The 576716-nt window shown below is 46.6% G+C and overlaps 1 protein-coding gene, 1 long non-coding RNA gene and 3 pseudogenes across 8 annotated transcripts; 1 reads left to right on the forward strand and 4 right to left on the reverse strand.

Moving 5' to 3' along the window:
• Window positions 1-37214: 37214 nt before the first annotated feature.
• LOC135003426 (WD repeat-containing protein 82-like) lies at window positions 37215-38169 on the reverse strand (annotated as a pseudogene).
• A 30595-nt stretch (window positions 38170-68764) lies between these two features.
• RPS6KA1 (ribosomal protein S6 kinase A1) lies at window positions 68765-393564 on the reverse strand. Of its 7 annotated transcripts, none has more exons than XM_063954716.1 (23): window positions 393399-393564; window positions 373423-373530; window positions 327508-327555; window positions 158169-158288; window positions 148486-148567; window positions 128343-128423; window positions 127736-127815; window positions 119398-119504; window positions 118959-118996; window positions 118677-118819; window positions 117660-117730; window positions 116252-116340; window positions 116073-116137; window positions 115326-115428; window positions 110893-111017; window positions 104975-105097; window positions 103008-103097; window positions 102736-102894; window positions 102484-102645; window positions 100369-100445; window positions 98750-98867; window positions 84783-84920; window positions 68765-72997 (listed from the first exon to the last, which is right to left on the reverse strand). In XM_063954716.1, exons 1-23 carry the CDS (start codon window positions 393459-393461, stop codon window positions 72875-72877), a joined length of 2313 nt encoding a protein of 770 aa, XP_063810786.1. In that variant the 5' UTR covers window positions 393462-393564; the 3' UTR covers window positions 68765-72874. The 7 variants fall into 7 exon arrangements, with proteins under 7 accessions (XP_063810786.1, XP_063810791.1, XP_063810789.1 ...); XM_063954721.1 differs by lacking the exon at window positions 373423-373530 and adding an exon at window positions 267400-267520 and having other exon boundaries at window positions 393399-393508; XM_063954719.1 differs by lacking the exon at window positions 373423-373530 and adding an exon at window positions 267400-267523 and having other exon boundaries at window positions 393399-393508.
• LOC135039303 (uncharacterized) lies at window positions 112665-145693 on the forward strand. The gene is made up of 2 exons (XR_010233399.1): window positions 112665-112805; window positions 142375-145693. It is a non-coding gene; the product is annotated as an uncharacterized LOC135039303 (long non-coding RNA).
• A 139095-nt stretch (window positions 393565-532659) lies between the features above and the next one.
• LOC135052156 (5S ribosomal RNA) lies at window positions 532660-532772 on the reverse strand (annotated as a pseudogene).
• Window positions 532773-534428: 1656 nt separating this feature from the next.
• LOC135052157 (5S ribosomal RNA) lies at window positions 534429-534541 on the reverse strand (annotated as a pseudogene).
• Window positions 534542-576716: the final 42175 nt, after the last annotated feature.

Here is a 576716-nt window from a genome sequence, read left to right on the forward strand (position 1 = left end):
CCTTAATTGGGGTGTGAGCAGGGGTTAAAGTGAGCCGGAACTGGCGGAACTGCGTTCCGACAGTTCCACTTGGAGACGGAACGCAGTTCCGCCTTCTCCGGCTCACCTAACCCGATGTGTGCCGGCGCCGCACAGGAAGATGATGGGCGCCCGCTGAGATTGTGTTACCAGCGGGCGCCCGTCTCCCTCTCTACACCGAAAGCCAGAGGCAGGAGCTCAGTACTGAGCTCCGGCTTCCAGCGCTGTCACTGTGCGGCGTGCGCTATGGGAGAAACGTCTCTCTCATAGTGCTGAGGAGCGGACGCCAAGGGAGGAGGACTGCAGTGGTCTGGAAGCAGGAGCGGGGCTCGGTGAGTATGGTGTGTTTTTTGTTTTCTTCCTTAGTGCTGCGGCGCATCTACTGGGGGGGCATTACTACTGAGGGGGCGTCTACTGGGGGCAAACTACGGGGGGATATTACTACTGCGGGGGCATCTACAAGGGGCATTACTACTGAGGGGGCATTACTACTGGGGGCAATACTACTGGGGGCATCAACTGGGGGACATTATTACTGGGGGCAAACTACTGGGGGACATTATTACTGGGGGGCATCTACTGGGGGCAAACTACTGGGGGAACTGGGGGCAAACTACAAGGGGGCAAGCTACTGGGGGCAAACTACAAAGGGGGGCTAACTACTGGGGGCAAACTACAAAGGGGGGCTAACTACTGGGGGCAAACTACAGGAGGGCATTACTACTGGTGGCGTAACTACAGCGGGGCTAAACTACTGGGGGCATAACTACAGTGGCCAAACTACTGGGGGCATTACTACTGGGGGCTAAACTACAAGGGGGGCATAACTACAGGGGCTAAACTACTGGAGGCATAACTACAGGGGCTAAACTACTGGAGGCATAACTACAGGGGTTAAACTACAGGGGGGCATTACTACTGGCGGCTAAACTACAAGCAGGCAAACTACTGGGGGCATTACCACTGGGAGGCTAAACTAAAGGGGGGGGGGGGTAAACTACTGGGGTCATAACTGCAGGGGCATTACCACTGGGGGCATAACTACTAGGGCTAAACTACAGGGGACTAAACGACTGGGGGCATTACTACAGGCAACATTACTACTGGGGACAATACTACACAAGGGCATTACCATTAAGGGCATTACTACTGGTGGCCCTACTAATGAGGGCATTGTAAAGGGGGCACTTCATAAGGGCATCATTCCTGGGGACATGAGGGGCACTACTATTGCGGGCATTGCATAAGGGGCACCACTACTATGGGGTCTATATAAGGGGCACTACCACTGTGGGCACTACGAGTACAGTGGACAGTGCATAATGAGCACTACTACTGTGGTCATTGTATAAGAAGCGCTACTATGGTGGGCATTATGTGTATTACGGGGTGCTACTACTGTGGGCATTATTACTATTGTGTGACCACGCCCCTTTCTTTTGGAGACCATGCCCCTTTTTTGTGGCACGCGCGCACGCAATACCTTTATTACTTGGGCGCCTTGGGGAGGGGGTGGGGGTGAGTTCCACCACCTCTCTAGGACCACTTTAAGCACTGGGTGTGAGCTACTCAAGAAAAATTAAACCTCCTGGGGAGCTACTAATGTTTTTGAAAAAAAATAAAATGCTGTACTTGAATGGTTGCTGGCGCGCTCTCAGTGTTGAGACTGAACTCGTGGGCAGTGGCGTAGCTATACATTTTGCACCCTCCTGCCAAAAAAGTTTGACGCCCCTCCCATTGCTATATTAAAAGCAAAGAATTAGCGCGCGCTGTGGGTGCGTGTGCTCCAAAAAGAGGGTGTGGCCTCACTGCATGGTATTGCAGGAAAAGACTACCTTATACCCCAGTTATGCAACCTGCATGCTAAGACACAGGCCACCAAATTGAAAAAATAATCCTGATTCATGCCCCTTACATTATTTGTCATTTTTCCTCCTAATAGTAATGCCCATTACACATTATGCCACACACCATAATGCCAGTGACACATACCATACAGAGTAATGTCACTTACACATTTTTCCACACACCATAATGCCCCTGACACATTATGCCACACACCGCAATGCCCGTGATACATTATGCCCCACACTGAAATGCCTGACACATTATGCCATCTATTGCAATGCCCGTGATACAGTATGCCACACACCATAATGCCCATTACACATTATGCCCCACAGTAAGGCTTCTGATTAATTTTAAATTACCTGCTCGTTATGAGGGGTCTCATGCTCATTGCCAGGGGTTTCATATAAGTTACCAGGGGTTTCATGCTCTGGGTGTCCTGCTTGTTGCCCAGGCTGTAATGCTTGGTGTCAAGCAAGGGTAATGGACGTTGCCAGGGGTTTCATGCTCTGGGTTCCATGCTTGTTGCCAGGGGTGTCATGCTCTGCATGTCATGCTCGTTGTCCATGGTCTTGTTGCCAGGGGTGTAATGCTCTGCATGTCATGCCCATTGCCAGGGGTCTTGTTGCCAAGGGTGTAATGCTATGCGTGTCATGCTCGTTTTAAGGGATCTAGTTGCATGGGGTGTAATGCTCTGCATGTCATGCTCGTTGCCAGGGGTCTTGTGGCCAAGGGTGTAATGCTATGCATGTCATGCTCGTTTTAAGGGATCTAGTTGCCAGGGGTGTAATGCTCTGCATGTCATGCTCGTTGCCAGGGGTCTTGTGGCCAAGGGTGTAATGCTATGCATGTCATGCTCGTTTTAAGGGATCTAGTTGCCTGGGGTGTAATGCTATGCGTGTCATGCTCGTTGTCAGGGGTCTAGTTGCCAGGGGTGTAATGCTCGTTACCAGGGAGGGGCATACTGTACAAGGTGCACACATGACTGCAAAAGACAGCATGGTATAAAGCAGCTCTCCCCCAGCCCCTGCATTCACCCACACTCCCAGACTGTCTGACACCAGAAATTGTCCTAGCTCAGCCGCCATCTCCCTGGCTTCTCCTGCACCCAGCCGCCTTCTACCTCCACCAGGCTGCCCACCTCTGTCTCCCCCCAGCTCCTGATTGACACTGAGGAGGCTGAGGCATAGCAGCAGCAAGCCGCTCAGACCGGTGTACGTCTGCAGGAAGTGCAGAGGCATCTCTGGGAGATGCATCTCAGGCAAGCTGGGCGGGATGGCAGGCTCTGCAGCAGGACAGGACATTACTCTCTCCGGGTGCCGCCAGCACTTCCAGGTAGCTACAGCACTGTGCTGCCTGACAGACACTAGAGGTAAAGTATGACCTCTAGCTCTTGTCTCCTCCGCGGCAGAGGAGTGCTAGGGATCGGCCGGGGGGGGGGGGGAGTCAATTGCGGACTCCCCCCCCAAAGTTGGCAAGTTGGCCAGTGGTAACAGCCAGCATGGGTCCAGAGACCCGGATTGTGACTGCGATCTACCTGTCGCTCACGAGTGACGGGTTGGCGACCGCTGTCCTGGAACATATCTAAGATATAAAACTATAGGCGTTTGGTATCTCTGCAATAGTGATCCCACAATGAAGGATCGACTCTCTTCTCAACCTCCTACTCCACTACCTCTCCTCTTGATCACATAGTCAGTAAAACTCTGTGTCCTGTGCTTATCACAATTTTAACAAAAATCTGTGATCTCTCTCTCTCTCTCTCTACTGGTATCTTTCTTTCTCTGTTCAAGCATGCAAAGATTACTCCAATTCTGAAAAAAAACAAAAACAAAATTCTGACCCAAACTATCTTTCTAACTACCATCCCATCTCTCCGCTCCCATGCCCCTACAAGCTACTTGAGAAACTTGCCTCACACACTTTCTTAACTCCCACAACTTATTGGACCCACTTCAGTCAGTCAGGCTTTCGTTCCCAACACTCCACAGAGACAGCACTGAGTGAATGAGCTGGTCACTGCTAGATCTATAGGACATTACTCACTTCTTATTCTTCTAGATCTTTCTGCTGCTTTTGACACTGTTGACCACTGTCTTCTAATACAAACACTACAATCCCTAGGTCTTCAGGATACAGCAATTTCTTGGTTCTCATCCTTCTTATCTAATCTCTCTTTTAGAGTTCACTTCTCTGATTCCACCTCCTCTTCGATACCTCTATCAGTTGGAGTATCGCAAGGCTCAGTTTTAGGCCCTCTGCTTTTTTCAATCTATACCTCATCTTTTGTCAAACTGTTTAGCTCTTTTGTATTTCAGTATCATTTGTACGCTGAAGATACTCAAATCTGTCTATCCTCCCCAGAGTTGTCACCATTGGTTTTGGTCCGTGTCTCTGAATGTCTTTCTGCTGTTTCATCTTGGATGTCATCTCACCACTTCAAACTCAACATTTCCAAAACAGAATTAATTATATTCCCATCAGCCAAGAGTAGTTACCAACCTAATATTGCCATAACTGTTGACAACTCGACAATACCCTACCCCACAAGCTCACTGAACAGATGCCATCCTTTACTCTGAACTGTCCTTTGTTCCACACATTCAATCTGTCTCTAAATCATGTTACATGCATCCAAAAACATATCCAAAATACAACCAAACCTTACTCAAGACACTGCAAAAACTGTAATACATGCTCTCATTATGTCTTGCATTGATTATTGCAATAGTCTCGTTACTGGTCTTCCCAAGAAAAGACTCACCACTACAATCCATTTTGAATGCAGCTGCGAGGCTAATCTTCCTAGCAAGAGGTTTGTGTACTGATCCCCTTTATCATTCCTTCCACTGGCTGCCAGTATTATATCGTATTCAACATAAAATACTTCTACTGACATAAAAAACTAGTATCCAAACTACACCAACATACATCTATTCACTTATCTCAAAATATCTCCCAACTTTCCACTCTGCACAAAATCTGTGTCTCTCATCTGTATGGACTGCTCCCACACATTCACAATTGCAGGACTTTCTTCGGCCCGCACCCACCCTATGAAATGCTTTCCCACGCACAATAAGACTCTCCTCTAGCTTTTAAACTTTCAAGCATTCCATGAAAACTCACCTCTTCAGGCAAGCCTATCAAATTCCAGAATTGCCCACATAACTGTCAGAAGCATTCATATCTATTTACATCCCATCAGGACAGTCTCTGCAATCTGGTGAGACCACTATGCTATAGATAGCGCCAGGGCCGGACTGGGACTAAAAATAGGCCCTGGCATTTTTGAAGCACACAGGCCCACCTCTGTGACTCCTCCCCTTACTATTCCTGACTCCTCCCACTTATTAGTCTATGTTCTTACAAATATAATTAATATTCTAACAACATACAGGCGTACATCATTCTCTATTAAAATATACACAACCAGTGGTTGAAGTGGAAATTTTTAAGTGGGGGTATGGAAATGTGAGGTATGTAATCGCGCGCGCTCCGGAAAAGGGGGGCGTGGCCACTCAAAGGGGGCGTGGCCTTCAGTGTAGTTTACCACACCATACACCCCTTATACGCATTATGCACCACAATAGTAGGACCCCTTATACTAGCTAGTACTGCTGCCCCTTTCACATTATACCACACAGTATGAGCCAAAATTCACATTACAGCACCCGGTATGAGCCGAAATTTACATTATATGCCCCCGATAGTGCAGTGCCAGGTATACAAATGCCCCCACAGTGCCAGGTATACAAATGCCCCCACAGTGCCAGGTATACAAATGCCCCCACAGTGCCAGGTATACAGATGCCCCCACAGTGCCAGGTATACAAATGCCCCCACAGTGCCAGGTAAACAATTGCCCCCACAGTGACAGGTAAACAATTGCCCTCACAGTGCCAGGTATACAAATGCCCCCACAGTGCCAGATCCACAAATGCCCCCACAGTGCCAGGTATACAAATGCCCCCACAGTGCATGGTATACAGATGCCCCCGCAGTGCCATGTATACAGATGCCCCCACAGTGCCAGGTAAACAATTGCCCCCACAGTGCAAGGTATACAAATGCCCCACAGTGCCATCCAATTGCCCCCACAGTGCAAGGTATACAAATGCCCCCACAGTGCCAGGTATACAGATGCCCCCACAGTGCCATGTATACAGATGCCCCCACAGTGCCATGTATACAGATGCCCCCACAGTGCCATGTATACAGATGCCCCCACAGTGCCATGTATACAGATGCCCCCACAGTGCCAGGTAAACAATTGCCCCCACAGTGCCAGGTATACAAATGCCCCCACAGTGCCATGTATACAGATGCCCCCACAGTGCCAGGTATACAAATGCCCCACAGTGCCAGGTATACAAATGCCTCACAGTGCCAGCCAATTGCCCCCACAGTGCCAGGTATACAATTGCCCCCACAGCAGCCAGTGCTGCAGCTGCTTACCGCTGCTGCACTGCTGCTGCTGCTGCTCCTCCTCCTCCTCCGGGCTGTGAGGGACGGGGGTGAGAGTGCCGGGCGCCCGCCAGCACGGCTGTGTCTGGCGCTGCAGCGTATAGCGTTCAAACCAGCCGCCGGTTCGTGAGCCAATCAGAGCTCGCGGACCGGCGGCTTCTGATTGGCTGTCGGTCCGCGAGCTCTGATTGGCTCACGAACGGGCGGCTGCTTTGAAGTCCGCTATACGCGCCGCGCCAGACACAGCCGTGCTGGCGGGCGCCCGGCGCTCTCACCACTGTCCCTCACAGCTCTCCAATCCTGACAGCTGAGATGCGCTGCCGCCGGACTGAGCGGCAGCGCGTCTCAGTGACCGCTGGACCGGCCCACGTGGCCATCGGCCCTTCTGGCATTTGCCAGAAGTGCCAGATGGCCAGTCCGGCCCTGGATAGCGCCTATCCTTGTGTATCCTTCCTACAGTATTTCCGTATAGATTGTAAACTTGCAAGCAGGGCCTTCCTACCTCTATGTCTGTCTGATATTACCCAGTTTGTCTTAGCACTGTTGTTTCCAATTGTAAAGTGCAACGGAATATGCAGCGCTGTATAAGAAACTGTAAATAAATAATAGTGCGACAGTGGGGGCCAGATTACGGGAAATAGACAGATATGATATATAAGATTATCTATCTCCTTCCAAAAGGGGAGGATAACTGTGCAGTTCCAGAATATGTGATTTGATATCCTTTAGTTGGCCACATCCCCACCAGCAACATTTTGAGTGCGAACGCCATATTTTATGTAACCTGTCCGGAGCCAGATAAACGCTACCAGTTTGACATACATTTCTGTATGGTTTAGACATTTAGACATTTTTAAGCAATTAATAAAAAGCCTCATCCACTCACCATTCTGCAACTGCTAACCCAGGTCTGCCTCCCACTTAAGTTGCACGGGTAGTTTCTCAGGAAGATTTGTTGAGAGAAGGAGATTATACCAAAATGTAATACTGCCTCTATGAGTAGGAGAGGTGGGGTGACTTAAGGGGCATACACACGGTGCAATTAGAACTACAGATATAGACTATATAGGGGGGTATTCAGCTGAATTCGGAAACTGCCGTCTTGTCGGAAAGATGGCAGTTTCTGACTGTTTTAGGTCGGAAGGGGTTCCGACCTATTCAATGGGTCTTGTTTTTTTCCGACAAGTTGGGAATTCCCGACTTGTCGGAAAACACGTGGATTGTCGGAATCCACGTGTATTGTCGGAAATGCGGCCAAACAACAGGTTTTAGCCCCGTTTCTGACAATGTCAATTGACGAGTTTGGCCCGTTCCCAACATGAATTGAATATTCGGCATGAACTGGATATACCCCATAGTCCATATTGGTAGAAAACATAGTACTTATCGCACCGTGTATATACAGCTTGTGATGCCGATGCGCGCTCCCGCAGGGTCGGTATCGCAAGAAAAAATAGACTGTGCAGGCAAGTCAATTTTGACTAAAATCTGTGCTATCTAGTACATAGTATAGCCAAATTGTCAATAGCAAAAATCGCCCAGAGCCAAAATCGCACCATGTGTATAGTCAATATCGGTGGTTTTAGGCTTCGAGGAGTTCAAGTGAAATCACATAGTGCAAATCGGCCACATAGGCAGAATCACACTGTGTGTATTCTCCTTTAGAATGTGCAATGGTTGTGTCAGCTGTAGTATAGCAAGATAGGGTGTGTAATTGAAACTGTCTAATTGCCACTTTTTGGACTTTTATAAATATTTGGAAATGTACACAAAGTTGAATAAACAACATGAGATTGTTATTAGTTGTTATGAGCCACGGCTGTGGCTCATTCCTGTTTTGCATGTCGGTTAGGTATTTTATGTTATACTTCTGTTTATGTTCCCCGTGGGTGTCATGGGGTGCTTGGAGCTCTCCCTTAAGGAGAGGATACTGTTATGAACCACAGGTAGTGGTTCATTCCTATTTTATGTTTATAGTTCTCTTGCAGGCCAGGATTTCCCGTTGCTCTGTTTAAGAATACTCTTGTTTGCTGCCGGTGGTGAGTCTGTGTAATTGCAGCTTGTTCCCATGTGTTCAGCCTCACCTGGCTGCTAATTGCATCTTGTCAGTTTGGAGTCATGCAACAGGGCAGCTGCATGACATTATTAATTAGGCCTCTGTTATATGCTGGCTGAGTGCAATTCACAGACGCTGGTGATATTTCTAGGTTTCCAGTCTGCTTGAGTTCTGAGCTTGTTCCTGCCAGTTCCTGAGCTCCAGTCTAGCAGTGTCTGTCTAGCTGCTTCCTGTGTCGATTCCTGTGTCAGTCCCTGTGTCGATTCCTGTGTCTGATCCCGTGTCCTGCCGTGAAGCGTTCCTGTCCAGAAGTCCTGTGGCTTTGCCTATGCCTGGTCGAGTTTCTGGCTTCTTGGTGTCCACCGGTCTGTCGTTTGGGATTCTGCCTGTCCTCCAGTTCTGAGAGTCTGTGTCGGCAGCGTTGGGGGTTCCTGTCCGTTTGCCAGTATTTGTACCGGTTCCGTGAGTAGCGCCTCTGCCGCGTCCGTCGGCCTAGGCCGCTGTATTCCTTGGTTATATCTGTCACTGGTGTTTTGCAGAGGGTTCTGCTTATGCTGTCACCGCCGATACACAAAAGTATTGTGTCGGCGTGTAGACAGCATTTCCTTTGTTGTTCTTTTCCCTGGCGGAAATCCGCGCATACTTTAGTTTCAGCTTTGTTAGTAGCCCCTGGCTTTGTTGTTCAGTTATCACCCTGTCTCGGTTCACTCTTTGTCTCTCATTAAGACCTGAGGGGGCATCGGAGTTGGGCAGACGTAATCCGCCCTTCAAACGCGGCTGCCATGGGCCCAAGCAACCATAGTCTCGCAAGAGTGTACTGACAGCACGGGCGAGACAACGGAGATAGGGTGCCAGGGGCTATTCCCTTTCCATTCCCCTTTCCCAGCATTACGTTCTGGTATTCAGGTCCTACCGTATAAGATCACCCCTGACCTGAGTATCAGAATCATAACATTATCACCAGCCATACCACAAAAAAGAAATAAAACTTTTTTCTTTTTTGGCCCAGTCCAGTGTCTAGTCTAGAATCCAGTCCGGTGTTTAGAATACAGTCCTGTCTAGAATTCAGTGTTTAGAATCCAGTCCGGTGTTTAGAATCCAGTCCGGTGTTTAGAATCCAGTCCGGTTTAAAAAAAAAAAAAATCCAGTTTTGTTTTGTCTAGTTTCAAAATTCAGTCTTGCCTTGTCTAGTCTTGCCTTGTCTAGTTTTAAATCCTCCTATGTCTACTATGCAAGCCCTGCAGGCATCTCTCTCAGCCCTGAACTCTGCTTTCAGTGCTTTGAAACCTGAGCGACTAGAAGTTTTGCAGCAATCATTAAAGCAACTGCAAAACCTTCTGACTAAAATCTTGCTCATCTTGCCAGAAGTCGTTGAGAGTACATCTATCTCTAAAGAGACTCTTGTTCACAGTATGGTGACAAGAGAATCCTCTGGTTTAATTGAAGAGAAAGGGTTTAAAAGTTTTCTACGGCCCAGGCTCTCAGAAGAGGAGCGTCTGCGTCGCAGAGACTTAAACTTATGCCTATATTGTGGGGGTTTAGGCCACTATCTGCAGACCTGTGAGTTGCGCAAGCCAAAGTGTGGTGACAAGTCTTGCCCTCTGGCCAAGTTGAGTCAGGATACAAGACCTACTCCTGTCTCTACTGGGGCAGAGGTACTTGTCACACAACCCACACTAAAAAGCTCTCTGTCCTATAATTGGGGTCCTTGGGCAAGGGAGCCCCATTATAGATTCAGGAATCAAAAGAGAATGTTTCTCTCCTCTCTTGAGGTTCCTGTTGAAGCAGAGTTGCAAGCCCCTGGAGTGGTGCCCGATGCCCAGGTTCCTGGAGTGGTGCTCGATGCCCAGGGTCCTGGAGTGGTGCTCGATGCCCAGGGTCCTGGAGTGGTGCCCGTTGCCCAGGGTCCTGGAGTGGTGCCCGTTGCCCAGGGTCCTGGAGTGGTGCCCGTTGCCCAGGGTCCTGGAGTGGTGCCCGTTGCCCAGGGTCCTGTAGTGGTGCCTGTTGCCCAGGGTCCTGGAGTGGTGCCCGTTGCCCAGGGTCCTGGAGTGGTGCCCGTTGCCCAGGGTCCTGGAGAGGTGCCTGATGCTCAGGATCTTGGTGCGGTACCCAATGCCCAGAGTGCTGGAGCGGTGCCCGATGCCCAGAGTGCTGGAGCGGAGCCCGATGCCCAGAGTGCTGGAGCGGTGCCCGATGCCCAGAGTGCTGGAGCGGTACCCGATGCCCAGAGTGCTGGAACGGTACCCGATGCCCAGAGCGCTATAATTGGGGTCCTTGGGCAAGGGAGCCCCATTATAGATTCAGGAATCAAAAGAGAATGTTTCTCTCCTCTCTTGAGGTTCCTGTTGAAGCAGAGTTGCAAGCCCCTGGAGTGGTGCCCGATGCCCAGGTTCCTGGAGTGGTGCTCGATGCCCAGGGTCCTGGAGTGGTGCTCGATGCCCAGGGTCCTGGAGTGGTGCCCGTTGCCCAGGGTCCTGGAGTGGTGCCCGTTGCCCAGGGTCCTGTAGTGGTGCCTGTTGCCCAGGGTCCTGGAGTGGTGCCCGTTGCCCAGGGTCCTGGAGTGGTGCCCGTTGCCCAGGGTCCTGGAGAGGTGCCTGATGCTCAGGATCTTGGTGCGGTACCCAATGCCCAGAGTGCTGGAGCGGTGCCCGATGCCCAGAGTGCTGGAGCGGAGCCCGATGCCCAGAGTGCTGGAGCGGTGCCCGATGCCCAGAGTGCTGGAGCGGTACCCGATGCCCAGAGTGCTGGAACGGTACCCGATGCCCAGAGCGCTGGAGCGGTACCCGATGCTCTAGCTTATAGAGGGACATCAAATATTATAGCTCAGGTTTCCATACCAGAAGGGGTCTCAGAAGCTGTTACCCCAGGTAGGGACTTGAAAAGCGCAACCCCAGAAAGGGTATCTAAAACCATAGTTCTAGAAGGGAACTCGAGAAGCAAAACCCCAGAAGGGATCTTTGAAGTAATATCCCCAAGTGGGGTCTCGAGAGACGCAGCCTCAAAGAAGGGTCTAGAGGTCGCTTCCCCAGGAAAGAACTTAAGAGGCATAGCATTTGTGGAGGTTCTGAAGGTTATAGCTTCAGCAAAAGTCCCGGAAGTCATAGTCCCGGGAGAAGTTTCGATAATTATCGACTCAGAGAGGGAGGCCAATGGCTCAGTCCCAGTGAGGGAAGCCGATGGCTCGGTCCCAGTGAGGGAGGCCGATGGCTCAGTCCCAGTGGGGGAGGCCGACGGCTCGGTCCCAGTAAAAGAATCCGAGGTTCTGACCCCAGCGGGGTTCCCGGAGGCCACTGTCCCAGCGGGGTTCCCGGAGGCCACTGTCCCAGCGGGGTTCCCGGAGGCCACTGTCTCAGCGGGGTTCCCGGAGGCCACTGCCCCAGCGAGGTTCCCGAAGGCCACTGCCCCGGGTGGGGTTCAGAAAGTCACTGTCCCGGGTGGGGTTCAGAAAGTCACTGCCCTGGGTGGGGTTCAGAAAGTCACTGCCCCGGGTGGGGTTCAGAAAGTCACTACCCCGGGTGGGGTTCAGAAAGTCACTGCCCCAGGTGGGGTTCAGAAAGTCTCAGCCTCGAGTAAGGTCAATAGTGACCAGGTCCTAGCAAAGCACTCTAGTCAGTCAGATGGGAATGAAGCAGATCCTGACTCTGTTGATATCTCAACATCTATAATCTTTGATGGGGACTTAGTCCAATTTCTGGCGCTTTACAAACACTATTACATCATTATGTTGTCTAGTCCATTTCTGGGCATCACTTCAGAGAACCTTGTGCTCTATCTGATTTATTCCTTTAGAGGAGAGCCTTTTGAGTGGGCGACCAGCCTAATGAAAGCTGAAGATCCCATTCTTCAGGATCCCCCAGCATTCAGTGATGCAATTATTAAAAGATATGGTTCCAAAGAAATTGGTTCAGGTTCCTCTAAGTCACCCGTCTTGTCTGCTGAGAGTCCACCAAATACTGTAAACTCGGCAAAAGAGTCTCAGCCCGTTGTTTTGACTGCAGGATGTGCTTTTCTGTCTTCTTCTAATAGGAGTACTTTGCCTGAAAGTTCAGCTCCCAAGGGTAAGAAACCTATCTCTGATTTGAACGCAGCCTTGCTGGGTGGTACCATCAGTTCAGACAATGTTTGGGGAATTACCTTGGTCAGACGTAAAGAGCTTTGTAAAAAGAAGAAGAAGAAAAATAAATAATTTTTGACTCTTGCCTTGATAAAAAAAAAAAGGATTTTTTTCCCTTGTCTTGTGTCCAGTGGCCACCGTCAAGGGGAGGGCACTGTTACAAGCTGTTGTTACAGCTTGTTTCTGTTTTCTTGTCTGTTAGACCAGTGTGTCAGTTTTTTTTTTTTTTATCCCTTGTTTTGGATAGTCTGTATTTTGGGGTCCTTTGACCCCTCCTCAAGGGGGGGGTACTGTTATGAGCCACGGCTGTGGCTCATTCCTGTTTTGCATGTCGGTTAGGTATTTTATGTTATACTTCTGTTTATGTTCCCCGTGGGTGTCATGGGGTGCTTGGAGCTCTCCCTTAAGGAGAGGATACTGTTATGAACCACAGGTAGTGGTTCATTCCTATTTTATGTTCATAGTTCTCTTGCAGGCCAGGATTTCCCGTTGCTCTGTTTAAGAATACTCTTGTTTGCTGCCAGTGGTGAGTCTGTGTAATTGCAGCTTGTTCCCATGTGTTCAGCCTCACCTGGCTGCTAATTGCATCTTGTCAGTTTGGAGTCATGCAACAGGGCAGCTGCATGACATTATTAATTAGGCCTCTCTGTTATATGCTGGCTGAGTGCAATTCACAGACGCTGGTGATATTTCTAGGTTTCCAGTCTGCTTGAGTTCTGAGCTTGTTCCTGCCAGTTCCTGAGCTCCAGTCTAGCAGTGTCTGTCTAGCTGCTTCCTGTGTCGATTCCTGTGTCAGTCCCTGTGTCGATTCCTGTGTCTGATCCCGTGTCCTGCCGTGAAGCGTTCCTGTCCAGAAGTCCTGTGGCTTTGCCTATGCCTGGTCGAGTTTCTGGCTTCTTGGTGTCCACCGGTCTGTCGTTTGGGATTCTGCCTGTCCTCCAGTTCTGAGAGTCTGTGTCGGCAGCGTTGGAGGTTCCTGTCCGTTTGCCAGTATTTGTACCGGTTCCGTGAGTAGCGGCTCTGCCGCGTCCGTCGGCCTAGGCCGCTGTATTCCTTGGTTATATCTGTCACTGGTGTTTTGCAGAGGGTTCTGCTTATGCTGTCACCGCCGATACACAAAAGTATTGTGTCGGCGTGTAGACAGCATTTCCTTTGTTGTTCTTTTCCCTGGCGGAAATCCGCGCATACTTTAGTTTCAGCTTTGTTAGTAGCCCCTGGCTTTGTTGTTCAGTTAGAGGGCCCCTTGTTATCACCCTGTCTCGGTTCACTCTTTGTCTCTCATTAAGACCTGAGGGGGCATCGGAGTTGGGCAGACGTAATCCGCCCTTCAAACGCGGCTGCCATGGGCCCAAGCAACCATAGTCTCGCAAGAGTGTACTGACAGCACGGGCGAGACAACGGAGATAGGGTGCCAGGGGCTATTCCCTTTCCATTCCCCTTTCCCAGCATTACGTTCTGGTATTCAGGTCCTACCGTATAAGATCACCCCTGACCTGAGTATCAGAATCATAACATTAGTAAACTAGCTGTTCTACCCGTTCTTCACACAGGAGTTTCTGATTTTTACGGTTGTAAATATAAATGAGTGTTTGAAATTTGGTAACTCTATAGAGCTGTAAATTTGAGACGTCCTTAATCTAAGTAAATATTAATCCACGGTTCTTGGCAGCACCCATAGCAGATACGGTAAAAAGTGACAGGACCATTTTTGTAGTTTATTAAATGCTACAAACTGGAGGTGCAATCTTTTGATCCAGTTGTCCATTTCGGCATTATCATTCATGCAACACAAAGTTTTCCTATTTCCCACCTGCAGAATACCTATGTTAAATTTCATCTTCCTAACATATCGGGAAGTAAGAGAATTAGTGAGGCAGTCAGTGAGTGAGTGAGGGCTTTCGCATTATTGTAGTTTATTAAATTCTACACACTGGAGATGCAATCCAAATTTTGATCCGTTTGTCCGTTCTCGCAATGCAAGCCACGCATCGGTTAATGATGTCATTATTTCAACTCCCTTTTCATCCTCTTAGGGGAGGTGTTTTAATATTTTAATTATGTAGTTTTCCTACATAAAAAAGGTCCTCTCCGCGAAGGGAAACTAGATGCGTAGCGTCTAGTTCCCTTCGTGGAGAGGACCTTTGCTGTGCGGTGCGTGATGACGTCATCGCGCACCGCACAGCAAAGGTCCTCTCCATGAAGGTTAACTAGACGCTACACGTCTAGTTCCCTTCACAGGGGGACACAGCCGGGGGACACAGCGGGCAGCGGAGGGCACAGCAGTAGTGGATCTTGCCATGGTGCGGCGCCCTCCGGAAGGCGCCAGCGCCCTCCGGAAGGCGGCGCCGCGGGCAAAAGTACTGCTTGCCCGTGGCAAGATCCGCTACTGCAGGTGGTACACATACATTTGAAGCATCCTGTACGATGCCTCCCAAACAAGGTGGGATTGGTATTACCAAAAGCAGACATATCCGTTTTGACCAAGATATCTTTTAGATTGCGTCCCCTAGTATAACATGACATAACCTCATGGCCACCCAAATTTAATTTTACATCACTTTTAACAATGGGCCATAACTGTTTAATTGTTTTGTTAATTATAGGAGAATCCACATTATAATTATTAACCCACCTTAATCTATTGCTAGGTACATCAAATGTAGGTAATGTTTTAATTAAAGAAGTTCTGTCAATAGACAGAACTTTACTTTTACAGGCTTCCTGCAAATCCTCACTATAACCGCGTTCCAAAAACTTTTTTATTAATGAATTAATCTGGACTTCAGACAATCCTTTGTCACTATTAATACGGTGGATACGTAACATTTGTGAGTAAGGTAGGCCATTAATCAACGGCTGCAGATGGCAACTTTGGGCTTTTAATAACATTCCTATCTAGGTTTTGTAAAAAGACTGGTGTGTATCTGCTGGTGAATGAGAGAGATCTTTACATCAAGGAAGTGTGTTACATCCCTACTCACTGTATAAGTGAACTTGATAGGATGCTCGGTACTATTATGATCATCAATCAATTTACTAAGAATCTCAATATCACCACACCAAAGCAACAGTAAATCATCTATATATCGTGAGAATAACAAAATTTTTGATGAAATAATTTCTTCAGAAAAAAATAGCAAATGCTCCACAAAAAAACATAACAATATTGGCGTATGCCGGGGCCATAGAACTGCCCATGGCACAGCCTTTTACTTGCAAATAAATCTTGCCTTTATATAAAAAGAAATTGTTATGTAAAATGAGTTCACACAAGTGGAGCATAATACCAATCTTATCTGAAGAAAAATCACTTTTGTTTTCCAAAAATAGTTTTAACGACTGTAAAAATAGAGGTATAGATAGGGGGATAGAGGTATAAAGATTAATTACATCGATGATAACTAGCCAATAATTAGCTGGTAAAGAAGTCAAGTCATGCAGTTTTCGTAACAATGTAGAAGTATCCAGCAGAAAGGAAGGTTCAATCTGAATCAATGGTTGCAGGAGGGAATCAAGGTACGCCGCCTCAGGCTGAAATAAGGACCCCCGTGCTGACACAATGGGGCGTCCAGGGGGAGGGTCTAACCCCTTATGGATTTTCGGTATGGTGTAAAAAATTGGAGTTATTGGAGATTGAAGAAGTAACACAGCCTTCATTTTCTCCGTAATTAGACCCATATCTACTGCCTTCAGTAACGCCTGAGATAATTACCTCCTGCAAACTCTAGTAGGGTCACCAGGTAGAAGACGATATACCAAGGGATATAATAACTGGCGCATGACCTCACGGTCATAGTCCACAAGTCCTGCAGGTCAGTTGCTCCCCCTTTGTCTGCCTGCCGTATTATTAAATTACGATTGCCAGCCAAATTCCTCAAAGCCTGGCGCTCCGTAGGTGTCAAGTTAGGATGTTGAGCCTTCTTATCTTTGCTGAGGATCTCTGCGTGTACGTCTTGGTCCTGTAGTCTCATAACAGTCCTGATAGTAGGGTTATTACAAGGAGTGTCAAAATTAGAGCAGGGAACACATTTATTCAGAGACATTGGCATTTGGTCAGAACGTATTTCATTACTTGACCCAAACCATTCTTTTGAACGCAGAGAACGAGCCAGTTCATATTTCTCCAAGCCCCATTCTAATTCATCAAAGCGTACTGTGGGGACAAAGGACAAGCCCTTTGACAGCAGACTAAGTTCCCCAACAGACAATTCATGGGATGATAAGTTAAAAATGAAGTCCTTTGTACAGAGGGGGACGTCCTACCCTTCCCCTGCCTCTTTGCTTGTTGTCCCCTTCTCGTGAATTTCCTTTGTTTCCTTCCGTTACGGTGGATATTGCCACTCTGGAGCGTGTACTCAAAGGGGCCCGTGAAGACTTAGATTTCTCGACCTCACTATTAGAACTGGTATTATCATGCGACGATTCGGTATCAAACTGAGATGCTGGGCGATTGAACTGCCGTCTATTTCTTCTGAAAAACAGTTGTTTCCGTTCAGTAGAGGAGTTACCCGAAAGCCACCTATAAACGGTATGCTTCTACTTTCACCAGTTTTTCTTTCTTGAACTGAAGCAGGTCTTTTTTATAAGTGGCAAGTTGCTGTCTTAAACGATCTAGCCAGTCGGTACTTTGGTCGGTAATTAGGGTCGGTAAATTAATTTGCTCAAACTGCACTATTTTCTCTTTAATAACTTGGAGCTCTTTGGTCGACTGCTTGATAACCAAGATCATCAGATCAAACGAGCAACGGTTAAGAATCCTAACCCAACGTCTGCTAAACTGCGGATCGAATCTGCCGATCATGGGGCAGTTGCGGACCCTAAATCCCTGAGCGATCTTTTTGGATTTGTAATAGTCACTGAGTGACAAGCCATGCAGGTAGAAATCCGTCTCTTTTTTCTTTAGTCTTAATAGATCCCTGCAGATGATCTCAGGTGCAGTCGCCTCCGCTTCATCCTTCATACCAGTACCATATAAAATGGCCTCCACTTCTGACTCAGAAAAAGTGTGGATATCACCAGGAGGAAACTGGAATTGTGCAATCATGCCTTCCACATCTTCAATACCTTCAGCCATTTTGACGCCAGGTAAGAAAAGAAACCCAAGTATAAAGTGACTGTGCAAAAAAGTGCTGCTGCTGAAAAAAGTGTGCAAACGTAGCATAAAAAGTGCTCAAAAGTGCTTGGTATTATCCATAATTGTGCACTAGTGAGTGCAGAGTATCGCTGTTAGTGCAATACAGCCGACAAATATCCTGTTTGATGAGACAAACAATATTGCTGGGTGCCTTGACTAAATAAACATTCCGCTTTGTTTACTTCATATAGTTACTTCCAAGGTCCGGCACTCCCAACGTAAAGAATCAACTTGAGCCGGTGCCCTCACGATGAAAAATGTAGGAAAAGCGCTGGTGCGGCACTCAAGCATTAAGCAGCATGAATAACAGACGGACGCTGTATAGTTTCAATCAACGTTTCAATATATAGAATATTGTCATCAGGATTACAATACATAATAAAACACATGTACATGTACCTAGCAATAGATTAAGGTGGGTTAATAATTATAATGTGGATTCCCCTATAATTAACAAAACAATTAAACAGTTATGGCCCATTGTTAAAAGTGATGTAAAATTAAATTTGGGTGGCCATGAGGTTATGTCATGTTATACTAGGGGACGCAATCTAAAAGATATCTTGGTCAAAACGGATATGTCTGCTTTTGGTAATGCCAATCCCACCTTGTTTGGGAGGCATCGTACAGGATGCTTCAAATGTACGTGTACCACCTGCCAGTTTCTTCTTACGGGTGACACCTTCCAACACCCCCATTCGGTTAAAACATACAAGGTTCTTCATCATTTTACCTGTAACTCCTCATACATTGTTTACCAAATCATTTGCCCCTGTGTAATGAGTTATAGCGGTAAAACCGAGAGTAAATTTACAGTATAGGTAACCACAGGAGTGCAATACGGGCCGCTTTAAATACCGGTTCAAGTAAACAACCGGTGGCTCTGCAATTTGCCGAATTCCACCATCCTTTGTCTAGTTTTAGATATAGCATGATTGATACTATCCCTGAGTCTGCTAGAGGGGGTGATCGTTCCTCGCGTCTTTTGAAATGCGAGGCACGATGGATTTATAGATTAAATGTAATTTCTCCATATGGGTTAAATGAAAGTATATCTTTTGCTAGTTTACGCTGAAGTATTCATTTTTGTACATTTGCTTCATGTTTTCATTATTGTTTTGTGTGGCCTTGATTATTTTAGTTAGGGCTATTTAATAGTTGTTCTGAAATGTTATTTCTGTGTATTGATACTACGTTTTGTGTCATAGCATTCTTCTGCCTACTTCCGTTTACATGTTGCCATGGTAAAGACACGTAGCGGTATGCGTCTCTTCTATGACGTCAGCACAGTGCGGCGACGGGGCGGGTGCTCAGTCCCAGCCCAGGAGCTGCAAGTTTCTTGTTTGGTGAGCACTATAAAGGTATGTGTTTTATTATGTATTGTAATCCTGATGACAATATTCTATATATTGAAACGTTGATTGAAACTATACAGCGTCCGTCTGTTATTCATGCTGCTTAATGCTTGAGTGCCGCACCAGCGCTTTTCCTACATTTTTCATCGTGAGGGCACCGGCTCAAATTGATTTTTACGTTGGGAGTGCCGGACCTTGGAAGTTACTATATGAAGTAAACAAGGCGGAATATTTATTTAGTCAAGGCACCCAGCAATATTGTTTGTCTTATCAAACAGGATATTTTTCGGCTGTATTGCACTAACAGCGATACTCTGCACTCACTAGTGCACAATTATGGATAATACCAAACACTTTTGAGCACTTTTTATGCTACGTTTGCACACTTTTTTCAGCAGCAGCACTTTTTTGCACAGTCACTTTATACTTGGGTTTCTTTTCTTACCTGGCATCAAAATGGCTGAAGGTATTGAAGATGTGGAAGGCATGATTGCACAATTCCAGTTTCCTCCTGGTGATATCCACACTTTTTCTGAGTCAGAAGTGGAGGCCATTTTATATGGCACTGGTATGAAGGATGAAGCGGAGGCGACTGCACCTGAGATCATCTACAGGGATCTATTAAGACTAAAGAAAAAAGAGACGGATTTCTACCTGCATGGCTTGTCACTCAGTGACTATTACAAATCCAAAAAGATCCCTCAGGGATTTAGGGTCCGCAACTGCCCCACGATCGGCAGATTCGATCCGCAGTTTAGCAGACGTTGGGTTGGGATTCTTAACCGTTGCTCATTTGTTCTGATGATCTTGGTTATCGAGCAGTCGACCAAAGAGCTCTAAGTTAGTAAAGAGAAAATAGTGCAGTTTGAGCAAATTAATTTACCGACCCTAATTGCCGACCAAAGTACCGACTGGCTAGATTGTTTAAGACAGCAACTTGCCACTTATAAAAAAGACCTGCTTCAGTTCAAGAAAGAAAAACTGGTGAAAGTAGAAGGGGACTATGAAAAGCATACCGTTTATAGGTGGCTTTCGGGTAACTCCTCTACTGAACGGAAACAACCGTTTTTCAGAAGAAAAAGACGGCAGTTCAATCGCCCAGCATCTCAGTTTGATACCGAATCGTCGCATGATAATACCAGTTCTAATAGTGAGGTTGAGAAATCTAAGTCTTCAAGGGCCCCTTTGGGTACACGCTCCAAAGTGGCAATATCCACCGTAACGGAAGGAAACAAAGGAAATTCACGAGAAGGGGACAACAAGCAAAGAGGCAGGGGAAGGGTAGGACGTCCCCCTCTGTACAAAAGGACTTAATTTTTAACTTATCATCCCATGAATTGTCTGTTGGGGAACTTAGTCTGCTGTCAAAGGCTTGTCCTTTGTCCCCACAGTACGCTTTGATGAATTAGAATGGGGCTTGGAGAAATATGAACTGGCTTGTTCTCTGCGTTCAAAAGAATGGTTTGGGTCAAGTAATGAAATACGTTCTGACCAAATGCCAATGTCTCTGGATAAATTTGTTCCCCGCTCTAATTTTGACCCCCCCTTCTAATAACCCTACTATTAGGACTGTTAAGAGACTACTGGACCAAGACGTACACGCAGAGATCCTCAGCAAAGATATGAAGGCTCAACATCCTAACTTGACACCTACGGAGTGCCAGGCTTTGAGGAATTTGGCTGGCAATCGTAATTTAATAATACGGCAGGCAGACAAAGAGGGAGCAATTGTCCTGCAGGACTTTGTGGACTATGACTGTGAGGTCATGCGCCAGTTATTAGATCCCTTGGTATATCGTCTTCTACCTGGTGACCCTACTAGAGTTTGCAGGAGGGAATTATCTCAGGCGTTACTACAGGCAGTAGATATGGGTCTAATTACGGAGAAAATGAAGGATGTGTTACTTCCTCAATCGCCAATAACTCCAATTTTTTACACCATACCGAAAATCCATAAGGGGTTAGACCCTCCCCCTGGACGCCCCATTGTGTCAGCACGGGGGTCCTTATTTCAGCCTGTGGCGGCGTACCTTGATTCCCTCCTGCAACCATTGATTCAGATTGAACCTACCTTTCTGCTGGATACTTCTACATTGTTACGAAAACTGCATGACTTGACTTCTTTACCAGCTAATTGTTGGCTAGTTACCATCGATGTAATTAATCTTTATACCTCTATCCCCCATAGTTTGGGGTTACAGTCGTTAAAACTATTTTTGGAAAACAAAAGTGATTTTTCTTCAGATAAGATTGGTATTATGCTCCACTTGTGTGAACTCATTTTACATAACAATTTCTTTTTATATAAAGGCAAGATTTATTTGCAAGTAAAAGGCTGTGCCATGGGCAGTTCTATGGCCCCGGCATACGCCAATATTGTTATGTTTTTTTGTGGAGCATTTGCTATTTTTTTCTGAAGAAATGATTTCATCAAAAATGTTATTCTCACGATATATAGATGATTTACTGTTGCTTTGGCATGGTGATATTGAGATTCTTAGTAAATTGATGATCATAATAGTACCGAGCATCCTATCAAGTTCACTTATACAATGAGTAGGGATGTAACACACTTCCTTGATGTAAAGATCTTTATCATTGACCATCAGATACACACCAGTCTTTTTACAAAACCTACAGATAGGAATATGTTATTAAAAGCCCAAAGTTGCCATCCGAAGCCGTTGATTAATGGCCTACCTTACTCACAAATGCTACGTATCCACCGTATTAATAGTGACAAAGGATTGTCTAAAGTCCAGATTAATTCATTAATAAAAAAGTTTTTGGAACGCGGTTATAGTGAGGATTTGCTGGAAGCCTGTAAAAGTAAAGTTCTGTCTATTGACAGAACTTCTTTAATTAAAACATTACCTACATTCGATGTACCTAGCAATAGATTAAGGTGGGTTAATAATTATAATGTGGATTCCCCTATAATTAACAAAACAATTAAACAGTTATGGCCTATTGTTAAAAGTGATGTAAAATTAAATTTGGGTGGACATGAGGTTATGTCATGTTATACTAGGGGACACAATCTAAAAGATATCTTGGTCAAAACGGATATGTCTGCTTTTGGTAATGCCAATCCCACCTTGTTTGGGAGGCATCGTACAGGATGCTTCAAATGTACGTGTACCACCTGCCAGTTTCTTCTTACGGGTGACACCTTCCAACACCCCCATTCGGTTAAAACATACAAGGTTCTTCATCATTTTACCTGTAACTCCTCATACATTGTTTACCAAATCATTTGCCCCTGTGGCATGAGTTATAGCGGTAAAACCGAGAGTAAATTTACAGTATAGGTAACCACAGGAGTGCAATACGGGCCGCTTTAAATACCGGTTCAAGTAAACAACAGGTGGCTCTGTAATTTGCCGAATTCCACCATCCTTTGCCTAGTCTTAGATATAGGATGATTGATACTATCCCTGTGTCTGCTAGAGGGGGTGATCGTTCCTCGCGTCTTTTGAAATGCGAGGCACGATGGATTTATAGATTAAATGTAATTTCTCCATATGGGTTAAATGAAAGTATATCTTTTGCTAGTTTACGCTGAAGTATTCATTTTTGTACATTTGCTTCATGCTTTTCATTATTGTTTTGTGTGGCCTTGATTATTTTAGTTAGGGCTATTTAATAGTTGTTCTGAAATGTTATTTCTGTGTATTGATACTACGTTATGTGTCATAGCATTCTTCTGCTTACTTCCGTTTACACATTGCCATGGCAACGACACACGTAGCGGTATGCGTCTCTTCTATGACGTCAGCACAGTGCGGCGACGGGGCGGGTGCTCAGTCCCAGCCCGGGAACCGCAAGTTTTTTGTTTGGTGAGCACTATAAAGGTTTGTGTTTTAATATGTATTGTAATCCTGATGACAATATTCTATATATTGAAACGATGATTGAAACTATACAGCGTCCGTCTGTTATTCATGCTGCTTAATGCTTGAGTGCCGCACCAGCGTTTTTCGTATAGATATATATATATATATATATATATATATACAGTTGCAAGAAAAAGTATGTGAACCCTTTGGCATTTTCTGGATTTGTGTATAAATTGGTCATAAAATGTGTTCTGATCTTCATCTAAGTCACAACAATAGACAAACAGTCTGCTAAAACTAATACCACACAAACAATTATATGTTCTCATGTTTTTATTGAACACACCATGTAAACATTCACAGTGAAGGGTGGACAAAGTATGTGAATCCTTGGATTTAATAACTGGTTGACCCTCCTTTGGCAGCAATAACCTCAACCAAACGTTTCCTATATTTGCATATCAGACCTGCACATCAGTCAGGGGGAATTTTGGACCATTACTCTTTACAAAACTGTTTCAGTTCAGCAATATTCTTGGGTTATCTGGTGTGAATCGCTCTCTTGAGGTCATGCGCAGAATCTCAATCGGGTTGAGGTCAGGACTCTGACTGGGCCGCTCCAGAAGGCGTATTTTCTTCTGTTGAAGCCATTCTGTTGTTGATCTACTTCTGTGCTTTGGGTCGTTGTCCTGTTGCATCACTCATCTTCTGTTGAGCTTCAATTGGTGGACAGATGGCCTTAAGTTTGCCTGCAAAATGTCTTGAAAAACTTGGGAATTCATTATTCTGTTGATGATAGCAATCTGTCCAGGCCCTGAGGCAGCAAAGCAGCCCCAAACCATTATGACCCCTCCACCATACTTCACAGTTGGGATGAGGTATTGATGTTGGTGTGCTGTGCCTTTTTTATCTCCACACATAGTGTTGTGTGTTCCTTCCAAACAACTCAACTTTGGTTTCATCTGTCCACAGAATATTTTGCCTGTAGTGCTGTGGAACATTCATGTGCTCTTTTGCAAGCATCAAACGTGTCCACAGAATATGCAAACTTCAAACGTGCAGCAATGTTTTTTGTTGGACAGCAGTGGCTTCCTTCGTGGTATCCTCCCATGAACTCAATTCTTGTTCAGTGTTTTACGTATGGTAGATTCATCAACAGAGATGTTAGCATGTGCTAGAGATTTCTGTAAGTCTGTAGCTGACACTCCAGGATTCTTCTTCACCTCATTGAGCATTCTGCGCTGTGCTCTTGCAGTCATCTTTACAGGATGCCCACTCCTAGGGAGAGTAGCAACAGTGCTGAACATTCTCCATTTATAGACCATTTGTCTTACCGTGGACTGATGAACATCAAGGCTTTTAGAGATACTTTTGTAAACCTTTCCAGCTTTATGCAAGTCAACAATTCTTAATCGTAGGTCTTCTGAGAGCTCTTTTATGCGAGGCATGGTTCACATCAGGCAATGCTTCTTGAGAATTGCAAACTCAAAACTGGTGTGTGTGTGTGTGTGTGTGTGTGTGTGTGTGTGTGTGTGTGTGTGTGTTTTATAGGGCAGGGCAGCTTTAACCAAAACCTCCAATCTCGTCTCATTGATTGGACTTCAGGTTAGCTGACTCCTGACTCAAATTAGCTATTGGAGAAGTCATTAGCCTAGGGCAGGGGTGGGGAACCTCAGGCCCGAGGGACGTATAAGGCCCTCAAAGCCACTTGATCCGGCCCGGGTAGGCTCACCTAAATGAGAGGAGATGCCGAGCGCCTGCTGAGATTTTACCACCAGCGGGCGCCCGGAACCTCAGCAGCAGCTCACTCCTGAGCTGCAGCTTCTGGCTCAGGCAGTGTACATGTGTGGCTGTGCGGCACTATGGGAGAGACGTCATGACATCTCTCCCATAGTTTCGAGGAGAGGGAGGGCAGCGGTCTAGAAGCAGGAGCAGGGCTGGTGAGCATTGAGGTTTTTTTCTTTCTTTTAATGTGTGTGTGTGTAAGCGGCACTACTAGGGTGCATATTTAATGGGGCATAACTACAGGGGGAATATCTAATGGGGCATAACTACAGGTGGCATATTTAATGGGGCATAACAACTGACAGGGCATATATAATGGGCCAAAACAACTGACAGTGGGCATATCTAATGGGGCATAACAACTGACTAGGGGCAAATCTAATCGGGCATAACAAGTGACTGGGGGCATAACTACTGACTGGGGGCAGGCTAATTTTTAAGTTGATAATTTTTGATCCAAATGGCCCTTGGTAGAAAAAAGATTCCCCACCCCTGGCCTAGGGGTTCACATACTTTGTCCACCCTGCACTGTGAATGTTTACATTGTGTGTTCAATAAAAACATGAGAACATATAATTGTTTGTGTGGTATTAGTTTCAGCAGACTTTGTTTGTCTATTGTTGTGATTTAGATGAAGATCAGAACACATTTTATGACCAATCTATGCACAAATCCAGGAAATTCCAAAGGGTTCACATACTTTTCTTGCAACTGTGTATATTATATATGTATAGTTGTCTAAATTGAAAATGGCCCTTTGATGCCAAATAGTTAAGCTTAGGTTTGAAATCCGGTGAGCCAAAGTAGTGAGTGGCTGGTTGGCTGAGGATAGGGGAAACGGACCCAGGACATCAGGATTTCTCCCATGCATTAAGGGAAACAACCATTGATTTGGAGGTATTTGAATAGGTCAACCTGCATTGATTAGTGAGCCATAACAAGTAAACAAGAATATTTTGAATAATTTAATTGTCTATTGCCTTCCATGTTACTCACTTTTTAAAGTTTTTTTTTTTTTTTAATTAATGGAATCAAATTCTATTACCAAAGAGGGTGGTGAGGACTGCAGAAAAGATCGTTGGAGCCGTTCTCCCCTCTGTCCAGGACCTCTACCTGTCCAGAGTCGAGAAGCGTGCAGGGAAAATTGTGGCAGACAAGCTGCACCCTGGTCACGTCCTGTTTGAAACACTTCCATCAGGCAGGCGTTACAGGTCCATTCTCGCCAAGTTGACAAGAACCAAGAAAAGCTTCTTTCCACTAGCTGTCCACTTACTAAATTATGCCTAACAAGTCTGGTACAATGAACTGCCATGTAATTTTAAACAGTGTTTTATGCTAATGTATTATTTGTGAATATGTGTTTTGTTATGCCTTTTCCTTTTATGTTATTTATGTTAGCATTGTAAACTGAAAACAATTCCTAGTATACGTGAGTATACATGGCCAATAAAGTGGATTCTGATTGTGATATAAAGGTTAGGCAAAACCATTGTTTCATGGGTTACAATGTATATGCTGCAGGCATAAGACGGAGATACAGAGTATACACCGGGTGTCACCAGAACAGGTGACACCTCTGTATGGAGGTTAGGCCAGTCCCATGTGCTCAGGAGATGCTGGTCTGCTCTTGGAAACTAGTGCCTGCACTGTTGACTCCCCTTCTGTGACAGGAGCTGAGTGCCGCAGGAGAATGTCCTACTGCAACACCTGTCCCTGTGGAGGAGCCGGTATTTGTCACACCATCTGAGGGCAACACCCAGGTGCGGCCGGCATCCCCATAGTGATGCCACTGCCTCCTTACATCATATCCTGTCCCTTAGGGTCAGTGGCTTGCTCTAATCCCTACTGTATTTGAAATGGCCCTCGTCAGGACTTCTCCCTGTCCCCATTAATATTGATCTGTGTATGGAGGCTCTCACTATATCCATTGGATTGAATAAAATTAAATCCTACTTCCCTGTCCTGGATAAACAGCATAAACCATCTTTTTTTGAGGATGACCTTTTAGCCATTATCACAAATCCCGTGAACTCTCTGCCCAATTTATTAGAGTTTAAGCTGTTCAGAGACTTATCTAATAATAGGGTTAATTATACTAATTCTGTTGCACTTAATATATGGTAACACCTGAGACAGTTGAGGTTCAAAAAAACATGCCTTCTATTTTGTATGGCATCCTTCCCGTCTGAAATACCTAGGAATCTACCTAACTAAAGATCCTACCCAACTCTTCCAGGCTAATTTTGTTCATCAACTTTTTTGGCTGAGAAATGACTTACAGTTCTGGCGATCTAAATCATTCTCTTGGTTTGGTCAACTTGGTGTCCTTAAAAAGCAAATCCCTTCCTAAAGCCCCATACATACGGTGAGATTCGGGCTATGCCCGATTCTCACTATGCGACAGGGGCTAGGTCGGCACATAGTCAGTATCGCAAGCACACTTAGGGCAGGATTTACTAAAGGGAAAATGCGATAAAACCTCAGTTTTACCGCATTTTCATATGTACTAACCCCCGACCGCCGTGTTTTCGCCCCATAGGGTATCACCATCTTTTTATGGCGATACCCTATAGAAGCCTATGGGATTCTTACCGCCGCCCCGTGCCGCTCACGACGACCCCCCTCCCCACGCATACCTGTGTGCTGCTGCTGGTGCAGCCCCCCCTCCTCCTTCTCCCCGGCAGCACAGCCTTGTCTCCTTCCGGCTGCAGGGGGAGGAGGAGGAGCCCAGGGACGCCTTGCACACGTCACCTCCTGGGTCTGGGAGGTGACGGAGACCCCCGCCGACCCCTGAAGACATCATCGCGGGGGCCTCCTATACCGCATTGCGATACTAATCGCATATGTTAGTACATATGCAATTAGTATCGCTGCGGTAGGTGGCGAGGGGCGGCAATGTCTTATAGTACATCCTGCCCTCATTATGTGCTTGCGATACTGACTATGTGCGATTTTGGCTAAGTGTCAATTTTGACTATCTCTTCTATAGAGATAGTCAAAATTGACTTGCCTGCGCAGTTTATCTAGTCTTGTGATGCCAATCGCGCATCGAATCGGGATCGCAAGGTGACTTTCACCTTGCGATCTGCACTAACTTTTCTTACGATTTTGACTGTATAGTCAAAATCGTAAGAAAATATCTCACCGTGTGTACACACCATTAGATTTTAGATATTATACAGACTCTGGGCCTGATTCTGATTTGGAAGTAAAGCAAAAAAAAAAAAAGCAAAAACAACAAACCAGGAACTTTGGGGGAATTTCAGTTACATATGAAGGGGGTGAATCAGCTGTTGCCATGGCATTTCAATGCTGGCAAAGGCAGCCTGATCCGCCACCTTCACCCTGCCGGCCGAATGCCAGAAATGCCTAAAAGTGCTCACTGCCTATGAGACAGTGAGCAATTTTGGACGAGAGTTCCGCCACCGTAATATGCGGCAATGTTGCATGGATTCCCCGGGGCGAATCTGCCATCACTTAATTAAATTCCCTCTGTATCTGGAACAAACCATGTTGCAATGCAAGGGAAAAATTTATATTTTTTCTGTGCATGGGTAAATACTGTCTGCTTTTGCATGTAGCCCACAAATGAGGGGTTCAGTGGATAAGAGGCAAATGCCACCAAGTGACATGGGCCCATTTTCAACTAGATATGTCTTGCAATATAATACCAGGAATGTGTATTTTGCTGCTGGTGAGAAATAGGCACATGAAACTATGTTAGAAGTTAGTGGAGTAGACACTAGGGCCTAAATGTAATAGAGTGAGAGTTTTAAAAAGTGAGAGAGAGGTTTTGCAGGGTTTTTTTAAGTGGCAATCATTTAAACAGCAAGATCAACCTGGTTTTGCAGTGCAAATGATTGGCACTTTAAAAAAAACTGAAAAACCTTACCAAATCTCTCACTTTCTGAAATTGTCACTCTATTACATTTGGCCCTAGATGCGACTTGATAGCAGAAAAAAATCTAAGTCCATTCAAGTGTTAGACATCTTTATTTTTACACTGCAATTTAGATTTCATTTTGGACACACCCCTCCCAAATCTAAATCTCTCTGCACATGTTACATCTGTCCCACCTACAGTATAACATGGTTTTTCAAAGGTGCATAGTTACTTGCTTTTTATTTTGCTTTGCTTCCAAATCGGAATCAGACCTCCTGACAAATTTTATACCGCCCAGCTGGTTTGCGGCGTGCAGTCTCTGATCAGGGAGTCTGTTTGATGAGGTTGACAGCTTCGTCTGATATAAGAATTTAACTAAGGGAGAAAATGCCAGGGAGGCCTACAGGTGCCCAATATGCAGACCTACTACCAGGGGGTATATTTACTAAAATTCGTATTTATGTCGATTTGGTGGGAGATGAATCACGATTGGCATCGAATGTGTGAATTTGCAACTTTTTGTTTTTTTTACGCCTCATTTACTATGCTGTCGTATTTTGATTATTTTAATTTTTCGATGTCGATGTCATTCGTGTTTTTCAAAGGTAGAATGCGGCCGATTTTTTGTTTTTGCGGCCGTGTTGTGTGTTTTTTTTACGAATGCGTCATTTGAATGTTACGGCAGTGTTTTTCCGTTCCTGGCCGCAATTTTTTTCTAACTTTCGTTTTTGTCACTCGTCCGTGATTGGTTTGTTTCCTGATGGAGGAGTGTCTGTGCTCATTACTATAAAACCGCCCCAAACCGACCGAACCTCGTGGGTTTAGCTAGTGGAGAGGTGAGAGGAAGTGGTGTTTGGTGTTGGAGAGTTGTTTGGCGTTTTTGGAGGATTTGAGGTGTTTTTTTTGCGATTGCTGAGTGCTGTACTGTGTGTGTAAGTAGTCTTGTCATACTTGTTGTGTAGTTATTTAAAAGTCTGTTTAGTTTTTTGTCTTTGTATTTTTTTTCAGTCTATTATCATTGTGTGTGTGTGTGTGTGTGTGTGTGTGTGTGTGTGTGTGTGTGTGTGTGTGTGTGTGTGTGTTTGGTGTGTGGTGTGTAGTGGTAGTGGAGGAGTGTGTTTTGTGTTTTATTTTTATCAGTGTTATTTGTTGTTTGTCTGGAATATGTCCCAGTCAGAGGTGAGTGAGAGGGAGGAGGTGAGTGAGGTGGAGGAGGTTAGTGAGGGGGAGGAGGAGGGGGAGGTTGGTGCTGCGGCCTTGAGTGAGAGTGACAGTGATGGTGCTGTGGCTCCGCAGCCACGCACCACTACAAAGACTGGGCACAATGTGAAGTTCAGCTATGCAGAGAATGTATCATTGGTGCGGGAGCTGATGAGACATCATCGTCAGCTGTTTGGGCCTGATGCTGCCAAGGTTCCTTCACGCAGGAAGAGTGTTCTGTGAGGGAAGGTAGTAGCGGCAGTTAATAGTGAGGGTGTGGTGAGGAGGACCAAGGACACGTGTCGTAAGCGATTCTACGACATCAAGCGCCGTGTCAAGGCTAAGATGGCGAAGGAGGCTAAGTCAGCCAGACAAACAGGGGGTGGCCATCCCTTCAGAGCGTCATATCGGGATTGGGAGGAGCCTGTGCGTTCTCTTATTCCGCCAGAAGTGGTTGGTGCAACTAATGTCCGGGATTCGGATCGTCCAAGGCAGGATGGTGACTTTGTGGTACAATAATTCTATTTTTTTAACATATGTGCTTTGTCCTTAGTTGTCTGAAATGTATTCTAGCTAATTGTGATTGTAAGTTGGTTCATTGTTCTAATGTGTTGGTGATGTAGTTTTATACATAAATAGTTATGTTTTTTCCCTTTGTATTGTGAAGTTAGCAGTTGTCCTGGCCCTTTTTTTATTTTTATTTTTATTTTTGGGGATGACTTTAAATGAAGTGTGACTCATGTGTTTTCCTGAATGTTTAGTCAATTTAGTTGAATGTAGTTATGGTTATTGTATGTTGTTCTGGGTAGGCCTTTGTGTGCATGATGTGATTTTTACCGCAGCTTATATATATTTTTTAAACATTTTTTATAATATATTTGGTTGTTGTGAGTTATTTTTGTCACAAATCAATTTTTAATTACAGACTAATATTCTTGTTGTGTTAAACATCCACGGTTGGTTTTGTAGTTGTATAATATTGTGAATTCTGCACCTTAGGGTATGGATTGGTTGGTGTAATTGGTTCATAATTAAATTATACACACCCAATGAAGTCAGCCAGAAAAGCATAACCAAAGTTTTGTTTACTTCTCATAATGTTCTTCATATGTCCACATCACAATAAGGTTTTTTATTAAATATATAATCACAATATAATGCTCATAAGGACAATCTTCATATTTCGACAGTACGAAAGAGAGCCAGCACAGCCAGGACACAAACCACACTGCCAAGAGATGCGGATGCTGGCGATGCAGGTAAGAATTTTGTGTATACACATATTCTGCAAACACATAGAAAGACAGAATTATAATGTTTATATTATCCCATAGGAACTTGATCATCGCACCACCCTCCACTAAGACGACCTTCACAGGGGTCTGCCAGTCTCCAGAAGATGGTTAGCAAGAGACGGCGCCTTGAGGCGGCATCTACACCTGCATCCTCACCACCACAACGGCGCATCTCCACTGTGTTGGCTCAGCCACCAGAAGCCATTTTGGCCAGTCCACAAAACGAGGAACCACAATCCCCTCAGCTGTCTGGTGAGTAAACATAAAAATACAAAATCAAAAAAAATACACAGTGTTTTTGCACACCAAAAAAACATAACCAAAAACACACACTCATCCTTGTATTAATCCCCACCAGCAAACACATGGGAGTAACGTTACTAAGATGGGAGTTCTTTTTAAGATGTGATGTTGACCATAGCAACCAATCTTATTCTACGTAACATTAATACAGCACCTTCTCGAATATAATCCCTGCAATGTGATTGGTTGCTATGGACAACATCCCATCTTAAATCTAACTTCCATTTTAGTAATTTGACCCCATGGTGGGGGTCATTCCGAGTTGTTCGCTCGGTAAATTTCTTCGCAACGCAGCGATTTTCCGCTTAGTGCGCATGCGCAATGTTCGCACTGCGACTGCGCCAAGTAAATTTGCTAAGTAGTTAGGAATTTTACTCACGGTTTTTTCCTCGTTCTGGTGATCGAAATGTGATTGACAGGAAGTGGGTGTTTCTGGGCGGAAACTGGCCGTTTTATGTGTGTGTGTGAAAAAACGCTACCGTTTCTGGGAAAAACGCGGGAGTGGCTGGAGAAACGGAGGAGTGTCTGGGCGAACGCTGGGTGTGTTTGTGACGTCAAACCAGGAACGACAAGCACTGAACTGATCGCAGATGCCGAGTAAGTCTCGAGTTACTCAGAAACTGCACAGAGATGTCTTATCGCAATATTGCGAATCTTTCGTTCGCAATTTTAATAAGCTAAGATTCACTCCCAGTAGGCGGCGGCTTAGCGTGTGCAAAGCTGCTAAAAGCAGCTTGTGAGCGAACAACTCGGAATGACCCCCGGTAAGCATTATTTCGTTGTTCACATCTCAACTTAACAATATGCGCAAAATAGGTGTGCCCACTCCTGCCAACCATGGGGAAAAATTACTACGGTGGTAGAATTTTAGAACTGGTGATGTTGCCCATAGCAACCAATCTGATTATATCTATTATTTGCTAGAAGCAGCTACATAAATGGTAAGTAGAATCAGATTGGTTGCCATGGTCAACATCACCAGTTCTAAAAATCTACTACCTTAGTAAATTTACCCCCATATTTAAAACATTTTTTATTTCCACTATATTTTAAAAAGTTTCCTGGGCAACACTGACAGCCTTTAACAATGTATGAGTGTATTGTTCAACACATTTAATGTATTGTGTTTGTTTGCCAAAAGGAAGCTACAAACAGAATATGTAAATGGTGGAATTTTTATTTGTTATAGTTCTACGTGTTAGCACATTAAGTATGGCTCATAGTCCAACAGTTACCTAAATAATTGATGAAATGAGTAGGGTACCTAAGAAGCCACATGTTTCTAAAATAATGTACAGTAATATTTTAAGTTTAGCCCACACTCTATTTATAATTTACAACATGCATATTAAGAAGTAATGCATGTTGACGTAAAGCTGAAACCAACCAGAAGCACAACAGTAACTAAATTGTGGCTGTCTTCAACCCCATACAGATCCAGACATCATGCTCCAGGATACCCAGCAGGAAACTGACTTGCAGCAAACGTTCACACTCCACCTGCAAGCGATTGATAATAACCAGCCAACCACGCCGGCTGACATAACTCAACCATCCCAAACAACCCACACCCCCCAATTGAGCCCAACACCACCCCAGCCACAAATGGGACCAGAGTTTTGGTCCAGTTGCGCCACACAACAGGCACAAAACTATGCCTGTCTCAACACACACAGCCAATATCTTGCCAGTCTGCCCCATCATCTACCTAGACTCAGTAGAAACTCAGGCAGACTGATTGTGCAACTTGGCAGAGTGGCCAATACCATGGAGCAGATGAGAGCTGACAACAGCCAACTGATAGCAAGTTTTCAGCGAATAATGGACGAACAACACCGCCATCAACAAGCCCTCATTCAAATTATCCAAAACAATCAATTAATTACAGAAAGCCTGTCCCGAATCATCACCAACAACACTGCCGCAACCACACAACTCACAGCAAGCCTCAACAACCTGAGCCAAAACATAAATGTGTTGGCATCCCAGCAACAAAGCTCAAGCTCAGGGACAACCACACCTAGCCAGACCCCAGTTACCTCCCCAGTTAGAAGATCCAGCAGAACCCGGCCCAATGTGCCATCACAATCCTCTGCACCCAGCAAAAAAACACCTAGGAAATGAGCAAGCCTGCATCAAAATATACAGTATTTTCAAATATATTTAAAGATTATCGATTTGTGACAAACCAAATTCAAGTGTTTAAGGTAATAAATTACTCAAACGCAATATGTGTAATGTTTAATTTGTTATTGACTGACAGTGTAAGACGAAAATGTTATTGACTAACTGTAAACAACATGACTAATATCAAACAATAACGCATCACAAACAGAATTCATAACTACATATATTTTAGGATTGGGGTTAGCCAATGTTGATTATGAAAAATTAAGACTTACCGGTAAAATAATGCAGAATCAGTTCTTGCCTTACCTGCCTCCCTACATCTGTACTCACACTGTCGCCAGATGTTTCTAACTCCTCTACTTGCTGACTGTTTTCTTCATCACCAACATCAGCCTCCTCCTCCTCAACATGTGGCAGATGTTGGCACAAACACATGTTATGAAGAAAACAGCACAGAACACAATCCTAGTCACCTTTGAGGGACTATACAACAAAAGCCCTGCAGACTTATCCAGACACCGAAACCTAGATTTCAGCACCACAAAGCATCTTTCTATCACATTCCGCGTGGACTTATGTGCATTATTGTAATTGTGTTCAGCAGGGGAATCGGGTTGGGACAATGGAGTAAGAAGCCAAGAGAAGCAGCCATATCCCCCATCACCTGAAAGACAGATATAGCCAACATTAGGACATGTGGTTTAGGCAAAAAATAGCTTACATAATGACGATGTTGAGGTTAACACACATACACACAACAAACTTGGAACATACCCAGCAGCCATCCATCAGGCATTTGTCCGGCCTCAAATTTATCAAAGAGGGATGACTGACGATGAAGGAGTCACGGCAGCCGCCAGGGTAACCCGCAACAACACTCATAATTTTTAGATTTGCATCACAAACCACCTGGACATTAGTGGAGTGGGCCAGATGTCTATTGGTATAAATGTATTGCCTGCCCCTAGGTGGTCTCAGCTCAACGTGTGTGCAATCTATGGCACCCAGCACATTGGGCATGCCAGCAAGCTCATAGAAAGCTACCCTGACTGCAATGCACTGCGACTCCTGGGTAGGGAAGCAGATAGAGGCATCTATGTGTGTATCCAAAGCATCCAAAACCTGAGTGGACATTACAAAATATAAGGTGAGTGTCATGACCTGTAATAAATACAATACTGTGTTTTATTACATAACAGAAGCACCACTTAGACATAGAAGCGTATTTATGTTTGTTTTAACTCACCTGATTTAAATATTTAGAAAAGGTGGGCTGGGAGATACCAATTACATCCCCAGACACAGCCTGAAAGCTGCCAGTAGCCATAAAGTGCAACACAGCCAGGAGTTTGTGCAGGCCTGAGACAGAGCGAGAGCGTGCTGTCTCAGGGTCTAGGTCCAGTTTGACAAGGTCATACAGACGGAAAATGTTGTTTCTATTGAGCCGGAACATCTGTATGACCTGGTCATCGGCCTATGCGTTTAAATTTAAACGCCCCCTAAAAAAACGAGGCCTGCGCAGCCTCCGCGGCACCTGGACAACCTGCTGACCATGTTCAGTTTTTTGGCCCTGGTTTATTGTAGCCTCATGGAGCAGTCTCAGGTATCCCCCAGCAAACAAGAAATCAGTACTACACACGGCAGCAGTCATTTCAGAGTGAGAGATTTGAAAAATGTGCTTAGGTCCCTTTTAAAGGGCCAAAAATGCAGGTGGGATTAATGTAGAATTGGAAACACATGTAAACACGCTTCTCAAAAGCAGGTCTATTTATTTCCAGACTTTTTTTACGATTCGCTTTTTTTCACGTCCGCCAATGTACTTTCACGGTAGAGATTTCAAATACGAATGTATAGTAAATTACCGAGTTGGATACCTAAACAGCCGCGTTTGACCAATGGTGTATTCATTCGTATTTTTTTTCTTTGACTTCCCAAAAAAATACGAATGACCTCATCACTGCCGTGATTTGAGTTTAGTAAATTCCCGAGATGACACTTTGAAGAAAAAACAACAAATCGGTCAAAATCGGGAGCTTAGTAAATATACCCCCAGGTGTCCATGCTTAACAGAATCCTCAAGTGGCCTTGGGACGATAGCGCAAAAAAAAAAGGATTTAAATAGAAGAACATGCACTGTGCCTTCCAATATGTTGATGATTCATCATCCAACCATATCTCCCAACATGGCCTGCTGGAAATAAACGTAGAAGTTGGCTCTTTGTCTCATTGATCGCTTCTCCCCTTCTCTCATTTCTGACCAACACTCAAGTTCCCCGGGTTTATACTGTACCTGAAGGCATTTAGGTGCTGGTTTGAGGATATTGTTTCATTGGACAGCTAGTGAATAGCGTGAAACTGAGACATTTTAGATATTAGCTTAGTGTGGAGCCTCCCTCCAGCTGAAGGGGTTCACTACGATATGCCGGCGGTCGGGCTCCCGGCGACCAGCATACCGGCGCCGGGAGTCCGACCGCCGACTTACCGAAAGTGTGGCGAGTGCAAATGAGCCCCTTGCGGGCTCGCTGCGCTCGCCACGCTATGGGCACGGTGGCGCACTACGTGCGCCACGCTATTTTATTCTCCCTCCAGGGGGGTCGTGGACCCCCACGAGGGAGAATAAGTGTCGGTATGCCGGCTGTCTGGATCCCGGCGCCGGTATACTGTGCGTCGGGATCCCGTCAGTCGGCATACTGAAGACCACCCAGCTGAAGAGTAGAAATACCTACAAGTAGGCCACTTCATCTATGCCACAAAAGGTTCCAGGCATGCTTCGTCGGTACTACACCACTTTTGAACAACTGTGTTTCGCTCCCAAAAAAGTGACTCATTCAACATCTCAATTATATAATTTGATCCTGATAGATTCTTCCCCTAGACTTCCTTATTTCACTGCTGCTTAGGAACATAAATAATGCTGCCAAAACAGTCACACAGCCTGCTGGTGCTCTGCTTCTCCTCCAACCATGCTGGATTGGTTCACCAAGGTTTACACTTTCATGGATATAGAAGACGTTTTTTCCTCTGGTGTGAACACAACTGAATTCTTTCGGGATACATGTTTGCGCCGGCTGGATTTAAATGATTGGCCTACAAATCCCATTTCACTTAATCTCCTTGATGATCGTCTGTTTGCAAATATGGTACACCCTCTTGCCCCGTTTTACATCTATTATAAAGTTGTCTCTGTGACCAAGCACTTCCTCTTTATAATGGTACTTTGCCATGGCATCGAGGAGTGTATCTTTTTAGGTTCTCGCCAGGGGCGTCAGAACGTTTTTGGTTGGGGGGGGTCAAGATAAAATCACAGTTTGGCGCCCCTAGCTCCTGGCCACTTTAGACAGGTCTCTTGCACCTGTATGGAACTCTATGGAGCAGCTGGGAGTGGCCCCCTTGTATACATTACACCTGGTAGAGCCCCTTATACACATTATGCCAGGTAGAGCCCATTACACACATTATGCTAAGTGGAGCTCATTATACACATTATGCCTGATAGAGCCGCTTGTACACATTACACCTGGTAGAGCCTCTATACACATTATTCCAGGTAGAGCCCATTATACATATTACACCAGATATAGCCCATTATACACATCATGCCTGGTAGAGCCCATTACACATGTTACACATTATTCCTGGTAGAGCCCATTACACATGTTACACATTACACCTGTAATTACATATGTTACACATTACACCCGGTAGAGCCCATTATACACATTATGCCTGGTAGAGTCCATTACACATGTTACACATTACGCCAGATAGAGCCCATTATACACATCTACTAGTTAAGTGCCTCCTCCTCCTCCTCCTCATTGCTCATCTCCCTACTGCTTCCCCAAGGCAATGCAAAGGTCATGAATTTGGGATTGAACTGTAAGCAGGTGATGGGTCCGGTGTGCTTGCCATCCAGTATGGCCACTTTCATGCCGCTCTCTCCATTCCATACATGGATCTTGCCATCTTCCGACCCGATCATAATGAACCGAGAATCCGGGGTGAAAGAAGCTTCTAGTGTAACCGTTTTACTGCTGTTATAACCCCCAAAGGTGTGTAGCACGGCCCCTTTAAATGCATCAACCAGCCTCAGGAAGCCGCCATTGGTAGAGAGAATAATTAATTTTCCATCGTTGCTAAATTTGAGTGACGTCCATTCGCAGGTGCGGTAATAGTTCATCATGAAGGTGGCAAACAGACCTTTATCAAAAGAGCAAAGATCATACAGATTCACCATCTCGGAATTAACTCCTGCAGCAAAAATAAGACTCTTTGGATCAAATGAGCACACTAGCTCCCCTGTAAGTGCATCAGACCCTGACAGTTGGGAGACTGGAGGTCCCACAGGCGGATAGTTTTATCCAAGGACCCAGAAATAAGCGCATCGTCCACCGGAGACATAGATAACGCAACAGCCCTTTTATTGTGGCCTGGGAAATGTCGGCTATAGTTATTATCATGAAGAGAGAGGTACCGGGTGGCATCATTAATTTTGTTGGAGCTATAACCATGGTATTTTCTGCATGTGTGTATCGGATGAGATCCACACAGTACTTCTTGCTGTACAGCGTCCTCTTGGGTTTGCCCTCTTGGCAGTCATACAACATGATGGAGTCATTGTCGCAGCTGGAAATGACTGTCTCCCTGCCAGGACTGAAGTCAAAGCAGTTGTTCTTATAGGAGTTCTCACGGAAAACCTTTGCCACCCGGAAGCTGTGCAGCACGTTGTCGGTCAGCTTCATGGCTGCCCCGATGCAGAAGGACCACAGAATATGGAGGTGCAGGCAGGGGCATATTGGGATCGAAAACCTGCTCGGGAAATTTATGGAAGCAGCCCTAATAGGGGTGGGGTCGGGGGGGGGGGGGTGAAGTCTGTCAAGTGGGTGGGATTACTGCTCATAAGGCACGAGTATAGGTATGTATGTAAAGTGTGCGCAGCAGGCGCGCTGCGAAATTTTAGGGGCGTGGCCACATAATAGTGCCAATTCACATTACACCACACAGTAGTGCCGCTTATACACATTGCACCGGGTAGAACCTCCAATACACACTGCGCAAGGTAGAGCACATTCTACACTTTGCGCCAGGTAGAGCACGTTCTACACTTTGCGCCAGGTAGAGCACGTTCTACACTTTGCGCCGGGTAGAGCACGTTCTACACTTTGCGCCGGGTAGAGCACGGTATACACTTTGCGCCAGGCGGACCACATTATTACACACTGCACCAGGTAAAGTACATTATACACATTGCACCAGAAAGAGCACGTTGTACACTTTGTGCCAGGCAGAGCACATTATACACATTGCACCAGGCAGAGCACATTATACACATTTCACCAGGTAAAGTACATTATACACTTTGCGCCAGGCAGAGCACGTTATACACTTTGCGCCAGGCAGAGCACATTATTACACATTGCACCAGGTAAAATACATTATACACATTGCACCAGAAAGAGCACATTGTACACTTTGTGCCAGGCAGAGCACATTATACACATTGCTCCAGGTAGAGCACATTCTACACTTTGCGCCAGGTAGAGCACGTTCTACACTTTGCGCCAGGTAGAGCACGTTCTACACTTTGCGCCAGGTAGAGCACGTTCTACACTTTGCGCCGGGTAGAGCACGGTATACACTTTGCGCCAGGCGGACCACATTATTACACACTGCACCAGGTAAAGTACATTATACACATTGCACCAGAAAGAGCACTTTGTACACTTTGTGCCAGGCAGAGCACATTATACACATTGCACCAGGCAGAGCACATTATACACATTTCACCAGGTAAAGTACATTATACACTTTGCGTCAGGCAGAGCACGTTATACACTTTGCGCCAGGCAGAGCACATTATTACACACTGCACCAGGTAAAGTACATTATACACATTGCACCAGAAAGAGCACATTGTACACTTTGTGCCAGGCAGAGCACATTATACACATTGCACCAGGCAGAGCACATTATTACACATTTCACCAGGTAAAGTACATTATACACTTTGCACCAGGCAGAGCACATTATTACACACTGCACCAGGTAAAATACATTATACACATTGCACCAGGAAGAGCACGTTGTACACTTTGCGCCAGGCAGAGCACATTATACACATTGCACCAGGTAAAGCACATTATACACATTGCACCAGGCAGAGCACGTTCTACATATTGCACCAGGTAGAGCACGTTATAGACATTGCACCAGGTAGAGCACATTATACATATTGTACCAGTTAGTTGTACAGCACTTACTGACTGTCACACAACTGGTGTGTGACGCAGTCAGAATTTGCTGGTTGCTAGCTCCTGCTATGCATGCTAGCTGCAGCAGCCACAAGTCCATTGTGCAGTGTGCTTGCTGTGACGGCCCGGGCTGGAGGGGAGGCGGAACGCGTGATGCGGCTGGAAGGGAGGTGGAGTCGTCAGTAGTGACTGACGGCTCAGAGTACTATGCATTATGGAGAGGAGGGGTTGCTGCGCATGTGCAGAAGCTAAGACGGTGGCAATTTTCAAAGTGCTTCACTGAGCTTCTGTGCATGCGCAGAAGCTTTCAGTGAACGGTGCCCCAATCGTGGCTGGCGGCCTGCATGGGGGTAGCGGGCAGCCAATGAGGGGATGACCGGACCGGCCAAATAGAATCCGGTCCGGTGTCCCGGCATGCCAATCCGCCGCTGGGAATAACTTTCCTGATACTGCAGCTCTCCCTGGCACCCAGTTCACACTGTACGGTCAAGGTGCATACAATCGGTGAGATTCGGGCTAACCCCGATTCTCACTGTGTGATAGGGACTAGGTTGGTATCGCAAGCACATAATGGCTGTGCTTGTGATACTGACTATGTGCGATTTTGGCTAAGTGTAAATTTTGGCTACGGCTTTAATTCCGTGGCTCCGGCAGCACGCTTCATTGCTGTGAATCGGGCTTGCGTGGCTCCAGCAGCACGCTTCATTGCCAAGGCTTCCTGCTTGCATGAGCTGCACATGCGCAGAAGCTCTAATCATGGCAGCAGCAGCAGCCGCATATATATGAACCGGCCAAAGCGTGGGGGGAGCACGGCCGCTGGAGTTAGCAGGGGGTGGGGGGGGGGCGGGGCGGCCGACCAGTGGACTGTCCCAGCATTCTGGTGACCTAATCCGTCGCTGGGTGCAGAAATACAGGGTATAGGGGGGTGCACCTGAGGTAATGGAAGGGGGGGGGCTGAGGATGGGGAGTTATTGGGGCATGGGGGGGAGGTGATGGGGCACAGTGGGGGCAGGATATGGGGGCACAAGGAGAGAGGGGAGGTGTTGGGGCACAGAGAGTTGGGGGAGCTGTTGGGTCACAGGAAGAGGGGAAGTGTTGGGGCACAGAGAAAGGTGGAGGTTTTGGGGCACAAAGAGAGGGGGATGTTGGGGTACAGATATGGGGGCGCAGGGAATGGCCTGAGCAGTAATAAGAATCCTCACCCTGTCCCTCCCCTAGCTTTCAGGCACTGTGTGGTGATTGGTACGCACCCCTGGGGCCGATGGCTGGGAGTGACTGAGCTCGGGTTCCCGGAGGTCGGCACATGGGGATGGCAGTGACCAGCGGCTCAGAGTTGGCGCCTCCCGCCCGTGCTCAGACACTGCAGGAAACGAGGTGGGGGGTGGAGTGCACGGGGAATGTAGCTTCAGTGCTGCCCGCTGTGTAAATTTATAGTAGCAGTGCAGGACTCACCGCTGCTAATACAGCGCGGGCAGCGCTGAAGCTGGTGGCTGAGGCTGCACAGGCGTGCGGGTCCGGGTGGACTGGTTGGCGCCTCTCTCATGTTTTGGGGGGGGGGGGGGGGCGAGCTGCCCCCTTGCCCCCCCCCCCCCCCCCCATTCCAATGCCCCTGGTTCTCGCCCCATTTGTTATGGACTGTTTGTGCTTTACTTATTACCTCCCTCCCCAACCTTCTTTGTTACCCCCTTCCCCCTTTTAAGTATTTTTCATACACTATACTGTTGTCACATTTGTTTATCTGTTACTGTACTGGCATAAGTAATTTGTTTTATACTGCTAGCCCTGCTGTATGCCTTGTCTGCAACTCTTCATTAAAGAAAGTTTGTTCTAAAGAGAGAATTAGATATAACAGTAGACCACTCCTGAGGCAGCAGTGGGTGGGGTGGATACAGGATATGTGCAATGCTGGTCTGCCCCACCCCCTCTCCCTCCATGGCCGCATAATCAAAAAAGTCCCCCAGTCTGCACTTTTTAAATAGAAGTGGAATCGCCAGGCGCACTAAAATTTTGCTGTGGTGTCCGGCAATGCATTTTCCTGCCTGACGCCAGGGCCGGGCTGCGCATCTGGCACTTCTAGCATATGCCAGGAGTGTGCATCTCCAAGAAATTGGGAGTGTGCCGCGAGTCCATGCCCCCTGACTCACGGTGCGCCGTGTCCGTGCTGTCCCCTGTGATGTGCACGCACTGAATGCAGGGGTGGGGGGGTGTTCACAAATGCCAGGGCCGATTAGGAGCCCCAGTCCGTCCTTGAGTGACGCAGTTGGTTTCTCAGATATTTCATACAACTGTAGGCTGCAAAATACATAATCAGAAACTGTATTTTAGATTATCTGTGATGGGAGAAGGAGAATATCAACTACTTTAAGTGACAACTAACAGTATCCAAAAAACTACCATAGTAGCATACCTCCCAACATGACCCTCTCCAGAATGTTCTGCTCCTGGACTTCCCTCTTAATTTCTGATTGCCATCACCTGTGCTGAAACACTTTTCTTATCCATTAACCTGTTCTACACAGGTGCTGGCAATCATAGATTAAGAAAAAAAGTCCAGAAGCAGAGCATTTTGTCCCTTCATGAGAGGGTTATGTTGGGAGATATGTACTGTAGAGATGTGCGGCGGGCACTTTTCGTGTTTTGGTTTTGGTTCTGGTTCCATGCTCGTGTTTTGGATCTGGATTGGTTTTGCCAAAACCACCCTTTCGTGTTTTGGTTTTGGTATAAGATCTGGATGATTTTTGAAAAAAACATAAAAACAGCTAAAATCACAGAATTTGGGGGTAATTTTGATCCTACGGTATTATTAACTTCAATAACATTCATTTCCACTCATTTCCAGTCTATTCTGAACACTGAACACCTCACAATATTATTTTTAGGCCAAAAGGTTGCACCGAGGTGACTGTATGACTAAGCTAAGCAACACAAGTATGCGGCACAAACATCTGGCCCATCTAGGAGTGGCACTGCAGTGTCAGACAGGATGGCACTTTTAAAAGATAGGCCCTAAACAGCACATCATGCAAAGAAGAAAAAGAGGTGCAATGAGGTAGCTGTATGACTAAGCTAAGCGAAAGTGTGTGGCACAAACAACATGGGACGTGCTGGAATTTGCCCAGATGTAATACACGCACAATATTGGTGGCACAGGAGAGCGTACCCCTAAACCACACACACACACCAAAGCCTGTAAAATTAATTTGGATAATAATAACCCTTTTATTAGGAGCTTTTATAATAATATGCAGCACAGGCGAGCGTACCCCTACACCACACAGGGCAAACCCTGTAAAAATTATTTGGATAATAATATAAGTGATGTATATAACCCTTTTATTTGGAGTAAATAATATACAGCACAAGACACCACCACTGGACTGATGCAGCACAAGACAGCACCACTGGACTGGACTTATACTGCAGTACCCCTGGATTTGTACAGCAGTGTCAGACAGGATGGCACTTTAAAAAACTAGTCCCCAAACATCACATCATGCAAAGAAGAAAAAGATATGCAATGAGGTAGCTGTTTGACTAAGGTAAGCGAGACAAGTGTACGGCACAAACACCTGGTCCATCTAGGAGTGGCACTGCAATGGCAGACAGGATGGCACTTAAAAAAAATGGTCCCCAAACAGCACATCATGCGAAGAAGTAAAAGAGGTGCAATGAGGTAGCTGTATGACTAAGCTAAGCGACACAAGTGTGCGCCACAAACACCTGGCCCATCTAGGGTTGGCACTGCAGTCCCACTGCACTAATGGTGGATACCAGACGCACTTCTAACACCAGCATAGTTGTTATGGCCTCAGTAATCCGCTTTGCAACAGGATGACTGCTGTCATATTTCATCTTCCTCGCAAAGGACTGTTGGGCAGTTAGTTGCTTAGTTGAAGTAGTACAAGTGGTCTTCCGACTTCCCCTCTGGGATGACGATCGACTCCCAGCAGCAATAACAGCAGCAGCAGTAGAAGGAAGTGGTTCTTGATCTTTCCCTATTTTATCCTCCAAATTTTTGTTCTCTATTTTTCTGGAGTTATATAACAAAATGCAGCACAGGAGAGCGTACCTCTACACCACACAAGGCAAACCCTGTAAAAATTATTTGGATTAAATATTAATAATCCCTTTATTTGGATTAAATAATATACAGCACAGGACAGCACTACTGAATTTATATGGCAGCACCACTGGACTGGATTTATACAGCAGTACCACTGGATTTATACGGCAGTATCACTGGACTGGATTTACACGCCAGTACCACTGGATTTATACGCCAGTGTCACTTGATTTATACTCCAGTATCACTGTATTTTTACGCCAGTACCACTGGACTTATACACCAGTATCACTGGACTTATAAGGCAATATCACTGGACTTGACTTATACGGCAGTACCACTGGAATTATACACCAGTACCACTGGACTGGATTTATACGGCAGTATCACTGGACTTATACGGCAGTATCACCGGACTTATACGGCAGCACAGGGACACCACCACTGGACTGATGCAAGACAACACAGCACCACTGCAATGGACTGCACTTATACAGCAGCACTGGACATATGGCAGCAGAGGACACCACCACTGTGACTGGACTGATGCAGCACAAGACACCACCACTTGACTAATGCAGCACAACACAGCACCACTGGACTGGACTTATACAGCTATACTGTACATATGGCAGCAGAGGACACCATCACTGTGACTGGACTGATGCAGCATAAGACACTACACTGGACTGAGAAGCACAAGACAGCACTGGAATTGCCACCCCACTTTCCCTCCCGCACTGACACTGAGGACGGAGACACGTCCTCGTGTTACACTCTCCGGGACTGGAATGAAAATGGCGGCGACGCGCGGCTCCTTATATGGAATCCAAACCCCGCAAGAATCCGACAGCGGGATGATGACGTTTTGCCTCATTCTGGTTTCCGAGTCAGGCGGGAAAACCCGAGCCGGGCTCAGATCCATGCTCGGGTAGTGAAATCCGGTAGGGTTCGGTTCTCAGGGAACCGAACCCGTTCATCTCTAGTATGTAGTAGTGTCATGAACCCCTTGGGTGAAGTAGCACAAGTGCAAAACACAGAAACAAAACACAGCTGCTAGGCTGTTAACCAACCAGCCCCGCTCTAGCCACATAATACCTATCCTCTACTCCCTTCATTGGCTGCCTATAAGATGGCGAATCATCTTCAAGATTGGCTTACTGAGTTTCAAAGCACTACATGACCAGGGCCCAAGGTATCTGAAGCAGCTTCTGATCCCATACTGCCCCACTCGATTTCTGCAATCTGTAGATGAAGGACTTTTAGCAGTACCTAGAATCACCCGTAATTCATCTGGGGGTCGAGCTTTTAGTTATGCGGCTCCGACTCTATGGAACTCACTTCCCCGCACGGTGTGAGAGGCCCCAACTATGTATCCTTCAAAAGTAGACTCAAGACTTTCCTGTTTACTCAAGCATTTCCATAATGTCCCTTTAGTATCTACATGCTTCTGTATTTTATGAAAAGCTGTTCTGTACTTCATTATTTTCTGTATTATATTATGCTATGTACAGTATCTGTTAAGCGCCTTGAGTCCTATTGGAGAAAGAGTGCTATATATATATATATATATATATATATATATATATATAAAATTGTTATTATTATTATTATTATTATTATTATTATTAAGTAGTCACATGGGATGGTAATATAAAAACATGATATTTATTATTAGAATTGGTAAAAAGACATGAAGGAAGTCCAGAATAAACACAAAATAAAGATAACTGTAGCAACTAAAGTCCCGGAACAATAAATAATAAACAAGCAGTTACTCAGAGTCCAAGATGTTGATGATGGCAGAAACAAACTAAAAGTTCCAGATATATAAACAAAGGATGAAACCTGGTAGGGAGAGGATCCAGTGCTTGCAGACACAAAGTCACAGGGCTCTCAGCAGCACTAGAGTCTGTAGACAATTGATGATCCAGCACTGAGGGGAGAAGTATGAAGCAGTAAAGAGTGGAGAAGTGAGCCAGTGGATAAGTTGCCCATGGCAATCAATCAGCTGCTACTTATAATTTTATAGAATGCACTTGATAAATGTTTCCTCAATGCTGATTGGTTGCCATGGACAACTTACCCACTGGCTCACTTCTCCACTCTTTACTGCTTCATTCTTCTCCCCTTAGTGCTGGATCATCAATTGTCTACAGACTCTAGTGCTGCTGGGAGCCCTGTGTCTTTGTGTATGCAAGCATTGGATCCGACAGCCCTAAATAGTCAGGAGTCAGGTGTAACCATTCTGGTGATTGGGCAATTAACTAAGAGGGGATGCAGTTAAAATAGCGGTCAGAAGACCGACGCCGGAATCCCAACTGCCTGTGAAATGCCGACAGATGGAATCCCGACAGCAGCCTGGTATTCCCACCCAGGTGGTGGGTCCACGCCAACACCCGCATGAGAATAGATCCTGTGGCAAGTGCAGCGAAGCAGGGATTCCGCAAGGCAGGATGCCACAGCTGAGATTACATATGTATTCCTTTAAGACCATTGAACAGAGTCAGATTGCACAAGGAAGCTGGTGACCCCTGGTGGCTGGGAATGGATACTGCCAGGAATCATGACAAGTAGATTTATGAAATGTCTGAGTTTCAGTATACCTGAACAATTCTAAACGGCTCTCAAGATGTAAAATAGAAAATGACACATGTAGAGTTGACACAAACATAATTTGCACTTTTTTATCCAACAAATTGTGGGCCTAAATCAGACTCTGAAGGTAGTGTGCAAAGATCACTATGAAGCAAATTTTTTCACAAGTGTGCATGCGTGTACGCCGTTACACACATGTGCAAGGTCTTAAACTGTTCTCTTCAGAACTCAGTTTAAGACCTAGAGGGGAGTGAGAACGGGGCGTCAATGCACTATTTAAGGTACGCAGTGCGGACAACACAGGCATGTGCAGACCGTTGCTGGGGTGGGTCACGGCAGCTGCATGACATCACACACAGCCGATGTGACCCAAAACATAGCGAGTAGCCATCTGCCATCGTAGCTAGGATGCGTAGGCAGAGGGCTACTCAAACCATTTGCCTAATTCAAACCTGATCGCTGTTGTGCAAAATCGCAAAGAGGACGATTATCGAACGACTGCGCATGCGTACGAATCGTAATGTGCACACGCGAGGTGAAACTGCGAAAAAAATCTTGCGTCTTTTTTGATCGCTAGGCATCCACAGATTGACAGGATGCAAATGTTTGGGGGTGGTAACTAGCCATTTTCTGGGAGTGTCAGGAAAAACGCAGGCATTCCCAATCATTTTCAGGGAGGCCGGGACGGAGCTGGGACGGAGCTGTGACGTTAGCTCCGGCCTGATCAGCCGGGTTTTTTCGCACTGTAGGAGTAAGTCCTGGGCTAGACAGACTGCACAGACTGGAAAAATCATTCGATTGTCAGTGAGTTGCGAACGGATTTGCAGCTGACCGGCGTTTGCAAAGCTTTTCGCACGCAGATTTGACGGGGAGGATTTTCACTCTGACTGGGCAGCGTATATCCAATTGCAAACCTCTTCAAATTCACAGAGGTGCAATCAGGTCTGGATTAGGCCCCTTACATAAGCATAGCCAGAGCCTGCACTGAGCGCGTCCTTCACGGCTCTCTGTGGGACCGGACCACCAGACCATCAGCCCTTTGGGCTGTCCAGCCCTGTACCATTGTTATTATACATCTGCTGGCACTAACCAATCGCATAAACTCCACCCCAAGGATAAACCAGGCGCATATGCTGTTGCGGAGCTGCATATATCCTGCAATATGGCAGTCTCTGCAAGTTATGCACATTACAAGATTTATTTTTCCGGGGCACTTGTGTTTCAAAATCAAATTCTGGCCAGTGACTATAAGGCAGAAATCAATAGGGAGCTGAAAGAGGACCAGATATAAAAGGCTTAAGTAGATACAAGTAGCATTTTGAAAAAAAAGCATGATAACATTCTGTCAGGCAGTGCAATCAGACAGTGTTTCCAAAGAAATCATGGAGACGTTAATCCAAATTCATCTCAAGACTGTTCTATACACAGTTACCAAACAAGATGCTGTAAATCCTTCATATTGGGGGTCATTCCGAGATTATCGTAGCTATGCTAAATTTAGCCCAGCTACGATCATTCACACTGACATGCGGGGTGACACCCAGCACAGGGCTAGTCCGCCCCGCATGTCAGTGCCGGCCCCCCCCGCAGAAGTGCAAAGGCGTCGCACAGCGGCAATGCCTTTGCACTTCAAGAGTAGCTCCCGGCCAGCGCAGCTTTAGCGTGCTGGCCGGGAGCTACTCGTCGCTCCCCGGCCCGCAGCAGCTGCGTGTGACGTCACGCAGCCACCGCGGACCCCCCCCCCCCCCACGGTCCGGCCACGCCAGCGTTGGCTGAACCGCGCCCCCTAAACGGCGGCTTAACGCCGCCGTCCAGCCCCCTCCCGCCCAGCAACCGCCTGTCTCAGAGGCGATCGCGAGGCAACGACGGCCATCTATCTGTATTCAATTTTGCCATCAGCAGTACAGCTACTGCCAACTTTTCTGTAGGACACAACCTACTTTTTTATTATTTATTATTTATTTTTATTAAAACTCCAATTACCATGATCTAACTCTCTCTGCACATGTTATATCTGCCCCATCTGCAGTTCACATGGTTTTGCCCAACTGCTAACAAATTTGCTGCTGCGATCAACTCTGAATTACCCCCATAGTGCCAAAAGGTGTGTCCTGGATGGATGAGACGTGCTATGCTCTCTGTGTATTGCAGGCTAAGAGGGAAGGGGGTGACTGTGCCTCGCCAGCTGCTGTGCCTCAAGTCACTACTGGCAGCAGTGCCCCTGGGATTATCAGCGCTGCTCTGTATCCAGCCTATGGCCGTCAGTCAGGGAAGACAGCACAGTCTCCCCTGTCTGCAAGACCCCCCCAGAACAGCAGTATTATACTGTGCTGTGCTTCCTATCTCTGCGCCCTAACCTCACCCACCTCCTCCTGGCCTCTCTATGTCTGCACCCTAACCTCACCCACCTCCTCCTGGCCTCTCTATCTCTGCACCCTAACCTCACCTACCTCCTCCTGGCCTCTCTATGTCTGCACCCTAACCTCACCCACCTCCTCCTGGCCTCTCTATCTCTGCACCCTAACCTCACCTACCTCCTCCTGGCCTCTCTATGTCTGCACCCTAACCTCACCTACCTCCTCCTGGCCTCTCTATCTCTGCACCCTAACCTCACCTACCTCCTCCTGGCCTCTCTATCTCTGCACCCTAACCTCACCCACCTCCTCCTGGCCTCTCTATCTCTGCACCCTAACCTCACCCACCTCCTCCTGGCCTCTCTATCTCTGCACCCTAACCTCACCCACCTCCTCCTGGCCTCTCTATGTCTGCACCCTAACCTCACCCACCTCCTCCTGGCCTCTCTATCTCTGCACCCTAACCTCACCTACCTCCTCCTGGCCTCTCTATGTCTGCACCCTAACCTCACCCACCTCCTCCTGGCCTCTCTATCTCTGCACCCTAACCTCACCTACCTCCTCCTGGCCTCTCTATGTCTGCACCCTAACCTCACCCACCTCCTCCTGGCCTCTCTATCTCTGCACCCTTACCTCACCCACCTCCTCCTGGCCTCTCTATCTCTGCACTCTAACCTCACCCACCTCCTCCTGGCCTCTCTATCTCTGCACCCTAACCTCACCTACCTCCTCCTGGCCTCTCTATGTCTGCACCCTAACCTCACCCACCTCCTCCTGGCCTCTCTATCTCTGCACCCTAACCTCACCCACCTCCTCCTGACCTCTCTATCTCTGCACCCTTACCTCACCCACCTCCTCCTGGCCTCTCTATCTCTGCACCCTAACCTCACCTACCTCCTCCTGACGCCCTGCATCCTAACCTTACCGTGCCCAGCCAGCTCGGTACACAGCCAGGTAGGTACCAGTGACAAGATAGTAACAAGTACAACACAGGAACAACATTACTGATTCTTAATACACTTAGGAATTTCACAACACATTAGTCTTAAGGTGGGTACACACTAATAGATATATCTGCAGATCAATTGATCTGCAGATATATCTATGTACGGATCGAGCACTGTGTTCAGCATACACACTGCCCGATCCGTCGGGGACTGAGGTCATGAACTGGGCGGGCGTGTATACAGTTCAGCTGTCAATCACCGCCGGCCACCGCAGCATGTGTACGGGCGGTCGGCCGACCGCCCCGTACACACACAGCGACGCACCAATATATCGGTAGATATATTGGCCGTCTGCTGTGCTGCGGGGCTGACGCGATACGTCTGTGAACGACGGAGTTCACAGACGTATCGGCCGTACACACTGGCCGACGGTCCCGCGATATATCGGCCGTTCAAGAGAACGGCCGATATATCGACCAATGTGTACGGGCCTTTCGTTACACGCTGGTTACAATAATTTGAAATGCATAATAGTTGAGCGCAGGAATCCTGCACCCTACCCAGTATTTTTCACAATGTGCATTTTTTTTAATGTGGATGTGATAATTATTTTTTGCGTAAATTCGCAAATGAAAGAGGTGGAAGCTTATGCTATCACACCGCTTCCTGGTTTGGCTCCTCGGCTCACACTGCGTATGCGATACTTTAAACTTACATTTATTTCATACTTACATGGTCCCGCTGTCCAGAAATAGTCCAAAAGGCACATTTTAACATAATAAATAGACATGCAAACGTTTCATTTAATAAAAATAAAAAATTATTAACTGAAAACATCGGTCGGCCTGACCCTGCGAATGCCAAATACCGGTGCCCAGCGGCACTGAATCCCAGGCGAGATCTGCCGTGGCTCTGTGTTCTGTATGCACAGTGCTTAATGGACTCAGGAGTCGATCTGTACTGTATACACTATTCATACAGAACACAGAGCCAGAAGGATTGAACATGAAGAGTAGCCAGCAGCAGTAGGCGAGCACTCAGGGGCACCAGGGAAGATACTGTTATAAGTGGGCACTGTGGCGCATATAGTGGTGACGGGTCATAAATTTTATCGGAGGGGGCCACACTAGCCTTAATCCGGGCCTGCACAGCAGTGATCTCGATTTTGACCGCATTCAATAGTTACATGATTTTTCTTCTTCTACTGCCATCTACTGGCTTCTTGAAGCAATATCTAATTTCTCAATTTTATTTGTTTTCCTGCAATTCATGCTTATCTTAACGGGCAGTGGTGTATCTATAATGGGTGCAGAGTGCGGGTTCAGGGGGGCCCACACTGCATACCCTGCACCCATTTTTTCGATACCTGTCTGGAGTCATGCGTTGGTGGCATGAACGGTATACAAGTCATCAGGAAAATGGCACAGTGCCCATTTTCCCTGCATTTTGCAAATATTCAATACGGAAATTGTCAGGAAAATGACAGCAGTGCCATTTTCCCATAGACCTGCGCCTCTAGTAGTGAAAGTCTACTGCGCTGCCACCTCCTCTCTTAATATGCCCCTGTGAATGGTATATTCACTTTTATCTTTACCATTACTTTTCCCCTTGACTACACTAGTCTATAGTCAAAATGCTTTCAAAGCTATATATATATTTATTTATTTTTGTAAGTTTTTTTTACAAATTCTGAGTCACTGATAATGATAGATAAAATTGTTGATTAGCTCTACTTTTCAAGGTACTGTAATGGGGATAGTGAGCCATCAATTCCATTGGGTTATGCAGCCCACATTAAAGAAACTTATGATAACATAAAGCAGTTGTTGAGGTGCGTTAACTATGAACAACATCAGTGGCAGCTCTGTGGCGACTTGAAGGTTGTTGCTTTTGTTATGGGTTTGCAGGGTGGATATACAAGCTACTGCTGTTTTCTATGTGAATGAGACGGGTGTGCAATAAATTCCCACTACATCAACAGAGACTGGCCATCACTGGAGCCTAGGAAGAAAAACGTTTAGCATCCACCACTTGTTAAATCCTTTGCCTTTAAAACAGCATCTATTCTAGGTACACTTGCACACAGTTTTTGAAGGAACTTGGCAGGGAGGTTGTTCCAAACATCTTGGTGAACCAATCACAGATCTTCTGTGGATGTAGGCTTGCTCAAATCCTTCTCTCTCACAATGTAATCCCAGACAGACTCGATGTTGAGATCAGGGCTCTGTGGGGCCCATATCATCACTTCCAGGACTCCTTGTTCTTCTTTACACTGAAGATAGTTCTTCAGTTGTTGTATGTTTGAGGTCGTTGTCCTGCTGCAGAATAAATTTGGAATCAATGAGACACCTCCCTGATGGTATTGCATGACAACAACCCCAAACATGGAGAGATGCTCATTCTGCTGCCCTGCAAAGTCCCGTCAACAAGGCCTCAGCCCTCTTTGCCAAAAAAGTTGTCACTATATGAGTAGAATCTTAGAAACTATGGGAGAGATGTAGCAAAGCTTGGAGAGAAATAAAGTACCAATCAATCAGCTCCTAACTGCATTATTTCACAGCATGTAAAAATAGGATTTTAATACCTACCGGTAAATCCTTTTCTCGTTATGCATAAGGGATATTGGGGAAAACTAGTACGATGGGGTATAGACGGGTCCAATGCAGCCAGTGCACTTTAAATTTCTTCACTGGGCGTGCTGGCTCCTCCCCTCTATGCCCGCTCCCACAGGCAGTTATAGGTAAAAACGTGCCCGAAGGAGAAAGGACATATATGAGAGAAAGAACATGATAACAAAGGGTGGTGAGATTTACACACCAGCACACCACTAACATATAACAACCGGCAACGGCTAGTAACAACAACAGCAAACAGCTGAACAGGTAACTATAGAACAAGAACCTGCAGAAAAGTCAACGCACGGAGGTGGGCGCCCAATATCCCTTATGGACTATGAGAAAAGGATTTACTGGTAGGTATTAAAATCCTATTTTCTCTAGTATCCATAAGGGATATTGGGGAAAACTAGACGTCCCAAAGCTTCCAGAACGGGCGGGAATGTGTGGAGACTGCTGCAGCACCGCCTGCCTAAACTGGGTATCCTCTTTGGCCAGGGTATCAAATTTGTGGAACTTCACAAAAGTGTTTTTCCACGATTAGGTAGCAACTCGGCATAGTTGCAAGGCCGAGACTCCACTGGCAGCCGCCCAGGAAGAGCCCACTGACCTAGTCGAGTGGGCCTTTAGAGACTTAGGAACAGGTAAGGCTACCAACACATAGGCCTGTTGGATAGTAAGCCTAATCCAACGAGCAATGTTCTGCTTTGATGCAGGGCAACCCTTCTTCTGCGCATCATAGAGCACGAACAAGGAATCAGTTTTTCTGACCCGAGCTGTACGCTTGACATATATCTTCAAGGCACGCACAGCATCCAATGCCTCCGGAGGAGCAGAAGCGTCAGAACTAGATGGAACTACAATAGGTTGATTCAAATGGAACGCAGAGACAACCTTCGGCAGGAACTGCTGTCTAGTCCGGAGCTCTGCTCTGTCCTCGTAAAAGACCAAGTACGGACTTTTACACGATAAGGCCCCCTATTCTGAAACACATCGAGCAGAAGCCAGGGCCAGTAACATCATCTTCTACCATTATCAGAGGTTCAAACCAGGAGGACTGTAGAAATTTCAATACTACATCCAAATCCCAAGGTGCCGTAGGCAGCACAAAGGGAGGTTGTATGTGGAGTATTCCTTGCAAGAAGGTCTGAACTTCTGGCAACACTGCCAATTTCTTCTGAAAGAAAATGGAGAGAGCTGAAATCTGGACCTTAATGGAACCCAGACGTAAGCCCTTATCCACACCAGCCTGCTGGAAACTTCCCAAGTGAAACACTGCAGGCGGATACGTGCGTTCCTCGCACCAAGAGACATATCTCCTCCAGATATGATGATAGTGTTTTGACATCACAGGTTTCCTGCCCTGAACCATGGTTGCAATAACCTTCTTGGAAAGTCCCTTGTGAGCTAGGATGTTCCGCTCAACCTCCATGCCGTCAAACGAAGATGCCATAAGTCCGGGTAGACAAATGGTCCTTGTTGAAGAAGATCTCTTCTGAGTGGTAGAGGCCAAGGGTCTTAGACGGACATGTCCAGAAGATCCGTGTACCACTCCCTCCGAGGCCAATCCGGGGCAATTAGAATTGTCTGGACACCTGGATTCCTTATTCGCTTTAGCACTCTTGGGAGCAGTAGTATCAGAGGAAACAGGTAGACCAGTCGGAACAGCCAAGGCGTCGCCTGAGGGTCCCTGGTCCGCTAACAATACCAGGGAAGTTTCTTGTTAAGACGAGAAGCCATTATGTCTATTTGTGAGCAACCCCACCGGTCGATGATCTGCTGGAACACCAGATGGTGGAGCCCCCCACTCCCCCGGGTGGAGATTGTGACGACTCAGGAAGTCCGCATCCCAGTTGTCCACACCCGGAATAAGGATTGCTGACATGGCTCTTGCATTTCTTTCCGCCCAGAGGAGTATCTTTGACACCTCTCGCATGCAGGCTCTGCATTTTGTCCCTCCTTGTCGCTTGATATATGCCACCGCCGTGGCGTTGTCCGACTGTACCTGGATCGCGTGATCCTTGAGCAGAGGAGAGACTTGAAGTAGAGCATTGTAGATCGCCCAAAGTTCCAGAATGTTGATTGGAAGGAGACTTTCGTAGGCTGACCACCTGCCCTGGAACTGCGCCCCTTGGGTGACAGCTCCCCATCCTTTCAGACCGCATCCATCGTGAGGAAGGTCCAATCCTTAATCCCGAAACTCCTGCCCTCCAGGAGATTGGAGAACTGTAGCCACCACAGGAGGGAAATCCTGGCCTGAGGTGACAGCTGAATCATCTGGAGATGCGATCCGGACCACTTGCTCAGGAGATCCAACTGAAACGTTCTGGCATGGAACCTCCCATACTGGATTGCTTTGTATGAGGCAACCATCTTTCCCAACAATCTTATGCAGAGATTTACGGACACTCGAGTAGGTCGGAGCACCAACCGGACCATCTCCTGAAGTGTTTTCACCTTGACCTCTGGTAGAAACACCTTCTGGGCCACAGTATCCAGCAACATCCCCAGGAACAGGAGCCTCTGAGTTGGCTCCAGGTGGGACTTCCATAAGTTGAGGATCCACTCATGGCCGGACAGAAGATGGATGGTGCGTTTGATATAGAGCAACAAAAGCTCCCTGGATCTTGCCTTTATCAGAAGATCGTCCACATTGATCCCCTGGACCCGGAGTTGAAGCATCATCTCCGCCATCACCTTCGTGAATACCCTCGGGGCTGTTGACAGGCTGAAGGGCAGTGCCTGGAATTGGAAGTGATCGTCCAGCAGGTCAAACCGCAGGTATGCCTGATGAGGAGGCCAAATCGGAATATGGAGATAGGCGTCCTTGACATCCATACCATAAATTTCCTGTTCTTCCAGGCCTGCAATCACTGCTCGCAGGGATTCCATTTTGAATTTGAACACCCTCAAATAAGGATTCAAAGATTTCAGATTCAGAATGGGTCTGACTGAATCATCCAGCTTCGGCACCACAAACAGGTTTGAGTAAAACCCCTTGCCGCATTGTGGCAGTGGTACTGGAACAATGACGTGGGACTGGACCAACATTCGAATAGCCTGTTGCAACGTAACTTGCATATCCTCCAAAGCTGGTAAGCTTGATTTGAAAAATCATTTGGGTGGGGGAAGGGGGGAGAGTACTGTTGAACTCCAGCTTGTAGCCTTGAGAAATGAGCTCCCGGACCCAGGTATCCTGGCAGGAGGTCTCCCAGACACTGCTGAAGTGACGCAGTCGAGCTCCCACCTCGAGTTCCCCATGGGGTGGGTGGGCACCGTCATGCTGAGGCTTTAGTGGAAGCAGAACTGGTGGACTGTTCCTGAGGACTGGTACTCGCAGGTTTTCTGGACTTACCTCTGGTGCCTGTAGCCGCATTGGAGGCACCTCTGGCCTTTGAGCGAAATGTGCGAGACCGACAGGACTGGACAGATGGTCCCGTATATGAACATCTCGCCGGCGGGGCCCCAGAGGGGAGAAACGTCGATTTCCCGGCAGTAACCTTGGAAATCCAGGCATCCAACTCAACCCCAAAAAGCAATTCCCCAGAAAAGGGAAGGGACTCCACATTACATTTGGATTCTGCATCCGCAATCCACTGAAGCAACCACAAGGCCCTGCACGCTGACACCGCCATGGCCGACGTCCAAGCATTTATGTTCCCCATCTCCTTGAGGGAATCACAGAGGACACGGGCAGTGTCCTGAATGTGTTTCAGGAGGGTAACCATGGTAACTAATGGCATATCCCCCGAGAGGCACCCCTGAATTTGCGAGGCCCAAGAATGAATGGCATGGGTCATCCAGGAACCTGCAATGACCGGTCTTTGTGAAAGGCTGGCTGCAGTGTATATAGATTTTAGAGTAGTCTCTATCTTTCTATCCCCAGGGCCCTTCATAGTAAAGGAGCCAGGGGCAGGCATCACCACCTTTTTAAACAGGTGAGAGACTGAGACATCCACCCCAGGGGGTTCCTCCCAAAATTATCTACTTTGAGGTGCAAATGGGAAAGTGCGAAAACTTTTTGGACGCTTGGAATTTTTTGTCTGGATTTTTCAAGGCCTGTTTGAATAAGTCATCTAACTCTGGAGATTCAGGGAAAGTGACATTGGGCTTGTTTTGTACAAAGAAAAACAACTGTTGTGAAGAGCATCCTCTAGAGGGAGCTGCAACACATCCCTTATAGCCAGAATGAGGGGTTCAATACCCTGAGTAGAATCGGGATACCCACTAACGGGATCCAGGTCATCCCCATCATCTTGTATATTATCATCTGTATCAGATAGCAGTGCAGGGTAACCACGCTTCTGGGGACCTGCATGAGAGAGGGGGTGGGGGGAAGGGGGGCTGTGCATCAGCCCTAGCAGCTAAATCTGCAACAGCTTGTTGCAGCACTTGAGTTTTTTTGCATATTAGCAGTGAGCAGAGGTGACACATCTGATATCATAGTCTTAAGAGACCCTAACCAGTGGGGCTCTGGACCCTCTCCCCCAGCCTCTTCACTAATCTGTGAAGATTGACTACATTGCTCACAGGAAACAGAGTCAATAGATCAGTCATTCCCAACCACGGTCCTCAAGGCACACCAACAGTGCAGGTTTTAGTGATATCCAGGCTGCAGCACAGATGGTTAAATCATAATAACTGAGCTACTAATTCAGTCACCTGTGTTCAAGCCTGGAGATCACTAAAACCAGGACTGTTAGTGTGCCTTGAGGACCGCGGTTGGGAATGCCCGCAATAGATAATGGAGAGAATCTGGTATGACAGATACTGCACAGCTTGTGCTTACCCATATTTCACAGTAAGTACAAAAACATACACAAACACACAGACAGTTATAATGCAAGCCTGCCCTACTGTATGTGAGAGGAGACACAGAGAGAGAGATGATACCAGCACACCCTGAGCTGCACAGCCCCAGTGAGACTGTCAGCTCTGTGATCACAGTAACACTAATAAATGCAGTCCTAAATAGGCACAGAATAGTGTACACAAGCGGCTCTCCCCCTTAGCTACGGAATCCGGTCTGAAGATCGACAGTGTCCAGGTCGACAATGTTTGGGTCGACCACTATTGGTCGACAGTCACTAGGTTGACATGTTTTCAAGGTCGTCAGGGTTTCTAGGTCAAAAGGTCGACATGAGTTTTTTTTTTTTAAATTCTTTTTTGGAACTTTTTCATACTTAACGATCCACGCAGACTATGATTGGGAATGCACCTTGACCGAAGCTCGCGAGCCATGCGAGGGGACACGGTGCACTATTTGTGCTTCCCGATCACTGTACGGAGAAAACGACACCAAAAAACCATGAAAAAACCATGTCGACATTTTGACCTGTCGACCTAGAACATGTCGAACTAGAAACCCTGTCGACCTTCAAACACCGTCAACCTAGAGACTGTCGACCTATAGTGGTCGACCCAAACATTGTCGATCCAATGATCCACACCCCTTAGCTACACCCTGTACCAGTTTTCAGCGTGTTTGTGAGGCAGGAAGCGCTGAGTGTGTGCTATTGATGGCTGCTGTAAGCAGAGGAAGACGCCAAAATGCCGCTGGCCCGCTCTGAGGAAGCTCCGCCCTCTCCAATGGCGCCAGAGCTGTACATATTATTTATACCGGTAAAGTCTCCAAATAATCTTAAAACCTCACACAAGTGCTTAGTTAAGCAGTTTGTGCCAATTTACACGTGGGGGATCCTAGCCGGACCCTCCCAGGCTGGTTCCCATACGCCGCGCCCATGGTCAGATGCACTTTGAACCGGGTACCCCGGTGTGTACTCACCATCGATGTCACCTTCAGGCAGCGTTAGGGGTGTGCGCTGTGCTGCGGCTGTGACAGCCAAGGCGCAGTGCCCCATTGAAAAAGCAGCCCCTCGGGGAAGCAGCTCTGCACCTCGCAAGGCTGGTGACCAAACATACCCCCCCCCCCCCCCCCCCGGAAAAAAAATAACAGATTTAAATGAAATTGAAGAAAACTCTCTGGAGCTGCAGAGATGTGCATCCTCTCCTGAGGGCACTTTTTTCTAAACTGCCTGTGGGAGGGGGCATAGAGGGGAGGAGCCAGCACACCCAGTTAAATAAATTTAAAGTGCACTGGCTCCTTTGGACCCCGACTATACCCCAGCGTACCAGTTTTCCCCAATATCCCTTATGCATGCTAGAGAAATTAATGTTAGAAACTGATTGGTTGGTACTTTACTTGACATCATCTCCAAGCGCCGAGTAATCCACCTATCAGGACCCCCGTGTGCCTATGTCATGCTGGGGACAAGCCCAGCACACTGGCAGCTGCTGGGATGCCCCCAGCCTCAGTCTTTGTGCAGTTAATAGACGCCGCACTCATGCATGCGGCATCCATTCTTCTTCACCCCAACACCACTGCTGTCTGAATAGCAGTGCAAACAGCAGTGGAGACTGCGTGTGCCCTGTCCCCCAACCTCCTGATTTGCCCCCAGGATGCTGCGGTTGTGAGGTAAACGGGTCCCGAGTCGGATGGCCCAAGTTACCCGTTTACACTACTCCTCAACACAGGTCAGCCCTGCTTGTTTCCTGGATCAAGGGACCCGGGTTGTTTTTTTGGGGGGGGCTGTTTCTAATGAGGCCCGACCCAGCAATAATCCAGGATGTCAAGTCAGTGTAAAAGGGCATCTATGTTTCCCAACTTCAGCCCTCAAGGCACAGATAGGTGAATCAAAATAAGTGCGGCACTAATTAAGTCATCTGTGCTCAAGGGTCCATGCTTAAGCACAGATAGGTAAATCAAAATAACTAAGGTACTAATTAACTAATTCTGTTTTCAAGTATGGCTACCCTTAAAACCTGAACTATTAGTGTGCGTCGATTACAAAATTTATCAAAAGCTGCAAGTGGTAGGGAGGTAGTGAAAAAACTCCCTAATACTTGTATTAGGAGGAAAAATTTAACCACTGAGCTAGTATTAGTGTGCGTTAAGGAGTCTGGTTGGGAAGCACTGGGGTAAGGGATCCAGCCTGTCGGGGAAACTTTTTTTTACAAGAGGCACCACCATTTTAAGGAGGAGCATTTTGGGTGAAAATTACATTCATAAAGGTATAAAATGGGTTGGCCGAAGTTTGGGATCCCACCGGTCACTATACTGTCACTGTGATTCCAGGGTTTAGAATGCCGGCAGGGGGGGGGGGGGGGAGCGAGTGCAACAAAGCAAGTCGCGGGCTCGGTGGCGTGGTGTGGGCACTGTTAGTTGGCATGTTGACTGTTGAGATAGTGAGGGTTCTGGATGCAGGCGTTGATATTGTGACCAACGGTATCCTGAGCGCCGGTCACATAACTACATCCCATACAAAACAGTATTTAAAATTAAGTCAGTAAAGAACTTAAATATGGCCTGCTTTAGAAAATGGACTGAGCAGACTCCAATGTGGGCACATAGATGCGTGCACCTCTGCTTGTGGGGGAAGATCTGGCTGCTCTTGCATGCAACTTAGAATTTCAGACAGCACTGCATCATTTTCATTTCAGAATGGATTTACCAAGCATTTGGGATGGTCCACGCAAACTACAAAAGGTTATTTATTACACGTTACAGTAAGGGCCATCTCTTCTGTACAGAGCATTATATATTTTTTTTCATTTCCTCCTTTTTTCTTTCTTGCTCAGTTAGAGCATATGTTCTCAAATGCGGTCGTCAAGGCACCCCACAGTCCAGGTTTTAAGTGTATTCATGCTTGACCACAGGTGACTTTATTAGTACCTCAGTCAATTTGGTTAAACCATCTGTGCTGAACTATGGATATACTTAAAACTGGACCATTGGGGTGCCTTGAGGACCGCGTTTGATAACCTCTGAGTTAGAGACATACTGTATAACTTCTTCCAGAGTAGGGTAAAGTAACCTTACAAGTGTAAAGGGCCCCATACACTACAACGATATGTCTGAGGCTGAAGTCGAAGGCGATTTCCCTTGAACTCTCCCGGGAGTGGTTCCATACGATTTGGTACATTTTGCATGCGATATATCGTATGCGATCCCAGCCAGACATATCATGAGTGCAGCACTAACGATCAAGGAGAGCCAATCCGACCCTCACGGGAACACGGATCGGAAACACATTCAAAATGCCCGATTTCACCCAATATATCGGTCCGAATGCCCTAAGTTGGATGAAATCGGACATTATTGTTCTAGTGTATGGGGCTCTTAAGTATCCCCCTCAAGTAGGTAAGCCTAATTCACTTTACTTTTTTTCTTCTTTCTTTTTGGGGCTTCATTCACATGCTGACAATATGTGGACTGTATACATAACATATGCTGTATGTTACACTTTTGTATCCTGTATTTTGTTAAAGGGTCTTCTCTCTATTGACTACCATTCAATTTGGAAGCAGTGCAGGAGAGGTGGGAAACATTAAAATGTGCAATATTAAAGGCAACAGACCTTTGTATCAAAAGTGTTAGGAAAAACACAAGGAAAAGGAAGCCAGTGTGGTTTGCGAAAGAAGTAGCAAATATTGTGAAAGCAAAAAAGATGGTTTTTAGGAAATATAAGCAGACACAAAATAATGAAGACAAAGAGATACATCTTGCTAGACAAAAGGAGACTAAGAAGGTAATCAGATGTGCAAAGGCACAAGCTTAGGAGAAAATGGCCCAGTCAGTGGGTAAAGGAGGCAAAACTTTTTTTTAGGTATATAAGTGAAAGGAGAAAAACAAAAGGCGGAATAATAAAACTAAAGACAGAGACTGTGAGTCTTGTTTAGAGAGACAATGTAATAGCAGATCATCTTAATAATTATTTTTGCTCAGTATTTACTACTGAAAGAGAGGGGAAGGGGACACAGTTAAGTTGCAGGGATATTCAGGAAAATGAAACAAGTACATTTACAGAGGAGAAGGTCCTAACAGAACTCTCAAAGCTGAAAGTGGACAAATCTATGGGGCCAGATGGGATACATCCAAGGATACTAAAAGAACTTAAAGAGGTGCTGGTAGCACCATTGACAGAATTATTCAACCAGTCATTAGCTACAGGAGTAATTTCAGAGGACTGGAAAAGAGCAAACATAGTCCCACTGCACAAAAGTGGAAGCAAGGAAGAGGCAAACAACTACAGACCAGTGAGTCTTACATCAGTAGTAGGGAAATTTATGGAAACAATCTTAAAAGAAAGAGTTGGAGATTATCTCAAATCCGGCAATTTACAGGATCCCAAACAGCATGGATTCACTGGGGGGGGAGATCATGTCAAACAAATCTTATTGACTTTTTTGACTGTGTGACTTAAGTGATGGATAAAGGTGGAGCCATGGATATAGCTTATCTAGACTTTAGTAAGGCTTTTGACACTGTTTCACATCACAGACTGCTAAATAAACTTGCAAGTTTGGGATTGGATATTAGGATTATTGAATGGATAAGATCTTGGTTGAAGGATAGAAAACAGAGTTGTGGTAAATGGTGTGCATTCACAGGAGGAAAATGTTACCAGTGGAGTACCCCAGGGATCTGTACTTGGACCAGTGCTTTTTAATATCTTCATTGGTGACATTGCAAATGGCATTAAAGGGAAAGTATGCCTTTTTGCAGATGACACAAAGGTATGCAACAGGGTAGACACACCAGGTGGGGTAAAACAAATGATTGAGGATCTAGGTATACTAGAGGAATGGTCAAGAGTGTGGCAACTACAGTTGAATGCCAAAAAATGCAAAATCATGCATCTGGGTCTCAAAAATCCAAAGTCTAAATATAGTATTAATGGCACTATACTGGAAACTACTGAGGAGGAAAGGGATCTAGGAGTCACTATTTCAGGTGACTTAAAGGCAGGTAAGCAATGTAACAAAGCAATGAGGAAGGCTAGTCAGATGCTTGGCTGCATTGGGAGAGGAATCAGCAGCAGAAAGAAGTAATAATGCCATTGTATAGGTCATTTGTATGGCCTCATCTAGAATACTGTGTTCAATTCTGGAGGCCATATCTACAAAAGGATATTAATACATTAGATACTGTACAAAGAAGGGCAACTAAAATGGTGCATGGCCTACATCACAAAACATACCCAGAAAGACTAATAAATCTCAATATGTATAGTTTGGAGCAGAGAAGAGAAAGGGGAGACATGATAAATCCCTTGATATATTTGAAAGTTTCTAACAAAGTCCAGGAGGGAAACATTCTCCAAATGAAGAGAAGCAATAGGACACGAGGACATGCACTGAGACTAGAGGGAGGGGGGGGGGGGGGGGGGGGGGAGGTTCAGGGGAAATTTGAGGAAAAATTACTTCACAGAAAGGGTAGTGGACAAGTGGATTAGCCTCTCATCAGAGGTGGTAGAGGCTAAGACAGTAGACATAAGGATATCCTTACAAAGAAATAAGGATCAAACAAGGTTAGAGAAAAAAATAGTGTAAAAAAAAAAAAAAAAAAAAAGGGGGCAGACTAGATGGGCCAAGTGGTTCTTATCTGCCGTCCAATTCTATGTTTCTATTCATGCATTTTGTATGTGTTCTCACCCATGACAATGACCTCATTGTCTAGAGCAGAGGTTCTCCACTCCAGTCCAAGTATCCCAACAGGACATGTTTTGTGGAACTCTATAATCATGTACAGGTCAGTTGCTCTATATCAGGGCTGGCCAAACCGGTCCTCGAGATCTACCAACGGTTCACATTTTCCAGACCACCTAGCTGGTGACAGGTGTAGTCATTACTAATTAAGATGTGCTGCATTCATTCCTAACTGACAATTCTGCAGATCTCCAGGAGGCCTGGAAAACATGAACTGTTGGTAGATCTCGAGGACCGGTTTGGCCAGCCCTGCTCTATATCACAGGTTCTCAAACTCGGTCCTCAGGACCCCACACAGTGCATGTTTTGCACGTCTCCTCACAGAATCACAAGTGACATAATTAGCTCCACCTGTGCACCTTTTAAAATGTGTCAGTGAGTAATGAGTACACCAGTGCACCTGCTGGGTTACGTGTAAAACATGCACTGTGTGGGGTCCTGAGGACAGAGATTGAGAACCATAGAGTCTATATTGCTGGGTCAGTTCACTCATCACTCCATCTGCTTCCACAGACAGACATTCTCAATACATGGGGGAGATGTACTAAGCAGTGAAAAGAGTGGAGAAATTGGCAATGGCAACCTATCAGCATTGAAGTAACATTTATAATTTGAATACTATAAAATTATACAGATCAGCTGATTGGTTGCCATGGGCAACTTCTCCACTGGCTCGCTTCTTTACTCTTTTCACTGCTTAGTACATCTCCCATGACCTGTTGGGGAAACTTGAGGGTTGAGGTGGAGAACCACTGATCTAGAAAAATGGGTGACAATTTTGTCACCCATTTAGAAAGACCTCAAGTTAGTAACTTATATTTTGGGGTAGCAGGAGGGACCTGGTTCATACCCTAACTACATTGATGCAGCAATAGTTCTAATGCAGGCTGACATGTCAGCTACCAATAGATCGCTATTATCAGTGAGTGATTATTGCAAAGATGTTTCATTCATAAAAATGTTACCAGTGTTCCAGGTAGACACACTGGGCGGGATTCAATTCTTTTCACCCCTTTCTACACCCGTTCTGTTTCTGTCCTTGGGGGCATGGTATCATTATTTCAGCTTGCTGCCTTTGGAGTAGCGAGGTACCCAACCCTTTACACGGCTAAACCTGATTACTATGGGTGCGATATGCATGATAACGGGGATCATTTTAGACAGGAGATTGGGCGTGATATATAATTTGAATTCCACCCTATAGGCTCATTTATCATGATAAATTTCACTGTGATAAATTGCACTACCCAATCAGCTCCTAACTGACATTTTTCAAACACATAGGTCTATTCATAAGGCAGAGAAAAGCCCTGTTTCATGCAATTCATGGAGCAGGTAACCGGGAGAAGTCTTTGATTTCCCCATCAGCCCCCCTGCTCCACTGCTGAATTGCAGCACCATACTTTAGTACGGCGAGAGCGATTCATGAAGGAATGGAAAGCTCAGCTTTCTGCTTCTCCATGGTGTTTGGGTTCGCCATCTCAGGATGGTGCAATCTGCACCATGGTGCGGTAACTGCTGTTCTCTGTCCGCACCCGGCGCTGGCTCCGCCCCGACACCCTCTCCCCCCATATCAGTCTCTGCGGCCTACCAGGAGGTCAGCTGGCGGCGCATGCACAGAATGACCCGCCGACTGACTCCAAGCACCGCCAGAGAAGAGAGCGTCACTGGAGCCCGGGACACCGCATTGCTTTGCCGGAAGGGTGAGTGTACATGAATTGCTACTTATAACAGCTATATATTGCATCGAAGCGATGCGATGTATAGTGATAAGTATCAGTTCATTTTTTTTTTATGAATAGACCCCACAGTCTGTAACATGGCAGTTAGGAGCTGATTGGCTGGTGAATTGATCACTCACAGTGAAGTTTATTATTCATTGATAAAAAAGCCCATATTTCTACATTGGGATGCTAAACATTATGTAAATAGTGAGCAGGTGCAATGGATGCTAAACAAGTGCCTCAGACAACACTGGAATCAGAAAATCATCACAGAGTGTATGAATCGCGACAATCTTACAACACAGATTATAAACATTTGTTCTGTGTTCATTGATGTCCGAGCTGCTGCTTATACACAATAGGTGGTTGTTAATACGGGAAGCTGTTACCATACCGCTAGTCAGGATCCCGGCGCCACAGGCTTTCCTTCCTCTATGGGTGTCCATGACACTCATAGAGGGAGAATAAATCCTGCACAGCGAACCTGCAAGGGGCTTCGTTATGCTCGCCCTGCTGCCAGCATACGGCTGGCTGAGATCCCGCTGTCGGTATACTGACGGCCGGAATCCCGGCCGCCAGTTTTACATATTGATCCCGTTAATACCCCTTTACCACTGCCGCAATAACTTGGGTTCTTGCCTGGTCAACCCAGGTCGTGGCTCAGTGGAAAAGGGTACTTGAAAAACAACCCAGGTTCAGTGACCGGGGAATCAGACCTATGTAGCTAGTGGAATAGGGGATTTAGTGTTTAGCAAACACCTGCATACACAGAGTTGAGGCAGAATCTTTGGGCTAAACCAATGTTCATAACAATGGGGGTAATTCAGCCTGGATCGCTGCAGCGGCAGTGATCGCAGTCAGAATCCCTTTGTGGAGTGCACCCCGGGAGGCCCAGTGAGATGCTAACAGCATCTCAGTGCTGCGATCGCCTCTGCCTGATTGACAGGCAGAGGCGGTCACGGGGCGAGAGGAAGCGCGACGTCGTCATTGGTGGGGCGCGTTCCGGACAACGCAGAAGTGTCCAGACCATTGCAGGGGCAGGCAGCAGCGACTATGTGACAGGACGTGGCAGGTAGCCGCCTGCCAGCACAGCTAGCTACTCGGCAGGTGCAAAAGCATCGCTGCCGTGTGATGGTTTTGCACCATTGCAGGGGAGGGGGGTAGGGTCTGACATGCAGGGCGGACTAGCCCTGTGCTGGGTGTCCCCCGCATGACAGAGAAACTGATTGCAGATGTGCTAAATTTAGTACATTAACGATCAGATCTGAATCGCCTCCAATGTTCCCTATCAGTTCAGAAAACCAGTTCATGAAAATTGGTCATGTAGTTCCTCAGCGATGTCACTGATTAATAAGAACTATTCTCATGAATACTAGTTTAGTCCAGAAAATGGCACCAATACTGCATGATTATTATTTCAAGTCATACAGGTAACTATGTAAACCTGAAATGTGGACCATTACAATGGCTTTAATACACTGTACTTAACAGGTTACAATACCCCTATCCCATTTTAAGGTGCTGTGTATGGCATACCTTCATGTGGATAAGGGCTACCTGTAACAAACCAAAGTAGTGTGGAAGTAATTACAGTCTATTGGGCTGTAAAACAAGACTAAAGCTGGGCATACACTATACAATTATTTGTCAGGTAACCTGTAGTGGGAATGAAAACTTGGTAATGGATGAGAGCAACTGACAATCGACCATTTGCTACCAAACGCTGGAAAATGTCCGTGGTTTAACCAATTTGTATAAACGACAAGTTTTGTCCATTTTCCAATGTTTGATAGCAAATGGTCGATTGTCATTTGCTCTCATCCATTACTAGGTTTTCATTTCAACTACAGATTATCTGACAGATAATTGTATAGTGTATGTCCATCTTAAGGAAACAGACTCCTGGGGGTAAATTTAGTAAAAGGTCGATTTAAACTTGATCAAAATTGATGTTGTGTTCCAGGGACTAAAACGCAGGTTTACTAACATTGAAAAAAAACAATTTTTAAAAAGTAAAAAACTAACTGTATTAATGTGCGTTTTAGCCCACGGGATCAGTATGTATTACCGATGGTTGGGATGCCGGCTGTCAGTATACAGACACCGGCATCCCGGCCGGCAGTGAGGCACACACAGAGTCCCCTTGTGTGCTCGCTGCGCCTGCCACAGGGTCTAATCCCACTCTATGGGTGTCGTGGACACCCATGATTGGGAATAGCCCCTGTGAGTCGGAATTCCGGCTGGCGGCATTGTCAGCAGTAGGGATCCCGGCGGTCAGGATATCGATTGCTGGCAGTTTAACTGCATCCCCATGAAATACAACATCGATTTAGATTGACCCTGAAATGAGTAAAATCGACCTTTAGAAAATGTACCCCCTGATTTGTATTGACTGGATAAAGGAGTGTTGAACTTTCTATGTGACTTTCTGGATTGCACGTGGAATGTTTGGACATTTAAAGGAGACTGAGCACAATCTCTAGAGACTGTGTAACGTACTATGTAACAGCATTAGGACACTATACATTGAACGAGGAGAGTCACAGTATTACAAGTGCAGAATTTACAGAACTGTGTCCAATAAGTGCAAATACATTTCTCTTGTTTCCACAGTGTGTGTAAATGTGCACCGAGAACTTTCATATATTCAAAAATAAAAAAAGAATATATATTTTAAGTATGGTTTTAGGTTCATATGATAGCAGTGCTCGAACAATAAGACCACTATAAGCAAGCAAATTTATAACGTCAGGTATTCAGAGTATGAGCCTACAGAATGTGGCGGACCTACATTTTTGAGGCCCTGAAACTTGAACTGTTATGGGGCCCCTTTGCAACCAGCATGAATAGGACAACATCCAACCAGGTCCAAAGGGCCTTGCTGACCTTGGAAGGACCTCAAGTCACAAATTGCAGAGAATGGAGTGATGGTGTGGAGTCCTGGAAAATGGGCCGTACAATAAGCCCCTTCCCACCAGTCTGTGTCTGCAGGGGGCAGGTCAGGTATTTGGCGCAGTGAGAGAGTCTCCAGGGGCAGATGTGGTGGGTGACAGGGTGAGAGTATTTGAGCAGGTCTGGTTACAGCACCACCCCCAGCCTCTTTAATATCTACCCCTCACAACACTCTCTTCAGTAAACACCTGACAGCACACACCACTCAGCGCCAGCAAAATGACCTTATTAGACTTTGTTCTTTGTTCCGGCTCCTCCTCACCTTTCATTGCTCGCAGCATCCTTCCTATGACGGGCCATCTCCGGCTCTGCCATTCCTGGGAATGTCACTAAGAAGTTCTGCAGGCTGTCAGGAATTGCAGTTTAAGATGGATACATATTTCATACTATTTACAGAGCGCAAATCACAGAGCTAGACTACAACTCCCAGTAATTCTCATGGTACCAAGCGATGCGCATCCAAGCTGTAACTGCAGCTATGCTGTATAGAAGCCTGGTTGTCATGGTGTTATTGGTGACGAGCTATAAACATATATTACATAAAAACAAGAGGTTAAAATGGTATCCTCCGGGATTAGGGACCTTGAAGCATAAGCTTCATTAGTTTCATAGTAGTTTCTATCCTGGCTGTCCGTATAGTAAATTTCAGCACAAGAGGACTATGGTCCTAATTCAGATCTGATCTCAGTAGCAAGTTTGTTAGCTAATGGACAAAACCATGTGCACTGCAGGGGGGGCAGATATAACATGTGCAGAGAGAGTTAGATTTGGGTGGGTTATTTTGTTTCTGTGCAGGGTAAATACTGGCTGCTTTATTTTTACACTGCAATTTAGATTTCAGTTTGAACACACCCCACCCAAATCTAACTCTCTCTGCACAAGTTATATCTGCCCCACCTACACTGCACATGGTTTTGCCCATTAGCTAACAAATTTGCTGCTGCGATCAGATCTGAATTAGGCCCTGTGTCAAATACTAGAAAATAGAACATATGCCTCCAAACTGATAATTTTATACTACATATTTTAGTGGTAAAGTGTAAAAAATAAAATAAAAAAGGGACTCTTATTTGCAAAATGCGTCATCTGACACAGTACCAAATAGTTGGCTGACAAGCCACTGTATATTAACAAAACTCAGTTATAATGTTAATATAAGATCAAATCCACTTGTGTGATGAGGATAACATTGGTCATATCTGAAAATTGTACCTTTTCTTGTAGATTAACAAGTGAATGACCACTAAGACTAGAGTTTACATAATTGTATCATCACTACACAATCCAGGCTTTAAAAACATTTTATTACATGAATTTGAGATATAAATTACACGAGTTCGGTGTTTAAAGGAGTATACCTTGGCACTTTACTGGACTTGCCTGTAAGGGTATGTTTAACTAGTTTGCATTAAGCAAACATGCAAATTTAAATTTCAATCCATGAATTAAGTGCAATTCTGTCGTAAGTGCAAATTTGGCCAAAATCAGCCCACCTACACCAAATGCCAAGGCATCAATTCAAAACACACTATGTAGACAAGTGATTGGACACCCCAGCGCAAGCGAAATGGTGCGCTCCTGCAGCAGACACATGTTCATGAAGGTGTAAAATGGGTAGATGGGCACTGATTAGATCATTTGCTAACGAACTTGCTTGCTGGAAGGGGCTAAAAGGGTTTGAAAAGGGTATCCTTGTAGGCTGCTCGATCGGAGGTATGAGTGTGAGAAGCATTACAGATGTTAGGAAGGTTCCTAAATCCACTATGTCTCTTGTATTTATGCGTGGAAGAAGAACGGTCATTGCAGGAATGCACCTCGCTATGGAAGACCCCCACAACTGGAACCCAGAGACCGGAGAATGCTAACCAGGGAGATGCGAAAAAGAATAGGGGTCTTCCCATACATACCACTGCACACGAGTTCCAAATGGCCATTAATGTGCTGGTTTCAAAAAGAACACTTCATAAACCTCTAAACATAAAGAAGAATGCAGCCTGATGGTGTAAAGAGCGCAAAAATGGAATTAAGGAATAATTGCGGTGAGTGTTATGGAGTGATGAATCAAGATTACTAGATCAGATTGATGTGTTTAGATTTGGTGATTGCAAGGAGAACGTCTGATACCAGAGTGTACAGTACCTACAGTAAAGCATGGAGGTGGTGGCGTTATACTCTGGGGCTGTTTCAGCTGGTTTGGCATGGGTTCACTAACTGTAAAGCATGGTTACATTAACTCTGAGACGTATAGAGATGTTCTCGATAACTCTGTGATCCCTATATTGTGGCAGTTCTATGGAAATTACAAATGTTTTTATCAGGACGACAATGCCACTTGTCGTGTTTCCAGGTAGATGTTGGACTGGTATATATAAAATTCTGTAACCCGGATGGACTGGTCAGCTCAGAGTCCAGATCTTAACCCCACTGAGAACCTCAGGGATGAATTGGAGCGACAGGTGTGTTCTAGACCATCTCAGCCTTCAGTGTCGCAGTTGGTCACTGTACTTAAGGCGGAAGAGTTAAACATACCGCCTTCCGTTGTCCTGGAACTTGTGGACAGTTTGCCAAGAAATACGGGGCAGTACGGATAGTGTAATGCATGCATTCCCAACCTCGATCCTCAAGGCACACTAACAGTCCTGGTTTTAGTGATATCCAGGCTTGAACACCTCAGTTATTTTGATTTAACCATCTGTGCTAAAGTCTGGATATCACTAAAATCTGCACTGTTGGTGTGCCTTGAGGACCGTGGTTGGGAATGCCTGGTGTAATGGTTAGCATTACTGCCTCACAGCACTGAGGACATGGGTTCGATTCCCACCATGGCCTAACTGTGTTGAGTTTGTATATTTTCACCGTACTTGCGTGGGTTTCCTCTGGGTGCTACGGTTTCCTCCCACAATCCAAAAATATACTGGTAGGTTTACTGGCTCTAAACAAAATGTAACCCTATTATGAATGTGTGTGCATGTACATGCGGTAGGGAATAGACTGTAAGCTCCAAAGGGGCAGGGAAAGATGTGAATGGCCAAACATTCTCTGTAAAGCGCTGCGTAATATGTGTGCGCTATATAACTGGTAATAAATAATAAGAGTAATCACTGTTCATGATGGCTCTAAAAAGTACTGACGCTGATAAAATCTCATCAATCTATTTGCTGTCAGTGTCCAATCACTTTTGTCTGCATAGTATAGCCACCAATGGAGAATATGGAGTAAATGGTAGGTACATTTTGCAGCAGGGTCAACCTTTAATAGACCTACAGTAGCACAGGCGCTGCCTCTGTAGACAGTAGTGTGGGTATGGGTGTATGCGTACACTTCAACAGCAGTTTTATCTCACTGATTTTTTATTTTTTATCCTTTGGTGAACGGAGCTTAGCGGAATATAGACAAAATTCACAGTAGCCCCAATATGCAAGCCATTGTATTCTATTCTTTCAACAAAATTTGGGAGATTTATTGAGAGAGAACTGTACAGAGGAGAGCGGAACATACACAAACATAGACCATAGAAGGACTAATAATGAAAAGAGTATATAGGCCCTTTCTGGAGAACCCATCAAATGAAAAGCTTGTAGTGCGCCATGAAACGTTGCTTCCCACTTACAGATAATAGTCACTACATGGATGTTAGAACACTCGCAGACAGAAGAACTGAAATGATGCAACACCAGCCTTAATGGCACTTCTCAGCTGACATAGCTCATTACTTGCTGCAAGAACAACTGTCAGATTATCATTTTATTAGTAATAGTTCTGCTTTCAATGTGTCTTGCACAAAGATTCTGAAGTTATTTTAGATATACTGTTTAGATATACTGTAGTTCATTCTAAAAAATCATGCAAGGGGTGAAAAAACGACCAAAACTCTGCAAAATGATGTCTGTCTGCTGTTCTCTTTCAGTTGCTGCCTATATATTCATGTACATACACATTAGCTTTCAACATGCTCTTGTCCTCAAGCTAGATCTAGCTGCAATATGGACACAGTTTAATTGCTGCAAACATGAGTTAAATGATCAGTATACACTGACAGTTTTACCAGCACTGAATGTAGACTTACTACTCATATGTAAATGTAAGGTCTGACCAGCACTTGAAAATATGTCCTAGAGTATACTGGAAGCACGTTACAGTATGTGCAAACAGCCTGTTGTGCAGCTGGACCCAGCCTTTGGACAAGCACCTGGGGGTTGTACATCCCCTACAATTTATTACTGAAGCAAAAAAAATAAAAAATGAAAATGAAATAAAAAGGACAGTAGCTACAGTACAAAACCTGCTCATATAATGTAGAATTATACAAAGGAGTCATTTGCTAGAGAGGTTTCCCTTTAAAGAAACAGAATCAGTAGTATATAATGGACATATTCTTGTAAAAGAAACAGAGAGTACGCCATATTCATCAATGTTCATAATAGTGGATACAGATGGGAGAGTAGAAGAGAATAGCCTTATGGACAGAAAAACCCGGTAAGTAAAGGGGTCTGGTATCTTTAGTATATGTAGGTATTACTTTTTAACCTATTACATTTTGCACCAATTCCAATTGGCACCTTCTAAACCTTGCTTTGCTCATGTTTTCCTTGATAGAACTCTTGTAAATTGGTGTTACTTTGTATTACCATTTGCTTTCATGCACAAAAACATCCATTCGAGTATCCTATAGATGGATATATTTCTGTGGTGTCGAAGATTGAAGTTCCATGTTTGTCTTGTAAAAGTAGAGCGTCTCTCTACACTTTTCCAGGTGAACAAGATGCAGCAAGGGTGGTCTCCTGGTGCCTGACCAGAAAAGTCTCCTGCATAACACAAAGGTACAGGGGTGTCTTTTGATCTGAAGCGCAGTGAGCCCTTAAGTGTACAAATACACCAAATCTGCATTGAATATGCATATGTAATGTACTTGAAAGTATGTGTGATTGTATTGGTAAATGTAGCATAAAGCAAAAAAGGTAAGAACATGTATTAAAACTCAAAACTCTCCTATTTCACAAGTAAAATAGCAGTATGTCTCTACTGTCACAGACAGCAGGAGTATAAACAGCCCTGAGATAGTGCTGTAGGGAAATGAGGAGAGGTGGATAATGGTTTACAGAATGGGGGTGGTCACTTCCAATTAGAAGAACACAGCCATGTATGTCTTTTCTCAATAATCTACAGTTTATACTTGGGCAATCAGCCACGGTCCCCGTGTCTTCCTGCATCTGAGCTAGGAAAAGCAGCACATCAAGCATGTGCCATACGGAATCCACATTTGCAGGAAGGAACACAGCTTTATACGGTCATGGTAAAAGACGGTGTTACACCGTTGTTGAAAGTTCGTTAACAGTTCAAATCACCATCACAACATGATTATAGGAGAATCATCCTGATAGAAGATATACACCAGCTAAAGAGTGGTAGAGGGCAGTTTCTTGACACGGCGCTGCGCGAGGATGGAGGATTTGATTGGTTGCAGCTGAGGAGTCGGCTTAGAGCTGTTTAAGGCAGAATAGGTTGCAGCCATTGCTCCCTGTAACACAGAATCACACAAAATTACTCTTGGATAATAAAGCAGAGTACGGTTTTGTTTTAACAACAAAAAAATCAGTCACAAAAATTGTACAATTTAAACTCATCTTTGTACAGTCAAACTGTACAGATGGTATGATTTACTAAATGTAACAATCATCCTTTCTCTAACGTCCTAGAGGATGCTGGGGACTCCGTAAGGACCATGGGGATAGACGGGCTCCGCAGGAGACATGGGCACTTTAAGAAAGTCTTTAGACCTGGGTGTGCACTGGCTCCTCCCTCTATGCCCCTCCTCCAGACCTCAGTTTGATACTGTGCCCAGTGGAGCTGGGTGCTTTTCAGTGAGCTCTCCTGAGTTTGCTGATAGAAAGTATTTTGTTAGGTTTTTTATTTTCAGGGAGCTCTGCTGGCAACAGACTCCCTGCATCGAGGGACAGAGGGGAGAGAAGCAGCCCTACTCTCTGAGTGCAGGTCCTGCTTCTTAGGCTACTGGACACCATTAGCTCCAGAGGGATTGGTACGCAGGATCTCACCCTAGCCGTCCGTCCCAGAGCTCTCGCCGCCGTCCCCCTTGCAGAGCCGGAAGATAAAAGCCGGGTGAGTATGAGAAGAAAAGAAGACTTCAGAGGCGGCAGAAGACTTCATGATCTTAACTGAGGTAATGCACAGCACTGCAGCTGTGCGCCATTGCTCCCACACACCTCACATACTCCGGTCACTGTAAGGGTGCAGGGCGCAGGGGGGGGGGGGGGGCGCCCTGGGCAGCAATATAAACCTCTTATTTGGCAAAAGGAGCATATATACAGCTGGGCACTGTATATATGCATGAGCCCCCGCTTTATTTGCCTTTGTCAAGCAGCATAACCATGGATGGTTATGCTGCTTGACAAAGGCAAATAAAGTGCCGAAACGTTGCAAAGCTTATGCTGCCTACATTGTGATTTACTTTGGATGATTAAGACCGCTGAGTGCCGTACGTTGGACTGACTATCATATATATATATATATATATATATATATATATATATATATATATATATATATATATAGGTTCTAGAGTCAACGCTATGTCGATTTCTGGTAGACGTGTCCTGTGGAACATGCAATGGACAGGTGATGCCGACTAAAATAGGCATATGGAAGGTTTACCTTACAAGGCTGAGGAATTGTGTGGAGAAGGGCTCTCGGACCTGGTCTCCACAGCTATAGCTGGTAATTCTGATCTTTTGCCTTATATTCCCTCACAGCCTAAGAAAGCACGACATTATCAAATGCAGTCTTTTCGGTCGCAGAATAACAAGAAAGTACGAGGAGCGTCCTTTCTTACCAGAGGTAAGGGCACAGGGCACAGCTAGTTCCCAGGAACAGAAGTCCTCCCCGGCCTCTACTACATCCACCGCATGACGCTGGGGCTCCGCTAAGGGAGTCCGTCCCAGTGGAAGCACGTCTTCGACTCTTCAGCCACATCTGAGTTCACTCACAGGTGGATCCCGGGGCAATAAAAATTGTTTCTCAGGGTTACAAGCTGGATTTCGAAAGGTGCCTCCTCGACGGTTTTTCCTTATCGGACCTACCGGCTTCTCCCCCAGAAAGGGAGATAATATTAAATACAATTCACACATTGTATCTCCAACAGGTGGTGCTCAAGGTTCCCCTCCTGCAACAAGGAAGGCGATATGACTCAACCTTGGCTGTAGTCCCGAAACCGTACGGTTCGGTCAGACCTATTTTAAAATTAAAATCTCTGAACCTATACGGGAAAAGGTTCAAATTTAAAGTGGAATCGCCCAGAACGATCATCGCCAGCCTGGAAGGGGGGGATTTGATGGTGTATCTAGACATAAAGGCTGCATACCTTCATGTTCCCATTTATCCACCCTATCAGGCGTACCTGACAATTGCGGTACAGGATTGTCATTACCAATTTCAGGGTAATTGGCGGAAATAATGGTGCTCCTACGCAAGCAAGGAGTCACAGTTATCCCATACTTGGACGATCTCCTAATAAGGGCGAGACCAAAAGAGCAGTTGTTAAACAGCGTGTCACTTTCGCTGAAGGTGTCACAGCAACACGGCTGGATTCTCAATTTCCCGAGGTCACAGTTGGTTCCTATAACTCATCTGCCCTTCTTGGGTATGATTCTGGATACAGACCAGAAATGGGTTTACCTTCAGATAGAGAAGGCCCAGGAACTCATGACTCTAGTCAGGGACCTATTGAAACCAAGACAGGTGTCAGTGCATCACTGCACTCGAGTCCTGGGAAAAACATTCCCTTCGGCAGGTTCCATGCGAGGACTTCAAATGGGACCTACTGGACAAGTGGTCCGGGTCACATCTACAGATTCATCAGTTGATCACCCTATCCCCCAGGGCCAGGGTATCTCTCCTGTGGAGGCTGCAGAGTGCTCACCTTCTAGAGAGCCGCAGATTCGGCATTCAGGACTGGATCCTGGTGACCACGGACGCGAGCCTCCGAGGCTGGGGAGCAGTCACACAGGGAAGAAATTTCCAAGGTCTTTGGTCAAGTCAAGAGACTTGTCTTCACATCAACATATTGGAACTAAGGGCCATATACAACGCCCTACGTCAAGCGGAGACCTTTCTTCGCGACCAACCGGTTCTAATCCAGTCAGACAACGTCCCCGCAGTAGCTCATGTAAACCACCAAGGCGGCACAAGGAGCAGAGTGGCGATGGCGGAAGCCACCAGAATTCTTCGTTGGGCGGAGAATCATGCAAGAGCACTGTCAACAGTGTTCATTCCGGAAGTGAACAACTGGGAAGCAGACTTCCTCACCAGACATACGTCCTGGAGAGTGGAGACTTCATCAGGAAGTCTTCGCACAGATTGCAGTTCGGTGGGGACTGCCACAGATAGACATGATGGCGTCCCGCCTCAACAAAAAGCTGAAGAGTTATTGCGCCTGGTCAAGAGACCCTCAGGCAGTAGCGGTAGACGCCCTAGTGACACCGTGGGTGTTCCAGTCAGTCTATGTATTTCCTTCTCTTCCTCTCATACCCAAGGGTTGAGAATAATAAGAAAAAGGAGGAGTGAGAACAATCCTCATTGTTCCAGATTGGCCACAATGGATCTGGTATCCGGATCTGCAGGAAATGCTTACAGAAGATCCGTGGCCTCTTCCTCTAAGGCAGGACCTGTCGCAACAGGGCCCATGTCTGTTCCAAGACTTACCGCGGATGCGTTTGAAGGCATGGCGGTTGAACGCCGGATCCTAGCGGAAAAAGGCATTCCGGATGAGGTCATTCCTGCGCTGATAAAGGCTAGGAAGGACGTGACATGTAAACATTATCACCGTATATGGCGAAAATATGTTTCTTGGTGTGAGGCCAGGAATGCTCCTACGGAAGAATTCCATCTGGGCCGTTTCCTTCACTTCCTACAAACTGGAGTGAATTTGGGCCTAAAACTTAGGCTCCATTAAGGTTCAGATTTCGGCCCTATCCATTTTCTTTCAAAAAGAATTGGCTTCTCTCCCAGAAGTTCAGACTTTTGTAAAGGGAGTGCTGCATTTTCAGCCTCCTTTTGTACCTCTGGTGGAGCCCTGGGACCTTAACGTGGTGTTAAGTTTCCTTAAGTCACACTGGTTTGAACCACCTAAAACGGTAGAGTTAAAATATCTCACTTGGAAGGTGGTCATGTTATTAGCCTTGGCTTCGGCTAGGCAAGTGTCGGAATTGGCGGCTTTGTCTCATAAAAGCCCCTATCTGGTTTTCCATGTCGATAGAGCGGAGTTGCGGACACGTCCTCAATTCCTGCCTAAGGTGGTATCATCCTTTCATATGTACCAGCCTATTGTGGTGCCTGTGGCTACGCGTGACTTGGAGGACTCCAAGTCCCTGGATGTGGTCAGGGCTTTGAAAATTTACGTAGCCAGAACGGCTAGAGTCAGGAAAACAGAATCACTGTTTGTCCTGTATGCTGCCAACAAGCTTGGCGCTCCTGCTTCAAAGCAGACTATTGCCCGCTGGATTTGTAACACTATTCAGCAGGCTCATTCTACGGCTGGATTGCCGTTGCCTAAATCGGTTAGGGCCCATTCCACTAGGAAGGTGGGCTCTTCTTGGGCGGCTGCCCGAGGGGTCTCGGCATTACAGTTGTGCCGAGCTGCTACTTGGTCAGGTTCAAACACTTTTGCTAAGTTCTACAAGTTTGATACCTTGGCTGAGGAGGACCCCTTGTTTGCTCAATCGGTGCTGCAGAGTCATCCGCACTCTCCCGCCCATTTGGGAGCTTTGGTATAATCCCCATGGTCCTTACGGAGTCCCCAGCATCCTCTAGGACGTTAGAGAAAATAAGAATTTACTCACCGGTAATTCTATTTCTCGTAGTCCGTAGTGGATGCTGGGGACTCCGTAAGGACCATGGGGAATAGACGGGCTCCGCAGGAGACTGGGCACTCTATAGAAAGATTTAGGACTATCTGGTGTGCACTGGCTCCTCCCCCTATAACCCTCCTCCAAGCCTCAGTTAGGAACTGTGCCCGGAAGAGCTGACACAATAAGGAAGGATTTTTGAATCCCGGGTAAGACTCATACCAGCCACACCAATCACACCATGTAACACGTGATAGGAACCCCGGTTAACAGTATGATAACAAATGGAGCCTCTGAAGAGATGGCTCACAACAAAACCCGATATTTGTAACAATAACTATGTACAGGTATTGCAAACAATCCGCACTTGGGATGGGCGCCCAGCATCCACTACGGACTACGAGAAATAGAATTACCGGTGAGTAAATTCTTATTTTCTCTGACGTCCTAGTGGATGCTGGGGACTCCGTAAGGACCATGGGGATTATACCAAAGCTCCCAAACGGGCGGGAGAGTGCGGATGACTCTGCAGCACCGAATGAGAGAATTCCAGGTCCTCCTCAGCCAGGGTATCAAATTTGTAGAATTTTGCAAACGTGTTTGCCCCCGACCAAGTAGCTGCTCGGCAAAGTTGTAAAGCCGAGACCCCTCGGGCAGCCGCCCAAGATGAGCCCACCTTCCGTGTGGAATGGGCTTTTACAGATTTAGGCTGCGGTAAGCCTACCGCAGAATGCGCCAGCTGAATAGTGCTACAAATCCAGTGCGCAATAGACTGCTTAGAAGCAGGAGCACCCAGCTTGGTGGGTGCATACAGGATAAACAGCGAGTCAGTCTTTCTGACTCCAGCCGTCCTGGAAATATAAATTTTTAGGGCCCTGACTACGTCCAGCAACTTGGAATCCTCCAAGTCCCTAGTAGCCGCAGGCACCACAATAGGTTGGTTCAAGTGAAAAGCTGAGACCACCTTTGGGAGAAACTGAGGACGAGTCCTCAATTCTGCCCTATCCATATGGAAAATCAGATAAGGGCTTTTACAAGACAAAGCCGCCAATTCTGAAACCCGCCTGGCCGACGCCAGGGCCAACAGCATGACCACTTTCCACGTGAGATATTTTAAATCCACAGTCTTAAGTGGTTCGAACCAATGTGATTTCAGGAATGCCAAAACCACATTGAGATCCCAAGGTGCCACTGGGGGCACAAAAGGAGGCTGAATATGCAGTACTCCTTTGACAAAAGTCTGAACTTCGGGCAGTGAAGCCAGTTCTTTTTGGAAGAAAATCGACAGAGCCGAAATCTGGACCTTTATGGACCCCAATTTGAGGCCCAACGTCACCCCTGCTTGCAGGAAGTGCAGGAATCGACCCAGTTGAAATTCCTCCGTCGGGGCCTTCATGGCCTCACACCAAGCAACATATTTTCGCCAAATGCGGTGATAATGTCTTGCGGTGACATCCTTCCTGGCTTTGATCAGGGTAGGGATGACTTCCTCCGGAATACCCTTTTCCTTCAGGATCCGGTGTTCAACCGCCATGCCGTTAAACGCAGCCGCGGTAAGTCTTGGAACAGACAGGGTCCCTGCTGCAGCAGGTCTTGTCTGAGCGGCAGAGGCCAAGGGTCCTCTGTAAGCATCTCTTGAAGTTCCGGGTACCAAGCTCTTCTTGGCCAATCCGGAACCACGAGTATGGTTTTCACTCCTCGCCTTCTTATTATTCTCAGTACCTTGGGTATGAGAGGTAGAGGAGGAAACACATAAACCGACTGGTACACCCATGGTGTCACTAGAGCGTCCACCGCTATCGCCTGAGGGTCTCTTGACCGGGCGCAATATCTTTTCAACTTCTTGTTGAGGCGGGACGCCATCATGTCTACCTGTGGTTTTTCCCACCGGTTGACCAGCATTTGGAAGACTTCTGGATGAAGACCCCATTCTCCCGGGTGGAGGTCGTGCCTGCTGAGGAAGTCTGCTTCCCAGTTGTCCACTCCCGGAATGAACACTGCCGTCAGTGCTAACACATGATTCTCTGCCCATCTGAGAATCCTTGTGGCTTCTGCCATCGCCATCCTGCTTCTCGTGCCGCCCTGTCTGTTTACATGGGCGACCGCCGTGATGTTGTCTGACTGGATCAGTACCGGCTGGTTTTGAAGCAGGGGTCTTGCCTGGCTTAGGGCATTGTAAATGGCCCTTAGCTCCAGGATATTTATGTGAAGAGAAATCTCCTGATTTGACCACAGTCCTTGGAAATTTCTTCCCTTTGTGACTGCCCCCCCAGCCCCGAAGGCTGGCATCCGTGGTCACCAGGACCCAGTCCTGTATTCCGAATCTGCGGCCCTCTAGTAGATGAGCCCTCTGCAGCCACCACAGCAGCGACACCCTGGTTCTGGCCGATAGGGTTATCCGCTGTTGCATCTGGAGATGGGACCCGGACCATTTGTCCAACAGGTCCCACTGGAACGTCCTTGCGTGGAACCTTCAGAATGGAATTGCTTCGTATGAAGCTACCATTTTTCCCAGGACTCGTGTGCATTGATGTACCGACACTTTTCCTGGTTTTAGGATGTCTCTGACCAGAGATGACAATTCCTCGGCTTTTTCCAGTGGAAGAAACACTCTTTTCTGGTCTGTGTCCAGAATCATTCCCAGGAACAGAAGACGTGTCGTCGGGACCAGCTGTGACTTTGGAATGTTTAGAATCCAGCCGTGCTGTTGTAGCACTTCCTGAGAAAGTGCCACCCCCACTATCAACTGTTCTTTGGACCTCGCCTTTATCAGGAGATCGTCCAAGTATGGGATAATTAAAACTCCCTTCTTGCGAAGGAGTATCATCATTTCGGCCATTACCTTGGTAAAGACCCTCGGTGCCGTGGATAACCCAAACGGCAGCGTCTGGAACTGATAGTGACAGTCCTGTACCACAAATCTGAGGTACTCCTGGTGCGGAGGGTAAATGGGGACATGCAGGTACGCATCCTTGATGTCCAGGGATACCATGTAATCCCCCTCCTCCAGGCTCGCAATAACCGCCCTGAGCGATTCCATCTTGAACTTGAACCTTTTGATATAAGTGTTCAAGGCTTTTAAATTTAAGATGGGTCTCACCGAACCGTCCGGTTTCGGTACCACAAACATTGTGGAGTAGTAACCCTTTCCTTGCTGAAGGAGGGGTACCTTGACAATCACTTTCTGTGAATACAGTTTTTGAATAGCCACCAACACTGCCTCCCTGGCAGAGGGAGTTGCCGGCAAGGCAGATTTTAGGAAACGGCGGGGGGGAGACGTCTCGAATTCCAGCCTGTACCCCTGAGATACTACTTGAAGGACCCAGGGATCCACTTGTGAGAGAGCCCACTGTGTGCTGAAAAACCTGAGATGTGCCCCCACCGTTCCCGGTTCCGCCTGAGCAGCCCCAGCGTCATGCTGTGGACTTACCGGACGCAGGGGAGGACTTCTGCTCCTGGGAACTAGCTGTGTGCTGCAGCTTTTTCCCACTTCCTCTGCCCCTCGGCAGAAAGGATGAGCCTCTAGCCCGCTTATTTTTCTGGGGCCGAAAGGACTGTACTTGATAATACGGTGCCTTCTTTTGCTGTGGGGTAGCCTGTGGAAAAAAGGTCGATTTCCCAGCAGTAGCTGTGGAAACGAGGTCTGAAAGACCTTCCCCAAAAAGTTCCACCCCTTTATAGGGTAAAACTTCCATGTGCCGCTTGGAGTCGGCATCACCTGACCATTGCCTAGTCCATAACCCCCGTCTGGCGGCAATGGACATAGCGCTTATTTTTGATGCCAGCCGGCAAATATCCCTCTGTGCATCACGCATGTATAAGACCGCGTCTTTTATATGGTCAATCGTTAGCAAAATATTGTCCCTATCCATGGTATCAATGTTTTCCGACAGGGAGTCTGACCACGCAGCAGCAGCACTGCACATCCAAGCTGATGCAATAGCGGGTCTCAATATAATGCCAGTGTGTGTATATAGCTTTTAGGGTACTTTCCTGCTTTCTATCAGCAGGTTCTTTTAGGGCGGCCGTATCCGGAGATGGTAGTGCCACCTTCTTTGATAAGCGTGTAAGCGCTTTATCTACCCTAGGGGGTGTTTCCCAGCGTGACCTATCCTCTCGCGGGAAAGGGTACGCAGCCATTAACCGTTTAGAAATGATCAATTTCTTATCTGGGGAAGTCCACGCTTCCTCACACACCTCATTTAATTCCTCAGATGCAGGAAAAACTACTGGTAGTTTTTTCTCACCAAACATAATACCCTTTTTTGTGGTACCTGGGGTATCATCAGAAATGTGTAATAAATTTTTCATAGCCTCAATCATATAACGAAAGCAATTTAGAGTGATAGTGTGACAAATTGCGCAGAATAGGCAGCTCAATAAACAGATACCCAAAATCAGTGTCTCCCCAGTACACTTATAGCATCAAAAGAATAAAGAGTAGATGGTATCAGTTACCCAGAGCGCCACATAAAGGAAACAAATCCAAAAAAGGGGTGTTAAATATGAAGAATACTTAAGTACACATCCCTTTTTCATACGAAGGGTAGTTCTTTCCAGTATTTTTCCTCAGAAATTGTTGAGAACCGGTGGAAAACAGTTCTCGAATGAGTTCTTTATTTATCACCAGTACGCTCCTCCCGGGTAGGTAGTCTGGGATAGGTTCCTGGCAATGATTAGGTCCTCCACTTCCCTCCAGCAAAACTCCAGGATGTGCTGTTCCAAACTCTACTCTTTATTCAATCATATAACGGGTGGATCTATTGGAGGGTACACTCGTCTCATCATCGTCGACACTGGAGTCGGTATCCGTGTCGACATCTGTATCCGTAATCTGAGGTAGCGGGCGTTTTACAGCCCCTGATGACATTTGAGACGCTTGGACAGGCACAAGCTGAGTAGCCGGCTGTCCTATGTCGTCAAACCTTTTATGTAAGGAGCTGACACTGTCACGTAATTCCTTCCATAAGTCCATCCACACTGGTGTCGACCCCGCAGGGGGTGACATCACATTCACAGGCATTTGCTCCGCCTCCACATCATTATCCTCATCATACATGTCGACACAGCAGTACCGACACACAGCAGACACACAGGGAATGCTCTTACAGAGGACAGGACCCCACAAAGCCCTTTGGGGAGACAGAGGGAGAGTATGCCAGCACACACCAGGGCGCTATATAACACAGGGATATCACTATACAGAGTGTTTTCCCCTATAGCTGCCTATATATATACTGCGCCTAAATTGTGCCCCCCCCTCTCTTTTTTACCCTTTCTGTAGTGCAGGACTGCAGGGGAGAGCCAGGGAGCTTCCTTCCAGCGGAACTGTGAGGGAATAATGGCGCCAGTGTGCTGAGGGAGTTGGCTCCGCCCCTTATTCGGCGGGCTTTCTCCCGCTATTTTATCATTTCTAGCAGGGGTTAATATACACCTATATAGCCTCTGGGGCTATATATGGTGTTAGTTTTGCCAGCCAAGGTGTTATTATTGCTGCTCAGGGCCCCCCCCCCCAGCACCCTGCACCCATCAGCGACCGCAGTGTGTGGTGTGCATGAGGAGCAATGGCGCACAGCTGCAGTGCTGTGCGCTACCTTGGAGAAGACAGAAGTCTTCAGCCGCCGATTTTCCGGACCACCTTCTTGTTTCTGGCTCTGTAAGGGGGACGGCGGCGTGGCTCCGGGAACGGACGACGAGGTCGGGTCCTGTGTTCGATCCCTCTGGAGCTAATGGTGTCCAGTAGCCTAAGAAGCCCAAGCTACCACCACTTAGGTAGGTTCGCTTCTTCTCCCCTTAGTCCCTCGTTGCAGTGAGCCTGTTGCCAGCAGGTCTCACTGAAAATAAAAAACCTAAACTATACTTTCTGCTAGGAGCTCAGGAGAACCCCTAGTGTGCATCCAGCTCAGCCGGGCACAGAAATCTAACTGGGGCTTGGAGGAGGGTCATAGGGGTAGGAGCCAGTGCACACCAGATAGTCCTAAATCTTTCTATAGAGTGCCCGGTCTCCTGCGGAGCCAGTCTATTCCCCATGGTCCTTACGGAGTCCCCAGCATCCACTAGGACGTCAGAGAAAATAAGATTTTAAACCTACCGGTAAATCTTTTTCTCGTAGTCCGTAGAGGATGCTGGGCGCTCGTCCCAAGTGCGGACTACTTCTGCAATACTTGTATATAGTTATTGCTTCAATAAGGGTTATGTTATAGTTGCATCGGTCCTGAAGTGAGGATATGTTGGTTTCATACTGTTAACTGGGTAGTTATCACAAGTTATACGGTGTGATTGGTGTGGCTGGTATGAAGCTTGCCCTTGGATTAACAAAATCCTTTTCTCGTACTGTCCGTCTACTCTGGGCACAGTTTCTCTAACTGAGGTCTGGAGGAGGGGCATAGAGGGAGGAGCCAGTGCACACCCAGGTCTAAAGACTTTCTTAAAGGGCCCATGTCTCCTGCGGAGCCCGTCTATCCCCATGGTCCTTACGGAGTCCCCAGCATCCTCTACGGACTACGAGAAAAAGATTTACCGGTAGGTTTAAAATCTTATTTTTAGTAAATTACTATGTGAAAAACAACAAAACACTAAATTAATTAATTGACTCCTTGGGGGAGTTGTACCAAGCCTTTGAGAGTACTAAAGTGTCCAAGCAACCAAAAAGCCTCTGTCATTTTGAAGACTGTGCTGTATAAATGTTAACAATGCTGGGTCCACACTTGTCCAATCCTCCAGGGATCCAACTCCAGACCAGACTGTTGACACAATCCCACAATCTATGCATACACACCTGTTTAGGTTTGCTGCAGATCTCCAATCTGCATCTTCAGAAACAATTTGTTGAAAGGATTGTGTCACCATACAACTCTTCCAATCTTTTGCAGACCGGCTGCAACTCACAGGGATGAATTGGAAGAAGAACTGGACAAACCAATCTCAGAAGTTTACACATTTCTAAATTAGGTTGGTGATTGGTGATCTGGTCTTCTGATTTTTCAGCAGGTTCAAATATCTTTTGAAAATACCAGACGATCAGGATTGGATGACACCAGAAGTCTATTGAGCGCATACACTCTGCCAATGGCTAACTAACTGGTTGGTCAGATGTTGGATTGGACGAGACTTGGACAGGTGTGTACACAGCTTAGTAAGTAGATAAGATTGCTTTGGGCAAATTCATTTTATCACTCTCCTTGGTTTGAAACATCTCCCCCTTTATCCCAAACTGTACCAAGCTCTGCATGTTGTCAATATACTTTACTTCACTTTAAGTAGTACTAGATTGTGTGTTGTACAACAGAAGAGATGCATACAGTATGCATGTCTTAATACATTTCTAACATTTATCACAAAACACACACACACTTATTTTTGAAGAAATTATATTTCTCATTTAATAAATTAGTTTGTTTTAACTAACCTAGATGGGAAATGATAAGCGCAACAAAACTCCCTTACCTTAACCAACTGTGCATCTTGTCGGTTAAGCTGACTCTGAGGTAGTAAGTCCCTTTTTGTGATCCATTCATGTTGCAGCACTTGACGTGCCGTTAGTCGGCGGTGGGGATCGACGTGTAACATGCGGGAGACTAAGTCCTGTGAGAGGATAGAACAAACCTGGTGACACAGGAACTCTTCAAGGAAAGTGGTTTGGGTGATCTGGTATCAAATACATAAATCCCACCTAGATGTTGTTGTTAAAGCGCTCATCACTTTTCTCTATTTGTTTCTTCATTAATAGTTATTGAAATATACATTTGTTGGGTGCTTTTCTGGGGAACAGACAGCAGGAAGAAGAAGGGTTAATCCATCAAGGAAGCATTACAAGATCTCTGGTGGGAACCATCAGAGCAGTTGGAGTGTCTCTATATTTGGAAAAACCTTTTTCTTCCTGTTGTGACTCCTGGCATCAGGAAAACACAAACGTAGCACTGTCTGGCTGGAGAATCAGCTGCACAGAAAGCATATTACCAGTGAAGAATTTCTATACGTTAAATGTGACAGTAAACTACTTTTTGGCATAAACCTAGTTAGTAAAAGTGCCCATAGGACCTCAGCAGTCAGAACGTAGTCCTGATGGATATTTTATACTTTTGATTACCTGCACTACACAACAAGGTGCACGCAGAATTTTAAATTGAGACAGAAGTAATTAAAAAACAATTATCTTTATTTCAGGATGTCTCCCGTCAACAGAAATTAGGAATGCATCTTTGACAAAGTGCTCTAGAAATAGGACGTCTCAAAAATAATAAATAAAAAAAAATCAGATTAACGGCCCATACACACTTGCCGATAAAATGAGCGACGTTGCTCATTTTCCCCCTCCCTGAGCGACGTCACTTATTTTATCCGCAAGTGTGTATGCCGCCAACGATGACCGATGCGCGGCCTCGCGGATCAGCAACTATCGTCTCTGTCGGCAGTGCATGCATGCTCTATCTGGACGGTCGTCCAGGAGCTGCATGCACGGCAGGCGGAGGTGTGACGTTACTGAGCGATATGAGCGGTCATATCGCTCAGCGCGTACAGGCGGCCGCCCCGGGGTGGGGAAACTCTAGACGACGACGCTCACAGAAGGGTAAATTGACCAATTGACTTTTTCAAGTGTAAACATGAACATATTTAACCCTTAGTATACCAAGGGGGGTCTTTTGAGGACCCCAGAATGTTATTTTTTGTGATCTTGCTGTAACAACTATTTTACCGATTTTTCTATGTGTCACGCATCGGATTAAGATAAATACTGTGTAATTAGGCTTATAAAATGTTCTTTCAAAAAAACGTAAATAATAAAAAACACTATACTACGTTACAAATGCAGAACGTTTTATATGTGAGGAACACAGGAAAACAACCACCACTGACATGTGCTTAGGACTGTAGCGATGGCAACACATTAATAGTGATGTATTGTTACCATAGTAAAATGATATAACTATATATATGTACAGTATCCAATCGGATGTAAAAGTGTACACACTGTAATGAAGAAAAATATACTGTATGGCTTTTATTGGCTAACTACTCTTGAAATAAATAAACAAAATATTTCATGCTGTCGTACCCTTACTAGACGTATCCCTTCAGAAACCCAAAAAACATAATTTTAGTAATTTACCGCATCAAACGGTTGAGAATTTAGACAAAAAAAACCATGGGGTCCTCTGAAGACCCCAGCTTGGTAAAGTACGTTGATGAGGTACGCTTGGTATATTAAGGGTTAAACAAAATATTTAATAACTAGTTACCAGGCCGTCAAAAGGAGGGAACATCATAACAGTAATGTCAGCGCTGGCGGCTGTGTGCGCCCGAATGGATCAACACTTGAATTGCTCCATCGTGCGCTATCTAGTGCAAAACACTTGAATTCCCCCCATAGAAGTGAGGAGCAGCATTATTCTTTTATTTTATAGAATGGCTTTTTTCTTTTCCAAATAGTCTTATTTCTTAAAGGTAACAAAATCAAGTTTACCATTCAACAATGAAACAATTTCCAAACATCATCTGGTTCAGCATTTCAATTATTTAACATTCCAACCATCAACGTTGCAGGGATATATAAATTGTTGCTCCTTTCTTACCATTCCTCTGGCCTTTTTAGGTTGCAGTAACTTCTTCAACAAATCCCTTTGGAGGATAATTATCAAAACTTGGAGAGAGATAACATACTAACCAATCAGCTTCTAACTCTCAATTTACAGGTTGTTTTGAAAAACGACAGGAGCTGATTGGTTGGCACTTTATCTATCTCCAGTCACTGAAAAATCTCACCCTTTGTGATAAAAAAAAGGCCACAACATTTCCCTTGAATGAAAAATTGGATTTCTCTTAGCCAGTGCTCTCCCCCAATTCTTTTGAGAAATTCCGCGCTCACTTTGTCGCCCTCATTTTCAAACTGGCTCAATTTGCCCCACAGCCTCCATTTTGGAAAAAACTACTACATAGTTTAGTAATCCAGGGTAATCTTTAGCTAAATGATTACCATTGTTTTATAAAATCACCAACATGTATATTTTCAGACCTGGATAAAGTTGACTTGACATAACAGTCATTATACTAGACAAGCAAAAATCAGTTTCTTGTGGAAACAAATCCCCCCCCCCCCCCCCCCCCCATACTTACCCCTTTACCATGCCAGACAGATGGGTGTTTCTTAAATTTATGGTTGCAGGACTACAAAAGTGTATAGTTGCCTACATACAGGGGGTGGGTCAACTTACCAACTGGCTCACCTTACCCCATGTTCTCTTTCTATATAGGTGAGGATAAACGGTTAGTATCAGAGCCAGATTTATACACACATGTATGAATCCGAGGGTGTATGTGGGCAGTATACACAGGTGCAGCAGTATATACTGCTGGCGATTTGCAGAGTTTTTAACAGACGTGCAGACAAGGTACGCAGGGGAGTCAGTACCTCACCTGCCACAGACCAGTATACTCCTATAAACATGGAAAAATGATTAAAATAATAAAATTTATAATATCTTCTTTGTATTTTTCTTATAATTTTTACAGTCAAAACTCTGGAGTATGACAGGAAAGGCTCCGACTCACCTGACCGCACGTCACTGATGTCTTTAGCTATCCTGACTAAGGTTAATATAACCAAAATATTAATTGAGGGGTGCTCCCGTGTCCATTTATTTACCTGCTTGACAGTCCCGTGAGTGCTACCCTCCTTTATCCTGATTGAGGGCCGAGTGCTGGTACCTACAATAAATATATATACGGGATCGATATGGGATCCCGGCGCACGGGATGCTGGCTGTCACTATAGCAACAGCGGCATCCCGTCTGCTAGAATGCCGGAAGTGGGGTGAGCGCATCGAGGGCCCTTGCGGGCGCGCTGCGATCGACACGCTGCGCGCGTGGTGGCTTGCTTCGCTCGCCACGGGTTCTATTCTCCCTCTATGGGTGTCGTCTATGGGTGTTATTGTACCCATGTTGGGATTCAGATGTCGGTATTGCGACGGCCGGACCGTATGTTAAACGCATACCACATATATAAAGAGAGAGAGAGAGAGAGAGATTGTATTGCATCCGGAAAGTATTCACAGTGCTTCACTTTTTCCACATTTTGTTATGTTACAGCCTAATTCCAAAATGGAATAAATTAATTTTTTCCCTCATAATTCTACACACAATACCCCATAATGACCATGTGAAAAAAAAATTTTTTTTTAATTTTTTGCAAAATTATTGAATATATAAAAACTAAGAAATCACATGTACATAAGTATTCACAGCCTTTGCTCAATACTTTGTTGATGCACCTTTGGCAGCAATTACAGCCTCAAGTCTTTTTGAATATGATGCCACAAGCTTGGCACACCTAACTTTGGGCAGTTTCGCCCATTCCTCTTTGCAGCACCTCTCAAGCTCCATCAGGTTGGATGGGAAGCGTCGGTGCACAGCCAGTTTCAGATCTCCCAGAGATGTTCAATCGGATTATTCAAGTCTGGGCTCTGGCTGGGCCACTCAAGGACATTCACAGAGTTGTCCTGAAGCCACTCCTTTGATATCTTGGCTGTGTGCTTAGGGTCGTTGTCTTGCTGAAAGATGAACAGTTACCCCAGTCTGAGGTCGAGAGCGCTCTGGAGCAGGTTTTCATCCAGGATGTCTCTGTACATTGCTGCATTCATCTTTCCCTCTATCCTGACTAGTCTCCCAGTTCCTGCCGCAGAAAAACATCTCCACAGCATGATGCTGCCACCACCATGCTTCACTGTAGGGATGGCATTGGTCTGGTGAAGAGCGGTGCCTGGTTTCCTCCAAACATGACGCCTAGTATTCATGCCAAAGAGTTCAATCTTTGTCTCATCAGACCAGAGAATTTTGTTTCTCATGGTCTGAGAGTCCTTCAAGTGCATTTTGGCAAACTCCAGGTGAGCTGCCATGTGCTTTTTACTAAGAAGTAGCTTCCGTCTGGCCACTATACCATACAGGCCTGATTGGTGGATTGCTGCAGAGATGGTAGTCCTTTCTGGAAGGTTCTCCTCTCTCCACTGAGGAATGCTGTAGCTTTGACAGAGTGACCATCGGGTTCTTGGTCTCCTCCCTGACTAGGGCCCTTCTCCCCACGATAGCTCAGTTTAGATGGCCGGCCAGCTCTAGGAAGAGTCCTGGTGGTTCCGAACTTCTTCCATTTACGGAGGATGGAGGCCACTGTGCTCATTTGGACCTTCAAAGCAGCAGATATTTTTCTGTACCCTTCCCCAGATTTGTGCCTTGAGACAATCCTGTCTTGGAGGTCTACAGACAATTCCACGCTTGGTTTGTGCTCAGACATGCACTGTAAAGTGTGGGACCTTATATGGACAGATGTGTGCCTTTCCAAATCATGTCCACTCAACCGAATTTACCACAGGTGGACTCCAATTAAGCTGTAGGAACATCAAGGATGATCAGTGGAAACAGGATGCACCTGGGCTCAATTTTGAGCTTTATGGCAAAGACTGGGAATACTTAAGTACATGTGATTTTTTTAGTTTTATAATATATATATATATATATATACACACACACACAGATAGATATACATACACACACTTGTTGAATGTGTATATGGATTTAAAAATAAGATTTTAAACCTACCGGTAAATCTTTTTCTCCTAGTCCGTAGAGGATGCTGGGGACTCCGTAAGGACCATGGGGTATAGACGGGCTCCGCAGGAGACATGGGCACTCTAAAGACTTTAGAATGGGTGTGCACTGGCTCCTCCCTCTATGCCCCTCCTCCAGACCTCAGTTAGAGAAGCTGTGCCCAGAGGAGACGGACAGTACGAGGAAAGGATTTTTGTTAATCTAAGGGCAAGATTCATACCAGCCCACACCATCCACACCGTATAACCTGGAATATACGCAACCAGTTAACAGCATGAACAAAAACAGCATCAGCCAAAGACTGATCTTAACTGTAACATAACCCTTATGTAAGCAACAACTATATACAAGTCTTGCAGAAATAAGCCCGCACTGGGACGGGCGCCCAGCATCCTCTACAGACTAGGAGAAAAAGATTTACCGGTAGGTTTAATATCTTATTTTCTCTTACGTCCTAGAGGATGCTGGGGATTCCGTAAAGACCATGGGGATTATACCAAAGCTCCAAACCGGGCGGGAGAGTGCGGATGACTCGACAGCACCGATTGAGCAAACATGAGGTCCTCATCAGCCAGGGTATCAAACTTGTAGAATTTTGCAAAGGTGTTTGAACCCGACCAAGTAGCTGCTCGGCAAAGCTGTAAAGCTGAGACGCCTCGGCAGCCGCCCAAGAAGAGCCCACCTTCCTAGTGGGATGGGCCTTTACCGAATTTGGTAACGGCAATCCAGCCGTAGAATGAGCCTGCTGAATCGTGTTACAGATCCAGCGAGCAATAGTCTGCCTAGAAGCAGGAGCGCCAACCTTGGTGGCTGCATACAGGACAAACAGTGCCTCTGTTTTCCCAACCCGAGCCGTCCTGGCTACGTAAATTTTTAAGGCCCTGACTACATCAAGGGACTTGGAATCCTCCAAGTCTCCCGTAGCCACCGGCACCACCATAGGTTGGTTCATATGAAACGATGAAACCACCTTAGGCAAAAACTGAGGACGAGTCCTCAACTCTGCTCTATCGACATGGAAATTCAGATATGGGCTTTTGTGAGACAAAGCCGCCAATTCGGACACCCGCCTTGCAGATGCCAAGGCCAACAACATGACCACCTTTCAAGTGAGAAATTTTAATTCAACTGTTTGAAGAGGCTCAAACCAGTGAGATCTTAGGAACTGTAACACCACGTTAAGGTCCCATGGTACCACTGGAGGCACAAAAAGGAGGCTGGATGTGCAGCACTTCCTTTACAAAAGTCTGGACTTCTGAAAGAATATAGATAGGCTCCATTAAGGTACAGATTTCGGCCCTAACTTCAGGCCCATATCCACTCCTGTCTGTAGAAAGTGGAGAAAACGGTCCAAGTGGAAATCTTCCGTAGGAGCATTCTTGGTTTCACACCAAGATACATACTTTCTCCAGATACGGTGATTATGTTTCGCCGTCACATCCTTTCTAGCCTTCATCAGAGTAGGGATGACTTCCTTCGGAATACCTTTCCCAGCTAGGATTCGGCGTTCAACCGCCATGCCGTCAAACATAACCGCGGCAAGTCTTGGAACACGCAGGGCCTCTGCTGCAACAGGCCCTCCCTGAGAGGAAGAGGCCATGGATCTTCTGTGAGCATCTCCTAAAGATCTGAATATCAGGCCCTTCGAGGCCAATCTGGAACAATGAGTATAGTTTGCACTCCTTTTTGTCTCATGATTCTCAATTTTTTTGAGATGAGAGGAAGAGGAGGGAACACAGAGACACGAGGGCGTCGACCGCTACTGCCTGAGGGTCCCTTGACCTGGCACAATACCTCCGAAGCTTCTTGTTGAGGCGTGACGCCATCATGTCTATTTGAGGAAGTCCCCAAAGACTTGTTATCTCTGCAAAAACTTCTTGATGAAGTCCCCACTCTCCTGGATGGAGATCGTGTCTGCTGAGGAAGTCAGCTTCCCAGTTGTCCACTCCCGGAATGAAGACTGCTGACAGACGGCTTACGTGATTTTCCGCTCAACGAAGAATCCTGGTGGCCTCCGCCATTGCCACTCAGCTCCTTGTCCCGCCTTGGCGGTTTACATGAGCCACGGCTGTGACGTTGTCTGATTGAATCAGAACCGGTAGGTCGCGAAGAAGATTCCCCGCTTGTCGTAGGCCGTTGTATATGGCCCTTAATTCTAGAATGTTGATGTGTAGACAAGCCTCCTGGCTTGACCATAGTCCCTGAAAATTTCTTCCATGCGTGACTGCTCCCCATCCTCGGAGGCTCGCGTCCGTGGTCACCAGAACCCAGTCTTGAATGCCGAACCTGCGACCCTCTAGAAGGTGATCACTCTGCAGCCACCACAGGAGAGACACCCTGGCCCTGGGGGACAGGCTTATTTTCTGATGACTTTGAAGATGGGACCCGGACCACCTGTCCAGAAGGCCCCACTAAAATGTCCTCGCATAAAAACCTGCCGAAGGGGATGGCCTCGTAGGTCGCCACCATTATTCCCAGCACTCGAGTGCATCGATGGACTGACACTCTTTTAGGCTTTAACAGGTCTTTGATCATGTTCTGGAGTTCCTGGGCTCTTTACTACCGGGAGAAAAAAACCCTCTGTTTTTCCGTATCCAGAATCATGCCCAAAAAAATACAACCGAGTTGTCGGAACCCACTGGGACTTTGGCAGACTTAGAATCCAGTTGTGCTGTTGTAGTACTCTCAGGGAGAGAGACACTGTTTTTAATAACTGCTCCCCTGAACTCACTTTTATCAGGAGATCGTCCAAGTATGCGATACTTGTGACCCCTTGTTAGCGCAGGAGAACCATTATTTCCGCCATTACCTTGGTGAAATTCTCGGGCCATAGAAAGCCCAGACGGCAACATCTGAAACTGGTAATGAAAATCCTGTACAGCGAATCTTAGGTACGCCCGATGAGGAGGATATATGGGGACATGAAGGTATGCCTCCTTTATGTCTAGTGACACCCTAAAATCCCCCCCTTTCCAGGCTGGATATCCTTGCCTTGAGAGATTCCATCTTGAATCTGAACCTCTTTAAATGTAGGTTTAGGAATTTTAGATTCAGAATCGGTCTGACCGAGCCATCCGGCTCCGGGACCACAATAGGGCTGAATAAAACCCTTTTCCCTGTTGCTCCAGGGGAACCATGATAAACACTTGCTGTTGACCAGCTTTAGTATGGCAGCCAAAATAATTTTCCTCTCCGGGGAAGTAGCTGGCAAGGCCGATTTGAAAATCTGTGTGGAAGCCCCTTTGATGGATGTGGTAGAGGCCGGGGAGGACACTTTTCCTGTGAACTGGCCGTAGCCGGTGATCTTTTCCCTCTACCTCTACCTCAGGCGAGGAACTAAAGCCACGCCCCCTTTCTGAACTTGCGCGACCGTAAGGACTGCATCTGTTATTAGGGTGTTTCCTTTTGCTGCGGGGGAACATAAGGCAAAAAAGACGACTTACCCGCGGTAGCTGTGAAAACCAGGTCCGCGAGGCCCTCCCCAAATAAAACTGCACCCTTGCAAGGTAAAGCTGCTATATGACTCTCCGAGTCAGCATCACCTGTCCATTGACGGGTCCGCAGGGACCTACTAGCAGAACCTGCCAGGGCCTTAGCCCTTGAACCCAAACACCCAATATCTCTCGCAGCCTCCCTCATATATAGTGCTGCGTCCTTGATGTGACCTAAGGCCAACACCATACTATCTTTTTCTAGGGTGTCAATATTAGACGACAAGTCATCAGCCCAAGCTGTAATTGCGCTACCTACCCACGCCGACGCTACTGCAGGTCTAAATAGGGCTCTGGCAGTCGCATAAAATTTATTTTAAGGTAGATTCCTGCCTACTATCCGCAGGATCCTATAGGGCCGCCGTATCAGGGGACGGTAATGCTACCTTCTTGGACCAGGGCGTTAAGGCCTTGTCCAGCGTGGGCGAGGATTCCCACCGTAACCTGTCCTTCAGGGGGGAAAGGATACGCCATAATAATACTCTTGGGAACTTGCAGTCTAATGTCAGGAGTCTCCCAAGCTTTTTTTTTTTTAAACGGTCAGCTCATGAGATGAGTTAGGTTATTTTTCTTTAAATATGCAGACCCTCATGTCAGGGACAGAGGAGTCCTCTGAGATATGCAAAACAAAGTTTATTACAATAAACCTAAATTGAATACTGTCGCGACTCATGGGTGCAACCTTGCATCATCCTAGTCGACACTGGAGTCGGAATCCGTCGGTATCAGTGTCTGCTAACTGGGTAAAGGGACATTTATGGGACCCCGGTGGGTCCTGGGACACAGTAAAAGCCATGGGTTTATTCCCTGCTTGTCTTTGGACTCTGCTTTGTCCAATCTGTAATAAAGCCACATTATCATTCAAAACATTCCACACGTCCACCCAATCAGGTGTCGGCTGTGCCGACGGAGACACCACCACCATCTGCTCTGCTACCTCCCAAGACGAGCCTTCCGCTTCAGACATGTCGACACATGCGTACTGACACCCCCCACACACACTGGGATAAATAAATATGGGGACTGACCCACAATAAGGCCCTTTGGAGAGTCAGAGAGAGAGAATGCCAGCACACACCCAGCGCCACAATATGCTGAAACCACGGTGCCAGCCTACATAGCGCTTTATATATAAATATATGTACAAACTGCACCAAATAAATGTGCCCCCCCCCCCCTCGTTTTTGTCCTCTGTAACTGTTCAGCAGGGGAGAGTCAGGGAGCACTTCACTGCAGCATGCTGTGGAGAAAAATGGCGCTGGTTAGTGCTGGAGGATCAAGCCCCGCCCCCTCGACGGCGGGCTTCGGTCTTGCTCAATTTCTTTATACTGGCGGGGGTTTTATATTATATTGCCTCAGCAGTATCTAATATCTGTGCCAGTGCTGTTTATGAGGTAAAAATTGCTGCCCAGGGTGCCCCCCCCTGCGCCCTGCACCCGTACAGTGCCGTGTGTGTGTGTGTGTGTGTGTGTGTGTCGGGAGCAATGGCGCGCAGCGTTACTGCTGCGCTGTACCTCAGTGAAGATCTGAAGTCTTCTGCCGCCTTTGAAGTCTTCTTTCTTCTCATACTCACCCGGCTTCTATCTTCTGGCTCTGTGAGGGGGACGGCGGCGCGGCTCCGGGACGAACGACGAGGATGAGACCTGTGTTCCGACCCTCTGGAGCTAATGGTTAATGGTGTCCAGTAGCCTAAGAAGCAGAGCCTATCACTTAAGTAGGTCTGCTTCTCTCCCCTCAGTCCCACGATGCAGGGAGCCTGTTGCCAGCAGTGCTCCCTGAAAATAAAAACTTAAAATTATTTTTTCCACAGAAAACTCAGGAGAGCTCTCTGCAGTGCACCCTTCTCCTCTGGGCACAGGATCTAACTGAGGTCTGGAGGAGGGGCATAGAGGGAGGAGCCAGTGCACACCCATTCTAAAGTCTTTAGAGTGCCCATGTCTCCTGCCGAGCCCGTCTATACCCCATGGTCCTTACGGAGTCCCCAGCATCCTCTAGGACGTAAGAGAAAAGGTTTTATATCTACGATGGCACTGTTTCTAAAGAGATGTTTCCTCATATTTGAATACATATTTCCATATGAAAGAAAAGCAATACAATATAGTGTAGTATTTTATAAGTAACGATTAATGGGCCTGATTCAGGTGCATCTGTTCTTGCTGCTGTTGCTATCTTTGCGTACGCAATTGCGATTATATGCTAATATGTGCAGAAGATAACCCGAGCATAGGGACGCTCTCAGCAGTTGCATTATTTCTGTCTAACAGCGTATAATTGCTGATATATTGGTACCATTGTTGCAAATCGGAACATGTTGCAGACTCTGAGTGCCTCTGAGCTGCTCTCCAGTAGCAACTGCTAAGTTATGCACGCCCACAAAACGCCATCTGAATGGCCATGGCATGCCTGCATTTACCCGACCACGCCCCGTTCCCACCCCCTAATGCTGTCTTCCTGTCACTCACTTTGTGACTAGGGGTCTATTTACTCAGCCTTGAGTGGAGATAAAGTGGACAAAGATAAAGTACCAGCCAACCAGCTCCTAACTGTAATTGTTCAAACCTAGGCTGTGGCATGGCAGTTAGGAGCTGATTGGCTGGTACTTTATCTCCATCCAAAGTTATAGACCCCTAATTCCTCAGTGCGAAAACAATCGCAATTCACTCACTGCACATGCGCACTGTGGCTCAGTCATATGCAAAAAACAAAACATCGACAGATTTGTACAAAAGCCTCTTTGCGACCGGATCTGAATCAGGCCCAATACCCACACCATCCTAGTTGGAAGAGGAAAATAAGATTGTGTATGGATCCCTTCAACCAGAAGCAATAGTAAAGTTGGTCACCAACACTCCCTCTATAGACCAATCCTTAGTCTAAAAACCAGAAATAGGAGAATAAAGAACCTGTCATCATACAAAATTGAATCTCTTGCTTCTTCTTTGGATTGATTGTCACAGGGATGTAGTCAAATTGTCGACAATGACAAGGTCGACAGTTATGTTGACAATGCTAAAACATCGACAGGCAACATGTCGACATTATCAGAATAGGTCAGGGGAGAAATACTTACTGGAATGTCACAGGATCAGAGGTCTGACCCAGAAGCGGCAATCACATGATCGACGGGACCCGTAAGATGCCGCAGCAGCCATCTGGAGGAAAGACTGCTTATCCACCAGGGACAATGGCCCAAATGTATTAAGCCTTAACAAGAGATAACGGCGAGACAGATAAAGAGTGATGAATGACCAGCCAATCACCTTCCTGTCATTTTTCAAACACAGCCTGTAACACGGCAGTTAGGAAACTGATTGGCTAGTCATTCATCACTCTTTATCTGTCTCACCTTTATCTCTTGTTAAGGCTTAAAACATTTGGGCCAATATGTCTTAACATGTCAACATCATGACTGTCAATATATCATCTCACGCCCAATGTCACATACGGAATACATACGATATGCCGACAGTCGGGATGCCGGTAGTCACATGGCCGACCGCGACTTCCCCACACTGAATACGTAGAAATCGGCAAGTTCAGTATTTCTAGCCCCCCACCACCCCCACCCTAACCCTTTGGGGGTGGCGGCTAGGGCTAACCCTCCTGGGGTGTTGACTACAGCTAACAAGCCCCCCCCCCCCCCACTAGTGCCTAACCCTAACCGCAACTATTGCCTAAACCTTAGTTCTTGTTCTTGCACTTTAACCCTAAGGGAGAACCCAGATACTCACCTTCAGCATCCCATCTGTCGGTGATCCGGTGCCGGTCTTCTTAGTGCAGTCGGGATTCTGGCAGCGGTCACATGACTGCCGGCATCCCGACAGATGGGATGCTGAAAGCATCCCTCACATACAGACTAGATTATCTTTAATACTCTGTTGCGTCTTCTCGTATCAATGACCATTGCCATGGAACAGAGGGCACACAACAGTCTGTCACAAGCTTTACTGTAGCTTCTGAAAGAAGGGATCTATACACAATCTTGGTTTCCCATTGTAATACAGATGGTATGGACATTTTAATAACTAGTTGAAAAATACCACACTATGTGCCCCATTCATTATCTTTATTTTGCTGCTGTTAATTAATGCTATCGCTCGCTGCAGCTTAATTATGTCGCCAGCTGTGGCGTTAAAACACCTGGTAAAACTGATTGTCATGTCCAAACAACGCTGATGAATGAAGCTGTTTTTTCCCCATGAAATCGGCACATGTACCGTGTCTAAGAACCTGCACTGGGTGGAAGAGGAAGCACTGCTTACCATGTCCACTAGACCTTAGCTCTCTCTACCTGCTATAAAGAGTCTGCAGCTGCTGGCACGGGTTCCCTTGGCCCCTTCTTCCCGCTCAATGTAATTGTCAGCAGCAGTGCTATAGTAAGGGAGAAGTGTTTGGGAGGGTTGTGGCAAAACCCATTTTCAAATCCAGCCAGTGCTGGCAAAGCGGAGAGCGATATTGGTGGTGCCAGTCACTGTGAGCGCACACAGTGATCAAACCTGAGCACCGGGGAGGATAACTGCCTTGTGTGTGACTTAGGATAGTGCTGCTGGGTGCTGTGTGTGGTGGGAGAGAGGCGGTGAGCAGGAGAGAGACAGTAGACAGCATGGTGACCCAGTAGCATCGCCTATCAACATCATTAGCAACCGGGTGCTGTGTGTGTGGTGGGAGAGAGGCGGTGAGCAGGAGAGACAGCAGACAGCATAGTCACCCAGTAGCATCGCCTAACAACATCATTAGCAACCGGATTCATAGCTGCAGAGAGAACTACAGCCGGCTAATGCTGCCAGAGTGCTGGGTCATCCTTCCTTCCCCTCCCATCTGAGATCTCCCGGCTCCAATACCTACACGGCCCCTGCTGATTCAGGACCACAGCGCTAGTGATCGCTGTTTAACAGAAGCAGGAAGCTGGTGAGCTGGAATTATGATGAGGTGTAAGTGGCAAATACTGCTTGTTATTAAATAGCATCCCCATGGTATTTGATATGCAGGTCTGAAATTAAAACAGTGCCGCCTTAAGACAGCAAATCATACCTGATAATTAACAAGCACAACAAGTTTGTCATGGGACAAACTTGTTGATAAATGGACCTAAGTTGTGTTTGTAATCATCTTCATTCATATGGAAAATGTATTCTAATATGTGGAAACCTCTCTTCAGGAACAATGTTACTGTAGATATAAAACAGTTTTATAGTCATATTATCACATACAGACACACAGTAAAAGATCCCTAGGTGTAACTACATTAGCTGCTGCAATTAGGACACACTCTTGGGTGGCACAGTTGCTACTTGCCAAATGCTAGTATGATAGAACAACACTTACCTTTGCCGAATCTGATACAGTGTTCCAGTTTCCCCCTCTCAGTGTAAACTTTCCACCCCCAATCCGTGCTAATATCTCCTCTGGCGTGTCTTCTGGGCCGTTAGCAAAGGGTGTGTATCTGTAAGCATGCCGGTAAAAACATAAAAGTATTCCTGAGGATCAGCAATCCCATTTGATCATGAAATTGAACAATTGCTGTCCATTTAGAATTATTGCCACATAGGATCATTTAAAATAATTATATTAAAGCAAAATGCATTAACGTTAACTAAATTTGATAGTATTTAATTGTTTGTGTTAATCTGCCTTTTAGTATGGTCATATAAGGAAACAGTCCAGTCTCAACCTAAATGTAACATAATCAGCGACAGCAATAGCAACCATTGGAAATCTGCTAATGGCAGTAAAGTTATTCTGTGGCAAACGTTGTAATTGCACAGTCAAAGAATATTCAAATACACCTCATTTCGGTCTGTCTATTGTCATGTCTTCATTTTTAATGATGATCTGTTAAACAAATATGCAATACATTTTGGGGGAGATGTATCATACGGGAGGAAATTCAATTGCGGGTGAAAACAGCTGCACTTCATGGCTACCCAGACTCACCCAAAACTGCTCGTTGCCCTATGGGTAACGAGCACTTTTGTGCAAATTCGAGATTCGCCCAGGTGGGCGAGGAGTGAGAGATGCGGTGCCGTTACTAGTGTCTAAACGCAGCAGCAACGGCTTTCCACCTCCATCGCAAAACTGTACAAACAGTCCAAGTATAAGTGTATATATGTATGTATTTTTTATATATATATATATATATATATATATATATATGTGTGTTCACTTCTGCTCTCTTTTCACTGAATGATATAGTACATCAACTTATCACTAGTAATCCTCTTGTCACTACTAAGGGTGGTGTCAGGTGGGAGCATTCTTGATCATGCTGAAATCTCTACATGTCCATGCTGATGCACTGCAGAGAATGGTGACTGTTCCCTCGGAAACAGTTACATACAGCATCTCCAGAGCTTTATTTCAGGGTGACGTGAATGGGAAACATTCCCCCATGAAAATGTTAGAGGTGGTTTGAAGAATATAGAGAGTAGCACTCTTCTAGCTAGACATGCATTAGTCTTAGAAGCCCCCACCTGACACCATCCTCCAGGATATATCTGGAGTAAGATCTACATGTAGTTCTACTTAGGCATCTAATCCAAGTATAGTAGAATTCTACAAGCTAATATACTGCCCAGACAGTAGGCGCTACACAGTTGATGGTATTTAGGGCCTCAGTTACAGCTGGGAATCGCCTAAACAGCATCATTATAAGCATTTAATCATATTTTTAAACTCTGGGCCCAATGTCAATGTCCACTGCCTAATAAAGGTGTCATTAGAACTTAGTCTGTGGCCAGACCTTCTATATACCACAGAACATCAACAGAAAAGGTGAAACTGGACACCCCTGTTCCACACTGGGGGGGAAATGGGGCAGGTAAGAGAACACTGGTTGCATAACTTAAATGCTCTAATAATTTGGTATTTGTTCTGGTTGTTATAGGCATATATCATTTTTTTAATCATCTACCATAAATGTACACTATACCTTTATATGCACTTACCCTGCCAACATTGTATAGAGGAGGATGCCAAGGCTCCAGATGTCACACCCTTCGTCATACCCCTGCCGCTTCAAGACCTATTGAAATGTCTTAGTTAGTGGTATCATCTCTAAATCCTGCCACCTAAATGTATGAATGCCTTGTGGGAATTAGAACTGTTGTTTAGCATCAACATGTGGGCTGTCTTGTCATATTTACTTTTATTAAATCCTCCACTGGCACTCACAGGACTTGCAGTTCCATAACTAAGCTGGTGATGTCCGCCTAAACCTCAATCAGTCAATGTTTCAGTTTTGTATTGAAAAAACTTTCATCACGTTGACTGACTGAGGTTTAGGGGGACATCACCAGCTTTAGGGTAATGGCTGCTGTATATACACATATAGTATATGGCACTCACTAGGGGTGGTGGTTGAGAGGGGGCACCAGCCTGTTAACCCCTAAGGGGCCCATCTGCTATTCAGATGACCTAAACCTTTGTTATTATACATTACATTGAGCTTCATTTGCTCTGTTCAGCAGTGTCCGGTTACTTCACAATCAGGGGGAGGAAAGCAGGTCTACTGCCAGGCTGCAGTCTCTGCATCTTAGTGGGCAGCTGGCTGTACTCAAACAGCACATTGCTGGGAGGTCAGGCTCTGTCCATGATGATGGAAGTTACACAGGCACTGAAGGTTTAGAAGTGAGATGCCAACAGCTGGCTATCTGGGACCTTATCAGTGCGAGAACTGGACACCAGGAGCTGCGCTGTCCATTACTGACCATATTGCACTGGTATTGTTAGCATAGAGAAAGCTCATATTCAGTGGCGGCTCCAGAGGCGGGGCAGCAGCGCAGTCCAAGATTCAAATAGGGGAGCCATACCAACTGCCAGTGAGTCCCAGCCAGTGAAGTTTGGCAGCATTTGGGGTGGCAGTTGGTGTCGCTCCCCTGTTTGAATCTTGGACTGTGAGCCTCAACTATGGAGCCGCCACTGATCATATTTTGTTCCGACTATGGGGGTCATTCCAAGTTGATCGTAGCTGTGCTAAATTTAGCACAGCTACGATCAGGCACACAGACACGCGCGGGGGGGGGGGGGGGGGGATTATGCCCAGCACAGGGCTAGTCTGCCCCGCATGTCAGTGCCAGCCCCCCCGGCAGACATGCAAAAGCATCGCACATCGGCGATGCATTTGCATTTGAGGAATAACTCCCGGCCAGCGCAGCCCCCAACGTTCCAGCCACGTCTTCGTGGGTGGCCGGACCGCGCCCCCTAAACGGAGCCCTCTCCCGCCCATATTCTTTAGAGGATTCCATCTCCATCCAAAGCAACACTGTATATAGAAGTGCTGGGTGCGACTCTGCCTTCATGTTGCAAAGAGCTAATGGACTCTCTTTACACCGGGGTGGCCAATGAGCGGCCTTCCAGCTGCTGTTGAACTACACATCCTGGCAAGCCTTGCTACTGTTTTAATATGGCCAAACAGCAAAACTGTGGCACAGCATGCTTGAATGTGTAGTTCTATAGCAGATGGAGGGTCATTTATTGCCTACCCGTGCATTACACTGTAACTCAGGGCATGCCCTCCTTGCATTCTCTATACTTTGCACCATGTCATAATACGTCCTACAAGGGCCGTTGGACCCCTTCTTAATCTCCCCTTTTCTACTACTCCTTTCCTGTCTTTCCCATCTTACCTGCCCAACAGCCAACCCTCCTGTCCCACCTCCCCCTAATGTTAGCCCTCCTTCTATATTTTTATGGGCATGGTCAAGGTTATAAGCAAAAAAATATTTTATGTATGATAAGGTACAGCCCTGTTACACACACACACACACACACACACACACACACACACACACACACACACACACACACACACACACACACACACACACACTTTCTAAGGTGGCTACTCCATAGACAAACTTCTGCTCAGTGGTAGCAGTCTCCTCTCTCGCACTGTCCGATGCGGCTGCGCTGCTATACAGATGCATCCGCATAGATAGTGGGAAGACAGGAGAAGTTTTATGGGAGCAATAACCTGGGCTCCTCCAACCAGCCTGCCCTCCTGAGTGCCACTTACTTTATTGCCCTCTGCAGCCATTCACAGATAACAAGTGCCCCATTACCTCTGGGGCCACAAAATTGGCTGTGTAACAGGGGGTCATTAGTAATCCGTTCTCTGCTCGCAGCTGTTTAGCAAATCCAAAATCACAAATCCTAATGGACTCAGGGTTTCCAGATTCATCAACGTACAGGATGTTGCTGGGTTTCAGGTCTCTGTGAACAACCTAGAATGCAGGAGGGAAAATAATAGTGTGAATATGACTCGAATTAAAATACTGGGGAGCGATGAGTGCAGATTAGTGTGTAATGTTCACCCCTTGCGAGTGAAGATATTCCACAGTCTTGCAGATCGTCAGGAGAACAGCCGAGGCCTCCCTCTCAGAGAAAAATTTCTGGCGTAAAATCCTGTCAAGTAGCTCTCCTCCTCTCATAAGCTCAGTAACAAGGTAGACACTATTCCCCTCTCCATATACCTGTTATGGGTTGTATAAGGGAAGATTTATCAGCACTTGTTCTTGACATTAGTTTCCATAATGCACTACTATGCTCTAATAGCAGTTTTACACTATTTTAGAAGATAACCTACATCCTTTAGTGTAATTATGTTGGGATGTTGACCATATCTGCGTAAAATCTCTATTTCCTCTGATGGGTCCCTCTTGGTTTTGTCTATCACCTACAGCACAGAAAAACAAGGACAAGAAACTTTACAAAAGATGATGAAAGGTTAATTGGTTCCATACAGTACACAATGATGTTCATAGTTGTATCTAGAAAATAAAATGCAAACAAAAATGTTAGGCCTTGTGTAGGGCCTTCTTCACCTTGCAGTATTCCCTACCACCAGCGATTCTGACACTTTCTGCTTGCCTATATAATGAGCCACCCTTCTCCCTGTATTTCTCACTCCCTGTTCATGGTTTTATCGCAATTGGAGTTTCAAAAAAGTAAATTAGGGAAAGACAACAAGGATTGTGAGTAATGCGCACTGAACAATAGGGAGAGGATGTGTAGTGCGTAGCCCTGCACACCTTGGCAATGTAGTGCTATCCAGGTGCCATCATAGCAAGATGCTACACCTCCTAGTTTCCAGCACAGCATGCAATGATAGCAAGGGCATAGCTACCATAGGTGCTGGGAGTGCAGCTGCTCTGGGGCCCACCTTCCATGTCACAGTTACGTGTGTTATATACATTTTTCACCATTGAGTGGTATATAGGTGCCCTAACAAACTTTGATGTTGGGGTCTACAATATATCTAACTGTGCCCCTGGACATGCATACTGTAATATAGTACACTGAACTGGAGGGCATTGCAATGTTACAGAATATGAACTGGGGCACTGTAATGTAGCACAATATGAAGTGGCAGCAGTATAGCACTGCATAATATAAACTGGGACACTGTCATATATGGGCTAGATCAGTGGTTCTCAAACTCGATCCTCAGGACCCTACACGGTTCACGTTTTCCATGTCACCCAGCAGCTGCACTGTGTATCACCAACTGTCACATTTTAAAAATCTACAGGTGACCTGCAAAACATGAACCGCGTGGGGTCCTGAGGACCGAGTTTGAGAACCTGTGGTCTAGATGCATCATTGCTTAGAGAGTGATAAATTGGAGAGAGAAAAAGCACCAGCCAATCATCTCCTAACTGCCATGTCACAGGCCCTGTTTGAAAAATGTCAGTTAGGAAGTGATTGGCTGGTAGTTTATCACTTTCCGTTTTCTCACTCTCTAAGCGATCATGCATCTAGCCCATAATGTAAATTGGGGCTTCTGTGTTGCATAGTGTGTACTGGCAGCCCTACAATGTGACACTACTATGGTACAGAAAATGCACTAGGACACTATTATGGGACATAAAACTTACAACTGCTGCAGAGACGTCTCTCTAGAAGCATTGAGACCCTTTCAAAATGTTTCTGTGGGGTCCATAAAGATGTGGCTATGCCCCTAAATAATAGGTAGAATGCAGAAGCACACAAGAATAATTTTCATACTCTGTATTGAAGTTTACTGATGTTTCAGTGCAAAACCACCTTCATCAGGGCAAATGTATTCTACAGTCTATTGTAAGTTGTACTGTACTTAGGGGGTTATTCAGAGTCCGTAGCAGTTTTTGCTAAAATAGCAAAAACTGCTACGGATAAAATCGCATGCTGGCAAGGGCACTCCGCATGTGCAGCGCCGCCCAGCGATGCGAAATAGAGGATGACCCCTGTATACGCAGTCAGGCTGCTTATACTGGAGCACTGCCACCATGTTTTCTGTTGCAGGAAACGCAGACAACGCCATCCTGCCACTCCGAGAACGACCATGACACGTCTGCATTTTCTGCACCACTTCCAACACCGCCTTGCACCTGTCAATCACTACGCGATTGCATCCTTCCAGGATACAATCGCATAGTGAAATCCCGTGCATGCTCGATGCGGCCACAACGAATGCGCAGACGGCTGCTACGTGGCCGCTTGCAATTTTTTTTTATGTTGTGTCCAGCTCTGTCAACAGAAAACACAACTTCACATAGATTAGGCTTTTCTTACCTTCACAGCATATTCCATGTTAGTTCCCTTGTGAACACAGCGCTTGCACGAAGAGTACGAGCCAACGCCAATAGTCTCCCGTACTGTGTACACATCATTGAATGCAGTATTTTTACTGTGCATCTTTATGAAAACAAGAGAATGAGGAGACAGTCACCACTTATATTAGAAAAAAATAAGATTTTAAACCTACCGGTAAATCTATTTCTCCTAGTCCGTAGAGGATGCTGGGGGCTCCGTAAGGACCATGGGGTATAGACGGGCTCCGCAGAAGACATGGGCACCTATAAAGAACTTTTAGTATGGGTGTGCACTGGCTCCTCCCTCTATGCCCCTCCTCCAGACCTCAGCTAGAGAACTGTGCCCAGAGGAGATGGACAATACGAGGAAAGGATTTTGTAAATCTAAGGGCAAGATTCATACCAGCCCACACCAATCATACCATATAACCTGGAATACACATAACCAGTTAACAGTATGAACAAACAACAGCAACGGTCCAAGACCGATTCCAACTGTAACATAACCCTTATGTAAGCAATAACCATATACAAGTCTTGCAGATTTTCCACACTGGGACGGGCGCACAGCATCCTCTACGGACTAGGAGAAAAAGATTTACCGGTAGGTTTAAAATCTTATTTTCTCTAACGTCATAGAGGATGCTGGGGACTCCGTAAGGACCATGGGGTTCATACCAAAGCTCCCAATCGGGCGGGAGAGTGCGGATGACTCTGCAACACCGACTGAGCAAATGCTAGGTCCTCATAAGCCAGGGTATCAAACTTGTAGAATTTAGCAAAAGTGTTTGACCCCGACCAAGTCGCTGCTCGGCAAAGCTGTAATGCCGAGACGCCTCGGGCAGCCGCCCAAGAAGAGCCCACCTTCCTAGTGGATGGGCCTTTACTGAATGTGGTAACGGCGATCGTGTTACAGATCCAGCGAGCAATAGTCTGCTTCAATCTTGTTGGCTGCATACAGGACAAACAGAGCCTCTGTTTTCCTAATTCTAGCCGTCCTGGCTACATAAATCTTTAAGGCCCTGACTACATCCAGGGACCTGGAATCCTCCAAGTCACTCGTAGCCACAGGCACCACAATAGGTTGGTTTATATGGAATGAAGAAACTACCTTAGGTAAAAATGGAGGACGAGTCCTCAATTCCGCTCTATCAACATGAAAAATCAAGTAGGGGCTCTTGTGAGACAAGGCCGCTAATTCTGACACCCGCCTTGCAGATGCCAAGGCCAATAACATGACCACCTTCCAGGTGAGAAATTTCAATTCAACCGTGTTAAGGGGTTCAAACCAGTGTGATTTTAGGAACTGCAACACCACGTTCAGGTCCCATGGTGCCACTGGGGGCACAAAAGGAGGCTGGATGTGTAGCACTCCCTTTACAAAAGTCTGGACTTCTGGAAGAGAAGCCAATTCCTTCTGAAAGAATATCGACAGAGCCGAAATCTGTACCTTAACAGAGCCTAATTTTAGGCCCATATCCACTCCTGTCTGTAGGAAGTGGAGAAAACGACCCAAATGGAAATCTTCCGTAGTAGCATTCTTGGTTTCACACCAAGAGACATATTTCCGCCAGATACGGTGATAATGTTTTGCCGTCACCTCCTTCCTAGCCTTTATTAGAGTAGGTATGACCTCTTCCGGAATACCCTTCTCAGCTAGGGTCCGGCGTTCAACCGCCATGCCGTCAAACGTAACCGCGGTAAGTCTTGGAACATGCAGGGCCCCTGCTGCAACAGGTCCTCCCTTAGTGGAAGAGGCCAAGGATCTTCTGTGAGCATCTCCTGAAGATCTGAGTACCAGGCCCTTCGAGGCCAGTCTGGAAAAATGAGTATTGTCTGTACTCTTTTTCGCCTTATGATCCTCAACACCTTTGTGATGAGAGGAAGAGGAGGAAACACGTAGACCGATTGGAACACCCATGGCGTTACCAGAGCGTCTACTGCTATTGCCTGAGGGTCCCGGGACCTGGCACAATACCTCCGAAGCTTCTTGTTGAGGCGTGACGCCATCATGTCTATTTGAGGAACTCCCCAAAGACCCGTTATCTCTGCAAAGACTTCTTGATGGAAGTCCCCACTCTCCTGGATGGAGATAGTGTCTGCTGAGGAAGTCTGCCTCCCAGTTGTCCACACCCGGAATGAAGACAGCTGACAGAGCGCTTACGTGATTTTCCGCCCAGCGAAGAATCCTGGTGGCTTCTGCCATCGCGACTCTGCTCCTTGTCCCACCTTGGCGGTTCACATGAGCCACTGCTGTGACATTGTCCGATTGAATCAGCACAGATAGGTTTCGAAGAAGACTCTCCGCTTGTCGAAGGCTGTGGTATATGGCCCTTAATTCCAACACGTTGATGTGCAGGCAGGACTCCTGGCTTGTCCATAGTCCTTGAAAATTTCTTCCTTGGGTGACGGAGGCCCGCGTCCGTGGTTACCAGAACCCAGTCCTGAATGCCGAATCTGCGACCCTCTAGGAGGTGAGCACTTTGCAGCCACCATAGAAGAGACACCCTGGCCCTGGGGGACAGTGTTATCTTTTGATGTAATTGTAGATGGGACCCGGACCATTTGTCCAGAAGGTCCCATTGAAACGTCCTCGCATGGAACCTGCCGAAGGGGATGGCCTCGTAGGTTGCCACCATATTCCCCAGAACACGAGTGCATTGATGAACTGACACTCTTTTTGGCTTTAGCAGGTCTCTGACCATGTTCTGGAGGTCCTGGGCTTTTTCCAACGGGAGAAAAACCTTCTTTTGTTCCGTGTCCAGTATCATACCTAGGAACGCTAGTCGAGTTGTTGGAACCAACTGTGACTTCGGTAGATTGAGAATCCAACTGTGTTGCTGGAGTACTCTCAGAGAGAGTGACACGTTTCTCAGCAATTGCTCTTTTGATCTCGCCTTTATCAGGAGATCGTCAAAGTATGGGATAATTGTGACTCCTTGCTTGCGCAGGACCATCATCATTTCCGCCATTATCTTGGTGAAAATCCTCTGGGCCGTGGAAAGCCCAAACGGCAACGTCTGAAACTGGTAATGACAATCCTGTACAGCGAATCTCAGGTACTCCTGATGAGAGGGATATATGGGGACATGAAGGTAAGCATCCTTTATGTCCAGTGACACCATAAAATCCCCCCCTCCAGGCTAGCTATTACCGCTCGGAGCGATTCCATCTTGAATTTGAATCTATTCAAGTACAGGTTTAGGGATTTTAGATTTAAAATGGGTCTGACCAAACCATCCGGCTTCGGGACCACAAAGAGGGTCGAATAGTACCCTTTTCCCTGTTGGTTCAGGGGAACCCTGATAATTACTTGCTGTTGACACAGCGTTTGAATTGCAGCTAACACTACATCCCGCTCTGGGGTAGAAGTTGGTAAGGCCAACTTGAAAAATCGGCATGGGGGCACCTCTTCGAATTCCAGTTTGTAGCCTTGGGAAACTATTTCCAACGCCCAAGGATTCACGTCTGATCTGACCCAGACCTGGCTGAAGAGTCAAAGGCGTGCCCCCACTAGTGCGGACTCCCGCAGGGGAGCCCCAGCGTCATGCAGTGGGTTTTGTAGAAGCCGGGGAGGACTTCTGTTCCTGGGCACCAGCCGAAGCAGGTGTTCTCTTTCCTCTACCCTTACCTCTGGCAAGGAAGGAGGATCCCCGACCTCTTCTGGACTTTTGCGACCGAAGGACTGCATGTGATATTGTGGAGTTTTCTTTTGCTGTTGGGGAATAAAAGGTAAAAAGGTAGATTTACCCGCGGTAGCCGTGGAAACCAGGTCCGCGAGCCCATCCCCAAACAACACGTCACCCTTATAGGGTAAAACCTCCACATGCTTTTTCGAATCCGCATCACCCGTCCATTGACGGGTCCATACGGATCGTCTCGCTGAAATAGCCATGGCATTGGCTCTGGAACCCAGCAACCCAATGTCCCTTTGAGCGTCTCTCATATACAAGACTGCGTCTTTAATATGGGCTAGAGTTAACAAATTAGCATCCCTATCTAGGGTATCAAGGTCAGCCGACAGGGTATCTGTCCAAGCTGCAACTGCGCTACATACCCATGCCGATGCAATTGCCGGTCTGAGCAAAGCACCAGTATGTGAATAAATAGACTTTAATGTAGTCTCCTGCCTGCGGTCCGCAGGGTCCTTGTGGACCGCTGTGTCTGGAGACGGCAGTGCCACTTTCTTGGACAGGCGTGTTAAAGCCTTGTCCACAGTGGGAGAGGATTCCCAATGTACCCTGTCCTGTGTAGGGAAAGGGTATGCCATATTAATTCTTTTGGGAATCTGCAGCCTCTTATCTGGAGTCTCCCAAGCTTTTTCAAATAACTCGTTAAGTTCATGAGATGGGGGAAAGTTTATTATCTGTTTCTTTCCCTTAAACATGTGTACCCTCGTGTCTGAAACAGAGGGTTCATCAGCAATATGCAACACATCTCTTATTGCAATAATCATACACTGAATACTCTTTGTCACCTTAGGGTGCAATCTAGCTTCATCATAGTCGACACTGGAATCAGAGTCCGTGTCAGTATCTGTGTCCACAATTAGTGACAAGGGACGCTTTTGAGACCCCGACGGGCCCTGTGAGTCGGTCCAATCCGAGGATTGACCCCCTGATGCCTCCCTGGATTCAGCTTTATCTAGCCTCTTATGTAAAGATGCCACACTTGTATTCAACATATGCCACATGTCCATCCATTCCTGAGTCGGCACTACCGACGGGGACACACCACTCATCTGCTCCCCCTCCTCCTTGGAGAAGCCTTCCGCTTCAGACATGCCGACACGCACGTACCGACACCCCACATACACAGGGATATACCTATAAGTGGACAAATCCCCAACCAGGCCCTTAGGAGAGACAGAGAGAGAGTATGCCAGCACACCCAAACTGACACTGGAAAATCCAGACAACGTTTTTATATTATTATATAATGCCAATCTTCCCACTCACTGCGCTCCAATGTGCCCCCCACCTCTTTTTCAGCCCTCTGAAGTGTTCAGCAGGGGAGAGTCCGGGGAGCCAGTGTTCTCTGCAGCCTCTGTGGAGAAAATGGCGCTGGTAAGTGATGAGGGATCAAGCTCTGCCCCCTCCAGCGTCAGGCTTTGGTCCCTCTTCAATTTTAATAAAATGGCGGGGATCATCTATTTGCTGCCTCCGCAGTCTAATGTGACCTTTTTTTGCCCAAAAACGAGGTTTATTGCTGCCCAGGGCGCCCCCCCTGCGCCCTGCACCCATCAGTGCTTTCTGTGTGTCTGTGTGTGGGAGCAATGGCGCGCAGCTTACCGCTGCGCGCTTTACCTCATGAAGATCTGAAATCTTCTGCCGCCTTTGACGTCTTCTTGCTTCTCATACTCACCCGGCTTCTATCTTCCGGCTCTGTGAGGAGGATGGCGGCGCGGCTCCGGGACGAACCCCAGGGTGAGACCTGTGTTCCGACTCCCTCTGGAGCTAATGGTGTCCAGTAGCCTAAGAAGCAGAGCCTATCATTTAAGTAGGTCTGCTCCTCACCCCCTCAGTCCCACGATGCAGGGAGCCTGTTGCCAGCAGTGCTCCCTGAAAATAAAAACTTAAAATTATTTTTTCCACAGAAAACTCAGGAGAGCTCTCTGCAGTGCACCCTTCTCCTCTGGGCACAGGATCTAACTGAGGTCTGGAGGAGGGGCATAGAGGGAGGAGCCAGTGCACACCCATACTAAAAGTTCTTTATAGGTGCCCATGTCTCCTGCGGAGCCCGTCTATACCTCATGGTCCTTACGGTGTCCCCAGCATCCTCTAGGACGTAAGAGAAATAAAGGAATTGTGTACAGGTTGGTAGAAACAGGCATTACATAAGAGGAGAGTAATAAAGTACAGTATATTTGTAGACCAGATGTGTGCTATAAAATGTCACCTTTGGTACAGATAGTACTGGAGACTTAGAGGTCTTTCCATCTTCCTCATTTAATGTAGGTGCTACAAAACTAAAGCCCCGGAACAGCTGGTGAGCTCCTGCACTGGGGGGTATTCCAGGGGAATCTGAAGGACAGAGAATACATCTATAGTTAATTAGAAGCATGATCAACCCACTTTAAATCAAGGACTTTTAACTTAAAATTATTTGGATATCGAATATGTTACATTTGTTACCAGTTTGCATAGGCTATAACTTAAACATAATAAAATAGATGTGTAAATGTTTGTGATTATTTGACTTTTTTGATGAATGTTTCTTTTTTTCCACCAAAGAAATCAATAATTTATTAAATAGACATATAAGAGGTATTAAGGCCCAAATGTTTTAAGCCTTAAAAAGTGATAATGTGGAGACGGAAGGCACTCGATATCCCGGCTGTCAGGATCCCGGCGCCGGGATACAGACAACTACTCTCCCTCTTGGGGTGTCCACGACACCCCTGGAGGGAGAATAAATAGCGTGGCGCGCATAGCGCGCCACCATGCCAAGGGGATCTTTTGCGCTCGCCCCGCTGCTGGCATTCCAGGAGTCGGGATCCCGGCACCGGTACGCTGGGTGCCGGGATAACGTTGTACATCCTGTGGAGACGGATAAAGGGGTCTATTCATGAAGCAGTTAAAAGTGTGGAGAAGTGAGCCAGTGGAGAAGTTGCTCATGGCAACCAATCAGCATTGAAGTTACATTCATAATTTGCATACTATACAATTGTACGGAGCAGTTGATTGGTTGCCATGGTCAACGTCACCACAGGCTCACCTCTCCACTTTTTTCACTGCTTGATGAATAGACCCTAAAGAGTGATAAAGTACCAGCCAACCAGCTCCTAACTGTCATTTTTCAAACACAGCCTATGACATAGCAGTTAGGAAGCCGATTGGCTGGTCATTTATCACTCTTTATCCATCTCCACTTTATCTCTTGTAAAGCTTAATACATTTGGGCCTATGTGCTAACTTAGGCCCTCATTCCGAGTTGATCACTAGCTGCCGTTGTTTGCTGCGTAGCGATCATTTAAAAAAACAGCTAAACTGCGCATGCGTATGCACCGCAATGCGCATGCGCGGCGTACAAGTACAAAAAGCATTGTGGTTTTGTACAGGTTCTAGCTACGCTTTCAGTCGCACTGGCGGTCGCAAGGAGATTGACTGGAAGTGGGTGTTTCTGGGTGGCAACTGACCGTTTTCTGGGAGTGTTTGGGAAAACGCAGGCGTGGCTGGGCGGGTATCTGACGTCATTACTGTGTCATTCATCGCACAGAATAAGTAACTACAAGGCTGGTCTTGTTCTGCACAAAATGTGTTTGCAGCCGCTCTGCTGCACAGGCGTTCGCACTCCTGCAAAATGAAAATTCACTCCACCGTGGGTGGCGACCAGAGCCGGTGGAACCCGCTCAGCAAAGGGATGCAGTGCAGGGAGGCGCATGCCTGGAGAGGCGCTCTCACTGCTCTGCATTCCTTTGATGTGTGCAGTTGCTGCCGGCTCTTCAAGTTCCCACTCCCACGACGCTGATGTAATCTCCTCCCACGGCGCTGATATAATCTCCTCCCACGGCACTGATATAATCTCCTCCCGTCCTGATGTAATCTCCTCCCACGGCGCTGATGTAATCTCCTCCCACGGCGCTGATGTAATCTCCTCCTGCCTTGGCGCTAGCAGTGGGAGGTGTGTGGGCGGGACTGATGACAAAGGACGGCTTGGGGAGCAGAGAGCTGCAGTGACTACTGTACTTGACTGCAGTACTGCCAGGAGCCACTAGATGCCCCCATATCCATGGAGCCATCTCATCACCTACCAGGACTGAGGAACAATAGAGAGACTGCCCGGGAGGTTGTGTCTATCAGAGGAACTAAGTGAGTATTTTGTATGTTTGATCTATCTATCTATCTATCTATCTATCTATCTATCTATCTATCTATCTATCTATCTATCTATCTATCTGGCTGTCTGTCTATCTATCTATCTATCTATGTGTCTGTCTGGATTTTTTCACTCTGTCTCTCTTTGTTGAAGGGGTCTCTGCCTGCTATAATGTGTAAAATGGGGACACCTGCCTGCTATAATGTGTAAAATGGGGACACCTGCCTGCTATAATGTGTAAAATGGGGACTCTTGCCTACCGTAATGTGTAAAATGGGGACACCTGCCTGCCGTAATGCGTAATATGGGGACACCTGCCAGCCGTAATGCGTAATATGGGGACACCTGCCTGCCGTAATGCGTAATATGGGGACACCTGCCTGCCGTAATGCGTAATATGGGGACACCTGCCTGTCGTTATGTGTAAAATGGGGACACCTGCTTGTCGTTATGTGTAAAATGGGGACACCTGTCTGCCGTAATGTGTAAAATGGGGACACCTGCCTGCCGTAATGCGTAATATGGGGACACCTGCCTGCCGTAATGTGTAAAATGGGGACTCTGACTGCCGTAATGCGTAAAATGGGGACACCTGCCTGCCGTAATGTATAAAATGGGGACACCTGCCTGCTATAATGTGTAAAATGGGGACTCTTGACTGCCGTAATGTGTAAAATGGGGACACGTGCCTGCCGTAATGTGTAAAATGGGGACTCGTGCCTGCCGTAATGTGTAAAATGGGGACACTTGCCTGCCGTAATGTGTAAAGTGGGGACTCTTGCCTGCCGTAATGTGTAAAGTGGGGACTCCTGCATGCCGTAATGTGTAAAATGGGGACTCTCGCCTGCCGTAATGTGTAAAATGGGGACTCTCGCCTGCCGTAATGTGTAAAGTGGGGACTCTTGCATGCCGTAATGTGTAAAATGGGGACTCTTACCTGCCGTAAAGTGTAAAATGACAGTCAGAGTACCGACAGCGGTGAATCGAGTTCCCTCTGTGCGCTTTGCGCGGTGTAAATGTGAACAAGATTGTACTACTGTATGGAGTAATTTGAATTGGTACTATTGTGTTACCACGCCCCACCTGTTTTTTTGCGGCGTGAGACTTCATACTGCATTGTCTCTTTATTAAGTATGGGAGAGAGGGCGCAAATTTATAGTTTGCAGGAGGGCGCCGAACACCCTTGCACCGGCCCTGGTGGCGACTATGCGTTTGCACGGCTGCTAAAAACAGCTAGCGAGCGATCAACTCGGAATGAGGGCCTTAGACCGAAGCCCATGCTAGAGCACATGCTCTAACATAGGGAGTGCAGATCTAGAAATTACTATACAATGCAAGGGCTTTTGTAAACCTTACATGAGAATCCCCCACAATAATGTCACCAACATTCCGACACGATGGCTTCATTAAGCTGTGTATTTGTGATTTCTAGTTTAATCTATTATTACCAAACACATATATTCTAGACAGCAGCCAAACAAAAAGTAGGTACGAGTGTCTCAGTAATAGGTTCTTTTTTCTCTCTTCAGAATATAGGAGGGAAGATAACAGCACATATAGTGTCTGGGAGGCGATTACCACTATTCACAACCTGTTGGCCAAACTGGTAGCACAGCATAATGTGTATATTCAGTGTGTTGGCAGGAAAAGGCTGTAGGAATGCTGATTTCTTAATTGCTGACGTATGTATGTTATAATGACATAATACCAATGAGAAGGGTACATGCAATCCATTAAAAATAGAATATATGTTCAGATTATATGAAATGGCAGGGCCAGGGTGTGACGTTTACAGATACACAAAACATAAAAAGGAGGACTTGCTGAAGTGGTAAAGTACCTGTGATCTTATAGCAATGATATCTAGATATTTTAGGCAATTATACAGCTTAACAGTGGATTACAAAGTCAGATAGCATTTTACAGTGCCTAGTAGGCATTCTATGCTTCTCACACATGCTGGTAAGAAGCAATACAATGTTCATGTTTATAGTTTGATTATTTTTTTTTAGCTACTCGGGCATCTGTATTAGGTCATCCCTTAAGGGGGGTACACACGGAGCGATGATCAGCTAATATCTAAGCAATCTGACTGCTTAGAAATTAGCTGATCATCGATCCGTGTGTAGTGGCGCCGGCGATAGCGATGCGTGGTCCCGCATATCACTATCACCGGTGCTAGATTGGCCTGCACGCAGGCACAATCTAGCACATCGCTCATTTCACAGCTGGGTGAAATAAGAGTCCCCCGGTGTCCATCCCCCCCTCGCTCTGCACACATCGCGCTGTGCTCAGCGCTGGGGAGAGATGTGTGCTGAGCGGTCTGTGCTAGATCGCTCAGCACACATCTCTGGGGAAATTTCCCCGCCAGTACGGCCCTTTACATTTTTATGTATTACATCATCGCACTACTGTGGGTTTTGGTGTCCCCACTCTTCATCAGACAGCACAAACATACTGCCGCTTGGATTATATGTAGTACAGGTTAATATTTACTAATGCCAAACACCAACCTTTTGGAGTGCGCGAAGTAAACTCTGTGTCAAAGTAATATGTATCATCTGGCTGTTTAACTGCAGGTTTGAACGGAGGACTGATCTCTCTACGGAACAGCTTCTGTAAGAATACAAAAAAACAGAAGTCTAAAGATGGCGGTGGTAGCAGTTTGTTCAGCCAGGAATGTCTAAGTTCAGGTGTTCTTATTAACAGGTCCCTGAGCTGTACAGCTTTTCATGCCGCATGAAGCAACGGTACTCCTAACTGCACAAAGCTCTCAGCATTGTAACTCCATGACATTTTCCAAGAATCATTTGCAGTTTAGTCACTAGGAGGCACTGTTGCAATCTACAGGTGACAGTACTATTCTATCATATCTACACAAGCCATTTACTTACTTATACATCAAAATATTATTTCTGTGCAAAATTCTTAAACATTTATTGGCAAATTTAAAATATACCTTCCATACAAAGCTTTGGAGAGAGATGCAGTGAAGAAGTTGCCCAAACCAATCAGCTTCTAAATGTCATTTATCTAGCAGATTTTGACATGACAATAACAAGCTGATTGGTTGCTTTAGGAAACTACTCCACTTTATCTCTCTCCAAGGCTTGATACATTCCACCCAATGAGATAGCATTTCCCCTGTTTTAATCATACTTTAACAGAAAATCTAAACACTATCCACCCCTTTTAATCCCCTTGCAAAACATTTAATATTTGACTTATTCTGGGTCTTGTGCCTTGGACCAGAGACTCACATTCCAATCAATGGTGGAGAAAAATGGGTGGCGCTTAATCTCTTCTGCTCCGTCAGTGCCAGACCCTGGAAAAGCACAGCACAGAAAGCATATCACCCATAGGCAGTTAGCAAGATGGTACAGCAAGCAGGTGTGTGGTTCTCTAGTGTGGAAGACAACACGTTCAGACAATCACTCACCTAGCCTGTTAACTGGATTTCTTTTAAAGAGACAGCGTAACAAACCCTGTGCTTCACTGCTGAGGAACTGGGGCATCCCAAGCTTAGCTCTAAAAGAGATGTGACATCTTAGTAAATAAGAGAATGTATACAGCAGAAGGATGGGGAAAAGCAGCTGAATATCTTCAAGTACTGTACTATAGCTTTAAATGTCAGATTAGAAGACTTAATGGTACTGGAACAAGTGAGAGAAGTTGCCCATAGCAACCAATCAGATTTGATGTAGCATTTATCAAGTATATTGTATAAAATGATAGGTAAAAGCTGAATGATTGCTTTGGGCACCTTCTCCACTATTTTCACTGCTTGATACATCAGCCCATTGATATGGTCTTTGACCAGTATCAAATGTTATCAAAATGATTGAAACAACAATGTATTTGTCTTCATGTCGGTTTCTGTACAAGGATGTGATTCTAATAATAATAATAATAATAATAATAATGTGTAAGTGTTGCAGTTTGCCGCTGCCACGTGTCTGTATATATACACATAAATGCATACAGGCTGCCGTGCAGCTACTGGAACTGAGGTGCCAACATATGGACCCCATCTGCTGTGGCCTCCCTCATCTCATAAATATGAGTGGCAATCCTCAGCTTGTGTGTGGTCAGCTTCTAGATGCACTCTTTGTAAAACTACCCGGATGAAATGCTGCAGAATACAAGATCCAGTCATTCAGTTCTAAAAACATATCCGTCCACCACTTAACAATATGACCACATATTCAACCTCACCCTAATGTTCAAATGCACTGGAAGAAAAGCTTGTGCTAGCCTTGTAGGGTCTAATTCTGAGTTGATCGCAGTAGCAAATTTGTTAGCAGTTGGGCAAAACCATGTGCACTGCAGGGAGGCAGATGTAACATGTGTAGAGAGAGTTAGATTTGGGTGGGTTGTGTTCAAACTGAAATCTAAATTGCAAAGTAAAAATAAAGTAGCCAGTATTTACCCTGCACAGAAACAAAATAACCCACCCAAATCTAACTCTCTCTGCACATGTTATATCTCCCCCCCATGCAGTGCACATGGTTTTGGCCATCAGCTAACAAACTTGCTGCTGCGATTAACTCTGAATTACCCCCATAGTGACTTATATTCTGGTATGTCTGAACAGTGAGGGAAGGGGTAGCTACAGGAGGGTGTACATGTTAAGGCTAGGTGCAGTCAGGTTTTAGCGTCCGTAGAATGTGTGTACATCTGGAACTGTGAAATGTGTGTTGCGTTTCAGTGTAAGTAGTGTTAGAGATATGTGAATGACTGTCCACTGCTCTGCTAGTGTGTCCAAGACAAGAGATCCCTGTTCCTACAATGTTTTAGTTTGATAAAATACATGAACAAGTACAGCGTCTTTCAGGTCAGTAACCTACTTTAGGATTAGTGTCATGGTTTCTTTGCGGTCTTTGCCTTGGAATGGCAGGGATCCTGTAAGCATCTCAAACTGGACAAATGTAAAGAAAATGTGTTACAAGGAGTGGACATGAAACCAAACATTTCAATGCTCAACTCTCTTAACCCTTTCATTGCTAGGCTCCTGTGCAGGACATACACCTGAAGTGCTGGGCTGAATTTCGCTTATGCTGGAAATATTAACTGCTTACAATAAGTATACCTCAACTCATTTTATATTTACATGACTTTATTTTGGTAGAACATTGAAATAAAGTATAGTTTTCTTTACGATACATAGAATAAAATAAACAGAAATTAAAAGCTAAGTGTACCTAATGATTCCACGCTGGATACCATATATAGATATAATTGCTTCTGGTTCCATGATATGGCCACAAACCATTTGCTTTCTAATCACACTGCATACAGCTAAATAAGAATGCTTGTGTGAGAGGGAACCTGTAACAGCCCATCCCTCACACCCCTCTAAAACCCTTAGGTTAGGGTAAAAGACACCCCACCCATTAAACAGGCAGTTAGCATTCAGCAATAATTTGAAGCTCTGTGGCAACATCATGCCTTACATTATGTACACATACTGTATACTGCACCTACTGTATCTATACACAGGAAGACTCTAGATAGACCCCTCACCTGTATGGTTGCTTCCTTGAGTTGCACTAATTGGAAAATAACTACGGGAAGGATCATGCAAATTTATTTGGACCTCTCCTATGTATAATGCACTTAAAATATATATATTTATTTCAGTAAACTACTGACGGAATGTCCTATATGTTGATTCCCATGCCTGCCCATCAAATATATTATGTATATGATCACCATGATCGTAAAGGGGTTAAAGATAGCTGATTACTGCGTTAGCGTGCATCTATAGATTGGGTTGTTTATTTATAGGGACTTTTGATTGAATATTTAATACTCAGCCACTCCGTTATTGCTTGCCCTTTGTGCAGTCCTGTGAGGTCACTTACCATGAGTACACCGTAAGACCACCAATCGGCACTGTGTGTGTGGCCCTGCCGGTTCACCACCTCGGGTGCCATGTACTCCACTGTACCACAGAAAGAGTATGCCTTCTTCTCATGGTCTATCGCCTCTTTACTGAGGCCAAAATCTGGAGAACAAAGAAAACAAAAAAGAGTGACAGCATGATCAGCATGTGTCATGTGACAGAGACAGGCGTTCTCCCATAAGAGCATGGAGAGTCACTAGGGAGGTGGAGGGTGCAGAAAGAATATAAAAGGATGTCTTACCAGTCAATTTAATGTGGCCCTCCTCATCCAGCAAAATGCTGCAAGATTGAACAGATACAAAAAGTCATACTGTATATCAAACACTGCACACCCTAGCAGTATAAGCAATATGTACTGTCCCCTAGTATGAGATTAGAAGAAAGAACTGTGCTGACCATGCGGGAAGGGATGCACCCTGCATAAAGCAGACGTACCAAGGTTGGCGGCATGTAGTGCATGAAATCATTTGCTGACACTCATATCGATTCTGGATGCGTATAGTAATCACCAATGTTAGGTGCAAGGTAATAGGTAGTGGTGGGATGGACAGAATTAGATAGATTGTGGAGACAGCAGCAGCTCACACCCTCAGACATTATTATACTCAAAACTACAGCACTTTATTATAGATTCCAGAGGAAGTGGTATAAAGTGAATTAAAGAGCCCAGTGGCACTTACTTCTCAGGTTTGAGATCACGGTAAATGATTCCCAGACTGTGCAAATGATCTAATCCCAGAGCCAACTCAGCCAGGTAAAACTTTACATCCTCCTCAGTAAACATTACCTAAAAAAGAGGAAATCAATGGAATAAGGGGGAGACAGGATAAAAGGTTTAGCAATATTACGTATTTCTATTGAGTACATAAAATAAGAATATACTCACCGGTAATTCTATTTCTCGTAGTCCGTAGTGGATGCTGGGACTCCGTAAGGACCATGGGGAATAGCGGCTCCGCAGGAGACTGGGCACAACTAAAAGAAAGCTTTAGACTAGCTGGTGTGCACTGGCTCCTCCCACTATGACCCTCCTCCAGACTTCAGTTAGGATCCTGTGACTGGAAGAGCTGACACAATAAGGAAGGATTTTGAATCCCGGGTAAGACTCATACCAGCCACACCAATCACACCGTATAACTCGTGATACAATACCCAGTTAACAGTATGATAACAACTGAGCCTCTCAACAGATGGCTCAACAATAACCCTTTAGTTAAACAATAACTATATACAAGTATTGCAGACAATCCGCACTTGGGATGGGCGCCCAGCATCCACTACGGACTACGAGAAATAGAATTACCGGTGAGTAAATTCTTATTTTCTCTGACGTCCAAAGTGGATGCTGGGACTCCGTAAGGACCATGGGGATTATACCAAAGCTCCCAAACGGGCGGGGGAGTGCGGATGACTCTGCAGCACCGAATGGGCAAACTCTAGGTCCTCCTCAGCCAGGGTGTCAAACTTGTAGAATTTAGCAAACGTGTTTGACCCCGACCAAGTAGCTGCTCGGCAAAGTTGAAGAGCCGAGACCCCTCGGGCAGCCGCCCAAGAAGAGCCCACCTTCCTCGTGGAATGGGCTTTTACCAATTTAGGATGCGGCAGTCCAGACGCAGAATGTGCAAGCTGAATCGTACTACAGATCCAGCGAGCAATAGTCTGCTTTGAAGCAGGTGCACCCACCTTGTGGGGCGCATACAGGATAAATAGCGAGTCAGTCTTTCTGACTCCAGCTGTCCTGGAAACATAAATTTTCAGGGCCCTGACTACGTCCAACAACTTGGAAGCCTCCAAGTCTTTAGTAGCCGCAGGCACCACGATAGGCTGGTTCAGATGAAAAGCTGATACCACCTTAGGGAGAAATTGGGGACGAGTCCTCAATTCTGCCTTATCCATATGGAAAATCAGATAAGGGCTTTTACATGACAAAGCCGCCAATTCTGATACACGCCTGGCCGAAGCCAAGGCCAACAACATGACCACTTTCCACGTGAGATACTTCAATTCCACGGTTTTAAGTGGCTCAAACCAATGTGACTTTAGGAAATCCAACACCACGTTGAGATCCCAAGGTGCCACTGGAGGCACAAAAGGGGGCTGAATATGCAGCACTCCCTTAACAAAAGTCTGAACTTCAGGTAGTGAAGCCAGTTCTCTCTGGAAGAAAATCGATAGAGCCGAAATCTGGACCTTAATGGAACCCAATTTTAGGCCCATAGTCACCCCTGACTGTAGGAAGTGCAGGAAACGACCCAGCTGAAATTCCTCCGTTGGGGCCTTCCTGGCCTCACACCACGCAACATATTTTCGCCATATGCGGTGATAATGGTTTGCGGTTACTTCCTTCCTAGCTTTAATCAGCGTAGGAATGACTTCCTCCGGAATACCCTTTAACTTCAGGATCCGGTGTTCAACTGCCATGCCGTCAAACGCAGCCGCGGTAAGTCTTGGAACAGACAGGGCCCCTGCAGCAGCAGGTCCTGTCTGAGCGGCAGAGGCCATGGGTCCTCTGAGATCATTTCTTGAAGTTCCGGGTACCAAGCTCTTCTTGGCCAATCCGGAACAATGAGTATAGTTCTTACTCCTCTTCTCCTTATTATCCTCAGTACCTTTGGTATAAGAGGAAGAGGAGGGAACACATAAACCGACCGGTACACCCACGGTGTCACTAGAGCGTCCACAGCTATCGCCTGCGGGTCTCTTGACCTGGCGCAATATCTTTCTAGCTTTTTGTTTAGGCGGGACGCCATCATGTCCACCTGTGGCCTTTCCCAACGGTTTACAATCAGTTGGAAGACTTCTGGATGAAGTCCCCACTCTCCCGGGTGGAGGTCGTGCCTGCTGAGGAAGTCTGCTTGCCAGTTGTCCACTCCCGGAATGAACACTGCTGACAGTGCTAACACGTGATTTTCCGCCCATTGGAGAATCCTTGTGGCTTCTGCCATCGCCGTCCTGCTTCTCGTGCCGCCCTGTCGGTTTACATGGGCGACTGCCGTGATGTTGTCTGACTGGATCAGTACCGGCTGGTTTTGAAGCAGGGGTTTTGCCTGACTTAGGGCATTGTAAATGGCCCTCAGTTCCAGAATATTTATGTGTAGGGAAGTCTCCTGACTTGACCATAGTCCTTGGAAGTTTCTTCCCTGTGTGACTGCCCCCCAGCCTCGAAGGCTGGCATCCGTGGTCACCAGGACCCAGTCCTGTATGCCGAATCTGCGGCCCTCCTGAAGATGAGCACTTTGCAGCCACCACAGCAGAGACCCCCTGGTCCTTGGAGACAGGGTTATCAGCCGATGCATCTGAAGATGCGATCCGGACCACTTGCCCAACAGGTCCCACTGAAAGGTTCTTGCATGGAACCTGCTGAATGGAATTGCTTCGTAGGAAGCTACCATCTTTCCCAGGATCCGCGTGCAGTGATGCACCGACACCTGTTTTGGTTTTAGGAGGCCTCTGACTAGAGATGACAACTCCTTGGCCTTCTCCTCCGGGAGAAACACTTTTTTCTGTTCTGTGTCCAGAACCATCCCCAGGAACAGTAGACGTGTCGTAGGGACCAGCTGTGACTTTGGAATATTTAGAATCCAGCCGTGCTGTTGTAGCACCTCCCGAGATAGTGCTACCCCGACTAACAACTGCTCCCTAAACCTCGCCTTTATCAGGAGATCGTCCAAGTACGGGATAATTAAAACTCCCTTGTTTCGAAGGAGTATTATCATTTCGGCCATTACCTTGGTAAAGACCCTCGAAGCCGTGCATAGACCGAACGGCAACGTCTGGAATTGGTAATGACAATCCTGTACCACAAATCTGAGGTACTCCTGGTGAGGATGGTAAATGGGGACATGCAGGTAAGCATCCTTGATGTCCAGTGATACCATGTAATCCCCCTCGTCCAGACTTGCAATAACCGCCCTGAGCGATTCCATCTTGAACTTGAATTTTTTTATATATGTGTTCAAGGATTTCAAATTTAAAATGGGTCTCACCGAACCGTCCGGTTTCGGTACCACAAACATTGTGGAATAGTAACCCCGTCCTTGTTGAAGTAGGGGCACCTTTACTATCACCTGCTGGGAATACAGCTTGTGAATTGCCTCTATCACTGCCTCCCTGCCTGAGGGAGTTGTTGGCAAGGCAGATTTGAGGAAACGGCGGGGGGGAGACGTCTCGAATTCCAGCTTGTACCCCTGAGATACTACTTGAAAGATCCAGGGATCCACCCGTGAGCGAGCTCACTGATCGCTGAAATTTTTGAGACGGGCCCCCACCGTACCTGGCTCCGCCTGTGGAGCCCCAGCGTCATGCTGTGGACTTAGAGGAAGCAGGGGAGGACTTTTGCTCCTGGGAACTGGCTGTATGCTGCAGCTTTTTCCCTCTACCTCTGCCTCTGGGCAGAAAGGACATGCCTCTAACCCGCTTGCCCTTATGGGGCCGAAAGGACTGTACCTGATAATACGGTGCTTTCTTTGGCTGTGAGGGAACATGGGGTAAAAATGCAGACTTCCCAGCTGTTGCTGTGGAAACTAGGTCCGAGAGACCATCCCCGAACAACTCCTCACCTTTATAAGGCAAAACTTCCATGTGCCTTTTAGAGTCTGCATCACCTGTCCACTGCCGAGTCCATAACCCTCTCCTGGCAGAAATGGACATTGCACTTATTTTAGATGCCAGCCGGCAAATATCCCTCTGTGCATCTCTCATGTATAAGACTGCGTCTTTAATATGCTCTACGGTTAGCAATATAGTGTCCCTGTCTAGGGTATCAATATTTTCCGACAGGGAATCTGACCACGCAGCTGCAGCACTGCACATCCATGCTGAAGCAATAGCTGGTCTCAGTATAATACCTGTGTGTGTATATACAGACTTCAGGATAGCCTCCTGCTTTCTATCAGCAGGTTCCTTTAGGGCGGCCGTATCCGGAGACGGTAGTGCCACCTTCTTTGACAAGCGTGTGAGCGCTTTATCCACCCTAGGGGATGTTTCCCAACGTGACCTATCCTCTGGCGGGAAAGGGTACGTCATTAGTAACCTTTTAGAAATTACTAGTTTCTTATCGGGGGAAGCCCACGCTTCTTCACACACTTCATTTAACTCCTCAGATGGAGGAAAAACTACTGGTAGTTTTTTCTCCCCAAACATAATACCCTTTTTTGTGGTACCTGGGGTAACATCAGAAATGTGCAACACATTTTTCATAGCCTCAATCATGTAACGTGTGGCCCTATTGGAAGTTACATTAGTCTCATCGTCGTCGACACTGGAGTCAGTATCCGTGTCGACATCTGTGTCTGCCATCTGAGGTAACGGGCGTTTTAGAGCCCCTGATGGCTTTTGAGACACCTGGGCAGGCACAGGCTGAGAAGTCGGCTGTCCCATATTCGGTATGTCGTCAAACCTTTTATGCAAGGAGTCAACACTATCACGTAATTCCTTCCACATAACCATCCACTCAGGTGTCGGCCCCGCAGGGGGTGACATCACATTTATAGGCATCTGCTCCGCCTCCACATAAGCCTCCTCATCAAACATGTCGACACAGCCGTACCGACACACCGCACACACACAGGGAATGCTCTGACAGAGGACAGGACCCCACAAAGCCCTTTGGGGAGACAGAGAGAGAGTATGCCAGCACACACCAGAGCGCTATAATAATACAGGGATTAACTGAATTATTTCCCCTTATAGCTGCTATATAAGTTATACTGCGCCTAAATTTAGTGCCCCCCCTCTCTTTTTTACCCTTTGTAGCTTGATACTGCAGGGGAGAGCCAGGGAGCGATCCTTCCAGCGGAGCTGTGAGGGAAAAATGGCGCCAGTGTGCTGAGGGAGTTAGCCCCGCCCCTTTTTCGGCTGACTTTTCTCCCGCTTTTTTCAGGAATTCTGGCAGGGGTAATTTATCACATATATAGCCCTGGGACTATATATTGTGATGATTTGCCAGCCAGGGTGTTTATATTGCTGCTCAGGGCGCCCCCCCCCCCCAGCGCCCTGCACCCATCAGTGACCGGAGTGTGAGGTGTGCATGAGGAGCAATGGCGCACAGCTGCAGTGCTGTGCGCTACCTTGTTGAAGACCGAGGTCTTCTGCCGCCGATTTTCCGGACCACTTCTTGCTTCTGGCTCTGTAAGGGGAACGGCGGCACGGCTCCGGGACCGAACGATCGAGGTCGGGTCCTGTGTTCGATCCCTCTGGAGCTAATGGTGTCCAGTAGCCTAAGAAGCCCAAACTATCTCCAGTCAGGTAGGTTCTCTTCTCCCCTTAGTCCCTCGCTGCAGTGAGTCTGTTGCCAGCAGATCTCACTGTAAAATAAAAAACCTAAAATATACTTTCTTTCTAGGAGCTCAGGAGAGCCCCTAGTGTGCATCCAGCTCAGCCGGGCACAAGATTCTAACTGAAGCCTGGAGGAGGGTCATAGTGGGAGGAGCCAGTGCACACCAGCTAGTCTAAAGCTTTCTTTTAGTTGTGCCCAGTCTCCTGCGGAGCCGCTATTCCCCATGGTCCTTACGGAGTCCCAGCATCCACTTAGGACGTCAGAGAAAAATGAGTGATCGGAGGTCATAAGCACGTGTTCTGCAGACTTGTATCTGATTACCCTGTGTGGTGCTGTACTTCCCTCTCCCCATAAACTCAGCTGCAGCAAGACACTCAATACTGCTAGAATCCCACCTTGGTTTAATTTAGGGGTGGGCAACATGCGGGCCGCGAACCAATCCTACCTGGCCCGCTGTCCCCCACCAGTGAGCAATGACAAGCAGCCCGACTGGCTGAGCCGCTTGTCATTGCACTACAGCAGCTCCAAGGCGCGGCGCCGATGAGGAAATCCCGATCACGTCACAGGGGCTGCTGACTGGGATTTCCTTTCCGATGTCAGGTGCAGGGGGTGTAGCCAAAGCAGACACAGCGGGTAGCAGCGGATGCAGCCAGCGGTTCATCTGGGCAGCTGGCCGCCCGGCTGTCTCCTGCTCCCTGTCTAACCATCTCGGCCAGCTCCGCCTCCTGCCCCTGCTGCAGGTGGAGCATCATGGAGGAACAGCGGTATCATCCCCCCCCACCCTCCCTCCTCCAGGAAGGAGAAAGCAGACCCTGGCCTCCCGGACACAGTTCCGCCTCACACCCGAAATTACTGGTGGCGCTGCTCCATGGGCTGCACAGCACTTGTTGAGTGACCAGCCTGGATCCCCCTGGCCTGTACCTGGGTCCCGCATGTGACGCCCTGCAGCTTAGTGAATTGGTGCAGAGAGAGGTGAGCACCCTGGGAGCCCTGTACCCACCTACCCCCCCCCCCCCCCCCCCGTGTGACCCACTGTACCTCATACCTCTGTGAGTGACCCCCACTACCACCCTCACCCCTGGTGTGTGTCCCAATACCCTCCTACCCCTGTGTGTGTGTTATACACCTTGTACTCCCCCCTCCCCCTGTGTTTGATACCCAGTATGTGTATATGGCACCCTATACCCCTACCTCTGTATATGGCACCCTGTACCCCTACCTCAGTGTATATGGCACCCTGTACCCCTACCTCAGGCTATATGGCACCCTTTACCCCTACCTCAGTCTATATGGCTCCCTGTACCCTTACCTCAGTGTATATGGCTCCCTGTACCCCTACCTCAGTCTATATGGCACCCTTTACCCATACCTCAGGCCATATGGCACCCTGTACCCCTACCTTCCTGACGTTTTTGACAGTGAACACCCCATGATGCTTTGTGTGACATCCTGTACCCACCTACACCTGTGTGTATGTTTTTGTTATGCCTTGTACCTGTGTGTGCTCAGGGAGAGAGGGGAGCTGGCAACGGTGCCCAGGGATGGAGGGGATATTTTGTGTACGGCCCTCGAATATTCGCTGGAATGTGTTAAGTGGCCCCCCCAGCTGAAATAATTGCCCATCCCTGGTGTAACTGGTCTTCTATTCAATCTTTTTCAGCATTACTGTGACCAGCATGCAGCCACAATTAGCATTAAAGAAAAAACATTGCAGAGAGGGAAGGGGAGCAGCATGGTGTGGGCACAGCCAATATAGACAGATTGCGGAATTAGGAGACCCCCTGGATTTTTCCGTGCATAGTCTTCAGCATTGAGCTCATGTCCCAACTGGAGGTTGGCCCCGCCTCACCCAATTAATCAAATCGAACAACATTCTTAAGAAAAACTGTACACCCTGCAGTAGCAAAACGTCTGTCTCTCAATAAAGTGAATCCAAATAACAAGCCTAAACATAAGGGCAGATACAGAGCGAATACAAAGCCAGTTTCTGTAACTTGTGTTTAATTGCTTAACTCATGCCCAGAAAGTGGATGCACGCATATGCACATATGTAGATTGGTGGGAATCTGGCACTTACCACTACCTAAAAGGCGTGACTAAGGGTGTGGGCGTTCTAATGTAACCAGAGTACAGTTAGGCATGTCTGCACAATTGCAAATGTGTGCACATCATGACATAGATATATATATATACGCCTAAGAAAGTAGTTTAACTTACAGATGGTCTGGGGCAGATAGGATCTCCAGAAGATTATTGTCGCAAGACCAGCAAACTGCCTGTGACTGGCTGATTGTGACTGCATTACTGACAGGTGCTCGCATGTAGTTTGGGCATACGTATATCCTGGCGGATGAGATCCAAACGGTCAGAATGCAGACAGTGGCATTCTTACTGTCAGTATCCAGGCGGTAAGTAAAGAAGCGATGGTGGTGAGGGGAGAGATTAGGATTAGTCTGCGGAAGGGGTGGGTTACGATTAAATAAACACCGGAACCTGATGGGATTTTGAACATCGGGATGCCGCTGTTGGCATTCTGACTGTTGGGATTTAAACCGGACACATACGCTACTGGTGCTGATTTGCAAGGATCATGTGCTGCGTCAACACGTGATTGCATATATGCTATTTTTATGTGCAGATTTTTGAGCATAATTGCACCACTGCATCAGGCTCAGAATGTAAGGTGTGTGGGTACAGATAATGGTCAGATGTTATGAACAGCTATTAGACCTCACACTGACCTCCTTGGAAAGACGAGTAAAGAGGTCTCCACCACGCAGGAAGTCTAAAATCAGGTAAAGTTTTCCCTCTGTCTGGAAAGCTATAATAAAGGTGAAACAACAATATCAGTCATAGCAATACATTAACACCTGGATAAAATCACCTATGTTCTAGATCACAGGTTCTCAAACTCGGTCCTCAGGACCCCACACGGTGCATGTTTTGCAGGTCTCCTCACAGAATCACAAGTGACATAATTAGCTCCACCTGTGGACCTTTTAAAATGTGTCAGTGAGTAATTAATACACCTGTGCACTTGCTGGGTTACCTGCAAAACATGCACTGTGTGGGGTCCTGAGGACCGAGTTTGAGAACCACTGTTCTAGATCACAGGTAAAGTGCTTGTTTTCCAGGTCTCCTCACCGATACACAAGTGAAATAATTGGCTCCACCTGTGGATCTTTTAAAACGTGTCAGTGAGTAATGAGTACACCAGTGCATCTGCTGGGTTACCTGGAAAACGTTAATTATATGGGGTCCTGAGGACCAAGTTTGAGAACCTATGTTCTAGATTTAACAAATTGTAGAGCACTTTTTTTTCTGTGTAAAGCACAAAGACACACTTACCGTAGTGAAGCCTAACTACAAATGGATGGTTAACTTCAGCCAGGATATCACGTTCCATTTTTGTTCTAACACGGTCTCTCACTATGGGAACACAGGGGAAAGAAATACATTCATGAAATGTTTACAACTTCTGACTCATTCAGTCACCAATAACAATGACTGGTAACAATAATCTGTTATCAAGTGTGACAATGTACATCTGTAGCCATCCAATAGCATTATTTTACTACTGTACATTTCTAAATAGAAACATTTTCATATGAATAAAAATAAATATATATCATGATATGAATGCCAAGCCTCTTCCCCCACCCAGTTGAGATGGGCAGTGTGGCTCCTGTACAGATGGAATAGTTGGTGTGTGTGTGTGTGTAATGGCAGAGGTGTAGCTAGGCACCATGGTTCCCGGAGCATGGGTATGTCTTAGCACTCCCCCCCCCCCAAACACTCTACTGAATTGTGGGCTTAGTCAACATGTGGTGGTATGTTACATTTAAAAAGAAAATAAGATTTTACTCACCGGTAAATCTATTTCTCGTAGTCCGTAGTGGATGCTGGGAACTCCGTAAGGACCATGGGGAATAGCGGCACCGCAGGAGACTGGGCACAACTAAAAGAAAGCTTTTAGACTACCTGGTGTGCACTGGCTCCTCCCACTATGACCCTCCTCCAAGCCTCAGTTAGGATACTGTGCCCGGAAGAGCTAACACAATAAGGAAGGATTTTGAATCCCGGGTAAGACTCATACCAGCCACACCAATCACACCGTATAACTTGTGATACTATACCCAGTTAACAGTATGAAATATAACTGAGCCTCTCAACAGATGGCTCAACAATAACCCTTAGTTAGGCAATAACTACATACAAGTAATGCAGACAATCCGCACTTGGGATGGGCGCCCAGCATCCACTACGGACTACGAGAAATAGATTTACCGGTGAGTAAAATCTTATTTTCTCTGACGTCCTAGTGGATGCTGGGAACTCCGTAAGGACCATGGGGATTATACCAAAGCTCCCAAACGGGCGGGAGAGTGCGGATGACTCTGCAGCACCGAATGAGAGAACTCAAGGTCCTCCTCAGCCAGGGTATCAAATTTGTAGAATTTTGCAAACGTGTTTGCCCCTGACCAAGTTGCAGCTCGGCAAAGTTGTAAAGCCGAGACCCCTCGGGCAGCCGCCCAAGATGAGCCCACTTTCCTCGTGGAATGGGCTTTTACTGATTTAGGATGCGGCAATCCAGCCGCAGAATGCTCCAGCTGAATTGTGCTACAAATTGAGCGAGCAATAGTCTGCTTAGAAGCAGGAGCACCTAATTTTGTTGGGTGCCTACAGGATAAAAAGCGAGTCAGTTTTCCTGACTCCAGCCGTCCTGGAAATATAAATTTTTAAGGCCCTGACTACGTCCAGTAACTTGGAATCTTCCAAGTCCCTAGTAGCCGCAGGCACTATAATAGGTTGGTTCAAGTGAAAAGCTGATACCACCTTAGGGAGAAACTGGGGACGAGTCCTCAATTCTGCCCTATCCATATGGAAAATCAGATAAGGGCTTTTACATGACAAAGCCGCCAATTCTGACACACGCCTGGCCGAAGCCAAGGCCAATAACATGACCACTTTCCACGTGAGATATTGCAAATCCACAGTTTTAAGTGGCTCAAACCAATGTGATTTTAGGAAACTCAACACCACGTTGAGATCCCAAGGTGCCACAGGAGGCACAAAAGGGGGCTGAATATGTAGCACTCCCTTTACAAATGTCTGAACTCCAGGCAGTGAAGCCAGTTCTTTCTGGAAGAAAATCGACAGAGCCGAAATCTGGACCTTAATGGAACCCAAGTTTAGGCCCATAGTCACTCCTGACTGTAGGAAGTGCAGAAAACGACCCAGCTGAAATTCCTCTGTTGGGGCCTTCCTGGCCTCACACCACGCAACATATTTTCGCCAAATACGGTGATAATGGTTTGCGGTTACTTCTTTCCTGGCTTTTATCAGCATAGGAATGACTTCCTCCGGAATGCCCTTTTCCTTTAGGATCCGGAATTCAACCGCCATGCCGTCAAACGCAGCCGCGGTAAGTCTTGGAACAGACAGGGCCCCTGCTGTAGCAGATCCTGTCTGAGCGGTAGAGGTCATGGGTCCTCAGATATCATTTCTTGAAGTTCTGGGTACCAAGCTCTTCTTGGCCCATCCTGAACCACGAGTATCGTTCTTACTCCTCGTTTTCTTATTATTCTCAGTACCTTTGGTATGAGAGGCAGAGGAGGGAATACATAAACCGACTGGTACACCCACGGTGTCACTAGAGCGTCCACAGCTATTGCCTGAGGGTCCCTTGACCTGGCGCAATATCTAGTTTTTTGTTTAGGCGGGACGCCATCATGTCCACCTGTGGCCTTTCCCAACAGTTTACCAACAGTTGGAAGACTTCTGGATGAAGTCCCCACTCTCCCGGGTGTAGGTCGTGTCTGCTGAGGAAGTCTGCTTCCCAGTTGTCCACTCCCGGAATGAACACTGCTGACAGTGCTAAGACGTGATTTTCCGCCCATCGGAGAATCCTTGTGGCTTCTGCCATCGCCATCCTGCTTCTTGTGCCGCCCTGTCGGTTTACATGGGCGACCGCCGTGATGTTGTCTGATCGGATCAGTACCGGCTGGTTTTGAAGCAGAGGCCTTGCCAGACTTAGGGCATTATAAATGGCCCTTAGTCCCAGAACATTTATGTGTAGGGACGACTCCTGACTTGACCAAAGTCCTTGGAAATTTCTTCCCTGTGTGACTGCCCCCCAGCCTCGAAGGCTGGCATCCGTGGTTACCAGGACCCAGTCCTGTATGCCGAATCTGCGGCCCTCTTGAAGATGAGCATTCTGCAGCCACCACAGTAGAGATACCCTGGTCCTTGGAGACAGGGTTATCAGCCGATGCATCTGAAGATGCGATCCCGACCACTTGTCCAAGAGGTCCCACTGAAAGGTTCTTGCATGGAACCTGCCGAATGGAATTCTGCTTCGTAAGAAGCTATCATTTTTCCCAGGACTCGTGTGCAGTGATGCACCGATACCTGTTTTGGTTTCAGGAGGTCTCTGACTAGAGATGACAGCTCCTTGGCTTTCTCCTGCGGGAGAAATACTTTTTTCTGTTCGGTGTCCAGAACCATCCCCAGGAACAGTAGGCGTGTGGTAGGAACTAGGGAGGCCAATCCCGGGGCATTTTTTCAATCCCGGGATTCGGGATTGAAAAATGCTCAATCCCGGGATTCCCGGGATCGCAGTAGGGATCAGTGTAGGGAGCAGTGTAAGGAGCAGGGAAAGTATATGTGGAGGGCAGCAAGGCAGGGTGGATGTAGGGAGCAAAGGAGGGTGGGTGTAGGGAGCATATAAGGAACTGGAAGGGAGGGTGGGTGTAGGGAGCAGCGGGAGAGTGAGAGTACGGAGCAGCGGGAGAGTGGGAGTATGGAGCAGCGGGAGTATGGAGCAGCGGGAGAGTGGGAGTATGGAGCAGCGGGAGAGTGGGAGTATGGAGCAGCGGGAAAGTGCGAGTATGGAGCAGTGGGAGAGTGGGTGTAGCGAGCAGAGGGAGGATGTCAGGAGCAGAGAGTGTGGGTGTAGGTAGTGATAGTACTTACTACTTGCGGGCACCAGCTAAGGACACACGTACTACTACTGTCCGCGCTGGCGGCATTTCAAACGTAGCGCCGGCCGCCAGCCAGTCAGAACTGGCAGTCCGGCAGCCAATCAGGGGCCGCGGCTGCTGCCGCTTCCCTGATTGGCTGCCGGTGTCTGCCAGCTCTGATTGGCTGGCGGCCGGCGCTACGTTTGAAATGCCGCCAGCGCGGTCAGTAGTAGTACGTGTGTCCTTAGCTGGTGCCCGCAAGTAGTAAGTACTATCACTACCTTAGCTGACAGCCGGGCAGCGCTGAGCTATAGCGCTCAGCGCTGTCCGGCAAAACTGCGCATGCGCACTGTAATCCCGTGAATCCCGGGATTGGAGGCTCCAATCCCGGGATTCAAATCCCGGCATTTTTGGGCCCAAATCCCGGGATCCCGCCGATCCCGAGATTGGCCTCCCTAGTAGGAACCAGCTGTGACTTTGGAATGTATAGAATCCATCCGTGCTGTTGTAGCACTTCCCGAGATAGTGCTACTCCGACCAACAACTGCTCCTTGGACCTCGCCTTTATAAGGAGATCGTCCAAGTACGGGATAATTAAAACTCCCTTTTTTCGAAGGAGTATCATCATTTCTGCCATAACCTTGGTAAAGACCCTCGGTGCCGTGGACAGTCCAAACGGCAGTGTTTGGAATTGGTAATGGCAATCCTGTACCACAAATCTGAGGTACTCCTGGTGAGGATGGTAAATGGGGACATGTAGGTAAGCATCCTTGATGTCCAGGGATACCATGTAATCCCCCTCCTCCAGGCTTGCAATAACCGCCCTGAGCGATTCCATCTTGAACTTGAATTTTTTTATGTATGTGTTCAAGGATTTCAAATTTAACATGGGTCTCACCGAACCGTCCGGTTTCGGTACCACAAACAGTGTGGAATAGTAACCCCGTCCTTGTTGAAGTAGGGGCACCTTGACTATCACCTGCTGGGAATACAGCTTGTGAATTGCCTCTAGCACAGCCTCCCTGCCTGAGGGAGTTGTCGGCAAGGCAGATTTGAGGAAACGGCGGGGGGGAGACGCCTCGAATTCCAGCTTGTACCCCTGAGATACTACTTGAAGGATCCAGGGATCCACCTGTGAGCGAGCCCACTGATCGCTGAAATTTTTGAGGCGGCCCCCCACCGTAACTGGCTACGCCTGTGGAGCCCCCGCGTTATGCGGTGGACTCAGAGGAAACGGGGGAAGAATTTTGATTCTGGGAACTGGCTGACTGGTGCAGCTTTTTCCCTCTTCCCTCGTCTCTGTGCAGAAAAGAAGCGCCTTTGACCCGCTTGCTTTTCTGAAGCCGAAAGGACTGTACCTTTAATACAGTGCTTTCTTAGGCTGTGAGGAAACCTGAGGTAAAACATTTTCTTCCCAGCTGTTGCTGTGGATACGAGGTCCCAGAGACCATCCCCAAACAATTCCTCACCCTTATAAGGCTCTATGTGCCTTTTAAAGTCAGCATCACCTGTCCAGTGTCGGGTCTCTAATACCCTCCTGACAGAATGGACATTGCATTAATTCTGGATGCCAGCCGGCAAAATATCCCTCTGTGCATCCCTCATATATAAGACGACGTCTTTAATATGTTCGCAAAATAGTATCCCTGTTTGACAGGGTCACAGACCACGCTGCAGCAGCACTATCTGCAGGTCTCAGTCTAGTACCTGAGTGTGTAAATACAGACTTCAGGATAGCCTCCTGCTTTTTATCAGCAGGTACCTTCAAAGTGGCCGTATCCTAAGACGGCAGTGCCACCTTTTTTGACAAACGTGTGAGCGCCTTATCCACCCTAGGGGATATCTCCCAGCGTAACTTATCCTCTGGCGGGAAAGGGTACGCCATCAGTAACTTTTTAGAAATTACCAGTTTCTTATCGGGGGAACCCACGCTTTTTCACACTTCATTCCCTCATTTGATGGGGGAACAAAACACTGCCTGCTTTTTCTCCCCACACATAAAACCCTTTTTTAGTGGTACTTGGGTTAATGTCAGAAATGTGTAACACATTTTTTAATGCCGGGATCATGTAACGGATGTTCCTAGTGGATTGTGTATATGTCTCAACCTCGTCGACACTGGAGTCAGACTCCGTGTCGACATCTGTGTCTGCCATCTGAGGGAGCGGGCGTTTTTGAGCCCCTGATGGCCTTTGAGACGCCTGGGCAGGCGCGGCTGAGAAGCCGGCTGTCCCACAGCTGTTACGTCATCCCGCCTTTTATGTAAGGAGTTGACACTGTCGGTTTATACCTTCCACCTATCCATCCACTCTGGTGTCGGCCCCACAGGGGGCGACATCACATTTATCGGCATCTGCTCTGCCACCACATAAGCCTCCTCATCAAACGTGTCGACACAGCCGTACCGACACCCGCACAAACACAGGGAATGCTCTGACTGAGGACAGGACCCCACACAGCCCTTTGGGGAGACAGAGAGAGAGTATGCCAGCACACACCAGAGCGCTACATAATTTAGGGATTAACACTATATTGAGTGAATTTTTCCCAATAGCTGCTTGTATATACAATATTGCGCCTAAATTTAGTGCCCCCCCCCCTCTCTTTTTAACCCTTTGAGCCTGCAAACTACAGGGGAGAGCCTGGGGAGCTGTCTTCCAGCTGCACTGTGAAGAGAAAATGGCGCCAGTGTGCTGAGGGAGATAGCTCCGCCCCTTTTTCGTGGACTTTTCTCCCGCTTTTTTATGGATTCTGGCAGGGGTATTTATCACATATATAGCCTCTGGGGCTATATATTGTGATATATTTGCCAGCCAAGGTGTTTTTATTGCTGCTCAGGGCGCCCCCCCCCCAGCGCCCTGCACCCTCAGTGACCGGAGTGTGAAGTGTGTATGAGGAGCAATGGCGCACAGCTGCAGTGCTGTGCGCTACCTTGGTGAAGACTGATGTCTTCTGCCGCCGATTTTCCGGACCTCTTCTTGCTTCTGGCTCTGTAAGGGGGACGGCGGCGCGGCTCCGGGAACGAACACCAAGGCCAGTTCCATGCGGTCGATCCCTCTGGAGCTAATGGTGTCCAGTAGCCTAAGAAGCCCAAGCTAGCTGCAAGCAGGTAGGTTCGCTTCTTCTCCCCTTAGTCCCTCGATGCAGTGAGCCTGTTGCCAGCAGGTCTCACTGTAAAATAAAAAACCTAAAATAAACTTTCTTTCTAGGAGCTCAGGAGAGCCCCTAGTGTGCATCCAGCTCGGCCGGGCACAGAAATCTAACTGAGGCTTGGAGGAGGGTCATAGTGGGAGGAGCCAGTGCACACCAGCTAGTCTAAAAGCTTTCTTTTAGTTGTGCAGTCTCCTGCGGAGCCGCTATTCCCCATGGTCCTTACGGAGTTCCCAGCATCCACTAGGACGTCAGAGAAAATAAGATTTTACTTACCGATAAATCTATTTCTCGGAGTCCGTAGTGGATGCTGGGGTTCCTGAAAGGACCATGGGGAATAGCGGCTCCGCAGGAGACAGGGCACAAAAAGTAAAGCTTTTCCAGATCAGGTGGTGTGCACTGGCTCCTCCCCCTATGACCCTCCTCCAGACTCCAGTTAGGTACTGTGCCCGGACGAGCGTACACAATAAGGGAGGATTTTGAATCCCGGGTAAGACTCATACCAGCCACACCAATCACACCGTACAACTTGTGATCTAAACCCAGTTAACAGTATGATAACAGCGGAGCCTCTGAAAGATGGCTTCCTTCAACAATAACCCGAATTAGTTAACAATAACTATGTACAATTATTGCAGATAATCCGCACTTGGGATGGGCGCCCAGCATCCACTACGGACTCCGAGAAATAGATTTATCGGTAAGTAAAATCTTATTTTCTCTATCGTCCTAGTGGATGCTGGGGTTCCTGAAAGGACCATGGGGATTATACCAAAGCTCCCAAACGGGCGGGAGAGTGCGGATGACTCTGCAGCACCGAATGAGAGAACTCCAGGTCCTCCTTAGCCAGAGTATCAAATTTGTAAAATTTTACAAACGTGTTCTCCCCTGACCACGTAGCTGCTCGGCAAAGTTGTAATGCCGAGACCCCTCGGGCAGCCGCCCAAGATGAGCCCACCTTCCTTGTGGAGTGGGCCTTTACAGATTTAGGCTGTGGCAGGCCTGCCACAGAATGTGCACGTTGGATTGTGCTACAGATCCAACGAGCAATCGTCTGCTTAGACGCAGGAGCACCCATCTTGTTGGGTGCATACAATATAAACAACGAGTCAGATTTTCTGACTCCAGCTGTCCTTGCAATATATATTTTTAATGCTCTGACAACGTCCAGTAACTTGGAGTCCTCCAAGTCACTTGTAGCCGCAGGCACTACAATAGGCTGGTTCAGATGAAATGCTGACACCACCTTAGGGAGAAAATGCGGACGAGTCCGCAGTTCTGCCCTGTCCGAATGGAAAATCAGATATGGGCTTTTGTAAGATAAAGCTGCCAGTTCTGACACTCTCCTGGCCGAAGCCAGGGCTAGAAGCATGGTCACTTTCCATGTGAGATATTTCAAATCCACCTTCTTTAGTGGTTCAAACCAATGAGATTTTAGAAAGTCCAAAACCACATTGAGATCCCACGGTGCCACTGGAGGCACCACAGGAGGCTGTATATGTAGCACTCCCTTAACAAAGGTCTGGACTTCAGGGACTGAAGCCAATTCTTTTTGAAAGAAAATCGACAGGGCCGAAATTTGAACCTTAATAGATCCCAATTTGAGACCCATAGACAATCCTGATTGCAGGAAATGTAGGAATCGACCCAGTTGAAATTCCTCCGTCGGAGCACTCCGATCTTCGCACCACGCAACATATTTTCGCCAAATTCGGTGATAATGTTGCACGGTTACTTCCTTCCTTGCTTTAATCAAAGTAGGAATGACTTCTTCCGGCATGCCTTTTTCCTTTAGGATCCGGCGTTCAACCGCCATGCCGTCAAACGCAGCCGCGGTAAGTCTTGAAACAGACAGGGACCCTGCTGAAGCAAGTCCCTCCTTAGAGGTAGAGGCCACGGATCTTCCGTGATCATCTCTTGAAGTTCCGGGTACCAAGTCCTTCTTGGCCAATCCGGAACCACTAGTATCGTCCTTACGCCTCTTTGCCGTATAATTCTCAATACTTTTGGTATGAGAGGCAGAGGAGGAAACACATACACCGACTGGTACACCCAAGGCGTTACCAGCGCGTCCACAGCTATTGCCTGCGGATCTCTTGACCTGGCGCAATACCTGTCCAGTTTTTTGTTGAGGCGAGACGCCATCATGTCCACCATTGGTCTTTCCCAACGGGTTACCAGCAAGTGGAAGACTTCTGGATGAAGTCCCCACTCTCCCGGGTGAAGATCGTGTCTGCTGAGGAAGTCTGCTTCCCAGTTGTCCACTCCCGGGATGAACACTGCTGACAGTGCTATCACATGATTCTCTGCCCAGCGAAGAATCCTTGCAGCTTCTGCCATTGCACTCCTGCTTCTTGTGCCGCCCTGTCTGTTCACATGGGCGACTGCCGTGATGTTGTCCGACTGGATCAACACCGGTTTTCCCTGAAGCAGAGGTTCTGCCTGGCTTAGAGCATTGTATATTGCTCTTAGTTCCAGAATGTTTATGTGAAGAGACGTTTCCAGGCTCGTCCATACTCCCTGGAAGTTTCTTCCTTGTGTGACTGCTCCCCAGCCTCTCAGGCTGGCGTCCGTGGTCACCAGGATCCAATCCTGTATGCCGAATCTGCGGCCCTCCAATAGATGAGCACTCTGCAACCACCACAGAAGAGACACCCTTGTCCTTGGAGACAGGGTTATCCGCAGGTGCATCTGAAGATGCGACCCTGACCATTTGTCCAACAGATCCCTTTGGAAAATTCTTGCGTGGAATCTGCCGAATGGAATTGCTTCGTAAGAAGCCACCATTTTTCCCAGGACTCTTGTGCATTGATGTACAGACACCTTTCCTGGTTTTAGGAGGTTCCTGACAAGCTCGGATAACTCCTTGGCTTTTTCCTCCGGGAGAAAAACCTTTTTCTGAACCGTGTCCAGAATCATCCCTAGGAACAGCAGACGAGTTGTCGGCATTAACTGGGATTTTGGAATATTCAGAATCCACCCGTGCTGTTTTAGCACTTCTTGAGACAGTGCTAATCCCATCTCTAGCTGTTCTCTGGACCTTGCCCTTATTAGGAGATCGTCCAAGTATGGGATAATTAATATGCCTTTTCTTCGAAGAAGAATCATCATCTCGGCCATTACCTTTGTAAAGACCCGAGGTGCCGTGGACAATCCGAACGGCAGCGTCTGAAACTGATAGTGACAGTTTTGTACAACGAACCTGAGGTACCCCTGGTGTGAGGGGTAAATTGGAACGTGGAGATACGCATCCTTGATGTCCAAGGATACCATAAAGTCCCCCTCTTCCAGGTTCGCTATCACTGCTCTGAGTGACTCCATCTTGAACTTGAACTTCTTTATGTACAGGTTCAAGGACTTCAGATTTAGAATAGGCCTTACCGAGCCATCCGGCTTCGGTACCACAAAAAGAGTGGAATAATACCCCTTCCCTTGTTGTAGAAGAGGTACCTTGACTATCACCTGCTGAGAGTACAGCTTGTGAATGGCTTCCAAAACCGTCTCCCTTTCGGAGGGGGACGTTGGTAAAGCAGACTTCAGGAAACGGCGAGGTGGATCTGTCTCTAATTCCAACCTGTACCCCTGAGATATTATCTGCAGGATCCAGGGATCTACCTGCGAGTGAGCCCACTGCGCGCTGTAATTTTTGAGACGACCACCCACCGTCCCCGAGTCCGCTTGAGAAGCCCCAGCGTCATGCTGAGGCTTTTGTAGAAGCCGGGGAAGGCTTCTGTTCCTGGGAAGGAGCTGCCTGTTGCTGTCTCTTCCCTCGACCTCTGCCTCGTGGCAGATATGAATAGCCCTTTGCTCTCTTATTTTTAAAGGAACGAAAGGGCTGCGGTTGAAAAGTCGGTGCCTTTTTCTGTTGGGGAGTGACTTGAGGTAGAAAGGTGGATTTCCCGGCTGTAGCCGTGGCCACCAAATCTGATAGACCGACTCCAAATAACTCCTCCCCTTTATACGGCAAAACTTCCATATGTCGTTTTGAATCCGCATCGCCTGTCCACTGTCGCGTCCATAAAGCTCTTCTGGCCGAAATGGACATAGCACTTACCCGTGATGCCAGTGTGCAGATATCCCTCTGTGCATCACGCATATAAAGAAATGCATCCTTTATTTGTTCTAACGACAGTAAAATATTGTCCCTGTCCAGGGTATCAATATTTTCAATCAGGGACTCTGACCAAACTACCCCAGCACTGCACATCCAGGCAGTCGCTATAGCTGGTCGTAGTATAACACCTGCATGTGTGTATATACTTTTTTGGATATTTTCCATCCTCCTATCTGATGGATCTTTAAGTGCGGCCGTCTCAGGAGAGGGTAACGCCACTTGTTTTGATAAGCGTGTTAGCGCCTTGTCCACCCTAGGAGGTGTTTCCCAGCGCTCCCTAACCTCTGGCGGGAAAGGGTATAATGCCAATAATTTCTTTGAAATTATCAGCTTTTTATCAGGGGCAACCCACGCTTCATTACACACGTCATTTAATTCTTCTGATTCAGGAAAAACTATAGGTAGTTTTTTCACACCCCACATAATACCCTGTTTAGTGGTACCTGTAGTATCAGCTAAATGTAACGCCTCCTTCATTGCCAAAATCATATAACGTGTGGCCCTACTGGAAAATACGGTTGATTCGTCACCGTCACCACTGGAGTCAGTGCCTGTGTCTGGGTCTGTGTCGACCGACTGAGGCAAAGGGCGTTTCACAGCCCCTGACGGTGTTTGAGTCGCCTGGACAGGCACTAATTGATTGTCCGGCCGTCTCATGTCGTCAAACGACTGCTTTAGCGTGTTGACACTATCCCGTAGTTCCATAAATAAAGGCATCCATTCTGGTGTCGACTCCCTAGGGGGTGACATCCTCATATTTGGCAATTTGCTCCGCCTCCACACCAATATCGTCCTCATACATGTCGACACACACGTACCGACACACAGCAGACACACAGGGAATGCTCCTAACGAAGACAGGACCCACTAGCCCTTTGGGGAGACAGAGGGAGAGTTTGCCAGCACACACCAAAAGCGCTATATATAACAGGGATAGCCTTATAATAAGTGCTCCCTTATAGCTGCTTTATATATATCAAAATATCGCCATAAATTTGCCCCCCCTCTCTGTTTTACCCTGTTTCTGTAGTGCAGTGCAGGGGAGAGACCTGGGAGCCGTCCTGACCAGCGGAGCTGTGAGAGGAAATGGCGCCGTGTGCTGAGGAGATAGGCCCCGCCCCTTTTCCGGCGGGCTCGTCTCCCGCTATTTAGTGAATCCAGGCAGGGGTTAAATATCTCCATATAGCCTCTGGGGGCTATATGTGAGGTATTTTTAGCCTTTATATAGGTTACATTTGCCTCCCAGGGCGCCCCCCCCCAGCGCCCTGCACCCTCAGTGACTGCGTGTGAAGTGTGCTGAGAGGAAAATGGCGCACAGCTGCAGTGCTGTGCGCTACCTTTAGAAGACTGCAGGAGTCTTCAGCCGCCGATTCTGGACCTCTTCTGACTTCAGCATCTGCAAGGGGGCTGGCGGCGCGGCTCCGGTGACCATCCAGGCTGTACCTGTGATCGTCCCTCTGGAGCTGATGTCCAGTAGCCAAGAAGCCAATCCATCCTGCACGCAGGTGAGTTCACTTCTTCTCCCCTCAGTCCCTCGTTGCAGTGATCCTGTTGCCAGCAGGACTCACTGTAAAATAAAAAACCTAAGCTAAACTTTTTCTAAGCAGCTCTTTAGGAGAGCCACCTAGATTGCACCCTTCTCGGCCGGGCACAAAAATCTAACTGGAGTCTGGAGGAGGGTCATAGGGGGAGGAGCCAGTGCACACCACCTGATCTGGAAAAGCTTTACTTTTTGTGCCCTGTCTCCTGCGGAGCCGCTATTCCCCATGGTCCTTTCAGGAACCCCAGCATCCACTAGGACGATAGAAAAACTTTATTTAAAAATCCTAAATTGGTGACAGGTCCTGTTCTAGACCTTGTGGAGCTCAGGTTGCCCCCCATGTTTAAAATAGGATCAGTGCATGCCAAATGGCTTGCAACAACAATATAGGGGCATGGCAGTGCGGATGGTGTAATGGTTAGCATTACTGCCTCACATCACTGAGGTCATGGGTTCCATTTCCACCATGGCCATAACTGTGCGAAGTTTGTATATTTTCCCTATTTTCCCTGTGCTTGCGTTGGTTTCCTCCAGGTACTCCAGTTTCCTCCCACAATCCAAAAATATACAGGTAGGTTAATTGGGTCCCAACAACAAGTTATAGAGAACTGAATTCCCTCTAATTAGTGTTACAGATTGGCATCCCCACATTACTGCAAGTTTATTCTCAGGGGTTCAGTATATTTTGTCGACATTTAAGTCAACGTGGTGGTTGACAATAACATGATGGTTGCACATCTATACATTAATATTTGTAGTATTGCACAATACTTTGTAGTTCTCTTTATCTCTCGATTGACCTCTCAATTTTTTTTGTGCCCAAATGGGGATGTGGGATATTAGAATATTTCGAAAGAAAAGGAATTATTATTAATTAGAATTCACTGTTTTCACTACTCCATGGCATGTCATAACAATGAGATGTACCCGTGCAATAAAACAGGGAGGGCTACAAAGAAACCAGTCAGGTATGCTGCACAAACAAATGTTTATGTAAGTGGTAATGTACATTATAGTGAACGTCTCCCAGAGACAGTAATTTATAATATATCCAGATAATTACAACTGAAAAGGCGTGGATGACCAGCCTGCAACCCTACAAACAGGTAGGTTCAGGGAAAATGTAAGGAAAAATTATTTCACAGAAATGGTAGTGGATTGGTAAAACAGCCTCCCATCCGAGGTGGTAGAAGCTAAGATAGTAGAGCAATGTAAAGATGATTGGGATAGGCTTAAGAATATCCTTACAAAGAACTAAGGATGAAACAGGGTTGAGGTTATCTAAAGCTTAAAAAAAAGGGGCAGACTAGATGGGCCAAGTGGGTTTTATCTGCCGTCAAATTTTGTGTTTCTATATAAAGTTCCGCCTGAGGCCTATTTGTCCAAAACGTTGCTTGCAGTATTTCTGGTTCCTTATGCTGATCTTTCTTGTAAGCCTATATGAGTACTTCCAATACATCAGAAAATGGTTTGCTTGGAAGAGGCATAACCTTTCCAATGTCTTGTTTAAATCAAACAATAGCTCTGTGTTCTTGTCTTGCGTCCTGGTTAAATATACAGCGACTGTTCTCACTAGCTCTACTGAAGTCATTTTCTTTTCTTTTCATTCACAAGGTGTGGATAAAAATGTGTACACAATAATGGCAACACAACCTCCTGGTTGAGGTCTCCAGGGAGCTCCATAGCTGCCAAGCACAGCAATCCGACAGTGGCATCACAGTTCAAGGGACCTGACTGCGTAAAGATGAGGAGCCGGAGAATGCAAGTAGAAGATAATAGTAGTCCCTTGCAGTGTCCAGAAGATGCCATACACCACCTCTGTGGCACTCTAATCCAAGATGGGGACTTCATTTGCATCGGTGGGAAACAGACCATGTCAGGTTAAACAGAGCACACACAGAGAGCAGCATCCATAAAATCACTCATGCTGCTGCTACTCCAACAGGAACAGAAAAGATGTTACCAGGCCACAGGAATCCATGCAAAAGAACCTGGCAATGGAGCAGCAGACTCTACTTGTCTATGTCCAAAGCTCTTCTACACACTACTGTCATAGACAGACCTAGCTGAAGTATCAAATGTATCTAAAGCAGCACCACACAGAAAGTCTATTCCTCTTTATACGATTTCCAGACTTTTTCAGCAATGGCCATATTGAGTGTATCTCCTGGGAATCGGAGTACCTTGGCCACTGGAGCCATACTTATACGTGGTTTCCATGTAGTTCCTGAATAAATATGAACCGCGGGATGTAATGCAGTGCGAGTTTGCAGAAATGTGCAAGTTTACCGCTAAACTCACACATTTTGCAAACTTGACCAATGTAATAGGGTGCGAGAACATGCAAACTCACATGTTCCCTGTAATCCCAAAACTTGCAATGTTTTGCCACTGCAATCATACAACTCGGGCAATGTAATAGGATGCAAGTTTACAACTCGCACCTAAAACATTACCAAAAACTTCCCAAAAAATAAATCAGCTTCCGGCTGGAGAGTTTGACAGAAACATGCACAGATCAGTGAGATCTGTGCATGCTTCCGTCTGTAAAAGTAAAGAAATAGTTAAAAGCCGGTACTTGTTGCTTTTTTACTATTTATTTACCTACTCACTGATCTGTGCATGCTTCTGTCAAACTCGCACAAAGTAATGAAACACCACATTACACTGTGCGAGTTTTCAATCGCACAAGGTAATAGCCTTGGCAGGCTACTACATTGGGTGAGTTTGGGGACAAATTTGCACCTTCTTATGTGCGAGAAGAAGGTGCGGTTTTGTCCTGCAAAAAAAACCTTGCAATACATTACATCGTAGCCGGAAGTTTTTGTATAAATAATTATTTATTTATGAGGACTCTTAAGGGGGGTACACATGGGAGATTTCTCCCAGAGATGTTTGCTGGGCGATCTATCACAGACCGCTCAGCACACATCTCCCCTTCCCGCTCAATACAGCGTGATGTGTGCTGAGCAAAGGGGGAGGAGGGAGAGGGGGGGGACACACCGCTCATTTCACCCAGCAGTGAAATTAGTGATCTCAATAGATTGGGCATGCATGCATGCCCAATCTAGAGTTGCGACGATAGCGACGTGCAGGGTTGCGCATCGCTGTCGCCGGCACCCCTACGCACGGAGCGATGTGTTCTTAATTTCTAAGCAATCTAGTCAGATTGCTTAGAAATTAAGTGAGCACTGCTCCGTGTGTACCCCCCTTTAGAGAAGCCCTGTCTTCAATAGGACTTGTAGTTCTATCAGTAATGCTTGCAATAGCTCCATCTACTTTATGGACCAGGCCTCATTTCAGTAATATTTCATCATTAAAGGACACATATATTCAAGTGTTTTAACATTAGACTGATGCTTTTCCACTTATACCCATTACTTATGGATTAACCCCTTCAGTGGTGACTATTTTTACTATGTCACACCTCTCAGGGTTGGTTTTTAAATGAACTACCTGCTCGTTGCCAGGGGTTTCATGCGCTGGGCGTCATGCTCGTTGCTAGGGGTTCCATGCTCTGGGAGCCATGCTCGCTGCTAAGGGTAATGCTCGTTGCCAAGGTTAATGCTCTTTGCCAAGGTGGTGTACTTTTGCTGGCGGGCACTAGCCCACCAGCACTTAAATCATCTCCCCCTCGTACTCCGATCGGGTGGCGGAGTGTTGCAGAATGACGCAGTTGCATCTTGACGTCACAATGCAACTGCGTCATTCAGAACTCCGCCCCCCAAGCGGAGTACGAGGGAGGAGGAGCAGTGGCATGCCTCGGATATCTTCCGGGATAGCCAGTCTCCCCAGTGCAGCTGGCCCTGGAGATTTTCCAGGCATGTCACTTAAGGGGTCAAATCTTTTACATCTTGATGTGTCAGGCATGGCTGTAACTAGGGTGGTGCAGACGGTGCTCGCACACAGCGCATTTGCCCTGCGGTTGCAACCGGCTGTATCCACCCACAATTGACCTTTGTAAGTGAAACCTGCCATGTACTGCCCGCTGAGTACTGTTGCGCCCGGTTCGCTCTCTGCTGGGTGCACCACTACCATTACAGTACTGCAGCCCCCTGCCCATGTGCTCTGCCCCCTCCCTCGTCTGCTGCACTGTCTCTTGAGACTGGGACAGACATCATGATTTCTCTCCCAGTCCATTCCTACAGTGTCCTGTGCTGATACGCCACACAGTAAGCAGCCAACAGGCCTCAAGAGAAGAGGCCACAACTGTCAGAGGAAGAGGAATGAGGTTAGCAGCACTACAGCTCCACGGGTGGGAGGGGATGAAGATGAGGAGATGGAGGAAATGATGATAAATGAGGAGGAATGATGATGATGATGAGGAGGAATGAAGAGGAGGGGCTTTACTGTAGCATAGTGTTTATAAGGGGCTCTACTGTTACGCAATGTGTATAAAAGAGACTCTGGTGTGTGGTGTAATGTGAATAAACACAATTGTGTGGTCAGGTGTAAAGTGTATAAGGGGCTCTATTGTGTGGTGTAATGAGAATAATGGACACTACTATGCTGTGTAATGTGAATTGGTACTATTCTTGGCCATGCCCCTTTCCCACAAAGTGACAGGCCTATATTCTTGGTGATATCCCTTTTCAAATATGGGGGGAATATGGGGGGAGGGACCAATTTTCTTTCTGGCACAGGGCACCAAAATGTCTACTTACAGCACTGGTGCCAGGCCGATATGGAGGATGTTCTTGTTTCATCCATCCCTAAGGACTTATTTATGTTCTTCAGCAAGTTTATCTTCTAGTTCTTCTGCAAATTCCTTAGATTAATTATTAGAGGATCTTCTAATGTTTCCGAAGAACCCCACTGTGATTGGTTTCCAATCTTACACTGTACATTCACACTAGTCTCCTCCGTTGACGCCTTGCTTTGTACAATTGTTCTCATTACTGTTTCATCCAATTTATAAATGCTTTACACTGTTCTGAAGGCTTACCTTTTACTTTAGTAAGATAATTACATCTACTAAAAAGGAATAAATACAACAAAAAAATCAAAGGTCGCATAAACCTTGTTTTGTGACTTACTGTCACAGAATACACCAAACTACTAATAAAACAAAATAGGCTATCACAAGCATAAGTAAAAAGTGGATAGCCGGATCATTTGAAAGCACCTCTAATTTATGGGTTTACAGTACATCAAGTGGGTGTCTTTCAGCTGTTTGGGATTAGGCTCCTGCTCCATTTTTCTTCTGGTTGCAGTTTCATCCATGTTCATGTCACAGTAATGTTTTTATATTTTGTTTTATGGCTAATGAACGCTCAGAGCTGGTCTAAATGACTCCCAGCCTCCCTAATCTGTACGTGAAGCTTGAAATGTGATGTAGCTCTCACATATTGCTCAGAACATCAAAGATCATCCAGGTGTTATTTTTCAGAAGGCTAACAACCAGATCTGCTCCTGGAAAGAACAGACTGGTATCCCCTGAGCAGGGTAGCCAACCCATTGTCAGCTTGCAGCATAAAATAGCGCCTCAACACGACTGAGGTGACCACCGTACTACTTAAAGAAATCAAAGTACTACCTGCCCTACCTATGACAGGAAAAATACAGAGGACGAAAAGAAGCTCAATTATGTAACATATGGGGGAGGGGGAGTTGGGGGATGACTACACATAGCTACCTAATTTAAGAGGAGAATTACCTATTGTAATGGCTACTAATGAGTTTCGAAGGCAGAATTATGTGGCAACCAATATTCTAAAATGTAGTACTTTTGCAAATACTTGGCTCTTGATACCTTGTAGTCTATATAAAGTGATAGTGTTTGTGTTGGCTAGGTCTAATATGGGCAGTACGGATGGTGTAATGATTAGCATTACTGCCTCCCTGCACCAAGGTCAGGAGTTTATTTCCCTGCAGGGCCCTGACTGTGTGGAGTTTGTATATTCTGGTTTCCTCTAGGTCAGGGGTGGGCAATTACTTCAGCTCGGGGGCCACATAACACATTCCAGCGAATATTCGAGGGCCGCACACAAAATATCCCCTCCCTCCGTGGGTACAGTTGCCAGCTCCCCTCTGTCCTTGAGCACACACAGGTACAAGGCATCACAAACACACACACAGTTGTAGGTGGGTACAGAGTGTCACACAAAGCGTCAGAGGGTGTACACTGTCAAAAACGTTGGGAAGGTAGGGGTACAGGGTGCCATATACACAGAGGTAGGGGTATAGGGTGCCAAACACAGAGGTAGGGGGTTCTGGGTATCAAACACGGGGGGGGGGAGAGTACAAGGTGTGTAACACACACACACACACACACACACACACACACACACACACACACACACAGGGGTAGGAGGGTACTAGGACACACACCAGGGGTGAGGGGGGTAGTGGGGGTCACACATAGAGGTATGAGGTACAGTGATTCACACAGGGTGGGGGTTGGTGGGTACAGGGCTCCCAGAGTGCTCACCTCTCACTGCCCCAATCCACTGAGCTGCAGGGCGTGATATGCGGGACCCAGATACAGGTCAGGGGGATCCAGGCTGGTCACTCAACTGGTCAGTGGTCAGTGTTGTGCAGCCCATGGAGCTGCGCCGCCAGTCATTTCGGGTGTGAGGCCGGAACTGTGACCGGGAGGCCAAGGTTTGCTTCCTCCTCCCTGGAGGAGGGAGGGAGGGTGCGGGAGATGCTGCCGCTGTTCCTCCATGGTGCTGCAGCAGGGAGCAGGAGGTGGAGCTGGCCGAGGTGATTAGCAAAGGGTCAGGAGACAGCCGGCGTCCAGTTGCCCAGATGATCCGCTGGCCCCATCCGCTGCTGCCCCTGCTTTGGCTCCCCCCGCACCGCCAAGCGCTATATGTTGGAAAGGAAATCTCGGTCAGCAGCCACTGTGACGTGACTGGGATTTCCTCAGCGGCGCCGCGTCTTGAAGCTGCTGTAGTGCAATGACAAGCGGCTCAGCCAGTCGGGCCGCTTGTCATTGGGCACTGGTGGGGGACAGCGGGCCAGGCAGGATCGGTTTGCGGGCCGCATGTTGCCCACCCCTGCTCTAGACCCTTCCGATTTCCTCCCACACTCCAAAAATATACTGACAGGTTAATTGGGTCCCAACACATATTAACTCTAGTGTGTTAGTGCGTGCGTGTACATGGGCAGACTAGATGGGCCAAGTGGTTCATATCTGTTTCTATGTTTATTACAAATTCAGTTATACATTTAAATAAACAGTGTTATGTATTAATTTACATACTAGCTGCTACACATATGGATGCTTAGTTTTATAAAGGATTGCCTTTTGGCATTTACTTGTTTATTGGTACACAGGGATAGGGTCAGTCACTGATGAAGTTCAGAGAACCAGAATACATTTGTACTATTTTGAGATAGTCATGTACACAGATGTGATTACCAAGCACCTCCTTCCAGTCAGTACAGTGAGGAGCATTGCTAAAGATTTTTATGAGGAGGTAAGTGACAGGGGCAGCGTGGAAAAAGATAGCGTTAATAAATAGATGTCATTTATTACTACCCATACTCGACCCAGTGCTCCAAATTACAGAAGAAACCACTTATGCCCTATACATATATGCCTCGAGCACTCTTAAGAATAAGATCCAGTTATGAATAATTTCACTGGAAGATATACATCATCATAAACAATTACTTATGTAGTATACTGCATGGCGCTTAACAATGGCTATGTACTAGCATTGCCAAACCTTTCTGCTACGGAAAAAGATGATAAAGTGGTCACAGCAGCATGCTCACCTTTAAGTGTGGCTTTTTTGAGCACTTTCATTGCATAAAGCTGATTGTCGTCGGGTGGAGTGATTTTGCGAACTAGAAACACCTGCAAAAAATAAGAAAAAAGATAAAATAAATTAATACAAATAAGAAAACAAAACTGTAAAGAGCAAAGATAGACCCATTAGTAGTGGTATAGTCAACAAAATAACACTTGCAAAGAGATTTGCAGTAGGACAGACATTAAGATAAGTTAGACGAGGGGTGCTTCAAATGATATTGGTTGTCTAAGTTCCTTAGTGTTTGGAGTAGGTTATACTGTAGGAGTGTAGTTGTAAGGTGGTCTGTTATCTAGGTGGGTGATTCTTCAGGGTAACAGTGTGTCAGATGTAATTAGCAAGATAGAAATTATCTTATTGGGTATCCTTTGCTGGTGTATACCCCCCACGCATCCAAAAGAATTACCCATCAAGGAACCAGGCATCCTCACAAGGTTAGTCTTTCCACAGAAACCACAACCTACTCCATATAACAGGGAACTTAGACAACCGCCACTGAGAGACACCTTGGTTGCATCTCCAAGAGTCCAATGTTAGATGGAAGACCACGGTCACTAGAAGACCTGGGCCCGGTGTGAACGGCGATGATCCAGGTCCATCCGCTGTTATGAAAAGCTTGAGCAACCTAAAACCTGGCTCCAACCACATGTTATGTCCCAGGTTGGAGCTGAGTTTTAAGTGTCAAAGTGGTATTATTGAATGAAGTTACTACACCAGGATAATTGCTCCACGAACACGTCGTCATGTCACAGAAGAGGAAACTGAGGGCCTAATTCTGAGTTGATCGCAGCAGCAAATTTGTTAGCGGTTGGGCAAAACCATGTGCACTGCAGGTGGGGGGGGGGGGGGGGGGCTGATATAACATGTGCAGAGAGAGCTAGATTTGGGTGGGGTGTGTTCAAATGGAAATCTAAATTGCAGTGTAAAAATAAAGCAGCCAGTATTTACCCTGCACAGAAACAAAATAACCCACCCAAATCTAACTCTCTCTGCAAATGTTATATTTCACATACCTGCAGTGCACATGGTTTTAACCAACTGCTAACAAATTTGCTGCTGCGATCAACTCTGAATTACCCAGAGAGCAGGAAAATGTGCACAATGCGTTACTTAATGATTTGCCCGATGCCTCTCCAGTCACCAGTTGGAGACAGATTCCATGTGGGCGGCAACTGTAGACTGAAATCGGTGCTTGTATGGTACTGCCTAAAACCACCTAAATAGATGGGCCACTTTTCATTCACTATCTGCTATATAACTTTTTTAATCATCATACCATTTGTAGAAAAATATGATTAAGAATTAAATGAGTTGAGAAGAGCAAAGACATGCAATATGATATAATTGTAAATGTGTGGAAGGGCGCCAAACAGAAAACATATGGAGTTTAGGCAAATAAGACATGTTGAAATGAAATGCAAACATTAAAGTTAGAAGGAAAGCAACTCTGTAAAATGTGTTTTATTGATTCTGAAGCATTTTTAACAAGGAATCAAACGGTATACAATGTCATATTGATACAATTGTGAAAAGATAAAGCTAACACCCTCCCCCCAGCATATAACATATGAATCACAATGGTAATATAGCTATGAAACTTTCCCAAACAGTAAAAAAAATTTTGATGACTGTAGATTCTTTAGCCAAAGAAGCCTCCAGCCAATCCGTTCTAAACAAATAAAATGAGTTTTCCTTGAAGAGTAAGCAAGGAGGCATTCCCCGCTGAATCCATACCTGCAGACCAAAAACAGTGATAAAGATCTGCATTATTGTCCCCACAGTGAGGACATCTATTAGAAGAAGAACTAATCAAAAATCCACAATGTGGGCTAATACATGTTCTTTGATAAAGTTCAAAAATAGCTCCCTTTTGGAGTTTGCGGAGAGGTGGCGACAGGAGTCATCAAGGGCTATAAGCAACTTGTAATTGTAAAATTCGGGAAAAATTGCAACCACTGAGGCAGGACTGACCGTATTTTGGTATAGTCTAATCTAGTCTAGTCTAGTCTGGTATATCACGTAGGAAAGTATAATGGTGGGAAATAGCTTTATACCTTGGGTTTGTTCCTCGGGAATCATCCCATTCCAACTCAAAGAAATTACAAATAACTTGACCAATGTAATGTTGAACCTGATAGTATACAAAGGGATAAGGGGCTAAAAACTATATTTGTAAACAGCCTGATGTAATGGGAGGGGCTGTTTATTGCGTAAGAGAGGGAGACAAAGTATTATAAACATTCAATCCAGTTTTGTGTCTCGGTATATGCCACACACTGCATGTAATCCAGAGGAGAGGTTCTCCTTTAAATGTGAGGGGACTTCTGCATCCCGGAGGTGAAGAAAAGAAGACTAGAACCCTGCAGCCAATTGTGGGCGATATTATGAAAAATTGATTTCCCCAAGTATACGTTTGTTGTAGACGAATAAGGCCAATTTTACGCCGTTATTCCAAATAAAATTACTGAAGGCAGAGTTGCTTTTTTTGTATTTCTTACAGTAACAGAGGGAGAAATTGCAGTAGGTACATGAATTTGGGAAAAGAGACCATTTTAATCAAGCTGGCACTTCCCAAATAGGAGAGCTGGACACAACGCCACCTACCAAGATCCTGAACCAAAGATGTCAAGACATTAGAGATCGTAAAATGGTATAGAGAAGAGGGGTTTTTAATGATTTGCACTTCCAAATAAGTAAAACTCTTCTTCCCACTCAAGCCAACAGGGGCGTATAGAGCCTAGTTTCAAATAGACAGCAAGTGATTATTCTGGGTTAATCTGCAGGCCAGATATCACTCCAAAATCCTGGAGCAGGGATATAGAATGCAGCAAGGAAGATGGGAAATTAGAAAGATAAAGCAAAAGATCATTGGCAAATGCCATAATTTTAATCTCTCTGCGGCCTATTCGAATACCGTGAATTACCTGGTATTGTTAAATACATACATTAAAAAACAAAGGTGACAAGGGGCATCCCAGGCGAGTGCCTCTACTCATGGTTATGTCACCTCCCCTCAGTCCATTCAGTAAGAGAGTAGTGATGTATAAATACGTAGTTATAATAGACTTACCGTCGATAACTCTATTTCTCCTAAATCCACAGTATCCACAGGATAAACATTGGGATATGAGGCAGCGCCAGCGGATTGGCACCAACGATCAAAGCTTTCGGCCTCCCAGAATGCAACGGGCCAGTCCCCTATATCCCCACCTCCTGGCTCAGGCAAATCAGTTGTTTTCCAAAGCTCAAGGCAGAAGCATCATACAAAACTCTAATCAGGCGAGAAGAACACACATGAACACCCTTCCGTACAAGAAGGAAGAGGTTAGTAGGTGAAAGGATCCTCAAATCAGGTGCGTCAGGGTGGGATCCCTGTGGATACTGTGGACTTAGGAGAAATAAAGTAATCGACGGTATGTCTACCATAACTACGCATTTCTCCTGCAGGGTACATAGATTATACATAGGATAAACAGTGGGATGTCCCAGAGCAATTTAGTGGTGGGGACGCTCCTCATTGGACAGGAGAATCCTTCCCGAATTCAGCGTCCTGAGAGGCAAAGGTATCAAAGGCATAATGTCTAATGAATGTGTTAATGGAAGATCATGTGGCTACCTTACATATCTGTTCTGCTGAAGCACCCTGTTGTGCTGCCCATGACGGACCTACCTTAGGAGTAGAGTGAGCAGAGACATTAGCTGGAATAGGGAGCTCAGCTTGAGAGTATGCTTCTGAAATAGACATTCGAAGCCACCTCGCCCAGTGTCTGCTTGTCAGCAGGCCATCCTCTCTTGTGAAACAAAGTGAGTGCCTTTCTGATGGCACTGGTACGATCCACATAGATCCTTAAGGCATGGACTACGTCCAATGATGCATCTCCCACAGAAAGGTCCGGCCCTTGGAAGGCCGGGACTACAATTTTTGTTAAGGTAGAATTTAGACACCACCTTAGGAAGATACCCAGATTTGGTTCTGAGAACCACTCTATCTGAATGAAAAATCAGAAAAGGAGGGTGATATAACAAAGCCCCTAAATCTGAAACTCTTCTAGCTGAAGCAATAGCCAGTTCAAACAGAACTTTAGCTGTCAGCCGTTTAAGATCCACTTGCTTTAGTGGTTCAAATGGAGCAATTTAAAGCGCCTTTAGGACTATACTTAAATCCCAAGGCACTGTAGGAGGAACAAAAGGAGGTTGAATATGAAGCATTCCCTGGAAAAAAAGTGTGAACATTCTGTAGGTTAGCAATTTTCTTTTGGAACCATACAGTCAATGCGGATACCTGCACTCTCAAGGAAGCCACCCGTAGACCTTTGTCCATTCCTGCCTGAAGGAATGCTAGGACTCTGGAAACTTTGAAAGACCTAGGGTCAAGATCCCGGTCACTGCATATAGGCTTGCCATATTTGGTGAAAAATGCGAACGGAGGATGGTTTCCTTGCTCAGGGCATTGTTTGAAATGACCTGATGTGAGAATCCTCTTGCTTTCAGGATGGAAGTCTCAAGAGCCACGCCGTCAAAGACAGTCAATCCAGGTGCTTGTAATAGCAAGGATCCTGAGACAGTAGATCTGGATGTTGAGGGTGAAGGAATGGAGCATCCATCGACAACCTCTGCAGATCTGTGTACCAATGTCTTCTGGGCCAAGCCGGAGCAATTAGTATCACGGTGCCCTTTCCTTGTTCTACCTTTCGCATCACCCTGAGCAACAGGGCGATCAGTGGAAACACATAGGCCAGACGAAAGTCCCATCTTACTGACAGGGCATCCACAAAGGTCGCTCTGGGGTCCTTTGTTCTTGATCCGTATGCGGGAACTTTGTTGTTCTGACGGGAAGCCATGAGATCTATCTCCGGTAACCCCCACTTGTCTACCAGAGTCTGGAAGACCTCGGGGTGTAAAGTCCATTCGTTTGCATGAATGGCGTGTCTACTTAGAAAATCTGCTTCCCAGTTTAGGACTCCCCGGAATGAACACTGCAGACAAGTCTGGATGATGAAGTCCTGCCCACCTTAACGTGCGTCTAACCTCCTTTATTGCTTTTTGGCTGCGAGTTCCTCCTTGATGATTAAGGTACGCTACTGCCGTTGCAGTGTCTGAGCAAATTTGAAGTGGTTTCCCCTGAAGAATATCCTTTGCCTGAATGAGTGCCATATATATGGCCCGAAGTTCCAATATATTTATTGGCAGGCAACTTTCTTCCTTGTTCCACTATCCTTGGAAGCAACTTCTTCCCGACACTGCTCCCCAGCCCTGAAGACTGGCATCCGTTGTCAGAACCTCCCAATCTGACATCCAAACGGGTCTCCTTTTGTCCAGATGGGATGTCTGTAGCCACCAGGCTAATGACCTCCTTACTTCCAGAGGAAAGACAGAGTTTTATTGTCTGATGTAACCCATTCCATTTGGAAAGGATCAGATATTGCAGAGGCCTCGAGTGGAACTGAGCATACTCCACCATATCGAATGTTGACACCATAGATCTCAACACACGCAGTGCTGCGTGAATGGATACCCTTTGACTGTGTAGAAGCTCCTGGATCCCCTACTGAATTTTGGATATTGTGTTCAGGAGGTAAAATTACTCTCTGAAGACCTGAATCCAACACAGCCCCAAAGTGAGTCATCCGTTGTGACGGAACCAGGGACTACTTTGCCCAATTTATGAGACAACCGTGTCCTTGCAAACAAGCTATTGTCTGTTGCAGATGACACTGAAGCAATTCCTGAGATTGTGCCAGGATTAATAAATCGTCGAGGTATGGAAAAATTCTTATCCCCTGCCGACGGAGATAAGCCACCATTACCACCATAATTTTGGTAAACGCTCTGGGAGCTGTGGCCAGTCTAAATGGTAGGGCCTGAAACTGAAAATGTTGCTAGAAGATAGCGAACCTGAGATAGCACTGATGGGACAGTGCTATAGGAACATGTAGCTAAGCATCCTGGATATCCAGGGATACCATAAAATCCTCCGGCTCCATGGCCAAAATAATGAAACGTAAAGTCTCCATATTAAACTGAGGCACCCAAATGTACTTGTTCAGCACTTTGAGATTGAGTATGAGCGGACCAACTAATTTGGCTTCTGGACTAGACACAGGTTGGAATAAAAACCTTGTACTCGTTGCGCAGGAGGAACTGGAATGATCACTCCTGACTGAAGCATCTTCTGAACTGCCTCATGCAAAGCCCTGGCCTTCGTTTCCACTGCAGACAGGCTGGTACAAAGAAACATTTGAGGAAGGTGTTTCTTGAAGGCAATCGCATAACCGTGGGATACCGCTTCTTGCACCCAAGCATCTATGGTGGACTGCTGCCAGATCTGTACAAAATGAAGAAGTCGGCCTCCCACCCTGGGATCCCCCAGGTGGAGGCCTCCACCATCAGGCTGATGGCTTATCTTCTGGCTTGGAAGCCGGCCCTCTGGTAGCCCAATGCTTTTTAGTCTTACCTTTTTGCTTTGCCTAGTCTTGCTTTTTGTCAGATTGAGACTGTTTGCATCACCCTTTCCTTTTGCTTTTCCTTGAGTCCGAATGTGTCAAAAAGCTGGAAATCTAGGCTTGGATTTGTGTGTGGAAGGAAACTTCACTTTCTTGGAGTCTGCTTCTGACTCCAAAATACTGTTTAATTCTTTACCAAAAAGAATATCTCCAGTAAAAAGGCAAAGACTCCAGAACCTTCTTGGATTCTGAGTCAGCTTTCCATGTACGTAGCCACACACCTCTGCGAGCTGCTACTGCTGATGCTTGAGAGGCAATTGAACCCATATCCATGGCTGCTTCTTCTATAAAAATAGCAGCCTGTTTAATATGTGCAATATGGGATTTTTGCTCTCTAGATGCCAATGAATGTTCATCCTCCAATGCTTCAGCCCAGGCTGCCACTGCTTTTGCCATCCAGGCTGAAGCCATGGCTGGTCTTACTATTGCCCCAGAGAAGAGAAAATGTTTTTTAAAAAAACATCTATTTTCCTACTCGTGACATCATTTAATGATGTTGAAGGCAGAGGTAATGTAGCTTTTAGCACCAATCGAATGACATGCGTATCTACTTTGGGAGCCACCTCCCTTTTTAAAACAGTTCCCAGCTGGAAGAGGATAATGGGAGTTCCATTTTTTTGGAATTCTAAACTTCTTACTGGGTGTTACCCAAGCCTCTTGCATAATTTCCGTCAGCTGTTCTGACCCAGGAAATTCAGTCCTGACTGTTTTGGGATGTTTAACACAGGTGCCTTAGATTTTAACAAAGGCTCTGCTGCTTTCTCTAAGGATAGAATGGCTTTCATTGCACTAACTAGCTCAGGAATGTCCACTGAGCTGAGACCTTCATCCTCGTCTCTGTATGCACACCTGGAGTGTGATGAGTGCTTATTCTCTGACGAGTCCCCATCTGAAACCTGTGTAGATTGTGAAGATGTTGTTTCATGTCTATGTGATTTACTTTCCACCGGCCTTTCAGCCTGTTTTTGTTGAAAGGCTGCAGATTCCTGGACTGGATGTGATAAACCCCAGGGGGGAGTGTTGCATGCAAGGGTTAGTAGGGTAACCTATCCCAGTTATAGGAGCTGGCATTATCCGCTCAGCTATACTGGATAATGTCTGTGCAAAAGTAGCCCAGGGGATTCAACTTGAACCTGTGCCTGCTTTGGGTTATTCAGGAGATTTTGGTGAAAGATAAAACTGTTTGCTCATAATCCATTTTGAACCAGATCCTGAGAGGTTAACCCAGATTTGCAAGACAAACATGAAATGAGTGTTGGTGCTGCAGTGGAATGTGTATCCTCTTCACCCTTGCCTCTCTTAGACATGATAAACAAATCCCACACCTGTACAGTGTTAACTACACAATTTGTGATGTAAATCATTTTAAAACTTGTTAAAGTGACATACAATCCGATCCCTCCCTGTTTTGCACTAGCATTGAGGATCGGAATACACAGAAAGAAATAGTAAATAGTCAGAAATAGTAAAGTCAGCAATCACACTAGCAATCAGTCACAGGTTATACATTAGTATAATAAGCAATATGAACACATATTCAACTACAGATACATTTCAAGTATGTAGGAGAAACATATTACTGCATTACCTTATATAGGACTTTAAACGTATTCAGTCGCACAGCAAAAGGAACAGCAGCAATAGTTTACAGACTCATATGCATCAGGCACTTATCCAACTACTCGTACTTAATGGTAGGTAGAGACTTAGTGCTGTATCACCCAGCTCAGGAGAGTGGGATACAGGGAGACTTCATCCCACTACCAGAATTGATCAATACGTTAGTGAACGCTGAGTGAATCCAGGCGCTAAGTGTACACCAACGCACAAGTCACACAGCCGCCTATGCTGCGACTGGGTCCTTTTAGATACACAGTGTCTCAGACGGAAGCAGGAAATCAGTTCATGGCAGGAAACTCAGAGAAAACTGGTCATGAACCGGGGGAGGGTCGACCAGGGGAGCGTCTTACTCCCTCGCTGCTGACATCAACCCCAGGGATCGCGGCCTCACACTAGTCCCTGGAGCCTATGATCCCTGGTGCCTAGCGCCGGTGAACCCGAGGCGGCAGCCACGTCAGCTGACGAAAACAGTGCGGCTGTGTCTCACGCCTCCCTCCCTAAGCGGAACCGATGCCTTATCTTCTGCTCAGGCCACAGCCCGGTAACGTCCACTGGATTTGCTAGTACATCCAACACAGACGCCCGCCAAAACAGCACTGTACACGTGGGTAAGTGTTGTCGCGACCCGGCAGAGAGCTGTTGGAGCGACTCTTTCTAAGGTGCGTGTAAGACGCTTTTTAGAAAACTCGCTCAAAAAACGTAAGACTATACAAATAAATTAAATAACAAGCTTATGGCTGCAAAAATCAGCAGCCCAAAGATTGTTGTCCGGCTCGAATTGCCTGAGCCAGAAGGCGGAGATATAGGGACTGGCCGTTTGCATTCTGGGAGGCCGAAAGCTTTGATCGTTGGTGCCAATCCGCTGACGCTACCTCATATCCCAATGTTTATCCTGTGGATAACCTGTGGATCCTGCAGGAGAAAATTGCGTATTAAACTATGAAACGCTGCTCAAAAGCATAGCATGACAGAACTTTATACAGGTGTAATCAAAGGATAGTGTCAAAGGCTTTCTAGTAATCAAGGCCAAGTAGCATTTTGGAAAAGGCGGAATCCTGAGAATAATTTCTTTGTTGGGAGCAAATTAACCTGCCAGTATATTTTTGGATTTTGGGAATGAAACCGGAGTACCAGGAGGAAACACATGCAAGCACGGGGAGACTATACAAACTCTACACAGATAGGGCCACAGCGGGAATTAAACCCACAACCTCAGTGCTGTGAGGCAATACTGCTAACCATTACACCATCTGTGCTGTCCTGATCTACTCTTATAATGGTGATTAAATTACATTACATTAATGTAATTCAATAATGCTGGATTGGTGATTACATCTTTAATCCAGCATTCATCAAGAACACTTAAATATTTTAAGGAATAATGCCCCATACATTATGTTGCTTTAAGATTGTACCTGTAACAATAAATCCTGAAGTGATTTGGGATTGTTTTTTCATTATTTACATAGTCATGTAATTCCTAAAATAAATTTAAATAATATCATAAGATAAATTACACACTCACCTTCCCGAAGGACCCCTGTCCCAGCACCTTCATCAGGACAAAGTGGGATGGATCAGCCTTCTCAGAACCTTCCTTGACATGAAGCGTAATGGGGAATTCCTTCACTACCATTTCATCCTGCTACAGAGAACAAACACCCTCTCAGACATATGTTTGTGGTCAGGTATGGGAACAATTTCTACTTCTGTCATTATGGGTGGTCTTCAGTATGCCGGCTGTCGGGATCCCGGCGCACAGTATACCGGCGCCGGAATCCCGACAGCCGGCATACCAACACTTATTCTCCCTCATGGGGGTCCACGACCCCCCTGGAGGGAGAATAAAATAGCGTGGCACGGTGGGCGCAGCGAGCCCGCAAGGGGCTCGTTTGCGCTCGCCACACTGTCGGTATGCCGGCGGTCGGGCTCCCGGCGCCGGTATGCTGGTCGCCGGGAGCCCGACCGCCGGCATACCATACTACACCCGTCATTATAAGACTTCTGCCAAGTAATTCTATTTTCACCATATATTTGGTTTTTCTATGGTTATTTATGCCCTGACACTGCTCAGAAAATTGGCACAGGAATAGGAATATTTGTAGACATTAATTAGGTGCTTATGAATTAGAATAAACATTTAGTGATGCAGAAACAAAAATATTTCCAACGGAAATAACAAATGTACAATTTTCAGCAGCACACACCCCTACTGAAAACACAGGAAGTGGTAAAGACATCTAACATAGATAATATATATGCATTTTAAGCATTTATTGAGAATTCTATCTATCTGATGCGCTTTCCCCAAATGATCTTCTTAATCTCCAACAAGTACCTGTGGTACGGTTCTATAACTAGTGGCTAGTACTGACCACGCTGCACAGGTGTGCTTTGTCTGGAAGAGGAGGACATCGAGATTTATCCCTCTGTTTTTTCTGTATCCAAAGAGAAAAGAGAGTTCGAAATCCGGGAATCCTAACCTCCTTCTCCATAGGGCTTAATGCCCACATAGAGAAGGATGAAGGGGAGTACCTCAGAAAGATGAACTGGACCACCAATCCCCAAACCTTCTCTGCTCTCCGTTACGCTTCTATTTCCAGAAACTGAAAGCAGTTTGTGACAGCTAATGTGTGTACTTAAACTTCCCCTACCTTAACCTCATTACCAAACTACAACATAAACCAATGGTGATGACACACTGCACTAAGCACCCTCCCCTGTTACCAACATGAAGTAGGTAAATCTATTTCAATAATGCTACATCAAATTTCACACAACAATAGTCTACACCTGTGCAAAAGACAGTATTATAATAGCATGGAGCTGTATTATATTTCTCTATCGTCCTAAGTGGATGCTGGGGTTCCTGAAAGGACCATGGGGAATAGCGGCTCCGCAGGAGACAGGGCACAAAAAAGTAAAGCTTTTACCAGATCAGGTGGTGTGCACTGGCTCCTCCCCCTATGACCCTCCTCCAGACTCCAGTTAGATTTTGTGCCCGAACGAGAAGGGTGCAATCTAGGTGGCTCTCCTAAAGAGCTGCTTAGAGAAAGTTTAGCTTAGGTTTTTTACTTTACAGTGAGTCCTGCTGGCAACAGGATCACTGCAACGAGGGACTTAGGGGAGAAGTAGTGAACTCACCTGCGTGCAGAGTGGATTTGCTGCTTGGCTACTGGACACTAGCTCCAGAGGGACGATCACAGGTACAGCCTGGATGGTCACCGGAGCCGCGCCGCCGGCCCCCTTGCAGACGCTGAAGAGAGAAGAGGTCCAAAATCGGCGGCTGAAGACTCCTGAGTCTTCATAAAGGTAGCGCACAGCACTGCAGCTGTGCGCCATTTTCCTCTCAGCACACTTCACACAACAGTCACTGAGGGTGCAGAGCGCTGGGGGGGGCGCTCTGAGAGGCAAATAAAAACCTTATTAGAGGCAAAAAATACCTCACATATAGCCCACAGAGGCTATATGGAGATATTTAACCCCTGCCTAACTTCAAAAATAGCGGGAGACGAGCCCGCCGAAAAAGGGGCGGGGCCTATCTCCTCAGCACACAGCGCCATTTTCTCTCACAGAAAAGCTGGAGAGAAGGCTCCCAGGCTCTCCCCTGCACTGCACTACAGAAACAGGGTTAAAACAGAGAGGGGGGGCACTGATTTTGGCGATATTGTATATATATAAAAGATGCTATAAGGGAGAAACACTTATACAAGGTTGTCCCTATATAATTATAGCGTTTTTGGTGTGTGCTGGCAGACTCTCCCTCTGTCTCCCCAAAGGGCTAGTGGGTCCTGTCCTCTGTCAGAGCATTCCCGGTGTGTGTGCTGTGTGTCGGTACGTGTGTGTCGACATGTATGAGGACGATGTTGGTGAGGAGGCGGAGAAATTGCCTGTAATGGTGATGTCACTCTCTAGGGAGTCGACACCGGAATGGATGGCTTATTTAGAGAATTACGTGAGAATGTCAACACGCTGCAAGGTCGGTTGACGACATGAGACGGCCGACAATCTATTAGGACCGGTCCAGGCGTCTCAGAAACACCGTCAGGGGTTTTAAAAACGCCCATTTACCTCAGTCGGTCGACACAGACACAGACACGGACACTGAATACAGTGTCGACGGTGAATAAACAAACGTATTTCTCATTAGGGCCACACGTTAAGGGCAATGAAGGAGGTGTTACGTGTTTCTGATACTACAAGTACCACAAGAAAGGGTATTATGTGGGAGTGAAAAAACTACCTGTAGTTTTTCCTGAATCAGATAAAATAAAATGAAGTGTGTGATGATGCGTAGGGTTACCCCGATAGCAAATATTGGCGTTATACCCTTTCCCGCCAGAAATTAGGGTACGTTGGGAAACACCCCTTAGGGTGATAAGGCGCTCACACGCTTATCAAGTGGCGTTACCGTCTCCAGATACGGCCGCCCTCAAGGAGCCAGCTGATAGGAAGCTGGAAAAATATCCTAAAAAGTATATACACACATACGGTGGTTATACTGCGACCAGCGATCGCCATCAGCCTGGAGATGCAGTGCTGGGTTGGCTTGGTCGGATTCCCTGACTGAAAATATTTTATTCATGTAGAGCATTTAATAGGATGCATTCTATATATATGTATGTGAGATGCACAGAGGGATATTTGCTCTCTGGCATCAAGATAAGTGCGTTGTCCATATCTCCCAGAAGATGTCAGGGACACGACAGTGGTCAGGTGATACAGATCCCATACGGCAGATGGAAGTATTGCTGTATAAAGGGAAGGAGTTATTTGGGGGTCGGTCCATCGGACCTGGGGACCACAGCAACAGCTGGGAAATCCAACCTTTTTTACCCCAAGTTACATCTCAGCTAAAAAAGACACCGTCTTTTCAGCCTCAATCTTTCCTTTCCCATGAGGGCATGCAGGCAAAAGGCCAGTCATATCTGCCCAGACATAGAGGTAAGGGAAGTAGACTGCAGCAGGCAGCCCTTTCCCAGGAAAAGAAGCCCTCCACCGCGTCTGCCAAGTCCTCAGCATGACGCTGGGGCCGTGCAAGCGGACTCAAGGTGGGGGGGTAGTCTCAAGAGTCTCAGGGCGCAGTGGGATCACTCGCAAGTTGACCCCTAGATCGTACGAGTATTATCCCAGGGGTAAAGATTGGAGAGTCGAGACATCTTCTCCTCGCAGGTTCCTGAAGTCTGCTTTACCAACGGCTCCCTCCGACAGGGAGGCAGCATTGGAAACAATTCACAAGCTGTATATCCAGCAGGTGATAATCAAAGTACCCCTCCTACGACAAGGAAAAGGGTATTATTTTTCCACACTATATTGTGGTACTGAAGCCAGACGGCTTGGTGACACATAGTCTAAATCTAAAATGTTTTGAACACTTACATAAAAGGTTCAAATCGAGATAAAGTCACTCAGAGCAGTGATAGCGAACCGGAAAAAAGGGGACTATATGGTGTCCCTGGACATCAAGGATTACCTCCATGTCCAAATTTTGTCCTTCTCATCAAGGGTACCTCTGGATCGTGGTACAGAACTGTCAATATCAGTTTCAGACGATGCCGTTTGAATTATCCACGGCACCCCGGGCCTTTTTACCAAGGTAATGGCCGAAAAGATGTTTCTTCAAAGAAAAAAGGCATCTAAATTATCCCTTACTTGCACGACCTAAAAAGGGCAAGTTCCAGAGAACAGTTGGAGGTCGGAAGAGCACTATCTAAAGTAGTTCTTCGACGGCACGACTGGATTCTAAATATTCCAAGAATCGCAGCTGTTTTCCGACGATACGTCTGCTGTTCCTAGGGATGATTCTGGACACGGTTCAGAAAAAGGTTTTTCTTCCCGAGGAAAAAGCCAAGGAGTTATCCGACCTGTCAGGAACCTCCTAAAACCAGGAAAGGTGTCTGTACATCAATGCACAAGAGTCCTGGGAAAAATGGTGGCTTTTTACGAAGCAATTCCATTCGGCAGATTCCATGCAAGAATTTTCCAAAGGGATCTGTTGGACAAATGGTCAGGGTCGCATCCTCAGATGCACCTGCGAATAACCCTGTCGCCAAGGACAAGGGTATATCTTCTGTGGTGGTTGCAAAAGGCTCATCTATTGGAGGGCCGCAGATTCGGCATACAGGATTTGATCCTGGTGACCACGGACGCCAGCCTGAGAGGTTGGGGAGCAGTCACACAAGGAAGAAACTTCCAGGGGGTATGGACGAACCTGGAAAAGTCTCTTCACATAAACATTCTGGTACTAAGAGCAATCTAAAATGCTCTAAGCCAGGCGGAACCACTCCTGCAAGGAAAACCGGTGTTGATTCAGTCGGACAACATCACGGCGGTCGCCCATGTAAACAGACAGGGCGGCACAAGAAGCAGGAGTGCAATGGCAGAAGCTGCCAAGATTCTTCGCTGGGCGGAGAATCACGTAATAGCACTGTCAGCAGTGTTCTTCCCGGGCGTGGACAACTGGGAAGCAGACTTCCTCAGCAGACACGATATTCACCCGGGAGAGGGGGGTCTTCATCCAGAAGTCTTCCACATGCTAATAAACTGTTGGGAAAGACCAATGGTAGACATGATGGCGTCTCGCCTCAACAAGAAACTGGACAAGTATTGCGCCAGGTCAAGAGATCCACAGGCAATAGCTGTGGACGCACTGGTAACACCTTGGGTGTACAAATCAGTATATGTGTTTCCTCCTCTGCCTCTCATACCAAAGGTATTGAAGATTATACGGTGAGGAGGAGTAAGAACAATACTAGTGGCTCCGGATTGGCCAAGAAGGACTTGGTACCCGGAACTTCAAGAGTTGGTCACGGACGACCCGTGCCCTCTACTTCTGAGAAGGGACCTGCTACAACAGGGTCCCTGTCTCTTTCAAGACTTACCGCGGCTGCGTTTGACGGCATGGCGGTTGAACGCCAGATCCTAAAAGGGAAAGGCATTCCAGAAGAAGTCATTCCTACCTTGATTAAGGCAAGGAAGGAAGTCACCGCGAAACATTATCACCGCATTTGGCGAAAATATGTCGCGTGGTGCGAGGATCGGAGTGTTCCGACGGAGGAATTTCAACTGGGTCGTTTCCTACATTTCCTACAATCAGGATTGTCTATGGGTCTCAAATTGAGATCTATTAAGGTTCAAATTTCGGCCCTGTCAATATTCTTCCAAAAAGAATTGGCCTCAGTTCCTGAGGTACAGACTTTTGTTAAAGGAGTACTGCATATACAGCCTCCTGTGGTGCCTCCGGTGGCACCGTGGGATCTAAATGTAGTTTTAGATTTCCTCAAATCCCATTGGTTTGAACCATTGAAAAAGGTGGATTTTAAATATCTCACATGGAAAGTGACTATGTTACTGGCCCTGGCTTCCGCCAGGAGAGTATCTGAATTGGCGGCTTTATCTTATAAAAGCCCTTATCTAATCTTCCATTCGGATAGGGCAGAACTGAGGACTCGTCCGCATTTTCTCCCTAAGGTGGTATCAGCGTTTCACCTGAACCAACCTATTGTGGTGCCTGCGGCCACTGGCGACTTGGAGGACTCCAAGTTGTTGGACGTTGTCAGAGCCTTAAAAATATACATTTCAAGGACGGCTGAAGTCAGAAAATCTGACTCGCTGTTGATACTATATGCACCCAACAAGTTGGGTGCCCCTGCTTCTAAGCAGACGATTGCTCGTTGGATTTGTAACACAATTCAACTTGCTCATTCTGTGGCAGGCCTGCCACAGCCTAAATCTGTTAAGGCCCATTCCACAAGGAAGGTGGGCTCATCTTGGGCGGCTGCCCGAGGGGTCTCGGCATTACAATTCTGCCGAGCAGCTACGTGGTCGGGGGAAAACACGTTTGTAAAATTCTACAAATTTGATACCCTGGCAAAAGAGGACTTGGAATTCTCTCATTCGGTGCTGCAGAGTCATCCGCACTCTCCCGCCCGTTTGGGAGCTTTGGTATAATCCCCATGGTCCTTTCAGGAACCCCAGCATCCACTTAGGACGATAGAGAAAATAAGAATTTACTTACCGATAATTCTATTTCTCGGAGTCCGTAGTGGATGCTGGGCGCCCATCCCAAGTGCGGATTATCTGCAATACTGTACATAGTTATTGTTAACAAATTCGGGTTATATTGTTAAGGAGCCATCTTTAAGAGGCTCTTTCTGTTATCATACTGTTAACTGGGTTTAGATCACAAGTTGTACGGTGTGATTGGTGTGGCTGGTATGAGTCTTACCCGGGATTCAAATTGCCTCCCTTATTGTGTACGCTCGTCCGGGCACAGTACCTAACTGGAGTCTGGAGGAGGGTCATAGGGGGAGGAGCCAGTGCACACCACCTGATCTGGTAAAAGCTTTACTTTTTTGTGCCCTGTCTCCTGCGGAGCCGCTATTCCCCATGGTCCTTTCAGGAACCCCAGCATCCACTACGGACTCCGAGAAATAGAATTATCGGTAAGTAAATTCTTATTTTAGCATACTTGCCTACTTTTGAAAACTAAAATCAGGGAGATTACAGTAGCATGTGCCGTGCAAAGCGCGGCGTGCCGCCATGGGGGCGTGTCAAACTCTACCCAAAGGGCATGTCTAGTTCCACAAATAGGCGTGCCTATGCTTAAATGCTTGTTGTTGCAAGATTTTTCTATATAACATTAGTAACAATATATTTTGGGAAGTTTTGCAAGTATTGATACTAACATTACTGCCTTGCCTGAAATACAGGGTTTCTTATTTGCAATATGTTTTCGTTGTGATATTTCTTTTCTTCTCACTCAGCACAATATGCATGGGAAATGTGATGCCTACTGTATGCAATAGATTCCAAATGCAAGTTTACCGTGTGTGAATTCATCCCTAAACATAGAAGTAAATGATTATTTTGGTGTTGTAGATGTTGCTTTTATTGGGAACACTGGATTGTCTGCATCTTGTAGGCACGACCTATATTTATTGGATGTGCTATTTTCCATTCCATTGCAGCATTAACCAAATCATTACAGATACCAGCTGCTCTAATTAAACAAATGTGTTTAACTACAGAAAGATTACTAACAACAATTCTTACACCAGCAGCAGCAGCAGCAGAGGCATGCTATGGGTCAGTGCACAGATAAGAGGAGTGTGTGATCAGGTACTGCTCTCTCTCTCTCTCTCAGGGGATACACAAGGGGGGTAATGAGAGCCGTCAGCAGTGATTCCTGAGCAACTACAGCAACTCACTGTTCTTGCAAAGAAACTCCTTAGTGTCACCCCTGACAGAATCTGAAGAATCCGGGAGAATTGACCTATAAAGCAGGGGATCAGGAGATTTATGGCTGAAACGGGAGGCTCCCGCAGGATGCGGGAGGGTAGGCAACTATGATATTTAGACACGTGGAATTGTTTAATTTTGTCAAATATTATACTAAAGAGATTATCCTTCTGGTATAAGGCCAGTCTTTAAATACAAATAAACTCCCTAATTACAAGACATCAGGCTCACAGCCCTGGGTAATGTCCCACATACATCACAGAAGTATTGGGGCAATGTCCTGATCCTCCGATGGCTGGGTCGGAGATCAGGAATATTGAATATGCTGAAAAATCCTATTTTCGGTCGGCATCGGGAGAACACAGGCATTTTTAAAATGTAATTCCCGGACGGATCGCAGAAGATTGCAGGTTGGGGAACTGGGAAATAGCGACAGCTGATGTATGGAAGTCTTAGCTTGGTCTAAACTAAGCAAATAATTGGTTATTCACATTTTAAAACACACACAGAAAAAGGCAGGGCCGTAACTACGTGTGTGCCAAGTGGGCTTGGCACACAGCGCAGTTGCCCTGAGGGCGCACGGCCAGCGGCATGTAATGAGTCAAATTGACTCATTACATGCCGCCTCTGCTGTGTGCGCCGTGCGCCGCAGCCGCGCTGTGCAGGGAGGAGAGCTACAGCGCCGGGCAGGTGAGAAGGAGGAGGAGGGAGGGGGACTGGAGCCGCAGCAGCGCTATGTCATTGGTAGTAAGCGCCGCTGCAGCATCCCCCTCTCCTTCCGTATTGGCTGCCTGGCGCTGCTGTGGATGCTGGGATGCGGTTCCTCCATCCCAGAATCCACAGCAGCGCCGGGCAGCCAATACGGAAGGAGAGGGGGATGCTGCAGCGGCGCTTACTACCAATGACATAGCGCTGCTGCGGCTGCACTCCCCCTCCCTCCTCCTCCGTCTCACCTGCCTGCACTGAGGGACTCGGAGATGCCAGCACGAGGAGCCTGTCAGCGGGGAGAAGGTAAGTATATCCCTCTCTCTCTCTTTCTCTCTGGGGGACACCGTCTGCCGCAATGTGTAAAAAGGGGGCCTGGCTGCCGCAATGTGTAAAAAGGGGGCCTGGCTGCCGCAATGTGTAAAAAGGGGGCCTGGCTGCCGCAATGTGTAAAAAGGGGGCCTGGCTGCCGCAATGTGTAAAAAGGGTGCCTGGCTGCCGCAATGTGTAAAAAGGGGGCCTGGCTGCCGCAATGTGTAAAAAGGGGGACTGTCTGCTGTAATGTATAAAAAGGGGGACGCTGTCTGCTGTAATGTATAAAAGGGGCTCTACCTGGTGTAGTGGCGCTACTGTGCAGCGTCTTTTGAATAATGGAGACTACTGTGCACCGTAGTATGAATTGCTATTATTTTGTGGCCACGCCCCTTCCCCGTGAAGCCACGCCCCTAAATATTTTTCGTGACTGACCCTATCTTGTATGGGGGGGGGGGGGGGGGGGGGGCGCCAATGTCATTTCTTGCACACAGCACTAAAATGCCTAGTTACGGCACTGGAAAAAGGCAATACTTAAAAGCTGGCAAGCTACACTAATACCCCTATCACACCGCCGCTTTGACCCAGTTTAATGTCGCGTTAACCCTGTCACATCTCGGTGTCAAAGTATCCCCCCAAAAAAAAACTTGGACGAATGGGTAACCTGGGTCATCTAATTCCGGTCCTGTTCAGACAGTATGGAGAGCTGGCTCGGCGGCACTTGGAGATGATGTAATCTCCAAGTGATGGCAGAGGAGATGTCCTGGCAATAACCTGGCATGAAATCGGTGTTCAGTACTTTGGACTGGACCCAGGATTTCAGTGTGAAAGCGGTAATAGCTGCATCAAGAGAATGCTACAAGTTAACTTAACTGTCTACTTTGTCTAGGCCCAACAATTGTTTAGGAACTAGAAATAATTTAAATCCATGTTTTAGGATTTTATAGGTTTTAAAACAAAACATATTATGTTTGAAACACTGTGCCTCTATTACAAGTGTCCTGCTGCTTCCTTGCAGCGTTTGCTCTCGTTAAGCGCTATGCCACGGAAGGTTGCAATCCATTTGCAGCCGCGGCTTTCTCATAGAAGCGATTAGATTGTGGGTGCGTGCACAAGCTTGCGCCCATGAATCTCAGGAGCCGTCAGTCGCGCTGCGTATGCTACGCAGCAAGGCTGTAACAGGACACATCTGTTTATATGAATTACATATGAAAACTACTCATTCCACACATTTCCATCGCAAATTTATATAGTTTTCATTTAAGAAACAGAATTAGGTTCTAACAGTCAAAATAGGAAATTTTAGGTACTAACATCCAGATTAGGTCCTGTAGAAATGAAGTATGTTATTCCCTGGTATATTAAACATAAAAGAAAACGGAGTATAATGGGAAAGGATTAGAATAGGTTAGAAACCTAAAAAAATAAGATTTTACTCACCGGTAATTCTATTTCTCGTAGTCCGTAGTGGATGCTGGGTACTCCGTAAGGACCATGGGGAATAGACGGGCTCCGCAGGAGACTGGGCACTCTTAAAAGAAAGATTAGGTACTACATCTGGTGTGCACTGGCTCCTCCCTCTATGCCCCTCCTCCAGACCTCAGTTAGGGAAACTGTGCCCGGAAGAGCTGACATTACTAGGAAAGTATTTGGAATCCAGGGTAAGACTCATACCAGCCACACCAATCACACCGTACAACTTGTGATAACTATACCCAGTTAACAGTATGAACAACAACTGAGCCTCATTCAACAGATGGCTCAGAACAATAACCCTATAGTTAAGCAATAACTATATACAAGTATTGCAGAAAGTCAGCACTTGGGACGGGCTCCCAGCATCCACTACGGACTACGAGAAATAGAATTACCGGTGAGTAAATTCTTATTTTCTCTGACGTCCTAGTGGATGCTGGGTACTCCGTAAGGACCATGGGGATTATACCAAAGCTCCCAAACGGGCAGGAGAGTGCGGATGACTCTGCAGCACCGAATGAGCAAACTCAAGGTCCTCCTCAGCCAGGGTATCAAACTTGTAGAATTTTGCAAAAGTGTTTGATCCCGACCAAGTAGCAGCTCGGCAAAGTTGTAAAGCTGAGACCCCTCGGGCAGCCGCCCAAGAAGAGCCCACCTTCCTCGTGGAATGGGCTTTTACTGATTTAGGATGCGGCAGTCCAGCCGCAGAATGTGCAAGTTGAATCGTGCTACAGATCCAGCGAGCAATAGTCTGCTTAGAAGCAGGAGCACCCAGCTTGTTGGGTGCATGCAGGATAAACAGCGAGTCAGTTTTTCTGACTCTAGCCGTCCTGGAAACATAGATTTTCAGGGCCCGGACTACGTCCAGCAACTTGGAATCCTCCAAGTCCCGAGTAGCCGCAGGCACCACAATAGGTTGGTTCAAATGAAACGCTGATACCACCTTTGGGAGAAATTGGGGACGAGTCCTCAATTCTGCCCTGTCCATATGGAAAATCAGATATGGTCTTTTACAGGACAAAGCCGCCAATTCTGACACACGCCTAGCTGAGGCCAAGGCCAACAGCATGACTACCTTCCACGTGAGAGACTTCAACTCCACGGTCTGAAGTGGCTCAAACCAATGTGATTTTAGGAAATCCAACACTACGTTGAGATCCCAAGGTGCCACTGGAGGCACAAAAGGGGGCTGAATATGCAGCACTCCCTTAACAAACGTCTGAACTTCAGGCAGTGAAGCCAGTTCTTTTTGAAAGGAAATAGACAGGGCCGAAATCTGGACTTTAATGGATCCCAATTTTAGGCCCATAGTCACTCCTGACTGTAGGAAGTGCAGAAATCGACCCAGCTGAAATTCCTCTGTCGGGGCCTTCATGGCCTCACACCAAGCAACATATTTTCGCCATATGCGGTGATAATGTTTTGCTGTCACATCCTTCCTAGCTTTTATCAGCGTAGGAATGACTTCAACCGGAATGCCCTTTTCCATTAGGATCCGGCGTTCAACCGCCATGCCGTCAAACGCAGCCGCGGTAAGTCTTGGAACAGACAGGGCCCCTGCTGTAGCAGGTCCTGTCGGAGCGGCAGAGGCCAAGGGTCCTCTGAGATCATTTCTTGTAGCTCCGGGTACCAAGTTCTTCTTGGCCAATCCGGAACGATGAGTATAGTTCTTACTCCTCTCTTCTTATTATCCTCAGTACCTTTGGTATGAGAGGAAGAGGAGGGAACACATAAACCGACTGGTACACCCACGGTGTCACTAGAGCGTCCACAGCTATCGCCTGTGGGTCCCTTGACCTGGCGTAGTGCCTGCTGAGGAAGTCTGCTTCCCAGTTGTCCACTCCCGGAATTAACACTGCTGACAGTGCTAGCACGTGATTCTCCGCCCATCGGAATATCCTTGTGGCTTCTGCCATCGCCATCCTGCTTCTTGTGCCGCCCTGTCGGTTTACATGGGCGACAGCCGTGATGTTGTCTGACTGAATCAGCACCGGCTGGTTTTGAAGCAGGGGTTCTGCTTGACTTAGGGCATTGTAAATGGCCCTTAGTTCCAGAATATTTATGTGTAGGGAAGTCTCCTGACTCGACCATTGTCCTTGGAAGTTTCTTCCCTGAGTGACTGCCCCCCAACCTCGGAGGCTTGCATCCGTGGTCACCAGGACCCAGTCCTGAATGCCGAATCTGCGGCCCTCGAGAAGATGAGCACTCTGCAGCCACCACAGCAGAGACACCCTGGCCCTCGGGGACAGGGTGATCAGCCGATGCATCTGAAGATGCGATCCGGACCACTTGTCTAACAGATCCCACTGAAAGATCCTTGCATGGAACCTGCCGAAGGGAATTGCTTCGTAAGAAGCTACCATCTTTCCCAGGACTCGCGTGCAGTGATGCACCGACACCTGTTTTGGTTTCAGGAAGTCTCTGACCAGAGATGACAACTTCTTGGCCTTCTCCTCCGGGAGAAACACCTTCTTCTGTTCTGTGTCCAGAATCATGCCCAAGAACAGCAGACGCGTCGTAGGAACCAGCTGCGACTTTGGGATATTCAGAATCCAGCCGTGCTGTTGTAGCACTTCCTGAGATAGTGCTACTCCGACCAACAACTGCTCCTTGGACCTTGCCTTTATAAGGAGATCGTCCAAGTACGGGATAATTATAACTCCCTTCTTTCGAAGGAGTATCATCATTTCGGCCATTACCTTGGTAAATACCCTCGGTGCCGTGGACAGACCAAACGGCAACGTCTGGAATTGGTAATGGCAGTCCTGTACCACAAACCTGAGGTACTCCTGGTGAGGTGGGTAAATGGGGACATGTAGGTAAGCATCCTTGATGTCCAGTGACACCATAAAATCCCCCTCTTCCAGGCTTGCAATAACCGCCCTGAGCGATTCCATTTTGAACTTGAACTTCCTTATATAAGTGTTCAAGGATTTCAAATTTAGAATGGGCCTCACTGAACCGTCTGGTTTCGGTACCACAAACATTGTGGAATTGTTGAAGGAGGGGAACTTTGATTATCACCTGCTGGAGGTACAGCTTGTGAATTGCCGCCAGTACTACCTCCCTTTCCTTGGGAGTAGCTGGCAAGGCTGATTTGAGGTAACGGCGAGGGGGAGACGTCTCGAACTCCAGCTTGTATCCCTGAGATACCACTTGTAGAACCCAGAGATCCACCTGTGAGCGAACCCACTGGTCGCTGAAGTTCCGGAGACGGGCCCCCCACCGCACCTGGCTCCACCTGTGGAGCCCCAGTGTCATGCGGTGGACTTAGTGGAAGCAGGGGAGGATTTTTGTTCCTGGGAACTGGCTGTCTGGTGAAGCTTTTTCCCTCTACCCCTGCCTCTGGGCAGAAAGGACGCGCCTCTGACCCGCTTGCCTTTCTGAGGCCGAAAGGACTGTACTTGATAATACGGTGCTTTCTTAGGCTGTGAGGGAACCTAAGGTAAAAAAGTCGACTTCCAGCTGTTGCTGTGGATACGAGGTCCGAGAGACCGTCCCCAAACAATTCCTCACCCTTATAAGGCAAAACTTCCATGTGCCTTTTAGAATCAGCATCACCTGTCCACTGCCGAGTCCATAATACTCTCCTGGCAGAAATGGACATTGCATTAATTCTAGATGCCAGCCGGCAAATGTCCCTCTGTGCATCCCTCATATATAAGACTACGTCTTTAATATGCTCTATGGTTAGCAAAATAGTATCCCTGTCAAGGGAATCAAGGTTATCTGACAGGGAATCAGACCATGCTGCTGCAGCACTACACATCCATGCTGAAGCAATAGCAGGTCTCAGTATAGTACCTGAGTGTGTATACACAGACTTCAGGATAGCCTCCTGCTTTCTATCTGCAGGCTCCTTTAAGGCGGCCGTATCCTGAGACGGCAGTGCCACCTTTTTTGATAAGCGTGTGAGCGCCTTGTCCACCCTAGGGGATGTTTCCCAACGCAACCTGTCCGTTGGCGGGAAAGGGTACGCCATTAGTAACCTCTTAGAAATCACTAATTTCTTATCTGGGGAACACCACGCTTCTTCACACAATTCATTTAATTCATCAGATGGGGGAAAAGTCACTGGCTGCTCTTTCTCCCCAAACATAATACCCTTTTTAGTGGTAACCGGGTTAATGTCAGAAATGTGCAATACATTTTTCATTGCCGTAATCATGCATCGGATGGCCCTTGTGGATTGTACATTTGTCTCATCCTCGTCGACACTGGAGTCAGACTCCGTGTCGACATCTGAGTCTGCCATCTGAGGTAGCGGGCGTTTTTGAGCCCCTGATGGCCTCTGAGACGCTTGGGCAGGCGCGGGCTGAGATGCCGGCTGTCCCAAAGCTGTTACGTCATCGAACCTTTTATGTAAGGAGTTGACACTGTCGGTTAATACCTTCCACATATCCATCCACTCTGGTGTCGGCCCCGCAGGGGGCGACATCACACTTATCGGCTCCTGCTCCGCCTCCACGTAAGCGTCCTCATCAAACATGTCGACACAGCCGTACCGACACACCGCACACACACACACACACACACACACACACACACACACACACACAGGGAATGCTCTGACTGAGGACAGGACCCCACAAAGTCCTTTGGGGAGACAGAGAGAGAGTATGCCAGCACACACCAGAGCGCTATATAACAGAGGGATTTACACTAATACAAAGTGAATTTCCCCCCAATAGCTGCTTATATCACCTTTTGCGCCTAAATTTATGTGCCCCCCCCTCTCTTTTTTACCCTTTCCGTAGTGTATACTGCAGGAGAGAGCCTGGGGAGCGTCCTTCCAGCGGAGCTGTGAAGAGAAAATGGCGCTGGCTGTGCTGAGGAAGATAGCCCCGCCCCTTCAGCGGCGGGCTTCTCCCGCTTTTTTAATAATATTTATGGCGGGGGATTAGGCACATATACAGTTTAAAACTGTATTATGTGCATTTTGCCAACAAAGGTATACATATTGCAGCCCAGGGCGCCCCCCCCCCCCCCCAGCACCCACCAGTGACCGGAGCGTGTGGTGTGCTGTGGGAGCAACGGTGCACAGCTGCAGTGCTGTGCGCTACCTTATTGAAGACCGGAGTCTTCAGCCGCCGATTTTCTCCTGGAATCTTCCGTCTTCTGGCTCTGCAAGGGGGACGGCGGCGCGGCTCCGGGAACGGACGATCGAGGTCGGGCCCTGTGTTCGATCCCTCTGGAGCTAATGGTGTCCAGTAGCCTTAGAAGCACAAGCTAGCTGCAAGCTGGTAGGTTTGCTTCTCTCCCCTCAGTCCCTCGTAGCAGTGAGTCTGTTGCCAGCAGATCTCACTGAAAATAAAAAAAAATAACAACTACTTTCTTTTCTAGTAAGCTCAGGAGTGCCCACTAGGTGCATCCAGCTCTGGCCGGGCACAGATTCTAACTGAGGTCTGGAGGAGGGGCATAGAGGGAGGAGCCAGTGCACACCAGATAGTACCTAATCTTTCTTTTAGAGTGCCCAGTCTCCTGCGGAGCCCGTCTATTCCCCATGGTCCTTACGGAGTACCCAGCATCCACTAGGACGTCAGAGAAAGATCTATTCACGAAGCTGTGAAAGAAGTGGAGAAGTGAGTCAGAGGAGAAGTTGCCTATGGCAACCAATCAGCTTTGAGGTAACATTTACCAAGAGTATTCTATAACATTATATATAGAAGCTTATTGGTTGCCATGGGCAACTTCTCCACTGGTTTACTTCTCCACTCTTTTCACTGCTTCATGAATAAACCACACTGAATCCAGGGCTTAGTGATAACATTACAAGTAAACATCTTATAAATGATTCATTAAAATAGATCATCCCGTCGGCACAGTGAGAGATAAATCCTAAAAAGCATAGAAGGTACTCTAGGAGGAAGGCTCTCAGCACTATTCCTCAGATATGCTCCGAATAACAGAATAAAAGCATCAACTTATTGTTTTCTACTGTAATGTTTTCACACATCAGCATTGTTTCTACCTACTGTAACGTATTCCACCTCAGCATTGTTTCTACTGTAATTTATTCCACTACAGCAGGGGTGGCCAACTACTCATCGACAAAGAGCGAAGGAAAATCTTTAAGTATGTCAAAGAGCCAACACCATGTGCAAAATTGGGGCGTGGCCTTGCACCTGCTAGGCCAAGCTCCTGGTAAAAAATACATTGGAAAAGCCAGATCCAACATAAAATAAATTTTTAAAAGTCAGATCCACATAAAATACATTGAAAGGGCCAGATCCACATAAAATACATTGAAAGGGCCAGATCCACATTAAACACATTTTAAAATCCACATCCACACAAAATACATTTTAAAAGCCACGTCCACATAAAATACAATGAAAAGCCAGATCCACATAAAATACAATGAAAAGCCAGATCCACATAAAATACAATGAAAAGCCAGATCCACATAAAATACAATGAAAAGCCAGATCCACATAAAATACAATGAAAAGCCAGATCCACATAAAATACAACGAAAAGCCAGATCCACATAAAATACAACGAAAAGCCAGATCCACATGAAATAAATTTAAAAAGCCACATTCACACAAAACACATTTTAAAAGCCAGATCTACATAAAATACATTGAAAAAGGCAGAGTAATACACTTCAGTTCCCCCAATGTGTCACTCCAGCCCCCACATGATACTGTAGCAGCCTCCCATGTTGTCACTGCAGCCCTTCATGTGTCACTCCAGCGCCCCTGTGCGATTGCAGCAGCCACTGTCACATCCGTAAAGCAGCCCTTGCTCCAAACCCGCGGTGGTCCATGCCAAGGTACCTGTATTATTGTCCTTTATTTATATGGCGATACCTGGGATCTGCAGCACCCAGTTACAGATGACATAAACAAATAGGTGCCGGTGGGTGTCTCACATAGTATCCGGCTCCATCAGTCCCCGTTGTGCCACTGGCGCGGTAATGCTCGGATGGAGCGCAGTGGAAATAGAAAGAAATAGCCGCATGCGGTTCGAGACCCGCGGGTTAGCTACCGCTGCACTACAGCATTGTTTCTACCTACTGCAAGGTATTTCACTACAGGATTGTTTCTACCGGTATACATTCTATACCCTGGAAGGGATGCCGGCAGTTATATGACCGACACCGGCATCTCGAATCAGAGAATACAGACAGGGGTCAGGAAGAGTATGTTAACATACCTCCCAACATGACGCTTTCCACGAGGGACAAACTGCTCTGCTCCTGGACTTCCCTCTTAATATGTGATTACCATCACCTGTACTCAAACACCTTTCTTATCCATTATATACATAAATTGTTTAAAAGTCATACAATGTGATTTCCTAGTTTTTTTTTTCAGATTTTGTCTCTCACAGTTGAAGTGTACCTATGATGGAAATTACAGACCTCTCTCATCTTTTTAAGTGGGTCAAATTGCACAATCGGTGGCTGTCCAAATACTTTTTTGCCCTACTTTACCTAACCACCCTACCACTCCCCGCTGAAGCCTAACCCTAACCCTCCTCGGTGGTGCAAGGAGAAAAAATATCTTAGTGGTACTGTGTGCGCGCGCCGAAGGCACGTGCTCCAACAAATGGGCGTGGTCAATGAAAATGGGGGCACCATACACATATGGGGGGCCAGATACACATATGCCCCCAGTGGGGCCAGGTACACATATGCCCCCAATAGTGCCAGATACACATATGCCCCCAGTAATGCAGTGCCAGATACACATATGGCCCCACAGTGCCAGGTACACATATGCCCCCACTAGTGCCAGATACACATATGCCCCCAGTAATGCAGTGCCAGATACACATATGGCCCCACAGTGCCAGGTACACATATGGCCCCACAGTACCCGGTACACATATGGCCCCACAGGTACCCGGTACACAAATGCCCCGACAGGCACCCAGTACACAAATGCCCCCCACAGGTACCCGGTACACAAATGCCCCCCACAGGTACCCGGTACACAAATGCCCCCCACAGGTACCCGGTACACAAATGCCCCCCACAGGTACCCGGTACACAAATGCCCCCCACAGGTACCCGGTACACAAATGCCCCCCACAGGTACCCGGTACACAAATGCCCCCCACAGGTACCCCCCCTCTTCCCCCTCCTCCCAGTGCTGCTCAGCGCTGCTGCTACTGGGCACTGCATGTGAGGTGAGGAGAGCGCAGCACGCACCTCTCCTGCCCCTCAGGCCGGTCTCCAGCAGCGTGTATCGCCAATCAGGCGCCGGTTTGTGAGTCAATCAAAGCTTGCGGTCCGGCAGCCAATCAGGAGCCTCAGCTGCCGGTCCGCGAGCTCTGACTGGCTAATGAACCGGCAACTCATTAGAGATACACGCCACAGCCGGAGACCGGACTGAACACTGAGGGGCAGGAGAGGCACGCACTGCGCTCTCCTCCCCTCACACACAGCAGAGCTCACATACAGGCTGCAAGCATGGCGGTTGGGCTGGCGGTACTGCGTACCAGCTCACAATTTCTTACCGGTATGCAGTACCGCCATACTTGCAGCACTGGTGGTGCCTAAACCTTTCCCCCCCTTTCTCGCAGATTAAACCTAACCCTCCCCCTCTGCAGCCTAACCCTAACCTTACTCTGTAGTGCCTAAACCTAACCCAGCCTCCCAGCAGCCTAACCCTAACCCCCCAACTTTAACCCTCAGCCTAAACCTGCCCCCTCCCACACCATCCCCCACCCCACCCCTCCCCTCCGTGGCTTACCGGCACAGATCGATCGGGATTTCAGCATTGGTATTCCACAGCAGCCACTGTCTCTACTGTAAGGTATTCCACTATAGCAGCCAGTGGGTGGGATGTATAAAAATACATTGCCGCCCCTAGCAGCGATGCTAATTGCATATGTACAAACATATGCGATTAAAATCGCAATGCGGTGACAGACACCCTGCGATACCTGTTAGAAGGATTGCGTGGGGTGTCTGTTGGGTCTGTCAGCTCCCAGCCCCGGGAGGTGATGTTTGCTGGGAGTCCCCGGACAACTCCTTCTCCCCCTCTGCAGCCAAAGGAAAAATGCCTGTGCTGCGGAGGAGAAGGAAGCGGGGGATCGTGCTGCTGCACCAGGAGCCTGCCAGGAGAGAGGTGTCGGCAGGTGCGAAAACCCGGCGGCCGGGTCTTAGTACATATGAAAATGCGGTAAAACTCCTGAAAACAGGGGTTTTACCGCATTTTCCCTTTGGTACATCCCGCCGACCGTCTCTACTGTAAGGTATTCCACTACAGCAACCACTGTCTCTACTGTAAGGTATTCCACTACAGCAACCACTGTCTCTACTGTAAGGTATTCCACTACAGCAACCACTGTCTCTACTGTAAGGTATTCCACTACAGCAACCACTGTCTCTACTGTAAGGTATTCCACTACAGCAACCACTGTCTCTACTGTAAGGTATTCCACTACAGCAACCACTGTCTCTACTGTAAGGTATTCCACTACAGCAACCACTGTCTCTACTGTAAGGTATTCCACTACAGCAACCACTGTCTCTACTGTAAGGTATTCCACTACAGCAACCACTGTCTCTACTGTAAGGTATTCCACTACAGCAACCACTGTCTCTACTGTAAGGTATTCCACTACAGCAACCACTGTCTCTACTGTAAGGTATTCCACTACAGCAACCACTGTCTCTACTGTAAGGTATTCCACTACAGCAACCACTGTCTCTACTGTAAGGTATTCCACTACAGCAACCACTGTCTCTACTGTAAGGTATTCCACTACAGCAACCACTGTCTCTACTGTAAGGTATTCCACTACAGCAACCACTGTCTCTACTGTAAGGTATTCCACTACAGCAACCACTGTCTCTACTGCAAGGTATTCCACTACAGCAACCACTGTCTCTACTGTAAGGTATTCCACTACAGCTACCACTGTCTCTACTGTAAGGTATTCCACTACAGCAACCACTGTCTCTACTGTAAGGTATTCCACTACAGCAACCACTGTCTCTACTGTAAGGTATTCCACTACAGCAACCACTGTCTCTACTGTAAGGTATTCCACTACAGCAACCACTGTCTCTACTGCAAGGTATTCCACTACAGCAACCACTGTCTCTACTGTAAGGTATTCCACTACAGCAACCACTGTCTCTACTGTAAGGTATTCCACTACAGCACCCACTGTCTCTACTGTAAGGTATTCCACTACAGCACTGTCTCTACTGTAAGGTATTCCACTATAACATTGATATTACATTTGCTTTACTGGCATAGCAACATTCACTATAGACTAAATTCAGAAATGAACACTTTCTACGTTAAAAGCATGACAAACAATCACACCTAAAGACATAAATCTTAACAGTGCAGTTTTCATCCATATTTGACCAATGGGTTCAAAAACGTGGTGGTATATTGGCAACATCCACATAATACCATTTCCACATGCACTACCCCCGAACTTGCCTGTTTCATCTTGGTTTTGGGTCGGAAAATCTGCCTCAACATCTCTGGACAAAGCTGTGTAGCATCACTGTTCTGTCTGTTCTATCACTCTACATGCAAGGTACAAGGCAGGGTCACAGGGCATGATACAGTGAGTGGTGAATGGAAAAAGTAGTAACTGGAAGCTTCTGCAGTTGAAGGAAGAACATAAATGAAGAAAAAAAGAGGAAATATTGCAATTTCCTCCACAAAAGCAGAAACTGCAAAAAGGGGCCATAAGTCAGGTGGGTGTGATACAGACATAATAAGGGACGAAAGCAGGAGAGCATGGGAGGTAAGGGTGTCAAAGACAAAAGTAAATGACAGAGAGATAATAAAATATAGCTACAACCTCCACTGTTCACATCCGCCTTGTGTGCTAATACCAGTTCATTTCACCTAAACCCATCTGCATCAATGATATGTAATGACACAACCAGGTTTAGTCGAAACTGTAATAAAGGGAAAAGATAAACACACACACACACACACACACACACACCAGCTAAACTTTATAAAGTCACCATTTTCTGCTAGGGCCTGCAGAGGATGTAACATTCCTACCTAGAGTCTGCTCACTGTCACCCAGACACGAGGGGGAAGAATCTGTAGGAGCTAAATCCTAGGTAATCCCGCTGAGGAAGCATGACGTAGGCACATGACAGATGCATAGAAAGACACTTTGCGAACATATAGACACCAACATAATCACAGTCCAATGTTATTAATTTAATGTTTCTTCTGTTTTGTCCTTTTATATACTATTCTGAAATATTAGATTTTGTTTAATAATATTACTCAAAGTATTTCCCCACAGCCTTCTGGTCTGAATTGTGAACAAATATTTATTTATTAACAGTTTCTTACATAGCAAATTCCGCTGGGCTTTACAAATGGAAACAGTGATAACAAAAAAATTGGAAACAATGAAAACCCCCCCACAGGACTAGGTAATAACAGATAGTAAGATTAAAAAGTCCCTGCTCGCAAGCTTACAATCTATAGGGAAGTAGGCATTGATACACAAGGATAGGTGTTATCTATTGCATAAAAGTCAACCAGATCGCATAGGTTATTTGGTGGGCTGCATGATATGGTCACAATTATCTGTCCAAACATTTCCTCATACACATGTATGCTTCATTCCCTCAAATAACAAGACTTTCAGCTAACCTGTATTATTATTAACAACAGACAGACCAAATCCTGATGTTATAGTGAGTGACATTTTGGGTAAGTATAATACACTATAATGATTATGCTTGTCCACCAAAGCAAATTGTTCCTTTAAAAACACAGGTTCTCAAACTCGGTCCTCAGGACCCCTAACAGTTAACGTTTTGCAGGTGTCCTCACAGAATCACAAGTGAACTAATGAGCTCCACCTGTTGATCTTTTAAATGTATCAGTGAGTAATGAGTACACCTGTGCACCTGCAGCCTGCTGGTGACTTGGAAAATGTGAACAGCTGGGGGTCCTGAGGACCACTACTTTTTTTTTTGTAAAACTGTTTTTATTTTCTCATTTTTATAATTTAAAAGGAGGGCGCTGGGAGAGAAGGGGGCAAACAGTTCCTCCTCCAATGTATAATTGGTAAAACAAGAACGCTGCCATAACCAGTCTGTGACATAGCGGAACATCACAGCTCTACTAAACGCTTCCAAGTCTGGAATCCCCAGCCCCCCCTCTGCCCTTGGCATCTGAAGTTTAGCATAAGAAATCCTTGGTTTCAACCCCCCCATAAGAATTTAGAGAACATGGAATTTACAGACCTACAGTCTTTTTTTGTAAGGCGTAATGGCAGCATCTGCAAAATATATGAGAGTTTCGGGAACACTACACTTTTAAAGGACCGTGGCCCTTCCCAGCAAGGACAAGGGCAAATTTACCCACCCGTCTAGGAGAGCATTTCTCCTAGACGGGGTTCTCCTAGGAGAACTGTATACAGCATTTCCAGTGATGTGGGTATCATTATCCCCAAATACTTAAGAGCCCTCTGGGTCCTAGGGAACTGGGACAATATCGGGTGCCTATTAAAGAAGGACGCATCTCCCGATAGAGGCATGAGTTCTGATTTGGAAAGATTAACCTTGTAACCCGCAAAGGATTCAAAGCTATCAATGATGGAGACTATAGGTCCTATCGACCTGCTGGGGTCAGCGATAAATAGCAACATATCGTCAGCAAACAACGCTATCTTAACCTCCAGCCTGCCCACCAAAATGCCTCTAAAGGAAGACGCGCCACGGAGGGATATCGCCAGTGGCTCCAGGGCCAGGGCGAATAGTAGAGGGGATAGAGGAGAGCCCTGACGGGTGCCTCTCTGGATGTAGAAGGGGGAAGAAATATAGCCATTGCCTAATACTTGCGTGGCCGGGTCTGTGTATAGGCGGACCAACATTCCTACAAAGGCTGACGGGGCCCCGGACCTATGTAGGGTATCAAATAAATGGTCCCAAGTCACCATATCAAATGCCTTTTCGGCGTCAAGTGATAAAATTACATTAGTGCCCGTATCTGAGGAAGACTGTAACCTCTGCATTACTGTTAAGACTTTTCTTATATTAACCACCGCCTGGCGGCCCCAAATGAATCCCGACTGATCTGGGTGGACAATGGAGGGCAACACAAGTTTTAACCGGTCAGCCAATATCTTGGTAAACAGCTTATAGTCCGTATTAAGCAGGGAAATAGGCCTATAAGATTCCGGGAGTTCCGGATCCCTGCCAGGCTTCGGCAAAACCCTGAGGAACGCTGAGTTAAAGAAACCAGGCAGGGCCCGACCGGAGAGTAATTAATTAAAAGATATCTGCAATGTGTCCCGGATATGGGGCATTAGGATTTTATAATAATCATTGGTCCCGGTGCCTTTCCAGTCTTCAGTGCCTTAATCACCCTCTCCACCTCCTCCCCCGAGATGGGTGTTATAAGGGATGAGGCCTGGCTGTCAGACATCTGAGGTAAACTCATATTAGCCCAAAAGGCCTCTTTATTGGGCAGATTACTAGGAGGCTGAGAATACAGTTGGGCATAAAAAGAACTCAGCACCTCCGTTATTTTGGCATTAGACCTGACCCTAGTACCGTCACTAGTGCGGAGGGATATAATTACTGAGGAAGAATGGCGCCCTTTCAATAAGAAGGACATTAATTTCCCCGGTTTATTACCATATCTGTGAAAAGAAGCAAACCTATAGAAAGTGTGCTTGGCTTCTAAGTGATTCAGAATATTATCAAAAACGGCCTTTTTGTTATTATAATCAGCTCTATTAGTTGGAGTAGGTGAATGCTTAAACCTCTGAAAGGAAGTCGTTAAGTTTGCCTGGGCTTCCAAGTATGAGCCGTCTAATTGCCTATCCCTGTGTGCGCAGTAAGACATAATTACCCCTCTCATGACGGGTTTAGACGCCTGCCAGAACGTCAGAGGCTTCTCGGACTCATAACTTGTGTTATTACTTTTATAATCTAGCCACGCCGCCTCCAACATGTTACAAAATTTTAATGAATTAGCCAGATGTGCCGGGAACCGCCACTGCCGCACTGGACCCTTATCCACCTGCACCGCCAGTTTAATCCAACATAAGGCATGATCCGAGATACTTATAGCTTCGATCCAGGCATCCATAACCTTAGGGAACATATGTTCTGACAACAGCAAGTAATCAATGCGGGAAAGCGTACCATACGCAGCTGACAGGCAAGTATAATCCCGTTCTAGCGGATAGCACGCCCTCCACACATCCACCACCCGCAGCCGGCGGGTCATATAGTTAACACCCACTTTAGGGTCACTAAGCCCTCGACTGGAAGCCACATTCCTAGCCATAACATGAGACGAAACCTCATTGAAATCCCCCCCTAACACAATGTTGGAATCTATATGACCATACAGTTTGTTCAGCATTTCTAGAAAAAACCCTTTGACGTCTGCAATAATATACCGACTCTGCGGGTCCACCTTTACAGAATGAACAGTATAAGAAAGAGACTGTCTAATCAATATGGCTACCCCCCGTGCCTTAGAGGAGTATGGGGCCGAGGCCAACACCGACCACCGAAGTGTGTTAAGTTTGGCCATCTCTAGAGGAAGGAGATGCGTTTCCTGCAGGAAAGCTATATACATACGGAGCTTGTTCATATACATAAGAATTTTTTTCCTCTTAGCCAGGGAGTTAATACCCCCCACGTTCCATATGCTAATCGTTAAAGACGACATGCAGCCAATCTAAATAGACCCAGTGAAGTAATGACGAGCACATAAATGCAATGGCGGTCCAGCCACCGCTGCTCCACCCACCACGCTACTTGAGTAAACATACAGGGGGGACTAGACAAGACACAGAGAGGGTAACAACATATAGAAACAAAAAAGCAGAACAGGACAGGAGGCTGCAACTCGCCTCCATCATCCAAGAAATAAGGACTTCCAGCCATTTAGAAATCCGTAATGTTAACTTCAAACATGGCGTGCTTACCCCTAGCACACCCCGGTCAATAGCTACCTTCAATGAAAAAATTAAACTCCCAGCTTCCCCCCAGCCCAACTGAGCAAACTAAACTGAGATTAAGGAGAAGAGGGTGTTTAGTACTTGTAAACTGGATGAGTATCACTTAAGCAATTTTTTCCCCGCATATGGATACCATACAAATAGCAGGCATGCAAGCAGTCCCATCCGAAACCTCCAGGCCTTTCATCAAGTGACGCGTGAATCTCTCAGCACAGGGCCTATGATACGGAACGTGGAGAAGCAGGAGAGGATGAGTGTCCCGACTTTCTTCCTTCAGACAGGTAGCCAGCTGCGTCAGCCGCATTAGAAAAGTCACGAAATGATTCCCCTTCAAAGAGCCGTAATCGTGCAGGGTACAGCAGTGCAAATTTCTTGCCCTCCTGGACCAGGCGGGAACAAATCTGGGAGAAATCCTTGCGGGCTCGGGAGACTTCTGCGGAGTAATCCTGAAAGAGACGAATGTCCCTACCATCCCATGCCAGAGCTCTGTGTCTCCTGGAAGCAGACCAAATAGCTTCTTTATGCAGAAAGTTTAAACAACAAAAAATTACCACGCGTGGCCTCGCGTTCTGACCCGTCCTGGGCGGTCCGAGACGATGGGCCGTCTCCACTACCATGTCTGCACATGTATCCTTAATGTCCAGCAACTCCGGAAGAGACTCCTGTAGAAAACGGTATAGGTCTGTACCTTTAAGAGATTCTGCTAGGCCCATGACCCCGAGGTTATTCTCGATCTATTCTCCAGGTCGTCTAATTTATTCATAACTTGGTAATAAGATTTCTGCATAGTGTCAGCGTTCGTTTTCAATTCTGCTACATCTTGGAACACTTCCCCCAATCTCTGCTCCGTGACTAAAACCCTCTGGGACAGCTGTTTCATCTGAGACTTAATGTCCTGTGCCACCTGCGTTAACTTAGCAGCGTGTGTGTCCATGAGGGGCCCCATCGTTACCTTGATAGCTTTCACGACATCCTCATATGAGACTGGGGCTGCAGGGTCGGGAGAGGCAGGCCGAGACCCATCATCCAGCTGCGGACCATCCTGTGTGTCCGGTGCGGCGGCCATATTGGATTCTGCCCGGCGCCGCTCAGAGCGGGATCTTTGCTGCTTTGCCGGCATGGAAGAGGTGAGAAACTTCTCCATATGGTGGAGGAGACCTTCCCCTCACTGAGGCTGCGGGAACCGCCGGGTTTGTGTCCGCGAGCGCGGCTCTGCTTGCTGTGCTGGCCGGGGTAGCAACGGAGCTCTCACACCAGGCTCCCGATCACATGGGAGCCGTAACCGGAAGTCTCTGACGACCACTACTTTAATAGGCCCTACACAGTGGGCGATATCGCTCAAAGATATGAACGATCTCATTCATTTATGAACGAGATACCGTTCATATCTTTGAGTGTGGAGGCACCAGCGATGAACGATGCGCGGCCCCGCGCTCATTCATCGCTGGTGCCCCATCGGCTGTGCATGCAGGCCAATATGGACGATTTCGTCCATAATTGCCTGCACTTCTGTTGAGCCGTGTGATGGGGGGAGTGAAGTAACTTCCCTCCACCCGTCACTGCCCCCCCCCGCCGCCGGGTCGCCCGTCGGCCGTATCCGCCGCCGGGCAGCTCGGCGGCGGATCGGTCAATGCGTAGGGCCCTTAAGTGTTTGGCAATAGTTTGTATCACAGATATTCCTCTGGAAGGACCCACACTGCAAGCAAGCTGTTCACAAAAGCAATGTTAAATCCACAGTTTCAATGGATCATTTGGAGCAGTGAACTTCATACAGTATCTACAACACATGGGGGGAAAAAAAGACACATAGGATTTAGGTAGGGTTACCACCTCATCCCTATAATTGTGGACATATTAATTACACAGGTTCTGTGGCGGATTAAAACCTGGTGAAATGGAGTCTTGAAGTCAGCCAGCCACAGAACCTGTGTAATTAATATGTGTCCAAAATTAAAGGGATGGTTTGGTAACCCTACATTTAGGTTGTATGAGATCACATGTCTGGTAGCAGAAATATGCCTAGGAAGTCATTGTGTTGTGCAGCACAGGTATGTGGACTGGTCCTGGTACATTATGCGGAGTATGAGGCTGTCAACTTTAAATATGTTAACGTGTTCATACTGAGGACAGTAACCACTCATGCAACATTCATACAATGTTGAAATTGCTGAAAAGTCGACAATGTATTTAGTTTTATTTTATCCCTAACTAACCTTAATCGTAACTCTAATGAAAATGTCAACATTCTGTCAATGTCAACATTATGCAGATGTCGACATCGATATCAGCCTTCTGCTGTCGACATTTTGTATGTCAAACATTCTGACCATTGACTTTATGAGTGCACATGGGATGCGGTCATGTGCGGTCACCATGCTGACGCCGTGATCCCGAGAAATCAAAATGTCGACAGACAGAATGCCGACCCACAAGACACCCATGGAGTGGGAATAGAACTTGTGGCGAGCGCAGTGAGCCCGCAAGGGACTTTGTTGCGCTCACCCCCACGCTGGCATTCTGCTGCCGGTATCCCGTGCACAGGTCTACCAGCCCCAACCCATGCATACCATGCGTCCTGTAAAAAGAAAATAAATCTTATTCAATTATTAAGAGCTACAAAAACCATTCATACATATTTTATATTCATACATCTTTAGCACATTATGGGAATACATAAGTGACTTTAAACATTGCTTCCACAGAGCAGGGCCCGGTGTCATTGCTATGTCACTAGGCGATGCCATAGCTGCAGGGGCTAAACACCAAATAGATGCTTGGAAAATGGAAAACCTTGTTCATGTCTAGCCTGCAACTCATACCTAGACTGTAAGCTCACTGAATAGCGCCATATTCACTTGTTATATCACTGTATTTATTTTTATTGTGATTCCCTCAATGTCCACAGCTACATATAAGTCTATGTACTAAGCTTTGGAGAGAGGTAAAACAACAACAGGAACACAGTCCTGCTAGATTGCATGGGTATAGTGATCTAATATAAGCAGATAGATCATACACACAAGCAAAAAGTAAACCTACAACAAACTATACACTTCTATTACACTCACGGTGAGAAGCAGTGCAAAATCTGACTGCTTGTCAGGTCTGTAACTAGGCACCGCTAGACAGGGTGCGCTATTCTGCAGCACCTGTCAATCTTCTGCATCACACTCCCCTTTAATATCAGGCATCACCTGGACACCCCCATCTCCACCGCACGTTCATCTTGTGAGCCAACGTTTCGGGGCCAACATGCCCCTTTATCAAGGTGAATCACCTTGATAAAGGGCATGTTAGCCCTGAAACGTTGGCTCACAAGATGAATTAAATAACACATTTGTTTATTATCGACTTCTGTATTGAATCTCAGAGTGCCGCTGCCTGTTTGAACTTGTTGGTATAATATATAACTGTTTATTGGTTAGAGTGCACCGTGTATTGGAGACGTTTGGTCTCCTAGGCAACATGACGTCATTTCCGCTTCTGGTTTGATGGGTTTCCATGGTTTCCCCGAGTCAGTCGCTGACACTATATGCTGTATATTGGAGACGCTGTTGGTCTCCTAGGTGATGTGATGTCAGTTCCGCTGATAGACTTCCGGGTTTGAGGTTTCCATGGTGCCCAATGGTCTTAATGAGGGGCAATATCTTAGTTGCTTTTTGTAAATATGTATTCATTCCTGTGTCTCACTGGATTGTATCGTATCTAATGTCTTGTTGGATAATTCAGTTTTTTATGGGTTTTTTGTGTTGGTGTTTGAACATGGTCAACTTGGTACCTGTGTTACTCACTCAGTGAATCACCGTTCTATGTAATATGTATATATGTAACCTGTATGCCTTATATTTATTCATCTTTATGGTGTTATTTGAAACTGTTCATTGATTAGAGCGCACCGTGTATTGGAGACGTTTGGTCTCCTAGGCAACATGACGTCATTTCCACTTCTGGTTTGACGGGTTTCCATGGTTTTTGCGGGTCCAGCACTGACACTATACGCCGTATAATAGACATGCTTTTGGTCTCCTAGGTGATGTGATGTCAGTTCCGCTGATGGACTTCTGGGTATGAGGTTTCCATGGTTACGCGGGTCCCAGCTCCCGGGAAAGCCTGTGATTGCCAGTAGCGGCACGCGGACAGGTGAGAACACCGATTGGGATTTGTGCAGGTACAAAAGTGATTATGTGTGTGTCTGTCTGTGTCCATGAAGAAGGTGCACAGCATGCACCGAAACAGCTGTCGACCAGGGCTGACATTTACTTGGGAAATGAATGCACTCTGCCATTGAAGCCATGATGAGTATCCGCAGTTTGTTCATCCCTAGCTGGTCTACGCACTTGCACTTTAGGTCTGTCTATCTGCTGTTGAAAATCATATAAAGATTCTATCTTTTACATTTAAAATTGGATGTGCTGGTTCTATATTTTTTTCTGCTTGATGCATTTATGTGCCTTGCACTCCAGACAATTGAGATTTTTATGTGTGTAGCTGGGATTGTAATATATATATATATATATATATAAATAAAACATCATACTCCTGGCCTGTTTGGTGATAAAATGTCTCTGATGTTTGTCTTGAAAAAGACCTGTGCGTGGGTCGAAACGTCAACTTACACTATGATCTGATGACCTAATAAGACTACATTGGACTTTTTCAAACATTGGTGAATGCCCTCCCTCTGGGCAAATTGACCATTTTGGAACTTCTGTTTGTGGAACATATTACTAAGACCTTAGTGCTGGTGCGCGGACAATATTGGTGAAAACAATATTGTGAGCTGTGAGGTAGTCAAAATTGACTGGAAATAACTGGAAATTAATGTTATCGAGCTTAATACTCTAGGAACCAAAAATTTCAGCTTTTTTTCTGCAAATTTTTTTGGGAAAAAATGCAAATCCAAATCCGGATGATGAATCAGAGCCAAATCCAAATCCAGCAAAAATGGTCCGGCACACATCTCTCTCTATATATAATCATAACAATATTCATGCGCAAATCTTAGTCCATTTTAAAAAGTCAAACTTGCTGCAGCTGTCGTTGCTCCTTTACACACCCTTCCTCAAGGGTAATTAATTAACCTAAAAAACCAACCTAAACACACAAGGGGCACAGATAGTGCAGTATCTTTTAAAACACATATAGCTTTACTTCCCATTTGCATGGACACATAAAAAGTAAAAATGGGCTTATCACAATGGAGATAGGTCATCCAGGGCACAGCGGGTTAGCCTAGGTCATTAGTTGCAGTGGCATCGGGCTTCTCCCGAAACACATCCAGGTTTTTGCACAGCCTGCATCTCGTATTTTAGAATACACTGGAAATATTACTAAGAAAGTAAAACATCATAGTGTCCCTAGGCATTTTGAAGAATGTCAACAGTTTCCTTAATTAATATCTCCTTTGAAGCAATTGAACAGGTGTGTTCAGATGAAAGGAGAGATGATTTAGCAAGAAAACCAGCTTGTAGGGAAATATATTGGATTTGGGTGTGGTTCGTTTTATCGACAGTATCTAGGTCGACAATGTTTAGGTCGACCACTATAGGTCGACAGTCACTAGGTCGACATGGATGGAATGTCGACAGGGTTTCTAGGTCGACATGTGCTAGGTCGACAGGTCTAAAGGTCGACATGAGGATTTTATTTATTTTTTTGTGTCGTTTTCTTCGTAAAGTGACCGGGATCCCAAATTAGTGCACCGCGTCCCCTCGCATGGCTCGCTTCGCTCGCCATGCTTCGGGCATGGTGCCTTCGCTCCGCTGCCGCTTCGCTCGGCACACTTTACCGTTCCAATCGTAGTCCACGTGGATCGTTAAGTATGAAAAAATCCCCCCCAAAATTTTTTAAAAAAAAAACTCATGTCGACCTTTAGACCTGTCGACCTAGTGATAGTCGACCTATAGTGGTCGACCTAAACATTGTCGACCTAGACACTGTCGATCTTCAGACCGGATCCCATTGGATCTATACCCTGAAAACCCTAGCATAATTTGGTTTGAATGAAAATTGTGACATTGTACCACTTCTGAAATAATTTAATTCTTTGGTTTAAAAATAATAAATAAATATATATATATATATATATATATATATATACACACACACACACACACACACACACATATATATACACACATACTCTATATACACACACAGTACATACAAAGCTTAGATATATTTATTTATGTCTAGCGTTCGCTACCACAATACGTTTGCTTCACATTTGATGAGTTGGAATCTTTACTACAGCTGTGCATCATACATAATGTGTTTTGCAAGCATATGCCAAAATTATCATAAACAAACCCATGACTGGTAATAATCTTCAGCTGTGGTACATTCAAAAGTTTACTGCTTTTACATGAAAACTATTACTTCCAAACTAACTACAAGACTTAAGACTGCAATAGACTTAAGTCTGAGTGGTTTAAAACCTTTCGGTCACAGAATCTGACGGAGTATAAGCATCAGATACACTTTATAGGACAGTTTTTTTTCCGTTGTTGAATAGATTCCAAAAACCTGCTGACCTGAGGCATGTAATAGCAGAGTGAGCCAGAGTGCACCCTCAGGCATGTAACAGCAGAGAATACCAGTGTGCAGCTTCTGTGGAATGAGAGAAATGGCTGACACAATTCAGTCCTTCTTAAAAGGCCAGCTTTCTTAGAATACAAAACTGACTCCGTGTAGATTTTAAAAGTCATACAACCAGCAGCACAAGCACAGCTATTAATGTTGTACACAGGAGAGTAATACTTATGCAACCCATAAAAAGTATAACGAGATAAATGATTATTATTATTAAAAAGGGTAATCAATAGTTCAGGTGGGTGAATGCTCTTTTGGTACTAAAGTAACTCGCGCAGCCACCCCGAAAACGGTCTGGCCACGTCTATGGATCCTTCAGGGATGTGATCACACTGACTACATGCGCTGTGCAGTCACAGCGTATGCACAGTGTACTGAAAATCACTCTATTGCGATTTTCGGTACACTGCGTACAGAGTTGAATAACCCCCTAAGACACAAATCAAAATTGCACACAGATGCATGCAATTTCAGTGGGTGCTTCTGGGTGGTAACTGGAGCGATAGCTAGCTAGATGTGTGCATCTCACATTCAGCGACTGCATCTTAGGAATTTCTGCTGAAAAGGGCGTCCCTGTTCAAGCAGAGACTCTGCACCTCTAGGGCTGGTGCGATCTCCAAAAATTGGACAGATGGGGCCTCTTAATATGCACAGCGTGGATTAGCACCACAGCCGGCGATTGTGTAAGTAGGAAGCAAATTGGCAGCAGCATCACAGAAGTAGCAGAAAAAGCAGCAGTCGCGGCTGCAATTGCATCCACCTCTGAGGCAGGCCCTCCGTTTATTACTTTTGCTTAAATTAAAAAAAAGCATGCTCTCTTATTCAGCACAAACATACATTTTATTTTCTGCAAACTTATGTAGAAAACACATGCTTAACATTTCATAGTTTACTAAAAATATTAGTTTTACAATAAGAACGCTGATTAAGAAACTTAATTGACTTGATCATTTGTCGACTTGAAGGCTTATGTAATATTTGTATGTCATGTGTTTTAATGTGTTACTAATAAATTGTGATCTTTTTAATGCCTAGACATACCTCAGTGTACTAATGAATAATCCATTTAGAGCGCAGTCACCATTTTGCTGAATGACTCTAGCACAATTCATTTTCAATATGTTCTTAATGATAGATACTGGTTAATAATATCAATGCAATACTACTAATTAGTCCTTGTGGCCGCTTATGTTAAATTACCATTTCCACAGTTCTAGAGGTAAACAAGGTGATGTATCAATTAATATTTTCCCTTGCTGAGACATGGCTTATTGGATGTTTCTATATACATTTAAAAAGTAAAAACTGGTAAGAAAACAACTATTCTATTACAATCCCACCTCTTCAGTACACAGCTTTCAACAACTCCTGAAAGAGAAAAGTTACATGACAAGACAAAGAAAAAATAAGATTTCACTCACTGGTAAATCTATTTCTCGTAGTCCGTAGTGGATGCTGGGGACTCCGTAAGGACCATGGGGATTAGCGGCTCCGCAGGAGACTGGGCACAACTAAAGAAAGCTTTAGGACTACCTGGTGTGCACTGGCTCCTCCCACTAAGACCCTCCTCGAGACCTCAGTTAGGATACTGTGCCCGGAAGAGCTGACACAATAAGGAAGGATTTTTGAATCCCGGGTAAGACTCATACCAGCCACACCAATCAGTCACACCGTATAACTCGTGATACTATACCCAGTCAACAGTATGATAACAACTGAGCCTCTCAACAGATGGCTCAACAATAACCCTTTAGTTAGGCAATAACTATATACAAGTATTGCAGACAATCCGCACTTGGGATGGGCGCCCAGCATCCACTACGGACTACGAGAAATAGATTTACCGGTGAGTAAAATCTTATTTTCTCTAACGTCCTAAGTGGATGCTGGGGACTCCGTAAGGACCATGGGGATTATACCAAAGCTCCCAAACGGGCGGGAGAGTGCGGATGACTCTGCAGCCCCGAATGAGCAAACTCTAGGTCCTCCTCAGCCAGGGTATCAAACTTGTAGACTCTTGCAAGAGTGTTTGAACCCGACCAAGTAACAGCTCGGCAAATTTGTAAAGCCGAGACCCCCGGGCAGCCGCCCAAGAAGAGCCCACTTTCCTCGTGGAATGGGCTTTCACAGATTTAGGGTGCGGCAGTCCAGCCGCAGAATGTGCAAGTTGAATCGTGCTACAGATCCAGCGAGCAATAGTCTGCTTAGAAGCAGGAGCACCCAGCTTGTTGGGTGCATACAGGATAAATAGCGAGTCAGTTTTCCTGACTCCAGCCGTCCTGGAAACATATACTTTTCAGGGCCCTGACTACGTCCAGAAACTTGGAATCCTCCAAGTCCCAAGTAGCCGCAGGCACCACAATAGGTTGGTTCACATGAAAAACTGCTACCACCTTAGGAAGGAATTGGGAACGAGTCCTCAATTCCGCCTTATCCATATAAAATACAGATAAGGGCTTTTGCATGACAAAACCGCCAATTCTGATACACGCCTGGCCGACGCCAAGGCCCACAGCATGACCACTTTCCACGTGAGGTATTGTAGCTCCACGGATGTAAGTGGCTCAACTCAATGCGACTTCAGGAAATCCAACACTACGTTGAGATCCCACGGTGCCACTGGAGGCACAAACGGGGGCTGACTATGCAGCACTCCCTTAACAAAAGTCTGAACTTCAGGCAGTGAAGCCAGTACTATTTTGGAAGAAAATCGATAGAGCCGAAATCTGGACCTTAATGGAACCCAATTTTAGGCCCATAGTCACCTCTGACTTGTAGGAAGTGCAGAAATCGACCTAGCTGAAATTCCTCCTTTGGGGCCTTACTGGCCTCACAGCACGCAACATATTTCCGCCATATGCGGTGATAATGGTTTGCGTTCACTTCTTTCCTAGCTTTAAATAGCGTAGGGATAACTTCCTCCGGAATGCCCTTTTCCTTCAGGATCCGGCGTTCAACCGCCATGCCGTCAAACGCAGCCGCGGTACGTCTTGGAACAGACAGGCCCCCTGCTGCAGCAGGTCCTGTCTGAGCGGCAGAGGCCATGGGTCCTCTGAGATCATTTCTTGGAGTTCTGGGTACCAAGGTCTTCTTGGCCACCCGGAACAATGAGTATAGTTCTTACTCCTCTCCTTCTTATTATTCTCATTACCCTGGGTATGAGAGGCAGAGAAGGGAACACATACACCGACTGGTACACCCACGGTGTTACCAGAGCGTCCACAGCTATCGCCTGAGGGTCCCTTGACCTGGCGCAATATCTTTGTAGCTTTTTGTTGAGGCGGGACGCCATCCTGTCCACCCGTGGCCTTTCCCAACGGTGTACAATCATTTGGAAGACTTCTGGATGAAGCCCCCACTCTCCCGGGTGGAGGTCGTGTCTGCTGAGAAAGTCTGCTTCTCAGTTGTCCACTCCGGGAATGAACATTGCTGACAGTGCTAACACATGATTTTCCGCCCATCGGAGAATCCTTGTGGCTTCTGCCATCGCCATCCTACTTCTTGTGCCGCCCTGTCGGTTTACATGAGCGACCGCCGTGATGTTGTCTGACTGGATCAGCACCGGCCGGTGTTGAAGCAGGGATCTAGCCTGACTTAGGGCATTGTAAATGGCCCATAGTTCCAGAACATTTATGTGTAGGGAAGTCTCCTGACTTTTCCATAGGCCTTGGAAGTTTCTTCCCTGTGTGACTGCCCCCCAGCCTTGAAGGCTGGCATCCGTGGTCACCAGGACCCAGTCCTGTATGCCGAATCTGCGGCCCCCTAGAAGATGAGCACTCTGCAGTCACCAACACAGCGACACCCTGGCCCTTGGAGACAGGGTTATCCGCCGATGCATCTGAGGATGCGACCCGGACAACTTGTCCAACAGATCCCACTGGAAGATCCTTGCATGGGACCTGGCGAATGGAAATTCTTCGTAAGAAGCTACCATCTTTCCCAAGGCTCGCGTGCATTGATGCACCGACACCTGTATTTGTATTAGGAGGTCTCCGTCTAGAGACGCCAACTCCTTGGACTTCTCCTCCGGGAGAAAACCTTTTTTTATCCTGTTCTGTGTCCAGAACCATACCCAGGAACAGTAGACGCGTCGTAGGAACCAGCTGCGACTTTGGAATATTCAGAATCCAGCCGTGCTGTTGTAGCACTTCCCAAGATAGTGCTACTCCGACGAACAACTGCTCCCTGGACCTCGCCTTTATAAGGAGATCGTCCAAGTACGGGATAAGTACTTCGGCCATTACCTTGGTAAATACCCTCGGTGCCGGGGACAGAACAACGGCAACGTCTGGAATTGGTAATGACAATCCTGTACCACAATTTTGAGGTACACCTGGTGAAGAGGGTAAATAGGGACATGCAGGTAAGCATCCTTGATGTCCAGTGATACCCTGAAATTTTCCAGGCTTGCAATAATCGCCCTGAGCGATTCCATTTTGAACTTGAACCTTCGTATATAAGTGTTCAAGGATTTCCATTTTAGAATGGGTCTCACCGAACCGTCTGGTTTCGGTACCACAACAATTTGTAAAAGTAACCCCGGCCTTGTTGAAGGAGGGGTACCTTGATTTCACCTGCTGGAAGTACAGCTTGTGAATTGCCGCCAGTACTACCTTTCTCTGAGGGCAGCAGGCAAGGCTGATGTGAGGCAACGGCGAGGGGGAGTCGCCTCGAACTACTACTTGCAGAACCTAGGGATCCACCTGTGGGCAAGCCCACTGTTCCCTGCAGTTCCCGAGACGCGCCCCCACCGCACCTGTCTCCACCTGTGGAGCCCCAGCGTCATGCGGTGGACTCAGAGGAAGCGAGGGAAGATATTTGATCCTGGGAACTGGCTGACTGGTGCAGCTTTTTCTTTCTTCCCTGGTCTCTGTGCAGAAAGGAAGCGCCTTTGACCCGCTTGCTTTTCTGAAGCCGAAAGGACTGTACCTGAAAATACGGTGCTTTCTTAGGCTTTTGTGAGGAAACCTGAGGTAAAAATCTTTCCTTCCCAGCTGTTGCTGTGGATACGAGGTCCCAGAGACCATCCCCAAACAATTCCTCACCCTTATAAGGCAGAATCTCCATGTGCCTTTTAAAGGCAGCATCACCTGTCCACTGCCGGGTTTCTAATACCCTCCTGGCAGAATGAACATTGCATTAATTCTGGATGCCAGCCGGCAAATATCCCTCTGTGCATCCTTTATATATAAGACAACGTCTTAAATATGCTCAATGTTAGCAAAATATTATCCCTGTCTTAGCGTCTTAATATTATCTGACAGGGTATCAGACCACGCTGCAGCAGCACTATTTATGCTGAGGCAATTGCAGGTTTCAGTATATAACCTGAGTGTGTAAATACAGACTTCAGGATCGCCTCCTGCTTTTTATCAGCAGGTTCCTTCAAGGTGGCCGTATCCTAAGACGGCAGTGCCACCTTTTGACAAACGTGTGAGCGCCTTATCCACCCTAAGGGATATCTCCCAACGTGACCTATCCTCTGGCGGGAAAGGGTACGCCATCAGTAACTTTTTAGAAATTACCAGTTTCTTATCGGGGGAAACCACGCTTCTTTACACACTTCATTCATTCATCTGATGGGGGAACAAAACACTGGCTGCTTTTTCTCCCCAAAAATAAAACCCCTTTTATGTGGTACTTGGGTTCATGTCAGAAAATGCGTAACACATTTTTCATTGCCGAGATCATGTAACGGATGTTCCTAGTGGATTGTGTATATGTCTCAACCTCGTCGACACTGGAGTCAGACTCCGTGTCGACATCTGTGTCTGCCATCTGAGGTAACGGGCGTTTTTGAGCCCCTGATGGCCTCTGAGACGCCTGGGCAGGCGCGGGCTGAGAAGCCGGCTGTCCCACAGCTGTTAAGTCATCCAGCCTTTTATGTAAGGAGTTGACACTGTCGGTTAATACCTTCCACCTATCCATCCACTCTGGTGTCGGCCCCACAGGGGGCGACATCCCATTTATCGGCCTCTGCTCCGCCTCCACGTAACCTTCCTCATCCAACATGTCAACACAGCCGTACCGACACACCGCACACACACAGGGAATGCTCTGACTGAGGACAGGACCCCACAAAGTCCTTTGGGGAGACCGAGAGAGAGTATGCCAGCACACACCAGAGCGCTATATAATGCAGGGATTAACACTGTAACTGAGTGATTTTTCCCCAAATAGCTGCTTGTATACATATATTGCGCCTAAATTTAGTGCCCCCCCTCTCTTTTTAACCCTTTGAGCCTGAAAACTACAGGGGAGAGCCTGGGGAGCTGTCTTCCAGCTGCACTGTGAAGAGAAAATGGCGCCAGTGTGCTGAGGGAGAAGCCCCGCCCCTTTTTCGGCGGACTTTCTCCCGCTTTTTCTGGAATACTGGCAGGGGTAATTTTACATCTATATAGCCTCTAGGACTATATATGATGTAGATTTGCCAGCTAAGGTGTCATATATTGCCCTCAGGGCGCCCCCCCCAGCGCCCTGCACCCATCAGTGACCGGAGTGTGAGGTGTACATGAGGAGCAATGGCGCACAGCTGCAGTGCTGTGCGCTACCTTGGTGAAGACCGAAGTCTTCTGCCGCCGATTTTCCGGACTCTTCATGCTTCTGGCTCTGTAAGGGGGACGGCGGCGCGGCTCCGGGAACGAACACCAAGGTCGGGTCCTGCGGTCGATCCCTCTGGAGCTAATGGTGTCCAGTAGCCTAAGAAGCCCAAACTACCACCTGTTAGGTAGGTTCGCTTCTTCTCCCCTTAGTCCCTCGCTGCAGTGAGTCTGTTGCCAGCAGATCTCACTGTAAAATAAAAAACCTAAATATACTTTCTTTCTAGGAGCTCAGGAGAGCCCCTAGTGCGCATCCAGCTCAGCCGGGCACAAGAATCTAACTGAGGTCTGGAGGAGGGTCTTAGTGGGAGGAGCCAGTGCACACCAGGTAGTCCTAAAGCTTTCTGTAGTTGTGCCCAGTCTCCTGCGGAGCCGCTAATCCCCATGGTCCTTACGGAGTCCCCAGCATCCACTTAGGACGTTAGAGAAAGAATGGAAATAAAACAGTTTCTGGTATCTGGAAAACATCCTGCAATGCTAATTCTATTCGTGTCAGAAAGAAAAGCTGGAAGGACATTTTAGAACAGAAATTATCATGCTGGAAATTCCTTCTTAGCAAATGATGCATACCTGCTGGATAAATCAGACTTGCCGTAATTGCATGATTAGCTGTAACCTTAAAATACAACCTGTTCTGAGAAATCCTAGTCTAAATTATGCAATTTATGGGGGAGGGGGCATATAATGGCAACCAATGATTGCAGATGTGTGACCCTGCTATTCTGAACACCTAATTTGACAGTTCTGCTCTCTCCTCCGGTCCCGCTACACCCTTTGCCTCTGCAGCTGTTGGACCTCCTACTGTGATACTCCAGCCTCTTCTGCACACTCTTGGACTCCACAATCCTACCGCTAACCTACATTATCACTGCCACCTCACCTGTCCTCTAGTGGTTCTTTGAAGGCTCCTCCCAGACCGCAGCCCCGCAACTCAGCTACCACCAACTATGGCATCCCACTGCCTCTATGAAGAAAAGCTTTCTGGTTGACTGTCCCGCTCCGTTCCCGTGGCACCCAAAGAAAGGTCCTTCAGTCTCTGTCAGATCAGTCTCCTGCTGGCTCTCTAAGGGAAACTCTCAGAACCTGCACTCCATAAGCCTCCCAGACTCGCCTCATTTTGCTCTGTCTCCCCTCCAGCAGCTTATGATACTGCCTGCTTTCTAGCTACATTACAACTTTGCACAGCCACAGTTTATGCTGCTCCCCTCAACTCCATTAGCACAGCCACCTATCTCATCAGCCCTTCATAAATTTCACTTGGTGGCCATACAGTTTATTTCTATTTCGTCCTAGAGGATGTTGGGCACTCTCAAAAGACCATGGGGTATAGACAGGATCTGCAGGAGACATGGGCACTTTAAGACTTTCAAAGGGGCGTGACCTGGCTCCTCCCTCTATATCCCTCCCCAGACTCAGTTTTAGAAATGTGCCTGGACGAGACACAGGGCACTCGGGGAGCTCTTAGAGTTTCTCTGAAAATACTTAATGTTAGGTTTTTTTATTTTGGGAAGATCTGCTGGCTACAGACCCCCTGCTTCGTGGGAAAGAGGGGAGAGCAGTCTAGACCCCCTTCTAATGAGTTTCAGGGCTCTGCTGCTGCTGACAGGATGCCTTCAGCTCCTGAGGGGAGATGAACGCCGGGCTCTCCTGGATGCTCCCTCCCACAGCTTGCCGTCCCCCCTCTTAAGCCAGAAGACAGGCGAGTATTGAGGAAAAGACATTTTCTTCAAAAAGACGGCATATAAGAGGTACCGCACAGCGGCTTGCTCAGTGCGCGCCAGGCTCCCGTTCAGTTCACACCGCTGCGTGCAGGGCGCCGTGGGGGGGCGCCCTGGGGAGCTTGTTACCTCTATAAACTGGCTGGAAATGATATTCAGTGCCCAGGCACTGTCCGCAATACCCCCGCCAGGATAAATATATAAAATTAAGCGGGACGAAGTGCACCATGTTGGGGGCGGGGCTTCTTCCTCACTGCTCACTGGCGCCATTTTCCTCCTCCTCAGTGAAGTCGCTGGTTCTTCCTCACCCGCAGCAAGTACCAGGGGGCTCAAAACAGAAGGGGGGGGGGCATATTTATTTATTATAAGTAAAGCGCAGCAGCTCTGGGACATTTATTAGTGTGGTCAGACCTGCTTAATTGGCGCTGGGGTGTGAGCTGGCTATTTCCCTTTGTGTTCCCTCACAGGCTTGGTGTGTGTGCTGTCTCTGGGTAGTCGACATGTCGGAGGCAGATTATCCTTCTTCGGGGGATAATGTATCAGGGACACCGAATGTTTTGGGGGTGGCCCTGTCGGCACCGCCGACTGCAGATTGGTTAACTACATTGAATGCCTTGCATGCTAGTGTCACGTCATTAAATTAAAAATTTGATAAGTCTGAATCTCAATCCCAGGTTTGGAAAAGATCAGTGGAGGACGCTTTATTACAAATGCAAGACCCTGCGGGGTCGCACAAGCGTAGTTTTGACCAGTTAGTTGACACGGGTACCGACACGGACTCGGAGGCCGATGTCGATTATGCTGATTCTAGGTTGGACCCTAAATTGGCTAAGAGTATTCAGTATATGATTGTTGCTGTCAAAGATATCTTGAATATTAATGAGGACCCTATTACACCTGAAACCAGGGTCCTTATTTACAAGGAAAAGAAGCGATTGGTTACCTTTCCTCCTTGTTTCGAACTGAACACTCTCTTTGATTGCATTAGGAACAGCCCTGATAAAAAATTTCTGATTCCTAAAAGGATCAGGGTGGCAAACCCCTTCCCCGAGTCTGATAGGGATACGTGGGAAAATCCCCCCACAGTAGACAAAGCCCTGGCGCGTTTGTCAAAACAGGTAGCCCTCCCTGCAGCCCAATCGACGGCCCTTAAGGAGCCGGCGGACCGTAAGCAGGAGGCTACCCTAAAGGCTATTTTCACTACTACAGGGACGCTGCTCAGGCCTCTTATTGCATCTGCGTGGGTCAGTAGTGCTATTGAAAAGTGGGCAGACACCTTGTCTTCTGATTGGGATACTCTGGATAGAGATAACATCCAGGTAACGCTTGGTTATATCAGAGATGCAGCTGCATACTTGAAAGAGGCTGCAAGGGATGCTGGCCTGCTAGGTGCGAAGGCGAATGCTATGTCCGTTGCGGCTAGGCGAGCGCTCTGGACTCACCAGTGGAATGCTGATGCTGATTCCAAGAGAAATATGGAGTCTCTTCCTTTTAAGGGAGGTTACCTTTTTGGGGACGGTCTTACTGATTTAGTATCAGCAGCTACCGCGGGTGAATCTACCTTTTTACCTTCTGTTCCTACACAACAGAAGAAACCGCCACATTATCAAATGCAGCCCTTTCGGCCCAACAAGTATAGAAGAGGCCGAGGAAACTTCTTCCTGGCTACCAGAGGTAGAGGAAGAGGCAAGAGGGTACCCGCATCCTCGGGTTCCCAGGAGCAGAAGTCCTCCCCGGCTTCTGCCAAATCCTCCGCATGACGCCAGGTCTCCCTTACAGGGGCCCGCACCGGTGGGGGCACGCCTAAAGCTTTTCAGTCAGGTCTGGGTTTGCTCGGGTCTAGACCCTTGGGTATTGAGTATTGTGTCCCAAGGGTACAAACTGGAGTTTCAAGACCGTTCCCCCTCACCGTTTTTTCAGATCAGCCTTACCAGCTTCGCTTCCGGAAAGGGCTCTGGTCTGCGGTGCAGTACAAAACTTGGTTGTGGTCCCGGTACCCCTGGCACAGCAGGGGCAGGGTTTTTCTTCAAGCCTGCTTGTGGTGCCGAAGCCGGATGGCTCGGTAAGACCAATCCTCAACCTGAAATCTCTCAATTTCTTCCTGGTGAAATTCAAATTCAAGATGGAGTCTCTCAGAGCGGTGATCTCCAGTCTGGAGGAGGGGGAATTCATGGTCTCATTGGACACCAAGGACGCTTACCTTCATGTCCCCATTTATCCTCCTCATCAAAGTTTCCTGAGGTTTGCTATCCTGGATAAGCACTACCAGTTTCAGACGTTGCCGTTTGGTCTATCCACGGCTCCGAGGATTTTCACCAAAGTAATGGTAGAAATTATGGTTCTCCTGCGCAAGCAAGGGGTTACAATTATCCCGTACTTGGACGATCTCCTGATAAAGGCGAGGTCCAAGGACAAATTGTTGCAGGACATTGCACTATCCCTGTTGATTCTACAACAGCACGGCTGGCTCCTGAACTTGCCGAAATCACAGTTAATCCCGACAACCCAGTTGGCGTTTTTGGGCATGATACTGGACACGGTCCAACAGAGAGTGTTCATCCCCATGGAGAAAGCTCGGGAAATTCAGAGTCTGGTAAAACTCTTGCTAAAACCGAAAATGGTCTCCATTCATCAATGCATTCAATTGCTGGGAAAAATGGTGGCGGCATACGAGGCCCTCCAGTTTGGGAGGTTCCATGTCAGAGTGTTCCAGTGGGACCTGTTGGACAAATGGTCCAGATCCCACCTTCATATGCACCGGAGGATAATTCTATCTCCCAACACCAGAGTCTCACTTCTGTGGTGGCTCCACAGCTCTCACCTCCTTGCGAGACGCCGGTTTGGGATCCAGGACTGGATCCTGGTAATGACGGATGCAAGTCGCCGAGGTTGGGGGGCAGTCACTCTGGGGGTGAGCTTCCAAGGAAGATGGTCAAGTCTGGAAACGCATCTTCACATAAACGTTCTGGAACTGAAAGCCATTTACAACAGCCTCCTACAAGCGGAACATCATCTTCGGAACCTGCCGGTTCTGATCCAATCGGACAATGTCACGACAGTGGCTTACATCAACCGCTAAGGCGGTACGAGAAGCAGAGCAACAATGACAGAAGCCACGAAAATTCTTAGTTTGGCGGAAAAACATACAGTACAAACGCTCTGTCAGCAATATTCATTCCGGGAGTGGACAACTGGGAAGCAGACTTCCTCAGCAGACACGACCTTCATCCAGGGGAGTGGAGCCTCCATCAGGAGGTCTTCGCACTGATAACAGTTCAATGGGGGGTTCCCCATATAGACATGATGGCGTCTCGCCTCAACAGAAAACCAGAAAACTTCTGAGGTATTGTTCCAGGTCCAGGGACCCTCAGGCGGAGGCAGTGGATGCGCTGACAACACCCTGGGTGTTTCCGTCGGTGTACATTTTCCCTCCGCTTCCTCTCATCCCAAAGGTGTTGAGACTTCTAAAAAGAACAAACATTTCAGCGCTCCTTGTAGCCCCAGATTGGCCAAGGAGAACGTGGTACCCGGATCTTCAGACGTTACTAGTCGACGATCCCTGGCCTCTTCCTCTTCGCAAGGACCTGCTGCGGCAGGGGCCGTTCGTCCACCAAGACTTACAGCGGCTACGTTTGACGGCATGGTGGTTGAACGCCAGATTTTAGCCCGGAAGGGTATTCCCAGTGAAGTTATACCTACTCTTATTCTTGCCAGGAAGGCTGTGACGTCAAAGCACTATCACCGTATTTGGAGGATATATATTTCCTGGTGCGAGTCCAAGAGAGCTCCAGTGGAGAAATTTGACCTTGGACGTTTTCTCCATTTTCTACAGAATGGAGTGGATGCGGGCCTTAAATTAGGCTCCATTAAAGTGCAGATTTCTGCCTTGTCCATTTTCTTTCAGAAACAATTGGCCTCACTTCCTGAAGTGCAGACCTTTGTGAAAGGGGTGTCGCACATCCAACCTCCTTTTGTGCCCCCTGTGGCACCTTGGGACCTTAACGTCGTATTATCGTTCCTTCAGTCACATTGGTTAGAACCTTTGCGTAAAGTGGAGTTAAAATTCCTCACTTGGAAAGTTGTCATTTTGTTGGTGTTGGCATCCGCAAGGCGGGTGTCGGAGTTGGCGGCCTTGTCTCACATGAGCCCTTATTTAATTTTCCATGAAGATAGAGCAGAGTTGCGAACTCGGCAACAATTTCTGCCAAAGGTGGTTTCCTCTTTTCATATCAACCAACCTATTGTGGTGCCAGTGGCTACTGGCGCTTTGGCTGAGAATAAGTCTCTGGATGTGGTCAGAGCTTTAAAGATTTATGTAGCCAGGACGGAGGAAAACAGAGTCTCTGTTAATTTTGTATGCTCCCAATAAGATTGGGGTTCCTGCTTCCAAGCAGACCATTGCCCACTGGATATGTCAGACGATTCAGCAGGCTCATTCAACGGCAGGCTTGCCGTTGCCGAAATCAGTGAAGGCCCATTCCACTAGGAAGGTGGGTTCGTCCTTGGCGGCTGCCCGGGGTGTCTCGGCATTGCAACTTTGCCGAGCTGCTACTTGGTCGGGGTCGAACACGTTTGCTAAATTCTACAAGTTTGATACCTTGGCCGATGAAGACCTTAAATTTGGTCAATCGGTGCTGCAAAGTCATCCGCACTCTCCCGCCCGCTATTGAGCTTTGGTATAAACCCCATGGTCTTTTGAGAGTGCCCAACATCCTCTAGGACGAAATAGAAAATAGGATTTTAAATACCTACCGGTAAATCCTTTTCTATGAGTCCGTAGAGGATGTTGGGCGCCCGTCCCAGTGCGTACTGTATCTGCAGTTTAGTTCTGGTTACACACAGGTTGTGTTTTTGTTTTTTTCTTCAGCTTGTTGCTGAGGTTTTGTCCATGTCCGTTGACATGTGTTCAGTTATCTGCCATGTTATACGGCATGCTTATGGCGTGAGCTGGTGTTGGCTCACCTTGTTTGTTAAGTCCTTTCCTCGTAATGTCAGTCTCGCCGGGCACAGTTCCAAACTGAGTCTGGGGAGGGATATAGAGGGAGGAGCCAGGTCACGCCCCTTTGAAAGTCTTAAAGTGCCCATGTCTCCTGCGGATCCCGTCTATACCCCATGGTCTTTTGAGAGTGCCCAACATCCTCTACGGACTCATAGAAAATAAGATTTTAAACCTACCGGTAAATCTTTTTCTCGTAGTCTGTAGAGGATGCTGGGGACTCCGTAAGGACCATGGGGGATAGACGGGCTCCGCAGGAGACATGGGCACTTTAAGAAAGACTTTAGGTATGGGTGTGCACTGGCTTCTCCATCTATGCCCTTCCTCCAGACCTCAGTTAGAGAAACTGTGCCCAGAGGAGACGGACAGTACGAGGAAAGGATTTTTGTTAAACCAAGGGCAAGATTCATACCAGCCCATACCATTCACACCGTATAACTTATGTATAAACTAACCAGTTAACAGTATGAAAAAACAACATAGCATCAGTCGGAGACCGATGAAAACTATAACATAACCCTTATGTAAGCAAAACTATATACAAGTCTTGCAGAAGTAGTCCGCACTTGGGACGGGCGCCCAGCATCCTCTACGGACTACGAGAAAAAGATTTACCGGTAGGTGTAAAATCTTATTTTCTCTTACGTCCTAGAGGATGCTGGGGACTCCGTAAGGACCATGGGGATTATACCAAAGCTCCCAAACGGGCGGGAGAGTGTGGATGACTCTGCAGCACCGATTGAGCAAACAGGAGGTCCTCCTCAGCCAGGGTATCAAACTTATAGAACTTTGCAAATGTGTTTGAACCCGAACAAGTAGCAGCTCGGCACAGCTGTAGTGCCGAGACCCCTCGGGCAGCCGCCCATGACGAGCCCACCTTCCTAGTGTAATGGACCTTGACCGATTTTGGTAACGGCACTCCAGCCGTCGCATGTGCCTGCTGAATCGTGTTGCAGATCCAGCGAGCAATAGTCTGCTTTGAAGCAGGAGCGCCAACCTTGTTGGCTGCATACAGGACAAACAGTGCTTCTGTTTTTCTGACTCTAGCCGTTCTGGCCACGTAAATTTTCTAAGCCCTGACCACATCAAGGGACTCGGAATCCTCCAAGTCTCGTGTAGCCACAGGCACCACAATAGGTTGGTTCATATGAAAAGACGACACCACCTTAGGCAAAAATTGAGGACGGGTCCGCAATTCCGCTGTATCCATATGGAAAACTAGATAGGGGCTTTTATGAGATAAAAAGCCAATTCTGACACTCGCCTAGCCGAAGCCAAGGCTAACAACATGACCACTTTCCAAGTGAGATATTTTAATTCCACTGTTTTAAGTGGTTCAAACCAGTGCGACTTAAGGAAACTCAACACCACGTTAAGGTCCCAAGGCGCCACCGGAGGTACAAAAAGGAGGCTGAATATGCAGCACTCCCTTCACAAAAGTCTGTACTTCTGGGAGAGAAGCCAATTCTTTTTGAAAGGAAATGGATAAGGCCGAAATCTGAAACTTAATGGAGCCTAATTTTAGGCCCAAATTCACTCCAGTTTGTAGAAAGTGAAGGAAACGGCCCAGATGGAATTCTTCCATAGGAGCATTCCTGGCCTCACACCAAGAAACATATTTTCGCCATATACGGTGATAATGTTTAGCCGTCACGTCCTTCCTAGCCTTTATCAGAGTAGGAATGACCTCATCCGGAATGCCCTTTTCCGCTAGGATCCGGCGTTCAACCGCCATGCCGTCAAACGCAGCCGCGGTAAGTCTTGGAACAGACAGAGCCCCTGTTGCAACAGGTCCTGTCTTAGAGGAAGATCCACGGATCTTCTGTGAGCTTTTCCTGCAGATCCGGATACCAGGCCCTTCGTGTCCAATCTGGAACAATGAGAATTGTCTGTACTCCTCTTTTTCTTATTATTCTCAACATCTTTGGGATGAGAGGAAGAGGAGGAAACACATAGACCGACTGGAACACCCACGGTATCACTAGGGCTTCCCCAGCTACCGCCTGAGGGTCTCTTGACCTGGCGCAATACCTCTACTGCTTTTTGTTGAGACGGGACGCCATCATGTCTATCTGAGCAGTCCCCACTGACTTGCAATCTGTGCGAAGACATCCTGATGAAGTCCCCACTCTCCTGGATGCAGGTCGTGTCTGCTGAGGAAATCTGCTTCCCAGTTGTCACTCCCGGAATGAACACTGCTGACAGTGCGCTTACATGATTTTCCACCCAGCAAAGAATCCTGGTGGCTTCCGCCATTGCCATTCTGCTCCTTGTGCCGCCCCGGCGGTTTACATGAGCCACTGCGGTGATGTTGTCTGACTGGATCAGAACTGGTAAGTCGCGAAGCAAGGTCTCCGCTTGACGAAGGGCGTTTTATATGGCCCTCAGCTCCAGGACGTTGATGTGAAGACAAGTCTCTTGACTTGACCAAAGACCCTGGAAGTTTCTTCCTTGTGTGACTGCTCCCCAACCTCGGAGGCTCGCGTCCGTGGTCACCAGAACCCAGTCCTGAATGCCGAACCTGCGGCCCTCTAGAAGGTGAGCACTCTGCAGCCACCACAGGAGAGATACCCTGGCCCTGGGGGACAGTGTGATCAACTGATGCATCTGTAGATGTGACCCGGACCACTTGTCCAGTAGGTCCCATCGGAAGGTCCTCGCATGGAACCTGACGAACGGAATGGCCTCGTAAGATGCCACCATCTTTCCCAGGACTCGAGTGCAGTGATGCACTGACACCTGTTTTGGTTTCAATAGGTTCCTGAGCCTTTTCCGTTGGAAGATAAACCCTTTTCTGGTCCGTATCCAGAATCATGCCCAAGAAGGTCAGACGAGTCGTAGGAACCAACTGCGACTTCGGGATATTGAGAATCCAGCCGTGTTGCTGTAACACCTTCAGTGAAAGTGAGACGCTGTTCAGCAATTGCTCTCTTGATCTCGCTTTTATGAGGAGATCGTCTAAGTACGGTATAATTGTGACACCTTGCTTGCGCAGGAGCACCATCATTTCCGCCATCACCTTGGTGAAAATCCTCGGGGCCGTGGAAAGCCCAAATGGCAACGTCTGAAATTGGTAATGACAATCCTGTACCGCAAATCTCAGGTACGCCTGATGAGGTGGATAAATGGGAACATGAAGGTATGCATCCTTTATGTCTAGAGATACCATAACATCCCCCCCTTCCAGGCTGGCGATGACCGCTCTTAGCGATTCCATCTTGAACTTGAACCTTTTCAAGTATAGGTTCAGGGATTTTAAATTTAAAATGGGTCTGACCGAACCGTCCGGTTTCTGGACTACAAACAGGGTTGAGTAATATCCCCTTCCTTGTTGAAGCAGGGTAACCTTGACCACCACCTATTGAAGATACAATTTGTGAATTGCATTTAACACTATCTCCCTTTCCGGTGGAGAAGCTGGTAGGGCCGATTTGAAAAACCGGCGAGGAGGCACCTCTTCGAATTCCAGCTTGTAACCCTGGGAAACCATTTCTATTGCCCAGGGATCCACCTGTGAGTGAACCCAGATGTGGCTGAAAACTCGAAGACGTGCCCCAACTGGGGCGGACTCCTGTAGCGGAGCCCCAGCGTCATGCAGTGGATTTTGTAGAGGCCGGGGAGGACTTCTGTTCCTGGGAACCAGCTGTGTTGTGCAGCTTTTTTCCTCTGCCCCTACCTCTGGCAAGAAAGGACGCACCTCAGACTTTCTTGTTTCTTTGTGATCGAAAGGACTGCATTTGATAATGTGGCGCTTTCTTAGGCTGTGAGGGAATATAAGGCGAAAAAAATGTGATTTACCAGCTGTAGATGTGGAGACCAGGTCCGAGAGACCTTCCCCAAACAATTCCTCGCCCTTGTAATGTAAAACCTCCATATGCCTCTTTGAGTCGGCATCACCTGTCCATTGCCGGGTCCATAGGACTCGTCTAGCAGAAATCGACATAGCGTTGATTCTAGAACCCAGTAGACTAATGTCCCTTTGAGCATCTCTCATATATAAGACAGCATCTTTTATATGCCCTAGGGTCAATAAAATGGTATCCTTATCTAGGGTCTCAAGTTCCGCTGATAATGTATCTGTCCATGCTGCCACAGCGCTACAAACCCAGGCCGACGCAATCGCCGGTCTGTGTAAGGTACCAGAATGTGTGTAAATGGACTTCAAGGTAACCTCCTGCTTGCGGTCAGCAGGATCCCTGAGGGTAGCCGTATCTTGGGATGGCAGCGCTACCTTTTTGGATAAGCGTGTCAATGCTTTGTCCACCCTAGGGGAGGATTCCCACCGTATCCTGTCCGTTGGCGGGAAAGGATACGCCATAAGAATCCTTTTGGGAATCTGCAGTTTTTTGTCTGGAGATTCCCAAGCTTTTTCACATAATTCGTTCAACTCATGTGAGGGGGGAAAGGTTACCTCAGGTTTCTTTCCCTTATACATGTGTACCCTCGTGTCAGGGACAGGGGGTTCCTCTGCGATATGCAAAACATCTTTTATTGCAATAATCATATATTGAATACATTTAGCAATTTTGGCTGTAACTTTGCATCATCGTAGTCGACACTGGAGTCAGAATCCGTGTCGGTATCTGTGTCTACTATTTGGGATAGTGGGCGCTTTTGAGACCCCGAAGGTCCCTGCGACATAGGGACAGACATGGGTTGACTCCCTGGCTGTTCCCTAGCTTCAGCTTTGTCTAATCTTTTGTGCAATAAATTTACATTAGCACTTAAAACATTCCACATATCCATCCAGTCAGGTGTCGGCGTTGTTGACGGAGACACCACATTAATTTTCCCCTCCTCCTCCCCCTGAAAGCCTTCTACCTCAGACATGTCGACACACGTGTACCGACACACCACACACTCAGGGAATCCTCTTATCTGAAGACAGTTCCCCCACAAGGCCCTTTGGAGAGACAGAGAGAAAGTATGCCAGCACACACCCAGCGTTATGTGACCCAGGAATAAACACTATATAAATATATGTTTACCCAGTAGCGCTGTTTTTACATATATATATGCGCCAAATTATGTGCCCCCCTTCTTCAAAACCCTCTATCACCATGGAATAAGCATGGGAGAGTCCGGGGAGCTTCCTCTCAGCGCTGTGCTGTGGAGAAAATGGCGCTGGTGAGTGCTGAGGGAGAAGCCCCGCCCCCTCGGCGGCGGGCTTCTGTCCCGCTCAAATATACTAAAAACTGGCGGGGGCTCTTTATATATACAGTGTCCAGCTGTATATATATATATATATATATATATATATATATATATCTTTTTGCCAGAGAGAGGTTTATATGCTGCCCAGGGCGCCCCCCCTGCGCCCTGCACCCTTACAGTGACTGCCGTGTGTGAGGTGTATGGGAGCAATGGCGCACAGCTTCACCGCTGTGCGTTACCTCAGTGAAGATCATGAAGTCTTCTGCCGCCTCTGAAGTCTTCTTTTCTTCTCATACTCACCCGGCTTCTACCTTCCGGCTCTGTGAGGAGGACGGCGGCGCGGCTCTGGGACGGACGGCGAGGGTGAGACCTGCGTACCGATCCCTCTGGAGCTAATGGTGTCCAGTAGCTTAAGAAGCAGAGCCTTGAAACTCACAGAAGTAGGTCTGCTTCTCTCTTCTCAGTCCCTCGATGCAGGGAGTCTGTTGCCAGCAGGCTCCCTGAAAATAAAAAACCTAACAAATATACTTTCTGACAGGAAACTCAGGAGAGCTCCATGTAATGCACCCAGTCTCCACTGGGCACAGTAGTAAACTGAGGTCTGGAGGAGGGGCATAGAGGGAAGAGCTAGTGCACACCCATACCTAAAGTCTTTCTTAAAGTGCCCATGTCTCCTGCGGAGCCCGTCTATCCCCCATGGTCCTTACGGAGTCCCCAGCATCCTCTAGGACGTAAGAGAAAAGGATTTACCGGTAGGTATTTAAAATCCTATTTTCTTATTTATAGCTTTTTGTTTTCTGAAGGCAGCTGCCCCTTCTTCTTCTGAAGCCACCACTTGACTTAGCCCTTGGAGCACGCTTCATGCTTGCAGTGACTGCATCCTCATGTTTAAACCAACTTCCGGATTGCACGCGGTGCACCCATATTCTGCATATCATCTAATACTGCTACCCCAGTATATATTTTTATAATCTGCCCTCTAAAACCTTGCCATGTCTCGGCATCTGAAGAAGTCTGATAACTTGAATGCTTCAAATGTTTTCAAAAGTAGAGATAAACACAGCCAACCCTCCTCCTCAGACTCTGTGGGGACTCTGCCAGACACTGAGCCAGAAACACAAGTGCAACTGGCCCATCTAAAACCTCTCCTCACCATCCTTAACATTCGCAATATACAGCCTGAAACACGTTCAATCATCACTGAATTTAAAAAAGATCGCTAATCTGGGCAACTGCACGGACACACTTGAAACACAAAGTCTACAAAATGTTCTAATCCTCTAGGGAGCAGGGGCTAGCTGATGTCCATTCTGAGCTGGTTGCACTAAAGGAGCAGATGGAGAACCACGAAAAACATGTCCAAGTACAGCTTTGAAACATTCCAGAAGTCTTCCTGTGCTCATCGTTTATGGACGTCCGCATGCTTTCTCAATTCTGTTGTTACTGTCCACCTTGGCACCCTCATCTGTTTTCAAGTAACCCCTAGTTCTCCATGAACTCATACTATATGTCCACACTCTGTTATTTTATGCTGTTCCTTTATATATGTTTTGGACAATATTACACCCTCACCTTTGAGCTTTTCTTTACCTCTATTCTGTTGTGCTTTCTATTTTCTTGTTTCCTTGTTTCCACTTTACAATTATATTGTGTATAAACTTTTTCTACTCACAATTAGATAAATGGTGGTAGCCACCTACCATTTAGCTGCTACTCATTGATGGTATCCCTTACACTTCGTTTGTTCTATGGGACTGGAGAATTACCAAAAGTAACCAGAACTACACCATAGTATCTCATCTCAGATATACACTGGTTGGGCAGTCAGTGTCAGTGTATAACCTGGATTCAGATGACAGCCTAGGCATGGCAAACATCAGCATCTCTGTGTACGCTAAAAATTCTTCAGACCTGGATAAACCACAGAGAAGCTGCACCAGGCAAATTGCTGGACATCCATCGCAAAAACAAACATTCCACTAGCTACAAGTAAAGTTTAGTGATACCTTGCCTACTATTATGGAGTGATACTGTATAACTGGTTGCTTAGAGTACAAGACAATGCTCTACAGCATGGGTATTCAACATGCAGTCCTCCAGCTGCTATAGAACTACACACCCCAGCACACAGTTGCCTACCCTCCCTCATTCTGCAGGAGACTCCCTGAAATAGTAGCAATCTCCCTCACTCCCTGAATGGTCCCTCAATCTCCCTGGAAAAAAAAAAAAATCATAGATGCATACATTTAAATGGTCTCATCAGTGCCATTTCCCTATATTGGTTATAAGATACAGTGATCCATATGGCTACATGCATTTTAAAGGTTTCTTGTGGCTACTTACAGTATATGGAACATCTTGTAAAACACATTACACAAACAAATCCTGCAAAATATAAGAGTCTTTTCTTCAACAAGTAGATCTTACTAACTTTGGGGCTCATTTACATTTGGATGTAAGTAATTTTCATGACACGCCTCTCAGGTGTAGCAGTAAACGTCCGCACTGATAGGTGTTACTTTCACATCTCCCTGAAATGCTTTTTCAAAAGTAGGCAAGTATGCCCCAGCATGCCCTGCCACAGTTTTGCTATTTAGGTATTCTAAAACTGTGGCAATGTATGCTGGGATGTGTAATTCCACAGCAGCCGGAGGACCTCCTGCTGAACACCCCTGGTCTACAGTCTTGGGACTGTCAGGCAGCATTCTCCAACTTAAAAGCTCTATTTTGTCTTACCTTCTCTACTGCTGTTGGTGTTGTGTGGTCTATTTAATGAAGCCATAAACTGCTTTTCTCCAGCATTTCAGCTGGAGAAAGCAATATTCGTTTACTGCTCCACATTTAGCAGAGGAAAGTAAAAAAATAAAAAATCAGATTTCTTCGCCTTTTCGTTTCTCCTGTCAGATTCCTGCAGTCCCCATAGGAAGCAATGGGGGATTTGCAGTTACCATGTTTATAAAGAGCAAAGAAGCTTCTGTCTGCCTTTCTTGCTCCTAGGAGTTGCAGAAGCACTGTACACCTGGGCAGTGTGCACGGGTCAGATGGTATGAGATGCCCATGCAGCGAATTGAAGGAGAGACAGCCAGACACACTCAGACAGTGCAGAAGCTAAGTGAGGAACAGATCTCACAGATCCATTTCTCCCATTGCTAAGAGCGTCGGGGCCTAATTCAGACTGGATCGCTGCAGCAATCGCAGTCTGAAGCCCTCACGTGCACACACGCATGCCCGTGAGATGCTAAAAGCATCTCAGAGCTGTGATTGCCTCTGCCTGGAGGGGGCATGCCAACGGCGTTAGAGCGCCGTTGGTGGGGCGTGGTCTGGATAACGCAGGCGTGTCTGGACAGCCGCGTGACGTCCCATGCGACCCGGGACGAGGCGGGTAACCGCCTACCAGCACAGCTAGGCTGCGCAGGCAGGGAGCTACTCGGCGGGTGCAAAAGCATCGCCGCCGTGCAATGCTTTTGCACCCGTGCGAGGGGGGGGGGGGGGCGGTGCCTGACATGTGGGGTGGACTAGCCCTGTGCTGGGCGTCCCTCCACATGTCAGAGTAACTGATCGTAGTGTCAAAGTCAGAAAAATATCTCTATGCACACTACCATATTTGCACCTAATACATGTCCGCTCTGCGCATGCGTACGCTCTCCCGTGCGTGCGCATACCCGCTGTTACGTGCACCCGCAGGCGCACGGTATGCGCATTTACGGTAGAGTTTATGTGTGCGTAGCGAGCGACTCAATCGTTACATATTTTAACTATATAATGTATTTTGTAGATCATGGTCCCCTTGATAGATTCTGAAAGTTTAGTTAATATAGCATGTTCATGGACAGAGAGATCCCTCTTTGTTTGATACGAAGGGTCAGACATGGGTCATACAGTGGTGTTTAGTATCCATCGGAAGAGTATTTAATTAGCAATATTCCGGTGTTGGTTTGAAGCGGATTAATCGCTCGTGCGAATAGTTATGGACATAAGAAGTTTATGTCCATTTACTATTATTTGCACTTACTTATCCATGCGGCGGGAAACCTAGTTTCCCACCCACCTGAGCAGTTGGAAGTAGACACAGCCCACCTGTATGAATCAACCTATGACCTTTTGTTATAATACGAAGACGAATTCCTGTGTCCAATGAACAATGAGATTGTAGGGACCATTGAATTGTATTGTGTGTGGGGCATAAATAGACAAGCCGATCGTATCCAGCTCACTCTCTTCAACGATTCTCATCACTGATAATCGGGAGCTGGATATTCAGAAAGGCGCATGCGATCGTTACCTTTGTGCGTAAGTTTTCTCCGCAATCATATTGTCTTTATTGTTATTGTGAGCCATATCTCTCTCTCTCTCTCTCTTCCTCTTTCTCTCCCATTTTCCCTTAAACATAATTGTATTGCATTGTATTTTCTGTGTAGTTATCTGGTTAGTTAGTCTATGTTATATTGGTAGTGTATGACTTGTATTGTATTGTTCTTTTGCAAGTATAATATTCATATAAGGCGTTAGACCCTAAGCCCGGTATTTGTGTATTTCTTATAGTGTTAAGTATTCTCAGAGCGTCGGAGACGCTCGAACAGCTTTTAAGTTAATAAGGTTACACTGTGTTGCATCTACACCCTACCACTACACTAAGGTTTTCCTGTATAATACATTGTTCATGGTTTACATATAAAGGTTTAACATTGTGAGCGTCAGCGCCGCTGGTGATCTCCTCGTGGTCCCGAGCGTCCGCTACGCTATAGCGAACCATTACGTTAGTCGGCAGCCAATAGCGTGCCTGCCTGTGATCTCTTGGCCGTGAGCGAACGTGACGCTTGAGCGTCTCGACTACGGCTAAGCGATTGTTACGCAACGTGCGTACCCTTACGGTACTCCGGACGTCAATAGCGTACAGTGTTCTTAGACCTCATAAACGGTTTTAAGTAAGATAAATATTTTAGCTTTATCAATTGGCGGCTCGTCCGTCCTTCACATATCTATACTAGGTAATTTCAGCAGACATTATCCATCAGCAAAGGGCGGGAGATCATATTCCTCGTAGTGCTGTCTGGATAAGCGTCTGCTTCGCTTAGTAAAGGGTGCTGAGGGAATCCGGAACCGGAGGTAAGAACAACACGCTAGTGTCTTTTAAAACTGTTTATTTCTGTCTTGCGTACGCACACACGCATATCTGCATTTCTTTTTATTCGTGTATTTTCATATATCACTCTCCTGTTTGCCATTTTATAATTGATAAACGTGCTAAGAGAGATTTGTCGCTATTTCATAGTTAAAGTGTAAAAGTAATACATTAAGGGATAAATTGCAAAGCACGCACGCAGCTCTACCTAAAGATACAAGGAGAGATTGGTGTGGTGTTCGGTAGATGATCGAGGATCATCTACATTGATAAACATGTAAATTGTGTTGCGGTGGATATTTGCTTTGTGTACACGTGTCTCTAACAAAGGGCTGAGACTCGCGTACGCAACTCAAAGGCCGACGCACGCAGCGTATATTACGCAACGGAGCGTCCGGGTACGCCCACGTAACTCAAATCACGCGCTAGTGTTATTTTAACAGGCGAAAAGGTGGCAACGCGATAAATAGCACAAGTCTATTTTAGTGTCCGAAATTTAGACTAACAGATCCTTCTCCAAATTTACAACACATCTGGTCTAAAGGAAAGAAAATTTCTGCGCAGAAATAGAAATAGAAACAAAAGTGTACATGTGGTGAGTGAGTGTTTTGCATATATAAGTTTATACAATTTTTGAGGTTGAACCACAAAGAAGTCGAGTTCTCGTGAGGTACATGCATGTAAGTGACGTACATGGTGGCTAGGGAGGCATCCCTTGTTAAACATAAAATTTGAGCATTAGAGTGTAGCAGACCAGGAGGTCACACTGTAGTAGCAGACCAGGAGGTCTTATAACAAGACCAGGAGGTCCAGTTACAGCAGACTAAGAAGTCCGCTATAGAGACAAGTAGCACAACACCAGGAAGGGTTGGTGCGGAACCCATATAGGCCATAAAGCTCTGGCTGAAGGAATTCGCAGCCGTAATTTTCGATTCCGTTGGTTGCTTATGTACTGAACGATTGTACCGCACGTAATTGTGTGCATTAGTTAGTCTGACCAGTACCATTTGTGTACGAAACGGGTCATAAACACTATTTGTACATTCTAACGTGATTTGTGTAATTTTTTTTATTTTAAGGGAAGTTCGCTGGTCACTAAGGAACTATCCAGCAACCAATAGTTACTGGAAAGAGTAAGTGCTCTGCGGATCACCCTCGCATGTTCCAGTAAATAGAGGTTCAGGTCGCAGGGGCCCTGGGTCGAGTACGCCAGCACTAGAGCAGTGTGTAGGTCGTATTGGTCGGCGTGGGCGAGTGAGTGGGGTACTCGGTAAACCGCCACCGTCAGCCTATCTTGAACATTTTGGTTTTTGTAAGGGTTGGCTGAAGAAAGCAACACCTGCAGGTATGGGGGCCAATTGTTCAGGTAGGGGGCGATCAACCTCGGTTCGGGTTGATTCAGTAAACCGACCAATCGGGTCGGCAAGGTATGTAATGTGTGAAAAATACGGTTCACACACAGAGGTTTTAGGTGATGAATGGGAGAGAATGACGGTACATGACGGGGAGAAGTTCCCAAGAGTAGGCAGCTTTAGCCCAGAAGTGTTACAAAATCTAAGGAGGAGGATATGTCTCATTAAATCAGCAAAGAGACGAATCAAACATTATGATTATTTGCAGTTATGGCAACAGGAGGGTGAAATACAGAGAGGATTGGCTCAGGCGGCGGGATCTAATCCTATCAGGAAACGGATAGCCACGGCCCCGCCACCACCATACATATCAGGAGAGAAATTGGTTGCGGAGAATGACGCACTAGGGTGTAACAAACAAACACTTAGCAACTGTGTAAATGTTAATTAGTTAACCAATGCAAGTATTAACCCGTGCAAGTTGTACCCTGTTTTGAACTTTCCCCAGGAGTGTGATCAAGAGGACGAATCGGCAACAATATCGGCGCTCTCTCTAGCAGCCACCATATCAGAAACAACAGTAGGCACGGCCCAACCCTTAAGATTAGTAACAAAGGCCCCTAGCGGAGGGACAGGTGAGGTCGTATCAACGGGTAAGTACGGCACCATACACTATGCTGAAACCATTTCACCACAGGCTGTAGAATCTACACAGAATGATGTTGCTAGACTTAATCCTGTTAGGGTAATAGCAGTGCCAAATGGGAAAACTGACACTTCAGGAGTCACTCCTGTTAGGAACATTGCCATGTACAGCCCATTTTCCCGAATGGAATTAAGAACCATAGTGTCTGAATTCCCTGACCCTAGGAAAGACTTAGTTGCTAGCCAGAAATACATCAGAGACCTAGGGAACACTTTAGAGCCCAATAACAAAGACTGGCAGGTATTGCTGAGGGCTTGTTTACCCTCCAATGTCGACTCGGCTCAATTTTTAGCTGACTGTGGATTGGATCAGGATGTACCTCTTACAGATGTGTACAACCAAGACAATGTAAAAAGGATAAGTTTACAGTTAAAGGAGTATTTTCCAGCTGTAGTTAAATGGAACAAGATTTTCTCCATTAAACAAAAGGAGTCAGAAACAGCTGCAGAGTATTTTCACAGGGCATTACTAGAAATGGCAAAATACACAGGCATAGAGGACATTAAAACCAACATAAACCATAGAGAAGTAGCAGTATCTGTGCTAATGGATGGTTTGAAAGAAGCATTAAAGACAAGGGTACAGACCACGCAACCATGTTGGCGAGGTCTGTCGGTGGCTACTTTGAGAGAGGCAGCTATTGATCACGATCGGAATATCACCAGACACAGGGAATTACAAGGTGATAAATTAATGGCCGTAAGTATACAGGCCCTGACCACAAGGCAGCCTTTGTATAAATCACCAAACCCTGTGGGTAAGTCAAATGTGGTAACTTGTTATTCTTGTCATAGACAGGGACACATGGCACGAGACTGTAGAGTGAAAAATTCACAAAACTCATACCAACCCCCTAGACAACGACACGACACACGACATTGGGATCAGGGTCCGCAGAAACGGAGTTATGAGCCACATGCAGGGGAAACAAAAAGATACCCCCCGAACAGAGACTGGCAAGCCTCTGGCAGTTCCCAGTTAACTCCCTCTCAAGTAGTTGCTGCCAGCGGGATTCAGGGAGGTCACCATACCCAATAGGGGTGTGGCCATACCTGTAATCTGCAGCCAGTAAAATTGATTGCAAGTCTTGGAAGTGAACCCAAAATTGCAATTAATGTAGCTGGTAAATCATTAAACTTTCTTGTAGATACGGGGGCGGCCAAATCAGTGATAAATTCGACAGTGGGCATGAGAACCACTGGTAAGACAATTCCAGCCATGGGAGTAACGGGAGTAGTCCAGCATTACCCTGTTAGCAAACCAGCCGAGATTACAATAGGGCCTTTACATACCAAGCATTCCTTTTTGCTGGCTGCATCGGCACCGACTAATCTCCTGGGAAGAGACTTATTGTGTAAAATGGGGTGCGTCATTTATTGTACTCCTGAAGGTGTATTCTTGGACATACCTGAGAATCACGCTCAGGAAGTACGAGACATGTTAGACTCCCCATCAAAATTAATGACACATACCATTATGACAAATAGGACTCCATCCCAAGTAGAAGAAATGACATCCCAGATACCAGAGTCACTTTGGACTAAAGATGGACAGGACACTGGATTAATGGCAAACGTAGCTCCGGTAGTTGTACAAGTAAAAGATGGTAGGATAGCTCCAAAAATCCCACAGTACCCTCTGAAGCCAGAGGTGGAGTTAGGAGTTTACCCAGTAATAGAGCGCTTGCTACAACAGGGCATTCTGGTAAGAACATCCAGCACAGCCAATAGTCCCATCTTCCCTGTTAAAAAGAGTGGGGGGAGGGGTTACAGGCTAGTGCAGGATCTAAGGGGGATTAACAAAATAGTTGAGAGTCAGTTCCCCGTAGTGCCAAATCCAGCTGTCATCCTTATGCAAATCCCTCCCACTGCGAAATTTTTCACTGTTATTGACCTCTGCTCCGCTTTCTTTTCGGTACCTCTGCACCCTGACAGCCAATATTTGTTTGCATTTACATACAGAGGAGTCCAATACACATGGACTCGATTACCACAAGGTTTCATAGACAGTCCAAGTATATTTTCCCAGGCTTTGCATGATTGTTTACAGTCTTTCCAACCAGAGAGTGGATCAGTATTGATACAGTATGTGGATGATTTACTGCTGTGTTCAGATTCATTGGAAGCGTCCCTGAAGGATACGAAACAGCTCCTGTTTCATCTTTCAGACACAGGACACAAGGTTTCCAAAGACAAGTTACAATTATGCCAAACTAAAGTAAAGTATTTGGGACACTGTCTAACACAAGGACTGAGACACCTGACCGCTGATAGAATTCAAGCAATTAGAGACATGACTCTGCCTCAAACCCAGCAACAGATCAGAACATTTTTAGGAATGTGTGGGTATTGCCGTAACTGGATCCCAGGATTTTCCATTCTAGCGTTACCTTTGCAGGAGATGGTCTCCTCAAACAAACCTGATCGGATTTCGCATACAGACGAGTCCGAAATGGCATTTGAGAGACTTAAACAGTGCCTAACGCAGGCACCAGCATTAGGTATGCCAGACTATGGGAAACCCTTTGAGCTATACGGAACAGAAAGTGCTGGTTGCGCGGCAGGCGTCCTAACCCAAAAGCACAGTGATGCCAGTAGGCCGGTAGCATACTACAGCGCTCAGCTAGACACGGTAGCGCGATCCCTCCCCACATGTTTGCGAAGCGTTGCTGCGATAGCATTGCTAGTAACGAAAAGCGAAGATGTAGTGCTAGGTCACAACCTCACAATTCATACACCACATGCAGTGTCAGCCTTGCTAAATTCTGCCCAAACCAGGCACGTCTCATCAGCGCGGTTTACAAGATGGGAATTGGCACTAATGGCCCCCGTAAACATCACCATAAGGAGATGCAGTGCATTAAATCCTGCAACATATCTCCCAGGTGTGCCTGGACAGGCACAAAGGGTGGAGGATGAGAGTGGTGGGGAAGGAGGATTTAATACAAAGGAGGACACACATGATTGTATGGAATATTTGACCCAAAATTTTACCGCAAGGCCTGACATCAGTGACAACCCACTGGAAGATGTAGATCTTACCTTCTACACGGATGGTAGTTGTCACAGACAGTCGGACTCGGGAGACTTGTGTACTGGATACGCAGTCGTAGATGACCAAGGCACCATAGAAGCAGAACCGCTAGGCCCACCTCACTCAGCCCAGGTTGCTGAACTGGTCGCCCTAACCAGAGCATGTGAATTGGCTAAGGGCAAATCAGCCAATCTTTACGCATTCCATCTTTACGCATTCGGGGTAGTCCATGATTTCGGAGCCCTATGGCGCCTCAGAAATTTCATGACGGCAGCTGGTACACCGGTAGCGCATGCAGCTCACATCAAAAGGCTTCTAACAGCGATACAGGAACCCGACAGAGTGGCTGTTATCAAGTGAAAAGCACACACATATAGCCAGGACCCAGTATCACTTGGTAACAGCCGAGCAGACGAAGCTGCTAAGTTAGCAGCTGGTACCCCCAGACAGACAGACACCACACAACTGATGGTATTTAATACCATCAACACACAGAAGCTGTGTGAAATGCAAAATTTGTGTTCCACACAGGAAAAGGCAGTCTGGAAGGCAAAGGGATATGGCCAGGAGTCATCAGGATTCTGGACGGATGGACAAGGTAAACCAGTGGCCCCCAGAGCATATCTTCCATGTTTAGCTGAGGCAGCACACGGGCTGACTCATCTGGGCAAGGAGGGAATGTGCAAGTTGGTAAGAGCATATTGGTGCGCCCCAGGATTTTCATCTCATGCGAGTAAGAGAGCAATGTCATGCCTTACCTGCTTGAGAAAGAATATCGGAAAGGCAATACCAACAGAACCATCTCATATCCCACCTACAGGCGGCCCTTTTCAGGTAATACAGATTGACTTTATTCAATTACCCCCTTGTCGAAATTTGAAATATGTACTTGTTTGTATAGATGTATTCTCAAATTGGGTCGAAGCATTTCCTGCGGCCACAAATACCGCTATGTTTACTGCTAAGAAAATTGTGCAGGAATTTGTATGTAGATATGGTATCCCTAGAATAATCGAAAGTGATAGGGGTACCCATTTTACAGGAGATGTCTTTCAAGGAATGTGTAAGTTGATGGGAATTGATAGCAAGCTGCACACTCCATACCGTCCACAGGCGAGTGCGAAGGTGGAAAGAGTGAACAGCACTATTAAAAATAAACTGAGCAAAGTTATGGCAGAAACAGGATTGACATGGCCAGAAGCTTTACCCATTGTACTATACAGCATCAGAACCACTCCCAGGTCCCCTCTTAATCTGTCTCCCTTTGAAATCTTGTTTGGTCGACAACCGCATGTTATGATTAACCCTCAGGATGATTTGAAGTGTAACAATGAAGTGACTGTAAAGTACCTGGTTAACATGAGTAAACAGCTAAGGAATCAAAATGATAATTTGAAGTTAGTGATTCCTGATTTACCAGATAGTAATTGTCATGACATTGAACCTGGGGATTATGTAATGATACGGAATTTTCTACGCTCAGGTTGCCTTAATGACAGATGGGAAGGACCATACCAAGTCTTATTGACTAGCACTACAGCATTGAAAGTTGCCGAGAGAGAGACTTGGGTTCATTCGTCCCATTGTAAGAAGGTTGCTGATCCAGAGAGGTCCCGTGATAAGGAACAGACGGTAGAGGAAGTTGTATCACTGGAGTGTCTGTTCCAGGAGGACTGAGGCGGCACCTGAGCATTGAAGATCACAAGATCAAAAGCAGTTGTCGATTCCCTGTTCCCTTTTATTGTTTTTCTCCACTTCCCATCCCCTCTCCCTCAACTATTTTTTTTCCCCCTTCTCATTCTTCTCCGTTTCCTCCTATAAGATGGACTTGCCCCAAGAGACTGTGATCCGGATTTTCCTGTTGACCATGATGTTGACCAGAGCAGTCTGTTCCGGCGAGAGTACCATGGAGGTCGAGAGAGGTTCTGGAATGGGTTATGATGATAAAGATGGAGGCGTAGTTTTCCAAGAACAACTTAACCAACAAGTAAAGGCGAGTATCAGAAAACGATCCGATAGCATTGACAATAGAAGGAATTGTGAAGGATTGTTAGCTGAAGAAAACTGTATCTGTAGGCTCTGTGACAATGTAGTTGAGGATGGGTGCATTAAGAAATGCCAATACAGTTTTAATATCCATATGGACCGGCATCCATTGAGTGACTATCACTCCTTAGTGGGTAGTGTGTTAAATCAGACAGAATGTTGGGTATGCTCTCAAGTACCTCAAGGTCATAGCAAATCAGGGCTAGTACCATTTCCTTTAACGGTAGGGGAGGTACTTGAGCTAAAGGGTGGGAGACCGGTGGACAGGAGGTTTAATATCTCCAGTCCTCCTAGTTTGAAGCTCCACCAATATCATGTGGATAAGTCCCTAATATGTTTTAACATTTCCAATCCCCGAAAGCCGGGAAATTGGGAAGTGTCATGGAGTAACCAAACCATGACCTTTTCATATAGGGCAGATAGAATGCCTACAAATACAGAGCTTATACGCCACATAGCCAGTAGAGAAAAATCTTTCCGATATAGGTATACCCTAGGAAGTAGGATTACGAGAGTTGGAGAGGTATCACCAGGATACTGTGCACATATCGTACAAACTGATACGTGTACTAGACAGATGTGAGAATTAGGGTTAGGAGATTTCACATGGAAGATGTGTAATATGGTTATGTCCTACTCCGTCCCATATGTTCTCCCCAATGATGCATATTTCATATGCGGGAGGAAGGCGTATAAGTGGCTTGCCCCAAACTCTGAAGGATTGTGTTATATTGGAAAAGTACTGCCTGAGGTAATGACTGTATCACATGCCAAAATGAAAGATATACACCGTGGTGCCCAAGCTCCTTATACTCACACCCACTACGAGCACGTAGTTAAAAGGCAACTGACAGAAAGGACAGAGCATTCGGCCTCTGACATGATCCATGAATCCACCGGGATTCAGGTCCTACTTGCGTTAGATTTCACTCGCACCGCTAGAGGAGTGCTGAACTATAGATATATCTCTGCGCTTGCAAATTTGTTAGACAATATCACAGAAATGTATGATGACACGTTTAGGTATACTGGAAGAGAACTTCAAGCTTATAAAACAGAACTGGTTCAGCATAGAATGGTTCTTAATTATCTCACAGCAGTAACAGGTGGATATTGTGTCACACTGGCAATGCAGTACGGCGTGAAATGCTGCACATATATTACGAATAGTACCGAGGATCCGGTCGAGGTCATAGACCAAAAGATGGACGATATTCTCCAATTAAAGTGGGAATTTCGCAGGAGACACAATCTCACCCTTGCTGCTGTGGGTAATGAGCTGACTGGTTGGGTGTCATGGTTGAACCCGCGAAATTGGTTCTCTGGTTTAGGAGAATGGGCTCAAGGAGTCATAATGGATGTAGGGAAGTTTCTCCTATGTATCTTAGGTGTTGTCATATCGATTGGCTTGATATTTAGATGCGGTCAGGCTTTAATGAAGTGCAAACGTAGTACCAGGGTAATGAGTCTAAGGAGTGAGGAAATTGTAATTCCAATGGATTTGATTTATGACCCAACTGTAGAAACAATGGCCCTCATTCCGAGTTGATCGCTCGCAAGGCGAATTTAGCAGAGTTGCTCAGGCTAAGCCTACGCCTACTGGGAGTGTATCTTAGCTTCTTAAAATTGCGACCGATGTATTCGCAATATTGCGATTACAAACTACTTAGCAGTTTCAGAGTAGCTTCAGACTTACTCGGCATCTGCGATCAGTTCAGTGCTTGTCGTTCCTGGTTTGACGTCATAAACACACCCAGCGTTCGCCCAGACACTCCCCCGTTTCTCCGGCCACTCCTGCGTTTTTTCCGGAAACGGTAGCGTTTTTATCCACACGCCCCGAAAACGCTGTGTTTCCGCCCAGTAACACCCATTTCCTGTCAATCACACTACGATCGCCGGAGCGAAGAAAAAGCCGTGAGTAAAAATACTATCTTCATTGTAAAATTACTTGGCGCAGTCGCAGTGCGATTATTGCGCATGCGTACTAAGCGGAATTTCACTGCGATGCGATGAAAATTACAGAGCGAACGACTCGGAATGAGGGCCACTGATGTGATGAAAATGCGATTATACGGTCCGTTTTTCACCTGTTTTTTCCGGTTTCTCCAAGGTAAAAAGACCCATTTTTGACGAGGAATTTGATGATCCTGTATACAGACAACTGATGGATTAAAGAAGAAGTTTTGACAACCTTATACACAGATATTTGATGAACTATGCCATAGACCCCCAGTTCCCCTAGAAATTTTAAAATTACGCTAGCCCAACACTTTTGTAAGTCTATGGACATTGACAAAGCTTTTTGCCCACAGTTTTTGGCAAAAGCCCAAAGAAGACTGCATTCAACAGACACCGAACAAGACCTCAACCGACAAATGTTCATTAACCTGACATAGAATACCACTGCATTTACCATAAGTGTTCTTTATCTTCATCTCTACAACCTTCAGGTAATGACACACATAGTCGATAGGGAATACAGGCACAGATATCAGCAATCACATATTCCCCCATTCATGTATCAACTAAAATGTGCTTCCCCATTTTGTTACAACCACAGCCGAAAAGAGCTCGGTAGAGTTTGACAGCCCATCCACAGACCCTTAATACGGGATAAGAAGGAATTCAAATGTATACTTCGCAATACCTCGAAGCTTGATTTAAAACACGTACGGCACGATGATACATGACCCCCCAAACATGGATTCATACACACATGCTTCTGCTATCTCACTAGGTCATACCCTTTTCACACCTTCCTCTCTCCTCCCTTACCCAACCATGGAAATGTATTTACACCTGACATATATTTTTCTCGTTTTGAAATGTTTTAGGAAGTGGCAGTTATTGTTGACTGCCAAAGGGTGGACTGTCAAAGTCAGAAAAATATCACGATGCACACTACCATATTTGCACCTCATACATGTCCGCTCTGCGCATGCGTACGCTCTCCCGTGCATGCGCATACCCGCTGTTACGTGCACCCGCAGGCGCACGGTATGCGCATTTACGGTAGAGTTTATGTGTGCGTAGCGAGCGACTCAATCGTTACATATTTTAACTATATAATGTATTTTGTAGATCATGGTCCCCTTGATAGATTCTGAAAGTTTAGTTAATATAGCATGTTCATGGACAGAGAGATCCCTCTTTGTTTGATACGAAGGGTCAGACATGGGTCATACAGTGGTGTTTAGTATCCATCGGAAGAGTAATTAGCAATATTCCGGTGTTGGTTTGAAGCGGATTAATCGCTCGTGCGAATAGTTATGGACATAAGTTTATGTCCATTTACTATTATTTGCACTTACTTATCCATGCGGCGGGAAACCTAGTTTCCCACCCACCTGAGCAGTTGGAAGTAGACACAGCCCACCTGTATGAATCAACCTATGACCTTTTGTTATAATACGAAGACGAATTCCTGTGTCCAATGAACAATGAGATTGTAGGGACCATTGAATTGTATTGTGTGTGGGGCATAAATAGACAAGCCGATCGTATCCAGCTCACTCTCTTCAACGATTCTCATCACTGATAATCGGGAGCTGGATATTCAGAAAGGCGCATGCGATCGTTCCCTTTGTGCGTAAGTTTTCTCCGCAATCATATTGTCTTTATTGTTATTGTGAGCCATATCTCTCTCTCTCTCTCTCTCTCTCTCTCTCTCTTCCTCTTTCTCTCCCATTTTCCCTTAAACATAATTGTATTGCATTGTATTTTCTGTGTAGTTATCTGGTTAGTTAGTCTATGTTATATTGGTAGTGTATGACTTGTATTGTATTGTTCTTTTGCAAGTATAATATTCATATAAGGCGTTAGACCCTAAGCCCGGTATTTGTGTATTTCTTATAGTGTTAAGTATTCTCAGAGCGTCGGAGACGCTCGAACAGCTTTTAAGTTAATAAGGTTACACTGTGTTGCATCTACACCCTACCACTACACTAAGGTTTTCCTGTATAATACATTGTTCATGGTTTGCATATAAAGGTTTAACATTGTGAGCGTCAGCGCCGCTGGTGATCTCCTCGTGGTCCCGAGCGTCCGCTACGCTATAGCGAACCATTACGTTAGTCGGCAGCCAATAGCGTGCCTGCCTGTGATCTCTTGGCCGTGAGCGAACGTGACGCTTGAGCGTCTCGACTACGGCTAAGCGATTGTTACGCAACGTGCGTACCCTTACGGTACTCCGGACGTCAATAGCGTACAGTGTTCTTAGACCTCATAAAGGGTTTTAAGTAAGATAATAAGATTTTACTTACCGATAAATCTATTTCTCGTAGTCCGTAGTGGATGCTGGGGACTCCGTAAGGACCATGGGGATATAGCGGCTCCGCAGGAGACAGGGCACAATAATAAAAGCTTAGGATCAGGTGGTGTGCACTGGCTCCTCCCCCTATGACCCTCCTCCAAGCCTCAGTTAGGATACTGTGCCCGGACGAGCGTGCATAATAAGGAAGGATATTGAATCCCGGGTAAGACTCATACCAGCCACACCAATTACACCGTACAACCTGTGATCTGAACCCAGTTAACAGTATGATAACAACGAAGGAGCCTCTGACAAGATGGCTCACAACAAGAATAACCCGATTTTTTAACAATAACTATGTACAAGTATTGCAGACAATCCGCACTTGGGATGGGCGCCCAGCATCCACTACGGACTACGAGAAATAGATTTATCGGTAAGTAAAATCTTATTTTCTCTGACGTCCTAGTGGATGCTGGGGACTCCGTAAGGACCATGGGGATTATACCAAAGCTCCCAAACGGGCGGGAGAGTGCGGATGACCCTGCAGCACCGAATGAGAGACTCCATGTCCTCCTCAGCCAGGGTATCAAATTTGTAGAATTTAGCAAACGTGTTTGCCCCTGACCAAGTAACTGCTCGGCAAAGTTGTAAAGCCGAGACCCCTCGGGCAGTCGCCCAAGATGAGCCCCCTTCCTTTTGGAATGGGCTTTTACAGATTTTGGCTGTGGCAGGCCTGCCACAGAATGTGTAAACTGAATTGTATTACAAATCCAGCGAGCAATCGTCTGCTTAGAAGCAGGAGCACCCATCTTGTTGGGTGCATACAGGCTAAACAGCGAGTCAGATTTTCTGACTCCAGCCGTCCTGGAAACATATTTTTCAGGGCCCTGACAACGTCAAGTAACTTGGAGTCCTCCAAGTCCCTAGTACCCGCAGGTACCACAATAGGTTGGTTCATGTGAAAAACAGAAAACACCTTAAGGAGAAATTGAGGACGAGTCCTCAATTCTGCCCTGTCAGAATGAAAAATTAAGTAAGGGCTTTATATATGATAAAGCCGCCAATTCTGACACACGCCTGGCTGAAGCCAGGGCTAATAGCATCGTCACCTTCCATGTGAGATATTTTAAGTCCACAGTGGTGAGTGGTTCAAACCAATGTGACTTTAGGAAACTCAAAACAACATTGAGATCCCAAGGTGCCACTGGGGCACAAAATGAGGCTGTATATGCAGTACCCCTTTTACAAACATCTGAACGTCAGGCACTAAAGCCAGTTCTTTCTGGAAGAAATTCGACAGGGCCGAAATTTGAACCTTAATGGACCCTAATTTTAGGCCCATAGACAGTCCTGTTTTCAGGAAATGTAGGAAACGACCCAGTTGGAATTCCTCTGTAGGGGCCTTCTTGGCCTCACACCACGCAACATATCTTCACCAAATGCGGTGAAAATGTTTTGCGGTTACATCCTTCCTGTCTTCGACCAGGGTAGGGATGACTTCATCTGGAATGCCCTTTCAGGATCCGGCGTTCAACCGCCATGCCGTCAAACGCGGCCGCGGTAAGTCTTGGAACAGACAAGGCCCCTGCTGGAGCAGGTCCTTTCTTAAAGGTAGAGGCCACGGGTCTTCCGTGAACATCTCTTGAAGTTTCGGGTACCAAGTCCTTCTTGGCCAATCCGGAACCACGAGTATCGTTCTTACTCATCTCCCTCTTATGATTCTCAGTACTTTTGGTATGAGAGGCATAGGAGGGAACACATACTCTGACTGGTACACCCACAGTGTTACCAGAGCGTCCACCGCTATTGCCTGAGGGTCCCTTGACCTGGCGCAATATCTGTCTAGTTTTTTGTTCAGGCGGGACGCCATCATGTCCACCTTTGGTTTTTCCCAACGGTTTACAATCATGTGGAAGACTTCCCGATGAAGTCCCCACTCTCCCGGGTAGAGGTCATGCCTGCTGAGGAAGTCTGCTTCCCAGTTTTCCACTCCCGGAATGAACACTGCTGAGAGTGTTATCACATGATTTTTCGCCCAGCGAAGAATCCTTGTAGTTTCTGCCATTTCCCTCCTGCTTCTTGTGCCGCCCTGTTTACGTGGGCGACTGCCGTGATGTTGTCCCACTGGATCAATACCGGCTGACCTTGAAGCAGAGGTCTTGCTAAGCTTAGAGCATTGTAAATTGCCCTTAGCTCCAGTATATTTATGTGGAGAGAAGTCTCCAGACTTGATCACACTCTCTGGAAATTTTTTCCTTGTGTGACTGCTCCCCAGCCACTCAGGCTGGCATCCGTGGTCACCAGGACCCAGTCCTGAATGCCGAATCTGCGGCCCTTTCATAGATGAGCACTCTGCAGCCACCGCAGAAGAAACACCCTTGTCCTTGGAGACAGGGTTATCCGCTGATGCATCTGAAGATGCGATCCGGACCATTTTTCCAGCAGATCCCACGGAAAGGTTCTTGCGTGAAATCTACCGAATGGGATCGCTTTGTAAGAAACCACCATTTTTCACAGGATCCTTGTGCAATGATGCACTGATACTTTTCCTGGTTTTAGGAGGTTCCTGACTAGCTCGGATAACTCCCTGGCTTTCTTCTCCGGGAGAAAACATCCTTTTCTGGACTGTGTCCAGAATCATCCCTAGGAACAGTAGACGTGTCGTCGGAAAAAACTGCGATTTTGGAATATTTAGAATCCACTCGTGCTGTCGTAGAACTACTTAAGATAGTGCTACTCCGACCTCCAACTGTTCTCTGGACCTTGCCTTTATCAGGAAAGCGTCCATATTTCTTTTAAGAAGAATCATCATTTCGGCCATTACCTTGGTAAAGACCCGGGGTGCCGTGGACAATCCAAACGGCAGCGTCTGAACTGATAGTGACAGTTCTGTACCACGAACCTGAGGTACCCTTGGTGAGAAGGCAAATTTGGACATGTAGGTAAGCGTCCCTGATATCCAGTGACACCATATCGTCCCCTTCTTCCTGGTTCGCTATCACTACTCTGAGTGACTCCATCTTGATTTGAACGCTTGTATGTAAGTGTTCAAATATTTCAGATCTCACCGAGCCGTCTGGCTTCAGTACCACAATATAGTGTGGAATAATACCCCTTCCCTTGTTGTAGAAGGGGTACTTTGATTATCACCTGCTGGGAATACAGCCTGTGAATTGTTCCCAATACTGCCTCCCTGTCGGAGGGAGACGTTGGTAAAGCAGACTTCAGGAACTTGTGAGGGGGAGACGTCTCGAATTTCCAATGTACACCTGGGATACTACGTGTAGGATCCAGGAGTCCACTTGTGAGTGAGCCCCCTGCGTGCTGAAACTCTTGAGATGACCCCCTACCGCACCTGAGTCCGCTTGTACTGCCCCAGCGTCATGCTGCGGACTTGGCAGAAGCTGTGGAGGGCTTCTGTTCCTGGGAATGGGCTGCCTGCTGCAGTCTTCTTCCCTTTCCTCTACCCCTGGGCAGATATGACTGGCCCTTTTGCCCGCCTGCCCTTATGGGGACGAAAGGACTGAGACTGAAAAGACTGTGTCCTTTTCTGCTGAGATGTGACTTGGGGTAACAAAAGGTGGATTTTTCAGCTGTTGCCATGGCCACCAGGTCCGATGGACCGCCCCTTTATACGGCAATACTTCCATGTGCCGTCTGGAATCTGCATCACCTGACCACTGTCGTGTCTTCGTCTGGCAGATATGGACATCACATTTACTCTTGATGCCAGAATGCAAATATCCCTCTGCGCATCTCGCATATATAGAAATGCATCTATAGTCAATAAAATCTTGTCCCTGTCAAGGGTATCAATATTTTCAGTCAGGAAATCCGACCAAGCCCCCTCAGCGCTGCACATCCAGGCTGAGGCGATTGCTGGTCGTAGTATAACACCAGTATGTGTGTATATACTTTTAGGATATTTTTCAGCTTCCTATCAGCTGGCTCCTTGAGGGCTGCCGTATCTGGAGACGGTAACGCCCCTTGTTTTTATAAGCGTGTGAGCGCCTTATCCACCCTAAGGTGTGTTTCCCAACTCGCCCTAACTTCTGGCGGGAAAGGGTATACCGCCAATAATTTTCTATCGGAGGAAACCCACGTATCATCACACACTTCATTTAATTTATCCGATTCAGGAAAAACTACAAGTAGTTTATTCACACCCTACATAATACCCTTATTTGTGGTACTTGTAGTATCAGAAATATGTAACACCTCCTTCATTGCCCTTAACATGAAACGTGTGGCCCTAAAGGAAAATACGTTTGTTTATTCACGGTCGACACTGGAGTCAGTGTCCGTGTCTGTGTCAACCGACTGAGGTAAATGGGCGTTTTTACAAGCCCCTGACGGTGTCTGAGACGCCTGGACAGGTACTAATTTGTTTGCCGGCCGTCTCATGTCGTCAACCGACCTTGCAGCGTGTTGACATTATCACGTAATTCCTAAATAAGCCATCCATTCCAGTGTCGACTCCCTAGAGAGTGACATCACCAATACAGGCAATTTGCTCCGCCTCCTCACCAACATCGTCCTCCTACATGTCGACACACACGTACCGACACACAGCACACACACAGGGAATGCTCTGATAGAGGACAGGACCCCACTAGCCCTTTGGGGAGACAGAGGGAGAGTTTGCCAGCACACACCAAAAACGCTATAATTATACAGGGACAACCCCTTATACAAGTGTTTTCCCTTATAGCATTTTTATATATGTAATCATATCGCCAAATAAGTGCCCCCCCTCTCTGTTTTAACCCTGTTTCTGTAGTGCAGTGCAGGGGAGAGCCTGGGAGCCTTCCTCACAGCAGAGCTGAGCAGGAAAATGGCGCCGTGTGCTGAGGAGAATAGGCCCCGCCCCCTTTTCGGCGGGCTCTTCTCCCGGAGTTTGTGAGATCTGGCAGGGGTTAAATACATCCATATAGCCTCAAGGGCTATATGTGATGTATTTTAGCCATAAAAAGGTATTATACATTGCTGCCCAGGGCGCCCCCCCCCCAGCGCCCTGCACCCTCAGTGACAGTTGGTGACTGTTGGTGAAGTGTGCTGACAACAATGGCGCACAGCTGCAGTGCTGTGCGCTACCTTATGAAGACTGAAAGTCTTCTGCCGCCTGTTTCTGGACCTCTTCAACTTCGGCATCTGCAAGGGGGGTCGGCGGCACGGCTCCGGGACGAACCCCAGGGTGAGACCTGTGTTCCGACTCCCTCTGGAGCTAATGGTGTCCAGTAGCCTAAGAAGCAAATCCATCCTGCACGCAGGTGAGTTTACTTCTCTCCCCTAAGTCCCTCGTAGCAGTGAGCCTGTTGCCAGCAGGTCTCACTGAAAGAAAAAAACCTAACTTAAACTTTTATTCTAAGCAGCTCAGGAGAGCCACCTAGATTGCACCCTTCTCGGCCGGGCACAAAAATCTAACTGAGGCTTGGAGGAGGGTCATAGGGGGAGGAGCCAGTGCACACCACCTGATCCTAAAGCTTTTATTATTGTGCCCTGTCTCCTGCGGAGCCGCTATATCCCCATGGTCCTTACGGAGTCCCCAGCATCCACTAGGACGTCAGAGAAAAATATTTTAGCTTTATCAGTAGATTCAGCACATCTACGATTTGATCTGAATTACCCCCTCAGACTGACGTCTCCAGGAACATCAGCTTCTGACAACAGGTGATGTCCCTCCGACTGTCAGCTAAGGAGGTCCTGCCGGGTGGCAGAGAAAATATCCCATAAGTATTATTCTGTTGTTTTCATACATGTTTTTTTATGTATTGTTTTTATGTGGATTTAGTCAATGTGTAAACATTTTACTTGCAGTGATCTGTGCTCAATACAGCCAAGCCTAAGCTTATGTTACAGACTTCTCTATTGTTTGGGATCAGTATGCAGTGTCGATGTTCACGATGTTGACAGTGACAATGTAGATACTGGAATGTTAAACACGGCATACACACAGCAGTAATGTGATTTAAAGCATTCACGTTTAGAGTTCTAATGTTGACATGGTTAGAATGCTTTAAATCCCATTACTACCGTGTCGGCATGCTGTGTTAAACATTCCGATGTCCACATTATCAGTGTTCACATCAATAAACTACATACCTATTGTTCAAGTAGAGACATCAATCAGATCACCCCACTACAGCGCTGCCTCTCTTTTCCCCTCCTCCTCTACATACAGAACAGTTAACTATCCTGTAGGAGACTGCAGGAAGTGTATCTGTCGGAAAGTGCTTTCTTTCTTTTTTTTACCTATTCTATATGCTATTTATCGTTCTACAATTTCCATAGGCATGGCTCACAGAACATCTCAAAGAGCTAAAAGCGCCTACAATGGGCTTGTGAGCATCAAAACTGGGCCATGGAGCAATGGAGGAAGGTGACCTGGTCTGATGAATCAGGTTTTCTTTTATATCATTTGGACTGCCAGATGCTTGTGCATTGTTTACATGGGGATGACACCAAGATGCACTATATGAAAAAGGCAAGCCGGTGGAGGCACAGTGACGGTATGAGCAATGTTCTACTGAGAAACCTTGGGTCCTAGCATTCATGTGGATGTTACTTTGACAGGTAACACCTACCTAAACATTGTTGCAGACCAAGTACATCCCTTCATGGCAACAGTATTGCCTGACAGCAGTGCCCTCTTTCAGCAGGATAATGCGCCCTGCAAAAATTGTTCAGGAATGGTTTGAGGAACATGACGAAGAGTTGAAGGTGTTGACTTGGCCTCCAAATTTCCCAGATCTAAATCCTATTGAGCATCTGTGGTATATGCTGGAAAAACCAAGCTCGAGCAATGGAGGCCTCACCTTGCAACTTACAGGACTTAAAAGGATCTCCTGCTAAAGTCTTGTTGCCAGATACCACAGGACACTTTCACAGGTCTTGTGGAGTTCATGCCATGACAGGTTAGAGCTGTGTTGGCTGCACAAGGAGGACATATATTTATATTTGAAGATTCAATGTGCTCTTGTATTTGTTACATTTCTAATATCTATATAAGGAAACATTTTTTATTTATCAGGGTTGACTACTTTCTGCAATAAGATAAGCACGCTTCTGTTTTTATTTTGCAAATAGAACTCTATAAATTATGTATTAAAATCACAATCTCTCATTTATATGAATTATTAATTCAGTGAGTGTATTTATGTATGTGCTTTTATTGTTTCAATAGAAGAGATTGTATAATAAAAGGTTTTATTTTTATAACTATTAGTTTATATATATTTATACTTTGGATGTTACCATAACTTTAGTGCTATATGCATGTATGTACATATGTAGGAGCGAAAAATCTGTAAATTGTGCGCACCCTAAAACTGAGAGGGGTTGGTATAAAAATATAAATATGTATTTATTTATTTATTAACTACTTGCTCGTAAATTTAGGTGTCTGACAAACTAATTGTTTTGCAATTAGTGAAACGTGGTTCCTATTTAAAAAAAGTTAAAGCCTATTGTTACATGTATTTAGAATACATTTTTCCAAACAAAATTCATATGAGAAAAAAAGAATAAATGTGCAAATTTATTTATATTTCTTTTTTTCTGGAAAAAAAATGCAATAGTTTAACAGCATTAGGACAAAGAAAACTTCTTATTGAAAAAAGTGTGAGCGCTTGTGTATCAAAAATCTGAAAACCTTAAGACCTTACTGGCACTTTGTGGTCACTTAATTTCTCATACGTCCTAGAGCAGGGCTGGCCAAACCAGTCCTCGAGATCTACCAAAAGTTCACATTTTCCAGACCACCTAGCTGGTGCACAGGTGTAGTCATTACTAATTAAGATGTGCTGCATTCATTCCTAACTGACCATTCTACAGATCTCCAGGAGGCCTGGAAAATATGAACTGTTGGTAGATCTCGAGGACCGGTTTGGCCAGCCCTGTCCTAGAGGATGCTGGGGTCCACTTCAGTACCATGGGGTATAGACGGTTCCGCAGGAGCCATGGGCACTTTAAGACTTTTCAAGGGTGTGAACTGGCTCCTCCCTCTATGCCCCTCCTCCAGACCTCAGTTTTAGAAATGTGCCCAGGCAGACTGGATGCACTCCAGAGGAGCTCTACTGAGTTTCTCTGAAAAGACTTATGTTAGGTTTTTTATTTTCAGGGAGAACTGCTGGCAACAGTCTCCCTGCTTCGTGGGACTGAGGGGGCAGAAGTAGGAACCAACTTCCTAAAGAGTTTCATGGCTCTGCTTCTGGCTGACAGGACACCATTAGCTCCTGAAGGGAACTGAACGCTAGCCGTGCCTAGATGCTCACTCCCACAGCACGCCGTCACCCCCCTCACAAAGCCAGAAGTCAGAGGACAGGTGAGTGTTAGAAGACAGATCTTCAATCAAGAAAGTGACGGCTAAAGGTACCGCGCGGCTGGCGGGATCGCAGCGCGCCATGTTGCCCACACATACACAGGCACTGCAGGGCGTGAGGGGGGGCGCCCTGGGGAGCATGAAACCAATGGAAACTGGCATAAATAAGGGGCATAAGTTGCTGAGGCACAGTCCTACCCCCGCCAGTATAAAAAAATTACCTCATAAAAGCTGAGGAGAAACACGCCATTGAAGAGTGGAGCTTTCTCCTCAGTCAGCCAGCACACTGCTCAGCGCCATTTTCTCTCCCTCCAGGCTGCAGAGAAGAACGCTGGTCCTCCTCCACTGCTGAACAAGTATCAGGGTGTAAAACAGGGGGGGCCACAGTGAATTTGGTGCTATATAAAATTGTGTGATTAACATTATAAAAGCGCTGCATGTCAGTGGGCATTTTGTGTTCACAGACATTGTGTTACTGGCGCTGGGTTGTGAACTGGCAAATCCTATCTGTGTCCCTCTGACAGATTTTACTGTGGGTCTATCCCCTATAAGTCCCGGAGTGTCTGTGGTGTGGTTGTGCATGTGTGTGACATGTCTGTGGCAGGGAATTCTTCCTCTGTGGGAGACATGTTAGGGACACAAAGGTGTAATATGACACCAAGAGCCTGACTGGGTGAAAGGTTACATGATAGTGTGAATCACATCAGTAAGAGGTTGGACTGAATCTCATACAGAAAACTGAAAATAATCTGTTGAAGATGGGATTTTTAATAGTTCTGCCTTTAATCCACAGGGACCCCTCTGGGTCACATACAAATTTGCACAAGTAGTACAAACTGATACCGACACGAACTCTGATTCCTGTGTCGACACTAGTGATTCCAGGTGAATAGGTCCTAAGTTAGCAAAAATGCATTCAAAACATATTTATCTATAAAGGTGGTGTTAGAAATTACGAAGCCCCCCCTTTTACCACAAGGAGAGGGTTTACTTTAGTAAAGAAGTAAAGAAGTAATGTAATTTTCCCTCCACCTCAGGAGTTGAACAGTCTCTTGGAGGGAGTCTGATTTAACCTGAAAAAAAAAATTCAGATTCCCAAAAGGAATTCAGGCAGCTTATCTTTTTCCAAAAGGTGGGAGTCACCCCGCATTTTAGACAGGGCCCTGTCATAAAAGAGAAAAGGTGTTTCTCCCTGCGCCTGGAATGGCTTCATTTAAGGAGCCGACAGACCGCAAGTGAGTGAGGTGATCTATTGATGTGGCCAATGGGACACTACTCAGGCCTACCATTGTCTGTGCATGGGTGAGTAGTGCTATTGAACAGTGGTCAGAAAACTTGTCATTAGACATTGACACAATAGATGGAGACGAGATACTCCTAACGTTAGGTCATATCAAAGAAAGCTGCTGCGTACGAACTAGAAAACAATGAAATATATTGGTCTCTTGGGATCAAGAACCGCTACCATGGCAGTATCGGCTCGGAGGGCGTTGTGGATTCGCCAGTGGAATGCTGATGCAGATTCCAAAAGAAATATGGAGGCTCTCCTGTATAAGGGTGAGGCCTTGTTTGGTGATGGGCTGGATGTGTTAGTCTCAGCGGCAACCGCAGGTAAGTCGACATTCTTGTGTATTTCGTGATGGTCAGCGCGCTCTAAAGGGTGTGCCAGGGATTGGATTGATTGGAGAGGTGGATGGTGATGTGTGAAGTGATGTGTTCTCTGTGTATCTATTTGTAGGGGATGTGGAAATGATCACTGGATGTAATGAAATATAAAGATTTTATTTGGATGTTACAGGATTAATGTCTCATAGTCAATAAATGAATGTTCCAGGTTGGCTTACCACTTATCAGGTGTGTCTTGCAGACTACCCTTTTTATGAGTATACCCTCCTATTGGTATACTGATGGAGCTACAGCTCAGGTAAATGTTAGGTATGCCCTAGGGGCCACCTTTACCATAGGTGTGGATGGTCCTATGTATCCTCTGATGCTGTGTCTATTGTTAGGTGTGTCCCTCGATGTATCCTCTCTGGGTGTCCTCCGTGTCTCAGAAGCCGCGCACCTTGTCTGTAAATGCCGGTCTCCTAATCTCCCGTCCCGTCCTCTGACTTCCTGGTTCGCGCGTCACGTGCCGGGTCACGTGAGCGCGATGAGTGCGGAAGCGTCTCCTTCTCCAGCCGGAGAGAGGAGAATGTATGTGGCAATGTCGGTAGTAAAGTCTGTGGGTCCCAACGCGTTTCAGCACTGATGCCTTTTTCTAGGGTTACCCATATGGTGTTCAGTGGCTTATTTATGCTGTGATCGCTTTCCTGATTGGTCCTTCCTCGGTGTCCCAGTCTCTACTCTGATTGGGAGGCGGACATGTCAATCATCCAGATTAGGTGTCAGTGATTGGATATGTGACTGTTTTGATTGTGTACATGAATTGGGTGTTAATCCGATATCCTTTACATAGGAAACCTTGTATTTATGTTGATGTGTGTTAACCTGCATGGTGGAAGAAAGTTGTGTACCAAATAATGTACTTTTGGAGGGGAGATGATAATTGTTTTTTGTTGTGATTTAAAGAAATGTCACAGTTAGTTAGTCGACATTCTTGCCTTATGCTCCTACACCGGTGAAAAAGACACATCACTCTTACATGCAGTCCTTTCGGCCCAACAAATACAAAAGGCCAAAGGTTACCCCTTTTTAGCAGGTAGGGGAAGGGGAAAAGGAAAGAAATCCGCGTCTCCCGAATCACAGGAGCAGAAGTCCACCCCTGCTTCTACCATATCTGCAGCATGACGCTGGGGCTCCCTTGCGGGAGTCCGTTCGGGTGGGAACAGGTCCGAAACTTTTCAGTCAAATCTAAATTCAATCTGGCCTGGACCCATGGGTCTTACAAATAGTGTCACATGGGTAAAAACCCGAGTTTCAAGACGTCCCCCATGCTGATTTTTCAATTCGACCTTGCCAGCTTCGTTTCCAGAAAGAGAGGCAGTAACAACGGCAATTCGAAAATTATGTCAGGATCAGGTCATTGTCCTGGTACCCTTGTCACAGCAAGGAGAAGGTTTTTATTCAAGCCTCTTCGTAGTTCCGAAGCCGGACGGCTCGGTCAGACCAATTTTAAACCTGAAAAACCTGAATCTCTACCTGAAAAGGTTCAAGATGGAATCCCTGAGGGTAGTGATTTCCAGTCTGGTGGAGGGGGACTTCATGGTGTCAGTAGACATAAAGGATACTTACTTGCATGTTCCCATTTATCCTCCTCACCAAGTTTATCTGAGATTCGCAGTACAGGATTGCCATTACCAGTTCCACACGTTGCCGTTCGAACTCTCCACGGTACCGAGGGTATTCACCAAGGTGATGGCGGAGATGATGGTCCTCCTTCGTCAAAAAGGAGTCAATATAATTCCTTATCTGGACGATCTCCTGATAAAAGCGAGATCCAGGGAACAGTTGGTGCAGAACATCGCACTCTCCCTGTCAATACTCCAACAACACGGTTGGATCAAGAATTTTCCAAGGTCGCAGTTGGAACGAACGACAAGATTGTCATTTTTAGGGATGATTCTACACACAGAAGTACGGAGAGTATTTCTTCCAGTGAAAAACGCTCTGGAAATCCAGAAAATGGTCAAACAAATATTGAAACCAACAAGCGTGTCGATCCATCAATGCATTCGGTTGTTGGGGAAAATGGTAGCGGCCTACGAGGCCATACAGTTTGGCCGATTTCATGCCAGAGTATTCCAGTGGGACTTATTGGACAAGTGGTCCGGATACCACCTACACATGCACCGGAAAATAATCCTGTCCCCGAAAGGCAGGATTTCGCTCCTGTGGTGGCTACACAGTTCTCACCTACTAGAGAGATGCAGGTTTGGGATTCACGACTGGGTCCTAATAACCACGGATGCAAGTCTCCGAGGCTGAAGAGCTGTCACACAGGGGGAAAGCTTCCAAGGAAAATAGTCAAGTCAGGAAGCCTGCCTTCACATAAACGTTCTGGAATTGAGAGCCATTTACAACGGCCTTCTACAAGCGGTACATCTTCTTCAAGACCATCCCGTGCAGATCCAGTCGGACAATGTAACAGCAGTTGCGTACATAAACAGGCAAGGCGGAACGAAAAGCAGAGAGACAATGGTAGAGGTGACAAGAATTCTCCTCTGGGCAGAAAGACATGTAAGAGCTCTGTTAGCAATTTTCATTCCGGTAGTGGACAACTGGGAAGCAGACTTCCTCAGCAGACACGATCTCCATCCAGGAGAGTGGGGCCTCCACCAAGAAGTCTTCACAGAGGTGACAAGTCTTTGGGGAGATCCTCAAGGAGACATGATGGCATCTCGTCTAAACAAGAAGTTACAGAGATACTGGGGGTCATTCAGAGTTGTTCGCTCGCAAGCTGCTTTTAGCAGCTTTGCACACGCTAAGCCGCCGCCTACTGGGTGTGAATCTTAGCTTCTCAAAATTGCTAACGAAAGATTCGCAATATTGCGAAAAGACTTCTCTGTGCAGTTTCTGAGTAGCTCGAGACTTACTCTGCCAGTGCGATCAGTTCAGTGCTTGTCGTTCCTGGTTTGACGTCACAAACACACCCAGCGTTCGGCCAGACACTCCTCCGTTTCTCCAGCCACTCCTGCGTTTTTCCCAGAAACGGTAGCGTTTTTTCACACACTCCCATAAAACGGCCAGTTTCCGCCCAGAAACACCCACTTCCTGTCAATCACATTACGATCACCAGAACGAAGAAAAAACCTCGTAATGCCGTGAGTAAAATACCTAACTGCATAGCAAATTTACTTGGCGCAGTCGCAGTGCGAACATTGCGCATGCGCAGTTAGCGGAAAAACGCTGCGATGCGAAGAAAATTACCGAGCGAACAACTCGGAATGACCCCCATTGTTCCAGGTCAAGAGACCCTCAATCAATAGCAGTGGATGCACTGGTGACCCAGTGGGTGTTTCGGTCGGTATATGTTTTCCCTCCACTTCCACCGATTCCAAAAGTTCTCAAAATAAGAAGAACAAGAGTTCGAGCAATCTTCATTGCCCCAGGCTGGCCAAGGAGGGCTTGGTATCCAAATCTTCAGGAGTTGCTCATAGAAGATCCTCGGCCTCTTCCTCCTCGAGAGGACCTACTACAGCAGGGGCCGTGTGTGTATCAAGACTTACTGCGGCTACGTTTGTCGGCATGGCTGTTGAGCGTCGGATCCTAGCCCGAAAGGGTATTCCCAAGGAAGTCATCCCCACTCTTATTCAGGCCAGGAAAGGAGTAACGTCTAAACATTACCAGCGTATTTGGAGAAAATGTGTGTCTTGGTGTGAATCCAAGAAGGCTCCTACGGAAGAGTTTGAATTTGGACGTTTTCTCAGTTTTCTGCAGGTTGGTGTGGATGCGGGCCTTAGATTGGGGTCAATCAAGGTCCAGATTTTGGCGTTATCAGTTTTCTTTCAAAAACAATTGGCCTCCTTTCCAGAGGTTCGGATGTTCGTGAAAGAGGGTTCTGCACATCCAGCCTCCATTTGTGCCTCCAGTGGCACCATGGGACCTTAATGTGGTGTTGCAGTTCCTTCAATCAGATTGGTTTGAACCTCTGCAGGAGGTAGAATTTAAAGTTCTCACTTGGAAAGTGGTGATGCTTTTGGCCTAGGCATCCGCAAGGCGGGTGTCTGAGTTGGGGGCCTTGTCTCACAAGAGCTCTTACCTGATCTTCCATGAAGATAGGGCAGGGTTAAGAACTCGTCAACAATTTCTTCCAAAGGTGGTTTCGTCCTTCCACATAAACCAACCTATTGTGGTGCCAGTAGCTACTGACACTTTCACTGAGTCACAGTCTCTAGATGTGGTTAGAGCTTTGAAGATTTATGTCGCAAGAACAGCTCGGTTACGGAAAACAGAGGCTCTGTTTGTCCTGTATGCTCCCAGCAAGATTGGGTGTCCTGCTTCTAAGCAGACTATTGCGCGCTGGATCAGAGGGACAATTCAGCACGCTCAATCTACGGCAGGCTTGCCGGTACCGAAGTCGGTGAAGGCCCATTCTACTAGGAAAGTGGGCTCATCCTGGGCGGCTGCCCGGGGCGTCTCGGCTTCACAGCTTTGCCGAGCAGCTACTTGGTCAGGGTCAAACACATTTGCTAAATTTTATAAGTTTGACACTTTGGCAGATGAAGACCTCAAGTTTGGTCAATCGGTGCTGCAGGGTCATCCGCACTCTCCCGCCCGTACTGGAGCTTTGTTATAACCCCATGGTACTGAAGTGGACCCCAGCATCCTCTAGGACGTATGAGAAAATACGATTTTAATACCTACCGGTAAATCCTTTTCTCCTAGTCCATACCCAGTGCGTACTTTACCTGCAGTTTGTTCTTTATAGTTACACAAGTTGTGTTTCATTTGTTTTCAGCATGTTGCTGTAAATGGTTCATGCCTGTCGGCGTGTGTCATGTTGAATGCCATGTTGTGCGGCATGGTGGTGTGAGCTGGTATGAATCTCACCATTAGTATAAAAGTAAATCCATTCCTCGAAATGTCCGTCTCCCTGGGCACAGTTCCTATAACTGAGGTCTGGAGGAGGGGCATAGAGGGAGGAGCCAGTTCACACCCTTGAAAAGTCTTAAAGTGCCCATGGCTTCTGCGGAACAGTCTATACCCCATGGTACTGAAGTGGGCCTCAGCATCCTCTACGGACTAGGAGAAAAGGATTTACCGGTAGGTACAGAATATTTGGATATGGGATACTCAACCTGTATTAAAATCCTATTTTTGTGGACGTCTTCTCCACACTGTATAAATTCACACTCCAAAGGAGAAAAAAAAATTGATTAAAAAGCAACTCATGCCACTGTGAAAGAATCATGAGCATACGGGCTTTTACTGACCACTCCACAGTAAATAGCACCGTGTGCTTGTGTGTAGGCACATATCTGAGGTCCAGAATTGGCTTTACTTCATCTTTAAGCAAAATAAATGTATCGAAAACTGCATACATATATTTCTGCATGAATAATACAGAGCTGAAAGTTGATATCCACTGAACAAACATAATAATGGTGTGTGGGCTGCTTTTAATATTATGAAACACACCTTGGGGCATATTCAATTAGCCGCATTAACCTGATTTGCGAGTGCCCAAGGTTTTTGGTATTCAATTAGCTGCAGAAAATAGGATTTTAATGCCTACCGGTAAATTCTTTTCTTAGTCCGTAGAGGATAACATATATATATATATATATATATATATATATATATATATTGCACCAATATTTCTGCCCCCCCTGTTTTGCACCCTGATCTTTATTCAGAAGTGTGAGGAAGGACTAGCGTGTCTGCATAGAAAATGGCACTGAGCAGTGTGAGCTGAGAGGACTAAGCTCCGCCCCCTTAACGGCGCACTTCAGTCCCGCTATTTTCAACTAAATCTTTATACTGGCGGGGGTTAGGACAGTGCCTAGGCACCCATGTCCCCTCTTGCCAGTCTTACTTTTGAGGTTTATATGCTGCCCAGACTCCACTAGTGTTTGCGGAAAAACACTTGCTTTCAATATTTTTTTTCACTGCTCTTACAAAAGTTGAAAAAAATAAACAATCAGCCATTTGAAATACAAGAGTCCCAAATATTTTCCTTTTGCCCATTAATACACATTTACACTGTTATCAATATATATTTGTCGTTTTTAGGGTACAGGCTGATTTACCTATTTTTGTCCCATAATTAATGTAGCTATTAACAGTTAAAATTACTGCACTTTTTTTTTCAATTGGATGGCGCATGAATCGGGAGCGTGCAGAGCTGCGTTAGGGGGACATTTATTAAGCAGTAATAAGAGCGGAGAAGTGAGCCAGTGGAGAAGTTGCCCATGGCAACCAATCAGCACTGAAGTAACATCTATAATTTGCATACTATAAAATGATACAGAGCTGCTGATTGGTTGATGGGTCAATTTCTCCACTGGCTCACTTCTCCGCTCTTATCAATACTTAGTAAATGTCCCCCTTAATCGGAAATGGAGCGAGATGGGCTCATACATATCAGCAAGATAACTCTTGCGGACAACTGGATATGCTACTTTATCTGCATGTATGATTTCCTTCAAGGTTTGTCACAAGAACAGTAAGATTTGGGGATTAGTGAGCAGTGCTTCCAAAACGCCTCAACACACCTAATAATACAAAAAACAAATCATCAAGACATGCCGCAAGGGATAATTTTTTCTTGGTTACTACGCAAGTGCTCCTGAAATGTGACTCAGCATTTATTTTCTATAACCGGCAGATTGCCGGGAACAGTGGTTGACAAGCTGCAGAAGAGAGGGCGGACAAAAGAATTTGAAAGCAAAAATACTACACACACAGTAAACATAAAAAAATGCACACGATATAAAACAAACCCTTCTTTTTATGGCTTAAAAAGGGTCTATTGTACAAAAACAACGCCTGTACTAAATTACATCAGTGTTTAATATACTTACACACTGCTTCCCGACCACTAACCTAGCTTCAGCAACTTGTACTCTACACTGCCTCCTAACTATTTGGCTACAAAGCTCATAATCACGAATGGGCAGCATAAAACTTTGGTGTGGGACAGTGCGCAAAGCCAGCGTTGGGTATGGGTGGTCTTCAGTATGCCGACTGTTGGGATCCCGGCGTACAGTATACCGGCGCCGGAATCCCGACAGCCGACATACCAACACTTTTTCTCCCTCGTGGGGGTCCACGACCCCCCTGGAGAGAGAATAAAATAGCGTGGCGCGTGTAGCACGCCACCGTGCCCGCAGCGTGGCGAGCGCAGCAAGCCCACAAGGGGCTCATTTGCGCTCGCCACGCTGTCGGTATGCCGGCAGTCGGGCTCCCGGCGCCTGTATGCTGGTCACCGGGAGCCCGGTGGTACACCAGGTAGTCCTACTGTGTTCATTTTATTCCCACATGAAAAAGATCCGAAAAGTGGACTCCTCCTTTGAGTTAGCCAATGCGGGTTCCCACAGCTGAATTATACAGTATGTGAGCTGCACATATACATAGCATCCATACCTTGGTAAGTCAAAATGCAGCTTTAACTAAAGTTTAACTTAACCTAGATTTAAAATAATATGTAAAATAAACAATAGTATAAATAATAATGAGCAAACTAAACCTTATCTTTCCTATGCATTACTTATATACAGTCTGCAGTTAGGTATCTAGTAGTTCCTGAGAAAAGCAGGTGTGGCTGGCACACCTTCCAGTACAAACATGCCGTGACTAGACTGGCTGCCAAGGCACACTCAGGGCAAAGGAGAACTTGTACGTCATGCTAACACAACCTGCTGCAGAAATAAAAAGCGATATCATGAAAAGTCGTTGGGAGGAATCGATGGAAGCTAGTATGGGGTTGATTCTGAGCTGGGAACAAAGTAATGATGATAATAATAATAATAATAATAATAATGTAACTGCACTTGGACAAACTATGTTGCAATGCAAGGGGTGCATTTGGCAGCATGGCCCTTGCTGGTGAGGCTGCCCTTCGAACGAGCATGCAGGTCTGACGGAAGAGGTCGCTGATGTCGCTTGGGAGCGCCCATAGTCAGCAACATAGTGCATACAAACTAGACAATATCATAAACGGTGTGTTGGAATCAGGCACATCGTCTATTGTTGTCACCCGGCTTTACAGTTTAGTTTGGACACACCAGTGGCGCACCCAGGGGGGGGGTTCCGAGCACCCAGAAACACCCCCTCCACTAAAAAAAAAAAAAAAAAAAAAAAAAAAAAAAAAATTTCTAGCTGCATGAGTATTATTAATGGCTGTCTAGCGTCCTCTGCAGCCTGCTGTCTTCCTGGTGGCACTTGTAAGAGCAATAAAAGTTTATTTTAATTATAGTACATATATATATTTCCCTCATGTGCTTATCCATTCTTACTTTAATAATCTTCAACTCCATCAACTCCAGCAGTCTTCGGCCACCTGATACTTATTCCAGTGTCATCTGCTGATGTAACTATGTGTATTTACCCTGTACTTGTCCTATACTGTCATCAACTGTAAGTTGCTGTTTTCCTGTTTGATTATTCATGTACTCTGTAATTGGGCGATGCGGAACCCTTGTGGCACCATATAAATAAAGGATAATAATAATAATAATATATCCATGTGCATACATATATACACATGTATATACATACATATAAACACACACACGATAGATATATATATATATACACACACACACACACACACACACACACACACACGTGTGAGTGTATATATATATATATATATATATATATATATGTACTGTATGTGTGTACACACACATATATATGTATGCATGTTTAATATGCTATGTATATGTGTATATGTGTGTCTGTATGTATGTATATATATATATATATATATGTGTAGATGTGTGTAGATATGTGTGTGTGTGTGTATATATATATATATACATACATATATATACATACATATACACACACACACACACACACACTAGTTTTACGGACCTCAGTCCCCACCCCCGTGATTGGCTCCGCCCAGTTCTGGAAACCCCCCCATGCAAATCCTGCGTTTGCCACTGCACACCCTGCTCATATCTAAATCTCTCTGCACATTTTATATCTGCCCCACATGAAGTACATTTACCAAAGTACAACGTTACGTCATAATTTTGCTTTGCTCAAAACTCCCAATAATTCTCAATTTCACCCGATAGCCTGTTAATACCCATTAAAGAAGCGTGTTAGCGGGCGTTAACACGGGTTAATGGGTGTTAACACACAGAATCAGTGAAAAATTCACAGGTTCGTGGTTAATAGGGTCATGGCACCAGTTAACCTGATAGTTATCTGGGGGGGGGGGGGGTTGAGCTGCTGAGGCTGGTGAAAAAAAAAATCCCAGACAGCTCCTGGATTCGGGTTAACTGGATAGCCTCTGCCCCTGAGGATCAATTAGCCTGTGGTAATCTACAGCAGGCTAATTGATTCCACCCTACGTGTCCAAATACACCTTTCAGAGTCAAAACCATTTAACATGACATATTTATCTTAAAGAGGACAACAAACACCTACTGCTCCACTCCCAACTGATTCACCAGCATCCACTAAGGGGTCCCAAATATGTGCACTGCTCCCGTTTAAAAGAACTTTCATGAGCTATTGGTAAAAGCAGGACAATATGGTGGTTAGCTATTGAATTCTACATAGTAATTTGCTCTACTAATAACGTATATATGTGTCTGCATGCCACCAAACATGAGCAGATAGCAACAGTGGAGAAGAGATCTTGCGTCAACCTGGGCAATACGCTTGCTCGACCCCTCCCCGGGTCCAGAAGTGGAACAATGAAAAGGTACTTGCTGCACTTGGTTAAGCAGAAGTATTATGCTGCGTGGAGTGGGGTCAAATGATGCAAGTTGCCAGGGTTATATTAACCATTAGGCTGACTAGGCTGAAGCCTAGGGGCCCCGCACAGACAAGGGGCCCATATTTTTTTGGCCATGGGTAAATACAGCCCTACAAGGTACTGCCATCAATAACTTCCTGCAGCATCTTAGGCTCCCAAAGTAAGTTAAAGTTTTTGTGTGTATGTGTATGTACTAAGGATAAAGTGTGCTCAAACCTCCAAAAACTGCTGTTTTCCTGAGTTTTGATGACATTCCTGACATGTACAAAGCTCCAGAAAGAGAACCGGGATCCCTTGCCCAGTGTCCCCCGCACTGATCAGCACATGCGGTCCCAAAAGGTGTATCATTGCAAAGGACAGGTCTTTTAGGAAGAACTTCCTTTGCAATTTTAATCACAATGTACATGCATCCCGACATTACTAACACTGCTTATGCATGCCATAATTTGCGGCATATATCACATCCAAAATGTGATGCCCTGTGTGTATGGTGGCCAATCCCGGGATCGGCGGGATCCTGGGATTTAGGGCCAAAAATGGCTGGGATTCAATCCTGGGATTGGAAGCTTCAATCCCGGCGATTGAGGGATCAGCGTTGAGCGTACTTACGGCTCCCCAGCGCAGTGTGAGAGGTCACGTTGCGCTGTCAGCCGCTGCTGGGAGCCGCCAGGAGCGATCAGACTGTGTTCCCCACACGCCCACCCCAGGTATATGGTAAGTTATATGTGCGGGGCAGGGTGGGGCGAGGGGCAGACACCTGGCTAAAAGCCAATCCCGGGTATCCCGGGATTGGCCATTTTTCAATCCCGATACCCAGGATTGAAAAAATGGCCCGGGATTGGCTTCCCTACCTGTGTGTGATATAAATGTGTTTTATACAGTACAGTGGCGTGCGGTGAGGTCAGTGGCTGGTGAGGCATGCCCACTACCGCCACTGCCAGTGCCCGCTACTGTACTGTCACCGCCGCCAGCTGCCAATGCCTGCTAAAGTTGCCACCAGCTAGCACTCCCACTGCTAATTCCCAGTCTGATGCTGCCGCTAATGCCCGCGAAGTCTGGGGAGCAGCAGCAGCCAGCGTCTGGGCAGCAGAGATGCCCAGGGTTAAGAAGAGCAGCACAGTGGGTACATCTTGCTGGCAGATCCCATATGGCAGTTACAAAACAAATGGGCCCTACACACTGGCCAACATGACTGCACGATATGAACGATCTCGTTTATTAATCAACGAGATAACGTTCATATCTTTCAGTGTGGAGGCTCCAGCGATGAACGATGCGCGGCCCCGCGCTCGTTCATCGCTGGTCCCCCGCCGGCTGTACATGCAGGCCAATATTGACGATCTAGTCCATAGTTGCCTGCACTTCAATGCAGCCGGGTGACGGGGGGAGTAAAGAAACTTCACTCCCCCCGTCACTGCCCCCCCTCCCCCGCGTCGGGCAGCTCGGCGGCGGATTGGCCAGTGTGTAGGGCCTAAAAGAGAGCAAGGTAGCCTGTGGTCAGTATACAGCAGCCCTCAGCATCAAGGCCAGTGCAAGGTTTCTGAACACCCTAGGCAAAGTTCAGCCGATCAAAACGTCCAGATAGAGCGATTAATGACAGAAGGTCATTATCGCAGTATCCAATTAGAGGCCGTTTTGATCTGCCGAAATTGGACCCACGATTGCGCAAACACATGGGAATTGGGGATAAATCCCCAATTCCCATGAGTCATCTCGGCTCCGACAGGCCACTTATTGCGGATTATGCTAAAACATAATTCCAGATAAGTGCCGACATAGGGGGGAGGAGCTAATTGGATAGCTCCCAATGATACAATTACTTGCAGTCATTGACCACGGATAATTGGATACCCCCCCCATACAGTATCACATAAATGACATCTTAAAGTGACCCCAGAAAAGGTATAGCTAGGTAATATATCTCTTTATTAATAAAACTATGGGTCTGCAAAGCCTGCAACTAGAGCTCTTCACAGGGCGCAGAAACTGAGAGCAATGTGTCTGCGATGGGGGGATGCACATATATACACACATACCGCATGCATATATAAAACCACATATCACACACACATACAGCATGCACATATATACACGCAGTTCACACACATATATACACACACAGATCACACAAACACACAGCATGCACATATATACACACACAGGTCACACACACACACACACACACACAACATGCACATTATATACACACGCACAGATCATACAGACAGAGCTACCGCACGGTCTTTCTCCCCTTACTGGCGAAGTGCACCGCGGCAGGCAGCGGCGCAGGGTTAACATGGAGAGCAGGGAGAGGTGAGCGGGGAGAAGTGACCTGATCTCCGTAATCACGCTGCTGATCCCCACTGACTCCACTCTCTGCTGCCCCTGTTGCTCCCCGGTGTCTCCGTCCAGGGAGGCTGCGCGCCGGCATCCCCAAGCCCGTCCCTTCCACACACAGCAGTAACAGTGCCGCCGCCTATTCAGACAGCAGCTCGGGCTCCGAAGGGGTTGGTGTCCGGGGAAGCGGCCTGGAGGTTGTAACACACGGGGCCGTGCGCGCCGGCAGTCACTGGAGACACTGACCGTGTCCAAGGCAGGTGGAGACTGAGTGGTCGCTGAATAGGCTGCGTTGTGATGCCCATTCCTTTAGTGTCACACCTTACCTGGAGTAATCGTAGGGCCAGCCCCGGCGGCAGTGATTGCAGCTACCCCCGGCTGAGTGAGAGGAGAGGAGGAGACACGATGCAGGGAGCCAGGGACCTCTGTTGGGATGGAGTCTCCAGTCTCAGGCACAGTGAGTGAAGGTGGGCTGAATACCAAGGAATGCTCCAAATCCGATGGCCAATCATATCTGCCTCAGAGGCAGGGGCGTGCTTTCATACGGGCTGCAAGCACGCCCCTGTCATTGAGGCACTCATACTAGTGCCGCTTATACGGCTTTTTTAAATGGGCTTTTTACTGCCCATCACTTGGCCCCGCCCCCTGCTTCCGGACCTTTACAATTGGCCGCAGGAGGCACCGCTCTTGGTGCCTACGAAAATAATTTAAACCTATTTTTACAATGTACAAATGATCACAATAGTATAAAGCATATACTTATGACACATAATATGTGTCATAAGTATATTCTTTGTATTAATGTAATCATTCAAGTCAGGGGAGGCACTGCCTCCCCTGACTGCACGTACCTGATACAGTATATATATTGTCTCACTGCCCGCCTCACACATCTTTCTCATTCTTATTTCACTGGTAAATCACAGCCCTTTCACTGTTCGCTCATACAGTGCCTTGCTAAAATATTCACCCCACTTTGCGTTTTTCATGTTTTGTTGCCTCACAACCTGGAATTAAAATGGATTGTTTGAAGGTTTGCATCATTTCATTCACAGAACATGGCTACAACTTTGAAGAAGTTTTTTTTTTATTGTGAAGCAAACAACAAATAGGACAAAATAACAGAAAACTTCAGCATGCATAACTATTCACCCCCCTAAAGTCAGTACTTTGTAGAGCCACCTTTTGCGGCAATTACAGCTGCAAGTCGCTTTGGATAAGTCTCTATGAGCTTGCCACTGGGGTTTTTGCCGATTCCTCAAGGCAAAACTGCTCCTGCTCCTTCATGTTGGATGGTTTCCGCTTGTGAACAGCTATCTTGAAGTCTGACCAAAGATTTTCAATTGGATTGAGATCTGTGCTTTGACTAGGCCATTCCAACACATTTAAATGTTTCCCCTTAAACCACTCAAGTGTTGCTTTAGCAGTATGCTTCGGGTCATTGTCCTGCTGGAAGGTAAACCTCCGTCCCAGTCTCAAATCACATGCAGGCTGAAACAGGTTTTGCTCAAGAATATCCCTGTATTTAGCACCATCCATCTTTCCCTCGACTCGAAACAGTTTACCAGTCCCTGCTGCTGAAAAACATCCCCACAGCATGATGCTGCCAGCACCATGTTTCACTGTGGGGATGGTGTTCTTGGGATGATGGGATGTGTTGGGTTTGCGCCAGACATAGCGTTTTCCTTGGTGGCCGAAAAGTTCAAATTTAGTCTCATCTGACCAGAGCACCTTCCTCCATACATTTGGGGGAGTCGTCCACATGCCTTTTGGAAAACTCAAAACGTGACTTCCTATTTTTAACACTAACTAATGGCTTTTTTCTTGCCACTCTTCCATAAAGCCCAGCTCTACGGAGTGTAAGGCTTATTGTGGTCACATGCGCAGATACACCAGTCTCTGATGTGGAACGCTGCAGCTCCGTCAGGGTTACTTTTGGTCTCTGTGCTGCCTCTGATTAATGCCCTCCTTGCCGGTCTGTGAGTTTCAGTGACCGGCCCTCTCTTGGCAGGTTTGTTGTGGTACCATGTTCTTTCCATTTGAAGATGATGGATTTGATGGTGCTCCGGGGGATCATCAAAGATTTGGATATTTTTTTTATAATCCAACCCTGACTTGTACTTCTCAACAACTTTGTCCCTGACTTGTTTGGAGAGCTCCTTGGTCTTCATGATGTGATGTCTCTTGCTTAGTGGTGTTGCAGCCTCTGGGGCCTTACAGAGAAGGTGTGTTTATACAAACAGATCATGTGACACTTAGATTGCACACAGGTGGACTTCATTTCACTAATTACGTGACTTCTGAAGGGAATTGGATGCACCAGAACTTTTGAGGGGCTTCATAGCAAAGGGGGTGACTATATATGCACATGCCAATTTTCTCATTTTTATTTATAACATTTTTTTCTCATTTCACTTCACCAACTTAAACTATTTTGTGCAGATCCATCACATGAAATTCAGATTAAAAAAAAAATTAAATTACCGGTTGTAATGTAACAAAATAGATAAAAAGCCAAGGGGGTGAATACTTTAGCAAGGCACTGTAGCTCTCACTAGCCCCTTCCATATCTCGGTCACCGGCCCCTGAGCATGGGACTGTGGGGCCAATTTATTTTGACTCCTAGTGATCGAAGGAGTCATATTAACCTCAAATACCTTTGGCATTCAACTGGCTAAAGTTCCCACTTCTTGGAGCACCTGCTGGTGCCCCTCCACATCAAACACCCTGGACACTAACTACGCAATACCAGCCCTAGCTCTGCCCCTGCGCAGCAAAGCCAGAAAAAGTTACACTGTTCTGAAAAGATAAGTAGAGATTTGTACAACTTACGTATCATGCAAAAGCCAAAATGCAATGTGATGATGGGCTGGGAGGCTGAAAACTCCATTTGGCGTGTAGAAGGCACCATTTATTATGTGACTTGATGCCATTCAAGCAATGTATGCTTGGCAGTGATTTAGAGCAATTGGTAATTTGATCAATTATGTTTTTCCACTACCAATTTATAATTGTTGCAGAGTGCATTGGTTAGTGACCTACTTATGGCCAGACTCAGGTAGGTCACTGTTCTGGTGCATTGCCTTAATTTGTGGAGTATATTATAGGAACTTCACCAAATTCAGACTAGGATATTTCAAAAGGAGACCCTAGGCAGTTTTCACTTGACCAATGTGGAAAAAGTAAAACAATATTTACAGTAACAAGAGCTTATGTCTATGTATTTCAGCTGCACAGTGCATTGCCAGGATTTGTACAATGCGGAGTTTAAACAGGAAACTTTTTCCACATTTGTCATAATGCAGACAGCCAGGAACACTGTTCTTTGTCCTTGTCATGGTTGTATTTTGTGAATTTCTGTCACCCTAACCCTTGCACCATGCCTCCAGGTCTATAGTCCTAGGGGTAAATTTACTAAAATGGGAGTTCTATTTAAGATGGGATGTTGCCCATAGCAACCAAATAGATTCTACTTCTCATTTATCTAGCACCATCTAGAACAGCGATTTTCAACCGCTGTGCCGCGGCACACTAGTGTTCCGTGAGCGGTCTCTAGGTGTGCCGCCGCCGCCAGCCAGAGATGCTCCCCGCTGCTGCCCGCCAGAGAGATCTGTTGCCGCCCGCCAGCCAGAGACCCGTCGCAATCAATAGTCGACTCGTGCAGCGCTGTGCAATGTGCACTTCTGCGTGCGTGACTCATAGGTCATGCACGCCACGTCTCATTCCTGCCTGGAGTGCCCACTCGCCGCCCACTGGCCACTCCACGTCGCATTCTTGCTTGGAGTGCCCGTCCATCCACTGGCCACTGCTGCTCCTCCATCCACGCTGCCATCTCAGCGTTACAGCTGCAGGTTTTATATTTAAAATAAAACATTTATTTATGCAAGCAAAGTTTGGAATCACTGGGAGGGGGGAGGGGGGGATGTGGACAGCAGTAATTATTATTGGGTGCAGTGAGTGGAATTACTGGGGGGACAGTGTGTGGTGGATTTACTGGGGGAACAGTGTGTGGCATTATTAAGGAATAGATATGTTTTACCGACAAAAGGAATGTTGGCTGTCAGTATACAGACAGCGGCATCCCGTCTGTTTAATTACTGTGGGGGCCAATGTGTGTTTCTTTCCCATGGCGCACTGATGGTGTGCCTTGGCAATTTTAAAATCTTATCGGTGTGCCACGAGTTGAAAAATGTTGAAAATCTGATACCTGGAATCTGACTGGTTGTTACAGGCAACATCCCATCTTAAATAGAACTCCCATCTTAGCAAATTTACCCCCTACTGTGTGTTTCGTGGCAGTCATTGTTTCTATTCTATTACAATATCTTGGTTATATTTAATGGTTTAAAAAAAAAAAAAAGGAAAAGATAAATTAAAAAAAACTATGTAAAATTGGTAAAAACACATGAAAACCCAAATCTTTTAGTTTTAGATGGATTTAAGTGAAATCACTGAATCCGCTTTCCAGGCACTTCAGCTTTATTGAGCTCTCAACAATTAAATCAGCTGTACTGGCAGCATGTATTGTAAATGGTCAAATGACAGATTCAGATGTTAAAGTGCAATGGTGGCAGCAGGACTGTTTAGCATACATTTAATGAGCTTTCATGCATTTACAAACTTGTGAAAAGAAAAGGAGATTTATGGTAAGACTTACCATTGTTAAATCTCTTTCTGCAAGGTACAGTGGATTCCACAGGGAATAACATCGGGGTGTAAAGTTTGATCTTAATCCGAGGTACCAACAGGCTTTTACTGTTCCTAGGATGCACTGCACCGCCTCCTCAGGGCCGTTTCTTGGGGCAGGCGAGAAGTGCAACCGCCGCGGCACTAACTGTGGCTCCCTGCTTCCCTCTCCTATTTCTCCCCGAGTAACCCGCTTGGGGGGCGGAGTTTCACGGAATGACGCGGTTGCGTCGCTACGTCACGACGCAACCCCATCACTCCGCGAAACTCCCCCCCCCCCCCGAGCGGAGTACAGAGGGGGATCCAAGTTAGGAAGAGAGAAAGGCCGGCGCAAGGAGCGACTGGTGAGGCGGGCCGAAGAGCGGTAATCGCCTCTAAGTATTTCTCTCTCTCAATGTGTAAAATGGGGACACCTGCCGTAATGTGTGAAATGGGGACTCTTGCCTGCCGTAGTGTGGGGATTTAATGTATCAAGGGCATTGCGGTGTGTGGCATAATATGGTGCAGGGGGCATTACTGTGTGGGGCTTAATATGGTAGAATTTTTTTTTCCTGTGGTGGTCGTGATCTGTTGGAGCAGGGTCAAAAACTGGATTGTGAGGTAGTCTTTTCAGACAAGGCCATGCCCATTTAAATGAGGCCACACCCATTTAGATGAGGCCACGTCCCCTTGCCGAGTGCGCGCGCAAGATTGTTTTTTTTTCCATCTAGGTGTGTGTGTGTGTGGGGGGGGGCACATTTTTTTATGTCATGGGGGGGGGCGCATTTTTAAATCTCGCACTGGGAGCCAAATTGGCTAGAAACAGCCCTGCGCCTCCTCTATAGCCCCACCTCCAGGCACTGGAGCTCAGTTTTGTTAACCAGTCCAATGCAGTAGCAGGTAAGAGAGACGGTAGATGTTAGTCACATAGAACCACATTCTCACGACAGGAGAAGGGACTAGCGGCTAATGCCATACAAACCCAAAGAAGCTAAGTGCGTCAGGGTGGGCGCCCTGTAGAATCCAGTGTACCTCGCAGAAAGATTTAACAATGGTAAGTCTACAATAAATCTCCTTTTCTACAGCGGTGTACACTGGTATTCCACAGGGAATAACATCGGGGATGTCCTAAAGCAGTTCCTCATGGGAGGGGACGCACTGTAGCAGGCACAATAACCCGGCGTCCAAAGGAAGTATCCTGGGAGATGGAAGTATCAAACGCATAGAACCTGATGAACGTGTTCACTGAGGACCACGTAGCCGCTTTGCACAATTGTTCTGCGGACGTGCCATGGCGGGCCGCCCAAGAAGGTCCAACAGACCGAGTAAAATGGGCTTTGATAGCAGCAGGAGCTGGGAGCCCAGCCTGCGCATAGGCTTGTACAATCACCATTCTAATCCATCTGGCCAAGGTCTGCTTATTTGCCTGCCAGCCACGTTTGAGAAAACCCAAAAAATACAAAAAAGGAATCTGACCTCCTGTTAGAGGCAGTCCTTTCCACATAAATACGGAGAACCCATACCACATCCAAAGATCTTTCTTTGGAGGATAAACCAGAAGAGATGAAGGCCGGAACCACAATCTCCTGGTTAAGGTGAAAAGATGACACCACCTTAGGCAAATAACCTGGGCGAGTTCGAAGAACTGCCCGGTCACGGTGAAAAATTAGAAAGGGTGGACGACAGGACAAATCGCCTAAGTCCAACACCCTCCTAGCAACAGCCAATAGAAATACGACCTTAAGTGTAAGGCATTTAAGACCCACAGACTCAAGAGGTTCAAATGGAGACTCCTGTAGGCCATTCAGAACAACCGACAGATCCTATGGAGCAATAGGAGGGACATGTGGTTATACGGATTCAACCTCCCTAAGTGAAAGTGTGAACATCAGGAAGAGACGCAATATTTCTCTGAAACCACACCGACAAGGCAGATATATGGACCTTGAGGGAGGGCAGACGAAGGCCCAAGTCTAGGCCTTGTTGTAGGAAAGCCAGAAAGTTCTGAAAGTATATGCATCATAATTCTTAGCAGCACACAAGGTGAAGTAAGAATTCCAGACCCTATAATAAATCCGAGCCAAAGCTGGTTTACGGCCTTTCCATATAGTTTGAAGGACCGCCTCAGAGAATCCTTTTGCTCTCAGGATTGAAGCTTCAAGAGCCACGCCGTCAAAGCCAGTCTGGCCAGGTTCTGGTAGACACAAGGGCCCTGAATGAGGAGGTCTGGGAATTGAGCAAGTAGAAGAGGATGCTCTATCGATAGACACTGTAGGTCTGAGAACCAATGCCGTCTGGGCCACGCCGGAGCGACTAGAAATAGTATTTCTCTTTCTTGCTTGAACTTCCGTATTACCCTGGGCAGGAGTGACACCGGAGGGAACACGTATGGCAGCTGAAAGTTCCATGGAATCGCCAGTGCGTCCACGATCGCTGCTTGAGGATCCCTTGTCCTTGCTCTGAAGACCGGAACCTTATGATTGTGTCGAGATGCCAGCAGGTCTACATCTGGTAGGCCCCACTTGTCCACTAGGAGAAATACTTCTGGATGAAGACTGCACGTCCTGACGACTGAGGAAGTCCACTTCCCAGTTGAGGACTCCCGGAATGAAGACAGCCGATATGGCTGGTAGATGGCGTTCCGCCCATTGGAAGATTTTTGACATTTCAATCATTGCCATGCAGCTTCAAGTGCCGCCCTGGTGATTTATGTATGCCACCATGGTGGCGTTGTCTGATTGCACTTGCAGGCCTGTTCTGTACCAGAGACAGGGCCAGTGTCAACGCATTGAACACTGCCCGCAATTCCAGAATGTTTATCGGTAGGAGAGATTCCTCCCTGGTCCACCGACCCTGGAAAGAGTGTTGCTCCAACACCGCGCCCCAACCTCGAAGACTGGCGTCCATTGTCAGGAGGAACCAGTTGGAGATCCAGAAGGGACGGCCCAATTGTTGGTCCTGTAGCCACCAGCTCAGTGACAAACGGACCTCCGAAGTCAAGGAGATCATTTGAGACCTGATCTGATGAGGCAGGCCGTCCCACATGGAAAGGATTATCCTCTGCAGAGGGCAGGAATGAAATTGAGCGTACACTACCATGTCGAAAGCAGACACCATGAGGCCTAGTACTTGCATCGCCGAGTGTACCGACACACTCGGACGAGAGAAGAAGCATCTGATCTTGTCCTCAAGTTTCAGGACCTTCTCTGGAGACAGAAACAGCCTTTGGCTGTGTGTGTCCAGCAGTGCCTCCAGGTGCACAATGCTCCGAGCAGGGACCAGCGAGGATTCTTCCAATTGAAGAGCCACCCGTGGGCTTGTAGGAGTTGGACTAACATCTCCAGTTGACTGAGGGAGTTTGCCAGAATCAGCAAGTAGTCCAGATACGGCAGAATCCTGATTCCCCGACGATGGAGGAAAGACATCACGGCCATGACCTTGATGAAAATCCGCGGTACCGTTGCCAGTCCAACGGTAGAGCTTGGAATTGAAAATGAAGGTTGCCAATAGCAAACCGCAGATATTGCCGATGCATAATGGCAATAGGTATGTGCAGTTAAACATCCCGTATGTCCAGGGATACCATATAGTCCTCGGGTTCCATTGCCAGCACAATAGAGCGCAGGGATTCCATACGGAATTTGGACACTCCCACAAACGTGTTCAATGATTCAAGGTTGAGGATAGGTCAGAAAGACCCATTTGGTTTCGGAACAAGAAACAGGGTCGAATAGTAACCCCTGCCTCTCTGGGACAGAGGTACCGGCACCACCACTCCTGTTTCCAGGAGGGATTGTACAACCAGGTGTAGAGCTTGCGCTTTCAACGGATCCGAGGGGATAACCGTTAAACAGAACTGGTGAGGGGGACGTCGCTTGAAAGAGATTGCGTACCCGTGAGGGACAACTTCCCACACCCAGGCATCTGAAGTAATCTTTAACCAGGCCTGAGCGAAATGCAGACGTCGGCCTCCCACCCTGGGGTATCCCAGGGGGAGGCCCGTCCCATCATGCAGCAGGCTTGTCTTGTTTGTAAGCAGGCTGGCGTGCGGCCCAGGATTGTTTAGATTTGGGCTTAGTGGTTTTTGGAAGTACAAACCTGTCTCGGGTATACCTGACCTTTTGCTTTACCTGGAGGTCGAAAGGATCGAAAAGTTGTACTCTTAGCCTTCGGAGCAGAAGGATTAGTACTAGGGAGAAACGCAAACTAGGCCTTCGCCAAGTCAGTCACAATCTTGTTTAGATCCTCCCCAAATAGTATGTCTCCCTTGAAAGGAAGCACCTCCAAGGTCTTTTTAGAGTCCAGGTCCACTTTCCAGGACCTTAATCACAGAATCCAGCGAGCCAGTATAGACGTAGTAGATGCCTTGGCCGTCATGACCCCTGCATCAGAGGCCGCCTCCTGAATATAGTGAGAGGCTGTGGTAATATACAACAGATATTGTCTGGCAGTTTCAGAAAAATCCTGAGGCAGCTCATCCTCAATTGCCTGAAACCATGCTTCAATTCCTTTTGCCGCCCAAGAGGCAGCCATAGTGCATCTATGTACAGCCCCGGTAAGAGTGTAAATAGACTTCAGGCATCCCTCCACACACTTATCTGTCAGTTCCTTCAGTGAGGTGACAGTGGTGACAGGTAAAGTAGATGACACCACAAGACGGGTGACATGAGAGTCCACCGGCGCTGGAGTTTCCCTCATGTTCCTTAACTACGCAGGGATAGGATAACGAGCTAGCATCTTTTTAGACAGGGAAAGCTTATTTCCTGGAGATAACCAGGATTCCAGACGTATGTCAATTAAAAGGTCAGAATGTGCTAAAACTACTTTAGTAACCTTCTGACGTTTGAACTTATCCGGTTTCTTAGACGTAGCAGGGGGGAGGGGGGGGGGGTTGGATGGCTTAATGTCATCATCAATTTGGAGAATCAGCTTAATAGCCTCCACTAGGTCAGGAACATCAACTTGAGTTGTAGATTCCTCATCAAAAACAACTGTATCAGTGTCTGACGGATCAGTATAATCCCCACTTTCATCAGAAGAATCATCTGAAATATTAGTGGTTTGTGAGGAAGAAATGGCCCACTTAGATGACCACTTGGCTCAAGCAGGGCGAGGGGTAGGTTGTTGTCTAACCAAAGACTGATTTAATTGTTGTAACTGGGTAGACAGAGTAGCCGCCCAAGGCAGGTTAACTACAGGGACAATATGAGGCTGTAATGGCACAGTAGGTCCCACAGGGGGCGTAAGCCGTGTTACAAGCGTAGTCATCATATATGAAAATGCAGCCCAAGGTGGGTCTTGATTTACCACAGGTGCTGCAGACTGACTGGAAGGTGCAGGGCACCCAGTACCTGAACCCTTGGCTGAAACCTTTTTCTCACTCAAATCCGTGGTGCCAGCACTGTCTGTGGATTTCCCGCCCTGAATAGCAGACATTATTGAGAATGTAGCCTTAGGGCGTAAGAGTACAATATAACCAGACAAACACAATACCTGCAAAAAAAACCCCAACCTATGATATGTGACAGTAAATGCAGAGCACAAACTGAAGATTTAAGCAGTATGAGGTGACTGAAACGCACAGTGACAAATACCAAACAGTATATCCTGCGGCACACTATATGTTATATGAGACCCTGACGCACTGAGCCCCTAAGGGTACAGAATATAGTGATAGCAAAAATAGGATTTTAATTACCTACCAGTAAATCCTTTTCTCGTAGTCCGTAGAGGATGCTGTGGTCCACATTAGTACCATGGGGTATAAACGGGTCCACTAGGAGCCATTGGCACCTTAAGAGCTTGAGAATGTGGGCTGGCTCCTCCCTCTATGCCCCTCCTATCAGACGCAGTCTAGTGCCCGAGAAGACGTACATCTTCGAGAGAAGGATTACACAGATAGTGGCGAGATTCACACCAGCTCACACACAAGGCAACCCAAGTTAACTAGCTTGGAACATCAGCAACGGCTGAACAGGAGTACTTACCAAGCAACGAAACAATACTTACCAAAAACTAAGCAGTACAGAACTAAATAAACACTGCAGGATAACGAAGCGCTGGGCGGGCGACCAGCATCCTCTACGGACTACGAGAAAAGGATTTACCGGTAGGTAATTAAAATCCTATTTTCTCTTACGTCCTAGAGGATGCTGGGGTCCACCTTAGTACCATGGGGATGTACCAAAGCTCCCAGAATGGGAGGGAGAGCACTGAGGCTCCTGCAGAATCAATTGACCAAACTTAAGGTCCTCAGAGGCCAAAGTATCGAGCTTGTAGAACTCTGCGAACGTGTTCGACCCCGACCAAGTAGTTGCTCGGCAGAGTTGAAAAGCCGAGACACCCCAGGCAGCCACCCAGGAGGAACCCACCTTACGAGTAGAGTGGGCCTTAACAGACGTAGGCCACGGCAATCATGTTGGATAGTGAACCTGATCCAGCGAGTTATTGTCTGCTTAGAAGCAGGACACCCAAGTTTCTTGGGATCATACAGGACAAACAGAGTCTGATTTACTGTGACGAGCTGCCCTTTTCACATAGATTTTCAGAGCCCTTACCACATCCAAGGACATTGATGAAATTGAGGAGTCAGTAGCAATTGGCATCACAATAGGTTGGTTGATATGAAATGTCGACACAACCTTCGGAAGGAACTGCTGACATGTCCGGAGCTCAGCTCTATCTTCATGGAAGACCAAGTAGGGGCTCTTACAAGACAAAGCCCCCAGCTCCTACACACTTCTAGCAGAAGCCAAGGCCAACAAAGTGACAGCCTTCCATGTGAGAAACTTGACCTCAACCTCCTGTAGAGGCTCGAACCAATCCGATTGGATAAATTGCAGCACCACGTTAAGATCCCAGGGTGCCGTAGGCGGCACAAAGGGAGGTTGGATGTGCAGAACCCCTGTCAAAAAGGTATGATGCCAACTGTTTCTGGAAGAAAATAGATAGGGATGAATTCTGGACCTTTACGGATCCCAACCTCAGGCCCATATCCATATCTGCTTGCAGGAAGAGGAGAAACTGTCCCAGTTTAAACTCCACCGTAGGAAACTTCTTGGACTCCAAGAAACATATTTTTTTCAAATACGATGGTAATGTTTAGACGTTACTCCTTTCCTAGCCTGTATCAGGGTAGGAATAACCTTGTTCGGAATGCCCTTCTGAGCTAATATCTGGCGTTCAACCTCCATGCCGTCAAACGTAGGTAAGTCTTGATAAGCGAACGGCAACTGCTGCAGCAGGTCCTCCCAAAGAGGAAGAGTCCTCGGCTCTTCTAGCAGTAGATCCAGAAGATCCGCGTACCAAGCCCTTCTCAGCACGTCCGAAGCGATGAGGATTGCCTGAACCCTTGTTCTCCTGTAGGAGTAGAGGAAACACGTACACCAACTGGAACACCCACGGAGTCACTAGGGCGTCCACCGCCACGGCTTGCTGGTCCCTTGACCTGGAACAATACCTCTGAAGCTTCTTGTTGAGACAAGAGGTCATCATGTCCATTTGGGGTACGCCCCAAAGATCTGTTATCTCCTTGAACACCTCCGGAATGAAGATTGCTGACAGCGCCAATGCGTGTCTTTCTGCCCAGAGGACGATGCTTGCTACCTCTGACATTGCAGCTCTGCTCTTCGTTCCGCCCTGTCGGTTTAAGTAAGTCACTATCGTTACATTGCCCGACTTCACGTGAATGGCCCGTTTTCCTAGAAGATGGGCTGCTTGGAGAAGACCGTTGTAGATGGCTCTTCGTTCCAGAATGTTTATTGGCAGGTTGGCTTCCAGACTTTACCACCTTCCTTGGAAGGTTTCCCCTTGGGTGACTGCGCCCCAGCCCCGGAAACTTGCATCCATGGTCAGAAGGATCCAGTCCTGAATCCCGAACCTGCGGCCCTCCAGAAGATGAGGTAATTGTAGCCACCAGAGGAGTGAAATCCTGACCTTTGCCAACAGACATATCCTCTGATGCATATGTAGATGAGATCCCAACCACTTGTCCAGGAGATCCAGCTGGAAGGACCGAGCATGAAAACTCCCATACTGCAGAGTCTCGTAAGAGGTCACCATCTTCCCCAGAAGGCGAATGCACTGATGAACAGACACCCGGGCTGGCTTCAGGACATCCCGGACCATTGTTTGTATCACCAACGCTTTTTCTTCTGGAAGAAACACCCTCTGCACTTCGAGGATCATTCCCATAAAGGACAACCTCCTGGTTGGTTCCAAACGTGATTCTGGAAGATTCAGGATCCAACCGTGTTCTCTGAGTCTTGAGAACAAATGGACTGTAACAGCTTCTCCATGGACGATGCCTTTATCAGCAGATCATCCAGATATGGAGGTATGTTCACACCCCAATCTGCGGAGGATAACCATCATCTCTGCCATAACCTTGGTGAACACCCTTGGTGCTGTGGAGAGGCCGAATGGCAGGGCCTGGAATTGGAAATGACAGTTCAATAGTGCGAATCAAAGATAAGCTTAATGCGGCAGCCAAATCGGAATGTGGAGGTATGCATCCTTGATATCCAGGGATACTAGGAATTACCCACGCTTCCAGACCTGATATCACCGCCTTTAGAGACTCCATTTTAAACTTGAACTCCGTCAGGAAGGGGTTTAGCGATATTAAGTTCAGAATGAGTCTGACCGAACCATCCGGTTTTGGTACCACAAAAAGGTACCAATAGTAACCTTTGTCTTACATATGGGGTGGGACCGGTACAATAACCTGTGCCTCCACCAAGTTCTAGATGGCTTCCTACAGGATAGCCCTGTCTGACAGCAAAGCTGACAAGCCAGATTTGAAGAATCGGTGGGGAGGGAGATCTTAAAATTCCAGCCTGTACCCCTGGGACACAATATCTTGCACCCAGGGTTCCAGGCCGGACGACACCCAGATGTGGTTGAAATGTCAGAGTCTCGTCCCCACCGGCCCCACTTCCCGGCCGCGTGGTCCACCGTCATGCTGAGGACTGAAGCGTATCTGAAGCAGGTTTCTGTTCCTGGGAACCTGCAGCAGCAGGTTTCTTGGATTTTGGACGACCTACCCCAAAGAAGATTTTGGATGGTTCGGCCTTTCTTGGCCCGGCAGTCCGAAAGGACTGTGATGCAGATGAAGAAAAGGGTTTCTTCGTGGCAGGTGCAGCTGAAGGAAGAAACTGAGATTTACCCGCTGTAGCCGTGGAAATCTACGTATCCAACGCTTCCCCAAAGAGAGCCTGACCTGTGTAAGGTAGGGTATCCATACCTCTCCTGGATTCCGTGTCGGCAGACCATTGGCGCAGCCAGAGTCCTCTACAAGTTGAGACAAACATGGCAGATATTCCTGCAGCCATCGAACCCAGGTCTTTCATGGATTCCACCGCAAATCCCGAAGAATCCTGTGAAATTGGTTACAACGGATAAAAGTAACGTGCCAGGACACTTTACTATAGCTTTAGAAATCCATGCACAGGCAATAGTGGGGCCTTAACGCCACTCCTGAAGCAGTGTATATGGATTTGAGCGTAGGGTCAATCTTGCGATCAGCCGGTTCTTTCAATGCGGCAGATCCCGGGACAGGTAAAACCATCTTCTCTTTGACAGTCTGGACACAGAAGCGTCAACTATGGGTGGGTTTTCCCAATTGTTTCTATCCTCCTCAGAGAAGGGGAAAGTAACCAGAACCCTCTTGGGGATCTGGAATCCTTACACACAGGATGTTTCCAATAGCGTTTAATACTTTAGACGCAGGGAAGGTTAGCGAGGCTGTCTTATTGTCAGTGAAGTAAGCCTCCTCAACCTGCTCAGAAGACATGTCAGCAATATTTAACATATCTCTAATGTTCTCAAACATGAGCCGCACCCCCTGCAAGGGGTGCCGCCCCCCCCAGCATGTCCCCATCACTGTCTGCAGTCTGTGGTGCAGACAGGAAAATGGCGCTGAACTCTGCTGGGTCCGAACTGAGAAGAAGCCCCACCCTCCGAAGATGGCGTGTCTTCCCGTGCACCTTTTATATACTGGTCTGAGGATTTCGTCGCTAGCCGGGGAATTGAGTCCCCGGTAAGCATCTGTGTACTGAGGATTCTGTCGCTAGCCTGGGGATATAGTCTCCGGTTAGTGTCTGTGCACTGAGGATTCTGTCGCTAACCAGGGGATTCAGTCTCCGGTTAGCGACTGTGCCCCGCTTAGGGTATTTAGACGCTCGCTCAGCACCGTGATTTCATTTCTGTGTACATGAAATGGATTCCTCCTGAGAGGAAACCACTTCAGCAGCATATGACACAGAGTCCCTAGACATGGCTATGGAAGGTATTGAACACCCACATACACAGGGAATTGTCAGTCACCGCCTCCCCCCCCCCCCCAAGTATGGCAGAGAAAGACACAGAGATTGGAGCCAAACCACACACAGCGCTTACTGAGGTAGAACAAATAAAACTACCATCGCCATCTGTGTACCTAAATAGACTACACAGATTTTACACAGCCTCCCCCCCGCCCCCCATCTACAACAGACCACAATCCGTCTCCTGGGACCGCGACTGGATCGCGATTTACCGGCGGGTCCCACCTGGGGGACCCTCTTACCTCCTTCCTGTCATGCAGCCACGCGATCCAGGAGAGCAGCAGCAGTGGTGTGCCTAGAAACCGGTGCGTCCCCGCTGCAAGTACCTGGGAACCAGGCCGCGGGAATATGCAGCTCCACTGAGGGAGGTGATGAAGCTGAAGCACAGCATGTCAGAATGACATAGAAAGTGCTGCGGCCCTTGAAGTCTTTTAAAAAAGCTCTTTTCAGGGCTGCCTAGCGCAGCCCCTCCTGTTAGCTGCCTGCAATTTACAAACTGAGCCCCAGTGTCTGGAGGCGGTGCAGTGCAGTCAAAGCTTTAGCCAGATGGTGCCTCGGATCAAGATCCAACTCTACACCCTGATGTTATTTCCTGTGGAATACCAGTGTACCCCGCTGCAGAAAATGTTTTTAAAAAAGCAGATTGGTGTAAATGAGTCTGTGAGGAGTCCTGTAAACACCGATTGTGCATAAACAAGCACTCTACAGAAAACACTATATGGCCCATCTTTCACATTTCTACTGTAACCAGGAATTTTCCTCCCCTTTAAGGTTACAGTTTCAGACCTCATAAAATCAATCTGCTAAAAGGGATCATTTTGTGACATGTAATGTATCCCCTAATTAAACATTGTGGAAGATTTTATATTTTCAGGTGACAAGTCCCAGCATGCCTGACACATCCATCATTAATCTGGTTTTATTGTAATAATGGTTATCCTATAAAATCCTGACACACTGTAACAGGCTGAGGGCACACAGATATGGAAGCTTGTTATGCACTGTGCTCTGTTGCTCCACAACGAATAGGATTATGCAATCAAAAGAAGTAACATTTTTCTGTATGAAGAGAAGTTTGTCAGTACATAAGGGAACCATGGAAGTACATAACTGTTCCATAGAATTGCAAGGTAATAATACAAGTACACTGCATCATTTATTATGATTTTTTTTAGAGAGAGCAACAGTCCCTGTTACCAGATGCATTTTATCACGTTCTGGGAAATTTGTGGATCCGGAATCAGCTCAGGAGACTGTGGAGTCCCAGGGTCTTTGAACAAAAGACGTGCGGGACGAATGAAGGACTTTCGCGTGGATGTTATTTAGTAATGGAGCAATGAACAGTAGTTCCAGATTAGAGTATTGTCCCAATTCAACATGGAAAGTTCAATATGGCTACTGGAGGTGGGAAAAATCTGGTTCCCGTAATCCGAGGCTCACCGAGGACCCCGGGGTTTTAGGTAACTTTGGACTGAGGCTCGGAGGCAGGGTAGGCTGCAGAGTACTTGAGGGTACCGAGGCTGGAATAGGATTTAGCAAGACCGATTCTGGTTATGATGCAGCCAAAAGCTGGGAGCTAGTTTCAGACAAGTGCTGCATGGATGCTGCTGCAGAGCACAGATAACTGTTGCCACAGACTAGGCTGTGAAGGACGTTGCATTGGCAAATTCTGCTTCCTGGTCTCCCAGCTTTATACCTGTAGCATGGATCCCATTGGTTGCTGCAGCCAGAACCTCTTCTTGAGAGAAGGAAGGGCAAAACACACCTTTGCCAGAATCCAAGACGGTGACACTACACCCAGCCTGCCTCTCTCTTGCTTCCTCACACAGGCCTGAGCAGGCCTGCTTGTGCACCTCGAACAGCGCCATCAGCCCGCTCCCCCGCCGGAGGGAGCCCGCCAGAGCACCCGGACTGGTAAGTCCCGGCCCACCCGCACCTGCTGAGGCGAGACCATGACACATTTCAACCATGGACTCTTAAACCCCTTTCAGACAGAGAATTTGACCTGGGAATTTGCCGAGGCAAGCTGGGTCAACCCGTATCCTTTCTCTGTGAGAAAGTATCTGCCCGGGTCCAAATAGCCAGGGCCTCAACCTTGGCGGGTACCAGGGTTATTCCCAGGTTTTTCCTGCTGTCTGAAAGGCTGCGACCGAGGTCGTGCTTAAATGGAGCAGATTGGTGGAACAGGATTGCCGACTCATGACTCATCAGCCTGTGACGTTCACTTCTGAGGACTACACTGATTTGCACGGCCAATATGGGTTGAGCGTGAAAACGGGTCAACCTGGGAATAACCCTGGTCCAAGCTGTAGTGTGAAAAGGGTGTAGGAGGTGTGCCCAGTGTTCAATCTGTATTCAAAAACCCAGGAAAAGCAGGGTTGAAAACCCCAGCTTTTGTCTGAACATGGTAATACAGATGAACACACCTCAGTGTATTGGAAGACATACACATATAATATATACGTTCAGGCAAACAAAAACAAAAGCAAACAGTGCTATCACATTCACATAAGCAGACAGGTGGGCATAAAAAATAGGATTTTGGTTGCCTACCGGTAAATCCTTTTCTCGTAGTCCGTAGAGGATGCTGGGGTCCACATTAGTACCATGGGGTATAGACGGGTCCACCAGGAGCCATTGGCACTTTAAGAGTTTAAGAGAATGGGCTGGCTCCTCCCTCTATGCCCCTCCTACCAGACTCAGTCTAGAAACTGTGCCCGAGGAGACAGACATTTTCGAGAGAAGGATTTTACACAGATAGTGGCGAGATTCACACCAGCTCACACATACAAGGCACATCAAGCTAACTAGCCTGAAATGCAGCAACCGCAGAAACATTACTTACTGAGTAACAATTCAGACTCAACTAAAACGAAGTTGTACTGAACCAAATAACGATAGCAAGAAAACGAAGCGCTGGGCGGGCGCCCAGCATCCTCTACGGACTACGAGAAATGGATTTACCGGTATGTAACCAAAATCCTATTTTCTCTTACGTCCTAGAGGATGCTGGGATCCACATTAGTACCATAGGGATGTACCAAAGCTCCCAGAACGGGAGGGAGAGCGCGGAGGCTTTTGCAGAACTGATTGACCAAACTTCAGGTCCTCAGAGGCCAAAGTATCGAACTTGTAGAACTTTGCAAACGTGTTCGACCCAGACCAAGTAGCCTCTCGGCAAAGCTATAAAGTCGAGACACCCCAGGCAGCCGCCCAGGAACAACCCACCTTACGAGTAGAGTGGGCTTTAACAGACGTAGGACATGGCAATCCTGCCGTAGAATACGCATGCTGGATAGTGACAGAGATTGGAGCCAACTCACACATAGCGCTCTATAAGTAAAGGGAGACCCCCAACCAGCGCTGACTGTGCACCTTAATAGGTTATACAGCCCCCCCCCCCCCTCTACAACCCCCTGGCACCATGAGAGATAGCTGGAGTTGTTCTTGTGCAGGCAGGAAAATGGCGCAGAACGCTGCTGGGTCCGCTCTGAGAAGCTCCGCCCCCAAAATGGCGCTGTCTTCCCTCCTTTCATAGGATTATACTGGCCTGAGGAATTATGCTGGCAGAGATCCCGGGACCCCGACAGGCTGTGTGACCAGTGTAGGGTGTAGGCGCTGGCTCAGGGCGCCCCTCACAGCGCCGCACTATGTACCGCTGAGCCCCGGAGCGCAGTTAGTACTGTGCTCCATACCCTGTTGCCGCAATCTTCACACTGGCCCCCCGCTTGCTAGGGGGGTCGGTGACTCACTCGCCACCAATCTTCTGGCTTTGTAAGGAGGTGGCGGCATGCTGTTGGGGTGAGCGATCCCCTGTGGCGGGGAACGATCGATCCCCTCAGGAGCTCAGTGTCCTGTCAGCGGAGATAGTGGCTCAGACCCCGCAGCCTCCCTGTAAAAAAACAAACTAAAAAAAAAACTTTTTCTAAAGAAGCTCTGTAGAGCTCCCCTAACTGTGACCGGCTCTTCCGGGCACATTTTCTAAACTGAGTCTGGTAGGAGGGGCATAGTAGGAGGAGCCAGCCTACTCTCTCAAACTCTTACAGCGCCAATGGCTCCTGGTGGACCCGTCTATACCCCATGGTACTAATGTGGACCCCAGCATCCTGTAAGACGTAAGAGAAAAATGATAAAAAAAAGGTTTATTAAAAAGTATATATATTTTTGAACAAATAAACCTATTAGGCAGTAAATCATAAAAATGGAGCATAAAAAAACAGTTTCTAGTATAACAATCGGACTAAAGGGACATGATCCAGTGGTAGGTGGACAGCCTTAAACAATTAGCCTGTCTTTTGATGGGACGGTCTATTCGGAAATAGTTACCACTTTCAGAAGGTGGCAGTGAGTAGATCCCCTGGCGATGGTTCTTCCAGGACGGGCTCCAATGCTCAATATGAAGGGTTACCAAAAACCTCTGTTGTGGTGATGATGCAAAGTCCCAGGCTTGTAGGTCCACAGTCCAAATGTCTGGATATCACATGAATGTCCAAAGGTCCAAGGTGATAAGGACTTATGCGTTTCGCTGTCACAAGGGACAGCTTTGTCAAAGGTACCTTCAGGCAATCTGGATTTTCGGTTGTTGTCAGTCAATAAAATGATAGCAGGGAATAACACACTCCCATATTACAGTGACCAATACAGTCACGTTACTAATGATGAATAGCTTTGAAGACCATATTGAAGTCTTGCATATACAATATACAGAGCCAAGTTTCTGGTTGCCACTACATAAATGATACATTCACTATAATACTCGTCAGATATATAATTCTCACTGCAGTGCAAATAAACTATTTCAGTAAAAATTCTGTTGAAAGACTGTACTAAGTAACAGGAAATTAAGTAATGTCAGCGTTGACAAAACCAAGGAGCTCACTAGAATACTGTACCTAAAGGTACTTCTGGTTTCAAGCAGATCAACCCTTTGCCAGCTTGTTATAAGTTACGTATGGCTCCTATACAAGTGTAACGGTCTTCTGAATACGACATAATTCTGTCCACTTGCAATGCGCTGACAAGAATACACAATAAATAGTTTGCCATGTGACACCTTGTACATAACTGTAAACTTGGTCAGTCCATCAGGAAGCTTGCACAACAACAAAATAGCTACCTGGGGGTGCAGCTAGCATAGATTTACCGAAGTGTGGATTAACGAAGTGCGCTATCTGAACAGTTAAAAAAAACCAGTTGAACAAACCTCAAGAAAAAGGTAAACAAAACTATTCCTAAACCACTTAAACCAAAATTTAATTCACAAACTACCACAGCATGTTCACCAAACTACTATTTCTCATTTCAATTCATGGAATTCTCACCAATTTTTTCTCATCCTACATACACCCTGCAACCCACCCCTCCATTGATATTTATCTTTCTCTTCTGCTTTTATTAGCTGGTGACATATCACCAAATCCAGGCCCCAAACACTTGCCCCACTCACACTCCGTTGATTCAAAATAAGATAGAAATCCAACTAACCTCATAAATATCACGTTTCCGATCACCCTCCAAGTCACTAAAATGTCCCTTCAGGAATGCACGCTCTGTTTGTAACAAGTTAACATCAATCCCCGGCCTCTTCATCTCAGACAACTTCAACCTGCTGGCAATAACAGAAACATGGCTCTCACAATCAGACCAACCTTCCCTGCAACACGGTGGTCTCCACTGCACAAACACCTCCAGGATTGGTAACAGTACAGGAGGTGGGTTTGGAATATTACTGTCCCAATTTTTCACATACAAAGTTCTACCACAGGTTCCATCACTCACATTCAACCCTTTCCCTCTGCGTGTTGCAGCTATCTATCGTCCACCTGGCAACCCAAACAATTTCTAGACTATTTTGCTGCCTGCCTTCCACATTTCTTATCCTCTGACATCTCCACCATCATCATGGGTGATTTCAAAATCGCTATTGACAGTCCACAATCTCTTCATGCCTTTAAACTCTTCTCTTGGCCTCACCCAATGGTCTGACTCCTCTACTCATCAGGAGGGCCTTGATCTTGTATTCATCAGGCTCTGCTCAGTTTATTAATTCATTAACACTCCTTTCCCTCTCTCTGATCACAACCTTATCACTTTCTCAAACTCTTCCATTATTCCAAACTCTGACACTAAAACCAAGCAAGCCTCCTCTAACCCGCAGAAATACTAACACTATTAATTTTCAACAACTGCTCTCACCAATTTCTACATTTACCTCTCCTGAGACTGCTGTATCACACCTGAACCAGACTCGAGAGAGCCCTTAATGAAGTGTCTCCAGCTACCCGTCACACTCCACATAGGCTTAGATGCCAACCGTGGCATTCTAAATTAACAAGATATCTACAAAAATTGTCACGTAAGGTAGAACGTCAGTGGAGTAAAACTCAGAACCCAAGTGACTTCCTCACATATAAGACCACCTACCACTCATATCATAACATATTCCAATCTCTCATCTCTTCTTATGCCACCAACCCCAAGCGACTTTTTAATACATTTGAATAACTTCATTACCCTCACCCCCTACCTCCCACTAGCTACTATCAGTGCACAAGATCTTGCTTCTTACTTCAAGGACAAGATTGATAAAATACGAGATTAAATATTATAGTCTTCCTCAGCCAGTGTCCTGCTCAATTCCCTACCAGAACCCTCTGGCACCTTCTCTTCATTTGATTCCTCAAATGAAGCTGAAGTATCAACACTCTTCTCACCCTGCTACTCTACTACCTCTCCTCTTGATCATATACCCTCACAAGTCAGTAAAATGCGGTTTCCTGTGCTTATCCCAACGTTAATTAAAATCTGTAATCTCTCTCTCTCTACTGGTATCTTTCCTACTCTGTTCAAGCATGCAAATGAATACTCCCATTCTGAAAAAAAAAAAAAAAAAATTCTGACCCAAACGCTCTCTCTAACTACAATCCCATCTCTCTGCTCCCATGCCCCTCCAAGCTACTTGAGAGACTTGCCTACACTCGCCTTACACACTCATAACTTCCACAACTTATTGGACCCACTTCATTTAGGCTTTTGTTCCCAACCCTCCACAGAGACAGCACTGAATAAAGTAGTGAATTATCTGGTCATTACTAGATCGAAACGTCATTACGCACTTCTTATTCTTTTAGATCTTTCTGCTGCTTTTGACACTGTTAACCACTCTCTTCTCATACAAACACTACAATCCCTAGGTCTTCAGGACATAGCCCTTTCTTGGTTCTCATCCTACCTATCTAATCGCTCTTTCAGTGTTCACTTCTTTGATTCCACCTCCTCTTCTCTACCTCTTTCAGTTGGAGTACCGCAAGGCTCAGTCTTGGGTCCTCTGCTTTTCTCTATCTATACCACATCTCTTGGTAAACTAATCAGTTCCTTTGGATTTCAGTATCATTTGTACACTGATGATACTAAAATCTATCGATCCTCCCCAGATTTGTCACCATCTGTATTGGTCTATGTCAATGATTTCCTTTTGCCATTTCAGCTTGGATGTCATCTCGCCACCTCAGACTCAACATTTCCAAAACAGAATAAATTATATTCCCGCCAGCCAAGAGTAGTTACCAACCTGATATCTTCATAACTGTTGACAACTCGACAATCTACCCTACCCCACAAGCTCAGTCTAGGTGTCATCCAATGCAGGACTTTCTTCGGGCAGCACTCACCCTATGGAATGCCCTCCCACGCACAATAACAATCTCCTGTAGCCTCCAAACTTTCAAGTGTTCCCTGAAAACTCACCTCTTCAGGCAAGCCTATCAAATTCCTGAACCACCCACATAACCTTCAGAAGCATTCATATCTAATTACATCCCATCAGGACAGTCTCTGCAATCTGGTGGGACCCCCATGCTATAGATAGCGCCTATCCTTGTGTATCCTTCCTAATATTCTACAGCATGCAAGCTTGCGAGCAGAGACTTCCTACCTCTATGTCTGTCTGTTATTATCCAGCTTGTCGTATCACTGTTGTTTCCAACTGTAAAGCACAACAGAATATGCTGCGCTATATAAGAAATTGTTCATTAAATAAATATACTTTTAGACATCATCAGCAAATGATAAAGTTATCCCGCAAATGTAATTACAGGTACTTCTATAATGCAGACACATTTAAATATTTATTTGGGAGTATTTAGATCATTTTGACATCTTGCAGTCAGAAAATGTGTGTATGTTTTCTCCCGCCACCCACATTGTCAATTTTGCAGGGGGCATTATTAAAAAAATTACTAGTCAAAACTGAAAAACTGATGCCACATTCTGGCTTTCAGATAGTAAAGAGGTGGTAAAATTGTCTAAATATGAACAATCACTTTAAACAAGTTTTTAAATGGCCGTTTACTTCATTTCTGCAGCCTGCAGATGTCACTGTTTCAACCCTTTATTATCTAATGAAGAAAAAACAATGTTAAATTCATTTATACAACAGGCTGACCCATGTAATGATGGTAGCCTGACATAACCAACATGTTTTTACTTTATCTTGCTTAAGTCCAGCATGACACGCAATCTGTTTTTAAAAGTGGCCATGTTAATTTGAGATCACTCTGTAATGGGGAAGAAAAAGGTATGGCATTCACATAAGCCTAATGCTTCAAAGATCAAACTACGCACCTTGTACAGGACCATCATCATTAGGCCCTGGAACCGTAAGCTCAGGTCTGAAATATTAAAATTTGTGCCCTTGGGTCATTTTTAAAATGTATTTATGTTTTGTTTCGATTACAGCAATTTGTTTAACTTAAACTGTTGGTTTACTCCTGCACTACAAAAATAAAAACAAAATCCTATTACAGGTTGAGTATCCCATATCCAAATATTCCGAAATACGGAATATTCCGAAATACGGACTTTTTTGAGTGAGAGTGAGATAGTGAAACCTTTGTTTTTTGATGGCTCAATGTACACAAATTTTGTTTAATACACAGTTATTAAAAATATTGTATTAAATGACCTTCAGGCTGTGTGTATAATGTGTATATGAAACATAAATGAATTGTGTGAATGTACACACATTTTGTTTAATGCACAAAGTTATAAAAAATATTGGCTAAAATTACCTTCAGGCTGTGTGTATAAGGTGTATATGAAACAAATGTATTCTGTGCTTAGATTTAGGTCCCATCACCATGATATCTCATTATGGTATGTAATTATTCCAAAATACGGAAAAATCCCATATCCAAAATACCTCTGGTCCCAAGCATTTTGGATAAGGGATACTCAACCTGTTTTAGGGTCGCTTGGAACTTCATACTACAGGCTTGCTATAAACCGCTGTAAATAAGGCGAGATCAAAAATTGTTTCCATTTGACACTAAAATTCACCAAGTGCTATCCATCCAGTCATGCATTACTTCCTTTCTTGCATATGTATTCCTCCAAGCAACTTACTGAGAATATATAGATTTTAAGAAGTCATAGGTTCTTTTGTCTACAATACAGCCCCACCAAGAGCTAAATTGCTTTATGATTTAAGCATGGGCACTAGACAGAGAAAGGGAAAGGCATTTGCTGCCGACTTTTCTAGAACAGAACATGTGCACTAAAAACTGGTCACTACAATGATTCTTTCTAGTGATGCTACTTTCAGACATGCAACCCGGGAATTTGCCAGATCTAGCAAGCTAGCCAATTCCCGTGTCTTCGTAGACCTGGGACTTAAGGTGTGTACACACGGTGAGATCCTTGCTTTGCCCGATTTTGGCTACGCGATTCCCCTTGAACTCCCCCATAGCCCGGATAGCACAGATTTTGACTATTTGTCCTTTCGATTTTGTCTATGTACGATTTTGACTAAGTGCCAATTTTGACTATACAGGTTGAGTATCCCATATCCAAATATTCTGAAATACGGAATATTCCGAAATACGGAATTTTTGGAGTGAGATAGTGAAACCTTTGTTTTCTGATGGCTCAATGTACACAAACTTTGTTTAATACACAAAGTTATTAAAAAATATTGTATTAAATGACTTTCCGGCTGTGTGTATAAGGTGTATATGAAAAATAAATGAACTGTGTGTATGTACACAAACTTTGATTAATGCACAGTTATTAAAAATATTGGCTAAAATTACCTTCAGGCTGTGTGTATAAGGTGTATATGAAACAGAAATACATTCTGTGTCATTATGGTATGCAATTATTCCAAAATATGGAAAAATCCGATATCCAAAATACTTCTGGTCCCAAGCATTTTGGATATTGGATACTCAACCTGTAGTACACTACACAGTCAAGATTGCCTTGCCTGCACAGTCTATCTAACCTTACGATACCGACCCCGCGGGAGTGCGCATCAGGATCAAATCGGTATTGCAAGCTGCCTAACACCTTGAGATATGCATTAACTTTCCTTAAGATTTTGACTATATAGTCAAAATCTTACAGATTTCTCTCACCGTGTGTACACACCTTTAGTACCGGGTTGTGTCCTTTCACACATGCAGAAATCCCGGGTTGATGCGCGTTCACATGGAAAAAACGGGATTAAGTTGTATGTGTGAAAGGGGTAGAAGATTGGGTTTTAGAGTTAAATAGTCCACGTTCATACAATTTTCTAGTTAAGGGGCCGGTAAACCCCCCATTGTATTATACCAATGTATGCCAGTAAAATACATTATTCCAATACAGCTTTGTTAAAAAGCAAATTTGAGACACAGTATTGTGCCACTACTGAATGTTGCAGACATAGGTCACATTTTTAGGACAAGTAATTTATAATGGAATTGGATACATGTGAAAAAAAATAAATAAATCATGAATTCAGTTCATCTGTATCAAAAAGGACTGGCCCACATACAGTACATAGGAATCCATCACTGGCCACTAATACTAGTTGCAAAAGATACGCCTGGAAACAGGCTTATTTACAATTGCACTTCTCTTGATAGCCTGCAATTCTGTCAACACATGGTCACAGAACCCGGCCTACATGACAACGCGCCATTACTCTGTTATAGGCAGCCCAGTCATCGGCACAGACCCCCTTCCCCATTCTCATCGCAACCCCGTACCAAGGTACGTGAAAATTATTTATTCACACTTCAAATATTTTCGCCTTAGTTATATTTTACATATTGTTGAACCACACTAATTTTACCCAACAAGATCACAGCAGACACATGAATAATAGAGAATAAAAGGTAACAAACTGCAAAATCCCATTTGAACATCATTATTTTTTTTTTTTTTATACAGAACCAGCTAACTTCTTATTTCCCTACCTTAGCTGTAAGGGAAAAAAACAAGGAAGTTTTGGATCCCTAAAATGTCATCATCTAGGAGTGCCCCATTTTGGCTTACATACAAATCTTAAATACCTGTAAACAAACCTGAACTGAATCAGATCATGATTTCACAACAAATTTCCAAGTATAAATGTACCTAAAATTTTTTTTATGTAAAATCATTGTTTCCTTAAGTAACAGTTGCAGTAATAAAATTCCTTGATTTATCTGGAGTTTCCTGCCATTGAAGCAGCAAGAAAGGAGGTGGTAGTAGCCTGTAATGATCCAGTAACCTGATCACATAAAAGCTTTGTGTCACCTCCTGCTGTAAGGAGGAGGACAGGAGGAGGAGGGCAAGATAGGATCAATATCCATCAAAGCGCTCATGCTTTCAAATGGAGACAGACACTGTAGCTCATACCCTCCCTCGCATACTGCACACACAGAAGCACAGACAAACATTGTCACATAAGCACTTGGTGGTTGGGTTATATCCCTGTACAAGCCCAGGCACAGAGACATACCTGCCTCTCCTGCAGTACAGAGAATGATACTTGTTGATTAACAGCTACTGTTTGATATTACAACCAACAGAAGAGCTAAGAATTTGCATAAAACGCCAGCAATATTGAATTACTCTTAGTAATAGTAGTATCTTTCTACAGCAGGGATGAAGACTTAAGACATATTCAAAATGTATAAAAGCAAAAGGGAATTTTTGTTTTTAAAGTAAAAAGACAGAACTTGACTTCCTCAATCCATTACAGACAGCTGAAACTAAATCCCACACTAAGATAACCACTTCTATAATGACAACCACTGCAAATGAAAACCACTACATTTATGAACTAAATAGACAACATAAAATTGCTCTAGGGTGTGCATCATTAGATCGACAGTGTCTAGGTCGACAATGTTAGGTCGACCACTATAGGTTGACAGTCACTAGGTTGACATGTGCTAGGTCGACAGGTCAAAAGGTCGACATGAGGTGGGTTTTTTTTGGTGTAATTTTCTTTGTAAAGTGACCGGGAACCCCAATTAGTGCACAGTGTCCCCTCGCATGGCTTCGGGTAAGGTGCCTCGCTACGCTTCACACAGATTACCGTTCCAATCGTAGTCCACGTGGATCTTTAAGTATGAAAAAGTTCAAAAAAAGTTTTTTTTTTTTTTTAAACCTCATGTCGACCTTTTGACCTGTCGACCTAGAAACCCTGTCGACCTTCCAACCCTGTCGACCTAGTGACTGTTGACCTAGACAGTGTCGACCTTCAGACCGGATCCCGTACAGTGCATGAAGTCCATTATAATATAGGCCTGTGTGCTACCTGTACTCACCTCTGGGATGGGGTGGTGTTCAGTATGCCGGCTCTTGGGATCCCGGCGCACAGTATACCGGCGCCGGGATCCCGACAGCCGGCATACCGACACTTATTCTCCCTCGTGGGGGTCCACGACCCCCCTGGAGGGAGAATAAAATAGCGTGGCGCGCGTAGCCCAAGGGGCTCATTTGCGCTCGCCACACTGTCGGTAAGCCGGCGGTCGTGCTCCCGGCGCCGGTATGCTGGTCGCTGGGAGCCCGACCGCCGGCAGATCGTAGTGAACCCCAGGGATGGTGTGAGTGTGTATCTGCTAGTAAATGATATATCTGAATGTTTTCACATGCAAAGTTGGTCTTTATTTAGTCACAGCGCTCAAACTCACAGAGTATGTGATAATGTTGCAAACAGCGTGTAGGAAAATGCAGATTGGATAAAGAATACAATATTTTAAGTACAGAAACAAATGAGGTATTTCCAATGTTTCACACACATGAAATATAACATGGAAAGAACAAGGGGGCAGATGTATTACGCCTGGAGAAGGCATAACGAAGTTATAAAGCGGTGATAAGTGATTGCTTGACTAGGTCTACTGTCATCTGTACATGCAGGTCAATTCTGACTATATCGTCTGAAACTGCATGTTCTGGGGGGTGGCGGGGTGACCTCACTGAATGATATTGTTAGTGATCACATTTCCAGAATATGCACACACCTCGCATAAGACACTTCAAAACTTTAATTCATGCACTCTATCAGCAGCAATTACCTCCTTACTGCTCTTCCTCCAACAAATGAATACAATCCCTGAAGTTTAAGGCAATTCCATGAGACTGTAAAATCTGATAATCATATTCAGTTGTGTTTAGGCTCAGAACATCTATTTATACGGGTGTAGTACGGTATGCCGGCGCTCGGGCTCCCGGCGACCAGCATACCAGCGCCGGAAGCCCGACCGCCGGCATACCGGCAGCGTGGCGAGCACAAAGGAGCCCCTTGCGGGCTTGCTGCGCTCGTCACGCTGCAGGCACGGTGGTGCGCGACACTATTTTATTCTCCCTCCAGGGGGGTCGTGGACCCCAACGAGTGAGAATAGCTGTCGGTATGCCGGGTGTCGGGATTCCGGCGCCGGTATACTGTGCGCCGGGATCCCGACATTCGGCATACTGAAGACCACCCATTTATACAGCACTGTCCTTGTAGTTTGTTCTCTTCCCCTAAATCAGACCATCACCCCTTCCCCTACAAGTCATTCTGAATGCAGTACCTAGACTCTTTCTCCATAGCAGTTTTCTACTGATGTTCTACTCTGCTCTTCCCCACGCTGGCTTCCTGTACTTTATGTAACATATTTAAAAATACTTTTACTATTTTATATTGAATAAAATACAAAACATTTAAAGTAAATTGCACCAACAAACATTTCACTCTTCTGAAAATATCTCCCAACTTGTACTGTTTTCACCACTCGTCTCTGCAGATTAGCTGTTCTCATTCCCAATACAGGACCAGTCCCGTAACAGTAATAATAATAATTTACTTATATAGCGTTCTTTCTCCAATAGGACTCAAGGCGCTAAACAGATACATAGTATAATATAGTACAGAAAATAATGAAGTACAGAACAGCTTTTCATAAAATACAGAAGCATGTAGATAATAAAGGGACATTATGGAATGCTTGAGTAATCAGGAAAGTCTTGAGTTTACTTTTGAAGGATTCTATAGTTGGGGCCTCTCACACTGTGCGGAGAAGTGTGTTCCATAGAGTCGGAGCCGCATGACTAAAAGCTCGACCCCCAGATGAATTACGGGAGATTCTAGGCAGTAGCGGATCTTGCCACGGGTAAGCAGGACTTTTGCCCGGGGCGCCGCCTTCTGGAGGGCGCCGCACCGTGGCAAGATCCGCTACTGTGCCCCCCTGCCGCTGTGCCCCCCACTCTGAAGGGAACCAGACGCTACGTGTCTAGTTTCCCTTCGTGGAGGGGACCTTTGCTGTGCGGTACGCGATGACATTGTTGCACAGACGCTAGGGGTCATAATTGACCTCTAGTGTCTATGCTGATCCGAGGAGAGGAGCAGCGCCGGCGGCTGTCTGCAGCGGTCTGGTTCAGAAACGGAGATAGTATGTATACTTTTTTTTTTTTTTATTCTCTTCCAGCAGCGCTACAGGGGGCATATATGGGGGCGTAACTGACCACGCCCCCGTGTGAAGCCACGCCCCTATAGTTTTGCCCGGGGTGCAACCACAGCAAGAACCGGCCCTGATTCCTGGTACTGCTAAAAGTCCATCTACAGATTGCAGAAATCGAATGGGGCACTATGGGATCAGAAGCTGCTTCAGGTACCTTGGGCCCTGGTCATGTAGTGCTTTGAAACTCCGTAAGCCAATCTTGAAGATGATTCGCCATCTTACAGGCAGCCAGTGAAGGGAGTAGAGTATGGGTGTTATGTGGCTAGAACGGGGCTGGTTGGTTAATAGCCTGGCAGCTGTGTTTTGCACCAGCTGTAAGCGTTGCAATTCTTTCGCTGGGAGACCAAGGTAGAGGGCATTACAGTAGTCTAATCGAGATGATACAAATGTGTGGATGACTTTTGGCAGATCATCTGAGGGAATTAAGTGCTTGATTCTGGCTATGTTCCTCAGGTGAAAGAATGAGGATTTGATTGTGGCTGATATCTGATGTTTAAGTGTCAAGTCACCATCCAGGACAACGCCATGATTCCGCACACGATCAGTGATTTGTAATTCTGAATCCCCGAGTGTAGTCCAGTTGGTTGGCTATGCTGCAGTCTTATCCTTTGATGTTGTGGTCCTATCATAAGGACCTCTGTTTTATCCGGGTTCAGTTCAATGCGCCCCGTGACAGCCCATCCTGTGTACCTTATGCAATGGGATCACTTGTATGACATCATTATGATGCACAGAGGGGGCGGGACCGGCAGCACTAGTAAGTGCAGTGCTGAGGCTACAAGTTGACTGTCTGTAATGTCTAAAGAACACCCCGGCGGCGCTGCCGCAGAGATCCTGGCTGCAGTGTGCTGGTCAGGAGCAAGGGGCGGAGACTGTGCCACCCACAGAGCCCTACTTTCTGTGCGGCAGCACCAGTGACACACCCCTAGTTACATCTCTGTACAGGACTTTGGGGGAAAACGTATCAAACCTTCTAAAAAGCGGAGAACTGGAAAAATTGAGAAATTGCCTATAGCAACGTCTACCCATCACTTTATAGAATGTACTTAATATATATGTCAGCAAGAAGTTGATTGGTTACAATGAGCCACTTTTCTACTTGTGGTCAACAGACAATAGCTAATAGTGGTCCACATAATTTGAAGTGGGGACTGCCTGCTTTCAAATATGGGTGCCCATTTGGTTGCAACGGTCATTATGTGGGGGGTAGTGCCCTGCCCCTCATATACAGAAAATAGACATTTTCCAGAGCTTGGAGTAATACTGCCTGGGGCGACAACATTTAAAATTCATTCAGGATTTTTCCTTCCATGCTTCTAAACCTGAAACTAATTTATTGACTTCTTCCCCTTTGTAGAACTAGTCACGTAACGGCTGCTAACAATATGAACTGTGTTGATTAAAAGTGATTACTGCACATATTATAATATATATATATATATACATACATACATACATACACACACACACATACATATATACATATACATTTATACATAAACACACACAATAATTTATTATGTGATTTGTATTGGAAATGATCTACTGGCTCTCAAACTTTTTGAGGACATGCTGCACATTTGGTTATACTATTCATGGAGTAGTATAGATTTCAACAACTTGTTGTGATAGTCCTATTAGAGATCATATCGTTTCTATTACATGTAACTTATTATGTTACTTTGTCAACGTATCCATAATAACATGATTATAAACACTAATACCCCTTTCACATCGCACAAATAACCCGGTACCGACACGGCATATTGCCGTGTCGAACCGGGTCAGTGTGCGATGTGAAAGCACACTGGGCGATTTAGCGGGTCGCCTGACCCGGTAAATCAACCCGGTAAAAAAGAAGGGTTTTACCCGGGTTGATTACCGGGTCAGGTGCGGTGTGAATGGGAGCCGTGTCGATGCGACACGGTTCCCATTCACAGGATAGGGAGAGGCGGCGCTGGAGATGAGCTCATCTCCCGACGCCGCCTCCACCCCCGCCCCTGCTGCGGCCTCCGTTGTCATGGCAACCGACCCGGTATATTGCCGGGTCGGGAAGCCTGCAACGGAGCGCAAATGCCGGATCCCACCCGGTAAGTACACGTTTGTCTTACCGGGTAGGACCCGGCATTTGCGGTGTGAATGCAGCATAAAGAATAATAAATGCAGGTTAAAAGCTGTTGAAACTTTACTGAGATTAAGTCTGAATGATTACTGAATGATGATTCCTAAGGCTACCCTATGTAATCTCATTCGGAGTGAGAGCCAGTGAGAAAGTTATGTACTGTAACAAAATAAAATTTTGTTGTTGCTCTGGGCTTAAACCTCTCAACTGGCTAATATTTTTTTTTCCCAAAAACTGCTCAGAAATGGTTGCTTTTTTATGATTGAATTACATCAAGAATATATACTTAAACCATACCCAACACTAATATAAAAAAAATAATAAAAAAAATATTATCTCTCTCTCTATATATACACACACACACACACATAGATGGCTACATGTGTGAATGTATACGTGTATATATATATATATATATATATATATATATATATATATATATTACATACATACATAGATACATACACACACATGTACACATCTATATGTATGTGTGTATCGGTTTTCTGAGGCTTACCCGCATTTCCATATGTACCAATCTCAGTGATGTCATACATTTCCGAGCTTGGACCCCTTGGGAAATGCCATCTTTATGTGGAGTTACCCAACAGAGGCTAATGGGCTTCTTTTTGCCCATTGGCTTCCCTGTATATGCTCTATATCTCTTTCCACTTTATAAATACCAAGGCTTAGTAAATATCTTCTCGGCAGAATGGCATAAGGCCATTGTCTAGGTAGATACCATTTAAGGTAGTAATATTGTGCTAAAACAAATCTCAGATTAAAAGGGACAGGGGGCCTAATTCAGACTTGATCGCAACAGCAAATTTGTTATCTAATGGGCAAAACCATGTGCACTGCAGGCGGGGCAGATATAACATTTGCAGAGAGTTAGATTTGGGTGGGTTATATTGTTTCTGTGCAGGGTAAATACTGGCTGCTTTGTTTTTACACTGCAATTTAGATTTCAGATTGAAAACACCCCACCCAAATCTAACTCTCTGCACGTTATACCTACCCTCCCCCTTCCCCCCCTGCAGTGCACAAGGTTTTGCTCATTAGCTAACAAATTTGCTGCTGTGATTAGGTCTGAATTAGGCCCCCTGTCCCCTGCAGTGCACATGGTTTTGCCCATTAGCTAACAGAATTTGCTGCTGCGATCAGGTCTGAATTAGCCCCAGGGTTAACACCCGGGAATTGGAAACGGGTCCTTCCCTGGTGCGACCCAGCATTGGACCCTGAGAACATGATTTTCTCCTTCGCAATATGCCGGGAAGGGTTGTCATCTGGGCGCGGGTACTGCGGTGGCATCGGGTGCAGAGGCGGAGCTACAGATGAGATCATCTCTGCACAGTCTCTCCCCATGCTGTGAACAGGTACCCGTTCACACTGCGCCTGACCCGGGAATTCGGCAGTGACCCTTTCACACCGCACAGCGACCCGTGTCGACCCGGCAATATACCGGGTTATTTGTGCGGTGTGAAAGGGGTATAAGTAAAGTCCCTTTTACACCTACGAGCACGGGTCGCAGCCGGGAGCCTGACACGGGAGCTGCCCCCTGCTGCGACCCGTGCTCGGTCCCTTTCCCATTAGCAGTCACAACCCGGCATATGCCGGGTTGGTGACGCTTCTAGCTACACAGCAGGGGCGGCGCAGGGAGATCACATGATCTCCCAGCGCCGCCCATCCATACAGTGTAAACGGGAGCCGTGTCGCATCGACACGGCTCCCGTTTACACTACACCCTACCCGGATCATTCCCGTGTCCTACCCAGGTAAATAGCCGGGTAGGATTCACGGGTCACTTGATCCGGGTTTACCCTTTTCCACTTGCCAAAAACACGGGTAAATGCGCGCCCCCGTGCATTTACCCGTGTTTTTTGAGCTAGTGGAAAAGGGGTATAAGTGTGTGTGTGTGTGTGTGTGTGTGATGTGTAGCAGTTTATCTCAAAATTATCTCAAGTATCAGAAACTGCTATTTGTGTATAGGGGTTCAACAGTCTGGCCTGGGTAGACCAAAAGGTCTCTAGCAGGGCGACTGTAGATGGAGAAAAAGATACCAGGAGTTTAAAGGATCACATTTTTATTTTTGAATGAGACATTTTCTACACTCCCTTATAAATAATCCTTTTCACCATATAAAATAAAGAGTTATTTGTTTTTGAAATGTTTGCAAGTTACCTGGAAAGGCACATTTGCTCTAACATATCCAGTTGCTTCTACAGGACCTTATGAGGAAAACACACACTTGACACTTAAAAAACTTAAATTGCAGTTTAATTTCCTCTGTTAGCATATTCATCAACTACATTACTTTTATTATTTGGAGGGCAATACCACATAACGATGGATTGAAGACCTGAGGCTGGCCACATTAATTTTTGATTCAAAGAAAATGATTCCAAGTTATACAAAAAAATCGTGACTATACTGGCTACAAAAACAAAAAGTTGACTATAAATGTAATAAATTTACATACACTAGTTGAAAAATGGTTTATTCTCTTTATGATCATTATGTTTGTTCTCATCAGGTGTACATATTTAACCTTATTTAGCTACATCTTTTTTAATTCTTCATATGCGTTACTAAAAAAATGATGTAACAAGAAAGTAAATTTTGCAATAATGATTAATCTAGATTTACATTCTTTTATAAAGTGAACAATGACTCAATCAGTGGTATTCAATTGTTATATCGCATCTGATCTCCCGTCTAAAGTGACGGGAGATTGCGGGGTGACATTCAATTGATCTTTTTTATCACACCTATTGCTCCCATGGAGGTATGATTTAGCTGCGTAAAATGTCTAAACCCGACTGAACTTATGAGCTTGACTTGAAAAGTCCCATTTCGGCGCCCAAATGAGTCACTTTTCACACATCTCAGCTCACCACCTCAGGGGGTAACGAGCTGAAATGATGTTAACACGCCCATCAGAAGAAATAACTGAATAGCTGCCGGCGGGCGCACACGGGTGTGGGGGAAGAATTTAATACACTTCAGGAAGCCGGCCTTCAGTATACGGTCAACGGCATCCCGGCAGTCAGTATGCCGGCTTGCGGGCTCGGTGGCTCGCTAAAGGTTCTATTACCACTCTATGGGTGTCCAGGACACCCACGAGTGGGTAAAGCCCGTTAGCCAGGATTCCAGCTGTAGGCATTGCCAGCGGTCAGGAATCCGCAGTCTGTATCCTGACCGCCGGCAAAATAACTGCATCCCATACAACTAGCATATGAGTGCCACTGGATAAATATTGTAATTTGATGCATTCAAACATGGCAGCAGTATGTTTATTATTCTTTTCTTCTTAATGTATAGTACCATGAAAAGCAAAGGCTGTTATGGAAATGACCTACAACAGAATGGCGAGGTCACCATAATACAGAGGCGTCTATAGTCGTCAGACCTTAATCAAATTGAGCATGTGTAGAAGGAGATGGAATGATCTACAGCAGACAATCCCAACCTCGGTCCTCAAGGCACACTAACAGAGCAGGTTTTAGTGATATCCAGACTTCAGCTACCAGCCAGTTTAGAAAACAGACAAACACACACACTAGAGTCAATGTGGACCAGCAATTCAATATTGAGAGGTCTATTCAATGCCTGTTGGAATTGCCGTCAAGTCGGAAGGATGGCAGTTTCCGACTTTTTTAGGTTGAATCATGATTCGACCTATTCAAATGATTTGCCATTTTTCCGACTTGTCGGAAAACACGTGGATCAGCGGATTAGCATCAAATTCTGACAGGTTTTTGGCCCGTTTTCGACAATGCTGATCCGACTTCAAAAAAAATAAGATTTTACACTTACCGGTAAATCTATTTCTAGTAGTCTGTAGAGGATGCTGGGACTCCGTAAGGACCATGGGGAATAGACGGGCTCCGCAGGAGGCATGGGCACTTTGAGAAAGACTTTGGACTCTGGGTGTGTAGTTAGAGAAACTGTGCCCAGAGGAGATAGACAGTACGAGGAAAGGATTTTTGGGAATCCCAGGGCAAGATTCATACCAGCCACACCAAATAACTTGTGATAATTATCCAGTTAATAGTATGAACAAACAACATAGTCTCGGTCTAAACCGATGAAACTATAACATAACCCTTATGTACGCAATAACTATATACAAGTCTTGCAGAAGAAGTCCGCACTTAGGACGGGCGCCCAGCATCCTCTACTGACTACGAGAAATAGATTTACCGGTAAGTGTAAAATCTTATTTTCTCTAACGTCCTAGAGGATGCTGGGACTCAGTAAGGACCATGGGGATTATACCAAAGCTCCCAAACGGGCGGGAGAGTGCGGATGACTCTGCAGTACCGCTTGAGCAAACAGGAGGTCCTCCTCAGCCAGGGTATCAAACTTATAGAACTTTGCAAAGGTGTTTGACCCCGACCAAGTAGCAGCTTGGCACAGCTGTAGTGCCGAGACCCGTCGGGCAGCCGCCCAAGAAGAGCCCACCTTCCTAGTGGAATGGGCCTTAACCGATTTAGGCAATGGCAATCCTGCCGTAGAATGCGCCTGCTGAATTGTGTTACAGAGCCAGCGAGCAATAGTCTGCTTTGAAGCAGGTGCGCCAACTTTGTTGGCTGCATACAGAACAAACAGCGCTTCAGTTTTCCTAACCCTCGCTGTTATGGCCACATAAATCTTCAAAGCCCTGACCACATCAAGGGACTCGAAATCCTCCAAGTCCTGTGTAGCCACAGGCACGACAATAGGTTGATTCATATGAAAAGAAGAGACCACTTTAGGCAGAAATTGAGGACGAGTCCTCAATTCTGCCCTATCCACGTGGAAAACCAGATAGGGGCTTTTATGTGACAAAGCCGCTAATTCTGAAACACGCCTCGCAGAAGCCAAGGCCAACAACATGACCACTTTCCAAGTGAGATATTTCAACTCCACTGTTGTGAGTGGTTCAAACCAAGGTGACTTGAGGAAACTTAATACCACATTAAGATCCCACGGCGCCACCGGAGGTACAAAAGGAGGCTGAATATGCAGCACCCCCTTCATGAATGTCTGTACTTCAGGAAGAGAAGCCAATTCCTTTTGAATGAAAATGGATAAGGCCGAAATTTGGACCTTTATGGACCCTAATTTTAGGCCCAAAGTCACTCCTGTTTGCAGGAAGTGAAGCAGACGACCCAAATGGAACTCCTCCGTAGCAGTCCTGGCCTCACACCAAGAAACATATTTTCGCCATATACGGTGATAATGTTTCAATGTCACGTCCTTCCTAGCCTTTATCAGGGAAGGAATTACCTCCTCCGGAATACCTTTTTTCGCTAGGATCCGGCGTTCAACCACCATGCCGTCAAACGCAGCCGCGGTAAGTCTTGGAACAGACAGGGCCCCTGCTGCAGCAGGTCCTGTCTTAGAGGAAGAGGCCACGGATCTTCTGTGAGCAACTCTTGCAGATCCGGATACCAAGTCCTTCGTGGCCAATCTGGAACAATGAGGATTGTTCTTACTCTTCTTAGTCTTATTATTCTCAACACCTTGGGTATGAGAGGTAGAGGAGGGAACACATAGACCGATCTGAACACCCAAGGTGTCACTAGAGCGTCCATCGCTACCGCCTGAGGGTCTCTTGACCTGGCGCAATACCGGATGCAGGTCATGCCTGCTGAGGAAGTCCGCTTCCCAGTTGTCCACCCCCAGGATGAATACAGCTGATAGGGCGCTTACATGGCCTTCCGCCCAGCAAAGAATCCTGGTCGCTTCTGCCATGGCCGCTCTGCTCCTTGTGCCGCCTTGGCGGTTTACATGAGCCACTGCTGTGAGATTGTCTGACTGAATCAGAACCGGTTTGTCCCGAAGCAATGCCTCCGCCTGGCGTAGGGCGTTGTATATGGCCCTCAACTCCAGGACATTGATGTGGAGACAAGTCTCTAGATTCGACCAGAGACCTTGGAAATTTCTTCCCAGTGTGACTGCTCCCCAACCTCGGAGGCTTGCGTCCGTGGTCACCAGGATCCAGTCCTGAATTCCGAACCTGCGGCCTTCTAGGAGGTGAGCACTGTGCAGCCACCACAGGAGAGATACCCTGGCTCTGGGAGACAGGGTGATCCTCTGATGCATTTGTAAATGGGACCCGGACCATTTGTCAAGTAGATCCCATTGAAAGGTCCTCGCATGGAACCTTCCGAAGGGGATGGCCTCGTACGATGCCACCATCTTCCCTAGGACACGCGTGCAGTGATGCACTGAAACCTTTTTTTAGCTTTAATAGGTTCCTGACCAGGGCTATGAGCTCCTGAGCCTTTTCCATCGGAAGAAAAACCTTTTTCTGGTCTGTGTCTAGAATCAGACCCAGAAAGGTCAGGCGCGTTGTAGGGACTAGCTGGGACTTCGGTATATTGAGAATCCAGCCGTGCCCCTGCAACATCCTCACAGACAGCGACACGCTGTCCAGCAACTTCTCCCGAGATCTCGCCTTTATGAGGAGATCGTCCAAGTATGGGATAATTGTGACACCCTGCTTGCGCAGGAGCACCATCATTTCCGCCATTGCCTTGGTGAAAATTCTCGGGGCTGTGGAAAGCCCAAACGGCAACGTCTGAAATTGGTAATGACAGTCCTGTACTGCAAATCTCAGGAACGCCTGGTGAGGAGGGAAAATCGGAACATGAAGGTATGCATCCTTTATGTCCAGGGACACCATCCAACCCCCCCCCTCCAGGCTGGCGATGACCGCTCTGAGCGATTCCATCTTGAACTTGAACTTTCTCAAGTACAAGTTCAGGGATTTTAGATTCAAAACGGGCCTGACCGAACCGTCCGGTTTCGGGACCACAAACAGGGTTGAGTAATACCCCTTTCCTTGCTGGAGAAGAGGAACTTTGACTATCACCTGTTGAGGATACAATTTTTGAATTGCAGTCAACACTAACTCCCTCTCTGACGGGGAAGCTGGCAGAGCCGATTTGAAAAACCGGCGAGGAGGCACGTCTTTGAATTCCAGCCTGTATCCCTGAGAAACCATCTCTATAGCCCAGGGATACACCTGTGAGTGAACCCAGACCTGGCTGAAAAATCGAAGACGTGCTCCCACTTGAGCCGACTCCCCCCGGGAAGCCCCAGCGTCATGCGGTGGACTTTGCAGATGTAGGGGAGGACTTCTGCTCCTGGGAACTAGCTGCATGCAGCTTTTTTCCCTTGCCTTTTCCTCTGGCAAGGAAGGACGATCCCCGTACCTTCTTGCTTTTATTGGAACGAAAGGACTGCATTTGATAATGAGGTGCCTTTTTAGTATGCTGCGGGGGGACATAAGGTAAGAAATTCGATTTACCGGCCGTAGCAGTAGAGACAAGGTCCGAGAGGCCTTCTCCAAACAACTCCTCCCCCTTGTAAGGCAACGGACTCCATATGCCGCTTTGAGTCGGCATCCCCCGTTGATATGCTCTAGGGTCATTAGAATGGTATCCTTATCTAGTGTGTCAAGTTCCGTAGATAAGGAATCTGTCCATGCTGAGACAGAACTACACACCCAGGCCTATGCCATAGCCGGTCTAACGATAGTGCCGGAATGTGTGTAAATGTGCTTCATGGTAACCTCCTGCTTACGATCAGCAGGATCCTTGAGGGAAGCTGTATCCTGAGAAGGCAGTGCCACCTTCTTGGATAAGCGTGTCAGCGCCTTGTCTACCTTCGGCGAAGATTCCCATCGTATCCTGTCCTTTTGTGGAAAGGGATACGCCATAAGAATCCTTTTGGGAACTTGTAGTCTCCTATCTGGAGATTCCCAAGCCTTTTCGCACAAGTCGCTTAGTTCAAAAGAGGACGGAAAAGTGACCTCAGGCTTTTTCCCTTTATACATGTGTACCCTCGTGTCAGTGATATGCAAAACCTCTTTAATGGCAATAATCATGTAACGAATACCTTTCGCCACCTTTGGCTGTAATTTTGCATCCTCAGTCGACACTAGAGTCAGTATCTGTGTCGGTATCTGTGTCAGTGATCTGGGATATGGTGCGTTTTTGAGACCCCGAAGGTCCTGGTGCCACAGGGACAGGCATGGTCTGACTACCTGACTGATCCCTAGCTTCAGCCTTGTCTAATCGTTTATGCAGTAAATTTACATTTGCATTCAAGACATTCCACGTATCCACCCAGTCCGGTGTCGGCGTTGCCGACGGCGACCTGACCATGCATTCCACCTCCTCCTTAGGTGAGCCTTCCTTGTCAAACATGTCGACACACACGTACCGACACACTTCACACACACAGGGAATCTCTTTTCTGAAGACAGGTTCCCCCTGAAGCCCCTTGGAGAGACAGAGCGAGAGTATGCCAGCACACACCCCAGCGCTATATAACCTTGGAGAAAAACACAGATTGTTTACCCAGTAGCGCTGCTTAATGTAAAGACGCCAATAATATGCCCCCCCTCTACTTTAAAACCCCCTTTCACCGTGTGTCAACCAGGGGAGAGTCCGGGGAGCTTCCTCTCAGCGGTGCTGTGGAGAGAAAATGGCGCTGGTGAGTGCTGAGGGAGAAGCCCCGTCCCCTCGGCGGTGGGCTTCTGTCCCGCTCAAACTTACTAAAAAATGGCGGGGGCTCTTTTATATACATGTACAGTGCCCACCTGTACATGTATATAGACTTTTGCCATAGGAGAGGTGTTTTATTGCTGCCCAGAGCGCCCCCCCTGCGCCCTGCACCCTTACAGTGACCGGAGTGTGTGAGGTGTATGGGAGCAATGACGCACAGCTTCGGTGCTGTGCGTTACCTCAGTGAAGCACCGAAGGCTTCTGCCGCCTGAGACGTCTTCTGTCTTCATTTCTTCTGGCTCTGTGAGGAGAACGGCGGCGCGGCTCTGGGGTGAACGCCCAGGACGAACCTGTGTTCACTCCCTCTGGAGCTAATGGTGTCCAGCAGCCGAGGAAGCAGAGCCTATCATTTAAGTAGGTCTGCTCCTCTCTCCTCAGTCCCTCGATGCAGGGAGCCTGTTGCCAGCAGTGCTCCCTGAAAAAGAGAAAAAAATCCTAACAAAAATGCTTTCTAAGCAGGAAACTCAGGAGAGCTTCCTGCAGTGCACCCATTCTCCTCTGGGCACAGTCTAAAACTGGGGTCTGGAGGAGGGGCATAGAGGGAGGAGCCAGTGCACACCCAGAGCCTAAAGTCTTTCTTGAAGTGCCCATGTCTCCTGCGGAGCCCGTCTATCCCCATGGTCCTTACGGAGTCCCAGCATCCTCTACGGACTACGAGAAAAAGATTTACCGGTAGGTTTAAAATCTTTTTTTTTTTTTTTCACATGTCCATAGGCAGGGTCCCCTCTGTAACTCACCAGATTACATTTATTGACTAATATAAAACGCTTGTGTACAGGATTATTTAAAAAATGACTCAGCACATGGTTCCTTGCAGCCTGTGTCATCAGTTACTTAGCCCAGCTGTATAAATGGTGGCACTTCCTCTTTACAGTATATCTACTTCCTGATCAAAGGAGCAACGTAGAGATGTGTCCTCATACATTAATGCTGCAGTTGCCCCATACAACCCCTCTCTGCACACCAGGTTCCATGTGACTTACTAGCACCAAGTGTCTTTATACCCAAAAATGCGCCTTAGTCACAATGGGGGCCATTCCGAGTTGTTCGCTCGTTGCCGATTTTCGCTATATTGCGATTAGTTGCTTACTGCACATGCGCAAGGTTCGCAGAGCGCGTGCGCTTAGTTATTTTACACTGCACAAAATGGTAAGCTGCTAAGTCTTTCTTAAAGTGCCCATGCCTCCTGCGGAGCCCGTCTATTCCTTACGGAGTCCCAGCATCCTCTAGGACGTTAGAGAAAGTCGGTTCAGCATTGTTGAAAACGGGCAAAACCTGTCGGAAATGCCCGCTAATTGAATACTGACCTGTTGGATTGTCTCTGTAAATAAGAATTTACTCACCGGTAATTCTATTTCTCGTAGTCCGTAGTGGATGCTGGGAACTCCGTAAGGACCATGGGGAATAGCGGGCTCCGAAGGAGGCTGGGCACTCTAGAAAGATCTTAGACTACCTGGTGTGCACTGGCTCCTCCCACTATGACCCTCCTCCAAGCCTCAGTTAGGTACTGTGCCCGGACGAGCGTACACAATAAGGAAGGATTTTGAATCCTGGGTAAGACTCATACCAGCCACACCAATCACACCATACAACTCGTGATATGAAACACAGTTAACAGTATGAAACAATAGAGCCTCTCAACAGATGGCTCAACAATAACCCGATTTAGTTAACCATAACTATGTACAAGTATTGCAGATAAACCGCACTTGGGATGGGCGCCCAGCATCCACTACGGACTACGAGAAATAGAATTACCGGTGAGTAAATTCTTATTTTCTCTAACGTCCTAGTGGATGCTGGGAACTCCGTAAGGACCATGGGGATTATACCAAAGCTCCCAAACGGGCGGGAGAGTGCGGATGACTCTGCAGCACTGAATGAGAGAACTCCAGGTCCTCCTCAGCCAGGGTATCAAATTTGTAGAATTTTTGCAAACGTGTTTGCCCCTGACCAAGTAGCTGCTCGGCAAAATTGTAAAGCAGAGACCTCTCGGGCAGCCGCCCAAGATGAGCCCACCTTCCTTGTGGAATGGGCATTGACAGATTTTGGCTGTGGCAGGCCTGCCACAGTATGTGCAAGCTGAATTGTACTACAAATCCAACGAGCAATAGTCTGCTTAGAAGCAGGAGCACCCAGCTTGTTAGGTGCATATAGGATAAACAGAGAGTCAGATTTTCTGACTCTAGCCGTTCTGGAAACATATATTTTCAGTGCCCTGACAACGTCTAGCAACTTGGAGTCCTCCAAGACCCTAGTAGCCTAGGCACCACAATAGGCTGGTTCAGGTGAAACGCTGACACCACCTTTGGGAGAAACTGGGGACGAGTCCTCAATTCTGCCCTATCCATATGGAAAATCAAATAAGGGCTTTTACAAGACAAAGCCGCCAACTTTGATACTCGCCTGGCAGAAGCCAAGGCCAATAACATAACCACCTTCCACGTGAGATATTTCAGATCCACGGTTTTTAGTGGTTCAAACCAATGTGATTTTAAGAAACTCAACACCACGTTGAGATCCCAAGGTGCCACAGGAGGCACAAACGGGGGCTGACTCTGCAGCACTCCTTTTATAAATGTCTGAACTTCAGGTACTGAAGCTAGTTCTTTTTGAAAGAAAATCGACAGAGCCGAGATCTGTACCTTAATGGAACCCAATTTAAAGCCCATAGTCACTCCTGCTTGCAGGAAATGCAGAAATCGACCTAGTTGAAATTCCTCTGTTGGGGCCCTTTCGGCCTCACACCATGCAACATATTTTCGCCATATGCGGTGATAATGAGTTGCTGTAACCTCTTTCCTGGCTTTAGTAAGCGTAGGAATGACTTCCTCCGGAATGCCCTTTTCCTTCAGGATCCGGCGTTCAACCGCCATGCCGACAAACGCAGCCGCGGTAAGTCTTGGAACAGACAGGGCCCCTGCTGCCGCAGGTCCTGTCTGAGTGGCAGAGGCCATGGGTCCTCTGATATAAATTCTTGAAGTTCTGGGTACCAAGCTCTTCTTGGCCATCCACGAGTATCGTTCTTACTCCTCGCCTTCTTATTATTCTCAGTACCTTTGGTATGAGAGGCAGAGGGGAGAACACATAAACCGACTGGTACACCCACGGTGTTACCAGAGCGTCCATAGCTATCGCCTGAGGGTCCCTTGACCCGGTGCAATATCTTTTATAGCTTTTTGTTGAGGCGGGACGCCATCATGTCCTCCTGTGGCCTTTCCCAAAGGTGTACAATCCTATTGGAAGACTTCTGGAGGAAGTCCCCATTCTCCCGGGTGGAGGTCGTGTCTGTTGAGAAGATCTGCTTCCCAGTTGTCCACTCCGGGAATGAACACTGCTGACAGTGCTAACACATGATTTTCCGCCTATCGGAGAATCCTTGTGGCTTCTGCCATCGCCATCCTGCTTCTTGTGCCGCCCTGTTGGTTTACATGGGCGACTGCCGTGATGTTGTCTGATTGGATCAGCACCGGCTGGTTTTGAAGCAGAGGCCTTGCCGGCCTCAGGGCATTGTAAATGGCCCTCAGGTCCAGAATATTTATGTGTAGGGAAATAACCTGACTTGACCAAAGTCCCTGGAAATTTCTTCCCTGTGTGACTGCCTCCCAGCCTCAAAGGCTGGAATCCATGGTCACTAGGACCTAGTCCTGTATGCCGAACCTGCGGCCCTCTTGAAGATGGGCACTCTGCAGCCACCACAGTAGAGATACCCTGGTCCTTGGAGACAGGGTTATCAGCCTATGCATCGGAAGATGCGATCCGGACCACTTGTCCAACAGGTCCCTCTGAAAAGTTCTTGTATGGAACCTGCCTAATGGGATTGCTTCGTAGGAAGCTACCATTTTTCCCAGGACTCGCGTGCAATGATGCACCGCTACCTATTTTGGCCTCAGGAGGTCTCTGACTAGAGATGACAACTCCTTGGCTTTCTCCTCCGGGAGAAACACTATTTCTGGTTTATGTCCAGAACCATCCCCAGGAACAGTAGACGTGTCATAGGAACCAGCTGTGACTTTGGACTGTTTAGAATCCAACCATGCTGTTGTAGCACTTTCCAAAATAGTGCTACCCCGACTACCAACTGCTCCTTGGACCTCGCCCTTATAACGAGATTGTCCAAGTACGGGATAATTACAACTCCCTTTTTTTGAAGGAGTATCAACATTTCAGCCATTACCTTGATAAAACACCCTCGGCGCCATGTACAGTCCAAACGGCAGTGTCTGGACTTGGTAATGGTAATCCTGTACCACAAATCTGAGGTACTCCTGGCGAGGATGGTAAATGGGGACATGCAGGTAAGCATCCTTGATGTCCCAGGATACCATGTAATCCCCCTCGTCCAGGCTTGGAATAACCGCCCTGAGCGATTTCATCTTGAACTTGAATTTTTGTGTTAAAGGATTTTAAATATAAAATGGGTCACACCGAACCATGCGGTTTCGGTACCCCAACCCGTGTGGAATAGTAACCCCGTCCTTGTTGAAGTAGGGGCACCTTGAGTATTACCTGCTGGGAATACCGCTTATTAATTGCCTCTAGCACAGCCTCCCTGCCTGAGGGAGTTGTCAGCAAGGCATATTTTAGGAAACGGCTGGGGGGAGACATCTCGAATTCCAGCTTGTACCCCTGAAATACTACTTGAAAGAAACAGGGATCCACCTGTGAGCGAGCCCACTAATTGCTGAAATTTTTGAGACGGCCCCCCACCGTACCTGGCTACACCTGTGGAGCACCCGCGTCATGGTGTGGCCTCACAGGAGGCGGGGGAAGAATCTTGATTCTGGGAACAGGCTGACTGGTGCAGCTTTTTTCCCTCTACCCTTGTCTCTGTACAGAAAGGAAGCGCCATTTGACCCGCTTGCTTTTCTGAAGCCGAAAGGACTGTACCTTTGTCTGTGAGGAAACCTGAGGTAAAATTATTTCTTCCCAGCAGTTGCTGTGGATACGAGGTCCCAGAGACCATCCCCAAATAATTCCTCACCCTTATAAGGCTCTCTATGCGCTTTTTAAGTCAGCATCACCTGTCCAGTGACAGGTCTCTAATACCCTCCTGACAGAATGGACATTACATTTATTTTGGATGCCAGCCGGCAAAATATCCCTCTGTGCATCCCCCATATATAAGACGACGTCTTTAATATGTTTTTATGTTTTCCAACTAGTATCCCTGTTTGACAGGGTCACCGACCACGCTGCAGCAGCACTATCTGCAGGTCTCAGTCTAGTACCTGAGTGTGTAAATACAGACTTCAGGATAGTCTCCTGTTTTTTATCAACAGGTACCTATTAAAGTGGCCGTATCCTAAGACGGCAGTGCCACCTTTTTTGACAAACGTGTGAGCGCCTTATCCACCCTAGGGGATATCTCCCAGCGTAACTTATCCACCTGGCGGGAAAGGGTACGCCATCAGTAACTTTTTATAAATTACCAGTTTCTTAACGGGGGAACCCACGCTTTCACACACTTCATTTATTCATCTGATGGGGGAACAAAACACTGCCTGTTTTTTCTCCCCAAACCTAAAACCCATTTTTAGAGGTAGATCAAAAAATGAGAAAGCGCTAATCACATCTGATGTGGATTTTATTTTTCATTCATTTCAATTTTTACTAAAAGCACATTAAATGTATTCAGTGCCGGCCGGCAATACACAAGAAAAATAATAAAATATTACAATAAAATTAATAATATTCTAGACATAACTTTTCATCTGCATATTGTGAGTATGATGACTCTAATTTATACTATATCTAAGTTTATAACAATGCACATAATATATTAGCCCGAGGATCCTCTTCTTATCCTCAGATATTTTGTTACTATTATGCTCAGGCAGATGGTAATCGTGTGTCTTTGTAACAATATTAGGCAATGCTTATGTCCGTGCGTTCCAAATTAATGGAGTGCGTATATGAAGAATAAATTAGACAGTCCTGTTGTTGATTTATAACGGATATTAATTGCAGTTTATGAAAGAAAGCTGATATGAATATGGTCACTGTACCACAGTGTATAATTGAAAAGTACCGTATTGAAACCTCTGTTCAGACGCAATGGTAGAGATGCTTCTCCTGGCTGAATGTATGCCTTTAATTGGAGTTGAACAGGTGTCCGCTCGTATCCACGGTGTGTTTGCTTTTTCCTCCCGGCCGGTGTGCACCACCCTCGGCCTTATCCGGAGTCAGTGTGCGGTTGATGGAGGGATTTTTCTCACCTCCACAGGGACTGTGTTCAGCTGGCCGACTGATGAACTCGGTCTGCAGTGTGCTGTGACCGGAGATGCTGACAGACGCGTTTCTCCGCCTATTAGTGAATATCGGCGGCTTCCTCAGTGTCATAAAATGACGCCGATATTCACTAATAGGCGGAGAAACGCGTCTGTCAGCATCTCCGGTCACAGCACACTGCAGACCGAGTTCATCAGTCGGCCAGCTGAACACAGTCCCTGTGGAGGTGAGAAAAATCCCTCCATCAACCGCACACGGACTCCGGATAAGGCCGAGGGTGGTGCACACCGGCCGGGAGGAAAAAGCAAACACACCGTGGATACGAGCGGACACCTGTTCAACTCCAATTAAAGGCATACATTCAGCCAGGAGAAGCATCTCTACCATTGCGTCTGAACAGAGGTTTCAATACGGTACTTTTCAATTATACACTGTGGTACAGTGACCATATTCATATCAGCTTTCTTTCATAAACTGCAATTAATATCCGTTATAAATCAACAACAGGACTGTCTAATTTATTCTTCATATACGCACTCCATTAATTTGGAACGCACGGACATAAGCATTGCCTAATATTGTTACAAAGACACACGATTACCATCTGCCTGAGCATAATAGTAACAAAATATCTGAGGATAAGAAGAGGATCCTCGGGCTAATATATTATGTGCATTGTTATAAACTTAGATATAGTATAAATTAGAGTCATCATACTCACAATATGCAGATGAAAAGTTATGTCTAGAATATTATTAATTTTATTGTAATATTTTATTATTTTTCTTGTGTATTGCCGGCCGGCACTGAATACATTTAATGTGCTTTTAGTAAAAATTGAAATGAATGAAAAATAAAATCCACATCAGATGTGATTAGCGCTCTCATTTTTTGATCTTCTTGTTCTACTTCAGGGGTGAAATACCAATTACCCCTGAGAGAGCTGCTTACACACCTGTATAATCATAGCGCCAGGAGTTTTTCTTTTGCTTTTCCATTTTTAGAGGTGCTTGGGTTAAAGTCAGAAATGTATAACACATTTTTTATTGCCGGGATCACGTCATGGATGTTCCTAGTGGATTGTGTATATGTCTCCACCTTGTCGACACTGGAGTCAGACTCCGTGTCGACATCTGTGTCTGCCATCTGAGAGAGCGGGCGTTTTTGAGCCCCTGATGGCCTTTGAGACGCCTGGGCAGGCGCGGGCTGCGATGCCGGCTGTCCCACAGCTGTTACGTCATCCACCCTTTTATGTAAGGAGTTGACACTGTCTGTTAATACCTTTCACCTATCCATCCACTCTGGTGTCGGCCCCACAGGGGGCGACATCACATATATCGGCCTCTGTTCTGTCACCATATAAGCCTCCTCATTCAACATGTCGACACAGCCGTACCGACACACCGCAGACACACAGGGAATGCTCTAAACGAGGACAGGACCCACAAAAGCCCTTTGGGGGGACAGAGTAAGAGTATGCCAGCACACACCAGAGCGCTATATATATATACAGGGACTAACTGAGTTATGTCCCTAATAGCTTTTATATAATATACTGTATACAGTGCCAATTTTAATGCCCTCCCCTCTCTTTTCCCTCTTACTGTACTGTAGAATTGCAGGGAAGAGCCAGGGAGCTTCCCTCCAGCCGAGCTGTGAGGGAAAAATGGCGCCAGTGTGCTGAGGAGATAGGCTCCGCCCCTTTTTCGCGGCCTATTCTCCCATTTTTTATGGAATTCTGGCAGGGGTATTTACCTCATATATAGCCCCTGGGGCCATATATTGAGGTATTTTAGCCAGCCAAGGTGTTTTTATTGCTGCCTCAGGGCGCCCCCCCCCAGCGCCCTGCACCCTCAGTGACCGGAGTGTGAAGTGTGTGAGAGGAGCAATGGCGCACAGCTGCAGTGCTGTGCGCTACCTTGGTGAAGACAGAGTCTTCATGCCGCCGATTTTCCGGACCATCTTCTTGCTTCTGGCTCTGTAAGGGGGACGGCGGCGCGGCTCCGGGACCGAACATCAAGGCTGGGCCTGCGGTCGATCCCTCTGGAGCTAATGGTGTCCAGTAGCCTAAGAAGCCCAATCCGGCTGCAAGCAGGCGAGTTCGCTTCTTCTCCCCTTAGTCCCTCGCTGCAGTGAGCCTGTTGCCAGCAGGTCTCACTGAAAATAACAAATTCTAAGACTATAACTTTCTAAGAGCTCAGGAGAGCCCCTAGTGTGCATCCAACCTCGGCCGGGCACGAAATCTAACTGAGGCTTGGAGGAGGGTCATAGTGGGAGGAGCCAGTGCACACCAGGTAGTCCAAGATCTTTCTAGAGTGCCCAGCCTCCTTCGGAGCCCGCTATTCCCCATGGTCCTTACGGAGTTCCCAGCATCCACTAGGACGTTAGAGAAATAGCAATTTGCTATTAGGTATAAATGCTTGATACACTTGTGACATAAGATACTCATTACTGCTGGGGCTTGCACACCATTGGGCTGATTCCCAGTAGTGAGCAAAGCAAAACAAAATTTAATAAACGCAAGCAAAGTCGCCCTTTGGTAAACTCATGTTGCACTGCAGATAGAGGCAGATTTAAAATGTGCATAGATATTTATATTGGAGTGGGGCTGTCTAAACTCCAATTTAAATTGCGGTGCATAAATAAAGCCAGGGGTAATTCCATGAAAATATGAGCCTAAAACATAAAAATCAACATAGCTACAAGATATTGGCATTATTAATCAGTTGAAATGCTCTATTTAGCTAATAGAGGAAAATAATTTTGATTTGTGATCTAGTACTTCATATTAGGACTCTTACTATCAGTTTTCACTGAATGAAAACATTATTATGGGCAGGAATTCATTCATTTGTATATACAATGATAATATATGTGCCTGAATAAATTATCATGTCTGATGGGATCGTATCGGACAGTGGCATCTTGATGCTTAGGATCCAGGCACCTAAAAGGTAACTGTGCTAATCCTAAGCACTACCCCTGCCTCCCCCCTCCTGCAGCCTGACCCTCCCCCCCCCACAAACCCATCGGTGCCTAACCCTAGTCCCCGCAGCCTAAACCTAACCCTCCCACCCTGCAGCCTAACCGTAAACCTCCCACCCTGCAGCCTAACCCTCCCACCTTGCAGCCTAACCGTAACCCTCCCTCCTTGCAGCCTAACCATAACCCTCCCTCCTTGCAGCCTAACCATAACCCTCCCTCCTTGCAGCCTAACCATAACCCTCCCTCCTTGCAGCCTAACCATAACCTTCCCTCCTAACCATAACCCTCCCTCCGCAGCCTAACCATAACCCTCCCTCCGCAGCCTAACCATAACCCTCCCTCCGCAGCCTAACCATAACCTTCCCTCCGCAGCCTAACCATAACCCTCCCTCCGCAGCCTAACCATAGCCCTCAATCCGCAGCCTAACCATAACCCTCCCTCCACAGCCTAACCATAACCCTCCGTCCACAGCCTAATCATAACCCTCCCTCCGAAGCCTTAACCTAACATCCCTGCGCACGGCTTACCTGCTTCAAACAGTCCTTTGTTCAGGATTCTGGCGCTGGCATTTCGATCTATGTCGGGATCCTGGCATCGGTATTCCAACTGGAAGGATCCTGACCGGATCGCTATCTCAATATCAGGGTTAATATAATGAAAATAAGGCAGTTTAACAGACTTAAATTTTCTCTCCATGATATGGTTAATTAAAACGTACAATAGCAAAGGTGATTCGGTTACCGAAAATGGTATAACACTTTTTTTTTATTTATTCAGATTTTAAGATATTACCTCAAAATTCAGTTACATATTAAAGTTTTTAAACACAAGCCCATTTTCAAAAGGAGATGTGCTACCATGTATTTTTTTTTTTTACAGGCTGTAATTTGAGGTAATAGAATCACCGTATTTTTGCCAACTAAATCACATTACAGATGTGTCCTCGTATCTAGCCTTAATACGCCATGTGATGCGAGTGAGCTGCCAAGTCACACGCGATTCTGCTAGCACTGGGCATCTTTTCGCGTCTTTTGGACTGAAAATGCATCTTAATCGGAATGTGAATAGGATGCACCAGGAGACTATGCAATTAATTTGATATGTGCTACATATACAGACTCTGTATATACGAGTTCTACGATGCAGCAGCCATGACTTTTTCCCATGGCAAGTTCCGACTTGCTACAAATACAGGTCGAGTATCCCATATCCGGAATGCTCGGGCCAAGAGCATTCCGGATATGGGATTTTTCCAGATAACAGAATACCTGTTATCCGTACGGGGGTCTCGGAGGACAGCAGGTACGGCGCGTTGACAGGGGGGGGGGGGTCCGTGGCAGGTTCGGAGTGTCAGCAGGTGGTCCGCTGTGGGTCCAGAGTTACAGCAGAGGGTCGGCAGGGGTGTACAGAACGTCTGCTGTAGGGTCAAACGCATTGGCGGAGAGGTCTGGGAGGTCAGTGGTGGTTACTAGGAGTACTGACAGTGCGGAAATGGCTACAAAGCAACTCCCCCCCACCTATCTGTGATTGGCGGCAGACTCCAGTGATGTCATGACGCCGGCAACGTCATGATGTCACTACGATATATTCCGATTTTTGAAATATTTCAGTTAATGGGTATCCGGATAATGGATACCTGACCTGTACAGACTCGCACACAGAGTTACATGTAGCACAATGGAAATTACAGTGGAAAAAAGTCATGGCTGCTGCATCATAGCACTTTGTAAAAAGATGTCAGCCTCAATCACACACATATACAATTGTCACATATCAAATTAATCAGTGCAGTCTCCTGGTGTGTCATAGTTGCCTCACATTGGCCCTCATTCCGAGTTGTTCGCTCGCTAGCTGCTTTTAGCAGCATTGCACACGCTAAGGCGCCGCCCTGTGGGAGTGTATCTTAGCATAGCAGAATTGCGAACGAAAGATTAGCAGAATTGCGAATAGAAATTTCTTAGCAGTTTCTGAGTAGCTCGAGACATACTCAGCCATTGCGATCAGTTCAGTCAGTTTCGTTCCTGGTTTGACGTCACAAACACACCCAGCATTCGCCCAGACACTCCCCCGTTTCTTCAGACTCTCCAGTGTTTTTCCCAGAAACGCCAGAGTTTTTTCACACACGCCCAGAAAATGGCAAGTTTCCGCCCAGAAACACCCACTTCCTGTCAATTACAGTACGATCACCAGAACGATGAAAACACCTCGTTATGCCGTGAGCTGATTGAGCAGCTTACCATTTTGTGCATTGTATTTAGAGAGGCATGGATGGGTCAGCATTAGGAGGGATTGCTGACTCCAGAGTGCCATAGGAGAAGCTAGGGGTATCTACAGGTAAGCTGGCTCTCAGATGCTGTAGGAGCCATTACCATGTGGCCTTACACTGGGAATTTAACCCAGACATATTTGTAATTATTTATGGGGTGGGTGTGGGGTGCGGTGGCCCCTGTGTCGGTATGGCTGGGCTGCTTCAGGTCGGCACACCCTAACACTTTATTAACACTTATGATTTTCCCTATCACTTTGTATATATTTTTGTATTATTTTAATCACACCACTTACATAGCACTTCTGTGCTTCTTAGTAACCCTTATTAATTCTCACCTGTGTGCTGACCTGGGGTAGCCGACCTGTGCCGACGTTATGGGGTCCTGCACCCCGGACCCATACCTAGTATTAGGAACCCCCAGTGACGGAGAAGCCTTGTCGATCGGCCTGGGGGCTTAACCCTATATCTGCAGATATACGCAACTAAGATCTCCGTATTATCTGACTATTATGTAGTAATATTTTTTCACTCGGTGTGCATTATGGAACACATTGTTTTATCCTACACAGAATTACCCCTCCCCTTTTAGCACCTGAGTGACATCACAATCTGATTGAGCAGCTTACCATTTTGTGCAGTGTAAAATAACTAAGCGCACGCGCTCTGCGAACCTTGCGTATGCACAGTAAGCAACTAATCGCAATATAGCGAAAATCGGCAACGAGCGAACAACTCGGAATGACCCCCATTGTGACTAAGGCGCATTTTTGGGTATAAAGACACTTGGTGCTAGTATGTCACATGGAACCTGGTGAGCAGAGAGGGGTTGTATGGGGCAACTGCAGCATTAATGTATGAGGACACATCTCTACGTTGCTCCTTTGATCAGGAAGTAGATATACTGTAAAGAGGAAGTGCCACCATTTATACAGCTGGGCTAAGTAAGTGATGACACAGGCTGCAAGGAACCATGTGCTGAGTCATTTTTTAAATAATCCTGAAGACAAGCGTTTTATATTAGTCAATAAATGTAATCTGGTGAGTTACAGAGGGGACCCTGCCTATGGACAAGTGAAAAAAAAAAAGATTTTAAACCTACCGGTAAATCTTTTTCTCGTAGTCCGTAGAGGATGCTGGGACTCCGTAAGGACCATGGGGATAGACGGGCTCCGCAGGAGAAATGGGCACTTCAAGAAAGACTTTAGGCTCTGGGTGTGCACTGGCTCCTCCCTCTATGCCCCTCCTCCAGACCTCAGTTAGAGAAACTGTGCCTAGAGGAGACGGACAGCACAAGGAAAGGATTTTAGGTAATCCAAGGGCAAGATTCATACCAGCCACACCAATCACACCGTATAACTTGTGATATACTATCTAGTTAACAGTATGAAAAACCAACATAGCCTCGGTTCACCACCGATGAAACTATAACATAACCCTTATGTAAGCAACAACTATATACAAGTCTTGCAGAGTTTCCGCACTGGGACGGGCGCCCAGCATCCTCTACGGACTAGGAGAAATAGATTTACCGGTAGGTTTAAAATCTTATTTTCTCTTACGTCCTAGAGGATGCTGGGGACTCCGTAAGGACCATGGGGTTTATACCAAAGCATCCAATCGGGCGGGAGAGTGCGTATGACTCTGCAGCACCGACTGAGCAAACGCTAGGTCCTCATCAGCCAGGGTATCAAACTTGTAGAATTTAGCAAAAGTGTTTGACCCCGACCAAGTCGCCGCTCGGCAAAGTTGTAATGCCGAGACGCCTCGGGCAGCCGCCCAAGAAGAGCCCACCTTCCTAGTGGAATGGGCCTTAACCGAATTTGGTACCGGCAATCCAGCCGTAGAGTGAGCCTGCTGAATCGTATTACAGATCCAGCGAGCAATAGTCTGCTTCGAAGCAGGTGCGCCAATCTTATTGGCAGCATACAGGACAAACAGAGACTCTGTTTTCCTAATTCTAGCCGTCCTGGCTACATAAATCTTTAAGGCCCTGACTACATCCAGGGATCTGGAATCCTCCAGGTCACTTGTAGCCACAGGCACCACAATAGGTTGATTCACATGGAATGAAGAAACCACCTTAGGCAAAAAGTGCGGACGTGTCCTCAATTCAGCTCGATCCACATGAAAAATCAAGTAGGGGCTTTTGTGTGACAAAGCCGCCAATTCTGACACTAGCCTTGCTGATGCCAAGGCCAACAACATGACCACCTTCCAAGTAAGAAATTTCAACTCAACCTTGTTAAGCGGTTCAAACCAGTGTGGTTTTAGGAACTGAACCACCACATTGAGGTCCCACGGTGCCACTGGAGGCACAAAAGGAGGCTGGATGTGCAGCACTGCCTTTACAAACGTCTGGACTTCTGGAAGAGTAGCCAACTCCTTCTGAAAGAAAATCGAGAGGGACGAAATCTGTACCTTAACAGAGCCTAATTTCAGGCCCATATCCACTCCTGTCTGTAGGAAGTGGAGAAAACGACCCAGATGAAAATCTTCCGTAGGTGCATTCTTGGTTTCACACCAAGACACATACTTTCGCCAGATATGGTGATAATGCTTAACCGTCACCTCCTTCCTAGCCTTTATTAAAGCAGGGATGACCTCTTCCGGAATCCCCTATTTCGCTAGGATTCGGCGTTCAACCGCCATGCCGTCAAACGTAACCGCGGTAAGTCTTGAAATACACAGGGCCCCTGTTGCAACAGGTCTTCCCTCAGAGGAAGAGGCCAGGGATCTCCTGTGAGCATCCCTTGTAGATCCGAGTACCAGGCCCTTCGAGGCGAGTCTGGGACAACGAGTATCGTCTGTACTCTTCTTTGCCTTATGATCCTCAACACTTTTGTGATGAGAGGAAGAGGAGGAAACACGTAGACAGATTTGAACACCCACGGTGTTATTAGAGCGTCTACATCCACTGCCTGAGGGTCCCGAGACCTGGCACAATACCACCGAAGTTTTTTCTTGAGGCGTGACGCCATCATGTCTATTTGAGGAGTTCCCCAAAGACGTGTTATGTCTGCAAAGACTTCGTGATGAAGTCCCCACTCTCCTGGATGGAGATCGTGTCTGCTGAGGAAGCCTGCTTCCCAGTTGTCCACTCCCGGAATGAAGACAGCCGACAGAGCGCTTACATGATTTTCCGCCCAGCGAAGAATACTGGTGGCTTCCGCCATCGCGACTCTGCTTCTTGTCCCGCCTTGGCGGTTCACATGAGCCACTGCTGTGACATTGTCTGATTGAATCAGAACCGGTAGGTTTCGAAGAAGACTCTCCGCTTGTCGAAGGCCGTTGTAAATGGCCCTGAGTTCCAACACATTGATGTGTAGACAGGACTCCTGGTCTGACCAAAGTCCCTGAAAATTGTTTCCTTGTGTGACCGCTCCCCATCCTCGGAGGCTCGCGTTCGTGGTAACCAGGATCCAATCCTGAATTCCGAACCTGCGACCCTCCAGCAGGTGAGCACTTTGCAACCACCACAGGAGAGACACTCTGGCTCCTGGGGACAGAGTTATTTTCCGATGTAAGTGCAGATGGGACCCGGACCACTTGTCCAGAAGGTCCCATTGAAAAGTCCTTGCATGGAACCTTCCGAAGGGAATGGCCTCGTAGGCCGCCACCATTTTCCCCAGAACTCGAGTGCATTGGTGAACTGACACCCTTTTCGGTTTTAGCAGGTCTCTGGCCATGTTCTGGATGTCCTGGGCTTTCTCTATTGGGAGGAAGACCTTCATTTGTTCCGTATCCAGTATCATACCTAGGAACGGTAGTCGAGTTGTCGGAATCAACTGTGACTTCGGTAGATTTAGAATCCAACCGTGTTGCTGGAGCACTCTCAGAGAGAGCGCCACACTGCTCAGCAATTTCTCTCTTGATCTTGCTTTTATCAGGAGATCGTCCAAGTATGGGATAATTGTGACTCCATGCTTGCGCAGGACCACCATCATTTCCGCCATTATCTTGGTGAAAATCCTCGGGGCCGTGGAAAGTCCAAACGGCAACGTCTGAAATTGGTAATGACAATCCTGTACAGCGAATCTCAGGTATTCCTGATGGGGGGCATATATATGGGGACATGAAGGTATGCATCCTTTATGTCCAGAGACACCATAAACTCCCCCTCCTCCATGTTGGCTATTATCGCTCTGAGTGATCCCATTTTGAATTTGAATCTTTTTATGTACAGGTTTAGGGATTTCAGATTCAAAATAGGTCTGACCGAACCGTCCGGCTTCGGGACCACAAATAGGGTTGAGTAGTAACCTCTTCCCTTGCTGTATACACAGCGTTTGAATTGCAGCTAACACTACATCTCTTTCCGATGTGGAAGCTGGTAGGGCCGACTTGAAAAATCGGCGCGGGGGCACCTCCTCGAATTCCAGTTTGTAACCCTGGGAAACTATTTCCAACACCCAGGGATTCAGGTCTGATCTGACCCAGGCCTGACTGAAAAGTCGAAGACGTGCCCCTACCGGTGCGGACTCCCTCAGGGGAGCCCCAGCGTCATGCTGTGGGTTTTGGAGCAGCCGGGAAGGACTTTTGTTCCTGGGCACCTGCCAAAGCAGGTGCTCTTTTGCCTCTGCCCTTACCTCTGGCAAGGAAAGAGGATCCCCGACCTCTCCTGGACTTGTGCGACCGAAAGGACTGCATCTGATAGGGTGGTACTTTCTTTTGCTGTTGGGGAATATATGGTAAAAAATTTGATTTACCTGCTGTAGCTGTGGAAACCAGGTCCGTCAGCCCATCCCCAAACAATACATCTCCCTTATAGGGTAGTACTTCCATATGTTTTTTGGAATCCGCATCACCCGTCCATTGGCGAGTCCATAAGGATCTTCTCGCCGAGATAGACATGGCATTGGCCCTAGAAGCTAGCAATCCAATGTCCCTTGAGCATCCCTCATAAATAAGACTGCGTCTTTTATATGGGCTAGAGTTAAGAATATAGTATCCTTATCCATATTATCAAAGTGATCTGTCAGCTCATCTGTCCAAGCTGCAATTGCGCTACACACCCATGCCAACGCAATTGTCGGTCTTAGCACAGCACCCGTATGAGAATAAATACACTTTAAGGTAGTTTCTTGCCTGCGATCTGCAGGGTCCTTAAGGGCCGCTGTGTCAGGAGACGGTAGCGCCACTTTCTTGGACAAGCGCGTCAGGGCCGTATCCACAGTAGGGGGTGATTCCCAAATCTCCCTGTCCTGTTTAGGGAAGGGGTATGCCATATAAATTCTTTTGGGGATCTGCGGTCTCTTTTCCGGAGTCTCCCAAGCTTTTCCAAAAAAATCATTTAATTCATGAAATGTGGGAAAATTAATAATCTGTTTCTTTCCCTTAAACATGTGTACCTTTGTGTCGGGGACCGAGGGTTCATCCTCAATATGCAACACATCCCTTATTGCCACAATCATACACTGAATGGTTTTAGTCACCATAGGGTGCAATTTTACTTCGTCATAGTCGACACTGGAATCAGAATCCGTGTCGGTAGTAGTGTCTTGTGTTAAGGGACGCTTTTTAGACCCCCACGGGCCCTGTGAGTCGGTCCAATCCGAGGATTGACCCCCTGATGTCCCCCCTAAGTCAGCCTTATCAAGCCTTTTATGTAAAGATGCCACACTTGCATTCAACATATGCCACATGTCCATCCAATCCTGAGTCGGCGCAACCGACGGGGACACACCACTCATTTGCTCCACCTCCTCCTTGGAGAAGCCTTCCGCCTCAGACCTGTCGACACACACGTACCGACACCCCACACACACAGGGATTAACCTATAAGGGGACAAAACCCCAACCAGGCCCTTAGGAGAGACAGAGAGAGAGTATGCCAGCACACACCCAGCGCTTAAAAACACTGGAATATATATGACCAGATAGCGCTTTTTATATATATAACCTTAATTCCCACTCACTGCGTCGCCAAAGTGCCCCCCTCCTCTTTTTTCCAGCCTGTGAAGTTCAGCAGGGGAGAGATCAGGGAGCCAGCGTATCCTCATGCAGTTTCTGTGGAGAAAATGTCGCAGGTTAGTGCTGAGGATCAAGCCCCGCCCACCCGACGGCAGGCTTCGGTCCCAGTATTCTATATAAAAAATGGCGGGGGATTTTAGGATTTACAGTCCCACAGCCTAATCCTGATTTATATTGCCAAAAAATTAGGAAACTTGCTGCCCAAGGGGCTCATTTGCGCTCGCCACACTGTCGGTAAGCCGGCGGTCGGGCTCCCGGCGCCGGTATACTGGTCGCCAGGAGCCCGACCGCCGGCATACCATAGTGAACCCCTGTTGAATACTAACTTCTAGAACAGTATAAGCGAGTTAGAGGCTGAGTTGGCTTTATAAGCAAGATATATCACATGCTCAAGCTGCTAAAAATACTGTAGCAGTTATGTGCATCGAACAATGATGTTTGGATTTAACCATTAAATGATCTGCCATTTTGAGCACCACACAATTCCCACTCTGTTCTCAACAGCACCACTAGCTATAGATTTTGCTTCTAGTGTGTGAGCCTAACATCCTAGCTCTGCCTCATGATGTTTACCGCATTTTTTAAATTTGCACAACTCTATTTATTGGGATCCAGTCTCTAGGTCGACAACGTCTAGGTGGACCACTATTGGTCGACATGCATTAGGTCGACAGGGTTTTTAGGCCGACATGGTTACTAGGTCGACATGTTCTAGGTTGATATAAGTTTTTCACAATTTCTTCTTTCCGAACTTTTTCATACTTTGCGATCCATGTGGACTACAACTGGGAACGGTAACCTTGCCGAATCATGGCAAAGCAAGCCATGTGAGGGGACACTGTGCACCAACTGGGGTTCCCGGTCATTGTACGAAGAAAATTACACCAAATTTTTCCTAAAAAAAACAACCCTCCAGTCGACCGTTTGTCATGTCGACCTTGCTTATGTCGGCCTATTTTAGGTGTCGAGTTAGTTACTTTCAACCTAGACACTGTTGACCTAAGTATGGTCGATCCTATGAACCACACCCCTATTCATTATGGTACTGCTAAGAAATGCCTTAAAGGCGTTCCACACTACAGGCGTGGAGGAAGTAGTATTAGGAAGTATCCTTCTGCAATTACGACCAACAGTCTTTGCTTCGTATTTAACAGTATCCAAGCTACCAATGTATAACAATAATGGTAACATGTGAAAAGCAATACAGTCTGTACAAGTGATTACATAAATTATTTTTATTTATTTTCTTAAAAACCTGATGTAATTAAGGTGGCATAAATAGCAGGTTACAAATTTGAAAGTGTTGGCTGGACATTAGTACATCACATTATTATACACAAGTCTTTAGCAGGGCCGGTTCTGGGGCTCTGTGCGTCCCGGGCGGCAATAGGGGGCGTGGCTTCGTACAGGGGGTGTGGTCATTTATGCCCCCTGTACAGACTGAAATGATGTGCGGTGCGCGATGACGTCATCGCGCACCGCACAGTAAAGGACCTCTCCACGAAGGGAAACTAGACGCGTACGCGTCTAGTTTCCCTTCACAGCGGCCAGCGGCAGCGGGGGGCACAGCAGCAGCGGATCTTGCCCTGTTGCGGCGCCCTCCGGAAAGGCGGCGCCCCGGGCAAAAGTCCTGCTTGCCCGTGGCAAGATCCGCTACTGGTCTTTAGATTAGTAGATTAAAACTATAACACATTAGGAGGGAAGAGAAGAAAAGAGGCAAAGTTGCCCAAAGCAACCAAATGTCAATTCAAAGACTGTGCTAGATAAATGACAGAATCTGATTGGTTGCTTTGGGCAACTTCTCCACTTTATCTCTTTTCAAGGCTTTATACATCTCCATTATCTTAAATGTCTGCTAGACAGGACACTAATTTACACACATTCTATCTACGTTACAATTTAACTAAACCCTACTTATAGGGGTATATTCAATTGAAGTCGAAAGCTGCCATCTGTCGAAAAGATGGCAGTTTCGACTTTTTTAGGTCGTAAGGGGTTCCGACCTATTCAAGCTAACCCCAAATTATTCGACAAGTCGAGGACTTGTCGAAAAGCACGTGGATCGGCGGAATAGCTGTCGATCTGCGTGCTTGTGTCGAGAACGGGGCCAACCTTTTCGACCATCTCAATTTGACTTTAACAAAGTCGAAGTGAGATGCGGGAGCAGAGACGGGGAGAGCCGCGGGCAGACGGAGAGAGCAGCGCCGGAGGATGTATCACAGCTGCTGCTAACAGCAGCGTCCATCCGGCTCCAGCAAGCGAGACCACGCTTGCTGTAGCCGGGTGGATGCTGCTGTGAGCGGCGGCTGTGATGCGGGGACGGGGAGAGGCAGAGACGGGGGGAGGGGGAGGGGAAGGGGGGGGAGGTCGGGAGACCCGCGGGCAGATGGGGTAGTAGCGCTGCTCTCCCCCCCCCCGTCTAAGCTCCCGCATCTCAATTCGACTTTTTTTTTTTAAAGTCGAATTGAGAATGCATTGAATAGCCCTGGTCGGATCCATTCCGATAAATGAATGTCGGAATGGATCCGACTTCAACTGAATATACCCCACAGTATTCATGTATTAACTTATTTGATGGTTATACAAGTATTCAAATCTGTGAACACTTAAGATAATAAAGAGAAAGTGCACTAGGGGGCAGATTTAACAACTAGTTGTTAAATGTAGCTCCAGCCAATCATCTGTCATGTGTTTGAAACTGACATTTAGGAGATGATTGGCCGGAGCACCATTTATCATTCGTAACGAGTGATAACAAGCATATCACTAGTTGTTAAATCTACCCCTACATGTGCAATAGGAATCTTAAACACCTAGGCAGTGCAGATTGTGTAAGAGTACAGGGGACTATATGCCTAATTTGATAGTGTTTTCTTAGTGAGTGTGTGTTTGGGGTCTGGGAGATTGATAGTTTTCACCTAGGCAGATCTCTAGAAAGCGTACTGTGGTGCAATGTCCAGTGCTAGTCCCTGCAGATCCGAATCAGTGCCCACCTGGAACCTAGATGCTGCAGAGGCCTTGGCAGTCTCCAGGGCTGTCAGGGTTTTCTTTAGGCATGCTGCTGTGGGCGATGTCTGCTCCACACAGTCAGGAGGCCCGGATGCACAGTCACCGCCCCCGTCAGTGTATCTGGCAGCCACTGCGGCTCCTGTTACATAAGCTGGCAGGCATGGCTATTGGCATGGTAGACACTGATGGACACCCATTAACTCTACTGTCTGCAGTAGCTCCTCCTGCCCTTAAGATGGCCTCGTCACGTGTCAGGGCTCGGGCCACAGGGAGTGTGGCCAACACCAGCATGCTTCTGGGCATGCTGGGCCCTCTTGTTCCACGGTTTATTCCAACAACAATCTGGGCCTGTGGTATATCGGTGCACCGAGGGACATGGATTGGGGTTTTAAAATCAATTACAATACCACTACGTGCGGTTTGCCGTGACTCATACCGTGCGGGCCTCGTCATATAGCACACAGCCCAGTCCCATGCAATCGTGGTGGCCGACGCCATTCCAGTGGGAAGGGGGCATTAGCTGGTGGTGCTGTCCCCTCACCTGTTGGGGCAGACATGCATACTCAGCTGGCAACCCTTGTATGTCAGCTGAAAGCCATTTGTGGGCTTGCTCCTGCTTCCCCTCCCTGTTCTTCCAGCTCTGGCACTGGGGTGTCCAGAGTGTTTGTGTCTTCCAAGTAGATTATGCTGGTCGGCTTTTTTTTATCGGACCTGTCCCCTATGTCGTCTGACACTGGGATTCCTCCGTTTTGGATTACACCTCCCTTGTCCAACTTGCAGCTCCAACTTTTTACTGATGTGATGGGTTCCACTGGTTTTTGCGCCTTCTTTGAGGGTTTCTGATCTGCCTCCCATAGCTGGCTGACTTGGTCTCTTCAGGGCTCTACAGAAATCTCTTATTATTGGGGCTTTCGCCTATTGATGTTTCACTGGAATTGTGTGGCGTGTCTATCATGATTGCAATGTCATATTTTGGTGCGATAATCTTGGGATAATTTATGCCATTAAATGGCAGTGTTCAGTTTCATTGTCAGCCCTTTGGCTCCTTGCGTAGCTTGTTTTGCAGTGCTTGAAGCTTAATATTTGCTTTGTGCTGCAACATGTTGCTGACGTTGACAATTCCATAGCGGATGTACTCTTGCGGCTCCAATGGAACCAGTCTGGATTTCTTGCTCTTTCAACTGCCTTGTGTGCCCATCTTTTTGTTGGCAGGTTATCTTGCCAGAATGAAGAGGCTAGTTAGCTCAGCGATCATTACCACCAAATACCATTTGGCCTTAATGAGCTGCTTGGAATCAGAGGGAAGCTTATCTTTCTGCAAATGAGAAGACAGTAAGTCCCTCTATTGCACCTTCTTGTCTTTTTTGGAAGTCTATACTCTTACGGAAAGTTTCAGGCTGTCAGTCTTTTTGTGCTTGCTCGATCGTCGGAATTTTACAAAAAAAATCTTGATTCAGAGGACCATTAAAGCCTGCCCACATTTGGCCCCGGTACCCAATGATTGCATATGCCCAGTTACAGTTAATTTGTTGTTGCGTCTTATGTCTGCTGTTTCATTGGTTTGCTCCCCTTCAGTCGAAGTTTTGTTGTTCCACCTTGCCTTTCATGGGGCTTTTCACATTAGGAAACTGGTTTCAGCATCATGGTGTGTCTTACTCCCCTTGTTGAGATCACACATTTTATTAGCACATTCTGTTTTGTGTATGATATGGTGCTCTAAAACAGGCCAGTTGGGTCGTAGTCGATGTCTTTCCCTAATGCGGAGGACAGATTCTCATTTCTGTCTTGTGGCATTGCCGTGGGCGTCATTGTTGGCTTGATGGCTTGCCATTAACTGTGTACCAACTCAGAGGTATTTTTCAACGTTGCCTGTGCCTTGTTTGTTGTCAGCGGAGGAATCAGTTAGTTTGTGGTTGAGGATCCTTTGATATGTTTTCGGGATGCTCGTTTGTTTTGCGTGGATAGCGTGCACTTGACGGATGAAGGGTTTTTTTTCTTTAAAAAGTATTTTTAGATTTTTTTTTATTTTTATTTTTTTATAGTGGCCCGACTGTGAGGTTGCTCATCATGTAGTTCAGGAGAACAGCAGTTTGGTGACTACTGCGCTGCAATTACAGTATATATGTATGATTACCCTTTATGTAAATTAGGCTGATTTTTACCCTACCATGGTCAGAAGCATTGGCTGTCTGGCAGTGTATTTTTTTGCTGTATTGGTTGGGGAGTTGGAAACCTATCCCTTGTTGTGAAGGGCAAGTGGCCCTACAAGTAGTTGTTGTCATCCTGCTGGCGTAAGATGTTTGCTACCCGACATTCATTCTTGGTCACCATATATTTTTTTTCTTTAAATATTAAATAAAAGGTTGATCAGTTTTTAGTTCCATATGGTTATCTGTCTTTGGTTTAGATTAGTGGTTGTTGTTATAGATGTTATAGTGAATTGCATTTCATACCAATCTCATGTGCCAATAGGGCGTTTAGAATAATTTGGACGTGGAATGGAGAACGCCCCAAGAAGACCAATAGTTACAGCCACACAGATAGTACAGGACCACACAACAGAAATGTTTATCTGGCATACTACCATGTTGATCTTGCATGCAGAAATAAAACATTTTCCTAGCACACATCCAAATCACACCTCAGGCCTGGAGGCAAAAGAACTGAAGACTACATAGCTATGTACAGTGAGGCATGCTTCATCATTTCCGTTTACATTTTCTCTGACTCATAAGTAGAAAGTGATGATCATGTTATATTACATAAACAAACATTCCCTATATGTACCAAGACAAATAATTCCAAGGAACATCTGCACAGCAAATAGGAGGTATCCACTTTGCTTTCTGCAAGATTTAAGGTTACTGCTATGAGTGAACTTCTAAATGTATATAAGAAAAATTGGCATTAATGGAATAGTTCTACCAAAACAATAAAAACTTCACATTTTGCTTTACTGCTTATTTTACTTTGATTGCCATTTGCATTATTGAATTTTGATATATTCCACAGGAAAAATACTTTAGTGGTGACATCAGTTACTCAATGCGCAGCTAAATTGACAGCTGGTGATCACAACTTTTGTGCCCTTCAACTACAGCAGGGCCTATAAAATGCTGCTATTCTGAAAGACTGGGGTAAATGGTTTCAAGGTAATTGACAGTGTCATCCTGGCACTCAGCAGATCTCTGAATGTGTGGGCGGTGAGATAAAGGAGCATTAGCAGCCATTATGTGTAATCTCTAGTTACCTAAGGCAAACTTGCTTTTTTTTTTTTTTTTCACTTCCAGCTATACAGAGGACTGTCATGGAAACAATGCAGAACTGATAAAAGTTTCAAAACTGGTAACCAAGAAAAAAGCTCTCTCTATTCAGACCTCAGTTAGTTTCTTGAAGCCTATAGGGGAAAAGGGGGAATTAAATTGCAGGCGGGAAATGTAAAAAAAAAAACCCGCAACATGGGGTTTTCCTGCAGCTGCTGAGTTTTGTTATTCAATCAGGGGACTTAAAATGGGACGTGGTGTCATTTTCTCGCTCCTCCAGAGCAAGTCTGGTACCCTGGCGACACCCCCCCCACCCCAAAAAAATAAAAAATTACTCACCTTCTGAAGCCGACATCAGGAGCTAGCTCTTCTGGAGCAGTGGTGAGTATGTATTGTGACCACCCCTGTCCAGTGTCAGTGTCATTGTCATTTCCCCTGAAGCTGACCACTGGGAGTGTGTGTGTGTGTGTGTGTGTGTGTGTGTGTGTGTGTGTGTCCCCGCGTGTGTGTGTGATCCCCCCTGTCCAGTGTCATTCCCCCCGAAAACGGACCACTAGGAGAACTACATCTCCCAACAGCACAATCCCCAGTTGGAAGATGGAGGGGAGACCACGGGGTGGAGCAGCAGAGAGCACCAAAGACCTCCGGATGGGTGAGTCGTTTTCTGTTTGTTTGTTTTTTTAACTCTCGCTGCAGGGTTTTTAGCGCTGAAAACCCCGCAACGATTTTTAAAAATTGGATACCACGAGTATCTGGAGTGCACATACCCGCAGTAGTTTGGTCGATGCTGCTGACTGGACTGCATTCAAATGCCTTTTTTAGGTTTTCATGGTTAACAACTGTATTTCAGCAATTAGAATAAATATAAAAAATAACAGCCAATATAACAAATATCCATGCTTGGTCTGCATCATAAAAGCTACCTAAGCTTTTGCGTGGGTTACCGACAACAGTGGAGGACACACAGATAGAACTTGGTTCCAGACTCGCTGACAAGACAGACAGAAGCACATGCAGGACTGGATAAGACTACTCATTCACCTTTTCCCTTGCAGATCATGCATCTGCATACTCCCCTGAGGAGAGTTTCCTCCTCCCAGAACGGTGTGCTGGGTACCTCATGATGACATAGATGAGACACACAGCACCACAACGGGTATGTTCTGCTGCTTTCTGAAATAGTCCCATTCCTTCCCTTTGCTGACAGTGCCTGAACTCCTGCATGACGGAAAACATACACTCATTTACAGCATGATGCGGTGGGGTATTTTGAAACCCCCCTTTGGACACTACTGGTTTTTTTTTTCATCAATTCATAGAATTCTTTGATTTTCTTTTAAAAGGACACAGAAATGCAAGTTTCCTATCAGAAGTCATTCTAGCTGTAATCCACTTTATGTCCAGTAATCAGTATCATGCTGTATATTTCTTCAATAATGTAAATGGGATCTAAAAACAAGATGCACCATTGTTAAAAATACAAAGTAGTAAAAGAAAGGGAGGGGGGGGGGGACTTGCAAAAAGTAATGCTGATAAAATATGACTGATTTATGTATAGGAAACCATGAGTTCATAAATCTATGAAGCTAGAGGCGCTACAGAAAATGGCTGCATGTATTGTATTAAAGCACCCCCCGCCTATATGATGCCACAAAGTATTGCCTCCGCAGAAAACTGTAATCATTTTATTATACCTCATGCTCATAACACTAAGCTAGCTATAACAGAATAATAATTTTGTTATTTATATAGCGCACTTTCTCCAATAGGACTCAAGGAGCTTAAACTCTAGCCTGTATTTAAAGCTTGCGATATGAAGAGGGAGCACGAGATCTTGTTGGGAGCTTCTAACAGCAAGTAATGGACAGAGAGCAGGGTATAATATGCTCCAATGTGTGTAGTGGGTAATGGAGGATATAAACGGACACCTAATCACTTCCTATATGTGAGTCACAATGCTTCCCAGCTCACTGAATTTCATAACTGCAGCTAGCAATGGATTACACAGTCATCAGCTGTCATAAGACTTCAGGCGATGACATCCAGAGTGGGATGGCTAGTGACGATAATCTTATGGAAGTGGCACTCAAAACTGTAAAATTGCATAAGTCAATAAAAAAAATTATTGAATAAATATCAATTGACAATCAATTTTTCACTGTGTTTCCTTTAATAACAATGTTACTATGTTAGACATGGCAGTTCATAATGGGATACTACTCCACTTCCCCACTGACTGTATCATCTCACTACGAGTGGCTTCTGAGAGCAGGGGTACACAATCCAGTACCTGCACACTCCGTATGCGCTGCTATATAGTTAATCACTAAGCACAGTGTAATGCCTCACGTTGAATAGTCACTTTCTAGAACATGTAAACACAATCTCAAAACGGTCCTAATTTAATGAGAACATCTGGAAAGGACCCCAAATGGATAGGGAAAGTCAATATGGTGTGTAGTCTCATCCATACATAAAAGCAACAAATGTGATTTATTAGTATGTAATATTTCCTATACAGGATATGAAAAGAAAAATGTAAATCAAACAACAGTACTGATATAAGTGGAACAGTCTAGATTTTAATGAACCCAGGGGGACATTTGCTAAGCAGTGATAAGAGCAGAGAAGTGAGCAAGTGTAGAAGTGCCCATGGCAAACCAATCAACACTGAAGTAACGTCTATAATTTGCATACTATAAAATTATACAAAGCTGCTGATTGGTTGATGGGGCAACTTCTCCGCTCTTATCACTGCTTAGTAAATGTCCCCCCAGTTCATTAAAATCTAGACTGATTCAGAGGTGGATGCTATATAGAATTTTCCATAAATGGACGTTTTTATATTGTTGTTTTATCGGGATACGGTCTGAAGATCAACACTGTCTAGGTCGACAATGTTTAGGTCGACCACTATAGGTCAACAGTCACTAGATCGACAGGGTTGGAATATCGACAGGGTTTCTAGGTCGACATGTGCTGGGTCAACAGGTCAAAAGGTCGACATGAATTTTTCACTTTTTATTCTTTTTTTAACTTTTTCATACTTAACGATCCACGTTTACTACGATTGGAACGGTAATCTGTGCTGAGCGAAGCGGTAGCGGAGTGAGGCACCTTGCCCGAATCATGGCGTGCGAAACGTGCCATGCAAGGGGACACGGTGCACTAATTGGGGTACCCGGTCACTCTACGAAGAAAACGACACCCAAAAAAAAACAACAACCCTCATGTCGACCTTTTGACCTAGCACATGTCGACCTTTCAACCCTGTCGACCTATAGTGGTCGACCTAAACATTGTCGACCTGGACACTGTCGATCTAATGATCCACACCCGTTTTATCTGGGCTTGCTCTAGTCGCTGTGCGTATATCCAGCAATGGTGCTGTGGCTCTAGTCACAGTGTCCTGGACACCGCAGCCTGATTGACAGGCTCCAGTAGCTTGGGAGCAGGGCAGGGCTGGTGACGGGAAGCGTGTGACAAAATGGGACATCAGCTTCATTTTGTAAGTGTGCCGAAGCCAGCGTCTGCGTTTTTCTAGGCATATTTACTGGGCTCTGCAGGGAAGTTCTGGAGCCCATTTTGAGTAACCATAGGGTTACCTATGGCTGACGCTAGGGTGCATCAAATGCCCCATGAATTTTTAAAAGTAAGAAAAATGATTTGTCCCCATGCTACATTTTTTTAATTATACATAAAAAAAATTTGCACAGTTGTTTCTATGCTAAAAAGGTACATTTTAGGAATAGGGACAGCAAGCATTCAGAATGTCGGGGCGTTTGATGCACCCTAGCTGACGCCTGCCCGGTGGTGATCTGATGCTGTGTTTTTGGATACAGCAGATCATAGAAACCAGAAGTGAGTGTCTTTTTACTAAGACGCCTCCTGCGGCTTTTGTATAATATCGCACAGCCTTTGTGTACAAAGATGCAGCGGCTGTGTGATTACAGTCCACCTCTGAATCAGGCTCTGGGTTGGTATTTAAAGAAATGTGGTTTGGGGACAGCATAGGTCGAATGCCATCAGGGATGTGGCACTTCCACATGAGACACAGCCTGGTCCATAGCTTGGCACAGTCATCCCCTTTTTCATTGGTGGCTCACCAAGGAAGAGTGCATACCAAGTGTGCACACCAAGTCCATAGGAAGGGTTCACTACGGCTGGCCGGCGGTCGGGCTCCCGGCGACCAGCATCCCGGCGCCGGGAGCCCGACCGCCGGCTTACCGACAGCTTGGCGAGCGCAAATGAGCCCCTTGCGGGCTCGCTGCGCTCGCCACGCTACGGGCACGGTGGCGCGCTACGCGCGCCACACTATTTTATTCTCCCTCTATGGGGGTCGTGGACCCCCACGAGGGAAAATAATTGTCGGTATTCCGGCTGTCGGGCTCCCGGCGCCGGTATACTGAGCGCCGGGAGCCCGACCGCCGGCAAACAGAAGACCACCCCATAGGAACATAGTTATAAAGTAGGGAGGTATGTGCACCCAATGTACTGTACTGCTAAACGTGGAAACCATTTAAGAAAAACAAAACAATAAAATGAACATTAATTCAAAAATAAAATGACTTCATGATAGATATTTAAAAAAAAAAAAACATAGGCGTTAGCTCTGAGTGTAGTGCTAGAATGACTTTAGGCTATAAATAGGCCAAATACCTCTGACAATTCTACTTAATGCTCTTCCACTAACCCTAAAACAAAAGTGCCATAGAAGAGAGCTACTAATATGCACATCCAGCTTCCTGTTAGTTAACCTGTTAAAATAGAAATGCATGGAAACTGTTATAACAGTTATTTAAATTGTTAAAAAGTAGAAGCACAAGATTTTCAGTTTACACATAACCAAATATTCCAGATTTCTAAACTTCCTATAAAACTGATTATTTTAAAATTGTAAGTAGGGAATGAATTTCAGCGTGAGATGCCACCAGACATCACCTTAATCATGTTCGTCTTTGTACATCACTGTTTATTACCAAAGACAATCATTACACATTTTACTGCGCACCGTTATGTCATACTGAAAACTACTGCCCTAAGTTGGAAGCACACAATTATTTAAAACGTTATCGTATGGTATAGTATTAACAATTTAACATTTACCTTCACTGGAACCCAGAAGCACAGGTGCCATCAGGCAGCCGCATGGTGAAGTGTGCTCTCTCACGCCAATGGTGATGTGCTTTACACCAGTCAAGTCAATGTTTGGCATTGCGCATGTTGGTGTGAAGATTTTGTGCAGTTGCTCAGCTATGGAAAACCAATATGTGAATCCAGGAAGCTTCCAATGAACAGATCTTGTGTTGATACTTCCAGGAGCAGTTCAGAACTTTATAGGGAATTTTGCAACAGTGTGCTACTGATTTTGGGGCTTTTTCACATGGACTTTACCGCGCAGCTGCGGGGTTCAGTCTAACACTGGGGTCTCGCACACAGGGTAAACCCCGCTAATTTAATAGCTCCAGGACACAAATTAGCCATGGGGAAAACCCCGCAGCTAATCAGATTCCCCATTACGGACAGTTACACATTAGGATGACGGCCAATCAGGCTGATGGTCAGGACTATTTCCCTTCGTCCCGTACCATTCCAGATTGCCCATACACACTGTCCGATGTAATGAACTATGGAACGATCTCTGGTACCAGCCTTCATTACACTGCATGAGGTTGCACACAATATCACCTGGTTGGCTGTGCAGCACAGCCGACCAGAATATGCTGTATGCGACCCGTGGGAGCGTGCCATCAGGCATACACACAAGACAATATGCACAATTTGTTGTTCCAATATGGCAAATCATACAGATATTGTCCTAGTGTGCACCCGGCCTAACAGGACTTGCAGAACAGCTGACCTGGGCATCTCTAACAGGCAGGGCAGACATTTGATCAACTGACTTGTTGGAAATGTTGCTGTATGCTTGATTTTATGCACTTGACAGCAATGGGCGTTTCTGAAATGGGCAAATACACTAATCAGAAGGGGCATCTACATACTTTTGGCCATGTAGTCTATATCTACCTAGAATGTGGTCTACGGGCCTAATTCGGACCTGATCGCTCCTTTGCGAATTTGCGATCAGATAGTCCCCGCCAAGCGCAAGTCTGCGTATGCCGTGCAAATAGCTTTGCAAATGCCGGTCAGCTACAAATCTGTTCACAACTCACTCACCATCTAATGTTTTTTCCAGTCTGTGCGTAGCCCAGGACCTACTCCTACTGTGCTAAAGAAACAGGCTGATAGGGCCGGAGCCGACGTTACACACCCTCTCTAAAAACGCTTGGGAACGCCTACGTTTTTCCTGACACTCCCAGAAAACAGTCAGTTCCCAATCCCAAACGTCCGCCTCCTGTCAATCAACCTGCGTACGCCTAGCGATCAATAAAGACGCTAATTTATTTCGCAGTTTGGCCTTGCGTGTGCGCATTACAATCTGTATGCATTCACAGTCGTTTGATAATCGGCTGCTTTGCGAAATCGCCCAACAGCGATCGTGTCTGAATTAGGCCCTATGACCCGACACTAGCTGCCCAGATTCCTGATCTGCCAAGCCATGTTCTTCCCTCCTTTTATAATGTTGTTATTTACTTATTTTAAATCAAAGCTAGCACCTGGTAAGTTCATTAACTGAGGTTCTCATTGCTTGGGGCAAGCACACAATTATACAATGTAGTTGTGTACATAGCCAAGATTAACAATGTAAGCTCTCTTAAGGCCAGTACTCACTGGCCGATGCGGGAGAGATGTGTGCTGAGCGTGCGGGGGGAGCCGCACATTTCACCCAGCGGGTGAAATGAGCGACCCGCTAGATTGGCCTGCACGGCAGGCCAATCTAGCACCAGCGATAGCGATGCGTGGGGCTGCGCATCGCTATCGCTGTAGGGGGTACACACGGAGCGATCAGGCTTAAAATCTAAGCAATCTAGTCAGATTGCTTAGATTTTAAGCAGTGATCGCTCCGTGAGTACCCCCCTGTAGATCACTTGCTCTTTTGTTCTTTCACTGTATGCAACCAGTTTCCAAACTAAAAGATGAAGAAAAAAAAAAAGAAAAAAATAAGAATTTACTCACCGGTTATTCTATTTCTCGTAGTCCGTAGTGGATGCTGGGGACTCCGTAAGGACCATGGGGAATAGACGGCTCCGCAGGAGACTGGGCTCATCTAAAGAAAGATTTAGGTCTATCTGGTGTGCACTGGCTCCTCCCCCTATGACCCTCCTCCAAGCCTCAGTTAGGACACTGTGCCCGGAAGAGCTGACACAATAAGGAAGGATTTTGAATCCCGGGTAAGACTCATACCAGCCACACCAATCACACCGTATAACTCGCGATAGGAACCCCGGTTAACAGTATGATAACAACGGAGCCTCTGAACAGATGGCTCGCAATAACAACCCGATTTGTGTAACAATAACTATTTACAAGTATTGCAGACAATCCGCACTTGGGATGGGCGCCCAGCATCCACTACGGACTACGAGAAATAGAATTACCGGTGAGTAAATTCTTATTTTCTCTGACGTCCTAGTGGATGCTGGGAACTCCGTAAGGACCATGGGGATTATACCAAAGCTCCCAAACGGGCGGGAGAGTGCGGATGACTCTGCAACACCGAATGAGAGAACTCCAGGTCCTCCTCAGCCAGGGTATCAAATTTGTAGAATTTTGCAAACGTGTTTGCCCCTGACCAAGTAGCAGCTCGGCAAAGTTGTAAAGCCGAGACCCCTCGGGCAGCCGCCCAAGATGAGCCCACCTTCCTTGTGGAATGGGCTTTTACAGATTTAGGCTGCGGTAGTCCCACCGCAGAATGCGCCAGCTGAATAGTGCTACAAATCCAGCGCGCGATAGTCTGCTTAGAAGCAGGAGCACCCAGTTTGTTGGGTGCATACAGGATAAACAGCGAGTCAGTCTTTCTGACTCCAGCCGTCCTGGAAACATAAATTTTCAGGGCCCTGACTACGTCCAGTAACTTGGAATCCTCCAAGTCCCTAGTAGCCGCAGGCACCACAATAGGCTGGTTCAAGTGAAACGCTGATACCACCTTCGGGAGAAACTGAGGACGAGTCCTCAACTCTGCCCTATCCATATGGAAAATCAGATAAGGGCTTTTATAGGACAAAGCCGCCAATTCTGACACACGCCTGGCCGAAGCCAGGGCCAACAGCATGACCACTTTCCACGTGAGATATTTCAAATCCACAGTCTTAAGTGGTTCAAACCAAAGTGATTTCAGGAACTCCAAAACCACATTGAGATCCCAAGGTGCCACTGGGGGCACAAAAGGAGGCTGAATACGCAGAACTCCTTTGACAAAAGTCTGAACTTCAGGCAGTGAAGCCAGTTCTTTCTGGAAGAAAATCGACAGGGCCGAAATCTGGACCTTAATGGACCCCAATTTGAGGCCCAACGTCACCCCTGCTTGCAGGAAATGCAGGAATCGACCCAGTTGAAATTCCTCCGTTGGGGCCTTCCTGGCCTCACACCAAGCAACATATTTCCGCCAAATGCGGTGATAATGTTTTGCGGTGACATCCTTCCTGGCTTTGATCAGGGTAGGGATGACTTCCTACGGAATGCCCTTTTCCTTCAGGATCCGGTGTTCAACCGCCATGCCGTCAAACGTAGCCGCGGTAAGTCTTGGAACAGACAGGGCCCCTGCTGCAGCAGGTCCTGTCTGAGCGGCAGAGGCCAAGGGTCCTCTGAAAGCATCTCTTGAAGTTCCGGGTACCAAGCTCTTCTTGGCCAATCCGGAACCACGAGTATAGTTTTCACTCCTCGCCTTCGTATTATTCTCAGTACCTTGGGAATGAGAGACAGAGGAGGAAACACATAAACCGACTGGTACACCCACGGTGCTACCAGAGCGTCCACAGCGATCGCCTGAGGGTCCCTTGACCTGGCGCAATATCTGTGGCTTCTGCCATTGCCCTCCTGCTTCTTGTGCCGCCCTGTCTGTTTACATGGGCGACCGCCGTGATGTTGTCTGATTGGATCAGTACCGGCTGGTTCTGAAGCAGGGGCCTTGCTTGGCTTAGGGCATTGTAAATGGCCCTTAGCTATAGAATATTTATGTGAAGCGAAATCTCCTGATTTGACCACAGTCTTTGGAAATTTCTTCCCTGTGTGACTGCGCCCCAGCCCCGAAGGCTGGCATCCGTGGTCACCAGGACCCAGTCCTGTATTCCAAATCTGCGGCCCTCTAGTAGATGAGCCCTCTGCAGCCACCACAGCAGCGACACCCTGGTCCTTGCCAACAGGGTAATCCGCTGTTGCATCTGGAGATGGGACCCGGACCATTTGTCCAACAGGTCTCACTGGAAAGTCCTTGCATGGAACCTTCCGAATGGAATTGCTTCGTACGAATCTACCATTTTTCCCAGGACTCGTGTGCATTGATGTACGGACACCTGTCCCGGTTTTAGGAGGTCTCTGACTAGAGATGACAACTCCTCGGCTTTTTCCACTGGAAGAAACACTTTTTTCTGGTCTGTGTCCAGAATCATTCCCAGGAACAGAAGACGTGTCGTCGGGACCAGCTGTGACTTTGGAATATTGAGAATCCAGCCGTGCTGTTGTAGCACTTCCCGAGAAAGTGCTACCCCCACTACCAACTGTTCCTTGGACCTCGCCTTTTCAGGAGATCGTCCAAGTACGGGATAATTAAAATTCCCTTCTTGCGAAGGAGTATAATCATTTCGGCCATTACCTTGGTAAAGACCCTCGGTGCCGTGGATAACCCAAACGGCAGCGTCTGGAACTGATAGTGACAGTCCTGTACCACAAATCTGAGGTACTCCTGGTGAGGAGGGTAAATGGGGACATGCAGGTACGCATCCTTGATGTCCAGGGAGACCATGAAATCCCCCTCGTCCAGGCTCGCAATAACCGCCCTGAGCGATTCCATCTTGAACTTGAACCTTTTGATATAAGTGTTCAAGGATTTTAAATTTAAAATGGGTCTCACCGAACCGTCCGGTTTTGGTACCACAAACATAGTGGAATAGTAACCCTTCCCTTGCTGAAGGAGGGGTACCCTGACAATCACTTGCTGTGAATACAGTTTTTGGATAGCCACCAACACTGCCTCCCTGGCAGAGGGAGTTGCTGGTAAGGCAGATTTTAGAAAACGGCGGGGGGGGGGGGGATTTTACGTCTCGAATTCCAGCCTGTACCCCTGAGATACTACTTGAAGGGTCCAGGGATCCACCTGTGAGAGAGCCCACTGTGTGCTGAAATTTCTGAGACGGGCCCCCACCGTACCCGGATCCGCCTGTGAAGCCCCAGCGTCATGCTGTGGTCTTACCGGACGCGGGGGAGGACTCTTGCTCTTGGGAACTGGCTGTATGTTGCAGCTTTTTCCCTCTACCTTTGCCTCTCGGCAGAAAGGATGCGCCTCGAGCCCTCTTGTGTTTATGGGGCCGAAAGGACTGTACTTGATAATACGGTGCCTTCTTTTGCTGTGGGGTAGCCTGTGGCAAAAATGTAGATTTCCCAGCCGTAGCTGTGGAAACGAGGTCTGAAAGACCATCCCCAAACAGTTCCACCCCCTTATAAGGCAAAACTTCCATGTGCCTTTTTGAATCGGCATCACCTGACCACTGCCGAGTCCATAACCCCCTTCTGGCGGCAATGGACATTGCGCTTATTTTTGATGCCAGCCGGCAAATGTCCCTCTGTGCATCACGCATGTATAAGACAGCGTCTTTTATATGCTCTACTGTCAGCAAAATAGTGTCCCTATCCAGGGTATCAATATTATCCGACAGGGAATCTGACCACGCAGCAGCAGCACTGCACATCCATGCTGATGCAATCGCTGGTCGCAATATAATGCCCGTGTGTGTATATATAGCTTTTAGGGTAGCCTCCTGCTTTTTATCAGCAGGATCCTTTAGGGCGGCCGTATCCGGAGACGGTAGTGCCACCTGTTTTGATAAACGTGTAAGCGCTTTATCTACCCTAGGGGATGTTTCCCAACGTGACCTATCCTCTGGCGGGAAAGGGTACGCTGCCAATAACCGTTTAGAAATTATCAATTTCTTATCGGGGGAAGTCCAGGCTTCCTCACACACCTCATTTAATTCCTCAGATGCAGGAAAAACTACTGGTAGTTTTTTCTCACAGAACATAATACCCTTTTTTGTGGTACCTGGGGTACTATCAGAAATGTGTAATACATTTTTCATTGCCTCAATCATGTAACGAGTGGACCTATTGGAGGGTACACTAGTCTCATCGTCGCCGACACTGGAGTCGGTATCCGTGTCGACATCTGTGTCTGCCATCTGAGGTAGCGGGCGTTTTAAAGCCCCTGATGACATTTGAGACGCTGGAACAGTCACAAGCTGAGCAGCCGGCTGTCCTATGTCGTCAAACCATTTATTTAAGGAGCTGACACTGTCACGTAATTCCTTCCATAAGTCCATCCACACAGGTGTCGACCCCTCAGGGGGTGACAACACATTTACAGGCATTTGCTCTGCCTCCACATCATTTTCCTCATCATACATGTCGACACAGCGGTACCGACACACAGCACACACACAGGGAATGCTCTGACAGAGGACAGGACCCCACAAAGCCCTTTGGGGAGACAGAGGGAGAGTATGCCAGCACACACCAGAGCGCTATATACCACAGGGATATCACCTATAAAGAGTGTTTTCCCTTATAGCTGCATATATATATATTATACTGCGCCTAAATTTGTGCCCCCCCTCTCTTTTTTACCCTTTCTGTAGTGCAGGACTGCAGGGGAGAGCCAGGGAGCGATCCCTCCAGCGGAGCTGTGAGGGAAAATGGCGCCAGTGTGCTGAGGGAGATGGCTCCGCCCCTTTTTCGGCGGGCTTTCTCCCGCTTTTTGTGTTATTCTGGCAGGGGTAATTTACACCTATATAGCCTCTGGGGCTATATATGGTGTCAGTTTTGCCAGCCAAGGTGTTAATATTGCTGCTCAGGGCGCCCCTCCCCCCCCCAGCGCCCTGCACCCATCAGTGACCGAAGTGTGTGGTGTGCATGAGGAGCAATGGCGCACAGCTGCAGTGCTGTGCGCTACCTTGGAGAAGACAGAAGTCTTCAGCCGCCGATTTTCCGGACCTTCTTGCTTCTGGCTCTGTAAGGGGGACGGCGGCGCGGCTCCGGAAACGGACGACGAGGTCGGGTCCTGTGTGCGATCCCTCTGGAGCTAATGGTGTCCAGTAGCCTAAGAAGCCCAAGCTACCACCACTTAGGTAGGTTCGCTTCTTCTCCCCTTAGTCCCTCGCTGCAGTGAGCCTGTTGCCAGCAGGTCTCACTGTAAAATAAAAAACCTAAACTATACTTTCTTTCTAGGAGCTCAGGAGAGCCCCTAGTGTGCATCCAGCTCGGCCGGGCACAGAAATCTAACTGAGGCTTGGAGGAGGGTCATAGGGGGAGGAGCCAGTGCACACCAGATAGACCTAAATCTTTCTTTAGATGTGCCCAGTCTCCTGCAGAGCCGTCTATTCCCCATGGTCCTTACGGAGTCCCCAGCATCCACTAGGACGTCAGAGAAATAATAATAATAATAATAATAATAATAATAATAATAATTCTGGAGCACTTATCCAACTTGAGTTACATATTGCACTGATGTGAGGCTCCGCTGTGTGTTCAAGGTATATGTAAGGAAGTGTGTGGGGAAATGGACAACATGTGCACTTCATTCTTTCATTAATTAAGGCAATAATAGAGATGGCATATTTACATTCTAAAAAAGGGGAGGTAGAGGACTGCTGCGCCTCAGAGAGCTGCAGTAGGGATACCAACAGATGATCACTCAATCACCCTGGAACACAATGCACAAGAAAATAAGGGATCCCTTCTGCGCTCATCCAACAACAATAAACAGTAATGCAATAAATGATAGGTTCCCAATGGATAAGTCTATGACTAAATTATAGTCTCTTTTAGTTCTTATACAAAGCGGAAGTGCTGGATGTAGGGAGACTCAATGCATACCGTACTCACAAGGAGTCGTGGTATGTCCCGCATGTAGAGGTGTCTTAAGTCGCTTGGTTCTTCTTTACCTTCTCCGAGGTGGAAAGTTCTTATCCTCGTAGTTGGATGACCTTAAATGCAGAGATCTGACCCATCTGGCTCCGCTACCGGTTCGCCCTCCCTGCCGTCCCCGGCTGCTGCTGCTGCGGGCGGTGGCACTGACTGGACGGGTCGCTGTAACAAGTTCGGAGATACAGCGACCCGTCCAGTCAGTGCCACCGCCCGCAGCAGCAGCAGCCGGGGACGGCAGGGAGGGCGAACCGGTAGCGGAGCCAGATGGGTCAGATCTCTGCATTTAAGGTCATCCAACTACGAGGATAAGAACTTTCCACCTCGGAGAAGGTAAAGAAGAACCAAGCGACTTAAGACACCTCTACATGCGGGACATACCACGACTCCTTGTGAGTACGGTATGCATTGAGTCTCCCTACATCCAGCACTTCCGCTTTGTATAAGAACTAAAAGAGACTATAATTTAGTCATAGACTTATCCATTGGGAACCTATCATTTATTGCATTACTGTTTATATTTACATTCTAGTTCAAGTCATCATATGTAGTCAGTTTGTATCATGATCTCCTAAATGTACAGCACTGCCTGGTATCTTGACTCTTTATACCAGTGGAACCCAAACTATCCATCTTATCCTCTTTCTCTCAGTATCCGGATGATAGACAGTGTCTAGTTAGACATCCAATAGATACCATACTGTATATTAGACAGACATTAGGTCGACAGGGTCAAAAGGTCGGCATGAAAATGATCGACATAAAAAAGGTAGACACAGGTGTGGGTTTTTTTTATTTTACATGTTTGTGGACTTTTTCATACCTTCTCTATCCATGTCGGCATAGAGTTGGCCATAAACCTTGTGGAGAGCGAAGCGAGCCACAGAGCCCGAAGCGTGGCGTGCGAAACGAGCCCCACGAGGGGATGCCTTTCTATAATTGGGGGACCCAGATGACAAAACTATCCACAACATTCCCTCTTGGCCCACCAGGTCACACATAGATATACAAGTGTCGTATATCAAATTAATCAGTTCAGTTCAGCAGTTTTGTTGCATCTAAATGCTACCATGACAACTTTTGGGTAAAAAATATGCAAAAAAAATGCCACATCCCACAGTGCAGCTCAAAAGTGACAGGCATTTAGCGCCACTTGGCTTATATGTATGAGGAGATATCTGTATGTTAGGGTTGCTACAATGCTCAGCTGAGCTCTGGCTGCATAACTGTACACCGGCCACATGGGAACTGCATTATTCCATTTTAAATCACACCACATTATACTGAAATCAAACCCCACTATTTAGAAAGACTTGCTCCTTTTCAGCACAGTAAGCATACAACACTCACATGCTGACTGTTAGATATTAGACAAACCTTTTGAGAACTATGAGAAATAAACTAATTCATAAGAAAGCTCATTCCACTAAAACTATAAGGTCAGATAATCACCTGCTAATGTGGACATCATCCAACTGCACTAACCATATCCTAGAGCAGTGTTTTTCAACCTCTGTGCCGTGGCACACTGGTGTGCCCTGAGCAGTCTCCAGGTGTGCCGCCATAGAAGCACAGCTAGGCCCGTCAGTGTTTTGCCGCTACTGAGGCCCTGGAACGATCGGTTCCGGTATGAATGGTCGACAGTCATTAGGTCGACCACTATTGGTCGATATTGGCATGGTCGACATGGACAAATGGTCGACACATGAACATTGTTGACACATGAAAGGTCGACACATGAAAAGGTCGACATGAGGTTTTTTTATTTAATTTTTTTGGTGTCGTTTTCTTCGTAAAGTGACGGGGAACCCATATTAGTGCACCGCTTCGCTCGCCATGCTTCGGGAAAGGTTGTAAGTCACCATAGGTACAATTTTCAGAATGGTTTGCGCATAGTTGTCAAACATCGACGAAGTTTATTTGCAAAGTGTCAGGTGTTTAGGCCCAATATTTAAAAGGGTAAGGGGTCTATTTACTAAGCCTTGGATGGAGATAAAGTCAACGGAGATTAAGTACCAGCCAATCAGCTCATAACTGCCATTTTTCAAACACAGTCTGTGACATGGCAGTGAGGAGCTGATAGGTTGCCACTTTATCTCCGTTGACTTAATCTCCATCCAACTCTTAGTAAATAGACCCCTAAAGCTTTTATAAGCACTGCCATTTCTAATATCAGGAATAAACATCAGAAGCTCCATGTTTTACAACCTGACATGTCTTAAATAAACCCCTAAGACACATATAGAGGTATCCAATAACTCTTGAAAAAAATTCCGGCCTTTTCAATTAGCTCCTGTTTTTTCTGTCTGAAAAGTATTCAATTTTCAGATAAAAACACATAGGATCCGTAAAAGGTCACAGACCTGTGTGTTTTTATGGCTGCAATCGGGGGAAAAATGCTTTATCATCAGGGATTTGGTCCTGTGAAACAAAATCCCTGATCAGTGTCAGAATCTGGGCTAATTGGATAGCCCAGAAGAAGGTAATCAGCAGCAGTAAATGACTGTGGCTAACTGAACACCGCCCACAGGCAAAGCTCAGGCTTCACAAGGGGGTACACACGGAGAGATCAGTTCTTAAAATCTAAGCAATCTGACTAGATTGCTTACATTTTAAGCACGGATCTCTCGTGTGTATGCCCCCCAGCGATAGCGATGCGCGGCAAAACTGCACATATCCAACCCAAGCTCCCCACCACCACCGGATTTGTACATAACCATCTGGTTTATAATGGTTTATATACAAATGTGAATTAGGCCACGTGTGCATATTGTGATGGGTTTCCATATCTGCACACAGATTAATGGGGTAAATATGCTGCTGGACAAACTGTATTACAGTGCTAAAGATGCAGAGTGTTTCACTCTCACAGTGCAATTTACAGCTGAGCTGTGTGAAACACATTTTTAATTCCTGCTTCGCAAACCCCTGTAAATGAGACCTGTTTAATTCATTATAACACCTAGTTTGAGAAGTGTCATGTCTCTATCACACATTTTACAGAAAAAGCTAGTATTTGTTCGTTAACAAAAAAGCTCATAATATCCAAAAAAAAACATGCATTGCTATATAAAAAAAGTACACACTATTATCTTGATTTTTATTTCCTAGAAGACACTAGGGGCACTTCACAGCAACAAGATTGTGAGTGACCTTTACACAATGCTGCAAATACTAAGGTTTTATTATTCTTCAAGTGCAGGTTTCTTTCCTGAGACTTTCACCTGCAAGTCACAAATATTAATGATTATAATGTAAGTCTATCACCTTGCAGAAACGGTTGACCTGTCTCCACTGAATAACTATCCTCTGACTGGAAAAGTGAACACATTTACTAGAAGCACTGTGGCAGGAAGTTGCTCAGTGGAGTGGGGGAGGGAAGAGTCTTCTTACCTTGTTTGCAGCACATTTCCCTGCATCCTCTGGGCCAGCATGTCCGTTCTGCAGGAAAAATGAAAGCAACAAAAGAAAGTTATGGAAACATAGCATGCTTTGCTGCTTTAAAAAAAATCCCATCTTTAGGAGGAAAGAAGGTGCATGATTTCGTAAGAGAGGTAAATATTTTTTTTTAACTGTATGTTAATTATAGAAAAAACGCAAAATAGTGGTGAACAATATTACAGAATAAGGAATCAAATAAAAAATAAAAAAGTTTAAAGTTATCTTTTGTAACATAAAATTTGCTATGATTGAAAATATGTTGATTTCAACGACACATTTAAAACACTGCATTTAATTGTTCCACACTGAAAATCATACCATAAAGTGGCTAAAGCGGCCATTTTGTATTAGTGCTTAACACCTACACATATTTGGCCACTGTCACACAGGAGTCCATAGTAGAGATGTGCGGCAGGCACTTTTCGTGTTTTGGTTTTGGATTGCTTTTGCCAAAACCACCCTTTCGTGTTTTGCTTTTGGATCTGGATGATTTTTTAAAAAAACATAAAAACGGTTAAAATCTGAATTTGAGAGTAATTTTGACCCTACGATATTATTATCCTCAATAACAATAATTTCCAGTCTATTCAGAACACCTCACAATATTGTTTTAGGCCAAAAGGTTGCACCGAGGTGGCTGTATGACTAAGCTAGGCGACACAAGTGTGCGGCACAAACACCTGGCCCATCTAGTAGTGGCACTGCAATATCAAACAGGATGTCAGATTTAAAAAATAGGCCCCAAACAGCACATGATGCAAAGAAGAAAAAGAAGTGCATCGAGGTTGCTGTATGACTAAGCTAAGCGACACAACCACCTGGCCCATCTAGTAGTGGCATGCAGTGGCTGAATGTCAAAAGTGGCCCGCTATTTTTCAGTCCACTGACAGCATCTCCTGCACGCCCCTGTCATTTTTCAAAAATTCTGCAATTGGTGAACTTATGTCGGCAGTACCCCTGGAGTTATACGGCAGTGTCAGACAGGATGGCACTTTAAAAAAACATTCCCCAAACAGCACATGATGCAAAGATCAAAAAGAGGTACACCAAGGTTGCTGTATGACTAAGCTATGCGGCACAAACACCTGGCCCATCTAGGAGTGGCACTGCAGTGTCAGACAGGAGTGCAGATATATATATAAAAAAAAAAAAGGACCCGAACAGCACATCATGCAAAGATGTAAAAGAGGTGCAATGAGGTAGCTGTATGACTAAGCTAAGCGACACAAACAATTGGCCCATCTAGGAGTGGCATTGCAGTGTCAGACAGGATGGCACTTAAAAAAAAAAAAAAAAAAAAAAATAGTACCCAAACACATCATGCCAAGAAGTAAAAGAGGGCAATGAGGTAGGTGTATGACTGAGCTAAGCAACACAAGTGTGCAGCACAAACACCTGGCCCATCTAGGGTTGGCACTGCATTCCCACTGCACTAATGGCAGATACCGGAAGCACGTCTAGCACCAGCATAGTTATTATGGCCTCAGTAATCCGCTTTGCAACAGGGTATAATATTATATATATATATATATATATATATATATATATATATATATATATATATATATATAATTATACGGCAGTATCACTGGACTGGACTTATACGCCAGTACAACTGGAATTATACGGCAGGATCACTGGACTTATACGCCACTACCGCTCGACATATACTGCAGGATCACTGGACTGGATTTATACGGCAGTACCGCTGGACCTATGCGGCAGTACCGCTGGACCTATGCGACAGCACAGGGACACTACCACTGGACTGATGCAAGACAACAGCACCACTGCAATGGACTGGACTTATACAGCAGCACTGGACACATGGCAGCAGAGGACACCACCACTGTGACTGGACTGATGCAGCACAAGACCCTAACACTGGACTGAGGCAAGACAATACAGCACCACTGGACTGGACATATGGCAGCAGATGACACAACCACTGTGACTGGACTGATGCAGCACAAGACACTAACGTGTCTGCAGGCAACCGCAGGGTGAGAAAAGGCTTGTTGAAGCACCTTTTATATGGTAAGTTTATATTTTATAGTTTTATTCAGAGGCACTCGCTCGGGGCACTAAAGAGCAGAGCAGCATGCAGTGGGGATGAGAATGTAGCTGTAAGAGGGAGCGACAAGGCGGGATGGAGAAGAAACTCCCAGTGTTTGCAAGCAGGCCTGGATATCTCACTGTTACACAAGCTGCTGTGTAAATGTATTTTCTGATCTTTGCTCAATTTATTAGGAACCATTTTGTTTGGCAAGTGTCATGTCATTACCATGGCAACCACAGTCACATGACATATGATGTACTGAGTAAAGAAACATTGGAACAGACCCCTTCTCAGTATGCCCGATCTCAGCATAATCCCCCACATCCCTCCATCTCAACCCATAAGCACGCTCCAACACACAGATCAGGCGACCCTCGCCTCAGTAACTGCTTGAATGTTGAAATAAACATGTTCCAACAATTAGTATATGTAGCCATATTACCTTTCCCAAGAAAATTAAATAGCTGTACAAAATATTTCTCAAAGGTACAGCTGGGCACACTTGTCCAATCCTCGGGAGATACAACTCTTAACCGACCACTTTGTCCGACATTGGACAAGTGTGTACCCTCCACTGACCAACCTGTTTATCTGATTCTGGTTGCCTGTCATGTCTCCTGGTTTTAAACATGCTTACAAACCAGAAGACCCAACCGCTGACCAGTTGCATAGCGTGCAGGCTGCTGAAACCAGAGCTAGCGACTGATCTCTGGTCCCGGCAGCTCAGTACACTGTGAGCGTGGTGGTGGTGCCGGATCTGGAGGGATCCTGGCACAGTCCACTGATGCTCCCTCCTGCAAGCCTATTTGCTGGGTGCCCGCTACGATGTCCCTGGCCTGGCTCCTGCACTCTGTAATATCTCCTTGTGCGAGGACAGCACAGAGTACAGGAGTCTGTCAGAAGAAGGTGCTGAGTCGGGGACATTGCAGCGGGCACCCGGCAAATGTGCTTGCAGCACGGATAGTGTGCCACTATTGTACCATTGCAAGTGTACTTTCTTTGTATGCCTAGAATGCTGCACCACTTTGGATCTTTAAACTAGTAAGGACAACTGGCTTAATGTTTTTATAATATTGAATATAAAACAGTTAATGCGTTTAATAAAAAGACGTCCAAATAATCCAGTCCTCTAAATATCCTTAAGACTGTTGCCCAAAGACAAAGTCACGTCTTTTCTTTCCTTTTTCAAAAGTGGAGAAGTGACCGCTTCCAATATTGCACTTAGACCTTCTGCATATAGGGCCGTGTCTTCCCCTTAACCTGAATCCACAGCAGGTAATAGCAATCTGGAATTAATGAAAACACAGGGTGCACTCCGTAGTGCGGGTATCTGTTATTTTTTAATGGGTAAAAGCAGATAAAATCACGTACCAAATACAGAGGTTACAACCACCGCCAGTGTAAACAGCTTGAGGTTTATCGGAGATTATCCTGTCACTTTAGTGCAATGATTGCCAGGCACAGATCTCCAGTACCATATCCACATTCAAGGGCTTCGATCTCCTCACATCATCAACACGCTAGGCCACATCCCAACACGTTTCGTCACTGGGACTTAGTACCTCTGACGAAGTCCCAGCGACGAAACATGTAGGGGCGTTCACCTTCTTTGAAAGGCTAAATGTGATATGCGTACCAGATATTGTAGTATTTTGTGCCTCAATGATATCCCTTCAGATGGACGTGGCCAAGGATTTTCAGCAAGTATCCAGACACTCAAGGTACCAACTAATCCTCCATTTTGCTCCAACACCATTCCAAATCACAGTATATAAATATAACAAATGGGACCATTTATTTACAATTACACAGCAACGAAAACTAGCGATATTGGCAGCATACAGTTTAAAAAGGAGATATTCCTCAGTAGGTAATGAATACTTCAGTATTACCAATAAGCCCACTGTAAGAACCAGAATCAGCTTTATTGGCCAGGTATACTTGCGTATACTAGGAATTTGTCTTCCGTTTGCTATACAACAGAAAGAAAATTGTATATATAAAAAAAAAAAAATAATTGTCAAGTTTATATTAAAAGAAGTAAATACCCTATGGGCAGTGACCGCTGAATCTATTTTTTCAGCAGATTGTTTCAGTAGATGCTGATTGGAGGTCTGCCGAAAAGTGTGTATGAATGGATAGGATGTAGAATCTGTAACCAGGTCTGCAGTATGATCTGGAGTCTGATCTCCCAAGGATGGTATCCGGACTCCAGGTCGACAGCACAAAGGTCGACACACCTTAGGTCGCCGCCAATTGGTCGACACATTAGGTCGACATGGACAAAAGGTCGACATGGAAAAAGGTCGACATGGAAAAAGGTCGACATGGAAAAAAGGTCATGGAAAACGGTCGACATGGAAAACGGTCGACATGAGTTTTTCACGATTTTTTTCTTTTTTTGAACCTTTTCATACTTAACGATCCACGTGGACTACGATTGGAACGGTAAAGTGTGCCGAGCGAAGCGAAGGCACCATGCCCGAAGCATGGCGAGCGAAGCGAGCCATGCGAGGGGACGCGGTGCACTAATTGGGGTTCCCGGTCACTCTACGAAGAAAACGACACCAAAAAAACATAAAAAACTCATGTCGACCTTTTGTCCATGTTGACCTAAGGTGTGTCGACCAATTGGCGTCGACCTAAGGTGTGTCGACCTTTGTGCCGTCGACCCTCAGTCCCAGACCCCCAAGGATTGGGCTCAGCTGAATAAATAAACCTGCCTTTTCTTAAGCTGGGTATAAACTATACAATTATCTGGCAGATCAGGCTGATTGGAATGAAAATCTGGTAATGGATGACTGCAAATGACAATCGACCATTTACTCCCAATCACTGGAAATGGACAAACTGTTGTTCATGAAAATTGGTTAAAGCCGTGATTCCAACTAGCCAGATCTGTCAGGTAAACTTCCAGATAATGGTCTAGTGTGCGCCCATCTTAGGTATAAAGCAGCAGTAAAATAAATAAGACAATTGAAAAAGGATGTAGCTTTAACTACAGTATGCAATCGGTTATTGGCAGTTCAGGGTGATGAGCTTGTGTAAAAGCCAGCAAATCTCCATAGGAGCAGAAATGCTGATGGATTCATAGATCAGGCCAAGGATGTTACAGTGTTGTCTTTTGAGACTTTTGTTATAAATCAACACAACTGTACACAGTGCCTTATATGGTTGTAGCCATTGGTCTGGTTAAAACTCTTTCTAACCAATGAGAGAAGAAAATGAAACCTCTAAAACTAAAATGGAAGTTTACTCTTGTGCTGAGGGTTAGCAGGGTTTAACTGTGAGATATTACATATTACTCCATAATTCTAAAAGATACCTCATAGGGGTTAACCTGAAAACTTAAGTACAGTACTATGTTGCTGTAGGTAGCAAATCGGATTTGGAAAGCTTCACAAAACATGCAAAATCATTCCAAGAAGCGTGAAAAGGTGCCAAGAAATTATAAGGAGATGTAAGGACAAGAAAAGAAAAAGAAAAAAAAAAACGAAAAAAAACACACCTTTACAAAATTACTGGCAACAGTGCAGTATACTACAGCTCCCAAGCAGTATAGAACAAAAGTTGTTTGCAATGGGAATCTGTATGCATTTATAGTCCTTATGCCACCCGGTATGAATCGGTATGAAATACCTCCAATCAAAATCCCGACGGTCGAAATTCCGATAGCAATTGACCGATGGTCAAAATCCCGACATGGACAAAATACCGACATTTAAAATACCGACAAGGTCAAAATACCGACATGTTAAAATACCGACATGCGTTTTTCTTTTTTTCTTTTTTGTGTATGTCGACATAGACACCATATAAGTGTACCGCTGTGCTCGGCACACTATTATATTCCCCCTCCAGGTTCACTGGGATAGTAAAGTATGAACAAGTCGGTTTCAATGAAAAAATCATGTCGGCATTTTGACCTGTCGGCATTTTACATGTCGTTATTTTGACCTTGTCGGTATTTATATGTCGGTATTTTGTCCATGTCGGGATTTTGACTGTTGGTCAATTGCTGTTGGGATTTCGACCGTCGGGATTTTGATTGGAGGTAAATTGACTGCATCCCCTCCCCCCTCCCCATGGCATGATGAGAAAAAGTAATTTGTGAAATAAAGGCAGGGTCCAGCCCTTGAAGTATATAGTGCCAGTGTCAGCTGTGCCAGCAGCATAACAGTTAAATAAGCAACACTGCATTGAGCAGTAGGCTCCCCCCTTCTCTCATTGCCATGGAAATGGCAAGGTACAATGGAGTAAGAGAAGAGTACAGTGTATAATAGACCTTGTGTTACATGCTACTACAGAGAAAGGTAACATACATGTTTGGAATCTCATGGATCTGCAGCTACCATTGTGTGAGAAGTACTGTACTGTAGTCAAATATAGGATGTCCAGACAACATCCTGGATTAAGAGGTAAAAGTGCACAACATACACGCAACAGAAATTTCTGCTACTTGTACAAATGTATTGTAAATAAATGCAATGGAACACGGATGAATGAAGAAGTTGCTCTGATTGGTTTTTCCAGGCTGACAGATCATGAAATGCGAGATGATTCTCCCAAACATGGTCACATAACTACATCCCATATATACATATGCACGTTACTTTACAGGGAAGGAAATTTTTATGTGCATGGAAAAATGAAGATGCTCCTTTGACTCTTTCCACAGCATTGCTACAAATGAGGGGGGAGACCTCGTACAGCGTACAATGCAGCATCTGATCACCGGGGCCTCATATTCAGCGTTCTTCCCAGCCAGGAAGCAGTATGTCAATAATGATTTTATTCCTAGTCATTAAATGGGACAATTACATTTCTACTCTGTTTCCTCTGCACCCAAGTTTACAGAGTATCAGTATCCATTCACTCCACAATTTTCACTCGAAAACAGACATTAAAATGTTCAAGTCAATGATACAATACACACAAGAATAAGGTCCATCAAATTTTATTGGTCTTGCTGCAAGTGTTCATATGGCAGAATCGAAGAAAGTAATAGTTTTACATTTCCTTCTCACCAGCCCCAGGGCTAAAGCACACACTAAGGAATTTCAGCTATGCGGACAGGGCTTGCAGCATGTGTAGTGTTGCAGCACAGAAGGACTGCTTCGGTTCAAAATAAAAAAATATATATGTATTTCCTGTGAACGGGATATGATAAAGGCTTACAGAAAGCGCATATCATGTGATCAAGAGAAAGTGGTCCCCCACATACCAACTTCAAGAACGTACACAGCCAAGTGGCGTATCTATAATGGATGCAGGGACGCACAACCTACATTCATGTTCTACAATACTTACCTCTTAGGTGTCCGACAACTGCAGATGCAGCACTGCACATATCATCTGGAAAATGACAGTGTTATTTTCCTAGCAATCTGCACTCGACAAGTCACTAGACAAATGGCCGCCACGCCATTTTCCCAGAGAGCTGTGTATGCGCAGTACGAGCAGTATAGCAGCTTGTAGACTCTGGCACAGCACCAAGTCTACTATTCTGCCACCAGTTAGTGGGGTGGAGGCCTGGATAGAGATGACACACGGGCCCCCTACTCTCTTAATTCTCCCCTGACACAGTCAATTGTGAAACCTGTTGCAAGGCTCTTTCTACCATTCAGAAATCCTCCACTGTCCCCCTCATCAAATCCTCAAATACCCTCCACTCCATCACAAAGGACACAAAATACTTTGCATACCTTTAGAAGTTAACGGTCTACTTCCTAGTAATAGTTTCCAACAACTCTGATGCAGCCCATTACTGCCATTGGCCGATAGGGACAATGGCCCTCATTCCGAGTTGATCGCTCGTTATTTTTTTTCCGCAACGGAGCGATTAGTCGCTAATGCGCATGCGCAATGTCCGCAGTGCGACTGCGCCAAGTAAATTTGCTATGCAGTTAGGTATTTTACTCACGGCATTACGAGGTTTTTTCTTCGTTCTGGTGATTGTAATGTGATTGACAGGAAGTGGGTGTTTCTGGGCGGAAACAGGCCGTTTTATGGGTGTGTGTGAAAAAACGCTGCAGTTTCTGGGAAAAACGCGGGAGTGTCTGGGCGAACGCTGGGAGTGTTTGTGACGTCAAACCAGGAACGAAACGGACTGAACTGATCGCAGTTGCCGAGTAAGTCTGGAGCTACTCAGAAACTGCTAAGAAGTATCTATTCGCAATTCTGCTAATCTTTCGTTCGCAATTTTACTATGCTAAGATTCACTCCCAGTAGGCGGCGGCTTAGCGTGTGCAAAGCTGCTAAAAGCAGCTTGCGAGCGAACAACTCGGAATGACCACCAATGTGTGATCATATACTGAGCACTTACAAACATGCCTGCTGAGGACACTATCATTATTGGGAATGTGGAATTATTATCTGGTCACAAGCAGCAATACAAAGCCAATTGTCCTACAGTGGTTGTTGTGTAGCAGTAGCGTGTATGATCTGGCCAAGTCACTGACAACAAAGTTATTCAAAGGTCAGTCTTGGAAGCACAAACAATTGAATTAGGAAAAAGATTTGCTTAATGTGATAGGTTATCACTGGTTAACTAGTGAGGAACAAGACTTTAGTCAACTTCACAGTCAGAACGTCTATCAGGTATGTGCCACTTGCTGAGCAAAGTCACATTTTCCACTGATTATTGTAGTTACCTACAGTAGCAATTATATTAGGTTCACTTGGTTTCAACCTTCCTTTTCATCATACAATCTATGAATGCACAACCATCTGCCTTCCAGAAGTACTTTTTTAATGCCTTGTCCTCCCTTTATTGAATATGTTCCTCAATCTTCTTCTTCAAGATCAAGAAATCCAAAACCTACAATGTATTCCTTGCCAGATCTTTGAACCAAATGATTGTCATCGGACCCTAGATGACCTGCACATCTGCCTCCCTCGCTGATCTGTCCTATGGAGATTATAGTTAAAATTACATACCTGTGTGCAGGCAGGAGGGTGGTGAATAGACATGCTACGATCATCTATTTTCTGTCTGTCTTCCCAGTCAAATCCTTTGAAGTCTACAATTTCAACTTTTTTTATTTTTTTTATTTAATGCATAGGAGTCAGAATTTTACTATTTGGCAATCCACATTAATTCTTTTTTGGAACCTCTCTCTCCAAAAATGCTCTCAGGTTATGAAATCAAATAGCCCTAGCTAAAGTTTCGAATGACCTTCTGGCTGCTAATGTCCATGATTCATTATTTATTCTTCAAGATTTAAATGCTACTTATGATACTATGTTCACCTACTCCGGAGGCCAGGTACACATGCACGACCGGCAATCGTGCAGATGCCAGTACACATTACCCGATGTAATAAACAGAACGACATCTCATTAAACTGCACCGGGTCACATGTGACATCTTCTGGTTGGCAGAGTTGAACGGCTGACCAGAAGATGTCACATGCGACCCATGGGAGAGTGCAATTTACATGCATATAAGGCGATACTGTATGCATGATTTCTCACTCCGATATGGAAAATCGTGCAGATATCGGCCTAATGTGTGCCCGGCCTTAAAGACCCTGCCCTTTCCAGTTTCCCAACATACCTAGTCCCTACTTCCTCAGTCAGTTGAGTCTCTCCTTCTACTTCTCCAATTGGAAAGTCAATTTCTGACCTTATGGCAGTATGTATTTCTTTCTTTTACAGCATCTTGCATCAGTGTCTGATGAAGGAGGAGATCTTCCCTTCAGCTCACTCCTCAGCACAGTACCACATGAGTAGGGAGGATCAGCATATAGGAGGTAACATGGAGTTGGTTGCTTCCCTTACTGACTGTACCTATGCTCAAATTAGTGGTTTTTCAGCGCAGATATACATTGGTAGCTGCATCCCCAACATAGTTGTATACAGTAAATCACAACCTAACATTTCTATCCATCACTGAAGTCTCTGGGCCAGTAGTATCTCTCATTGGTGATCATGTCTGCTCATTAGGAGGTATCCTCTTGCTCTTGACCAGTTGCATCACTGGCTCCATCTGTAGCTGGGCATCAGCGTGCTGTATATTGCAAGGGCCAGGATCAATGTAAAATACCTCTCATTCATAATGAGATATGGATAGTCCATTTGACCCCATTAAACCCCAATACCAACATAAACTACCCACCAGTGCTTGCTTGCTTGCTCCTAGCTCACCCTTCCATGAGTATTTTCCCTTCCCTCTTCAAAAACGCACTACTCTTTCATTTTCAAGAAACCATCTCTTGATCCTACCTCACTGTCATGGCTGAGATTGTTTGTGAACCCGGACTAGTACTGGACACTGGGTTTGGTCTTGAGCGCTGAGGACAGAATAGGGCTGGCTTAATGAATGATCTGCTCATGCAGACGTAGCAGTTAGGCAGTAGGCTCTATGAGAAAAGGTGACCAGCTATAGGTACTGGAACACTGGTGGTGAGAGTCACCAGTGCAATGAGTAGCTAGGTTGTCACCTAACGGAGAGTCACGTGAGAACTGGTGAAATGACAGAATGCTAGGAGAAGCCAGCAATGCAGGAGATTCACTGAAGGCTGGTTGGAACCAGCGCAATAACTGTGAAGGAAGCTGAGGGCATCAGCAACGCAGGGAGTTCACTGAAGACTGGATAGCACCAGGACGATAATTGTAGAAGAAGCTGAGGGCATCAGCAACGCAGGGAGTTCACTGAAGACTGGGTAGCACCAGCACAATAATTGTAGAAGGAAGCTGAGGGCATCAGCAATGCAGATAGTTCACTGAAGACTGGGTAGCACCAGCACAATAATTGTAGAAGAAGCTGAGGGCATTAGCAATGCAGGTAGTTCACTGAAGACTGGGTAGCACCAGCACAATAATTGTAGAAGGAAGCTGAGGGCATCAGCAATGCAGGTAGTTCACTGAAGACTGGGTAGCACCAGCACAATAATTGTAGAAGAAGCTGAGGGCATCAGCAATGCAGGTAGTTCACTGAAGACTGGGTAGCACCAGCACAATAATTGTAGAAGAAGCGGAGGGCATCAGCAATGCAGGGAGTTCACTGAAGACTGGGTAGCACCAGCACAATAATTGTAGAAGAAGCTGAGGGCATCAGCAATGCAGGTATCCAGATGCTGGGCAAACTGTGGCAACACGGTGAAATTCCAAACACTGTAGAGTGCAGTGTCAGCACTGCTGGTTTTCCAGGTGCTGTTATATGTAATGATTCTGCACCGAGTTCTGGTTAATGCTGCAAGATGGTTAGACAGCAGTGGCAGGTTTTCCGGACACTGAGGTGCACTATCTTGCGCAGCGGTTTTACTGGGAACCAGCAGAGTCTCTAATGCCAGTAAGGGATTTAGGAAAATCCCTCTGGATCACTGGAGGACTTCCAGTGAATCTGGAGATGCCAAGATGTAGAGGCAGTGATGGCCCTTTAAATCATACAGGGAGTTAGGGAGTGCGTAAGATGACAACTGCACTGAGTCTATTACCAGCAGGAGATTCTGGAGCTCACTCCAGGCTTAGAGACACCGAAGCACTGACAGCTTGCTAGTGTTGAGACCTGGAACTTATAACCAGTGCTTACAGCTGAGTGGATGAGGAGCTCACATGATATGGAAGTGTATCCAGATTGGCTCCAGGAATGTCAGCTGACTGGAGACTGTCATGGTGCTACCCATGAAGGTGAGCGGCAGGAACCTTGGCGTGCTGTGGCCGGAGACAGTCACCATGGCCACAGGACAGAGAGGCACTGGCACAGAGTCACAGGCACCGCAGCAAGCTGCAGGACAAATCAGGGGAGTGCCCGCATGACGGATCACGCCCAGGCTTGCGGCGGAGGTAAGATAATCTACTAAATCAAAGGATCATTTCTATTCATCCCCCTGACCGCTCTGCAGCTTCTAATACAGTCAACTTCTTTTATTCTCCTCAAGACCCACGGTTCTGTCCTACTTGTCTGAACGTTCATATTTTTACTACTACTTCTCTAGTCTCCCTTATGACTGAGAATATCACTATCTCCCCCTTCCTCAAACTCATTGTTTTGCAGTCATCAATGACACTGCCCCCAGCTTACGTACGTCTACACATCCAGTCCGTCTCCTTTGAAACACTGCTAGAATATTTTCACTTAAGATGTTGCAAACGTCATTATCCATTCTCTTGTTACCTCACACTTTAATTACGGAAACCTCCTACTAACCTCCCTTTCCCTCACCCACCTTTCTACCTCTACAATCCATCCTTAATACTATTGCAAAATTGATCTTCCTCTCTTGATGCTCCTCATCCTCCTGCACATTTCAGCAAATCCATGCACTTGCACCCCATTATCCTCCTACAATATCTCACTCATACTATTAAATACAGCACCTTAAACTAAGCAATATGTGGTGAATAAATGCAGCCTTGCTAAAGTACTATGTATAGCCCGTACTTGGATTACCTAAGGTGGTCCAATACTTAAACAGTGGATAATCTTTGGTTAATAATACTATGGCTCACAAGAAATATTCATACCTACTAAGACAAGTGGAATAAAAATTTGATAAAGTGTGGAAAAAGTGTCTGAATTCAAAACAACTCCTTATGCAATAGATACATCTACTATGTCATCTCCTTAATGCAAAAGCGCTAATCTAGAGACTTGCTGAGGTGCACGGTGGTGTTCTGCGGGGTTGGACAGATGAGGAGGAGGAGATGATAATTGGTGATGATTTTTCTTTTCTCGTGTATTTCTTTTAGGGTTTTAGACATATAATGTATAATACGTGTATCGTAAATGCTGGCTTTCTCCGATTGTGATTAGTGTATTTGTCTCTTTGTATTGTGAAATACATTTTATACAAAAATATTAAAATTTGAAAAAAATAAACATTGCTGGCTTTTGTCATCCATATTTGTCTGACTTTGTCACAATATACGTCCCTTTTCACTCTTTAATCAGACGACCTACACTTCTCATTCTCTTTGGTAATCATCTCTCATTAAAACCTCTAGGACATTGCCACTTATGGGACTCAATGCCCCACCTGCCCAGGCTGTCCCCAACCTTCAATCTTTGTAGTGCTCTCTTAAAACACACTTCTTCACTACAGGCTATTTTTCCCCATCTGAACACAGTAAAGCTAGGTACACATTATCCAATTATCAGACTGATTAGCTGATAACTGTCCGTTCAGCCCCATAATTGGATAATGTATAGCATATGCAGGAGTGACAAACACATCAAACCGAGCGTCCGTCACCAACGACCTGTGTTATGTTAACGAAGGATGGAACCTGTTTTTTCCATCCTTCACTAAAATTGCCCTAGTGTGTACAGGCAATTCGGTCTGACAGTGATTTGTTGCTATGACGGAAAGCATCCCCATTGCTCCAGTCTGTACCCAGCTTTAGAGCATTTTAGCTGATAAACAGGACAATATGGCATGTGCTGCATATGCTACGAGAGTGGTTCAAGAAATAAAGGTAAGGTAAGAAGACCTCTCATTAGTAGTTATACACATAATCAATGGTATGGCCTTGGTACAGATTATTTTTCCACTAAGTGGTGTATTCAGTTAGTGTCGAATTTTCCAACAGTCGGAAAATCGGCACTAATTAGTCGTGTGTGTATTCAATAGCAGGCGATTTCGCCCAAGCCTTTCCAGGTTTTTTTGTCGAATCGGCATGGAGAAAAATGGACCCAAAAACTGACGAAAACACCTGCAAATTTGACAAAACACGTGGCTCGGTGGCAAATTCGCCGATTCACGTGGTTTCTGCCCATACAGATTTTTGACCAGTCGAAAAAACGGCACAGGCATCGAATAGGTCGAATTTAAATTCGACCTAAAACAGGCGAAAAACGAGTTTTATGGTAAGAACTTACCTTGTTAAAACTCTTTCTGCGAGGTACACTGGGCTCCACAAGTCTGGACAATGGGGTGTAGAGTAGGATCTTAAACCGAGGCACCAACAGGCTCAAAGCTTTGACCTTCTTCCCAATATGCATAGCGCCGCCTCCTATATCACCCCACCTCCCAGCACAGGAGCTCAGTTTAGTTAACCAGCCCAATGCAGTAGCAGGAAAAGAGACGACAACGGTTAGTAGCCACATACACCACACTCTCACGACAAGAGAAGTGTCAGCGGCTAATGCCATATCAACCCAAAGAAGCTAAGTGCGTCAGGGTGGGCGCCTTGTGGAGCCCAGTGTACCTCGCAGAAAGAGTTTTAACAAGGGTAAGTTCTTACCATAAAACTCGTTTTCTGCTGCGGGGTACACTGGGCTCCACAAGTCTGGACAATGGGGATGTCCTAAAAGCAGTTCCTTATGGGAGGGGACACACTGTAGCAGGCACAAGAACCCGGCGTCCAAAGGAAGCATCCTGGGAAGCGGCAGTATCGAAGGCATAGAACCTTATGAACGTGTTCTCGGAGGACCACGTAGCCGCCTTGCACAATTGATCAAGGGTCGCACCACGTTGGGCCACCCAAGAAGGTACAACAGACCGAGTAGAATGGGCCGTAATGTGAACAGGAGCTGACAGACCAGCCTTCACATAAGCATGCGCAATCACCATTCTGATCCACCTGGCCAGGGTCTGCTTGTGAACAGGCCAGCCACGTTTGTGAAATCCAAACAAAACAAAGAGAATCAAACTTTCGAATAGAAGCAGTTCTCTTCACATAGATACGGAGAGCCCGTACCACATCCAAAGACCGCTCTTTGGGAGACAAATCAGGAGAGACAAAAGCTGGAACCACAATCTCCTGATTAAGGTGGAATGAAGAAACCACCTTAGGCAAATATCCGGGACGAGTCCTAAGAACCGCCCGGTCACGGTGAAAAATCAGATATGGGGAACTACAAGACAAGGCACCCAAATCCGACACTCTTCTAGCAGAGGCAATAACCAACAGAAACACCACCTTAAGGGAAAGCCACTTAAGGTCAGCTGAACCAAGAGGTTCAAATGGAGACTCTTGTAACGCCTCCAAAACCACTGACAAGTCCCAAGGAGCCACAGGCGGGACATAGGGAGGTTGGATACGCAACACACCCTGAGTGAAAGTATGAACATCAGGTAAAGTCGCAATTTTTCTCTGAAACCACACCGAAAGGCAGAAATATGAACCTTGAGGGAGGCCAGACGCAGGCCTAAATCTAGGCCCTGCTGTAGAAAAGCCAAAAGTTTGGCTGTACTAAACTTGGAAGCGTCATAATGGTTAGACGCGCACCAAACAAACAAAGTAGGAATGCCAAACCCGATGGTAAAACCGAGCAGAGGCCGGTTTCCGGGCCCGCAACATAGTTTTAATGACCTCTTCAGAAAAACCCTTAGCTCTTAAGACGGAAGCTTCAAGAGCCACGCCGTCAAAGACAGCCGGGCTAGGTCCTGGTAGACACAGGGGCCCTGAACGAGGAGGCCTGGGCGTTGTGGAAGTAGAAGTGGACGCTCTGACGATAGGCCTTGCAGGTCTGAGAACCAATGCCGTCTGGGCCACGCCGGAGATATGAGAAGCAGATTTCCTTTTTCTTGCTTGAACTTCCGAATTACCCTGGGCAGGAGTGACACCGGAGGGAACACGTACGGCAGCCAAAACCTCCACGGCACTGCCAGCGCATCCACGAATGCTGCTTGAGGATCCCTTGTCCTTGCTCCGAAGACCGGAACCTTGTGATTGTGTCGAGACGCCATCAGATCCACATCTGGAAGACCCCACCTTTCCACGAGGAGTTGAAACACTTCTGGATAAAGGCCCCATTCGCCGGCATGCACGTCCTGACGACTGAGAAAGTCTGCTTCCCAATTCAGGACTCCCGGAATGAATATTGCCGATATTGCCGGTAGATGGCGTTCTGCCCAACATAGAATCCGTGAGGCTTCCTTCATTGCCAAACGGCTTTGAGTGCCGCCTTGATGATTTATGTAAGCCACTGTGGTGGCGTTGTCCGACTGTACTTGAACAGGACGGTTCTGAATCAAATGCTGGGCTAGGTTCAACGCATTGAAGACCGCCCGCAATTCCAGAATGTTGATCGAGAGGAGAGATTCCTCCTTGGTCCACCGACCCTGCAAGGAGTGCTGCTCCAGCACCGCACCCCAACCTCTTAGACTAGCATCTGTCGTCAACAGGACCCAGTTGGATATCCAGAAGGGACGGCCTCTGCACAATTGTCGGTCCTGGAGCCCCCAGAGCAGCGACAGACGGACCTCCAGAGTCAAAGAAATAATTTGAGACCTGATCCGGTGAGGCAGGCCGTCCCACTTGGCTAGAATCAGCTTCTGAAGGGGGAGAGAATGGAATTGAGCATACTCCACCATGTCGAATGCTGATACCATGAGGCCCAGCACCTGCATTGCTGAATGTATCGACACTTGCGGACGAGAAAGGAAGCAACGAGTCCTGTCCTGAAGTTTCAGGACTTTCTCCTGAGACAAGAACAACCTCTGGTTGTGAGTGTCCAACAGCACTCCCAGATGCACCATGCTCTGAGCAGGGACCAGGGAGGATTTCTTCCAGTTGATGAGCCACCCGTGGGCTTGTAGAAACCGGACCGTCATATCCTGATGACACAGGAGAAGATCTGGGGAATTTGCCAGGATTAACAAATCGTCCAGATACGGCAGTATCCTGACCCCTTGACGGCGGAGTACCACCGTCATCACCGCCATAACTTTGGTGAAGACTCGCGGAGTCGTTGTTAAACCAAAAGGTAATGCCCGAAACTGGTAATGGAGGTTGCCAATAGCGAACCTCAGGTATTGTTGATGTGACACTGCTATAGGAATATGCAGGTAAGCATCCTGTATGTCCAGGGAGACCATATAGTCCCCAGGTTCCAAGGCCAGAACTATAGAGCGAAGGGTTTCCATACGGAACTTGGAAACCTTCACAAACTTGTTCAGTGCCTTGAGGTTGAGAATGGGCCGGGAGGACCCATTCGGTTTCGGGACTAGAAACAGCGGAGAATAGTACCCCCTGCCCCTCTGAGCAAGAGGCACCTGTACTAAGACTCCTGTATCCAGGAGGGTCTGTATCACCGAATGCAGAGTGTCTGCCTTTGTCTGGTCCGACAGGACATCTGTCTGGCAAAATCGATGAGGGGGTCGGTTTTTGAAGGCTATGGCGTAACCTCGAGTGACGACTTCCCGTACCCAGGCATCTGAAGTGGTTTTCAACCATTCCTGGGTACACCCTAGAAGCCGGCCCCCCACCCTGGGATCCCCCAGGGGGAGGCCCGCCCCGTCATGCGGCAGGCTTATCGGTCTTGGCTGCTGGCTGACGGGCAGCCCAGGCTCTTTTGGGCTTCGGCTTACCAGGTTTGGAAGTGCGGCCCTGCTTACGGTACGCCTGACCTTTTGCTATACCTGAAGGACGAAAGGAGCGAAAGGACGTGCCTTTGGCCTTCGACACAGAAGGAGCTGTATTAGGCAGACAGGCAGTTTTGGCAGTAGCCAAGTCAGCCACTATTTTATTTTAAGTCCTCCCCAAACAGAATATCCCCCTTGGTTTTTCTAGAGTCCATATCCACAGACCAGGATCTCAGCCACAATATCCTGCGAGCCAGGACTGACGTAGTAGAGGCCTTGGCTGCTAGGATACCGGCATCAGAAGCCGCCTCTTTAATATAGCGAGAAGCTGTGACAATATATGACAAGCATTGTCTAGCACGGTAGTGACAGGTAGAGCTGAGGAAACCACCATCCTAGCCACGTGAGTCTACTGGAGGAGGCATTTCCCAATTCTTAGAAAGCTCTGACGCGAGGGGATAGCGAGCCAGCATCTTCTTTTGAGGCACAAACTTCGTACCCGGGCTTTGCCAGGGTTCCTGACGTATATCCACTAGGTGGTCAGAGTGAGGTAAAACTTGTTTAATCACCTTCTGACGCTTGAACCTATCTGGTTTCTTAGGAGGAACGGATGGCTTGGGATCAGCCGTAATCTGCAGAATTAACTTAATAGCCTCCAAAAGATCAGGAACATCCACATGTGAACTACCCTCCCCATCAGCCGTATCTGAGTCAGAACCTGTGGAGTCAGTGTATGTGCTGTCTTCATCAGACGAGATGTCAGTGACAGCAGTGGATTGTGAGGAGACGAGCGCTCGCTTAGAGGACCTCTTGGACTTAGACGAGCGTTGGTCAGACTTTTTAGTAGTCAGGGACTGGTTCAACTTCTTTAATTGAGCAGATAAATCGTCTGCCCACGGCAGGTTAGCTGCAGGGACCACATACGGTTGTACCAGCATTGGGGGTCCCATAGGGGGTGTTAGTTTATTAACTAGCGTATGCAGAAGCGTGGAAAAAGCGGCCCAAGGAGGGTCAGTATGTGCCTCCGTTGCCACAGTCCCACTGGGGGGCAAGGAGCCCCCAGAACCAGAGCCCAAAGCTGCTATATTCTCCTCATAGGTATCTGTGGCTTCAGCAACACTGGCAGTGTGTCCAGCCCCAGAACCATTACCCTCAGAAGCTATGTTATGATATAACTTGCAGTATCAAGTAACACAGTACAATTTGTCAGCAGCACAATACCTCTAGCCCAAACCCCTGTGCAGTGTAGTCAGCACCAGCAGAGATAAAGGAGAGATATGGTGACTAAATCACAGAGAAAAATACGTAATACAGTATATCTTTGTGAAGCCCCCTCAGGTTATGAAATATAGGGATAGCAAGTTGAGTGAAAGACACGAGATGGACACCACTCAGCTATCAATGCACACACAAATAGTCACAGTTTGTACAATGCAGAGGTTATTACAGACAATAATACTGCACTGGACTAGCTTACACAGCTATATATAGTCAATAGATATAACACTACACAGTAAGAAACTGGATGTACAGTATATCACAGGGTAATTGTACTATAAACCCCTGACTAAATGCACTCTTTCTTAACTAGCACTGACTAAAAAGGCAGGTAGAATACTTAAGTGTCATGTAAAGGCACAGCGCTGACAACCAGGCGGCTTTACATAGGAGGATTTGCCCAAGCAGTCCCAGGAACAGTGAACTGAGGAGTAATGGCGCTGCAGACACTGACAGGGAGTGAGGAAAAGACAGAGATGCAGCTCCAGGGTGGGAACACTTGCTGGAAATGGTGCCCTGGGGCTGGGGGAGGGGCTTCAGGTCTAAGCCTTATCCCCCTTGCTGGCAAAACCACGGGGTACTGTGGGCGATATTAAAATCGGTTTTAAAAGAAAACCTGACCTGCGCCCATGCTCTGGTGATCTAGTGGGATCGCCTGTATCCACAGTGTCCACCGCCAGCGCGCGCAGCTCGCCTCCCACTGACCGCGCCGGATCGCGAGCGGGACCCACTTACCACCTCCCGAAGCGCGGCCACGCGATCCTGGAGAGCTCCAGCCTTGTGTGTCTAACATGAAAAAAAAAACGGAGCCTCCGCTGTAGGTACCCAGCAACCAGGGCTCGGGAGTGTACAGCGCCGCTGGGGAGAGCTGGAGCTGCAGCATTGAATGTCACAAGACATTTACCACCGCTGCTGCCCTTGAAGTCTTCACTTTTTACCTCATAAAAAGCTTTTCTCAGGGCTGCTTGGAGCAGCCCCTCTGTTAAGTGCCTGCTTACTGCAGCACCAACTGACAAACTAAGCTGAGCTCCTGTGCTGGGAGGCGGGGTGATATAGGAGGCGGCGCTATGCATCTTGGGAAGAAGGTCAAAGCTTTGAGCCTGTTGGTACCTCGGATCAAGATCCTACTCTACACCCCATTGTCCAGACTTGTGGAGCCCAGTGTACCCCGCAGCAGAAAGTGCAGTTTTTTCGACTGGTCGAAAAACCGTCAGTAATTGAATACCCACCATACTTATCTAATTTGTTCCAACGGGACACCAAGGCATTTTTCCCAACATAGAAGACTGGGGGAGATGTATGTATGTGCCTCAGCAGTATCTGCACACATCATGTGCCGCAGATACCACTTCCTAGTATGTATGTATGTATGTATGTATGTATGTATGTATGTATGTATGTATGTATGTATGTATGTATGTATATATATATATATATATATATATATATATATATATATATATATATATATATATAAAATGGCCGCGGTGTATGTCAAATGCCAGGGGGTGGTGGTTAGGGTTACAAGATAAATGGTTAGTGGCACTGACCGTTCAAACAGCTGCAGCTAATGATTGACAGGTGCAGCTGTCGTTGCCCCACCACAGCACTGTCCCTAGCTGCTGCAGCTCCTGGGCACCGGGCTGTGCATGGAAGATCTCACGCATGCCCACTGAAGCCGGCCAGGAAGTGATGCACTGTGGGCTCTGGCAGGGATCGCCGGGGGGTTCCCTCCCCCACTCCAAAAGATGAGAGGTTAATACATCTCATTGACACTGCTTCCTGCTTTGCCTCAGCAAAGAGGTGAAGCAGGAAGAGCTATAGCGGCACAATCCGTACCACTATAGTACATCTCCCCCTCAGTGCCAAGCACCGGAAGCCAGGACATGACGGCTTGCTGAACTTCACCCTCGCTTGCGAACCGCCTTCCACCCACGTGCTTTTCCAATGTTCCAATTATGGAAGATGGAAATCACTCAGTGCCAGGCTCGGGAAGTAGGCGGATGGCCCAGTAACTCCCAATGGTGGCGTTGTATAAACTCACGCATGCGGTTGACAGAGTGTGGCCTGGTGTAATCATGTAGCAATATGATGCCTGTACACAGCTACTCAAGTTACTTTTCGATGAAGTGCCCTCTGCAACCAGCTCAATGTGTTACAATAGTATCTCCCTTTGTAAGGAAATGAACCAGAAGCACGCCTTGTGGTCCCAAAATATGGTCACCATGACTTTTGCGGATGGAGTTGTTTTGAATTTCTTTGAAGGAGGGGACGATACACGTTTCCATGTCATGGATGATTGCTATGTCTCTGGTGTGACATGTTGCACTCATGTTTCCTATAACTATACGCTGCAGGAATTGCACTCCATCCTCATGGTACTGCATCAAGTGCACAAGAGACAACACATCCTATTGGTTTTGTGAACTTCTGTGAGTTGCTTCGATATCCAGCGTGGACACTTTTTCTGATACCCCAGTTGCTCATGAACAATGTTGTGCACAATACCCACTGAGATGGTAAGTTCATCAGCAATATCACTAACTTGAAAGAGTCTGTCCTCCAAAATCAGACCTTCAATGCAGGACATACTGACATCTGTGGTGAACGTGATTGGCAAGCCAAATTGCTGATCATCTGGAACATCTGCCTTACTGTTATCAAAGGAAGTGCTCTAAACCTAAACCTGGTTCCATGACATGAAGTTATCACCGTTCACCTCAAAATGTCTGGCAATGAATTTCAGCTGCTGATTGCCCTATAGACTGATCACCCTACGCACCTCAATGTTTGACCATGTGTCCGCCAGCCCAGTCATCTTACAACTGATGTTGGCACAGTATGACTGATATGAGGCACAGTCTAATAGCCATGAGGGGATGCAGTGGTCTACCTACTCTTGCCTGGCGGGAAATTAGAAGAAAATAGAGAACATTACACACGTGAGAGGTTTTGTTACTTTATTTATTGAACCACCTTTGTATATTATACTAGACACTCAAGCTCCTTTAGAGATCAAATTACACACTGAACATTACTCAGGAGTATACAGGTGCACACCGATCCGAAAATTGCTCTGTCGGATAGAGGCATTTTTCAGAAGGGCACACACATTATTGTACAGTGTACTAGCTTAAGTACCAGTTCACTCAATTCCACAGAGATTTAGACCAGAAGAGCAACCAACAACTAAAAACAAAATAAGCAATAAATATAAAAATTACTATTCAAAACAAAAAACCAATACCAGTTTTCAATGCTTCACCTTTCAATATAAAAAGGAGATTTATGGTAACAACTTACCTTTGTTAAATCTTTCTGCGAGGTACACTGGGTTCCGAAGGGATAACATCAGAGGGGTAGAGAGTTGGATCTTGATCCGAGGCACCAACAGGCTAAAAGCTTTGACTGTTCCCAGGATGCTTAGCACCGCCTCCTCTATATCCCCGCCTCCAGGCACTGGAGCTCAGTTTTGTTAACCAGTCCAATGCAGTAGCAGGTAAGAGAGACGACAACAGTTAGTAGCCACATACTCTACATTCTCACGAAAGGAGAAGGTACCAGCGGCTAATGCCATACAAACCCAAAGCTAAGTGCATCAGGGTGGGCGCCCTGTGGAACCCAGTGTACCTCGCAGAAAGAGAGTTAACAAAAGGTAAGATCTTACCATAAATCTCCTTTTCTGCAGCGGGGTACACTGGGGTTCCACAGGGATAACAACGGGGATGTCCTAAAGCAGTTCCTCAAGGGTCGCACCATGTTGGGCCGCCCAAGAAGGTCCAACAGACCGAGTAGAATAGGCTTTGATGGTAGCAGGAGCTGGAAGGCCAGCCTGTACATAAAGCATGTGCAATCACCATTCTAATCCATCTGGCCAAGGTCTGCTTATTAGCAGGCCAGCCACGTTTGTGAAAATCAAGAAAGGACAAAGAGGGAATCAGATCTCCTAAGAGAAGCTGTGCTCTTCACATAAATAAGGAGAGCCCGTACCACATCCAAAGATCGCTCTTTGGAGGACAAACCTGGATAGGTAAATGCCGGAACCACAATCTCCTGGTTAAAGTGGAAAGATGACACCACCTTAGGCAAATAACCAGGGCAAGTTCTAAGAACCGCCCGGTCACGATGAAAAATCAGAAAGGGTAACCGACAGGACAAGGCACCCAAGTCTGAAACCCGTCTAGCAGAGGCAATAGCCAGCAAGAACAAGACCTTAAGAGTAAGCCACGCCGGAATGATTAGAAGTAGTATTCCTCCTTCTTGCTTTAACTTCCTTATCACCATGGGCAGAAGTGACACCGGAGGGAACACATACGGCAGGCAAAAGTTCCATGGAATTGCCAATGCATCCACGAACGCTGCTTGAGGATCCCTTGTCCTTGCTCCGAAGACCGGAACCTTGTGATTGTGTCGAGACGCCATTAAGTCTACATCTGGTAGGCCCCACTTGTCCACTAGAAGTTGAAAGACTTCCGGATGAAGACTCCACTCTCCAGCGTGTACGTCCTGACGACTGAGGAAGTACGCTTCCCAGTTGAGGACTCCCAGAATGAACACTGCCGATATGGCTGGCAGATGGCGTTCCGCCCAACGAAGGATTTTTGATACTTCCATCAATGCCATGCGGCTTCGAGTGCCGCCTTGATGATTTATGTACGCTACCGTGGTGGCGTTGTCTGACTGTACTTGAACAGGCCTGTTCTGGACCAGAGGCAGGGCTAGAGTCAACGCATTGAACACTGCCCGCAATTCTAGAATGTTTATCGGGAGGAGAGATTCCTCCACGGTCCACCGACCCTGAAGAGAGTATTACTCCAACACCGCGCCCCAGCCCCGCAGACTGGCATCCGTCGTCAGAAGGACTCAGTTAGAGATCCAGAAGGGATGACTCCTGCTCAATTGCTGGTCCTGCAGAAACCAGCTCAGTGACAGGCGGACTTCCGGAGTCAAGGAGACTATGTGAGTCCTGATCCGGTGAGGCAGGCCGTCCCACTTGGAGAGTATCAACTTCTGCAGAGGGCGGGAATTAAATTGAGCATACTCCACCATGTTGAAAGCCGACACCATGAGGCCTAGTACTTACACTCGGCGATGCATCAACACACGTGGGCGAGAGAGGAAGCATCTTATCTTGTCTTGAAGTTTCAGGACCTTCTCCGGAGACAAAACCAACCGTTGATTGTGGGTGTCCAATAGTACTCCCAGGTGCACCATACGCTGAGCAGGGACCAAGGAAGATTTCTTCCAGTTGATGAGCCACCCATGGGCTTGCAGGAATTGGACAGTCAGTTCCAGATGACAGAGGAGAACCTCTGGAGATTTCGCCAGGATCAACAAGTCATCCAGATACGGCAGGATCCTGATAACCCTGTCGCGGAGTAGAGCCGTCATGACCGCCATGACCTTGGTGAAAATTCTTGTAGCCATGGTCAGGCCAAAAGGTAAGGCCTGGAATTGAAGATGTAGGTTGCCAATAGCAAACCGCAGGTATTGCTGATGCAACACTACAATAGGTATATGCAGGTAAGCATCCTGTATGTCCAGGGATACCATATAGTCCTTGGGTTCCAAAGCCTTAACAATAGAGCGAAGAGTTTCCATATGGAATTTGGAAACTCTCAAAAACTTGTTCAAAGACTTGAGGTTGAGAATGGGCCGGGAAGAACCATTCGGCTTCGGAACTAGGAACAGCATTGAATAGTACCCTCTGCCTCTCTGAGCCAGAGGCACCGGCACTATCACTCCCGTGTCCAGGAGGGATTGCACCACCAGATGCTTTCACTGGATCCGTAGGGACGTTTGTCAAGCAAAACTGTCGAGGGGGACGTACCTTGAAAGAGATGGTGTATCCGTGAGCGACGACTTCCCTTACCCAAGCGTCCAAAGTGGTGTGTGACCATACCTGAGCAAACCGTAGAAGTCGGCCTCCCACCCTGGGATCCCCCAGAGGGAGGCCCGCCCCATCATGCGGCAGGCTTGTCTGGTTTGGAAGCAGGCTGACGGGCAGCCCAGGCACGTTTAGGTTTGGGCTTAGTGGGTTTGGAAGTGCGAGCCTGTTTCGGGTACGCCAGACCCTTTGCTTTACCTGGAGGTCGAAAGGAAGTACTCTTAGCCTTCGGGGCCGAAGGTATAGTACTAGGTAAACATGCAGTCTTAGCCGATGCTATGTCAGCAACAATCTTATTGAGGTCTTCCCCAAAAAGTATGTTTCCCTTAATAGGGATCACCTCCAAGGTCTTTTTAGAGTACAGATCCACAGACCAGGACCGCAACCAGAGAATCCGGTGAGCCAGAATAGATGTAGTAGATGCTTTGGCCGACAAGATACGTGCATCAGATGCATGCATCAGATGCCGCCTCCTGAATATAACGAGAGGCTGTAATAATGTATGAAAGACACTGTCTAGCATTATCAGGAAAATTAGACGGTAGTTCTGCTTCAACTTCCTGAACCCAGGCCTTAATAGCTTTAGCAGCCCAAGAGGCCACAATAGTAGGCCTGTTCACAGCTCCAGCAAGAGTGTAAATAGACTTCAAACAACCCTCCACACGCTTATCAGTCGGTTCCTTCAGAGAGGTGACAGTAGTGACAGGCAGAGTAGAGGAAACCACCAGACGCGTGACTTGTGAATCCACCGGCAGAGGTGTTTCCCAATTTTTACTTAACTCTGCAGCGAGGGGATAACGAGCTAGCATCTTTTTAGACAGGGAGAATTTCTTTCCTGGAGACTCCCAGGATTCCTGACGTATGTCAACTAAGTGGTCAGAGTGGGTCAAAACTAATTTATTACCCTTCTGACGCTTGAACTTATCCGGTTTCTTAGAGGTAGCTGGAGGCTCATCGTCATCATCAATTTGAAGAAACAGCCTGATGGCCTCCAAGAGGTCAGGAACATCCACTTGTGTCGTAGATTCCTCATCAGAAGCATCTGGATCAGCATCTGTGGGGGTCAGTATATGCGCCATCTTCATTAGATTAAGAATCTGAAACATGTGGATTGTGAGGAAGTAATAGCCCGCTTAGATGACCCCTTAGTCTTAGGCGGGCGAGGGTTAGGATTTTGCTTAGCCAAAGATGGATTTAATTGCTGTAACTGAGAGGACAGAGTATCTGCCCATGGCGGATTAACTGCAGGGACAATATGTGGCTGTAATGGCACAGGAGGTCCCATGGGGGGGGGGGGGCAAGTCTAGTCACCAGCGTAGTCAGTAAATTAGAATATGTAGCCCTCGGCGGGTCATGATTCGCCCCCGTTGCTGTAGACTGACTGAGGGGTATAAAACCCCCAGTACCTGGACCCTCAGCTGCAATCTTCTCCTTAGAGACATTGCAGTAGCACTGCATGTTGCAGGATCAGCCATAGAATTATCACCCTGTTTAGCTGACATTATATGAAAGCATAACCGTAGGGCAAAATAGTACAATATAAGCAGACAAAATACCTGGCAGAAATCCCCCTGTATAGTGTGACTGCAAGCAGAGCACACACGGAGGATTTAAGAGGCATATGGTGACTGTAATACACAGAGAAAAATACCACAAGAGTATTTCCTGTGAAACACTATATTATATGAGAACCATGATGCACTTAGCCCCCTTCAGGGTACAGAATATAGGGATAGCAGTATATGTGAGATACACAGAATGGAAACCACACAGCAGCTACTGGCACACACAGTCACATGTACAATGCAGAAATTATCACAAACAACAATAAAACTGCACTGGACTAGCAATACCAAGTAACTGCACTACAAAGTAAAGCTATATATGTATATAGATATAACAATGCATAGTAAAGACTGGATGTATATCCCAGGGTACTTGTACTAAATAGCCCTGAATGTATGCACTTGTTTTTAATTAACACTGTCTATAAGACATGTAGAATACTTAAGTGTCCTGTAAATGCTTAGCGCTGATGATGCAGGCGGCTTTACAGAGGAGACATTGCCCAGCAGTCCCAAAGTCAGCTCAGCATGTGTGTAATGGCGCCCAAACGCTGACAGTGAGGGAGGCAGAGAGATGCAGCTCCAGGGCAGGAACATTAGCAGTAAATGGCGCCTGGGGCAGGGAGGGGCTACAAGTCAGGGCCTTATCCTCTTGCTGGACTTCACCACCGGGTACTGCGGGCCTTAGCAAAATGGATTATGAGGTAATCCGACCTGTGCCCTTGCCCTGGTGGTCTAGTGGAGTCCCTGTACGGCCAGTGTCCACGCCAGCTCGCGCGATCAGTCTCCTAAAGACCGCGCCGGATCACGATTTGCAGCGGGTCCCGCCTGGGGGACCCTCTTAACTCCTCCCTTGATCCTTGATGCGGCCAGGCGATCCCGGAGAGCAGCGGCAAGTGTGTGCGCCCTAATGGAAACCGGAGCCCTCCGCTGTAAGTACCCGGCAACCAGAGCGCGGGAGTATACAGCGCCGCCGGGGGGAGGTGAGGAAGCCGCAGCATGATATGTCAAAATGACATATAGCACTTGTAAGTGCCTATGCTGCGGCCCTTGAAGTCTTCTCTTCTGAAAAGCTCTTTTCAGGGCCTCCCTGTTAGCTGCATGCAGCGCTAAGCATCCTGGGAACAGTCAAAGCTTTTAGCCTGTTGGTGCCTCGGATCAAGATCCAACTCTACTACCCCCCCCCCCCCCCCACCCGATGTTATCCCTGTGGAACATCAGTGTACCCCGCTGCAGAAAAAATGGTTATATCAAGACTTCTAACCACTGAGAAACAGAAATAAAATTGTCTACCCCTAAAATACAGTCCACAGAAAATACTATGTGGCATCACTAATCCAACATCCACATATACTGATGCAGAACAAGTAGCTGAATACTGAATAATACAGATGCGTCCTATATATCTTTGCTGCAGTTGCTCCAAACAATCCCTATTAGCAAGCCAGGTCCCGCAACTCTCTGTTAGCATCAGGCATCATTTTTGCCTCTTTTTTTATTAAAATGCATACAAATTGCAATGCGATGCAACTGGGACGCACCAGGAGACTCATTTAGTGCAGATTAATTTGATATGTGACACTAGTATGCAGGGCAGGTTCTGGGGCTCTGTGCGGCCCGGGCGGCAATAGGGGGCGTGGCTTCGTACAGGGGGCGTGGTTATTTACGCCCCCTGTACAGACTGAAATGATGTGCGGTGCGCGATGACGTCATCGCGCACCGCACAGTAAAGGACCTCTCCAGTAAAGGACCTCTCCACGAAGGGAAACTAGACGCGCCTTCACAGCGGCAGCGGGCACAGCAGCAGCGGATCTTGCCCTGGTGCGGCGCCCTGCGCCCTCCGGAAGGCGGCGCCCCGGGCAAAAGTCCTGCTTACCCGTGGCAAGATCCGCTACTGCTTGTATTGTCTGTGTACAATCGAGTCTCTGAATATGCATATGGAGTGCAGTATGAGTGGCCGGCGGCTGGGATCCTGGGGGCCAGCATACCGACAGCTGGGTGAGCGCTAACGAGCCACGCTATTTATTCTCCCTTCATGGGGGTCGTGGACCCCTAAGAGGGAGAATGTGTGTCGTCATGCCGGCAGTCGGGATCCCGGCGCCGGTATGTTGGTCGCGGGATCCCGGTCGGTGGCATACTGAAGACCACCCTGCTTAGGAAATGCTATGATGAAGTGACCTTGACTGTTTTCAGTAACAAATCCTATTGTGCTTCATATACATTGTACAGACTCAGCTGAACACAGATCTACAAGTGCAGCATATTAAATCAATCAGCACAGTCTCCTAGTACATCCTGGTTGCATTGCGTAGCAACTAAGACATAATCTTGGCAAAAGAGACACCCGATGATAGCAGAGTTTCACCGACCTTTTAGCTCACTCCTGCCATGCATCTCCCGCTGCACGGTGTATTGAGGCTAGATATACGAAGACACATCTGTGTAGGGGTAAAATCAATTGGGTGCGAGTTTGGTCCTGTGAGCCATTCTTACATCGAGCTAGCACTGCATACTTTATTTGCAATTTAATTACAAACTTGCATAGCTTTTTCTGGGGGGAAAAAAAAAATCTAATTTTTTTGTGCACACCCCCTGGGAAGGTGAAAGTGGGAAAAATCTTTATTAGAAGGTAAAAAATAAGATTTTAAACCTACCGGTAAATCTTTTTCTCCTAGTCCGTAGAGGATGCTGGGGACTCCGTAAGGACCATGGGGTATAGACGGCTCCGCAGGAGACATGGGCACTCTAAAGACTTTAGAATGGGTGCGCACTGGCTCCTCCCTCTATGCCCCTCCTCCAGACCTCAGTTAGGACTGTGCCCAGAGGAGACTGACCGTACGAGGAAAGGATTTTTGTTAAACTAAGGGCGAGATACATACCAGCCCACACCATACACACCGTACAACATGGTATATACTAAATCGGTTAACAGCATGAACAACAGAATCAGCCCGAGACTGATCTCAACTGTAACATAACCCTTATGTAAGCAACAACTATATACAAGCCTTGCAGAATTTTTCCGCACTGGGACGGGCGCCCAGCATCCTCTACGGACTAGGAGAAAAAGATTTACTGGTAGGTTTAAAATCTTATTCTCTTACGTCCTAGAGGATGCTGGGGACTCTGTAAGGACCATGGGGATTATGCCAAAGCTCCAGACCGAGCGGGAGAGTGCGGATGACTCTGCAGCACCGATTGAGCAAACATGAGGTCCTCATCAGCCAGGGTATCAAACTTGTAGAATCTTGCAAAACTGTTTGAACCCGACCAAGTAGCAGCTCGGCAAAGCTGTAATGCCAAAATGCCTCGGGCAGCCGCCCAAGAAGAGCCCATCTTCCTAGTGGAATGGGCCTTTACCGAATTTGGAACCGTCAATCCAGCCGTAGAATGAGCCTGCGGAATCGTGTTACAGATCCAGCGACCAATAGTCTATTTAGACGCAGGAGCGCCAACCTTGTTGGCTGCATACAGGACAAACAGTGCTTCTGTTTTCCTAACCCTAGCCGTTCTGGCGATATAAATCTTTAAGGCCCTGACTACATCAAGGGACTTGGAATCCTCCAAGGCACCCGTAGCCACAGGCACCACCATAGGTTGGTTCATTTGAAATGACAAAACCACCTTAGGCAGAAAATGAGGACGAGTCCTCAACTCTGCCTATCCGCATGGAAAATCAGATTGTCTTACAAGAGCTCCTAAATCGCCAATTCGGACACCCGCCTTGCAGATGCCAAGGCCAATACCATGACCACTTTCCAAGTGTGAAACTTCAATTCAACTGTTTGAAGAGGTTCAAATCAGTGTGATTTAAAGAACTGTAACACTACGTTAAGGTCCCACTCTGCCACTGGAGGCACAAAAGGAGGTTGGATGAGCCACACTCCCTTTACAAAAGTCTGGACTTCTGGGAGAGAAGCCAATTCCTTCTGAAAGAACATAGATAAACCAGAAATCTGCACCTTAATGGAGCCTAATTTCAGGCCCATATCCACACCTGACTGCAGAAAATGGAGAAAACTACCCAGTTGAGAATCATCCTTAGGGCATTCTTGGCTTCACACCAAGACACATATTTTCTCCCAATACGGTGATAGTGTTTCGCCGTTACCTCCTTCCTAGCTGTAATAAGAGTAGGGACGACTTCATCCGGAATACCTTTCCTAGCTAGGATTTGGTGTTCAACCGCCATGCCGTGAAACGTAACCGCGTTAAGTCTTGGAACACACAGGGCCCCTGTAGTAACAGGTCCTCCCTGAGAGGAAGAGGCCACGGATCTTCTGTGATCATTTCCTGAAGATCTGAAATCCAGGCCCTTCGAGGCCAAACTGGAACAATGAGTATTGTCTGCACTCTTGTTCGTCTTATGACTCTCAATATCCTTGAGATGCGAGGAAGTGGAGGGAACACAGAGACCGACTGAAACACCCACGGTTTCACCAGGGCATCCACTGCCACTGCCTGAGGGTCTCTTGACCTGGAACAATACGTCCGAAGCTTTCTGTTGAGTGGTGACGCCCTCATGTCTATTTGAGAAAGTCCCCAACGACTTGTCACCTCTGTAAGGACTTCTTGATGAAGTCCCCACTCTCCTGGATGGAGATCGTGTCTGCTGAGGAAGTCTGCTTCTCAGTTGTCTACTCCCGGAATGAAGACCACTGACAGAGCACTTACATGATTTTTCACCCAGCAAAGAATCTTGGTGGCTTCTGCCATTGCTGCTCTGCTTCTTGTCCCGCCCTGGCGGTTTACCTGCGCCCCGGCTGTGACGTCTGACTGTAACAGAACAGGTAGGTTGCGAAGAAGATTCTCCACCTGTCGGAGGCAGTTGTATATGGCCCTTAATTCCAGCATATTGATGTGTAGACAAGCCTCCTGGCTTGACCATATTCCCTGAAAATTGTTTCCCTGTGTGACTGCTCCCCATCCTCGGAGGCTCGCGTCCGTGGTCACAAGAATCCAATCTTGAATGCCGAACCTGCGACCCTCTAGTAGGGGAGTACTCTGGAGCCACCACAGGGGAGAGAGAGAGAGAGAGAGAGAGAGAGAGAGAGAGAGAGAGAGAGAGAGAGAGAGAGAGAGAGAGAGAGAGAGAGAGAGAGACCCTGGGGGACAGGGTATCTTCCGATGGGACCCTGACTACTTGTCCAGAAGGTCCCACTGAAAAGTCCTTGCATGGAACCTGCTGAATGGAATGGCCTCGTAGGCCGCCACCATCTTTCCCAATACTCGAGTGCATTGATAAACTGACACTCTTTTTGGCTTTAACAGGTCTTTGATCATGTTCTGGAGTTCCTGGGCTTTTTCCACCGGGAGAAAAACCCCTTTGTTTTCCCGTATCCAGAATCATGCCCAAAAAAGACAGCCGAGTTGTCGGAACCAACTGCGACTTAGGTAGATTTAGAATCCAGCTGTGCTGTTGTAGTACAGGTTGAGTCTCACTTATCCAAAATGCTTGGGACCAGAGGTATTTTGGATATGGGATTTTTCCGTATTTTGGAATAATTGCAAACCATAATGAGATTTCATGGTGATGGGACCTAAATCTAAGCACAGAATGCATTTATGTTACATATACACCTTATACACACAGCCTGAAGGTAATTTTAGCCAATATTTTTTATAACTTTGTGCATTAAACAAAGTGTGTCTACATTCACACAATTCATTTATGTTATATATACACACCTTATACACACAGCCTGAAGGTCATTTAATACAATATTTTTAATAACTTTGTGTATTAAACAAAGTTTGTGTACATTGTGCCATCAAAAAACAAAGGTTTCACTATCTCACTCTCACTCAAAAAAGTCCGTATTTCGGAATATTCCGTATTTCGGAATATTTGGATATGGGATACTCAACCTGTACTCTCAGGGAGAGAGACACGGTTTTTAATAACTGTTCCCTTGAACTTGCATTTATCAGGAGATCGTCCAAGTATGCGATACTTGTGACCCCTTGCTTGCGCAGGAGCACCATCATTTCCGCCATTACCTTGGTGAAAATTCTCAGGGCCGTGGAATGCCCAAACGGCAACGTCTGAAACTGGTAATTACAATCCTGTACAGCGAATCTTAGGTACGCCCGATGAGAAGGATATATGGGGACATAAAGGTATGCATCCTTTATGTCTAGTGACACCCTAAAATCCCCCCCTTTCCAGGCTGGATATCCTTGCCTTGAGAGATTCCATCTTGAATTTGAACCTCTTTAAATATAGGTTTAGGAATTTTAGATTCAGAATTGGTCTGACCGAGCCATCCGGCTTTGGGACCACAAATAGGGTTGAATAAAACCCTTTTCCCTGTTGCACTAGGGGAACCATGATAATCACTTGCTGTTGACACAGCTTTAGTATGGCAGCCAAAACTATTTTCCTCTCCGGGGAAGTAGCTGGCAAGGCCGATTTGAAAATCGGTGTGGATGCACCTCCTTGATGGATTTGGCAGAGGCCGGGGAGGACATTTTTCCTGTGAACTAGCCGTAGCCGGTGTTCTTTTCCCTCTACCTCTGGCGAGGAAAGAAAGCCACGCCCCTTTCTGGACGGTAATGCTACCTTTTTGGACCAGCGCATTAAGGCCTTGTCCAGTGTGGGCGAGGATTTCCACCGTAACCTGTCCTTTGAGGGGAAAGGATACGCCATAATAATTCCCTTGGGAACCTGCAGTCTAATGTCAGGAGTCTCCCAAGCTTTTTTTTTTTTTTTTTTTTTTTTAAATAAAACGGTCAGCTCATGAGATGAGTTATTTTTCATTAAACATGCAGACCCTCGTGTTAAGGACAGAGGAATCCTCTGTGATATGCAAAACATCTTTTATTGCAATAATCATATATTGAATACTTTTGCGACCCATGGGTGCAACCTTGCATCATCCTAGTCGACACTGGAGTCGGAATCCGTGTCGGTATCAGTGTCTGCTAACTGGGTAAAGGGACGTTTATGGGACCCTGAAGGGTCCTGGGACACAGTAAAAGCCATGGGTTAATTCCCTGCTTGTCTTTGGATTCTGCTTTGTCCAATCTGTAATAAAGCCACATTAGCAATCAAAACATTCCACATGTCCACCCAATCAGGTGTCGGCTGTGCCGACGGAGACACCACCATCATCTGCTCTGCATCCTCCCTAGACGAGCCTTTCGCTTCAGACATGTCGACACACACGTACTGACACCCCCACACACACTGGGATAAATAAATATGGGGACTGACCCACAATAAGGCCCTTTGGAGAGACAGAGAGTATGCCAGCACACACCCAGCGCCACAATATACTGAAACCAAGGTCCCAGCCTAAATAGCGCTATATATATATATTATATATAAATACATTATATATAAATACATGTACAATCTGCACCAAATAAATGTGCCCCCCCCTCGTTTTTGCCCCCTGTTATTGTTCAGCAGGGGAGAGTCCGGGAGCACTTCTCTGCAGCATGGTGTGGAGAAAATGGCGCTGGTTAGTGCTGGAGGATCAAGCCTCGCCCACTCGACGGCAGGCTTCGGTCCCGCTCAATTTCTTAATACTGGCGGGGATTTTATACTATACTGCCTCCGCAGTATCTGAGACCTGTGCCAGTGCTGTTTTTGAGGTAATAATTGCTGCCCAGGGCGCCTCCCCTGCGCCCTGCACCCGTACAGTGCTTTCTGTGTGTGTGTGTGTGTGTGTGTGTGTGTGTGTGTGTGCATGATGGGAGCAATGGCGCGCAGCGTTACCGCCCTCATTGAAGATCTGAAGTCTTCTGCTGCCTTTGAAGTCTTCTTTCTTCTCATACTCACCCGGCTTCTATCGTCCGGCTCTGTGAGGAGGACGGCGGCACGGCTCCGGGACGAACGGCGAGGGTGAGACCTGCGTTCCGACCCTCTGAAGCTAATGGTGTCCAGTAGCCTAAGAAGCAGAGCCTATCATTTAAGTAGGTCTGCTTCTCTCCCCTCAGTCCCACGATGCAGGGAGCCTGTTGCCAGCAGTGCTCCCTGAAAATAAAAAACCTAACAAAAGTCTTTTCAGAGAAACTCAGTAGAGCTCCCCTGCAGTGCATCCAGTCTCCACTGGGCACAGGATCTAACTGAGGTCTGGAGGAGGGGCATAGAGGGAGGAGCCAGTGCACACCCATTCTAAAGTCTTTAGAGTGCCCATGTCTCCTGCGGATCCCGTCTATACCCCATGGTCCTTACGGAGTCCCCAGCATCCTCTAGGACGTAAGAGAAATGTTGGGACAGTGCAGAACCTCTAGTACACCCCTCTTAACAAATAATTATGCACTTGGAGGGGTCAATAATGGGTTGAATGATGTGAGACAGGTACGTGGAGGCGTTGTATTGGTGGGAAAAGGCTTTTTGAACTTGCAGAGAAGTAAAATTATTCCAACTTTTTTACAAACTTGTAAAAACACTGAAAAATTACTATACCGACATTTTCCTGTGCTCCAAAGTGCTGGAAATACTTTAAATTTATGAACACTTGCCTGCTATCATTTTTCAGCCACTGATAAAAAAAAGGTGCACAGAAATCAGCCACTTGACACCTTTTAAAACCTCCAGCGCTTTCCTTACAGGCACCATCAGCCTTCTATATGGTACTACTATCTCAATTGCCATTTCTGGGGGGTCTGGGATGATTTATCCACATTTTCATGCACTTCTCCCAGGTCACATTTTGTAGAAAAGTCAAGCAACCTCACCGCGGGTACTTGAAACTGCCATTTGTAATTGGATCTTGCATTTCTCGGGTGCAAGAATGTGTGTGATATATGCCAGTTTCATGAAACAAATTTACTCTTAATAGAACGGACCACATGGAATGAGTTAAAAGTAACCATTCATAAATATCATTAGAATGAATATTGTTTTACTTCAAATAAGATTAATCTCCTATCCTTCTAGTGCTAATAATAAAGTTTAGGAAACTACCGTTCCCAAAATAGCCAGAAGTTTGGAAAAGCAAATAAACAGTAAGAACTACAACTCCTAGAATAGAAGAGGAGATTCAAACACAAAGGGGGTCATTCTGACCCGATCGCACGCTGCAGTTTATTGCAGTGGTGCGATCGGGTCAGAACTGCACATGCACCGGCGTTGCAGTGCGCCGGTGCATGCCAGACGGCCGAAAGCCGTCGGGTCGCTACGATCGCATCTGCCTGACTGACAGGTAGAGGCGGTCAATGGGTGGGGGGAGGCGGAACAGCGGCGTTTGGTCTCCGTTTCGTGGGCACGGTCTGGCCAACGCAGGCGTGGCCCCACCGAACGGGGGGCGGGCCGCAGCGGCTGCATGACGTCACACGCAGCCGCTGCGGGCCGGGGAGCGTTGAGTAGCTCCCGGCCAGCACTCTAAAGCTGCGCTGGTCGGGAGCTACTCTTGAAGTGCAAAGGCATCGCCGCTGTGCGATGCATTTGCACTTCTGCGGGGGGGGGGAGGGCCGGCACGGACATGCGGGGCAGGATAGCCCTGTGCTGGTTATCAGTGTGAATGATCGTAGCTGTGCAAAATTTAGCACAGCTACGATCATCTCGAAATGTCCCCCAAAGTCATAATCGGGGCAATTCAATTGTTTGCGTCGGTGGCTGTCAGTGCGTGAACAGCTGCCGGAACCAGCATTCTGCTTGCAGACCTCCATGATGGCGAGCAAAAATACACGGAAAGTTATCCATTTGGGCATCCAAACATCACTTTTTGCGTAGCCCTAGCACTTTGGTCAGAATGAGCAGTTTTACACAGCTAAACACAGCACTGCAGGGTACAATTAGCTTGTAAAAATAAACAATTGAATAGCGCCCAATTCCCCCCCCCCCCCCCCCCAAACTCCTGTTGTATTAGATGTGAGATTGGGTGTGCATAAACAGCTGAATTGCCCTTGAACTGCTAGGTAAACTACGTATTGTATACAACCTGAACGATCTCGCTAACGTATCGTTTAGTGATGTCATTCTGCCACCATCCCAAACATGCAGTTTTTGACAATATCGTCCGATTGACCTGCATGTTTAAACGATAGGCACTATTGTTAACGACCCGCGGGAGCGCGTATCATTAACAATATTATGTGTACACACTGGACGATTATCGTAACGATGTGTCGTTATCGTCCACATTATTTAAAATATTGTCTACTGTGTATGCACTTTTACTTTATAACCAGCAAAGATCTTTTATACAATCTGCTCAGTTTGTATATAAGCATAGCAGTCTCCAACAGTCACTCGCATAAGATCCAAGTGTGCCTATCTTAGAGTTAGAGACCGGGATGTAACTAGATGTGTGAGGAGTGTGCTACGCACATATCGCTGCAGGGTAAGGGGCACAGTTGGCAGCACTTGTTAATTAAGAATGAGCCAATAACTTTCACTTGCGGCTTCCCCCGTTTTGAAGCCCAGCTTCTCCTGACTGCCCGTCTCCTACCCCCACCCCTTTTGTTGCTACTACCTATACAGCTAAAGAGAAATAAGTAATAGAAAATATCTTTGGCGCTACCACCTTTATGTTAATTAATAATGGAAAAGTCTATAGGAATGTCCCATAAGCTTTCTCTGTAACTGAATTTTGATCTTGCTGTCTTCCAAATTTCTTCAGATCTTGAAATTCCTTATGGATAGGTGTACATATAAACAGAGGAAAGAAGAATATATAGTGTAGTATTTTTTTTTTTTTAAATAAGTTCAAATTTATTTTAGATAACACGAAAGGTAAAAAACATTTAAAAAGAATTTTTCTTCCATCCAATAAAATTCTGTGTTTTATGTATATGATTGGAACCGTACCGTGTCAAGCTCCCAGCATGGAGCAATGGAAAGAGCACAAAATTGGAGTCTCCGGAATTCCTCCTTACTCCCTCCAGGCAAAACACCGGCAGCTGGACCAGGCAGGCTCCCTTCCAAATTTGCCGCCAATATTGAATCCATCTACCTGCATCCAAATTTGGAAGGGAGCCTGCCTGGTCCAGCTGCCGGTGTTTTGCCTGGAGGGAGTAAGGAAGAATTCCGGAGACTCCAATTTTGTGCTCTTTCCATTGCTCCATGCTGGGAGCTTGACACGGTACGGTTCCAATCATATACATAAAACACAGAATTTTATTGGATGGAAGAAAAATTCTTTTTAAATGTTTTTTACCTTTCGTGTTATCTAAAATAAATTTGAACTTATTTAAAAAAAAAATAAATAAATAAGAATTTACTTACCGATAATTCTATTTCTCATAGTCCGTAGTGGATGCTGGGACTCCGTCAGGACCATGGGGAATAGCGGGCTCCGCAGGAGACAGGGCACATCTAAATAAAGCTTTTAGGATCACATGGTGCGTACTGGCTCCTCCCCCTATGACCCTCCTCCAAGCCTCAGTTAGGTACCGTGCCCGGACGAGCGTACACAATAAGGAAGGATCTTGAATCCCGGGTAAGACTCATACCAGCCACACCAATCACACCGTACAACTTGTGATCTGAACCCAGTTAACAGTATGATAACAAAAAACGAAGTAGCCTCTGAAAAGATGGCTCACAACAATAGTAATAACCCGATCTTTGTAACAATAACTATGTACAAGTATTGCAGACAATCCGCACTTGGGATGGGCGCCCAGCATCCACTACGGACTATGAGAAATAGAATTATCGGTAAGTAAATTCTTATTTTCTCTAACGTCCTAGTGGATGCTGGGACTCCGTCAGGACCATGGGGATTATACCAAAGCTCCCAAACGGGCGGGAGAGTGCGGATGACTCTGCAGCACCGAATGAGAGAACTCCAGGTCCTCCTTAGCCAGAGTATCAAATTTGTAAAATTTTACAAACGTGTTCTCCCCTGACCACGTAGCTGCTCGGCAAAGTTGTAATGCCGAGACCCCTCGGGCAGCCGCCCAAGATGAGCCCACTTTCCTTGTGGAGTGGGCCTTTACAGATTTAGGCTGTGGCAGGCCTGCCACAGAATGTGCAAGTTGGATTGTGCTACAGATCCAACGTGCAATCGTCTGTTTAGACGCAGGAGCACCCATCTTGTTGGGTGCATACAATATAAACAACGAGTCAGATTTTCTGACTCCAGCTGTCCTTGAAATATATATTTTTAATGCTCTGACAACGTCCAGTAACTTGGAGTCCTCCAAGTCGCTAGTAGCCGCAGGCACCACAATAGGCTGGTTCAAGTGAAAAGCCGAAACCACCTTAGGGAGAAAATGAGGACGTGTCCGCAGTTCTGCCCTGTCCGAATGGAAAATCAGATATGGGCTTTTGTATGATAAAGCCGCCAACTCTGAAACTCTCCTGGCTGAAGCCAGGGCCAATAGCATGGTTACCTTCCATGTAAGGTATTTTAAATCTACCGATTTTAGAGGCTCAAACCAATGAGATTTGAGAAAATTCAAAACTACGTTCAAATCCCACGGTGCCACTGGAGGCACTATTGGGGGTTGTATATGTAGTACACCTTTGACAAAAGTTTGTACTTCAGGCACTGATGCCAATTCCTTCTGGAAGAAGATTGATAAGGCCGAAATTTGAACTTTAATGGACCCCAATTTTAGGCCCATAGACAATCCTGCTTGCAGGAAATGTAAGAATCGACCCAATTGAAATTCTTCCGTTGGAGCCTTCTTGGCCTCACACCACGCAACATATTTCCGCCAAATGCGGTGATAATGTTGTACAGTCACTTCCTTCCTAGCCTTAATCAAGGTAGGAATAACTTCCTCTGGAATGCCCTTTTCTTTTAGAATCCGGCGTTCAACCGCCATGCCGTCAAACGCAGACGCGGTAAGTCTTGGAACATACAAGGTCCCTGCTGAAGCAGATCCCTTCTTAGAGGTAGAAGCCACGGATCCTCCGTGAGCATCTCTTGAAGTTCCGGATACCAAGTTCTTCTTGGCCAGTCCGGAGCCACCAGTATTGTTCTTACTCCTCTTTTCCGTATAATTCTCAGTACCTTTGGTATGAGAGGCAGAGGAGGGAACACATACACTGACTGGTACACCCACGGTGTTACCAGAGCGTCCACAGCTATTGCCTGAGGGTCTCTTGACCTGGCGCAATATCTGTCCAATTTTTTGTTGAGGCGAGACGCCATCATGTCCACCTTTGGTTTTTCCCAACGGTTCACAATCATGTGGAAGACTTCTGGATGAAGTCCCCACTCTCCCGGGTGAAGGTCATGTCTGCTGAGGAAGTCTGCTTCCCAGTTGTCCACTCCCGGGATGAACACTGCTGACAGTGCTATGACATGATTCTCCGCCCAGCGCAGAATCCTTGCAGCTTCTGTCATTGCTCTTCTGCTTCTCGTGCCGCCTTGTCGGTTTACGTGGGCGACTGCCGTGATGTTGTCCGACTGGATCAACACCGGCTGACCCTGAAGCAGCGATTTTGCCAGGCTTAGAGCATTGTAGATCGCTCTTAGCTCCAGTATATTTATGCGAAGGGACGTCTCCAGGTTTGACCACACGCCCTGGAAGTTTCTTCCCTGTGTGACTGCTCCCCAGCCTCGTAGGCTGGCATCCGTAGTCACCAGGACCCAGTCCTGTATGCCGAATCTGCGGCCCTCTAACAGATGGGCACTCTGCAACCACCACAGGAGAGACAACCTTGTTCTTGGTGACAGTGTTATCCGCTGATGCATGTGCAGATGCGATCCGGACCATTTGTCCAGCAGATCCCACTGAAATGTCCGTGCATGGAATCTGCCGAATGGAATCGCTTCGTAAGAAGCCACCATCTTTCCCAGGACTCTTGTGCATTGATGTACTGACACAGTTCCTGGTTTTAGGAGGTTCCTGACAAGTTCGGATAACTCCCTTGCTTTCTCCTCCGGGAGAAACACCTTTTTCTGAACCGTGTCCAGAATCATTCCCAGGAACAGCAGACGAGTTGTCGGGGTCAATTGAGATTTTGGAAGATTCAGAATCCACCCGTGTTGCTGAAGCACTACCTGGGTTAGTGCTACACCGACTTCCAGCTGTTCTCTGGACTTTGCCCTTATCAGGAGATCGTCCAAGTAAGGGATAATTAATACGCCTTTTCTTCGTAGAAGAACCATCATTTCGGTCATTACCTTGGTAAAGACCCGAGGGGCCGTGGACAAACCAAACGGCAGCGTTTGAAACTGATAATGACAGTCTTGTATCACGAACCTGAGATACCCTTGGTGTGAGGGGTAAATTGGGACATGCAGATAAGCATCTTTTATGTCCAGGGACACCATGAAGTCCCCTTCTTCCAGATTCGCTATCACTGCTCTGAGTGACTCCATCTTGAACTTGAATTTCTGTATGTACAGGTTCAAGGATTTCAGGTTTAGAATAGGTCTTACCGAACCGTCCGGCTTCGGTACCACAAATAGTGTGGAATAATACCCCTTCCCCTGTTGTAGGAGGGGTACCTTGACTATCACCTGCTGAGAATACAGCTTGTGAATGGCTTCCAAAACCGACGTCCTTTCTGAGGGAGACGTTGGTAAAGCAGACTTTAGGAACCGGCGAGGGGGAGACCTTTCGAACTCCAACATGTAACCCTGAGATATTATCTGCAGGATCCACGGGTCCACTTGTGAGCTAGCCCACTGATTGCTGAAAATCTTGAGTCGACCCCCCACCGCTCCTGAGTCCGCTTGTAAAGCCCCAGCGTCATGCTGATGGCTTTGTAGAACCCGGGGCGGGTTTCTGGTCCTGGGCAGGGGCTGCTTGCTGCCCTCTCTTACCCTTTCCTCTGCCTCGCGGCAGATAAGACTGTCCTTTTGGTCGCTTGTTTTTATAGGAGCGAAAGGACTGCGGCTGAAAAGACGGTGTCTTTTTCTGTTGGGAGGGGGTCTGAGGTAAAAAAGTGGATTTGCCGGCAGTTGCCGTGGCCACCAGGTCCGAAAGACCGACCCCAAATAATTCCTCTCCTTTATATGGCAATACTTCCATATGCCTTTTGGAATCCGCATCACCTGACCACTGTCGCGTCCATAAACTTCTTCTGGCAGATATGGACATCGCGCTTACTCTTGATGCTAGAGTACAAATATCTCTCTGAGCATCTCGCATATAAAGAAAAGCATCCTTTAATTGCTCTAGAGTCAATAAAATACTGTCCCTATCCAGGGTATCAATATTTTCAGTCAGAGAATCCAACCACACTACCCCAGCACTGCACATCCAGGCTGAGGCTATTGCCGGTCGCAGTATAACACCAGTATGTGTGTATATACTCTTCAGTGTAGTTTCCAGCCTCCTATCTGCTGGATCCTTGAGGGCGGCCGTATCAGGAGACGGCAACGCCACTTGCTTTGATAAACGTGTGAGCGCCTTATCCACCCTAGGGGGTGTTTCCCAGCGCGCCCTAACCTCTGGTGGGAAAGGGTATAATGCCAATAACTTCTTGGAAATTAGCAGTTTTCTATCTGGGTTAACCCACGCTTCGTCACACACGTCATTCAATTCCTCTGATTCTGGAAAAGCTACAGGTAGTTTTTTCACCCCCCACATAATACCCCTTTTTGAGGTACCAGCAGTATCAGAGATCTGCAAAGCCTCCTTCATTGCCGTGATCATATAACGTGTGGCCCTATTGGAAAATGCGTTTGTTTCTTCACCGTCGACACTAGATTCATCTGTGTCGGTACCCGTGTCGACTGACTGAGGTAAGGGACGTTTTACAGCCCCTGACGGTGTCTGAGACGCCTGAGCCGGTACTAACTGGTTTTCCGGCCGTCTCATTTCGTCAACTGACTTTTGTAATGTGCTAACATTATCACGTAATTCCATAACTAAAGCCATCCATTCCGGTGTCGACTCCCTAGGGGGTGACATCACCATTACCGGCAATTGCTCTGCCTCCACACCAACATCGTCCTCATACATGTCGACACACACGTACCGACACACAGCAGCCACACAGGGAATGCTCTAATCGAAGACAGGACCCTCTTAGCCCTTTGGGGAGACAGAGGGAGAGTTTGCCAGCACACACCAAAAACGCTATAAATGTATATAAACAACCCTAGAAGGTGTTGTTTTTGATATAAGCGCTTTTAATATATCAATATCGCCAAATTATGCCCCCCTTCTCTTTGTTACCCTGTTTCTGTAGTGCAGTGCAGGGGAGAGTCCTGGGAGCCTTCCTCACCAGCGGAGCTGAGCAGGAAAATGGCGCTGAGTGCTGAGGAGAATAAGCTCCGCCCCTTTTTCGGCGGGCTTTTCTCCCGGGTTTTAAGAAAACTGGCCTGGGTTAAATACATACATATAGCCTTAATGGCTATATGTGATGTATTTATTTTGCCACTAAAGGTATTTAATATTGCTGCCCAGGGCGCCCCCAGCAGCGCCCTGCACCCTCCGTGACTGAATCAGTGAGACGTGTAGCAACAATGGCGCACAGCTGCAGTGCTGTGCGCTACCTTCATGAAGACTGAGGAGTCTTCTGCCGCCTGCTTTCCGGACCTCCGTCTTCAGCGTCTGTAAGGGGGATCGGCGGCGCGGCTCCGGGACGAACCCCAGGAGGACCTGTGTTCCGACTCCCTCTGGAGCTAAGTGTCCAGTAGCCTAAGACTCCAATCCATCCTGCACGCAGGTGAGTTGGAAATCTCTCCCCTAAGTCCCTCGATGCAGTGATCCTGTTGCCAGCAGGACTCACTGAGATTTAAACCTAAAAAAACTTTGTCTAAGCAGCTCTTTAGGAGAGCCACCTAGATTGCACCCTTCTCGGACGGGCACAAAAACCTAACTGAGGCTTGGAGGAGGGTCATAGGGGGAGGAGCCAGTACGCACCATGTGATCCTAAAAGCTTTATTTAGATGTGCCCTGTCTCCTGCGGAGCCCGCTATTCCCCATGGTCCTGACGGAGTCCCAGCATCCACTAGGACGTTAGAGAAATACTACACTATATATTCTTCTTTCCTCTGTTTATATGTACACCTATCCATAAGGAATTTCAAGATCTGAAGAAATTTGGAAGACAGCAAGATCAAAATTCAGTTACAGAGAAAGCTTATGGGACATTCCTATAGACTTTTCCATTATTAATTAACATAAAGGTGGTAGCGTCAAAGATATTTTCTATTACTTATTTCTCTTTAGTTTTATATTGGTGATTGGGAATCACTAGAATATATCCAGGCTGCTTTTTTCCCATCAAGCGCTATTTTCTATTCCTTTCTGTTTTTGTTATTATTGTCCACTACCTATACAGCATTCATCATGCACTTGAATTGAGAGGTCTTTGTTGTTCTGTCGCACTGTCCTTTATTACATTTCGGGTTGCTGATGTGCCCAGGATTCAAACCTGTTGCCTATGACATTGCAGTCAGATACTCTATTCATTGAGCTGTCTGCCCTTGTATAGAAAGCTAGAGAATTCCAAGCTGGCATGCATCTTATGGCACTATTGGAAAAATGGAGAGGGGGGGGGGGGGCTTTGCCAATTCTCTTTTTGGCACAGGGCAGTAAAAGTCTAGTTACGGCTCTGGGGCCTAATTCAGACCTGATCGCAGCAGCAAAATTGTTCTCTGATGGGCAAAACCATGGCCCTCATTCCGAGTTGTTCGCTCGCAAGCTGTTTTTAGCAGCTTTACACACGCTAAGCCGCCGCCTACTGGGAGTGAATCTTAGCATCGTAAAATTGCGAACGAAAGATTCTCAAAATTGCGATTACACACCTCTTAGCAGTTTCTGAGTAGCTTCAAACTTACTCGGCATCTGCGATCAGTTCAGTGCTTGTCGTTCCTGGTTTGACGTCACAAACACACCCAGCGTTCGCCCAGACACTCCTCCGTTTCTCCAGCCACTCCCGCGTTTTTCCCAGAAACGGTAGCGTTTTTTCACACACACCCATAAAACGGCCAGTTTCCGCCCAGAAACACCCACTTCCTGTCAATCACATTACGATCACCAGAACGATGAAAAAAACGTGAGTAAAATTCCTAACTGCATAGCAAATTTACTTGGCGCAGTCGCAGTGCGAACATTGCGCATGCGCACTAAGCGGAAAATCGCTGCGATGCGAAGAAATTTACCGAACGAACAACTCTGAATGACCCCCCATGTGCACTGCAGATGGGGTAGATATAATATTTGTAGAGAGAGTTAGATTTGGGTGGGGTGTGTTTTAACTGAAGTCATAATTGCAGTGTAAAAATAAAGCAGCCAGTATTTACAGGAAATCTTTAATCCATGCAGTTGGACTTTTTCAAAATTCATACAGAGTGGGTGGTAAACAGATATATATATTCTTGAGAAAGCCTTATTAATTGTGGGTGGGCAAGTGCAGGTGCAAGTTATGGTGTGTACACATGGTGAAATCCTTGCTATGCCTGATTTTCACTTTGCGATTTCCCCTGAACTCCCCGAAGCCCAGCACCACCGATTTTGACTAACTTTTCTTGAGATATGGACTATGTGTGCTTACGATTTTGGGCGTGAGATGTAATTGATATGTGAGATGAACTAGATAGTACACCGATCTAGCAAGGATTGAGTTGCCTGCACAATCTATCTTTTCTTGCGATACCGACCTGGCAGGACCGCACATCGGGATCACAAGTGGCATAACACCTTGCGATTTGCACTAACTTTTCTTGCGATTTTGACTATATAGTCAAAATTGAAAGAAAAAAAATCTCGTGTGTACACATCATTACAGATGATTGCCAGCAATAGCGAACTGCTTCTGACTGGATGCTTCTTCTAGACTGACTTACTATGGGTGTGGTATGAGTTGCCGGCGGCCGGGTACCCGGCGGCCAGCATACCGGCGCCGGGATCCCGACCGCCGGCTTGCCGACAGCAGGGCGAGCGCAAATGAGCCCCTTGTGAGCTCATTGCGCTCGCCACGCTGCGGGCACGGTGGCGCGCGTTCTACCTCCAGGGGGGTCGTGGACCCCCAAGAGGGAGAACAAGTGTCGGTATGCCGGTTGTTGAGATTCCGGCACCGGTATACTGAATACTACCCCTTACTATACTAGCCCTTTAAACTAGGACACTCATGAATTACGGGTGGTCTTCAGTATGCCGAAAGTCGGGATCCCGGCGTACAGTATACCGGCGCCGGAATCCCGACACCCGGCATACCGACAGCTATTCTCCCTCGTGGGGGTCCACGACCCCCCTGGAGGGAGAATAAAATAGTGTGGCGCGCGCGTAGCGCGCCACCGTGCCCGCAGCGTGGCGAGCCCACAAGGCGCTCCTTTGCGCTCGCCACGCTGTCGGTATGCTGGCGGTCGGGCTCCCGGCGCCGGTATGCTGGTCGCCGGGAGCCCGAGCGCCGGCATACCGTACTACACCCATGAATTACACAGGTTCTATGGCTGACTCACTTCAAGCCTGCATTTCACCTGGTTTTACTCAGCCACAGAACCTGTGTAATCCATGAGTGTCCGGTTTAAAGAGATAGTATGGTAAGCCTATCTAGACTATAAACTCTCATAAGCAGGATCCTCCACATGCTTTTCACCAGTGCTACGGTTAGTATTGTCACTCTCAGTAGTCTTTATGTTTCACAGTTTGTTTTAACCTCTTTATATTATATTGAATATTTTTGTATAGAACTATAGATACTTGGTGTTGCCTTATGTATTAGTTTTTAGTATTTATTAGTTTTTGTCAGTTGTTTAGTACTGTATTATCAGAACTTTGTTGCTCTGGCAAATATCATGCATTTTGGGAATGTTTAAGGCATTTTTGTGTGTCTTGTACAGAAGACAGGGCATTGTTTCTCATGTATAAAGAAGAATCTGAAGTTCTATTGATGCCTAGTAGCCACTGTGTATTTTGCACACAAAACAAATGGCTATAAGCATACACATAAGCACATAGTATTTGATGTATGCCTGGCATTAACCGAGAGCAAATGATACTGATGCCTACCTGCACGTATTTTGTGATTGATGCAGCATTGTATATAGTCATGCAATTGTGGCTCTTCCACCAAACAATAGTTGCTCCTCGGCTTTGGGGCATAATTGCGGCCAACCCCTGTGAGTATAATGGACAACTATCCATGAAAACACTGATGTTGGATTCAGTTTAATAGAATAAATGCAAACATTTCACAAAAATATATTTAGAAAAGAAATCAGATCAGATGTGCTATATACCTAAGGAGTTACAGAGCAGGCAGCAAAAGCTGCGAAACGGCATTTTTATTTTTGTATTTTCAGTTGTAGCCAAAGGCAGGAAGTAAATAATAAGAATTTACTTACCGATAATTCTATTTCTCGTAGTCCGTAGTGGATGCTGGGGACTCAGTCAGGACCATGGGGAATAGCGGCTCCGCAGGAGACAGGGCACAAAAAGTAAGCTTTTAGGATCACATGGTGTGTACTGGCTCCTCCCCCTATGACCCTCCTCCAAGCCTCAGTTAGGTACTGTGCCCGGACGAGCGTACACAATAAGGAAGGATATTGAACCCCGGGTAAGACTCATACCAGCCACACCAATCACACCGTATAACTTGTGATCTGAACCCAGTTAACAGTATGACAAACGTAGGAGCCTCTGAACAGACGGCTCACAACAAATAACAACCCGATTTTTTTGTAACAATAACTATGTACAAGTATTGCAGACAATCCGCACTTGGGATGGGCGCCCAGCATCCACTACGGACTACGAGAAATAGAATTATCGGTAAGTAAATTCTTATTTTCTCTAACGTCCTAAGTGGATGCTGGGGACTCCGTCAGGACCATGGGGATTATACCAAAGCTCCCAAACGGGCGGGAGAGTGCGGATGACTCTGCAGCACCGAATGAGAGAACTCAAGGTACTCCTCAGCCAGGGTATCAAATTTGTAGAATTTTGCAAACGTGTTTGCCCCTGACCAAGTAGCAGCTCGGCAGAGTTGTAATGCCGAGACTCCCCGGGCAGCCGCCCAGGATGAGCCCACTTTCCTTGTGGAATGGGCCTTGACAGATTTAGGTTGTGGCAAGCCTGCCACAGAATGTGCAAGTTGAATTGTGCTACAAATCCAACGAGCAATCGTCTGCTTAGAAGCAGGAGCACCCATCTTGTTGGGTGCATACAATATAAGCAGTGAGTCAGACTTTCTGACTCCAGCCGTTTTTGAAATATATATTTTCAATGCCCGGACCACGTCTAACAACTTGGAATCCTCCAACTCGTTAGTAGCCGCAGGCACCACAATAGGCTGGTTCAGGTGAAACGCTGACACCACCTTAGGCAGAAAATGAGGACGCGTCCGCAGTTCTGCCCTGTCCGTATGGAAAATCAGATATGGGCTCTTATATGATAAAGCCGCCAATTCTGATACTCTCCTGGCTGAAGCCAGGGCCAGTAGCATGGTTACTTTCCATGTAAGATACTTCATCTCCACCGATTTGAGCGGCTCAAACCAATGGGATTTTAGAAAATCCAAGACTACATTAAGATCCCACGGTGCCACTGGGGGCACAACCGGGGGCTGTATATGTAGTACTCCTTTTACAAAAGTCTGGACTTCAGGAACTGAAGCCAATTCTTTCTGGAAGAAAATCGACAGGGCCGAAATTTGAACCTTAATGGACCCCAATTTGAGGCCCATAGACAATCCTGTTTGCAGGAAATGTAGGAATCGACCCAGTTGAAATTCCTCCGTGGGGGCCTTCCTGGCCTCACACCACGCAACATATTTTCTCCAAATGCGGTGATAATGTTGTGCAGTCACCTCCTTCCTGGCCTTTACCAGTGTAGGAATGACCTCTTCCGGAATGCCTTTTTCCTTTAGAATTCGGCGTTCAACCGCCATGCCGTCAAACGCAGCCGCGGTAAGTCTTGGAATAGACACGGTCCCTGCTGAAGCAGGTCCCGTCTTAGAGGTAGAGGCCACGGATCCTCCGTGAGCATCTCTTGAAGTTCCGGGTACCAAGTTCTTCTTGGCCAATCCGGAGCCACTAGTATCGTTCTTACTCCCTTTTGCCGTATAATTCTCAGTACTTTTGGTATGAGAGGCAGAGGAGGGAACACATACACTGACTGGAACACCCACGGTGTTACCAGAGCGTCCACAGCTATTGCCTGAGGGTCTCTTGACCTGGCGCAATACCTGTCCAGTTTTTTGTTGAGGCGGGACGCCATCATATCCACCATTGGTTTTTCCCAACGGTTCACAATCATGTGGAAGACTTCTGGATGAAGTCCCCACTCTCCCGGGTGTAGATCGTGTCTGCTGAGGAAGTCTGCTTCCCAGTTGTCCACTCCCGGAATGAATACTGCTGACAGTGCTATCACATGATCTTCCGCCCAGCGAAGAATCCTTGCAGCTTCTGCCATTGCTGTCCTGCTTCTTGTGCCGCCCTGTCTGTTTACGTGGGCGACTGCCGTGATGTTGTCCGACTGGATCAACACCGGCTGACCCTGAAGCAGGGGTTTTGCCAGACTTAGAGCATTGTAAATCGCTCTTAGCTCCAGTATATTTATGTGAAGAGACATCTCCAGGCTTGACCATACTCCCTGGAAGTTTCTTCCTTGTGTGACCGCTCCCCAGCCTCTCAGACTGGCATCCGTGGTCACCAGGACCCAGTCCTGTATGCCGAATCTGCGGCCCTCAGATGAGCACTCTGCAACCACCACAGAAGAGACACCCTTGTCCGTGGCGATAAGGTTATCCGCTGATGCATCTGCAGATGCGATCCGGACCATTTGTCCAGCAGATCCCACTGAAAAGTTTGTGCGTGGAATCTGCCGAATGGAATCGCTTCGTAAGAAGCCACCATCTTTCCCAGGACTCTTGTGCATTGATGCACAGACACTGTCCCTGGTTTTAGGAGGTTCCTGACAAGTTCGGATAACTCCCTGGCTTTCTCCTCCGGAAGAAACACCTTTTTCTGAACCGTGTCCAGAATCATTCCCAGGAACAGCAGACGTGTCGTCGGGGTCAACTGAGATTTTGGAAAATTCAGAATCCACCCGTGTTGTTGCAGCACTAGTTGGGTTAGTGCTACTCCGTCTTCCAGCTGTTCTCTGGATCTTGCCCTTATCAGGAGATCGTCCAAGTAAGGGATAATTAATACGCCTCTTCTTCGTAGAAGGATCATCATTTCGGCCATTACCTTGGTAAAGACCCGAGGTGCCGTGGACAATCCAAACGGCAGCTTCTGAAACTGATAATGACAGTTTTGCACCACGAACCTGAGGTACCCTTGATGTGAAGGGCAAATTGGGACATGCAGGTAAGCGTCCTTTATGTCCAGGGACACCATAAAGTCCCCTTCTTCCAGATTCGCTATCACTGCTCTGAGTGACTCCATCTTGAACTTGAATTTTTGTATGTACAGGTTCAAAGATTTGAGATTTAGAATAGGTCTTACCGAGCCGTCCGGCTTCGGTACCACAAATAGCGTGGAGTAATACCCCTTTCCCTGTTGTAGGAGGGGTACCTTGACTATCACCTGCTGAGCAAACAGCTTGTGAATGGCTTCCAATACCGTCGCCCTGTCCGAGGGAGACGTTGGCAAAGCAGACTTTAGGAACCGGCGAGGGGGAGACTTCTCGAATTCCAACCTGTAACCCTGAGATACTACCTGTAGAATCCAGGGGTCCACCTGTGAGCAAGCCCACTGTGCGCTGAAATTCTTGAGTCGACCCCCCACCGTTCCTGAGTCCGCTTGTAAGGCCCCAGCGTCATGCTGAGGGCTTTGCAGAACCCTGGGAGGGCTTCTGTTCCTGGGCAGGGGCTGCATGCTGCCCTCTCTTACCCCTTCCTCTGCCCCGAGGCAGATATGACTGTCCTTTTGTCCGCTTGTTCTTATAGGAACGAAAGGACTGCGGCTGAAAAGACGGTGTCTTTTTCTGTTGGGAGGGGGTCTGAGGTAAAAAAGTGGATTTTCCGGCAGTTGCCGTAGCCACCAGATCCGATAGACCGACGCCAAATAATTCCTCCCCTTTATACGGCAATACTTCCATATGTCGTTTGGAATCCGCATCACCTGACCACTGTCGCGTCCATAAACTCCTTCTGGCAGATATGGACATCGCATTTACTCTCGATGCCAGAGTGCAAATATCTCTCTGCGCATCTCGCATATAAAGGAAAGCATCCTTTAATTGCTCTATAGTCAATAAAATACTGTCCCTATCCAGGGTATCAATATTTTCAGTCAGGGAATCCAACCAGACGACCCCAGCACTGCACATCCAGGCTGAGGCGATGGCTGGTCGCAGTATAACACCAGTATGAGTGTATATACTTTTCAGGGTAGTTTCCAGCCTCCTATCAGCTGGATCCTTGAGGGCGGCCGTATCAGGAGACGGTAACGCCACTTGTTTCGATAAGCGTGTGAGCGCCTTATCCACCCTAGGGGGTGTTTCCCAGCGCGCCCTAACCTCTGGCGGGAAAGGGTATAATGCTAATAACTTTTTTGAAATTAGCATTTTTCTATCTGGGTTAACCCACGCTTCATCACATACATCATTTAATTCCTCTGATTCAGGAAAAACTACAGGTAGTTTTTTCACCCCCCACATAATACCCCTTTTTGTGGTACTTGTAGTATCAGAGATATGCAAAGCCTCCTTCATTGCCGTGATCATATAACGTGTGGCCCTACTTGAAAATACGTTTGTTTCATCACCGTCGACACTAGATTCAGTGTCTGTGTCTGGGTCTGTGTCGACCGACTGAGGTAAAGGGCGCTTTACAGCCCCTGACGGTGTCTGAGACGCCTGGGCAGGTACTAACTGGTTTGCCGGCCGTCTCATGTCGTCAACTGATTTTTGTAATGTGCTGACATTATCACGTAATTCCATAAACAAAGCCATCCATTCCGGTGTCGACTCCCTGGGGGGTGACATCACCATTATCGGCAATTGCTCTGCCTCCACGCCAACATCGTCCTCATACATGTCGACACACACGTACCGACACAGCAGACACACAGGGAATGCTCTTATCGAAGACAGGACCCCACTAGCCCTTTGGGGAGACAGAGGGAGAGTTTGCCAGCACACACCCAAGCGCTATAATATATATGGGAACAACCCTATATAAGTGTTGTTCCTTATAGCCGCTTAAATATATAAAAATATCGCCAAAATATGCCCCCCCTCTCTGTTTTACCCTGTTTCTGTAGTGCAGTGCAGGGGAGAGTCCTGGGAGCCTTCCTCACAGCGGAGCTGAGCAGGAAAATGGCGCTGTGTGCTGAGGAGAATAAGCCCCGCCCCCTATTCCGGCGGGCTTTTCTCCCGGAGTTTTAGACATTTGGCATGGGTTAAATACATACATATAGCCTTAATGGCTATATGTGATGTATTCTTTTGCCATAAAAGGTATTATATATTGCTGCCCAGGGCGCCCCCAGCAGCGCCCTGCACCCTCCGTGACCGTCTGGTGTGAAGTGTGTGACAACAATGGCGCACAGCTGCAGTGCTGTGCGCTACCTTCATGAAGACTGAAGAGCCTTCTGCCGCCTGTTTCCGGACCTTCAATCTTCAGCATCTGTAAGGGGGGTCGGCGGCGCTGCTCCGGGACGAACCCCAGGGTGAGACCTGTGTTCCGACTCCCTCTGGAGCTAATGGTGTCCAGTAGCCTAAGAATCCAATCCATCCTGCACGCAGGTGAGTTGAAATTCTCTCCCCTAAGTCCCTCGATGCAGTGAGCCTGTTGCCAGCAGGACTCACTGAAAATAAAAAACCTAAAAAACTTTTTCTAAGCAGCTCTTTAGGAGAGCCACCTAGATTGCACCCTGCTCGGACGGGCACAAAAACCTAACTGAGGCTTGGAGGAGGGTCATAGGGGGAGGAGCCAGTACACACCATGTGATCCTAAAAGCTTACTTTTTGTGCCCTGTCTCCTGCGGAGCCGCTATTCCCCATGGTCCTGACGGAGTCCCCAGCATCCACTTAGGACGTTAGAGAAAAAAAGTGGAAATGAGCTGTGGGTTACTCAGGATAACAATGCAACAGATTTATTATATAATAGCAAATACCTCCTATTCAGGGGCCGAGTAGAACATGTTCACACTTATTACTGTGAAAATAAAAACTGGAAGGTCACTAAATACATAGTTATACTTCTGTCACCTACAGTAGCACAAAGTGCTACTGGGGCTAAACTTAAAAACACTAAGAAAAAAAATGAACCTGAACAAAGCACCTGGGCTGGGTGGCGTACATGTGAGAAATATTATTTCTAATATTTTAGAGGAGTCTGTATTGAGCAATACAGCGCCAGTAACCTAGTGAAAGGCAAACTTTAAACTAGGATTCCCACATAAATAAAGACTGATGTCCCATATCTCACATCTATAAAGTGGTAAAACAGTATATATCAACAGTATAGATCAAAATATTAAAATAAAAGGTACAGTATGCAAGAAGTGTCTCACATAGGCCTGATTCAGCCCCGGATGCAGGTTTAATTCTGTCACAAATGACCAATGGTCGCAGTGCGCTGTATGTATGTTGCAGCTTGCTTGACAAGCTGCAGGCATTTGGGTGAGGAGAAGGGGGGGTCATTGCTTCAAATTTAGGTGTTGCTTCCGTTTTGGGGTAGGGTGCCAACGCCAGTGCATGCCGTTTCAGCAGTTTAGCTGTGGAAGTCATCCTGAGCAACCAGAGGGTGGCTTAGATATCCCATGGTCACAGTCTTGTGTGAGAGGTTGAACTGATGCTGCGTCTTGCAAATGTCCAGCACCTGCAACATTTGCACTCAGATTCGCTTCTGCAGAAGACATAGAACTGACCAGGGACTGCGTGCATCTCTGAATCACACCCTCTCTGTCATACACAATTACTGTGCAAGCTAAAGTTTATTGTTAGAAAAACCCACATGTACTTATATAGAAAAATGTCTGGAAACATTATTTTGCCCAAAATGATACTTACCATTATATCGACCCAAGACTAATATATGTGTCTGTGTGACCTACGTAAGAGACCTGTTTTGGCAACATTATGTTTAGTTGTTTTACTTGACTTTTCATCTAAAGTATTAGTAACAATTGATAATTTGGCCAAAACACTGTAAAACGAACAAAAATGGTCGGTCAGATAAATTGGCTAAATGAAACTTATTTTACCAATTAGTCTAAATGACCGTTTTGTCCGTTATCCAGTGTTTGGAATATCCTGTAATTTATCTGGGGGTTGAGCTTTTAGCCTTGCGGCTCTGACTCTATGGAAATCACTGCCCCACAGATTTCGAGAAGCACCCACTCTAGAATCTTTCAAAAAAAGACTCAAGACTTTCCTGTTTACTCAAGCATTTCCGTGATGTCCTTTTAGTATCTCCATGCTCTCTGTATTATGTGATAAGCTTTTCTGTACTTCCTTGTTTCTGTACTGTATGATGTTCATTCTATCTGTTAAGCACCTTGAGTTCCATTGGAGAAAGAGCGCTATATAATTAAATAATAATACTTAATAATAAGTATTATTATTACATATCAAAAGCAAAAGGTGTTCTTTAGATTTTTTTCTACTTCTAATGTTTTAGAGGACCCTGTAGAGTTCATATTGTTATAAACATAACATGTAGATGTTAAAAAAGCCTACAACAATATATATATATTATATATATATATATATATATATATATAACAAGCAAAATGTTCCTATTAGAGGTGGTGAAATATCAGTCCAATCCCCCAATCATAAGAACAGGCGGCACTCCTGGGTCTTGGTGAAAATAAATTCAAGTGTATTGACAAAATCAATTAGAAAGATGGCACATTACGCCAACGTTTCAGCGCCGCGCAGGGCGCTTTTTTCAAGGCTATGTGCTGTGGCTGCAAACGCGGCGCTGCGCGGCGCTGAAACGTTGGCGTAATGTGCCATCTTTCTAATTGATTTTGTCAATACACTTGAATTTATTTTCACCAAGACCCAGGAGTGCCGCCTGTTCTTATGATTGGGGGATTGGACTGATATTTCACCACCTCTAATAGGAACATTTTGCTTGTTATTCATCACCTCTGTGGAAGGCACCCGGGCAGATGTGGATTTAACAGAGTGCCTACCAAACCAAGTTCATATATATATATATATATATATATATATATATATATATATATATATATATATATATATATATATATATATATATATATATATATATATATATATATATATATATATATATATATATATATATATATACCGTATATACTCGAGTATAAGCCGAGTTTTTCAGCACATTTTTTGTGCTGAAAAAGCTCCCCCTCGGCTTATACTCGAGTGATGCTCCCGGGAGTCATGTGCAGGAGCAGAGCGCAGGGAGAAGCCATTTGAGGAGGAGGAGGAGGAGGAGGGAGGGAGGGGGACTCGGGAGCCGCAGCAGCGCACTGTAATTGGTGCATCCACCAGTGACGCTGCTGCAGCCATCCTTCTCCCTCTCCATGCTCGCTAAAGCACCGCCGCGCTGACCGCCTCCTCAGCCGCCCGCCTCCTCAGCCGCTGCGTTCCGTCCCAAGGCCGGCCACCGCTGCCCGCACCGCCTGCCGCTGCCTGTACTCCCGTGCCCCGTCATCATTGATGGTGAGTAGAGACGGGCTACGGGCTGGAGCGCGGGTGTGTCAGTGGGGGGGGGGGGTTGTCGTGGGGTAGTTGGGGGCTGGGCATATCTGGCACTATGAGGGCATACGGTATCTGGCACTGTGGGGGCATATGTAGCACTGTGGGGGCATATCTGGCAGTATGAGGGCATATGTGGCACTGTGGGGGATTATCTGGCAGTATGAGGGCATATGTGGCACTGTGGGGGATTATCTGGCAGTATGAGGGCATATGCGGCACTGTGGGGGATTATCTGGCAGTATGAGGGCATATCTGGCACTGTGGGGGCATATCTGACACTGTGGGGGATTATCTGGCAGTATGAGGGCATATGTGGCACTGTGGGGGAATATGTGTATCTGGCAATGTGGGGGCATATCTGGCACTATGAGGGCAAATATCTAGCACCATGGGGGCATATTTAGCACTGTGGGGGTATATCTGGCACTGGGGGGCATATCTGGCCGTATGAGGGCTGTGTACGGCTAGAGCTGCATTTCCCACCCTAGGCTTATACTCGAGTCAATAAGTTTTCCCAGTTTTTTTGGGGAAAAGTAGGTGCCTCGGCTTATATTCGGGTCGACTTATACTCGAGTATATACGGTATATATATATTAGAACATTATAAACGGTGTGTCTAGACTCAAAAGTTTTACACAACTTGACAAAGTATGTGAAAAAATATTTTAAAAAGCCAGTGGGTATGAGCCCTAATGTAGTCATTGGAAGTAAAATACGTTTCTCTCTGTTTGCAAAGGGCACAACATTATGTAGATCTAATATAGTCCATATGAAATACAGGTGAAACTCAGAAAATTAGAATATTGTGCAAACGTTCATTTATTTCAGTAATTCAACTTAAAAAGGTGAAACTAATATGTTATATAGACTCATTACATGCAAAGTGAGATATTTCAAGCCTTTATTGGTTATAATTTTGATGACTTACAGTTTAAGAAAACCTCAAATCCAAAATCTCAGAAAATTTGAATATTGTGGAAAGGTTCAATATTGTAGGCTCAAAGTGTCACACCCTAATCAGCTAATTAATCCAAACCACATGCAAAGGGTCCCTGAGCTTTTAAATCAGTGTTTCCCAACCGCGGTCCTCAAGGCACACTAATAGGCCCTACACACTGGCCGATTTGTTTGAAAGATATGAACGATCTCGTTCATAAATGAACGAGAACTCGTTCATATCTTTCAGTGTGGAGGCTCCAGCGATGAACGATGCGCGGCCCCGCGCTCGTTCATCGCTGGTCCCCCGTCGGCTGTGCATGCAAGCCAATATGGACGATCTCGTCCATATTTGCCTGCACTTCAATGGAGCCGCGTGACGGGGGGAGTGAAGAAACGTCACTCCCCCCATCACTGCCCCCCCGCCGCCGGGTCGCTCGTCGGCCATATCCGCCGTCGGGCAGCTCGGCGGCGGATCGGCCAGTGTGTAGGGCCCTTTACAGTCCTGGTTTTAGTGATATCCAGGCTTGAACACAGGTGATTTAATTAGTACCTCAGTTATTTTGATTTAATCATCTGTGCTGAAGCCTGGATATCACTAAAACCTGCACTGTTGGTGTGCCTTGAGGACCGCGGTTGGGAATGTCTGCTTTAAATGGTCTCTCAGTCTGATTCAGTACAATTCACAATCATGGGGAAGACTGCTGACCTGACAGTTGTGCAGAAAACCATCATCAACACCCTCCACAAGGAGGGAAAGCCTCAAAAGTAAATTGCAAAAGAAGTTGGATGTTCTCAAAGTGCTGTATCAAAGCATATTAATAGAAAGTTAAGTGGAAGGGAAAAGTGTGGAAGAAAAAGGTGCACAAGCAGCAGGTGATGACCGCAGCCTAGAGAGGATTGTCAGGAAAAGGCCATTCAAAAGTGTGGGGGAGCTTCACAAGGAATGGACTGAGGCTGGAGTTAGTGCATCAAGGGCCACCACACACAGACGGATCCTGGAAATGTGCTTCAAATGTCGTATTCCTCTTGTCAAGCTGCTCCTGAACAACAAACAACGTCAGTAGCATCTTACCCAGGCTAAAGAAAAAATAAGATTTTAAACCTACCAGTAAATCTTTTTCTCCTAGTCCGTAGAGGATGCTGGGGACTCTGCAAGGACCATGGGGTATAGACGGGCTCCGCAGGAGACATGGGCACCTATAAAGAACTTTTAGTATGGGTGTGCACTGGCTCCTCCCTCTATGCCCCTCCTCCAGACCTCAGTTAGAGAACTGTGCCCAGAGGAGATGGACAATACGAGGAAAGGATTTTGTTAATCTAAGGGCAAGATACATACCAGCCCACACCAATCATACCATATAACCTGGAATACCCAAAACCAGTTAACAGTATGAACAAACAACAGCATTGGTCCAAGACCGATTCCAACTGTAACATAACCCTTATGTAAGCAATAACTATATACAAGTCTTGCAGATTTTCCGCACTGGGACGGGCGCCCAGCATCCTCTACGGACTAGGAGAAAAAGATTTACCGGTAGGTTTAAAATCTTATTTTGTCTTACGTCCTAGAGGATGCTGGGGACTCCATAGGGAGAGTGCGGATGACTCTGTAGCACCGACTGAGCAAATGCTAGATCCTCATCAGCCAGGGTATCAAACTTGTAGAATTTAGCAAAAGTGTTTGAACCCAACCAAGTCGCCGCTCGGCAAAGCTGTAATGCCGAGACGCCTCGGGCAGCCGCCCAAGAAGAGCCCACCTTCCTAGTGGAATGGGCCTTTACTGAATGTGGTAACGGCAATCCAGCCGTAACATAAGCCTGCTGAATCGTATTACAGATCCAGCGAGCAATAGTCTGCTTTGAAGAAGGCGCGCCAATCTTGTTGGCTGCATACAGGACAAACAGAGCCTCTGTTTTCCTAATCTAGCCGTCCTGGCTACATAAATCTTTAAGGCCCTGACTACATCCAGGGACATGGAATCCCCCAAGTCACTCGTAGCCACAGGCACAACGATAGGTTGGTTCATATGAAATGAAGACACCACCTTAGGTAAAAATTGAGGACAAGTCCTCAATTCTGCTCTATCCACATGAAAAATCAAGTAGGGGCTCTTGTGAGACAATGCCGCCAATTCAGACACCCGCCTTGCCGAAGCTAAGGCCAATAACATGACCACCTTCCAGGTGAGAAATTTCAACTCAACAGTTTTAAGGGGTTCAAACCAGTGTGACTTAAGGAACTGTAACACCACGTTCAGGTCCCATTGGGGCCACAAAAGGAGGCTGGATGTGTAGCACTCCCTTCTCAAAAGTCTGGACTTCTGGAAGAGAAGCCAATTCCTTCTGAAAGAATATCGATAAGGCCGAAATCTGTACCTTAACAGAGCCTAACTTCAGGCCCATATCCACTCCTGTCTGTAGAAAGCGGAGAAAACGGCCCAGGTGGAATTCTTCCGTAGGAGCATTCTTGGCTTCACACCAAGATACATACTTCCTCCAGATACGGTGATAATGTTTCGCCGTCACCTCCTTCCTAGCCTTTATTAGAGTAGATATAACCTCCTCCGGAATACCCTTCTCAGCTAGGATCCGGCGTTCAACCGCCATGCCGTCAAACGTAACCGCGGTAAGTCTTGGAACGTGCAGGGTCCCTGCTGTAACAGGTCCTCCCTTAGCGGAAGAGGCCAAGGATCTTCTGCGAGCATCTCCTAAAGATCTGAGTACCAGGCCCTTCGAGGCCAGTCTGGAACAATGAGTATTGTCTGTACTCTTTTCCGTCTTATGATCCTCAACACCTTTGTTATGAGAGGCAGAGGAGGAAACACATAGACCGACTGGAACACCCATGGCGTTACCAGAGCGTCTACTGCTATTGCCTGAGGGTCCCGGGACCTGACACAGTACCTCCGAAGCTTCTTGTTGAGGCGTGACGCCATCCTGTCTATTTGAGGAACTCCCCAGAGACCAGTTATCTCTGCAAAGACTTCTTGATGAAGTCCCCACTCTCCTGGATGGAGATCGTATCTGCTGAGGAAGTCTGCTTCCCAGTTGTCCACTCCCGGAATGAAGACAGCTGACCGAACGCTTACGTGATTTTCCGCCCAGCGAAGAATCCTGGTGGCTTCCGCCATCGCGACTCTGCTCCTTGTCCCGCCTTGGCGGTTCACATGAGCCACGGCTGTGACATTGTCTGATTGAATCAGAACCGGTAGGTTGCGAAGAAGACCCTCCGCTTGTCGAAGGCCGTTGTATATGGCCTTTAATTCCAGCACGTTGATGTGCAGACAGGACTCCTGGCTTGACCATAGTCCTTGAAAGTTTCTTCCTTGGGTGACTGCTCCCCATCCTCGGAGGCTCGCGTCCGTGGTTACCAGAACCCAGTCCTGAATGCCGAACCTGCGACCCTCTAGAAGGTGAGCACTCTGCAGCCACCATAGGAGAGACACCCTGGTCCTGGGGGACAGTGTTATTTTCTGATGTATTTGTAGATGGGACCCAGACCGCTTGTCCAGAAGGTCCTATTGAAACGTCCTTGCATGGAACCTGCCGAAGGGAATGGCCTTGTAGGCTGCCACCATTTTCCCCAGAACTCGAGTGCATTGATGAACTGACACTCTTTTTGGCTTTAGCAGGTCTCTGACCATGTTCTGGAGGTCCTGGGCTTTTTCCAACGGGAGAAAAACCTTCTTTCGTTCCGTGTCTAGTATCATGCCTAGGAACGATAGTCGAGTTGTTGGAACCAACTGTGACTTTGGCAGATTGAGAATCCAACCGTGTTGCTGGAGCACTCTCAGAGAGAGTGACACGTTCTTCAGTAATTGATCTTTTGATCTCACCTTTATCAGGAGATCGTCCAAGTATGGGATAATTGTGACTCCTTGCCTGCGCAGGATCACCATCATTTCCGCCATTATCTTGGTGAAAATCCTCGGGGCCATTGAAAGCCCAAACGGCAACGTCTGAAACTGGAAATGACAATCCTGTACCGCGAATCTCAGGTACTCCTGATGAGCGGGATATATGGGGACATGAAGGTAAGCATCCTTTATGTCCAGTGACACCATAAAATCCCCCCCTTCCAGGCTGGCTATTACCGCTCGGAGTAATTCCATCTTGAATTTGAAACGTTTCAAGTACAGATTTAGGGATTTTAGATTTAAAATGGGCCTGACCGAACCATCCGGCTTCGGGACCACAAAGAGGGTCGAATAGTACCCTTTTCCCTGTTGGCTCAGGGGAACCCCGATAATCACTTGCTGTTGACACAGCGTTTGAATTGCAGCTAACACTACTTCCCGCTCTAGGGTAGAAGCTGGTAAGGCAGACTTGAAAAATCGGCGTGGGGGCACCTCTTCGAATTCCAGCTTGTAGCCTTGGGAAACTATCTCCATCGCCCAAAGATCTACGTCTGACCGAACCCAGACCTGGCTGAAGAGTCGAAGGCGTGCCCCCACCAGTGCAGACTCCCGCAAGGGAGCCCCAGCGTCATGCGGTGGATTTTGTAGAAGCCGGGGAGGACTTCTGTTCCTGGGAACCCGCCGCGGCAGGTGTTCTTTTCCCTCTACCCTTACCTCTGGTAAGGAAGGAGGAGCCCCGACCTCTTCTGGGCTTTTGCGACCGAAAGGACTGCATCTGATACTGTGGAGTTTTCTTTTGCTGTTGGGGAACAAAAGGTAAAAAGGTAGATTTACCTGCGGTAGCTGTGGAAACCAGATCCGCGAGCCCATCCCCAAACAACACATCACCCTTATAGGGTAAAACCTCCATATGCTTTTTTGAATCCGCATCACCCGTCCATTGGCGGGTCCATAAGGATCGTCTCGCTGAAATAGCCATGGCATTGGCTCTGGAACCCAACAATCCAATGTCTCTTTGAGCGTCTCTCATATATAAGACTGCGTCTTTAATATGTGCTAAAGTTAGCAAAATAGTATCCCTATCTAGGGTATCAAGGTCAGCTGACAGGGTATATGTCCAAGCTGCAACTGCACTACATACCCATGCCGACGCAATTGCCGGTCTAAGTAAAGTACCAGTATGTGTATAAATAGACTTTAATGTAGTCTCCTGCCTGCGGTCCGCAGGGTCCTTGAGGGCCGCTGTATCTGGAGACGGCAGCGCCACCTTCTTGGACAGGCGTGTTAGAGCCTTGTCCACTATGGGAGAGGATTCCCAACGTGCCCTGTCCTGTGTAGGGAAAGGGTACGCCATAAGAACCCTTTTGGGAATCTGCAGTCTCTTATCTGGAGATTCCCAAGCTTTTTCAAATAACTCATTAAGTTCATGAGATGGAAGAAAGTTTACCACAGGTTTCTTTTCCTTATACATGCGCACCCTCGTGTCGGGAACAGAGGGGTCGTCTGTGATATGCAAAACATCTTTTATTGCAATAATCATATACTGAATAGTTTTTGCCACCCTAGGGTGTAATCTAGCATCATCATAGTTGACACTGGAATCAGAGTCCGTGTTGGTATCTTTGTCCACAATTTGTGATAAAGGACGCTTTTGAGACCCTGACGGGCCCTGTGAGTCTGTCCAATCCGTGGATCGACCCCCTGATGTCTCCCTGGATTCTGCTTTGTCTAGCCTCTTATGCAATGATGCTACACTTGCATTTAACATATGACACATATCCTTCCATTCCTGAGTCAGCACTACCGACGGGGACACACCACTCATCTCCTCCTTTGATAAGCCTTCCGCTTCAGACATGCCGACACGCACGTACTGACCCCCCACACACACAGGGATATAACTATACGGGCACAATTCCCCAACCAGGCCCTTTGAAGAGACAGAGAGAGAGTATGCCAGCACACACCCAGCGCCAAGCTGACACTGGAAACCCCAGATAGCGCATATATATATATATATATATATATATATATATATATATATATAATGCCAATGCTATTCCCACTCACTGCGCTTGAAATGTGCCCCCCTCCTCTTTTTTTCAGCCCTCTGATGCGTTCAGCAGGGGAGGGTCCGGGGAGCCAGCGTTCTCTGCAGCTTCTGTGGAGAAAATGGAGCTGGTTAGTGCTGAGGGGTCAAGCTCCGCCCCCTCTAGCGGCGGGCTTCGGTCCGCTTCAATTTCATAAAAATGGTGGGGGATCGTCTATTTGCTGCCTCCGCAGCCTAATATATATATTTGTGCCAAAAAACGAGGTTTATTGCTGCCCAGGGCGCCCCCCCTGCGCCCTGCACCCATCTGTGCCTGTGTGTGTTGTGTGGGAGCAATGGCGCGCAGCGTTACCGCTGCGCGCTTACCTCATGAAGATCTGAAGTCTTCTGCCGCCTTGAAGTCTTCTTTTCTTCTCATACTCACCCGGCTTCTATCTTCCGGCTCTGCGAGGAGGACGGCGGCGCGGCTCCGGGACGAACCCCAGGGTGAGACCTGTGTTCCGACTCCCTCTGGAGCTAAAGGTGTCCAGTAGCCTAAGAAGCAGAGCCTATCATTTAAGTAGGTCTGCTTCTCTCTCCTCAGTCCCACGATGCAGGGAGTCTGTTGCCAGCAGTGCTCCCTGAAAATAAAAAACCTAACAAAATTCTTTTACACAGAAAACTCAGGAGAGCTCCCTGTAATGCACCCTATCTCCTCTGGGCACAAGATCTAACTGAGGTCTGGAGGAGGGGCATAGAGGGAGGAGCCAGTGCACACCCATACTAAAAGTTCTTTATAGGTGTCCATGTCTCCTGCGGAGCCCGTCTATACCCCATGGTCCTTGCGGAGTCCCCAGCATCCTCTAGGACGTAAGAGAAAAAGAACTAGTCTGTTGCTCAGTTGTCCAAAGTCCTCTTTTCTGAGGAGAGCAAATTTTGCATTTCATTTGGAAACCAAGGTCCCACAGTATGGAGGAAGAATGGAGAGGCACACAATCCAGTGTGAAGTTTCCACACAGTCCGTGTTCTTCTGCTGGTGTTGGTCCACTGTGCTTTATTAAGTCCAGAGTCAACGCAGCCGTCTACCAGGACATTTTAGAGCACTTCATGCTTCCTTCAGTAGACAAGCTTTATGGAGATGCAGACTTCATTTTCCAGCAGGACTTGGCACCTGCCCACACTGCCAAAAGTACCAAAACCTGGTTCAATGACCGTGGGATTACTGTGCTGGGTTGGCCAGAAACTCACCTGACCTGAACCCCATAGAGAATTTATGGGGCATTGCCAAGAGAAAGATGAGAGACATGAGACCGAACAATGCAGAAGAGATGAAGGCCGCTATTGAAGCATCCTGGTCTTTCATAACACCTCAGCGGTGCCACATGCTGATAGAATCCATGCCACGCCGCATTGAGGCAGTAATTCATGAAAAACCAAGTACTGAGTACATATGCATGCTTATACTTTTCAGAGGGCTGACATTTCTGTATTTAAAATCCTTTGTTTATTGATTTTATGTAGTAATTTAATTTTCTGAGATCTTTGGATTTGGGGTTTTCTTAAGATGTAAACCACAATCATCAAAATTATAATAAAGGTTTGAAATATCTCACTTTGCATGTAATGAGTCTATATAATATTAGTTTCACCCTTTAAGTTGTATATTGACTAATTTTCTGAGTTTCACCTGTATATTCTCCATACAATGTCACCTAGACAAACTGAACTGTAATGGGCCCTACACACTGAAAGATTTAAGTGCCCCGCGCTCGTTCATCGTTGGTGCCCTGTCGCTTATGCATGCAGGCCAATATGGACAATCTCGTCCATATTTGCATGCAGTGCTATGGAGCTGGGTGACGGGGTGGGGGGGGGGGGGAAGAGGAGTGAAGAAACTTCACTCCCCCGTCACCTCCCCACCTCCGCCAGGTCGTGTGTCAATGTGTATTGTGGATAAACCTACAGTAAAGTTGTACTTGGCGCTAACATTATGAATGCTGCCTTAGATCACAGCTGGACAAATTATGATCACCAGGACACCATTGCTCTTATGCAAAGCACAGTGGCAAAGAGATCATATTCCCTTAAGCCTAGGTAAAGAAACTTGGCTGTCCCAGGCAAAGCATTAAGCTTTTTATAAATGGTGCACTGTTACTCTAGCCAGACCAACACTGCTGTACTCTAGTTGCTATAAACTTATTTTACTAGGTCACCTTGTTTCCTGAAGGAGGGATTGCAGTTACGGTAGCAGCACATTGTTCTTGAATGCAGAACTTACAAATTATATTGGTCCGCAGAACTATCGCAGGACTAGGGAGAAGGGGAGGATTTAATCTTTCCTATTGCATAGGCTGGCGATAGATTTGGTCTGGTGTGTGAAGGAACACAGAGTAGTGATAGAGTTTCTGAGGAGCGGGGTATAGGCTGCTGTAATGTGTTACAACATGTTAAGCATAGGCAGCGAATAATATTTAAAAGAATTACACGCCTAACTTTTGGCACTGGCTCCTGCCTTTGACAAATTTGTTCAAATGTGCCATAGATGGAACATTGCTGCATGATTCCAAGATAGGGATACTTATTCTGGGAGTGTCACACTGTATCAGCACTTCTAGAGTTAGCAAAATATTGTATTGCATTAAACTTTAATGCAATACAATATTTTGCTAGGATAGGCTCATGGGAAGAAAAAAAATTGCAGTCCCTCAGAAAACACTTTTTGGGTATCTGAAGGGTGGAGATGTATTAACCTTGTAGCGAGAGAAAGTACCAGCCAATCAGCTTCCAACTGCCATGTCACAAGCTGTGTTTGAAAAATGACAGGAGCTGGTTGGTTGGTACTCTCTCTCCAAGGTTTGATACATCTATCTCCAAGGCTCAAAAAGGAAGTTTTAAAACTAGAGAATGCACAGAGTAGAGTCAAAATATTAACAAGAAGTACTGTATGGAATATTTCACTTCTAAGGAAAGAATGTACAGCTAAATGTATTTACACTACAGAAGTAATTTATTAACACAAACTTACCCCTAGAGGATGGAAGAAATGTTAACTCTAGAGCTGCAAAAAGGGATTTTAAAAGGAACATTTAACCTAAACATAAAATATGTATTTAAATCTACTCCTCCTAACAACAACATCCCCTTGCCCCAGCTTCAATAGTTGTGCATGGGCTTCAGTCACACCAGGAGCTGGGTGACTACAAAAAAGAAAGAAGAAAAAAGTTACAACATATTAGCCACATTTTGGCTGTTAAACTATGCAAGCTTGTGCTTGCAAGCCGTTTTGTACCAGAGGTGCATTATTCAGTGAAACATTGTGATCGGCCGTGATTTGGGGCCGGTATTGTGACCGCCTGTCACATAACTGCAGCCCCTATAATACACATATGCACACACGAACACCAAACAACACCTCAATAACTATAGTTTGCTGCAACTGACCAAGAAACAAAACAAACAAAAGCTCTGGTTGTTACCTGGTACAATAATAGGAAGATTTGAAGATTTCTGGGTTTATTAGTAAATTCCAATACACCTATAATAAAGTTGTTGGGGATTTTTTTTTAACTAGTACAACACCAGGACCTTAGTCACCATCCCTGATATATTCAGTATGGGTGGAGATCAATGTGAAGTATCTAAACTCACCATGGGGTAAAAAGAAACTGAAGGACAGAACTATATCTGCATACACTTGACTATACGGTACAAAATCTCTGTTTACAGAGCACCTCTGTAATGTACAAGAAACAAAGTTACTTTTAGCTCCCTTTATCTTCTGTTGTGTTTATTACCATGGCAATATTGTCAGGTCATTAGCACAACTGAAATAAAGAGAAAATACACACACCCAGTAAGACTTTATAAGACGACCATCAGAAGAATCCTAGGGAAACATGAGGGGAGGATTGCAGAGTACTGTAGCTTACATTCTGGAATCATTGCTCTCTTCCAAGCAGAGCCCTATGAGATATTACACATAATACATTGTATAACCAACGTGGCATCTATTTCCTAAATCTCTGCCCTAAAGCAAAGCAGACACCTGTGGCTGCTCAGCACTGCAGATTGCTTCATTGGAGCATGTGAACAAATTTACCGAAATAGAATTATATACAAAAAAATTAGGATTGAGCTTTATTTCTTTAGGAGATTTTCATGTTTTTTTTTTTTTTTTTTATGAAAAACCAATCAAATATAAATCAACCTGAGATTGCATCTGAAAGAGCTCCAGCACAGATTCACTCACATCGCCTTACTCGGCTTGCAGACGGAAGCAAACCATTATAGTATATGCACAAAGAAAATGCACATGGAAGTGTACTATCCGCTCATACAGCGCACACACAACTACCAGTAGGAATATGCACGGCATGAATGACAGGGGGAGCGCACACCGAGCTGATAGTAGACACACTGCCACTCACATACACAGTAACAATGCCGGCAAGTGGTGGCCGCAGCGCACACTCCTGTCTTACTCGGCATAGCTGCAGTCGCTCTCACCTCCGTGTCCTCCGGCACCAGCTCCACTTCGGGCCAGAGATCCACCAGTTGCGCAAGAGGCATGTTGCACGGGCTAGTAGTCCGCTTCTCCCGTCTCCCAGCACACACTCGGCACACTGACTGCCTGGCCCCTCCCCCCGCTAACTGACAGCACTGCGTGACTCCGCCCCTCAGTCACTGACAGCACTGCTGGACCCCGCCCCTCGCTCGCTGACAGAAGTGCCTGGCCGCTCTACCTGCAAACTATTGGCTGCAACCGAGAAACCTGCTCACCATTAGTCTCTGATAAAGAAGGGCGGGACTAATGTGGAAACCACGCCTCTGTCTGACTCCACCCCAAGCCTTCAGGTAACGTTTCCTTGATACTGAAGAAGTGGTAAGGAAAGCGGCGAGCGCGCAGCATACGCCATCTTGTGGTTTGAAATGGTAATGAACTTAATTTGCAGTGTTAAGTTAAAAGGAGAGAAAGAAAAATATTGCAAGATGTGAAGAGGGAAGAGACTGATATAGGAAGGGCCTATGGTGGTTAATTTGAGTTGCTCGCTAGCTGCATTCGTTCGCTATGCAGCGATGAGGCAAAAAAACGGCACTCATGCGCATGCGTATGCGGCGCAATGCGCACGCGCGGCATACTATTACAATGAACAATGTAGTTTTACACAGGGTCTAGCAAGGCTTTTCAGTCGCACAGGCAGCCGCAGAGTGATTGACAGGAAGAGGGCGTTTCTGGGTGTCAACTGACCGTTTTCAGGGAGTGTTCGGAAAAACGCAGGCGTGCCAGGAAAAATGCAGGCGTGGCTGTGCGAACGCAGGGCGTTTTTGTGACATCAAATCAGGAACTTGAATGGTCTGAAGTGATCGCAAGCGCTGAGTAGGTTTGAAGCTACTCAGAAACTGCACAAAATTATTTTGTAGCCGCTCTGCGATCCCTTCGTTTGCACCTCTGCTAAGCAAAAATACACTCGCAGTTGGCGGCGGCATAGCGTTTGCACGGCTGCTAAAAACTGTTAGCGAGCGATCAACTCGGATTGACCACCTATATCTCATCTTAATCTTACAGTTTCCTGATTTCTCTTGCTGTGCCTACCTGTACCATTTACCAGCATCGGCATTCACATAGACCTATCGGGGTAATTCCAAGTTGATCGCAGCAGGAATTCTGTTAGCAATTGGGCAAAACCATGTGCACTGCAGGGGAGGCAGATATAACATGTGCAGAGAGAGTTAGATTTGGGTGTGGTGTGTTCAATCTGCAATCTAATTTGCAGTGTAAAAATAAAGCAGCCAGTATTTACCCTGCACAGAAATAAAATAACCCACCCAAATCTAACTCTCTCTGCAAATGTTATATCTGACTCCCCTGCAGTGCACATGGTTTTGCCCAACTGCTAAAAAAATTTCCTGCTGCGATCAACTTGGAATTACCCCCTATATGCAGAGGTCAACCTAACTCAATATAACAAACAAAGGGGGTAATTCCAAGTTGATCGCAGCAGGATTTTTGATAGCAATTGGGCAAAACCATGTGCACTGCAGGGGAGGCAGATATAACATTTGCAGAGAGAGTTAGATTTGGGTGGGTTATTTTATTTCTGTGCAGGGTAAATACTGGCTGCTTTATTTTTACACTGCAAATTAGATTGCAGATTGAACACACCCCACCCAAATCTAACTCTCTCTGCACATGTTATATCTGCCTCCCCTGCAGTGCACATGGTTTTGCCCAATTGGTAACAAAAATCCTGCTGCGATCAACTTGGAATTACCCCCAAAATTATATGTTTTTGATGAAGCACGTCAGACCCGTCATCGGACCTCTGAGCAACCTTATACTATTTTAGTCTCAGAGGTGTAACTAGGGTCTTTGGCGCCCAGGGCAAGATGAAGAATGGCGCCATTGCACGCACATTCACCATGCACACTCCCAGAAAAGAGACATGAATGACTGGGGAGGGTCGTGGTTTCACTTTTTTGGAAACTGTGTGAGAGAGAGAGAAACCAGGGGCAAAGGGAGGGTGAGAGAGAGAGAGAGAAAGACCAGGGACAGATTTAGTGAGAGACCGGGGCAGATGGAGAGAGAGAGAGGCAAACAGACAGACCGGGGCAGAGGCACAGAGAAAGAGACCAGGGGCAGAGGGAGAGAGAGACCAGAGGAAGAGAGACAAAAGAGAGCGCAAGAGAAACCAGTAGCAAAGAGAGAGACATGGGGAGAGAAAAAGAGAGGCTTAAAGAGAGAGAGGGAGAGGCATGGGAAAAGAGAGAGGAAGAGGCTTGGGGAAAGAGAGAAGAAGCATGTGGAAATAGAGAGGGAGAGGCATGGGGGGAGAGAGAGGAGGGCATGGGGGAGAGAACAAAATGGCAGCGGGACAGTCCCTCTATTCGGACACCGTTCCGCCCGCAGGCAGCAGTGTCCCGCAGGCGGGGGGCAGTCAGTGAGGCTTTGATCACCTGCTGCTCTGCTCAGCAACAAGTGATCGCTGAATACATGCTGTGCACACGCGCAATGCATGTTTTCACTGCTGGGAGGTGAGTAGGGGGCTGCCCAGCTGCTCCGGTGGCGCTGGGCACGCCCCCAAAAATGTTGCATTACTGGTCAGTGTCGAGAGGACACACCCACTCCACCCTAGGTCATGCCCACTCCACCCGTGGTAACGCCCCTTTTATCAGGTCACGTGCGGCGTAGCCGCACGACTGTTCCGACCCCCGAAGCTATAAAGTTGGGAAGTATGTGCGTGAAGAACTGACCTTTCACAGAAGGAGGTAAGCATCTTCCTCTGCTGGCACCAGACACATCTAATCATCCAGGCAGTGGCGGGAGGTGCTCTCCTGGCATAGGCCTCCTCCACCTGGTGGCAGTACTCCAGGAGTTTCTGGGATCCAGCAGCTGCAGTTCCTCCAGCAGATCTTCCCTCTCCCCGGACCTCAGCTCCTCCAGGAACTGCAGCAGAAGATATTCCTGGCTGGCTTCCTACATCTACCTCTGTATCTCATGGCAGGGTGCCATCAGAGCCGACCCTAACCAATATGATGCCCTAGGCAAGATTTTGGCTGGTGCCTCCTAGCACCACCACGTGTTCCGCTTCCGACCCTGCACCCCTTTCCCACCACCATCACAGCAGTCCTTATTTTGGTGCTCCTTCCCCCTATATTTTAAATAGGAACAGTGTGCACATTCGGCACACAGACCAAAAAGGGGCGTGTTCTTGCTGGCAAGGGGCATGGCCACACAATAATACCCCCAATTCAAATTACACCACACAGTACTGCAACTTTATTCACATTATATCATGTGATAGTGTCCCTAATTCACGTTACATCACACAGTAGTATCACTTTCCCTTATATACGTTACTCCTCACAGTAGTGCCCCTTATTCACATTACACCACACCATATTGCTCTTTATTCACATTACACCACACAGTAGTGTCCTTTCTATACGTAACACCACACAGTAGAGCACCTTATACACATAATGCTACACATTAGTAATGCCTTTATACACATAATACCACACAGTAATGCCCCTTACACATATGACACACATTATTAATGTCCTTATAAACATAATGCGCCTTACACATTATTCCGACCTTTATTAATGCCCTTATACACATAATGTCCCTTTCTCTTACGTCCTAGAGGATGCTGGGGTTCCATTTAGTACCATGGGGTATAGACGGGTCCCTTGGGAGCCATGGACACTTTAAGCGTTTTATAGTGTGGGCTGGCACCTCCCTCTATGCCCCTCCTACCAGATTCAGTTTAGAAAATGTGCCCGGAGGAGCCGGTCACAGCTAGGGAAGCTCTTGGGAGTTTTTCTAGTTTTATTATTTTCTGAGTTTAGTTATGTACAGGCAGGCTGCTGGCAACAGTCTACCTGCTTCGTGGGACTTAGGGGGGGAGTAGGAACCAACTCTTGAAGTTAATGGTTCTCTATCTCTGCTGACAGGACACTGAGTTCCTGAGGGTGCTGATCGCAAGCCCACTTCCGCAGCACGCCCACCACCCCCTAACAGAGCCAGAAAAAAGAAGAGTGGTAAGTACAGTGCCGGTGGCCCGGAGAGCGGGTCGCCGGCGGGAATGGCGGCACAAAGGTGGGAGCGCAGCTCTGACAGGCTGCGCTCCGGAAGGCTCAGTGGCACACTGTGTACAGCGCTGTGACGGGCATCCTGGGCCAGCGCATTCACCCTACGCTGGTCAACACTGTTAACAGGGGCTAATCCTGCTGTTAGCGGAAAAATACCTCAGGCCAGTATAATACTATAAGTGCAGGAAGACGCGCCATAACAGGGGGCGGGACTTCTCCTTAGAGCGGATCCAGCACTCACCAGCGCCATTTTCTCCCTGCAGTTCATCAACAGAGATGCTGGCAGGGAGTGCTGCCCTCCACATAAGTAACACTGTGTTATAGATACTGGGGGAGTGCAATTCGATACTAGCTACCCTGTTCAGGTTCAGCTAGTCAGGTTTTTTTTAAAATCATAATAAAAGCCTATAAGGGCGCGGGGTGGCTGGCTCCTTGTACTCTGTAGCTCTCTGAAGGTATTCTGGGGGGGGGGGGGGGGGGATTTGTGCTGACATTTTCCTGTGTGTGTGTGTAACCCACTGTACCATATTTGGGGGACTTTGTCCTGTAATGCAGAATGTATATCTTCTCCTGGGGAGTCTATACCATGCTCAAAACTGTACAAATTATCAGACTTCGGTGGCAGATCCCCCTGGGGTGGCCTCCATAAGGTGTACTTTCACATATTTTTCTTCAAATATGTCCCATGCCGGGAAGAAGCCACAGTTTTGAGATGTCTGGTGAATCAAATCCAACAGCTGTGCCTCTCACCCCAACTACGTACGCTGAAAAGCGTACACTTGCCATATAATGCAACTGACATATGAGGGGTACAACATATAGTTTGAGGCTAATAGGGATGAGGAATATTTTATATATATATATATATATATATATATATATATAATGCCTTAAAACTATTTAGAGCGTTAAACTCCTTATTTGGGAAAACCTGAGTTCACCCAAAGATATAATCCACATCCCTAAAGAGTGTCTAAATTGTCAAAGAAGGTTGTGTTACCTGTCCCTGGTACAACCTCCATAAAGGATTAGACTGATCGTAAATTGCGGCTACTCTCTAATACTGTGCACTGCTACAGGTGTGGCTAAGAGACCCTCGATTGCGTAGATCTCTGGGGCTATAGTTACGTGGTCATGCTCTTCACTTGATGATTTAGATTCTATGTATAGGAGTGACATTTGCTTGTTTTTATATCACTTACAGGATTCTACAGGCTTCACGGCTGGAGGCCATGAAGGAGATTGGCCTGCGTCATGCAGGGGCCACTACTCTGGCAGTTTAGACAAGCAGGGGACGGTGGCTACACCAATGGACTGCATATACAGAATCCAAGAAAGGTATGGCGGGTCCGCCCTTCACATGTGAGGCCCTGCTGGGACGCACTGGATACGTGAATGTCCATGCCAACTGCGGGTAAAATGACATATCTTCCTTTCGCAGCTGCACAGACCAAGAAATTATATCCTACACCTACACTGCAATCCCTTCAAACTACAAGGTTTAAACATGAGTCCAAGGGTTCTTCCACTTCCTTTAGAGGACGTTGGGGAAAATCCAGAAAACCTGCACCGCCAGGTTCCCAGGGACGGATTTTGGATTCTGCCTTCTCAAACCCTTCGGTTTGTTAGTGGACCTCACTGCCTGGGGATCAAGCAGGTGGGAGGGAGACTAAAGAGATTTCAGTTAAACATCTGTGCGATATCCTGCCTAGACCCCTGAAAACGGTTAGGTTGCCCAGGCGTGCAGACTGGAGTTTCTAGTAGAGATGAGCGCCTGAAATTTTTCGGGTTTTGTGTTTTGGTTTTGGGTTCGGTTCCGCGGCCGTGTTTTGGGTTCGAACGCGTTTTGGCAAAACCTCACCGAATTTTTTTTGTCGGATTCGGGTGTGTTTTGGATTCGGGTGTTTTTTTCAAAAAACACTAAAAAACAGCTTAAATCATAGAATTTGGGGGTCATTTTGATCCCAAAGTATTATTAACCTCAAAAACCATAATTTACACTCATTTTCAGTCTATTCTGAATACCTCACACCTCACAATATTATTTTTAGTCCTAAAATTTGCACCGAGGTCGCTGTGTGAGTAAGATAAGCGACCCTAGTGGCCGACACAAACACCGGGCCCATCTAGGAGTGGCACTGCAGTGTCACGCAGGATGTCCCTTCCAAAAAACCCTCCCCAAACAGCACATGACGCAAAGAAAAAAAGAGGCGCAATGAGGTAGCTGTGTGAGTAAGATTAGCGACCCTAGTGGCCGACACAAACACCGGGCCCATCTAGGAGTGGCACTGCAGTGTCACGCAGGATGGCCCTTCCAAAAAACCCTCCCCAAACAGCACATGACGCAAAGAAAAAAAGAGGCGCAATGAGGTAGCTGTGTGAGTAAGATTAGCGACCCTAGTGGCCGACACAAACACCGGGCCCATCTAGGAGTGGCACTGCAGTGTCACGCAGGATGTCCCTTCCAAAAAACCCTCCCCAAACAGCACATGACGCAAAGAAAAAAAGAGGCGCAATGAGGTAGCTGTGTGAGTAAGATTAGCGACCCTAGTGGCCGACACAAACACCGGGCCCATCTAGGAGTGGCACTGCAGTGTCACGCAGGATGGCCCTTCCAAAAAACCCTCCCCAAACAGCACATGACGCAAAGAAAAAAAGAGGCGCAATGAGGTAGCTGTGTGAGTAAGCTAAGCGACCCTAGTGGCCGACACAAACACCGGGCCCATCTAGGAGTGGCACTGCAGTGTCACGCAGGATGTCCCTTCCAAAAAACCCTCCCCAAACAGCACATGACGCAAAGAAAAAAAGAGGCTTTTTACTGATATTTGGTGTTTTGGATTTGACATGCTCTGTACTATGACATTGGGCATCGGCCTTGGCAGACGACGTTGCTGGCATTTCATCGTCTCGGCCATGACTAGTGGCAGCAGCTTCAGCACGAGGTGGAAGTGGATCTTGATCTTTCCCTAATTTTGGAACCTCAACATTTTTGTTCTCCATATTTTAATAGGCACAACTAAAAGGCACCTCAGGTAAACAATGGAGATGGATGGATTGGATACTAGTATACAATTATGGACGGGCTGCCGAGTGCCGACACAGAGGTAGCCACAGCCGTGAACTACCGCACTGTACTGTGTCTGCTGCTAATATATAGACTGGTTGATAAAGAGATAGTATACTCGTAAGTAGTATGTATGTATAAAGAAAGAAAAAAAAAACCACGGTTAGGTGGTATATACAATTATGGACGGGCTGCCGAGTGCCGACACAGAGGTAGCCACAGCCGTGAACTACCGCACTGTACTGTGTCTGCTGCTAATATATAGACTGGTTGATAAAGAGATAGTATACTCGTAACTAGTATGTATGTATAAAGAAAGAAAAAAAAACCACGGTTAGGTGGTATATACAATTATGGACGGGCTGCCGAGTGCCGACACAGAGGTAGCCACAGCCGTGAACTACCGCACTGTACTGTGTCTGCTGCTAATATATAGACTGGTTGATAAAGAGATAGTATACTCGTAACTAGTATGTATGTATAAAGAAAGAAAAAAAAACCACGGTTAGGTGGTATATACAATTATGGACGGGCTGCCGAGTGCCGACACAGAGGTAGCCACAGCCGTGAACTACCGCACTGTACTGTGTCTGCTGCTAATATATAGACTGGTTGATAAAGAGATAGTATACTCGTAACTAGTATGTATGTATAAAGAAAGAAAAAAAAACCACGGTTAGGTGGTATATACAATTATGGACGGGCTGCCGAGTGCCGACACAGAGGTAGCCACAGCCGTGAACTACCGCACTGTACTGTGTCTGCTGCTAATATAGACTGGTTGATAAAGAGATAGTATACTACTAATATTATATATACTGGTGGTCAGGTCACTGGTCACTAGTCACACTGGCAGTGGCACTCCTGCAGCAAAAGTGTGCACTGTTTAATTTTAATATAATATTATGTACTCCTGGCTCCTGCTATAACCTATAACTGGCACTGCAGTAGTGCTCCCCAGTCTCCCCCACAATTATAAGCTGTGTGAGCTGAGCAGTCAGACAGATATATAATATATATAGATGATGCAGCACACTGGCCTGAGCCTGAGCAGTGCACACAGATATGGTATGTGACTGACTGAGTCACTGTGTGTATCGCTTTTTTCAGGCAGAGAACGGATATATTAAATAAACTGCACTGTGTGTCTGGTGGTCACTCACTATATAATATATTATGTACTCCTGGCTCCTGCTATAACCTATAACTGGCACTGCAGTAGTGCTCCCCAGTCTCCCCCACAATTATAAGCTGTGTGAGCTGAGCAGTCAGACAGATATATATAATATTATATATAGATAATAGATGATGCAGCACACTGGCCTGAGCCTGAGCAGTGCACACAGATATGGTATGTGACTGAGTCACTGTGTGCTGTGTATCGCTTTTTTCAGGCAGAGAACGGATTATAAAGTAAACTGCACTGTCCTCACTAGTAAACTCTCTCCACTCAGTCTCTACACTTCTACAGTAACAGTACTCCTCCTAGTCAGCTCCAGTAAATCTCTCTCAGTCTCTTATAATCTAAATGGAGAGGACGCCAGCCACGTCCTCTCCCTATCAATCTCAATGCACGTGTGAAAATGGCGGCGACGCGCGGCTCCTTATATAGAATCCGAGTCTCGCGATAGAATCCGAGCCTCGCGAGAATCCGACAGCGTCATGATGACGTTCGGGCGCGCTCGGGTTAACCGAGCAAGGCGGGAAGATCCGAGTCGCTCGGACCCGTGAAAAAAAACATGAAGTTCTGGCGGGTTCGGATTCAGAGAAACCGAACCCGCTCATCTCTAGTTTCTAGTACTCCCGCCTCACAGATTATTACTAGCTTCTCGGACAAGAAGTACACTACTGCTGGAAGCTATTCAAACATTTGCCAAACAAATGTCATTGTTCCAGTTCCACCTCATCTACAACACAAGGGTTATTACTCAAACCTGTTTGTGGTACCAAAACCGGACGGTTCGGTAAGGCCAATATTAGACCTAAAAACATTGAACCCTACTTGAGGGAATTCAAATTCAAGATGGAGTCTCTGAGAGCGATGATCTCAGGTCTGGTGGAGGGGGAATTCTTAGTATCCCTGGATATCAAGGATGCGTACCTTCACATTCCGATCTGGCCGCCTCACCAGGCTTATCTAAGATTTGAGCTGCTGGACTGTCACTATCAGTTCCAGGCACTGCCATTTGGCCTCTCCACAGGGTATTCCCCTAGGTCATGGCAGAGATGATGCTACACCTCCGCAGACAGGGAGTGAACATAATTCCATATCTGGACGATCTGCTGCTAAAACCACCTTCCAGGGAGAGGCTATTACAGAGTATTGCTCTCTCAACTTGCCTACTCCAGGATCTTGAGTGGATACCGAACCTTCCAAAGTCACATTTGGAGCCGACAGAAAGCGTTGGTGATCCAGTCAATGGTCCGGGATGCCCTGAAGCCTTCTGGGGAAGATGGTAGCCTCCTACGAGGCTTTACAGTATGGAAGATTCCACGCACGGTTCTTCTAACTGGCTCTCCTGGACAAATGGTCGGGATCACATCTTCACATGCACCAGCGGATACGCCTGTCGCCGAGAGCCAGAAATTCACTCCTCTGGTGGCTGCAAACTTCTCACCTACTCGAGGGCCGCAGGTTCGGGATTCAGAATTGGATTCTTCTAACCACGGATGCAAGTCTCAGAGGTTGGGGATCAGTCACCCAAGGGGAGGACTACCAAGGAAAGTGGTCAAGTCAGGAAGCTCTCCTTCCGGTAAACATTCTGGAACTAAGGGCAATATACAACGGCCTTCTACAAGCGGCACATCTTCTGAAAGATCAAGCCATTCAAGTTCAGTCGGGCAACGTCAGGGCGGTGCCCTACATAAACAGATAAGGCGGAACGAAGAGCTGCAATGTCAGAGGTAACGAGAATACTCCTCTGGGCAGAAAGACACGCGCTGGCGCTGTCTGCAATCTTCATTCCAGGAGTGGACAACTGGGAAGCAGACTTCCTCAGCAGACGTGATCTCCATCCTGGAGATTGGGGCCTCTATCCATAGGTATTCGCAGAGGTAACAAGCCGATGGGGTGTACCTCAGATAGACATGATGCCCTCTCGCCTCAACAAGAAGCTTCGGAGGTACTGTTCCAGGACAAGAGACCCACAGGCAGTGGCGGTGGACGCCCTGGTAACTATGTGGGTGTCCCAGTCACTGTATTTGTTCCCTCCATTTCCACTCATCCCAAGGATTCTCAAACTAATAAAAAGAGTTCAGGCGATCCTCTTTGCTCTAGACTGGCCAAGAAGGGCTTGGTAAGCGGATCTTCTGGGATTACTCTTGGAGGATCCGAGGTCTCTTCCTCTTCGCGAGGACCTTCTTCATCAGGGTCCGTTCGCTTATCAAGACTTACCATGGCTACGTTTGACGGCATGGAGGTTGAACGCCAGATCTTAGCTCGGAAAGGCATTCCGAAAAAAGTCATTCCTACAGGCTAGGAATGGAGTAACATCAAAACATTGCCATCGGGGTGGGTGGCCTGGCGTGACTCTGGAGTGGATGCCCATTTACATAGCTCCTGATTAAAACACCTTCTTAGGTGTCCTTTACAACCTCCAGGTGCCCTTACTGCTATCCCTGTCGCCCCCCTGACCGGGTGTGAGAGCCCCTGAGTATCACCACGGAGCCGTGAGCCCTCTTGGAGGCCTTTGTGGGTTGCGGTCTAGTCCGGACTCGGAAGCCGCGGCCTCGAGTTGCGGGGACTGCCCGCCGGGAGAGTGCTGTCGGCGCGGAGGTCCATAAACGGCCCCTACATCCTCCACAGCGCCTGTACGGGATCCAGACGCCCTCCTGTGCCCCCTATGCCCCGCGGATGTCCCCCACAGAGAAGCCGCGAGGCCCGTAGCCCTTTCAGAGGCCACTGCTGGTTACGGCCTATGCGAGGACCGGAAGCCGTGGCCTCGATTTGCCGTGTCCCCCGCCAGAAGTGCCCCTTCGGTGTGGAGGCCTGCAATCAGTCTCTATCACTCCAAAAGGGGCAGTGGGCAACCTATCCCTCCTCTCTGCCCCCTCTATACCTGTGGGCCCCTCACAAAGTGGCACTGAAGTGACCCTGGAAGTAATTGCAGCTAAGCTGGGAGGCACTGTCTGCCTGGGCCCTGGGACGCTGTGCTGTTGGCTGAGTGACTGCCTCCTCATCTCTCTCTGCCTGCTGGGAGTTCACACTCTAGACCCTGAAGGTAAGTTCTTGTCTATTACCTGGCCTCTTGTGACACCGATCTTCTGATGTAGTCCGGAGCACTTTTATACCACCACCCATGTCCTTTATGCTTACCTAGTCATCCTCCATTTATTCTAAAGGATCCTAAGTTCTTCCTGCACCGTCGCCTCACCTGCGGAATCGCGTTATTTCAAAATGCCTCCGAAGAAGGTTAAAGAGGTGCTGCCTCCCAGAGTATCTTTCCCGTCCCAGAAAGCAGCTCCCCCAGCAACTTCTGCACGGAAGTCCCCTGCCTCTATCTCTGCACAAGATAATTCCTACAGCCCTGCCTCTGTACCGGGGTTTGACCCTGACTCTGACACTCCTCTTACGGTTAAAACTCTGTATCAAGCCCTTTCAGCATTCAAAACAGAGTTAACTCAAGATCTCACAGCGGCTGTTTGTGAGGTCAAGACGGAATTGAACGCTATTGGAGAACGTACAGACCATCTGGAACGGAAAGTTGAGGAGTTGGTCTCGTCTCATAATGACCTTATAGTGGCTCATGATAAACAGCGAAGTGACTTTGAGGCATTTAAAGTCAAGATCGCAGCTATAGAGGACCGTTCTCTGCATAATAATATCAAAATTCGAGGCATTCCGGACTCCTTGCAGAACTCAGAGTTGGAAGATTACGCTACCGCACTATTCAGGAAGCTTCTGCCTAGAGCTGAACCAAGGGAGCTACACATAGACAGAATTCACAGACTGCCTAGACCGTGCTCAGTGGCCCCCTCGCTCCCGAGAGATATGCTTATGAGGGTGCACTTCTATACAACAAAAGAACGCATCCTGAAAGTGGCTAGAGCGGCAGGCGACTCAGATTCCGATATACTTGGTGGATTGCAGCTTTTCCCAGATTTCTCTGCTTTGACTTTGACCAAACGATGATCATTCATCCCTATTACATCGGCTCTACGTGACCAAGAGATCTCATATAGATGGGGTTTTAAGGTAAAGCTGATTATCTCCTTTGAACATACATCTTACATCGTTGCCTCATTGGATGCTGGAGTCAAGCTATTATCGGAGTGGGATATCCCTGTCAAAGTACCTCCTGGATCCAAGAAACAGTCAACTCTCCAATCAGAATGGTCCGTCGCCTGAAAACGTCTCTTCGCATTCTGGCTTTAATCATGGATTTTACACTGTACCGTTACCGCGGCTGGGACTCAGTTATTCAGTTCGATGTAAACACATGAGTTACTCTGTTGGTAGTTGTGTTGAGGGAGTCCCAACTCCGCGTCTGTAGCTTAGATTATATATGTCTGTTCTCTATATTGTTGGTAAGCGTATTTACTTCTGTTTTCTTTTTTCTTATCTATGTTCATGGGTGGTGGCGCTAGGCCACATGTTCCCCCCTGCTATTGTACTGCTGCACCTTTTTGCTTCCCTTGCAGTAGTTACGCCGACCCGATATATTGGGTCATTTTGATTTGTTCTTTTCCCCTTCCCTGTCGATACCCCCCTCCTCCTCCTTTACGTTATAGGTTTTAAATGTTTGAGACAGTTTTTTTTGTATTATATCGAAGTCACTCACCGCACATATTATGCATCATGCTGATATCGGTTTCTCTTCACCTATCCCTGATGGATCAGGTTTTGTCTATGAATGTTAAGGGGTTGAACTCCCCCAATAAAAGACGGTTGGCATTGGGATATTTTGCTAAGCATAAAGCAGATATTGTTACACTGCAAGAGCACACTTTTCATCTTTAGCGCCCCCTATCTTTAAAGACCGCAGATTTCCTCTTGGTTATTTTGCTAATGGCCCCTTTAAGAGAAACGGTGTGGCTGTACTGTTTCATTCACCTTGCATTCCAAGATAGCCGATAAAAATGACCGCTATCTTATTTTGAGTGGCTTTCTAAATGACAAGCCGGTTACTTTGGTTTCGGCATACGCCCCTAACTCGAATCAAATATCCTTCTCTCGTAAACTTTGTTTGGCTACCCAGAATGTTCGTAAAGGCTCTCTCCTTATTACAGGGGACTTTAATTTAGTACTAGATCCCTAAGTTGGACAAATCTCCCAAGCCTTCTTCCACCTCTTTAGTCTCTTCTAATGCCCCATGTTTGGCCTTCCACAATCTTTTAGTGGAATTTGACCTGTATGATATATGGCGCGTGCAGAACCCTACCGCCCGTGAGTACACCTTTTATTCTCCCGTCCACAACTCCTATTCCCGTATTGATTTCTTGTTTTCGGATAAGTGGACTCTTCAATTTGTCAGATCTGTAAACATTCTCCCTATAACCTGGTCAGACCACACCCCAATAATTCTTAAATGGGATGTTGCTAGTCAACATTCCCCCCACCCTCCCGCCCTTGGAGACTTTCCCCTCATTTATTGGCTGATCCTGTATCTAAAAAAATTATAGTTGATAGTATCACGTCCTATCTGGAATTTAACTGGCCGTCAGACACATCCACCCTGAATTTCTGGTGCGCACTTAAAGCTGTTACTAGGGGGGCAGCAATACAAGAGGGGGCACAGCTTAAAAGACTTAATCAACAATGTCAGGATGATTTGGAGCTTAGATTAAAGGAGTTGGAGGACAAAAATCAAACTAGACCCACAAAATCCCTTTAGAAAGAGATAGCGGATACTAGGTCCCAACTTCAGAAATTGCTTACGGCACGCACTCAGGCTTCACTAAATAGGATGCGTCAAAAATTTTATCTAGCAGGGAACAGACCGGGAAAAATGCTGGCTCATAAACTTAGGGCGCAACAAGCTAGAAATATAATTAGACTTATTGTATCCCCCTCCGGCACTAAAATTTCTAACCCTCTGGAGATATCGAATCAATTTGCCAACTTCTACTCCCAACTCTACAACCTCTCGTCTGACCCTTCTATTCCACAACCCACTCTCTCTTCTATTATTTCCTTCCTAGCGGATTTGAGACTTCCTTCCATATCCGAAGATCAATTGGAGATATTAAATGCCCCTTGGTCCACCTTGGAAACCCTAAGTGTAATCAAATCCCTCCCTAAAGATAAAGCACCGGACCCCGATGGCTTTATTAATGATTTTTAAGACTCACTTCAGGATCTCCTGGTACCCTCTCTAGTGGCAGTTTACAACAAAATTACTTCTCAGGGCACTCTCCCAAAAGAGATGCTAGAGGCTCGAATTGTCACGATCCATAAACCGGGAAAAGATTTGACTTCCTGCCAAAATTACCGTCCCATTGCATTATTGAACGGGGACATTAAAATATATGCTAAGCTGATAGCTTCCCGATTAAATGTCCTTCTTCCTTCCTTGGTGCATTCAGACCAGGTTGGATTTGTACCTGGAAGACAAGCGTCTTGACAATACGCGTAGGGTATTTAACCTCGTTGATTCCCTAGCCCGCAGGCAAGGCATTCTTCTGTTATCTCTAGATGCAGAGAAGGCTTTTGATCGCTTAAATTGGTTTTATATGCGTGAAGTCTTATTGAAATTCGGCCTTCATGATCAAATTCTGTCATCCATACTAGCCTTATATAGCTCCCCGTCAGCCCGAGTCTATAGTAATGGCTTTTTATCTACTCTCTTTTCAATTTACAACGGCACCCGTCAGGGTTGTCCTCTCTCCCCCCTCATTTTTGTTCTGGCAATTGAGCCTCTAGCAGCTAAGATTCGATGCCCTGCCCATTAATCTTGCCCACTCACGTACCTCCTTGCGTGCTAAATACCCATACAATTGGCAAACAGCCTCAATACGATATTTGGGTATTTTTATCCCCCCCCCCCCCGTCTTCCTCTTCCGTTTTCGAAGTTAACCTCCCCCCTATATTGGCCTCGCTTCTACTGTTCACCAAATCATGGCTTAATTATGATATATCATGGTTAGGACGTCTGGCCGCTTTTAAAATGTCCCTGCTTCCCCAGTTGATGTTCCAATTCCCTTTGTCTTTCCAAAGACATATCTAGATAAGGCTACTACTATTCTCACCAATTATATATGGTCTTCGCGCCCGCCTAAACTTGCTCGCGCAAGAATGTACTTACCAAGGAGAGATGGTAGCCTGGATATGCCCAATCTCGCACTATACCAAGAAGCTTGCCTTTTAGCTCATATTAAAGCTTTCTGCAGTGATGTGCGCCCAGGGTGGACGTGTCTGGAGGAATTGGCCTGCCCTGGGTTTCCTTTGAAAGATCTTTTTTGGCTGCCCAAATCTCTGCGACCACCGAATTTGAATCTCCTCCCCTCAACCCAAGCCACGTTACAGGTCTGGAAAAGATTGGCCGTTAGCTTATCCCCTTCCTTTCATAATCTGTCTTTAGTCTCTCTATGCACGGTGGCCGCTCTAGTCCCCAATCTTAATCTTACAAGATGGTGTCCCAGGGGGATCGGTTTTCTGGGAGATTTGTTTAATGGGTCTGTTCTTAGCTCCTTCTCTGATTTACAAGAACGCTTCTCTTTACCCAAGTCTGAGAGGCTCCGGTACTATCAAATACAACACTGGTGGAACAGCCTCCATTGTGTCATTACCCTGCCAATCCCTTCTATAACAAATGTCCTAGGCCGACTCTCTAACAAGGCCTCTAAAGGTGAGATTTCCTTCTGGTACAAAACACTATTAGCACTGATCCCCGTTTCTAAATCTAGAGCCCAGATCCGGTGAGAGCTAGATATTGGTTGTACCCTGCACGACTCTCAATGGCAAAGCATTTTTCTGTCATCTTTTACAATGTCTAAATGCCTGAACCACTCCGAGATGCACGTCAAGTTATTGCATAGATTATACCTTACACCTGATAGGTTGCATACGATTTAGCCTGCATGCTCGAAGTTCTGTTGGCGTCTTTGCGGAGAGGTGGGTCACCTCTTCCATATTTTTTGGACTTGTCCCCATATTAAAATGTTCTGGGTCGAGATATTTGGGCTAATTAATAAAGTTCTTAGTCTTCACTTATCCCCCTCCCCTCTTATAGCTTTATTGAATGTGTACCCGCATTCCGTGGGTGCACATTTACATTATGTTTTGGGCCACATCTGTGTCGCAGCCCGTGCAGCTCTAGCCCAGACCTGGAAACAACCTTTACCACCCCCTTTATTGAAAGTTATTCATAAAATCCAGCTACATTTTTTGATGGAAACTGAGTACATCTCTTACTCTTTTTATGCTAAATCTCCTTTAGTACATTGGATGCCTTGGCATGTTTATATCACAGAGGGCGAGGGCGCAAAATTGGTGTTACGTTCCTCCTCCCTAGACATGCACCCACTCAACCCTCCTGCTCATAGGGACCCCTCCCTCCAGTGGCGTCATGAGGTGGGTGCGGGGGGTGCGGCCCGCACCCGGGTGTTACCCGTCAATAGGGTGACACCAAAACGAGCCGTACACTCACACGCACCCCCATCCCCTGACATGAAAATGCCTGGTCCACGGCTGCGTCCACACCCCTTCCTTCCACGCCCCGTCTCCTAAAGCCTGACACTCTCACCTGTCAGTGAGATCAGCAGGCAGCAGCCACAGACCCGTGCTGGCAGTGCACTGGCCACCCTTCCCCTCTCCTCCAGCATCCACTCTCTCCGGGTCCTGACTGAGCCTGACACACGCAAGCTCCGCCCCCAGACTGTAACTACACGAGCATGTAGTTGCTGCTGATGTTGCTGCAGGAGGCCAGGTAACTTCTATAGTGGCTCTCCATGTCCATGATGAGCAGAATCGATTTCTGATGTGTGTATGTGTCTGTATGGGGGTTCTGATGTGTGTATGTGTCTGTATGGGGGTTCTGATGTGTGTATGTGTCTGTATGGGGGTTCTGATGTGTGTATGTGTAGAGATGTGCCCTGTGGGCACATCAGTGGTGCTGTCACTGGTTGGGGACAGCGCTGGGGCAGCTTGTCTGTCCCCAGCGCTGGGTGCGTGGCGGCGGCGGGTGTCCGGTGCAGGGATTACCCTTTTCCCTGCACCGGACCAGAGGCTGCGGGGGCATTTGAATGTTGGCACCCCCCGGGAGCCAATCGCGGCTCCCGGAGCGGCAGCCAATCGGAGAGGGGCGCGGTGAGCCGGGCGGGAGCCTGAAGAGAGGTCCGCGCGCAGGAGCGCGAAGAGAGGAGACGCCGGGCGGGAGCCGAAGAGGAGAAGCGCGCGGAAGAGCGCAGAAGAGCCGGACGGGGAGCGGAGGCGGCGTGGACGAGGAAGACGGCGTCCGTGGGGAGAAGAGCTCCGGTGGCCGCTGAAGAGGCCGGAAGACGTCGGCCTGCAGGAGGAAGATGTCCAGCGGCGGCTGGACGCGGAGGAGAGACGGCGGCGCCGCTGGCCAGGACGGGTCAGCGGCAGAAGAGAGTGCCGGAGACCCCACGGATCAGGTGAGGCCTCAGTGAGGCAACTTTCACCCCCTCCCTTTTCCTCCCTAGACCACCGGGTGTTCGGGCATTAGGCCCGTGGGCAAAGTCAGGCCCTTCCGGCCTGTGGGCATACAGTCGGGCCCTCCCGGCCCGTGGGCACAAGTGAGTCGGGCTCTCTGGGTCCAAGGCCACGCGCAGTCGGGGTTCCCCCCGGCCCGTGGCCCAAGCACCCAGACCCGACCACACATTAATTAGGGGGTTCGGGCGTTAGGCCCAAGCCACACTCTCCCAGCGCAGTAGGCGGGCACTAGGCCCGGGGGCACATCAGGCAATAGGCCTGTGAGACGTTAGAGGGCATTAGGCCCTAGGGTATTTTGGCCGGTTAGGGAATATAAGGTGACCCTGGGCACCAGGCCCAGGTCACCCCACGACGGACGAGTTAGGCGGGCATTAGGCCCGTGGGTACAGTCGGGCCTCGGGTCCGTGCGCAAATAGGGGGCGCTAGGCCCAGTGGATAATTGCCCCGGGGTGACTAAAGGTGGCGCTGGGCGCAAGGCCCAGGCAACCCTGAGGTATTTAGGTAGGCAGGCCTGAGGCCCACATAAGGGAAGTGTACAGGAGGTGGGCAGGCTGTGTGGCGCCCACCCTCTTTCAGCAGCGGGGGGGGGATTTAAAGGGACAGCACCGTGTGATCTTGTATTCCGATATTGTGATTTATGTTGTTACCGTGCAGGGCAAAGTGTATGCGTTGTTTAAGTTGTGCATAGTTGTGTTGCACCACCCACACGAGCTAGTTTGAGGGCTCTGTTTATGTAGCTAGTGTAGCGGACGCACACTAGGGTAGTTCTTGGCCCTGCACGGCTGTTTCTCTTTGCCTCCTTACAGGGACCTGTAAGTGGAGAAGATCGGAGTGCAAGACTTGTGACGGTGAGTAGCATCCGTGTACGTTTGTCCCTTGTCTGTCCCCGTGCGCCGGAGTCGGGATTGCTCACGGACGTGAGAATCCTTTTCATCACACTACGTGCGAGAGCGCGAGTGTGTGAAATCTGGGTGGCTGAGGCTTTGTGCCTGTGATGACCTTTCACCCAACCGGTGAAGGTCGCGGTCACCCCTGGGGTATCCCCTTTTCCAGTGGAAGAAGGGTTGATACCCCCTTTAAGGTAAACTATTCTCTCCTCAGTTCGGTCGTCGGTCAGCTCCGAGAGGGAATCGCCGTGTCCGGATCCGATTGAAGATTGCCAGGTCCGTGGAAGGTTCCGGTACCTGAAGGTGAGAGAGAGCGGCGCCTGGTGAGTACCGAGACTACACCTGCACGGCAGCAGGCACCACCACACACGCAGCCGCACCTCTTACATATGTGTCTGTATGGGGGTGAATGTGGGATGTAAAAATTGTTGGATTACTGAGTGCTGTGGGGGATGGTGGGGGCTAATTTGGGCTGTGTGAGCGTACTATGGGTGCAGTTCGAGTGTAGTATGGGTGCTGTGTGACATAGTATGGGTGCTGTGTGACGTAGTATGGGTGCTGTGTGACGTAGTATGGGTGCTGTGTGAGTGTAGTGTGGGTGCAGTTTGAGTGTAGTATGGGTGCAGTGTGACGTAGTATGGGTGTTGCTGTGTGAGCGTACTATGGGTGCAGTTTGAGTGTAGTATGGGTGCTGCTGTGTGAGTGTAGTGTGGATGCTGTTTGAGCGTAGCAGCACCCATACTACGTAGCGTAGTATAGGTGCAGTTTGAGTGTAGTATGGGTGCTGTGTTACGTAGTATGGGTGCTGCTGTGTGAGCGTAGTGTGGATGCTGTGTGAGCATAGTATGGGTGCTGCTGTGTGAGTGTAGTGTGGATGCTGTGTGAGCATAGTATGGGTGCTGCTGTGTGAGCATAGTATGGGTGCTGCTGTGTGAGCGTAGTATGGGTGCAGTTTGAGTGTAGTATGGGTGCTGCTGTGTGAGCGTAGTGTGGATGCTGTGTGAGCGTAGTATGGGTGCTGCTGTGTGAGTGTAGTATGAGTGCTGCTGTGTGAGCGTAGTGTGGATGCTGTTTGAGCGAAGTATGGGTGGTGCTGTGTGAGTGTAGTATGGGTGCATTTGAGTGTAGTATGGGTGCTGTGTTACGTAGTATGGGTGCTGCTGTGTGAGCGTAGTGTGGATGCTGTGTGAGCGAAGTATGGGTGGTGCTGTGTGAGTGTAGTATGGGTACATTTGAGTGTAGTATGGGTGCTGTGTTACGTAGTATGGGTGCTGCTGTGTGAGCGTAGTGTGGATGCTGTGTGAGCGAAGTATGGGTGGTGCTGTGTGAGTGTAGTATGGGTGCATTTGAGTGTAGTATGGGTGCTGTGTTACGTAGTATGGGTGCTGCTGTGTGAGTGTAGTGTGGATGCTGTGTGAGCGAAGTATGGGTGGTGCTGTGTGAGTGTAGTATGGGTACATTTGAGTGTAGTATGGGTGCTGTGTTACGTAGTATGGGTGCTGCTGTGTGAGCGTAGTGTGGATGCTGTGTGAGCGAAGTATGGGTGGTGCTGTGTGAGTGTAGTATGGGTGCATTTGAGTGTAGTATGGGTGCTGTGTTACGCAGTATGGGTGCTGCTGTGTGAGCGTAGTGTGGATGCTGTGTGAGCAAAGTATGGGTGGTGCTGTGTGAGTGTAGTATGGGTGCATTTGAGTGTAGTATGGGTGCTGTGTTACGTAGTATGGGTGCTGCTGTGTGAGCGTAGTGTGGATGCTGTGTGAGCGAAGTATGGGTGGTGCTGTGTGAGTGTAGTATGGGTGCTGTGTTACGTAGTATGGGTGCTGCTGTGTGAGCGTAGTGTGGATGCTGTGTGAGCGAAGTATGGGTGCTGCTGTGTGAGGGGAGCGTTATGTCAGCTGATAGGGTGGGTGGATTAATGTGCTAATGGGTGTTGCAGTGATCGTGCACAGCAAAAAAAAATTGTGGGTCCCAGGGACTCCTCACTTTTAAAAATTGGGGTCCTACTCAACTATTTCTGTGTCCTATCGCATATTATGGGGTGTGAGGGCAGGCAGTACTGAGGGTTTTAAGGGGGTAAGGGTAGATAGAAGTTTGGGCAGTACTAGGGGAATGGAGGCGGGTAGGGATAGGAAATACTTGGGTAGGGGGGTTAAGCAGGCAATAGGATCTCTGTGACATTGCACTGGGTGTATACATATTATGATACTGGGTGTATATTATACACACACACACACACACACACACACACACACACACACACACACACACACACACACACACACACACACATATATATGTATGTAGCATATGGTTCGACACTCCGTTAAACAGAAAAACTGTGTCCGGTGCCCTCACAAACTATATTCATAGCATATTCAAAAGAGTGCGGCACTTCTGGCTATAGACAGACGACACTTGACACAGGCAGTGGGAGAGCGATTCTCCTACTGCCCAGAGCAGTAAGGGGGAGCAGGCGTTGGGGAATAATCAGGGGTAGTGGGAAGCAATGCTCCCGCTACCCGTAGTTTTTGCAATAATGTTTAGGCCGCTAGCGGGTGCGTGTGTATGCAGCATCCGTGACTGTTGGCATAGCTATGGATTTTGGGCCTAATTCAGCATCAGTAGTAGTTTTGCTAAAAATAGCAAAACTACAACTGCTTTCTCTAGCATGAGGGGGGGCCGCCCAGCACAGGGCAAGGCCGCCCCACATACCAGGTCTGCTCCCCCGCTGATAAGCAAGCGCATTGCTATACAGAGATGCGCTCGCATTTTAAGGGTAGCCCCCTGCCTCTGCAGTCTAGCTGTGAAGGCAGTCGCCAGGCCGCCATCTTTTGGGTCACAGCGGCTGCATGACGGAATGGTCCGAAAACATTGACGCCCCATCCCCATGCCCCCCCCCCCCCCCCTTCACCAGAATTCCGTGTGGTGTGATGGGGGAGGAGGTCCATGGGGGGTGACACCAAGAGTTACCACACCGGGTGACACCAACGCTAGTGACGCCTCTGCCTCCCTCCCCTAAGTCTAGAATTGTCCATTTTCGATGCTGTTATTTATATTATTTATATTATTGTATGCCTATTATTGCTTTTATTTTCTACTGTATTAGGTTTGTTGCAGATTTTCTGATGTATATATGCGACTGACTTTGAACTGTATGTTTTTTGCTTTTTTTTCTCCATTTTGTTGTCTCATATATTCGTGTGCTGATTCCCCCCCCCCTTCTTCCTTCCTTCTGTACCCCTGTTTTGCAAAACAAAAATTGAATAAAAACTATTGATGTTAAAAAAAAACATTACCATCGGACTTGGTAAAAAGTATGTGTCTTGGTGTGAATCCAAGAAGTTTCCTACGGTGGAGATTCAACTGGGACGTTTTCTCCTCTTTCTGCAAGCAGGTGTGGATGTGGACCTACGCTTGGGCTCCATAAAAGTCCAGATTTCAGCCTTGTCCATTTTCTTCCAGAAACAATTGTCTGCCCTCCCTGAGGTTCAGACATTCTTGAAAGGAGTTCTGCACATCCAACCACCCTTTGTGCCTCCTACGGCACCTTGGGATCTTGGGTGTTGCAGTCCCTGAAATTAGATTGGTTTGAACCTTTGCAGGAGGTGGTCATAAAGTTTCTTACTTGGAAGGCTGTCACAGGGGGCATTGTCGCACATGAGCCCTTACTTGATTTTCCATGAGGATAGAGCTGAGCTCAGAACGTGTCTGCGATTTCTTCCAAAGGTTGTGTCAGCTTTTCATATCAATCAACCTAATGTGGTGCCAGTGGCTACTGCCACCTCGATTACTCAAAGTCCTTGGATGTTGTGAGGGCTTTGAAAATATACGTGAAGAGAACTTCTCGTCACAGAAAGTCTGACGCTCTGTTTGTCCTTTATGATCCCAACAAGGTTGGGTGTCCTGCTTCTAAGCAGACAATTTCTTGCTGGATCAGGTTTTCTATCCAGCATTCTTATTCTACGGCAGGCTTGCTGTATCCAAAATCTGTTAAGGCCCACTCTACTCGTAAAGTGGGTTCTTCCTGGGCGGCTGTTCGGGGAGTCTCGGCTTTACAGCTTTGCCGAGCAGCTACTTGGTCAGGGTCGAACACGTTTGCTAAATTCTACAAGTTCGATACTTTGGCCTCTGAGGACCAAAAGTTTGGTTAATCTGTTCTGCAGGTGCCTCCCGTACTGGGAGCTTTGGTACATCCCCATGCTACAAAATGGAACCCCAGCATCCTCTAGGACGTAAGAGAAAATAGGATTTTAATTACCTACTGGTAAATCCTTTTCTTGTAGTCCTTAGAGGATGCTGGGCGCCCGCCCAGTGCTTCGTTTTCCTGCATTGTTACTTGGTTAAGTATTGGTTCAGCTGTTGCTGTTCCTATTTCATGCTGGTTAGCAGGGTTTCTTCTAGTTCTTGCTAGTTAGTTGCATGCTGGTTAACATGGTTTCTTCATGTTTCATGCTGGTTAACATGGTTTCTTCATGTTGCATGCTGGTTGGCATGGTTTCTTCATGTTTCATGCGGGTTAGCATGATTTCTTCATGTTGCATGCTGGTTGGCATGGTTTCTCCATGTTGCATGCTGGTCGGCATGGTTTTTCAATTCTGTGTGAGGTAGTGTGATTCTCACCACTATCTGTGTATTCCTTTTCTCGAAGTATGGCCGTCTCCTCGGGCATAGTTTCTAGACTGAGTCTGGTAGGAGGGGCATAGAGGGAGGAGCCAGCCCACACTATTAAACTCTTAAAGTACCCATGGCTCCAAGAGACCCGTCTATACCCCATGGTACTAAATGGAACCCCAGCATCCTCTACGGCAGGAGTGGGGAACCTGCGGCCCTCCAGCTGTTGCTGAACTACACATCCCAGCATGCCCTGCTACAGTTTTAGCATGGGTAAATAGCAAAACTGTAGCAGGGCATGCTGGTATGTGTAGTTCAACAACAGCTGGAGGGCCAAAGGTTCTCCACCCCTGCTCTACGGACTATGAGAAAAGGATTTACCGGTAGGTAATTAAAATCCTATTTACATATATGCGCACATTATTAGTGCCCTTATACACATAATGACACACATAGTGTCCCTTACACATATGCCATACATTATTAATGCATCTATACACATGACACGCATAATGCTCCTTACACATATGCCGAACACTATTGCACAACAAACCTACCCACACACAGCACTCACACGGCCGCTTACACAGTGACCTCTGCCTCTGCTTGGATACAGATGTGTCCTGATACATCTTGCCTCCATGCAGCATGCAGCAGGAGATGCCTAGAGTGAGTCAGCCGGCAGCACTGCTAACGCTGGGCGCCTTTTTTGACGAAAAGGCATCTTATTTGCATTGCTATGTGGTTAGGATGCACAAGTAGCTTCTGCTGATTAAAATGATATGCGGCATGCCTATATACTGTGTGTGATTGTGGCTGTATCTGCATACAAAATGCTACACACAGAATATAGGCATGCCGCATATCATTTTAATCAGCAGAAGCTGCTGGTGCCCCTAGGCATTTGCCTACTTTGCCTATGCCTTGGACCGGCTCTGGGTGCCATGATGAGGAAGGCAGGCTCTGGGACCGTGAGGGGACCTGTATGCAGGGGCAGTTTGGGAACTAAAAGTGGCCCTTGAAAATTTTCTGGAAGTGGCCTCACATGGGCTGTACCAAATCAACTGTAGGCAGAGCCAACACCAAAATAGTACATCACTATACCTCAAACCATCCAACTGACCAACAAACCATCCAACTGACCAAACTTGTCTGCACTGCACTGACTCTACACTAGTATAATATTCGTTTCTAGGGTGCAGTAGTGTCAGAACCAAGGTGCAGCATTATAGTAACCAAATGGGAAATTTTCTTATTTAGAGCACTTTCTATGTGACCCACTCACGTAGAAAAGTTTGGTTTTGTGTTATATCAGCATAACACCTTTAAGAAAACGCCACATTGGCGTTGAAACGTCGGTGATCCTCACTATGCCCACACCTTGATTGTTTTTGTTCACTATATCTGTTGAGTATATCATTGAAAAACCCAAGGAGTGCCACTTGGTTCTTTAATCGTAAGGATAGGAGCAGCCGTCCATCCAAAAGAACCCCTCCGCCTCTATAGTAGGAAGGCACCCCTGTATGAGTTTTCTGGAAAGTGAGTGCCATAATAAAATATCGCTACAGTATATGTATATATATATATATATATATATATATATATGATCAGTATGTAAAACTGGCTTTATTTATTCTCCCTCTATGGGTGTTGAGGACACCCATAGAGGGAGGAAAGTCTGTTGTGGAGCCAGGATACCACTGTCGGTATAACCCCGCTAGCCGGGATTCCGTCCCCGGCATTGTGACGTCCGGGATCCCGACTAGTGGTATGGTGGCCACTTCCCAAAGAATCTACAATGTGGAAGGTGCACTCTCGCTGATCAACAATAGTTTCAAGAAAAATCACTCAACCTTCAGATCTTCATAATCACCAAAAGCAATTATTTGTCGACGTTTCGATCTGTTCAAAGACCTTTTTCAAGACAGGTGATTCATCAAGACAAATTGGCTTCAATAAATTCATGAATAAATATATATATATGATACATCTGGAACAGACAAAGATTACAATTATGAAGACTTGCCTGACTAAGTGAAAAGTGCCCCTCTATTTAGAAGACCACCACCTCAAACAGTAAGAAGTGGAAGGTCCTATTAGAATAGTGTCATCACCAATCACTGATTATAGATACCTATGTCTCATGTCTTCCATTATAAGACAGTCTCACAGAATATGTAGAAAGGCATAATCATTTGAAACCCTATAAAAATACATATCCAAAAATTCATATATAAAAAAATTATATTTACAATTATAGTCCTCAATATCTCTCACCAATCAAGCATATAAAAGCACTATATCAAATAATCACCACCAGCAGCGTTACCTAGTGTGGCTCCAAACACGCAAAGATACAGCCACAGACCTCCATGGACCCGTCAGCGTATTCTATAAAAAGCACACATGTACATGTAATGGCAACATTCAAAACATCAACTAACTGATACCTGTACAATGATAATAGTACTCAAAGCCTCAGATGTCCCTTCATACTTGTGGCTGCATGCCACTAACAGCAAATACTGGGCTATTTAAACCCCGCCGACCGGAAGTCAACTCGGTAGGCGGAAGTAAGTGATACACACACTTCAGGCTTCAATACCCGCTAAACCAACAAAAAAACCTTTCTATAAAAACGAATGCACTTTTGGCGCTAACATATAAACCACTCGTCTAACCTACAAGCCGCGTTACACACTACACACTAGTGATGAGCGGGTTCGGTTTCTCGGAAACCGAACCCCCCCGAACTTCACGCTTTTTACACGGGTCCGAGGCAGACTCGGATCTTCCCGCCTTGCTCGGTTAACCCGAGCGCGCCCGAACGTCATCATCCCGCTGTCGGATTCTCGCGAGGCTCGGATTCTATCGCGAGACTCGGATTCTATATAAGGAGCCGCGCGTCGCCGCCATTTTCACACGTGCATTGAGATTGATAGGGAGAGGACGTGGCTGGCGTCCTCTCCGTTTAGAGTAGACTAGAGAGTAGTAGAGACACTTGATTTACTAATTTTGGGGAGCATATTAGGAGTACTACTTGCTGATAGTGTGACCAGTGACCACCAGTTTAATTAATCCGTTCTCTGCCTGAAAAAAAACGATACACAGTGTGACACAGTCACATACCATATCTGTGCTCAGCCTCAGTGTGCCCTCAGTGTGCTGCATCATCTATGTAATACTGTATATCTGACTGTGCTGAGTGCTCACTGCTCACACAGCTTAATTGTGGGGGAGACTGGGGAGCAGTTATAGCAGGAGTACATATTTTAACAGTGCACACTTTTGCTGCCAGAGTGCCACTGCCAGTGTGACTGACCAGTGACCACTGACCACCAGTATATTGTGATTGTCTGCCTGAAAAAGTTAAACACTCGTCGTGTGGTGTTTTTATTCTATAAACGCATTCTGCTGACAGTGTCCAGCAGGTCCGTCATTATATAATATATACCTGTCCGGCTGCAGTACAGTAGTGATATATATATATTTTTTATATCATTATCATCCAGTCTATATTAGCACTGCAGCAGACGCAGTACGGTAGTCCACGGCTGTAGCTACCTCTGTGTCGGCAGTCGCTCGTCCATCCATAATTGTATACCACCTACCCGTGGTTTTTTTTTTTTTTCTATCTTCTTGATACTAGTAGCTTACTTTAGGAGTCTGCAGTGCTGAGCTGACAGTGTCCAGCAGGTCCGTCATTATATAATATATACCTGTCCGGCTGCAGTAGTGATATATATATATTTTTTATATCATTATCATCCAGTCTATATTAGCAGCAGACGCAGTACGGTAGTCCACGGCTGTAGCTACCTCTGTGTCAGCAGTCGCTCGTCCATCCATAATTGTATACCACCTACCCGTGGTGTTTTTTTTTTTCCATCTTCTTGATACTAGTAGCTTACTTTAGGAGTCTGCAGTGCTGAGCTGACAGTGTCCAGCAGGTCCGTCATTATATAATATATACCTGTCCGGCTGCAGTAGTGATATATATATATTTTATATCTCATTATCATCCAGTCTATATTAGCAGCAGACGCAGTACGTTAGTCCACGGCTGTAGCTACCTCTGTGTCGGCAGTCGCTCGTCCATCCATAATTGTATACCACCTACCTGTGGTGTTTTGTTTTTTTTCTATCTTCTTGATACTACTAGTAGCTTACTTTAGGAGTCTGCAGTGCTGAGCTGACAGTGTCCAGCAGGTCCGTCATTATATAATATATACCTGTCCGGCTGCAGTAGTGATATATATATATATATTTTATATCTCATTATCATCCAGTCTATATTAGCAGCAGACGCAGTACGGTAGTCCACGGTTGTAGCTACCTCTGTGTCGGCAGTCGCTCGTCCATCCATAATTGTATACCACCTACCTGTGGTGTTTTTTTTTTTCTATCTTCTTGATACTACTAGTAGCTTACTTTAGGAGTCTGCAGTGCTGAGCTGACAGTGTCCAGCAGGTCCGTTATTATATAATATATACCTGTCCGGCTGCAGTAGTGATATATATATATTTTATATCTCATTATCATCCAGTCTATATTAGCAGCAGACGCAGTACGGTAGTCCACGGCTATAGCTACCTCTGTGTCGGCAGTCGCTCGTCCATCCATAATTGTATACCACCTACCCGTGGTGTTTTTTTTTCTTCTATCTTCTTGATACTAGTAGCTTACTTTAGGAGTCTGCAGTGCTGAGCTGACAGTGTCCAGCAGGTCCGTAATTATATAATATATACCTGTCCGGCTGCAGTAGTGATATATATATATATTTTTTATTTCATTATCATCCAGTCTATATTAGCAGCAGACGCAGTACGGTAGTCCACGGCTGTAGCTACCTCTGTGCCGGCAGTCGCTCGTCCATCCATAAGTATACTAGTATCCATCCATCTCCATTGTTTACCTGAGGTGCCTTTTAGTTGTGCCTATTAAAATATGGAGAACAAAAATGTTGAGGTTCCAAAAATAGGGAAAGATCAAGATCGACTTCCACCTCGTGCTGAAGCTGCTGCCACTAGTCATGGCCGAGACGATGAAATGCCAGCAACGTCGTCTGCCAAGGCCGATGCCCAATGTCATAGTACAGAGCATGTAAAATCCAAAACACCAAATATCAGTAAAAAAAGGACTCAAAAATCTAAAATAAAATTGTCGGAGGAGAAGCGTAAACTTGCCAATATGCCATTTACCACACGGAGTGGCAAGGAACGGCTGAGGCCCTGGCCTATGTTCATGGCTAGTGGTTCAGCTTCACATGAGGATGGAAGCACTCAGCCTCTCGCTAGAAAAATGAAAAGACTCAAGCTGGCAAAAGCACAGCAAAGAACTGTGCGTTCTTCGAAATCACAAATCCACAAGGAGAGTCCAATTGTGTCGTTTGCGATGCCTGACCTTCCCAACACTGGACGTGAAGAGCATGCGCCTTCCACCATTTGCACGCCCCCTGCAAGTGCTGGAAGGAGCACCCGCAGTCCAGTTCCTGATAGTCAGATTGAAGATGTCAGTGTTGAAGTACACCAGGATGAGGAGGATATGGGTGTTGCTGGCGCTGGGGAGGAAATTGACCAGGAGGATTCTGATGGTGAGGTGGTTTGTTTAAGTCAGGCACCCGGGGAGACACCTGTTGTCCGTGGGAGGAATAGGGCCATTGACATGCCTGGTGAAAATACCAAAAAAATCAGCTCTTCGGTGTGGAAGTATTTCAACAGAAATGCCAACATTTGTCAAGCCGTGTGTTGCCTTTGTCAAGCTGTAATAAGTAGGGGTAAGGACGTTAACCACCTCGGAACATCCTCCCTTATACGTCACCTGCAGCGCATTCATCATAAGTCAGTGACAAGTTCAAAAACTTTGGGTGACAGCGGAAGCAGTCCACTGACCAGTAAATCCCTTCCTCTTGTAACCAAGCTCACGCAAACCACCCCACCAACTCCCTCAGTGTAAATTTCCTCCTTCCCCAGGAATGCCAATAGTCCTGCAGGCCATGTCACTGGCAATTATGACGAGTCCTCTCCTGCCTGGGATTCCTCCGATGCATCCTTGCGTGTAACGCCTACTGCTGCTGGCGCTGCTGTTGTTGCTGCTGGGAGTCGATGGTCATCCCAGAGGGGAAGTCGTACTCGTAAAACCACTTTTACTACTTCCACCAAGCAATTGACTGTCCAACAGTCCTTTGCGAGGAAGATGAAATATCACAGCAGTCATCCTGCTGCAAAGCGGATAACTGAGCCCTTGGCATCCTGGGTGGTGAGAAACGTGGTTCCGGTATCCATCATTACTGCAGAGGCAACTAGAGACTTGTTGGAGGTACTGTGTCCCCGGTACCAAATACCATCTAGGTTCCATTTCTCTAGGCAGGCGATACCGAAAATGTACACAGACCTCAGAAAAAGACTCACCAGTGTCCTAAAAAATGCAGTTGTACCCAATGTCCACTTAACCACGGACATGTGGACAAGTGGAGCAGGGCAGGCTCAGGACTATATGACTGTGACAGCCCACTGGGTAGATGTATGGACTCCCGCCGCAAGAACAGCAGCGGCGGCACCAGTAGCAGCATCTCGCAAACGCCAACTCTTTCCTAGGCAGGCTACGCTTTGTATCACCGCTTTCCAGAATACGCACACAGCTAAAAACCTCTTACGGCAACTGAGAAAGATCATCGCAGAATGGCTTACCCCAATTGGACTCTCCTGTGGATTTGTGGCATCGGACAACGCCAGCAATATTGTGTGTGCATTAAATCTGGGCAAATTCCAGCACGTCCCATGTTTTGCACATACCTTGAATTTGGTGGTGCAGAATTATTTAAAAAACGAGAGGGGCGTGCAAGAGATGCTGTCGGTGGCCAGAAGAATTGCGGGACACTTTCGGCGTACAGGCACCACGTACAGAAGACTGGAGCACCACCAAAAACGCCTGAACCTGCCCTGCCATCATCTGAAGCAAGAAGTGGTAACGAGGTGGAATTCAACCCTCTATATGCTTCAGAGGTTGGAGGAGCAGCAAAAGGCCATTCAAGCCTATACAACTGAGCACGATATAGGAGGTGGAATGCACCTGTCTCAAGCGCAGTGGAGAATGATTTCAACGTTGTGCAAGGTTCTGCAACCTTTTGAACTTGCCACACGTGAAGTCAGTTCAGACACTGCCAGCCTGAGTCAGGTCATTCCCCTCATCAGGCTTTTGCAGAAGAAGCTGGAGACATTGAAGGAGGAGCTAACACAGAGCGATTCCGCTAGGCATGTGGGACTTGTGGATGGAGCCCTTAATTCGCTTAACAAGGATTCACGGGTGGTCAATCTGTTGAAATCAGAGCACTACATTTTGGCCACCGTGCTCGATCCTAGATTTAAAACCTACCTTGGATCTCTCTTTCCGGCAGACACAAGTCTGCTGGGGTTCAAAGAACTGCTGGTGACAAAATTGTCAAGTCAAGCGGAACGCGACCTGTCAACATCTCCTCCTTCACATTCTCCCGCAACTGGGGGTGCGAGGAAAAGGCTCAGAATTCCGAGCCCACCCGCTGGCGGTGATGCAGGGCAGTCTGGAGCGACTGCTGATGCTGACATCTGGTCCGGACTGAAGGACCTGACAACGATTACGGACATGTCGTCTACTGTCACTGCATATGATTCTCTCCCCATTGAAAGAATGGTGGAGGATTATATGAGTGACCGCATCCAAGTAGGCACGTCAGACAGTCCGTACTTATACTGCCAGGAAAAAGAGGCAATTTGGAGGCCCTTGCACAAACTGGCTTTATTCTACCTAAGTTGCCCTCCCACAAGTGTGTACTCCGAAAGAGTGTTTAGTGCCGCCGCTCACCTTGTCAGCAATCGGCGTACGAGGTTACATCCAGAAAATGTGGAGAAGATGATGTTCATTAAAATGAATTATAATCAATTCCTCCGTGGAGACATTCACCAGCAGCAATTGCCTCCACAAAGTACACAGGGAGCTGAGATGGTGGATTCCAGTGGGGACGAATTGATAATCTGTGAGGAGGGGGATGTACACGGTGATATATCGGAGGATGATGATGAGGTGGACATCTTGCCTCTGTAGAGCCAGTTTGTGCAAGGAGAGATTAATTGCTTCTTTTTTGGTGGGGGTCCAAACCAACCCGTCATTTCAGTCACAGTCGTGTGGCAGACCCTGTCACTGAAATGATGGGTTGGTTAAAGTGTGCATGTCCTGTTTATACAACATAAGGGTGGGTGGGAGGGCCCAAGGACAATTCCATCTTGCACCTCTTTTTTCTTTCATTTTTCTTTGCGTCATGTGCTGTTTGGGGGGTGTTTTTTGGAAGGGCCATCCTGCGTGACACTGCAGTGCCACTCCTAGATGGGCCAGGTGTTTGTGTCGGCCACTAGGGTCGCTTAGCTTACTCACACAGCTACCTCATTGCACCTCTTTTTTTCTTTGCGTCATGTGCTGTTTGGGGAGTGTTTTTTGGAAGGGCCATCCTGCGTGACACTGCAGTGCCACTCCTAGATGGGCCAGGTGTTTGTGTCGGCCACTAGGGTCGCTTAGCTTACTCACACAGCTACCTCATTGCGCCTCTTTTTTTCTTTGCGTCATGTGCTGTTTGGGGAGTGTTTTTTGGAAGGGCCATCCTGCGTGACTCTGCAGTGCCACTCCTAGATGGGCCAGGTGTTTGTGTCGGCCACAAGGGTCGCTTAGCTTACTCACACAGCTACCTCACTGCGCCTCTTTTTTTCTTTGCGTCATGTGCTGTTTGGGGAGTGTTTTTTGGAAGGGCCATCCTGCGTGACACTGCAGTGCCACTCCTAGATGGGCCAGGTGTTTGTGTCGGCCACTAGGGTCGCTTAGCTTACTCACACAGCTACCTCATTGCGCCTCTTTTTTTCTTTGCGTCATGTGCTGTCTGGGGAGTGTTTTTTGGAAGAGCCATCCTGCGTGACACTGCAGTGCCACTCCTAGATGGGCCAGGTGTTTGTGTCGGCCACTTGGGTCGCTTAGCTTAGCCATCCAGCGACCTCGGTGCAAATTTTAGGACTAAAAATAATATTGTGAGGTGTGAGGTGTTCAGAATAGCATGAAAATGAGTGGAAATTATGGTTATTGAGGTTAATAATACTTTGGGATCAAAATGACCCCCAAATTCTATGATTTAAGCTGTTTTTTAGGGTCTTTTGAAAAAAACACCCGAATCCAAAACACACCCGAATCCGACAAAAAAAATTCGGTGAGGTTTTGCCAAAACGCGTTCGAACCCAAAACACGGCCGCGGAACCGAACCCAAAACCAAAACACAAAACCCGAAAAATTTCCGGTGCTCATCACTACTACACACCCACTCGTCCCGTTTTCTTTAAGTGTCGTTTGTGACCAGCCTTATAGTGACCAATATGCCCACTGAAGTACTTCGTCCTGTCCCCTTAGTGACATATATTGGATTTTGTCTAGAATGGTACAGACAAGGTACAGTGAACTCGTTGGTCCACACAGGTTTCCGTCTGGCGGTAGCGCTGGAACGCACAATGACGTCATTTTACGTCCCGTGAGCCGCATAAACTTCCGGCCGGCAGCACGGGATGAGTGGGTGTGTAGTGTGTAACGCGGTGATCAGCGAGAGTGCACCTTCCACATTGTGGATTTTTTACGATTTGTAAGTGGACTGGAGACGGCACATTGGGAGCACCTGCCCTTCTTTGTTTATTACTGAGAAGAGCTGAGTGTAGGATCAACTGTGGATATAGATAGATAGATAGATAGATAGATAGATAGATAGATAGATAGATAGATAGATAGATATGAGACAGCACTCAAAGACGTGTAATAATGGTGCAGGGTTCAGAAACTCAGAACTAAATCACACTCAACATAGATTAAAAGGTGCCAAGGTAATCCAATCAATACAGAAAAGGCTGCATTCAAACCCCTGGCCTACCCCGCCATGGGCTCATTGGTTGCTGTAGAAGCAGGGCCAAGTGACTAGGTGCTCCGTCTAGTGTAGCCCCAACAGGAATCCCGGCTAGTGACGTGTCTGCATTCTGCAGTACATCATTGCCCGCACCTAAAACCGCTCCTGACAATATGCACCTCAATGTTTGACCATGTCTTCTCCAGCCCCGTCAGCTCATAATATGCCACATTTTAGTATCCCCAGTTCATAAAATTCCGTATTGTAGTGCACCAAGCTCATATTATGCCACATTGTAGTGACCCTAGTTCATATTATGCCCAAGACTGCCCTGGTAAAACAATTACCCCCCACACCCCCTAGAGGGGGTGTGGCACAACATATTGGGAGCATGGCAGCACCCCTTTGGGGGCGATCATATAGATATAAATGTATATATCTATTTAGACCTATAAATTATGGGATGAAGTCAATATACTGGCTATCAGGATCCCGGCGTTCAGGAGGCCGATGGCAGAATCCTGACAGCATGGGAAATCCCAATGCCCAGAATCCTGAAACACGCTAGGTATTCCCACTCGGTTGGTGGGTCCATGCCACCAACCAAGTGGGAATAGATCCTGTGGCGAGTGAAGCGAGCCACCAGGCCCGATGCATGGCAAGTGCAATAAGCCTGCAAGGGGACTCACTGCTGGGATTCTGGCAGACGGATGCCACTGTGGGTATAGTGACAGCCGGCATACCATCTGCTGGGATATCATATGCAGGGCCGGCAACAGAAATATCGAGGCCCCATACAGTGGTATCTTTGGGGCTCCCCTTAGATTTTATATGTATATATGTATTTATATATATATACTAGCATAAAAGTTGCACAACACTATAAAGTCTTGTGTAGATGCAGGGTCAAATAATAGCATAATTGTGTTAATGCATAACAACGCAGGGGATAATTGATCACCTATAAACTAACCTCACATACAGCGGTCAATTCATAGAACATACTACTTTTAAAAATTATGATAAATACATATACAACATGCAAGTGGAGTTTGATATATATAGATAAAGAGTAGTGCAAGTAGATAAGACTAGACATAAAAATCGTTATAACATACTAATCTTATTCTCAGGGCCACCAAAAGTCTCTTTTCAATTACAGTACATTTCCTAAAGAAACGCTGCAAGTGTGACCTCCTCATTCAGTCCTTCAGGGGCCATGGATTTCAACAAGTATATCCAATGGCACTCTTGTCTTATTAATAGTTTATGCCTATCCCCGGCTCTCCGCAGAGGTGGTACATGATCTATCGGCATAAATAAAAAGTCCTTTAACGTATGTCCTTGTTGAGCAAAGTGCCTAGCCACAGAGGGAGTTGTGGCCTCCAATTTTTGTGCTGCTTTTTTGGTGGACAATAGATGCATGGCCACTCTTTCCTTGACCATGCAAATAGTTTTGCTTACATATAATTTATGACAGGGGCATATAATCACATATGTTACGAACTTGGTCTCACAGTTCATACTGTGTCACAGTTGATACTTATCCCCACGAATGGGGTGCACAAACATATTCCCTGTGTGCATAAATCTACAGTTGACACAACTGCCACATTTAAAGGCTCCATTTTGCAAACTCAACCAATTAGTGCTAGTTGGAATCCTCGGGCTAATGTCTGAACTGGAGATCCGCTCCTTCAAGTTCCTGCTCCGTTTATAGCAAAACAATGGAGTACTTTTGCAGAACCTGCTCATAAATAATAGGATCAGTCTGTACAATGTGCCAGTGTCGCAGAATAGCTTTCCTCACACATCCTGACGAGATCGAGAACGTGCTGGCAAACACAAGACATTCCATTTCGTTGTCTCTTACACATGGATTCAAAAGCTCCCCATGGTCACATTTCATGCATCTCTCGACAGCCATGTGTACTCCATTGGGATCGTAGCCACGTTCAACAAATTTGTGTGCCATTGTGACAAGAGCCCCTGGTAATTTGTTAATATCTGAAGTGGTACGTGCCACTCTCACCATTTGGGAGAATGGTAGCCCCCTTTTTGAGGGGTTGAGGATGAAAACTCATAGCCAGTAGCAGTGTATTCTTATTAGTAGGTTTTCTGAATATTTCAGTAGAGAACACACCCCCTTCATTGGTAATTAAAACATCCAAAAACTCAATACTGTGGACACTGTGATTATAGGTAATCCTGATGGACCCTGGCCTAGTACTTAACGGGTGGTATTTAGTTTGCCACCTGTTGGGATCCCGGCGCACAGTATACCGGCCCTGGAATCCCGACACCCAGCATACCAACAACTTTTCTCCCTCTTGGGGGTCCATGACCCCCCTGAAGGGAGAATAGATAGCATGGCACGCGCAGCACACCAATGTGCCCGCAGCCCACAAGGAGCTCATTTGCGCTCACCCAGCTGTCGGTATGCCAACGGTCGGGATTCTGGCGCCGGTATGCTGGCCACCGGGAGCCTGGCCGCCGGCATACCATATTACACCCTATTGAACCTATCAATAAACTGATGCAAGGCTGCTTCACCACCTGTCCACACCATAAATAAATCATCAATGAATCATACATAAAAAGCAATAAATTGTGAAAAATCAAGATCCGCCATCAAATGTGTTTTTTCATAATCAAACATAAATTGGCATAAGATGGGGCCATGTTTGACCCCATCGCTGTGCCATTTAGCTGTACATAAAAAGAATTATTAAAAAATATTTTTTGTGTAAGATGACTTCCAGTAATAACAGCAAAAATTCACTCGGTGGGCCATCATATTGTAAGATAGCAGAGATAGCTTCCCTGGCTGCTCTAATTCCCTCACTGTGACTAATATTTGTATATAAACTAGTTATATCCATAGTCACTAGTATACATCCCATGGGGGATTGCCAAAATTTCTGAGTTTACAAAAAAAAAATCAGATGTATCTTCGATATAAAACAAAGTATCCTTCACGACAGACTGTAAATGGTAATCCACAGATTGTGATAATGGTTGGCTCAGGGAGCCCATCGAAGAAATAATGGGTCTTCCCGGCGGTCTTACCAGACATTTGTGTATCTTAAGTAAGCTATACAATAATGCTATTCTAGGGAATTCTTGACTTAAAAAGTCTTCCGTCTGTTCCTCTATCCAACCATTCGATAAACCTAGTTGAATAATGGAGTCAATCTCCTTTTTAAATCTGAAAAAAGAAGATATGAGACAGCGCTTCTTATTTTGACGTCCTTTTATATAAATAAAACACAATATTTCACAATATCACATATAAATACTGGCCAGTATTATTTAAAAATATAAATGTATTATAATTCACATTATAAGAAAAAACAATGTAGCTTAATCACTTTATGGAGCTGCCAATTCTAATACTCTATTTACTACAATAAAGCTACAGTATTATATTGCAGAGGTATCCCTCTATCTTCTCTGGAGGCAAATAAACAGCTGTGGTATACAGATTAGAGTCCCACTATAGATAATTCCAGCGCAGTTCTTTTAGGTACAGCATGCACATGTACCAATCAGATCAAAGGATAATATGCAGTTCTTTATGCATGCCAAGCATAAGCATAGATGTTAGAGCGCGTTAGTAGAAAGCAAATCTTTCCAGCACATTGATCTCATGCACCAAATAAGCTGCTGGTTAGTGTGTAAACAGTTCTTTTAGGTGCACCATGCAAAGCACCAATTACCTCTCACAGCTGCTCCTCTCACTTGTAGCCCTGCCTGTGTTATCAGGCTGCTGTGTGGAGTCCGTTCTGTTCCCCCTTAGCACTGGGATGTTGGTTTAAATGTGAGCCGGCCGGCTTAACAAACAATGCTGCAGGAGTGTTTTTTTCTCTCCCAAGGTGTCCTGCTCGTGACAAACGCATTTCTCCACCTCCCAATTAGCATCGGCGGCTTCCTCAGTGTCAGTAGTGTTTGGTGTGTAATTTAGTCTTTAAATACCCGTTTTCACGGCTCGCGCATGCGCACTGCGCCCGCGATTCAAGCCTCTCTCTCAGGATTGTTAGTTCCCTTATGTTCTACAGAACCAAGCCTCGTTTTCACTGTAGCTTTATAGGAAGTATTCCTCCGGCTCCATATATGTTTAATACATAGAACCAAGCCTCCTTTTCAATCAGGAAATATTATATGGGCTCTAAATATAAAAGCATTATCTAAATTCCATACTATTATATTAGCAGTATAAATATACACCTAAACACATAAATTAAACAATTAAAAATTGTATAAAGAATACAAGATACATAATAATCAATTTATTGTCTCTATTTTTAATTTTAGTAATAATATTATTTAACCTCTCATACAAGGTGCCAAGTCCAGTCCGCATCTCTATTGCCCCCTGTTTGGGGCTCTTTCCTCATCACTATTTGTATATCCATATGGATGGATTTTCCCATATATATCAATTAACCAATCCATTAATCAATTAATTACTCAAATTCTTAGATCTTTTACCAGATGGTTATTAATTATAATTTTAATTTTGTATATAGACATATATCCAAAATCCTCTCCATGATTTTGTTTCATCAGATAAGTAACCTACAAGACCCCTCCCCAACGTACTGTTATCAGCCCACCACATAATTCCTCACTATATAACCAATTTTCCCTACATATTAATCACTTAATGCAACCATTTTCATATACACATATAACTCACACCCCATTTAATTCCACTGTGTCATTCAGGCCACCAGGCATCAAGGTTCCCATTCTAAAAATCTAATATGCCTCTCGTCTACAAAGTAGACTGTAACGGTCACCACCTCGTGTTGTATTATTTATTTGTTCTATAGCCATCATCCTGCAATTATCAAAATTGGAATTCGGACACTGCATGATGTGGCTAGACAGTGGATGCCTGGTGCCCTTAATGACATTCCTCCGGTGTTCCATGTATCGAATATGCATGGTTCGTGTGGTCCTCCCCACATATTGTTTTCCGCATAGACAGGTAATTACATATATAATATATGTTGAACTACAATTCAAAAAATTATTTACTTGAAATTCTTCCCCCGTATTTGATTATGTAAATATTTTACTATTTCTCAGCATCTTAACATATGATAGACAGTTTATCTTTCCACATTTGTGGAACCCCACAGGTTTTTCAGGTAACCACATACTATCTGATCTTTTCCTCTTTATATTTTCAAAATGACTGGGTACTAGTTTAGACCGCAGGTTCTCTGCCTTCCGAAAAATTGTGTAACCTTTCGGATCTATTTCTGTCTTTAGAATATTGTCAAGCATCAAAAGGGCTGTATTCTTTTTTATTACTTGTTCTATTTGATGGGCAGAACCATTAAACTGTGTAATAAATGACGTATTTCAATTGTCTTTTTGTTTTGTCATATTCCTCTTTTTAGACTCCAGTAGCGTTGCTCTCTCTATCTTTTCTACCTCAGCTAAATCTTTTTCCAATCTTTCTTGCAAATAGCCTTGTTCTAAGAAAGATTTCATAAGAGTTCTTGCTTGTATACGATACAGCTTCACTGAACTACAGTTCCTCCTAATGCAGACAAACTGACCCCGGGGAATATTCTCTTTCCAGCTTTTTTTATGACAACTGGTATATTGCAAATAGTTGTTTTGGTCTACAGACTTAATAAATGTTTTAGTCTTAAGATCTTCTCCTTCTACGTATAGCTCTATATCCAAGAAACTCATCACCATATTACTATATTTATGTGTGAATTTTAATCCAAACTCATTTTCATTGAGCCCTTCCGTGAATTTAAGAAGTGTATTTAAATCTCCACCCCAAATAATAAATAGGTCATCTATAAAACGGCCATAGTATACCAGATCAGCGCCGAGCCCGCCCCCCCACACATGTTGGTCCTCAAAGACCCCCATGTATAGGTGAGCGAGACTCGGCGCGAATCTGGCACCCATGGCCACACCTCATGTCTGTAAATAATATTGTGAATCAAATAAAAAATAATTGTGAGATAATATAAATGTGATAGAATCTAATATAAAACCACGTAGGGAATCAGAGATCCCATCCTTCAGCAAATATTTTTCAACTGCTTTAATCCCACCACTGTGTGGAATATTTGAATACAATGATTCCACATCACAAGTAATCAGATAGTATTCTTTTTTCCAGGGAATTTTATTGATTGTATTTAAGAAATGCTGTGCGTCTTTAATATTATTAAAGATGTGGAATCATTGTATTCAAATATTCCACACAGTGGTGGGATTAAAGCAGTAGAAAAATATTTGCTGAAGGATGGGATCTCTGATTCCCTACGTGGTTTTATATTAGATTCTATCACATTTATATTATCTCACAATTATTTTTTATTTGATTCACAATATTATTTACAGACACGAGGTGTGGCCATGGGTGCCAGATTCGCGCCGAGTCTCGCGAACCTATACATGGGGGTCTTTGAGGACCAACATGTGTGGGGGGGCGGGCTCGGCGCTGATCTGGTATACTATGGCCATTTTATAGATGACCTATTTATTATTTGGGGTGGAGATTTAAATACACTTCTTAAATTCACGGAAGGGCACAATGAAAATGAGTTTGGATTAAAATTCACACATAAATATAGTAATATGGTGATGAGTTTCTTGGATATAGAGCTATACGTAGAAGGAGAAGATCTTAAGACTAAAACATTTATTAAGTCTGTAGACCAAAACAACTATTTGCAATATACCAGTTGTCATAAAAAAAGCTGGAAAGAGAATATTCCCCGAGGTCAGTTTGTCTGCATTAGGAGGAACTGTAGTTCAGTGGAGCTGTATCGTATACAAGCAAGAACTCTTATGAAATCTTTCTTAGAACAAGGCTATTTGCAAGAAAGATTGGAAAAAGATTTAGCTGAGGTAGAAAAGATAGAGAGAGCAATGCTACTGGAGTCTAAAAAGAGGAATATGACAAAACAAAAAGACAATTGAAATACGTAATTTATTACACAGTTTAATGGTTCTGCCCATCAAATAGAACAAGTAATAAAAAAGAATACAGCCCTTTTGATGCTTGACAATATTCTAAAGACAGAAATAGATCCGAAAGGTTACACAATTTTTCGGAAGGCAGAGAACCTGCGGTCTAAACTAGTACCCAGTCATTTTGAAAATATAAAGAGGAAAAGATCAGATAGTATGTGGTTACCTGGAAAACCTGTGGGGTTCAACAAATGTGGAAAGATAAACTGTCTATCATGTGTTAAGATGCCGAGAAATAGTAAAATATTTACATCATCGGGGGGCGTGGCCAGGACGGGCATGGAGTAGCACACACATTGTGCAACTCTCCAGCCATAGTATCCTGCAATTATATCCTGAAGTTCCCCCTGGGACTGACCTGCGGACCAAAAGCTGGGTGAATGACTGGTGCCCCCCTGGAGTGCTTCGGACCGGCTGCTGATCTCTCCCCGGCCGTTTAAAGCCGTCCTGTGTCTGTGACCTGGTGAGCGCTGGGCCCGCTTGTGACGCCGCGGGCTCGCGCTTCGACTCCCCCGGAAGTTCGGCCTCGCCACCTCTGACCGCCGCCTGCTGCGGCCGCTACGAGCGGGTGTGAGTAGAGAGTGCACACCGCTCCGTTCAGCCGTGTGGGCGCCTGGAGCGTCCTCTGAGCGGTGCTCTGCCTGGCCTGCGGTGTCTGCTCCCAGCAGCCCACGGACCGCTCCCCGGACCCCTGCTGCTCTCTGTGCCTGCACTATCAATAACACAGGGATCCGGGGGACTGCTTTGCTGCTGTGGGGGGTGCACATGCTGGGAGTCTGTGCTGGGATTGTCACCCTCTCTCCCCCTCCTCTATCCTGGATAGTATAATTATATGCTCCTGCCCATATTAATTTAGGGATTGAGCTCCCTTGTCAGGCCCAGGAGGCGCTATTGCGGGACTTGATTATCTGTGCCTTAAAAGGATAGCGACTGTTCAGGTGGGATATTGCCTAATTCCCTGCTTCAGTCCACAATCCTCAAAATCCACTGTGCCGATATTCAGCGATACAGCCGAGAACACTGGTCCTTCTATATATATATATTTTTTTCCCGCACCTCTTGGCCCTCTCACAGTGTGCTGGTGCCTGAGCCTCCTCTCTTTACCTGCATTTGCTTTGATATATTACTGGCCGAGTGCTGCGGCATTGTGTTGTCCAAAATGGTGAAAGGCCGCCAGCAGAGTGCGGCGGCGGGCGCGATGGAGAAGTTTGTCCGTAATCCCGGTCCTCAACAGCAGAGGAGAGAGTCTATGCGATCTGAAGCATCGCCCCCATCTCCTGCATATAGTTCTGCTTCGTCTGAACCGCCCGATGCTGCATTACAGAGAGTGTTGGATGCCGTGACTGCTAGTGAGGCCCGCTTGGCTGATAAAATTGGGCAGGTGCAGTCTGACCTCTCCATTATCCATCAAGACCTTCAGCGGGTGAGGGAGAGGGTGGGTGAGGCCGAAACCCGTATCTCCAATGTCGAGGATTCTATCACCCCGTTGGGACGACGTACTGATGCTTTGGAGTCTCAGATGACTGATGTGCGCAAAAAGCTAACGGATATGGAGGGACGCTTACGGCGCAATAATGTCCGCTTCATTGGTTTGCCTGAGAAGGAGGAGGGCTCATCTCCTGAAGAATTTCTAGAAAAATGGCTCAGGGATGCATTTGGGTCTGAAGAATTTTCGCCTCACTTCACAATAGAACGAGCGCATAGAGTTCCGATGCGCCCATTACCTCCGGGGGCCCCGCCCCGTACCTTCATCGCCAAATTCCTCCATTTCCGTGACCGGGACACTGTTCTGAAACTTGCTCGCACGAAAGGCCCTCTAAAATGGAACGGGTCGCCAATATCGGTCTTCCCGGACTTCGCGGTGGAGGTGCAGAAGGATAGGGCTCTATTTCTGCCTGTTAAGAGAAGACTCCGTGAACTCGACCTGCCATATGCTATGCTCTTTCCATCGAGACTGCGAGTAGTGGCTGATGGTGAAACAAAAATTTTTGCGACTCCTCGTGAGGCGTTGATGTGGCTGGATAGACGCTTTCCGGCGGGACGGGCTCTTGCTGATCCTTGATTGTTTCCTGTGGCTCTAGTTGCAAGACATTTCCTGTGTCGGATATGATTATATGTATATTTACTGTGGGGCTGCAGGATAAGGAAATGTTTCACTATCTATGTGTTGTTCTTTCTGGATATGGGGGTGGGAGGAAGGATAATTTTTGCCTGCTCTTTCCTTTTCTCATATAGGCCAATTATATTTCTGCTGTTGTGCAACGGGGTGGTGGTGGTGGTGGGGGGTCTATGTGGTCCAACTATATCCGATAGCATTTTGTTCTTAAGTCCCGGGGGGAGATTTTATATGTTTCGCCCCTTTTTCTATTTTTTTTAGGGGTGATCTAGTTTAGTGGCTGAGAGTGTTTTTTGTTTTGTTTTTCTCTTTTCTCAGGGCCATTATATTCTTGGCTCCACCCAGAATATAGCTTGCTGTGTGCTTTGGGTTTGAGTCAGTGTTCTGTTTTGGGATCCAGGTATGCTGCAAGTTGGGAGTAGTGTACAGGGCGGGGGGAGAGGGGATGTTAAAGGCTATGGTTACTTTTTGTATGGATGTTTTGGGTTTGTGTATGTGTGGCTTACAAATCTATTCATTGAGCAATGGTGCCCTACGATTGCGTGCCGCGAGGGTGGATCTGGCTGGCTGCGGGCTGTAGCCCCTATTATCATTATGACTTCTCATGGTTGGACTTAGGATGTTATCATGGAATGTGCGGGGACTTAACGATAAGATTAAGCGATCTCTGGTGCTTAGACAAATTAAACAGTATGCCGCTGATGTAGTATGTCTTATGGAAACTCACCTGGTGGGCAGTAGGACCCTTTCCCTTAAGAGACCTTGGGTAGGCTGGGCATTCCATTCTATGCACACTTCTGCCTCTCGGGGGGTCTCTGTCCTTATAAAGAGGACCGTTCCCTTTGTGCTGGACTCTGTACAATCGGATCCATGGGGGAGATATGTGTTTTTAAAGTGTAGAATTCATTGTACCCCTCTGCTTTTATTGTCCGTATATGTGCCTCCCCCATACTCCTCCGATGTCCTGAAAAAAGCTGCAGGATTTATGGCCTTGTCACCGGGAACACCTGTAGTTTGTCTGGGGGATTTCAATAATGTGTTAGATGTAGCGCTGGATAGATTCTCTACTACTCCCTCTGGTTCGCATTCTGGAAGGAATGGCTTTGCTGACGTTGTGTCGGGGTTGGGCCTGGTCGATCCCTGGAGACTGAGACATCCATCTGTTAAACAATATTCCTGCTTCTCACACTCCCACTCCTCGTTCTCTAGGATTGACCTGGCCCTCCTTTCGAGCGACCTGGTCCCTGGGGTTCGGGATAGTAGATATGAGACTAGAGGTATATCGGATCACTCCCCTTTAACCTTGGTCTTTGATTTTAACTGCTCCAGGGGCCGGGCTGTGTGGAAGTTCAATCCGTTCTGGCTCGTACATATGGGCTATGGCTCCGATTTGGTGGCTGCATGGCGGGAATTTTTTGAGATAAATAAGGCTGGGCAGTCTATTTCTATTTTATGGGATGCGTTTAAGGCCTTTTTGAGGGGAACCTTAATTAAAAGGGTGGCTAATTTAAAGTCCTTTTTTAGGCGCCGGGAGTCCGAATTGGAGACCCTAAGTGTTGCTGCAGAAGCACAATATCTGCAGGATTGTTTGGATAGTTCCAAATCGGCATGGTTGTCAGCCCAGGGGGAGTGGAAGGATTATCTCATAGAAAAGACTCAGCATAGACTCCTTTTCTCCTCTCATGCCTTTTATGCCTCTGGGGATAGGCCGGGATCGTATTTAGCTTCTCTGGCACGGGGTGAGAGATCTTCTAACACCGTGGCTGAAATTGAGGCCTCAGATGGTACCATTTTATTGCAGACTCCACAAATTGCATCGGAATTTGTGTCCTATTATAGGTGTTTGTATAGCTCTAAATTAGACTGTACCTCGATGCAATTAGATGACTATTTACAGACTATACAGGTCCCCTTGCTGACTTGTGAGGCACATGACTTCCTCGAGGCACCTATTTCGCCAGAGGAGGTTGTGGCTGCTATCAAGGCTGCTCCCAATGGGAAGGCTTCAGGACTAGACGGTATACCGTCTGAGCTCTATAAATTAGAGATGAGCGCCGGAAATTTTTCGGGTTTTGTGTTTTGGTTTTGGGTTCGGTTCCGCGGCCGTGTTTTGGGTTCGACCGCGTTTTGGCAAAACCTCACCGAATTTTTTTTGTCGGATTCGGGTGTGTTTTGGATTCGGGTGTTTTTTTCAAAAAACCCTAAAAAACAGCTTAAATCATAGAATTTGGGGGTCATTTTGATCCCAAAGTATTATTAACCTCAAAAACCATAATTTCCACTCATTTTCAGTCTATTCTGAATACCTCACACCTCACAATATTATTTTTAGTCCTAAAATTTGCACCGAGGTCGCTGTGTGAGTAAGATAAGCGACCCTAGTGGCCGACACAAACACCGGGCCCATCTAGGAGTGGCACTGCAGTGTCACGCAGGATGTCCCTTCCAAAAAACCCTCCCCAAACAGCACATGACGCAAAGAAAAAAAGAGGCGCAATGAGGTAGCTGTGTGAGTAAGATAAGCGACCCTAGTGGCCGACACAAACACCGGGCCCATCTAGGAGTGGCACTGCAGTGTCACGCAGGATGTCCCTTCCAAAAAACCCTCCCCAAACAGCACATGACGCAAAGAAAAAAAGAGGCGCAATGAGGTAGCTGACTGTGTGAGTAAGATAAGCGACCCTAGTGGCCGACACAAACACCGGGCCCATCTAGGAGTGGCACTGCAGTGTCACGCAGGATGGCCCTTCCAAAAAACCCTCCCCAAACAGCACATGACGCAAAGAAAAAGAAAAGAAAAAAGAGGTGCAAGATGGAATTGTCCTTGGGCCCTCCCACCCACCCTTATGTTGTATAAACAAAACAGGACATGCACACTTTAACCAACCCATCATTTCAGTGACAGGGTCTGCCACACGACTGTGACTGATATGACGGGTTGGTTTGGACCCCCCCCAAAAAAGAAGCAATTAATCTCTCCTTGCACAAACTGGCTCTACAGAGGCAAGATGTCCACCTCATCATCATCCTCCGATATATCACCGTGTACATCCCCCTCCTCACAGATTATCAATTCGTCCCCACTGGAATCCACCATCTCAGCTCCCTGTGTACTTTGTGGAGGCAATTGCTGCTGGTCAATGTCTCCGCGGAGGAATTGATTATAATTCATTTTAATGAACATCATCTTCTCCACATTTTCTGGATGTAACCTCGTACGCCGATTGCTGACAAGGTGAGCGGCGGCACTAAACACTCTTTCGGAGTACACACTTGTGGGAGGGCAACTTAGGTAGAATAAAGCCAGTTTGTGCAAGGGCCTCCAAATTGCCTCTTTTTCCTGCCAGTATAAGTACGGACTGTGTGACGTGCCTACTTGGATGCGGTCACTCATATAATCCTCCACCATTCTTTCAATGTTGAGAGAATCATATGCAGTGACAGTAGACGACATGTCCGTAATCGTTGTCAGGTCCTTCAGTCCGGACCAGATGTCAGCATCAGCAGTCGCTCCAGACTGCCCTGCATCACCGCCAGCGGGTGGGCTCGGAATTCTGAGCCTTTTCCTCGCACCCCCAGTTGCGGGAGAATGTGAAGGAGGAGATGTTGACAGGTCGCGTTCCGCTTGACTTGACAATTTTCTCACCAGCAGGTCTTTCAACCCCAGCAGACTTGTGTCTGCCGGAAAGAGAGATCCAAGGTAGGCTTTAAATCTAGGATCGAGCATGGTGGCCAAAATGTAGTGCTCTGATTTCAACAGATTGACCACCCGTGAATCCTTGTTAAGCGAATTAAGGGCTCCATCCACAAGTCCCACATGCCTAGCGGAATCGCTCCGTGTTAGCTCCTCCTTCAATGTCTCCAGCTTCTTCTGCAAAAGCCTGATGAGGGGAATGACCTGACTCAGGCTGGCAGTGTCTGAACTGACTTCACGTGTGGCAAGTTCAAAGGGCATCAGAGCCTTGCACAACGTTGAAATCATTCTCCACTGCGCTTGAGACAGGTGCATTCCACCTCCTATATCGTGCTCAATTGTATAGGCTTGAATGGCCTTTTGCTGCTCCTCCAACCTCTGAAGCATATAGAGGGTTGAATTCCACCTCGTTACCACTTCTTGCTTCAGATGATGGCAGGGCAGGTTCAGTAGTTTTTGGTGGTGCTCCAGTCTTCTGTACGTGGTGCCTGTACGCCGAAAGTGTCCCGCAATTCTTCTGGCCACCGACAGCATCTCTTGCACGCCCCTGTCGTTTTTTAAAAAATTCTGCACCACCAAATTCAAGGTATGTGCAAAACATGGGACGTGCTGGAATTTGCCCATATTTAATGCACACACAATATTGCTGGCGTTGTCCGATGCCACAAATCCACAGGAGAGTCCAATTGGGGTAAGCCATTCCGCGATGATCTTCCTCAGTTGCCGTAAGAGGTTTTCAGCTGTGTGCGTATTCTGGAAACCGGTGATACAAAGCGTAGCCTGCCTAGGAAAGAGTTGGCGTTTGCGAGATGCTGCTACTGGTGCCGCCGCTGCTGTTCTTGCGGCGGGAGTCCATACATCTACCCAGTGGGCTGTCACAGTCATATAGTCCTGACCCTGCCCTGCTCCACTTGTCCACATGTCCGTGGTTAAGTGGACATTGGGTACAACTGCATTTTTTAGGACACTGGTGAGTCTTTTTCTGACGTCCGTGTACATTCTCGGTATCGCCTGCCTAGAGAAGTGGAACCTAGATGGTATTTGGTAACGGGGGCACACTGCCTCAATAAATTGTCTAGTTCCCTGTGAACTAACGGCGGATACCGGACGCACGTCTAACACCAACATAGTTGTCAAGGCCTCAGTTATCCGCTTTGCAGCAGGATGACTGCTGTGATATTTCATCTTCCTCGCAAAGGACTGTTGAACAGTCAATTGCTTACTGGAAGTAGTACAAGTGGGCTTACGACTTCCCCTCTGGGATGACCATCGACTCCCAGCAGCAACAACAGCAGCGCCAGCAGCAGTAGGCGTTACACGCAAGGATGCATCGGAGGAATCCCAGGCAGGAGAGGAATCATCAGAATTGCCAGTGACATGGCCTGCAGGACTATTGGCATTCCTGGGGAAGGAGGAAATTGACACTGAGGGAGTTGGTGGGGTGGTTTGCGTGAGCTTGGTTACAAGAGGAAGGGATTTACTGGTCAGTGGACTGCTTCCGCTGTCGGCCAAAGTTTTTGAACTTGTCACTGACTTATTATGAATGCGCTGCAGGTGACGTATAAGGGAGGATGTTCCGAGGTGGTTAACGTCCTTACCCCTACTTATTACAGCTTGACAAAGGGAACACACGGCTTGACAAATGTTGTCCGCATTTCTGGTGAAATACTTCCACACCGAAGAGCTGATTTTTTTGGTATTTTCACCAGGCATGTCAACGGCCATATTCCTCCCACGGACAACAGGTGTCTCCCCGGGTGCCTGACTTAAACAAACCACCTCACCATCAGAATCCTCCTGGTCAATTTCCTCCCCAGCGCCAGCAACACCCATATCCTCCTCATCCTGGTGTACTTCAACACTGACATCTTCAATCTGACTATCAGGAACTGGACTGCGGGTGCTCCTTCCAGCACTTGCAGGGGGCGTGCAAATGGTGGAAGGCGCATGCTCTTCACGTCCAGTGTTGGGAAGGTCAGGCATCGCAACCGACACAATTGGACTCTCCTTGTGGATTTGGGATTTCGAAGAACGCACAGTTCTTTGCTGTGCTTTTTCCAGCTTGAGTCTTTTCATTTTTCTAGCGAGAGGCTGAGTGCTTCCATCCTCATGTGAAGCTGAACCACTAGCCATGAACATAGGCCAGGGCCTCAGCCGTTCCTTGCCACTCCGTGTGGTAAATGGCATATTGGCAAGTTTACGCTTCTCCTCCGACAATTTTATTTTAGGTTTTGGAGTCCTTTTTTTACTGATATTTGGTGTTTTGGATTTGACATGCTCTGTACTATGACATTGGGCATCGGCCTTGGCAGACGACGTTGCTGGCATTTCATCGTCTCGGCCATGACTAGTGGCAGCAGCTTCAGCACGAGGTGGAAGTGGATCTTGATCTTTCCCTAATTTTGGAACCTCAACATTTTTGTTCTCCATATTTTAATAGGCACAACTAAAAGGCACCTCAGGTAAACAATGGAGATGGATGGATACTAGTATACAATTATGGACGGACTGCCGAGTGCCGACACAGAGGTAGCTACAGCCGTGGACTACCGTACTGTACTGTATCTGCTGCTAATATAGACTGGTTGATAAAGAGATGTAGTATGTATGTATAAAGAAGAAAGAAAAAAAAAACACGGGTAGGTGGTATACAATTATGGACGGACTGCCGAGTGCCGACACAGAGGTAGCTACAGCCGTGGACTACCGTACTGTGTCTGCTGCTAATATAGACTGGTTGATAAAGAGATGTAGTATGTATGTATAAAGAAGAAAGAAAAAAAAACCACGGGTAGGTGGTATACAATTATGGATGGACTGCCGAGTGCCGACACAGAGGTAGCTACAGCCGTGGACTACCGTACTGTACTGTGTCTGCTGCTAATATAGACTGGTTGATAATGAGATGTAGTATGTATGTATAAAGAAGAAAGAAAAAAAAACCACGTGTAGGTGGTATACAATTATGGACGGACTGCCGAGTGCCGACACAGAGGTAGCTACAGCCGTGGACTACCGTACTGTACTGTATCTGCTGCTAATATAGACTGGATGATAATGAGATGTAGTATGTATAAAGAAGAAAGAAAAAAAAACCACGGGTAGGTGGTATACAATTATGGACGGACTGCCGAGTGCCGACACAGAGGTAGCTACAGCCGTGGACTACCGTACTGTACTGTGTCTGCTGCTAATATAGACTGGTTGATAATGAGATGTAGTATGTATGCATAAAGAAGAAAGAAAAAAAAACCACGGGTAGGTGGTATACAATTATGGATGGACTGCCGAGTGCCGACACAGAGGTAGCTACAGCCGTGGACTACCGTACTGTACTGTGTCTGCTGCTAATATAGACTGGTTGATAATGAGATGTAGTATGTATGTATAAAGAAGAAAGAAAAAAAAAACACGGGTAGGTGGTATACAATTATGGACGGACTGCCGAGTGCCGACACAGAGGTAGCTACAGCCGTGGACTACCGTACTGTACTGTGTCTGCTGCTAATATAGACTGGTTGATAATGAGATGTAGTATGTATAAAGAAGAAAGAAAAAAAAACCACGGGTAGGTGGTATACAATTATGGATGGACTGCCGAGTGCCGACACAGAGGTAGCTACAGCCATGGACTACCGTACTGTACTGTGTCTGCTGCTAATATAGACTGGATGATAATGAGATGTAGTATGTATAAAGAAGAAAAAAAAAACACGGGTAGGTGGTATACAATTATGGATGGACTGCCGAGTGCCGACACAGAGGTAGCTACAGCCGTGGACTACCGTACTGTACTGTGTCTGCTGCTAATATAGACTGGATGATAATGAGATGTAGTATGTATAAAGAAGAAAGAAAAAAAAACCACGGGTAGGTGGTATACAATTATGGACGGACTGCCGAGTGCCGACACAGAGGTAGCTACAGCCGTGGACTACCGTACTGTACTGTGTCTGCTGCTAATATAGACTGGATGATAATGAGATGTAGTATGTATAAAGAAGAAAGAAAAAAAAACCACGGGTAGGTGGTATACAATTATGGATGGACTGCCGAGTGCCGACACAGAGGTAGCTACAGCCGTGGACTACCGTACTGTACTGTGTCTGCTGCTAATATAGACTGGATGATAATGAGATGTAGTATGTATAAAGAAGAAAGAAAAAAAAACCACGGGTAGGTGGTATACAATTATGGATGGACTGCCGAGTGCCGACACAGAGGTAGCTACAGCCATGGACTACCGTACTGTACTGTGTCTGCTGCTAATATAGACTGGATGATAATGAGATGTAGTATGTATAAAGAAGAAAGAAAAAAAAACCACGGGTAGGTGGTATACAATTATGGACGGACTGCCGAGTGCCGACACAGAGGTAGCTACAGCCGTGGACTACCGTACTGTACTGTGTCTGCTGCTAATATAGACTGGTTGATAATGAGATGTAGTATGTATAAAGAAGAAAGAAAAAAAAACCACGGGTAGGTGGTATACAATTATGGATGGACTGCCGAGTGCCGACACAGAGGTAGCTACAGCCGTGGACTACCGTACTGTACTGTGTCTGCTGCTAATATAGACTGGATGATAATGAGATGTAGTATGTATAAAGAAGAAAAAAAAAACCACGGGTAGGTGGTATACAATTATGGATGGACTGCCGAGTGCCGACACAGAGGTAGCTACAGCCGTGGACTACCGTACTGTACTGTGTCTGCTGCTAATATAGACTGGATGATAATGAGATGTAGTATGTATAAAGAAGAAAGAAAAAAAAAACCACGGGTAGGTGGTATACAATTATGGATGGACTGCCGAGTGCCGACACAGAGGTAGCTACAGCCGTGAACTACCGTACTGTGTCTGCTGCGACTGGATGATAAATAATGATATAAAAAATATATATATATCACTACTGCAGCCGGACAGGTATATATTATATAATGACGGACCTGCTGGACACTGTCTGTCAGCAGAATTAGTTTTTTATAGAATAAAAAAACACCACACAAGTCACACGACGAGTGTTTAACTTTTTCAGGCAATCACAATATAGTATACTATACTGGTGGTCAGTGTGGTCAGGTCACTGGTCAGTCACACTGGCAGTGGCACTCCTGCAGCAAAAGTGTGCACTGTTTAATTTTAATAATATGTACTCCTGGCTCCTGCTATAACCTATAACTGCTCCCCAGTCTCCCCCACAATTAAGCTGTGTGAGCACAGTCAGATATTATACATAGATGATGCAGCACACTGGGCTGAGCACAGATATGGTATGTGACTGAGTCACTGTGTATCGTTTTTTTCAGGCAGAGAACGGATTATATTAAATAAAACTGCACTGGTGGTCACTGGTCAGTGGTCAGTCACTAGTAAACTCTGCACTCTCTAGTACTCCTAAGCTCCAGTAAATCAAGTGTCTCTGTCTCAATCTCACTCTCTCTCTTCTAATCTAAATGGAGAGGACGCCAGCCACGTCCTCTCCCTATCAATCTCAATGCACGTGTGAAAATGGCGGCGACGCGCGGCTCCTTATATAGAATCCGAGTCTCGCGATAGAATCCGAGCCTCGCGAGAATCCGACAGCGTCATGATGACGTTCGGACGCGCTCGGGTTAACCGAGCAAGGCGGGAAGATCCGAGTCGCTCGGATCCGTGTAAAAAAAGCTGAAGTTCGGGCGGGTTCAGATTCCGAGGAACCGAACCCGCTCATCTCTACTATAAATGTCATTTAGATTTCTTTGTCCCCCAATTACTTGAGTTATACAATCAGATATTTACACAGGAATCCCTCCCCTTGTCCATGGCGGAGGCATTGATTGTTGTCCTTCCGAAGCCTGACAAGGATCACAGGAAGGTTGATTCTTATCGACCTATCTCCCTTCTGCCGACCGACATTAAAATTCTGGCCAAAGTCCTGGCATGTAGACTGAATCAAGTCATTACGCAGCTTATACACCCCGATCAGACAGGGTTTATGCCCAATAAATCAACATCCATTAATCTCAGACGTTTATTTACCCATTTACAGATCCCCCGTGAGGCACCCTCCTCCATAGTTGTATCATTAGACGCCGCTAAGGCCTTTGATTCCGTGGAGTGGGAGTACTTGTGGAACATCATGCGTAAGTTTGGTATAGGCCCCAACTTTATTAAATTTGTTCGGTTGATGTATTCCTCTCCCTTGGCCAGAGTGGCGGTGAATGGCTTTGTATCACACTCCTTCCCTTTGTCTAGGGGTACACGTCAGGGGTGCCCACTGTCCCCTACCCTGTTTGCTATGGCCATTGAACCCCTTGCTTGCCTTCTGCGGGCGAACTGTGAGATTTTTGGTTATAAAGTGGGCACCAGGGAGGAGAAAATAGCTCTGTATGCCGATGATATTCTGCTATTTGTGGATCGCTATGCTGAGTCTATGCCTAAAATTTTAGAAATTAACAAGTTCGGGTGTTATTCTGGGCTCCTGATTAATTGGGAGAAATCCTTCATTATCCCGTTTCGAGGCGAGATCCCTGCCTCCCCATTGGTTGCTCTCCCATTACGATGGGTGAACTCCTTTAAATATTTGGGCATTTGGGTATCTAATGACCCTCACAAATTTACCTCCCTCAATGTCACACCGCAAATAACTTATCTTCGCAGTAAAGTGAAGGTCTGGGGGAAATTGCCCCTAACGGTTACAGGGAGGGTTAACATGGTGAAAATGGTCTTTCAGCCCAAACTCCTGTATATTCTACAACAATCCCCTGTATACATCCCTCAGAAGACTTTTAAACGTATAGATGGTCTGCTATCTTCATTAATTTGGGCTAGTAAACGGGCACGGTTGAAACTTGATACTTTGACCAGGTCAAAAACTTCAGGGGGTTTGGCTCTTCCCAACTTTCGTTTTTATTACTTTGCAGCACAATTAGCACATCTCTGGGAATGGGTTAATGACTCTGACAACTCGAGTCTGCACTCGCAGCTGGTATTACAGGAATACCCAGGTGGTTCCCCGTTGAGACTGCTTCTCTGTGGAAACGTCAAAATGTCATCATTACCACTCATAAAACAATATATTATTATTTGGAGGCTGGTGCACTCTATACTGCAAGGACATGGTATTGACCCTGACACTCCATTGGACAATAAATATGGATTGCCCGAGTTGTGTCAGCTTCAAATCAAGGGGGTATGGGAGCCATGGGGAGTGGTTTCATTGGGACACTTATACACTGATGGGGTTTTTAGATCCTTTCAGCAACTTCAACATGAATTTAATGTCCCCTCTGCATATTTCTTTCGCTTCCTCCAATTGCGACATGCTATGTCTGCCCAATTCCCTGATGGCCCTCCGGCTCTTACTGACTCCCCGGTTAAATTACTATTGCAAACGGTGGGATCCGGACATTTAGTCTCCAAAATATACGGCCGTTTGCTTCAAATGCATCATATAGACCCCCTTGTCTCCCTCAGGACTAAGTGGGAGTCTGATCTGGGTCCATTGTCGGATGACATATGGGAGGGTGCTCTGGGATCTTGTCGGTTTTCAACTTCATCTGTCCGATATCAGCAAATTCAATTGTTCGTATTACACAGGGTATATATGACCCCAGTGAGGCTGTCGCATATAGGGGGATCCCATAGCTCAAAATGTCCCAAGTGTGGTAGTCTGGGAGCAGACTTTTGGCATATGCTCTGGCTATGTCCCATGGTGTCGGTTTTCTGGGAGGAGGTTATGCGTGCTATAGTTGATACGGGTGTCCCTTCTTCCGTACTTACACCTATCACTTGTGTATTAGCGGCTATAGATGAGGAGGTTCTGGATCCACCCGGTCGACGCTATGTTGTGAACCTCTGTGCTTTGGCCAAGGTTTGCATAGCCAGACTGTGGTTGGCTAATGAAGCCCCGGACCCACAATCCTGGATTTCTCTGGTTAACACCTCTGTTACACATGAAAAATTTGTATTTCTGGCCAGGAATGCAGAAAAAAAGTTTATTGCTATATGGGGAAAGTGGATGAGTTCTCGCTACTTCACAGATAAGTACTGCTGAGCCTTAGAATTATCTAATTAACTGTTATGCGGGCCTTCTGTGGGAGGTTTGTGGGGTGTGTGGCCCGCAGCCGGCCAGGCCCAAATGAATGTTAACACCGTGGCAACGTGGCGCGCTGTGTAAAATATATAGTAATGCTATGTCACCAATGCTCTACTAATGTATGACTTTGACTGGGATCTGTGTCCGCACGTCCCGCTATGCTCTTTATGTACAACCGTAAGCCTGTTGTTGATTTTACTGTTAATTTTTTTTATTTTTTTTTAATTTTGTTTTGTATTGCCTTTGGCACTGTTTAATTGTAAAATTAATTTAAAATCCAATAAAAATTTATTGAATGTAAAAAAAATATTTACATCATCAAATACGGGGGAAGAATTTCAAGTAAAGAATTTTTTGAATTGTAGTTCAACATATATTATATATGTAATTACCTGTCTATGCGGAAAACAATATGTGGGGAGGACCACACGAACCATGCATATTCGATACATGGAACACCGGAGGAATGTCATTAAGGGCACCAGGCATCCACTGTCTAGCCACATCATGCAGTGTCAGAATTCCAATTTTGATAATTGCAGGATGATGGCTATAGAACAAATAAATAATACAACATGAGGTGGTGACCATTACAGTCTACTTTGTAGACGAGAGGCATATTGGATTTTTAGAATGGGAACCTTGATGCCTGGTGGCCTGAATGACACAGTGGAATTAAATGGGGTGTGAGTTATATGTGTATATGAAAATGGTTGCATTAAGTGATTAATATGTAGGGAAAATTGGTTATATAGTGAGGAATTATGTGGTGGGCTGATAACAGTACGTTGGGGGAGGGGTCTTGTAGGTTACTTATCTGATGAAACAAAATCATGGAGAGGATTTGGATATATGTCTATATACAAAATTAAAATTAAAATTATAATTAATAACCATCTGGTATAAGATCTAAGAATTTGAGTAATTAATTGATTAATGGATTGGTTAATTGATATATATGGGAAAATCCATCCATTTGGATATACAAATAGTGATGAGGAAAGAGCCCCAAACAGGGGTCAATAGAGATGCGGACTGGACTTGGCACCTTGTATGAGTGGTTAAATAATATTATTACTAAAATTAAAAATAGGAGACAATAAATTGATTATTATATATCTTGTATTCTTTATACAATTTTTAATTGTTTAATTTATGTGTTTAGGTGTATATTTATACTGATAATATAATAGTATGGAATACAGATAATGCTTTTATATTTAGAGCCCATATAATATTTCCTGATTGAAAGGGAGGCTTGGTTCTATGTATTAAACATATATGGAGCCGGAGGAATACTTCCTATAAAGCTACAGTGAAAACGAGGCTTGGTTCTGTAGAACATAAGGGAACTAACAATCCTGAGAGGGAGGCTTGAATCACGGGCGCAGTGCGCATGCGCGAGCCGCGAAAATGGGTATTTAAAGACTAAATTACACACCAAACACTACTGACACTGAGGAAGCCGCCGATGCTAATTGGGAGGTGGAGAAACGCGTTTGTCATGAGCAGGACACCTTGGGAGAGAAAAAAACACTCCTGCAGCATTGTTTGTTAAGCCGGCCGGCTCACATTTAAACCAACATCCCAGTGCTAAGGGGGAAAAGAACGGACTCCACACAGCAGCCTGATAACACAGGCAGGGCTACAAGTGAGAGGAGCAGCTGTGAGAGGTAATTGGTGCTTTGCATGGTGCACCTAAAAGAACTGTTTACACACTAACCAGCAGCTTATTTGGTGCATGAGATCAATGTGCTGGAAAGATTTGCTTTCTACTAACACGCTCTAACATCTATGCTTATGCTTGGCATGCATAAAGAACTGCATATTATCCTTTGATCTGATTGGTACATGTGCATGCTGTACCTAAAAGAACTGCGCTGGAATTATCTATAGTGGGACTCTAATCTGTATACCACAGCTGTTTATTTGCCTCCAGAGAAGATAGAGGGATACCTCTGCAATATAATACTGTAGCTTTATTGTAGTAAATAGAGTATTAGAATTGGCAGCTCCATAAAGTGATTAAGCTACATTGTTTTTTCTTATAATGTGAATTATAATACATTTATATTTTTAAATAATACTGGCCGGTATTTATATGTGATATTGTGAAATATTGTGTTTTATTTATATAAAAGGACGTCAAAGTAAGAAGCGCTGTCTCATATCTTCTTTTTTCTGCTTTCAAATTTGGGGGAATTGGAACTTAATCCCAGAGACTAGCTGCTAATACTTTGAGGATGGTGGCGCCAGGTGTATATTTTTTGTAAATCCTCTTTAAATCTAACAGTTGGGTCAAACGTTAACTTAGACAATTGGCACATTACTTTGTCTATATAATCTGATTTATTTAACACAACCCCCCCCCCCCCCCCCCCTCACGCCCTTATCAGGCGGGCGGATGGTTATGTCATTGTTGTCACGTAATGACCTAACTGCTGTTACCTCATCCTTAGTTGGATTTCGAATGACATATTCTAGCCTTCTGTAAGATTGGAAGCATTTACCTTCTCACCAGGACCATGAAAGTTTCTATTGAATCATTGGTAACTGGTAGATCAAATGTACCGGGTACTTTAAATGGTGTCTTAGCCTGCATAATAGTATCCCTTTTACCAAAAAAGTTTTTTAACCGTAGTTGACTATGAAATCTAAATAATTCAGTCTCCTAATCTGTTAGGGTCTCCTGCCCTGTGCTGCCACGTCGTCATGGCAACCGGGAGACAAGTGCTAGTGGAGTAACCTGAGCGCAGCTGATACTCCGGTTCGGGTCTTTTGCTGTGCAGTGGTTATAGGCTCTGTGCACGGCAGGGGATCCGGTGCTGGTTTTTGTGCTCACAGTCTGTGAGGTCTGAGTGGGGCGTGGACAGTACCTGCTTTATAAGGCCTCTTTTCAGGGTAAGCAGATGCTGCTGAATCTCTGTTGGTTAGTCAGTTCATGAAAGTTAGCCAGTACTGTGTAGCTTTGTATTTGTTTGTTGCTTACTGCAAATAGGCCTGGGGATTTGGTATTACACTCTGCCAATCCAGACCTAGCAGTAAGACTGGAGTCAGTCGTTTAGCTTGCTGGGGTTCTGTTATTACTCTGTGAACTTAGCAAGTTTGCGGCTGTATTCTAACACTTGCCTGTCTAATCCTGTCTCACTGTGCTAGGTGTCAGGGGTCAGTTTAGTGGCAGTAAGCTTAAACCTGTGCACTGCAAGTGAGAATCAGGATTGTGGAGGCTCTCCTTGTGTCTATCATTCCATCTCTGACCAAGGAGTTTACTGCCACACCCGTTGGTAACCCTTTAGGGTTTTGCTGTTGCCCTTAGCAACAGCATTTCGGGTTCTCTACGTATTAAAACACAACATCTTGCTTTTTACATCTGAGCAGTTCTAATACAAGGGAGATACCCAGTTCCTTAGCCTCTGGGCTTCTCTGTTCACTGTGTGTGTATTTTGTTACCCTATCACCTTCTGTGTACGTTATGTCATATTCCCCAGTTTGTCTGTGAGTCCATTTGTTTTGCATAACAGTTCAAACACCAGTACATTCCTGCAGACACTGGAGTGCATAACAGTTCTGACACTAGTACTTTCCTGCAGGCACTGGTGTGCATAACATATTCAGCAGCCTAATACTCCTGTTGAAATTTTGTGGGAATATGGAGCATACCCCTCAAAATACGTTGCAACAGGTGGTCGATCAGGTGCAGGTCCTGACTCGACAATTTAATGATTTGTCCATTAAAATGCACACCTCCCAGGCTGCTGGCGGAGCTCCCGCAGCAGCAGCACCTGCAGGGGTTAAGGAGCCAAAAGTAAATCTCCCGGATCGTTTTTCTGGAGATCGCTCGCAGTTCTTTTGTTTCAAGGAGAGCTGCAAGCTATACTTCCGGCTTAGGCCTCAGTCTTCTGGGTCGGAGATTCAGCGGGTGGGCATAGTGATTTCCTTGCTACAAGGAGACCCACAGGTCTGGGCATATGGGTTGCAGCCTGACTGTCCGTCGCTTAAAAGTGTTGATGTTTTTTTTACGGCACTGGGCATGTTGTATGATGACCCTGACAAGACGGCCTCAGCCGAGGCTCAGATTTCGATCCTTAAGCAAGGGCGAAGGCCAGTTGAGGTTTACTGTACGGAGTTTCGGAGGTTGGCCCATGATACCCAGTGGAATGACCCAGCCCTGAGACACCAGTACCGAAGAGGTCTTTCTAACCAGATAAAGGACCAACTGGTACAATATCCCTTGCCTGATAGCTTGGATCAGCTCATGCAGTTATCCATCCGGGTGGATAGACGGCTGAGAGAGCGTAGGCTTGAAAGGGAGACTGAGATTTCCTTCCTTCCCAAGGGAACCTCAGACTCTGAGGATTTTTCTGAGGAGCCTATGCAGATTGGGGCTACCCGCCTCTCCTCGCGTGAGAAGACGCGGAGGAGACAGCAGGGGTTGTGTTTGTACTGTGGGAATAAAGGTCATGTGGTAGTATCATGCCCAGAAAAGCCGGAAAACTTCAGGGCCTGAGGGTGATGGGAAATATCCTGTCAGGCCAGAAGTCAGAATTTCCCAAGAAGACTTTTATCATTCCGGTGACCTTGAAGATCCTCGGTCAAACTGTCAAGACTGAGGCCTTTGTGGACAGTGGGGCCGACGGGGTTTTTATGGACCGCCAATTCGCCCTAAAACACTCTGTTCCCTTAGTACCCTTGGCATCGGAAATTGAGATTTGTGGGTTAAACGGGGAACCATTATCCCAAGGTAAAATTACCTCTTGCACTAGCCAGATTTCTTTGTTTATTGGAGCCACACACTCTGAAAAATTGTCCTTTTATGTGACTGTCTGTACTTTTGCCCCATTGGTGTTGGGGTTACCCTGGTTAAGGGCCCACAATCCTCAATTTGACTGGGTCTCTGGGGAGATTCTTAGTTGGGGTACTGATTGTTTCAGGAGTTGCTTGAGCCTTCCAGTCAGGCTCTCGCAGCTAAGTTTGCCAGGATTGCCAGGGTGTTATGCAGATTTTGCGGACGTGTTCTCCAAAAAAGTTGCAGAGGTACTACCTCCCCATCGCCCCTATGACTGTGCCATTGATTTGTTGCCAAATGCTAAGCTTCCCAAGAGCAGGTTGTACTCCCTGTCACGTCCTGAGACTCAGGCTATGGCAGAGTACATTCAGGAGAACTTGGCTAAGGGATTTATCAGACCTTCGCAGTCTCCAGTTGGGTCGGGGTTCTTCTTCGTGGGTAAAAAGGACGGTTCGTTGCGACCCTGCATCGACTTCAGGGAATTGAACCGTATCACGATTAAAAACTCATACCCACTGCCTCTCATTTCGGTCTTGTTTGACCAGCTTCGTACTGCCACCATTTTTTCTAAGATTGACCTACGCGGTGCGTACAATCTAATCCGAATAAGAGAGGGGGATGAATGGAAGACTGCCTTTAATACCCACTCAGGGCATTATGAATATTTGGTGATGCCTTTTGGGCTCTGTAATGCCCCGGCAGTCTTCCAGGATTTCATGAATGATGTGCTCAGGGAATATTTGGATAGATTCTTAGTTGTATACTTAGATGACATCCTAATCTTCTCCCATTCCCTGGAGGAACATCGGAAGCATGTACGCTTAGTCCTCCAGAAACTCAGAGACCACCGGCTTGGGGCGAAGCTGGAGAAGTGCGAATTTGAAGTTCAGCAAATCGCATTTCTAGGATATATTATCTCCCCAGAAGGTTTCCAAATGGAGGGTTCCAAGGTACAGGCAGTCCTGGATTGGGTGCAGCCCACTAGTTTGAAGGCGCTTCAGCGTTTCCTGGGCTTTGCGAATTTTTATAGACGATTTATCGCTGGATTTTCGTCTATAGTGGCGCCCTTGGTGGCACTCACTAAGAAAGGGGCGGATGTTGCTCACTGGTCTTGTGAGGCTAAAGCGGCTTTTGCCCGTCTCAAAAGGGCATTTGTTTCGGCCAAGGTGCTGCGACACCCAGATCCAGAGCGTCCTTTTGTGGTGGAGGTGGATGCCTCTGAGATGGGTATTGGGGCAGTGCTTTCTCAGATGGGAGTGTCTGATAATCGCCTTCATCCCTGTGCTTACTTTTCCCGTAAATTTTCGCCTGCCGAGATGAATTATGACGTGGGTAACCGGGAATTGTTGGCTATTAAGGATGCACTCGAGGAGTGGAGACACTGGCTTGAGGGGGCTAAGTTTGTGGTCTCAATTCTCACTGACCATAAGAATCTGGCATATTTAGAGTCAGCGAAGCGTCTCAATGCCAGGCAGGCACGATGGGCTTTGTTTTTTGCTCGCTTTAATTTTTTGATAACATATCGCCCTGGGTCAAAAAACATCAAGGCTGATGCGCTCTCGCGGAGTTTTGCTCCAATCCAGGAGACCACCGAGGAGCCGTTGCCCATTGTTTCCCCATCATGTATTAAAGTGGGCATTACCCAGGACCTCTTATCATTAGTCCTTAGAGCACAGGAGCAGGCTCCTCCAGACCTTCCGGTAGGTCTTTTGTTTGTGCCTCCTAGGTTAAGACAGCGAGTGTTCCTGGAATTCCATGCCAAGAAGTCGGCAGGTCACCCGGGTATTGCCAGAACTCGGGAGTTGCTATCTAGGGCGGTGTGGTGGCCCTCGGTGGCTAAGGATGTGGATCAGTGGGTTCGGGCATGTGACATCTGTGCCCGAAATAAGACTCCTAGAGGGGTTCCTGTTGGCCCATTACATCCACTCTCTATCCCATCTAAGCCATGGACCCACATTTCAATGGATTTTGTGGTGGACTTGCCCAAATCCTCGGGGATGACAGCCATCTGGGTTGTCGTTGACAGGTTTTCGAAGATGGCGCACTTCGTTCCACTGGTTGGGCTGCCATCAGCCAGACGCCTGTCTGAATTATTTATGCTGCATGTTGTGCGTCTCCACGGGTTGCCACTTGATGTGGTCTCTGACCGCGGATCCCAGTTTGTGGCCAAATTCTGGAGGGCATTTTGTTCCGATCTCCAGATTTCTGTCAGCTTGTCGTCAGGCTACCATCCGCAGTCTAATGGGCAGACTGAAAGGGTGAACCAGTCCTTGGAGCAGTTCCTCAGGTGTTATGCCTCCAAGTGTCAGACTGACTGGGTTGCTCATCTGTCCATGGCGGAGTTTGCCTATAACAACGCGGCTCACTCTGCTACAGGGATCTCTCCCTTCCTTTGTGTGTATGGGCATCATCCTAAGGCCAATTCTTTTGACCCCCTGGACTCCACGCCTGGTGGTTCCTCTGTGGTTTCGGTCCTTAGAGGTATTTGGCGGAAAGTGAAGAAAGCCCTTGTGTCTGTGTCATTAGTGACCAAAAGGGTTTTTGATAAGCGGAAAAGACCCTGCAGCTTCAAATTAGGAGACTTCGTCTGGTTGTCTACCAAGAATTTGAAGTTGAGACAGCCATCTCATAAGTTAGGGCCCCGGTTCATCGGCCCTTATAAGATCACCAGGGTTATCAATCCGGTGGCATTTCAGTTAGATCTGCCCCGTTCTTTGGGTATCAATAAAACATTTCATTGTTCCCTTTTAAAACGGGCGATTAGTAATCCTTCTTCCAGTGGAAGACCTTCCCCTCTTCTGATACGTGGCCAGAGGGAGTTTGTTGTTGAAAGGATTCTTGACTCCAAGGTGGTTCGGGGTCGGCTGTCATTTTTGGTGCACTGGAAGGGGTATGGCCCGGAGGAGCGGTCGTGGGTGCGCAGTTGTGATCTTCATGCCCCTAGACTGATACGCTCTTTCTTCTCGCAGTTCCCCGATAAACCCGGTGGTAGGGGTTCTTTGACCCCTCGTCAGAGGGGGGGTACTGTTAGGGTCTCCTGCCCTGTGCTGCCACGTCGTCATGGCAACCGGGAGACAAGTGCTAGTGGAGTAACCTGAGCGCAGCTGATACTCCGGTTCGGGTCTTTTGCTGTGCAGTGGTTATAGGCTCTGTGCACGGCAGGGGATCCGGTGCTGGTTTTTGTGCTCACAGTCTGTGAGGTCTGAGTGGGGCGTGGACAGTACCTGCTTTATAAGGCCTCTTTTCAGGGTAAGCAGATGCTGCTGAATCTCTGTTGGTTAGTCAGTTCATGAAAGTTAGCCAGTACTGTGTAGCTTTGTATTTGTTTGTTGCTTACTGCAAATAGGCCTGGGGATTTGGTATTACACTCTGCCAATCCAGACCTAGCAGTAAGACTGGAGTCAGTCGTTTAGCTTGCTGGGGTTCTGTTATTACTCTGTGAACTTAGCAAGTTTGCGGCTGTATTCTAACACTTGCCTGTCTAATCCTGTCTCACTGTGCTAGGTGTCAGGGGTCAGTTTAGTGGCAGTAAGCTTAAACCTGTGCACTGCAAGTGAGAATCAGGATTGTGGAGGCTCTCCTTGTGTCTATCATTCCATCTCTGACCAAGGAGTTTACTGCCACACCCGTTGGTAACCCTTTAGGGTTTTGCTGTTGCCCTTAGCAACAGCATTTCGGGTTCTCTACGTATTAAAACACAACATCTTGCTTTTTACATCTGAGCAGTTCTAATACAAGGGAGATACCCAGTTCCTTAGCCTCTGGGCTTCTCTGTTCACTGTGTGTGTATTTTGTTACCCTATCACCTTCTGTGTACGTTATGTCATATTCCCCAGTTTGTCTGTGAGTCCATTTGTTTTGCATAACAGTTCAAACACCAGTACATTCCTGCAGACACTGGAGTGCATAACAGTTCTGACACTAGTACTTTCCTGCAGGCACTGGTGTGCATAACATAATCAAAGTGTTCTGTCGATGGGTCTGCACAAAAGATAGGCAAGAACAGTTGATTCATATACTGTAAGAGTGCAATCTGATAAATTAAGCACAAATATCTCCTGCTTGTTTAGTGATTTTTTTATTTTTGAAATTTTATCTTTGACACCCCTTCTCCTGCAGTTTTTCTTTGATCCTTGTCTAGTTCTACTCTGCTGTGGGTATGTACCTTTTTGCCTAAAAAAGATGAACTTTTGTAACCAGTGCCGTTACTAGGCATTTTAGCGCTGTGTGCAAGAAACGGCATTGGCGCCCCCCCTATGCAAGACAGGGGCAGTGCGCACCGTAGGCGCGCTAAAAAAATATAGGGGCATGGCTTCATGGGGTAGGGGCGTGGCTACAAAATAATACCAGTTCATACTACGGTGCACAGTAGTCTCCATTATTAAAATTACGCTGCACAGTAGTGCCACTACACCAGGTGGAGCCCCTTTTACACATTACGGCAGCCAGTCCCCCTTTTTACACATTACGGCAGACAGTCCCCCTTTTTACACATTACAGCAGGCAGCGTCCCCTTTTTGCATATTACGGCAGACAGCGTCCCCTTTTTTACACATTACGGCAGACAGCATCCCCTTTTTACACATTACGGCAAACAGTGTCCCTTTTTTACACATTACGGCAGACAGTGTCCCCCTTTTTACACATTATGACAGACAGCATCCCCCTTTTTACACATTACGGCAGACAGCGTCCCCTTTTTACACATTACGGCAGACAGCGTCCCCCTTTTTACATATTACGGTAGACAGCATCCCCCTTTTTACACATGACGGCAGCCAGTCCCCCTTTTTACACATTGTGGCAGACAAAATAGAGAGAGAGAGAGAGAGAGAGAGAGAGAGAGAGATACTTACCATCTCTCCCCTCTGGCAGTCAGGCTCCTCGTGCTGGCAGATCCCGGGCAGCCGCAGGGGAGAAGGAGGAGGAGGGAGGGGGACTGGAGCCGCAGCAGCGCTATGTACTTGGTAGAGGTGCCGCTGCAGCAGTCCCCTCTCCTTCCGCATTGGCTGGCCACCGCAGTGAATGCTGGGATGAGGGAAGCGCATCCCAGCATTCACAGCAGCGCCGGGCAGCCAATGCAGAAGGAGAGGGGACTGCTACAGCGGCACCTCTGCCAAGTACATAGCGCTGCTGCATCTCGTCCCCCTCCCTCCTCCTCCTTTCCTGCCTCCGGCGCTGCTGCTCTCCAGCGCGGCACACGGGCGCACACAGCACAGAACAGGCGCAGTGTAATGAGTCATTACAAGCCGCTGGCCGTGCGCCCTCAGGGCACCTGCGCTGTGTGCCAGGCACACCTGGCACACACGTAGTTATGGCGCTGTTTGTAACTACCAGATTGATCTGCGTCACTTAGCGAGGTATGTGAATCTGTGTCAGTGAATTGTCGTTCATTTCTCCTACGAAAATTCAGTGTGGTCCTCCAAGGACGTCTATTGGACTGTGTGGTCAGCCAAGGATATACCCTTTGATCTCTGTAATCCTCCTTAACCTTTCTGAACTGTTTTTTTTGAAGGTTAATAATTCAGTTTTAAATCCAGTTACTGCTTCATCAAGTTTACCAAGCCAGTCTGTCCCATTATCAGCCTTCAAAGATTCAAGTCCCCCTAACTCACATGCATCTATCTCTTTTTTTAATTTTTTGACACCGTCTATATCCAAATTGACCTGTTGAATGACTAATAATATCAGGTCAAAACTGCACTGATTCAAAATCAGGCACCATTGCCTGCAGAAATCCTTGCTGCTCCTTCCCACTGTGGGCTGATTCCTTATATGGAATCCTGTAGTTATAAGGCCATCTTTGTGGTATTGTGACAACGTCAGCCCATGTAACTCTAATTCCACCAGCCTTTTGCGTAATTTCAACAAATCAGCATGGATTTCTGCTAGGCTATCGTTGTCGAGTGCTAGCTGTTCAATATTGATCTATTTAAATTAGAGATGAGCGGGTTCGGTTCCTCGAGATCCGAACCCCCCCGAACTTCACCTATTTTACACGGTTCCGAGGCAGCCTCGGATCTTCCCGCCTTGCTCGGTTAACACGAACGCGCCCGAACGTCATCATCCCGCTGTCGTATTCTCGCGAGATTCGTATTGCATATAAAGAGCCGCGCGTCGCCGCCATTTTCACTCGTGCATTGGAGATGATAGCAAGAGGACGTGGCTGTGTTCTCTCAGTTTCTGTGTTCAGTGTGCTGCAAATATCTGTGCTCAGTGTGCTGCAAATATCTGTGCTCAGTGTGCTGCATTCGTTCTCTGCCTGAAAACGCTCCATATCTGTGCTGCATTGTAGTTGTGCGCAGTATATAGTAGGAGGACAGTGCAGAATTTTGCTGACCACCAGTATATATATAGCAGTACGGTACAGTAGTCCATTACTCTACCTCTGTGTCATCAAGTATACTATCCATATCTGTGCTGCATTGTAGTTGTGCGCAGTATATAGTAGGAGGACAGTGCAGAATTTTGCTGACCACCAGTATATATATAGCAGTACGGTGCAGTAGTCCATTGCTCTGCCTCTGTGTCGTCAAGTATACTATCCATATCTGTGCTGCATTGTAGTTGTGCGCAGTTTATAGTAGGATGACAGTGCAGAATTTTGCTGACCACCATTATATATATAGCAGTACGGTACAGTAGTCCATTGCTCTACCTCTGTGTCGTCAAGTATACTATCAATATCTGTGCTGCATTGTAGTTGTGCGCAGTATATAGTAAGAGGACAGTGCAGAATTTTGCTGACCACCAGTATATATATATATAGCAGTACGGTACAGTAGTTCATTGCTCTACCTCTGTGTCATCAAGTATACTATCCATATCTGTGCTGCATTGTAGTTGTGCGCAGTATATAGTAGGAGGACAGTGCAGAATTTGCTGACCACCAGTATATATATAGCAGTACAGTACAGTAGTCCATTGCTCTACCTCTGTGTCGTCAAGTATACTATCCATATCTGTGCTGCATTGTAGTTGTGCGCAGTATATAGTAGGACAGTGCAGAATTTTGCTGACCACCAGTATATATATATAGCAGTACGGTACAGTAGTCCATTGCTCTACCTCTGTGTCATCAAGTATACTATCCATATCTGTGCTGCATTGTAGTTGTGCGCAGTATATAGTAGGAGGACAGTGCAGTATTTTGCTGACCACCAGTATATATATATAGCAGTACGGTACAGTAGTCCATTGCTCTACCTCTGTGTCGTCAAGTATACTATCCATATCTTTGCTGCATTGTAGTTGTGCGCAGTATATAGTAAGAGGACAGTGCAGAATTTTGCTGACCACCAGTATATATATATATATAGCAGTACGGTACAGTAGTCCATTGCTCTACCTCTGTGTCGTCAAGTATACTATCCATATCTGTGCTGCATTGTAGTTGTGTGCAGTATATAGTAGGAGGACAGTGCAGAATTTTGCTGACCACCAGTATATATATAGCAGTACGGTACAGTAGTCCATTGCTCTACCTCTGTGTCGTCAAGTATACTATCCATATCTGTGCTGCATTGTAGTTGTGCGCAGTATATAGTAGGAGGACAGTGCAGAATTTTGCTGACCACCAGTATATATATAGCAGTATGGTACAGTAGTCCATTGCTCTACCTCTGTGTCGTCAAGTATACTATCCATATCTGTGCTGCATTGTAGTTGTGCGCAGTATATAGTAGGAGGACAGTGCAGAATTTTGCTGACCACCAGTATATATATATATATATATATATATATATATATAGCAGTAGGGTACAGTAGTCCATTGCTATTGGTATATTACTGGCATATAATTCCACACATTAAACGATGGAGAACAAAAATGTGGAGGGTAAAATAGGGAAAGATCAAGATCCACTTCCACCTCATGCTGAAGCTGCTACCACTAGTCATGGGCGAGACAATAAAATGCCATCAACGCCGTCTGCCAAGGCCGATGCCCAATGTCATAGTAGAGAGCATGTAAAATCCAAAAAACAAAAGTTCAGTAAAATGACCCAAAAATCAAAATTAAAAGCGTCTGATGAGAAGCGTAAACTTGCCAATATGCCATTTACGACACGGAGTGGCAAGGAACGGCTGAGGCCCTGTCCTATGTTCATGGCTAGTGGTTCAGCTTCACATGAGGATGCACTCATCCTCCCGCTAGAAAAATGAAAAGACTTAAGCTGGCAAAAGCACAGCAAAGCACTGTACGTTCTTCTAAATCACAAATCCCCAAGGAGAGGCCAATTGTGTCGGTTGCGATGCCTGACCTTCCCAACACTGGACGGGAAGAGGTGGCGCCTTCCACCATTTGCACACCCCCTGCAAGTGCTGAAAGGAGCACCCGCAGTCCAGTTCCTGATATTCAAATTGAAGATGTCACTGATGAAGTACACCAGGATGAGGATATGGGTGTTGCTGGCGCTGAGGAGGAAATTGACAAGGAGGATTCTGATGGTGAGGTGGTTTGTTTAAGTCAGGCACCCGGGGAGACACCTGTTGTCCGTGGGACGAATATGGCCATTGACATGCCTGGTCAAATTACAAAAAAAATCACCTCTTCGGTGTGGAATTATTTTAACAGAAATGCGGACAACAGGTGTCAAGCCGTGTGTTGCCTTTGTCAAGCTGTAATAAGTAGGGGTAAGGACGTTAACCACCTAGGAACATCCTCCCTTATACGTCACCTGGAGCGCATTCATCAGAAGTCATTGACAAGTTCAAAAACTTTGGGTGACAGCGGAAGCAGTCCACTGACAACGAAATACCTTCCTCTTGTACCCAAGCTCCTGCAAACCACACCACCAACTCCCTCAGTGTCAATTTCCTTCTTAGACAGGAACGCCAATAGTCCTGCAGGCCATGTCACTGGCAAGTCTGCCGAGTCCTCTCATAACTGGGATTCCTCCGATGGATCCTTGAGTGTAACACCTACTACTGCTAGCCCTGCTGTTGTTGCTGCTGGGAGTTGATCGTCATCCCAGAGGGGAAGTCGGAAGACCACTTGTACTACTTCCAGTAAGCAATTGACTGTCCAACAGTCCTTTGCAAGGAAGATGAAATATCACAGCAGTCATCCTGCTGCAAAGCGGATAACTCAGGTCTTGGCAGCTGCAGTGGTGTTAAACGTGTGTCCGGTATCCACCGTTAATTCACAGGGAATTAGAGAATTGATTGAGGTACTGTGTCCCCGGTACCAAATACCATCTAGGTTCCATTTCTCTAGGCAGGCGATACCGAGAATGTACACAGACGTCAGTAAAAGAGTCACCAGTGTCCTAAAAAATGCAGTTGTACCCAATGTCCACTTAACCACGGACATGTGGACAAGTGGAGCAGGGCAGACTCAGACTATATGACTGTGACAGCCCACTGGGTAGATGTATTGCCTCCCGCAGCAAGAACAGCAGCGGCGGCAGCAGTAGCAGCATCTCACAAATGCCAACTCGTTCCTAGGCAGGCTACGCTTTGTATCACCACTTTCCATAAGAGCCACACAGCTGACAACCTCTTACGGAAACTGAGGAACAACATCGCAGAATGGCTTACCCCAATTGGACTCTCCTGGGGATTTGTGACATTGGACAACGCCACCAATATTGTGCGTGCATTACATCTGGGAAAATTCCAGCACGTCCCATGTTTTGCACATACATTGAATTTGGTGGTGCAGAATTTAAAACAAAAACGACAGGGGCATGCAAGAGATGCTGTCGGTGGCCCGAAGAATTGCGAGCCACTTTCGGCATTCAGCCACCGCGTGCCGAAGACTGGAGCACCAGCAAACACTCCTGAACCTGCCCCGCCATCATCTGAAGCAAGAGGTGGTAACGAGGTGGAATTCAACCCTCTATATGCTTCAGAGGATGGAGGAGCAGCAAAAGGCCATTCAAGCCTATACATCTGCCTACGATATAGGCAAAGGAGGGGGAATGCACCTGACTCAAGCGCAGTGGAGAATGATTTCAACATTGTGCAAGGTTCTGCAACCCTTTGAACTTGCCACACGTGAAGTCAGTTCAGACACTGCCAGCCTGAGTCAGGTCATTCCCCTCATCAGGCTTTTGTAGAAGAAGCTGGAGAGATTGAAGGAGGAGCTAAAACGGAGCGATTCCGCTAGGCATGTGGGACTTGTGGATGGAGCCCTTAATTCGCTTAACCAGGATTCACGGGTGGTCAATCTGTTGAAATCAGAGCACTACATTTTGGCCACCGTGCTCGATACTCGGTTTAAAGCCTACGTTGTATCTCTCTTTCCGGCAGACACAAGTCTGCAGAGGTGCAAAGACCTGCTGGTGAAACACTTGTCAAGTCAAGCGGAACGTGACCCGTCAACAGCTCCTCCTTCACATTCTCCCGCAACTAGGGCTGCGAGGAAAAGGCTAAGAATTCCGAGCCCACCCGCTGGCGGTGATGCAGCGCAGTCTGGAGCGAGTGCTGACATCTGGTCCGGATTGAAGGACCTGCCAACGATTACTGACATGTCATCTACTGTCACTGCATATGATTCTGTCACCATTGAAAGAATGGTGGAGGATTATATGAGTGACCGCATCCAAGTAGGCATGTCAGACAGTCCATACGTATACTGGCAGGAAAAAGAGGCAATTTGGAGGCCCTTGCACAAACTGGCTTTATTTTACCTAAGTTGCCCCCCCTCCAGTGTGTACTCCGAAAGAGTGTTTAGTGCAGCCGGTCACCTTGTCAGCAATCGGCGTACGAGGTTACTTCCAGAAAATGTGGAGAAGATGATGTTCCAGTGGGGACAAATTAATAATCTGTGAGGAGGGGGATGTACACAGTGAAAGGGGTGAGGAATCGGACGATGAGGAGGAGGTGGACATCTTGCCTCTGTAGAGCCAGTTTGTTCAATGAGAGATTGATTGCTTCTTTTTTGGTGGGGGCCTAAACCAACCAGTCATTTCAGCCACAGTCGTTTGGCAGACCCTGTCACTGAAATGATGGGTTTGTTAAAGTGTGCATGTCCTGTTTATACAACATAACGGTGGGTGGGAGGGCCCAAGGACAATTCCATCTTGCACCTCTTTTTTTATTTATCTCTGCATCATGTGATGTTTGGGGCTAATTTTTTTAAGTGCCATCCTGTCTGACACTGCAGTGCCACTCCTAGATGGGCCAGGTGTTTGTGCCAGCCACTTGGGTCGCTTAGCTTAGCCATCCAGCGACCTTGGTGCACCTCTTTTTTTCTTTGCATCATGTGCTGTTTGGGGACTATTTTTTTAAGTGCCATCCTGTCTGACACTGCAGTGCCATTCCTAGATGGGCCAGGTGTTTGTGCCGGCCACTTGGGTCGCTTAGCTTAGCCATCCAGCGACCTTGGTGCACCTCTTTTTTTCTTTGCATTATGTGCTGTTTGGGGACTATTTTTTTAAGTGCCATCCTGTCTGACACTGCAGTGCCATTCCTAGATGGGCCAGGTGTTTGTGCCGGCCACTTGGGGCGCTTAGCTTAGCCATCCAGCGACCTTGGTGCACCTCTTTTTTTCTTTGCATCATGTGCTGTTTGGGGACTATTATTTTAAGTGCCATCCTGTCTGACACTGCAGTGCCACTCCTAGATGGACCAGGTGTTTGTGCCGGCCACTTGGGTCGCTTAGCCATCCAGCGACCTTGGTGCACCTCTTTTTTTCTTTGCATCATGTGCTGTTTGGGGACTATTTTTTTAAGTGCCATCCTGTCTGACACTGCAGTGCCACTCCTAGATGGGCCAGGTGTTTGTGCCGGCCACTTGGGTCGCTTAGCTTAGTCATCCAGCGACCTCGGTGCAAATTTTAGGACTAAAAATAATATTGTGAGGTGTGAGGTGTTCAGAATAGACTGGAAATGAGTGGAAATGATGGTTATTGAGGTTATTAATACTATGGGATCAAAATTACCCACAAATTCTATGATTTAAGCTGTTTTTGAGGTTTTTTTTTTTTTTTTTAAAACCACCCGAATCCAAAACACACCCGAATCCGACAAATTTTTTTTAGGGAGGTTTTGCCAAAACGCGTCCGAATCCAAAACACGGCCGCGGAACCGAATCCAAAACCAAAACACAAAACCCGAAAAATGTCCGGTGCACATTTAAATACTGTTAATAGCATATATAGTTATTGCAGACATGTACATGACAACGTGTTGGCACTTGATCACGGTTATGATGTCTTTTTTCATTTTTTTTCATTGTTGTAATACACATGTATGGTTGCTAAGCCGTGGTGACAGAGAGAGCTCGGTTACCAGGAAGCATGGTGTGGTTGCTTGGAGACTCGGACACCACTGGCGTCACTTTCCGTGATTCCGTCATCAGCGGTGGTCCGTGTTCTGCGGGCGTCCTGCACATGTGTTCCTGGGAGCGGCAACTGGACAGGTGAGCATGATTGTGTCTCAGAGGCGATCGCTGGGCACCGACGACTGCCATGCGCCAGTGAACTGCGGCGCCGGCGCATGCGCAGTTCCGACCTGATCGCTGCACTGCGACAAACTGCAGCGAGCGATCAAGTCGGAATGACCCCCTATGTTCTGAGCCCTGTGAGGTTGTGTGTGTCAGGGTCCACATTTATTTGTATATATATATATATATATATATATATATATACAGGTTGAGTATCCCATATCCAAATATTCCGAAATACGGAATATTCCGAAATACTGACTTTTTTGAGTGAAAGAGAGATAGTGAAACCTTTGTTTTTTGATGGCTCAATGTACACAAACTTTGTTTAATACACAAAGTTATTAAAAATATTGTATTAAATGACCTTTAGGCTGTGTATATAATGTGTATATGAAACATAAATGAATTGTGTGAATGTACACACGCTTTGTTTAATGCACAAAGTTATAAAAAATATTGTCTAAAATTACCTTCAGGCTGTGTGTATAAGGTGTATATGTAACATAAATGTATTCTGTGCTTAGACTTGGGTCCCATCACCATGATATCTCATTATGGTATGCAATTATTCCAAAATACGGAAAAATCCGATATCCAAAATACCTCTGGTCCCAAGCATTTTGGATAAGGGATACTCAACCTGTATATATATATATATATATATATATATATATATACACTGCTCAAAAAAATAAAGGGAACACTTAAACAACACAATGTAACTCCAAGTCAAGCACATCATTTATATTTATTAGGAGGACAATATAGGGAGCACACATCTGCACGCCCCACACTAGCAGTAAGCACCTCCTCCACCACACACAGCAGCCATCCTACCCTCAATCCTCCCCCCAAGCACACAGCAGTAGCCGACTTTCCCTCCCCTTAGCAGTGTCTAGCAGCTGAAAAGCACAGGACGCCCTCCCATCCCCAGTGCACGACATGCAGTGGCCGACTTCCCAGTCTGTGCTCCCTCTGGTGCATAACAGTAGCCAGAGAAACAGTATAGCTGTGGCCAGAGAGTCCCCCCATACTGATCCAGCATCCACCTCTCCCCTCCCCCCCCACAGCAGCCAACATCTGACACTCCTCTCCTCTCCCTAGATCTACTACACGTACAGCAGCCACCTTCTGACATCCCCCTCACCCACAGCATGCAGCAAGCATCCACCCATGATGCATCCTGGCTGGCAGTTGAAGTCACTCAGCGATCTCTCTAGCTACCGCTTCCTGCTGTTGTGCTCCTCTCCCTGCTGTGCGGCTCCCTGGACACTGCGGATCAGAGCTGACATCTGATCGTGGCAGCCCATCCGGCCTGGTTGGAGGCATGAGTGAGGGCCACTTGGAAGGCACCGTGACTTGCAGCAAGCAAAGGGACAAAACAGCAGGGATGCAGAGCAGGTAGAGCGCCCATCCTTTCTGGCGCCTACCTGCACTGCATCCCTTCGCTGAGCGGTATGCGTTGGGCCTGCGTGCATGCATAATGTAACAGCAATTGCTGTAAAGCATCTTAACACATGAGAACCTGTGTAAAAAGACAAAACATAATTTGCAGCATCCTCTACGGACTACGAGAAAAGGATTTACCGGTAGGTAATTAAAATCCTATTTTCTCTTACGTCCTAGAGGATGCTGGGGTCCATTTTAGTACCATGGGGCTGTACCAAAGCTCCCAGTACGGGCGGGAAAGTGCTAATGTTCCTGCAGAACTGACTGACCAAACTGAAGGTCGTCAGCAGCCAAAGTGTCACACCTGTAAAACTTAGCAAACGTGTTTGCCCCTGACCAAGTAGCTGCTCGGCAAATTTGCAACACCGAGACACCCCGGCCAGCCGCCCAGGAAGAACCCACTTTCCTTGTAGAGTGGGCCTTTACCGAACTCGGTAACGGCAATCCTGCCGTGGTATAAGCGTGCTGAATGGTACCTCTGATCCAGCACGCAATAGTCTGCTTAGAAGCAGGACCCCCAATCTTGTTGGGGTCATAGAGGACAAAAAAAGTTTCTGTTTTCCTTATCCGAGCCGTTCTTGCAACATAAGTCCTCAACGCTCTGACGACATCCAAGGACTTTGAAACGCCTGAGGTGTCAGAAGCCACTGACACCACCACAGTTTGGTTGATATGAAAATAAGACACAACCTTTGGAAGAAAATGCTGACGTGTCCCCAGTTCAGCTCTATCTTCATGAAAAATCAAATAAGGACTCTTATGTGACAGAGCCCCTAATTCAGACACTGGTCTGCCTGAGGCCAAGGCCAACAGCATGACCACTTTCCAAGTGAGAAACTTCAACTCCACCTCTTGCAGAGGCTCAAACCAGTCCGATTTAAGGAACTGCAACACCACATTAAGATCCCATGGCGCCGCAGAAGGCACAAAGGGAGGTTGGATGAGCAGAAACCCCTTCATGAACGTCTGGACCTCAGAAAGGGAAGCCAACTGTTTCTGAAAGAAAATGGACAAGGCCGAAACTTGGACCTTGATAGACCCTAATCTCTAGCCAGCATCCACACCCACTTGTAGAAATAGGAGAAGACGTCCTAATTTAAACTCCGCCGCAGGAGACTTCTTGGATTCACACCAAGATACATATTTTCTCCAAATACTATGGTAATGTTTGGACGTTACCCCTTTCCTGGCCAGAATAAGTGTGGGAATGACTTCATTGGGAATACCCTTACGGGCTAGGATCTGGTGCTCAACAGCCATGCCATCAAATGCAGCCACGCTATATCTTGATAAACAAATGGCCCCTGCTGAAGCAGGTCCTCGCGAAGAGGCTGAGGATCTTCCCGTAATAACTCCTGAAGATCTGGATACCAAGCCCTCCTTGGCCAGTCTGGAGCAATGAGAATTGCTCGTACCTTTGTTCTTCTGATGATCTTTAGAACTTTTGGTATTAGTGGAAGTGGAGGGAACAGATACACCGACTGAAACACCCACTGGTCACCAGTGCATCCATTGCTATTGCTTGTGGGTCTCTCGACCTGGAACAATATTTCTGAAGCTTCTTGTTGAGACGTGATGCCATCATATCTACTTGAGCAACGCCCCAACGATCAGCTACCTCTGCGAAAACTTCTGGGTGGAGGCCCCATTCTCCTGGATGGAGATTGTGTCTGCTGAGGAAGTCTGCTTTCCAGTGTCACAAACCAGTGGCAGCGGCCGCCGCGCTTACCCCTGCGTGTCTGCTGGTCCGTCTGGCGGCCCCCGCCTCGGCGGTCGTCGGGTCCCGGCAGCTGGCTGGCGCTGCTCCCGGCGGTTCCCCGGAGTGTGGGCACCGCCATTGCACCCGACGTCACGTGGGTGGGGAGCGGGTGGCGTCACAGAACCGCTCCACCAATCCTGTTAGGGCGGGAGATTCAAAACCAGACGCCGGGTAGAGCCCCGGCGCCTGAGTATCGTCGCTCTTCCAGAGGTGATCTCCAGTGCTCCTGTGACCGCTGTGCTGTCTCCTAGAGTTTCCAGCATCCAGTCAACTTTCCCAGCATATCGTTCTGCTCGCTCACCAAGTCTCCAGTGTCTTTAAACAGCGTTCACAAGTTCTTCAATCATCAGCGTCTTTGAACATTGCTCACAAAAACTTCAGTGTCTTTATCATCGCTCACAAGTTCTTCATTCATCAGTTTCTTTAAACATCGCTCACAAGTTCTTCATTCATCAGTGTCTTTATCATCTCTCACAAGTTCTTCATTCATCAGTGTCTTTAAACATCGCTCACAAGTTCTTCATTCATCAGTGTCTTTATCATCGCTCACAAGTTCTTCATTCATCAGTGTCTTTAAACATCGCTCACAAGTTCTTCAATCACCAGTGTCTTTAAACATCGCTCACAAGTTCTTCAATCATCAGTGTCTTTAAACATCGCTCACAAGTTCTTCAATCATCAGTGTCTTTAAACATCGCTCACAAGTTCTTCAATCATCAGTGTCCTTTAAAATCGCTCACAAGTTCTTCAATCATCAGTGTCTTTAAACATCGCTCACAAGTTCTTCAATCATCAGTGTCTTTAAACATCGCTCACAAGTTCTTCAATCATCAGTGTCCTTTAACATCGCTCACAAGTTCTTCAATCATCAGTGTCTCTAAAACATCGCTCACAAAATCTTCAGTGTCTTTAAACATCGCTCACAAGTTCTTCAGTCATCAGTGTCTCTAAAACATCGCTCACAAATTCTTCAGTGTCTTTTAACATCGCTCACTAGCTCTTCATTCACCAGTGACTTTAAACATCGCTCACGAATTCTTCAGTGTCTTTCACAATCGCTCACAAGTTCTTTATTTATGTATCTCTAAACATCGCTCACAAATTCTTCAGTAGCCTTTGACATTGCCCACAAGTTCTCTTTCTTGCATGTGCTGCTGTATTGCTCCCTTCCCAAAATAAAGTTCTTCAGCATTTTTTCATCAAACATAATTGTCAGAGTCCTGTATGAGGAAAACCTATATCCGGCCTTCTCTGCTCCGACCCAGCTGTGGTTCCTCTTCCCGACCATCGGAGGAGCCCCCGAGTTCACAACACTCCCAATCCAGGTCAGTGACAGTATACTCAGGCCACATGGACCCGGGGGATCGGAACCCAGAGGCAAGCGCCATCCAGGACTTGGTTTCCCGAGTTCAGAGTCAGGAGGCGGCACAGAGCCAGGTGATGCAGTATCTCCAGGAATTATCCGGCCGGCTGGATCAAATTCCGTCTTCTCTGGCTTCAGTAGTTCCGGCTCCAGCTCCAGTGCCCGCTCCAGTGGTTGTCCCTAGTAATGTTCAATCATTGTCTGGAACTAGGTCACACCTTCAGCTTCCCACTCCCTCTCACTATAATGGGAATCCAAAGAATTGCTGTGGTTTTCTCAACCAATGCGAGGTGCATTTTGAACTGCTTTCGCACAACTTCCCCACGGATCGGTCCAAGGTGGCGTACATTATTTCCTTGCTGGAAGGTTCAGCGTTGGATTGGGTGTCACCATTGTGGGAGCGATCTGACCCTTTGGTTTCTAGTTACACCAATTTCATTGCGTCATTTCGAAGGATCTTTGATGAGCCCGGCAGAACGACTGCTGCTTCTTCAGACTTGCTCCGAGTCCAACAAGGCTCCCGTTCAGTGGGGCAGTATGTGATTCATTTTCAGACCATAGCTTCAGAACTACGCTGGAATAATGATGCTCTCAGGGCTGCTTTTTGGAACGGGCTCTCTGACCGCCTAAAGGACGAACTGATCACTAGGGATCTGCCAGATTCCTTAGGACAGTTGATCTCACTCTGTGTAAAGGTGGATCTTCGCATGCAGGAACGAGGTGGCGAACGTAGTCGGTCAGATCGATCCAGATTCCGATCTCTCCCGTCTAAGCAAATGGTTACTACAGGTCCAGATGAACCCATGCAAATCAATCGATCTCGGCTGTCCCCGGAAGAACGACAGCGACGTCGTGAGGGTAGACTCTGTCTCTACTGTGGAGCCGCGGATAATTTTCTCAAGTTCTGCAAGTCCCGTCAGGGAAACGGGCAGTCCTAGCTTGTTCCGGAGGAGTCGAGTTAGGAATTACATCTAAACCTTCTCCGACAGTGGACTGTTTACTCTCCGTGTCTCTGTTTCCTGAGTCAATAGCCAAACCTGTTAAAGCTTTGCTGGACTCTGGGGCTGCAGGGAATTTTGTTTCCCTTTCTTGTGTCCAGAACTTAGGTTAACAGTTACAGTCTGTCAAACGACCTATTACGTTGACCGCCATCAATGGTACCCAAATTTCTAATGGTCTTATTACCAGTCGCACAGTGCCAATCAAGCTGCAGGTGGGAGCTCTGCATCAAGAACATCTGGAGTTCCTAGTGATTCGGGAGATGCCCCACGATCTGGTTCTAGGTCTTCCTTGGCTTAAAATTCACAACCCTCACGTTGACTGGAAGTCGTCACAAATACTGTCCTGGAGTTCTTTTTGTCATTCTAATTGTCTCACTCCTGTCTACCCGCTCCGGCTATCTTCCAAGTCGGATGTAGAGCTCATTCCGGAGGTCTATCGGGAGTTCACAGACGTCTTTTCGGAACAGGCGGCCGATCAGTTACCACCCCTTAGACCCTGGGACTGTCCCATTGAGCTCATCCCAGGGAAAATGCCACCCCGGGGACGTACTTACCCCTTGTCATTACCCGAGACCCAAGCTATGTCGGACTACATCAAGTCTAATTTGCTGAAAGGATTCATTCGCCCCTCTACCTCCCCGGCGGGAGCAGGTTTCTTTTTTGTGAAGAAGAAGGACGGAGGGTTAAGACCATGTATTGACTATCGGGGCTTAAACGATATCACTGTTAAGAACAAATACCCTTTGCCGCTCATCACGGAGCTATTTGATAGGGTTCGCGGAGCCTACGTATTCACTAAGCTCGATTTAAGGGGAGCCTATAATTTGATACGCATCCGACAGGGGGACGAATGGAAGACGGCCTTCAATACCAGGGACGGGCATTATGAATATTTGGTAATGCCGTTTGGCCTCAGCAATGCCCCTGCCGTTTTCCAGGGATTTGTGAATGAGATATTCCGAGATATGTTATACCTAAGCGTAGTGGTATATTTGGATGACATTCTGATATTTTCTAAGAATCTCACAGAGCACAGAGTACAGGTCAAGGAAGTACTTCTTCGCCTACGAAAGAATCATCTCTACGGCAAGATTTCCAAATGTACCTTTGAGGTCCCTTCAATTCCATTTCTTGGCTATGTTATCTCAGGTACGGAGCTCCGTATGGATCCGGAAAAACTCACTGCCATTCGGGACTGGACTCAGCCTCTCTCCTTGAAAGCGGTACAAAGATTTCTGGGTTTTGCAAATTACTACCGGAAATTCATAAAGGGATTCTCTACCATTGTGGCACCTATTACTGCCCTAACCAAAAAGGGGTCTGACCCAAGTCACTGGTCTTCTGAAGCTGTAGCAGCGTTCGCCCGGTTGAAAGCAGCCTTTATGTCCGCTCCGGTACTCCAGCAACCAAATTTTTCAAAACCATTCTTCTTGGAGGTCGATGCTTCCTCGGTAGGCATCGGTGCCGTGCTTTCCCAGTACTCCTCTGATGGGCAGTTACATCCATGTGGTTTCCATTCTCGCAAGTTCTCTCCCACTGAACGGAACTACACCATTGGAGACCAGGAACTTTTGGCGATAAAATCTGCCCTAGAAGAATGGAGGTACTTACTGGAAGGTGCTAAACATCTAATTACGATTTACACCGATCACAAGAACTTGCTGTATCTTAAGACGGCCCAGTGCTTGAATCCCCGTCAAGCTAGATGGGCGCTCTTCTTCACTTGTTTCTCGTTCATCATTAAGTACCGGGCCGGGACTTTTAACACTAAGGCTGATGCTCTATCTCGTTCCTTAACGGCCTCGGATGAAGAAAATTCAGTTGAAAAGGCTTTGATTCTAAGTCCAGTCTCTATTTCGGCAGCTCCTACCGCTCTGGGTCCTCCTCCTGGGAGAATGTCTGTATCAGCTAAATTTCGACCGAAGTTGCTGCAGTGGGCTCATATCTCCAAGTTTTCCGGTCATCCTGGAGTTCAAAAAATGTGGGAATTTCTACGAAGGTCATACTGGTGGGACACTATGAAGAACGATATACAGGATTATGTCTACTCATGTCCTCAATGTGCTCAGCACAAAACTCTTCGTCTGCCTCCTGTGGGGTTGCTTCATCCACTGTCCATTCCTAAGAGACCTTGGACCCATATTTCGATGGACTTTGTTACCAAATTACCCTTCTCCAAGGGTCATAATACTATCTGGGTGATTATTGACCGCTTTTCTAAAATGGCACATTTTATTCCATTGACCGGGTTACCGTCAGCTCCCAAGTTGGCTTTATTATTCATTCGTGAACACTTCCGCCTGCACGGGTTACCTCAGGAGATAGTGTCTGATCGGGGGGTGAAGTTCACGGCAAGGTTTTGGAGGGCCCTCTGTTCTGCCTTACAAATAAAGCTCAAGTTCTCATCTGCTTACCATCCTCAAACCAATGGGCAAACTGAACGCGTCAATCAGGATTTAGAGACTTTTCTACGCGTTTATCTCTCTCCTTCGCAAGACAATTGGGTGGAACTGTTACCCTGGGCCGAGTTTGCCCATAATCATCTGTACCACTCCTCCACTGGTGAGTCTCCATTCTTCATTAATTATGGATTCCATCCTCAAGTTCCAGAATTACCCATCTGTCCTCCGGAAGATGTCCCTGCTGCAGCCTCTACTCTCCGGCACTTCAGTCAAATCTGGAGTAGGGTTCATGCTAACCTCAAGAAAATCTCCGTCCGCTACAAATTCTTTGCGGATAGGAAGCGACGGGCAGCTCCCCAATACAAAGTGGGTGACAGGCTATGGCTCTCTACCCGCAATCTCCGTTTAAGAGTGCCTGCTATGAAGTTTGCTCCAAGGTTCATTGGCCCTTACCCCGTGTTGCAAGTCCTGAACCCGGTTGTCTGCAAATTGGGATTGCCTTCCCACTTTCGGGTACCAAATTCTTTCCATGTCTCTCTCCTTCGTCCTCTTATTTTGAATCGGTTCCATTCAGAATCTCCTAGGCCAACCTCTGTAGAGACTGAAGCTGGAACGGAATTTGAAATTAAAGCTATTCTTGACTCTCGTTATCTTCACAAGAATCTACAGTATCTGGTAGAATGGAAAGGTTATGGTCCTGAGGAGAGGAGCTGGGTCAAAGCTGCTGAAGTCACGGCTCCCCGACTAGTGCGGATCTTCCATTCCAGACATCCAACAAAGCCCGGGAAGTGTCCGGGGGCCACTCCTGGAGGAGGGGGTACTGTCACAGACCAGAGGCAGCGGCCGCCGTGCTTACCCCTGCGTGTCTGCTGGTCCATCTGGCGGCCCCCGCCTCCGGCGCTCGTCGGGTCCCGGCGGCTGGCTGGCGCTGCTCCCGGCGGTTCCCCGGAGTGTGGGCACCACCATTGCACCCGGCGTCACGTGGGCGGGGAACGGGTGGCATCACAGAACCGCTCCACCATTCCTGTTAGGGCGGGAGATTCAAAACCAGACGCCGGGCAGATCCCCGGTGCCTGAGTATCGTCGCTCTTCCAGAGGTGATCTCCAGTGCTCCTGTGACCGCTGTGCTATCTCCTAGAGTTTCCAGCATCCAGTCAACTTTCCCAGCATATCGTTCTGCTCGCTCACCAAGTCTCCAGTGTCTTTAAACAGCGTTCACAAGTTCTTCAATCATCAGCGTCTTTGAACATTGGGGGTAATTCCAAGTTGATCGCAGCAGGAATTTAGTTAGCAATTGGGCAAAACCATGTGCACTGCAGGGGAGGTAGATATAACATGTGCAGAGAGAGTTAGATTTGGGTGGGGTGTGTTCAATCTGCAATCTAATTTGCAGTGTAAAAATAAAGCAGCCAGTATTTACCCTGCACAGAAATAAAATAACCCACCCAAATCTAACTCTCTCTGCACATGTTAAATCTGCTTCCCCTGCAGTGCACATGGTTTTGCCCAATTGCTAACTAAATTCCTGCTGCGATCAACTTGGAATTACCCCCATTGCTCACAAAATCTTCAGTGTCTTTATCATCGCTCACAAGTTCTTCATTCATCAGTGTCTTTAAACATCGCTCACAAATTCTTCATTCATCAGTGTCTTTATCATCGCTCACAAGTTCTTCATTCATCAGTGTCTTTAAACATTGCTCACAAGTTCTTCATTCATCAGTGTCTTTATCATCGCTCACAAGTTCTTCATTCATCAGTGTCTTTAAACATCGCTCACAAGTTCTTCAATCATCAGTGTCTTTAAACATCGCTCTCAAGTTCTTCAATCATCAGTGTCTTTAAACATCGCTCACAAGTTCTTCAATCATCAGTGTCTTTAAACATCGCTCACAAGTTCTTCAATCATCAGTGTCCTTTAACATCGCTCACAAGTTCTTCAATCATCAGTGTCTCTAAAACATCGCTCACAAAATCTTCAGTGTCTTTAAACATCGCTCACAAGTTCTTCAGTCATCAGTGTCTCTAAAACATCGCTCACAAATTCTTCAGTGTCTTTTAACATCGCTCACTAGCTCTTCATTCACCAGTGACTTTAAACATCGCTCACAAATTCTTCAGTGTCTTTCACCATCGCTCACAAGTTCTTTATTTATGTATCTCTAAACATCGCTCACAAATTCATCAGTAGCCTTTGACATTGCCCACAAGTTCTTTATTCCATGTGCTGTTGTATTGCTCCCTTCCCAAAATAAAGTTCTTCAGCATTTTTTCATCAAACATAATTGTCAGAGTCCTGTATGAGGAAAACCTATATCCGGCCTTCTCTGCTCCGACCCAGCTGTGGTTCCTCTTCCCGACCATCGGAGGAGCCCCCGAGTTCACAACACTCCCAATCCCGGTCAGTGACACCCAGTTGTCCACTCCCGGAATAAAAATTGCCGACAGAGCTTTTGCATGTCTTTCTGCCCAGAGAAGTATCTTTGTCACCTCTGCCATTGCCGCTCTGTTTTTTTTTGTTCTGCCCTGGAGGTTTATGTAAGCTACTGCCGTTACATTGTCTGACTGGATCTGTATGGGACGACCTTGAAGAAGGTGTGCCGCTTGATGTATGTTTTTGTACACAGCTCTCAATTCCAGAATGTTTATGTGAAGGAGTACCTCTTGACTTGACCATCGTCCTTGGAAGCTTTCCCCTTGCGTGACTGCTCCCCAACCTCGGAGGCTTGCATCTGTGGTCACCAGGATCCAAGTCTGAATCCCGAACCTGCGTCCCTCCAGGAGGTGAGAACTTTGAAGCTACCACAAGAGTGAAATATTGGCATTTGTTGACAGGATTATCCTCCGGTGCATGTGTAGGTGCGATCCGGACCACTTGTCCAGTAGGTCCCATTGGAACACCCTGGCAAGGAATCGGCCAAATTGTAGAGCCTCATAGGCCGCTACCATCTTCCCCAGCAGATGGATGCACTGGTGCTGGTTTTAAAACTTGTTTGACCATCCTCTGGATCTCAAAAGCCTTTTCTACTGGTAGGAATACTTTCTGTGCTTCCGTGTCCAATATCATTTCCAGAAATGATAACCTCATTGTGGGTTTCAATTGTGATTTTGGAAGGTTTATGATCCAACCGTGCTGTTGAAGCACCGTCAGGGAAAGTACAATGTTCTGCACTAGTTTCTCCCTGGATCTCGCTTTTATGAGGAGATCGTCCAAGTATGGGATGACTTTGACTCCTTTCTTGCGAAGAAGAACCATCATCTCCGCCATCACCTTGGTGAATGTTCTCGGAGCCGTGGAGAGCCCGAAAGGCAATGTTTGGAACTGGTAGTGGCAGTCCTGCACCGCAAACCTCAGGTATGCCTGATGCGGCGGGTAGATGGGAACATGTAAATAAGCATCTTTGATGTCCATCGATACCAGAAAATGTATTTTCCTCCAAGCTGGAGATCACGGCTCTCAGGGATTCCATCTTGAATTTGAACCTTCTCAAATAAAGGTTCAGAGTCTTTAGGTTTAAAATCGGTCTGATCGAGCCATCCGGTTTCGGCACTACAAACATGCTTGAATACAATCCTTTTTACTGTTGTGACACAGGAACTAAGGAAATTACGTTGTCTTGACATAATTTCTGTATTGCGTTCAGCACTTTTGCTCTGTCCTGAACAGAAGCTGGTAAGGCTGATTTGAAAAATCGACATGGGGAAGGTCCTGAAATTCCAATTTGTACCCTTGGAATACTATCTGCAATACCCAAGGATCCAGATCTGAGTGAACCCAAATCTGGCTGAAAGACAGTAGACTTGCCCCCACCCGATCGTACTCCCGCAGGAGAGCCCCAGCGTCATGCTGAGGTTTTAGCAGAAGTAACTGTTGACTTCTGCTCCTGCGAGCCTGATGGTGTTGTAGATTTTTTTACCTCTTCCTCGACCTCTTCCTGCAAAGAAGGGGGTACCCTTCGCCTTTTTGGACTTGTTGGGCCGAAAGGATTGCATCGTATGAGAATGAAATCCTTTCCTAGGTGGAGCAGCTGCGGAAGGCAGAAATGCTGACTTGCCTGATGTAGTTGTTGAAATCATGGCATACAGATTGTCTCCAAAGAGGGCTTCTCCATTGTAAGGAAGCACCTCAATATTCCTTTTTGATCCCGCATCAGCATTATATTGGCGGATCCATAGCGCCCTGCTGGCTGAAATCGCCATAGCGGAGGATCTTGAACTCAGCAACCCAATATCCTTCATAGCTTCAACTAAGTAACCTGCAGCATCTTTGATATGGCCGAGAGTTATGACTATTTCATCCCTGTCAACTGTGTCTATGTTAACAAGCAAGTTGTCAGACCATTTTTCCACAGCGTTACCTACCCACGCACAAGCAGTGGTGGGCCTGAGCATTTCCGTTAGCCGTATATATGGATTTTAGGGTTGTTTCTAATTTTCGGTCAGCTGGATCTTTTAGGGTGGCTGAACCAGGGGCAGGCAAAACAATTTTCTTAGACAGCCGAGAAACTGAGGTGTCTCCCATTTGTGCCTGTCTTCCTCAGGGAAAGGGTACACTACACGTATCCTTCTGGGAAGGGTAAATTTCTTCTCAGGGTTAGCCCAGGATTCTTCAAAGAACGCATTCAAATCCTTTGAGGCAGGAAAAGTCACAACCTGCTTTTTATTTAATTTAAAATAATCCTTTTCCTCTGGGACCAGTGTTGTTTCAGGAAACTCCAACACTTCCTTTATAGCAACTATCATACATTGTATGCTTTTGGCTAATTTGGGGTCTTCCCCTCTCAAATCCCCAGTGTCGACATCAGAGTTGGAATCTGTGTCTGTGTCCCCTTGCATTATCTGGGCCAGAGACCTTTTCTGGGAACTGGATGGGACCCGAGTGGATGATATGGAGGGGTCGGTAAACAGTGCATCCTCCACAGACTGCCTCCAATATTTAGTCTGTTGTTCAGACTCAGAGAATTTCTTTGCAAGCATTGACATATTCTTTTGCAACATTCTCACCCACTCCGGCTCCTTCTGAGAGGGAAGGGCCACCGCATTACCCTCTTGTGCATCTAAAATGGGTTCCTGGGAAGAACCCTATCCACTGTCTGACATGTTACACACTTAACACACACACACACACACACACACACACACACACACACACACACACACACACACACACACACACACACACACACCTACCTATCACACAGGGGAGCTATTGGGGACAGACCCACACTAAAGTCTGTCAGAGAGACACAGAGGGATCTGCCAGTCCACACACTGCGCCTTATTGTGAATTGTGGAAATATTACCCACTTACAGCGCATATACCAACAATGCCCTGGCCAGGCTTGGGCTGTGTTCAGTACCCTTCAGGAGCTAATGGTGTCCTGTCAGCGGAAGCAAAACCATTAACTAATTGAGAAGTTGGTTCCTACTTCCCCCCCTAAGTCCCACGAAGCAGGGAAGCTGTTGCCAGCAGCTTCCCTGTAAATTAAAAAACCTAAGAAAGCCTTTTTCCAGCAAAGCTCTGTAGAGCTCCACTAGTGTGCATCCAGTCTCCTGGGCACATTTTCTAAACTGAGGTCTGGAGGAGGGGCATAGAGGGAGGAGCCAGTTCACACTGTTGAAAAGTCAAAGTAGCGAAGGCTCCTGCGGAACCGTCTATACCCGATGGTACAAAAATGGACCCCAGCATCCTCTAGGACGTAAGAGAAAGTAGTTTATCCTCACTCTTGTCACGCTCAGCGTAAGTTAGGGGTTCCGACAACCGAGTTTTGGCTGAAGGGACAGCTACCTGTGAGGAGAGTAAACGAGGTGGCTGAATGTAATTCCTCCTCATGGGGTGGAAGCCAAACTAAGTGTTAATGTAAGAGGGGGGGGCGGTGCGTGTAGTGCCTGCTGCCGTGCAGGTGTAGGTTCACCACTTACCAGGCGCCGCACTCTCTCACCTTCAGGTACCGGAACCTTCAACGGACCTGGAATTCTTCAGTCGGACCCGGACACGGCGATTCCCTCTCGGAGCTGACGGACGAACGAGCCGAGGTGAAAATAGTCTACCTTAAGGGGGTGACGGCGTTGGGTGAAAGGTCATCACTGGCACAAAGCCTCAGCCACCCAGAATTCAAACACTCGCACTCTCGCGCGTAGTGTGATAAAGGGGTCCTCACGTCCGTGAGCAAACCCCCATTCCGGCGCTCGGGGACAGACAAAGGGACAAACGTACACAGATGCTACTCACCGTCAGTTCCGCACTGCGAACGTCTTCTCCTCTAACAGGTACCTGTAAGGAGGCAAACAAACCAACAAACAGCCGTGCAGGGCCTAACTCTAACCTAGTGTCACACCCCTATACTAACTACAACGGCAGAGCCCTCAAACTAGCTCTGTGGGTGTGGTGCACAAAACTAAACACAGACTTAACAAGCTTACAATTCGCCCTGCACGGTAACACACATATGCAATCACAATCACAGTGCAAGCTCTTACCACGGTGCTGTCCCTTTTATCGACCTGAATCAGAATGCCAGGGAGTGGGCGCTGTACAGCTCACCCACCTCCCGTACTCCTACTTGGGCCTACTGCCCCCTATCTGCACACAGGCCAGAGGCCTGACTTTACCCTCGGGCCTAGCGCCCGCCTATCTTGGTGCCCATTGGGTGACCTGGGCCTAATGCCCAGGGCCACCTTATGGAGTGGGGCTCAGGCTTACCGGCCTGCCTACTCTGTGCACGTTGGGGTGGCCTGGGCCTAGCGCCCAGTACCACTCTTATTCATCTGGGGGGCCGCACCTATTAACTGGGCCTAATGCCCACTATACGCCCTTGGGCCTAATGCCCGCCTAAAATGCCAGTTACCGTGGCTTGGTCCTAATGCCCAAGCCACTGAGTCAGGGGGTGACTGAAACTCCTATCTGCGCCACAGGCCTAGTGCCTGAACTGTGCCCCCGGGCCTAATGCCCATCCCTGATGGTCTAGGGAGGAAAGGGGAGGGGGGTGGAAGTAGCCTCACTGAGGCCTCACCTGATCCGGGGGTCTCCGGCGCCCTCTTCTGCCGCTGACCCATCCTGGCCAGCGGCGCCGCCTACGCTCCTCCGCGTCCAGCCGCCACTGGACATCTTCTGTCAGGAGCCCGACGTCTTCTGGCCTCTTCAGCGGCCACCGGATCTCCTCTTCAAACGGCGGTCGTCTTCTCCTCCGCGCCGGTCTCTCTTCTGCGCTCCTGCGCATCGACTTCCTCCTCCGGGTCCCGGCCGCTTCTTCTGTGCTCTTCCGCGCTCTTCTACTCTTCGGCTCCCACCCGGCGTCTGACGTCAGGCGCCGAGGGCGGGGCCTATGACGCTTCGAGCGCCGATTGGCTCGCCGCGCCCCTCTCTGACTGGCCGCCGCTCCGGGAGCCGCGATTGGCTCCCGGAGGGCGCCAATATTTGAATGCCTCCGCAGCCTCCGGTCCGGTGCAGGGAAGAGTCTAATCCCTGCACCGGACACCCGCCGCTCCTGCACACGGACAAGCGCTGGGGACAGACAAGCTGCCCCAGCGCTGCCATACACACACTCCCGCAGGGGACACAGATCCCCTGCGTGCTGCTGCTGGAATGTGTCCTGGGGTACAGGACACATCTCCACATTTCCCCCTCCTTTTTCCTTTGTAGTCCCTACAAAGGTCTCCACGACGTCCATCGTCCGCGGGTCAGGGAATTCCGAGGTCCCTCCGGCGAGGTTGTATTCGAGGACCCAGCCCAGACAGGCTGTGACCCCACATCCTTCCTCCACCGGTTCCGGATTCCTCCTCTTCGTTCCTCCTGACCTCCATCGGTGGATCCTCTGGGGGAGTGGCATCTCCTCACGGTCGCTCGACGTGGGCCACCAAGGGGAATCTTCCTCCACGGGGACAACAGTCACCCATTCCTGGCCTCCCATATCGTCTGGGACATCGACCCTGTCTTCAGGATGTGGTACCGACCACCACCCAACAGCGGAATCCTCCGGGGCATCCGTTTCCTCCCAAGCAACAGCCACCATCTGTCGCATTTCCTCGTGGGGCATCTCCAAAGGTCCTATGTCTTCCTCTGGAATGGGTCCTCCCATGGCATCATGATCCTCTCCCCGTCCGTCCGTCCAACTCGTCACTTCCGGCAGGTATTCTTGCTCCAGGACTATCTCCTCCTCCTCACGGAGGGCAATCAACTGGGAGCACGACTCCACCCGATCCTGCCAGTCATCCTCGTCGGCACTCCCGATGCCAGAGTCGTCCTCCATCTGTTCTTGGAGGGATTCGTCGGCGGACATTTCACCGTAGTCCGAGTCCTCCTTCGATACCTGGACTAGGGGATTACTTTCCTCCTCAGCGTACTTAGTCCCTTCCGCTGGCGCCTCTGATTCCTCAGCGTACATCTCTTCCGCTGGTATCTCTAATCCCTCAGTGTACTTCTTCTGTTCCGCTGGCATCTCTAACTCCTCAGCGTACTCCCTCGCTTCCGCTGGCATCTCTACTTTCTCAGCGTACTCCTTCGCTTCCGCTGGCATCTCTACTTCCTCAGCGTACTCCTTCGCTTCCGCTGGCATCTTTTGGTACCCAGGACACACCTGTTCCGCACGTCCTGGTCGTGGACGGTTCCAACGCGGGGAGATTCCGGAACGTCCTTGTCACTGGGTCTTCACGCCTTTCCTCACAGTGTGGTTTCTTCTCCTCCCAGTCATCCACCTCCGCCTTATGCGGGAAAGGATCCTTCGTTACTGGGATCGCCTTCTTGGGACAGAGTAGGTCCGCGGCATCTTCCCAGGGACACTCATTGGCCGAATGTCCTGATCGCCGACACTTCCAACAAGGGAGGGTCACTGCCACCTTCTCCAAGACGGATTCCTTGGCCACCTCCTTCACTGAGGGATCTTCACCCATTGGTTCTGGCTCAGAGGAAATGGGCACCTGCGAACTAACTTCAAGCAGGGTCTTCCGCTCCATTTCTCTGGTTTCCTCCTCCCAACTCTGGGCACGACCATCCGCAATCATCCGGTCTTCACTCCACGGACAATCGGGAAGCTCATGTCCCCTAGCCTCGCAGAGCGCGCACACGGGCCCTGCAGCCACCCGGTCCCAAAGTTGCTGACGAGACTACGTCAGCTGCTTCACCGTGGCTTCGTAGTCTGTCCTGTCCTGTGTCCATGGACACTCCGAGAGCCGATGTTGGGGATCTCTACAGCTTTCACACTGGAAATCAACCTCGTCTTGGCTCCATTCTTCATCCCAGGGACAACTGTTATGCTCATGCCCGTAGTTTCCGCAGAGCAAACACCAGGACTCTTTATTCGCTTGGCCCTTCCGACGTCTTCGGTCCGCTTCCTGGACCACCTTCTTTGGGGATGTCTCTCGCCAAGTACATTCGTCGGCAAAGTGTCCCGTTTGCCGACATTTCTTGCAGGGCATCACAGCGGCTTTCTTGCGCCCCTTCTCCCGGCGCTCTTCCTTTCCACGCTGGACCGACCGCTGCACCATCTTCAGGAGGTCTGCCCCAGACACCGTCTCCCAGTCGCTCTGGTCTGCACACATCCGGGGGTGGGTCTGTTCCGGAGCCGTCCGCTCGGAGGTCTTCTTGGGGACGTTCCACATCGTGTCCATGGTCCTTGATCCTGCCGACTACGCCAAAATGTAAGAGGTGGGGGGGCGGTGCGTGTAGTGCCTGCTGCCGTGCAGGTGTAGGTTCACCACTTACCAGGCGCCGCACTCACTCACCTTCAGGTACCGGAACCTTCAACGGACCTGGAATTCTTCAGACGGACCTGGACACGGCGATTCCCTCTCGGAGCTGACGGACGAACGAGCTGAGGAGAAAATAGTCTACCTTAAGGGGGCGTATCAACCCTTCTTCCAACGGAAAAGGGGATACCCAAGGGGTGACGGCGACCTTCACCGGTTGGGTGAAAGGTCATCACTGGCACAAAGCCTCAGCCACCCAGAATTCGCACTCTCGCGCGTAGTGTGATGAAGGGGTCCTCACGTCCGTGAGCAAACCCCCATTCCGGTGCTCGGGGACAGACAAAGGGACAAACGTACACAGATGCTACTCACCGTCAGTTCCGCACTGCGAACGTCTTCTCCTCTTACAGGTCCCTGTAAGGAGGCAAACAAACCAACAAACAGCCGTGCAGGGCCTAACTCTAACCTAGTGTCACACCCCTATACTAACTACAACGGCAGAGCCCTCAAACTAGCTCTGTGGGTGTGGTGCACAAAACTAAACACAGACTTAACAAGCTTACAATTCGCCCTGCACGGTAACATACATATGTAATCACAATCACAGTGCAAGCCCTTACCACGGTGCTGTCCCTTTTATCAACCTGAATCAGAACGCCAGGGAGTGGGCGCTGTACAGCTCACCCACCTCCCGTACTCCTACTTGGGCCTACTGCCCCCTATCTGCACACAGGCCAGAGGCCTGACTTTACCCTCGGGCCTAGCGCCGCCTATCTTGGTGCCCGTTGGGTGACCTGGGCCTAATGCCCAGGGCCACCTTATGGAGTGGGGCTCAGGCTTACCGGCCTGCCTACTCTGCGCACGTTGGGGTGGCCTGGGCCTAGCGCCCAGTACCACCCTTATTTATCTGGGGGGCCGCACCTATTAACTGGGCCTAAAGCCCACTATACGCCCTCGGGCCTAATGCCAGCCTAAAATGCCAGTTACCGTGGCTTGGGCCTAATGCCCAAGCCACTGAGTCAGGGGGTGACTGAAACTCCTATCTGCGCCACAGGCCTAGTGCCTGAACTGTGCCCCCGGGCCTAATGCCCATCCCTGATGGTCTAGGGAGGAAAGGGGAGGGGGGGTGGAAGTAGCCTCACTGAGGCCTCACCTGATCCGGGGGTCTCCGGCGCCCTCTTCTGCCGCTGACCCGTCCTGGCCAGCGGCGCCGCCTCCGCTCCTCCGCGTCCAGCCGCCGCTGGACATCTTCTGTCAGGAGCCCGACGTCTTCTGGCCTCTTCAGCGGCCACCGGAGCTCCTCTTCAAAAGGCCGTCGTCTTCTCCTCAGCGCCGGTCTCTCTTCTGCGCTCCTGCGCGCCGACTTCCTCCTCCGGGTCCCGGACGCTTCTTCTGCGCTCTTCCGCGCGCTTCTACTCTTCGGCTCCCGCCCGGCGTCTGATGTCAGACGCCGGGGGCGGGGCCTATGATGCGGCGAACGCCGATTGGCTCGCCGCGCCCCTCTCTGATTGGCCGCCGCTCCGGGAGCTGCGATTGGCTCCCGGAGGGCACCAATATTTGAATGCCTCCGCAGCCTCCGGTCCGGCGCAGGGAAGAGTCTAATCCCTGCACCGGACACCCGCCGCTCCTGCACACGGACAAGCGCTGGGGACAGACAAGCTGCCCCAGCGCTGCCATACACACACTCCCGCAGGGGACACAGATCCCCTGCGTGCTGCTGCTGGGATGTATCCTGGGGTACAGGACACATCTCCACATTAACATTGGCCGGAGGGCTTAAAGAAAAGGAGGACTTCGTAGGAAGATAACGGTAGTTTTAATGAATAATCAGGTTGTTCGCGAATATTGAAGAAATAGAAGAAACTGGAAGAATTAGAGTCTATGGTTAAATGACTTGAAGAGTGAAGCTGAAGAACTCAGGTAGAGAAGAACTGAAGACTGTGTTTTATGATTAAAGGACGAGGCTGAAGTACTTGGACTTTGAAGAAATGAAGACGTGGTTTGTGATTGAAAGATGAGGCTGAAGAACTTGGACTTTGAAGAAATGAAGACTGTGGTTTGTGATTGAAAGACGAGGCTGAAGAACTTGGAATTTGAAGAAATGAAGACTGTGATTTGTGATTGAAAGACGAGGCTGAAGAACTTGGACTTTGAAGAAATGAAGACTGTGGTTTGTGATTGAAAGACGAGGCTGAAGAACTTGGACTTTGAAGAAATGAAGACTGTGGTTTGTGATTGAAAGACGAGGCTGAAGAACTTGGACTTTGAAGAAATGAAGACGTCTGCGGGAACCGCCGTTAGCAGCTGGAGCTCCTCTACGACCTAAGACCCCGTGAGCGCTTCCACGAGTGGCAACGGACTTAGATGCACAGGACTGCAGCAGCGCTTAGGTACCCGATAGATGAGAGCAACCAGGACCAGGGAACTAGAAGTAACCTGGGAGCACAGAGCTGGAGAACCTTTCACAAGGAGGTAACTTGAAGCACTGGCACTCTTCCTCTGAGCTAGCCCCCTTTTGTAAGGGGAGAACACGCAGGATTGGCTGGACACAGATTGAGAACTTCATTGGTATTACTCTGGTCTCCAACATGGATGCCCCCAGCACAGGAGACATACTTAGCTGTTAACATACAGCTTTAGGTAGCTTCTGTCTCTGACACACTATACTGTGTCACCACTAGAGGACCTTACCGCAGTGATCCCCACCGCAGCGCCTGGCTTTCCAGACCCTCGGCCCCCGGTCCTTGGCAGCCGCACATCCGTCCAGGAGGACCCGCCGCCAGCAGCTCCCTGCCACCGCAGCCACGCCAACCAGCGGGACGGTAACTTACGGGAGCACCCGCCGGATGTAAGGCTCCAAAGCCTGACAACTCCCCAGGAAAGAAGTTTGCCCTATGCAAGAAGATGTTGGCTCGTTTTCCTATCCCTGCGGAGTTTACTAACAAGTGGGAAACTCTACCGCCGGTCGACTCTCATGTCGCCCAGATTGTGGTTTCCTCTTCTCTGCCTGTCACCACTGTCACCTCCCTGAAGGAACCGACAGATAAGCATGTGGAGGGATGCCTGAAGTGTATCTATTCCCTAACTGGGGCAATTCACAGGCCCACTATTGCGGCCTCCTGGGCTGCAAAAGCTATTGATGCGTGGGTCCAGGTATTGGAGGAGCAGCTACCTCAGGATATTTCTGACATTGCCAAACAGTGTCTGTCTCATATTACCACCGCCTCCCATTATATTGAAGAGGCATCCTCTGAGGCAGGTATTCTTGCGTCCAAAGCGTCCACTACGTCTATTTTGGCTCGCCAGATTCTATGGTTGCAGTCCTGGAAGGTGGACCTAGACTCCAAGAAGACTCTGGAGATGTTCCCTTTTAAGGGTGACATCCTATTTGGAGAAGATCTTAATAAGATTGTGACTGACAGCCTCTGCTAAGTCTGCGTGCCTTCCTAATACTACTCCTTCTGCTCCGAAAGCTAAAAGTACTACTTTTCATTCCTTTCGGACTTCAGGTAAATCAAAGGGGCATGGGTACTCAAACAAGACTCGTACCTCCAAGGCCGGTAAGCCCAAATCTAAACACTCCTTGGCTGGCTGTCAGCCTGCTTCCAAACAGGACAAGCCTGCAGCATGACGGGGTGGGTCTCCCCCTGGAGGACCCCAGGGTGGGAAGCCGACTCCTGCAGTTCACCCAGGTCTGGATAAGGACCACTTCAGATGCGTGGGTGCAGGAAGTTGTCTTCACTGGTACGCGGTCTCTTTCAAGAGACGTCACCCTCGCTGGTTCTGCACAACGGTCATCCCATTGGACCCGTTGAAGGCGCAAGCTTTACACTTAGTTGTCCAATCCCTCCTGGAGACAGGAGTGGTGCTGCCAGTGCCTCTCTCTCAAAAAGGGAAGGGCTACTACTCGACCCTGTTTCTAGTACCGAAACCCAATGGGTCTTTCTGGCCTATTCTCAAACTCAAGTCACTGAACAAGTTTGTGAGAGTTTCCAAGTTCCATATGGAAACACTGCGCTCCATTGTACTGGCCATGGAACCTGGGGACTACATGGTATCCCTGGATATACAGGATGCTTACCTGAATATTCCTATTGCCATTTCAGATCAGCAATATCTGCGGTTTGCTATTGGCAACCTCCATTATCAATTCAGGGCTCTGCCGTTTGGACTGACCACGGCCCCTCGGATTTTCACCAAGGTCATGGCCGTAATGACAGCTCTGTCAACAGGGAATCAGGATCCTGCCATATCTAGATGAACTGCTGATCCTGGCAAGCTCCCAAGATGTCCTCCTGAGCCATCTCCAGCTGATGGTGCAATTCCTCACAGCCCACGGGTGGCTGGTCAATTGGAAAAAGTCCTCCCTGGTCCCTGCGCGGTGCATGGTGCACCTGGGGCTCTACTGGATATGCACAACCAGAGGCTGTTTCTGTCTCCAGAGAAGGTCCTGAGACTTCAGGACAGGATCAGATACTTCCTCTCTTGCCCAAAAGTGTCCATTCACTCGGCGATGCAAGTACTAGTTCTGATGGTGTCGACTTTCGACATGGTGGAGTATGGTGGAGTATGCTCAATTCCATTCTTGTCCTCTCCAATGGTTAATCCTATCCAAGTGGGACAGTCTGCCTCAGCAGATCAGGTCTCATATGATGGTCCTGACTCTGAGGGTCCGCTTGTCTCTATCCTGGTGGCTCCAGGATCAACAGTTGAGCAGGGGCCGTCCCTTCTGGATTCCCAACTGGGTCCTCTTGACAACGGACGCCAGTCTGAGGGGCTGGGGCACGGTGTTCGAGCAACACTCTCTCCAGGGTCACTGGACCAAGGAGGAGTCTCTACTCCCCAACATTCTGGAACTGCGGGCAGGGTTCAATACCTTGACACTAGCCCTGCCTCTATTAAGGAAAAGGAACAGGCCTGTTCAAGTACAGACAGACAACACCACCGCGGTGGCATACATAAATCATCAAGGCGGCACTCAAAGCCGACAAGCAATGAGGGAAGTGTCCAGAATTCTTTAACGGGCGGAACGCCATTTGCCAGCAATATCGGCAGTGTTCATTCCAGGTGTACTCAACTGGGAAGTGGATTTCCTCAGTCATCAGGACGTACACGCCAGAGAGTGGAGCCTTCATCCGGAGGTTTTTCAACTCCTAGTGGACAAGTGGGGCTTACCAGATGTAGACCTGATGGCATCTTGACACAATCACAAAGGTCTTCGGATCAAGGACAAAGGATCCTCAAGCAGAGTTCGTGGATGCACTAGCAATTCCATGGAATTTTCATCTTACATACGTGTTCCCTCCGGTGTCACTCCTGCCCAGGGTTCTGCGGAAGTTCAAGCAAGAAGGAGGAATACTACTTCTAGTTGCTCCAGTGTGGCCCAGATGGCATTGGTTCTCAAACCTGCAGGGTCTCTTGATGGAACGTCCTCTACTACTTCCTCAATGCCTAGACCGCCTCGTTCAGGGCCCATGTGTCTACCCAGACCTGGCCAGACTGCCTTTGACGGCGTGGCTCTTGAAGCGTCACTCCTAAGGTCCAAAGGATTCTTTGAGGCGGTCATCCAAACTATGCTGAAGGCCTGTAAACCGGCTTCAGCTCGGATTTACTACAGGGTCTGGGACTCTTACTTCACCTGGTGTGCTGCTAAGAAATACAATGTTTACAAGTTCAGAACCTCATGGCTTCTGACTTTTCTGCAACAGGGCCTGGACTTAGGCCTTCTTCTGGCCTACCTCAAGGTTCATATTTCTGCCTTGTCGGTGTGGTTTCAGAGAAAAATTGCGTCTATTTCTGACGTTCATACATTCACTCAGGGTGTTTTGCGGATACAACCTCCCTATGTACCTCCTGTGGCTCCATGGGATCTGTCCGTTGTCCTAGACGCCCTGCAAGGGTCTCCCTTTGAACCTCTTGATTCTGTGGACCTGAAATAGCTTACTATTAAGGTCCTGTTCCTGTTGGCTATTGCCTCTGCTAGGAGGGTGTTGGACTTAGGCGCTTTGTCTTGTCGTCCGCCCTTCCTGATATTTCATTGTGACCGGGCAGTTCTCCGTACTCGCCTTGGTTATTTGCCTAAGATGGTGTCATCATTACACCTTAACCAAGAGATTGTGGTTCCGGCCTTTATCTCTCCTGGTTTGTCTTCCAAAGAAAGGTCTTTGGATGTGGTACGGGCTCTCCGTATATATGTGGAGAGGATTGCCTCTGTTCGGAGGTCTGATTCCCTCTTTGTACTGTTTGGTTTTCACAAACGTGGCTGGCATGAAAACAAGCAAACTTGGCCAGATGGATTAGAGTGGTGATTGCACAAGCTTATGCGCAGCCTGGTCTCCCAGCTCTTGCTGCTATCAAGGCCATTCTATTAGGTCTGTTGGACATTCTTGGGCGGCCCACTGTGACGCGTCCGCAGAACAATTGTGCAAGGCGGCTACATGGTTCTCAGTGAACACGTTCATCAGGTTCTATGCTTTTGATACTTCCACATCCCAGGATGCCTCCTTTGGATGCTGGGTTCTTGTTCCTGCTACAGTGCGTCCCCTCCCTTGAGGAACTGCTTTAGGACATCCCCGATGTTATTCCCTGTGGAATACCAGTGTAACCCGCTGCAGAAATGGAGATTTATGGTAAACTTACCATTGTTAAATTTCTTTCTGCAAGGTACACTGGATTCCACAGGGCGCCTACCCTGACGCACTTAGCTTCTTTGGGTTTGTATGGCATTAGCCGCTGGTCCCTTCTCCTGTCATGAGAACGTGGTTCTATGTGACTAACATCTACCGTCTCTCTTTACCTGCTACTGCATTGGGCTGGTTAACAAAACTGAGCTCCTGTGCACCGAGGAGAGGTTATATAGAGGAGGCGATGCGGTGCATCCTGGGATCAGTCAAAGTTTTTAGCCTGTTGGTGCCTTGAATCAAGATCCAACTCTACACCCCGATGTTATTCCCTGTGGAATCCAGTGTACCTCACAAAAAAAGATTTAACAATGGTAAGTCTACCATTAATCTCCTATCTATCTATCTATCTATCTATCTATCTATCTATCTATCTATCTATCTATCTATCTATCGAATAGTAGCTTCCGGTATGAATGGTCGACAATGTTAAGGTCGACACTCATTAGGTCGACCACTACTAGTCAACATTGCCATGGTCGACGTGGACAAATGGTCTACACATGAAAATGGTTGACACATGAAAGGTCGACATTAGTTTATTTACTTTTTTTGTGTCAATTTCTGCGTAAAGTGACGGGGAACCTCAATTAGTGCACCGCATCCCCTCGCATGGCTCGCTTCACTCGCCATGCTCTGGGCAAGGTGCCTCGCTGCGCTTGGCACAGGTGACCATTCCCAATCTTAGTCCACGTGGATCGCAAAGTATGAAAAAGGTCCATAAAAGATTAAAAAAAAAAAAAAAAAACTCAAGTCGACCTTTTCATGTGTCGACCTTTCATGTGCCGACCATTTTCCATGTCGACCAATAGTGGTCGACATAATGAGTGTCGACCTTAACATTGTCGACCATCTGAATGGATACCCTAATAGTAACGCTAATAGTAATGTATAGATGCATGTATTACAGTATATTGATATAGAATATATAAATTGTTTTCAGCAGCTGCGTGCAGCACCACAATGCTGTGTCTGTCAGCAGGGTTGGGCTGGGCCACAGGGGTACAGGTGAACCCCTGGTGAGCCCCACTGCCTGGGGGACCAGTCCTTCCTGTAGGAATTAGGTTCCACGTTGTACACTTGATTTATACATTTGCTGCACAGCACTGTGGTGTATTTTCTACATTGCATTTCTGTTATTAATCTGGTACATTATCATGCATGCACTAGCAGTATTTACTAGTTTACTATATATATTTATCAAAGGGCCCAAACCGTGCACTCGCTAATGGTTAGCCAAGCCTTTCAGCATGGGCACTTACCACGGCAGTTCCCTGGCGGGTCCTTCTTGCCCCAGTCTGACATTGGGCCTTATTCAGATCTGATTGCTGCTGTGTGTTTTCGCACAGCGAGCGATCGCGTCTGTACTGCGCATGCGTATGCGGCGATGCCTTTGTATTTGAGGAGTAACTCCCGGCCAGCGCAGCTCCTGCGGCTGGCCGGGAGTTAATTGTCGATGCCACTGGCCGCAGCAGCTGCGTGAGATGTCACGGAGCCGCCATGGCCCACCCCCCCAATGGTCCAGCCACGCCTGCGTTGGCCGGACCGCTCCCCCTAAACGTCGGCTTAACGCCGTTCTCAGAGGCGATCGCTAGGCAACGAAAGCTGCCATGCGCCGGTGCAGCATGCGCAGTTCCAACCCGATCGCTGCGCTGTGACAAGCTGTAGCGAGCGATCGGGACGGCATGACCCCCTTAGACTCTATTTTTGCTATGCAGCGCCATAACTAGCGTGTGGTCCATCATGCAAGCTGTAGAAGCGGGCTGTCGGTGCGGTCTTCCAGCAGCCTATGATCCTGGTTGTCTGACCAGTACTGACTGATAACAAGCTGTCAGCTACATACCATTGAGAGGACAAGCCTCCCCAGGCAGCCGCTTGTTAACAGGTGCAGTCACTGATGTTACAGAAATCAAAGGCTCACTTTGCCAGCAATCCACCTGACAGTGGAAACTTCAATCCTGAACAACCTCCAACTCTCATCGATTATCACTACAGCAGTGTTTTGGTGAGTTTAAAGATAGTCTTTATTTATCGGCACTGTGCTCCCAGGTAGCATTATCAACTTCCAACTATAGGAGGATGTAGTGTAGCATATAGGGTTTGTAGTGTAGTGGTGTAATGTAGTATATAGCAGGGACGTGCGGTGAGGTAAATGGCTCAGGAGGCACTGGCTAGTTCCAAAGCCAAATTTACACACAATATATGACCCCAAGGGTGTATGTGGGCATTGTACACAGGCGCAGCAGTATGTACTGCTGGAAGTTTGGTGAGTATTAATCAGAGATGTGTGGAATAGATAGGGGGGCACTGCCCATACTTGCCTACCTGACCCTCTCCATGAGGGAGAAAATGCTCTGTTCCTGGACTTTCCTGGTAATGTATGATTGCCATCACCTGTGGTGAAACACCTTTCTTATCAATTAACTAGCTCACCACAGGTGATGGCAATCATACATTACCAGGAAAGTCCAGGAACAGAGCATTTTCTCCCTCATGGAGAGGGTCAGGTAGGCAAGTATGGCAGTGCCTCACCTGCCATAGACTTTTTCCTCCAGAGTTTTGACTATAAAAATGATTAGAATAATACAAAGAAGATATTTCTAACATATTCTTCGTATTTTTCATTTTGTATTTTTCATATACTTTATATAGTCAAATCTCTAGCTTATACGTTAGTATGACAGGAAAGGCTCTGCCTCACCCCACCGCATGTCACAAGTGGTGTAATGCAGTGTGTAAGGGGATGCAGTGTAGGTATCCGGACTCCAGGTCGACAACAAAAAGGTCGACACACCTTAGGTCAACGCCAATTGGTCGACACACCTTAGGTCGACATGGACAAAAAGTCGACAGGAACAAGGTCGACATGGAAAAAGGTCGACATGAGTTTTTCACAATTTTTTTCTTTTTTGGAACCTTTTCATACTTAATGATCCACGTGGACTACGATTGGAACGGTAATCTGTGCCGAGCGAAGCGGAGTGGAGCGAAGGCACCATGCCCGAAGCATGGCGAGCGAAGCGAGCCATGCGAGGGGACGCGGTGCACTAATTGGGGTTCCCGGTCACTCTACGAAGAAAATGACACAAAAAAACATTAAAAACTCATGTCGACCTTTTTCCATGTCGACCTAAGGTGTGTCGACCAATTGGCATCGACCTAAGGTGTGTCAACCTTTTTGTTGTCGACCTGGAGTCCCAGACCCGCAGTGTAGTACGGATGGAGCCTTCCTTATCTATGCCTGCCTAGTCGCAGGCGTGCACTCTTGGCGAGGGTGAGGTGGCAGAGGAAGTACCTGACTCCTCTAGTGAGAGTGATGTGGCTCCGCAGCCATGCACCAGGACCAAGACAGTACACAATGTTAAGTTTACTTTTGATGAAAATGTGGCCCTGGTGTGGGTGATTATTAAGTAACATCGACGGCTTTTTGGCCCAGAGTCTGCTAAGGTGTGTCCTATAAAAAAATCATCTGGAAGAAGGTGGTTGATGCTGTCAATAGTGAGAGCTTGGTGAGGCGAATAGAGGAGACCTGTAGAAAGCGCTTCTATGACTTTAAGCGCCATGTGAAAGCCAAAATGGCCAAGGATGCCAAGTCTGCACGCCAGACAGGAGGTGGCTGTTCTTTTGTGGCCTCTTAGAGTATGAGAAGCCCCTGCAGACCCTGATTCCTCCGGAAGTAGTGAGGGGAACTTATGTCTGGGACTCAGATCGGCCCAAGGAGGCTGGTAAGTTGTTATTTTTTAAAAATAATTTTTAAGCTGCAGTAATTTTTAAATATAGTTAAGTATGCTTTGTACTGTGCATTAATTGAATGTATTGTTCAGTAATAATCGAGCATGCTTTTTCAAATATATTTTATCATTGTATATGCTGACAAGACACAAATCTATATTGGCAAGGTTTTTTTTGTTTATCATCATTTCAGTATTTTGAAGTCAGTGGTTGATATCTTTGTCATGGCTTTTGTTGTAGAATCATGCAGACCTATCTTTATGGGTCTATTCAACGCATGTCGGATCCTCTCCGGCGGAGACGATCCGTCAATGCAGTATTCAATTTGCGTGCAAATCCGACTGGTTTTGCCCGTTTTCGACAATGCCAATCCAACTTTTCTTAAAGTCAGATTGACATTGTCGAAAACGGGACTAAAACCTATTGGATTTGGCCGCAAATGTGACAGACCACGTGGAACCGCGGCTAATCTGCTGATCCACGTGTTTTCCGACAAGTCAGAATTGCAGACAAGTCAGAAAAACGGCAGCCCCATTGAATAGGTCACATCATGATTCAACCTAAAAAGTCGGAAACTGCCATCTTTCTGACTATACGGCAGTTACGTCTTCAATTGAATAGACCCCTAATTATCTTATTTGTGTACTGTGCATAAATACTATTCCAACCATAATGTAAATATAAATATAAAATCTGCATTATATGTTTGCCAAATGAGAGATACAGTACATGGTACTATGGCCCTCATTCCGAGTTGATCGCTCGTTATGGAGTGATTAGTCGCTAATGCGCATGCGCAATGTTCGCAGTGCGACTGCGCCAAGTAAATTTGCTATGCAGTTAGGTATTTTACTCACGGCATTACAAGGTTTTTTCTTCGTTCTGGTGATCGTAATGTGATTGACAGGACGTGGGTGTTTCTGGGCGGAAACAGGCCGTTTTATGGGTGTGTGTGAAAAAACGCTGCCGTTTCTGGGAAAAACGCGGGAGTGACTGAAGAAACGGGGGAGTGTCTGGGCGAATGCTGGGTGTGTTTGTGACGTCAAACCAGGAACGAAACTGACTGAACTGATTGCAGTGGCAGAGTAAGTCTGGAGCTACTCAGAAACTGCTAAGAAGTGTCTATTCGCAATTCTGCTAATCTTTCGTTCGCAATTTTACTATGCTAAGATTCACTCCCAGTAGGCGGCGGCTTAGTGTGTGCAAAGCTGCTAAAAGCAGCTTGCGAGCGAACAACTCGGAATGACCACCAATATTTTTTAACATGGTTAGTCACATTATGTGTTATAGGGGCTGATTCAGACCTGATCACTAGGCTGCGTTTTCTCACAGCCTGCGATCAGATCTGAACTGCGCATGCAGAGGCGGCCCTAACCAATATGATGCCCTAGGCAAGATTTTGGCTGGTGCCCCCTAGCACCACCGCTGGTTCCGCCTCTGACCTTGCACCTCTTTCCCAGCACCATCACCCCTCACCCATAGCAGTCCTTATTTTGGGGTTTGTACCCCCTATATTTTAAATAGGAACAGTTCGCACATTTGGCGCACAGCCCAAAATGGGGTGTGATTTTGATGGCAAGGGGCATGGCCACACAATAGTAACCCCAATTCCAATTACGCCACATAGTACTGCAACTTTATTCACATTTTATCATGCAATAGTGTCCATAATTCATATTACATCCCACAGTAGTATCACTTTACCTTATAAACGTTACTCCTCACAGTAGAGCCCCTTATTCACATTACATCACACTGAATTGCTCCTTATTCACATTACACCACACCCTATTGCTCTTTATTCACATTAGATGAAACAGTAGTGTCCTTTCTATACGCAACGCCACATAGAGCACCTTATACACATAATGCCACACATTAGTAATGCATTTATACACATAATTCCACACAGTAATGCCCCTTACACATATTAGACACATTATTAATATCCTTATAAACATAATTCGCCTTAAACATTATGACAACCTTTATTAATGCCCTTTTACACCTAATGTCCCTTACACATATGCCGCACATTATTAATGCCCTTATACACATAATGACATGTATAGTGGCCCCTACACATTTGCTGCACATTATTAGTGCCCCTGTACACATAATGACACACATACAGTAGTACCCTGTTACACATATGCCGCACATTATTAATGCCCTTATACACGTAATGACATGTATAGTGCCCCCTACACATTTGCTGCACATTATTAGTGCCCCTATACACATAATGACACACATACAGCAGTACCCTGTTACACATATGCTGCACATTATTAATGCCCTTATACACGTAATGACACACAGTGCCCCTTACACATATGTTGCACATTATTAATGCATTTTTACATGACACACATAATGCTCCTTACACATATTCCGAACACTACTGCACAACCAACCCACTCACATGCACACAGCACCCACACTGCCACTAACACTGTGACCTCTGCCTCTGCTTGGATACAGATGTGTCCTCACAAATCTTGCATCAATGCTAATGTCGGGCACCTTTTTTTATGAAAATGCATCTTATTTGCAATGCATTGGTATGTGGCTAGGATGCACAAGCAGCTTCTCCTGATTAAAATGATATGCTGCATGCCTATATACTGTGTGAGACTGTGGCTGTATCTTCATATGAAATGCTACACACAGAATATAGGCATGCCGCATATCATTTTAATCAGCAGAAGCTGCTGATGCCCCTAGGCATATCAAATGCCCTAGGCAATTGCCTAGTTTGCCTATAGCTATGGCCGGCTCTGTGCGCATGCATATGCACCATTATTACCAGACGCGACGGACATGCAGCAATGGGGATTGTTGGTCAGCGATGGGATGGTGCGAAAATCCGAACGCACTGGTGATCGCAAGGAGATTTACAGGAAGAGGCCGTTTGTGGGTGGCAACTGACCATTTTCAAGGAGTGTCCGGGAAAACGCAGAGGGACCCGACATTTGAAGGGAGGGTTTCTGATGTCAACTCCGGCCCCGATCATTGCAGCAGCTGAGTAAGTCCTGGGCAGTGCAGAGACTGCACAAACTTACAATATGTTTGTTCAGCTCTGCAGCAAAAGTGAACGCACACCTGCACACACACCATACCCTCCCCCTGTAGGCAGCGACTACCTGATCGCAGGGATGCAAAAAACGTACCCTGGCGATCAGGTTTGAATTACCCCCATAGCTGTATAAAAAGTAAGCAATCATTTTGTATAATGTTGTTGTTTTATCATACTCAAAATACAAGTTCGCCAAACATCAGTTTTGGATTCATTAGTTGTAACATATGTTTTGTTTAAAAAATGTTTAGGTCATTAATTAAATGCTTCATATCCATTTACAATGTTCAAAAAGTCCAAAAGAGCCTCTGGCCCTGTCTCCACTCCTACTGAAGCTGAGGATGCTGAAGAAGCTGGTAAGTACATTAGCATTGGGGGCCAGATGTACTAAGCTTGAAAAGTGATAAATATCACTGTGATAAAGCACCAGCCAATCGGCTCCTAACTGTCATTTTTCAAACACAGCCTGTGACATGGCAGTTAGGAGCCTATTGGCTGGTGCTTTATCACAGTGATATTTATCACTTTTCAGGCTTAGTACATCTCCCCCTGGGTGTTTTATCACATTAATTTGGCAAAAGTATTAATTTTGTTATTTGTTAGGTCCATCCAGAGGCGTCACAAGGGGGGTGCGGCCCGCACCCGGATGTCACCTCCAAGGGGTGACACCAAAAAGAGCCACACTCACACCGCACCCCACTGCAGGCACAGACACTTGTTATGCCCGCATCCCCGCTGCTGTGCCGGTCCGACACATACGCGGGAAATGTAGAAGGCACTGCTGCAGAGAATGAGTGACTCGCTCTCTGCAGCGCCACGGCCGCCGGCCCTGGACTGCTCCTTCATAAGCGGCTGTGCGTCCTCCCCCGGCTCCCGCGACGCAGACAGCCAGACACCCTACCAGCACCATCCATAAAGTGCGTCCGGCCACTGCACAGACCTCACTCCGCCCTCGCTGCACGCTCATTTCCACCTCCCTGCACGCCCCCCCGCTACTCACTTCCACCACCCGCTCGCCGCAGCAGTGTGGGGTTGGCTCGGGCGGGATGGCGGCAGAGTTGCTGCACAGGGAGCGAGCATGAGCCCGGCAAGAGTTGCTGCTACCGCTGCCCAGGCACTGCCTGACCTTTGACAACTGGGCAGCCCGGGCACCTGGATGGAGGTGGTAGAGAATGATTGCCCACTCCCTGCTGCTCAGGGGCTGCTTGGAGTGGATTACTGTGGATTTCACCTGATACCCATCCCTGATGGGGGGCCAGCCTGTGGTTACACCTGAAGGACACCTGTAGAGACCCCTGGAGCCGGTGACCCCACCCACCCTGCGGATCACCAGACCACTAGGACTAACAGAGCTGCCCTCCAGGCACTAATGGGCAATCTATCATCCCTCCAATGTGAGTATGCAGCAGGTTCAGGTAATTGAGGGAAGAGAATTGATGTCCGGGGGCCACACATTGCAGACAGTCACATTCCCCACGTGGCCCCTGAGAGGAGATGTGATAACAGACATTGCATGCACTCCTTGGCTATTGCATTATGGCAGGTATACCATCAGCGAGTCCGCTCGCCACGCTTCGGGCGCGGTGGCTAAAGTGTCACATAATAAAAGAATCGCCAATTCAGTGACCCAGTATTGCGCCACTGCACACTCGTGAACCCCAGAATGGCTTTATATATTGTTAGAAGCAACAGGGACTCAGTACAGCATCTGTTTACAAGGGGGAGCTGGAGCTGCCCTATGACAGAGGTGGGAACTTGGAAGGTACAGTATGTGCCTCTGCATGGCTGCCAGCCCCACCTGTACGTTCCTGTACAATGTGTTTGTGTCAGTGTGCTTCTGGTCCCTGTGTGGGTGTGTCAGTGTGCCCCTGGGACCTGTGCAATCTTTGTCAGTGTTCCCCTATAAAATCTATGTATGTGTGCACTAGCGGATCCAGGGATGGGGAGGGCACATGGCCCCCCTGTTGTTTCTGGCATTTTTTTATTTAAAAAGCAGCAGTGAAGGAGGTCGCAGTAGGCTTCAGCCGGCCGCAGGCTGTAACAAAGTAGGAGGAGGCGGTCTGTGACCGGAGTATATGAGGGGGGCCCCTCCCCTGCACTCCTCTCTGATACTTCTTGACTTGCCAGGCCTCTGATGCAGGGCCAGCTCGAGGGACGTTCAAATGCAGTGACTGGGCACAGTTGCTACCACCAGTGCTGGGCCCATGGGACTTCTCCCTCCCTCTCTACTTTCTCTCTACCCCCTCTCTCTCTTCCTTCTCCCTCTCTCTCTTCTCTCAGCTCTCATGTTAAAAGCCCTTGGCTTTTTTCCTGCCTGTCTCCCCCACTAATACTTTCCCTTCATGTCCCAGTGAGCCCTTTCAACCCAGTGGTGCCGGGATGTTATACCCATTCTGGATGCCGGTGTTGGCATTCAGAATATGGTCAGTATTCCGGCGTCGGTATTCTGACTGCCGGGATACAGACAGCCGGAATCCTGACTGCTCCCCATCTATCCTCACAGTGTGCTTCATTCTTTCCCCCCAGCTCTCACCTTATTGACCACCTCCATGTCTGCAGAATGCTGCTGGTGAATCGTGGCAGCGCAGAGTGGGTACACTTCACGGGACAGCTACACAAATTCAAACAACATGCTTCTCCAAAATACCAAGATTTGAGTGGGTCTAAAGTAATAGGGTAAGGCATTGCTACTAAGCAATCAAGTTTTCATATAAAAAAAAATTCTTAACAGACTGGTTTAAAAGGAAAAAATGTTTTAAAGCGTGTGATGCACAGGACTTTATGTTCACTTTCTGGAGAATCACCCTAATATTTTTTTTAAATAATGATCAGATGCAATTATATTTAGTAAAACATTACTATGGATTCGGTGTGGTGGGGTGTGATATGGGGGGAGCTTCATGGGGGGGTGACACCATGAGTTTCCCCACCGGGTGACACCAACCCTAGTGACGCCTCTGGGTCCATCCACATGTGTTGCCACCATGGAAACGCAGTCTGGGTGTGCCATCAAGACCATTTTTTATCACACCACCACGTGGACGCATGTCGGAGGTATCAGCCATGCCACCACTGCAACTCCTGGACAGTCCGCAGCCGATGTCACCACATTCGCTTTGCCTGCCTGGTGTATAAACAAATTACAAACCAAAAAGGACACATACTTTCACACAAACACTTTACCTTAAGTCAAACATTGTAGTTTCACATTTGAAGGAAGCAGCTTAGTGACAAAGTAGTGATGTAAACAATGCACCATTAATAAACATCTCATTATGGTGTTAAATCACTTATACATATAGATTGATGTGTTTATGTTGGCCATAGCAAACACTCATATGCAGAATATAATTTATAAAATGAATGTTCCAAAAGTTTTCAAAAATATAAAAATGTGGATAAGGACAACATCAACAATTTACGTTTTAAAGTAACACCATTTTTAGCCCTAGGAAGCAAAACACATAGGATATTCTTCATTAGTTGTAAAAATTATACTTACTGGTCACTCATTTCAGGGGACACCATTCTTCAGCCAGCTCAGCCATCCCAAGTGCAGCAACCTGACAATAAATAGACATTTACATTAAATCTGAGTTCAACCCCCTCAAAACTGTTGAGATGATAGTGGACTTCAGGAAGAAGTCAGCTAGTGCACCTCCGCTAACGATTGCTGACAGTGTGGTATCGCTAGTGGACTCCTTCAAGTTCCTATTGACCACAATCTCCTGGGACCTTAAATAGGGGTCCAACACTGACGCCACTGTCAGGAAAGCGCAGCAAAGTTTGTTCTTCCTCAGGCAGCTAAGGAAGTTCATCATCCCACAGAAGCTCCTGCTCCTCTTCTACTCTGCGATTGTGGTGGCGATACTGTGCTCCTTGGTACTGGTGTGGTACAGCTCCACCAGTGCGAGGGACAGATGCAGGCTCCAAAAGGTGATCATAACCGCAGAGAAGCTCATCGAGGCTGACCTTCCCTCAGTCCAGGACCTGTACCTGTCCAGAGCTAAAAAGTGGGCAATAAAGATAGTAAAGGACCAGGTACACCCTGGCCACAGCATGTTTAACTTGCTCCCTTCAGGCAGATTTTACAGAGCCGTCCCCGCCAGGTCCACCAGAAGCCTCAAAGTTTCTTTCCCCAAGCGGTCCGCCTGCTGAACTCCTGAACATTGACTGACTAGACGTACATGTAACTCACTTGTGTCCCTACGGCATACCTATCTGTATGACTTTACTTGTGTCCCCACCCCACCTGCTTATCTGTTACCTACTTGGCTGTTGTATAGCAAACTGAAGACAAATTCCTAGTATATGCAAGTATACCTGGCCAATAAAGCTGATTCTGATTCTGACAGCAATACCACCGCCTCACCCAACTACTACACATATGTCAACTCCTCCCACTCAGGGACACCTGAACACGAAAATAAGCCCAACCACACCACTACCCCAGTTTCAGGAACAGGTTTTATTGGGACAGCTGGACCACCCAGCAGGTATATAACCTTGATTGTCTGCTTAGGCAAACACAATTTATTGGTAGTTTGGCCCATCACCTACTCAGATTATGCAGAATCAACACCAGACAAAATATGGAAATCACCAGAATGGCTAACACCCTGGAATTAATGAGGGCAGACAACAATAGGATGCTAGACACATTTCAACGAATAATGGATGAGAACCAGAGGCTCCATCAAGCCTACCTGCATATATTAAAATCCACCCAAACTACACGAGAGAGCATGGTTCGCATCATGGAAACACATACAAGAGCCACTAAAGACTTGAATGTCTCTCTTACACACCTAACACAGCATCTAACTCAACATTCAGAACAAACAAGCACCAGTTCTACAGGCACAACACCCTTAGTGTCAGCTGTAACCTCACCACCAAGGCATTCTGCACAAACACGAGTAGACATGAGTGGAAAAGGGCCATCCAGCTCCAGAGGATGACCTGGGAAATAACTTGTATGAAGACTGTTCTGTCTGGAATGGACAAAGAAAATGTTATGCAAGTAGCCTTTAATATGTTATGGTAGCAATTAAGGCCATGGTTTGAGTTTTGATTTAAAATGTAAAAATTTGTGGTTGACCAAACAAAAACCAACGTGAAAAAAAAAAGGATCTGTGAATTTATTCTATATTTATTTGAGTACAGTTGTTGAAGTATATAACATGCATTGTCAAATTCCAGCCACATATATTACACATGCAGCAGTGGTAAAGTATTGCTGGGGTGGTCTTCAGTTTGCCGGCTGTCGGGATCCCGGCGCACAGTATACCGGCACCCGGAATCCCGACAGCCGGCATACCGACACCTTTTCTCCCTCTTGGGGGTCCACGACCCCCCCTGGAGGGAGAATAGATAGTGTGGCACGCATAGTGCACCACCGTGCCCGCAGCGTGGCAAGCACAGCGAGCCCGCAATTGGCTCATTTGCGCTCACCCAGCTGTTGGTATGCCAGCGATCGGAATTCTGGTGCCAGTATGCTGGCCGCCGGGAGCCCAGCTGTCGGCATACCCTACTACACCCGTATTGATATAGAGAAGAGTAAACAAACAAACAAACAGTTTTTTCAAATATTAAAAATAACATGGCCAAACATACAAAAAAAGCACTTTACACGTAGAATACTGTGCTACTGTAATGTTTAGAATAACTTTCATTGCAGTTATTATAGAGTGAAATGTATAATACATACAGTAAAAAGTGGTATGTTTTTTAAAAACACACTATACCAAATTTAAAAATTTTAATTATTAACTAAATCATACAGGGATGTTAAAACAAGCTTATTAATTGGAGAGTAGTCACAGATGTTAAACATTCCAACCAAAAGCAGTTCTATTTGGAATGTCTTCATTTCTACAAATCGAGGCCTTTTGCGGCCGAGTTTAAGGTATTTCCATCTGCATTCATAAATACAAATCCTTGGTAAATTACTGTGTTGTATGAACTAACAATCACATTTGACCGATGGTCTATTAATTCGTATTTGTGTAATAGGCCGTGAAAATCAATACGAATGGGCCAAACACTGCCAAGTTTAATGTTTAGTAAATTACAGAGATGCCACTTAGAAAATAAACCCAAACTCAAATGGATTTGGGACCTTAGTAAATATACACCACAGTCACAGTTCTCAACTCACAGTGTCACAGCATCACAGGCTAGATCCCAATGAGGTGACCACCCCTGCTGCTGATTCTACCAACTGAGCTGAACTGAGCCACTTCTTAAACCCATGAGCCACGGCCAGCCAGCTGCATGCCTGTGAGGGTGTGTGTGTGGTTAGGTTTAGGCTGCAGGGGGTGGGTCAGGCTGCATCTCGACCGCTGGCATATTATACCCAACCCTTTCAATTACAATAATTATTCTTACATAAGGCTGGAACCAGGGACGTCTTAAGAGAAGAGGGGGCCCATGTGCAGACTCCAGGTAGGCTCCAGCATTATGCTGGAGTCTACTGCGCATGCTTAGGTTTCCAGAAACATGGTGCCCACCATGTTCCGGAGATAAAATTTGTACTGCACATGCGCGTGGCCATTTTGGAAGTGATTTTTTGCTGCGATGACTATGGCTGCAGCGCCTGTCGCTGGACGCCGGAGAGGTAAGTATTCAAATATGGTGCAGTGTGTGGTGTGGGCCCCCCTGGACCCGGGGCTCATGTGCCCTACACACATTGCATCCATGATAGAAACACCTATGGCTGGAAACTACCACATATCCAGTACTACTTCTCATAGGTGGTCATTTCTGAAACTGCAGCACTGTTCAAATATGCAAAACTTGACAGGAGCTTTTGTCTTCATTAACTTTTGCTAATGCCAGTGCAGGGTTCCTTTATTCCAGTAAAATATGACAACCTTGTCAGGCCCTACACTGATTATTGTGGCCAAAAAAAAATCATAATGTTCAACAAGCTTTGAGATACCCACCGGAGCCATCGCAAACTCATCCACAATTGCGCATGCATTTGCAGTCTATATGCAAAAATGAGGAACATTGGGGCTAAGGGTTGGCCTATGGGTACGTATACTGGACATGGCAGTAGCGGCGCAGGTGCCATGTTTTCGTACGTACAAGCCCGCAGCTGACGGCACATACATGCCCCCAAAATGGCAATGATACACCTGCAGCCACTTCCTGTTAACACCTCCAAATGTTCACTTCCTGTCAGTCACTTTCCCATAAAATCCGCATTGCGAGTGGGATCGCAGCGGCGCTTTGATGCATGTGCAGCACAATCTGCTGATAATCGCTCACTTGCAGCCATAACTCACATCGGCCATAACGTACAAACATGAATTAGGCCCTATGTGTCATATATACATGAATTAGAAATATTTTTGAGAATCTGAGTATAAATAAACATTTCTTCCAACTGTAACTAAATGCCAAAACCAAAAGAGTTAATCAGATCCTGGAACAATTCAGAAAAATTTACATTTACAAGTGTTGCAGAATATACTTCTCTGTTCATGCATCAACATGCCGGAAATATTGTGGGATACATTTTATTGTAACTAGTACAGGATACTTCATACCAGAACATGTATTAGTAATAGGAAGATTATTATAACATAGAAGACTATTTTAACAAAGAGAGGCTAGTAGTGACAACTCAACTCAAGGATGTGGATTATGGACCTGGTATACAGGTTGCCATTTTTCTCCTGGTGATTTCCAGAATACCAATGAACTAATCCTGAGACTCTAAAGGCTCTTACTGATTCTCTAACGCTGTATATGCAGACTAACTCTGCAGGCGATACTTCCATCTTCACTTATTGGTTTGCTTTAAAAGCAGTACTTTGCGGCACTTCTATTCATAAGGGTCCTCAGCTCAAAACTCGCTCACGAAAAACACAGGCTGATTTAGAGTCGACCCTTCGGTCTTTGGAGTCTCAGAAAAAGGCCCACCCCACTAGAGCTCCTGCATAAACAGCTACAGGAGGTGAGACAAAAGATTCAGAAGCTCTTTATGCTTCGCCTGCATTCTGCTCTTGCTCACCCACACCATACATTTTACACAGCTGGGAATAAGGCTCTCGCCTATTAGCAAGTAAGCCTTACGGTCGTTAGGCTCTTAATTGCATTAAATGTCTCACTGCCCCCTCAGTTAAACAGTGCCTCAATGCCCTTGATATTACTAATCTGTATCTGGAGTTTTTTGCTAAACTGTATATTTTGGTTGCGGACTCCTCTACTCCCCAATCCTCTGCTGCTACTGTTACTGTTTGTATTAACCCAGAGACCTTGTTGCTCTCCCTCCATGCTATAGTAGACAGGTATAGTGCTGTCTGGTATTATTAATTGAACACTACCAAATCTGATGCCCTTCCCATTAATGGTCCCGATTCAGATCTGATTGCTGTTGTGTGAAATTGTACAGCAGCCGATTATCGAACAACTGCTTATGCATATGCATGCAATGCGCAGGCGTGACACCAAACAGCGACAGAATGGTGTGAATATTTTGATTGCTAGGCATACACAAGGTGATTGACAGGAAGCGGATGTTTGTGGGTGGTAACTGGACATTTTCTGGGAGTGTCAGGAAAAACAAAGGCGTCCCCAAGCGTTTTCAGGGCGGGTGTGTGACGTCAGCTCCCGCCCCAAACAGCCTGATTCTATCGCACTGTAGGAGTAAGTCCTGGGCTATGCTCAGACTGCACAGACTGGAAAATCATTCGATGATGAGTGAGTTGCGAATGAATTTGCAGCTGTCCGGCGAAGTTTTTGCACGGTGTGCACATGCATTCGAACACTTGCACAGGGTAGGTTTTCACTCTCTGTGGGCAGCAACCATCTGATCACAGCCCTCTGCAAATTTGCAGGGGAGAGATCAGGTCTGAATTAGGCCCAATATCCCGCCTCTGGTTTTGCAGTCCTTGAAGACATTTTTCCCATTTATTTAGAAGGATTATTCCTTATTATATTTGCAAGTCTCCATTCCTTCTTACATTCAGAATGTTCATACTGTTATCTATGTCCCCTTACTGACTCAGTTGGCTTCTTTAGCCTCTGCTTGGATAAATCACAAGGTCTCTGGGGTTGGGCCACCTAGCAGCATTTTAAATTATGCTGTTACCAAAGTTGATTTATTTAGTGCTATCCCTAACAGTGGGAATCTATCCACCTTTCCTCTTTCTCCTAAATGCACTAATCATGCTGAAATGCATATTTAATTACTACATAGATTGTACTTCATCCCTTCTATGTTACATAGGATATAGACTACTTACAAATTTTGCTGGCGCCTTTGCCATTCTGATGGTACTATCTTTCATGTGTTTTTGAGAATGCCCCATTTTACGCCCATTTTTGGATTAAGGTGTTTGCCTTTATACAAGATGTTATCGTCCTCACATTAACCCAGGATCCCTCTTTAGCCCTTCTGCATCTGTACCTATATATACCCCAAATCCGCCCACTATGTCCTTGGTCACATTCTAATATCCAGCAGAGCTATTATTGCTCAGCACTGGAACTCTCCCTCCCCTCCCCAATTTGAGAAAGTTATTTCCAAAACCCAATTCCATTTTGATATAAAGACTAGGGAAATGCCATATTCTACAGCCCTCTCTTCCCATATTGGTGTTGGATTTTAGAAATGCTGACTTTGCAAAAATGGGGAGATGTTTAAGTGATTCATTGGTGGACTGGAGGAACTTGGAAGGAGTGCAGGAGAGGTGGGAAAAACTGAAAAATACAATACTAAGTGCAACAGACCTTTGTATCAAAAGGGTTAGGAAAAGTACCAGGAAAAGGAAGCCAGTGTGGTTCACAAAAGAAGTATCAACTAGTGTGAAAGCAAAAAAGATGGCTTTTAGGAAATACAAACAGACTCAAAATAATAATGACAAAGAGGTGTTTCTTGACAGATGGAAGGATGCTAAGAAAGTGATCAGACGTGCAAAGGCAGAAGCTGAGGAGAAAATAACCCAGTCAGTAGATAAAGGTGGCAAAACTTTTTTAAGTATATAAGTGAAAGAAGAAAATCAAATGGAGGAATAATAAGACTTAAGACAGAGAGTGAGCATTTGGTGGAGGAAGACAAGGCAATAGCAGATCATCTAAATAATTATTTTTGCTCAGTATTTACTACAGAAGGAGAAGGGATGGGGCCACAGTTAAGTTGCAAGGACATTCATAAAAATAAGGTAGATGAAAGTACATTTACAGAGGAGAAGGACCTAACAGAACTTTCAAAACTACAAGTGGATAAAACAATGGGGCCGGATGGGATACACCCAAGGATACTCAAAGAGCTAAAAGATGTGCTGGTTAAACCTTTTAACCAAATTATTTAACCAGTCACTAAATACAGGTGCCATTCCAGAGGACTGGAAAAGAGCAAATGTAGTTCCACTGCACAAAAGTGGAAGCAAGGAAGAAGCAAGTAACTACAGACCAGTAAGCCATCAGTAGTAGGGAAAGTAATGGAAAAACTATTAAAAGAAAGAGTTGTGGAATATCTTAAATCAAACAACTTACAGGATCCATAACAGCATGGATTTACTGGTGGGAGATCATGCCAAACAAATCTTATTGACTTTTTTGACTCTGTGATGAAAATAATAGATCAAGGGAGAGCTGTAGATGTAGCATATCTAGACTTTTAGTAAGGCATTTGACACTGTCCCACATCGCAGACTGCTAAATAAACTTGAAAGCGTGGTGGTGGATTATAAAACAGTTGAATGGATAAGAACCTAGTTGCAGGATAGGAAACAGACCGTTGTAGTAAATGGAGTGCAATCTATGGAGGGAAATGTTACCAGTGGAGTACCCCAGGGATCTGTACTTGGTCGGGTTCTCTTTAATATCTTTGTTGGTGACATTGCAAATGGTATTGAAGGGAAAGTATGCCTTTTTGCAGACGATACAAAGATATGCAACAGGGTAGACACACCTGAAGGGGTAAAACAAATGATTGATGACCTAGGTAGGCTTGATAAATGGTCAAGAATGTGGCAACTACAGTTTAATGCAAAAAAATGCTAAATAATGCTCTTGGGCCCTCATTCCGAGTTGTTCGCTCTCTAGCTGCTTCTAGCAGCATTGCAAACGCTAGGCCACCGCCCTCTGGGAGTGTATCTTAGCTTAGCAGAATAGCGAACGAAAGACTAGCAGAGCTGCTACTAAATATTTTCTTGCAGTTTCTGAGTAGCTCCAGGCCTACTCCTAGATTGCGATCAGCTCGGTCCGTTTAGTTCCTGGTTTGACGTCACAAACACGCCCTGCGTTCGGCCAGCCACTCCCCCGTTTCTCCAGACAGTCAGACACTCCCGCGTTTTTCCCTGACACGCCTGCGTTTTTTAGCACACTCCCGGAAAACGCTCAGTTACCACCCAGAAACGCCCCTTTCCTGTCAATCATTCACCGATCAGCAGTGCAACTGAAAAGCGCCGCAGGAACACCAGCAAATCTACTAAGTTTTGTGTAAAATAACTTAGCACATGCGCTCTGCATACCATGCGCATGCGCATTTAGCAACAAATCGCAGCATAGCGAAAATCGGCAACAAGCGAACAACTCGGAATGACCACCTAAGGTCTCAAAAACCCAAAGGCTAAATATAGTATCAAGGGTACTATAATGGAAACTACTGCGGAGGAAAGGGATTTAGGAGTCACTATTTCAAGTGACTTGAAGGCAGGAAAGCAATGTCACAAAGCAATGAGAAAGACAAGTCAGATGATTGGTTGCATAGGGAGAGGAATCAGTAGCAGGAAAAAGTGATAATGCCACTGTATAGGTCATTGTTACGGCCCCATCTGGAATACTCTGCCCAGTTCTGGAGACCATATCTCCAGAAGAATATAAATACATTAGAGAGTGTACAAAGAAGGGCAACTAAAATGGTGCATGGCCTACATCACAAAACTTACCCGGAAAGGCTAAAAGATCTAAACATGTATAGTTTGAAGGAGAGAAGGGAAAGGGGGGACATTATAGAAACTTTCAAATATATCAAGGGTCTTAACAAAGTTCAGGAGGGAAACATTCTTCAAAGGAAGAGAAGTATTAGAACTCGAGGACATACACTGAGACTGGAGGGAGACAGGTTCAGGGGAAATTTAAGGAAAAATTACTTCACAGAAAGGGTAGTGGATAAGTGGAATAGCCTCCCATCAGAGGTGGTAGAGGCTAAGACTGTAGAGCAATTTAAACATGCTTGGGAGAGGCATATGAATATCCATACAAAGAATTAAGGTTCAAAACAGGGTTGAGATTGCCTAAAGGATAAAAAAAAAGAGCAGACTAGATGGGCCAAGTGGTTCTTATCTGCCGTCAAATTCTATTGGCTAGATGCATCATCGCTTGGAAAGTGATAAAATAGAGATGAAAAAAGTACCAGCCAATCTTAACTGCCATTTTTCAAACACAGCCTGTGAGATGGCAGTTAGGACCTGATTGGCTGGTGCTTTTTCACTCTCCATTTTATCATTTCCCAAGCGATGATGCATCTAGCCATATGTTTCTATGTTTCTATGTGAAATGGCTTCCGTGGCATGTACTATATATATTACTGAGGTAAAAAGTGCCCACCCTTATGCCTTACTTCAAGGATCCCCTCTCCACCTTTCAATTTAAACGAACCCCCAACAGAAGACTCAGATGCTTGATTTACATGCTGCATTTTGTGTTTTTATCTGATGTCTTTGGATGACCTGTCTCCCCTACTCCTCATGTGTTTTTGCCTTCACCCCTATTGCTGCCCCCATTTCTTTTCTGTAACCCTATGTTTTACTTGAATAATCTCAAAGATGTAGGGTGACATGTAATAGGATGAGATTTTTAGACTTTTGGGACTTTTAGTCAAAAACCGGCAAAAATTGCTTGTTTTGAGTAAATCGCAAATGTAATAGGATGCGAATTGCACTCTAATTCACATTTTTCCCAGAGAAAATTGCATATTTTAAAATCGCATCCAGATGTTTTCCCATTCAAAAGTATACAACTCGCAAATGTAATAGGATGCGATTTTGTAAAACAGACCAGGTAGAGATAGGCGATTTGGAGTACCTCCACCATGCAAAAAACCCAAAGGGTTCCATTTTGCACAGGTGAGCCATACTTTCACCAGCAACACCCTTACAAATACCACTACATCATCCAGGGCACCTGTGAGGGATTGAGCAATGGAGTTTTTGCAGTTAGGAGTTGAGCTGTGTGTATGTGGTATTGCACGTTTTGAGGAGCTGTGCAGGAGGAGGGAGCAGGCTGCGCACCAGATTCAGGTCCCCAGACCACTTCGTGCTTCACGTAGGTACCGTGTGAGGGTGTACCTGGACTCCCTTTCACATCAAGAGGTGGTGGAGATGTTTCGGCTGAATCGCACAAACCTCTTATATGAACAGGTGAGACATGATTTGGAGCCATATGGCTCTGCCAACTATGCAGTGTCTGGGCTGCAAAAATTAATATGTGCCCTGCACTTTTTTGCCACAGGCACCACTCAGTCTGTGGGCTCTTGGTCGCTGGGGGTTACACAAGCCACTTTCTCAAGGCATTTAACTCGTGTTATATGACTTGAAGAACATGTGGCGCACATATATCACATTCCCAAGTTCTGAGTCCAAGTGGCAGGAACTGAAGGTGGCATTCTATCGGCTCTCAGCATTCCCTAATGTGCTGGGGGCCATAGGCTGCACCCACATTGGGATTCTGGCACAACACGTGAGGGGTTATGTCTTTGTCAATCGACGTGGGCATTACTCCCTCAATGTGTAGGTGGTGTGTGACGCTAACCTTAGAACTCTCAGTGTGGTTGCAGGTTACCCAGGGTCTTGCCATGATGCCTAGATCCTGCGTCACATCCCTTTGGGAACGCTTCCAGCAGCACACCATGCCTGAGGGATGGCTACTTGGTAGGTACATTTAAGTTGTCTTTTAATGTGTTTCCCAATATGTCCATTTAAAAGTACTGTTTTAATGCCTAACAATGCAGCATGACCCTGACCCATAATGGTGTGCTAAGTTAGTCAGTAACGCACTTATTTGTGCCATTAAGTCAACTTACATTACTCTAATGAGTGTGCTTATGTGTAGTAATAACTGACTGTTAGGGTCTGGTAATTAACTATACCTTAGTGTGTAACAAATACCTGAAAACAACTGTAATTAATCATTCACAACCACAACTTATGTTTTGCAGGGGATTCAGGGTATGGGTGTCTACCGTGGCTCATGACACCTCTGCGTAATCCACACGGCCCTTCACAGCACCAATATAACGATGCACACATTGCCACCCGCAATGTTGTGGAATGCACTTTTGGGGTGCTGAAAAGTCGTTTTAGGTGTTTGGACCGGTCTTCAGGTACACTATCAACCACTCAAAGTAGTGATGATCATCCAGTCTTGCTGCATGCTTCATAACATTGCACTGGGCCAAGACAATTATGCAGAGGACGCACATGGCGACCACTGGGAGTACGCCCTGGCATAGGGCCTTCCTCTCCCTGCTCTGGGGCCTCCTCCTCAAACTGGCCACCATCACCCTCCTCCTCCTGCCAGTCAGCGTCACTGAGGAGAGGCTCCTCCAGCTCTTCCTCCTGCTCCCTCTCAAAATCCTCCTCCTCTGTGTCAGTTTGCCTGCTTCCAGCACCAGCCTCCTCCTGCTCCTCATGCTGAGCCTGCTCCTGCTGACTCCTCCCAGCCACTGCCCTCCTTGCTACCATGCTGCCCTTTCTTCATGCTGCTCTCTCTGCCTCTCTTGGTCACTCTCTTCTCCATCTTACACTGCTCCCATCGTAACAAAGGGCAACATTGCGCTGAAGCCCTTTAATGGGGTGTGTGCTGCAGATTCCAGGGGACTTAGCTTGGCCAATAGGTGGGGTTCTTTGCTTGTGTGTAATGGTGGTGTTGTAAATCGCATTCTGGTTGGTCAGAAAAGCGCACATTACCGGGTCATAATATCGCGACAAATCGCATGACATCGCATGTTTCACTCCCGAATTCGCATCCTATCACATTTGCGATTTCGACAAAAAATTAACGCTTTCAAAACATGCGATAGCGGGTGATTTCGGAATCTTGCTAAAAATTGCATCCTATTACATGTCACCCATAATGTTGAAAAAAAATAAAAAGACATCACCACCTGCTGTCCCTTTGGTGTACTGATACGCTTTATATCAGATCAACAGGATTAACATGAAGATTTCTAGAAAAGTGTACGCTTTTATACTACAGCTTCACATGAGGTGTCCTCATACAACCGATCAATTTTGATACTTTTGCCTCTATTTTGCATATTACTTTAATGGTGTACTAGGTACTTAGGATTAGTATTTTTGGAAAAAAAAGGAATTGGTAGAAAGTCGCAGGTTAAGCATAATGTTGCGTGGCAAGGAGCACGTATATTAGACCTTGCCTTTTTATCATAGATTGTGTACTTTTCCTTCTATTTTGTATCTTATTTATCTTACAACGTATTACGCAATTAAGATTAGTGTTTTGGAATGACTAAGGGCCTAATTGAGATCTGACTGCTGCTGCAAATAAAAACGCAAGCGCTGATATTTAGCTTACTGTGCATGATGTATGTGCCAGGACGCGATGTGCGAAAAATGTGCAGAACACAAAAAAAAATAAAAAATCGAAACACACAGGAAACAAAATGGAGGTGTTCCGAGGGAGGTGCGGGGGTTTGGCTTTGCAGCCCTGTGAAGAGGGGCGTGAAGTTGGGTGTGTATGGCTTGGGCTGCAGGCGGAGTTTTCACTCTTCTGCAAATAAATTTGCTGTCACTGCACACAAATCGAACACAGGTACAGAGTAAGTATAGGGCTGCGCGCAGCATGCAAATGCTCAACACAGGTGTTCTGCCATCACCTGAATCATAGCTAAATAGCTCAAAAGCTCATTACACCTTGTCAGGTCTCTGGTTTTGTCTATCCCCGGCGGGGGCGCTAGTGGGTCAGTGTTGGTGCGATGTACAAAGCGTGGAGGCAATATAAAAGTCCTGCGCATATGCGCTAATGTTTATTAGCACAGAGCAGATGGTATAACACTGAATAAACTGAAAACCGGCAATGTAGAAAACAATGATAGGTAACTGAATCCAAACAACTGAAAGTCTCTTGCAGTGAAATGTAAAACAACTTGATACTGAATGCAGGTGATATAAACAGAACTCCAATAGTACTTGAAAGCACACAGTCTCTGTGTAACACAAGATGAGATAAACTGATAACTGTTGGAAAAGCAGAACTCCGGTATATTTGGGAAACACATAGTCTCTATATAGCACAAGTCCATATAGCCACACTAGGCTTAAGCAGGAGACAGTCTCTAAGCAAATAGTTGGTATAACTGCTGAGATGCACAGATGGTATGCTGATAACGAGTGCACAGGTAAGGTAATGAAATGAACACCTGAGGAGAGTCTCTTACTGCTGATGAGTTTGTGGCTGGATGTAGCTGGAGTCCGGAGTAACAGGAGAGCTGTAGAAATGGTAACTGGAACAATGAAGATAACCACGGAGGAACGCTGGAAACAGGAACCAGGAGAACTAGGCACACGGTATGTGACTCGTTGTCCGAGGCGATGTGAGTGAGCCACGGACTGGAACTTATACCCCTTGCTCTGCAGTGATTGGTCACTGAACTCTGGCTGGAAGCACAGCGCTGGATTGGATGCAGGGATCAGCTGAGTGCAGGTGTCATGGCAGCGTCCATACAGGCCGGATGCCGGCACACAGCGGAATACACACACAGGACCAGACTCAGGGGTACTCAGCGACACAGGAGATGACGCTCGCGGTCAGCGCATCCATGCAGCCACAACTGGGGCCATGACCTCCGGAGGCCTGCACACCAGCGCGCTGGTAAGTGAGACGCAGCTGAACGCCGCTTCCTGACACACCTTAGATCTGTGTTGATTGTGGAATGGTATGTAGCCTGTAGTTCTCTGGATATGTGCAACCAGTGCCGTTTCTTTCGGCGGGTGAGCCGTGCAACTGCACGGGGCGCCCGCCTCGGCACTTTGCTGGTCTCTGTTTCCCCCTCCTCTGTCTTCCCAAGTACTCCTGCGTGGGGGGCGGGGTGTCGCGGAATGACGCATTTGCGTCGTGACATCACGATGCAATTGTGTCATTCTGCAATACTCCGCCCCCTGAGCAGGAGTACTCGGGAGGGGGAGGCAGCCGGCGCGAGGAAGGAGAGGCGGTCCGACCCAAAGAGCAGGATATGTAAGTTGTCTCTCTCTCTCCCCCCCCTCCCTCTCCCTTCCTTCCCCCCCACTTGACACTTGCCTGCCGTCTTGTGTAAAATAGGGACACGTGCCTGCCGCAATGTGTAAAATGGGGACATGTGCCTGCCGTAATGTGTAAAATGGGGACTCTTGCTTGCCGTAATGTGTAAAATGGGGACACTTGCCTGCCGTAATGTGTAAAATGGGGACACTTACCTGCCGCAATGTGTAAAATGGGGACACTTGCCTGCCGGAATGTGTAAAATGGGGACTCTTGCCTGCCGTAATGTGTAAAATGGGGACTCTTGCCTGCAGTAATGTGTAAAATGGGGACTCTTGCCTGCCGTGATGTGTAAAATGGGGACACGTGCCTGCCGCAATGTGTAAAATGGGGACATGTGCCTGCCGTAATGTGTAAAATGGGGACTCTTGCCTGCCGTAATGTGTAAAATGGGGACACTTGCCTGCCGTAATGTGTAAAATGGGGACACTTGCCTGCCAGAATGTGTAAAATGGGGACTCTTGCCTGCCGTAATGTGTAAAATGGGGACTCTTGCCTGCCGTGATGTGTAAAATGGGGACACATGCCTGCCGTAATGTGTAAAATGGGGACTCTTGCCTGCCGTAATGTGTAAAATGGGGACACTTGCCTGCCGTAATGTGTAAAATGGGGACACTTGCCTGCCGTAATGTGTAAAAGGGGGACACTTGCCTGCCGTAATGTGTAAAATGGGGACTCTTGCCTGCCGTAATGTGTAAAATGGGGACACTTGCCTGCCGTAATGTGTAAAAGGGGGACACTTGCCTGCCGTAATGTGTAAAATGGGGACTCTTGCCTGCCGGAATGTGTAAAATGGGGAATCTTGCCTGCCGTACTCTGTAAAATGGGGACTCTTGCCTGCCGTACTGTGTAAAATGGGGATTTTTTTTGTGCCTGTGATGATAAGATCAGATGAGGCCACGCCCATTTTAATGAGACCACGCCCATTTTTTACTGAGGCCACACACCCTTGTTGGGAGCGCATGCGCCTTCGGTGCGCACATTTTTTTGATCTTTATCTATGGGGGGCGCATTTTTTTTTATGTCAATGGAGGGGGGGGACACACACGCATTTTTAAATCTCGCACTGGGAGCCAAACTGGCTAGAAACAGCCTTGTGTGCAACACACAGTCTTCACTTTTGTTTACTTTCATGTCCTGCTGTTATGTTCACATTATACATGTGTGTCTAGCAGGGCCGGCGCCACCATTAGGCAGCTTTAGGCAACTGCCTTTGGGCGCCGGCATTTTGAGGGCGGCAGTGAGTGAAGCAAAAAAAATAAAAAAATGATGTGACAGGATCTGCACCGCAAGGGATGGAAGGCGCCTGCTCACCCGATGTCATATTTTTGTGTGTGGATGAGCTCAGGATGCTGCAGTGCAAGCAAGCTGTGTGTAAGGCTGCAGCAGCAGCAGCAACACGGAAGATGTAGCAGGAGAGGGGGGGGGGACCAAGTCTGGCCCGGCCTGCTCTGCCTTGACTGGCTCACGATTTGCGGGTATTTAGGGGCGGGGCCTAATGGCGTGAAGTCCCGCTCCCATCATAGACTTGTGCAGCTCGGAAGCCTTCACAGCTGTGAGTCTCTTATACTGTACTATCCTGTGCAGTGTGATTACACCGTGTGTCCTGCTGTGTTTTATACTGCAAGTATTATGTGGTGTATACAGTATATATATATATATATATATATATATCCCAGCGAACTGTATGTGTGCATTATACTATATGTACCGTGTGTATTATATGTGTATAATGTGGTGAATACATATCACACACTGTACTATATACTGTATGGTATATGTGTGCATTATACTGTGTATACCATACTGTGCATTACCATCGGCCTCATGCCCACCATCAATGGCGGAAGCCCATCTGGTTCTCCGCCATCGATGGCAAAAGTATTCGACATTGAGGATAAACCATCGATGATTCAGAATCAGTGATGGTTGATGGTCATCCGCGCTGTGCTGTACTCAGGTAGTGTACTGTATCTCCTGCTGGCCCTCCCTCTCTCTCTGCCTCTCCCTGACATTGGGCTTAATTCAGACCTGATCGATGCTGTGCGTTTACGCACGGCAGGCGATCAGGTCTGAACTGCGCATGCGCGCCGGCACCGCATGCCAGGCAGCCGACAGCCATCTCAGTCCTGTGATCGCCTCTGCCTAATTGACAGGCAGAGGTAGTCATTGGGCGGGAGGGGTAGGCTGGTGGCATTTGCCCGCTGTTTAGGGGGTGCGGTCTGGGCAGCACAGGCGTTCCCGGACCATGCAGGGGGCGGGCCGCGGTGGCTGCGTGACGTTACACGCAGCCGCTGCGACCCTCACAGCAATGAGTAGCTCCCTGCCAGCGCACAGCAGCTGCGCAGGTAGGGAGCTACTCCTACAGTACAAAAGTATCGCCGCTGTGCAATGCTTTTGTACTTGTGCGACGGGGTAGGGACTGACATGTGGGGCGGACTAGTCCTGTGCTGGGCGTCCCCCCGCATGTCAGTGTGCCTGATTGTAGCTGTGCTAAATTTATCACATCTACGATCAGGGGGTAAATTTACTAAGATGGGAGTTCTATTTAAGATGGGATGTTGCCCATAGCAACCAATCAGATTCCAGGTATTATCTTCTAGAAGGTGCTAGATAAATGAGAAGTAGAATCTGATTGGTTGCTATGGGCAACATCCCATCTTAAATAGAACTCCCATCTTAGTAAATTTACCCCCAGGTCTGAATTAGGCCCAGTGTCTCTATCTCTTCCTCCTCTCTGTCTGTTTCTCTCTCTCCCTGACACTGTCACTCCGTCTCCCACACTGTCTCTCTCTGACACTGTCTCACTCTCTCTCTTGCTCTCTTCCTGACACACTGTCTCTCTCTGTGACACTATCTCTCCCTCTCTGCCTGAAACTGTCACTCTTTCACTGACATTGTTTCTCTCTCTCCCCGGCACTGTCTCTCCCTCTCTGTCCCTGAAACGGTCACTCTCTCCCTGACTCTCTGTGTCTGGGGCCTGTCCCTGTGTCGTTCGCTTCCCTGCCCCGTTAACCGGGGAGAAGATCTGCTCCCTCCGGCGGCTCCTGGGTATTGCTGCGTGCCCTAACAATACCACAATTTTACCTATTGGATAAAACTAAGGCGCTGTTGTAGTCTGGAACATAAAAAACAGTGGTTGAGTGGTGGCTGCTATACATTACAGCCACATGTTCTGTTACCCTAAATCCCTTCCCTGGAGGTTGCCTATTGGCATCTCCTCCTGTGCACAATGTATGGCGGTGCACGGCCTCACACACAGACAGCAGGGCGATTGTATAACTAATGCAGCACGTGACTATAGTCCTCCCATAGCTTCCACTTACATTACGCAGCAGCAGTACACACCCCTCACTCCCGGGTAAGTAGCAGCTGGGCTGGCACACAGGCTATATATGGGATGTGTTCACGATGCCAGCTGTCGGGATTCCAGCAGTCGAAATACCGATGCTGGAATCCTGACACCCTTCAGAATACCGACGACGGAACTCCGAAAGGGTTAGGAGACGACACCAGAATACCGACAACCGGCATGCCAACCGTAAGTAACCATGCCACCTTAGCTGTAGGACCGTGAGAGGTGGGTTAGATCTAGGCACCAGACAGGGAGGGTTAGGGTTAGGCTGTAAAGGGGGGGGGGGGGGGGGGTTTAGGGTTAGGCTGCGGGACAAAGAGGGTTAGGTTTAAGCAGCAGGGATGGGAGGTTAGGTACCAAGGGGGGAGATTAGGGTCAGGCTGCAGGAGGAGTGGGTTAGGGGGTGGGGGAGAGGGGAGAACATCCCTCACTCTCCCCTGTGAGTGAGGATCCTGGCGGGAATCTGGGTATTGGAGAAAGGGGGGGGGGGGCACTGAAGATTTGCCTAGGGTGCTGAGAAACCTTGCACCGGCCCTGGTGTCTAGTACCAACATTTTAAACATTACACTGTTACAACATATTGACTCATTTAAACAACCCTGTTTGTGTTTTCACATTAAATTGTAATGGATTTTACACAGGCTTATGCATTTCAAAACACGAGCTGTTGCAGGTATTGCACCAACATGCCATGTTTTCTCAACTATTCCTTTTTATTGTGTAGCTCATGTTGCAGCAGTACTTGCATACAGAAAGTGTTTGCATAATGCACACCACTCATGCTACAGTAAAAGAAAAAGGAAAACTACACAGTTGGGAAGATTTTTTTGTTTTATTTTGTTGCCTTTGTTTTTTGGCAAATACACATATTTTGTGAAAGTATAACACAAAAACACATTTTGTTTCATATAAAACATGAAACATTAATCAACAGAGGGTGATACATTATTTCCGGTAACATAACAGCAGTCAGCCGGCCGAGCAGAGGAGCCACTCACAGTGCCCAGTACCCTATCTCAGCCAGCACACTATCAATTTGGCAGGAAGGAGCTGCACATTCTAATCCCCTAAACAACGGGGCAAACGACTAAAGAGCGCATCAGGCATGTTAACGACACCCTTTTTTCTTTACCGGCTGAAGAGGGGCTTTGGGTGAGTGGGTTCTGTGACTAGATCTGCGATTGCCCTGGCCAGAGGTGTTTTGATCCTGGCCAGGGCTGGGGGATGGTGCAGACGAGGTGGTGGGACTGAGAGTTTGGGCCTTGAGGGATGCGATCTCCTGCATGCCTTGGGCAATGGGAGCCAGAAGGGAGTCTATGTCACACATGTCTTGCCTGATAGTTGAGGTGAACTCACGCACCTCTAGAAGCATCTGTTGTTGAAATTTCTTTGTCCTTTGACCTTGCTCTTGTATGGCCAACAGGAGCTCCTGGTCGGTTGGTTGGTTTATTTGGGGGGGGGGGGGGGGCAGCAGTGTCTTACAGGTGTAGTGGTGAGTCTGGCCCACCCTCAGACATCAGATCTGAGCTACCCTCCCCAGGGTGCGTGAGCTGTACCTCCTGATCTGAATTTTTTTAAAAATCCCCCCAGAAATTAGCATTACCATTTTGCATGTTCCTAAAACTGAGTCACATCTTACTATCATAATTACCTTGGTCAGCATGCAGAGGCTCAAGGTGCAGGCATGTCTGTGTCCATCTCAGACATGCCTGCCACCTCCTTTTTGGCCACGCACCCCTAGGCCATCTCCTCCAAGGTTGTGTACTCCAAACTGTCAGGAAAATGCCCATTACCTGTCCCCCTCACGTGTCATCTTCCCCTTCAGCCGGCACTTGACGTCAGCCTATCTAAAATAAGTTACAATATAGAGGACACATATTCAACATATGTTTGTAAAGTTTGATTCAAAACACGCTTTACAATTTTCTGACACATTCTCTATTGTTTTGACAAACATTTTTAAAAACGAAAAAAAAAATTAGAACCAATATATCTACCAATGTTATATTACATTATTACAATGTTATATTACAATATTATATTACAATGTTTAAACTATTTCTAAGCACCAAACCAAAGTTATTCCTACTTGTCCTTGTACCCATACACACTGTCCTTGAGAGATTTGCAGTATGCATATGCACAAAATTCCTTAGCATGTTCGCATAGGGGAAGCAAAGAAAGCCCATTAGAACCCTTAATACCTTCTTTACACCTCCTGTGAAGTGCGGACAATGGGCGCCTCTAAGTTCACTGCATCAGTTATTTCACGCCAGATGCGCTCCTTTGTTTCTGCCTCCATGTTCTCTGGCCCATGGTGGACCTTCTTCATTGCCTGAGGGACCAGAATGTCCAACTCCCTCCTGCCAAATGAGGGCTGCCTTTTTTTCTTAGGCTTCTCCTGCAACTGTGACTTGGTACTGGGCCCGGTCCTGGTTCCACATCATCTACACAGCCAGGTCCTGGTACCTCATCATCTACAAGGCCAGGTCCTGGTACCTCATCATCTGCATGGCCAGCTGCTTGCAGCTGTTGAGCAAGTACTGCCCTTCTCTCTACAGCTCTTCTCCTACCTGCTTCTGCACGTATCCGTGCAGTCACTTTGGACAGGTGTCTGCTAATGCAATCCATGGTGAAATGCCATGCTGCGTACGGAGCTGGGGGGAGGGGGGGTTATATATGCAAATGTACACTTAATGAGATCTTGCACAGGTGCTGTATACATCATTTCTCAACTACAACTGATTGGGAGCCTTTTTTAAGGAGATACACAAGTATTTGTTTGTACCTGTCCTGCAAGTTTTTCATTTTGTTTTTTTGTGTGTTAAATATAAATTATCAGCCATATACATGTGGAGTAATGTTATCAATTTAATTTTACATACAGTATAGGCAAGTGTGTATGCACCCTTAGTTTTAGTGATGAAAAACATAACACCTGTAAGTATTTGTGTTTTACAACTTATATTGGCCACATTTGTTAGATACTTTTTACAATTTTTTTTGTTAAACACAAATTTCCAGTTTGCTTCAGTGGTGTTAGTATATCAGTTCTACGGCCAACCCCAACATGGTCCTCATCCTCTAAGGCAGGCATGTCCAAACTGCGGCCCTCCAGCTGTTGTGAAACTACATATCCCAGCATGCCCTGATACAGTTTTGCTGTCAGAGAATGCTAAAGCTGTGTCAGGGCATGCTGGGATGTGTAGTTTCTCAACAGCTGGAGGGCCGCAGTTTGGACATGCCTGCTCTAAGGCAAAGGAGGCATGCAAGGGAAACACATTCTACACTCACCCTAAAACTCACCCCTCTGTGCACATTACAGCTTCTATTTTCCACTCTCCTCTTCTAAACACTCATGAGCTTTATACTTACTTCTCTGCAAATACTTTGACAACCACAATCGGCCACCATAATAAACACTCGCAAACATCCACCAATATTTATCTCACTCTTCTGCTTTTATTAGCTGGTGACATATCAACAAATCCAGGCCCCAACAACCTGTCCCACTCACATTCAGCTGTCTCGAAACAACATAGAAATCCATCTAACCTCATAAATATCACGTGTCTCCCATCCCCCTCCAAGTCACTAAAATGTGCCTTATTGAATGCATGCTCTTTTTGTAACATATTAGCATCCATCCATGACCTCTTTATCTCTCACAACTTTAATCTGCTGGCTATAACAGAAACATGGCTCACACAATTAGACACAGCCTCCCCTCCAGCACTGTTACACAGTGGATTCCACTTCACACACACATCCAGGCCTGGTAATAATAAAGGTGGTGGGGATGTGAAATATCACTTTTTCGTGCAACCATGCATTCTGGGTGTGTTTTTGTGTATGGTCACACGTGTATAGCATTCGCACCACACTGCCAATGTGCGTGCAAATGCATACAGCAGCGATCAGGACTGAATCGGGCCCTAAGTTGCAAAGTCTGTGGTACGCTAAATGGGTATATTTGGCACAATTTTATATGTGAACACACTTGTATTTAGCCAGTAGCTGTTGCTACACTCCAAAAGCAAGTTCAAACAGCTATTCACAAGCCTTATGGGTTTCCAACAGGAACATCAAATTAAAAAATTGCTCCTCTTCTCATATGGTCTACATAAAATTGTTAGCTAAATCAGTGCAGTTTTGCTTGACTATTTTCACTTAACCCATTATTTTGTGCCTGAGTAACAGGTTTTGTTCTTAAAATTGTTTCAGCATAGTTCTGTATGTTCTGACTGCATTACCCTGTACTGACCCAACCTTTTCAAATGTTATCTACCTGTGAACCAGACCGCAGCTTCTTTTTCCATTAGCCCATACTGCCCAGAAGAGACTAGCCTTAGGCTGTGTCCTATGAGTTGATAAAGCTAATTATCTTTACAGGAATGAAAGCTATACCTTAAACACACCTTAAACCTTTAGCCGCTGTGGCCGCTATACTTAATTCACACTACGAACCTTTTACGCTATCAGCGTAAAAGGGTTCCGTAGTGTACGGACTTTGCGCACACACGCCGCGCTAACGGTACAAAGTACTCGCAGTGCATACACACCCAGAGATACACTTAAAACCTTCTACAGCAATGTAATGCAATAATAATAATAATACACTTTAAACCTTAGCAGGGCAATGAGCACACGACACCAATTGTGATTAACCGCTGGGTTCCGACACCACAGTGGATTATTTCTGAAAGGGGGTTTACAATACAAATTATACACTACAATACAAGACAATATATATAACAGGATAATGGCTACAGTCAATGTACATACGTGAGAATATTCGCGTGCACTTCCTGGTCCAGTCCTCCGTAATCAAATAGATAACGTTGTGAGTCTTGTGTCTGGCCGGCCTGCAGCAGCAGGCTTTATTTATACAAGTCTTCCAAAAGCAATACAATGGATATTGTAATCCCTTTGTCCATTGGACACAGGGATGCACTTTTACAGTACAGGAGAGGTCATAGGTTGATTTGAAAAGGTAGGCGATGTCTTTCTCAACTGCTCTTGTGGGTGGTCTCCTCTGGATTCCCGCCGCATACATAATATACAGTAAATACAGTTTATATCTATATTCTGCTTCTGCACATAACTATCCACAGGAACATGCGATCTTCCGCAGACCAACACCGGAATGTTTCCCTTAAAATACCCTACAGCTGGATACCAAATACCACCTTATAACCTTAGTCTGTCCCCTCTTATCCTGTAAAGGTGAATCCCTTTGTTCTGCAACCATTTAAACAGCTATAACTTTCTGATGTGGTGCAAGGAGACTATGTGCACATTGTGCACTATTTGGATTAAATATGTAATGTGTTCTGATGGCCCTTCATGCGTACACAAACTCTGCCGTAAATACCCATACCACGCGCCGATGCGTAGGACCGCGGGAGCGACCATACACAAAGTGCGTACATGTGCACGCACTGCAGAACAAGTGCACGCGCAGTGGGCATGTGTGTGCAGTTTATACGTGCTGTGTATTCTGCAATAATTTTTCGACTTTGACAGTCCACCCTTTGGCAGTCACCAATAACTGCCACTATCTCATCACTAAACATAAAAATATCAATATAATATCTACAGACGATTGGATGGTCGGAGGAGAGTTGTAGGCGGGAAATGTAGGACCTAGTGGGATAGTAAAAAGCATGTATGTATGAATTCATGGGGTTTATTTACTAATATTCGTGTTTTTGCAGTTTTGAAGGGTGTTTGATCTCGAATGGTATCGGGTGCATTTTACTGCAACTTTTTGAATCCTGATATGGTCATTCACTAAGCTGCCGAGTTTTGCACATTCGTTTTTTCCGATGTCGATGTGATTCATAATATCAGGCAGTGTTTTACGGGAGTGATGAGTAAAACACTGCCTGACAAAACACAAGGAATCCCGGCCGGATCTGTGAGATCCGTGCAGGGCTTCATTGTGTACCTTAAAAAGTTAATTAAAGTCTTAAAGAAGTTAGAAAAAATTGCGTGGGATCCCCCCTCCTAAGCATAACCAGCCTCGGGCTCTTTGAGCCGTTCCTGGTTGAAAAAATATGGGGGAAAAATGACAGGGGTTCCCCCATATTTAATCAACCAGCACCGGGCTCTGCGCCTGGTCCTGGTTCCAAAAATACGGGGGACAAAAAGCGTAGGGGTCCCCCGTATTTTTTAAACCAGCACCGGGCTCCACTAGCTGGGGAGATAATGCCACAGCCGGGGGACACTTTGATATCGGTCCCTGCGGCCGTGCCATTAAAACCCCAACTAGTCACCCCTGGCCGGGGTACCCTTGAAGAGTGGGGACCCCTTCAATCAAGGGGTCCCCCCCCTCCAGCCACCCAAGGGCCAGGGGTGAAGCCCGAGGCTGTCCCCCCCCATCCAAGGGCGGCGGATGGGGGGCTGATAGCCTTGTTTACAAAATGTGAATATTGTTTTTAGTAGCAGTACTACAAGTCCCAGCAAGCCTCCCCCGCAAGCTGGTACTTGCAGAACCACAAGTACCAGCATGCGGTGGAAAACCGGGCACGCTGGTACCTGTAGTACTACTACTAAAAAAATACCCCAATAAAAACAGGACACACACCGTGACAGTACAACTTTATTACATACCTGCCCACCAACATACACACATACTTACCTATGTTCCCACGAGGCTCGGTCCTCTTCTCCATGTAGAATCCTAGGGGTACCTGTGAAAAAAATTATACTCACATAATCCAGTGTACCTTCTGTTCTTTGTATAATCCACATACTTGGCAAAATAATAAAATGGAAACCCGACCACGCACTGAAAGGGGCCCCATGTTTACACATGGGACCCCTTTCCCCGACTGCCAGGACCCCCCCTGACTCGTGTCAAAGAGGGTCCCTTCAGCCAATCAGGGAGCGCCACGTCGTGGCCCTCTCCTGATTGGCTGTGTGCTCCTGTAGTGTCTGTCAGGCAGCACACGGCACAGATACAATGTAGCGCCTATGCGCTCCATTGTAGCCAATGGTGGGAACTTTACGGTCAGCGGTTGACCGAAAGTAACCTCACCGCTGACCGCAAAGTTCCCACCATTGGCTACAATGGAGCGCATAGGCGCTACATTGTATCTGTGCCGTGTGCTGCCTGACACGTGGATTATACAAACAACAGAAGGTACACTGGATTATGTGAGTATCATTTTTTTCACAGGTAACCCTAGGATTCTACATGGAGAAGAGGACCGAGCCTCGTGGGAACATAGGTAAGTATGTGTGTATGTTGGTGTGCATGTATGTAATAAAGTTGTACTGTCACGGTGTGTGTCCTGTTTTTATTGGGGTATTTTTTTAGTAGTAGTACTACAGGTACCAGCGGGCCCGGTTTTCCACCGCATGCTGCTACTTGTGGTTCTCCAAGTACCAGCTTGCGGGGGAGGCTTGCTGGAACTTGTAGTACTGCTACTAAAAACAATATTCACATTTTGTAAACAAGGCTATCAGCCCCCCATCCGCCGCCCTTGTATGGGGGGACAGCCTCGGGCTTTACCCCTGGCCCTTGGGTGGCTGGAGAGGGGGGACCCCTTGATTGAAGGGGTCCCCACTCCTCCAGGGTACCCCGGCCAGGGGTGACTAGTTGGGGTTTTAATGGCACGGCCGCAGGGACCGATATCAAAGTGTCCCCCGGCTGTGGCATTATCTCCCCAGCTAGTGGAGCCCGGTGCTGGTTTCAAAAATACGGGGGACCCCTACGCTTTTTGTCCCCCGTATTTTTGGAACCAGGACCAGGTGCAGAGCCCGGTGCTGGTTGATTAAATATGGGGGAACCCCTGTCATTTTCCCCCCCATATTTTTTCAACCAGGACCGGCTCAAAGAGCCCGAGGCTGGTTATGCTTAGGAGGGGGGACCCCACGCAATTCTTTTTACAGATTTTACACTAAACAGACCCTTTCCCATAGATAACCATGCACAGATCTCACTGATCCGTGCATGGTTATCCAAACTCGACTGGAAAAAGCAGGTCTATTTTATTGCTGCTTTTTTTAACGAATCGAAAAAAAACAGACCCGCACTTGAGCACTCAGAAACTAACACCCAAATATGAATGAATAGTGAATGCCCGTATTCTATGAAATAACAGCCGCGTTTGACCGATGGTCTATTCATTCGTATTTCTGAACGTTGTCATTCAAACCATTACGAATAGTTCAAACACTGCCGAGATTGGTGCTTAGTGAATTCCCGGATTGGGACTTAGAAAAAAAAACACAAATCGGCCAAACTCGGATTTTTAGTAAATACTGGCCCATGTCTGAGGGGCATGTATCATTGTGCCGTATATGTTTTATATAAGCTTCGAGGTATTGCGAAGTATACATTAAATCCTTCTTATCCCGTATTAAGGGTCTGTAAGTGGGCTGACAAACACTACCGAGCTCTTTTCGGCTTCTTGTTCCAACAAATGGGGTGCACATTTAGTTGATGATACATGGAGGGGGAACATATGTGAGTGCTAATATATGTGGATATCACCTGTCGACTATGTGTGTCATTAACTGAAGGTTGTAGAGATGAAGATAAGACACATATCTAAAATACATTCACATAACATTTTCATAAACATACTTGGGTAGGGCTGATGTCTTTTCCGGATGGGTGTATCTGGGCAGAGGGGGAGACAAAGGAAAAACGGGTGAAAGAAACAGGCCATGGAATTCATTTGCAATCCTTATCATAACACTGTCTCTATGGATGGGTCGTAAATTAAATCTGCTGCTATAACAATGCCCTCGCTGCTTAAACTCATCAAATTTGTGCCGTGCTTGCGCCGCGTCAGAATTCAAACACACCTAAATATCAAGCCAATAATTATGACGACTCCCAGGATACAAAGGAGAAACTTTCCTACACTTTCCTAAAATTTTGAGCCCACTCTCCTAATCCTGAGAACCAATTTCGTGGGTTCAACCATGAGACCCAGCCGGTCAGCTCATTACCGACAGCTGTTAGGGTAAGGTTGTGTCTCCTCCGGAACTCCCACTTCAACTGCAAGATATCGTCCATCTTTTGATCGATGATCTCCGTGGGGTCGTCAGTGCTGTTTGTAATATATGTACAGCACTTCACACCATACTGAGTTGCCAAAGTGACACAGTACCCACCCGTCACGGCTGTGATATAATTAAGGACCATCCTGTTCTGGATCAATTCCGTCTTGTAAGCTTGTAACTCCCTTCCCATATACCTAAAGGTGTCGTCATACATCTCAGTGATATTATCTATCAAGTTCGCTAGCGCATGGATATACCTATAATTTATAATTCCTCTGGCAGTACGGGTGATGTCTAATGTGAGAAGGAATTGAATCCCGGTGGATTTGTGGATCAAATCAGAGGCTACGTGCTCTGTCCTCTCTATAAGGTGTCTCTTGACGATGTGTTCATAGTGAGTATGAGTATAAGGAGCCTGAGCACTGCGGGGAACATCTTTCATCTTATCATGGGTTATGGTCATGACCTCTGGCAACACTCTTCCAACATAACACAATCCCTCTGAGTTCGTGGCAAGCCACTTATACGCCTTCCTCCCACATATGAAATAGGCATCATCGGGGAGAACATAGGGGACAGAATATGACATTACCATATTACAAACTTTCCAAGTGAAAAACCCAATCCCTAGTTCTCCCATCTGCTCAGTACAAGTATCAGGCTGGATGATATGAGCACAGTACCCTGGTGATACTTCTCCAACCCACATGGTCTTGCTTCCTCGAGTATACCTATACCGAAAATACCTTCTACTGTTGGCTATTTGGTGTACAAGTTCAGAGTCTATGGGTATCTTATCAGCTCTGTGCGAAAAGGCCATTGTCTGGTTATTCCACATCACTTCCCAATTTCCCGGTTTTCGGTAATCAGAAATATTGAAACATAATAAGGATCTATCTACATGATACTGGTGGAGCTTCAAACTAGGGGGCCTAGAAATATTGAATTTCTTGTCCACCGGTCTCCCACCCCGTAATTCGAGTACCTCATCTATTGCTAAAGGGTACGGTACTAATCCTGACTTGCTCTGACCTTGAGGTACTTGTGAGCACACCCAGCATTCTGTCTGGTTTAAGACCTACCCACTAGTGAGTGGTAATCACTCAATGGATGACGGTCCATGTTGATATTAAGGCTGGACTGACATCTCTGGATGCACCCATCCTCGACTATGTTCTCACAATTCCTACAAATGCAATTTTCCTCAGCCAATAATCCTTCACAGTGCCTCTGAGCTCCATGACTACCAGATCGCTTTCTGATACTCGCCTTTGCTCGAGTGATGTGTTGCTCTTGAGATTCTACAAATCCATCCCCGCCATCAGAACCCATTCCAGATCCTTTCTCGACCTCTCTGGGACCCTCACCAAAACAGACTGTCCTGGTCAACAACAGGATTAACAGGAAAACCCGGAACACAGTCTCTTGGGGTAAGTCCATCTTGTTAAGGGAAGAGAAGGGAAACAAGGAGGGGGGGAGAAAGAGGAAGAGAAGGAGGGTAGTGGGGAATGGAGAAAATAAAAAAAAACTGGTGCGACAACCGCCTCTGGTCTTGTTGTTCTCCACGCTCAGGTGCCGTCTCAACAGTACTGCCTCTCAACCTTCCCGGAACAGACACTCCAGTGATACGATGTTCTCTATACTCTGCTCTTTGTCACTGGTTCTCTCTGGGTCAGCGACCTTTCTGTAGGGAACATAAATCTTGCATTTCAATGTGTTAAACTTGTGTATTACCAGTTGTGTGAAGTGAACCATCTTTAAAAAGTGAAAAGAGAGGGGAAATATTAAAAAGAAAATTTGTCAGATTTGCGTTCACCATCAGGCTGTCACACCATCATGTATATCAGAATCTATGCACAGTCTCCCTTCACCAGTATTCCCATTCTTCACCCTTTGTGCATGGCCAGGCACACTGATACCGGTCTTCCTATGCTGGTGAGATATACTGGGTTTGGGCAGAACTCTGAAAAGACCGAGTAGGCATGTGACGTTTGAACTGTAATCCTGTCGGTGAACTTAAGAAATGAAGAGGAAACTTTGAAGACAAATCACAGAGCTTAGTAACAGATAAGTTTGTAGAGGCAAAGAAGATTTTACAAAGTTTGACATCTGGATTGGGCACTACAGGGAATGATTCCCTAATCGGTCTGTTCCCCTAAAAAAAAATTCTATGTGTGTTATATCTCTACTGGGACTATCCCAGCCATCAATCCAGTGTCTTGTCCATTCTAAGTTCATAGGGAACCCGGTATCTTTGAGATAATTTCCTCTACCTGTGATGGACATGCATCTAAAACAGTGAAATGCAACATTAGTCTTGGTGGGTATCTAACATATTTTGTGCTTCCTGGGTGGGAGCACTCTATATGTATACCATCTCTAACAAAACTCCTGTTAAGTTACTTAGAGGTCACTTCTGCTAGAGAGAGAAGCAGAAGTTTAGAGGCCTCTTCCTAACCCCAGTAAGTTCTGTCAAAAGGGTAAAGTTGCATTTATTCTGTTCTTCCCATTAACCGAATCTGTGTTTTCCTATACTGTATCGTGATTCCTTACTATATGTCCCTTGATCCCGTCTATGTGTTTAATAACGTGGTTTGTTTTCTCTGTCTAGGGGTCTATATTGGCTATGTGTTCTACTATACCTACAATCTCTGGCAAAATGGCCTTCCTTCCTACAAGTGTAGCATATCCTAGGTCCTTTCTTACTATCCGTGTTTTGGGGTTTAGGTTGATGAGACTTTGGTGTAAGGGCCTGTATACTTTCAATCCTCAGCCTCTCCTCCTGTTGTTTTCTACTCCTAACAATATTCTTGTGATGTTTAAATGCGCACTCTCTAAGACAAGCTACTGTGACCCATTTCCAATTAGGCAATGATGTTTGTACCCTGTCCCTTACTGTCTTATTGAGTCCGTCCATTAGCACAGAGACAGCCACTTCCCTATAATTCGCATCATTCCCTGTATCTGATACACCAATGTATCTATCCATTATTTGCAGGGCCCGATGGAAATATTCAGATGTTACTTCATTTTCCCTCTGTTTTATGGAGAAAATTCTTCTCCACTTAACGTGAATGGGGAAACACAACTCTAGTTGTCTATTAATTCGTTCTAAGTTCTCCTGATTGTTTTCGTCAGTCATAAGACTATCCGACTCTAATCTACAATCAGTGATACATTTTTGGGTGTCAATATTAGGGGATAGGCACGCTTTCAAAAGTATCCGCCAGTGTTTGTTTGTCGGTTCATACGCATTACCCAGATCTCTGATAAATTTCTGACATCTAGCTAAATCCTTCCGAGGGTCGGGGAATTCTGAAATGATTGATCGCAGCTCATCTCTGCGCCACGGGCAATACATTGCATTATTCCTGGTGAGGACTACTCCCTGACTATCGGTTTCCCCATTGGGAGTTACTGTTCCCAAGACAGGGTGTAATTCTACCATTCCGTTCCTGATTTGTTTACTGTGAGGTGTTGTTGTCTCTGTGCAATGAGCTGTCTCACACTTACCGGTAGCTGTGACCTCACCAGTTCTTTCATTGGGGAATATTGTTACTGCACTACCTGGTTGGACAGGCCCTACCTGATTGTCCTGCAAAGTGACTGCTTGGAGGAGAGCTGCGATTTGGCTGGATCCTTCATCTTCCTGTGACCTATAACCTGGAAAAGACTTCAAAACAGGATACATGTTGCAAAAATTAGGGTTAATACATTGTTTTTGCATACTGCTATCATTTACTGATATACCATTGACTGTAGCCATCTCTTCCCCTTCGACCTGTGTCGACACTGGTGTGTTTGTGTTCTCATTCTCGCTAGGTTTTGAACATGTTTTGCGAATTTGTTCTCTTTGCATATCCCCCTCCTGTTGCCATAATTTTAAACAATCATTATGTCTAATCCTTTGTTTTCTGGATTTTTGAAGACATATTTTACTGCTTACATTCTGCAGTACCTCTGGTTAAAAGCTGCCCACCTTAGGGAATGGTTCCCTATCTTTGTCAGTCACACGTTCCCATTCAGACAAAAATTCTTCAATACTTTTTCCTTTAAACTCCGCTGACCCCATGGGCCGCGGCTCTACAACCTGAACCCTGGTTAAACGTCCCTTACTTGAGCAACTGGCTCCCATAATTGTGGGCCTTTTCCCACAAACACCAAAATACTCAATATAATGTAACGGTGAAAGTTCTCCGAGCGCTCTTCACCCGCTCACCGCCCACGTTGGCCAGTACTACCATACACTGTCGATAGCGAAGGCAATGTACCCAACTTAGGGCCCTATGTCACCTATATTTACTGGAAGTTTTTAGGAATAACTTACCCTTTCCAGTAAAGTATCGGCCGTTGGAGATTTTCCTGAGAGAGACCAGCGAAAACTCCCTATGCACTTTATTATACACAAATCACGCTTGCGTATGTTCTATACAGCGCTGATGATACCACAATTTTACGCAAAAGCTCGTAAAAAGGATATCACGTTGCGCTATATATCGCACCCACAAACGCGCGGTACAATCGCACAGCGTATAGGTACTTGTTACTTATCTGCCGTACGACCACTGGAATCGATTTTCAGGCTGCGAAACCTCAGCCGGAGCGTATAAAAAAAACTAAATGGGTCACAACACTTCACAATTCCCTACCACGCTCCTGTGTAAGTCTCCTCACGACTTACATATTAAACCTTATATTAACGTGAGTCAGCCGCCTCACGCCACCAAGTCTCCACTCACTTGATGTACCACACACCGAGATTCCAAATTCCGTGGTTCAAATTTCCACTCGCTCTTTCATTCGCTCACTCAATTACACTTTGTTTTTTTTTCTGTACAGAAAAATTATCTTTCATTCAGACAAACAGCTTTACTCCCAGAGGCAATACAGTAAATAAGGGTTTTATACTAAACTTTGGAAGCTGGGCAAGCTTGTGTTATTGTAGCGTGGCTACTGTCTCACCTTTAAACTAAACGAACTATTGTGTAATTTGTACTTAGCGACTGTATTCTTACGCAGTTTGCGTAAATACGCGACCGTGCTTACGCCGCGTGTGCAGTTCCATACCTTGTCCGAGAAATGTGTACAAAACCGTACGTCCGCAATAGCATAAATCATAAAATTTCTATAAATGTGAGCAATATTAACTATAATTGCTCACTTAACACGCCACACAGTTTCTTTTCTGTATAAACCTTTATAACTAGGCCAGACTGCGTTTGTGTTTTACACTTACTTCCTTAATATTTATATTACGAATCTAGTAATCTGAATGTTATGGCAACAATGTGGGAGAGTATGCACAGAGTATGGGTGTACGCTTTTGTTGTGTACGCATTTGGCGCCAAAAATTAATTTACAGATTTTAAATAGCTTTTTTCCTGCTTACCGTACGAGTTCTTACCAGCATCCCTACAAACCATACAGAGCAGACACCATCTAATCAGCAAATAAGTAGGGTTTTCAGTGTATCCACCGACCAAGAAAAGGATACCTTCTGTCCACCCTTATGCTGATAGATTATGTCTGCTTGTGACCTGTTAAGCAGTAAAAATGTAGAAAATCGGACGATGCCCCCAATTGATAAAGCTGATTATCTTTACAGGAATGAAAGCTATACCTTAAACACACCTTAAACCTTTAGCCTCTGTGGCCGCTATACTTAATTCACACTACGCACCTTTTAGGGTTCCGTAGTGTACGGACTTTGCGTACACACGCCGCGCTAACGGTACAAAGTACTCGCAGCGCATACACACCCAGAGATACACTTAAAACCTTCTACAGCAATGTAATGCAATAATAATAATAATACACTTTAAACCTTAGCAGGGCAATGAGCACACGACACCAATTGTGATTAACCGCTGGGTTCCGACACCACAGTGGATTATTTCTGATAGGGGGTTTACAATACAAATTATACACTACAATACAAGACAATATATATAACAGGATAATGGCTACAGTCAATGTACATACGTGAGAATATTCGCGGGCGCTTCCTTGTCCTGTCCTCCGTAATCAAGTAAATAACGTTGTGAGTCTTGTGTCTGGCCGGCCTGCAGCAGGCTTTATTTATACAAGTCTTCCAAAAGCAATACAATGGATACTGTAATCCCTTTGTCCATTGGACACAGGGATGCACTTTTACAGTACAGGAGAGGTCATAGGTTGATTTGAAAAGGTAGGTGATGTCTTTCTCAACTGCTCTTGTGGGTGGTCTCCTCTGGATTCCCGCCGCATACATAATATACAGTAAATACAGTTTATATCTATATTCTGCTTCTGCACATAACTATCCGCAGGAACATGCGATCTTCCGCAGACCAACACCGGAATGTTTCCCTTAAAATACCCTACAGCTGGATACCAAATACCACCTTATAACCTTAGTCTGTCCCCTCTTATCCTGTAAAGGTGAATCCCTTTGTTCTGCAACCATTTAAACAGCTATAACTTTCTGATGTGGTGCAAGGAGACTATGTGTACATTGTGCACTATTTGGATTAAATATGTAATGTGTTTGATGGCCCTCCATGCGTACACAAACTCTGCCGAAAATACCCATACCACACGCCGATGCGTAGGACCGCGGGAGCGACCATACACAAAGTGTGTACATGTGCACGCACTGCAGAACAAGTGCACGCGCAGTGGGTATGTGTGTGCAGTTTATACGTGCTGTGTGTTCTGTAATATTTTTCGACTTTGACAGAGTTTACAACCGTAAACTCCACTGCGTCCTACCTATAGTCCCTGTTGAATAAACAAAACGAGAAAGAAGAAGACTCTTTTGTGGGCGCACTCTTAGGATAATCAATTAATTTTGATAAAATTTTACTTTTAATAATGAAAATGTGTAGATATATCCTGAGGTAAGTATTTAAAAAAATGCTATAATCATTAACCGGTGAAGCACCATTGGTTATATAGTGGCGTCAGTACAACGATCATGTGTCTTAAGTGTTCCTCTATTAGGTATCTGCAATGAGATTACCTATTGCCTCAATAACACACCTGACTCCTAGGCCTGGTCCATCACCTACTTGTCTCCATTGTGGGTGTCGAATCGCACCATATGTATATCCTATTCGCTGGCAAATACGCTATGGACTGGATTCATAGAATAAGAATAATAGTCTGGAAGGAAGATGTAGAGGGTGGATCTGCTGTTAGCATTAGGCACAGAGTCCGATGAAGCCTGGTTTCTACAACACTTGGTATTCCCAGGAGGTCTCCCATCCAGGTACTGACCAAGCCCAACACTGCTTAACTTCCAAGATCGGACGGTATTAGGCAGTGTGGTATGGTAGTAGTATACCTTATGATGACTCAGGGATCTCTAATGAGAGTCCACCTAGTACTTGAGGGAGTGCTGGAAATGAGTAAATACCATAGATATGATAGAATAAATAGGCAGAAAGAAGCATGAAGTGGATCTGCTGTCACTGTTAGGTAAGGGTCAATTGTGCCCAAGCACCGCAACATACAACCTTTAAATCAGTGATGAGAGTCCGTTAGAACTCAAAAGAGTGCAATAGCTCAATATATTAACAGGGAGTCCACAATAAACAGTAAATCTGTTTGCCAAAAGTTGGTTCTATAACCATGACACATTCATTGTTTGAATGAGAATTATCCTTTGGTCATTAGATGCTTGGATCACATTATCAGCAGCACTGTGGATACTTGTAATGCCCAACTAGCACACATAGGAAATTCAAATCCAGTGCAGCTGAATATGCTTTAAAATGTATTTATAGTTTGCTCAACATGTCACCACTGATGGGTTGTCTTAAGATGTCTAGCTGCAACTATTAATATTATATGTTAGGTTTATAATCTCCTTTGGAGCAGGAGCTGGCGTTTTGCTTCATTACCAATTAAGATTTTCATCCAATTGTCTCTTAGGAGACAAAAAACAGCTGTTAATCTATATCCTAGGGTGACATATTCATTGTTTTGGTTATAGAACCATCTTTGGCAAACAGATTTACTGTTTATTGTGGACTCCCAGTTAATCTACTCTGTGCCTAACGCTAACAGCAGATCCACCCTCTACATCTTCCTTCCAGACTTTTATTCTTATTCTGTGAATCCAGTCCATAGTGTATTTGCCAGCCAATAGGATATACATATGGGCCCTCATTCCGAGTCGTTCGCTCGGTAATTTTCTTCGCATCGCAGTGAAATTCCGCTTAGTACGCATGCGCAATATTCGCACTGCGACTGCGCCAAGTAATTTTACAATGAAGATAGTATTTTTACTCACGGCTTTTTCTTCGCTCTGGCGAACGTAGTGTGATTGACAGGAAATGGGTGCTACTGGGCGGAAACACGGCGTTTTCGGGGCGTGTGGATAAAAACGCTACCGTTTCCGGAAAAAACGCAGGAGTGGCCGGAGAAACGGGGGAGTGTCTGGGCGAACGCTGGGTGTGTTTATGACGTCAAACCAGGAACGACAAGCACTGAACTGAACGCAGATGCCGAGTAAGTCTGAAGCTACTCTGAAACTGCTAAGTAGTTTGTAATCGCAATATTGCGAATACATCCGTCGCAATTTTAAGAAGCTAAGATACACTCCCAGTAGGCGTAGGCTTAGCGTGAGCAACTCTGCTAAATTCGCCTTGCGAGCGATCAACTCGGAATGAGGGCCATGGTGCGATTCGACACCCACAGTGGAGACAAGTAGGTGATGGACCAGGCCTAGGAGTCATGTGTGTTATTGACGCAATAGGTAATCTCATTGCAGATACCTCATAGAGGAACACTTAAGACACATGATCGTTGTACTGACGCCACTATATAACCAATGGTGCTTCACCGGTTAATGATTATAACATTTTTTTTAAATACTTACCTCAGGATATATCTACACATTTTCATTATTAAAAGTTAAATTTTATCAGAATTAAGGAAGATATAGAGGGTGGATCTGCTGTTAGCATTAGGCACAGAGACCGATGAAGCCTGGTTTCTACAACACTTGGTATTCCCAGGAGGTCTCCCATCCAGGTACTGACCAAGCCCAACACTGCTTAACTTCCAAGATCGGACGGTATTAGGCAGTGTGGTATGGTAGTAGTATACCTTATGATGACTCAGGGATCTCTAATGAGAGTCCACCTAGTACTTGAGGGAGTGCTGGAAATGAGTAAATACCATAGATATGATAGAATAAATAGGCAGAAAGAAGCATGACGTGGATCTGCTGTCACTGTTAGGTAAGGGTCAATTGTGCCCAAGCACCGCAACATACAACCTTTAAATCAGTGATGAGAGTCCGTTAGAAATCAAAAGAGTGCAATAGCTCAATATATTAACAGGGAGTCCACAATAAACAGTAAATCTGTTTGCCAAAAGTTGGTTCTATAACCATGACACAATCATTGTTTGAATGAGAATTATCCTTTGGTCATTAGATGCTTGGATCACATTATCACCAGCACTGTGGATACTTGTATTGCCCAACTAGCACATATAGGAAATTCAAATCCAGTGCAGCTGAATATGCTTTAAAATGTATTTATAGTTTGCTCAACATGTCACCACTGATGGGTTGTCTTAAGATGTCTAGCTGCAACTATTAATATTATATGTTAGGTTTATAATCTCCTTTGGAGCAGGAGCTGGCGTTTTGCTTCATTACCAATTAAGATTTTCATCCAATTGTCTCTTAGGAGACAAAAAACAGCTGTTAATCTATATCCTAGGGTGACATATTCATTGTTTTGGTTATAGAACCATCTTTGGCAAACAGATTTACTGTTTATTGTGGACTCCCAGTTAATCTACTCTGTGCCTAACGCTAACAGCAGATCCACCCTCTACATCTTCCTTCCAGACTTTTATTCTTTTTCTGGGAATCCAGTCCATAGTGTATTTGCCAGCCAATAGGATATACATATGGTGCGATTCGACACCCACAGTGGAGACAAGTAGGTGATGGACCAGGCCTAGGAGTCAGGTGTGTTATTGACTCAATAGGTAATCTCATTGCAGATACCTCATAGAGGAACACTTAAGACACATGATCGTTGTACTGATGCCACTATGTAACCAATGGTGCTTCACCGGTTAATGATTATAGCATTTTTTTTAAATACTTACCTCAGGATATATCTACACACTTTCATTATTAAAAGTTACATTTGATCAGAATTAATTGATTATCTCAGTCCTAAGAGTGCGCCCACAAAAGAGTCTTCTTCTTTCTCTCTTTATTCAGGTGTCCCTATCGACTCAGGGTGCACCGCCTATTTGTAAACCAAGGAATCATTACCTTAGTATCTATGATATATGCTTCTTTAATATTTATCTTGAATTCAATACTGGTGCAGAACCCAACATTTTTTTAGTCCCTGTTGAATGCTCAGAATTTAAAGATGCATCCCTAAAATGAATAGGGATGTGTTAATCCACAGATTTCAATGGACCAGATGGTTTATTCCCATAGATTAAAAATGTTTATTAAAACCAAAAAATGACTAACATTTGACATACATATAAAGTGCAATCCGTGACTTGGCAGCAGAGGCTAGTGAAAGTGACCGTGCAATTAGTAAACACAATATCTCTCACCATGAGATGAAGCTGCGGTGGGCTAGCTTATATTTAAGCAGTATGGTCCTAGGCTGAAAGTAGCCCAGCACCACCGCAGTGAGTTTAATTCAGCATGTGAGTCCTTCCACTGGTATCACTGCTCCTCGTCCATTAAGTCCTCTGTCCAAAAACAACGCGTTTCGGTCACTATCCTGTGACCGTTTTCAAGTATTGAATAGAGGAACTTGTCATGAGTCCATATTTATACCCATTTACCTAATTAAAATATCTTACACATGTGGTTACACACATTCGCGTCATTTCGAGCGCACTAGTCCGGAAATGATGCGATGTGCGTTCCAGTCGCGTGGGAAGTGACGCGCTCCGTGTTCCAGTTGCACCGGAAGTGACGCCTCCGTGTTCGCCCACCTTCCAAAGCCGGAGGTGACGTCCTATGCGTTCCAGCACCGGGCGGAAATCAACCATGCGTTCCATTGTGCCGCCGGAGTTCCCATTGTAAACATAACACTCGGTTTAATCCCGAACGGCTCCATTTAGATAATCCTTTTGGAGATAGACAAAAACACCCTCCGAGAAGTCCTCTTATTCAAAGTCCATAATGGAATATGTAGGTGGAACATTTCAACATTTAACTTTTTACCATTCACTGTGAATTCTGTAGTTTTGCGAGGGATGTCTTTTCTAGTGGTCGTCCTACACATCAGACATGTCCCACATCTATGAAAACCCTGGTTACATGTTCTCACCAGAGAGTTCTCAGGAAGGTGTAGGACGACCACTAGAAAAGACATCCCTCGCAAAACTACAGAATTCACAGTGAATGGTAAAAAGTACAAAATCAGGGATTTCATAACCTGTCATTCCAGAAACATCATTTATTTGCTGGAATGCAGGTGCGGACAGATATATGTGGGAAAAACATCCAGACCCCTGAAAACCAGAATGGCGGAACATGTGTACAATATCCGCAAGGGTTTGGATAGTCACCCTTTTTCGGAACATTTTAACAAAGTACATAAAAAATGCGAGGGTCATATTGTGAGATATCTGGGGATACAGCAAGTAAAATCTAATTGGAAGAATAGGGATCTTGATAAACGCCTTGCACAAAGCGAGATGCGCTGGATATTCGATTTAAATTCCTTGAGACCAAATGGTCATAATGTTGATTTCGAATTGAAATGGTTTTTAGATTAACGATGCACTTTTATTATAATATTTTTATGTTTGTTCTAAAACTGTGTCTTTCTCTCTTTCATATACACAAATTATGGAAACTGCATGTATGAACATATTTCCTGTGGGAAACTCTATTCAACATTTCCAAAGGAAGGGGGACCCTTATCGGGTAATAGGGATGGACTAGTGGGAATACTAAGTACCACGTAGTTTGGTCAGATGGGGTCCCTTATTCCCACAAAGTATAAATATCTTTGAAAAGGGAAAAATCCCCGGTCAGAAAGGAGTACCGCTTGAATAATAAAGAAGAAATCTATGTTTCCCTTAACCAAGATGGCAGAGATGGCCTCCGTTGAAATGTTCCACCTACATATTCCGTTATGGACTTTGAATAAGAGGACTTCTCGGAGGGTGTTTTTGTCTATCTCCAAAAGGATTATCTAAATGGAACCGTTCGGGATTAAACCGAGTGTTATGTTTACAATGGGAACTCCGGCGGCACAATGGAACGCATGGTTGATTTCCGCCCGGTGCTGGAACGCATAGGACGTCACCTCCGGCTTTGGAAGGTGGGCGAACACGGAGAACGTCACTTCCGGCGCGACTGGAACACGGAGCGCGTCACTTCCCACGCGACTGGAACGCACATCGCATCATTTCCGGACTAGTGTGCTTGAAATGACGCGAATGTGTGTAACCACATGTGTAAGATATTTTAATTAGGTAAATGGGTATAAATATAGACTCATGACAAGTTCCTCTATTCAATACTTGAAAAAGGTCACAGGATAGTGACCGAAACGCGTTGTTTTTGGACAGAGGACTTAATGGACGAGGAGCAGTGATACCAGTGGAAGGACTCACATGCTGAATTAAACTCACTGCGGTGGTGCTGGGCTACTTTCAGCCTAGGACCATACTGCTTAAATATAAGCTAGCCCACCGCAGCTTCATCTCATGGTGAGAGATATTGTGTTTACTAATTGCACGGTCACTTTCACTAGCCTCTGCTGCCAAGTCACGGATTGCACTTTATATGTATGTCAAATGTTAGTCATTTTTTGGTTTTAATAAACATTTTTAATCTATGGGAATAAACCATCTGGTCCATTGAAATCTGTGGATTAACATATCCCTATTCATTTTAGGGATGCATCTTTAAATTCTGAGCGCCAATGCACGCCACACATACTATTTTGTCACGTGTGAATTTCAGGGATTTCATGTGTTTTTCCCTTCATGTGTAGTAGCAAGGCTGCCTAGAGTTTTTCATTGCGCATTTACTGTCGTTTGTACACCTGTTTCTGATTCACAGTCCCTGTTGAATATCAGGATTTTCATTACACTCCAGTCCCCCCCAATTAGCCAGAACAAATTGATAGTGGCATGATGCTTCCATATTTGAACCAAACATTATAGAAGCACAGTAATTGGAAGTGATATTATATATTTGAGTTTTGCTAAAATGTTTAATCCCAGTCTTAAACATCAGATCACTAAGTATGAGGGCGCAAGGAAGGCCCACTGTGAGCTGTCCTGGGCACCTGCCGGGCCTCTTCAACAAGCCCATATGTAAGTAACTGGTGTTTGTCCATGGGTAAGTAACTGTAGGGTGCCATGTGCCACCTGTGCCAGTTCACTTTTAGCGGTGCAGGGCCACCCACAGCCTTGATCTGCATTTATGTGGCTGGCTGCGGGAAGTAGACTGAATGACGTCTGAGGGGAGGCAGGCTGAATGGCGGCTGAGGGCAGGCGGGCAGAAGGAAGGCACTGTGGCACTGCTGTGGCAACTCTCACATGCTACTATATATACTGTATATACTCCACTGTGCTACTGTATATACTCCGCCTCCCTCAGCTTCCTAGTCTCATAGCAGGTAGCATTGCAGCAATTAGCATTCATGATCGTGATAATGTCGATTATCTTACAGGAAAGAAAGCTATACCTTATACACACTTAGAATACACTTTACCATGGAGCCGCTGCGGCCGCTAAACTTAGTACACACGCTACGTACTTTATACACTGTTTGCGTACGGAGTCCCGTATCACTGTACGGACTTAGCGTACAAACGCTGCGCTGGGGGTACAAAGTACACACAGCGCGCACACACCCAGAGATACACTTTAAACCTTCACAGTAATGCAATGCAATGATAAAACACTTTAAACCTTAGCAGGGCAATGAAGACACGACACCAATTGTGATTTATCCGCTGAGTTCTGACACCACAGTGGATTATTGCTGAAAGAGGGTTACAATATAAATAATACAATACAATATAACAGAGTAAATGGCTACATTCAATGTTACATACGTGAGTAGATTCGCTTGCGCTTCCCGGCCTGGTCCTCGGTCATCAAATAGATAACTTTGTGAGTCTTGTGATTTTGCAGGCCAGAAGCAGGCTCTCTTTATACACTTCTTCCAAAAGCAATACAATAGATACTGTAATCCCTTTGTCCATTGGACACAGGAATGCACTTTTACAGTACAGGAGAGGTTATAGGTTGGTTTGAATAGGTGGGCAATGTCTTTCCCAACTGCTCTTGTGGGTGGTCTCCTCTGGATTCCCGCCGCATACATAATGTACAGTAAATACAGTTTATATCTATATTCTGCTTCTGCACATAACTATCCGCAGGAACATGCGATCTTTCGCAAACCAACACCGGAATGTTACCCTTAAAATACCCTACAGCTGGATACCAAACACCACCTTATGACCTTGTTCTGTCCCCTCCTATTCTGTAAAGGCGAATCCCTTTGTTCTGAAACCATTTAAACTGTTGTTTATTTCATATGTGGTGCAGGGGGACTATGTGTACATTGTGCGCTATTTGGATTAAATATGTAATGTGTTTTGATAGCTCTCCATGTGTTCACAAACTCTACCATAAATACCCATACCACGCGCTGATGCGCACGACCGCGGGAGTGACCATACGCAAATTGCGGATATGTGCACGCACGGCAGAACAAGTACACGCACAGAGGCCATCTGTGTGTGGTTTGTACGTGATGTGTGTACTGCAATATTTTTCGACTTTGACAGTCCACCCTTTGGCAGTCACCAATAACTGCAACTATCTAATCCCTAAACAGAAAAATATCTACACAATATCGACAGAAGTTTGGATAGTCGGGAGAGAGGGGTAGGTAGGAAATGTATGACCTAGTGGGATAGTAAAAAAGCATGTATGTATGAATCCGTGTCTGAGGGGCATGTATCATCGTGCCGTATATGTTCTAAAAAAGCTTCGAGGTATTGCGAAGTATACATTAAATCCTTCTCATCCCGTACTAAGGGTCTGTAAATGGGCCAACAAACACTACCGAGCTCTTGTCGGATTGTTCCAACAAATGGGGTGCACATTTAGTTGATGATACACGGAGGGGAGACATATGTGAGTGCCAGTATATGTGGCTATCACCTGTCGACTATGTGTGCTATTAACTGGAGGTTGCAGAGATGAAGATAAGACACATATCAAAAATACATTCACATAAACATTTTGGGTAGGGCAGATGTCTTTTCCGGATGGATGTATCTGGGCAGAGGGTGAAACACAAGAGAAACGGGTGAAAGAAACAGGCCATGAAATTCATTTACAATCCTTATCATAACACTGTCTCTATGGATGGGTCATAAATTAAATCTGCTGCTATAACAGCACTCTTGCTCCTTAGACTCATCAATTTTGTGCCGTGCTTGCACCACGTCAGAATTCGAACACACCTAAATATCAAACCAATAATTATGACGACTCCCAGGATACAAAGGAGAAACTTCCCTACACTCATAATAACATTTTGAGCCCACTCTCCTAAACCTGAGAACCAGTTTCGTGGGTTCAACCATGAGACCCAGCCAGTCAGTTCATTACTCACAGTCGCCAAGGTAAGGTTGTGTTTCCTCCTGAACTCCCACTTCAACTGTAAGATATCGTCCATCTTTTGATCGATAATCTCCGTTGGGTCATCAGTGCTGTTTGTAATATACGTACAGCACTTCACCCCATATTGAGTTGCCAGAGTAACACAGTACCCACCCATCACGGCTGTGATATAATTCAGGACCATCCTGTGCTGAATCAGTTCCTTCTTGTAAGCTTATAACTCCCTTCCCGTATACCTGAAGGTGTCGTCATACATCTCAGTGATATTATCTATCAAGTTCGCTAGCGCATGGATATACCTATAATTTATAATTCCTCTGGCAGTACGGGTGATGTCTAATGCGAGAAGGAATTGAATCCCGGTGGATTCGTGGATCAAGTCAGAGGCTGCGTTCTCTGTCCTATCTATGAGGTGTCTCTTGACGGTGTGTTCATAGTGAGTATGAGTATAAGGAGCCTGAGCACTGTGGTGAACGTCTTTCATCTTATCATGGGTTATGGTCATGACCTCTGGCAGTAATCTCCCAATATAACACAATCCCTCTGAGCTCAGGGCAAGCCACTTGTACGCCTTCCTCCCACATATGAAATAGGCGTCATCTGGGAGAACATAGGGGACAAAATATAACATCACCATATTACAAAGTTTCCAAGTAAAGAAACCCATCCCCAGTTCTCCCATCTGCTCAGTACAAGTATCGGGCTGGATGATATAAGCACAATACCCTGGCGATACTTTTCCAAACCACATGGTCTTGCTTCCACGAGTATACCTATACCGAAAATACCTCCCACTGTTGGCTATTTGGCGTACAAGTTCAGAGTCTATGGGTATCCTATCAGCTCTGTGTGAAAACGTCATTGTCTGGTTATTCCACGTCACTTCCCAATTTCCCGGTTTTCGGTAATTGGAAATATTAAAACATAATAAGGATCCATCTACATGATACTGGTGGAGCTTCAAACTAGGGGGCCTAGAAATATTGAATTTCTTGTCCACCGGTCTCCCACCCCGTAATTCGAGTACCTCATCTATTGCTAAAGGGTATGGTACTAATCCTGACTTGCTCTGACCTTGAGGTACCTGTGAGCACACCCAGCATTCTGTCTGGTTTAAGACCTTACCCACTAGTGAGTGGTAATCACTCAACGGATGCCAGTCCATGTTGATATTAAGGTTGGACTGACATCTCTGGATGCACCCATCCTCAACTATATTCTCACAATTCCTACAAATACAATATTCATCAGACAATAACCCCTCACAGTGCCTCCGAGCTCCTTGACTACCAGAGCGCTTACTGATGCCAGCCTTTACCAAAATGATGTGCTGACCCTGAGATCCTACAAATTCGTACTTGCCATCAGAACCCATTCCAGATCCCTGATCGATCTCTCTGGGACCCTCACCAAAACAAACTGTCCTTATCAAAACCAGAATTACTAACAGAACCCAAAACGCAGTCTCTTTCCATTTCGTTAAGGGAAAGGAGGAAAATAAGAAGGAGAAAAGAAAGGAAAAATGCAGGGGGAGGTGAAAAAAGAAAGTGGTACGACAACCGTTCTAGCTCTTGTTACGCTCTGTGCTCAGATGCCTTTCAACAGTCCTGCCTCTCAACTTTCCCGGAACAGACACTCCAGTGATACGAGATTCTCTACACTCTGATCTTTGTCACGAGTTCTCTCCGGGTCAGCGACCTTCTTGCAGTGGGACGAGTGGATCCACATCTCTCTTTCGGCGACTTTCAATGCTGTTGTGCTGGTTAACAAGACTTGATATGGTCCTTCCCACCTGTCTATGAGGCAACCTGAGCGTAAGATATTTCGAATCATCACATAATCCCCAGGTTCAATGTCATGACAATTACTGTTCGGCAGGTCAGGAATCACCAGCTTTAAATTTCTATGTTGATTTCTCAGCTGCTGGCTCATCCCAACCAAATATTTCACAGTCACTACATTATTACATTTCAGATCATCCTGGGGGTCTATCATTACATGAGGTTGTCGACCAAAAAGGATTTCAAAGGGTGATAGGTTAAGGGGAGACCTGGGAGTGGTTCTGATGCTGTACAACACTAGTGGCAAAGCTTCTGGCCACGACAATCCAGTTTCAACCATTAATTTGCTCAGCTTGTTCTTAATAGTGCTATTCACTCTCTCCACCTTTGCACTCGCCTGTGGACGGTATGGAGTATGCAGCTTGCTATTAATTCCCATCAGTTTGCACATGACCTGAAAGACTTCACCTGTAAAATGGGTACCCCTATCACTTTCAATTATTCTAGGGATACCGTATCTACACACAAATTCCTGCACAATTTTCTTTGCAGTGAATGTAGCAGTATTTGTGGCAGCAGGGAACGCTTCTACCCAATTTGAAAATACGTCAATACAAACTAACACATATTTTAAATTCCTACAGGGTGGTAACTGTATGAAATCTATTTGTATTACCTGAAAAGGACCGTCTGTCGGAGGGATATGGGATGGCTCTGTTGGTATTGACTTTCCAATATTCTTCCTCAAGCAAGTAAAACATGTCATTGCTCTCTTACCTGCATGAGAAGAGAATCCTGGTGCACACCAGTAGGCTCTCACCAGCTTACACATACCCTCTTTACCCAGATGAGTCAGACCGGTTGCCGCCTCAGCTAAGCTTGGAAAATATGCTCTGGGGGCTACTGGCTTACCTTGTCCACCTGTCCTCAGTCCCGAGGGTTCCTGGCCATATCCCTTTGACCTCCAGACTGCCCTTTCCTGTGAAGAACACAAATCTTGCATTTCAATTAATTGTTGTGTATTGATCGTGGTAAATGTCATCAGTGATGTGATGTTTGTTTGTATGGGGGTGCTGGCTGCTGATTTAGCAGCTTCGTCTGCCCGGCTGTTACCAAGTGAAATTGGGTCTTGGTTGTAAGTAAGTGCTTTACACTTGATAACAGCCACTCTGTCTGGTTCCTGTATCGCTGTTAGGAGCCTTTTTATGTGGGACGCATGCGCTACAGGTGTGCCAGCTGCCGTCATGAACTTTCTGAGGCGCCATAGGGCCCCGAAATCATGCACCACTCCAAAGGCATACCTAGAATCTGTGTATATATTAGCTGACTTACCCTTGGCCAATTCACACGCTCTGGTTAGGGCGACCAACTCAGCAACTTGTGCTGAGTGCGGTGGGCCCAGGGGTTCAGCTTCTATGATACCTCTGTCGTCTACAACTGCATATCCAGTACACAGGTCTCCAGAGTCCGTCTGTCTGTGGCAACTACCGTCAGTGTAAAAGGTAAAATCTACGCCTTCCAGTGGGTTGTCACTAATGTCAGGTCTCGCAGTGAAAGTCTGATTCAGGTATTCCATACAGTCATGCATATCAGTGTCTGCACTAAATCCTCCTTCACCATCATTCTCATCCTCCACCCTTTGTGCCTGTCCAGGCACACTTGGCAAGTAAGTTGCAGGATTTAGTGCGCTGCATCTCTTAATGTTGATGTTTACAGGGGCCATCAGTGATAATTCCCACCTTTTAAACCGCGCGGATGAGACATGTCTGGTTTGGGCGGAGTTCAGTAAGGCTGATACAGCATGAGGTGTATGGATGGTCAGGTTGTGTCCTAACACTACGTCTTCGCTTTTACTTACTAGCAAAGCTATCGCTGCAACACTTCGCAAGCATGTGGGGAGAGACCGTGCTACGGTGTCCAACTGTGCACTGTAGTAAGCTACCGGCCTGCTGGCATCACCATGTCTCTGGGTTAAAACTCCTGCTGCGCACCCTGCACTTTCTGTACCGTATAATTCAAAGGGCTTCCCATAATCTGGCATACCTAATGCAGGTGCCTGTGATAGGCACTGTTTGAGTCTCTCAAATGCCAGTTCGGACTCATCTGTGTGCGAGATCCGATCTGGTTTGTTCGAAGAGACCATCTCTTGCAAAGGTAAAGCCAATATGGAGAACCCTGGGATCCAGTTTCGGCAGTACCCACACATTCCAAGGAAAGTGCGGATCTGTTGCTGGGTTTGTGGCAGAGTCATGTCGCGAATCGCCTGTATTCTATCAGCGGTGAGGTGTCTAAGTCCTTGAGTCAAGCAATGTCCCAAATATTTTACCCTGGTCCGGCACAACTGCAACTTATCCTTTGAAACCTTGTGTCCCGTTTGAGAAAGATGAAACAGAAGCTGTTTCATGTCTTTCAAGGACGACTCAAGTGAATCAGAATACAACATTAAGTCATCGACATACTGTATTAGCACTGATCCACTCTCAGGTTGAAAGGATTGTAAAAAGTCATGCAAAGCCTGGGAGAAAATACTTGGGCTGTCAATGAAACCTTGGGGGTGACGAGTCCAGGTGTACTGTACTCTCCTGTATGAAAATGCAAAGAGGTATTGGCTGTCAGGGTACAGAGGGACATAAAAGAAAGCAGAACAGAGGTCAATAACAGTGAAAAATTTTGCAGTAGAGGGAATTTGCACGAGGATGACAGCTGGATTGGGCACTACGGGGAATTGGCTCTCAACTATCTTGTTTATCCCCCTTAAATCCTGCACTAGCCTGTAACCCCTCCCCCCACTCTTTTTCACAGGGAAGATGGGACTATTGGCAGTGCTGGACGTCCTGACTAGGATGCCCTGTTGTAGCAACCGCTCTATGACGGGGTACACTCCTAATTCTACCTCTGGCTTCAGAGGATACTGAGGGATTTTTGGAGCTATCCTACCATCTTTTACTTGCACTACTACTGGAGCTACATTCGCCATCAATCCAGTGTCTTGTCCATCTTTGGTCCAAAGGGAACCCGGTATTTGTGAGATCATTTCCTCTACCTTTGATGGACACTTGTCTATAACAGCAGAGTGCGACATTAGCCTTTGAGGGGTGTCTAATATATCTTGCACTTCTTGAACGTGATTCTCGGGTATATCCAAGAAGACACCCTCAGGACTACAATATATGACACACCGCATTTTACACAATAAATCTCTGCCGAGCAGATTAGTCAGAGCCGATGCAGCCAGCAGAAAAGAGTTTTTGGTCTGCAGGGGCCCTATCGTAATCTCTGCCGGTCTACTCAAAGGGTAGTGTTGCACCGTTCCTGTTACTCCCATTGCCGAAATTGTTTTACCCGTGGTTTCTATACCTACAGTCGAATTTAGCACTGACCTGGCCGCCCCTGTATCTACAAGAAAAGGTAATGGTACACCAGCTACATCAACCGTGACCTCAGGTTCACTACCAAGGCTAGCAATCAACTTCACTGGCTGCAGACTACAGGTGTGGCCCAACCCCTATTGTGTGGTGAGCCCCTCCCGCAGCACATTGGCGGCTACGATATGTGGGGGAGGTAGCTGAGAATTTTCGGAGGTCTGCCCATCTCTCCTTGGTGGGTACCTCCTTATTTCCCCTGCATGTGGCTCGTAACTTCTCCTATGTGGTCCCTGATCCCAATTATGTGAGTAGTAGTGTGGTTTGTATTTTCTGTCTAGGGGTCTATCTTGGCTATGCGCTCTACTACTCTTACAGTCTTTGGCAAAATGCCCTTCCTTCCTACAAGTGTAACATGTTCTAGGTCTGTCCAAAACAACAGGGGTCCGGGTTTTCGGCTGATGGGGTTTTGCCATAAGGACCTGTATACTTACTGTCATCAGTTTTTCCCCCTGTGACTCCCTGTGTTTAATGATGTTCCTATCATGCTCGATAGCGGACTCTCTCAATGCAGCCACCGAGATACCTCTCCAGTTTGGTAGAGAAGTCTGTACCCTTGTTCTGAGTGCCTCCTTCAACCCGTCCATTAATACTGAAACAGCTACCTCCCTGTGATGTACATTGTCTCTAATGTCCTCGATCCCAGTGTATCTAGCCATTTCCTGCAGTGCTCAATGGAAATATCCGGATGCTGTTTCACCTTCCTTTTGTCTTATGGAAAAGATTTTATTCCATTTGACAACAGTAGGGAAATATATTCCTAATTGCAGATTGATTTGTCGTACATTCTCCTGAGTGTACTCATCAGTGAGAGGTACTTCTGCGTCTAAGTTGCAATCAGTTATAAATTTTGCGGGGTCAATATTTTAGGGTAAACATACCCGTAGCACTGTTCGCCAATCTTTGTTTGTGGGTTCGGTGGCATTACCTAACTCTTTAATAAACCTCTGGCATGCGACTAGATCTTTTCTGGGATCAGGAAATTCTGACATAATTGACCTTAATTCTGTCCGGGACCAGGGACAATGCATGGCAATGTGTTAGGATCTCCTGCTCTGTGCTGCCACGTCGCCATGGCAACCGGGAGGCAAGTGTTAGCGAAGTAACCTGAGCGCAGCTGATACTCCGGTCCGGGTTTTTACTGTGTAGTGGTTACAGGCTCTGTGCACGGCAGGGAATCCGGCGCTGGTTTTGTGCTCACAGTCTGTGATGTCTGAGTGGGGCGTGGACAGCACCTGCTATATAAACCATCCTCTCAGGCTAGGCAAATGCTGCTGAATCTTTGTTTGTTAGTCAGTTCCAGAGAGTTAGCTAGTACTGTGTGACTTTGTATTTACTTGTTGCTTACTGCGAATAGGCCTTGGGATTCGGTACTTCATTCTGCCAATCCGGACCTAGCAGTAAGACTGGAGTCAGTTGTTTGACCTGCTGGGGTTCTTTTGCTATTCTGTGAACCCAGCAGGTTTGCGGCTGTACTCTCAGACCTGCTTGCTTAATCCTCCCTCACTGTGCAGGGCGTCCAGGTGTCAGTTTAGTGGCAGTAAGCTGAACCTGTGCCCTGCAAGTGGGGGTTAGGATTGTGGATACTCTCCTTGTGTCTATATTTCTATCTCTGACCAAGGAGTTTATTCCCACACCCGTTGGTAACCCTTTGGGGTTTTTTCTGTTGCTCTTAGCAACATCATTTCAGGTGCTCCACATGTTAAATCACTACACATTGCTTCATTGTCCGCTCTATTCCATCTGAGCATTCCTGACACTAGGGAGACACCCAATTCCTGAGCCTTTGGGCTTCTCCGTTCACTTTGTGTTTATTAGTTATTCCATCACCTCCTGTGTATGTTATGTTATACTGTCTGTGAGTTTGTTTGCTTCGCTTCCCTCTCTGTTCATACACCGGTATACTCCTGTTAGCACTGGTGTGCGTAACACAATGTTCCTGACGGGAGTTACTCCCTGAGCGTCAGTCTTCCCATTGGGGACTGCGATCACCCTGACAGGATTTAATTCAATTACATCATTTTGATTTGACTCTACAATGTGAGGTGCTATGGTTTCTGCATAATGTACAGTACCGTACTTACCTGTGGACACGACCTCACTTATCCCTCCACTAGGGGGCCTGACTACTGCTCTTGCTGGTTGGGCCGTGCCCACCTGAGTGTCTTGTATGGTGGCTGCTAGAGAGTGCCGATATCGTGCTGGACTCATCCTCTTGTTCGCAGTCCTGGGGAAAATTTAAAACAGGGTACAACTGGCAAGGGTTAGCGTTAGTACATTTTGCAATTACACTTCTATTCTGTACCAATGTATCATTGCCTGTAGCCATTTTCTCCCCACCAATATATGGTGGTGGTGATGCGGTCGCCATTGTTTTCCCGCTAGGGTTGGAACCTGCAGCACGAGCTAATTCCCTTTGCATATCTCCCTCCTGTTGCTGCAAATTTAAACAATCTGTATGTTTAATCCTTCGTTTCTTGGATTTTATCAGACAAATCCTTAACCTTAAATTCTGTAATACCTCTGGTTCAAAGCTGCCCACCCTAGGGAATGGTTCCCTATCATTGTTAGTCATACAGATCCACTCATTGCATAAAACTTCTGTGTGTGTGAACCATATTTTTCACACATGATAAACCTTGCTGAGCCTTTTGGCCACAATTCTGCCTCAACCCTGTCTAAACGTCTCTTACTTGAGCAACTGGCTCCCATATTTGTGGGTCTCTTCTAATATCTTTAAAAAAAAATCCCACAAACACCAAAATACTCAATATAAGTAGACGGTGGAAGTATACCTGAACGCCTTCCACTCGCTCTCGCCCACGCTGGCCAATACAACGATTCACTGTTGATAGCAGATCGCAATGTACCCAACTTAAGGCTCCTATCAGACCTTACACCGTAATTTCTTTCGGTGGAAGTTCTGTTTGGAATATTTTCCTGAGAGAGGCAGTGAAAATTTCCTTTTCGGTATCTTTCAACTGAAATTGTTTGTAGGGTGAAAAACAGAGAAATTAGATAACCATCTTTCACCCTTTCCAGTGAAGCCCACCAGGGAGATTTCCCGAAGTTATCAAAGAAAAACCCCTTTGTCTATACAATCACGTCTGCGTATGCTCTTCCACAGCGCATATGACACAATAATATCACGTTGCTCTGTGCTGAACAAACGGACATGTGATGCAATAGCACAGCCTATAGATACTAGTTATCTATATGCCCTACGATTGCTGTAGACCACCTAGACCACTAAGAGTTGTATGGGATACCACTCAGTCCACTAAGACCACCTAGTTAATAACGCAGGGTTGCGAACCCTACACCACCGGGCCTCTACTAACCCAGTGTGTCCACTTAGACCACTTAGACCACTTAGTTCTTAGGTTCAGTATCCACTCACTCCTGCATTCGCTCACTCAAATACACGTTATTTTTATTTTCTGTACAGAAAATTAGGATTCATTCAAGTTGGCAGCTTTACCCCCAGAGGCAATTTAAAAAAAAATTATTTATACTAAATTTTGTTTTTATATTACATTTCTTTAGAAACCGGGTAATTTGGTGCTATTGTAGCGTAGCTACTGTCCCGCCTTTAAACTAAATGAACTATTGTGTAATTTGTACTTAGCGACCGTATTTCTTACGCAATTTGCGTAAGCACGCGATCGTGCGTGTCTTCTTATGCTGCGTACGTAGTCCCGTACTTTGTCCGAGACACGTGTACAAAAGCGTACGTCCGCAATTAAACAAATTCCACAACTTCTATAAATGTGAGCAATACCAACTATAATTGCTCACTTAACACAACACACAGTTTCTTTCTGTATAAACCTTTATAACTAGGCCAGGCTGCGTGTGTGTCTTGCACTTACTTCCTTAACATTTATTTTAGTTTTAACTATATAGCAACAAATATCTCCGGTTTCACACAAGTTTAAATGAATCTAGCAATCTGAATGTTATGGCAACACTGTGAGAGAGTATGCAAAGAGTATGGGTGCTGTGTACGCTTTTGGCGCCAAAAGAAATTTCACAGATTTTAAATAGCTTTTTTCCTGTTTACCTTACGAGTTCTACCAGCATCTCTACAAATCATACAGAGCAGACGCCATCTAATCAGTAATTAAGTAGGGTTTTCAGTGCATCCATCGACCAAGAAAAGGATACGTAGGATAACTTCCCACCCTTTGCTGATAGATTACGTCTGCTGTGACCTGTTAGGTAGTGAGTATGTGGAAAACCGGAGAGCCCCCAATTGATAATGTCGATTATCTTACAGGAAAGAAAGCTATACCTTATACACACTTAGAATACACTTTACCATGGAGCCGCTGCGGCCGCTAAACTTAGTACACACGCTACATACTTTATACACTGTTTGCGTACGGAGTCCCGTATCACTGTACGGACTTAGCGTACAAACGCCACGCTGGGGGTACAAAGTACACACAGTGCGCACACACCCAGAGATACACTTTAAACCTTCACAGTAATGCAATGCAATGATAAAACACTTTAAACCTTAGCAGGGCAATGAAGACACGACACCAATTGTGATTTATCCGCTGGGTTCCGACACCACAGTGGATTATTGCTGAAAGGGGGTTACAATATAAATAATACAATACAATATAACAGAGTAAATGGCTACATTCAATGTTACATACGTGAGTAGATTCGCTTGCGCTTCCCGGCCCGGTCCTCAGTCATCAAATAGATAACTTTGTTAATCTTGTGATTTTCTAGGCCAGAAGCAGGCTCTCTTTATACACTTCTTCCAAAAGCAATACAATAGATACTGTAATCCCTTTGTCCATTGGACACAGGAATGCACTTTTACAGTACAGGAGAGGTCATAGGTCGGTTTGAATAGGTGGGCGATGTCTTTCCCAACTGCTCTTGTGGGTGGTCTCCTCTGGATTCCCACCGCATACATAATGTACAGTAAATACAGTTTATATCTATAGTCTGCTTCTGCACATAACTATCCGCAGGAACATGCGATCTTCCTCAGACCAACACCGGAATGTTACCCTTAAAATACCCTACAGCTGGATACCAAACACCACCTTATGATCTTGTTCTGTCCCCTCCTATTCTGTAAAGGTGAATCCCTTTGTTCTGAAACCATTTAAACTGTTGTTTATTTCATATGTGGTGCAGGTAGACTATGTGTACATTGTGCACTATTTGGATTAAATATGTAATGTGTTTTGATAGCTCTCCATGCGTTCACAAACTCTACCGTAAATACCCATACCATGCGCTGATGCGCACGACCGCGGGAGCGACCATATGCAAATTACAGATATGTGCACGCACGGCAGAACAAGTACACGCACAGAGGCCATCTGTGTGTGGTTTGTACGTGATGTGTGTACTGCAATATTTTTCGACTTTGACAATCGGGACAAGAGCTTGGCTGCATGCCACTGTCTTTCAAGAAGAGCTGGATAGGAACAACAAACAAAAAGTAATTTTGCTGCCGCTGCAGGGGGAAAGCTGTGGAGGGTACAGTCAAGGTGTTAGGGGGAGTACATTGAAGGTGCTGGGGAGTACTAAAGGTGAACACTGAAGGTGCTGGGGGGCTACTAAAGGTGGACATTGAATGTGCTAGAGGTACTACAGGTGGACATTGTAGGTTCTGGGGGGAACTAAAGGTGAATACTGAAGGTGCTGGGGGGGTACTAGAGGTGGACATTGAAGATACTGGGGGGTAATGAAGGGGGACATTGAATGTGCTGAGGGGGGTGGACATTGAATGTGCTGGGTGTAGATATTGAAGGTTCTGTACGGTGGAGGGTGAGTGCTGTGAAGGGGTCACTGGGAGTGCTGTGAGATGGAGATTGAAAGTACTTGAGAGAGAGTGCTGTGGAGATGGGGGAATGCTGTGGGGTGGGCACTGAAGGGACTGGGGGGAGGAGGAGTGCTATGAGGGAGGCATTAAAAGGGCTGGGGAGAGTGAGGTGGTTATTGAAGGTGGGGAGCACTTTGAGATGGACACTGATGGGACCGGGATGTTGTGAGCTGTACTGTAAAGGCGAGGGAAGAATTGTGAGGTTGACATTGAAAGGAATGGGGTATTCTCTGAGGTGGACCATAAAGGGGGGAGTGCTGTGTGTGTGTGTGTGTGTGGGGGGGGGGGGAGTGAGGAGGTCATTGTGTACTGTGGAGGGTAGCATGTGAGCTGTGATAGGGTCAGTGAGGGAGGTGGTCCATGAAAGGTGAATGCATGCTGTCAGGGGGTCAGTGAGTACACTGAGGTGGATAGTAGAGCTGTTAGGGGGAAGATAGGGGGTCAGTGTGTGCTGTGGGGGGAAGTGAGTGAGATTTGAGGGGGTCAGTGTGCTCTGCAATGGCCTCAGTGTTATATGTAAGGAACTGGCAATGAGAGAGAACTGTGGAGTTGGTTATGAGAGATGGGGATGTGGTCAGGATCCCGACAGAATACCGACAGCCGCATCCCGCCGGTCAGAATGCCAAAGGTAAATACTGGGATTAGGGTTATGCTGTGGGGGGGGGGGGGGGGGGTGTTAGAGTTAGGAGGTGGAGGGGTTAGGTTTTAGTCTCTGAGAGAGGTGGGTTATGGTTAGGGATTAAAATACTCACCTGGATCATTTGGGATTCTGAACATCGGGGTGCTGCTATCGGCATTCTGACTGTTGGGATACCGACCACCAGAATTGCGACGTTATCCCAAGAGACAGCTTTAGAGTGGGAAATCAATGATTTATGCAGGTAGGACTCAATGAAACCGCATGTACATATGCAGTGAGAGCTTTCAGATTCCCTGCATGTGTTTCTTTTATATATTCATGCAAATGTTTAGTTTATACCTGCTGTGTAGGCTATGGTGGGGGTAAGGAGACAGTGAAAGGCTGGGGGTGACTGGGGGTGACAGGGGAAGCAGTGGGTGACAGAGAGGGGCAGTGGGAGGCAGAGGGAAATGGGGAGACAAAGGGTGGCAGGGAGAGGCAGTGTGAGACTGCAGAGGCCATGAATGACATGGAGACGCAGTGGGTGGCAGGTAGATGCAGAGGGCAGCGGTGGGAGAGAGGTTGTAGCAGTGCCTGGCAGGGAGAAACAGTGGGTGACTAGGGAGAGGCAGTGGGTGATGGGTAGGCAGAAGTGGACAGGAGGATGGCAGAGTGAGACAGTGGATGACTAGGGAGAGGTAGAGAGTGGCAGAGGGTGACAGAGAGATGTCAGAGTGAGACAAAGGGTGACAGAGTGTTATGTGTGCAGCAGCTGCAAATCTGTCAGTTCTGCTTTCTGCATTGATTAGCACCTGGATTCGGCTGCTCCCTTCTGTTCTCGTTTCCTAGCAACTGATCACCTGGACCTCATTACCTGCAACTCCAGCCTGACTATCATGTGATTGGTCTTTCTCCCTTTAACTAGGGAGTATCCACATACCACCGTGTCAGTGATAGAGTTCAGTATCAGAGAGAGTCAGTGTCTAGCCTGGACTCCTTAGAGCAGGCATTCCCAACCACGGTCCTCAAGGCACACCAACAGTGCAGGTTTTAGTGATATCCAGGCTTCAGCAGAGATGGTTAAATCAAAATAACTGAGTTACTAATTAAGTCACCTGTGCTGAAGCGTGGATATCACTAAAACCTGCACTGTTAGTGTGCCTTGAGGACCGTGGTTGGGAATGCCTGCCTTAGAGCCTGTTTCTGTGAGCTCAGCACATGGCCATTGCATACCTCCCAACATGACCCTCTCCAGGAGGGACAATGTTCTGCTCCTGGACTTCCCTCTTACTGTATGATTATCATCACCTGTGCTGAAACACCTTTCTTATCCATTAACCTGTTCAAAACAGGTGCCGGCAATCATAAATTAAGAGAAAAGTCCAGAAGCAGAGCATTCTGTCCCTCCTGGGGAGGGTCATGTTGGGAGGTATGCCATTGCATGCTGTGCAAGTTCTCAGTCTCCTGTGTCCTGGTAACTGGTCCCAGTATTCCTGCAAGTCCTGCACCCAGTTCATCTTGGACCTGTATCTACTACAATTATATATCCAGTGTGTTCTTCTGCCTTGGAATCCCTGCTTCAAGATATCAGTGCACCATTCCAGCCAGTCTTGCACCTTGCCTTAGTAATCCTGCACCTGTCCAGTTTTGCGAACAGCAGTCTAATCACACAGACCTTTCTGCATGTTCTTCCCCATTCAGTACCTGCAATTCTGTATCCAGACTCCAAACAAACTCCTGTGAATCCTGCCAAATTCCAGCTCTGCTATCCAGAACTTACAGCCTGCAAGTTTGTTTCCCTCTGTAATCCAGCTCAGCTCTCATCAAACCTCTGCCATTAGCCCTGCTGTGTCAGTCACTCTGCAATTAACCCCTGCCTTACCAGCTGTATTTCTCCAGGTAAATTATCCTGTTAATACCTTGTGGATGCCTGTGCAGATACCAGGTGACCAAGGCAGGGGGCCACGACCTGCACATCAGTGGCAGCGAAGCCCAAATCCCCTTGTGGGGTTCCCTGGTGAACACCCCCTGATGTGTTAGACTCTGCGCCTCTGTTCTGGGTGGCGTCAACCACCTGGTGTCTGCTTCCAGAATATAGGTGCTTCCTAACATTATCACTGGCCATTTACTGGAGAATAGCAAGAGGGCTCCTGCTCTGGTCCAGGCAAGTCCGGTCCATGCAAATCCAGTCCGGTCCAGGCAAATTCAAGTCCAGTCATGTCTAATCTGGTCCAGTCTTCCCTTAAATCCAAAATCCGGTCAGATTTGCACAGCAAAGTGAAAGTCAGTGAAGATATGCTTAATCTTTTGTCACAATCCTTCCTAGGGCTCATAATTAGTGTAGATGCTCTACAGCAACATATTCCTGCATGCAAAAAAATTTCTATCAACTCCAATCTTTGTCAGTCTTGTGGACAATGAGTAAAGGGCACCTCTCAAGATGACTGTTCATTATCTCCTCAGTTTGCCAGCAGTGGGAGTCCTGAACAACTGAGGATGTTCCAGTCTCTTTTACAGAAATTGTTTAAACCATGTTCTGAATTAAATAGTTTACTTTCAGAAATGATTGGAAGTTCTTTGGATACCGCGAGAGTCGCTTCCGTACTTAATGAAGCAGAAGAGGCCGCCAACTCTGGTTCCCCTAGTTGCGGGGTGACCCCAGGAGAAGAGATTCCTGTTGTAACTCCGGAGGGAGGAACTTCAGCTGTGACCCTGCGGGAAGTTAATCCTATCAATTCCCTTGAAGGGAAGATTCCAGCCATGATCCCAGGAGGGTTGGTCCATGCTTTGTCCTTAGAAAAGACTTCCGATCCAGCTTCCGAACTGGTGAAATCGGAGAAGAAACTCAAACTGCAAAGCTCACTGTCTCTTTCTGAAGACCAAGACCCAGATCTAGTATTCTTCTATGGTGAACTGGAAGAGTTTTACAAGTTAATGTCGCAAACAATGCATACGGCTACACTCTGTTCCTCTCAGGCAGAAGTTGTGCTTGTTCCTCTCATGTCTTTCAGAAGGGAGGCTAGGAGATGGGCTAACCAGTTAATAAAGTCCAGTGATCCAATTCAACAGGACCTGAATACCTTCTGTCAAGGGGTGTTCAAGAGGTTTGGAGGGTCGGAGTTAGTTTCTTCTGGATCTCCTGAGGGTTCTATGTCTTTTGCCAAGAATTCAGTCTCCAACAGGAAAAATCGCGTTCATAAGAACCAAGTGTCTATGGATATTCAGATTCAGGTAGATCACCGTAAAATAACATCTTCACCAAGACCAGAAGTCCGGAAATTAACTGTCAGCGGTGCCTCTTTGTCTCAGTCTTCTGAAGTTATGAATAAGCATGACCCCCAATATCCATGTCCAACCAATCTGTCAAGAGCCCTACCTATGCTCAGTCTTGCCATACTTCTTCTCCAGTGCCATCTGTTACAAAAAAGAAAACCGTAATCCTTCCTTTGGATGTGGACTCCAACTCAGATAACAACTCTGAAGCCGATGAAATTCCTTTGGTTGAAGGTACCTTCAGTTAAGATAATGTATTTGGCATTACTGTGTTCACACCTAAACAACCTGGGAAAAAGAAAAAGAAGAAGTCTCGTCGGAATACTTGAGTCTGTCTTGTAAATCCTTGTTCTTGTTTTGTTATTAGTTCCCATTGGTCCGGGTGGGGTGTCTGGAGTCCACCCCTGAAGGGGGGGGGGGGCGGGTACTGTTATGTGTGCAGCAGCTGCAAATTTGTCAGTTCTGTTTTCTGCATTGATATTGATTAGCACCTGGATCCGGCTGCTCCCTTCTGTTGTTCTCGTTTCCTAGCAACTGATCACCTGGACCTCATTACCTGCAACTCCAGCCTGACTATCATGTGATTGGTCTGTCTCCCTTTAACTAGGGAGTATCCACATACCATCGTTCCAGTGATAGAGTTCAGTATCACAGAGAGTTAGTGTCTAGTCTGGACTCCTTAGTGTCACGATCCGGGTATCTGGACGCCATTACTTACCCTTCAGATGCCTCCTAAGGCGGGCTCAGCGTTCCAGGACCAGATTCCGCTGTTCCTGAGTTTCCACATGCAGAGTGTCAGAGTGGTGTTTTCATCAGCCGCGGCCTCCGCTGTGCCCGCGTGGTTAAATGTGCATCTATCAGCCTGGCGTCTCCTGTCTCCGGTGGCCGGCGCCGCCATTACTGTTTCCCAGACCACATGGATTACAAACCAAACTTCCCTCCAAGTGTCTGCATGGGCGCAGCCATCTTGGATTCTGTCATCTGATCATTTCCACCAATCTGCTGTTTGTATTGTTGATTTGCATAATTGCCTAGCCAACCCCTTCCTTGCTGCAGGTATAAGTAAGCTGTGCCTGAGCAAGGAAGACGTCAGTGCTTTGGTTGTCAAACCTAGTTCCTGTTTGTCTCTCTTCTATGATTGTCTTCCAGGTTCCAGCTCCTGTCTCAAGACTTCCACCATAGAGACCCGCACCAGCATTCCACCTGCGGTGTAGCCTGACTCTCCAATCCATTGTGGATTCATCTGTTTCCAGCTACAACACTACCTGCTTCCAGCCTCAGCTTCCAGCAGAATACAGCTTCCCTTAAAGGGCCGGTGTCCTTTCTACACTTTACCACTCTCCACCGGAATTATTATTTCTCCGCTCTCAAGTTCTACATTTCAGTTCACATTTCATCGCTCCCAAAGTTCATTTATAATTTAACTGGTTCCAGCCAGTATCCACTCCGTGCTAACAACAGTCTGGTTCCAGCCAGTATCCACAGCAGCTGTTTTACCTTCAGCAACCCAGCTCTTCCTGGAACACCAGCTGGTACAATCCTGGGTTATCTCCATTGCTACAGCCGGGCCTGGTAAGGACTTTCCATCTAGAAGATCATAAGAACTATCTCACACTACCAGTGCCCTGTGGCTCCTGCCATGCTGTAGTACTCAGGAACTGTATTTATTCTTTGCTGACTTTTACGTTTTCTTTTATTGCTGCTGTGATGCGGAGTTGTCATAATAAACATCATTGACTTTTATCTAAGTTGTCGTGGTCACGCCTTCGGGCAGTTATTATTCATGTTACTTACATGTCCAGGGGTCTGATACAACCTCCCAGGTTCCGGTACATCTCAGCCCCTACAACTGAGGCTGCCTCCCGTCAGCTCAGGCCCTCAGTTGTGACAGTAAGCACTGACCTAATGAATCCAGCCGGAGACCAGGATCAAGCGGCCAGGCCGATGCAAGAACTGGCAGCCCAACTAGAACATCAGGAGGCTGCACAGGGCCACATCATCCGCTGTCTCCAGGATCTCTCTACTCGGCTGGATGGGATTCAGACCACTCTCCGTGGATCAGGCGCGTCTGGTGCGTCAACCACAGTGACTCCAGCTATAACCCCACCCACCTTACCCATTCCTGCTCCACGTCTTCATTTTCCAACGCCAGCAAAATTTGACGGATCTCCAAGATTCTGCAGGGGATTTCTCAACCAGTGTGAGATTCAGTTTGAGCTACAACCTGGCAATTTCCCCAGTGACCGTACAAAAATTGCCTACATTATTTCTCTTCTCAGTGGCTCAGCCCTCGATTGGGCATCACCGTTATGGGAGAGGTCCGACACCCTGCTATCTTCTTACACTGCATTCGTGTCAACATTCAGGCGCATCTTCGACGAGCCAGGCCGGGTAACTTCAGCTTCGTCTGAGATTCTCCGTTTACGCCAGGGATCACGTACTGTAGGACAATATCTTATACAGTTCCAGATCCTGGCATCCGAACTGGCATGGAACGACGAGGCCCTGTATGCTGCATTCTGGCATGGTTTATCCGAGCGTATTAAAGATGAGTTAGCTACCAGAGACTTACCCTCCAAGTTAGATGAGTTAATCTCACTTTGTACGAAAGTTGACTTACGTTTCAGAGAGAGAGCAACTGAGCGTGGAAGATCATCTGCTCCAAAATCTTCTGCTCCTCCTCCTCGCCAACTGTCACCAACTAAAGATGAACCCATGCAAATTGGCCGTTCCCGTTTAACTCCTGCTGAGCGCCGAAGACGTCTCTCCGAGTTTCTCTGTTTGTACTGTGCAGCTCCGTCTCACACCATTAATGCCTGTCCCAAACGTCCGGGAAACTCCAAATCCTAGCTCGCCAAGGAGAGGGCCGGCTAGGAGTAATGATCTCCTCTCCATCTCCTCAAGATTGTAACCTCCCAGTCTCGCTTCAAGTTGCTCAACGTTATCAGAACGTCATTGCCCTCCTGGATTCCGGAGCAGCTGGGAACTTTATTACCGAAGCCTATGTTAAACGGTGGTCCCTACCCACCGAGAGACTTCCTTCGTCCTTTTCCTTAACTGCTGTGGATGGCAGTAAAATTTTTGATACAGTTATTTCTCTAAGGACTCTACCAGTTCGTCTGAGAGTGGGAGTTCTTCATTCCGAACTTATTTCACTTTTAGTGATTCCAAGAGCCACACATCCTGTGGTCCTGGGCCTTCCATGGCTCCGTCTTCACAATCCTACAATTGATTGGACGACTACGCAAATCCTGGCATGGGGTTCCTCCTGTACTAAGACATGTTTGTTTAAAGTGTTGCCTGTCTGTTCCTCCTCCCCCAGGTCGTCTGATGTTCCACCTCCTCCATATCAAGATTTCACGGATGTGTTCAGTAAAGCTTCTGCTGATATCCTTCCCCCTCATAGAGAATGGGACTGCCCGATTGATCTCGTTCCAGGGAAGGTTCCACCTCGAGGCCGAACTTATCCGTTGTCTCTCCCCGAGACGCATTCTATGGAGGAATACATAAAAGAGAACCTAGCAAAGGGGTTCATTCGACCTTCTTCTTCTCCAGCCGGCGCAGGCTTCTTTTTTGTAAAGAAGAAAGATGGTGGTCTGCGGCCGTGCATCGACTACAGAGGTTTGAACGACATTACCATCAAGAACCGCTATCCTTTACCCCTGATTACTGAGCTCTTTGACAGAGTTAGCGGAGCTACCATCTTTACAAAGCTGGACCTGAGAGGTGCATACAATCTCATCCGGATCCGTGAGGGTGACGAGTGGAAGACCGCATTTAACACCCGTGACGGACATTATGAGTACCTCGTCATGCCCTTCGGATTGAGCAATGCTCCAGCTGTCTTCCAGCATTTCGTCAATGAGATCTTCAGAGACATTCTATACCGTCATGTCGTGGTTTATCTAGATGATATCCTCATTTTTGCCAACAATTTAGAGGAACATCGTTTCTGGGTAAAGGAGGTTCTGTCCCGTCTCCGTGTCAATCATCTCTACTGCAAATTAGAGAAATGCGTCTTTGAAGTCAAGTCCATTCCGTTTCTAGGGTACATTGTGTCCGGTTCCGGACTAGAGATGGATCCTGAGAAACTACAAGCAATCCAGAATTGGCCAGTACCCTTAACCCTCAAAGGGGTCCAGAGGTTCTTAGGGTTCGCCAATTATTACCGAAAGTTTATACGAGACTTTTCCACCATTGTGGCGCCTATTACTGCTTTCACCAAGAAGGGTGCTAACCCGTCCAAGTGGTCTGAAGAAGCCATGCAAGCTTTTCATCTTTTAAAACAGAGGTTCATCTCTGCACCTGTCCTGAAACAGCCTGACGTCGACTCTCCTTTCATCTTAGAGGTGGATGCCTCCTCCGTTGGAGTAGGAGCGGTGTTATCTCAGAGGGCTAAAGATGGTCATTTACATCCTTGCAGTTTCTTCTCACGGAAGTTCTCCCCAGCGGAGCGCAACTATGCCATTGGCGACCAGGAGTTGCTAGCCATCAAGCTCGCTCTAGAGGAGTGGAGATATCTGTTGGAGGGAGCTTCTCATTCAATCACCATCCTTACAGACCACAAGAACCTTCTATATCTAAAAGGCGCACAATGTCTCAACCCTCGTCAGGCCAGATGGGCACTTTTCTTTTCCAGGTTCGACTTTAAACTCCAGTTCTGTCCGGGCTCTCAGAATCGCAAGGCCGATGCCCTTTCCCGCTCATGGGAGCAAGAAAATGAGTCAGAGTCTTCAGACAAGCATCCTATTATAAATCCGTTGGCATTCTCCACGGTAGGGATGGACTCTACGCCCCCATCAGGGAAAAGTTTTGTGAAGCCGACACTAAGGAAGAAGCTCATGCATTGGGCCCATGCTTCCCGTTTTGCCGGACATACAGGTATCCAAAAAACCCTGGAGTTTATCTCTAGGTCCTATTGGTGGCCAACTCTGAAAAAGGACGTTTTGGAGTTTATTGCATCTTGCCCAAAGTGTGCTCAACATAAAGTATCCCGCCAGTCGCCTGCGGGGCAACTGGTTCCACTATCTGTTCCCCGTCGACCATGGACCCATTTGTCGATGGATTTTATTACAGATTTGCCCATGTGCAACAAGTTCAATACCATCTGGGTGGTAGTTGACCGGTTCACCAAGATGGCACACTTCATTCCTCTCACCGGTCTTCCGTCAGCTTCCAAGTTGGCTCAAGTATTCATACAAGAGATCTTCCGACTCCACGGTCTTCCAGAAGAAATTATCTCAGATCGAGGAGTTCAATTCACAGCCAAATTCTGGCGAAGTTTATGTCAAGTCCTCCAAGTCAAGTTAAAGTTTTCCACGGCTTACCATCCTCAGACCAATGGTCAAACTGAGAGGGTGAATCAGGACTTGGAGGCCTTCCTCCGCATCTATGTGTCCTCCTCTCAAGATGACTGGGTTCAATTACTTCCCTGGGCCGAGTTCTGTCATAACAACCAGTATCATTCTTCATCTTCTTCAACACCATTCTTCACCAACTTTGGATTCCACCCTAAAGTCCCTGAGTTCCAACCGCTTCCAGCAACTTCTGTTCCCGCAGTGGATATCACCTTGCATCAGTTTGCCAATATCTGGAAGAGCGTACGATCAGCTCTGCTCAAGGCATCGTTCAGGTACAAGAAGTTTGCGGATAAGAAGCGTCGAGCAGTTCCTGCTCTCAAGGTGGGTGATCGGGTATGGTTATCCACGAAGAATTTGAGGTTAAGAGTTCCCAGTATGAAGTTTGCACCTCGCTACATCGGTCCTTTTAAAATTGATCAAGTCATCAATCCTGTTGCTTACAGACTCCAGTTACCTCCCTTCTTAAAAATACCCAGGACATTCCATGTTTCCCTGTTGAAACCGCTAATCTTGAATCGGTTTCATTCCTCACTTCCACCAACTCCGAAAGTCCAAACTCAACGAGGCGTTGAGTATGAAGTGGCCAAGATCCTGGACTCACGTCACCGTTACGGTCAACTTCAGTATCTCATTGACTGGAAGGGCTATGGTCCTGAAGAACGCTCTTGGACCAATGCCTCTGACGTCCATGCTCCTGCCTTGGTCCGAAATTTCCACGCAAAGTTTCCTTTAAAGCCTAAGAAGTGTCCTGGGGCCACTCCTAAAGGGGGGGGTGCTGTCACGATCCGGGTATCTGGACGCCATTACTTACCCTTCAGATGCCTCCTAAGGCGGGCTCAGCGTTCCAGGACCAGATTCCGCTGTTCCTGAGTTTCCACATGCAGAGTGTCAGAGTGGTGTTTTCATCAGCCGCGGCCTCCGCTGTGCCCGCGTGGTTAAATGTGCATCTATCAGCCTGGCGTCTCCTGTCTCCGGTGGCCGGCGCCGCCATTACTGTTTCCCAGACCACATGGATTACAAACCAAACTTCCCTCCAAGTGTCTGCATGGGCGCAGCCATCTTGGATTCTGTCATCTGATCATTTCCACCAATCTGCTGTTTGTATTGTTGATTTGCATAATTGCCTAGCCAACCCCTTCCTTGCTGCAGGTATAAGTAAGCTGTGCCTGAGCAAGGAAGACGTCAGTGCTTTGGTTGTCAAACCTAGTTCCTGTTTGTCTCTCTTCTATGATTGTCTTCCAGGTTCCAGCTCCTGTCTCAAGACTTCCACCATAGAGACCCGCACCAGCATTCCACCTGCGGTGTAGCCTGACTCTCCAATCCATTGTGGATTCATCTGTTTCCAGCTACAACACTACCTGCTTCCAGCCTCAGCTTCCAGCAGAATACAGCTTCCCTTAAAGGGCCGGTGTCCTTTCTACACTTTACCACTCTCCACCGGAATTATTATTTCTCCGCTCTCAAGTTCTACATTTCAGTTCACATTTCATCGCTCCCAAAGTTCATTTATAATTTAACTGGTTCCAGCCAGTATCCACTCCGTGCTAACAACAGTCTGGTTCCAGCCAGTATCCACAGCAGCTGTTTTACCTTCAGCAACCCAGCTCTTCCTGGAACACCAGCTGGTACAATCCTGGGTTATCTCCATTGCTACAGCCGGGCCTGGTAAGGACTTTCCATCTAGAAGATCATAAGAACTATCTCACACTACCAGTGCCCTGTGGCTCCTGCCATGCTGTAGTACTCAGGAACTGTATTTATTCTTTGCTGACTTTTACGTTTTCTTTTATTGCTGCTGTGATGCGGAGTTGTCATAATAAACATCATTGACTTTTATCTAAGTTGTCGTGGTCACGCCTTCGGGCAGTTATTATTCATGTTACTTACATGTCCAGGGGTCTGATACAACCTCCCAGGTTCCGGTACATCTCAGCCCCTACAACTGAGGCTGCCTCCCGTCAGCTCAGGCCCTCAGTTGTGACACTTAGCACCTTTTTCTGTGAGCTCAGCATGTGGCCATTGCACACTGTGCAAGTTCCTAGTCTCCTGTGTCCTGGTAACTGGTCCCAGTATTCCTGCCAGTCCTGCACCCAGTTCATCTTGGACCTGTATCTACTACAATTATATATCCAGTGTGTCCTTCTGCCTTGGAATCCCTGCTTCAATATATCAGTGCACAATTCCAGACAGTCTTGCACCTTGCCTCAGTAATCCTGCACCTGTCCAGTTTCTCAAACAGCAGTCTAATTACACATACCTTTATGCAAGTTCATCTCCATTCAGTACCTGCAATTCTGTATCCAGACTCCAAACAAACTCCTGTGAATCCTGCCAAATTCCAGGGAGAGGCAGAGGGTGATGGGGATAGCAGAGAGTGACAGGGGTATGGCTGAATGAGACAGGGTTGCAGAGTAAGACAGAGGGTGACTTGGGAGAGGCAGTGGTTGACTAGTAAAGTCAGAGGGTGACTTGGAATAGGTAGTGGGTGGCAGAGGGTAACCTGGGAGAGGCAGTGGGAGACAGAAAGAGGCAGTAGGTGACAGGAGAGGCAGGGGGTGATGGGGTGGCAGAAGGTGCCAAGTGGATGTCAGAATGAGACAGAGGGGGACTGGATGACTAGTGAAGGAAGATGGTTACTAGGGAGAGGTGGCAGAGGGTAGTGGGGGTGTGACAGAAGGAGGCATTAGGTGACAGGAAGAGGCAGTCGGTGGCAGAGGTTGAAAGGGAGACAGTGGCTGGCAGGGAGAGGCAGAGTGAGACATAGTGCAGACGGTGACTAGGTAGAGGCCATGGGTGACTATGGAGAGGAATAAGGTGGCAGGAGTAGGCAGGGGGTGGCAGTGGGTGATGGGGATGGCAGAGGGAGGCAATAGGTGGCAGAGGGTGACTAGGGAGAGGGTGACAGGGATGGCAGAGTGAGACATAGTGCAGAGGGTGACTAGGGAGAGGCCATGGGTGACGAGGGAGAGGCATGGGGTGGCAGGAGTAGGCAGAGGGTGGCAGTGGGTGATGGGGATGGCAAAGGGAGGCATTAGGTGGCAGAGGGTGACTAGGGAGAGGGAGTAGGTGACTGGGAGAGGCAGTTGGTGACTACGGAAAGGCAGAGGGTGACAGGGTGGATGGCAGAGGGAGGCAGAGGGTGACTAGGGAGAAGCAGAGGGTGAGCAGGGAAAAGCATAAGGTGTCGGTAGTAGGCAGAAGGTGGCAGTGGGAGATGGGGATGGCAGAGGGAGGCAGCAGATGGCAGAGGGTGACTATGGAGAGGCAGTGGGTGACAGAGGGCGACAGGGTGGATGGCAAAGGGAGGCAGAGGGTGACTAGGGAAAGGCAGAGGGAGGCTGAGGGTAACTGGTAGGCAGTGGGGACAGGGGAATGGCAGGGGGTGACAGGGGATGGAACAGGGTGACAGGGAGATGGCAGAGGGTGACAGCGGGAGGCATAGTTTGACAGGGGGAGGCAGTGGGTGATGGGGATAGCAGAGGGTGACAGGTTGATGTCAGAGGGTGACTAGGGAGAGGCAGTGGGTGGGAAACCCTATTCCCCTCCACATCTTACATTGTGTGCTACCCTGTTCCCCCCATCCACAGACACATCCCATACAGTCTGTGCTCAGTGCTCTCCTCCTTCCCCACATGCTTTTCTGCTGCTGCTTCCCAGAAACCCCTGGTGCTGAAAGCTGGCTCCTCTGAGTCTGACTCCGGTCTGCTGCTGGATGCCTGTTTCATTGTTAAGTTTCTTACAGCTCAGAAGCCCCAGAACCCAGGAGACCCCTTGCAGCCAGCTATGTGCCCTGTGGATATCTGCATGCAGAATAGGGAGTCAGGAAAGCAGCCTGCTGTGGCATTAGCTGCTGGGTAGGACAGAAGAGGCAGCTCACTGCGGAGGGGCAAAGCTGCCTGATGACTCCTTGGATCTCTAAGCCAGTGACCTGAACAGTCTGAAGTAACAGACAATTCAAATGATTTTTTCAGAATCCTCGGTCACTGGCTGAGATATCAGAAGAGTCATTAGGCTGACGGTCAGCAATATGGAGTCGCGACCCCATGCTGAGATAGTCAGGACCCACTTTTGGGGTCACGACCCACAGTTTCAGAACTGCTTCTCTAGTAACAGCTGGTATTGTTACCATACTTCCTACTGCGACTGTGCCATCTTGGACATCGGGGGATAGATGAATTAGACTGTGCGCCAGTCAGTGGGAGTGGGACAGAGGAGCACTATCAGATTGCACTATAGAGGAAGTCACAGAGGGACAGGCATAAAAAGGGGAAAACTTCAAAATGCAAGTGCATCGACTTCATAGACAACTGCACACAGATTTCTCCCAATTCACTATAGCAACACCACTGATGAACAACACTGAGGCTACAGATTAAGAACACACATCATCAGGAAACATATCATGTCCACATTAATCGTGAGTACTCACTATAGTGTATGATTCACACCAAATTTTAAGCACTTGCCCAGGAATTTGTGATTAAAGTATTACCACTAACTGATCTTTTTTCAGACTGGGGCCACCTGAACATGTCACATGACTCATAACAGTATTCTTGTAAGGGTTGCATTATTTATACTCCAAGTGTAACACATGCAGGTCATGTGGCTTCATAAGCCTCCTGCGGATATTTTGAATAGTAAGGTGCCAATGTATCACTACAATGCAGTGTAGGTATATGATAGTAATGTATCAACTAAATTCACTAAGTGAAAATGTTAATTTTCAGGCAAATTTAGTATGCTTCTCTTGACAGAACAGATAAAACCCCATAGATAGAAACTCGGCCAGAATGAAACATTGCAATTGTCTGAGAATAGATTCTCTCTGGATGAGAGTGACTTGACCACAGCGCTGAAGGTGGACCAAATGTTATGGAGGTGACAGAAGACCCTTTGAATAATGAGTACGACTTTGGGTATACTAAAGATCTTCAGCATAAAATTCACGCTGTGGACACGCTGCCCATTCTAGGAAGTTACAGGCCTTTTCCACCAAAGCTTTATCAGGAAGTGAAGATGATGCTGCAACAGATGTTGAACAATCACGTGATATGGGAAAATAAGAGTTCAGGGGCTGCTTCCATTGGAATAGTTATTAAGGAAGATGGTATTGGTTGCTGATAGTTGTACCATCTGAGAAGCTTACCTCCTACCTCAGATCGAGGAGTTGCTAGCAGTCTTGGGATCTGCCAGATACTTTTCCACCCCGGATCTAGCCAGTAATTATCGCCAGATGACGATAAAACAAATACAGTTTTCATCACACACATGGGACCTGTTTTAGTTTGTTGCATGCCCTTATGCCATCATCTGCTACTGCTCTGTGATTATTGTGCACAGCAGTGATATCATTGCTTAGGTAAATGTGTCCATAGTTTATAGTAGTTGCTTACATCTATAGTAAGACAGGAAATTATTATGATTTAGTGGTGGTGTACTGGTCTCTCACTTTTTACACTTTGTTAAAACCTTTTGTTGTGGGTGAGTTTTGAGGGTGGAGGTTGTAGCCTAATTTAACCAGTATAGGTCAGACTTTTAAGCCATTTAGGCTGTTAAGATGTTTAGGCTGTTAAGTGTTTAGTTTAAAATGTTATGAGATATTAATATGAAAATCTGAGTTACACTAGAGTTCAACCGGAGGTAAACAGAAGAATAATGATCTAGGTTTTATTTCTACTCCAAAAAGACTGCTTTCATCACACTACTTTAGTGGGGATACAGTTAATTTACCGGCTGTTGGGATCCCGACGGTCAGGAAACTGACACCGCAATCCTGACAGCCGGCGAAATGCTGCCCCGAATTCCCACTCGGGTGGTGGTCCATGCCACCACCCAAGGGGGAATATAATAGTGTGGCGAGTGAAGCTTGCCACCGGGCGTGAAGCGTGGCGAACACAGCGAGCCCACAAGGGGTTTCCGGCTGTCGGGATTCTTGCATCACTCTCCTGAATGCCAGGATCCCGACCGCCGGTATTACATACCGGACCCATTTAGTGAGTTATCTAATCAAACACCTAAAACACTTGTTGAATGCACAACCTGAACAACCCTTACTGAACTCCCTGCTTGGATATTTCAAAGACTTGCTGCTTTCAGCTGTTGCTTTTGTTTATCAAAATTTTACTGACTACATCTACTTTGCATTTTTTCCACAGGAGAGGGGAAGGGGTATATTCCAGAGCACAGGAATATAGAGAATAATAGAGAGGGGGATAGGTAACTATCCAATAATCACAAGTAAAAAGAACTCTTTATGTAATAATTATAGCATTGGAAGTGAACCCATGAGAGTAGGTTATTTAGATGCAAAAATAAAGAAAAGTAAGAAAATACTTTTAATTCTTTTCTTTTCTTTTTGCATTTACCTCTACTTTATACCAATTTCAGCTTGTCTCTATACCCTAAAAAGCATAGGTGTATGCAGCACTTTTTATTAGGGGGTGCACCGTCGGAGGAGCAGTCTACTTTGTACGGATTTCAGTTTGCCTCTATTCTCTTAAAAGCATAGGCATGCGCAACATATTTTATTAGGAGGTGCACCGTCGAAAAGGCATGTCTAGCACCACCTACTGGGCGTGTCTAGCACCGCCTGTCGGGCATATCTAGCATTCCTTTCCATACTTATACGGTGGTTTCTCACAACAAGGAACCTCTGAAGAAATATATCCTTCCTGGGCATACAGCATCTTCAGTTGGTATTCACTATTTATGTAGGATATCACATTGTCCAGAAGATACCTGTTTGTGTAGGAATATAACCAATGTCATCATCATACTACAAAGGTTCAACCAGACTTGTATTACCTCCTGCCCTCTGCATCTCTCAGCCACACGATCATCCCATCCCTGCGTCTCTCAGCCACACCATCATCTCCCACCTGCGTCTCTCAACCACACCATCATCTCCTCCCTGCATCACTCAGCCTCACCAGCATCCCCTCCCTGCTTCTCTCAGCCACACCATCATCTCTCACCTGTGTCTCTCAGTTACACAATCATATTTACCTCCTGTCTCTCAGCCACACCATCATCTCCTGACTGGGTCTCTCAGCCATACCATCATCTCCTCTCTGTATCTCTCATCCACACCATCATATCCTTCACTCTGTGGGGGGGATGTACTAAAGGGAAAATGCGATAAAATCCCTGTTTTCAGGGGTTTTATCGCATTTTTGTATGTACAAACACCTGACTACCGCGTTTTTTACCGCACAGGATATCGCCATCTTTGGATGGCGATACCCAATAGAAGCCTATGGGCTTCTTATCACAGGTTGCCGCAACCCGCCGCCTCCTGCCGCAGATGCTCCCCCCCCCCGGAATACCTTCCTCCAGGAAGCCTGGACCTGGAAGGTAATCTCCACCCCCCTAGCAACGCAGCCGGAGATTCTTCCAGCTGCAGGGGGGGAGGGGGGAAAGAGGCACCAGGGACAGCCTGCTGCCTGCTTCCCAGAAGGGGAGCAGGTGAAGAGCCCAGGGATGTGATGGAGACCCCCAGCACACCACCTCACAGGTATCGCGGGGGGCCTCCGTCACCGCATTGTGATATTGATCGCATATGTTAATACATATGCGATCAACATCACTGCAATAGGCGGCGAGGGCAGCGATGTATGTTGATACATCCCACCCTGTGTCTCTCAGCCTGCCCCCTTCACTCTGTGCCTCTCAGTCTACCACCCTTCACTCTGTGTCTCTCATCCTGCTCTCCCTTCATTCTGAGCCTCTCAGCTGAACCCCCTTCACTCTGCATCTCAGCCACCTCCTTCAGCCTGTGCCTCTCAACCACTCCCCTTCACTCTATATCTTAGCCTGCCCCTCCTCCCATTAACTCTGAGACTTCCTCTTGCATCTCCCTTCGTTCAGAGTTTCTCAGCATCCTCCCCCACCTCTCTCTCCCCTCCCCCCCTCCGTTCACTGTTAGCAACCCTCATCTGTATGACAGTGAGCCAGCAGACACTAATGCGGCCAAGCAAGTGCCGCTTTTTCACGGCAAGAGTCAGACAGGGCAGGATGCATGGCCGTGATGTAATGACGGCGCCACGTTTCCACATCCCAGCAGCCCTGGCAAGGTGGGAAGCAGTGCTAAAGGCGGTCAGAGGTTGTAGGAGGCGGTACCCGCATACTTGCACCACTGGCAGCCGTGGCTCTCTACATTAGGGTGTGCCCGTGCACACCAGGCACACCCAGTGTGCACGCCTATGCTTAAAAGTCCTGTCTGCTTTGCCATTTCTTTATCGCACACCAATTTTTTTTTAATAAAGCTGTTTATTAAAATAAGAGCATCATTATTAGATATAACAAACAGTAGATGCGATGTTACTGTCTCCTAACCTGCTGCTGATTTGACTGTTTAACACTTGCAGCATATGGGTAGGGGCAGATAGGGACTGGGGAGTGAAGAATGGGGACCATTTTTATAGTTTATTAAATTCTAGACACTGGAGATGCAATCAAAATTTTGAACTGATTGTCTGTTTGTTTTTGCCGTTATCGTTCACGCAATGCAAGCCACACATCGGTAATGACATCTTTATGTCAATCCCTATTCATCCCCTTAGAGGAGGTTTATTAAAATTTTAATTACATAGCTTTCCTACTTCCCACCTGCAGAATATCTATGTTAAATGTAATCTTCCTAACATATCGGGAAGTACAAGAAGCAATGATGAGTCCGTCAGTGAGTGAGTGAGGGCTTTCGCATATAGATAGATAGATAGATAGAGATAATCTGATTACAGTGTATATGTTGCATACTACTCTGTACATGAATATAAAGTACATATGCATGAAACTCATTGTGCTAAATAAATGTTTTACTGTACCAATGAATACACTTTGTTTTTATTTTATATTCAGTGCCAACTACTCTTATTGTCCTGACACATATGTAGTGTTCCTGCTATGATGCAGGCAGGGCAGGACACGGAGGCTGGGGCAGTATAGCTGCACACCCCCAGAAAGGGGGTATGGACAGCTGGAAAGGGGGGTGAAAAATGAGTAATGTGAGCTGCTAATGGGTAACTGAATGCACCCCCTAATGTGGGTTAGGCTGAAAATGCAGATTGGTAGAAACAGTAAAAGCTTCACTTCATAGTCCATCCTACCATCACTTCATAGTCCATCCTACCATCACTTCATAGTCCATCCTACCATCACTTCATAGTCCATCCTACCATCACTTCATAGTCCATCCTACCATCACTTCATAGTGCATCCTACCATCACTTCATAGCCAACCCCTCTACAAATTTTTAGCATGCGTCATTTATGATAATTTTGCAGGTATACACTCATATTTGTGGGTAAATTACTTGACATTCACTTAATGCTAAAACTTTTCTTTTGATATATGCGTTTAAAACATAAATACATCCAACTCTAAATAAGCCCATTGTGTTTTCTGCTGAAATATTCTATACCTGATGTTGGAAAAAGTAGATATTCTTTGTATTTAATCATTAAAATTTGTGTTGAAGACATAGGTTGTGTTCACACTCCCCCTCCGGAGGGTTGGGTGGGATGTACCTGTCACTAACATGAGCCTCAAGGGGATTCCACCTCATAGTTGTATACATAAATTCAGATGCAGGTCTAGGCACGACAGGAATGTCAGGCAGCTGAGGGTGCACAAGGCACTTAGAAAATAACTTTTTCTGAGGGGGAGGGTAATTAATAATTAATGGTTGCACAAGGATTCAAGAGTTTTTCCTTTATATTTTTTTATCATCACAATTTGTGAAATCTTTGTTATTTATAGTTGGCTTAATGCTTTAATATCTATTATGTGGCACAATCCACTTCAAGGTTACTATTATATGTAATCATCAGCTTCACTTTTTATTTGTAGAAATAAATCCAGGTGCTCAGAGTTGGCCCTAACCAATTTCATTCCCTAGGCAAGATTTTTGGCTGGTGCCCCCTAGCACCAGCACTAGTTCTGCTTCTGACCCAGCACACTCTCCTAGCATAGCACCCATCACCAAGCAGCACAGATCACAGCAGCATGCAGCAACACCCATCATCCCTCATCCATAGCAATTCTCATCCACAGAGCCGTAACTAGACATTTTGGTACCCTGTGCTAGCAAGAGCAGTGGTATCCCCACCACCCAAATTTTAAATAGGAGTAGCCCTGGCCAAAGGCACACACCCCAAAAAAGGGGCATGGTCTTGCTGGGAAAGGTCTCAGTCACACAATAGAACACCCAGTTCAAATTACGCCACACAGTAGTTATTATTATTATTATCATCCTTTATTTATATGGCGCCACAAGGGTTCCGCAGCGCCCAATTACAGAGTACATAAACAAATAATCAAAACAGGAAAACAGCAACTTACAGTTGATGGCAATATAGGACATATATAGGGTAAATAAATATAGCTACATCAGCAGATGACCCTGAAATAAGTATCAGGTGGCAGAAGACTGCTGGATTTGGTGCAGTTGAAGATTATTAAAGTAAGAGAAAGGATAAGCACATGAGGGAAGAGGACCCTGCTCATGAGAACTTATATTCTAAAGGGGAGGGGTAGACAGACAGTGGTGACAAAGATGGGGTACATAGAGAGCGTGGAACAGAGGGTTAGGAAGAGATTTGGCTGGGTTTGGTGAAGAAGTGGGTTTTGAGAGCCCGTTTGAAGTTTTATAGAGAGGTGGAGAGTCTGAGGGGGAGAGGTAGGGAATTCCAGAGAAGTGGTGCAGCACGTGAAAAATCTTGGAGGTAGGAGTGGGAGGAAGTAATCCGTAGGCAGGAGAGTCAGCGTGCATTAGCCGAGCGAAGAGGACGGGTGGGAATGTAAAGGGAGATAAGGTCAGAGATGTAGATGGGAGAGGAGTGGGTGAGTGCTTTGTAAGCAAGTGTGAGAAGCTTGAAATGGATTCTGAAAGGGAAGGGAAGCCAGTGAAGGTCCTGTAGGAGAAGAGAGGTGGACGTAGTGCGTTTTGTGAGGAAAATGAGCCGGGCAGCAGCATTGAGGAAAGATTGGAGTGGAGAGAGGTATTTGTCAGGAATTCCAGTCAGGAGGAGATTACAGTAGTCCAGTCTGGAGATGACCAGTGAGTGGATAAGGGTCTTAGTAGCGTCCTGGGTCAGAAAGGGTCTGATACTGGAAATATTTTTTAGATGAAAATGGCAGGATTGTGAGAGGTGCTGAATGTGTGGTTTGAAGGAGAGGGAAGAGTCAAGGATTACTCCAAGACAGTGCACTTGGGGGCTAGAGGAGATAGTAGTGCCATCAATAGATAATGAGATTGTAGGAGGTGAGGTTATGTGGGAGGGAGGGAAGATGATCAGCTCGGTCTTAGACATGTTAAGTTTAAGAAAGCGCTTGGATATCCAAACAGAGATAGCTGAGAGACAGTTGGAGATATGAGTGAGGAGAGCAGGGGAGAGGTCTGAAGAGGAAAGATAGATTTGAATGTCATCAGCATAGAGATGATATTGGAAACCAAAAGAACTAATGAGCTTACCTAGTGAGGACGTATAGAGAGAGAGAAGAAGAGGACCAAGGACAGAACCTTGGGGTACACCTACAGTTAGTGGAAGTGAGGGGGAGGTGGAGTCATGAGAGGAGACAGAGAATGAACGGTCAGAGAGGTAGGAAGACAGCCAAGAGAGGGCAGTATCACGCAGACCAATGGAGTGAAGGATGTGCAGTAGGAGAGGATGGTCCACAGTGTCAAAAGCAGCAGAGAGATCAAGAAGAATAAGTAGAGAGTAGTGGCCCTTAGATTTGGCAGCATGGAGGTCATTGCATACTTTTGTAAGGGCAGTTTCAGTGGAGTGCCAGACTGGAATGGGTCAAGCAGTGAGTGTGAGGAAAGAAAGGATGTAAAGTGGTTGTAGACAATATGCTCAAGGAGCTTGGAGGCAAAAGGGAGGAAAGAGATTGGTCGGTAGTTGGAGAGATTGTTTGGATCAAGGGTAGGTTTTTTAAGAATAGGAGAGATGAGTGCATGCTTGAAGGCAGAGGGGACAGTGCCTGATGAGAGGGAGAGATTGAGAAGGTGGGAAAGATGGGAACAGGCAGAAGGAGAGAGGTAGCAAAGGAGGCGGGAGGGGATATGGTCAAGTGGGGAGGTGGTGATGGGACAGGAACGAATGAGGGTCATGACTTCCTCTCCAGATGCATGGGAGAAAGATGTCAGAGTTGGTGGGAGGGATGGGGAGGGGTGGTAAGGGATGGGAGGAGGCTGGTTACCGATGGTCTAGTGTGATGTGATATCCTGACGTATGGAGTCAATTTTGGATGTGAAGTAAGTGACAAAGTCAAGAGCAGAGAGTGAGGAGGCGAGACGAGGTGGAGGTGGGCAGAGGAGTGAGTTGAGAGTGGCAAAGAGGCGCCGGGGGTTGGAAGACTGGGAGGAGATGAGGTTCTTGAAGTATGACTGTTTAGCAAGAGAAAGGGCAGCACTGAAGGATGAGAGCATAAGTTTGAAATGGAGGAAGTCTGCCTTAGAGTGTGATTTCCTCCAGTGTCGCTCAGCAGTACGTGAGCATTTTTGCAGATATCTGGTGCATTTGGTGTGCCAGGGTTGAGGTGTTAATTTGCGAGGGTGAATAGTGGTTGGTGGAACAACAGAGTCAAGAGCAGAAGTAAGAGATGCATTGTATATGGAAATGGCTTGTTCAGGGCATGAGAGAGGGAGAATAGGAGAGAGAAGTGAGTCAAACAGGGAGGAAAGGAATGTGGTGTCAATAGCCTCAATGTTACGCTTAGTGATGGTAGCCTTAGGAGGAAGAGATGGGGAAGCAGAGAGAGATAGGTTAAAGGAAAGCAGGTGGTGGTCAGAGAGGGCAAATGGGGAGTTGGAAAAATCAGAAATATCACAACGGTGAGTGAAGACCAGATCCAGTGAGTTCCCATTCACATGGGAGGGTGAGGAGGTCCACTGGGAGAGACCAAGTGAAGAGGTGAGGTTAAGGAGTTTAGAGGCAGGGGATTGTGTGGGGATGTCGATAGAGATGTTGAAATCGCCTAGGATAATGGAGGGAATGTCAGAAGAGAGGAAGTGAGGAAGCCAGGAAGCAAAGTTGTCGATGAATTTGGAAGCAATGCCAGGGGGGCGGTAAATGACAGCTACTCTAAGATGGACTGGTTGAAAGAGGTGTATAGCATGGACCTCAAATGTAGAGAATGTAAGGGATGGTTCTGGTGGTATGAGTTGGTAGGAGTAACTAGAAAGTAAAAGGACCCCAACACCACCCCCAAGGGCGACCTCCAGGTCGGTGTGTGTCTGTGAATGCGAGGCCCCCAGCAGAGAGAGCAGCAGGAGAAGTAGTGTCAGAGGGAGTAATCCAGGTTTCTGTAATGGCTAGTAGGTGCAGGGAGTTGGAAATGAAAAGGTCATGAGTGGGGACCAGTTTGTTACAAACAGATCTGGCATTCCAGAGGGCACATGATAGGGGGTATGAGTTTGTGGGAGAGATGTGAATGAGATTATCAGGGTTGCTGTAGCGATGAGGTGAGATTAACTTTGAGGGCAGGGATGTTGAGACAGTAGTGATGGTGCTGGTGCCTGAGCTAGAAGGGGAAACTGCAGGAGGTGGGCAGGGGGGGAGCTCAGTGTGATGTGGATAGGGGTGTGGGGAGGTGACAGGGAAGGGAGGGAGGGAGCAGGGCTGAGATGTGAGGTAGCAGGACCATGGGCCAGAGGTTAGTGAAAGTGGGGTAACAGGAAAATAGGGGAAAGGAAACAGAGGGATGGAGGGAAGACATATGAGGGGAGAGAGGAGGAGGTGTAGGAGACTAGGGGGGGAAAGGATAAAGATACATGGGCCCTCATTCCGAGTTGTTCGCTCGCAAGGCGAATGTAGCAGAGTTACACACGCTAAGCCGCCGCCTACTGGGAGTGAATCTTAGCTTCTTAAAATTGCGACCGACGTATGCGCAATATTGCGATTACAAACGAGTTAGCAGTTTCAGAGTAGCTCCAGACTTACTCTGCCTGTGCGATCATTTCAGTGCTTGTCGTTCCTGGTTGTCGTCACAAACACACCCAGCGTTCGCCCAGGCACTCCCACCGTTTCCCCGGCCACTCCTGCGTTTTTTCCGGAAACGGTAGCGTTTTCAGCCACACGCCCCTGAAACGCCGTGTATCCGCCCAGTAACACCCATTTCCTGTCAATCACATTACGATCGCCGGAGCGAAGAAAAAGCCGTGAGTAAAAATACTTTCTTCATAGTAAAGTTACTTGGCGCAGTCGCAGTGCGAACATTGCGCATGCGTACTAAGCGGATTTTCACTGCGATGCGATGAAAAATACCGAGCGAACAACTCGGAATGAGGGCCATGATTAGGTAGACACTGAGTGGTGTGGGGAGTATAAGAAAGCCTTGACATAGTGTTAAGTAGGTAAATAGGTTGAGGGAAACTGGAAGTAGGAGAGGAGACTGTAAGGCAATCCGAGCAGAAGAATTGCAGAACTGCAGGTGAGAAAAGCAGTGTAAGCTCAACGGGTGTAGATTTAGTATGAAATGAATCAAAAGCGTAGATAAAGTGGGTGCAGAAATGTATTTGGACTGTAAGAAATGAAAGGATTGTGAGAGGGTTAAGAAGCAATGGTAATTCTGTAAGGTTTTTTTAAGTGTTTGTAGGTTAAATGGCATTGGTGCAGCTGTGCATAAAAAACAAAATTACAATAATACAGATACAAGCATTTGTGGTGAAATGGATGGTTTTTGAAATGTCCAAGTAAGCTAGTTACGTGCTATTTAATCAGATGCAACAATCTGGAGGTAAGTGATCTGAAGAGTAAGTGACATTTGTTATTAGTTCTATAGTTTTCTTTGTTTTGTTTGATTGGTGCGTTTCTGTTGTCCTTCTTTTTCACTTCGATTGAACGCTGATGGAACGCTGCTGTTATGTGTCAATTGTATCACCCTTTGATAAAAATGTACGCTTCGATAATAAATGCACAGCCAACCGGCTTTGCACAGCCTAGCAGTATCAGCCTGGCCTATAGAAGTATAGTGCTGCAAATATGTTGGTGGTTGTAGTTACCTAGCAGTATCAGCCTGGCCTATAGAAGTATAGTGCTGCAAATATGTTGGTGGTTGTAGTTACCTAGCAGTATCAGCCTGGCCTATAGAAGTATAGTGCTTGAAATATGTTGGTGGTTGTAGTAACCTAGCAGTATCAGCCTGGCCTATAGAAGTATAGTGCTGCAAATATGTTGGTGGTTGTAGTTACCTAGCAGTATCAGCCTGGCCTATAGAAGTATAGTGCTGCAAATATGTTGGTGGTAGTAGTTACCTGTAGATGACAAGAAGAAGAGAAGAGACGTCAAGTCACAACCT

Source organism: Pseudophryne corroboree, chromosome 2 (genome assembly GCF_028390025.1).
Source record: "Pseudophryne corroboree isolate aPseCor3 chromosome 2, aPseCor3.hap2, whole genome shotgun sequence".
In the NCBI taxonomy this organism is placed as follows: domain Eukaryota; kingdom Metazoa; phylum Chordata; class Amphibia; order Anura; family Myobatrachidae; genus Pseudophryne; species Pseudophryne corroboree.

Coding starts and splice junctions, on each gene's coding strand:
- RPS6KA1 (XM_063954716.1), bottom strand. CDS start 393,461: ATGCCTCTTGCGCAACTGGTGGATCTCTGGCCCGAAGTGGAGCTGGTG. Junction 128,424..148,485: donor CAAAAAAGCCACACTTAAAG/GTGAGCATGCTG, acceptor GTGTTCCCATAG/TGAGAGACCGTGTTAGAACA. Junction 98,868..100,368: donor CTCTATACAATGTTGGCAGG/GTAAGTGCATAT, acceptor GCATGCTTACAG/ATACACACCCTTTGCTAACG.